Below are 576,716 nucleotides of genomic sequence, written 5' to 3'. Positions count from 1 at the left end.
TATTGCATTGTTGCAGCTTGGAGAGAACGAAGTGCCCTCCATGTGAAAACGATGGAGGTATTCCAAGAAACATCCGTGACCGCTCCATATTTGGGTTAAATAGTGGTCTACGTCACCGTGCCTTCTGGTCACCCATTGACTAATTTTTCCTGTACAAATATATCTATTGGGAGCTTTCCAACGATGACGCAAACCGCGTCGCCTGTGCGGTCCAGTATGCGCACGCGACTCTTAGTGCATTTCGTCGGTGCACTTGTGCTACTGGTCTGCGATGACTTAGATGGCTTAGCTTCTGCTCGTATAGGAGCAGCATATAAAATGACTGAATCCACCACACTTGTCAGGTGTCAAGTGCCTTTTGGCGCCTTGCGGTCCGCCTATGTTTGGAAAAATTCTTGTATTAGCGCCGTTGACTGCCGCTACTTTGGAACGCACAGTTGCCAAATGTTGCTCGATCATTGCGCCTAGATACTTTATTGCCTCTTGCGACAGTTTTTCTTGGCCACCTATTCGCAATTTCCTGAACTTTTTTTTTCTTCGCGCAGTTACGAGAACCGCTTCTGTTTTTGTACGGCCAACTTCAGCCCCTCTGCAGAGAGCTATAGTTAGACCCTAGCTGCTGCATCATTACACTTCTCCTGCAGGTGGTCTAGCTTCTTGTCCGTGACCACGAGAGCGATGTCATCGGCATAGCCTACCATTGTTGCTTTATCCGGCAATTTTCAGCTAAGCACTCCGTCGTACGTGGCATTCCACAGTGAGGGTCCACTGGGACTGAGCCCTGAGGGACGCCAGTAGTGACTTTATATGTCTTTAGACCGTCATCCGTATCGTACTGCAAGATTCTATCCCTAAAGTATCTTATGATGGCATGGTAACTAAGACAGATCATTAAGTTGCTGAAAAATTAAATAAAGAAAACTCTATCGAACACCAAAAAAAAATGCAAATGTTTTTTTTGGCTTTGGGCTTTAATGGTTTTTCGTCGCGGGCACAAAATATCGAAAAAAGAAAAATCGCAATATAAACGAGGGTATATTATTATAACAGACACTCACTGCTACCTGGGGGTGGTTCTGATACCCAAAATGGTTTCCAGAAATATCTAGAAAAAAGGAATAGCACCGCAGTGTCAAGTTTAAACTTAATTAACTTAACTTCTTTGAAAAGAAGGAAATAAAATTAGGTTGGAAAAGGAAAATAAGTCAATTCCGTTCTCCACTTCCATCGAAAGTGTGGTATCTTGGAGTGACACCTGACTCCAAACTCCATTGGAAGCTACACATTGAAAATCGGTCAAAGAAGGCTAAGATAGCTTTCTACTCCTGCAAATCTATGTTCGGCAAAAAATGGGAACTCAACCCGCAGGTCGTGCTTTGGATGCACAACGCAGTGGTTTTGCCACTTTTAAAGTATGGATGGCTTATTTGGTGTAAAGCTCTTTTGAAGGGATATTACATCACTAAATTGGGAATGGTGTGAAAGACTGCACGTACAGGCATCACCAGAGCATATAGAGCTTGTCCCAGTTCTGCCTTGAATGTCGTTTTGAACTTACTTCCTATCGACATTTACGTTTTACAAACTGCATAAAAAAAGTTGGCCTACGGAGGCAATCTCTCAAGGTACATGGTCCAATTTGAAGGCAGTCACCACCGTATTTCTCTAAACTTCGCACAGATCTTTCTATCCGCAAACTCTAGTTCGAGGGTCGGGCCCAAGCAACCTTTCCAAATAGGCAGTATTGGATTGAGGGGAAAATCTGCACCGAAACTTGTACCTCTGTTTTCACTGACAGTTCCATGATGGAGTCCGGAGTCGAAGCTGAGGTTTCCTCTAAATCAACCAATATATCTATTTCCTTAAAACTGTCTAATGCTGCTAAAGTTTTTAAAGCAGAGGTGTTTCTGATCCTGCAGGTAAGCAAAATGCTTAGGGAACGCGGGAGCAAGGGAGATATTAACATTTTTTTTCCAATAGTCATGCCGCGATCAAGGCTCTGATGACGCCATGGTGCAGATCCAAACTAATGAACTTCTGTAAGGAGATCAAATTCTTTTGGGGGGAGAATTTCTCTGATATGGGTTCCAGGACAAAGCAACATAGAGGGAAAAGGAATTGCTGATGAACTTGTCAGGAAGAGGTCGATTGAATTGGTCTCAGAGACCTCCTACCCAATCATCGGCACCCGCCTGACTGTTGTTAAAATGAAATTGCACAGATTATTTCCAGGAAAGCGCCAAGAGGATGGAGCTCTATGTCTTCATGTGCTATTTCGTAGAATAATACACGGAGAACTCAAAATATTCTGAGGACTCTACGCCATTGAAAGTCCTAACCTGTCGTTGTAATAGGACTATGTTTAAGTTCGTGCGGTTTTACAACAGATGGCGTAACTTGATTATTATTCCATCGATCCACATTTCCAAACATTCATTGGAGAGCTACTGTCGTAAGGCACAAACGTCAGTATAAGTTTTTTATTTGAAGCGTAAACAACAATATTTTTACCACACTTGAAAATGTCGAATTTCGTGCCAAATAATGTGTTTTTGCGGGGAATTCTTCTTCATTATTTTAATATGAAGAAAAAAGCAGCCGAAAGTCATCGTATCTTGGTGGAAGTTTATGGTGAGCATGCTCTAGCTGAGCGAACGTGCCAGAAGTGGTTTGCACGCTTTAAAAGTGGTGATTTTGGCTTGGAAGACGAAGAACGCGAGGGTGCGCCGCCAAAGTTCATGGATACCGAATTGGAGGAATTGCTCGATCAAGATCCGGCTCAAACGCAAGAAGAGGTTGCAAAAATTTGGGAGTTGATCAATCAACCATTTCCAAACGTTTAAAAGCCATGGGAATGATCCGAAAGGTAGGCCATTGGGTGCCGTATGAATTGAAGCCAAGAGACGTTGAACGCCATTTTATGGCATGCGAACAACTGCTTCAACGGCAAAAAAGAAAGGGTTTTTTGCATCGAATTGTGACTGGCGATGAAAAGTGGGTCCATTACGACAATCCAAAACGTCGGGCAACGTATGGATACCCTGGCCATGCTTCAACATCGACGTCGGCGCAGAATATTCATGGCCTGAAGGTTATGCTGTGTATCTGGTGGGACCAGCTGGGTGTTGTGTATTATGAGCTACTGAAACCGAATGAAACGATTACGGGGGATGTCTACCGACGACAATTGATGCGTTTGAGCCGAGCACTGCGAGAAAAACGGCCGCAATACGCCGATAGACACGACAAAGTTATTTTGCAACATGACAATGCTCGGCCACATGTTGCACAAGTGGTCAAAACATACTTAGAAACGCTCAAATGGGATGTCCTACCCCACCCGCCGTATAGTCCAGACCTTGCGCCATCCGATTACTATCTCTTCCGATCGATGCAACATGGCCTGGCTGACCAGCACTTCCGTAATTACGATGAAGTCAAAAAATGGATCGATTCGTGGATTGCGGCAAAACCGACCGAATTTTTCACAAAGGGAATCCGTGAATTGCCAGAAAGATGGGAAAAAGTAGTAGTAAGCGATGGACAATACTTTGAATATTAAATTTGTAACCATTTTACGTCAATAAAGTTTCAAATTTCGAAAAAAAACCGCACGAACTTAAACATAGTCCTATTATTTACCGGGTATTGAATGATTGACACACACGCGGAAAAGCTAGTTTTACCATTTAGTTCCAAATGCAGAAGCTGTGGGAGCCTTTCAGAGAAGGAGACTGTTAAGCACTTTCTCTGTAAATATCCGGGCTTGCCAGTTAGGCGACTAAGGTCACTTCGTGCTTCTTGCTTCGACGGCTTGAGGCAGTGCGCCAACCTAAACCTTCTCCATTACATAAAGAGCACTGGTTGGATGTAATTATCTACCTGTTGGAGGTCTCAAAATCTTGTCGAAACGGTGCTTTAGTGCTACTTCAGGAATGCCAGCGTGGTACTTCAGCCATTTCACCTACCTATCTAAATATGATATTTATTCTTTTTATTCTTTTCGCTGACTTAAAACTATATTTTTATTGTTTTGCTTTTTGAAAGGAAAGTGATTAATAAGGGAATAGCAAAGAAAAAATTTTAGTGTAGGTACTGACGCCGTTTGGCTGTTAAAAAAAAAATAAAAAATTTATGTCGAAACCCACATTCGTCCACATTTTTCGCTGTTAACATTCTTAAGTTGTTTTCCGGTTTAAACTTTTTATTATATTTCAAGCACTGACTGGTATGTGAAATATTCATGGAAACTCGGTATTTCACTTTGGAAACACTTATTTTCTTTATGAACTCTTTAGAATCATAACCAGTAAATATCCAGTACCCTAAAAGTCGTCGAAGATACTTAGGATATTAGTTAATAAGAAACTGAGTGAAAAATCGCAAATTCAAAGTTTTATCAAGAGTAATTTTTGACTTGGTTCAAATTTTATTGATGAGTTTTTCAAAGGGTATATTAAAAAGGGTATACTACAAACAGAAGGAAATTGGTTAAATTGATAAAAAATAGACGTCAAGCAAAGTAAAAATATTTTTTAGTATTACTTTATTTTTATTATTATTTATTTCTATTTATTGCATCCCAAAGAAAAGTAATTAACATTAAATGGTGTCAGCTTAGCTGCAAGCCAATAATGTATAACACGTACGTAAGTTATAACTAATATTGCACCTAGAAATATTAAATAATTGACAAATTGATAAAGAATAAAGCGTTAACTGTAGAAAGTTTCAAACTATATGGCAAGAATTAAGTAGAGCCGCAACCAAAAATCAGAGATTCAGGGAGCTGAAGTGTGTTGACGTTGTCTGCTAAATTTTTGCGCACTAATCCATGTACTGAGATGTCAATTGGCAGCCTGTACACCTTCCTTAATTTCCATTGGCGTTTGACATCAATCCCTAAGTCAAAATATTTTGATATTTTTCCTGCATATGTTTTTTGCATGTTTTTGTTTAGAGGAATAGCAATATCACCATATATAACCAGTTGTTTGAGATTTATCGATCAAAAAACTGTCTGGCCTATTGTGGTCTCTTGTGGCATTTGTTAAAATTGTTCTGTCATAATATAGAAGGTAGTTGGAGTATTCTTGAACAGGTTCTGGGGTGTATCTGAAGTACGGTATTTTGCTTGGATTGAAATTGTACATCTGCGTCAGTTTTAGATGGTTTATTTTCGCGATGTCATTGTGTCGCTTCAGGTACATAGAGTTTGTCAGGGGGTGCATCCACCAGCTAGCACGTGGTCTAATTATTTTATTTACTATTTTTCATATTATTTAGTGCTTTATTATTATTATTTATTATTTATAATTTTTTTGTTTTTTTTTATTAGTTTTTTGCATTATTTTTATTTTATTTTTAATATTTTCTCGTAATATTTAATTTTTATTGTTATTAATATATTTACTATTTTTTATATTTTTATATTATTTTTTTTTTAATTTTTTATCATTATTTTACTTTTGTTATTATTATTTCGTACTTTGTATTATTTATTTCTTATTATTATATTTCTCAAAATCGAATATTTTAAAAACGGTTAAGGTTTTGGATATCGTGTCATACAAAAATACAGTTCAAAGTATCTAGGTCGACGTTCCCATTGACCCTGTATACCGTAAGATATAATATAATTTTTTTGCTAGGAATTACAGATATTTATCAGAACAAAGTTGTCCATTACGAGAGGCTTAAAATTGAATGTAGTTACTTAATTCTCATTAAAAAATAAACAAAAAAAATGTTAAAGCAATTCACAATTAAGTGCAAATTACCTGACAATACAATCACAAAATATTTATATCCGAGTATATTTGCCATCATAATTTAATCCTTATCCCAAATACAAACAATGGGGAATAAAAATAGGACAACCCTTTGTCATGTAATCACCCTATCACCAGTCTAAACTGTCTGCAAGCTGAGTCAGTAACCAGCAGCAGCTAAGGAAATCCTAGAAGACAGACAAATGGCATCCCTACTGGGCTAGTTTAATACTAGTCCAACTGCAATTCGATTCCAATGTTGCTTATTTTTTAAACATTTGCTGCTGTTTTCAATGAGTCTGTTACATTTTCTGCCTTTTTTCCATTTATTCAAATGCTGCGTCAGTCTTGTCAGTCGATTTCTCCAATTCCGGCCATCAAATCCGTTACTCTCAGCCAAAAGTGCCCATTATGCAAATATGCTCTTGTGGGTTATGCCAATGTTGTATCGACAACCGCTGACCAAGACAAATATACTCGTTTGTAAATAAATAAGAGGATACTGGAAAACTTCATACATATCCTCATACAAACACAAGGCTCAATCGTACCCAGTGGTCAAATGCACTATGTAGTTGTCACCTAACTCACAACTAGTATGAGTCGGATATTCAACTAGTCAGGGAACTTTTTTCCATACAACCGACTGGTATTTTTGCATGGTGATGTTTTACGAGATGTCAATAGTCAGATTTCGATCAGAACTGTACCAGTCCCATAATAGTTCAAAATAAGAAAAAAATGGAATTAAGGGCCAAAATCACTAATTTGAGATCAAAAATGATAATTAGAAAGTAAAATAAATTCATGAATGCGGAATAAAAATCTTTTTATTTACCCTTAACTGGTATCGTAAATTTGACTAACGAAACTAGTATCGTGGGGGCCGTGCGGCCCCCTATTAAAATTAGATTCTAGGATACAAATGTCTACAATTTTTTTCAAGAATTATTTTTATTTTATATTTTATTTTATAGGACAAATAATAAGCTTGTTTTATGAAATTAATAAGTTTTTATTCATATACTTCTTTTAACTTATTTACTACAAGAGATCACAAAATTTGGACAATTTTTTGGTATTTTTTCTTACCACTATAAAAATAAACTATTATTTCGAAAGTCTTTAGCTAACATATGTATGTTTTCTTATTTCTTATAAAATCAACTTTGAAAAAATAAACTAAAACATAAGTATTTCAACGTATTAGAAAAAAATCAACACAAAATTATAAACCGAAGTGTTTAGGAACATTATGAGTGGACAAATTTCAGTCTTGACAACTATCACACAGTACTTTTGTGCTACTGTGCAATTTGCAAATGAAATGCTTGCAATTATTGCATTTTGTCTTTTTTTCTATCACATAAGTAACAGCGCCCTCTTTTTAGATCATTTCGGCTCGAGATGGCAACTTCAGGCGTGGAATTAGTCACAGATGTTGCAGTTATATTATAAGATGCTACTAAACGATCAATCTTTTCTCGCAGTTCTCGTGGGTACATTGAATACTCAGCTTTCCGATTTATGACATGTTCTTTTATTAATTCCATCCCAGCTGATTTTATGTAGTTCTTCCTTTTCATTTTCTTTTCAGTATTTGAACTTTTCCATAACACATAGCCGTTCGCACAAGCAATATTTAGCATTCCAGCAAACACTACACTTGGCCAACGTCGTGTTCTGCGAGCTACAGAGTAATTAGCGCACTTTTGGTCTAAAGCATCAACTCCACCTTTTGTGGAATTGTAAAACTCTATTATTTCAGGTTTTCCAGATCTTTCATTGACAGTTTGGTCGTGGTGCATTGGAAAAATCATTATTACACTCTGACTCTTTTTCGGTACAAAAGAAGCTAGTGTTTTGCTCGCCGTAAATCCAAAGATAGTTGTTCCAGGTTGATGTCGTTTATTTGGTTGAAATTGGGAGGGGATTTCACGTTTATTTTTTCTCAATGTCCCAACATAAGTCAAATTCTTTTCCAGCAAAGTATCTACCAGCTCCACTGAAGAAAACCAATTATCTGCTGTTATATTTCTGTTTGATCCAAAAATTGGAGTAGCTAACTGTAGTACGGATTGTGTAGGTATGGATTGTTGACACCTGGTACGACCATGCTGTTTCCCAGTATATATGAAAGCATTATATAAATAGTGAGTCTTAGCATCACATAGGCATAATATTTTGATGTCATATTTAGCTGGCTTTGATTTCATGTAAACCCGGAACAAACATCGGCCTCGAAATGGACATAACATTTCGTCAATGGTTATATATTCCGAACAACTGTAATTCTTCTGACAATTTTCTATAAATCTGTCAAACACTTCAGAAATCAATGCCGCCCGATTTACAGTCTTTCGTTCCTCCCTTGATGCAATATCATCAAACCGTAGATTTGCCAAAATGAACAAAAATCTTTTCAATGCCATGGTTGTTCTAAAAATTTCGCGACCAGTTCCGTCTGTGGCCCACAAAGATTCTACATCTTCATGTCCAGATTTGAATACTCCGGCCAGTAACATAAAACCTATAAAAGCTTTCATCTCCGTTTCAGAAACATGATTTGTCCAAAACGTCACTGTGGAATACTTGTCTGAACTCTCTGTAATCTTTTTGTTTGTATAGTTAGTTATAATTTGTACAATATTACCATCTATAAGTAGTTCAAATGATTCTTTGGTAGTCATCTCATTTTTTGACGCTGCTGGACCAATCAATCCAGGTCTTTGTCTAACGATGTTATGTTGACGAATTCGTGAAGCAGCTTTTTAGACCATTTGTATTTATTTTTTCCATAGTAACTGATCTAACTCGGTCCTGTAACAGGTTCATCTTCACTCTTTGAAGAACATGCTTCAATTTCTGGACCCAGATCCTCACTGCTATCTGAGTCTTGTGTTGGCGGCTCCTCACAATCGCTAATTCCATCATTGTCACTGATTTGTTCTTCTAGATGGCCACCGAGTACTGATTCGGAGTCAGAATCCTCGTTCAGTATTTCTTCTATAGTCCTATTACTCAAAGGTCTCGCCATCTTAGCAAAATAACTGTAAAACAAACAAATAAGTTAAATAAAATATTTACTAAAAATTTACGGAACTGGTACAGTGAGGTCCGCACGGCCCCCGCAACGTACGTAGCTCCGCTCTGGTAAAAGCTTCAGCGCCGAACGTCCGACACCCGCCGCGTGTCGCGACGTAATGTGATTACTCAAAATGGCAGCCGCGTACTATGCGTAGTTTTTAAGAAATTCAAAAAAAATAAAACGCGTGGGGTCTGCGCGGCCCCCACGATACCGGTTAAGGGTTAAGTATAAATTTGAAATATAATAGAATTTTAAACAGTTTTATTTAGTAGCCTAGGGTTTCATAATATTATTACTCTTATCTTTTCTTGGTAGCAAGGAAAAATTAATACATAAATATTTCAAAGTTGGTAACATTCAAAATATTAAATATAATAAGTTTCCATTAAATATTATAAAAATTAAAAGATTTAAAGGATAACTTGCCAACTCAAATTCAATCCTGAGCCCAAACTCAAACTCAAACGAATAATCAAACTAAAGCCCAACACATAATAAATTTGAACTCAAATTCAAATGATAACTCAACTGCAAAGTCAAAATCGAGCTCGAACCCAAAATCAGAACTGAAGAACGTAAACCTTTAAGCTGGAAGTTCGAAAACTCCAAAATTCAAAACTCGTAATTTCTAAAGTCAGAACTCAGAAGTCAAACATTCAAAACTCAGGGCCTAAAAACTCAAAACTGGTTAATATTATTCCATTTGATATCGCACCCTGTTGCAACCCACATTGCTGCAGACCCGCCTGCATAAGACATGAACTCACCACTCACGTCTGGTAAGGTGGTAACTGGTAGCCATAAAGGCCGTGAGTTGCAGTTCAGTCAGTCGTCACTCTCTCTCTTCAAAAACCAATCGCAGTACGAGTACCAGTGTGAACTTCATACGTCACTAGTGCAGCCGCTACTACTACAAAATAAATCGAATTTTAAATAAAAATAAATAATATTTTTATCCTTGTTCACTCCTCTCTGGAGCATAGGACCCCGCAACATCAACCTTCTCCAAGTGTTTTTTGGTCGGCCGCGACCTCTGCTCCCTTGCGGATTCCAGTCCAGTGCCATTTAAGTGATGCTATCTGGAGATTTTCTCAACGTTTGACCTATCCATTGCCACTTTCTGCGTTTGATTTGCCTAAGGATGGGTTCCTCTGTCGTTAATCTCTACAGTGCGTCGTTACTGATGGTGTTTGGCCAGAATATTCTGCCAATCTTACCCAATAATATAGGGTAGGCCTTGTAAAATTTGCTTTTTGAATCAGCTTTAAAAAAAAACTAATCAATACTTTTTCAAACCTTTTTTTTATTTTGAAGATTGAACATTGTCATTTATGAATGAAAAGTAATATCGTTCAAGTGACTGCCACGGCTGGCTTTACAGTAGGCCTTTCGATCAACCCAATTTTTAAGCACATTTTCGATTTTTGGGCTTCAATTTCATGAATGGCAACTTCGATTTCGTGTTTTAAGGCATCAATCGTCTCTAGATGGTTCGCATAGCATTTGTCTTTAACGGCTCCCCACAAAAAATAATCCATCGGGTCTAAATCACATCTCCGAGGCGGCCAATTGATATCTGAATTCAAAAACGGTAGCCAAAAGTTCGAGTGTAACTTTGGCAGTGTGACAAGTTGCACCGTCCTGTTGAAACCAAATTCGTCCATCTCATCCTCTTCAATTTTTGAAACAAAAACTCATTGAGCATGTCACGGTAACGCTCGCCATTTACTGTAACCGCGGAAGAAGAACAAATAGGTTTTCAATATTTCCCAATTTTGTTCAAGCGTATAGCGTCCCATTTCGTAAATGTCAAACCTTTAAGGAAATTATGAACACATTTGACATGTCATTTGTGTTACCATTCTCAAAAAAATAGGTGGTTCAAAAAGCAAACGCTATATGGCCCACCCTTTATTAAATATTTTTATTATTATAAAGGGTGGTTAATATTGAATGTAAACCACAGCTAAATGTCAAGTTTTTCCTGTATTTCGATTCACATTTTTCAATTTCAGATTAATTCAATTTGAACCATCGAAAGACACACAATCGAGCAACGCGTTAAAGTTATTCAGGCTTATTATGAAAATGGGCTTTCAAATCAAAATGCATATCAAAGGAAATTATCTTCAGTGATGAGGCACATTTTCACCTTAGTGGATTCGTCAATAAGCAAAGTTGCCGCATTTCGGCGAATGATAATTCAAGAGTGATTGCCGAGAAACCAATGCACCCACAAAGAGTGACTGTTTGGTGCGGTTTATGGGCCGGCGGCATCATTGGGCCGTATTTTTTCCAAAATGAGGCCGGTCAGGCAGTTACTGTGAATAGTGTTCCCTATCATGAGATGATAATGAACTTTTGATGGCCCGAATTGGAAGATATGGATGTGGACGATATATGGTTGCAACAGGACGGTGCCACTTGTCACACAGCCCGTGTAACAATGGCTCTTTTGCGCGAAAAATTTGATGGCCGAATAATCTCACGTCGCGGCGATGTCAATTGGCCGCCAAGATCATGTGATTTGACACCGTTGGACTTCTTTCTTTGGGGTTATTTGAAAGAATAGATGTACGTCGATAAGCCAGCAACAATTCAAAAGCTAAAGGTTGAGATAATTTGGCACATGAAAGGCATAGAACCTCAATTATACCTCAGCGTCATCGAAAATTTGGACCATCGGACGGAGATGTGCCGCCAAGGCCGCGGCGGACATTTGGTCAATATCTTGTTCCATGCATATTTCAGCTATACCAATATTTATCATAATAAAGAGAAATGACAATAATTTTCTAAAAAAATTTTATATTATTAAAAATCAACACCGGCCTTTGAAACTTAGCCATCCTTGATATGTATTCGTTTTCATAGTATACAGCAAACACAAATAAAAGTTAGTTAAAAGGTTTAAGCCAAATAAAATAGGTCTGATCTGGTCTTTTTCGGACCACTTCGATTTCTGTCGTGAAATTATAGTTGTAGAATAGTATTGTTTCCTACTAGTTTGCTGTTTCACTGCAGGGTACCTGCACATATGAAGTGAACGCTTGAAAATATGCAATGGTTCTCGTATTGCATTATTGCTTACTCTTCTACTCGCTCAGATGGCTTGTTTGGGTGTTTGCATTTTTGATGCCATATGAAGTGATTGCTTTTGAGCATGCAATTCCTTTTTTATAGTTATTTATATGTGTGTATGCATGTATAGCATTACAGTGCCTTACCCTCTTCAAAAAACTTAATTTCTGTATGCATCCTGTAATAATGAAAACCTAATTCGTGTGGCAGTTATAATTTTGAGGTTTTAAAAGACTTCGTGTATTTAGGAACCAGCATTAACACCGATAACAATGTCAGCCTTGAAATCCAACGTAGAATCTCTCTTGCCAACAAGTGCTACTTTGGACTAAGTAGGCAAATGAGCAGTAAAGTCCTCTCTCGACGAACAAAATTAACACTCTACAAGACTCTCATCATGCCCGTCCTAACGTATGGCGCAGAAGCTTGGACGATGACAACATCCGATGAAGCGAGGCTTGGAGTGTTCGAGAGAAAGATTCTGCGTAAGATTTTTGGACCTTTGCACGTTGGCAACGGCGAATATCGTAGACGATGGAACGATGAGCTGTATGAGCTTTACGACGACATAGGCATAGCGCAGCGAATAAAGATCCAGCGGCTTCGTTGGCTGGGTCATGTCGTCCGAATGGATACAAACGCTCCGGCTTTGAAAGTATTCGATGCGGTACCAGCTGGTGGTAGCAGAGGAAGAGGAAGGCCTCATCTGCGTTGGAAAGATCAGGTGGAGAAGGACTTGGCTTCACTTGGTGTGTCCAATTGGCGCCGGTTAGCACGAGAAAGAAACGACTGGCGCGCTTTGTTAATCTCGGCCAAAATCGCGTAAGCGGTTATCGCGCCAATTAAGAAGAAGAAGAATTTGTGTGGCCAAAATATATACTGGTACAAGGTACAGGTGAAGTTATAGGCTGGCAGGCTGAAACCTATGCAACTGATGTGTCAAAAAAAAAAAACAGTGTGCTGATTCATATTTTTACTTCAAAACTTAACTTCTTTGCAGTCACTTAATGAGGCCCGGTGATCTAGTGCTCAAACAATAAAAAAAATTAAAAACGATATTTAAATCTTGTAGGACTTTTATTTAACTTCTTTTCCTTATAAAAATGAAAATATGACCGTAGCTATGTCCCGTAAAAAAAAAATCGACAAAATGGCAATTTAACAATTTAAAACTTGTATTCGGTTGAATATTGTTTTTTTTTTTTTGCAACACCAGGCCGAAAACAGTCGTTTCGAGATAAATGAGTTTGAAGTTTGAGGGACAGAAGCGCAGGAACAACTCTCTACCTAGTTAATGGGCTGAGGAGCAATAATATTGGGATATTTCGCATGAAAATTTCACTATATATTCTTAAGGTACTATACTTTTGGAATATTGAAAGAACAAAAAAACGATTGGTTGAAATTTCTAAACCACCGCGTCGCGTAGTAAAAAATTGATGGCGACATCTCTTGCATTTCAACACAAAATAAAACGAAGAGTTTAGATATAAATGTTTCAATTTTTTATTCTAATAGAAAGAGTAAGGTTTGATAGTTATGCATGAACGATTAGGGTGTCAACCAGATGCCGATTTTTTCGTAAAGTGATTGAAAATGGTTTTGATAAAATGGAGGGTGTGATTTATGAAATAGGATTCTTAAGCTTAAGATTGAAATGGATTAGAGTGGCCCCGTATAGACTATATCTTTAACATAACACCACAAAAAAAATCCAGTTTCAATGACTGTGAGACATCTGTCTCATCATCATCTTGTTGAAACCACATGCCAGTGATAGCCATACCACCAGTGATAAGTCGAAATTTAGTTACCATCCCTTGGTTGGGTAATCCATTGACTAAAACTACTTTTCTAGTCGAATTTTCGATACGAAAATCCAAATATTATCAAACTTAAAAAAAAAATGGACTTACATTATTTTTAAACCGCGATTTTAGATGTTAAGAAGAGTAAAGTAACTGCATGCTGCATGAGAATTTTTTGAAATTATTTTGGTTTTATTTTTTAAATTTTATAACTCCAATTTTCCGTACAACTTTTTCTCATTCCACATTTCTCCCGGTGTATTTTTTTATCATTTTTAAAGTGCAAAGTGCAGATATCGAGAAATATAAGCAAAAGTGCAACTGCTTTTGGTCATCGAAAAGCACATACTAGTAAGCAAATATTTATAGATGCATGTACATTTGTATGTATGTTTAGTTATATGGACTGGTATGAGCAATTCTTTCAACATTCATACATACATACATACATACATACAATACATACTTACATATAATAAATACAAACATACATATGTATATTCATACTTACTTACTATAAATATTTGATATGCAAACTTTCTTTCTGTATGAGCAAAAATGTGATTTGAAGTGTATACATAACTTCTGCTCAAATATGAAAGAGACGGTATCAATAAAACGGTCCGCGGATGACATATGGCAAAAATAAATATTTTTGTTTTTTGGTAGGACTGTTATAAGCTTACATGGCAAATTTCAGCGTGATATGTGACATAGTTTGTTTTCTGTGCTACTGTAAACAAGTCAAGCTCGAGTGTGTTCTTCGAATTTAACGATGGAAATTCAAGTTGAACAAAGAATTTGTTTGCAAATTTGTTATTCCAACAAAATTTCGGCTTTAGACGCCTTAAAAATGTTGCAGACAACCTATGGGGACTCTGCGCTATCGCGTGCACGTGTTTTCCAGTGCTACAAATCGTTCAAAGAGGGCCGTACATCGGTTGAAAACTTGCCTCATGAACGTCGTCCAGCAACATCAGTAAACGACGAAAACATCGGAAAAGTAAAGGAAATTGTGTTTGAAAATCGCACAAATCGCAAAATCGGTTAACGCTGAATATTATTTAGACGTTTTAAAGCGTTTGCGCGAGAACATTCGTCTTAAAAGGAAGGAATTGTGGGACAACAAGTCATGGTTCTTGCATCACGATAATGCACCAGCTCATACATCACGTCTTGTTCGCGATTATTTGAACAAAAATAATGTTAATATCGTTCCGCAAGCACTGTATTCGCCTGATATGGCTCCATGTGACTTTTTCCTGTTTCCCAAGCTCAAGTTGCCGCTCCGTGGAAAACATTTTGAGACAATTGAAGTCATAAAAGAGAATTCGAAGAACACACTCGAGATTGACTTGTTTACAGTAGCACAGAAAACAAACTATGTGATATATCACGCTGAAATTTGCCATGTAAGCTTATAACAGTCCTACCAAAAAACAAAAAATGTATTTTTGCCATATGTCATCCGCGGACCGTTTTATTGATACCGTATCGTTCATATTTGAGTAGAAGGTATAAGAATATTAGCACTAACACTCGTACATATTTTATGTAAAAATGTACTCGATGATAAACCCTCCGTTGAGCACCCTCGGTTGGTGAAGCTTTTACGACTTTGGACGTGAATTTCCAGGTAGCTTTTTAAATTTAATTTCCTATCGATTTATGGGGTTAGGGGCAGAAAGAGGCCCGAAAAAATGATGATTTTTTTGCTAGTCAATTGCTTTTTTTCACAAAACTAAAAACATAGCATTAATACGTCATGTTTCGACTTGACTTAAGCAAAATTTCAACAACAAAAAAAATTTAGAATTGTAAATGTTATCGCTGTTTATGTGGATCCCGTTTCTCCAGAAGCCCCTTGCGGTGATCATCACAAGTCCTTGGAGATTCATCTAAAATCAATCGGACAAGAGAAATTAGTTTAATTAATAGATATGCCTGAGCCTGATAGAGTTTTTTTTTCAAAATAAACAATATGGCGACGCCAGGAAATATTTTTCAGATTTTCGAGAAAAAACCGAAATAAATCGAGCTTTAAAAAAAAAATCATTCGATCGTACACAAGTTTCTTATGTTTTTCAAAAGCAGTATCAATTTTATTGAAATCTATTAAGCTGTTTTTAAGTTACAGTGATCATCAGTTCAAAAAACACATTTCAAGTTTTGCTATCAGCTCCAGAGCGCCCGAGCTCTCTTTGTTAATTGTTGATTAACTCGAAAAGTATTTGTCGGATTCACTTCAAATTTTCACACAATATTTTTAAGATATTATACTTTAAGATAGGGACGGGCAGCAGAGTGGCACGCTCACAGCAGAGCGTGCTAGCAAAGTGTTAGATGAGGGAGCGACAAACTTACATGAGAAGGGTAAGCAATAGGCGTGTACGTATATTAATCAGTTCTGAGCAACGCATATGTGTTTGTAAAAAAGAGAGTGAAGCTTTGTCAATAGCAAAGTTACCAGATAAGGGGGCTTCATTCCATATTAGGGTATTTTGAAGTGTTGGGATTTGCTAGATCGTTCATATTAAATAATAAAATGCTTTTCGTTTTTTTATTGGAAACGCTTCTTTGAATATTAACATCATCTTTGCAAATTTCTATTTTATTTACTTTTATAATTTTTGTAATCAAGAAGCATAGGCGATTTTATAATCAAGAAGTTTGAACATTCGCATGTCAAAGTTTCATAGTTTCAAACTATGTGGAGAAAAATTTGTACTGACAAATCGGTGTATATTTTTCTGAATGAAAAAATTGTCTTCGTTTACATATAAGTATGTATGTACAATATATCGTATGTCTTTATGTTAGTGAATTGTTTTAAAGAAATGCTGGTCCCAACAGCAAACAGTAATCTCAACCAGCCATGTTTTATTTAAACAATACATGTTATAAATTTTATATTATGTTGTTAAAAAGGACAATTTAGTTACCTGACATTGGTGGGAAAACATGTTTCCATAAAAAATAGTGGATTTTTTCAAAAAACATTGAGGAAATTATCTTAGTAGAGTGGGTATTCTTGGTGAGTACTTACTTGCTCTCATATTCAAATCAGACGCATATGGCAATGCGCACAGTATGACAAAGTACATACACATTTTTTAATTTCAATAATAGTTATTATTGTAAATAGTTATTATTGTATTTCGAAATATTTAAACATTTAAAATAAACTATTTTCGAATGAAAGCTTTTCATAACTAGTAAAATAATGTTTGCTCAAAAGAATAAAGGATAAATAAATATTATATATGTTAAAATTTATTATTGTTTTTTTTTTGTTAGTAACTCTATATTGGGAGACACCTCTTGCGCTGCAGCTAAACGCAATATATTTCTTAAATTAGTATCGGATAGTCGATTTCTTAACCTACACTTATTAAGTTTTACCAGTGAAAAAAATTGCTCACATTAATAAGTCGAGCCAAACATTGCTATTATTTTGCAGCAAACTTTCGTAAATTAGAAAATTTTTGGTTACAAATTTTTTGATAGAACTTAACAATGCAAGTCGATTCCCTATAATCAGCTTTAATTCGGGTATCACATTGCAAATCGATCAATTCCATTTGTAAGTGTCGTGGCGCTTCAAAAGAATCGAAATCAAAAGGCGTCGCGAACATATCAAGCTTTGATTTTATTGTACGCAACTCAGCAAATCGTTCCTCAAACTTTTTTTCGAGGTTTTCAAGTTCTGCCACACACTTTGTTACGTCTACGTCTTGGCTTTCAGTAAGTGTTTGTAAGCAAGGGAAAAAATCGAAGCATTTTTCCTTTAACTGTCGTGTCCATAATGATATTTTTTTTTGAACGCTTCAATTTCGTCATTCATATTAAAAATAAGTTTTTGTCTTCCCATTAGAGAAAAACTTAAAGCATTCAAATGTTGTGTTACATCCGTGATAAAGACTAAGTCGCATATCCATTCTGCGTCAACAAGTTCAGGAAAACATTTTCCTTTCTCTTCCTATGAAATCCAATAGTATGTTAAAAAATAGGGCATGTTTATAAAAACACACTCATGGACAATAAAATAGGTAACATGATTTGTTGCTAGATTGGAAAATTTTTATTTTGTATGTTTAATGCTTGTTAAGTTTTTTTTGAAAGCTTAGCTTGGTTTATAGCCAACACTTTTTGAAAATCAACGGTATTTCTGACAACCTTCACACTTCAACATTTTACTAAAATGTAATGGGCTACAAACTGCATACCTAGACTTTTTATGAAACCCTAAACAAAACGTTTGTTTTCTTAGTGTTTTTTTTTTTTTAATTTTTTGGCAGGTATTGAAATACGACGGATCTACTGCGGTGGTTTTAGCGTTCGAACCGCGAAATCCTAGATCCGCCATTGGTTTGCTATAACTCAAGCTAGTCTTGAAAAAACGGGGTTGAACATACAAAATATATATAAACAAAACTACCAAAAATGTGGGGTGCCTTTTTTATTGACCATGAGTGCATGTGTATACTTACCAAAAAAACATACACATATTCTCGCAACTCAAAGAACCGATTAAGAGTTGCTCCTCGACTTAACCAGCGGATCTCACTATAATATGGGATGTCTGTATGTTCGCTTTCACAAAATTCTAAAAAATCTCTGAATTGGCGATGATTCAACCCATGAGCACGTAATAAGTTGACACATTTTACAACGACCGTCATTACATTTTGTAAAGAAAAGGATTTCGCACAAAGAGATATATAAAACAGTGAATTGCAATTAAGTTATTGGGTATATTCTCATTCACAAGTTTTTGCCGAATTCTCGCAATAAGGCCTGATTTTGATCCGCTCATGGATTTCGCACCATCGGTGGCAACGCAAAACACTTTTTGCCATGGTACACCCATGCGTTCAGCACATTCATTAACGCATTGAAATAAATTTTCACCTTTAGTCGTCCCTTTCATTGGAATAATGTCCAAAAGTTCTTCACATATATTTAGGTGGGCATCAACTCCTCGGATAAAAATCGCTAATTGGGCTATGTCGGATACATCTGTACTCTCGTCAATAGCCAATGAAATCGTTGTGAATGATTTTATACGCTCTTTTAACTGCGATTCTGTCATTTCCGCCATTTCATCTACTCGTCTGCTTATAGTTCTACGAGATAAGCACATACCCTCATATTTAGGTAATTCTGAAGGGGACAAAATCCCTACTGCTTTTAATATGCAAGATTTCACCAATTCGCCATCCGAAAATGCACGATTCTCTCGAACAAGGTTTAACGCGATTTCATAAGTTGCACGCTTTGCATCTACAACGTAATCTTCGCTTTCCTAAGAAATTTAAAAATTTTTTAATAATTTTGAATTTTTCCGACCTTCTGTAATTTGGCACATGGCTTACCGCTATCGAATCGGGCTCTTCGTTTAGACTTAAGGATTTGTATAAACTTTCCCTTTTTTCTCCTACATATTTATCATATTCGCTCCTATGCAGCTCATAATGTCTCTTTATGTTAAAAACCTTACACATCACACGTTTTTCACATACAAGGCATCGTGATTCTCCGTCTACATATTTGCATAAAAAAGTTACATTCCACTTCGGATTAAAATTTAACAATTTTCTTTTATTTGAGGTCATGTTGAACCAAATGTTTTATATTTGAACCTTAAGAAATAAATGTATGTTTTTGTCGGCAGTTGAACACTGTGCACTTTGTTTTGACGTTCGCCGTTTCAAATTTTTAAATTTTTAAATTTTCAGCACTTTCACTGCATCCACACCATACAAATACACTTAATATTAGTGGTTTTTTATGCGAAAATAATACGTAACTCACGGTCTCAAAAAATATCGTCAAAAAGTGCAGAAATTACGAAAAAACGGATTTTATTTATGAAATGTCAAAACTTATAAGTAAGAGTTGCCGCAGTTGTTAAATGTGGGAATCAATTTTGGGCATTGTTGATTTTATTATTTATGATTTATATACATATGTATATACTCTTGGTTGTTTATTTTTATACGCAGTTGTGCATATCAGAGTGTATAGGATTTAGATGGACGAAATTAATTGCCAATCACGTCCATTTTTATGACAAATAAAAGAAAAAATAATATCATTCAGTAGCTAAAAATTCTAAAACATTTAACAAACTTCGGTAGCTAAAGAGAGTTTGCAAGTTCTATAAAGTAATTGCTAAAAAACTTAAAAATCTGGATTTCTTAGCTCAATTTAAAAAACATCAATTTAAAAAAATATATCCGAACTCAAAGACCATTTAAGTAATCATAAGATAAGTGTGCATAATTTACAGATTCGTCAGTATATGCAGTGATCAATATTATTGAAGATTTAACTGTCATTGCTTTCCAATATGTAAGATTTTAATTTAATCTCAAATTAAATATTTTCAGAGGCCTTAATCTTCTGTACATCTGGCAATTAAAAAACAGTATTACGCGAACTTTTGAAATGTTTAATTGCTTGTTTATTGTTGTTCATTATCTTAATTCATTATTATAATAGAAAGTGTAATATGTATTAAATTTAGTTATTGAAGAAAAATCTACCATATAAACCTATTTTTTTTAGAAATTTGTTGATATGAAGTTAAAAGTTGGCATCCCTGGTAAGAATTCATGAATAATTGCTCTCTCATTCAGAATACAAACACAGACACATCTCGCTCAATTTTTCTGTTTCTTCCCTGTGCTTTGTTATCCCCCTTCACCTAGCACTTTTGCGCACGCAGAAGCACACGCTGCTGCACAGTGCAAATGTGCTGAGTTTGCCCATCACTACTTTAAGAAACTGCAAAAAAAAATATATTTTTTTAAAAGTTCTGGCTACCCCTAACCCTTTATCGATATAACCTTTTAAAATGGATTATCGAACAGGACGAAGAAAGGCCAGATCCGGGTGCTCAACCGAATGCTTTAAAAAAGGTGTCCAACGGAGCGTTAATCTGTGGAAACGATATGTCAAAAAATAAGAACTACGTGGGTGGAAAGAAGTCCTTGTATTTTGCGGTTTTCATATTTTTATATATACAAATTCACGTCAACTTCAAATGGCTTCTAAGCAAAGAATGAATTGACAGATCGAAATAAATTTTTTTGTTTGTTCAAATGGAAGATGCCGCAAATAATTTTAAAGTTAAATACAATTGTAATACTTCATGCCTTATATCATAAGATTTAGATATGTGGGGGGTTGAACAAGTCCAAGTACTCAGTCAGGAGACCATTGCACTGTGCCTTATATCATTAATAAAAAATTTAATACTATCCAAAATTAATTATGGTATATTTGTTCATAGCTTTGCACCAAAAACTCAATTTTCCAAAATAAAATTAATTCCAAATTCTGTTCTACGTCTATCCTTTGGCGCCTTGCGATCCATTCCTATTAGCTACGTACTATTTGAAACTAATATAGGGTGGGCCATGTAAAATTTGCTTTTTGAATCGGCTATAAAAAAAAAACTAATCAATACTTTTTCAAACTTTTTCTTTTATTTTGAAGATTAAACATTGTCATTTATGAATGAAAAATAATATCGAGCAAATGACTTCCATGACTGGCTTTACAGTAGACCTTTCGATCAACCCAATTTTTAAGCACATTTGCGATTGTTTGGGCTCCAATTTCATGAATGGCAATTTCGATTTCGTGTTTTAAAGCATCAATCGTCTCTGGATGGTTCGCATAGCATTTGTCCTTAACAGCTCCCCACAAAAAATAGTCCAACGGGCTTAAATCACAGCTCCGAGGCGGCCAATTGATATCTGAATTCAAAAACGGTAGCCAAAAGTTCGAGTGTAACTTTGGCAGTGTGACAAGTTGCACCGTCCTGTTGAAACCAAATTCGTCCATCTCATCCTCTTCAATTTTTGAAACAAAAACTCGTTGAGCATGTCACGGTAACGCTCGCCATTTACTGTAACCGCGGAAGAAGAATAAGACTCACCACTTAGGAAATAGGTTTTCAATATTTCCCAATTTTGTTCAAGCGCATAGCGTCCCATTTCGTAAATGTCAAACCTTTAAGTAAATTATGAACACATTTGACATGTCATTTGTGTTACCACTCTCAAAAAAATAGGTGGTTCAAAAAGCAAACGCTATATGGCCCACCCTGTATTAAGTCTATCGAGATGCAACCAGACACGGCAATCCAAAAACTTTCTAAAATAATACTTACTGTCCCTATTGCAATTCAAATACCATTATTAGTAAAGGGTGATCAATTCAGAGGTAATAATTGAAATAAAAAATCCAAATTGATTGGTCAATCTTTATTATTTCTGTATAGAACCACTCACGACATATTTTTCAGAGATAATCCATTTCAAATGTACACCGCAACTACGTCGTAACAACTCAGCCATCTGTAAACTAAAATTTTGTAATGACTCGCTGGAGAACTTCGGTCGGCATCTCGTGAATAACTTTAGTAATGTTAGCTTCCAATACCGCAATCGAAGCTGGTTCATCTACAACCCATTTAGACTTTACACACCTCCACAAATAAAAACGTGTAACCAGTCCACTGATCCGAGACGAGAGATAAATTGGTCACCGAAACGGCAACGTAGTTAATCCATTAAATCCATTATTTCATGGGTTGCATGGCAAGTAGCGTCGTCCACCATCTTGTTGGAACCAAATGTTTGGAGATTTTTTTTTCCTCTTGTTCATTCCTCTCGGGAGCATAGGGCCCGACTAGACTCAGTTTTGCGTTGATTTCGTTGATCTATTTTGATTTCTAAGAGGGTAGGTGATTAGCCTGTCGCCTTCTTTCAGCTTGAAGCGACATCTGTGTTTCTCATTTTTCCGACAGAAGGATCGCATAGATGGTTGAGGACTTTGCTAAATTTTGGCGTGTCTGCGCTATTACCGCGGTTGCCCGTTTCCTCTTGCTGGCGCGCTGATGCAATGTGTAACTGCGTGTTTCTTCTTTGCTTTTGCGAGTACCGTGCTTTACGTGGGATTCGAACCCACAACCTCTGGGATGGCAGGCTAGTCCCCTTACGCTAGTCTACTGAAACCGCCAATGGCCAATGTTGCGGAGATCACGGCTTCAATTTTCGGTATCAAAAAGTCGTTTATCATGGCGCGATAGAGTTCGCCATTCACTGTTATATAAGGGCCAGCCTCGTTTTTGAAGAAAATTTGAGCCGATGATTCCTTCAGCCCATAGGCCGCACCAAACGGTTGTTTTTAATTTATGCAATGCCTGTTCTTGAGTGGCTTTGACTTGCTCTTCAGCCTAAATACAGCAAGTTTGGTTATTGACGTATCCATTAAGCCAAAAAGTGGCCTTATCGCTGTACACCGTAACTTGGTCTGAGCGCGCGTTGAACACTTTTCGCAGAGCGTCGATTTTCGTTGTACGATTTGTAAAGGTTGTTGAGGCGTAAGCCCTTTGATGGTGAAATGTCAACGAATACTGAAAAAGAGAATGTATTTAGTTTGACAGAAGTCAGGTGTGATCTGTCAAAAAAAAAAAGTCAGTGGAAAAAGTCCCTCCAATCGGATCCCCCTTTAAAATGATTTAAAGCAGGAAAACGGCTGGTAATTAATTTTTGTTTACTTTTTATACGTATAAACATTTTATTTAAACTATTTGTGATAGTAAATTAGCACTCGGAAGCAATTGAAAATTGCTAAAAAATAGGCTTCTTTTACATTTCTTGATTTCTTCCATCGAAAACAAACAGAGCTTAAATAGAATAACACAAATTTGCGATATTAAGCCACATCATTAGAGAAAGGGTCCTAATTATTTTGATATAACTATAATTTGTACATACTAAGCAAATAAATCTAGGTATATACGTACTTGCATACATTTCACGCTCCATGCAGTCCTTCCCTTACATGCAGCTTCATGTATCCATTCATATCTCAGGCAGCACATTGGCCTCCAACAAAACCATAACTTTTAATGGCGCATCTTCAACACAGTTGGTATCGATTGATGAATGGCTTACAAATAACATCAATCAAGTGCTTCGGAAAAGTGGAAAACAATTGTAAGATGTCGGAAATAATAACACAAATAAGTAGGTTAAAGTTGCAACACTCGTCTCCGCACTTATTTCAATATACAAACACAGTCGTAAAAGCTGGGAATTTCATAAAAAAAGTTTGTTGGATGCTCTTTTATTCAATCATATTTAATCTTTAAATGGTCCTTTTTAAAGTAAGCAAATATTCGCATTTGCTTGTCACGTTATTTTTTTTTTATTCTTATTTTTTTTTTTTAATCAATTTGTGAAATTAAACTATTTAGACTTTTGCAATATAGAATATTGCATAAAAAATCATCGCTTCTCTATATCTACTTATATATGACGCCAGTTTATTAGTTGAGGGGACATAATTTTTATTCAAATGTAAATACAAAGTGAAGCAAAGTTAATTTTCTAATTTGATTTTTACATAACTTTTTTACTAAATAAAAAAGGATATGATTTGAAGTCATGAAAATCGTTACTACAATTTTCGACGTGGATTGCCGAGACAAAAGGGCACTGATCAACTCACTTTGATTTTCGGTGTTGAAGTGCCACACTTAGCCAATTTGAAACGCTGGTATAACAAATTTCAGTGTAGCCCTCGATGCGTGCTGGATAAATTTTGCGTGCACTTTCTTCCGTATAAAAAATTTAATAGGCTATAAAAGTGCAATCCAAATATTTTTCTAGAAATTCAAATTAAAGTGCTTGAAATTATGAAGAAGTGTAATTTTTTAATTATTTTTCTAATTTTCTACAAAGCTTGAAAGTTTGGTTTTTTTTTGGTTTTTTATATAATGCGCTACACTCTTATAAAAATCTTACTTACTTACTTACTTATGTGGCCATAACAACCCGTTACCGAGTTACGGCCGACCTCACTAGCTCTCTCCAGGCGCCTCTGCTCCGCGCGCGCCTTCTCCAATTCTGTACACCAAGCGAGCAAAGGGTTTCCTCCACCTGGTCTTTCTACCGGAGCAATGGTGTTCCTCTGCGTCGGCTCCCTTGGACTTCGCCCTCGAACACCTTCTTTGCTGGAGCTTCTTCATCCATACGCACGACATGCTCTAGCCAACGCAGGCGTTGGGTGGCGATGCGTTGAACTACGTCAATGTCGGCGTAGAGCTCATACAGCTCGTGGTTCATTCTTGAACGGTAGTCTTCGCCAACGCGCACAGGACCGAAGATCTTACGAAGAACTTTTCTCTCGAACACCCCAAGAGCGGCTGCAATGCTTTGTGACACTACCCATGTCTCTGCGCCATAAAGCAACACGGGTATGATGAGCGTCTTGTGAAGTGTCAGTTTGGCCATGCAAGAGAGGGCTCGACTACTTAATTGCTTACTTAGGCCATAGTAACACCTATTAGCAAGAACGATTCTCCGTTTGATCTCCAGGCTGATATCGTTGTTGCTGTTAATGGCGGTGCCAAGATAAATAAATTCTGGCACAACTTCGAAGGTATAGTTGTCCGCAATGACGTGCGTTCCTACACGCCGTGTGTTCCGCGTTGTAGACAGCATATACTTAGTTTTACCCTCGTTCACCGCCAGACCCACTCGTGATGATTCCTTTTCGATAGCAGAAAATGCAGCGGTGACATCTCGCTTACAGTGGCCGATAATGTCAATGTCATCGGCGTACGCAAGGAGCTGGACACATTTGCAGAAAATAGTGCCATTATGATGTACACTTGCTTTTCGGAGCACCCCTTCCATCACGAAGTTGAAGAGGTTGCATGACAGTGGATCGCCTTGTCTGAAACCTCGAACGGTACTGAATGGCTCGGAGAGGTTATTTCCTACCTTGACGGAGCTGGTTGTGTTGCTCAACGTCATTCTGCAAAGCCGTATGAGCTTCGCTGGTATACCGAACTCAGACATGGTGGCGTACAGGCAATCCCTTATCAGGCTATCAAATGCAGCTTCATAGTCGACAAAGAGATGATGGTTGTCGACTTGCTTTTCATGGGTCTTTTCCAGGATTTGGCATAATGTGAAAATCTGGTCGATGGTGGACTTACCACTTCTGAAGCCGCACTGATAAGGCCCGATCAGTGTGTTGGCAAACGGCTTAAGTCTTCCGCATAGGACGCTAGACAGGACCTTGTAAGCGATGGTTAGAAGACTGATACCCCGGTAGTTGGTGCAGATCGTCGGGCCACCCTTCTTCAGTGCAGGACAAAGAACACTGAGATTCCAATCGTCGTGCATGCTTTCTGCTAGCCATATTTCGCTGATGCAGGCTCTCTATCAGCACATCGCCGCCAATCTTGAACAATTCAGTGGGCAAGCCGTCAGCGCCAGCCGCTTTGTTATTCTTGAGCCGCTGAATGGCAACTCTGACTTCGGCATGACTAGGTGGTGGAACGTCCAAATTATCGTCGATTGACGGTATCGGGTCATCTTCTACTGGGGCGGAATTGTGTGCATCAACGCCAGCATAAAATAAATAAACAAAAGAAAAATAAAAATAAAAATTTAATAAACATTAATCAAGCAAAATCGAAATTGGTCAAAATGTTTTTTTGTAACCAACTTCAAATCGCTCGCACAGCTGATACACGGGCATAAATATTTTTACTAACACTAAGTCTTAAAATACAGTTAAAAGATAACATAATATGTGTACAAATTTTTAGATCAATAAATTTAAAAGTTTTCTCAAAAAAATTCTGGAAAATTCGCTTTTTTCGGTCTTCTAACTGTACTACTGTGGGCAAAAAGTAAGGTGAATTTGGTTGTAAAATGAAAAATCTTTATTTATTCTTGTAATTCAATTTCATCCCCTTCAAAATAATCCCCTCTCGATGGAATACACTTATACCAACGATTTTTCCAATCCCCGAAACATGCCAAATAGTCCATTTCCGGAATAGCCATCAGCACCTTCTTCGATTCGAAACGCGTTCCCCGGAGTGGTCTCTTGAGTTTAGGGAATAGCCAGAAGTCACACGGAGCCAAATCAGGCGAATACGGTGATTGCGGAACGATATGCGAGGAATTTTTGGCGAAATGGTCACGAAGAACGAGTGCAGTGTGAGACGGTGCATTATCGTGATGCAAAAACCAAGAGTTGTTGGCCCATAATTCTGGTCTTTTTAGACGAATTGCTTCACGTAAACGACGCATAACGCTCAAATAATATTCCTTATTAACAGTTTGGCCAGGTGAAAGGAACTCATAGTGCACCACACCACGAAAATCGAAAAAAACTGTCATCATGACCTTTATTTTTGAACGACTTTGACGTGCTCTTTTCGGTCTGGCCTCGCCTTTAGCACGATATTCGCTTAATTGGTCTGTTGTTTCAGGATCGTAAGCATAAATCCAAGTCTCATCTACCGTAATGATGCATTTGAGCTTGTCCTGATAGTCTGAAAGCATTTTTTCACGCACATCAACGCGACGACTTTTTTCCAAGAAATTTAGAGTTTTCGGTACCAAACGAGATTTGACTTTTCGTAGGCCCAAATGGTTTTTCAAAATAGTTTTCACAGATCCTTCTGATATTCCGATCATATCAGTAAGGTCTTTAATAGTCAACTGACGATTTTTGAGCACTAATTCCATCACTTTATTGACGTGTTGGTCATCTGTTGACGTCGATGGTCGTCCGGAGCGCTCCACGTCATCAACACGTTCTCGACCCTCTTTGAAGTCTTTGTACCACTTATACGAGTAAACATTTTTCTGCGACATTGTCGAATCACCAAATGCCTTCTGCAACATGCTAAACGTTTCCGCAGCCGAAATTTCATTCCGCAAAAAAATTTGATGGCACTTCTCTGCTCAATCAAATCAGACATTGTAAAAATCGAAAAATGCACTCTTGGTCGTTTGGTAAACACAAGCGTGAATATATTACTGATAATGACATTCACATGAAAGTTGGCCCAGATGTTATTAACAGTGCTGCCAACTCATGAAAAAATAACTAGAGCGAAATTTTAATCCCGCGAAGTCTGACAATTAAATACACCTTACTTTTTACTCACAGTAGTATATAATTCCTTAAGCAGACACGGCCGCATTTGGCGAAAAAGAAGATGCTGTTTAACCACGATAACCCATCAGCACATTCATCCGGAGTTGTTGCCGCCAAACTGCATGAACTGCGTTAAGAATTGGTGCCGCATCCCCCGTTGTTGTTGTTGTTGTTGAAGTGGTTGCGTATTTCCACTAAAATAATCCTAATTAGTGACCAATGGCCTGTAAGGGTTGCAGTGATGCGTGAGATGTTTGGCCGAGAGCATCCTAACAGATCATTCGTCCTTTGGATTTTGTATGACGGACATGTATTTTTTGTTGTAATACATGCAGTTAATTGCCTCCACCTTCTTTCGGCTAAAGTAAGATAGTGTGAAGCAATGGATGCGTTTAATGTTTTGAGTGGGGTGGAGACTGTCACCGCTTCTGCTATGTTTAGTGTCGAAACTTTTCTTGCTAGCTCATCCGCTATCTCATTATCCCGTATGTTCCTGTAACCAAGAACCCATATCAGAGGGATTTCAAGCCAACGACTAAGCATTTCCAGCTCCTCTCTACACTGTAAGACTAGTTTGGATGAAATGGAGTTTGAGTCCAAGGCCTTTCTAGCTGCTTGACTGTCTGAGAAGGTAGGTACTCTTGCACCAACTTCCTTGTAGAGTTTTAGTGATTTGCATGTTTCTCCAATCGCTAACAGTTCTGTTATGCTGCTAGTGGTTATGCTGCTACAACAACAACATCTCAATATGGTATTTTCCAATCACTTTCCCTTTGCCCCATTCGGCTCTCTTCCCCGTATTCACCCTTTCTGGTTCTCTGCGATTGTTTCTTGTTTCCTAACGTGAAGAAATGGCTCGCGGAGACAGAGACGTATTTTGGAGAGTTCGACAAATCCTATTTTTTTGAAGGGGTTAAAAAATGGCCGTAGCATTGGGAGAAGTGTGTCTTTCTACAAGGGGACTATGTTAAAAAAGAGAAACAATTTTTTTGAAAAAACGGTGTCTTCATTTCTAACACGGGTACTTAGTGCTAAGGAAAATAGTTTGTACGCTCAGTTTTGCTGCTGAGCGTATGAATAATTCTTGAAAAATTGCATGTTTACACATGGTCTTTCTAGCCATTCACGAATTATCGTCAAGCTAGAAAACTTTCGTTAGATACCAAAATTTCTAATAGTTTTAAGCAGGATTTTTCTCTAAATACATTGTTACTCAGCAAATAAAGCAACTACAAAAACCTGTGATTTCTATGCAATGCATCCTTAAAACACTCACACACACACAGTCATTGTGGTTAAAATGCAACAATCATAGAAAAAGAGGAGAGGAAAATGTGGTAAATTATGCGCTTGAACTAGATGGTATTAACACAAGTATCATTTGCTGTTTTTTTTGGTTTTGCATTCTTTCTAATTACATGTGCCCTTTATACTGATTTCTGAGCTCTCCTCATTGGGGTTGTTGCTGCTGTTGTCAATGTCAACTGAAATTAGAGCAACTGATCGATCCACTTCATCTGCAAACAGCCAGCAAGCATATCAACTGTGTCAACTATGAAAATAATAGTAACAAATGCAACAACAACAACAACAACTAATGCACAATACAACAGCATTCATAAAATGTGAATAATCACTACAGCTTCACAAGCAAAGTTACTTGCATTTGTTTCTATGTTTATCCTTTATTGTATCCTTTGGAGAGATTGCAAAATATAATTGAATTTTTTGAAAATTGTTTGCTGTTGATGCACTGATGTCAGATTTTTAAATAAGCATACACACAAGCACATAAATGTACCACATGTGATGTGTGTATGCTTGTAACGGGGCTTTCAGTAGGTGTATAGTATTGTATCTTTCACGATTTATTGCATATTCACAATTTTTATACCCAGCAAATGCTGTATTTTTGATGGAGATACAACTTTATTCTGAGAAAATTATTACAAGTGAATCATTGAAAGTATTACCCATCGCTGACTACTACTTTCCCCATCTTTCTGGTAGATTTCGTGTACCGTCGCGGTAAAACTGTTTATTGTTCCACGGATCCACGGATCAAGTCATTTTTTGATGTCTTCATTTGAGTGGAATTGCTGATTAGCTAGACCATATGCCATCGATCGGAACAGGTGATAATCGGACGGCGCAATATTTGGAGAATATGGCGGGTGGGGTAGGATTTCCCATTTCAGTTTTTGCAGGTAGGTTTTAACGGGTTTGGCAACATGAGGCCGAGCGTTGTAATGCTGTAGAATCACTTTTTCATGCCTCTCCGCGTATTGCGTCCGCTTCTCGCACAGTGCTCGACTCAATCGCATCAATTGAAGTCGATACCGATCCCCAGTGACGGTTTCGCTTGATTTTTAAAGTTCATAATAAATAACACCAACTTGGTCCCACCAAGTACATAGCATAACCTTCGCAGCGTGAATATTCGGCAGAGGTGACGACGTAGAAGCATGACCGGGCAGTCCCATTTTTCATCACACGTCACGATGCGATGAAGAAAGTTCTTCCTCCCTTCCTTTTTTGTCGCTGGAGCAGTTGTTCACAGGCGAAAGAACGACGTTCAAGATCCCTTGGTTTTAACTCATAAGGAACCCAAGTCTACTTTATTTTAGACTTCATCTTGTAAAATTAATGAGCCATCAATCGCTACACTTATCAAATCGAAAACGAAAGAGAGGAAGAGTGGAAGAAAATAATCCTTCACAGAAGGAAATTGGATCAGCGAAATGCTTCGCTTTTCGTTTGTATATTGCAGCATTTCTTTTTTAAGGTAGGATTTTCACTACGAGCCCTTTAAAATATACGAACTATTTATGTTATATATATTTTTGTAACTAAAATTGTAATGAATTTTTAGAGCTTATTCACTTATAACATTTTAGTTAAAAAATACCAAAAAAGAGGTTATCTGCAAAGTCGGTTTACTGAAGATAGTTGAACGTGACAACACCATAAGAAAATACTGATGGATATAGAGAAGGAGGTAAATAGAATCGCAATGGAATTGATCAAGTTACATTTATTTGTACGCATAAATACAATTACGTCAATTTTTTTTTTACAATGTACATAGCGCTTCTGCAAAATGAGTCGTCGTTCGAAACAATTTAGAAATTCTTCGTTCAGAAAATCATTTTAAATTTGCCAAATACTTGAATAAAATTTATTGTTTCAATTTCTACTCGACTGTTAAAATTTAATTTTTGATTTTATTATTTTACAGTAATACATTTTGTATTGACATTATTTCTTTCAGCAAGTAAACTGAATAAAAGTTGTTGTTCAATTAGTTACTTAATTATTTAATTGTAATTTGTTGTAAAAAGAGTTGTGTACATCAAATTCAGTTATGCTCTCTGTTTCTTTTAGTAAAACTTTGCTCACTTCCTTAGCTGTTGCCGATTCGCGTTCAACTACTGAATACTATAAAATTTGAAATGTGCCAGTCAATCAATGGAACGATGCATTGTTGCTCTCTTAATCTCTTTGCTGCTCATTTATTGCATATAAAAGCAATAGTTCCCATGTTTTTTTATTTAATTCATTTATTTATTTAATTCAATTAGTAGTCTAAAAAATAGAGTATTTCTTACAGACTAGGAAAACAGTTTAATGCTAAATTAATTAATCAAATTAAAATTAAACTTATAATTAACTAGCTTCAATTGTAATGAGTAAAAGAAAAAGATAAAATTTCTTATAACTTACAGAGGAGGATTATTCATTTTAGTAAGACAAGAAATACAAAGTTTCTTACAGACTACATAGAACTAAGAGTATTTATCTATACTAATATTATAAAGAGGAAAACTTTGTTTGTTTGTTTGTAACGAATAGGCTCAAAAACTACTGGACCGATTTTAAAAATTCGTTCACCATTCGAAAGCTACATCATCCACGAGTAACATGGATCATATTTTATTTTGGAAATAGGACTCGAGATATAGGTCAAAACGTGGACCCGGGTAACCTTCGGATGTGTATGTACAATATGGGTATCAAATGGAAGCTGTTGGTGAGTGCTTTAGTCCAGAGTATCTTTCATGCCGCTCCGTGACTAGGGTCTCGAGATAGAGACCAAACCGTGGACCCTAGAATTTGTTTGTACAATATGGATATCAAATTGAAGCTGTTGGTGAATGCTTTAGTACAGAGTATTTTTCATGCCGCTCCGTGACTGGGGTCTCGAGATATAGGTCAAAACGTGAACCCGGGTAACCTTTGGTTGTGTATATACAATATGGGTATCAAATGAAAGCTGTTGATAAGTGCTTCAATACGGTGTAATTTTCATACCTATTGATGACTAGGATCTGGAAATATATGCCAAAACGTGGACCCGCCGTGTCTTTGCACCGAATTAAACCAAACTTACACACATTGTTAAGGAGGCATTGAAGATGGTTTTCGTATAGTTTGGATACCTATTGGTAGATAGGGTCTCGAGATATAGGTCAAAACGTGGACCCGGGTAACCTTCGGATGTGTATGTACAATATGGGTATCAAATGGAAGCTAAAAAACAACGATATAAACAAAATTAGAATGCCAGTAGAGCGCACTCCACCCCGTGAACGGAGTATACCGCTATCTACCGCGCAAACAACAAATTCAAGTCAGTGCTCAATTTACTCTGATAAAACAGAAATAGAAATAAGAGAAACTATGGCTAAAATAAGAGAATCAACAATTCCGCTATCGTGGAGTGATCAATGTAAAACACCAATAGCGTTAACGGCTAATCACCATCACGTGGAGAATCCGGTAATAAAGACTACCTTGGCGCCCTACAACTATCCGCAAGAGACAGCAGTAACATCATGCACGACAGCAAAAGGTACTCACTACTCCATTATAACTACAACAGCAACAGCTCTAAGCTCAACAACAACAACAACTTCATCCACTTCTGCTAAACCAACCCACGCACCTTCAACTCCCATTCAAACCGCAACACGCAGTGCTGAATGTAGCGCACCAACTACACTGATCGCATCGTCATCAACAGCAACGCACAATACAAGAATGCAAATGCAAAACGAAAAAAAAGACTTTGTGCAATCACAGTTAAAAAGAAACCGAGATAAACAATCACCAAACAAACTCCAACTCTCAAACAATAACAAAAAACAAAAGAACAAAATGCAAACCTCTACACAAACAACTCTACAAGAGTATTGGTTAGGCAACCCAGCCTCATCAAATAGGTTCGATATCTTGGATGTAGATAACGGACCAAATATCAATGAGCCAGAAAGCAACCCAGCAGAAAAAGACCCAGGTACGCAGCGTGCACAAAAAACCACCACCAATATATGTACAACATGTAGAAAATGTGTGTACCCTAACAAATGCATTGAATTCCCTGCCAAATAATAAATTTGAAATAAAAGTTCTTAGCCGAAACGAAATTAAAATCCAACCGAAAGAAACAACACATTACACAAAAATAATAGACTTACTAAAACAAAAAAAAACAAAATTTTATACATTTAGACCAAAAGAGCAACAAGGGTTTAGAGTATTTTTACGACAGATGCATTACTCGACTCCTATCGAAGACATAAAAAATGAACTTTTTGAACTAGGTCATGAAACAACAAATATTCACAACGTACAAATTAAAAACGCTTCGGGTATAAAACAACCTCTGTCACTATTTTCAATTGAACTAAAATTAAATGAAAACAATAAAGACATATACAGTATAACTCATCTACTCCACTGTAAAATTAGTTTTGAGCCACCACGTCAAAAAAGAACAATTCCTCAATGTACAAACTGTCAGAGATACGGACATACAAAAAACTACTGTATGGTAGATCCAGTCTGCGTTAAATGTGCTGGTAAACACAAGACAAATATGTGTAAAATTAAGAACAAAGCGGAAACAGACCAAATTAAATGTGCTCATTGTGGCGAAAACCATACAGCTAATTATAGAGGCTGCGAAATCTACAAAAAACTCCAAGTACAAAGATATCCGACACTACGCAAAAAAGAAATTCACGCCGCACAAGAACAAGGCAATAATGAACATCACCAGGAAAATCTCGGCACTAATATAAATCAAACCCTTATACCAGGCGTTTCTTATGCACAAGCAGCATCAACGAAAACATTAACAACATTTAACAACTCTAATATGTAGTACCACATCAAGTATAGATGATTTAACTGAACTTAAAACTATGATGAAACAATTGATAACACAAATGGCCACCATGATGAACATTGTAACCATACTGGTATCGAAGCTAGATGGTCGCACTAAGTAAAATAAAAATAGCAATTTGGAACGCAAACGGACTTACGCGCCACGAACTAGAACTCAAGACTTTTATTCTAGACAAAGCAATTGATATTATGCTAATATCCGAGACTCATGCAACTCATAAAACTTTCGTAAATATACCCAATTACAACATACACTACACAAATCACCCAGATAACAAGGCTCACGGAGGAACTGCAATAATCATCAAAAAAACAATTAAATACCACGAACTTGATGGTTATAGAAAAAATAACATACAAGCAACGACAGTTTCAATAAATAGCTCAAATGGACCAATAACAATATCAGCAGTATACTGTCCGCCAAAATTCAATAACACAAAAGATCAATACCTGGAATATTTAAACGGACTAGGAAGTCGATATATCGCTGGAGGTGACTACAATGCAAAAAACTCTATTTGGGGATCAAGGTTAACAACTTCGAAAGGCCGAAAATTACTAGACGCTATAAGAGAAAATAATGCACACTTCATAAGCACCGGAGAGCCGACGTACTGGCCTACAGATATCAGAAAACAACCAGATTTAATTGATTTATGTATTGTTAAAAATATTCCACAATCCCATATCACCATTAAGTCATGTTTGGAGCTATCATCGGATCATTCCCCACTTCTAATGACAATTCTTGGATCTCTACACCAACAAACTTTTAGAGGACTATATAATAATAAAACAGACTGGAATTATTTCCGACAAAGTGTGGAAGCACAATTGACTATAAATATTTCATTGAAAACGGAAAACGAGATTGACTCAGCAATAGCTTTTTTCAACGATTCCATCATCAAAGCCCTCACCCTTTCGACACCAAATATAAAAATTCAACAAAAAGAGTCTATTCCAATACATATCAAACAAAAAATTCAACAAAAAAGGAAACTCCGTAAAAAGTGGCAAATTACTAAACATCCCGAAGATAAGGCAAAACTTAACAAATCAACAACCGAATTAAAAACATTATTAAAACAACACCAGGATAAAAAGCTTGAGAATTACATACAAAACTTGGGGGCCACGGCAGTTAACAATTATTCCCTATGGAAAGCAACTAAAAACTTAGTCAAAGCAGTTCCACATAAACCTCCCATCAAACACATCACGAAAAAGACAACCAGCACATTGAACAAAATGTAAATACGAGTAACCCAGAAAAGAGAATGAAAATGACAACCTCAGCAGAAATCAGATATCATTTGAAAAATCTGAACAGTAAAAAAGCACCGGGCTTCGATCTAATAAATGGTAAAATACTAAAAGAATTACCTGATGTAGCAATTACATATATACGACAAATTTTCAACAGCATATTAAGGACACAATGCTTCCCACGCCTCTGGAAAGTTGCACAAATAACGGCAATCCCCAAACCAGGTAAAAGTGCATCAGAAATGACATCATATCGCCCTATCAGTCTCTTGCCCATTCTTTCAAAAGTGTTTGAAAAAATACTCTTTGCCAGATTAGACAAAATTCTGATAGAAAAAAAATATAATACCAAGCCATCAATTTGGATTTAGACGACAGCATTCAACTGTGCAACAAGTCCACAGAGTTATAAACAAAATATTAAATGATATGGAAAATAAAAGGTTCTGCATAGCTGTCTACCTGGATATTGCAAAAGCTTTTGACAGGGTTTGGCATAAAGGACTACTACATAAGCTCAGCCAAATATTACCACGGAATCACTTCACCATTCTCAAAAGTTATCTGGAAAACCGACATTTCTTTATAAAGTTCGAAGACGAATGCTCAAGCATGATGCAAATGACAGCAGGTGTACCCCAAGGTAGTGTCCTAGGGCCTCTATTGTACCTGATATTTACAGCAGATATACCGATACCAACCACAAAAAATTGCATGATAGCCACATTCGCGGATGACACGGTTTTAATGGCATCGGATAAAATAGAAAAAAACGCGACTGACATTCTTCAACAAACAATAAATAACACCGTATCATGGTTCGATAATTGGGGAATAGAAGTCAACAAAGATAAAACGGTACAAGTAATATATACAAACAGAAAGCCTAAGAAACATAAATTAACAATAAAAAACAATGAAATAAAAATCCTTCCTAGTGCAAAGTACCTTGGCATAACTATAGATGAAAAACTAAATTGGAAACGACATATACAAAACAAACGAAATGAAATCAAAAACAAGTTCAGACAATTATATTGGCTGTTGGCTAAAAATTCAAAACTAAGCCTTAACAACAAAGTAGTGATATATAAATCTATAATCTCACCCATTTGGAAATATGGTATTGAAATCTGGGGCACAGCAAAAAAATCCAATATCAAAATAATTCAAAGGACGCAATCTAAAATACTTCAAACAATAACAAAAGCAGGCTGGTATATACCAAACGACGTGATCCACAGCGACCTCAATATCGACACAATAGATGACACAATTAGAAAATATAGCATCAAGCATATAAAACGACTAACAATTCATCAAAATGAACAAATGCGCAAACTACCACAATCGGAGAAAGCGGGAAAACGAAGATTAAAACGATTAACTCCAACAGAACTCACAATTTAACAAAACAACAAAGAAAAACAAAAATAATAATAATAAATAATAATAATAAATAATAGTAATAATTAATAATAATAATAACTATAACACAGAAAATAATATAATGTAGCATAATCTGAAGCAAAATTGAATGTTTATCTAGCATTGGTTAGAGAACAAAGAATTCCAATACTACTTTAAAAATAATTACTTATTGTTAAAATTTAACAGATTGTAATTTAAAAAGGGAAATAATAAAAAAAAAAAAAAAAAAAAATGGAAGCTGTTGGTGAATGCTTTAGTTCAGAGTATTTCCATCCGCTCCGTGACTAGGGTCTCGAGATAGAGACCAAAACGTGGACCCTAGAATGTGTTTGTACAATATGGATATCAAATGAAAGCTGTTGATAAGTGCTTTAATACGGGGTAATTTTCATACCTATTGATGACTAGGGTCTCGAAATATATGCCAAAACGGGGACCCGCCGTGTCTTTGCACCGAATTAAACCAAACTTATGCACATTGTTAAGTAAGTATTGAAAATGGGTTTCGTAAAGTTTGGTTGTAATTCGGAGCAGTGGCAACGGCTACAGCGTTCTTTTGAGCCAGCCATAATGTCGCTTACTTTTTTAACGCTTGGGGCGGAACTGAACTGTCAAATTGACAGTGTGAGTTACAATGTGTCAATATTTCTTTCTGATTTGGATGCCATAAGGAAAAAACGTAAGTGCAACATGTAAAAATTGTTTGTGAATTTTTTTGGAGTGCATTTTGGAACAGTGAATAATTTCTTACGAAATTTGAGAATTTAATGTGAAATCCGAATGAAATTATGTGTTCGTGGAAAAAACAATTTTTTTCGTTTTTTTTTTTGAAAAATATAAATGGATAATGGTTAAAAAAGCTCCAATGCTTAATAAAACATATAAATTGAAACGAAAAATTCATGGATGATCAGGAAAAAAGACGATTGTTTATTCATATGCGTTGATTTGAAATTTAAAAAATCTTTTTTTTCCTGATTTTCAATTTATATTTTATATTTACTCAAAAACAAATAGAAAAACAAAAAATATTGTTTATGCCAAAGCGCTTGAATAAAGAATAAAGAAATAAATAATATGAAAACCATATATTTTTTGTTCTAAACCATATCTATTCTATTTTAGTGTGCCCAGCGAAGGGGGCCGGGTTTGCTAGTATATATATATAGAAGTAATTAATATAATATAACAAAATTAAAGCTTAGGAAACTAAATTAATAAAATATACTAGATAATTATTTAGAATTCTTACAAAGGAAGAAACTTTTTAATTGGGAATTAAATACATGTTCGCCCTGGAAAAGTCTAGATCCAAAAGGGAGGCGAGATAGTTAATGTCAGATAGCGTTCAAACAAGAGGCGCTTTGGCACTATATAAAGTCCCCCTAACGCCAACATGAAAAATTTTGACACGGCGAAAGTTCCTGCAAGGAATATTAAAATGTATTCTTTCTAGAAGATACGGGCAGTCAATTAGTCCATGAACGAGATCGAAAATAAAAGAAACTGAATGACACGTACCTCTGTCACTTAATGGACAGAGACTAATCAAACGACAGCGTGAGTCGTATGATGGTTTGGTCTGAGAAATTGAGTGAATGTAGCGCAAAACGCACAACAATTTTTTGAACCCTCTCCACTCGATTTATATGAACTGCATGATGAGGTCTCCAAATAAAAGAAGCGTAATCTAATTTGGATCGCACAAACGCAGAGTATAAAATCTTAAGAGTATATGGATCAGTGAAGTGCGATGAGTGACGCCTAACAAAAGCGAGCATAGCAAGAGAGTTGGAAATGGCATAATTTAGGTGCGTGATAAAATTAAGCTTTGAATCAAATAAAACCCCTGAATCTTTTATCACATCAGACGAATCAAGATATGTATAATTGATATGATAAGAGGTGTTGAGAGGGTTTCGAATCAGACGAAGCAAGATATGTATAATTGATATGATAAGAGGTGTTGAGAGGATTTCGAAGCTTAGAAAATTTGATTTTATGACATTTTTCAATATTAAGAAATAGACGATTTATAAGGCACCAGGAAAATAAATTATTCAACTCCGACTGTAGGGCGGCTGAATCACTAGAATTTCTTATTTCAGCGTACACTTTTAGATCATGAGCATAGAGAAGAAAATTACCGAAGGAAAAACACGAATAAATATCATTAATAAACAAAACAAATAACAAAGGTCCTAAAATACTACCCTGAGGTTCACCAGAGGTGGCAGTGTAGTGTTTCGAAGAAACACCATCGATAACTACAGTGCAGCATCTCTTTATTAAATAGGACCGAATCCAATCAAGGAAAGTAGAATGAAAACCGAGACAAGCCAATTTAGTTACTAAAATCCTATGGGAGATTTTATCAAAGGCTTTAGAGAAATCCGTGTATATCGCGTCAGTTTGAAAACCATTCTGGAAGCCAGCGTGGCAATCATCAGAAAAAACGGACTGACTGAAGTCAGCTTCCAATAATCGATAAATATTCCTTCGGCTAAGGATTTGTTAAAAATTAGTTTAAGAGGTTGAACCAAAGAGCGACAATTTTTAAACAAAGTTACAGAAAGCCCGTCTACATTCGAATGAGCCGTGTTTTTAATCTTTAACAATCCCTCAATGACATCATCATCTGATAGAACAAGTGAACCACAAATTTTTAAGGTACTTGACCACCTTGGAAAGCTAAAAAGTACAACATATTCAATAATTTTTTTTTCATGTTCTGTATAATATATTAAAATAAATTTTTTTTTTAATTTTTATTTAGAGCTTATATAATACAAAAAAAAATTGATTTATTAAAATTTCTTTTTTTAACATATATCCAGGAGGCGCCAAAGTCGAGGCCTGAAGAAAATCATGTCTTGCGGCGGACAGTTAATCTTAGAAATGGTAATTCTAAAACAAAAGAGAGAAACAAAATTTTCAAAAGGAAGGTTCCTTGCGTGAGAATTTACCACAAACTGACAAAAAAAAAATAATAAAAAAATGGCGGATGTTTGAAAAAAAGTTAAGAAAACACCCCTGTTTTTCACAATGTTATGCTTAAAAAGCAATACTTTATTAACTTTTTTTTTTGCAAAATGTGGTAAATTGGCATACAAAACATCTTAACAAATAAAACAAGACCAAAATCATTAAAATCGGCTAAGCAGTTTCGGAGATAAAGTGTCCGCCATTCGAAAAAAAGTAATTTCTGGAAAAACGCGTTTAAAGTTAAAACTTGCTATTTTCTTTCCGCTGAGTCAGCAAGTAATGAGTGCAGGATGCGCCTGCACATTTTCACTGATTTCACTTTGTTAGAATTCGAATTTAAAAAAACAGTTTCAGGTGATGATTTTTAAAAGTATAAGGATTGAAAAAATGTAAAAAAAAAAATTTAATTTTTTGAAACTTATAAGGTGGTCAAGTACCTTAAGTGGCTCTTGGATCAAAGTTCGTTATACACATACGTACATAAGTGCATTCAGGCATGTGTATGAGTGTATATAGTTGCCCATAGGCTTTGAATTAGTCTTGTATTATTGTATAGGGTATGGACATACCCATTCAACCAAAAGTGAGCTTCATCGCTGAACAAAATTTTCTTCGATACGTCGCGCGAACCAAACCATTATTTTCGTAATAAATTTGCACGATTTGCAAACGTTGTTCAGGTGTAAGTCTATTCATTATGAAATGGCAAACCAAACTGAGCATAAATCAAGTGACAGCTGTCAAAAAGACCATCTACGAAAAAAGTAGTGCCAACTTGAAAACCTAACCTCTAAAAAAAAACACCCTTTAGTTTCGAACGCTCTTATTGAAAAACTCTGTATCCATATTTGTAATTAAATGCATTGTAATTAACTTATGTGTTTGTACAACTTTGTATCTCACATCCAAATTGGCATAGAGATAGTAGTCGTAAGGCAACTCACTTATTGAACGCAATCCACTTATTGAAGGCAACCCAAACACAGATAATAGAAATGAAGGTAAGCAAAAATATGAAGAAATGCAAATCAATTCGACAAAGCTGGCATAATAACATTTTTTTATTGTTTATGCTACTGGTTTGGTGGGAAGTTCTTTCAATGGGCTATAATATCCCTAAACGGAAGAGTGTGCAAAGTACTGAATGTACGAGTTTTGACATTACCGCAGCATGTAGAACTTGACCCAGTGCTGCCCTGAATGTCGTTTTACACTTACCTTCCATCGACTTTAACGTTACTTGCATCGCCGCTCAAAGTGCAAACAGGGAGGTTGACCTCTGGAGACAATCTCTCAAAGGAGATGGCGGAATTTCCGGGCAATTAACACCGCATTTCCCTGAACCTCGTATTAACATCTCTATCCGCCAACTGGAGTTTGAGGGTCGCGCCAAGGCAATATTTTCATGTAAGCAGGAGTGGAACGATTGCAAAATCTGGAACTGGAGCGAGGCTGGTACCTGCAAGATGGAACCGGGAGTAGAAGCAGGAGTTTTCTCTTAATCAACCCAATTGTTTGTTTCCTCAAAACTTAAAACTGCTAATGTATTACAGGCAGAGGACTGTGCGATGCTGCAGGCATGCAGAATGCTTAAGAAACGTGGGAGCGAGGCAGATATTCACATTTTTGCCAATAATCAAGCCGCCACCAAGGCTCTAATAACGCCATGGTATAGATCCAAACTAGTCAACTCCTGTAAGGAGGAGATAAAATCTCTTGGGTGTGCAAGTAGCACTTCTCTGATCTGGATTCCATCACATAGAAACATAGGAGGAAATGAAATTTGCTGATGTGGTTGCTAGGAAGGGATTGATTGAATTGGTGTCAGAGATCTAATAATCGGCCATCGGCACCCCCCTGACTATTGTTAAAGGGGAATTACATAACTTGTTTCTCAGGAAAGTGCAGAAGAGATGGAGCTCCATTTATTCGTGTGCTACTTCCAAAACTCTTTGGCGCCACAACAATAGGCGCAGGACACAGAAACTCCTGGAGACTCAACGTCATTCAATTTCCAAACTCATAGCTGTGCTTACCGGTCATTGGACGATTGGCGTATACGTGGGATGCTAGGGTTGCCATTTAGTCCTCATTGCGGAAGCTGTGAAGATCCTTCAGAGGAAGAGACTATTGAGCCCTTTCTCTTTAAATGTTCAGACCTGGCAGCTGGACGATTAAGGGCACTGAGTGCTCCTTTCCTCGACAGCCTGAGACAGTGCTCCAACCTAAATCCCCTCAATCTTTTCCATTATATCCACAGCTTTGGTTGGCTGTAGTTATCTGCCTGTTGGAGGTCTCAAAATCTTGCCGAAACGGCGCTTTAGTGCTTTAGTGCAAGTGCCAGATTTGTACCACAGCCACTCACCCACCTATGAAATTCTTTCTTTGGCTTGCTTGCTTACCCCAAATTAAAATTTGTATGTATTTACAAAAAAAAAAAAAAAAAGAACGTTCGGTTTTACGCCCACTTTGTTTTTTTTTTTTGTTGTTTGAATTTTAGTTCAATGGTCCGATTTTTTTCTGTGTTTAGTTAAACGTCAATTAAAAGTTTGCTTGACGAAATATTGATGCGATATAATTTAAATAATCGAATGCAAATTTTTGTGTGAACGGATGGCCCTTTGTACACATAACTGTTTCTTTGAAGCGAGTCAACCACTAATCTCATGGCAATTTTCCAATTTGTTTCTTATCCTGTACATTTTAAGTGCCTTTTAGTGGGGCTCGGTGGAAGTAACTCAACGTGTAAATTCTTATCGCTGTATCTTTGTAAATGTTGATAGCTGAATTTCCTTAATTTGAATAATTTGCATGAGAAGCCAGCGCAAACGCTTGGACTACGGGAACATTTGAGAGCAATGACTACGAATGCCACAGCTATAACCGAATGTGTTCCCCCCTTTCTTGTATACACTGAGAAATACATTCGTTAAAGGCACATATCTACGTGCTCGCAAACAAATAAATGATTTCATGTGCTTACACGCACACATACATATGCACAAATACGCGTTTATTAGGTAAATATGTAAGCATCGCATGTAGGGCACGAGCTTCTAAGCGTGTTGTGCCGCAGGGGCATGCCGTCAGCTAAGCACTAGCAAATCCTAATATTTGTGCAAAATGATCCATACAAATTTAACTAACTTTCAGCGCCCCACCAATGGTTTTTGCTTTGAAAAGTTAGCTTTTACTTCAATGGCTGAACTTTTCAACTGGTTTTTTAGATTCATTTTTCTTTCTTTTTTTTGATATTTGCACACCGCTCAATTTGCTTTAGCTGCTTGCATCTCTTCAACGCAAACCTCTATATTCATATGCCTCGCGTCTCCCACTAAATGTTTCCTCTTTGATTTATACCTTTTGCCTGCTTGTATGCGCCCCCATTTGCTTTCCCTTGCCCTGCTTCAACCCAATTTGAAGTTGTGAAAAGTTTTGAAAGCGTTGATAATTTATCGCGATTATCAACGCATTGCTGAGTGTGCAAATATTTTATAACTTATGTATACATATTATTTTCAGCAATCTTTGATGGCGCTAATTCGTTGGTTGCTATAACTCGTAGGACTTTGCTTTCATTTCCATTACCATGGAATCTGTATATATACACTTATTACTCATACCGTTAGACACTCACACCACTCGCCAACAAATTTGCTTGGCAATTTCCTCAAAACACACTCCTCTACATCGCCTCCCTTACCACCTCCACCTCTTTCAACCGCTTTTTCCATTTTACCTGCAGCTAGAATTTCGCGTCGATTTCTCCTTTACTTCCCCACAAATCGAATTTCCTTGCTCTTACGCTTCCACTCTTCCGCACCAACTCGATCAGAGAGTTTTCAACAGCTATGCAACTTCAAATGGTTACTTTTGTAAATGTGTTTGTGGCGCGGCAAATGAAAATATTTATTCGCCATTTTGAAGTTGGAGGAATGAGTTAGAAATGTTGTTGTTAACTTCGAAACGAACGACTTTCATGCCACCAATGTCTTCCATGCCTTCCGTGCATGAGTACCTCTTCCCCTACCCGCTACTTTGCATGCTTCCGTCCTTAATGTCCTTCTTTGTTTTAACTCTTCCCTCTACCCATCCTGGCTCTCCCTTGCTAACATAACTTATTCCGCGTGCAATCGCATTCAATTAGTTTAAATATCAGCATTTAGCATTTTTTGCATGTTTGCTTATCTTCTGCGTAGTGGTCGCCAGAATCTCTATCCTCTTGCGCTGATTCAATTTCCCAACCTCTTTTCGTACTCCATTCCACTCGTCGGGCTTTCAGCACCGAAGCTTTGTATGTTGCATACAAATGATATTATATTTGCTGGATTATATTGTTTCAACCAAATACAATTCTATTTGGAAGCTTTCTCTTCCCCCTCATTCGTTTGCTTCCTCCCCTCGTCCTTATACTCCCATGTTAGCGTATTTTTGTATGCTGAGTTATTAGCCAGTATATCTGTGAGCATTTGTGTGCTTCTTCTCTGTATATTATAAGCAATTGGGTTTGCATGAATGCAGCGCTTCCCTCAAATAGTTTTAGTTATGGAAAACCTTTTTCCTTCCCCTGATAGCGTTGCATATCCAATTGTGTTCTGAAGTATTACACTTGATTGCCACTGATGCAGCCGCTGTTGATTTTATCGTTGTTATTTAGTTTTCTTTATTTGCAGTTATTTCATGGAGCTACTGTTCACATCATTTTTGTTGCTGACTTTGCTGCTGCTGTTTACCGGCAAGCTCACGAATGTATGTATACCCGCTGCCCTCGTTCTCTTTTCGTTTGCCACCGATTGCTCGCTGGTTGTGGATCATTTCGCATGCGGCACGTGGTGCAAGCATTTGTGCAACAAACAAGCAGCAATCAAAAATTTTCCATTTCCCAATTGGCTGCCGAAATATTGAGATCCGCGGCAAATTGCCGGTAGTTACAGCAGTTGCTATGAATGGAAATCGGGCGAGTATCAGTGGTAGCAATGGCGTTACCCAAATGAATAAAATGAATGCGACTATGCATATAATAATGCGCTCTTTTTTAGCCCTGTTTAAAGCAGGGACCGGAAATAATCATTAATTTCCAATTGCCTATGAAAACATCCAAAGGTTCCCCATATCGTACAACAGTTTCGAGCTTATTTTTTTTGCCATTTTTGTGAGTCTTTTACGATTTAAAAGCATTTGAGCGACATCTATAAAAAATATTATTAAGAATTGCTGAGGCTCATATGCGCATGCGAGTATGCTACAAGTATTAATACACTCATTCTACGATTCGTTTTGAATAAAATGCATATGTTAACTTGGCATTGCATTTTTGATGCCTTTTATTATATTATTTTCTAACATAATTCATACTTAGTTTAACTGTAATCTTTTCTACTTTATTCAATATACTAAAATTTGTATGAGGAAGAGATTATTGTACAGGGTGATGTCCAAAATAAACAAGACTGAGCTAAAATAGAAACGTCAGGGGCTTTGTTCGGATAACTTCGAGTTTATTTACTCAAAATAGTTCCCTCTGGCATCGATACATTGTTTTGTGCGATCTAAAAGCTTTTCGAAAGAGTATTTCAGGTCATTGACTGGACTGTCGGTACACGCCATTTGGATGGCATCTACAGACCCCAAAACGTTTTCCTTTCATGGCCAAATGCAATTTTTCGAATTGGTAGAAGTCACAGGGAGCCATAACAAACGAATACGGTGAGTGATTGATAGCTCAAATGCGATTTCTAGTCAAAAACTCAATCGCAAGAGTGGATCGATGAGATGGTACATTATCATGCAATAAGCGCCAGCTTCCTCCTTCCGACGAATGCGATGCAACAAAAGCTTCAATACGCCAATATAGAAAATTGCATTGACGGTTTGGCCCGTTGATACGAACTCTTTGTGACCAATTCCCTTGGAACGCCTTATAAACAAATGAGCATAGTCTTCATTTTTGGCTCCCCCAACCGCGAATTTTTGGGTGGTGGCTTTTCTGGGGCTTTCCATTCGGCACTTTGACGCTCAGGCTCATCTTGGAAACACCACGTTTCATCACCAGTTACAATGTTGGAAAATAAGTTCTCGTCTTTTCTCGTCTCTTTAATGAGGTCTTTCGAATGTAGAGTTCTGAGCAATTTTTGGTCCTTAGTTAACTTGTGCGGAATGAAACGTGCACAGACCTTTCTTAAGCCCAAATGATTAGTTAAAATGCGACAAATCGATGTTTTGGAGATATTCAACTCCGATTCCATGAATTTCAACGATGATTTCGATTCATTTTTGATAAATGTACGAAAAAATTCGTTGGACTTTTTGGTGATTACTGATTTTGGGTTCATTGTCATTTATGTCCTCACAACCATCTCTGATACTTGTAAGCCACTCATGAACTCTGGCACGAGAGAGACAAGCACCGCTTATCCACTCTTATGTTTCGGTAAACGTTTTACCGATTTTAAAACCAAATTTCATATTAGCTCTTTGTTTGAAACTCATTTTTGTACGGATGACAGAAACATACCGACACTTTAGACACAATAACTTCGCTTCCACTAAACCGAATGTCACCAAGCTTTCACTGGTAGTCAGCTAGATACGCACTACGCACTAGCTCTTTGAAAAAATGGCGCCATCACAAACATTTTTCTGACGTCAGTCTTATTTATTTTGGACTTCTTCTCGCTCTTCATGACGTTTAACAAAACTCCGGCTAGTTTAGTTAAGTTCAGTTAAGCCGTAGGCATAATCACAGCAAGGATGATAGATTTACCAGGTTTGCTCAGCAACTAAATGAAAAAAAAAATTGTGAATGTAACTTCGGCTACCACGTACAGGGGACTCCTCAACGGAATTATGCGCGAACATTTCACGCACTCGAGCAAACATTCGTTGTTCACTGTTACGTCTGTCCATTAGCTGGAAAAAGTGCAGAAGTTGTGGTCTAGATCAGACCGTGAAACAGTTCTCAGCGAATTTGAAATAATCAGCTGATTGGCTGACATCACCCGAGTCATGGCAGCGAATTGTTTTTTGACAAAACTGAGATTACATTGCTGATATACAAAAATAATCAACAAGGTCCACGCTCATGTTGTTCGGTGCTGTCTGAATAACGACAGATTCGACGAATGAGCCAAGGCGAATTGAATACCAAAGAGGGCGCCTTTCAAAAACCACTACATCATTTTCACAAAACGTAACAGTACAAAAACAACAAAAGTAGGAGAAATTATTCCTAGACCACACTTTTCTGCCCACCTAGAAAGTATATCTAGAGCATTTTGTATTAGGTCTCTTAATGTAGATACAAATTTACCAGAGACAGCAATAACAACATCGTCGGCGTAAGCTAGCACCTTACAGCCCACCGATTCTAGTATTAAAAAGTAAAAATGAAGTGCCGCTTGTAAAATTGTGAAACCATGCCTCCGAATGTAATACTTTTTCTTTCTTTCCACTTGGTTTTGCTTATTTTTCCTCTTATTTTCGTTGGTTTTTCTTCTGTGCTGACGTCACGGCCTTGGAATGCGGCAAACTTATGTTCTATCAGTCTTCAGTGTGTACTTAAACTTCGGGGAGTAAACACAAAATATTCTCAAATTTAGTACTAACGAAGAAGCTGGAAACGCAATTTGACACAAGTAAAATTTTGAGAATTTTGTGGTGTCAGGCACACTTTTGCGAAAATGCGCGTATCTCAAAAAGGACTTAATAGAACTTTCCCAAATTTCCTACACATATTGTTCTCTATCTCATGTAGATCCGGGATAAATACCATGGATATCGGAATAAGCCCCGTCCACTTTTATAGTTCACAAGTTATAACTTCCATTGCTTTAGAATTTGTCTGATTCCAAAAATTAAATTATCTTTGAGTTTGTCTGTTTCAAAAAATTCAAAGTAATTAAATTTTAACTAATGTTTCGTGCGGGAGACCAGCCAACACATGGAGGCGACAAGTAGTAGCAGAGGCGGTCAGAGCAGGTCGCTCCTGGAGCCAAATTAAACGTCTAGCTCTAAACAAACGAGGTTTAACATGTTTATGGCCCTTTGTTTCATCTAGGAACTATGGGAAAATATATACTTATGTTCTGTCCAGTACTTCCTTACTGGTTATTTCCATGAAAATAGTATAAAAAAGTTTGTTGAAAATTAGGCGCTACTAGCAGTTGAATGAGCTCACTTTCTTCGCACTGAAATTTAATTATATTTCGAAAGCTGCTGTACTTTTATTAGTATCAGACTTTTTTTCGGATAGCAGTAAATTTTAACATAAGAAATGACGTTCGAATGACATTGCGCAAAATCACTGTACACTAGACTTGCCAGACCTCGCTAAACAGAAATACCAAAAATTTATGTATTAGGTTTTACCGATGTCCTCAACAAAATTTCTGTGCATGTATAAAGACACTCGTTACATAAAGAAAATAAGAATGTAGCTGTGTGCCGAGTCACTTTTCAAATTATTAAAATTTTTGCATTCCATTACCATAGTTTCAACTTGTCATTATTTTATTTAAGCTTTTGAAAATAATTGTAATAACTAAAGTTTGTATAAAAATTAATAAATTTCTTGACAAATAAAGTGATTTTGACGAAAAACATAAAACCTCATATAGATAACTTTACGAGGGAACAACGAAATATTTTTCTAATTCACATCAATGGAGGAAATAATTTGCTTACAAACTAAATTAACACAAACTTAGTTGGCAAGTCTCTTATCGTGAGAATAAATAATTATCAGCTAGAGCATTTGCATCTTTTGTCCAGTGCCCTTGAGTAAATCCCAATTCCTGCTTCTATGAAGAAATTCTTTTTGTTCAAAACCCCAGACACTTCGGTGTGTGGAAAACGACTGAGCCTATAATTGCGCGAAAGTAAAGCTTGTTTGCGTGCATTTTGCCAAAACGCAGAGCAATAAAGTTGCGCGGTTCATCAAGTATTCGTGTGATGCTGTTCGTTCGTTCCTTGGCTGAAGCGCGTGGGACAGAATCAATCTGATTAAAAAAAGATGCCCGGCTTATGAGGTATCGTAACCAGGCATCGGAAACTACACCATAGCGACTTTCTTCAAAGCGGTCAGCGAAGTGTTGGGAATACCATAGTCAGAGGTGAATTTGCGCGCCAAATGCGGCGCAGAGTGAATTTGTAAATTTGAATAGTGTCTCTGTTGGGAAAAAATTAATTAAAATCTTAACTATAAAAGTTTTGTAAGTACAAAATATTTACTGCTTACCGCTGAAATCACCGCTTCATATATAATAGTTTGCTCACTCAATACCCACACAATTTATGCAAGCAACTTATCGTGCTTGTACCGAAATCCGACGCCAACTCTTCATAGGTACGACCGATATTCTCCGCCACGGCCAACACAATGAGGAGCACGAATTATGGCACATTTTATCCAAAACGAAAGTTTATGTCTATAAGTAGTTATTATGCGTCGAACCAAAAGGTACATAAATATTTGATTAATATTTGCTTGGCTAAATCCAGTTCCATAGCGAAAGCGCCGCGCAAAAAGAACAAATCAATGCACATAACGGCGCTACTCTGCGCTGGAAACCTTGGTAGAGGCGTTGCTTTATGGCGTGAAATGTAGCTCATGTCCTATGCTTTTCATGTTACCAAGACCGTAGATAGGATCCTCTTGAGGCAAACCGTAATTCATCCAGTAATTGTAATGATTGTATAAATACAGCAACACCAAACACAGACTAAGCAACGGCAAGCAGAGGGCGGTATAAAGCATGATGTGATGCAAAGTTTTTGCGGCTGGTGTCAAGGCGATTTTATATTGTAAATGCTTAACGAAAGTTTTGGTATACCGAAAATTTTAGTTATTCGATTAAAATCTTTAAAAGGTGTGTACTGCAGGCTCGTTCTCACTAAATAAACGAACCTGCTGGCTGCTTTTTATAAGTAAACTGCCTGCTGATAATAAACCAGTAAAGCAAAGTAGATGTATGTATGTGTGTACATATACATATCCATATGTACATACGATCAGTATAAAATTGTTGTTCGCCCAACATTAACCTTATGATGGCAAATTTTTATTTTTCGATAACAAATTCAATATCAGTCGTTAATGTGACTTAACTAAAAGTTTGTGGGCATTGTTAAAGCTCATGAGGCGATAAAAAATATGACAAAATGATTCTGACTGCTGATTTTGACTTATTGAGTTTTAAAATTTATTTCTAAAATATTGCTGAAAATTAAATAACTAAAAGAGATTGGTGGGGTTTATGTAAGGTGGCGCAAAATTAATCATCCAATTTTGTTTTCGAAGAACTTTTTCTAATAAACAAGAAGACAAAATTATTTGAAGTGATGGAAATATTTGTTGTAGTAGAGGGTGGCGCAAAATTAATCATCCAATTTCGTTTTTTCAGAACTTTTTGTACTAAACAAAAAACAAAAATTATCTGAAGTGATAGAAATATTTATTGCATGATAGTACAGGGTGGCGCAAAATTAATCATCCAATTTCCTTTTTGCAGATTTTGTTTGTATTAAACAAAAAAGCAAAACCATTTGAAGTAATGGAAATATTTATTGTAGTACAAAGTGGCGCAAAATTAATCATTAAATTTCTTTTTTGCAGAATTTTTTGTACTAAACAAAAACAAAATATTTGAAGTGATGGAAATATTTATTCTGGTACAGAGTGGGGCAAAATTATTCATCCAATTTTGTTTTCGATTAACTTTTTTTACAAAACAAAAAACAAAATCATTTGAAGTGATGGAAATATTTGTTGTAGTACAGGGTGGCGCAAAAATAATCATCCAATTTTGTTTTCGAATAACTTTTTATACTAAAAAAAAACAAATTATTTGAAGTGATGGAAATATTTGTTGTAGTACAGGGCGGCACAAAAATAATCATCCAATTTTATTGTCGAATAACCTTTTTTATTAAACAAAAAAAACAAAATTATTTGAAGTGATGGAAATATTTGTTGTAGTACAGGGTGGCGCAAAATTAATCATCCTATTTTTTTTAGAACATTTTTTTTTTACTAAACAAAAAACCAAATTATTTCAAGTGATGGAAATATTTATTGTAGTACAGGGTGGCACAAAATTAATCATCCAGTTTTGTTTTTGCAGAAATTTTTTTACTAAACAAAAAGGTATTTTGAGCGGTCGAAATATTTATTTTAGTACAGGTTGGCGCAAAATTAATCATCCAATTTTGTTTTCGAAGAACTGTTTTTACTAAACAAAAAAACAAATTATTTGAAGTGAAGGAAATATTTATTGTAGTACAAAGTGCCGCAAAATAAATCATTCATTTTTGTCTTTGAATAACCATTTCTCTAGATAAACAATTATTTTGATTGACGAAAATCTTTAGTTTTGCTCGCCTGTTTGTGTAGGCATAGTGCAGCAGCCCAGTTCATGACGTCACTTGCTAAAATATAAATCTCCCCATAGGGCGATTAATTTTGCGCCATCTTGTTTAAATGTTTTTATTTTTATATTAAAATATTCTCATTTCACTTTCTCTTAAATTTGTATAACTGACACAAAGTTTTAAATTCAACCGATCATAATTTCTTTTAAAAAAAGATAAAAAACTTCAAAATGACTTTAATAATATTTTTGGTATTTCCCCAGTAAGACAGTTGCAGTATTTTTTGGTCTCTGAACTCCCAATCTTTGTTTATAATATATATTTTGGCATTTTAGAGACCCAAAGCTTAAACAAAATATATTTATTAGTTTCAATATTTTCTTTTTGGAACCTAGAGGGTTAATTGTTTTTGCCGCTTATCTACCTTAAAAAGTCACGCAATGGATAGCAAAGCAAATTGAAGAGGAGAAAAAATTAAAAAATAACTTCTGTTATTGTTAAATGTGAAAGTGTGTGTGTAAATAAGATTACTCCAAATGTCAAAAATTGGGCTGGCTCTCACCGGTGCGTGGACTTTTTAGGAAGAGAAAAAACAGAGAAAATATATATTCAATTGAAAAGAGAAATTTATTAAGGCAGAGAATGGCAAAACGATAATAGAAAGGAGCCCAGAGAGGAAAATGAGAAAATGCTAAGAGAGTGCACGGTGATCGAATTACAGCGTCGAAAAGAAATTTGTGTAATTTTGATGCGATAAGCTATCATAAAATGCCTTAAAAAGAATGTTGAAGGTCAAACAAAATTTAGGGTTTCTTTTGCTACAAAACAATGCGAGTTGTATTTATCGCTCAAAGGGAAAAAATAGAAATGAGAAATGTTTGAAGTGCCTTCGAGTTGTGTAGATAAATTTGGAATCATAATGCAATGATTTGTCATTTAACAATACACAAAGTAGTTCTCATTTACGGAAAAGACTCCTAAGGGAGTTTTATCTAATTCTTTGGTTTCCATAGAGGAACTTTGAAGGTTCACAAAGTTTACAAAAGCTGAAAAATCTATGGAAATCTTGTTCATACGAGTATACTTATTCCGCTTTTCCGCAAAAAAGAAAGATATTTTCAAATAGAAAACATTTTTATCCAACATTTTTTCTTGGGAATAAAAGAATTCATTAGTCAATTTTAAAATTTCGTTCGAGAAAATCCTTGATATATCTTAATTTTTCCCAACAAAAGAGTAAGTAATTTGACTCCTTTCATATAAAGCGCTGAAAACCATGCCCACGGAAGCAAACCATGGAGTTCTAAAAATTATGGGTATAACCACTAATAGTTTGAATATTGACACAGCCCCTCTTAATCTGTTCTGAACAATAAAAAAAAATGCGAACCCAATTTTTTTTTTCAAATTTTAATTTTAAGCTGGTTGGCCTCATAACTCCAACAAATTGGACTAATTGTCTAGAGACTTTAATTTTAAACTTATATACTGCATGGAAGTACAGTATATTTTTCGATATATTAAATAGCTTTTTATACCAAATGTTGTTGAAACCTTTCTTTTTAATTCGAATTTTGAATTTTTTGCTTACAAACTGTGATTGCAAAAATCCACAGCTATTCACATGTGAAATACAAAAAAAAATATTTTCAGCACAAATTGAAAATTGCTGATAAAATTTTCTCGCTTAGTGCGTCCTCTAAAAAATGGTTTCCTCAAGGAAAAGTTGTGAATCGGCTATTTTATAAGAAACGTTGCTGTACTGGACGTCACTATTTTTTTTTTTGTTTTGGTGGGTGAGGTAGGGTTCAAAATGCCTTCGCACTTACAGTGACCGTCGTCTACTGCATCGTGTGGTGTGGCCACTAAAACGATCCCTCCTCTCCTTCTGGGGAGACACCCTTCCCGGAACTGTTTTCTATATTACTTCGGGAGGGCCCAGAACGACATCCATAAAGGATAAATCCTATGTATTCACCCACGTCTAGATTCATCATATTTGTAGCCAGCTTTCATGATATAGGCTCGACTTCTTCTGTCTCTATCTGGACATGACTATGAACAGCAGCACTTGAGACTAAGTCAACGATATTTTATTATTCACGGGCATTGATATTGAACTCCCAGGGCGCTGATGTGTTGTTGTTGTAATAGCATAAATATTTCCCATAAATGTTTGGGAAATGACATTCCTGGCCGGATATAAATACGAGTCGTCCCGGTAACGCAGAGCGGACTGTCATCATAGATGTACATTAGAATGGCCCCTAAACGCAAAAAAAAATTTTTTTGATGCTGCCTTCTAAAATTGTTCTATGACCAAAAAAAAGAGGTCACAGGTGTATATATTTTTTATTTGCTAGCCCAAAGAATCATTACGCTGCGAGTAGAAGAACATCTGCTTGTGTCATCCGGGGTTAATAGAGGTTGCCCCCAGGGTGATGTGCTGTCTCCATTGCTCTGGTGCATGGTGATCGATCCTCTACTCAGCACCTTAAATGATGCTGGAGTCTACACACAAGTATATGCGGACGACGTTGCCTGTTTGTTGAGGTGCCCTTCGCTTATGAACATCTGTAGAAAAGTCCAGAAAACTCTGGTTATAATTGATACTTGGTGCTCTGCTAATGGGCTATCGGCAAACCCCACCAGATGGAGGAAGATGGATGGACTCGTTCTGCCTAATCTAAAAGGAGTCACAATCAAGCTATCCAAAGTAATCAAATACCTTGGAGTAATGCTCGATAGTAAATTCCTTTGGAAGTCACACGTTGAATCAAAGACATCCATTCACTGACAGCCTTCTGGCAGTGCAAAGGTGTCTTAGGGAAAACGTGGGATATTTCTTCTAGCAAGATCGTATGGATCTACACAGCTATGATAAGACCTATTTTCACCTATACATCAATGCTCTGGATGAGTAGACTCTCTCTCGTGGAAGTCAGGAGATCTAATCGAGACTACAACGCACTTCAGACCCAGCACTAGATGCTCTGGTTTGTATATCACCACTTAATTTTTTCATCCAAGGAGAGCCCTGAAGGCGCTGGGCAACAAAGAAAGGATGGTCTTCGATCCAACAATCCTCTCCATGCCATCAGGAGTCGTACTTGAAGAGAGATACAGTGTGCTGTTGCCAGAAGCTCAATTGTGGTCAACCTCTGAAAATGAGCCCCCCAAGCACTGTTTTCGTATTCCCAAGGCTGGCTCCAGGACTGAGCACGGTTCCGGCTCTGGTGCCTACGTGAAATCCAGTGGCACAAAACTACACATTGCTCTTGGAATGTATCGCAGGTAACGAGATCTCTGAATCTTTAGTAACGATGGGTACTGAGGCCAACTTCTTTGGCCCGGAGCCCATTCTGAAACTCCCTTCTGCTTCCATCAACGCCGCGGTTAGCAAACGGGTTACGTCAACCTACAACCGAGCTTGGCAGGCTGAGAGAGACTACGGATGGACAAAACTGATGTTACCAGTCATGTCCGACCAACTGTCGCAGTTCCTCCTGTCACTTAGCAGAAGGAACTGCGGACAGCTGGTTGGACTGATGACGGGCCACTTTCTGTGGGCGAAGCACATGGAAAAGGTAGGAATCTCAGATATTATTTGATATCCAAAAGAATCGTACCAAAATAAAGAAAGGAATTTATTACCAACTTCTTTTTAATTTTGGCAGATTTTCGGAGTCAGTTTAAAATGTAGTGAATTCTTTCAGTAAAATATGGAGTATAATTTTGTGGCGCTTATGAAGGAAAATGAATCGTTCTCACACGGTGCCTCCTGAACTTCTAAATATATTTTTCTAAGGCTTAAAGTAGGTGTATCGGACTGAAGTTCTGCGAGAACTCCTAACTTTATAGTTTTTTAACATTTCTAATAGTTTCGTGCCTTTAATTAGTTTAGTTAGAGGCTCCAAATTAAAAAAAAATTACGCTTACGTAGACCACCGACAACATAACTGACTAACTTCTTTATTTTGTATGGAAATAAGTTCCAATTTAATATTTTTTAGTTTAGTTTTGTACTTATTTCATCGAATATAAGCCCTAAGAGGTTTTCATTAAGTTGAATAGAAAACAAAAAAAAAATAGATAATTCAGAAAGAGAAAATTTAGACTTGATTTACTAAATGCTTGTTTCATATGGATTTATGGCAGTTCTTATATTGTTTTTGTACTTTTCTTTGTCTCTGCCTTATTCTTCGGAGCCAGCTACACCTTCCTTCAACCAGTCATCCAATGTTTTTTTTGTTTATTTTGCTTTGCTTGAGAGATTTGGAGCTGCTTGAGATCCGATCACTTCTTGTACCACTGACCGAAAGTCTGCACTTGAAAGGTATTTTACCATTGGAACTTGTGTACGTTGCTATATATACTCTTTGCATAGTTAAAGATCCGAAATTCAGTCCAATAACACTGTGGAACAAATTCAGGTTAGCAAAAGTTAGGTCCATTCTGAGAGTGGCGGGTGAAAATAGAGGCGAAATTAGAAGACCCGTATCGCGGCGTTTGTTTATGTTAGTTCGAATTTTTTTTTAATCGGCCTTCGAAGTTTGCAGTCAAATGCCGATTTTCAGTATATTGTTTATATGGTTTTTTGGCTATAACTCGTCGACTAATTGATATTTTTTCAATCTGTAAAAGCCAAATTATTGCTAGAGACCTGTGCAATAATTACAATTTTTGAAAAAATTGATTTCGAAAATTTTTATGGTACTTATGAGGCAAAATGTTGGAAAAATTATTATTTTTTCATGTTTTTTGAAAATATTTTCAACAAAACTAAGTCTTTTTTACATTTTGTGTGGTCTATAATATGCTTCTCAGTTTCTTAAATAAATGTAATTTGAAAAAAAATTGTCTTAGTCGACAATTTGCGCTTTAGGCATACAGTCATAATACAAAACTTGCGTTTTTTGAGCTTAATATTAATTTATTTCTCATTTTTTATTTACCAATTTTGTTCAGTGTTGGTTTTGAAGAAACATAGAAAAAGAAAATATAAAAATATGGAAAAAAATATAATTTTGAAATGTTAATAATGAAAAGTTTTAAGTAGAAAAATAAAATAAATTAAATTAATAATTTGGCCAGCTGCCGTTTAGCAGGCGGCTGTGGATCAACATCACTGCTCTCTCTAATGTCTTGGTCATCGTCATCATCATCAGAGAGATCGATTATTTCGTCCAACAGATATTCTGGATTTTCATCTGTGTCTTCCCCTTCTTCCTCTGTTTCCTCGTCTTCCTCTTCTTCAAAGGTGTTTTTATACCACCAACAAATTTCAGCGAGTATCGCATCTGGAGATTTCTTTCCTCTGTACCTGAAACGAAAATAGTTTTCAATCGTTAACATGTTTAAATTGTGCACTCTGACCAAGATATTAGAAAAATCTAGGAATTCAAAATATGCACACTCTATAGTTACCTTATTTCAAATGGAAGCGCAGTTTGGTGATGACGTTCGCCTTGCTCATCAGATTCAGTTGGCAACTGTTGAGCGAGTTTTTCAAGATGCTGATGCAAGAGATGAATTTTGTATGACATATTAACCCCAATTTCAGCGAAAGCTGCCAACATGTTTACAACAGATTGCCTGTAGTTTTCTTCACGTTCTTTACCCAAAAGTCCTTTGATGACTGCTTTCAATGCGAGCCATCCATTTAATTCTCGGTCTGTCAGAACTTGCTCAAAATCTTGACGACTCATTAGTTTCCGTATGTCGGGACCATTAACAACCCCTTCCTGAATTTTGGCCTTACTTAGTCTTGGGAAAATATCTTTCAAGCGGTTGAATACTGCTGGTCTTTTTGCGATACATTTCAAAAAATTTTTAGCAATGCCAAGTTTAATGTGGAGCAACGGCAACAAAATTTTCATTTCAGGAACAAGACTTTCGTGTAGCCTATTGTCATTAGGCCATTTTCGCCCAATTCGACTACTCCAGTTATGTTGTTTGTACTGGTTTCTTCCTTTAATACCTTCTCCGTATCGTGAATCCCAATCGCACAAAAAACACGGATATTTTGGACGGCCAGATGCTGTTAAGCCTGTAATCAAGGAAACTACTTTGAGGTCGCAGCAAATGCGCCATTGGTGTTCGTTATATTCGACTACTTCCAGAATGTCTTTCAATTTATCGAAAGTTTCACTAGTGTCAGTGTTATACGCAATCGGAACAGAAGGCATTCTATTTGTCTTGTGCAAAAGCACAACTTTTAAGCTGATTAGTGAACTATCGATAAAGAGACGCCAATCATCTTTTTTATAGGTTAACCCTATCGCCTCCATTAACTTTTCAATATCGTTGCAATAAGCGAAATTTTTTGCATCATTGACATTGAAGAACTTTTGTAACTCTTTTTGGCGTTTTCGATATGCTGTTACTTTTGTACCTCTCGTCAGCAAATTATTTCCTTTCAAAAATGACGCCAGTCGTTCTGATTTTTTCTGAGTCAAACACAAATTTGCAACAATTCCATCCAATTGGTTTTGTGTTATTAGGATTGGGTCCTTTGATGTTTTATTTGATGTACCTTCACCAGGGTTGAATTCTGAGGAGAAATCCATGGGTGTGGCAGGGGTGGTTGTAGTACTGATACCTGTTTGATGATCAGTACTTCGGTATGTTGGTACTGGAACGAATTCTGAGTGCGGTAATGGTAATTGGACACTTGACACTGCTACATAAGTTTTATTCTTTGTTTTCCTTCTATTCAAAGTTTTATTGTAGTTGGTACATCCATAGCAATTTTCTTCTTGATGTGGGCTATTATCTGACCAAATCATTGGTACACCAAAAGGCATAGCCTTCTTCTTTTCACTTTTCCATTGCATAAGAATTGAATAGCAATTAAAGCAAACTTTTTTAGGGGCATAGTTTACGTCATTGATAAACTCTTGCGGGAAATATTGTCTATAGATTTCCAAAAAAGAATCAGTCACATTGCCGCATTTTTCATCGCTTACTATGAAACGTCCACAAATATTACAAAAATGGTTCATTTTACATGTTGGTTCCGACATTTTTAATACAATATATATTATAGAATGTTTTTTTTTGTTAATTTTATGAAACTGATACACTTAACTTAAATCACTCAATAAATTAAATAGGTTCCAAAAGAATGAATAGCAAATTTTATCACGACCGAGCGAAAATTAAAAGACATCAGCTTCGGCTGAGTTTCGAGTCTTAACTGAATCTTTATTTTTAAAATTAGTTCGCATGCAACACAAATGTTTACAAATATTATTTTAATAGCTATTGATTGTTCCTGGAAATTCCCTTTCTTAATTGTATTCTGGGAATTTCCTTTTCCTTAATTATTTTTGGAACATGCATTCTTCTCGGAAAATCCCTTTTTTAATCCATACTTAGCATTTCCTTTTCTTTAATTGTTTTTGGAATGTTCCTAATTCTTGAAACATCCCTTTTTAACTACTTCTACCGAAATCGATATTTATTTAATGGTTTCGGGAATTTTTAATTACTATGTGTTTACTAGGAATTTTGGGTTTTTTTACATTAGTTTTATGTAATGAATGTGTGTATATCGCACAAATTTTCGACTGATACTATATTTTTTTCCATGATATTTATGTCATGGATTGAAAACTATATTTTAGATAAGAAAAAAAGCGAAAAAAATGAGTTGCTTGCCAGATATTAAGAAATAATAAGGAAAACGTTAATTTTTCGAACATTTTGTGACTTTCGTCAAAGTAGCTGCCAAAGTATTTAATCCCGTAATTTTCTTTTCAAATTACATTTATTTAAGAAACTGAGAAGCATATTATAGACCACACAAAATGTAAAAAAGACTTAGTTTAGTTGAAAATATTTTCAAAAAACATGAAAAAAAAATAATTTTTCCAACATTTTGCCTCATAAGTACCATAAAAATTTTCGAAATCAATTTTTTCAAAAATTGTAATTATTGCACAGGTCTCTAGCAATAATTTGGCTTTTACAGATTGAAAAAATATCAATTAGTCGACGAGTTATAGCCAAAAAACCATATAAACAATATACTGAAAATCGGCAATTGACTGCAAACTTCGAAGGCCGATTAAAAAAAAATTCGAACTAACATAAACAAACGCCGCGATACGGGTCTTCTAATTTCGCCTCTATTTTCACCCGCCACTCTCAGAATGGACCTAACTTTTGCTAACCTGAATTTGTTCCACAGTGTTATTTCATCACCTTGAAAGATGTTACAATGAAAATGCAAATCCTTGTGTAAAATCTGCCAAATATTCGACTCATGAATGCCTAATTCTTGAGAACATCGAGAGGGTTATTCAGCAACACTTTGCACTTCAGCAGACGATTATTTCCACCATCTGTCTACTTGAAAAATATCAAAGATGGCACTAAAAAAGATACCGTCTGGAAATTATCCACTACTGACATCTAGGCGTCACTTTTGAAGGACCCTTTAGTAATATAAAAATACTCCTTACAGGCCATGTAAATCTTATTTACAAAAATTAAAAAGGAGGAGCTCAGGAAACTATTTAAAATTTGTATTTTATTTATTTATTTAAGTCTATGAATTACAATCCTTACAGACTATGATACAAAAGTTGCTTAGATTAAACTACAAATATATTACACGTATATAAAAACTATACTAGCTACTTAACTAACTATAATATAGAATTGAAAAGATTTAAAAATGCTGTTCTTGAAAGCGAGAAATCATTTAATTCCCGTAAAGCACTAGTAATGGGAGCATTACTGGCATACGTAGTTTTAAAGTTTCCCCCATAATAAGGGTAGAAGTTCCTAAGAGATCGCTGGGGAACATTAAATCGACTCCTTTCCAACAAGTAGGGACAATCAATTACTCCAGTAATAATATCATGAGTAAAAGACAGACACAGTATAGACCTTCGAATCACTAAGGACTTGAGACTTATAAGCATGAGACGAGCAGAATAAGATGGCAAGGGATCAATAAAATTCAGGGACCGAAGGGCATATTTGAGAAACATTTCTTGCACGCGTTTGATTCTATTGATAGCTTGCTGACTACAAGGTCTCCAAATAAAAGCAGCATATTCTAAATGAGATCTAACAAAAGATATACAGACTAACTTAATGGTATAGGGATCAGAGAACTTAGTAGCGTTCCGTCTGACGAAGCTCAACATCGAAAAAGATTTAGAAGTAATATAATTTATATGGCTATTAAAAGAGAATTTGTCGAAGATGATGCCAAGGTCCTTAAACTCGCTAACACACATGGCGAGATCCTGTACTTAGTGCACAAAATGTTAGATGCTTTCGAGTAAGATATTTGGAAGCACTTTGATAAGTTCAGCGAAAGTCGTGAATTCTGGCACCATAAGTAAAGCCTATTCATATCGGCTTGACGTTTAATGGCATCCTCTTGCGTCTTGATCGCTGAGAAGATCTTAAGGTCATCAGCATAAAGCAAAAATTTAGCAAATGAGAAACAACTTTTGATGTCATTAATAATTAAATAACACAAATAAAAGCGGTCCCAAGATACTTCCTTGCGGAACACCTGAGGTGGTAGCAAAGGAGGTAGATGAAATACCATCGATTGTTACAACACAGAGTCTATTGCTCAAATAAGATTTTAACCATTGCAAAAATGTAGAATGAAAGCCAAGACTAGCTAAGTTTTTAACTAAGATTCTATGAGAAACTTTCTCGAAGGCTTTCGAAAAATCGGTGTAAATACAGTCGACCTGGAACCCCAGCGGAGAAAGAATCAATGCAGTATTCACTAAAAACAGCCAGATTAGATACTGTAGATCTGTTAGCAATAAACCCATGCTGATTAGGGCAAATTAAAGATTTAACGGCAAAACTCAGCTTTGCATAGACCGTGTACTCAAAAATTTTGGAAATAGTTGACAGCTTAGAGATAGGTCTATAATTTCTAACGTCATTTTTATTGCCACTCTTAAAGAAGGGCGTAATGAAAGAGAGTTTCCATGCGTCAATGAAACACCCCGACGATAAAGATTTGTTGAAAATAATTTTCAGGGGATAGGCGAAGGCTGGACAATTTTTTATCAAAACTGCTGAAAGTTCATCAGCATCAGTTTGAGATGATGATTTCAATTTAATTAAAGCGTTACTAATATCCTCAGAAGAGAGGCAAAGACCTCCAAAGTTCAGGGCATAATCTAAGTCAGAAGAAAAGTCGGATGGGCGATCAAGTTCGTCGTCAACAAAATTAGATTTAAAAAATTCAGCAAACAAGTTTGCCGTTTCAGTTGGGCTTCGCGCTTGGCTATTATCGAAAAACATACCAGTAGGAACACTGGCACTACTCCTTCTAGATTTTATGTATTTCCAGAAGATTTTGGGATTTGCTTTAATGTTTAACTCTATATTGGTAATATAGCTGTTATAGAGAGATTTATTTAAATCGTTGAAATCCTTTAACGCTTGCTTATATTTAACGAATACTAAGGGAATATGCAGCAATTTCACTCAAAATATGAGACAAAATGCCCAAAAGCCATACAAGTAGTGTATATAAAGTTACTCAGATACCTTCTTGCCTACTTAAGGGTACTTTTTTTTTTTTTGTTGCTGCGACAACGGTTAAGAGAGGGGATTAAAGCTGCAATTAGTGATGCCGTACTGTATCCATAATCGTAACCAAAGCAATCAGCTTATCTGATCAAACGTATGGGCCGCACTATAACGCCGTAAACATAACCGTAGCCGTATATATCTATTGAATTTTGGTGTTTCGTCTTAAGTCTTTAATCAGCTGTAAAATACCTTACATTACTTTTGATATTTACGTTACATATTTGAATATTATAAATGAACTGCGAAAAATTAATTGACTTATTATACTTCAATATCAGCTATTTATGATTTCGGCATGACTAATCGTCAAATGCTGTGATGTTGCGGCTATGGTTATGGTTACGGCTATTGCGTTAAGGCTGCGGCTCCACTAATTGCAGCTTAAAAAAGCATTTCTTACAATTCTAATTTCAGGGTGGGTCTTAAAGCGCTGGCAACATGGGCAAATATTAAATAAAAAATATGTGATTTTTTTTGGTCATAGAACAAACTTAGGTGCAAAATCAAGACAAACAAATAATTTTTTTGTACCATCCCAGTGTAGATGGGATATGTTCTGAAGATGAATCTAAACGAATTTGCAAAACAAGATTATAGAGGAGGGTGTGATATAGTTAATGTCGACACCAGGATGTTTGTACTGCAGAATGTCTACAAAGAATCGAGATTCTTGCTCGAAGCTATTGAGGGAGGCCAAGGTTCAACCCGGACCGTCAAGCCAAAAATGATGATGATGAGTGTGCATGGGACTTTTACTCTTTTTGATATTTAAATAAATAATTTTTCAGACTTTAGATTTATTTCATTGTTCCACTGAAAACAATGCCTCCTAAATCAAGTTTTATCCATCGCTGAAGCTGTTTGGAATTATAAATACATTTACAGTTACTTGTAAGCAATTTGAATTTAAATGTAAGTGTGTATGTGTGTGTGTGTGTATATATGTGTGGGGCTAAATAGCTTTATTGTTTTAAATGCAACTTCTCATTAAATCTACAAATCTCTTTGTTCTAAATTTAATTAAAAGTGCAAATTGCATCACTTCGAGCGATTTCATTGGATATAGAAATATAAATATACGCTAAGTATGTATGTATGCGTGCAGTTATGAATATGTGCATGCCCACTTGTTTATTCATTACTTGCGTCTGCAGGCGAGGAAGGAGACTGAAAAGTTGAATGTGCATATTAATCTTATAAATAATTTTCTGTACGTTGATGAACTTTGTAAAACTTATTAGTGCCCACGTCCGTCAACGGCGCTCCAACGCTACCACCTCCGTACTCCTCCTACCCAGCAACTAATTAACTCTGACTGCGTACGAACTCCTCTCTGCTCTGTTTAATCATTCAAAAGAGCTACCACACACGAACGCCGCCTACTACATAATTCAGCCTGGCAAGAGAAGCGTGTTTGTCATTTATTTGATTGTCCACCCACAACTCACAGCAGCGACAGCCAAAGCAACGGCAGTAATGTCAGCAGCGAATTCAAAGTGCGCGAAATTCTGCGTAGAATTTACGACACCCGCATTTGCCACCCATACATTCAGCAACGCTTGCAATAAACTATTGTCCTTCGCAATGACTGACCGAATGTCCGACTGACTGGGTTGGCAACTTTGATGGACTGCCCGCTGCGACTTACTGTCCTTTTTGATAGCTCTGCCTGCATGCTTTTCACACGAAGTCTGTCAACTTGCCGGACAGACTAATGGGCTGCCTACTTTACACACACATTCCTTCCCTTATCTTAGCTTTGTCTCGTTGGCTGCCCAACGCTCGCTTTCATTGCCTCCTAATAAACCATGGGGTAGTCCAAAAAGTTTTGTAACGAATTTGCGCAGAGTTAGAACATTTTCGAGTGATCGAGTGGTAAAGTTTTGCCATTTTTGGAGTAGCGCCACTAAAGCTATTACTCCATCACTCTAGAACTTCTGAGTTGCTTACCAAAACTGGTTTAATTATCCTTTTCAACTTCTATTGAACTCAGTTTCACTCCACTAAGATAATTCTGTAGAGATCGATGCAAGTAAGGCATTACCGGACCAGGGTCAGAACTTTCTTATATACAACTACATGGTGGATGCATTGAAACTTGTCAATCAAGTCTTCTAAATTTCTGCCTAGTTATCAAAGGTGTATGTGATCTGGAATTGTGAATGAACACTCTTTCTAGTGACGAATATTCGCGGCTTGCTGTTGTAGGTTAGGTTATGTTAGGCTAGGTTGACCTGGCTGATACATAGACCTATTGGTCCCTAGTGGTACCAGATGAGCCTTGACCCTTACGTTTCTTCGTAGCAGACTGCTTGTAATAAGCCTGCGTCGGTTGCGAATCAATCCTTCTCATAGCATAGACATTTCCCACGCATGTACAGGAATGCTGCTAGAGTGGCAGTCCTTCGCTGGATATTTTTTTTCCTTGTTCACTCCTCTTGGGAGCATAGGGCCTCGACATTTTGTCTTGCGTTGGTTATGTTAATCTATATGATTTCCGACAGGGTAGGTGATTAGCCTGCCGTTACCAGTAAACTTAGGAACAACGCCTGCTGCTTGGAGCGCCATCTATGTTTTACCTTTTTCGGCCAAAAGGATCGCACAGAGGGTTGAGGACTTCGCCAGAGTTGATGTGTCTGCGCTATTACCGCGGTTGCCCTCTTCCTCTTGCTGGCACTACTGATCAATGGATAACTGTGTGTTTTTCTTTATTTTTGCTTATTTTACCAGCCACAATGCAAATAATGCGAGGACTATTGTGCAGGAGTGAGGATGGAAAGGATTAGTTTAGGTTTGTGGAGTGAGTTTGAAAATGTGTTTGGAATGGAAAATTATTAGAAAGAGGGAAAGTAGGTAAATTTGGAAAAGTGCGTGGATCGTGTTTCACGTAAGATTCGAAACCATCACATCTAGGATGACAGGCTAGTGCACTTACGCTAGAATACCGAGGTCGCTCGGCTTTTCGCTTGACTGGATATAAATCCAGGTCATTCCGGTAGAGAGAACCGACTGTCGTAGAAACGAATGTGAACGGATTCGTTTGAATCTCTTACTTCAATCCCATCAAACACCCACATGCACCTTGTGTAGCATCAAAGCCGATTCTGCTACTATTTGAAAACGTTCAACTCACGTCGCGCTGTCCTCCAATATTTTTTAATTAGTTTGTATCGAATTTTCTTCGCCGATTATCATCAAAAGCAAAAACTCGATTTCATTCCGCAACAGAGCTTCGCAGATAAAAATTACTCCAGTTGAATTATTCTCTGTTAATTCATGCGATAGTGAAAAATCGTGTTTTCCTGTATACAGCTTTCTTAAATGATGCCCAATTATTTGGTGTCAAGAGTTAATGTGAGGTGGTCCACTTTTAAGAAGAAGTTCGCTTTTGGGTGTCCGAAAAATATTTTCGTTTTCGATGTAAAGATTTCCCGGGAGAGGTTCTTATGTCTCAATAAGTGCCAAGGATAAGTCTCATGAGTAATTCAAACCCATTTCGCTGGGAAAAGAGCGCCAGGCAGTCAAAATTTCTCAAATTGTGGTAGAAATAGTAGTCTGGGTGAACCGAAAGGGTCAAGTCAGGATAATAGAAGGGATGTGAACTGAGTTGAAACTCCATTTCCATTAATTTTGTGACCACACCTGCTGAGGCGTGAGCTGGTGCGTGAGCTGGTGCGTTGTCGTGATGGAAAAAGGAAAATCACTCAGCTTCCAAACACAAAGAAATATACCGACCGATGGCTAAAACTTGATGTGTGCTCTTCTAAGAGATGCTACTAACTAAACATAACATCGATGCGCGTCAGAAGTGCTATCTAGCTTTACCCGGACTTGACGGACGGCCCGCGCATATGAGGAACAGAAGTGCTTGAAATTGTACAATAGCAACTACCACTAGCCAATGGCCGATAGGAACGCATGCTGTATCGTATCTCAGCAGCAGTGCAGAAACAGTACAACACTTTTAATGAGAATGTCCAGCGTTGGGAAATAAAGCCACAGATTAGATTATATTAGATTTGTGGGGTGTTGCACTACACCCGGGTAGATTTCAGTAGAAAGAATATAGATAGGAGTGATAAAACGTGGGTGAAAAGACGGAAAAGTTAGTTTGAGGTCACTCTTCCACAAATCTCTTGGATTCATTGATGAATCTTAAGAGATCTGGAAGAGGAAGAGTGTGAACTTCATCCGTACTCAGTTTATCGCAACTCAATATCCTAAGTCTGATTCAGGAGATCGTCGGACAGCTACAGAGAAAATGCTCTGCAGTGTCATCATTCTCAAGACAGGATAGGCATATCGGGCTGTCTAAGATCCCCATGGCAGCCATATGCTGACCACAGAGCTATTTTCCTGTTTGGTTCTTTCACAAAGCACTTGGCTATTCTGCACGAATTTAACCCAGGCCAAATTCCTCAATGGATAGACCTCATGAAGTCGTCAATCCATAGTGAAAGCGATGCGGAATTGACACCTAGAAAGGGTTCAGGGCCTAGTGGCATACTTGCAGAGCCTTCATTAGCCAATTTATCAGCCAACTCGTTCCCAGCATTACCACAATGTCTGGGCACCCAAATAAGGCTAACTTTGTTGTGTTTTGCAACCCTGCTCAGTTTTGTCTTACATTCACCGACTAACTTCGAAGAACAGCGTGGATTAGCAAGGGCTTTCAGTGCAGCTTGACTGTCACTACAAAGTCCAATACTACTACCGCGCCACTTTTTCTCAATTACCCAATACGCCACGTTCAAGACTCGCATAGACTTAGCATAGACTTCCGTAAGGAATACCGTGGGCATCTATCCTGTGGCAAGGAGTACTTAACGTCTTCGTCTAAGTACCATCCAGATCCACTACCATCACTGGTTTTGGATCCGTCGGTGTAGAAAGTGTGCTCATATCCAGTTAATAGGTTCTCTGGACTTAACCATAGGTCTCTATCTAGGATCAAAACATCATACTTCCTATCGAAGCTAACGACAGACACCCGATTGTGCACTGGCATCGAGAACAGTGTGCATCGCTCCGAAAACTGGTGGTATATCTGACAGTGGCCAGTGCTTTCTTCATTTTCCCAGACTCCGTTTAACTTGAGCCTGTATGTCGCCTTCATCGCTTTCTTTGAGGGCATCGCCAGACGTTGTGCTCATAGCACCTGTGATACCCAAGCACACACTTCTCTGTAGTGTGTTTAGGGGTTTCAATCTGAAATTAACCATTGTGGGCATCCACTATACTACAATGGGTCTAATCGCCGGTCTTAGACCCCATGTCTTCCCAAAGGTTCTCTTACACCGCCAAAAGACTTATAGTATTTGAGAGATACAATGGCGAGATCGAACAGCTGATATCAGGTCACAACATTATGCGTTTCGCTAAATCTCAGCGGCTGACATGGTCTGAACACCTACTTCGGATAAACGACAGCAGAATTAAGAAAAATACCCCCAACTCTCTTATTGTTGATATTAAACAGCATGGGAGACCGCCAAGAAGATGAGCAGATGATCTTAACGCAGATGTACGCCATATAAATGCTGGGAGAAGCTACGCAATGAACCGAGTCGTATGGAACGCGATTGTGAAGGAAGCAACGGCTCACCTCGAGCTGTAATTGCTATAATGGTCATGATACCATATTTGACTTTAGTGTTACCGAATGCAATGGGGTTCGGTGTTAAGCCCAGATATGGGCAATTTGTTGCCAAACTTTTTGCACCACCCAATATATGGCTATTTTTCAAAAAATCATTATTCGAAATTTATCATAAACTCAGTCGTAATAAGCTTTGCAGCCCTGATTTATGCTCTACAATTGCCACTTATTTCATCAAATATATTTCAAATATTGCTACATATTTCTTGCTTACATGCCAAGTCTATTTCTTATTGAAGTTCCCTTAGCCTCCGTGTCATAAATTCACTTTCATTTGCAACACTCACATTTTTCTCGCGTGTCACCATCCATCCAAATTGTTCAACTACTTTTTCGTTTTGACGCAAAGAAGTCGCCAGTCGCCATGTTGTCTTTAAATATGCCACTGTTAGGTTTTTGTTTTTTTTGTTTTGCTTTGGTACTTTTGTATGACTTGTCTTGGCTTGTAGGGTCAGTTGCCTTGCTGCTCTTCTTGTATTCTTTTATTTCACTTAATTCTCTATTTAAGTTCGTACTTCGGAACATGTGTTTGCACAGAGGTTGGCTATGAACGTTTTTCTCTCGAAAGTTTATGGAAATATATTATTTATTTATTTATTTTTATTTCCTGCCCTTCGTTGCCCTTGAAATATTCGCGTAAAAGTTGGCATTTTCGTTCTGAATATGTTTGAAAATGTCTCTTTTGGTAACTGATGTAAAGTTAGCTTTTGTTGATGGCCCTGTTGTACTCAAGGCAAGTGAGATACCAGTTAGATTGAGAAAAAATGCAAGTTAACGCTTTAAAAATTTACAATTTTTAAAAACTCATTTTGGACTTCAAGGAATACAAGTACAAACTATTATTTCACGTTCAGCAAAAACGATTTCAAATGCAAGCAAATTTGTGGAAAACCCGGAAGAGAAAGGAGGAAAACGAAAACTTTCTTGCGAGACGATCGCAGGATTTTAAAGAGTTCGAAAGAGAATGCCATGAGTCACTCACGCAAATTAAAAAAGAGATGAACTTAAATGTTTCTGACCTGACTATACGCAAAAGGCTCGGTAAAGTTCGATTACCTGCTCGCAGCCACTCCTGACACCAAAACAGCGACAAAACGCTTGGAGCTTGCAATAAAACATGTAAGCTGGACAGCTCACTCATGGCGCAATATTTAATGAACTGACGAGTATAAAATAGTTTGGTATGGCGGTACGAAAAATGTTAGACGAAAATATGTTAGACGTCCACCTGGCACCGAAAATCAGCCGCAATATTCTCTGAAAATCATTAAATGTGAGAGCCCAAAAATAATGGTATGATGTTTCTCATATCATGGCACGGACTCCATACACAAAATTGATAATCTATGTCTATAGTAGAAGAATAGCGTCGAAAGCCTATAGCCATTGATGCCGTCAGTGTGAAACTTTAAGAGGGGAGCCTACTTTAGAGGATTCAAAAAATTGATTTTTTTTTGCATAAATGTCTTTCCAAACTATCAAAGAATGTGTCCTCAAAATTTCAGAAGCAAATTCAAAATATTTTCGAAGTTACAGAAGAAATTGTGAGCAAGCGTCGAGCAGGTATACGAGGGGCCGGATCGCCCGAAATGCGATTTCTCGGTTTTTTATTCTTACGAGTTTTCCTAATTGGCGGGAAAGATAGGGAAAAAGTTAAACATCCTATCGAAACGAGATAACAATGATTGTATTTGAGACTAAATTCTCTTCTAGCTGAACCTAAAACACCTTAAGATAGTTGTGGTTAACCCACTTTTTAAACAATCTAAAGTGAATTTGTTTTTCCAAAAAAATGTTTTTTTTTTTTAATTAGCGAAAAATTGTTGAATTTCTCACTTTTTGTTTAATTTGCTTGGTTTAACTAGAAGCTATACTATACTAAATTAAACATTTTTTTAGATTTTTGGTTTCAGATGAAAATTGCGACCTGCAACTTTCCCGCCGCACGACACATGCACACTCCAGGCGCCTCGGCAAAATGCTTGTACCAGGCATAATATGACATATATTTTAAAGAAAAAATTTGATAAGACTGTTGAAATATATAACAATATAATCTGAAAGTTTCTTTTAAATCAAATATTTCTTTCCTTCCCAAAAAAATCCACGAAAAAATCGATTTTTTGAAGCTTGAAAGCAGGCTCCCCCCTTAACCAGAACTAAAACCACCTCTTGTCGGAACGCTGCAGTTAAGTAATACATCGGGAGGCCGTTATGGCCAGCATTTCTATCAGCCTGGAGATCAAGCTGTAGATGTCATACTAGAACCCATCGGTATAGAAAATATCCGTCCAACTTAGGTAAGGTTTGGTTTGACAGCCGCATCGCACATTGACGCAGCGATGCCGCTTAGACCACAAAATGGGTCCGTTGTGAGCCGCAGGGGCTGGGCTATATTTCCCTTTCCATATTGAACCATCCTAAGCTTTCGACAAAGCGTTAAGGGTTGTTGATACCTAAAGTGTGTAGATTAGCTATATTCATTAAGAAGTAGGATCGGCAGAGCCGGGCATGTGCAAAAAAGGTGTTGAATTGTTTCCAACTCCTCCTTATTCCTGCACCTACGATAGAAATCATGCATATAAACATGATTGCATGATTTCCTATGAGACAATGTCCTGTGAGGGCCTCTTCTAAGGTCCTAATTAAAAGTCTACTCACTTTTATAATATATTGGACGGACGTAGATTTAGCCTTGGCCATGTTTGCCTAGCAATTTCACAGGTGTTAATGCTAAGCCATCTTTGATTTGCAGAACTGATTAGTGCGTCTTCAATGAGAAGCTTACAAGTTGCGAGAGGTACCTTCTCTTGCAAGTTGGTCAGCCCTACAGTTCCCTGGAATATCTCTGTGGCCTGGAATCGAGCATAAGATTATACGATATTGTTTGACTACCTCATTAGGAGATTGGCGACAATGTAAGGCACTCCTTGATGGTGTTTGGAATACATCCCGGGCTCGTAGGGCAGCTTGGCTGTTTGATAGAATGCAAATATCTGTTGATGATATTCTGTTTATCTCTAACTATTTAAGGCTTCATGAATAGCGTTTATTTCCACTTGAAAAACACTACAGTGATTCGGTAGTTTAAAGGATTCACTGAAAGAAAGCTCTTCGCAATATAACCCTGATCCTACACCGGTGCCCATTTTAGATCCGTCCGTGTAGATCTTAACGGGTGTGTTGGGTGGTGGATCTTCTTCAAGTCAGTCTACATACAAGGGATTTTCATTAAGAAATTCCTTTCGAAGCAGAAAATGGAAGGGTGATAGTGGCAGTCAGTGGGTGTATTCATATAGGAGTCTAAAATGGTTGAATGTCTATGTGTGACAGTCCTCCAATGTGAACTCGCTCTGAGCCTTTAAGTGGAACAGGCCGTTGAGTATTTGCAGAAGAGATCTAGGAGTGGTAGATGTAATACGATATCCAAAGCCATGGATGGCATCAAAGCTATTTAAATGAAATCTGGATTACTCCATTGCTCACGCAATAGAAATTTGAAATCCACTTTCTTTCCAGTTACTTCAATTTAAAGTTTCATACATCGGGGTTCGGCGTTCGGTTCTTCCTCCTATCTTCTATCCATATGTGTATGTGTGCTTATGTGTCAAGAACTCATAACTACTGCTGCAATTCACACATACGTGCGCACGTACGTGTACACTCGAGGCATTTATGCGTGTACATTTTGCATCTATGTATTGTTTGCATTTGTGTTTGTGTGCTATAACTTCATTAAAACTCGCTGCATTTAAATGGAATTTGTTCAATTATGCAATTGCGCTTTAATGAATACCATTAGCGATGTTTATGTATGTTGCCACAATGAAACGACAAAGACCGGCAAGACAAAGGAGCGATGCAAAGCTGTGCGATTAAGAGTAGCCACCAGAGGCCGGAAGCAACAACAACAACTACATTAAAGGCACACAATTAGTAGTTATTGCTATTAGGATTGTTGTTGTATTACTACTATTTTTGTTGTTTCGCATTGAAATACACATGCGCTAATGCACTGATGTGTATGTAAGCTGCTTTCTATGTGTGTGTGTACTTGTATGCATCTATGTATGTGTGTATGTGCGTATGCATGCGTGCATAATTACGAGAAAATCGTATTAATTTACATGCCAAAAGACAAAAGCGCCGATAAATCCAATTTGCCACATGCAACACAGCAAACGTGAGGCAGCAATTTCATTTTGATTCTCGTACTACTAAACAATCACTGAACTACACTTTTTGTGTTTGCAAATTTTGTGACACTCTCACGCCAAGAAAACAAAAAAATAGTCCACGAAATATTCTTAAAGCAGCTAAAATTTAGCGCCTAGAATTTGGCGTGCAACATTAAAAAAAAAACGCTATACTCCCGTTATTATCCATTTATAATATTTTGGGGCATGCAACCGAATCGCATCGCGCAACAAATCGCTTTGCAGCCAAGTGCCAGCTTCGGGGTGCGCACCGAGCGTATAACGGCACATTCCTGCAGTCGCATAAATCATAGACTTTGCTATTTATTTAAGGCTCTGCTGTCACATAAAGCGCACCACCCGACCAGACCACAAATAAATGGCGCGCAAAAGCAATTTTATCCCCACCCCCCCTGGCCAAAGAACGTAAACTCTATACGCATCTCCTCTACCAACAGCTGCGGTGTATGATTTTCCTTGCTGCTGATTTTTCCGCTGACTCACTTTTTACTTCGCTTTATTCATTTTTGTTTTAGATATATATTATCACATATATGTACATATGTATGTGTGTTCTCGTATGTATATGCCTAACATACTCGAACACGCAAAGGTGTATGTTTGATCGTCTTGCTGGTATTGGTTTTGCGACTAAATTTATTTGCTTTCATTTATTTAATATTTATCTTGAATGCCTTTTTTCGGCAGTCATCTCGGCCATCTTCTGCGGCCTTCTTTTAATCACAGCATTATTACATCCTTTTTCGCTGCTCACCAATTTCCCTGATGTGTGTTGCTGAAATTACAGGCCATCACGCAGTGTGTGTTTGCTTTTCTTGTGGCTAATGCGCCTAGGAGTATGCAACACTAAGCAAGGCCTTGAATTATTGAGACAAAATGTGGTCATAAATTTTATTTGCTTACCTTTTGGTGACAAAAGCAATTATTTTCGTATTAAAAATGGACAGCAAAAGTGATTTGTAGGCGTACAAAAGTAAGTTGAAACGTATTTAACAGCATTTCTCGCACAATTGCTATATTATATACTTGCAACACTTAAATTCGACCGCAAGATATTTACAATTTACCACAAAAATCATACAAGCAGCATTCATTTTGGAATTTTCGTTCTTGTAGTCTTTAATAAAAATATGCAAATATTTTCTTAAAAATTCCAACTATTTGGCATAATTGCAGGCGTGTGTTTTTATTTCACTTGAATTTCATTTTGCTTGAATGCATAAAATTTAGAAGATCTTGTGGTAGCTCAAGGCTCACCAATTATTTCTGCTCGAGTAAGCCCAAAAGAAAAATGTATACTTTATAATTGTTTACAATCAATTAAGATTTAAAATTTATTGTTTATTTTAAAAAATTACTATATATTGAATAAATCTAGAGCGCATTGTCTGTGTATGTGTGTCTGTGTTAAGATATCTTTATGGTAAATGTTTAGGTAGGAATAAAATATTTGTGGTTCACCAGTTGGCCACGTATGTATGTATGTGTGCACATATGTATATTAGGAAGGGTCAATTGGTTCTTAGAAAATATAATCGATAATGCTTCGGCGGCTCAATTCTGATTTGGTGCTAGGAGGTATTTTTATTTTAATTTTAATTTAAGAAAGAGTTAAGGGGGAAAGCCGGTTAGGATCGATCAAAAATCGATTGTTTTTTATTGCATAAATCATTAGTATAGCTACTCAAGAATACGTGGTAAAAATGTTAAAGCGAAATTCGCATTATTCCCGATTCTATGAGCACTTAAGTGGCTGCCCGTCGGTTCCGCACCGTAGCGCATGTTAGTTAGAACGACATTTTTCTCGAAACTACTTTTTTTCAATTGGTGGGCATTCTAGCTTAAAAAGTTATCGACTAATCGTTTTAAAATTTTTCGGGTTTTGTTCTTTATTCAATTCTTATCCATATGAACCTAACTCTGGGATTATATTATTATTAAAAATTTAGTTTTTTACGCAAAAAAGATGAAAAAATATGGTATAAAAAAACTACTTTGTGTTCAAGCGCCTCAAAAGCATGCAATTTACAATATTTTTTTACCACAATTAGGTTCATATTCTTAGGAAATTGTTGTTGTCAATAAAAAAAAATTGCTGTTGATTTCAGAGAAAAATTGCAACTTCAGGAATTCCCACCAGCAAGACACTCAAATGGCGATCGTCCATGGACAGCACGCTCTAACGCCACTATCTCCCGCAGAAATAGCTTCAACAAAATATAAAAGTGTGCTTAAAAATATATATAAAATATCCTCTAAAGTTAAACAATTTCTGATTATTCCTTCTTTGTTCAAAAAATTCTCGAAAAACACCAAAATTTTGGCCTCCTAAGCCGGTGTCCCCCCTTAAGGGGTTAGGGGTAGTCTAAATTTTCAAAAATTGAACTTATTTACATAGGGGGACAGATACCTGTAAAACTTCGAAAAAAAAATTTGTTTTATTTTTCATTAAATGTCAATATAATCCTTAACGAATATGTGAAACAATTTTTAGAACGTAAATTTAAGCATTTCTTATATTATAGATCGCCAACCGTGACGCCTCTATTCTTTGCGTTCGAGCGCTGGGAGACGTTGAATTTTCATGTACTCGTATTCAAACTTTAGACGCGTTTTTCTCTAAACTGTACTTTTCGAATTGGGGTACACGATAACTCGAAAAGTTATCGACCGATCTCCTGAAATTTTGCACACATTTCTTCTATGATATTCTATCTATGTGAATTTACAATTCGACATTTTTTCGAAAAAAGAGGTTGTCTGTAAAGTCGGTTTACTGACGATAGTTTAACGTGACAACGTCATAAGAAAATACTGATGTAAGGGTTGCATTTTTCAAAACAAAATTTTAATTTTATTTGTTTGACAGATATTTTGTATGGATATAGAGAAGGGGGTAAATGGAATCGCAATGGAATTGATCAAGTTACATTTACACAAACGTGAAAAATTACGAAACATTTATCAAATTCATGAAAGATATGTTCAATTTCGATTGTGCATCAGACGTTAATAAGCATCAACACTGAGAGGCAACATCATCGATTTGCCTTTTTCAAGACACTTTACCCTCGAAACGTTCCCTTTCATTTCCTACTTTTTCTATCATCGTCCTATTCTCAACAGAGAAATGGTTCATTACCATGCACATAGGAAAAAGGCATATGCAAATACAAGTATGTGAATTTATATATAAATGCGCATATACATACATATATATACTCACTCAAGTAGGAGAGAGCCAGAGGTCGAACGTTGCCGAATGCGGGGGCCGATTGCGTTCTTTGTCGTTCGTTCCGCGCTCTCGCTTGCAGTTTAAGCAAGGTAACTACGATTGAGCAAGATAGCGACACATTTTTTCGTGCGTGCAGCCGGCTAAATCGAATTATAAGACGTTATCACGACAAAATAATTATTTTTTCGAAGGAAAGATAGTAGGAAAATTCGTCCCGAAATTCATTTTGTTTTTTGAAGCATTTTATTCCGCGAATTTTTTTTCCCGTTTTTGTTTAATTCATATAGAAATTACGATATTAGATCAGGTCACTGACGCCGATGCTACAATACCCGCCGATTGAGAAGCCTCACTGCGACCTTCCTGGAAGAATTGAGTGTACATCCGCCATTTTAAATGACTAAAATAAAATAGAAATTGTTTATATTATTTTAATGTATACATAAAATGTATGCCAATTTTGAAAACACTATATTGACTTCTTCATTTTAAATAATTTTAATTAAAATCAGGGAAAATATTGCCGTTTACAGGTATCTGTCGCCTTAAAGTATAACATCTTAGAAATATTGTGTGAAAGTTTGAAGTAAATCGGACAAATACTTTTCGAGTTATTTAACAATTAACAAAGGTCGCTCGGGTGCTCCGGATATCGATAGCAAAACTTTAAATGCGTTTTTCTCAAAACCATGTTTTCTGAATTGATGATCACTTTAACTTAAGGGGGTAGTATGGTTAATTCGGTGTAAAACAAGCATATTTTTCGAAATTTTTTTTGTCGACACAGTTGATTTATTCAAAATTTTAAAATTACTTCATTATAAAGTCATATTTAAAGAATATTGTGTGAAATTTTCATTGATTTTTATGAAGAAATGAGTTGGTGGCAGCGAATCTTCGCGGACGTCTCATAAAAAAGTTTTATTGCGGTGTCCCTTAGAACTCATTACTGGATCAACTAAAATCAAAAAACCAAATTGATTTCATCAGCTAATAAAGTTTCGCAGGTAACAACGTCGATTTTTTTTTTTTTTTTTTTTTTTTTTTAAATTTTTTGAAGCGCTTTGAAGTCAAAACACCGATTTTTCATAAAAAAAAACTTGAAAACTTTGTTGTTTTAAAATATGACAAAATTTAAAAAAAAAAAAACTCGACGTCATTACCTCGTGAATAAAGTAAAGAAACAAAAAAACCAAATTTGAAAAGAATCGGTGCAGTAGATATGAATCTACAGTGGACACCGACCGTAAAAAAGGCAAGTGTGAGAAAAACGCGTTTAAAGATTTTCGGCAGCGTGAAATCCGGTTGGAGAGGTAGATACTTAATCCTTTGTGTCTTTGTCAATTTTACTCTAATGCACTTCAAACTTTCACACAATAATCTTAAGATGTTATAGAATAATTTAAAAAAAAAAAAAAAAAAATTAAAAAAAAAAAGTTCCATACTACCCCCTTAAAAATTGCTAGCTAGATTTCAATAAAATTTATACTGATTTTGAAAAACATAAAAAACTCGTGACTGGTATAATGATTTTTTTAAATTTTTCAAACAATTAATTGTCGGTTTTTTTCTCGAAAATCTGAATTTCCTGAGGCCGCCATATTGTTAATTTTGAAAAAAGAAAAAAAAACTTCGGTCTGGCACTAGAATATCTATTAGTATATTAAATTTTCAAAATTATAATTTCTCTTGTCCGATTGATTTTAGATACATCTCCAAGGACTTGTGCCAATCACCGCAAGGGACTTCTGGAGAAACGGGATCCACACCAACAGCGATAACTTTTACAATTATTAATTGTAATTTTCCTAAAGTCAAGCCGAAACTTGATGTTCAAACGCTATGTTTTTATTTTTTTTAAATGAAGCAATTGACGCAAGAAAAGATTATTGAAAATCATCATTTTTTAGGGGCTCTGACTACTTCTAATCCCTTAATTAAATATTTTTCCTTTGTGAAAGACGTAACACTTTTAGAATCGATTTCAATTCATTATTTGTACCCAACAACCAATTTCTTTTTTTTTTGTTAAATATTTTTTGTGGCTAAATATTTTCATGTGGCATTTGGGTAGTAAAATTTCAATTTTTGACGTTTATTTTGCCCAGCGCGTGCACCCTCCACTATTGAATATTTGTAAAGGAAGAAATCCGATTTTTGGCTACTTTTGAGCTGAAATAAAAACATCTGTTTAAATTTATAATTTACCATAGAGCTATTAAAGGGTTTTTCAATAAGGGCGGGTAGATGATGAAATGGAATAAAATGGCGTTTGCTGTGTTGCACGTAGCGCCGTCCTGCTGGAACCACATGCCGTCTCGGTCCATTGGTTCAATATGGGCCATAAGAAATTGGAAGGGCCACCACGTCTACCGAAAAATGGGCGCAATGCACGCAACGTTTGCGTTAATGAACACTCATTTTGATAATACACTTTTATCATTTGAACGTGCTGTTCAATCGTGTAACTTGCCATGATGATTTGGCATAAACAACTGAATAAAAAACAAAAGATTTGACAGATATCACCAAAACAAAATGGCTGCCACAGGGCGCCAAAATCGACTCGCGCCAATTGAAAACCCCTTTAGAATAGCGTATCACAGAACACCGTTAGGTCAAAGAAGCAGTGACAGACCAACGGTGAATGGATTCTGCCGTAAATGATTTGTGGACAATGAACATTGCAATTGGAGGCAGCTGACTAACGATCGAGTCAAATGGAGGCATATATACATAAATAGCTGCGACAGCTATGGTTCGCCAAAGACTGTGAAGCTAATGATGATGATGATGGTATTTTAGCAATTTTCCGAACAGGTAGAAGTCACAGATGACCAGATCAAGTGATGGATGGTTAAAATGCGATATCTAGTCAAAAATTCAATCACAAGAGCGGATCGATGAGATGGTGGATTATCCTGCAACAAACGCCAGCTTCCTCCTTCGCGGTATTCAGGGAGAATTCGACGAATGCGATGCAGCAAATACTTCAAAATGCCAATATACAAAATTGTATTAACCGTTTGGCCCATTGGCACTAACTCCTTGTGGATAGTTCCCTTGGAATTGTAAAAACAAATGATGATTTTTGACTTCTCCAAACGCAATTTTTTTGTGTGGTGGCTCATCTGGGGCATTCCCTTCGGCACTTTGACGCTTAGTTCAGGTTCATGTTGCAAACATCACGTTTCATTACCTGTTGCAATGTTGTAAAAAAAAGTTCTGGTCTTTTCTCGCCTCTTTAATAAGGTCTTTCGAATTTTGAATTCTGAGCAATTTTTGGTCCTCAGTTAACTTGTGCGGAATGAAACGTGCACAGACCTTTCGTAAGCCCAAATGATCAGTTAAAATCGATAAATCGATGTTTTGGAGATATCAATCATGGAATCGGAGCATGAATTTCTATAATGATTTCGGTTCATGTTTGATAAATTTACGAACAATTTCGGTGAAGTTTCCGGTGATTACTGATTTTGGGCGGCTGTAAGTTCATTGTCATTTATGTCATCACAACAATCTCTGAAACGTATAAATCAATTATGAACTCCGGCACGAGATAGACAATCATGACCACAAACTTTTTCATCAAACGTTTCACCGATTTTTTTTTCCCCCCCCTTTATTTTATACATCTGTCCGTTGACATTAAGTACGTTGTTTAACAATTTGGTCAGGATTTACATACATCGCTTAATGACCAGTGCCATGTGATAAAAATTAAAATAAACAAATAATACTATATACAATTAAATACAATACAAGTTTCACTCTACATAATTACAATTGTACAACAATTTAACAGCAATTTAACCCCTTTGGACATTTATTATTTTCTAGCATTCATTAAGTCGCTTGGTCGAGTTCTCTTTAAGCGTCTTTCAGTGTTTTTTTCCCTTTCCAGAAGTTTGTTGATTTCTGCATTATTGTGTTCTTGTATTTTTTCAAAATGGCTTCTTGCTATTTTTTTGGTCTCTTCGTCTACTGTTGCTATATTAAAAGTCCTGTGGATGTCATCATTTTTCGTGTACCTGTCAGACATGGTCAAAATTCGAAGAATCTTCGATTGTTGCCGTTGAATTTTTACTAGGTGAGACTTTTTAGCCGTTCCCCACACCTGTAGTCCATATAGCCAGATTGGTTTAATCATGGCTTTGCACAATAATATCTTGTTCTGTATAGTAAGTCTGGATTTTGTGCTGACTTTCATTGGTTGTCGAAGTTTTTCTTTTATTCGTTTGACCTTTTGCTTTACGTGGTGATTCCAATTTAGTTTCGAGTCCAAATGTATTCCAAGGTATTTAGTAGTTGGTTTAATTGTGATTGCTTTGCCATTTATTTTTATTGGAACTGCAGTAAATTTTGTTTTGGTAGTAAATATAACCTGTACGGTTTTGTCTTCATTTATTTTTAGGCACCAATTATCGAACCATTCCTTAACTGCGTTTGTGTATCGCTGCAGTTTTTCAGTAGCGATAGTTAAGCTTTTATCCGATGCCAGTAGTATTGTATCGTCTGCGAACGTAGCAATTGATGAATTAGTTTCGTCAGAAGGTGGTATGTCTGCGGTGAATAAAACATATGGTAGAGGTCCAAGAACGCTTCCTTGCGGAACTCCAGCAGTTATTTGATGAATATCTGAACATTAATTGTCATATTTAATATAGAAACTTCGGTTAGTTAGGTAGCTTTTTATGATAAGATAGTAGTCAAAAGGGATCATTATTTTTATTTTGTGGAGTAAGCCTTTGTGCCACACTTTGTTAAACGCTTTAGCTACGTCTAAGAATACTGCCGCACAATAACGATTGTTTTCAAAGTCTGATTGGATTTTACTTGTAATTCTGTGGATCTGTTGGATAGTCGAATATTTTTTTCTAAATCCAAATTGATGATCCGGTATTATACGTTTTTTCTTCAGAAATTGGGTTAGTCGATAATGCAGTAATTTTTCAGCAATTTTAGATATTGTCGGTAGTAAGCTTATTGGTCTATAAGATGATACGGTAGTTGGATCTTTACCCGGTTTTGGCAATGCAATAATCTCTGCCACTTTCCAGAGTTTCGGAAAATATTGCAAGCGAAACATGGCATTAAGAACGTTTCGCAAAAATATATATGCCTTGGTTGGTAGCTCCACTAATGCTTTTCCTGTTATCAAGTCATATCCGGGTGCTTTTTTATGTTTTAGTCCGTTTTTGATGCAAGCTATTATTTCGTGAGTATTCGTCCTTTTTATTTTTGTAAAGTCATAATGGTAGTTGTTTTGGTTGTCAATTTTCTTTTCTTCGTCATTTGATAGAACCTCTTCAAAGTATTTTGCTAAAGTTTTCGCTTTTTCCTCTTTTGTAACGGCCCATGAATTGTCTTCTTTCTTTAGTGGTGGTTGATGTTTATGACAAAACATAATAAATTTCGCATCCTTTGTAGTTGGCGGTATGGTTACCTCCACATAAGGCGCATTTAACTTCCTTTATTCGGTTATTGCATTCTATTGATAGATGTCTCCCAGCGCATTTCACGCATACTGGATCTCTTGTACAATAATTTTTTGTATGACCATATTTCTGGCATTTCGTGCACTGTGAAATGGTGCGCTTATGGTGAGGTGCCTCAAAGGAGACTATGCAGTTCATTAGCTTGTTTATATTGTAAATGTCTTTGTTGTTATAACTTGCTTTTAGTTCGATGAAGAATAATGATAGTGGTTTTTTTGTTGTTCTTTGTATTATATTTGTAATGTTGTACTTTGTGGCCTTTTTCGTTTAGTTCTTTTTTAATTTCTTCTTGGTCTGTAGAGTAGTGCATATTACGTAGGACTACTTTAAATCCTCTTTCACTTTTTGGTCTAAATGTATACAATTTCGTTCCTTTTTCTTTTAACATATGGTGTTATTGGTTATATATTTGCAAATTTTCTGCTTAAATGCGAACTTCATTATTTGCTAAGATTTTTAGAGTGAAGCTGTTATTTGCAACTTCATTTAAAGCACTCTTTAATGTTTTTATACGTTCTACGCCTTGAACATATATTGGCGGAGGCTTATTATTTTTTTCTTTTACATCTTTATTTGTATTTATATTTTGTGATGGTGGATCTTTAATTTGCCCACTGTTTGCAGTTCGAGCAGATTCTTCTTCATCATCCACATCTAAACTGCAAATTTGTTTGCAAAAGAAGTTCACCGATTTGAAAACAAAATTTGATATTTGCTCTTTGTTCGAAACTCATTTTTGTACCGAAGACACAAACATACTGACACTTTAGACGCAATAACTTCGCTTCCACTGAACGAAATGTCACCAAAGTTTCTCCGGAAGTCAGCTAGGGATATAACTTCCAACGCACTAACTCATTAAAAAGATGGCGCCATCAAAAACATTATTATTTTGGACTTCACTTTGCATATTTTCACACATTTTCTTCTGTGTTCTCTACCAGAATCCATTGGCAGAACTTTGTGTTTTGCTGTGTTGTACAGTGTAATTAGACGATTCGCAATATAGCTAAAAATTGCAGTCTTCCGCCATTTTGGGATCTACAGTGGCCCATAGCTTATTTATGCAGTTTCAGTTTATGAATTTAAATTATTGCAGAATGAAAAATTGTCGCAATATAAAAAAAAATTTAATGTAAATATTTAGTTAAATGATTTGCTAACATAATGAGTAGAGCAGAATTCGTAGAAATATAGTCCCACTCACACTATGGGATGAAATGCAACCACAATGCAGTATCTTTGCTCACATCTTATTTCTTGCAAGCACTTGTTTATGTTGTGGAAATTAAAGTTTTTGATTTTTGGAAAACGGTAATCTCTGTCCATTAAGTGACAGAGGTACGTTTCAGGCAGTTTCTTTTATCTTCGATCTCGTTAATGGACTAATTGACTGCCCGTTTCTTCTAGAAAGAATACATTTTAATTTTCCTTGCAGGAACTTTCGCCGTGTCAAAATTTTTCATGTTGGCGTTAGGAGGAGATTATATAGTTCTAAAGCGCCTCTTGTTAGAACGCTGTCTGACATTAACTATCTCGCCTCCCTTTTGGATCTAGACTTTTCCAGGGCGAAACATGTATTTAATACCCAATTAAAAAATGTCTTCCTTTGTAAGAATTCTAAATAATTACCAAGTATATTTTGTTAATTTAGTTTTCTAAGCTTTAATTTTGTTAATTACTTCTATATAATATATATATATAAATACTCTTAGTTCTATGTAGTCGGTAAGAAACTTTGTATTTCTTGTCTTACTAAAATGAATAATCCTCCTCTGTAAGTTATAAGAAATTTTATCTTTTTCTTTTACTCATTACAATTGAAGCTAGTTAATTATAAGTTTAAATTTGACTATGATTAATGATTTAGCATTAATCTGTTTTCATAGTCTGTAAGAAATACTGTATTTTTTAGACTATTAATTGAATTAAATAAATAAAGTTAGAAATAGCGAGCCTCGAAAAGCAGTTCCCTGGGCTGTTGTGTTCCGAATTACTATCAGAATAAAATTCAACCCACCCTAATGTATATGTTTTTAAATATATTATATAATATATGCTGAATGTTGTATGTATGTATCTCTATGTTAACTGCAGTAAAAGTTGAATAAAAGTAGTCATATTTGACCGTAAGTGTGCAAGTTGCATTCGAAAAGCGTTGGAGCATTGTGAACAGCATCACGCCTTTTCAACGAATTTATTTATTTGCTAGAAACTACTTTCTGCATAAAAAAAATTTGCATGCAATTTTAACTTTATGTTTTTGAATATCAACAGAGATGTACGCCTGTACATCGTTTCGTGAAGAGCGTTCGAACTTCGAAATTGAATAAACCAAACGATTTAAGTAATATTGCAACAATAGTTTTTTAATTTCATTTTCATATGCATTCGATGACATTAAAGCATTTCACAATTAAGAGCAATTGACCTGCCATTAGTCAGTTATAAATTATGAGGACAAAAGTGTTGCATTTAATGCATATTGTTGTTGTTTTGTCATGGAAACTGGCAAAAACCAGGTTGTGTGTGGTTCATTGTGAACTACCTTGAATGTAATTTCGCCCGGGTTGCATATAAAAATTTCATGGTACAATATAAGGTATTCAAGATTCTGGCCGTTTACATTCTGTGTTGTAAAATTCTGCATTGCATAAAAAATTCTGAGAATCATTGGCAAAATGAAAAGATTTGCGCAATGCTTCTATTTTCTCGGTCCAACATGCAACGGCCTCGCACATAACCGTGTTTGTTGGCGAAGAGATAGGAGTTGAAGGAATATAAGAACAGCCAACTTTTTGTTCTCCCTAATAATAATTCTAAGTTTCTCTTCAACTTTAAGGTAATTGAGCTATACTTTATCCCATTATTGCCGTGATATCCAGATTAGCCAAATAGCAGCTTTGAATTCGTCAACTAAGAGTCTAATGGAAGCAAAAATTTCTGTAAAAAATAATCTCAAAACGTTTCTGTTAAGTTTGCTGTATGTGTATACTCACGCAATTCGGCTGCCGTTGAGATATACACGCATTGATTGCTATAAACTTAATGACTCTTTATTTCTAATAGATATAATTCAGCATTGCCAAATGTACAAAAGTTATGTCAAATATATCATATAATAAGGTTAGTTCACACTGAGAGAATACAATTCATTGTTGTTAGTAAATTTTAATTTGCATATACAACATCATCCTCCGCTTTAATTGCGAAAATCTTCAGCTTGGTAGCGGTGTACCGATCTACGAATACGGCCACTTCGACGCACTTCTAGTGGACTTCTTGGTTGTTCCTGAGAATGCTCATTAGCAGTATCCACCATAGTATCAGGTAGCAATATATTGGTAACTGAATCAGTTTTTCCTCTGCTGTCTTCAACTGGTTTTGCGTCGTTCACAAGGCGAAATTTCATTTGATTTTGATGTCGTTTAAAGTAGCCCATACTAGTTCTTACTACGTACATGACTTTCCCAAGATGTCTGTCCACGACCCCTTTTAACCATTTTTCTCCGCGGCCGTAGTTGCGAATGTAGACACTTTCGTTAGGTGAAAATTTGATTGAAGTTTGTTTAAAGTCATTTTTGTCATTTTCCACTGAAAACATTTGCGAAAAGAGAGTACGTGCAGGACGACCATGTAAAAGATGTGCTGGTGATATGCCTTTTGCGTTTGGCATAGTGCGATAGGATGAAAGAAATTTAAGAACCGATTCGTTTACTTGCAAGCCGTCATCTATGTTCTTTTTTACAGCTGTTTTAAAAGTACGCACAAATCTTTCAGCCAGTCCATTAGAAGGTGGGTGAAACGGTGCAATCGTGATGTGCTTAATAGCATTTTGGTGACAGAATGTTTTGAACGCATCGGCCGTAAGTTGTGGGCCATTGTCACTTACTATAGTTTCTGGCAAACCCTCACTAGCAAAAAGGGTGGTTAATGCGAAAATCGTTGATTCCGTCGTTGTATTTGCTAGTTTGTAAACGAATGGAAATTGCGAGAACGCGTCTATGCACAGAAGCCACATAGAACCAAATACCGGACCAGCAAAATCAATGTGAACCCTCTGCCAAGGTGCTTGTGGTTCAGGCCAGCTTGAATATTCCCGCCGATCACTTGGACCCGCTAGTTTGCAGTTTTCGCATCCAGCTGCTATTCTCGCTATATCATTATCGATGCCATCCCACCAACAATGTTGTCGTGCTAGTTGTTTCATTTTTACCACACCCCAATGTCCATCATGAAGCCGACGCAAAACTTGATCACGTAATGAGTATGGAATAGTAACCCGTGCGACATCACGCTGTAATAAAATCAAGTCATTTTGAGTAATCAAGGACAACTTACGATTGAAATATGGCCGGAGATCCTGGTCGTTTGGACTCAACTTATGCGGCCATCCTTTCTGAATATATTTTTTAACTCTTTGAAGTATTTTGTCACTGTTGGTGCTTTTCCGTATGACCTCAATATCAATTGGCGTTTGTATAGCGACAAGTTGGTTAATTTCACCATTGTCGAAGTCTTCATCTGGACCCGATGGTAACCTCGATAATGCGTCAGCGTTTGCGTGATTTGTTGTTTTGCGATATTTTATTTGAAATTGGTACCCCATGAGCGTAATAGCCCATCGCTGGATACGTTGAGCCGTCATTGTTGGGAGGTTTTTATCGGGACTAAATATGCTGACTAACGGTTTGTGATCCGTGATCAGCGTAAACTTCCGCCCGTATAAAAACTGGTGAAATTTTTTAACTCCGAATATTATCGCCAAGCCCTCCTTTTCGATTTGGCTGTAGTTCTCCTGGTGTCGGTTGAGTGTTTTGGAGGCAAAGGCGATCGGCTGCTCAGTCCCGTCTGGGTTGATGTGTGAAAGCACGGCTCCCACCCCATACGATGATGCATCAGTGGCCACGACTATAGGTAAGTCTTCTCGAAAATGAGCCAACATCGTAGCTTTAATGATGTGCTGCTTTAGCAAATTGAACGCGTTTTCTTGTTCGAACTTCCACTGAAATGACACCCCCTTTCGCCTCAATTTGTTCATGGGTGCTGCGAGTTGAGAGTAATTCGGAATAAAATTGTGGTAATAGTTTATTTTACCCATAAAAGCCTCAAGCTCCTTCAAGGTTTTGGGCCGTCGTAAGTTCTTCACTGCTTGAATACCAGATTCGTCGGGCAGAATGCCATCTGCGCTTATTTCACGCCCCAAGTAAGTTAATTTTGTTTTTAGGAACTCGCATTTTTCCTTTTTGCATCTTATGCCCGCGGATTGGAGTATATGCAGAACTTTGGCTAAGCGTTCAATATGTTCTTGTTCACTCGCACCGGCCACAATGATGTCATCAATATAATTTGCACATCCGTCGACTCCACATAATAGTTGCTCGAGATGTTTCTGAAACATGGCTGGCGCGCTTGCTACCCCATACGGTAATCGCTGGTATTGAAATAAACCGAGCGGTGTGTTGACCACCAGCACTTTTTTGGAATCTTCATCGAGCTCCATTTGTAGGTATGCATCACGCAAGTCTATTTTAGAAAAATATTTACCGTATCGAATGGTATGCAATAGGCACTCTCTTGTCGGTAGAGGATATTGATCTACATCAATCTGCTGGTTAACACCTTTTTTAAAATCTCCACAGATGCGTATCGATCCGTCCGCTTTTGTTGCTAGGACGATGGGGGATGCCCAGTCGCTGAAAGTTATTTGTTTCCAAATACCTGCTTGTGATAACCTTTGAGCTTCATCTTTAAATTTTGGTAATTGAGCAAAAGGAATTGGCCTACTTTTAATGAACTTAGGCACTGCATTCTCCTTAAGTCTGATCGAGGCTTTGACTGACTTCATTGTACCAAGTGCTGGAGTAAACACGTCCGCGAAGGTGGACAAAATTGTATGTAATTTTGCGTTCGACTTGGCGGTCACGCTATCAACTTGCACAATTTTAAAGCCTAATTGTTCAAATAAATCTACGCCCAATAGATTGTTTGAACCACGCACGTTAGAAACAACAAGAGGCAGTATTTTTTCTACTGACCCGTATTGTATTTTGGCAGCGATTTCTCCTAAAGTTTCTATTTGCGTATGACCGTACCCATATAGTACACGCGAGCATTGCTTTACTGGCGGTTTATTTAACATTTCGTAAGTGTCTAGTGTTATAACTGAGACTTCCGCGCCCGAATCCATTTGAAACCGAGTCTCTTTTCCATTGACCACAATTTGAACAAACTGTTTCTTACTTTTGTTGCTAGCTGCGCTAGCTACCGAAAATGCCGTTGAAATGTAATCTATTTTGTCACCTTTCTCACCTTTGATGTTTTTACTCCCTTTATTCTGCTTTTGTTCCTGCTTTTTTCCATTCGATAAACACACAGCTATGATATGGCCTGTTTTACCGCAGCCTCTGCAAACAGCGCTTCTAAATTTGCAATCATCACGATTATGTGAAACTCCACAACCTGTGCATGAACGGTATTTTGATTTTTGGTTCTTTTTGTTTTTGTTACGCATGCTAAATTTTTCTGTGTTTTTCGTTGTCATCGAATAAATTCCGTTGCTGTCTATTGCATTTGCAGTGTCCGTTCTGTCTTTGATTGTACTTACTGTTTTCGTTGTTGTTTCAAATGACTCAGCGATTAGCTGAACTTCTGCCAATGTTGGTTGTTGTTTTTGTAATGCAGCTGTACGAACTGCATCATGCGGTGACTTCAAAATTAATTTGTCCCTAATCATATCGTCTGAAAAATCATGTAGACAATTTTCTTTTTTACAAACAAAATCACATTGCCGGGCTATGCTTCGTAGTTCGGCAATCCATTCTTTATATGTACGATTACCCATTTCAGCCTTATGAAATTCATAACGAGCTGCAACTACATGAACCTTTTCCTTATAAAACTCTGTTAGTTTTGCAGAAAGCTCATTAAATGTTTGCTTCTGTAACTCGTCAACGCCGACAAGCTTTTTGAGGGTTTCGTATGCGTCACTGCCCAACCAAGATAAGAAAAATGATTTCTGCTTGTTGGCGTCAATTACCGCGTAAGCAGAGAAGTGTTGTTTTAGTTGCTCCAAGTATGAGTCCCATTTCTGGTGTTGACTGTTGAATTGAACAAATGCTGGAACGGGAGTGCTATCTTGACCTGGAGACCGTTTCGCAAAGTTGTCCATCCACGCCTTCTGCTCCTTTAGAACGTTCATTGTGAAGACACGTTGCTCCTCCAACAATTTCTTGTAAAATTCTTCAGCCATTGTAAAAGTTTAAAATTTTCCTCGTCGCCAGTTGTTAAGTTTGCTGTATGTGTATACTCACGCAATTCGGCTGCCGTTGAGATATACACGCATTGATTGCTATAAACTTAATGACTCTTTATTTCTAATAGATATAATTCAGCATTGCCAAATGTACAAAAGTTATGTCAAATATATCATATAATAAGGTTAGTTCACACTGAGAGAATACAATTCATTGTTGTTAGTAAATTTTAATTTGCATATACAACAGTTTCCCTAGTTACCATTGCACTTTTTCTCCTCCTGCTCCTGCTGGCAAAAAATTAATACCATCAAAACACGTACTCCGCAACGAGTAGCAAAAACTTGCAACTTGAAGCTGCCACAAACGTTATAGTGGCAGTAGCAGCGAGTATGAGAATTTTGCTTGCTCATCTGGATTGCAGGTGACTGATGGATGTACCTACACACACACTTACTTAAGGTATTACATATGCACATGCAATTCCCTAGTGCGTAATACGCGAGGGTGTGAGTGGCATGCAACCTATCATTTTTATGCCAACAAAGCCTTCATACGCGGCTTAGAAAGTCATAACGGTTGCACACAGCACATTTTGGTGGTTTACTCATATGTTGCAACACTTCAGGTGGGTTCGCGTGGGTGCAATGTGGCAGTAAAACATATTTTCTGCATTTTTACGCAAAAAATAGTGTTTGTTGAATATTTAGGATTTTCTTCGTTTCATCGTTTAAACTATGCATTGCTTTAAAATATTTTTTTTTTCAGCTCTGGTCTACAGGTTTCAGAATATTTAACTATGTGCCAGTTATTGATGGGTTTCCAATCGACGCTCTCACACTTCTGTACAATGCAGATCCCTTTTTTGCCACACATTAAAGTTTGCAGCAACACCGCAGTCGTTCATATTGCATTAATGATAATCGATTTTAAAAATTTTCGCTGGCTAAGTGGCAGTTGGGTGACTGGGCAGTGCACAGTGCAGCTGCACTGGACAAAAATTAAAAAGCTCAAAGCAATTATTGAAAAGTAAAAATAAAATGCGCTGAAATCTCTTATTGTTATTGTAACAACACAAATATTCCCTACAAATATTTGGCTAATGCTGTTGAGGTAGTAGTCCTTCGCCATATATGAATACCGATCGTTCCGGCAACGTAGAAGCGATTATGGTGAATATGTGGTAAAGTATGTATGTCCAAAGATGCAGTTTCATACTGGTTTATAGCAATCATAATTCTAGAACTTCATGACTGTATGATGCTTACATTTGTATGGCGCTGTAGTTGAGAATAATGCGAGCACTTCTTGTGAGGTAACCTCTTCCTTTCCCTCTTTTACAACAGCGCCCTAAGCGACCCCTCTAAGCGACAACGCTACCACAGAAGATGTGGAATATTTATCCCTCAACGACCTCTCAAGTGCAAACATTATTCTCTAGAACCAAGATCAGAGCATAACAATTTATGTAGTTCGGAAAGTAAGTCAAATTAAAAAAGGGGGCGTGGAACCTCACATACAAGCCAAGTTTTTAAATAACAGGGTTCGGCGCTCGAAGTGTAACTCACTTCAGACAGGTCGCACAGCTGATTCACAGCTGATCGCATCAGCTCAGTAATGGATTTCAAACGTAAAAATGTGATTGCATTATATTTGGGTAGAAAATCACAACCAGCCATTGCTCGTGAGCTTGAGCGCTTTAACGTAAATAAAGTTTATAAAGCTTTTCTTTGTCGCACCATTACTCGTTATAATGATACTGGTAGCATCGCGAAACGTCATGGAGGTCGTCATGAAAAGACTGCAATGTCACGTAAAATGATTCAAAAAGTGAAGAAGCATTCTTGAGCGAAATCCTCGACGAAGCGTCAATCAAATAGGGAAAGAACTGAAAATATCTGACCGTACCATCCGCCGTATACTGAAAAATGATCTCCAAGTCAAGCCTTACAAGATTCAAAAGGCGCATGATCTCACACGAAAGCAGTAACAAGTCAGACTTGAGAGAGCGAAGTAGTTGCTTAGCTTGGTCGAAAGCGGTCACCCTTCGGTAGCACAGGTAATGGGTTGGGCCGCTGTAACCACAGATGGGCGCTCTCCAATCGTTTTGATCGAGCCTGGCATCAAGGTAATAGGACTATGAATAAGTTCGTGCGGTTTTTTTTCGAAATTTGAATTTCGGATCATTCCCATGGCTTTTAAACGGTTGGAAATGGTTGATTGATCAACTCCCAAAGTTTTTGCAACCTCTTCTTGCGTTTGAGCCGGATCTTGATCGAGCAATTCCTCCAATTCGGTATCCATGAACTTTGGCGGCGCGGCCAAAATCACCACTTTTAAAGCGTGCAAACCACTTCTGGCACGTTCGCTCAGCTAGAGCATGCTCACCATAAACTTCCACCAAGATACGATGACTTTCGGCTGCTTTTTTCTTCATATTAAAAAATTCCCCGCAAAAACACATTATTTGGCACGAAACTCGACATTTTCAAGTGTGGTAAAAATATGCGAAATATTATCGGAAAAGTATTCTGGAGGTTGCTTTGAAGCCATCGGCAAACAAACATTTCTGTGGCAGACCATGGACGTTTGGCTAAAACAACGTTTCGAACTTCATAAGTCCACACTATTGCTCTCAAATTCACCGGACGTGAATGCGATGGCTTATTCTCTATGGGTCAAAACATGTGGTTTAAGCCTCAATACGGCCAAGACGGAACTAGTGTTGTTTACAAAGAAATATAAAATTCCCGACCTTTGGTTTCTGACACTCAACGGAACTGGAAGTCGCGCATACTTATGATGTTTCTTGGTATTCCTAACACCACCGACTTTGGTCTTATACAAGCTATTTTCCATCCGGAGAGGATGGCGAAGGCTCAAAACTCTATGATCAAGTGGCAGCTGGTGTATATTCGGAAATTATAGCTACCTATATATCCTTTGGCTGGCCGTATTCCAAACCGAAATCTTGGAAATCCCAGGAAGCCTTTTTGTGCTAAATAAAAGGTTAGTCACAATACGAGAAACCTTCATTTACTCCGATAGTCAGGAAGTTCTGAAATCGCTCCTATCAAGTAAACCCTCGTGTAAGACAGTAAAAGTTATTACAAATTATTAGAAATATTATACTTTTCTAATAGTTCCCTATTAATCTACTCTGTGCCAGAATATAGTTACGTTAAAGGTAACTGTAAGGCAGACAGTTAGCTAGATTGGGCTTCTCGTTCCGGGGTCGTCATACTCATGCCCTTGGCAATATGTAAACTTTTAATAGACAGGGAAACGTGGACCGAATGGAACATGGGTCGCACTAAGAGGCTACTTAAATTAAGTAGGAGGGATCTAAAAACAGTAATAGGTATCCTAGCTGGGCACTGTCTGATAAGAAGGCATGCCAACAAAACAGAGGCACCGTCTAATGACTATTCTATCAGGTTAAAGAAGAGGAAAAGCCAGTCGAACACCTTATATGCGGGTACATGACTCTCTGTAGAAGACAGTTGAGATTGCTCGATCTCACTTTTTTGGACAACATTTTGGAATTTACGAATATCATTTTTCTGCGGCAGCGACGCGCCGGGTAGTAGCTAGTCGATTAATAAATTTGCGTGCAAGGTTACTGAGAAAATCGTTCTGGATGCTTAAGGGCTTTACTATTTAGGTCATTTTCGATTATTTTGGTCATATGAAGAATGTTCAAAAGTTAACTTTTTTCGAGATATTCGATTTTAAAAACTATTTACAAAAATATATTTCTTGTTTTGCTTCTACGTCCACTTTCTTTTAAATGCTAGTTCAAGGATGCGACTCTTTTCTGTTTTTAGTTGAAGGTATTCAATTAACAAATTTCTTTAATAAAATTCAAACCAAGGCCTGGCAGTTAAAAAATCAGCTTCATAAGTTTTGAATTTACGACTTTTCGATAAGTGTTTTCTACTTTACACCATAAAAGTGCTCATAAATTGAAAGGCTTAAATTTCCTTTAGTACGAATCAAAACTTTTTTTAGAAAAATGTATTTGCAAAATAATATTTTAAAAATTCTTAAATTTTTTATAAAAAGTCTAGCATCTATGCAAAAGTCGATTGAATTTTTAAATCAGCAGTGTGTGTTCGTTTATCTCTGTACCGAATTTTATCAAACTTCAACCACTTCGCTATTGTACTCGACAATTTGTACGACTACGTTGCACTGCGTGGTGTCAGTAAAAATAATGCGTGACGCACACATATGCAATTGAGTAGAATTTTCGCATGCATATGCCTAGGCAGATACCTACACATGTGCGTGTTTATAATTACCGCCGTTGCTGGGTGCTGATAGCGGTTGACACGCATCTTTTTATTCATTAAAATGCAATTTCGTATGCAGCAAGCAAGTGAGGGCTTAATTAAAATTTCCGTTCATGCGCAACCGCACTTGCGCCCAACAAAGGAGGCCCATGACAGCCGATAATGATGCAAAGTGGTCGGTGCAAGGGAGCCAATGCCAGCATAAAGTGAACGCGCACACTTATACATAAAATAAAAATTAAAAAAAATAAAAAAATTAAAAAAATGCGCCGACAACACCAACCACCAAAACCTTCCCATCTAATATCGATCTTATGACTATATGCAAAATTACGCATTGCCACCCTTTTGCGCTTTTGCGATATTGTTCGGCATATAACAACTATGATACCTTTTTGCCATTTTGTCTCACCAATACAAACTTCCGTCAAGTGCGCCGCGCATTTTAAGTGATTGAATGAACGTCAGCTTTTACCAACGACCGGCAGCCACTTGCCTTCCTGCGTGTTCTTTGTACCCAAAACCCATTGACGCCACCGAAATTTAAGCAACGTGCAACCATTTCCTCAACCCCTTCACTTTCCGCACCACCTCGGTGGAATATCGTCTGCGGTCAGTCGTTTTGTTGCAATTAGTGGTCACGCGCGCGTGTGCAGGCGCGCCTAAATTTGTGCTCCTCCAAGCCGCCAGTTTTTTTCCTACGCATCTATTTTGTTAGGCTTTTTCAATTCAATGGCAATTGCATAGAATTCAATTTTTGCACACACGTTTAGGCACCCACAAGCGCCAACTAATCTGCGAAATTGCTTTTTTATATCTGTCGGTCAGTATCAACCGTCAGGCTCCCACTTCTTGCAGCCTTACTGCCCTGATATATTAAACAGTTCGTTTGTGTCTTCGAAGCTCACATTTAAATTCATTTTCACTACGCAATTAAAATGTAAATTTACTTTGAGCGACAAATTAAGTGTTCTTGTCAATTTATTTTAACTTGGAAGCGACTACAGGACAGTGGCTCATCATCAGCACAGCTACCAAGTTGTGAAGTAAAAATCGATAAATTAAAAAGCCAGCATCGCGTCCTTAAGGCATTATTTGGTTCATTTCAAATTAGGCGGGTGGTCATTTCTAAATAAGCGCAGAATTTACTAAAGGTAGCACTATATTGCCCAGAAAATCATTTTCGTTTTTTTTAATTTTTTGAAAGAAAAAAATTGTCCAATAAAATGGGACAAAAGAGAGAAGAATGGGGCTTATGAATTATTAAAGTGGAAGAACTGTAGAAGATTGGGTTCACAGCCATTTCGTCCGTAAATATTAAAATTTCTTTACAATGTTTTGAGGTTTTCTTAATTTGGTCTTAAATTATTTAACAGATTAGTGGAAGTCAAAATTTTCAAAAAATTGGATTTTTTTGTTTTTGCATTTTCTTAAGCTATAATATCTTAAAAATATTGTGTGAAAATTTGAAGTGAATCCGACAAATACTTTTCGAGTTATTCAACAATTAACGAAAGGCACTCGGGCAAATCGACATTCGATAGCAAAACTTTAAAAGCCTTTTTAAGATTTAAGATTAGATTTTAATAAAATATATACTGCTTTTGAAAAAAACATAAAAAAATCGTGCCTGATAGTAGGATTTTTTTTTTTAATTTTGATTTTTTTTAAACAATTAGTTATTGTTTTTTTTTTTCTTGAAAATCTAAAAAATATTTCCTGAGGCCGCCATATTGTGTTTTTTGCAAAACACAAAAGAGTTTCGATCAGGCACAAGATTATCTATTAATAAAACTAATTTCTCTTGTCCGATTGATTTTAGATGAATCTCCAAGGACTTGTGATGATCACCGCAAGGGAGTTCTGGAGAAACAGGATCCACACCAACACCGATAACTTTTACAATTCTTAATTTTTTTTTTTTAATTTTCCTAAAAATAAGTCGAAACAAGATGTATTAATGATATGTTTTTACTTTTGTAAAATAAAGCAATTTATTAGCAAGAAAAAAGTTTTTGAAAATCATCAGTTTTTCGGGCCTCTGTCTACCCCTAACCCCTTAAAAAAGCTCACATACATAGCTCCACACAACCTTCAGTATGCCCTGGAGTATTTAATAAAATTCAGGGACAAGTAATTTTTTACATAATTTCAATCCACCATTTCTTACCCGCGTGGGTTATTTTACCCTTATTTGTTAAGATTTTAAAAATATAAAGTTGTAGAGTCGGTTTAACCTCTTGTTCAAGTAAAATTTTAGTATATTATTTCTCAGGCGATAGCGGCAGGCGGTCCAATCCGCAGTTGTTCCACTTTATTAACTGATACACCGCCTTCTTGCCTTCATTGGCTCTACACACCGGTTGTTAGTCCAATTATCAATTATGGTATTGTAGTATAGTGTGAATATCAAAAGAGTTGACAAGGTCCAAAGACTTGCATCTGTTTTCTTATAACCGGTACAATGTCAATCACACCATCTAAAGCCCTGTATGAGATATTAAACTTCTTTCGAGTAGAACTGCGGCGAAAATATATCGCTAGCAATGTGGCAATAAAGTTGAACACCTTAAGTAAATGTTCAAGCATGGTCTGCGGCCACGGAAAGTGCCGAACTGGTATTTCCGAGCTTCCAAGACTGCCTTCAAGGGAAGAGTGGCAATAGGACGATGTAAAACAGTATGAGTCCTTTTATATATACAAAGATGCCTCAAAGCTCGGGGGTTGGGTGCGCAGAGGTGCATATTGCGAATATCTGGGATCCCCAGATCCTCTCCTTCAGTTTTCGGCTTACCGACTACTCCAGTGCTCTTCAGGCTGAACTGAGGGCAATAATAAAAGTCGTGACACTAGTACAGTGTGATACGATGCCTGAAGATGATATCCACACTTTCACTGATAACCAGGTGGCGACAAAATCACTCACAAAGCGGTTGAAAACCTCTACGAAAGCCGTAAAATGTCACACATCTCTTAAAGAGATGACTGAACCATTTCACTCAAATGTAACTTGAGTTCCTGTTCATTGCGACATTGTGGAGAACAGCAGAGCCGATGAACTAGCAAGACTTGGCAGCAAGTTGACTGATGAGTTCGCAGAAAATGACATACATATTTCCTTGTAGACTTGTAAGCCACCTTTAAGAGAAAAGTTCGTGTAACGATTCCACCTGCAGAATCGCACGACAATTATGGCAGACTCTCCATTGCAAACGCACAGACAAAATGAGCTTAGTGTTAGCACACTGACTTCCGTTATGATGGGGCACTGCTTAATAGGCAGGTATGCTCAGAGACTAGGGGCCTAGGTACATGACTTCGACAGAAGTTGTCTAAATAATAAAAAGAAAGAGGATGATCTGGAACTCCTGTGGCATTGGCCTGCTCGATTCCGATAACATCAGGCACCTTGTCTACAGAGGGTTCGGACATACCAGACGCATATCCTCAAATCGTTGTTCTTAATTCGTAAGCGGGAGTCGTCATCAAAATTGGGATTTCCTATCGGAGGCTTAGTAGTTTTCTTCACTGAAACATTTTTTTATGTGGTGAATTTCCAACCCAACGCACAACCCGACTCGGAAGTTTGAATGGATGGAGCTATCTCTCCTTGAATATGTGGACGCTGCCGTTGGTACCTAAAGTACCTCAACCACCGTACCAGTAGTGCGGAATTCCACAAGACCTCGCACACTTTGGTGGACTCTTAAACGGAATATGTCAGAGTGGCTCCACCAAAGATCCGTCTTTCGTTAGCCCTGACCTAAGCTTATACATGAATTGGTAACCACATCTTCACTTAAGTTGCTCAGCTTGTTCGGAGTACACAACGTGGGGGAAGAGAATAGGAAGATTTATGGATATGGCCGTTAGTAGCAGTCCTCTTAGCATCCTAATTCTAGTTCTAATATAGCCTAATTTGATTCAGCCTATATGAAGCAATATTTACATTTGATATTCCTAAGAAAACCATAAAGGCTACTCAGATTCATGCGCGGACATTAAACCGGCTCGGTCGACATCTAAAAAAAATGTAGGAAAGACCAGCCCTATATTTCTAGTTTATAACGAGAGGGTTTCGCCATCATAAGAAAAACATTTTTTTATCCTTCTCTTTTTTTCTTTTCAAACGTTTTGTGCACATAGCCCTATTAAAACGCCCTTTACCTTTTGATTTGCTATCAAAATTTCATAGTGATGGTAAAAATCTCAATAAAACAATGAAATAAAACTTTTGAGTCGGCTGATGCAACCCCATAATCAATGTCAATTATTTGAGCTTTATATTAGTTTTCTAATTTATTTCTCATGAAAAACGAAAACAAAAATCATCTATTAATTTGCCTCAATCAGCAAAAATCACGTTGGGTCTTTTGTGATTTTGTTTTAGTCGAATTTATTATTATTTTCGTTGTTGTTTCTTTTTTTTTTGCCATTTACTACAATACCAGCACCAGAGCACTTAAGCCGCGTGACAACAAAATCCCTGTCGATATACTCGATTGTCTGAAATGAATCGGTTTGAGCGCCATTAATTACGCATCGCGCGTCACCCGCGTGACATGTTGAGCCGCTTTATGCCTTTAAACACTTCCACTTGGCCAGAAGTTTGTCACAGAGCCCAGCGCATTAGTTGACCCGAAGAGTGGAAATATTACCAATGTCAGTCGCGTTCAATGCAAACGTACAACAACAAAAATAACAACAACAGCAGCAGGCACAACAAATAGACAAATGGCAAATTAGGCGGGGTAATACTGTGGTGCCACATTGAAGGCCAAAATTAATTGCGTTAATTAAAAATTAAATTTCAAATATTGCCCTGATTCGAAATGCCTGATTCACTAGCGCCTATTTGTTGTCATACACACCCGCTCATACCCGAAAACTCCCACTGCCCACTGCTGGCAAAGCAAATTAGGCGATTTCGCTGGCGGGCCTTTATTTGCAAACTTTGTTTGCTTTCGGACTTTAGTTGATTTTGCTGCTGCTGCTGCGCTGCTAGCATCGCTGTTGGTCAAGGACAAAGGGTGGCAGCTGCCGCTTTGGTGGTGACGGTTCTGGTGATGGCGTTGGCTATAATGTTACACTAGTGACGGGCATTCTCAGTGTAAATAGACGCACAGACGGCCGCGTTTTGTGACAGTTACGGGGCGCATCGATATATCTTCAATTTTTTATTACTTCACAGCTCTCGCGTTGGTCCTTCTAAGTTTTTGTCAAACTGCTCAGCTGGGTTTAATTGCCATTCTTGAATGGTTCTACGCAATTAAAACAACAACATAAATAACGCAACAATGGTACGTCTGTTTGAAAAACGTGAGAAAAATGTTCAGAAGTTCCTTTCTTGTATTACCAAATAAACGAGGGTGGATAAGTTTATCTCCTTTTAGGCGCATTAACCTTGTACAACTAAGGCACTTAATTAAACGTGGAACTGCTGGGAAGGCAATGAATTTTTGTGCGCGAGTGTGAGTGAGTGATTTGGAGAAGACTTAATTTTTAGAGGATTTAAATTAATATACCAAATGAATTCAATTGGAGGAAGCTGGTCAAGGCGATTAAGATAAAGTATGAAAAATCTCTATTTTGAGAGATTTTCATTGAAAATCAGTGAAGTGAATTTGGAAGAACCCTTGATGGTATGCCATTTACATCATTGGCCGTCAAAACAATTGCTCTGGCACAAATAGCAGCTTAACAGTGACACTGTTCTTGTTCTATTCTTTTCTATTCCATTGTTCCATTCTATTCTATGCTTTTCCGAAATTCTTGAAATATTTAGTAAAAGATTTCTGCATCTTCTTATGGCATGTCTCTGTGTAGATTTAGTTGTGCCTTGGATCTCGTTATTGATATTAATTTAATGATGACTTTGATCTCTCTGACAGACAGCAATGCTGAACCTTTACACAACTACGCGCAGTTGGACGAAAAAACCTGGATTAGTGAAGCTGTTCGTTTTCCAGCTAAAATGCCTATATTTTCATTTAGATGCTATGCATTATAAACAAGTATGGAAAACTTATCTCTCCGACATTTTAGTAGGAGTATTTCCTCTTGTATGAGCTTTTTGCGAAGAGCTCCCCATCAGCTTCATATTCAGGCCACCGGGCCAAATTGTATTCCAGGCAGAGGTAGCCGCTATCAAAGAGACAGCTGATTGGCTGCTCACATGCGCACTAACAGTCAAGAAAGTAATATTTACTCGGGCAGCCAAGCGACTATTAGGGCCTTCGCGTCAGTTACGGTGCATTCGAAACTGGTCAGGGAATGCGTGGCCTCACTTTCTATTGCGTCCGAAGTCTTTGGCGTAAGCCTCAACTGGGTTTCTGGTCATTGGCGACATTTCGGGAAACTGTGAGGCGGATGAACTGGCCAGACAAAGGACACGTGAGGAGATTTCCCCGCGAAGGAAGAGAATTGGGATCCCTCTGACTACTTGCTGTCTGCTCCTGGAAAGATGGGCTTCAAGCCAACTCAGCGAGCGCTGAGCAAGTACACTAACTTATAAGGTCGCGAATCCTTTTGGAAACGTGGGGATCGGGGTCGCCCGGGGGAGCTTCTGAGGCTGACAGAAACTCAGCTGTCGAATCTCGTGGGTTTTCTCACAGGTCACTATGCGCCAGGAATGCATGCTGTGAGATTTGGAATTACCTCGAGTCCTTTTTGCATCGGATGTATGGAGGATGAGGTAGAATCATCTCAGCACGTTCTCCTCAGCTGCCCTGCTCTGGCGTGGTTAAAATCAAGGCATCTTGGCTCTTACTTCTATGCTACGTCTGCTGATATAGCTGGCGCTGACATTAAAAATCGGATGAATTTTATTAGCATCATAAAACGGTTGACGCAAACGCAGCACAGTCATCGTTCATAATCTACACACTCTAAACCCATCCTCCTAACCATCTTACAACCACCTCTCCTTTCATACCACCGGTTTTCTCCTTCACCTTACTTTCTTCACAATGGTATCACAAAGGACGAATCCGTTTATCGTCGTCCGAGTGTAGCCACTCCTTGGGTAACCAAACCAAACTAACATAGCCTACGATTACTTCTTGATAATTTATGTTTAAAATAATACTCCTTATCTTTAAATTTTCGCCACTACGAAATTTCATACAAGTATATTAGTATATATAAGTAGGTATTTGTTAATTGCGTCCATATTTTAAGCAAAATGTTGCCCAGAATCTTTCTCTCAAACACTCCAAGCGTTGCTTCATCGGATGTTGTCATCGTCCAAGCTTCTGCACCATACGTTAGGACGGGCATGATGAGAGCCTAGTAGAGTGTTAGTTTTGTTCGTCGAGGTGGGACTTTACTACTCAATTGCCTACTTAGTCAAAAGTAGCACTTGTTGGCAGTTTCTCATTACGAATAGAAAAAAATATATAAATGATTTTTAAAATATTATATAATATAATGGCTAATTCACTTGTTTTCACTCAGAAATTCGTAATAAATTGTAATTAGAAATAATTAAAAAGAAGCGGTTTGAGTACAACGCAAATCTAAGTGATTCAGAAGATGATTTCAGCGACGGTATTAACGACATTTATGAGCCTTCTGAGAATACAAGTGATAGTGAAGATGAAGTCATCTCCAAACCTGAAGACGTCTCCGAATCTGATAATAATGACGATGATTTTCAAGCAACAACGTCAAATGAGAATTATGATTTGTGGACAGAAGTTCAACACAATCCTGAATTATTTCTTTTCGAAGAAAATGTTGGTGTGAAATTAATATAGATACATCAAATTTTACAGTACAAACGCTGGTGGATTTATTTTTTTCGGATGAGTTTCTTGCATTACTGGTAGAACAAACTAATTTATATGCTGCGCAAGAAATTGCAACATTGGAAAATGGGAATCAAAATGCTATAAAAAATCTAAAAGGATATCAAATTGGCAAGACGTAAGTGCTACAGAGATGAAAGTTTTTATTGCACTTTTATTGCAAATGGGTCCTTGTACTTTTCCAATAATAGAACATTATTTTTCCAATAATAGAACATTATTGGAACACAACAAGCTATATAATGTAAATTTTTGGCGGACACATATGAGCTGCAATCGATTCCAGTTGATACTTCGTTATTTTCATTTGGTTGATAACTCACAACCATCTACCGACAGATTATACAAGGTGAGACCAATCCTAAATCATTTCAAGGATGTTATGCGCGAAAACTATGTACCAAGTAAAAATATTTGTATTGACGAAGCCATGATGCTATGGCGGGAAGATTGCTTTTCCGCCAATACATAAAAAATAAAAAACACAAATATGGTGTCCAACTATATGAACTATGTGAGTCCGACGGTCTTGTAATAAAAATAAAAATTTACAGCGGAAAATCTGAGGAAACTACCCATAATGTAGGTCACACTGCTGACGTTGTTTTACATTTAATTGAGGACTATCTCGATAAAGGCTACGCGCTTTACATGGATAATTTTTATAATTCAGTTAGTCTTACAAAACTGTTATATACACGAAAAACTTATGTGTGTGGAACCCTACGAAGTAACAGAAACGGAAAGCCCAAAGATGTGGTAAATCGTAAACTAAAAAGAGGGGAGTGTTTTTGGCAGACAAATGGTCCTGTTACCGTATACCAATGGAAAGACAAACGAGAAGTCCTTTCCATTTCAAACATGCACGCTATTGAAATGGTAGAGGTGTCCAATCGCAATAGAAGAATTTCTATGAAACCGAATATAATTCGAGATTACAATAATGGAATGTCTGGCATTGACCGATCAGATCAAATGATTTCGTACTACTTCGTATCTTTCGTATCTCTAAAAAAGACCATTAGATGCCACAAAAAGGTTTCACTTCATATTATAGATATATATATATACAAAATGCTCACAGAATTTACCAAAAAGTAACTTCATCTAAAATATAACTGATAAAGTTCAGTGAAGAATTCGTCTTGGCGTTGATTGCAGATTTTCACCCAGTATAAAAAAATATAGATCTAAAGAGCTCCATTATTTAGAGTGTTTACCACCAACGGAAAAAAAACAGCGTCCGACAAAGCCATGCGTGTATGTACCCAAGAAAAAGAACGCCGAGAAACGCGTTACTTCTGTAACGCCTGTCCAGAGAAGCCAGCCCTTTGTGTGGAAAATTGTTTTAAAAACTTCCACAAACAATAATATATTACTTTATTTCTTGTATTTGAGTTAATTTTTCTATTATATTGAATGATTTTTTTTTAATAAAAGAAAAGCTCACGGAAGCCAAACCCAAAATTTTTTTGTTTTCCCAGAAGCCATTTATCGATACTAACACTATTATAATACGGGTTTACTCGTAGCTACACAAAAAGTGATAATTTTAGTGTTGGCAGTCAAGGTGTTAACAAAGTTAATTTTTTTATTAGTTTATTTTAGTAATTTTTTTATTATTTTATTTTGTTGAATAAAACTATTTATTTTTATTTCATTTAACAAAATATATTTTTCTTGAGTTATCTTATTTTATTTAATAAAATAAACTTTTTTTATTTAAATATTTTTATTTTTTTATATTATTTTATTTTATTTAATATAATAAAACTAATTTTTTTATTTTATTTTATAATGAGAACATTTTAAATTCACTAATTCCTTCGGTGGCTTATCTTGACTGAAGAAAAAAACTGCATATAGAAATTTATTGCGAAGATTTTTTATAATATATTTTGAATAAAGCGTTGACTCCTAAATCAAATTTTTTTATAAAAATTACTACTAGTTTGTTATTATTATTTTTGCTATATTTTTTTCTCAAATATGCCCTTATTTTCATTCATAGCAGGCTAATACGCCGCCCTCATTCTTGTTGGAAGCGACGTTGCGCCGAATGGAAGGTAAAACTTAAACTATTGAAGTGAGGGAAGATAAAAATTTGTTGATTTACATTATTTTGTTTTATTTAAATGTTTTTCGTATTAATGCATGTAGGAATTCTCAAATTTAGTATTTTATTATTATTAATCTTTATTTATTACAAATTAATTCACAATAAATGTAGGAATTCTCACTGTTCGCACTCCGTTCTACCATGTCTATTCTGTTCTAACCTCTGTGGCGTCCGTTCAGTTTTATGTCTTCGTCGTGTTCGGGTTGCCGTGCAGGGGTGCATTTTATCCTACATGTATGTTATTATGTTTTTTTTTCTTCATTTTATTTTATTTTGATTTACTTAAATTTATTTAATTTCATTTCATTTCAGCTTTTTTTTGTATCGCCCGAGTATCGCCCATAAGACGACGGAAAATTAGGTGAAATTGTAAAATGTTTATAGGGATGAAAACTTAAACTAAATATTTAAACAGATGTATTTAGACATGAATTCAATATATCTACTTCATTTATAATTTTATAAATTAAAATAACTTTTATAATTTTTAAAAGTATGATACTTTTCGAAGCAATTGCCAATGTGCAGTGATGGATTTGCGGGACATGTTGAACAATATGTGGTTGTTCGTTTTTGTCTAATGTTAGACGTATTCTGGCAGTTACCGGTAAATTCGAATTGGTTAATTCCTCTGAAGTTAGACTTCCATAATATGGGAGGATACAAAAAATATATCTAAAAATTAGTGATCTTGTTCGGATTATAAGTAATGAAACTTATTTTGTCTTTATTTTATTTGGTTATAAAATAAGTGGAACATTTGTCACCTAAATATTCTAACTACAGACTAACTTTCTGTAAGCGCGTTCTCAAAGATTCGGCAGCGGTTGGTGGTTTAAGTGAAGCGTCGAAAAAATTTGACTGAATCGATCTCTTGTAAAGGTAACTATTTGCATAAAATGGAATATGACTTGCTTCAGTAGTGGACCAATATTCATGTATCTTGCATAATGGCATAGTACCCATGCTCAAATTGGTTGCTATGAAAGCGAGAAATTCTTTGCCGATATTTTCCCACGTACTCCACATTCGCACTTATTTTATTCTTTGTATACTCGTTTGCTTCCTTTATTATATTGTTTATTAGCTCATCGGTAAAAAATAACTAAAAAAAATGTTATGGTTTTGTTACCGCTTGGAGAATTTGGGGGCCTGGTATCTTAATTTTTTAATACATCCATCCAATCGTCATCATCCTGACCGAGATCTTCATTGAAAATATTGTTGTTTTCTTCACTGCTACTTGAAAGGCATCGGACTTTTTTGCTTTAACTTGCACCACATCGCTATCAGAACTACTATTATCATCGGAGTTATATTAACATTGAGAAAATTCTTCGCAATCACTTCTCATATCTATAATTCGTAAATCAAACATCCATTGTTTTTCATAATCTTCGCCTTTATCAATTTTCTCTATAATCAATTATTTGAAATTTTTTTTTGTAGGCGGTAAAATTCTAAACGCAAACAACACTGAATATCAATTCGACGGATCTGTTGTGAATATTCCACAATATTTACGCCTTAAAACGTTATATTACGGTAAATATTTCTTGTCAGTGTATGATCAACAAACCAGGGATGCTGAAGTTGCAATATTTGTTAAAGAAAACTACAGCGATGACAAATAAATGAAATGAAAACTGAAAGCTATCGCATAAGTACTATGTCCCCGTAGCGGGGCCTTTCGGCGGTTAAGGGTTAATTTTATTTTAATTTATTTTAGTTTATTGTATTTTACTTTCAGTTATTTTATTATTTTATATAAATTTTCCTTTGGTTGGTTGGTTTAAGGGTGACCCCGCATCGGAGTGCCACATAGACCGCAAGTTGGGTCCGTTGTGTTGCCCTAGAGCTCATTATGTTATATGATTTCCCCACCTAACCGAGATTTTTATTATAGATTTTGGTCAAAGATATTAATTCGTTTCGAGAATTTGATGAAAGATTCGATTTTCAGGTTCGAGAGTACTGAAAGATTGTCAATTGTTGGAGAGCCTAGAAGAGCGAGTCGACTTATGGCTAGACCGGGACAACTGCACAGCAAATGTCTGCTCGATACTTCCTTATCTTCGTCCTCGCAGTATCTGCACAGGTCGTTTTGAGGAACGCCGAGCCGACGTGCGTGAGTGCCCAAAAGGCAGTGACCTGTGATAAGAGATATTATATGCCTTAGTTCGTGTTTCGAAAGACTTATAAGGGTTTTTGTCCGTTTCAGATTGTAGGATGGCCAGATTTGTCTGGTCGTAACGCAAGTAGTTTGCACTCGCCACCTCCTATCAGCAATGCTGTGAAATTCTCGATCAATGAGCAATTTACATGTTGAGAGCGGAATGTGGATTGTGAGTAAGTTACTAAGATTTGATTGCGCGGCCCCAGCTCTCGCGAGCTCATCAGCTTTGCAGTTACCTTCGAATCCACTGTGACCCGGTATCCAGATAACTTGGACAGAATTCTGAACACTTATCTCGTTAAGAACCACATCTGAGTGGGTATAAGAGCAGCTGAGTGCTCGAATGGCCGCTTGACTGTCGGTGAAAAACCGGATATCCTCTAGTGATATTTTATTTTCTAAGATAGTTTTCGCAGCATATCAGATAGCGCATACTTCCGCTTGGAATACACTACAGTAGTCGGGTAATCTAAATGATAGATTGATGTGAGGGGAATTGGAAAAGATTCTAAATCCCACTTTGCCGTCTTGTTTTGAACCATCTGTATATATAATCAGAGGGCCATCGATTTCGGTTAGATTTGTCTTCCATTCTTCTCTAGTTGGGAGTGAACAGGAGAATAGCAAGGGTGGTGATGGAAGACTTACATGATAGTCTATGTCGGAAGAGATAACAGTGTTCCTGTTCAGTATGGCCGAATGGCCAAGATACGTATTCCATTTCGATATGGCATTCATGCGTGTCGCTGCTTTCGCTGCAATCGCTTTGCCAGCCAGATCGATAGGGAACAAGTGAAGTAACGTATTTAGAGCCTTAGTAGGTGTTGTGATTAAGCATCCTGTTATCAGGAGGCAGGCTGTTTTTTGGACTCGATCAATTGTGGCTACTCTACACCGTTTTTCGAGTGCTGTCCACCATACAACCACACCGTAGAAGAGTATCGGTTTGATGATCGAGGTATATATCCAATAAATGATCCGAGGTGAAATACCCCAGGTTTTGCTTATAGCTTTCTTACAAGTATAGAGAGCTATGAAAGCTTTTTTACATCTGCTTTCAATGTTGAATTTCCAACTCAACTTCCTATCTAGAATAACTCCTAGATATTTAGCTGAATCAGATAGAAGTAATGATTCCCCTTTTAAAGTTATTGTTTGCAGTGGAGGAGATTGTTGTTTCCTATTGAAGAGAACAAGATCTGTCTTTGCTGGATTCGCATTTAGTCCGCATTCGGTGCACCATTTTGACAGAATATTGATTGAGCGTTGCATGAGCTCAGTGAGGGTATTCAGGTATTTGCCTGACACGCAGAGAACAATATCATCTGCATAGGCTACAACCTTGCAGCCTGCTTTTTCGAGATTTCGAAGCAAACTGTTTACAACGAGATTCCAGAGAAGGGGTGAAAGTACTCCGCCTTGAGGAGTGCCTTTGACGGCGTACATTCTCATGCGGCTTAACCCAAGCTCTGAAGTGATTATTCTATTTTGGAGCATTTGTTCGATCATCTTTCGGATGGAGTAATTAATACCCAATTTGGCAATTTCAGACAAAATAGCGTTGGGTTCAATATTATTAAAAGCACCTTCTATGTCCATAAATGCGACAAGAGAGTACTCCTTATTGTGAAGGGAAGTTTCCACTGTTTGCACCAGTGAATGAAGTGCCGTTTCAGTCGATTTCTCTTTAGTGTAGGCATGTTGTGCCTCAGAGATCAACTTAGTATCAAGTTGGGTTTTGATTTGCTTATCTAAGACTTTTTCAAAAGCCTTTAAGCAAAAAGAGGTTAGGCTAATGGGCCTGAAGTCGTTTGGTTTGCAGTGTGAAGGCTTCCCCGTTTTCGGAATGAATACTACCTTCGATTTCTTCCAAATTGTCGGGAGGTAAGAGAGATTTAAACACTTGTTAAAGATCCTTGTTAACCAAGGCAGTAGAATTTCCAGTTCTTCTTGAAGTTCTGCTGGAATGATGTTGTCAGGACCTGGTAATTTAAATTTTTTAAAACTTAGTATTGCTGTAGAGATGATATTAGAGCTGATTAGATCTGATCTATTCCCATATCACGGAACGGATGAAAATACTCTGAACTAAAGCATTCAGCAACAGCTTCCATTTGATACCCATATTGTACATACACATCCGAAGGTTATCCGGGTCCACGTTTTGACCTATATCTCGAGACCCTATCTACCAATAGGTATCCAAACTAACATATTCAATACCTTCTTAACAATGTGTGTAAGTTTGGTTTAATTCGGCTTAAAGACACGGCGGGTCCACGTTTTGGCATATATTTCGAGACCCTAGTCATCAATAGGTATGAAAATTACCCCGTATTAAAGCACTTATCAACAGCTTTCATTTGATACCCATATTGTACATACACAACCAAAGGTTACCCGGGTCCACGTTTTGACCTATATCTCGAGACCCCAGTCACGGAGCGGCATGAAAAATACTCTGTACTAAAGCACTCACCAACAGCTTCAATTTGATATCCATATTGTACAAACACATTCTAGGGTCCACGTTTTGGTCTCTACCTCGAGACCCTAGTCACGGAGCGGCATTAAAAATACTCTGAACTAAAGCATTCACCAACAGCTTCCATTTGATACCCATATTGTACATACACGTCCGAAGGTTACCCGGGTCCACGTTTTGACCTATATCTTTATTCGAATTTTTCTCACCTTTTAAACCTTCCCTAGACCTCCACGAATAGTTCAAGACCAAGATAAGATAAATCCGTTCAGCCGTTCTCGAGTTTTAGCGAGAGTAACGAACAGCAATTCATTTTTATATATATATAGAAAATATTTTTTCTTTAATTTATAATAAAAATAATTTTACTTAAAATTGGTACTTCATTTTTTTCTTCATTTTGTTTGACTTATTTAATTTTATTTATTTTGTTTTTTATAATTTTTTTCTTTAATTTTATCATATTTCCTTTTGATGTATTCCATTTCGTATAATCTAAATTTTATTTATTTATTTTTTTTTTTATGTACAATACTTAATTTTACATATTTTACATAATACTATTTTATTTCATTTTGCTTTGTTTTTCCTTTCATAATATTTTTTTTATTAAACTTTCCCAATCCAACATTTCACACTCTGGTCGGCTTATCCGCCTTTCCTCTTTTGAGGTTTCCGTTGCTATCCAAACTAATTTTCCTTTTTTTGTTTTTACAAAGTGAAAAATGCGATTTGCTATGCGCCAAATTAACAAAACCACACAATTAGCTCTCGCGAATAGCTTCAATGAAATGTTGAAACTCATACGCCTTATATGCGAAATCAAAGCACACACACAAACACAACTCATACACAACAGCTTCGGTGGGACTGCTGTCAAATGAATAATGTACGAGCTGAAAAAAATCTGGGAAATGAAGTGTTGAGCGAAAACAATTGCACATTTAGTGAGTGAAAGCAGAGAGAGAGGGAGACCGAAGGAAAACAAAAACAGCGACAAAATGACATTAAAATTTAATTAGCAAGCACACACACTAACACAATAGTTCACAAAGTTATAGGAGCACACACATATGCTGATATTGTACACTGCAATATATTTGCACTTGTGTATGTGTGCGTGTGTATGTGTGAGTTCGTCGAGCATGTCGATGGTACACGTAATTGCAGAAATTCCATAGGGCGTATGTATCGATGTGTGTGAGTGATTGCCTGCGTACGAATTCGCCTGTTTGTTAGCACGTCGTGCCATATTATGCATGTGAGGTTGTGTATGTGCGGTCAAAGTAACATTCAAGTGCCCCTGTATGCGTTTGCAAAATGTAAATTTTGAACTTTTGCCAAAACAATCAGCGACCCGGTGCAATGGTGCATAACTTTGGTTTTGGTGTAGTGCAGCGATGGTTGTAACATTTCCATTCGTATGAGTGGACACCGCATCGCCGGCTACATACTTTGCTATACATGGACACATACATGCATACATTCTCCGATGTGTGGGCCTGCATACTAGCTGAAATATCATACACAAGCGCGTTTCAATATCTACTTTTTATCTTCTTCATAACCAATTACGCAGATAACTATCGACCACCCGCGCTGAATCTTTTATGCTGAAATGACGATTTCAGCTCAGTTCTTTTTCTTCCTGGTTGCACTTTCATGTACATGCCTTCACTATATTGGCCGATCTCTCACAGCAACCATGTCAAATTGCTGACCTCACGCGATCTGCTGCGCTTCTTCAATTTTAGCAGCTTTGCCAATTATGTACCTGAAACTGTTGGAGTTCGACGAAAAGTTTATTACAGCTGCCGCATATTGCTGCTTTTGAAAATATGTTCGCAATAAATCCCTCAGCAACCGTGCACGGGAGAGCGACTGAGCACACATGAGTATTAATATGAGGTCTAAGGGGTGTGTTTTTGGCATGGCAAAAGTCATAGAAATTTTACCAAATACTCACACCTATCTCGGTGGTTTGGATGCAATTGGCATGCCAGAAGCATCATTGGTGCTGCAGTTTTTCAAAACTGAAAATAGAGCTTCTGTCAATGGTTAAGAATCACTGGAGGCAAATGATATGCGGCTTTTTAGCTTTGCAATGCAATGCCAATCGTGTAATTGCTAAATGATTCTAGAAAGGCGGTGCAACATGGCGTACAGCGAATGAAATTTGCATTGACCGAATTGTTACACAAATTTGGACAGCCTGTTGGACGCCTAGATTACGCGACTTCTTTACTTCAAACTTCTTTTTTGCAGAAGAGAGCCAAATGTATGGTATAACTGGCCTAAGTTAGGTAAGGTTAGATTGAGTAGCTGTCATCCATTAGGCCTAAATAGTCCCACTGTGTTGACTCTGCCGCTCGTCCTTTACACTCCTGTCTGAACCAACCTTTGGATTTAATTAATTTTGTTAACTTCGGCAGCCCTATTTATGAGACCTTCTCAATGCTGTCAAGAAAGGCGAATCCGAGCGTGGAAAGCCTTTTTCTGCATAGAGCATTTCATGTACGCAAGAGGTGTGCCACGGTTTCCTCTTCTTTAATATCTTATGTGGTACCTCCAGTATATTTGCTTGCCTTCCAATTAGGCAAGGCCCTGTTAGTACCCCTATTATGTTTCTCATATGCTGAGATATTCATTCTTAATAACAAAAGAAAAGGAAACAAATTTAAACAATAAAATAATATAATAAAATTAAAATAAAAAATATCCTGTCGCCTTAAAATCAGTAGTGCTTTCGTGCGGCCCTGATTCCATTCTGGCCAAATTTGCCTGCTTAGTTGGCAAAACGCTGATTGCCTCCAACGGGCATTATTGTTTATCTATTAATAATTAGAACATAGCTTAGGGAATCGGTATAAGCACATTTTTTCGAGGCAGACTAGCAAGTACAGCACTCACACACAATTGTACTGTACTCGGATTCCCTTTTTAATTTTCTTTGAATCTACTCGACCTCCGAAGAAATCTGAGTAGATCTTGTGGTGCCAAGGAGTCAAGCTGGTCGCTTCTTAAGGCATCAGTGCCAAAGACCTCAAGCCTAATTCGAGCGAAGATGGGGCAAATGCACAGAAAGTCGTCCGCCGTCTCATCCTCCTCTCCACATACTGGGCAGAGTGCACTGTCTGAGATTCCCGCCTTTTCCATGTGCTTTGCCCATAGAAAGTGGCTCGTCATCAGTCCAACCAGCCTCCTACAGTCCCCTCTGCTTAGTGAAAGAGGAACTTCGACAGTCGGAAAGCACATTATCTGGATGAATATTTAGTGTTGGATATTTCCTTGCAAGCTCATCTGCTTTGCAATTACCTTCTATATGTCTAAGGCCTGGCACCCAGATAAGGCTTATTTTAAAATATTGCGATACTTCGCATAGTAATTTGTGTCATTTAACTACCATTTTTGACGAGTGTTTTACTGAATCTAGTGATTTCACAGCTGTCTGACTATCCGAATAGATATCTAAAGGGTTTCCAATAACAAGTATTATTTTGAATACCCCGCTATTTTGGTAGATGTCACTTTTGAAGGTGTCATTTTTTGATATTTGACAAGAAGAAACTACGCCATTAATAAATATGGAACGATACACACTTAAACAACGCATTATGACGAAATTATTTAAATTCACTATAAAAATGGTGAAAATTTGGCAGAGACGGTTTGTAAAACTCGAACATTTTTGGGTCATCGTGAAGCACCTTGTCGGACCACACTACAGAAATTGGTGAAAAAATTCGAGCTGTTGAGACAAGTTAGTGATGTGAAGAATAAACCCCGTGCACGTCGCTCAAGAACAGCCGAAAATATTGCTGTTGTAGCCAAAAGTGTTGAAGTAAACCCAGGTTGTCCATTCTTCGTCGTTCTTTGGAGTAAGACATTCCACAACCGTCATTACACCGTATTTTGCATAAAGATTTAGGTCTTAAAGCCTATAAAGTCCAGTTGACACAAGAACTCAAGCCGGCCGATCATCAACAACGTCATGTCTTTGCTGATTGGGTTGTTGAAACGCATGAAAACGATCCGAAATTCCTTCGAAAAATCATCTTGAGTGATGAGGCCCATTTCCACCTCGGTGGCTTGGTCTACTAGCAAAATTGTCGGACCTGGGACTCAGAAAATCCAAGAGTTTTTGTTGAAAAGCCTCTTTAGTTTCAACGTGTGACTGTTTCGTGTGGTTTATGGTCCGGCGGGGTCATTAGACCTTACTTTTTCGAAAATGAAGCTGGAGCAACAGTTACGGTGAATGGATTGCGCTATTGAGAGATGTTTAACGATTTTTATGGCCGGAATTGGATGGTATTGATCTGGACAACGTTTATTTTCAACAAGACGGTGCTACGTGCCGAAACCATTGATCTTTTACGAGAATAACACCTCTTATTGGAAAACCCCATATTTCACACTGGGCTATAGAATTAAAAAAACTTCGATTTATGACTTCAAACCAAATATTCTTTAGCGATAAGAATTTAATAGCGAGATAAGACTGGTTTTTCTGGTTCCTGGGACATAGACAAAGTTGTCACACTATATCACCATTAAAAATATAAAAAAAAACCACGATAGTAAAGATAAAATAATGGTAACTTCAAATTGTTTTTTTTTTTTTTTTTGGTTTTTTATTTTAATTGAAAGTTTTCTACGAGTATACCGTTAAAATAATTGAAATCTATTAGGTGCGCAACTAAGTTCCCGCTGTTTGTCAACAGATGCCGCCAGCAGTGTGTGCTAGTCGATTCTAACATAACCTAAACATCATAAACCAAGCTTAGACACATGGTCAACAAACTGCCTTGACACGTTTGTGATTTTTTTTGGTATCAAATACTTTTCGTTTTGTGGAAATGTCTGATTTTGTGCCGAATAATCGTCATTTGTGGGAAATGTTGATTTTCCTCTTTCATTCGAAAAAAAAAACGGCGGCTGAAGCGTATCGAGAGCTACAAAAAGTTGCTGCTAAAACAACGTGCCGAGATTGGTTTCGTCTCTTCAAAGACGGCGATTTTAATGTTGACAACCGTCCGCGTGAAGGAAGACCAAAAACCTTCGCGGATCCATGTCAAACGCAAGAAGAGCTTGCTTCAGTATTAGGAGTTACCCGCCTATCCATTTCCAAGCGATTTCATGCTTTGGGAATGATTCAGAAACAGGGGACTTGGGTTCCTTATGAGTTAAAACCAAGGGATGTCGAACGTCGTTATTTCGCCTGTGAACAACTTCTTCAGCGGCAAAAAAGGAAGAGAGGAAGGGTTTTCTTCATCGCATCGTGACGGGTGATGAAAAATGGATTCATTACAGCAATCCAAAGAAAAGAAAGTCATGAGGACTACCCGGTCATACCTCTACGACGTCGCCTCGGCCAAGGTTATGCTACGTATTTGGTGGGACTAAGTTAGTGTTATTTATTATGAACTGTTGAACAAGCGAAACCATCATTGGGGATCGCCATCGACTTCAATTGAGCCGAGCACTGTTCCATTCATCATCATCAAGAAATGGCTTGATCCGTGGATAGCCTCAAAAGATGGACATACAGCGACGGTATACGAGATATACCAGAAAGATGAGAAAAAGTAGTAGCCAGCGATGGGCAATACTTTCAATGATTCACTTGTAACCATTTTTTCAGAATAGGTTTGTATTTTCATCAAAAAAACAGCGAGAACTTAGTTGAGCACCTAATATATTTTTCCACGTTTCGTATTATTCGCTAGTTTAAAGGATTTTCAAATAATTTCATAAGAGGTTCCGGCAAAATTGGTTGTATATTTTGACTCAGAGCTTACATTAAAAAAGAGGTTCACTTAAGAATCCGTTAGCCAATGAAAGAAAAGAAGAAAAGCATTCAGCTGGCACTGGGTTCGAACCCATTTCGAACATGACACATGAAATGAGAGGAAACGTTTTTTCTATTAGCAATTACCATCTGGCAGCAAACTAGGCACCTTCGAAATTTCTGCTTGCAAAGATTCTCTGAATACCCACCAGCTGTTTGGAGGTCGCATAAAACTGTAGGTTGCCCCATTCGCAGAACAACAACAAGAAGCAATGCGCAAATTAAAGTGGAATATCAGCCAAACATTAAACAGAGGATTTCCACATCAGATGTATTTGTATGTGGAAGCATACGCACGCATACATTCAAGTGTATGTTACATTAATGTTTATGCGTGTGTGTGTTTATGTATGCATATGTATTTGTGTAAATTTGTAACCAACATAAGTCGTGTACATCCATTGGAAGTGTTACATGGCGACACGTTTGTGGGTAATTTACTTGCCACTTCAGAAAAATTACCAGCCAGACAGGCAGGCACACACACACACGCGCAAGCTAACACTCACACACACAAGCAGACACGAATTCGAGCCAAGCGAGCGCACCAAAAGCTGCCCATGCGATGAATTGACTAAATGGTGAGCTATAACGGCATTGAACGTGCATGTGTGTGTGTATATGTGTGTGCTTGCCTAGAATGATAGGTAAAATGACGGCGAGGATGATGCGATCGTTATGTTTTTCTAACGCCACGCGAAAGCTACGATAGGAAAAAAAATAAAATTAGATGACTAGCCAACACAAAATGAAATTTGCCGCACGCAACCTAGAGAAAAGCAGCGAGCGGTAGTCGCAGCAAAAAATCCGTTTAATGTTTGCCTCATAGTGGCGGAAATTTCATACAAAAACAGAAACACTCCGAAATTCTCGAAAACAAATTCGACGCTGTGGCGCGTTACATTGCCGCATTGCTGGTTGTGGCGTGCAATGCGTCGTGCCATCGCATGCCACAGCGAAATGTTGCAACAAGGCAATTACATAAATTTTTGCAAGCATATGCACAGGCGCGCCCGACGATTTCAAATGCTTGGCAAAGGCGGCGATGCTGTGGCATGTAAATTGCCGTAGTTGCGTGAAAGGGCGAGCATACGGCGTGGCATTTGAAGGCAGCTATCAAAAAAACAAAAAAAAAAAAAAAAACACGGGCAATAACAATAGCAACAACTTTTTGGCAGCTAAACTGCATAGCTGAAGCGCCTAAAATGCGACAACGCCGTCGACAAGTTGGCGAAAACCTTAAAAAATATTTTTTTTTTTTTTTGAAAAAAATTAGGATGTTGAAATGGGCGTATGTGCGTGCATCTACTGGCGTCACTACGCCAACAACCAAACCAGCAAGCAACGAAATCATTTGCTAGGAGTCTGCGGACGCTTAAAGTGCGTGCTGCTTAATTTTTTGCGCACACTCGACTGCCAGTGAAAATTGTGAAAATAAAAATATTTTCAAAAAAATTGTAGCAGAAGTTGCAAAAAATTTGTCACACCACATGTTGCCTGCTCGGCTGCCACATGCGCACAATATGCGTACGCGTGACCCGGAAAACGTTTGCCTTACCGAATTGCAATTTCATGAATAAATCTATGCATGTGCACGTGTGTGTGTGCGTTTTATGAAGGAAGAATACATATTTTACAAAAAAGTTATGTCAAATATCTCTGCAAATATTTCGCCAGCAAAAAACCTATCTGCATATCTACGCGCGTACATATGCGTGCTTGTATATATGCATACATTAACGCTTCACGTGTCCGTATTTCCATTGTTGCCGCATTGCAGCAGCAGCAAGTACTTGCTCGCATTTGCACTCACTCGCTCACTTGCCACTTACCGCTTGTTATATGCCATCGAAAATTGAGGTCGATGAAGTGTTGTCATTTTTAGTGGAAACGGAAGTGAATAGCGGCAACAATGCGGCAGCAGCGACTAACATAAAAACAACAGTGGCGAAGTACTACGAAATATACTAAGCCAACTGTCACCGTTGCTAACAACATAAACAAAGCGGAAGTTGAATACTGTGCAACAACAATAAACGCTAATTTTGAAAAAGAAAATAGTCGGTGGCAATGGAAAGTGAACTTTAGTCCCAAGCGAAATACAAATCGATTTTTTGCGAATTAAAATTCATGGCATAGCATCCGCAGGGGCCAACGAGAAATTAAACAAGCAGCGTATCAAAATTAAGATAACTTTAAGCGATGAGTTTTAAATTAAATCAGTAATAAAAATTGTGTTAAATTACTTGCGGCTATTTTATTAGACAGCCTGAGTGAGGGGAAAGCCACCGATAACAAACTGCTCACAGATATGCACCCACTTGAGGGATGGAACAATTGGCTCAGGGCAGCAACACTCTTGTGGAGGCAAGAGAAAATGCAAAAAATGTTCAAATGAAAATTAAAAAATATTTGTTCGCATTTTTTTGTGTGTTGCTAATACCACCTGGATCGAAAAGTTCCAGGAATATATGCAGGAAATTCAAAATAAAGGGTGATCTATGTGGGGTGATTTTAAAATGAAATAAAGCAACGAATATTCAAATTGATGGGACAATCTTTATTGTGCACGACATTTATTTTTTAATGATAATCCCTTTTAATTGTTTGCCGGAACTGAGAAAGAGAGAGAGACCCGAGGGAGAGAGAGAGAGAGGGGGGAAGAATATATATGTCTATTTAGATCTAAATTCACTACATTTGCAGAGAATACAAATAGACAAAATTTACAATAAACGGAGAAGGTTAGACCAGTGTAAGTAAATACCGGAAACAAACCGTGGCAACAACGCCCAATACTCCGAGCGTTTATCACCCGCACAAACGCAGCGATTCCAGGACCGCAGCAATGGCGCAAATTACCGCAAGGCAATACCAAAAAATCCGACGCCGGAATGGATAGCACTTTATAGTATGCACAAGCACTAACCAAGAAATAAGCGCCAACAAGTAGACACAAAATAAAAACGCCGAAAAAATTGGGACCAAAAAACGCCCCAAACAGTAGGCACCAAGGAAATATAATGCCAAAAATAAATAAAATAAAAGAATTCAAAACTCAATTTTCTTTCAACCGCAAGGTCACCGGCCTTGCTGCCAAATCTGACCTCAGAGTAGTTAGAAAAAGCTGGCGGTTAAAAGACATTTTGCCGCCGTATCATTGAAAATAAAAGTCCTGAACTTATTTATATTTAAATATAATAACGGGTGATTTTTTTAGCTGTTATCTTTTTCAACAGTTGGTTTAAACAGCTGACGCACATTTCCTGTTTTGTTTCACTGTTAAACATCTTCAGTTTGGTCTATAATTTAACCATGAATCGTCTTACAAACGAACAATGCTTGCAAATCATTGAATTTTATTATAAAAATGCGGGTTGTGTTAAGAAAGTTTATCGCGCGCTTCTTCCATTTTATGGTCAGTTTAATCGACCCACTGAAGCGGCTATTCAAGCTATTGTGACTAAATTAAGAACCAAATTTGCATTATTGGGTGCGAACTGAGGAAAATATCGCAGCTGTATCGGCCAGTGTTAATGATGATCATCAACTATCGATTCGTCGCCGTTCGCAGCAATTGGGCATCTGTTACTCAACAACGTGGAAAATTTTGCGAAAGGATTTAGGTGTGAAGCCTTTCAAAATATAGCTGGTGCAAGAATTGAAGCCGAACGACCTACCGCAAGCAAAATTTTTGGTGAATGGGCTCTTGGAAAGTTGGCCGAAGATCCACTTTTTTATCGAAAAATTGTGTTCGGCGACGAAGCTCAGGTACCATTGGCAGCTGGAGGTACCATTGAACCGTACTTCTTCAAAGATGCTGCGATTCGTAATGTAACTGTGAATGGTGAGCGCTCCCGTGAAATTATATGCTACTTTTTATCGCCCAAAATGCAAGAGCTTGACTTGCATGACATGTGGTTTCAGCAAGACAGTGCCACATGCCACATAACACGCGTAACAATGGACTTGTTGAGAGGCGAGTTCGGTGAACATTTTATTTCACGTTCGGGACTTGTCAATTGGCGACCCAGATCGTGCGATATAACGCCTTTAGATTATTTTTGTGGGCCTATGTTAAAGCTCATGTCTACTCAGACAAGCCTGCTTCAATTAACGCATTGGAAGACAACATTAAAGCATTTATATGTGAGATACCGGCTGAAACATTGGGGAGAGTATGTCAAAATTGGACCAAGCGGATGGACCATTTGAAGCGCAGTCGCGGTCAACTTTTGCATGAAATATTCTTCAAACATTAAATTATATAGACTGTACTATCGATTTAAATAAAAATTTCATGCAGTTTTCTGAATTTTACGTGTTTTTTTGAAAAACTTTCCTGTAGCTCTTAAAAAATCACCCTTTGGTTGGAAAACATAATAACTGTAGTATTTCCGTGTATGCCTATGCCATATTTATGTGCACAGAAAATTATTCAGGTGATCAAAATTATGACACTACAGTGCGCGGGCATGTACGGGAACCTAAATATTGCGAAGACCGGAAGCGCAATAAAGTAAAAAAATGAAAGCATAACGCAAATATAACCAGTTGCTCGTTGGGTCAATAAAATCACGCAAACTCGTAAGAAATAACAAATGATTTGAACATAATTCCAATAAGGTTGAAAAATATTGAAGCGAATAATAAATAATTCAACCGCTGTGAATGTAATAAAATGTTAACAGTAAATTATGGAAACAGCAAAGCAGTTTTAACTTGCTATTACTGTATAAACTTACAAAAAAAAATCAGCTGCGAAAATTCATTAATAATAACAACAGCAAAAGTTGCTTCAATAAAAAGTTAAATCACGGAAAAAAAGGCCGAAAAGAAAATTTAACACAGAAAACAGCCTGAAAAATGAATTAAACGAGGCAGAAGCACAGGAAGCACCATCAACGGCCCGGAAATGTACAGCCGCCCTTTCATTTTAAGACTTTTGCCCAGACTTCGCTTGCTGCTTCACTCCACGCCTGGATGTATGCCAACATAAAGCGCAAAACAAAAAATTTACCAGCGTGGCATTTGAAACTCGGCCGCCGGGGAGTTAATTCGTGCGAAGAGGATAAATGTGAGAAGATAAAAACGAGCGAAGCCGCAGTTTGCCACTCAGTTCAGGAGCTGGTTTTTTACTTTGGTTGCTTCACTGGACGGCTATGAAGCTGTGGCTGAAAAAGCAAACTTTTTTCCAATACTTACGTTCGCTGCTAATGCTGAGCACTTCAGCCTGCTTTCAGCTCCTTTTAGCTGCTTCGATCTGCCTCAACTTAGCTGATTTCAATGTTGTTTATATTTTGCTGCGTATATTTGTTTTTTGTTTATTTTTTTTCTTTGTTTTGTTATATTCTGCTGGGCTCTTATGATTGTTGCTATTAATTCCATTTTATATGGCCAAACTGGCAAACTTTTGAAGCGTAGTTAGTTAGTGTAATGATCTAAATTTCTTTTGGCGTTTATTTGCTTTTTTACTCCTTCTATGTTTTTGTTTTCATTTTCGCTGGAAACTACCAAAGAGTCCATTATTCATCATACGGTTTTCCATATTCACACGCATTACTGGCTAATATTTAAATTAAATCTGTATTCTACACGCTAGAAGCGAACATATGAAAGTAGAAAAAAAAAATTAGAATAATAATAAAAAAAGTTATAATCAAGGGCATTAGCACATTCTGCTTGGAAATGTTGATTTTCGTACATTAAGACGGCCCATAAAAATTTTTTTTGTTTCGGTAAGATAAATTCAATATTTCGGGGTATCAATTTCTAGAACACTTTAATCCACTAACGTCTTTCCAAATATGTTTTTTGAAGGGCATCTGTTGAACCAAGGATTATTTTTCAAGGCAGCACAAAAGTTAGGGAGTGGGGTTGCACAAATGTTGATCAAGAAGCGACAATTCTGCGTTAAAGAAGCCACAATCCTGCTGTGGAACCAAAATCCTATTGTTTGCGACAAAATGACGACAAAATGAGGACAAAATCCTGTATCCTAAGACGAAATGAGTACAAAGCCGAAATCCTTCAGGAAACAAAAATCCTGCAGCTCCAGACGAAACGACGACAAAAAATATCAGTTAATTTATTCACTTCAAATTACGATTTACAATTTTTACCATCCATTTACAAAAATACAGAGCCTACTTATTTCACAGAAAAACAGAGCCTACTTATTTTCACCAATAACAAGTCCTGATCAACCTTAAAGTGTATAACTCACAAATGTCATGTACTATAATGTTCCAGTATACATTATGAGTGAATATTTGAGTACTTTAATATTCGTTGCGAATGCCATTAGGGTGGCCGAACAGCATCTTTAAATAATAATAAAAACGACCTGCTTATGTGGGTTAAACTGGTGATGGAAAATATTTTCCGTGAAATTTTAAAGCATATAAATAAATTTAAAAAAATATATATATTTGGCGCCTACACTTCTGTTACGAGTTTGCCCGAGCTCCTCCTCCTGTTCAAGGTGTGCGTCTTGATGTTGTTCCACAAATGGGAGCACCTGCAGCCTTAAGTCGACTCCGAACGGCAAATGGTTTTTGATTTGAATTTACCTACTCCAGACCATTCGGCTACGGCCGCTGCAAATACCTGCATTTCATTTCGCTCGAACATATACAGTATTCCCAGGAAAATCGCCTCATATACTTAAGAATATTATTATTTAAGACATTTTTGATTTGGTTTCTGTCTTGCTGCCCACAAATCAGCCATTTTCAAGGTATTTGATTTTAAAAATTATTTACAAAAAAATGTTTTTTTTGCTTGTATGAACACTTTTTTTAGATGTTAGTTTATGGGTCTAATTTTCTTCTGTTTAATGAAAAAAAGAAAAGGTCAATCAGTTATGTCGGCCCGTAGCCGAATGCACTGGTTCGAAACCCCCGAAATACTAACTGTGCTAATCCTCCCATAAAAATCAAAATAATCTATCTTTCCGAGGTGACGTAAAAATTGCTTGCCTCTCCAGCATTTCATCTTTTAGCCAACAAAAACGACACGGTGCTACCCTCAAAACTAAAGTCCACATTTGGTATGCACGGAGATTTCTCAATCTGAGCGTTACTTTTTCCAATAATATTTTCTCAAGGGAGGAACAGGCGATGTGGGATATTTGGACACTGGGTATGGCAAACATCGTAACGGATGATTCGAAAGTAAACGGAAGGACTCGTGGGGAGTACTCTGCGAGATGCCTCTCACAACGATCAAAATAAGGCTTCCCGACTTCTGTAGTGGGGAAAGCCGCAATTAAGGTAGCAGTAGTTGGTTACTTACTTCTGTAATTACTATACAAGACGTAAGTATCTACTCCGACCGTGAAGTGGCAATAAGGACTTTTGGCTTGTTGAATTCTGACTTCTCTCTCAGCTGCATACGAATACTTCGATATTAGACTCATTCGGGTTCCCGCTCACAGTGGCGCAGAGAGATACTATTGGGCTGATGAGATGGCTGGACGCGGAGAAGACTGGAATCCCCTTTAGAACCTGTGATCTGCTCCTGTAAAGATGGGCCTTGCATCAACTCAGCTAGCGCTGGGTTAGTGCGCACCTCCGCAAAGTCGCGAGACCCTTTCTGGCCACGGGTAGATCGGAGGAGTTCGAAGGAGCTTCTAACGCTAACCAACCTGCAGGTCTCGAATGTAGTGGGTGTTCTTACCGAGCATTATCCTTTAGGTATCTAAGTGGTGAAGTTTGTGATTGCTACAAATATTTTCAGCAGCACCTGTCTAAGCGATGAGGTAGAATCATCTCAGCACACTCTTATCAGCTGCCTGCTCTTGCAATTTTCATTCTTTGTTCAAGAGGGCAACTCGCGTGGGCAGCCATTTATCCTAGCCTAAGACATTACAAATATTGAAGTATTCACCCAAAAATTTCATTCTTACCATTTAAGATAGCAGAGCTATTCGCTCCGTTATCTTGCCTTCCGAAATGGTCAGCTTAATTTAGGAAAGATAGACTGCTGTTAGATAGAGGTTAGTTGATACACTCAGGTGTTCATTGTATGTAGTTCGTAGTAAAGTTGTTGCCAGCCTTAGCCAGGCATGGGAGTAGTGAAGTAAATTTTAAGAAGCACTAATTTTTAAGGGAGTAAAATTCACTACGTGCCCTATCGGAAGATTTACAATTTTTGCAAATGGCGTGGGACATCAACCATATTTGACCCTTGTGAGCTACACAGGTTAAAATATTTTAATAAATATTACTAAAATGTTCACAATATATTATATAATATATTATTTAAATATTTCGTCATTCAAAATAATTTTTTGATTTAGTAAAACAGTTATTTAAAACCAAAATTGGATGATTAATTTTACGCCTTGTATAAATTTTAATCGGTTTTTTTAGCTATATTTTTCAAACTGCTTTATGCCTCACCTGAATACTAAATGTACATAGTTTTCTATAGTAACCTATAATTTTAAAGTTTGCACCTTAAAAAGTATATTTTTTTCAAATTTTAAAATAGCAAAAAAAGATCCAAATTTAGTTTTTAATTCTCCTAATTTACAATTTTTAAATTTGTATCATTTAATCCTCACCATCGTTGAGATAATCTAAGCTGTTAGCTGCTTCGATCACTATCGATCGTATGAGTCACTAACAAAATTAAAATTACTAAATTCGAAATTACTGAACAGACAATGCAAATTTGTTTTGTACAAAAACTTCATTATACCAGCCTTCTGCTATGGAGTTATATTGTGGACGCTTGTTGAAGCAGATAAGTAAAAACTGCAAGCCTTCGACCGAAAAATACTCAAAATTATTTTTGAAGCAATCAAAGATCAAGCGAGTTGCGCGTTGTAGGTTCAACGACGAGGGAGACCAGCTAATAAATGGCGAAAATTGTATAAGTTTAATCAAGGCGCAGCGATTAAGATGGCTGGGTCATATAACAAGAATAGACGGCACGAGGGCACAGAAGAAAGTTGTAGAAGCCAGAGCGTTCAACACTAGAGCAAGACAAAGACAAAGACCGAGAACAAGAATTTGAAAGAGTGCATCAATAAACTCCAACGTGGAATTGGAGCAGTACATCAATAAACCTAGGATAAGGAATTGGAAAAAAAGTTGCAAGCGATCGAGATATATGGAGGTCCCATCTGCAATAGTCCAAAGCTCATAAAGAGCCAAAAGATGATGATGATGCACTCATAAACATTTTACTACTGATAGTAAATTTTACTTTATTTTGTTTCAGTTGAATAAAAAAATTTTTTCAGAAATCACACTAATAACAAACTCATACTTACTATAGCATTGTTTTGGCCCCTAAAGACGACCTGATACCCATAGTTTCATTCGGAACGAAATTTGATGTCAGACTGATGTCACTCTAGAATGCATTCAGGGAGGTTTGTCGGGTATTTTCTTTACCGATGGGTGTAAGAATGAAATAGGGTCTGGAGCTGGATGATACTTAAACGATAGTAATAAGTATCACTATTACATAAGTATGCTATGGGGGGAATGGCAACTGTTTTCCAAACAGAAGTTTTTGCCATCCTAAAATTAGCCGAATGGATAATCGAGAGGAGATGGAGCGGGAAACAGATTGGAGTCTTCAGTGACAGTCAGGCTGCATTGAAGGCCCTGGAAAACGCGAAGCAAACCTCAAAGATTGTTCAAGAATGTAAGAAGAAGCTTAATTCTCTCGCAAGACAAAACAGGCTTGTACTTATATGGGTTCCGGGACACTCCAGTGTTCAAGGAAACGAAATTCCCACGAATTGGCCAACCGTGGATCAGCGGTGCCCCCACAGGGGCCAGAGCCAATAATCGGAATCAGTCCCGCAGGAATCAAGAATTGGATCAACGATTATGTAGGCAATCTACATAAAGAGCAATGGTCCGGTCTAGAACGCTGCAGAACTGCAAAGTGTTTTGTGACAAGTTCGAACAGAAAACTGTCAAACTTTCTACTAAAACTTAGAAGGAAAGACATTCGGTTGATGGTCGGTATTATTACAGGACACAACCCATGGGGTCAGCATACCATACCATAGACCATCATTGGAATCATTGAAGACCCAGCGTGCCTGTCTGGCTTGGAGGAGGCGAATAGCACTGAGTACTTTCTCTGTGAATGTCCTGCCTTTGCTAGAGCACGGCTGCGAGTTTTGGGTTCCGATATCGTGAGAATGAGTAATATTCGTTCTTTAAAAATGTAGGATATTTACAGATTTACCAAAGAATCTGGAAAGTTCTCACAGGACTAACTACCTTTTGCTCTATTCTTCCTCATCTCTTTCTCTGATACTTTTCTCCTTTCCTCCTGGACTATCTACCCTCTTTCCAGAGCTCCAAATACAATGGGCTTTTTAGCCTGAATGTTTCAGGAGAGTCTCCTGGTGCTCCTTGGCTCGACCTATTTAAATTTCAATTTCAATTTACTGTAGCATCGCATTACTCCGCCATTTTTTTGTTTAAAACATTTGTTCTTTTTTATGTTATCTGGAATAATAAATACCTTTATAAACCTAAACAATTACAAATAAACCCTACATTTTAAAGTTTCTAAAATAGATTTCTGCTTAAAATCGGAAAGTGCTCTTTCCATGGTTTTGTCTTACTCTATCGGCTTGCTTGACCACCATTCCGTGTGTACTTGACCGAAATCAATTCAAAGTTCTAGAAAAATTTTATAGTTTTCAAGTTCTATATATGACAGCCAACCTGACCGAGACCTTCAAAAGCGATTTACATTTCCCACTCTCAAATCAAACTCATTCTTAATAATTTTATATTCAAGCTTAAGACGCTCAGAGAATAGGCGGATCATACAGTCATCAAGAGTTTAATTCGGTACATAGTGAAATAATGAAAAATTCCTCGTACGTAAAATAAAATATAAACTAATTATACTCGCAGACTGCAAATTGCAAAAGCAAATTATATCGGAAAAACAAGTTCAAGAAACTTTTGCCAGGCGCAGCCAAAATGCAGGGAATTCGATTTGCTAAAGGCAATCAAGTTTTTTAAATATGTAAGCCAAACAATGTACAGCTGAGCAGACACATCAACGCATACATACACGTACATAAAGTGTATCTAAGCCACTATGTAGGTAACTAAGCACCTACATACATATGTATGTCTGTATGTACATATGAAAATACTCGAAGTTACATACAAGTTTATATGAGCAGGCAATTCAGTACAAGTCCACTATTGTAAATTAGCACCACTAAAGTACCACACAGGAATTGAAAATAAAATACGGTCCACAAAAATCAAATACCAGCTGTGCACAATCAGTTCAATGGAAATTCCGAATGAAAACGGAGAGCATGGCGTATGAGTGACATCCACATTCCAGCGATGAGCGAACAGCTCGGAGTAGAATTTTAGCTATGCTCAATTCCATGAAGCGCGCTCTCTGTTTGATAAAAATTCTCTCGGAATGTGGATACATTTATATGTGTATACATATACATATGTATGAGTATATGGCAATACAAATGGACATAAATATATTAAAATTTTGGTGCGCTTCATGCGCATATTTTCCATCAGTTTGTCACTTTACGTTATGTTCGTTGTTTTTGTATTTTATATCCACGTTGATGTATAGTTTTTTGCGGTTGACAGTTAAACGTTCACCGTTAACCATTAAAAACACATTTATGCACTCACATGTATGTATGTGCATGTGTATGTGTATATAAGTGGCTAAGCAAATGCTTTTTTATTTTGTCTGTTGTGACATATTTCTAGGCGCATGGATTTTACATTTCCGGCCTTCACCTCTTTCGCATGCGAGTATATCGGGTATGTCTTTCTAGCAAGGCTTACCTGTGTTTATTAACATATGCATATACATACGTGTATGCGTATGTATGTGTGCACGTGGGTGTTGTGTGTTTGGAGGGCTTTGAGGTAAGGCTTACCAGTGTTTGCTAGCGTAAATATGTGCGCTTTCTTTGTTATTTCAGTCACTGAGTTTTCATGAAAAAACGTCCCTTAAAACCTATTTGTTATTCTGAGGCGGCATAAAACTACGCTTGGGCCTATTTGTAGGAAGAGCAACAGTAAGCCACTCACTACAAAACAAAGGTGAAGCTTGACCCAACGCCACATAAATGTAGGCAGGTAGATGTGTAGCTGAGTTCGCTATTTTCCACCGCCGAGGCTAATAAAAGGTTTGCTAGCTGTTAGTTTCGAGATCATAAACCTTATTCGACACCGAATGCAATTCCACTTACAAAAAAGTAGCAAAAACTAAAATATTGCATCAGTGGTAACTTAGCAACTCGCACATAATTACAAATTGTTGAAAACTAGTCGCAGTATAATGGACAACAGTACAAAAAAACTGCGTCTAGGAACAAATTGGAAGACCCAAAATGGACTTCCAATGGAAAGTACTGCCCGCCACCCCACCAAGAGTCCAGACCTTTTCCTAAGTATCTTTCAATAAGTTTACATATAAACCAAGCGCCAGGTCGACTGCAACTTGAAAAGATATAATACAAATGTAGCATATCAGGATATGGGACTTAGATTCGCCAAATTTTGAACACAGGCTTTGCATTGCTGAACTACACCACCCCACGTGCTTGCTTTGAAAACGGGTTATCTACAAGAATACTCAGAGAAGCGAATGGTCATGTTGTGTTATCGAGTTCTGCGACTAGGCTGACTGGAAAATACACCGCAGATGAGTTGCTACACTTAGTAAACTCTGTCAAAAAAGCGGGCGTTGTTCCAGCTATAGTTACTAGATGAATAGAAAATTAAAAATAAATAAATAGAAAATAAACTCAGGAACACATGTACGAGATATAAGTCAATGGTATTTTTTGTTTTTTTTTGGTTGTTTTTTTAAGAATTTAAAAATGCCTCGAAAAGTTTCTGGAAAAATTTTAAAATGCCTAGTCTTATTATTGTTTCATTTAAAATTTCAGAAAACTCGCTTAGACTGGAAACGAGAGAACGTAAAATAATTGACGCCGTGTCAGTAGAAAATCTCCCAGTGCCGCAGCAGTAAATTCTTTACTCAATACTTTATGGCCCTCGACGTCAATTTAAGCCTGTGGAAATTTTCAATGAGTTTCAAACTGCATATAAAATGAAAACTCTATTCTTGACTATTTCTAAGTGGTATCAAAGACTCCACACTGGACATTTTTCTATTGAGGTCGAGCCTCAATTGTCGACAGGCGAGATAAATGTGGCCCTGGTGAAACGAAAAATTAGCATAGGCCCACGAATAAAATTATATATTGTACAATATAGTGATTTGGACTTGAATACTCTGGCAGTATTGCGAATATTGCGTAATGATTTACAATATTCAAAGAAATCTGCTCGATGGATTCCACAAATTTTGAAAGAGAGCCAAGAAGAAGCTAGAAAATAATAATAATAATAAATAATATAAAATTTTGCTCAGTATTATTTAGTAATATTGAGTTTTTAAGTATAACCTGGAAACCAAACAGCAATACATGGTATCGAGCTCGATCCCGATTTACTCCTGCAGAGCAAACATATTTGCTGCTATTCCGTTAGATTATTCTCAGACAGTAACTGCCGAATAGTGTGCTAGTTATATCTAAAATTAAAAAAAAAAAGAAATGAGAGGAAAAGTCTTTAGTAGCAATGAAGAGATAATAAATGCGGTTAATGCACAGCTAAAGAAGCTGCAAAAATACGATTTTAAGGAGAGTTTTCAATAGTACATTTACAAAATAAAAAATTTATTGACATTAATGGTGATTATGTGGAAAATCAAATTAAAAATAATAAATATTAAAAAAAAAAGAATTAAAAATATATATTTTTATCAATTCACATTACCGAACTTTTATTAGTGACCCCGTATTAGGTTACCAGATATATCTGGTCAAAGTTCGATAAAATTCGGGCTTTGAAGCTGGTTTATCCCCAAACATTTAGACTTTACAATACGCCCTCAAATTAAAGTCCAACGGTGTGACATCACACGATCATGATGGCCAATCCACTGGTCCGTGACGAGAGATAAATTGCTCACCGAAACGACGACGCAGTAAATCTATTATTTCATGGGCTGTATGGCAAGTCTTGTTAAAACCAAATGTTGTGAAGATCACGGACTTCAATTTGTGGACATCAAAAAGGCATTTATCATATCGCGATGGCGTTCGCTATCCGCTGTTAGATTGGCGCCGGACTCGTCTTTGAAGAAATATGTGCCGATGATTCCTTCAGCCCATAGGCCGCACTCAGCGGTTGTTTTCAATGCATGCAATGGCTGTTTTTGAATGGCTTCGGGTTGCTCTTTAGCTTAAAAACGGCGATTTTACTTATTGGCGTAGCTTTTAAGCCAAAAATGAACCACATCGCTGAACACCATAAGTTGGCCTGAGTGCGCGATGAACACTTTTCACAGAGCGTCGCTGTTCGTTGTACGATTTCTAAAGGTTGTTGAGGCATAAGCATTTCATGATGAAATATCAATGATTACTGAAAAATAGTATGTATTTATGTTTGAAAGTAATCACGCGTGATTTGTCAAAAACATCCTATTGGAAAAAGTACCTCCAATCTGATCACCCTTTGAAAGTATTACCAAATAGGAAGAAGAATAGGAGGGTTTACAATTCTATTAAAGCAAAGATTATGGAAATTTTTTAAAAGCAAAACTTCCTTTTAAGAAGAATTCTACATCATGTATCAATATATTTGTGCAAAGCGAACATCGAACACTAAATGAAGTAATAGCGAAAAGCAAATTCATATATAGGAAAAACCTTATCCAGAAAGTCATCTAAAATGCATCATGCTTTCGATTTGTTTTAATCTCACCGAAAATTGCGCTCGTCAATGACCTCAACGACTAGGCAAAAACACTTAAAAGCATGTTAAACACAAACAGAAATTGCGGCAATAAAAACAGCATAACGCCAAGCACAAAAGCAAAAAAGAAATCAAAACCAGCTTGCTTTTAGTCGAATCTGCCACAGTAAATCAGCAACCATTACCTTCCACAATGCGCGAAATCCCTTTTAAATAGACACAACAACACGTGAGTGAAGCACAAACGAATCGCAAAGCAAGCACAAAGACAAAGTAAATATATTTTAGAGCGAACAAAGGCAGAAGGCGAAAGCAAGATGAACAACCACTTGACTTCATTTCAATGGGGAAAATGTGGCATAAATGGGAACTAGAGAAATCTCTGCCCCAGCTGAGCGATAGTAGGACGAAACAGCTGTATTGCGGAAAAAGCAGAAAAGTCAAACAACAGCAAGCAAAGTCAAGTAAACGCAGCAAAGGCAACAGAAACATAAGAGTGCAAAACGAAAGAAAGAGAGAAACAGAGAGAAAAAAGAAGAGAAAGGGAGAGCAGAGCGCGCTGAGCAAACAGAAACAGCTGTTATTTAGGCTTGACAGTGGACGGTATTGTAAAGTAGTGGTATTTAAGGGCGTTAGATTTTTTTGTGTAGCAGCTGCTAAAAATTCCATTTTTTGTTATTTGTGTTATAATTAGAAAGCATGCAATTATTTTAAACGTCCAGCGTAAAAATTTGAGCAAAGTAAAAAAAATATTTGTGGTTCATTAATTTTTCAGAGCGCAGGAGTTTTCTCTCAGTGGCGGTCACAAATTGGCGAGAGCATTTGGCTCGTACTATTTCATACACGCAATCACAACTATTTCAATGAAATATAATCCACAAATTCTCAAACTTACCTAAGCTTGAGAGTAGCACCCAACACATGTTCCACATCAACTGAGTAGCCACATTTTGTTCCACACTTTCCACACGTGGGTCTACATACAACATCTTACCCTCAACCATGGCCCCAAATAGCGCCAACTAGCGAGCTGTCTCTTGCTCGAGCCTGGAAACACCGCAAGCCATTCAAGCATCCGGCCTTTGCCATCCACACTTCGACATACAACCACACTCATGGCTTCCACTGGCCCGCTGGCTACACTCTCTCTTTCCGCGCACAAACTTCGTCAACGTTGCATACACGCACCCACAGTATCACAGCCAACACTCGTTCAATGTCGGCAATTACGATTCATACCCCCCCTCTAACGCCATCGACCGCTGTGCTACCAAGTCATGCCAATAGACCAGGCCGCAGCAGCTGCTGTTTCGCAGCCTCAGTCGTTTGGAATCCTTTCGTGTGTCTGCGTGTCCGCAAAAGTGTGCGCGTGTACGTGCGTTTAGCGGTGAATTTTTTTCCGAAACGGTATTTTTCTGATTATAATGACGGCAGAAATATAAGAGTGGCACATTGCAATGCATTCCGAAAGCAGAAGTTTTGAAAATGTAAATAAATAAAAAAAGATGCGCTGAAAATAATTTATTTTTAAAGCAAATTCATAATTGCAAATAAATTGAAGTAAAGTGTTTACGTTTTGTGTGTGTATGTGCGTGTGTTTGTGTGTGTGTGACAACGCAAAGCAATAAAAAATAAGATCAGCCATGCGCTGCCACCAAACAGTTTGCCTACTCGCGTGCATTTTGCCTGTGTTGGTGTGAATGTGTGCCTGTGTTGCGGCATGTCACGACTTGACAGGATTAATGTGGCATAATAAGGAAATTCCTTAAGACCGAAAAATGTGCACACGTAGCATAAAAAGTACGAATAAGAGAATGTGTAATAGAAGCATGAAAAGAATTAAGTAAAATGGTATAAAGGCAAGCAAGTGGCAACTCAAAAGGAATAATGGGCCAAGTGAAATTAGAATAAATCCGGTTGACAGAGAGGCAGCAAGGCAGACGGCAGTCGAAGCTGCTTACGACGCGACTTTTGCTGGTTTACGTAAAAGTTTCAAAGGATTAAGCGAAGGAAATAAGCTTTGGTGCCTGTCACATGTACCATGAAGGGTATATGATGCGAAAAAAGATTACTAGCAAGTGACGCAACGGTGAAGTGACAGAGCACAGAGCGTCTCGGCGACAAGCAGCCTTCACGCACGCACACACATTTAATCTTCATATCAGCCAGTGCACATGAATTTTGAAATACGCAACTGGCGTATGGCTGCGTGCGAATGTGCACGGTTATCGGCCTGTGCAAGTGTGTGCGTCGCTAGCGCCTTAATGTAGGCAATCACTACTTGACACATACAAATGTCTAAGAGCATTGCAGCAAATGGAAGTGAAATATAATCAGGGTGTTAACTCTGCTAGGCAGTTTCACTAGTTTTATTCGCCCTTTGTGTTGCACTGATAGTTCACTTGGGTGCCTTAAAACGTAAATCAGTGAAGTAGTGCGCGATTTGCACGTGGTATAATAATTTTAGCACATAGTGTGTGAATTGTGGGTAGCCTGTGGCAACGAAGTATTACATTCTGTTAAAAGAAGTAACGAAAATTTGTCAATAAAATGCAAAATCCTTAAAAGTTTGCCCAGATTTATTGTTGAAGCTTCTACTTGCAGGCTTCAAGTATTTAAATACAGAAAAATTTATTAACTTTGTTTAAATCTCAAAAAATGCCAGCATGTCACTTTTTCCAAAATCCCCATAGTCTTTTATATAGCACAAACTCGATTCTTGAGGGTAATGAAAGCCAGGCTCGGTGCAGGTTTCGAAATTATCGCAAGTAATGAGGTTTTTTCCCACACAAATTAAAATTTTTTTTTTTTTATTGATAACAATTAAAGTTTTTTTATTATATTATTTACACTTTAAGGAGATAAGTTTCATTTGAACTAAAAAAATTTTGATTTCGGTTTCTTTTCTACATATTTTTCATTTTGTTAATTAAATTTTTTTTTATTATAATAAGTTTTATTCTTGACCTGTGCACGTGAAAGTTTGTACCTAAAGCATTAACAAAATCTCCCACATTAAGTTTGTTCAGAATGTCAGCTTTTTCTTTTATTGTAGACAGCGTAAATTTTCTCTCTGCCATCATGAGATCACACCATACAAAAGTTAACGCAAAACCGTCATTTCGTCAGCAAATTAATTGGACGGCACTTCTCCTGAATTCATTCAGCTGATTCAACTAAAAAAATGCGATTACCAGAATCACATCGACGGCGCTACCCCCAGCTTTATTCTCAGCAACATAACGTAAAAAGAGCAAACGAGAAAGTCAAAACAAAAAATGTTGCAAGTATCGTAGTACAAATTGTCCCAAAATTTGCGTCAGAAGTTCTTCTAGTTTTGGTTCTCTTCTTCTATTAGCTTCATACATTCCCCCAGATAGTAATTTTAAAACGTATAAAGCTCATACTGATAATTTTGCCTCTCTTGCTCGCAATAAAGTTGGTGATAATCATCTCTGTACTTTTGGAGTCTTCCATCTCCCTAATATTTTATAGTCTAAAAACTTCTCTAACTTTGGTATAATTTCCCACTAATTCCCACTAATGTTAGAACTTCCCTTGAGTCATATTTCATCGATAATCCTGTGATTTTAGATCTACTTCAAATTAATTGCTTCGAAAAAAAACTCAGTTGAATTATTTAACTTATTTTCGTTACATGTAACTTTAACTGTTCTATCTCTCAATGTCACCTTCTTTTTTCCTACGCCGATATGAACCACGTGTTAATGCTACTGTCACTGGTCGCTGGACTCATTCCACTCTATCATGTAGCCAAAGGGTCGGCAGTCAGTACAGCTCTAACGCTTCCTAATCTATTCCATCTCAAAGAACGCAAGCTTACAGGACATGTAAGGGCTCTCCGTGCCTGACAGTTCACGACAAGATGGAAAGGAAGAAACTAGTGACCGCTCAGCGTGGAGAAACAATGAAATACCCTTAAAACAGGGCGCACAGGTGTGGTTTACCGTCCAAATGGAAGACGGTAGTGCCGGGGCTGGAATTGTCGAACCACATTTCAAAAAAGCAACTGCAATGGGAAAAATCACTTCCATTTTTTAGGCCGAGGTCCACGCCTTAGAGCTGTGTGCCAGAGAATGTCTATGGAGAGGCACGTGTGGTGCCAATACTAACATTCTCTCTGACAATCAAGCAGCTCTAAAATCGCTGGATAGCTTATCACTCCAATAAAATTTGGTCTGGGAATGTTTTAAAATCCTCAACCCCCTAGCATCAAGAAACTCTATTACATTGATGTGGATTCCGGGACATGCGGGGCATGAAGGAAATGAAATTGCCGATACTTGAAAAACTTGTAGTGAAAAAGGGTGCAAACACTCCCTTCATAGGTCCTGAACCTTTCTGCGGGGTAAATAACAGCTTCAAAGTTCCTTTCTACGTGAGCAGGAACAACGAGGCCTAATCGATTACTGGAGAACCCAATTAGGCAGACGGCAGTCGAAAATATTCATAGATCCAGAACAGATAAGGGCAGAAGAAAAGCAGTAAGGGCATAAAACTTTACACTGAACTACTAACATGACCTGCACAGACTGGATATGGTCATGCTGTAAATAACCGTTAAACAAGTTGGAAACGAGGATGAGCAAGAAAATGGTGCGGAAGCGCCAGTTGGATTCTGGAAGAATCACCACTTTATCCAACCTACTAACAGGACACTGTAAGCTTAATTATCACATGAAAAAGATAGGTGCGATAGAAAACGATTCCTATAGGCTCTGCAAAGAGGCACAAGAAACAGCAAAAACATAGAATATTATGCGACTGCCCAGTAGTGGCACGACGCAGACTAAATTACCTGAGAAATGTGGTTATAGGTCCAAACCTCCTGGTAGAAGTTAGGACTACAGCAGTTTTAGGATTTATTGGCAGCCTTAAAATGTTTGAGTAGGCTACTTGGCTGCACAATAGATCTCTTCAGGTTGCAGTGCACAAACAGCCAATTAATAATAATAAAAATTATTTTACGGTTTTTGTGGTAGCAGAAAATATAATTTCGTATAAAATTAATTCAAATTAAAAAATTAGTAAATAAATAGTCAACACTTAACAACATGGGCTGCACACTTTCCTTTGATGCTGAGAGTATGTACGTACATACGAGGTGTGTTCAAAAAGTATAGCGACTTTTGTGTTTTTTTTCAAAAATTATTTATTTATTCATTAATATTTAATTTGTACCCTTCAATCCCCCTGAGATATTATGCACTTGTGCCAACGTTTTTGCCAATCTTCGAACCACTTCAAAAAATCATTTTTTTATCTTGTTCACCTCCTCCTTCGATGCCGTCTTTATCTCGTTAATGGTAGCGTAGCGTCGTCCTTTCATGGGCCTCTTCAGTTTTGGAAACAAGAAAAAGTCACAGGGGGCCAGTTCTGGGGAATACAGTGGCTTTAGCATCACTAGTGTGTTGTTTTTAGCTAAAAAGTCGCGCAGAAGCAACGATGTGTGAGCAGGGGCGTTATCGTGATGCATGAGCCAATGTTTGTTCTTCCGCAAATCCGGGCGTTTCTGACGGATCGCTTCACGCAAATTGCGCATAACTTGCAGGTAATATTCCTTATTGACCATTTTACCCTGTGGCAAGAACTCATGTTGCTAAACGCCCCTGCTATCGAAGAAAACGGTAAGCAAAACTTTCACATTCGAGCTAACTTGGCGCGCTTTTTTCGGCCTTGGTTCGTGCGGCAACTTCCATTGAGATGATTGAGTTTTGATTTCCATGTCATAACCATAAACCCACGATTCGTCACCAATTATGACCTTCTGGAGCAAATTCGGGTCGTCACGGACAGAGTCCAACATCTCATTAGCAATGTTCATGCGATGCTGCTTTTGGTCGAAATTGAGCAGTTTTGGTACGAATTTTGCGGCCACCCGTCTCATGGCCAAATCAATCGATATGTCTAGGTACTCAGCAACTTCTCTAACGGTGATTCGACGATTTTCTTCACTTCATCAATATTTTCGTTGGTTGTTGAAGTGCTCGGGCTTCCTTCTGAGAACATTTTGTACCACCGCTAAACGTTACTTTGGTCCAAAGTAGCTTCTCCGTATGGCACAGTCAACATTCGGAATGCATCCGCTCACTTAGTTACGTTTTTCTCACAAAATTTGGTAGAGGTTCTTTGATCCATCTTTTTGTATAGGCAAAAATCGAAGACGAGCCGAAACACGTGCAAGCAACGTATCTGTCAACAATTAACTAAACATTCAAAATGGCTGAACACGTCGGCATGAGTACCGACATATCGCCACAAAAAAATCGAAACTCGAATATACGTAACCTGCAAAAATTAAAAATTCGTCATACTTTTTGAACACAGCTCGTATATTTAGCTTATTTTTGTCTAAGGTGAATGTTTGTCTTTTTAATTACATTTCTATAAGACGGAATTTTCTCTTAGTGCAATAACGGCAGACCACATTGCCCAAGAAGTCGGCCTCTCAAAGAAAGTGAGGTGACTATTTTTTTATCCGATTTGGATGATGAAATAATGGGTTTTGATGATGTCGATAGCGTCCTAGGCTTGCCAATATATAATGAAAACTTTCCTTTGACTTTGGCTGTATAGGCAAAAAAATTGCGCGAACTGCACACTCTGGTAAGTTTCACTAAATCTCCCCTTTAAATCTTCATAAGTTCGATGCGCACCAACTACTAAGGACTTATGCATGAATTCGTAGAGTAAAATCGGCGTTGCTAAAACACAGCTAACGGTATATTTCCAGATGCTAGAAATAAGCAAACAAATTTATAAACCCAAACCATTAAATATTTTGTGGAGTGACTACCACCCGAGTTTGTTAATGTGGCTATGAAATTCAATTGAGACGCTCAGTAAAGTCGCAAGAACAGCAACATTTTCTGATCCTATCCCGCCTTACACATCACATTTACTATTGATCAACCGGAAGTCTTTAGAAAGTGGATGATCGATTATTGCTCTCTTGTTTGCTTTCCATGTTATTAGAGGCGACATTGGTTGTCCATTCCTACCTTCTTACAACTCGCAAAATTCTTCGAAACGCTCTTGATTTCTACGTAAATAACTTAAATACAAATTATGCTCGTAATGCTCCTATTGCACTTGCTCTTCGTGATTTTAATGACATCTCGATTTCCTACTTCGAAAATTTCTCAGTTTCAAAGTTAGAATTTTCTGCACTATTGAACTCTAACTTTTGGCTTAGTTAGATGCAAATTTGTAATTTAATTATGTATTTATTTTAATGATGCTTTAGTTTTAGTATTCAGTTTAGAATCATATTTTCTTGGCTTCTTGAAAAAAAAAGATTTAAAAAATAAATTAATAAAAATTAGGTCTCTTCTAAAATAATAGTACACCTACCTACGCCATTGAATAAGCCAATCAAATCATTTTTCAAAGACATTTTTCAGCATCGATTTCCATTCACGGCGGGCCTTTTCTTTTATATCTTTTATCAACTAAAAAAGATACCTTAAAGTCATAAATATTGTTTTTGAAGGGGAAAAAGTAAGCCTGAGTCGTATCATATAACCGTAATGATTGTTCGATGAAATTTATCGAAACTCTTACCAAGAATTCATAAGAAATAATAGCCTCATGCGACGTTGCATTCTCGTGGCTCAAAAGATATGAGTTTTATTTTCGACAAATCTGGTCATAATCGACGAATTCGCTGCTCAGACGTCGCAAAATGCACAGATTCTATATTTAACTATGTAGTTACCTATCCGATGCATCATATATGATTCATATCATCAATTTTAAGCCACATCTGATAGGCGCAAGTTTCATGTTTGAGGAATTTGGGACATATTTCACCTAATGGAGACTTCTTCCATTTTTCGTATGTGACGTGGCATGATTTACTCTACAAATTATAAATGTAAAAAAATTGGTGTTTTTCAAATAGTTGCTAGAATATGCGCCAATAAAGCTAAGCAATAAAAAACGAATATCTAAGTTATTGAAAGCAAAATATTCGAAAATTTGTATGGCGCTAATATCACCAGCTTCATCCGAAATTGTTTGAATACCTGATTTTTCTGTAAGTATTTCTCGTCTAATAGGCAAAATATCTTTTAGCCGCAGTGGTTCTACTTCAGGGTCTGTAAGAGCTTATTCCTTTTTTGCCTGTTCTGGTCCAATTAATATAAATTTTCCCTTAAATCGTCCTGCGAAATCCACACTTCACTTACTATCAAAAAGATGTCTTCTGCGGCTTCATTCTCTGAAACATCTACATCCCTATGCCCTAGGCATCACTTTCAAAATATAAATTTTCATCACTTTCACTAGAATTGCGCTCACTTTCGCTTTCTTCTCGCATTCTTCAAATTTCTTTCGCCGTATATTTAGAGCCTGATTCCATTTCAACAGAAAAACTGAACTGAAACGCCAGCAAATTGAAATTTATTTGTATTAACGTTCAGCACAACAGGTGCATATATTTTATGAGAGTGATTTCTAAAAGACTCCCTCACTGAATAGTGTTTTGCCGTGCTGCCAGACGGATCGTTATTAGTAGTAAATAGAGAAAATACAATCCCGTTTCATTTCTTCAACAAAACTCTAACGATAAAATTCACAATGCCAGAATCCAACTGACTCTGACTGGAATTCAATCTTTTTGATATATTTAGACCGATCATAACGGCCATAAGCATATTATACAGAGTCCGGCACTCGAAGTGTAACCAATTAAAATGGCTATAAATTTAGTTTGGAAAATAACTTTTATTCAATTCAAAGTAAAAAATGTTTCAAAATATTACAAAATTAAGTTGCCCGATATGACCACCTTTTGCCTTGGGTATGCCCTTGAGAGGTCAAGAAACAAATCGCAACTTGCCCGAATGGGACTTTCAGATATTTTGGCCCACTCGCGGACAAACGCTTTTTTCAGCGCTTCGAGACTGGTAACTCTTTTAGTTTGGACCTTGCGCTCCCAAATGGCCCAAAATTGATAATCCATCTGATTCGCCTGTGGTGAATTTGAGAGCCATTGTGTGGACGCTATGAAGTTCGGAACGTTTCTTTTTCACTTGAACTTTGTGAGACGGTGCCGAGTCCTGTTGAAACGTCCATGGTCTACCACCGAAATGTTTGTCTGCCCACGATTTTAAAGCAACCTACAGAATACTTTCCAGATAATATTTCAGATTTACTTTGACGCCAGGCTCGATGAAAACGATTGCAGAGCGCCCATCTGCGGTTACAGCGGCCCAAACTATTACCTGTGCTGTCGGCGGGTGCTGCCTTCTGGTGGCCAATCGATGACTCAAATTTTCGTATGAACGGTCGGTCAAATAAACTCTATCATTTTTGGAGTTTACGAATTGCTCACTTAGAAAAATTGTCTCGTCAGAAAATACGATGTTCGGAAGTGACCGCTTTTGGCCAAACGAAGCAACTCCTTCGCTCTCTCAAGTCTAACTGGTTGCTGCTTTGGTGTGAAATCATGCGACTTTTGGATCTTGTAAGACTTGACTTTGGGATAATTTTTCAGATAGTTTCAGTTCTTTCGCCATTTGGTTGGCGCTTCGTTGAGGATTCGCTCAAGTCGCTTCTTCACTTTTTGAACCATTTCACGTAACATTGCAGTCTTTTGATGGCCACCTCCACGACGTTTCGTGATGCTAGCAGTATCATTGTAGCCTTTATTTACTTTAAGGCGCTCGAGCCCATCTGCAATCGCCGGTTGTGATTTTCCAGCCAAATATAATGCAATCACACTTTTACATTTGAAATCCCTTACTGATTTTCCCTTTTCGCGTTTTCTCTCGGCAAAACGCTTCCGCGCGCTTGTAAACAATACTGTGGACTGTCATTTAACCAACTAACGAACAGCTGATGCCCGTGCATCAGCTGCGCGAGCGGTCTGAAGTTGGTTGTACTTCGGGTGCCGATCCTGTAGTTACTTTTATTATCATAAAACTTTTAATGCATAAAACACAGCGTGGAAGTTACTCGAGTACCCTCATGAATGACATATGAACAAATATTTTTGTTGGTGTTTTTGTAAAAAGATTTATTCTAAAATCTTTCAAAAGCTTGAAGCTACAATACGAAATCTAACGTAACAGAGAATCTCGAAAAAAAAATTGAGCGTAGAGCTCTTCGGTCGCATTTTTATAAGAGGACAAGCATCCTTTTAAAATGTGATTTTTATTTTTTTTATTTTTGTAAAATCTTTTAAACGAGCTTTTTAAAGGAGTAATCTTCGGCACATGAGCAGGATTAGAATGTGAATTTGTATTGTACATATAAATTAATTGGGACAAAATGTATATTTTGCTTACTATATTTCCTCTAATATCCGTTTGCTGCAATATGCAAAGATATACTCTGAAAAATATTATACAAGTAGTTGTAAAGTGAAAAATACATCCGCAGTAATTATCTTTTTTTTTCATTATTTTAATTGGAATGCGGATTTTTTGTTTATTTTTTAGAGCACAATTGAGCCCACGACTATTGCTAGTAATAGGCTTTTTCATCCTATATACAAATAAGAGCCACTACTTTATTATTGATTGCTACTAGATGTTGCTTAAAGCTCTATCTCGTATTGATCATGACTTCTGCATACAATGGACAATATCATAGCCTTTGCTGATGATATTGTGATTTACCATCCAGACAGAACAATAGAGGATATTAACAGAAATCTGCAACTGAAATACAATATTGTAGAAGGTTTTACAGCAAACTGGCATCTTAAAATAAGTACAAAGAAGTGCGAAAGCATTTTGTTTCGTCACCCATAAAAAAATGCAACTTAAATATCAGAAAAAACTGGAAAAATTTAAATATAATATCGAACGAAACCAGAATCCCTATTCAAATCACTGAAAGAGTCAAATATCTCGGTAAAATTGATAAATTTGTTTACTACAACGATCACATTAACCTCCAAGTCGAGAAGACCGCAAGAGCTTTCCATATCTATAAAATGTTTTCATCAAAACTACTGCACAAGAAAGTCAAAATATTAATGTATCAAACCCTTGTAAGACCGATACTCACATATGGTTGCTCAGTTTGGTACAACAATTCACCCTCATATATGGCTAAAGAAGCATGAGAGAAGAATACTACGATCATGTACTTCCTTATACAGATCACAAAATAGTAACTATACCAAATACATCTCGAATTCAAAGCTTTATAACACGGCGAAAGTGCCCAGAATTGATTGTCATATTATGAATTTAAAAAGAACACATATCGGGCGTTGCCTATACAATACCAATAACATATTAATAAGAGCGTTTTACTACGAAAGCGACAATTATTTCTCACCAGCTATTTCTAATGGACTTGCACCTCCCGAATCCTTCTTATACCTCGACAAAAAAGGCTTTATACAAAACGAAAACCACACGTCAATAATATATCACATATTCAGAAGGGCGAACCATAAAATAATCACATCAAAAACACTTAATGCAAATAATCAACGTTTTGATACATATATTTCAGCCTGCGACAAAATCGAATCCACCCTTACTATTAAAAACTGCTGGTAGTTAACAAATGACACGCAACACTCACTCATACCACCTTTTTAGTCTGACTACCTTCTTTTACTACTTTTAAGTCTTTTATTATAAACAATAATCTATGCATCGGTTTTGTTCCGCCTTTCCCTGCATCAAAGATATAAAATATTTTAGTAACTTCTAACTAAAAATTAATTTCAATACTAAGGAAAAGTTACTCGACATCAGATAATATAGGTACTTGGGTGCTCGTCTAAAGACATTGTACGACACATCATTACTATACAAATACTGTTGTTTATTGCAGTACTTTATATTATTAACTGAAAATAAATAAACAAATACAAAAAAAAAAGGATCATGACTTCTAGGTATTTTATTGCCGTCTTTGTCAATATCTCGTGCCCACAAACTGAGAGTTTCATAGTGCTCTTTCCTTCCGTGCACCTATCAGCACCGCCTCCGTTTTTTGGGCTGCCAGCTCTAGACCTGCATTGCTGAGCCAAGGTTGTACTGATGATCAAATCGCTTGTCAACTGCAACTAGCGGAATGTCGTCCTACGATTGCGGGTTTTCCCGAAAGTTTTAATTTCAGAACCCCGTCATACTGGTTTAACCTTCGCTTCGGCACACATAACTTCAAAAGCTGGTACTATTTTTATATGTAAATACACTGAATATTCGCAACCAACATCCATCATAAGAGAAGTCAGTGTCAGTCTAGGCGACGCCTATTTTGGCTTGCGTTTACTATTAAGTCAGCCAAAACTGCCCGAAGTTTCTGCAGATGTGCAGTTGTTACGCTATCCTTCGTTTCCAATCTTACAAATTCCTCAAAAATAAGTTACTTTCCTTTTGTAAGGACATTCCTGTGTCATTGTCTGTGTACTCATCAGCTCAGTCAATTTGGTGAGTAGTCTTACTAGTTCAGCGACCACTTTCAATAGTTGCTTGGAAATATAAAGAAATAAAAGAATTTTCTTAAACACCAGTTAAAATATTTTCAGTCATTTTTTATATTATTAAAATCTTTGATCTTGGAGCTATTTTTGTAAGAAAAAAAATGTATTTATGCACAAATTTTTATTTGCCTTAGATCTGAAAATTGACTTATTTTGGCATTATTGAAAGGCATTTTAATGTATGTGAAAAAATCAAAATTCCAATTGCGCAAAAACAAAACAATGCCACTTCCTTTTGTGCGAAATATTTTTTGATATAACCTTCCAGGCATTTTATTAATTCTTTCTTTATTCAAATTGCAAGCATAACTGCTTTTTAATATTTGCCATGAAAATTCCCCATTGGTATTTATTTTCATTTTAGTTAGAGATATCAAAGTCACAAGCAGATAATCCTTTGTATAAATATTTTAATATTTTTAAAGCAAAAATGTTGTCAATAAATTGTTTTGTTGCTAATTACGTATTGCAGTAGTGGCCCAACCTAAGTTTTGAGTATTCGCTTGAATTAAATTTCGAAATAGTGAAGAATTTTATTGAAACACTCCAGTAGAGGTAACTACTTCTCGTTTTTCTAGGAGCAGAGAAGAAAATTTCTTCATACCTAATACAAGGTGGCTCAAAATTAATTCTCCTATTTCTCAATGGTGAAAAGTGGCGGTTATGGGTGGGTTGCCCATTGAAGTCTCCTGCAGCTGATTACTCGCCCATTTATCTACTTTTTTATTATACAGCTATTCACTATAATCGATGTATAGCAACCATCGACATTACATATTTTGGATAGCGACGCCCTGCAGCAATTCTAAAGATCCTCAAACTAAAGAAGTGTCCGAATAAAAATAAATAAAATAAGTAATTGGCGCGTACACTTCTGTTAGGTGGCCGAGCTCCTTCTCCTACTACTGGCATGCGTCGTGCTGTTGTTACACAAATGGGGAGAACTGCAGTTTTAAACCGACTCTGGACGACAAATGTTTTTTATTAGAAGCTTTTTGATTGCAGAAACGCACTTGGTGGTTTAGCATTGCATGCCGAGCAGCTATTAAAAAAAAAAAATTTTATTTTGCAGATTCATGCAAGAAGATTCGAATTTTCGCACTCCCGAATGGTAATCCCGCATCAAACTCTTCGGCTATGGATTGCAGAAGTGGTTCCATACAATTTTTTTCTTTTAATGATATGAAGGAGGAACCATTTAATGAAAAATCTTAAATTCGAAGATTTATCAATGAGCGATTTTAATTGTCAGAGCTAGATTCAAACTTAATTGATTGGCTGACATACTCTAAATGCCCATAACTAAAAGAACAAAAAATCTGGGTCTTTGAACTAAAAATTAAAAAGGTGGACGAATATGCAAAAACAATTTTTGTTTCCTTTAAATAATTTTTGAAACCGAATAGCTCGAAAGCGGTTAAGTTTTGGACATTATACCATACGCTGCTCTTCAAAGTAAGTCGGTCAATATAAGACAAAACTGAACAGTGTTGCAAAACACAACAAAGTTAGTCTTGTGAAGGCTCTGCAAGTATGCCACTAGGCCCTGAACCCTTTCTAGGTGTCAATCCCGCACCGATTTCACTATGGATTGACGACTTCATGATGTCTGCCCATAGAGGACATTGGTCTGGGTTGAACTCGTGCAGAGTAGCTAGGTGCTTTGTGAAAGAACCAAGCAGGAAAGTACCGACCTTTCTCCTAAAACTCAGCAGAAAGGACTTGAGAGTACTGGTGGGTGTAATCACAGCCAGAACGTCTGTGGTCAGCATATGGCTGTCATGGTGGTCGTCGACAGCCCGATATATCTATCCTCTCTTGATGATGAGGACACTGCAGATCATTTTCTCTGTAGCTGTCCGGCGTTTTACAGAATCAGACTAAGGATATTGGCTTGCGATAAACTGAGTATGGGTAAAGTTCATACTCTTCCTCTTCGGGATCTCTTAAGATTCATCAATGAATCCAAGAGATTTGTGGAAGAGTGACCTCAAACTAATTTTTACGTCTTACCACCCACATTTTGTCTTTCCAATCTTTCTATTTTTTCTACTGAAATCCATCCGGGTGTGGTACAATGGTCTCCTGAATGAGTGCTTGGATTGTCCAACCCCCAACAAATCAAATCTAATCTAACTTATACTTCTCTAATTTATAAGAGCAAGTAATTTTTTTGAATACTTCTTCTCAGAAATAGTTGAAAAACTCGAGCGGCTAGTGTAAATATATGTTTTCTTATTCTCCTTCGCATTATATGACTCACCACGTCTAGCCAAAGCCCATCGACAAGATGAACAGCACAGCAGCAGCAGTAATCATAAAACCGCTACTTCAACTACAATTAAAGAGCCTTTTACAACATCCTCTGTTTGACCAACATCGGTCGCTGCCTGCGTGTCCTCCCGCACCAACGAAATGCGAGATGACTTTGCGAAAAACGAGTATTACCCGTAGTTGTGCATAAATTAATGGCACGTTTCCACGCGCATACATACGCACATAAACAAAAACACAGACGTGCACTTAAGCAACGCACTTTGCCTGCCCGACTTTGCAAGCTTCGTTAGTTGGACCCACACCCCCTGATGCCTCGCTGGTGCTTTGCAAATACTCCATTTAAAGTGCATTGGCATTGCCTTCGTTTTGCCTTCGCCTTCACCACGAACGTAGCGGCATGCACTTTAGTAGCATGCAACTAGGCGTGCACTAAATATGAGTGCCGTTAAGCCGAGTGTTATTATGCGGGAAAAATGTCAGTTAGAGTTAGTGACACGATCGCGTGTTAGAATTAAAAGTTTGCAATAAAACTTTTGAAAATGTGAAACTAAATTTCTTAGCATGAAACAAAGAGCACATTTTGCGGTAATTGTGGTATACTTTGAGGCATTTAAAAAGGAGTCTAACGAAAAGTATGCCTAAAATGTGTATAGAACTAATAAAATCATGTATAATTTGCAAAATTACGTTAATAGCCGAAAATAATTCAAGAAACTTGCATTAGAAGGCCAAAGCGCTGCATACTTATGGGCGCTTGAGCTAAGAAAAATTGTAAATTGTGAAATGTAAACATTAGATAATTTGCATAAGTTCAACCAAGCGTAAGAGAAAATTTTATCGTTTCGCTCAAACTGTGTATGTGTGTGTGTGAGTGTAAAAATACATATAAATATTTGCACTTGTGTGCGAAAAAAATGCGAGCTGTCGAAAAATGTATGAAATATCTGTTGCATAATTTTACGCTCCATAATAAAACTCATTTATGTACTTTCTGGCAAGAAATTTAAGCGCATCAAATCTGACAGCGCATTTAAGCAAACAAGCTCATACCTACACACACATTCGCTAAAGCACGTATGCTCACTGTTACAAGTAAGCTAGGGCTTATGTGAGTGTGTGTGAGTGAGGTTGTGTGCTTGACCCAAATTCCTGTGAAGCTACTTACCCGCACACAGATCTCTAACAAAAAGTTAAGTAAAAATAAATCAAGTATATAAGCAGGAGCACGCAATTGTGTGTGTGTGAGTATATGTATGTGTATGAGTAGAAAAAATTACAAAACTTCAAAGTTTAGCTACAAAAGCACGCTTAAAGGCGCCCGTGCGCATGAAACTGAAACGACCGTTTAATCATATGATATATGTATGTGTGTATGTGTGTGAAGCAGTATGGAATTTTACATTATATAAAAAACTTCTAAATTTTATTTGGGAATACTGATTGCTGTTATAATCAAATATTAAATAATAAATAAAAAATAAAAGTATTTGGCTACCAGCGAATTTTGCAACAGGATACAGGGTTGCCCATATTCGACGGACTCATGTATTTTTTTTTTAAATCAAAGAAAAACACAATTTTTTTGATGTTGACGATTATAATCATTTTATTTGGTTCAAGTAGATTTGTTGACATCACTTTTTGAATATGCTATCTCTCGAATGGCTGCCTTGAGCCTGTCCGGCGTACTGTGCTCATTTTGCAGCATTTTCCATAGTTTTAGTTAACATTTCGGCTGGAATAGCGGCAATTTCCTCACGGATGTTGTTCTTGAGCTTTTTTGTGGTCTTTGGCTTATTAATATAAACCTTTCATTTTAAATATCGCAACAAGAAGAAGTCAGGTGGCGTTAAATCGGGCGAACGCGCTGGCCAGTCAAAATCGCTATTTTTCGACATCAAACGACGAGGAACAATTTCTTCAATTTCTTCTTCTTTTTTGAGTTTTCACAATTGACTTCTTTTGTTGAATGTAAATTTCAACAATTTGGGAGCGCTCACGTGGCGTGTACTGTTCCATGGTAAAAATCTGCTCGGACTGACGCTTCCATCGCGGTATGTCATTACGCGATCTGACGTCTCTGTCAAAAGATACTGGGTTGCCAGATGGGTCCGTCGAATATGGGCAACCCTGTACTTAACGAGGAGGAGGATGCTTCTAGAAGCATGCAGCTAAATGTAGGGGAACTGACAACTGTTTTAGTGGGCATTAATTGTTCTGTAGCTTCATCACAAAACCAAAAAAAAAAAATCAAAAAACACAAAAAATAGATTCGTTCTTTTGGACGACTGCACAAAGTTGCAAGTCACTTAGAATATCATCACCAGGAAATCTCTCAAGAGACATGAGCACCTTCAGGCAGTTAACTGTACTTCGAGCATATCAGTGAATTTCAGTCAGATCCCTTAATCCAAAAACTGGAGTTTGAGGAACGTACCAGGGTAATCTTTCCAAGCAGGCAGAATTGGAACGGAGGAAAAATCTGCACCGAAGCTGGCAGCTCTGTCTTCACTGACAGTTTCAAGATGAAATCGGTGGTCGGAGCATAGCCAATCAGCCAATTTATCTATTTCCTTAAAATTGCCGAATACTGATAATGTTTTCCAGGCATAAAGGTAGTGCTTTTCAGGCATAGGGCACGCGGGAGCAAGGGAGATATTAAAATTTTCCCAGATAGTCAAGCCGCGAGCAAGGCATTGATGACAGCATGGGGCAAATCCAAACTGGGCAACTCCTGTAAGGAGGAGATAAAAGTCTTAAGTATGCAGGTACACTTACCTCTGATCTGGGTTCCAGAACATAGTAGCATAGAGAGAAACGGAGTTCCTGATAAACTTGTCAGGATGAAGTCAATTGAATTGGTCTCAGAGACCTCCTACCCGAGCATCGGCATCCGTCTGACTGTCGTTAAAGGAAAATTGCACAACTTATTTCTCAGGGAAGCGCAGAACATGTGGAACTCCATTTCTTCATGCACTATTTCGAAGCAGCTGTGTCGCCAATGCAATATAAGGAGGACGCAAAATGTACGGGGTACTCCAACCAATTCAATTTCTAAACTCTTAGCTGAGTTTACCGGCCACTGGACGATCGGCATACACGCGAAAAAGCTAGGGCTGCCATATAACCCCCATTGCAGAAGCTGTGGTAATTTTTCAGAGAAGAAGACTGTGGAGCACTTTCTCCGTAAGTGTTCGCGTTTGGCAGCTAGACGATTACAGTCACTGAGTGCTTCTTTCTTCAACAGCTTTGGGCAGTGCGCCAACCTAAATCCCATCAGCCTTCTACATTTCATGCAAAGCTCTAACTGGCTGTAAATATCTGGCTGTTGATTGCAGTCTCAGGTCAAGTTTACGTGATACAGCCCAGCACTCGGATGCATATGTCATATGAACTGAACATACTTTTCTAGATTTTAGCTTTTAATTTTTATGGAACCTTTTTGTAGCAAAGGATGCGGGAGACTGCTCTTCAGCTTTATCTACATTGAATTCGGTGATCAATTTCTCGTGCGAAGATGACATTTTCTCTGACATGTGAGTTCAAGTGTTTGAAGCTATCAACGATTTTGTGGGGATCATTATTTATTGTAAGAGCTGGACTCACTGTGACAAAATGAAACTCGATTGCTTCGGTCTTTGAGAAACTTACTCGTAGTCCATTCGATTCGAGGGCGGTAACCCACTGGTACAGATTTTTTGAAGGGTGGCTTTGAAGGGAGCGAGAAGTGCTACATCGTCAGCATACAGCAGTGTCCAAAGGAGGTTACCTTGGATTTCACGCATAAGGAAGTCCAGATTAAAAAGAAGATATCTACTTACAATACTGGGGGAATGTCTTCCTCAAAGCTCATGGCCTGTCACGCACAGGTATCCTGTAATCTCATCATATCTATCAACTGCGCAACTGAAAAACTTCAATGAAAGTATTTGCAAGAAATTTCTATTTGCATGTAAGGCTTGAAGAAAACCTACAGATTCCAATGGAATACGAGTAGTAAGTTTGGCTAAAGTGGAATGTGCATATATTTCTGCTTTGATATTTGTGTTCTGGAATCCAAACCAAGTTAGTTTCATTCAGAAATATGGCAAATTAAAAATTTCAGGGAACTAATAATAAAAAAATAGTAATAATAAAATATGAAAGCCGGATTCCGAATTTTTTGTTTTATGTGAAACTTCTTTGGCGTCGATGGACGAGTGAGAATAAAGAGTAAAATTTCAAGGCCAAGCAACGTTTTGGGCATTTTCGTGCCGCGAGACAGAAAAAAGATATATCGTAGAGGAAAAGGAGAGAGAGAGCTAGAGCTAAGCTTATCTTAGATTCACTTCAGCCTATTTTTCCTGAGCTTTTCTTTGTGGTTGCTAATTTCTAGTGAGAAACAACTCTGCCTACTTTTTGGCGCTTGTTTGTTGGTGCTAACTTGTAGGAATTATATTTTTGGTGCCTCCTTTTGGCGTTATATTTCCTTGGTGCCTACTGTTTGGGGTGATTTTGGTCCTAATATTTTTGGCGTGCCTATTTTGGTGCCTATTTTTTGCCGCTTATTTCCGTTTCGTGGCTAGTGCTTGTGCGTACTTTAAAGTGCTATCCATTCCGGCGTCGGATTTATTGGTATTGCCTTGCGGTAATTTGGGCCGTTGCTGCGGTCCGGGAATCGCTGCGTTTGTGCGGGTGATAAACGCTCGGAGTAGTGCGCGTTGTTGCCACGGTTTGTGTCCGGCGTAAATTTATTAGGTGTTTACATACATGATTTCTGTCACAGCTGCAGGGATAAGGAGGAGTGGAAACAATTCAACACCTTTTTTGCACATTTCCGGTTCTACCCAGAAGCAGGCACCGATATTAAAAATACTAATTCTTAATGAATATATGTAAATAGATAATCTATACACTTTAGCTATCAACAGCCTTTTACGCTTTGTCAACAGCTCATGATTGTTCAATATGAAAAAGGAAATGTAGCACAGCCCCTGCGACTCACAGCGGACCCATTTCGTGGTCTATGTGGCATCGCTCTCTCTATGTGCCATGCGGTTGCCAAACCTAACCTAACTAACCTATCCCAAATCTAACATCCAGCATATTTCTCACTTGTCATATTCAAAATATTGCGCCGGCTCACTGGTTGGCTTAGAAGCAGTAGGATATCAAATTATAAACATTGATTAAAATTAAGTACTAATATTTTATCCACTTTCTTTTCAGGTCCTCTGCAATCAGATGCCAAAAATCAATAAATTTTTTGCAATTACAACACAACTTGATTTATGTTCAAAGGTGAATTAAAAGCTTAAATTTGAAGCATTCCACGTTGTCAAGCTGAAAAGCAACAAATAATGAAAGTTTCGTGCTAAATGCGCATCTAACCGAAAAAATGCCAAAATACCAAAAAACATGTGTCAGCTAGAAATAAACCAGGCAGAAGTGAAATTCTCTTTATCCTAATCTTCCGGAACATTGCAATGGAACTAAAGCGAAAACTCGCTATAATTTAAGGTTATCAAAAAAGATGAAAGGCCGCTTTTAGGCGTTAATAAGAATAAAATACAGAGAAAAAAATGCGAAAGTATGTGAAGAAATGTGCCAAAAATGTGAGACTAACAGGCGCGCAATACATAAAAATCCAACAGTGGAAATGTTAAAAATCAAAAGAAGTAAAAAGTAGCAGAAAAAGATTTCGGGTAGAGCAAAAGAAACAAAACCGAAGTGGAAATTTAATGCGCACGAGTTCTCCAATTTCAAAGACATCAATAAATCAAAGAAACAAAAACAAAAGTAACCAAAAAAGTGAAAATAAAAATCAAAGTGGTGATTGAGTGATTTTGCTGAGCTAAGAGAGATCACACGAAGTGTCCCATTATGATGACGATGCCAACAAATCTTCAACCAGAGCAGGTTTAATTTCACGAATGCGGCACAAATCCAAACTTAACTAAGCGTTAACGCAATAACAAGCGAAAACAAGCACCATAAACGAAACAAACGGAATCAGCAAGAGTCGTGTATGTGTGTGTGTGTTGTGAATAGGAAATAAATATACAAAATGTATAAAAAAATATAGCAAAAAAATATAAAAAAATGAAAAATAGAAAAATGTATGGGCAAGCACATAAATAAATGTACAAGCATCTCTCTCCCGCTCTCTAAATTTAAACTTTAAACTCAACACCTAAACTCCTTTGATATATCGACTAAGAATAGCTGACCTAAGCAAAGCGGATAAAATACAAATGAAACAGTAACTGGAGCGTGGAATTGAGCAAAGCGCACTAAGCAGTAGAGCAAAGATTTTTATTTCCAAATTTGTGTGCGATTGTGCGTCCGTGTAGTTGTGAAAAATTATATTAGTAAAATCAAGGAAAGCAGAAAACGAAGAAGAAATAGTATTGTAAACACAGAATATACGGGAAGAAAAAGAAAAGTAGTCTACAAATCAGAGAAAACTTTTGTGAGTGTGGAAAATTGGGTAAACAAACAAAGAAACAAAAACCAATCAAAAAAAAAAGAAAACACAAAAAGAAACAAGCTGCCAATAGAGTCAGCAAAAGCAAAAAACAAAAACAAGCAAATAAACACACAGGCAGCAAAATGCTTTGCGACAAACTGCAGCTGAAGTGGAAGTCAAATAAATAGAGAAGAAATCGTTTGAGGTAAGTAAAATTGAATAAAATGTCAACTCAACAGAAGAAATATTTTATTAAAGGAGCGGCAGAAATTATAAAGAAAAACCACACACACATAGAAAAATAAACTCACATACACAATTATGAATAAGGAAAGCAATACTGGGCAAAAAATTAAAATCCGAAGCAGATTTAGAAAGTTCAAAGTAAAATTTTAAAGCAAATATTTTTAAAAGTATTAAAAATACTAGCACAGATTAAAACAAAAATACCTTAAAAGAATACAAAAAATATCATCGAAAGACAAAGAAATTTCTGAAAGGAATTCCGCAACCAAAAATAAAAAACAAATAGTTTGATAGGATTAGGTTAGGTGGGCAGGGCGTAAACGAAGGAATTCCATAATTCCACCTGAAGGCATAACTGATCATTGTGAATGTATTTTGTGAGTGCTAAATGGAAACGCATGAACCATTGCCTGCTATGTCGGATGCAATTAAGGAGGTTTCATTTTTTGATATCCATTCCATCTGCCAGGCTATGAAAAGGCTATTGAAAAGCGTGACCACAAATAATTGGTAAAGTAACATTTATTCTTGAAGAGAAATTTCTTAGACGTCGATGGGCGAGCGATAATGGAGAGTAAAATTTCAAGGCCTTGCATCGTTTTGGGCATTTTCGTTCCGCGAGAGAGAAAAAAGATATAACGTAGAGGAAAAGGTGATATATATATATATATATATATATATATATATAATTGGCGCGTACACCCTTTTTGGGTGCTTGGCCGAGCTCCTCCTCCTATTTGTAGTGTGCGTCTTGATGTTTTTCTACAAATGGAGGGACCTACAGTTTCAAGCCGACTCCGAAAGGCAAATATTTTTGATGAAATACACTCGGCAGAAATCCACTCGGAGGTTTGCCATTGCCGAGGGGCGACCGCTATTAGAAAAATGTTTCTCTTAATTTTGGGGTTTCACCGAGATTCGAACCTACGTTCTCTCTGTGAATTCCGAATGGTAGTCACGCACCAACCTTCGGCTACAGCGTCCGCCATATACCTTATATATATATATCTTAGATACACTTTAGGAGAGCTATACCCTATGTAAAGGGTTTTTCAATAAGGGCGGCTAGATGTTGAAATAAAATAAAATGGCGTTTGCTATGTGGCATGTAGCGCCGTCCTGCTGGAACCACATGTCGTCTAGGTCCATATGGTTCAATATGGGCCATAAGAAATTGGAAGGACCACCACGTCCACCGAAAAATGGGCGCAATGCGCACAACGTTTGCGTTAATGAACACTCATTTTGATAATAAAGTTTTATCATTTGAACGTGCTGTTCAATCGTGTAACTTGCCATGATAATTTGGCATAAACAACTGAATAATAAACAAAAGATTTAACAGATGTCACCAAAACAAAATGACTGCCACAGGGCGCCAAAATCGACCCGCGCCAATTGAAAAACGTTTGCGTTAATGAACACTCATTTTGATAATAAAGTTTTATAATTTAAACGTGCTGTTCAATCGCGTAACTTTCCATGATGATTTGGCATAAACAACTGAATAATAAACAAAAGATTTAACAGATGTCACCGAAACAAAATGGCTGCCACAGGGCGCCAAAATCGACCCGTGCCAATTGAAAAACCCTATATATATCTTAGATACACTTTAGCCTATTTTTTCTGAGTTTTTCCTTGTGGTTGCTAATTTCTAGTGAGAAATAACACTGCCTACTTTTTGGCGCTTGTTTGTTGGTGCAAAGTTGAAGGAAATATATTTTTGGGTCCTACTCTTTGGCGTTATATTTCCTTGGTGCCTACTGTTTGGGGCGTTTTTTGGTCCCAATTTTTTTGGGGGCTTTTTTTTGGTGCCTACTTTTTACGCTTATTTCCGTTTCCTGGCTAGTGTTTGTGCGTACTATAAAGTGCTATCGATTCCGGCGTCGGATTTATTGGTATTACCTTGCAGTAATTTGTGCCGTTGCTGCGGTCCTGGAATCGCTGCATTTGTGCGGATGATAAACGCTCGGAGTAGTGCGCGTTGTTGTCACGGTTTGGGTCCGGCGTTTATTTACACAGGTCGACCCTTTTCCGTGTTTTGTAAGTTTTGTCTATTTGTATTCTCCGCAAATGTTGTGATATTATTTAGATATATATTTGTTTTCTCTCTCTCTCTCTCATTCTCTCTCGGGTCTCTCCCTCTTTCTTTGTCTGCCTTGAAAGTTTCACTTCTGTTACGTATACTACGCTACACGCACTTTTTATTTTTTGTTGTTTTGCGGTAAAAAGTTTTTGGTTTCTTTCAACGATGGAATTAATGTAGCAATTGCCCGAATAAGATCAAATGTATGCGCGAAGATTTTAAGCATTTTCAGAAGATAATACAAAATTCCATGACTGAAGTAAGCCTCGTCAATTTTAGTATAAAAAGTAAATGTACAAGCCTTTCTTGAGGCCAGTTTTATGTGTACTATCAAGAAAATCTGAAAATGCTTTAAAAGCTTTGAGCTAAACTATAAATTTTTGGTCAAAAATTACATATAAGTTGCCTTTTTAGATAGGCAACACTGAATTTTCCTTTAAGCAACCCAAGATCAGCTGTAGAGCTTAGCAACTCAATGAGCTCATTACCCCCATTAAACATAGAAAAACGCGCAACAGACCCTCACATCGAAGCTATCTTCCAAGCTGCTTTTCGGTTTAGTTTACTCACATAAATTTATATTAGTCTAAGAAAACACAAGTTTCTTACAGAAAAGTTTATTACTGAAAGTACTAAAAATTTCTTACAAAAACTTAGGAAAGTAAAAGATTAAAAATAAGAGTTCACAGTTTTGGAAAATTCATACATATTTCGCTGAAGAAAAATCAATTGATATTGAACTCGGATCTTATTTAATTCACCAAAGCACACTAAATTGGGGCATACCCAGATTTCCAATTAACAACATAAAAAGGGAGTAATACCCGCGGGCTTTTTTGCGGAACACTAAAACGATCGAAGAAAGAAGTACAATCTAAAGAGTCACTAACCATATTACAAGGTCCAGCACACGAAGTGTAACCAATTAAAGAGGCCATAAATTTACTTCAGAACAATACTTTTATTCAATTCAAAGTAAAAAATGTGTGAAAATAATACAGAATTAAGAATCAATTTATTTCTGCTCGATATAATCACCTCTTGCCTTGACTAGGGCCTTGAGACGGTCCAGAAACGAGTCGCAAGCTGCCCGAATGTGACTTGCAGGTACTTTGGCTCACTCGCGGACAATGGATTTTTTCAGCGCCTCGAGACTAATGAATCTTTTAGTTTGGACCTTGCTCTCCAAAATGGCACAAATAGAATAATTCGCGGATTCGCGTTCGGGGAATTTGAGAGACATTGTGTGCACCTATGAAGCTTGGAACGTTGTTTTTTAGCCATTCTTGGTTCACTCGAGCTTTATGAGACGGTGCCGAGTCCTGTTGAAACGTCCATGGTCTGCCACCGAAATGTTTGGTCTGCTCACCGCTTCAACGCAACCTCCAGAATACTTTGCCGATAATAGTTCGCAAACCAAACTTTTACCTGTGGCGGATGTGGCATCCTTGTGGGCAATCGATGACTCAAATTCAAATAATCACAATGCTTTTAGGAGTTCAATTAGAAAAATTTTCTAGTCAGAAAATACAATGTTCGGAAGTTGACCGCTTTCGGCTAAGCGATGTAACTCCTTCACTCTCTCAAGGCTAACTCATTGCTGCTTTGGTGTGAGATCATGCGTCTTTTGGATATTGTAAGGCTTGACTTTGAGATCATTTTTCAGTATGCGGTGCATGCTACGGTCAGATATTTTCAGTTCTTTCGCCATTGGATTGGCACTTCGTCGGGGATTTCACTCAAGTCACTTCTTCTGCACTTTTTGAACCATTTCACGTGACGTTGTAGTCTTTCGATGACCACCTCCATGACGTTTCGCAATGGTTTTTTCGATGGAGGTTTTTCTAAGCTCATGCCGCCTTCGAAGACTAGACCGTTTTTGATGAGAGAAATACACTTGAGAGGTTTGCCATAGCCTGATGAGGGGCTACTGCTATTGGAAAAAAAACTTTTTCTAACATTTGGTGTTTCGAACCTGTGCAGTTCTGGATAGTAGTCGATCAACAAAATATTCAGCTGCTCTATATAATATATGAAATCAAACTTGAGTGAGAATTGCAGAAAACATTCCGACCTAATGCGGCTCTACAAACAAATAAGTACGGAAAAAAAAAACAAAAAGAAACGAAAAACAAAGTTTGTAAAATCTAAGCTGTCAATAAAATCAGCAAACAGAAATAAAAAATAGGTTGACTGCAAAGAAAAAATCCACAATAAGTCCACACTTAACTCTGTGTATACTTACTTACCTACATACTTACATGCTTACATACATACATACGTACATACACACATACATACAAGCAAATACTGTGACTGACCGACCACTGAAGTCAATAGCAGCTGCAAAAACGCTTGCTTTCATCAAAACCAATAGACAAACAAAATTAAATAGGCGAACCTAAATAAAACCAAATCTCATGGATTTCGCTCAAGTGCGGTCGTATATCTGTGCTTAAGTGCATGCAAGTAGTTGTTGTTGCTCAAAGTACTCGTATACTTAATTCTGCCTTATGTTTGCTGTGCACTGCTGTTTCTACATTTAATGCACATCCATTTGATTATGGCAACGAAATAATTGTGTGTGAAGGCCTAAATGAATAGAAATGAAATTGAGAAAACACTCAACCCAAATGGAGGTCAGCTGGCGGCAGACTGTCTACTTCTAGGCGTTTTTTATGGTAATTTAAAATAGCGCATCCACTTTATTCATTCCACATACTTGTGTGAGTCTAAAAGGAGATAAGTGTTGGAGCTGGTTATGGGAAATTTAATGGACTGTATTTCGAATGGTTATTTGGTAAATGAATAACGAAAAAGTGTTCTATAAAAGTAGGTGTAGTTTGAAACATTTATTTGTGGATACCAACTGTGTGCCCATAGGTCTATTAAACAAGGTACCTGGCCTTTTAATACCAAGACATTGTCTTTATTTGTCGTTAGATTAGTGCGTACAGCAATTGCTGGTACGGGATGGGATGATTGCCGGCTATTTATGGATTTAGTAACCATTAAAGTGTAATTTATATGAAACGAGTAAGAAAAAATTTTGAGCTCCTTTTGTGAAATTTGTTACCACGCAAAAATTGGGTCTTCCTGGTAATTTGGCTCTAACGCGTTCGAGAAATCGTCCAGACTTTAATTGTAAGAAATTATTTATGAAGGTGCTTAAGGATTGAATTTCGTTTCGAGTTGCACAAGCGTTCCTACTTATAATTACTAGAAGCAGTGATAGAGTGCAGCTTTGATTTCGCTTAAACAAGGAGTGAGAAGATGAACGCCGTGTTTCACGTGCCACATGCGGAAGACATGCATTCATATCGGAACCGACGCAGTCCTTTGTCGCTTAGCGTTTTTACATTCAAAAGAAATTCAAGTCTTTAGAAAATTTGCTTTTCAAAAACTATACGAGGTGTGTTCAAAAAATAAGGAGAAGCATTCAAATTTCGCGGGCTACGTACATTCGACTTGCAATTTTTATTTTGGTTCTCTTGGCTCTCCTGGACTCTTTCATTGTGACGTTTGGGCTTTGGTTTCGATGTCGTAACTATATGCATATGACTCGTCACCAGTTATGACCCTTTTAAGCAGAGCTGGATCATCAACAATTCCTGAGCGATGCTCATGTGACGTTGTTTTTGGTAAAAATTCAGCTATTTTGGAATGAACTACGCTGCCGCACGCTTCATGCCGAAAATTTCCGAAAAGATTGCATGGTATAAGCCAACCCATATGCCGATATCCTCAGCAACTTCGCTAATTGTGATTCCACGATTATCTATAACATTTCACTTTCTTAATATTTTCATTGGTTGTTGGTGTGCTGGGGCGTCCAAAGCGAGGGCCGTCATTCATATCTTCTCGAACTTCATTGAATGTGCAGTTTTACTTGAGTGGAAAAACTTTAATGTTCCACAAAGAAGTATTCGAAATTTCTACTCTTTTTATGGGGAAAATTTTAAGACTAAATTTGCGTGAAATGCACCCATTTCGCGCGCACTTCGAGACAATAATTCTTAATCCAACACCAGCCTGCTTGATTTCGCTTTATTTAATTTTAGTTTAATTTATTTAATTTAATTTTGTAAAAGTTCGTTTTTATATTAATTGCTAATATTTTAGATGCCAAATTTGGCTTGCTTTTCTTTATATTTTTGTCCAGTCTGTAAGGTAATTTGTTTAGCGGATAATTAAAATAAATAAATAAAAGTCAATATTTGCCTTTGACCAAGTCTACTATTCGATTTTTTATTCGAGTCTGTGAATTTGACGATTCGTTAGCAATTTAGGATTCGAATAAGTAGGTTGCTAGCCTGCTTATCTAAGCTTGGGGATAGATGAGAACTTCTTAAACCTCCAAGCGGGTGTTGTCTGTTTTCGTCAGGGAGTTTTATTTTATTTCCCACTTATTCGGGATATCTGCCGTGCGTTTCCACAAAGAGCTTAAGGTAAGCATATATGTATGTATGTGGCATGTGAGTCTTGGTATATACATTGAAAAGTTGGTAACAATTTTATTAAATATTAAGGGCGATATTCTTCACAAAGTTTCTGACCCGCAATGTTTAACTTTTTTGATAAATCAAGCTCAAGTAAACTCCTTTCTAAGCACTCATGCAGCCTTTTCATTTTCCTTACTTCTTTCTTTCCTCAGCTTTTCACGCTATACCCTTGTCTTATTTCGCCTTTCTAGATTCTCTGACTTAATCATTCTCCTTTAAAAGGGCGATAACATTTGATAGACCTTCAGAGCCAAGAAACAGTTCATTCATTTCTGAATAGTTTTTCAAGTGCTGAGTCTAAGTCTGAACACGAAATATAATATAAATTTGCTAAAAAAAAGTTCGTACTTTTATTATATTTTAGCTCGTGTTGGTAGTTGGGTAGAAGTGGCAGTCGGTGTCTAAGTCATCTCACTTAGACTAATGCCGATTCATTGTGATACCACAGTAGCAGTTTACCTGCTAGTCCTAGTTAAACCATTTTGTGTTAAGTGCAAAACTAATTAATCCGGCTGACACTTATATCCCTAAGGCCATCAATATCAGTCAAGAACGAAGAGACAAGGTATCTAAACCTAGTGGCATACCACGTGGGGCAGAAACAGTTAAGATGTCTAATGGACTCTCTCTCCTCTTCATTCTTGGAGCTTCTGTAATAGCTGAGATGATTTACGTTCAGTCTTTGAGCATGTCGACCTGAGAGACAGTAGTGGCCTGTGATCCTTTCCTTGACATATTAAGTAGCGCCTGGTGTCCCATGTCAGCCAAATTATTATTGTAGCGTTTCATGTCAGACTATCAACCTAACTCGTGTTGGCTGCAGTGACAAAGCTAATTACACCACACAGCTTGTATTTAGGTTGAGAGGGGTATACCTAAAATCTCCATATCAGGAGGAATACGACGGGTAGTGTCCTCTCTACCAGCTAACCAGAACCAGCTACCTCATCCATGGTAATCAGCTTCTGTAACGTCAAGAGTATTTGTTATACCATCTCTTCCAATGCCAGAAAAAGAAAACTTTATTTGCATAAAAAGCTCGTATAAATACGAAAAGAAAAAAAAAGGAATTTTTTTTTATCAAAAAATCTCTGAAATGTGCGAATAAGTCGATAATCGTGAACTACGTAGAATTGAGTACAGCTTCGAAAATATATGAAAATATAAAACAATTCTGATCGAACTTTCAGACAGCTGCTACTAATTGGGAATTCGAAATTTGGCTTACAAAATTTGAAATACTAGACCCAATATTAAAGTTTTAGGTGAATTTGATTGATTATAAAAAGAAAAAAAAAAATATCCACAGCCACTTAGAATAATTTATTTTATTATCTGAGAGTGAAGCAGAATAGACGACATTAAAGGTCGCAGTGCAATGTGGCTCTACAAAAAGTATTGGGTTGAAAATCATTGAATTGAGGTTTCCCTGCCCTAATAACACCATTTACATTGTCATTGCGTGGTACAGAATAATAATTGTTGTTCGCATGAAATTTGCTGCAATAAACGAAAGAACAAATGAGACGCAATGCGGTATGTTAAAATGGTATGCAATGTTGAGTTCGAATATTATTAATGAGTAGTGAAGTCACGAGAGCTGGGTTACGGCTGTTCGGAGGAGTGCCGGGTGCACAAGGGAGAGAGTGAGAGTGTTCCACATAAATGGAGGGACCGACAGTTTTACGCCAACTCCGAAAGGCAGATACTCTTTCATGAGAAGCTGTTTCACGGCAGAAATACACCATTGCCATTGCCCGCGGAGGGACAGTCGCTATTAGAAAAACACTTTTTCTATCAACTGATGTTTCCTGCCCGCATCTCGAACCCGTGCATTTCCGAATAGTAGTCGGACACCAACCCATTCAGCTACGGCAGCTGCATACTGTACTGGTATTTTGTTTTTTGTTTTTCTACCATTTCACTCATTGACCTGACTTAGGCGAAGCAACTTTTAAATAGGCCAAAGCTTGAAAAGATAATGATTCAAACTGAAATGAAAGCAACTAAAACAAGAAAGTGTAAGCAAAAAATATACAAGCTTACATTTTCCAATGCAAACTGTACTGAAATAAAAATATTCTAAACGAGTGCACAGCAAAAATTCCATTTATGTGCATTTCCCTTTGGGAGACTTCCAAATAAACTACCACTGCAAGCCAATTTGTGTACAACAACAAGGAAACAGTGAACTTTCAATCGAATAGGAAACCTCCCCGAAATAAATTCGTTAAAAAAAGTAGAAAAAATAAATAATTTGTGTGAATCTGCTGTTAAAAAATGGGTTACAAATAGCTATGGAAAATGTTTTATTGGCAGTCAGCGCAAGATGGAAAATAAATAGACAAATAATGATGACTGGTTTTTAGCAGATTGGATATTTCGTACCCACAGATACATACAAACATTGAGGATGCATCACGAAATATTTACCAGACTCACAAATTGCGGCAACAGTTTTAAGTAAAGAAAATTCCGGTATTAGCTGATATGAATTCGGCTATGATTTTTATGTACATATGTATGTATGTACTTACATGATGGAAAGAATAATGCGATGGCGTCTATCGTGGTCCCGTTACTTTGCTCTCAGCGAATTTGACAACGAGGTACGTGATTTTAGCTCCAGTAAGGCCAGATTACCATATTCGTAACTTGATTTAGCATTTTTTTGTTGTTATTTAGTCTCGGAGTTTTAGTTCTTTTTTCATGACATTTTTCTAGCCTGTCCTAATTAAAATGTAATGTTTATAATTTTGTAAAATGTACATTAGTTAATAATTAGTTAAAAAATTCACTCAGTTTTATTTAGCTTTACGTTTTTTTACATCTGGTGGCATTGTTGGAGTTGTTGTTGATCTTCTTCTGCTTTCGGCAGTCAAATCTCTCTCTGGCTACTGCAGTGTTGCCTAGCTTTGGATATAAAAACGCACTAAAATGCCCATTTAAAGAAAATAAAACACCAAATTTTTATTGACTTACTTAAAGAACTTCGTATGCGTGACAAATTGTCTTTAGAATGTGCGTTTTTTTTTTTAATAAATGTTTTATGCTTATATACAATTTAATTTATGATTTTTTTTTTTTTGTTAAGCGAGACTCTTTTGCTAAGGGAACGACTTATTTGCTGTACTTGAGGTCATGTAACAAAATAAGGTACTCTTTTTGTAAAAATGTCGTTATAGTTTCTTCAGTATTTTCTGGTACTTTGTGTCTTATTTTTACAATGAATACACCTCTTGATGCCCTATGTCCCACTAAGGATTGATGGCCGGAAGAAACGATTACACCTCTATGGTTTTAATCTACATTCAGGAAATTCAAACGCCTTTTAAAATGTGTAAAAAGGTGTTCAATCTTTAGAAGAGTTGAAAGAGGGACATTTAATATTCTTGCATAACCTTAAAAGGAGCAAAAAATTAGATTGACACTTTCAAAATATAAAATTTTATAAGAACCAACTAATTTTCATTAGCACTAAAATCTTCTCAGATTGACCTTTTTTAACCTCCTTTTGTATAATGATACAGATTTTTTTTAACTTATAGTTTCGGTAGCTTTTAATTCAAAAACAAGAAACAAACACGAAGCTTCGAAAATTTCGCTTTTTCGGTATAAAAAAGCACTAAATTTATTGCGAAGAACAAATGGTTGGCAATAATGCACAACTCGGAAAATCGTGACGTCACGCACTCTCTGATGGGCGCAATCTTCTTTCTATCATTCTTGTGTACTTATATATACACAAATGTATTGCTACCTAATTTTTAAGATATGAATATGTCAAATTTGGTTGTATCAGCGTTATATCTCGAAATTTTTTTAATGGGGCTGTTGTAATTAGTAAAAAATATTTTAATGATTCCCATGACTAAGAGCGAGTCAGAGGTCTGTAGTACATAAAATTTTCAAGGAAACCGATTTGTAGCATTCGTCAGCTTTTTTCTCCGAGAAATCGAAAGCAGAGCTTAAGCTTCACCCAGTTCAATGTCAAGCGAAAGTAAAAAGTCTGGACAATTGAACAAAAGTGTTGATGAAAGCCAACACTTAAAAGCCACCGCTTGAAACTAACACTTTAATTAAAATGCAGTTGGTCTAAAATCACATACTCGAAATTTTTGCGAAAATTAAAAAAAAACGAGTTGATAATTTAGGTGAAAATGTATTGAATTTTTTTTTCACTCAAGCATCCTTGGAAACTTCGAGTTTATCCCCCTGTCAACGGATCAATATGTACACTCGCTTTGTCCAACCGGAACCTTCTTCATTCATATTCCATCAAAAGAAGAGTGGACGGGGGGCTACACTTGGCGACAGGGCCTGGTGAACTGAAGGAAAGGTTGGCGGAGGAGTTCTTTGCTCCCCATCAGATTCAAATTCAGGTTACCGAATCACTGCAGTGTGTTCCGGGCAGAAGTAGCCGCAATCAAGGAGGCAGCTGGTTGGTTGCTCACATGCGTAATCACATTTAAGAAACTAAATACTTACTCCGACAACCAAGCGGCTATTAGGGCCCCCGCGTCACTGACGGTGCATTCGAAATTGGTCAGGGAATGCCTGGCCTCACTTTCGACAGCATCCGAAGTATTTGACATAAACCTCATCTGGGTTCTAGGTCACAGCGACATTTCGGGAAACTGTGAGGCGGATAAGCTGGCCAGACTAGGGACATGTGAGATGATTTCCTCGCGAAGGGAGAGAAGTGGGATCCCTCTGACTACCTGTGGTCTGCTCCTGTAAAGATGGGCATCGCGCCAACTCGACGAGCGTTGGGCAAGTACACAAACTTGTAGGATCGTGAAATACTTCTGGTCACGTGTGCATCGGGGGCACTCGGGCGAGCTTCTGAGAGTCACAAAATATCAGCTCTTGAATCTCGGGGTTTTCTCACTGGTCACTATGCGCGAGGAATGCATGCTTTTAGACTCGGAATTACCTCGAGTCCTTTTTGCGCTGGACGTATGGAGGATGAGATGGAATCATCTCAACACCTTCTTCTTAGCTGCCCTGCTCTGGCGGGGCTAAGATCCAGGCATCTTGGCTCTTATGTCTTTGCTACGCCAGCGATGACATTAAAAATTTGATGAATTTCATCAGCAGCATAAAGCGATTGACGCAATCGCAGCACAGTCATCGTTCAAGATACACACACTCTAAACCCATCCTCCTAACTATCCCAGCACTACTTCTCCCCGCCCTCTCCCTGTATCCCATCGGTTTTTCTCTTTCACCTCACCTCCTTCACAATGGCATCACAAAGAGCGAATCCATTTTTTTTCGTCCAAGTGTGCTCATTCCTTGGGCAATCATACCAATCTAACCTTACCTATTGAATTTTTCCAAGTTTCTCACATAAAAAACCGCATTCGTAAGCTACGAAACTTTGTACTTTTATCAAATATTATACATAAAACGAGCAAGAAAAGTAAGAAGAATAAAAATAAATTTCCATAAGGTTTGTGGTTTTTATAAGCGAGGCAGTCAAACTAGCCTTGAAAATAAAATATTTTTCATTTCAAAACTTAGCGAGCAAATTTTTGAAGCCTTATACCTTTAAAAAACTTAAGCTTTTTGTACCATACCAATTCGCATTCATTAAAGGTGGTGGCACTAGACCAACAGCACTGTTCTGTACGTTTGATTGTCAAAGCAAAGTATTGAGAACCTAGAAAACATATAACGAATTCGCCTCGTTTCATTCTGAGCTGACAGGCACATGGACATGGCGAAAGAAAAAAACAATTCAGCTGATATACCAACACCACCTTTAATAGATTCGCCTTGTACTATACTGCAAGTTTTTAGCGACTAAAACTTTACGTTGATTTTTTTAATAACTTCCATATATATATTTTTTTTTTTTTTTGATTTTGCTGACGGTCTTATGTACTATATTCTACACATGTAAAAGCGAATGCCTTGTGGAAAAGAATGCTTAAGAATGTTTGCAAAAAAGGAAAAAAACAAGGACTCACAAAATCAACGCCAGGTTTTATAAATTACATCAAAAAATTCCATAAGAGGGGACACGTAGAATCTTTTTTACAATAAACACGATTATTAAACCTAAAAAACTTACACTTCGTTTTACTAAAATTCAGTGGGTTATAAAATTACTTACTCGAATTTTTTTTTTAATTCAGAAAAAAATTCAAAAATTAGGTAAAAAATTTATTGAATTTTTCAGTTTGGCACAAAGTTTGAAAGTTTGATTTATACCATCTACTCAAATATGAACGAGACGTTATCAATAAAACGGTCCGCGGACGACATATGGCAAAAATAATATTTTTGTTTTTTGGTAGGACTGTTATAAGCTTACATGGCAAATTTCAGCGTGATATGTCACATAGTTTGTTTTCTGTGCTACTGTAAACAAGCCAAGCTCGAGTGTGTTCTTCGAATTCTCTTTTATGACTTCAATTTTCTCAAAATGTTTTCCACGGAGCGGCAACTTGAGCTTGGGAAACAGGAAAAAGTCACATGGAGCCATATCAGGCAAATACGGTGCTTGCGGAACGATATTAACATTATTTTTGTTCAAATAATCGCGAACAAGACGTAATGTGTGAGCTGGTGAATTATCGTGATGCAAGAACCATGACTTGTTGTCCCACAATTCCTTCCTTTTAAGACGAATGTTCTCGCGCAAACGCTCTAAAACGTCTAAATAATATTCAGCGTTAACCGATCGGCCTTGCGGAAGGAACCCCGAGTGCACCACACTTTCGTAATCGAAAAAAACAGTCAGCATAACCTTAATTTTTGAGCGACTTTGGCGTGGTTTTTTGGGTTGATGTACGGCCCTCTTTGAACGCTTTGTACCACTGGAAAACACATGTATGCGATAGAGCAGAGTCCCCATAGGTTGTCTGCAACATTTTTAAGGCGTCTAAAGCCGAAATTTTGTTGGAATAACAAAATTTCAAACAAATTATTTGTTCAACTAGAATTTCCATCGTTAAATTCGAAGAACACACTCGAGCTTGACTTGTTTACAGTAGCACAGAAAACAAACTATGTGACATATCACGCTGAAATTTGCCATGTAAGCTTATAACAGTCCTACCAAAAAACAAAAAATTTATTTTTGCCATATGTCATCCGCGGACCGTTTTATTGATAACGTCTCGTTCATATTTGAGTAGAAGGTATGGTTTTGCTTAAAGAATGAACAAAAGAAATAAACTCTGTAATGCTCGCCAAGTTAAAGTAGCCGGGTTGCTAAGAGGTTTAAAAAAACATTGTTGCAAACGAGGCCGGTCTCTAGTCGTTCCTGAATTTTCTACAACTCACTTAACAAATTATCTTAATTCGAAAACTAAGAGTAACAACTAAGTCCGTGTGCTTCCAACGTGACCGGTGTCGGTACTAATTAGTCGTCCCAGTCGCTGCTCTGGAATTTATTCAACAGCTTTTGGTTGCGCGTGTTAAGTGTTGAGTTACCATCATCTTTTTGTTGTGTTCTGAGAAATATTGCGTTGGCTTATGTATATGTAGTACTATGAATAAGTTCGTGCGGTTTTACAACAGATGGCGTAACTTGATTATTATTCCATCGATCCACATTTCCAAACATTCATTGGAGAGCTACTGTCGTAAGGCACAAACGTCAGTATAAGTTTTTTATTTGAAGCGTAAACAACAATATTTTTACCACACTTGAAAATGTCGAATTTCGTGCCAAATAATGTGTTTTTGCGGGGAATTCTTCTTCATTATTTTAATATGAAGAAAAAAGCAGCCGAAAGTCATCGTATCTTGGTAGAAGTTTATGGTGAGCATGCTCTAGCTGAGCGAACGTGCCAGAAGTGGTTTGCACGCTTTAAAAGTGGTGATTTTGGCTTGGAAGACGAAGAACGCGAGGGTGCGCCGCCAAAGTTCATGGATACCGAATTGGAGGAATTGCTCGATCAAGATCCGGCTCAAACGCAAGAAGAGGTTGCAAAAACTTTGGGAGTTGATCAATCAACCATTTCCAAACGTTTAAAAGCCATGGGAATGATCCGAAAGGTAGGCCATTGGGTGCCGTATGAATTGAAGCCAAGAGACGTTGAACGCCGTTTTATGGCATGCGAACAACTGCTTCAACGGCACAAAAGAAAGGGTTTTTTGCATCGAATTGTGACTGGCGATGAAAAGTGGGTCCATTACGACAATCCAAAACGTCGGGCAACGTATGGATACCCTGGCCATGCTTCAACATCGACGTCGGCGCAGAATATTCATGGCCTGAAGGTTATGCTGTGTATCTGGTGGGACCAGCTGGGTGTTGTGTATTATGAGCTACTGAAACCGAATGAAACGATTACGGGGGATGTCTACCGACGACAACTGAGGCGTTTGAGCCGAGCACTGCGAGAAAAACGGCCGCAATACGCCGATAGACACGACAAAGTTATTTTGCAACATGACAATGCTCGGCCACATGTTGCACAAGTGGTCAAAACATACTTAGAAACGCTCAAATGGGATGTCCTACCCCACCCGCCGTATAGTCCAGACCTTGCGCCATCCGATTACTATCTCTTCCGATCGATGCAACATGGCCTGGCTGACCAGCACTTCCGTAATTACGATGAAGTCAAAAAATGGATCGATTCGTGGATTGCGGCAAAACCGACCGAATTTTTCACAAAGGGAATCCGTGAATTGCCAGAAAGATGGGAAAAAGTAGTAGTAAGCGATGGACAATACTTTGAATATTAAATTTGTAACCATTTTACGTCAATAAAGTTTCAAATTTCGAAAAAAACCGCACGAACTTATTCATAGTACTATTAAGTAAATATGTATTCGTAAATATAAGCACTAAAACATCTTGACTGAAAAATATGAACTTTGCGCAATACAATTAAATTTTATATATCTGACTTCTTAGGCAAAATCATTCAGTACTTTTTAGTTCTATATATAAAGGGTGATGACCTTAGCGGTATCGTATATTAAATTAGAATGAAACCACGAAAATGCAAATTGATTGAGCAATCTTAATATTTTTGTGTAGAACCGTTCATGACATATATTTTTTAAAGATTTTTTTCCTTGTTCACTCCTCTCGGGAGCATAGGGCCTCGACAAGACTTTTCCATCGTAGACGATTCTGTGCTGTTGTTTTTGCACCGTCACATGAGATGTCGGCACCTGCTAGTTCGCGCAACATCGACCTTTTCCAAGTATTTTTTGGCCGACAGCGAACTCTGCTCCCTTTTTTAAGATAATTTAAAATTTAAATTTTAACCGCAACTGCGCCGTAATTTGGCCATTCGTAAACACGAATTTTGGAAAACTCGCTGGAGGGCTTCGGTCGTCATCTGGTGAATAACTTTAGTAATGTTGGCTTCCAATGCCTGAAGCAAAGCTGGTTTATACATAAATCATTTAGCCTTACGTAGCCCTACAAATAAAAGTCCGAAGGTGTGATATCACACAATCTTGATGGTCAATCTACTGTACCGCGACGAGACATAAATTGGTCACCGTAACGACGACGCAGTAAATCCGTTGTTTCATAGGATATAGAGCAAGTAGCCGAAATGACCGTCTTGTTGAAATGAAATGTTCTAGAGATTACGAGCTTCAATTATCATTAATGCCTAAATAATCATTACCGTTTATCATGACGCAATTGCATTCCCCATTCGCTGTTACATTAGCGCCAGCCTCGTCTTTGACTAAATAACCACCAAACGGTTCTTTTCAATGAATGCATTGGCTGTTTTTGAATGGCTTCGGGTTGCTCTTCAGCCAAATATGACAATTTTTTTTATTGACGTAGCCAATAAGCCAAAAATGGGCGTCATTGCTATACACCATAAGTTGACCTGAGCGGGTGATGAACACTTTTCACAGAGCGTCCATTTCCGTAATACAATTTTACGATTTGTAAACGTTGTTGCAGAGTAAGTCTTTCCATAAAAAAATATCTATGAATACTGAAAAAAATGATGGGTAGGTATTTAGTTTGACAGTAGTCACGCGTGATCTTTTAAAACACCGAACTAGAAATAGTACCTCTAATCTGATCACCCTTTATATACATATATTTATGCACATATACATTTTCTCGCTTTTTTACTTCAACTGCTGTTAAGAAATATTCAGCTGTCACATAAGTAGCGTGAACTGCTAACAAAAATTATAATAACTTTGTGGTGCACCGAACATTTGAAAACTCAACAAGCAGTTTTTATTTTTCCTTAATTTCCTCCAAAAAATATGACTGTGCAAAACTTTTATTTTCCGTGTAACATGATACTTTTCTTAAAACCCCTCAAAAGACGGATGCATAAATAATTCAACATTTCGCAGGCAATTCCGTGACAGAGTGTCACACACCAACACGAAGCGGAAATGCGTATGTATGTGTATGTAAACTAAAGTGGAATTTGTTAGCACACTTACAGGCGCGTAGTCTAGCACATTTCCATATTAATCATTTTCCATTGCCATCTACCTACTTTGGCTTACTCCGCGTCTCGTCGCTATGCCATTTCTTTATAGCTCTATGTCTTCATCAGCCTTTTTTTTTGTAATAAATAGTTTCTTTATTGCTACAATTTTATCGATTTGTTGGTTTACTTTCGTTCATTTTTTTTGTTTGTCTCTTCCCGTTTTGCGCCACTGGTGTTTGGCTCATCCTCAACTCTATGCTTTTATATGTAATTGTACGCCCCCCTTCTACTGCTCCGCCCATAGTTTGCTATTTCCGTGCTAAGAGGTTTTTTGTCGACTAAGTCTTGGCGCTGTCGCACACTTTACGTATAGTGGCGCCCTGTTTATTTTTTTTCTTCTTCGTTTCTGTATGAGAATTTCGGAAAATTGCTTTTATATGTTGGCAAAAGTTCGAGTGTGTGTGTGCGTTTGTGTGTGACTGGCTGAGTGCTTTGATGTCGAGCGTGCATTTGCGTGCGCTTTTTGGGCTGAACTGGTGCTGGTTTGGTGACATTTCTTCCGAGAATTGCTTTTACTTATTTTAAAAACTTATTCTTGATCTATTTTCAGTAGCTCAGATATTATTATTAGCACATTTTTATGATTTAGTTTAGTTTATACAACAGATTTTATTATTATTACTATTTAGTTCTTCTTCGGTTGGGGGCAACATTAGCAAACTGTATTTTGCTTCTATTTTACATTCACATCGCTCGTATATCCGCTTAAGAAAATTCAAACTTAGAAAATATAGAAGTCAAATCAAGTCATCGAAAGAAATTTCTACAAATGGCGTCGTAGGTCATTCATAATTGAGACAGCTGCCATATGCAAACAGATAAGCAGTGGAGCGCGTTAAGGTCAAAATTAAGAATTTCGTCACTCAAAATCATTCTTTTAGTAAAAAAATAGTCAGAACCAAAATAGGATGACTAATATTGCGTCACCTCGGATTAAAACACATATTAGGTGCGCAGCTAAGTTCTCGTTGTTTTTTTGATGAAAACACAACTTTATTCTGAAAAAATGGTTACAAATAAATCATCGAGGGTATTGCCCATCGCTAGCTACTACTTTTTCCCATCTTTCTAGTAGATCTCGTATACCGTCGCGGTAAAACTGTTCATCTTTGGAGGCTATCTGCGGATCAAGCCATTTTTTGATGTCTTCATATGAACGGAGCTGCTAGTCAGCTAGGCCATGTGCCATCGATCGGAACAGGTTATAATCGGACGGCGCAATATCTGGAGAACATGGCGGGTGGGGCAGGATTTCCCATTTCAGTGTTTCCAGGTAGGTTTCAACGGGTTTGCCAACGTGAGGTTGAGCGCTGTCATGCTGTAGAATCACTTGTTGATGCCTCTCCGCGTATTGCGGCCGCTTCTCGGGCAGTCCCCATAACTTTCTCTTCTTTGGATTGCTGTAATGAATCCAAAATATCACCCGTCACGATGCGATGAAGAAAACCCTTCCTTTTTTGCTATTTTGCCGCTGGAGCAGTTGTTCACAGGCGAAAAAACGACATTCAACATACCTCGGTTTTAATTCATAAGGAACCCAAGTCCCCTGTTTCTTAAACATTCCCAATACATGCAATCGCTTGGAAATGGATTCGCGGGTAACTCCTAGTACTGCAAGCTCTTCTTGCGCTTGACATGGATCCTCATTGAGCAGTGCCTCCAATTCAGCGTCTTCGAAGATTTTTGCCTTTCCTTCACGCGGTCGGTCGTCAACATTAAAATCACCGTATTTGAAGCGACGGAACCAATCTCGGCATGTTGTTCCACTTAAATCAGCATCTCCATAAACTTTTTGTAGCTCTCGATGCGCTTCAGCCGCCGTTTTTTCGAATGAAAGGGGAAAATCAACACTTCCCGCATATGGCGATTATTCGGCACAAAATCAGACATTTCCACAAAACGAAAAGTATTTGATACCAAAAAAAATCACAAATGTGTCGAAGTTGTTTACCATATGTCTAAGCTTGGTTTATGACGTTTAGGTTATGTTAGAATCGACTAGTACACACTGCTGGTGGCATCTATTGACAAACAGCGGGAACTTAGTTGCGCATTTAATATTTTTTAAGAAACTTTTAGCGCACTTATATATTTTTTTCTTCCTGTATTCACAATCAAAAATATTAAATCTTCAATCATTACTATAATCCAGTGGCGGATCAACTGGTGCCTTTTCAAGTCCGAATCACCCCTTCTAATTGGGAATCCGGCATTTAATGTTAACCAACAGTTAATATGCATGCTGAGGCCCATTTTTTAGACTTTTACTTAACTTTCACGAAAGCAAAATCTTCAGAACATTTACTATGTTTGATGGCTGTCACGGGGCTCTACAAAAAAAGGTTTAATCTCGCAAAAAAAGCAGGTTTAAAATGGGTTGTAGGCTACAAAATAGTTCACTGGCTATATACAGCTATCGTCAAACCAATTATGGCCTACGGAGTTCTTGTCGGGTGGTCCACCTCTGATAAGAAAACGTCAATCAAGGGACTAGAAAGTATTCAAAGGGCGGTAAGCCTCAGTATTACTGGGGCGTTCAAAACAACACCAAATGCGGCTTTAAATGTTACACTGCATTTATTGCCAACAATTCACCTACGTTGTGGAAAACTAGCCGCTAAAGCGGCGCTAGATGGAGGGGATCGTCGATGCACAAGACAAACAATCAGGAATACTCGAGCATGCATGAAATGTTTCCTGGTATTTCTAACACCACTGAATCTACATACCTAGACTGGCCTTATAGAATCTATTTTGCATCCAGGGAGGATTTCGAAAATGGTGTAATAAAGAATGAAAGGTGCTGATGGCTCCAAACTCAATGATCAAGTGGCAGGGGGTGTATATTCAGAATTTATAGGTACCTATATATCCTTTCGCTTGCCTGATCATTGCAGTGTACTGCAAGCCGTCTTGGAAATCTCAGAAAGCCTTTTAGCGCTAAATAAAAGCGTAGTCACAGTTAGAGAAATTTTTTTTTAACTCCGATAATCAGGCAACTCTGAGATCACACCTATCATTTAAACAATCACCTAAGTCAATAAAAGAGTATTATTACAAATTAGTAAAAATATTACACTTTTCTAGTATTTTCCTTTTAATCTACTCTGGGTGCCAGAACATAGTTACATTAAAGGTAACTATCATACTAAGCAGATGAGTTGCTAGATTGATCTCCTCGTTTCAAATTAGTCCGGACAAGGTTGACGTACCCGTGCGCTTGACAAAATGTAAACTTTTAATAGGAAGGCACGTCATTACTATTGCAAATTCCAAGTGGAAAGAAGTCAAACGTCTTATCTGTTAGTGAGGCAAACGTGATCCGAATGGCACATGAGTCGCACTAAGAGTCTACTTAAATAAAGTAGGAAAGATCTAAGAATCGTAATAAGTGTCCTATCTGGGCACTGTTTAATAGAAATACCTTCTACTCAAGTATGAACGAGACGGTATCAATAAAGCGGTCCGCGGATGACTTTTGGCAAAAATAATTTTTTTTTATTTTTTGGTAGGACTGTTATAAGCTTACATGGCAAATTTCAGCGTGATATGTCACATAGTTTGTTTTCTGTGCTACTGTAAACAAGTCAAGCTGAAGTGTGTTCTTCGAATTCTCTTTTATGACTTCAATTGTCTCAAAATGTTTTCCACGGAGCGGCAACTTGAGCTTGGGAAACAGGAAAAAGTCACATGGAGCCATATCAGGCGAATACGGTGCTTGCGGAACGATATTAACATTATTTTTGTTCAAATAATCGCGAACAAGACGTGATGTGTGAGCTGGTGCATTATCGTGATGCAAGAACCATGACTTGTTGTCCCACAATTCCTTCCTTTTAAGACAAATGTTCTCGCGCAAACGCTTTAAAACGTCTAAATAATATTCAGCGTTAACGGATTTGCGATTTGTGCGATTTTCAAGCACAATTTCATTTACTTTTCCGATGTTTTCGTCGTTTACTGATGTTGCTGCCGACGTTCATTAGGCAAGTTTTCAACCGATGTACGGCCCTCTTTGAACGATTTGTACCGCTGGAAAACACGTGCACGCGATAGAATTTGTCTGCAACAATTTTAAGGCGTCTGAAGCCGAAATTTTGTTGGAATAACAAAACAAAATTTCAAACAAATTCTTTGAATTTCCATCGTTAAATTCGAAGAACACACTCGAGCTTGACTTGTTTACAGTAGCTCAGAAAACAAACTATGTGACATATCATGCTGAAATTTGCCATGTAAGCTTATAACAGTCCTACCAAAAAACAAAAAAATTATTTTTGCCATATGTCATCCGCGGACTGTTTTATTGATACCGTCTCGTTCATATTTGAGTAGAAGGTATATAGCAGTGGTGTAAAGAAAGTTTATTATTTATTTGTTTGTTATATTTATTTATTTATCGCTCCAAGCTAGGCATCCAGCTTGGCGAACGATTATTTTCTTTCTTGTGTCTTACATACTAATTACAAGCGTTTTTATAGTAACTTTTATCAATGCAAGCCAATAACAATTTTTCGGTGTTTACTTGTGTAATATGATTCTAGCATTCACGCGCCGCGCATAAAATAATTACGTTAGCTATGTTTGCGTTTACTTTCAAGTGTAATGAACCTTTTAAGAAATATGATACTTTATTTAAACGGCACAGCACAGTGAATGCATAAGTGGACAATAAAATAAAAAGCCAAAACAAAATGTTTATGAATATTAATGTTAAGGCATATCCGACTTATAATCATACTACAGTGGGTTAGGGGCACCATCCAGTGACTATTGTAGAAGCTGTCTGGATATAAAAAAAGGAAGAGGCAATTCAACACCTTCTATGCAGGTGCACGACTCTGTGTAGGAAGAAGGTTGAGATTTATTAATCTCGTTTTTTGGGCAACATTGCGATTGTTTCGGATCTTAAACTAGTGGAGTTTGACAGTAGATGTCGGAGGTCTCAACATACAGTCTAAACCGGCTATACAGTACCTAGGGGTTATGATTGACTCACTCATTACCAGCAGAGAGTACGGGGTGAAAGTCAGAACGAAAGGTGCCGTAGTTACAAATGCTCTGACACAATTGCTGCCGAACATTAGGAAAGCTCAAGGTGCTCCCATTTGGTCTCAAGTCGGAGAAACACACGTTTGAGGGACCAAACAGGTTTATAGGTCGAGTGCTTTGCGAGTATCGGGGATACAATTTGCGTGATTACGGGAAAAATTCCACTGGATATCCGAGCACTAAACCGTCTCTAGCCAAGGCAAGGTGCAAAACCAACAAGCGACCAAAAGTTGGAACAGCGAATTACGCCACTTAACGAATGGCAGCGAAGATGGGATCTTTCTTCTAAAGGCCGCTGAACACACGAACACATCCCTAACCTTGCTACGTTATTAGGACGAATACCTCAAGATGTGGGTTATTTCGTCTCCCAGATGCTGAGTGGACATGACTGTTTCCAGTACTATCTGCATAGGTTTGATCTCTCCGCTTCACCGCACTGTTCTACCAACCCAGAAGAAGATGCGCACCACATACTTTTATACTTTCCAAGATTCGGAAGAGAATGTGAGGAGTTAGCCAAGATCCTTGGAAGACAGCCAAGTGAAGCAAATTTAACTGGCAGTATGTGCATCTAAAAATATTGCTGGGATGCTACATGCAAGTTTGCCAACCAAGTATTGAATACGCTACGCAAGCAGGACGAAGAAATGCGAACAATAGAGCTGTTCTAATAGCGGTAGCCAGAGCTGAATAATATCAAGGCCCTGATCGCACCAAACTTCCCGACAAGTACTGAATTGAACACTAGACGTATCGATGACAATTACAGATGCTTGAGTTAACAACTCACGACCATATAATATGCAGACAAGACGGTCATGCACATGACGTTACCGCACACTTTTGAAGCTCCATCGGCTTCATAACGAAACTCCATTACTTCCACAACTATCAGTGACGTATAACCTCCACACGTCTTAGGTAGAGAGGCTGGACGCAGGTTTCTTTTGTGGCTGATAGCCACAATCACTGCTCTAACCTCGATGTTGTGCAAATGCGGTCCCGGGGTGGAAGTCAACAAAAGAGGGGAGGTCTGTTTTAGTAGGGAGGTCAGAGGTCATTTTATCCTCCCCTTCCAAAAAAAAAAAAAACAAACAAAAAAAAATTGCTACTATAGCCAGCTTTTTAAAGAACCAAGTAGAGCGAAAATAAATAAAAATTGGATAGTTTCGGTGGTATCACAAGTGCCTCTAACTAGCCTCGGTGTATCGAAGAACAATCACTTAACCTAACCTAACGTAACGTACCCATTACATTAAATTTAGCGATTCCAATAAAATGCCAGAAGTGGATGTTATCGATCTTATGAATAAAAAAATGTTCATGATTGAGACAATTGGGCGACCACAGGCTCCAAATAAGAGTAAAGAAAAATCCAGCAACAAACGCTCCAAAGTTAACTGAAATGGCCAAAGAGGACTGAGGTAAGACTAACCATCCAAAAACTGTGCGAAAAATACAGGGAACCAAATTTAAATGGCAGAATAGTTCGTAATAAATATTTCATATTATAAAACTCGACGGTGGCAACGTTATGGTTTGGCCATGCATGTCATCAAATGGAGCTAGAAGTTTAACCCTTTGTCACAAATACATCGAAAAATTGTCGTCGGTTTTCGAGGCATAACAAATCTGATCTCAAACAGGCGGTACTTGAAAAGTGGAACCACACTATTCCAGAATACACAAGAAAATTGGTTGAGTTCATGCCACCTAGATTTCAAGCTGTAATTGATAATAAATACCTTAAAATTTGAGAAATTAGAAATAATTAGTTGACCTTTTCTAACTGCATCATTTAAGCTGCGGCGTTAATCTTCTGTCTGATTTTTTTGTTTTGTATTACAAAGAATTGAATGGAAAGTGGACTCTTTTTTTGTATTTTATGATGAGAAATTAAATAAAACAAACTATAATAAATAAAATATCTGCATACTCTGTCCATTTTTGCAAAATTTTAGAACACTTTACAAAACAATCATATCTGTATCAAATAAGGTGTGACTGACCGTAAATAAGTAGGCATCTTAACTCTGCTGTGAATGTCAAAGGCGACACTGTAAAGCAAAGCACATTGTAAATATTTTCACAGAATGAATAAATAAAAGTTCAATTTTTTTTTAGTTTTTCATAAAAACCCAGTATGTATAAAAACTATACAAAAAATAGGTTGTGAACTTTATTTAAGGCTGGATCTAGGCTAAAAATTACCTCGAATGTTATTCCTGGCTTGCCTTTAAAGTTATAATGCCATAGTAAATCCCTCCACGCTTACTTTGGAATGAGGATTTAAGCGAAATTTCTATACAGACAAAATCATCAATCAAACCATCAAATATGGTATGACTAAGCCGTAGTGTGAGTCTTAAATTCCTGAACAATATGAAATTAATATAAACATCTGACTTGAGTTGCGCATGCAGCCTTCGTTCCGCTAAGATGTTTACTTTTTTCTTGCTCTCGATTTTTAACTAGAAATATTTTTCAGGCTTTATTGCTCAATACACTTATTGTATACATGTAATTTCTCTTTGTCTTCTTCTCAAAATTCTTCGCCATTCCCTAAACATTTGCATTGCCTTTCTTCATCCCCGTTCAATATACAAATTTTGCTTTCGTTCTGAACTTCCACTTGATTGCATTCCAATATAAAATTTATGCTACACCCGCGCAAACTCACAAAATATAAAAATACATGCAATTCTTGGGAAACAGCTTTTTAGCTCACTTGATGGAAGAGATGTTTGTGGACGGTAAAATGGAGGTACTACTAAAGTCAAATTCAAATTCAAATTCAATCACTTACCACAGCAATTTTTCAATATGGCCAAATAAATACGGCCGGACATTTTTCGTGTCACTTATTGGCATAAAAGCCAAATATAAATGTACAACAAAGGGTCCATAATGACCGAAGAGAATGGATGGAGCGAATGGAGCAAACTGAGCGTACAAGCAAACAAACAAACAAATAAATAAGCCGCAACAGAGAAGCTGAGCAAAAGAATGTGAGGTGGAAGATGAGAAGATGGTTGATTGAAAATTGCTGTAAGTAAATTGAAAAGAAAATTTAAATTCATTTGCATTACAACAACGAAAGCTGGTGTACAACTCGAATAAAGGAAAATAACAAAGAAGAAGTGTAACAAAGCAAGGAATTTCAGCACGAGCAACAGCAAACTCGTGTTAGCAAAAACTTTTTGAGGATGAAAAGGGGAAGATGTGTGATACCAGAGTATAGATATAAGAACAGTGGTCCCTATTTTTATTATTATTTTTATTTTTTTTTAATTTATTGCTATTATTTTTCACTTATTATTAATTATTTATTTTTATTTTTTTCCAATAATTATTTATTATTTATTATTTTTCATTTTTTTTATTTATTTTTAGTTTTTATATATTTTTATTTACTATTCACTTTTATTTATTTTTTATTTATTGCTTATTATGCATTTTTTTATTGATCTTTATTATCAATTTTTATTTTGTAATTTATTTTTTATTATTTATTATTTTTTATTTACTATTTATTTTTATTACTTATTTTTTTTTTACTATTTATTTATTTTTTTTTTATTTAATGTTTATTATTTATAATTTTTGCTCTATTATTTATTTTTATTTGTTGTTTTTAATTTATTGTTTGTTATATATTATTTTTGTTTTATTTTTAATTATTATTTTTTTCTTCGTTTATTATTTATTATTTGTTATACATTGTTTTTTATTTTTTTCTTATTTAATATTTATTCTTTATTTGGTTGGTTGGTTTAGGGTGACCCCGCATCGGAGTGCCACATAGACCGCAAGTTGGGTCCGTTGTGTTGCCCTAGAGCTCATTATGTTATATGATTTCCCCACCTAACCGAGATTTTTATTGTAGATTTTGGTCAATGATTTTAATTCGTTTCGAGAATTTGATGAGAGATCCGATTTTCAGGTCCGAGAGTACTGAAAGATTGTCAATTGTTGGAGAGCCTAGAAGAGCGAGTCGACTTCTGGCTAGACCGGGACAACTGCACAGCAAATGTCTGCTCGATACTTCCTGATCTTCGTCCTCGCAGTATCTGCACAGGTCGTTTGGAGGAACCCCGAGCCGACGTGCATGAGTGCCCAAAAGGCAGTGGCCGGTGATAAGAGATATTATATGCCATAGTTCGTGTTTCGAAAGACTTATAAGGGTTTTTGTCTGTTTTAGATTCTAGGATAGCCAGATTCGTCTGGTCGTAACGCAAGTAGTTTCCACTCGCCACCTCCGATCAGCAATGCTGTGAAAATCTCGATCAATGATCATTTTAATATGAGACAGGATTTTTATAAGAGACAGGATCGAACCACATCTGAGTGGGTATAAGAGGAGCTGAGTGCTCGAACGGCCGTTTGACTGTCAGTGAAAAAGCGAATATCCTCTAGTGATATTCTCTTTTCTAAGATAGTTTTCGCAGCATACCAGATAGCGCATACTTCCGCTTGGAATACACTACAGTAGTCGGGTAATCTAAATGATAGATGATAAATGATATTCCAAATCCCACTTTAGCGTCTTGTTTTGAACCATCTGTATATATAAACAGAGGGCCATCGATTTCGGTAAGATTTGTCTTCCATTCTTCCCTAGTTGGGAGTGAACAGGAGAATAGCAAGGGTGGTGATGGAAGACTTACATGATAGTCTATGTCGGAAGAGATAACAGTGTTCCTGTTCAGTATGGCCGAATGGCCAAGATACTTTTCCATTTCGATATGGCATTCATGCGTGTCGCTGCTTTCGCTGCAATCGTTTTGCCAGCCAGATCGATAGGGAACAAGTGAAGCAACGTATTTAGAGCCTTAGTAAGTGTTGTACTTAAGCATCCTGTTATCAGGAGGCAGGCTGTTCTTTGGACTCGATCAATTGTGGCTACTCTACACCATTTTTCGAGTGCTGTCCACCATACAACTACACCGTAGAAGAGTATCGGTTTGATGATCGAGGTATATATTCAATAAATGATCCGAGGTGAAAGACCCCAGGTTTTGCCTATAGCTTTCTTACAAGTATAAAGAGCTATGAAAGCTTTTTTACATCTGTTTTCAATGTTCAATTTCCAACTCAGCTTCCTATCCAAAATAAATCCGAGATATTTAGCTGAATCTGATAGAAGTAATGATTCCCCTTTTAAAGTTATTGTTTGCAGTGGATGAGATTGTTGTTTCCTGTTGAAGAGAACAAGATCTGTCTTTGCTGGATTCGCATTTAGTCCGTATTCGGTGCACCATTTTGACAGAATATTGATTGAGCGTTGCATGAGCTCAGGAAGGGTATTCAGGTGTTTGCCTGACACGCAGAGAATAATATCATCTGCATAGGCTACAACCTTGCAGCCTGCTTTTCGAGATTTCGAAGCAAACTTATTGTTTATTATTTATTATAATATTCTTGACTTATTATTAATTAGTTATTTATAGTTTTCATTTTTTTCTTTTTTTGATTTATTATTTATTATATATTTTTTTGATTTATTATTATTTTCCTTTTTTAATTATTATTCATCACTTATTATATGTCTTTTTTATTTTTTGTTATTTTTTATTTGTTATTAGAGTAACCTAAAAGTAGCACTGATAAGCTTTTCATTACAACGAATATCACACAATGGGTATAGTTTTTACATTTGATAACCCTCCGTAGAACACCTGTTTTTCGGTTGGGCATCCGGGTCCGGTCAGGCCCCTACGTATTTGCATGCATTTGTATGGGGATATGTGGCAAATGTCCCACATTCTTAATTCAATTTTAAATATCGCGTGTGTATATATTTTATTTCTTACATTTTCATTAGTTTTGGCATAAATTTAGCTACCTAGACAAGCAACTGACTCATTTCGAAGAAGGTTGAAGAACAAAAGTTGATTACAATGAAATTTATGGTAAAGTATCAAATGATATTTGTTCATGGATTCGATGGAAGGCAAACAAAAAATGTATAAGAGATTTTTGAGTGCTGTTTACGTACTGGATTTCTGCGTACTATAAAATAGAAATGAGTTTTTCGACGAAGCTTTTCACCTCCTTGTAGACAAAGGCGACAATCTCTCTTCGCTGTGAGTAGATCGGCTCCAGTTGGTTGATTGACTACAATGTTCCCAGGCATAGTAATTGTTTTTTTTTTTTTGAAAAATGATTCCACAGTTGAACGAGTAGTGAATTGAGAAATAACCGCTGGACCAATTTGTTCGATAAAGTCGTTAGGTGTCCAATCGAAGGTGACATTTTTTAAATTCTTTTTTTCGTCCTGTTCGCATATCATTTTTAAAAGGTGATATCCATAGATCGATAGACAACTAAATTTTAGGAAGCTGCCTGAAAGCTCAAGTCATTGGATTTAATAAATTTATGTTATATTCACGTCCAAAGTCGAAAAAGGCCTGAGCAGGCTCGCTTTTCCAACGGTGGGTTAAAGCAAAAAGTTTACAAATTCATAATAAAGGGAAATTTATGTAATTTTCAGTGCTAATTGAAAGACAAAAAATTCAGAAACAAATCCGTTAACATTATAATAGATTTGCTGATTTATCGATTACTTCTCAAACGTTTTTCTGGTTCAATCACTAGATTCTTAAATAATTAAGTACACAATTTATAGTTTCCACACCAATTTATTGCACGGTTAGGCAAACATATTTCAACTACTCTTCATTTCAACTCTCTCTTTACGACGGTATCAGCTATAACTGTGGCAGGCGAATCGGACCATAAATACGATTTTTAGAGACATTTCAACGCCAGCGCCATCTATCAAGTAAATTTCAGAACAAATATTTTCCTTTGTGCTGCTAACATTTGTTCCGAATCGACCACAGGACCACCTATCGAAAAAGCCTGCGATTTTCATCTAAGTGGCTTGAAGATAAACTTATTTAGTTGACTATAGAAACGTCCTAAGCCATTAATCTGATTGCGATGAAATTTTCGTGAGCTTTTGTTAGTTTATCTAGAACTGCTGGTTTATTTTCTCCCGGTAGATGGCTGTAGGGATACCTCGTAAAGTACATATCTAAGAATAGACTTCTCTTTTTCGCCACGACTTAGCAAGTGGCGAATAGATGAAGCAAATGAAAATATATTGGCAGCGCGGGAAGAAAACTGCCTTAAATTACATGCGTTGGTAAGACGGTTCGGCCTAATGAGCTATAGCCATACTCGCTAGCAGTGAATCTTACTCGTTAAATTTGGTGTTGCTTTCTCATGCAAATTTTTCGTCAAGTTAATCGAGCATAGAGATAGGGAGCGGAGAAATAGCGAATAGAAGAAGCCTTGTTTGAAGTTTATGCTCGTTGTAAAGGTGATATTTCACACTAAAGAAAAATTATTGTACTGTTTTTTGTTTGTTCCATTCAGTTGTGAGTTACAGGGTGTTAACAATGGTAGTAGTCGTAGCATCGCGCAGGAGTCAAATATCGACCAGGAAAGAGTTCTAAGCCATTTGCGCGAAACTTTTACCCGAAACTAATGGATTTATTTTTTTCCAAACAATATTATACTTAAAAAATATAGAAAATAAATTTCCAAATTTTTAGATAAAAAATTTTAAAAAATGTTTATAAAAAAATTCCTTGAACTTGCTTTACTATTTACTGAAATATCTTATTTTTTAGCGTTTTTGAAAAATACCGTTATGTGAGATTGAGTGCTTAGTGTTCTATTTCGCTCATTTTCATCACCAACCTATCTTCGATCACGGACAATATACGCAGCAGGATAAATAATTTTCGTGTTAAGTGGGAGTGCGAATGGATAAAAAGACTAATGCGTGTATAGATGCGACTAAATTGATTCTGCTCAATGTTCTGGACATTTTTATTTGCATATTTATATCTTAAAGTTTTTCATTTGCAACAACTGTTAAGTGAACAAAGTTATTGCACCCTTGTGCGATAGATCAGACGCATATAAATCATAGAAAAAAATATTTAAAAAATACGCACAAAAATACAAAAAGGAAACAACTTTTGTGCGTAAAATTAATGCCGAGATGATTGCCAACACCCCCGGGTAAATCAAAAAATTTTGAAATTCATGACCAAAGAGGGATTTCGCATAAAAGCAAAAACAGTTCCCCAGCGTATGAAGGAGTAGAGACAGTAAAGTGAGACATAGAACATGAATGGAATTTTTAAAATTGTATCGAGTTTAAATGTATTTTTATTGATAAAAGCTTGTGCTTATGTGTATATGTATTTGTATGTACATATGTATGCCTGTGTGTGTGTGTGTCTGTACAGGACTCAAATAAGCACAAAACGAAAATCACTTGCAATAACTGGCTGCTAGTCAGTCTGCCAAGCAGCGGCTGTACAGGCAGTGAGGGTGGATGAGGGTGGCTGCCCACCAAGGCACCAAGTCACGCACAAACCAATCGAAAAGTATACATAAACATGTGCGTCGCGCCGCTATCGAGTTCCATTTTGAAAATATGCCTCCATATAAGCAAAAAATTAAATAAGCCGTTACGAGATGTCTAACTAAATACGGCAGCACGTGTCTGTTTCGCCTTTTCTTGTTTCTTGAGTGAGCAGTTAATGCCCAATGTTTCCGAATGTGGGATATTCGCGACGCGTTTTACATTCACAATCAGCCAAAAAGAATGTCTGGGCATATGCCACCGAATAGCACTTAAGTGTAAAAGTAGGGAGCGACTTTATGGGGCAGGAGAAATGAGCGAAAATTCACAAAATGAACCAAAGAGTGGCATTAAATTGCCTTCCTTGTTTTTTTTTTGAAGCTTTTTTTTTAGTTTGCGCCATCTAAAGTTGCTTGTGATTTGGAAAATACGTCTTAATTTTGAACAAATATGCATGACTTTGAAAGTTACGGTGTAAAACAGATATACAAACGCACACAAAGTAGCTCTAAATTCGATTAATGTTATTTCTGGAGTACATCGATGTTTGAGACCGAACCGAAGCGTATCAAATGACTGTCAATTTCAGCTGAAACCGAACGGAAACCGAAGTAAACATTTTAAAGGATCCAAGTATTAAACTCAAGAAAGGTACAAAAGTCTCAATCGCATTAATTCCAATTTAAAATATAATACATACCTATGTTTGCAAAAATAACAAAAACAAATTTGCAAGTAATAATTATTGAACACTAGGTTAGATTAGGTTGAAGCGGTTGTCCTGTGGGACACACTCAGGCTCATGGCCCATTGTGATGCTGCGTGGGGAGCTTTCCCTATTTCTCCTAAAACCATTGAGTGCTTTTCAAAAATTTAAGAATACCTCCTATTTCTGCAGAATTGAGATCTTTCAATTCGTTAAAAAATTGTCTGCCTAGAATAGCAAATCTCCGTCTGGATAGAGCAGGACAATGGCACAGAAGGTGTAAGATTGTCTCTTCCTCCTCCTCATCAAGACAACTTCTACAGAAGTCGTGTGCTTGTACACCCATCCTTTGGGCGTGCCTACCTATTAGACAATGTCACGGCATGACTGAAATCAGTGTGCTAAGGCTGTGCTTATTTTGGCTTAGCAAAGATTTTGTGCGTTTAGCACTAAAAGTCGGCCACAGTTGATGGGCGATTTTGCAGGCGGCTTCATTACGCCATCTTTCGTTTGCTTTCCTTACAATTTCTTCAAGGATAAGTAGCCTACATGTTTGTAAGGGTATGCCTATGCCATTGTCTATGTACTCATCGGTCAACTTGGTGCCGAGTCTCGCTAGTTCATCGGCTCTACAGTTACCCTCAATGTCGCGATGGCCAGGAACCCATATTATCCTTAAGCGAAATGACTCAGCCATCTCTTTAAGATATGTGCGGCATTTCATGGCTACCTAGGAGGTTGTCGACTGCTTTGTGAGGGATTTTATCGCCGCCTGGCTGTCAGTGAAAATGTAGATGTCATTTCCAGATATCGCATCACACAGTACCAGTGTCGCGGCTTTCGTCATTGCCATCAGTTCAGCCTGAAAGACACTACAGTAGTCGGGGAGCCGAAAACTGAAGGAGATCCCCAGATGTTCGGAAGACACACCTCCGCCCACCCTGCCCTCGAGCTTTGAGCCCTCTATGTATACATGGATAGACTCGCCCTGTCTTACATCGTCCCGCTTCCACTCTTCCGTTGAGGGTAGGAGGGTCGTGAACGATGTAATGGCAAGTGATCCGGGAATCTCCGAAGTGACAGCCAGATCTACCGGCAGGAAGTTTAATTTCGCGTATAATGCTTTCGATGGTGTGGTTGACATCGCGCCAGTTATGAGAACAAATGCTAGTCTCTGAACCTTGTCAAGTTTTTTGATGTTCACTCCCCTCTCAAGGGCATTCCACCATATGACAATGCCATAGTAGAGAATAGGCCTAACCCCTGCTGTGTACAGCCAGTGCATCATTCTGGGTTCCAGATCCTCATCTCTTCCCAATTAGCCTTCCGCAGGAGTACAACGCCATCATAGATTTGTGTACTCTCTCTGCGACTGTGAGCCCCCAATTTAGGTTCCTATCCAGTACAAGTCCTAGATATTTCGCCTTTTCTGCTACTCTTAGTGGTTTCCCTCCTTGGAATATGTGTTTAAGAGCAGGCGTTTTATGTTTTCTGCTAAATATTGTAGTATCAGATCCGTTTTTTCCGGACTTACTTCAAGTCCTCGGCTTTTACATCAAAGTGATAGTCTGTGGAGGGATGTTTGTTGAAGATCGCATAAAGTTGGAAGGTGCTTCCCCGAGATTGATATAACAATATCATCGGCACATTAGATTTGAACACTTACAGTTGAATAGTTTCATATTCTAATCTAAAAACCAAAGATTATTGGTATAGAGCTGACTTGCACAACTGTTCAAAAACTACATTTAATGGAGGGAGAAATGAAAAAACAAAAACGTTTAAGGAAATGTTCAGTTAAAACTCGACTATTTTTTTAGTCAAAGCCGCATTCTAGCCAAACTGCACTTTTCTGGGCTTATTTTGATCCTTCTCTATAATGTTCGTTATTTCTATAAAATTCGTATATTTTCATATACGACTTTGTTTACGTGACTGTCCGGATTGAACCTTAGAATTCAGCCATCTTCCAGCTTTTCAGTCCAAATGTCTTGGCGTCGTCATAAGCTATGTGAATCCAGGTTTTACTTGGGAGACCGTTTTTATAACTTAGTGAATATATTTTGTTGAGTAATCTTTTTTGAACTTAAAACTACTTTTCATTAAGATAAAAAATAAATATAGTAACATGAAACATTAAATAATAAATAAATTAAAAAGTGCGTGTAGCATAGTAGACATAACAGAAGTGAAACCTTCAAGGTAGACAAAGAAAGAGGGAGAGACCCGAGAGAGATTGAGAGAGAAAGATTGAGAGAGAGAGAGAGAGAGAAAGAATATATATCTAAATAAATTCACAACATTTGCGGAGAATACAAGTAGACAAAATTTACAAAAAACGGAGAAGGGCCGACCGGTGTAGGTAAACGCCGGACTCAAAACTTGGGAACAACGCGCACTACTCCGAGCGTTTATCACCCGCACAAACGCAGCGATTCCAGGACCGCAGTAACGGCACAAATTACCGCACGGCAATACCAATAAATCCGACGCCGGAATGGATAGCACTTTATAGTACGCACAAGCAGTAGACAGGAAACGGAAATAAGCGCCAAAAAGTAGGCACCATACAAAAACGCCAAACAACTTGGGACCAAAAAACGCAGTTTTATTTCTCACTAGAAATTAGCAACCACAAGAAAGAACTCAGGAAAAATAGCCTAAAGTGTATCTACGTTACATCTTTTTTCTCACTCGCGGCACGAAAATGCCCAAAACGTTGCTTGGCCTCGAAATTTTACTCTCCATTCTCACTCGTCCATTGACGCCAAAGAAGTTTCACTTCAAAAATTGTAATTAGATTCACGGTGGTCGTGCGGACCAACTACCACCATACCCTAACCTAATCAATGATGCAAAAAGACTTAAGATACTCTCTACCTCTTCCCTCTTATAAAGGAAAGTAGGAAATTATCCAATTTTGAATTTATAAAATCTAATTTCAAATCCGACAAACTAATTTCTACACATTAACATAATCTTACATTTTATGCAACTCCCATACACAACAATATTTGCCACTTCTTAGCTCTAAACAAAAATTTCAAGTAAAAAGGAGTGAAAATCATATGAAAAGTGTGCGCCTTTAAGCTGTGTCAGGCGCACATTAACATGAAACGTCCACTAAAACTAGAATTACAAACCACGCTTTGGTGGCGTTGCGGCTTTTAGCGATTTATTCAGCTACCAGATTTGTCAGCTGATGCCCTAGCTAAGGTTATGCAACATACCCACGCACACTTCGCCGAAGACCGATCATAAATACCACATAACCTTGCAAGTAACCCTTCAGCACCCACTCCATCCACCACCAACTTTGTTTTGTTGATTTTTAACAAGCATTCGGCCCAATAACACAACTTGCCGCTTTATGCGCCCTTTCAGCAATAAAATATCAGTAAAAAATAAAATAAATAAAACAAACAAAAAATGGAATGTGGTGAAATGAGTTGTTTGAAGGAGACCCCTTCCACATTAGTTTGCTTCAATGCCGACCAAACGGGCGAGCAGTCAACCAATATGTTTTATGTGTTGGCAATAAACAAGAAAACAAGAAATTTTTATGATCATCTCTTTGATGGAAAGCGTTGGGAACGGCAAATTCACAAAGCAATGGAACATCAATGAAAACAGTTTAATGTGTGTGAGTGTGTGTGTGTGTGGGTTTGAGGTTGATGATTTGTGTGGGGTAATACTGTCAGTTACACTGGCACTCATATGCATATCTCGGTAGAGAGTCATATAAATACATATGTATGTATGTATGTATGTATGTAGGCAATTATTTATGTAGGTATTTATTTGCTTCCCAGTAGAACTTGGGATCATCTCATCTTTTGTTCTATTACAGCGAGCGACGTTCGTATAAGCACAAACATTTTTTAATTTTTTTTTAGTATTTTCTTATTATTTTTTTTCTTAATTTTAATTAAAATACAGCGCTTTTTATTAAGAGCATTCGCAGTTTGAGTAGAAAAAATAAATTAAGTAATCATTTTTTTAAATTCACTTGATGATACTTTATGTAATTTAGAATTCATATAAAATGTCGTGCATCCTATTGGGCCACTTTTGCATGACGCTTTCGCATACGAGGTATGGCGATATGTTGGTACTCATGTCTCTCACTGATGCCGACCAGTTCGACCATTTTGAATGTTCAGTTAATTGTTGACAGCTGCTTTGCTTGCACGCGTTTCGGCTCGTCTTCGGCGCGCGAATGCATTCTGAATGTTGAGAAGCTACTTTGGACCAGAGCAAGGGCGTGCCGGACGCCCGAGCACTTCAACAACAGACGAAAAAATTGTGAAGAAAATGGTATTGGCCAATCGTCGAATCACCATTAGAGAAGTTGCTGAGGACCTAGACATACCGATTGACTCGTGCCATTCGATTTGTTCAATGATTTGGGCACTAATGATGCCAAAGCCACCGTATTTCCCACATCTGGCCCCCTGTGACTTTTTCTTGTTCTCGAACCTGGAGAAGCCCATGAAAGGACGATGCTACGCTACGATTGACGAGATAAAAATGGCATCACAACACAACATTCGCGATACTTTTTTTTGGCGCTCAGTTTCATGGAAAACTTCTGTTATGTTGGTTCTCATGGCAATTGCCGCCTGTGGCTTGTGTGCATTGACCTGCGTTTTTACATAGCAGCCACGGAATATTGACGAGCGGTCTTAAGTCAAATAATATTGGCGGCCAGTGAAGGTTTGCCAACATGGGATATAACTCAGCTTTTAATCTGCTGAACCAATAAATTCAATATTTTCCACTCAGAATAGCAATTGGCGCTATTCTGCTTGTTGAGGACAAGAGACATGAACCTGATCAATACTACTTATCTGTTTGAGGGCATGAGATTGATTAACCCATACCACTTTACTCACCACTCCAAATACCCTTATCCGCCAAATAGGATTGTAACTGGCATCTAAAAGGGCAGGCAGTCAGAGTCTCGTGCACTAACCATATATAGTCAAGTAATATAGTCAGTATTAAATTAAAATGAATAATTATTAATTACACTCTATGATCAGAAAGTACCGGGAATGTTTAAATAAAAAAAAAAACAGAGTTAAATTTTAGGCAAATTTATTTTATCTCCTTCAAAATATGACCCGTCTGAAGCAACACCCATGTGCAAACGTATAACCAGTCCTCCATGCACCCCTCGTAAGCCGACGAATGGATGGCCTTCAGCTCCTTCGTCGCTTTATCTTTGTTGTCCTCTTTCGACTGAAATCTTCTTCCACGAAGTGGTAACTTCAACTTTCAAAAAAAAGGAAATCGCACAGGGCCATATCAGGTGAATACGGTGCTTGCATGATGGTATTTACTTGGTGTTTGCTCAAATAATCCAGCACAATTTGGGCTCGGTGCGATGGCGCGTCATCATCATGCAAAATCCAAAATTTGTTTGCCCACATTTCCGGCCGTTTGCGACGTACAGCATCTCTCAAATGCTTCAAAACAGATAAAAGTGACATATGTTTGTCCTATAGTCCTACCAACATAAGAAAAAAGAAGAGAATATGGACCGATTTCCACGTTTTCGGTTCGTTTAAATTAAACACTCCCGGTACTATTTGATCTCTAAAATATTTTTAAGCAAAATCACTATTTCAAGTTAAACAATCCTGAAGCCATTTGTTTATGAGCTCTATACGATCCATCTTGGTCTGTTATTGTCCGAATAAGATCCTCTTACAAAGCCGCATCAGAATCTACATCAAACTCTGACTTTTTCAGAGAGTACAAAGGTTATTTTTGCTTCAAATTCAGCAAATTTTTCTTCTTCACAAAATCTGTTAATCAAAAATGAGTCTTATCACTGGAGATGATATTCTGTCTCCCAAGCCGAGGTTAGCCGCCAATTACTTTTGGCAAACCAATCACTGATTTTGATACACAATAAATTTAATAACTTTCTAGGCTAGAATTCCTAAAAGTAATCTTCAATTTCTCGCTTTTTATTTTAAGAAAACACTTGTTTTATTCAGTAGCGTCAGTAAGAAGAGAAGAGCAAGAGAATCGTACAACAACGATGGATCGGTTTTTCGCGTGCTGCCCGATGCTTTAATCGATGAGAAAATATAAGTCTTCAGACGATGGTTCTATCAAATAGTTTTAAGTTTGTTTGCTTGCTAAACCGCCATAACTCTAATGATAAAATGCAAAATTTTACATATGTAGCTTAAAAGAAAATATTCGCTGTTACAGTTCGAGCGCAGTTTTCATATTAAAGCAAAATTAAAAATTAAAAAAATTAACGCAGCTGTTTATATTAACGCAAAATAATATATTTCTGCTCACTTAGTAAAACATGAGTTACGAAATTGTCATCATCATCAGAGTTCCTCGAGCTCCGTTGCGGAACATAGCGCCAAAGAAAAATATTTCCACTCCATTCTGTTCTCTGCTTTTGCTTGTACTTGCTGACACATCAGGATTTTGTTCACAGCTTTTGTTCCACTTTCGCCGCAACGACGCCATAAGACCCTAGGTCTGTCTCAGTCGCGCTGACTCTGGGGTTCCCAGTCTAATGTTTGCCTACTGATCTCCGTCCCTCCCTTGCGTTGTGTATAACCAAGCCATCTCCATTTGCGCTGTCTCATATCTTGCGCGAGTGGCTTTTGTTGGCATCTTCGCTATAAGTCGGCGTTCGATATCCAATTGTCTGGCCACCAAATGTGCAGGATGTACCGCAGGCTGCGGTTTACAAATACTTGCAGCTTTTGCACGATTTCTGCTGCTATACACCTTGTTTGATATGCATAGAAAAGGACAGACTTAAGGTTTGACCTACAAATTTGAAGATTGATCTCAGATAGAGATCAATGGTTAAGTCCAGAGAACCTATTAACGGGATATCAGTACACTTTCTACACTGACGGATCCAAAACCAGTGTTGGTAGCGGATCTGGATAGTACTTGGACGAAGACACTAAGTACTCCTATGCCACAGGACAGATGGTCACGATATTCCTTCCAGAAGTCTATGCTATCTTGAATATGGCATACTGGATAATTGAGTGGAGGGGTAGCAGTAATGCAACTTTTAGGGACAGTTAAGCCGCGCTGAATGCTGCTTTCCGAAGTTAGTCATAAGACAAAACTTAACAGTGTTGCAAAACATAAGTCTTATTTGGGTGACTGGACATTGTGGTATTACAGGGAACGAGTTAGCTGATAAACTGGCTAATAAAGGCTCTGCAAGTATGCCACTAGGCCGTGAACCCTTTCTAGGTGTCAATTCTCCATCGATTGAACTATGGATTAACGACTTCATGAGGTCTACCCATAGACGAAGTTGGTCTGGGTTGAACTCGAACAGAGTAGCCAAGTGCTTTGTGAAAGAACCAAACAGGAAAACAGCGACCTTTTTGTTAAAACTTAGCAGAAAGGACCTGCAAGTACTGGTGGGTGCAATCACAGGGCTCAATCAAGCTCAAGCTTTCAGCATCAGGGCTGTCATAGGATATGCCTATCCTATCTTGAGGATGACGACACTGCAGAGCATTTTCTCTGTAGCTGTCCGGCGTTTTCCAGAATCAGACTTAAGATATTGGGTTGCGATATACTGAGTGTGGATAAAGTTCATACTCTTCCTCTTCCAGATCTCTTAATATTCAGCAATGAATCCAAGACATTTGTGGAAGAGTGACATCAAACTAATTTTTCCGTCTTGCCACCCACATTTTATCTTTCTTATCTCTCTATTCTTTATCCGGGTGTGGTACAATGGTCTCCTGACTGAGTTCTTGGTCTTGTTCAACCCCCTACAAATCCAATCTAATCTAATGTCCTTAAGTATCTAGAACGACTTTCCTGGTAGCTCTGTATAATTTAATTTTTCTGGCCTAGCCGCTAATGCTTTAAAACAATTGTGATTGTAATTCATTACTTTTCCAATTTTAAATAAAAAAAAAATATATCTAGTGAGTCGCTTTGTTGGAACACACCCAGCTGCTTTTTATAATTTTTATAATTTCTTTTTTTTTTCTTGCTTTTTCAATATTTCCTTTGCTTATTTCAAGAACATAAAATTATATTTTCTTTCAAACACTTTCTCCTTACTCGCTTTGCCGGATCTACATTCAGAATCTACTGGGTTGTGAGGGAAATATTTGCTCTTTATTTTTCTTGCCACCCCCCTCGCGCCCGCAATTACAGCTATCTCGCATGCTTAGCATGCAAATGAAATGGAAAGCATCGTTTTTATTATTGTTGTCGTAGGTGTTATGTATTTGTTGTTTTCCATGCTGACAGCCTGCAGTATTTGCGCAAATATGTGTCAGTTAGCATGCGGTTATAAACAAATACGCATGCATACATGGAGGTTGGCTTATGCATGTGTGAGTATTTGTTCAATATTAAAACGTGCCGGATATTCGCTGATGCTTCTGCACACACACACAGAACCATATACACACGCACTCTGCTAGGTTAAACAAGTATATGTCAAAATTTGCAAGTATACACATACACACACAGATAGAGATACATCAGGAAAAAGTGCTTGTCAGCCTGAAAGCTCTTTTGTTCGCACATACACATGGATTTGGTTGTTTATTAACGTGTATTAGTGCACACATACATATGCGCTGAAATGACTTTTTACTGCTGAATGTGGGCTTCTTAATAGTTGTGATGCTTTCAGAGCTTCCCCTTTTATGTTTTGATGTTGCTGCGATTGTTGTTGTGTTTGTTGTTGTTTATGGTCTTGTTGCTTTTGTCATTGTTGTTAGTTGCTACTTGATGCTAAGTTTCTTGTTTTTATGTTAACAAACACTTAAGACAGCAGTCGGCTAGAATGATAGCAACAGCAAAAACAACAACAGCAACAAGTACATATAATTATGTTCGCTCACAAACACAAACACATGCATAGAAATATTCGCCTCTGTTGTGGATGTATATATATATATATATATGTGTGTGTGTGTGCCTATGCAATGCAGGCTGAAATAAGAAAGTGCCTCGCGAAGGCGTCACTGAAGTGACGGGTTATTAGAAAAAGTGCTAAACCGGCGCTGTGGTGCGAAAATGGAGCAGGAAATTAGAATCATGAAAAAAAGGAAAAGGCAAAAACAAAAATAACAAACTAATGAGCAGAGGGGTCTATGGAAATTTATTGACTGTATCTATTTTCTTCTTATCCCGAGGCAAATTTCATGTTCCCTACTCCAATATAACTTCGCTCCAATATAATCAAAAATAAATAGTACGCTCCAGTGGTATCGATACCGTTTCCCTGAATCATGGCATAGATTTTGTTAAGGCTGTCCTCAATCGTTGGACTGCCAGTTGCGGCCTCAGAGTTAACTTTGCTAAAAAGGAGATAGTGCTATTTACCAGAAATTATAAACCTTCACACTTTAGACTTCCCAGATTAAATAACCACTTTCTCCCACTTTCAACGAATGTTAGGAATCTTAGAGTGATACTTGGCTCCAATCTCCTTCAAAGCTACACGTTAATAATCGGGTAAAGAAGGTCAGCATAGCTTTTTACTCCTGCAATTCTATCTTCGGTAAAAAATGGGGACTCAATCCATGTGTCTGGCTGTGCATGTACGGCGAAGTATAGGGTTTTCTAATAAGAGGTGTTATTTTGATATTCAAAGAAAAATTCTATTTCTGAATATAAATCATCGGCTGTTTATTTCATTATAAAGAGGAAGGTGCCATTAATAGTGGAAAATAACATCAGGCAAATGACCACCACGACCACGCTTACAGGGCAATATCCTTTTCATGAAATTTTCCATAATCGAATTGTAAAACGATTGCCCGATGCCCTTGATAGCATCACGAATTCCATCTGGAATCGACCCTGGGCTGTTGGCGTAGACCTTCTTTTTCACGTGGCCCTAAAGAAAAAGTTACAAGGTGTTTAATCACAAGATCTCGGTGGTCAATTGTGATCACCTCTTCGAGAGATAACACGGTCCGAAAACATTTCCCGTAAAAGATCAATGGTTTCGTTGCTTGTGTGGCACGTAGCGCCGTCTTGTTGAAAATAAATGTTGTCCAGACCAATACCATCTAATTCCGGCCATAAAAATCGTTAATCATCTTTCGATAGCGCAATCCATTCACCTGTCACACCCGTTATTGGAAAACCCTTTAGTTCTGTCAATTTTAACGCATGGATTTCTGATTTCATGGCAAGCTCTAGGGAATGACATTAATATTTGAGCTACTGGAGAGGGTGGAAATGACTGCTTGAGTTGGCATAGTCTGGGCATGCAGAACTTGTCCCAGTGCTGCTTTTATTGTCATTTTGCACTTACTTCCGATCGACTTTCACGTTCAATTCCATCGCTGCTCAAAGTGCAATCAGATACAGGAGGTTGGCATCTGGAAAAAAAATATCTCAGGAGGTCTATAGGTTTTTGCGCCATTTACGAACGACAATGGTTTTTTACTAAGCGCTTCTTCAAGGCAGAACTACACTTGAAGGTTTAACAACGGCAGCCGAAGGGCGACCGCTTTTAGAAAAACTTTTTCCATTATTTTGGAGTTGCATGCATTTCAAACCTACGCACTTCCAAATAGCTCTCACGCGTCAACCAATTCGGCTACGGTGGTCATGTTAAAATAGATCAGCATTCCAAATTCATGATTTACATAAAATTGCATTACCAAAAAGCAAAACCTTATCGAAAAAGCAAAGCCTCTAGCTAATCATGGGCCTTCGCATAAATAGTGAAAAATACTTTCTTTCACCCCCTCCGCCTGACAGCATCTGCAGATGGGATTGAAAGAAAGATTTAGTCTGGCTGCATGATTCCCTACCTTTCAATGACCTGTAAGAGTTGCATTGATACGTGAGTTGTGTGGGCGAGAGCATCCTAACAGGTAATTCGCCCTTTGGATGTTGTGCGATGGCTATGTTTTTCTTGTTGTGGCGTAAGTAGTTAATTGCCTGCACCTTCTTTCGGCTAAAGCATGATATTGTAAAGCAATGGATCCTTTTATAGTGTTGAGTGGGTTGGCGGCTGTTCCCACACCACAGTTCATCTTAGAATTGTCAGTGTAGATTTCGATGGCCATTCTACCTATCAGCCTCCCTTTCCTTCATTCAGCTCTCGCACTCTAAAGTTTTTCTTGAAGATCACAGATGCAAGGCAGAGTACATTGCGCGCAGTGCAGCAATGAGGCTGAACACTTTAAGTAAGTGGTCAAACACAGACTATAGCCACGGTAAAATCCTGGATGCCACGTTGGGGCTTCCCAGACAGGTGGACTATACAGTTCCGCCTCTACTTGCCGCTACAACGTTCGTGACCCTCCTACCCCCGAGGGAAGAGTGGGAAAGGGACATGGTAATACAGGGCGAGTCTATCCATGTATACACAGATGGCTCAAAGCTCGACGGCAGGGTGAGCGGAGGTGTATATTCCGAGCAACTCGGAATCTCCTTCAGTTTTCGGCTCCCCGACTACTGTAGTGTCTTTCAGGCTGAACTGATGGCAATAATGAAAGCCGCGACACTGGTACAGTATGATGCGATATCTGGAAATGACGTCTACATTTTCACTGATAGCCAGGTGGCGATAAAATCCCTCACAAATCAATCGACAGCCTCCAAGGTAACCATGAAATGCCGAGCATCTTTTAACGAGATGGCTGAGTCATTTCGCCTAAGGATAATATGGGTTCCTGGCCATTGCTACTTTGAGGCTAACTGCAGAGCCGATGATGATAAGTACATAGACAATGATTAGGTATACCCTTGCAAACATGTAGGCTACGTATCCGCAAGAAAATTGTAAGAGTAGCGAATGAAAGATGGCGTAAGAAGCCACTTGCAAAATAGCCCGACAGATGTGGCCGACTCTCAATGCTAAACGCAAAGAACTTCTACTAAGCATAGTCTTAACACACTGATTTCAGTTATTACGGGGCACTGCTTAATAGGTAGACACGCCCAAAGAATGGGTGTGCAAACACATGTCTGCTGCAGAAGTTGTCTAGACGAGGAAGAGGAAGAGCAATCCCGCACCTTCTGCGTCACTGTCCTGCTCTATCCAGACGTAGACTCGCCATTTTGGGCGGACATTTCTTCAACGAAGAAGAAGACCTCGGCTCTGTCGAAATTAAGGATTTTGGGAAATTTTTGAATAGCACACGTTGGTTTCAGGAGGGTTAGGGGCTAGTTCATCACGCGGCATCACAATGGGCCATGAGCCTGAGTGTGTCCTATAATGGACAACCGCCTCAACCTAACCTAACCTAACCTAAGGTCGGAGATTGGGAAATCTGATTTGTTTTTGAGCAGTGAGGGTCCCTGTAGGAGCATTTTAGTGTCACTGTACGGTTTTATTGCCCAGCTTCCTATATCTCTGAGTGTCACCCCGCTGCATGTAGCGATTGTTTTTATGTGTAAGCCAAATGGTGCTAGATATCTTCTATCGAATTCCACTACGAACACCTTTTACTTTTATTTCTCTGAATTTGTATTAATAAATGCAACTAATATCGTTCTTGGGCAAGGCTGCGGTACTCTAAATCAATGCAACTGCTTTGTGTTTCTAAGGAATGTTTTCTGCATAACCCCTGCTACATATTTATGTCATAAATATAAAGCTACCGCACTATTAACCTACAGCAACCATATTAGTTTCACACTAAAAAGCTAAATCATTCAAGCGTACGAACCGAAATTCACTTTGGGAAAAACTGTTTTCAATGAGCACGAAAGGCGGGTGGTAAAGGGGATTGGCGTCATTTCAGGTGCGCATTTTTCTAATCAATCAATTTTCAATTCAAGCATTTCAATCAATTTACTTACAACGCCTGAGATTGCTCAAACACAAAAGCAGCCAAACAACCGCCACAACAGCAACAGCAGCAGCCACACGAAACCACAAAGCCAAAAGCATTGCAGAAATCGTAAAAACCACACATTTGATTGACGTTCGGCAATGGAACTCTCTCTTTCTATGCTCGCACGCCATACACGGCTTTTTTCCCTCCATATCTCTTTTACTTTCCACCGATTCAATTGCATTTTTAATACGCGTATACACCTAGAAAAATTATAAATGAATTTGTATGTGGTTTGTGTAATAAAAAAATGCAAACTGCAAACATAGAAAAGGCAAAAGGTAAAAAAGAAAAAAGGTTTTTAGAGCGCATAGAAAAATAACGCGAAAATCGAATAGAATTCAAATGATTCGAGTAGAATTGTATGGAATTGAATTGAGTTGTATGGAATTCAATTGGATTGGATTGAATTGAATTGGATTGGATTGATATGTTGAAGGCATTTTTTTTATGAATTACATGCTCTGATATAACAAACTCACCTATGTAGATATATGTACGTACGTATGTAAGCGTCTCTTGCATTTGTTGTTTCTGTGTTGCTGCCGGCAGGATTGCTGACTTATTGGCTGAGCGAGTTAGCTATTGGGGAAGTACCTACATACAATACCTGGACGTATGTGTGCGTGCACTAATATATCGATGTATTTATTTAAATACATATGTAAGCAGTGCACGGTGGGCATGCCAGTTGAATGGAAAACATAATGAGATGGAGCAGAGTGTGAGGGCAGAGTGTGAGAGCAGAGCGAAAATGCAAAAAAGACTGGGATTTCTGCAAATAATTTTTGCTTACTTTAAAAAGAGGAACATACATCAGCATGTATTTGTTGCACACATACACATACGTTGTGCACTTGTGTGTGTAAATTCTTTGTATGCATTTCAAAGTAATTTCAATGGAACTATTTATTTTGTTATTTCCATTTTAGAGGTAGTCCCTAAAATTAATGTGCTAATTTGACTTTGATTGCATTCGGAGAAAATTACAATATAACTGAGTGTCCTAATTAATTATTATTTTCCAAATACCTGTATCTTTAGTCTGCTGATAATAAGGTTAAACACTGGTTTAACCCTTATATCAATAACCGGGTACCTGGGAACCCTTTTCCATCTTTGAGATAGTAAAATTCAAACACAGCTTGATAAAAAATTTTTCCGCCCGGATCCTCGTTATTTGGTCAATTCTATATCGATCTATGCTTTCAACTTATTTTTTTTTTTTGTTAAAATAGCATTTGATTCCTGGGGGTCAAACTAATTAACGCCCTTGTTCAATAACCAGGGTACCCGGGTTCCGGTGTATTGTTCGTACTGAAAGTGTAAAATTGGAGAAAGGGTATCCAGAATTACATAAAAATCATTATTATTGATAAAAAAAATGTATGAAAAATATTTATTGAACATTAAAACATTCAAGACATTTACAAATAGATTTTGAATGCTCGTCACCAACAGGCTTATTACATTCTGAGCATGATTTTCGTGTTTTCCTCCTCTTTCTAAATTCACCTTTATAACATATCGTGCTAGACCTTACAACAATTTTTCGTCAGGAATTATAGAGTGCTTGTGGTTGATGTTGACTGGTCGATGCAACTGTCGGAGGTGCCAGAGCTTGTCCAATGACACTTTCAATTGCATTTTGCGTCTTAATATCTAATCGATCTTCCATAATAGGTCGGCACAATTCTTCGCTGAGTTGGCGTAAAAATAATTGCCTCTGATTAGTTTTTTTTTTATCATTTTATTATTTTCGTAGTATATGATGTATGCTGCGAGAGCCGTAATGTCCAGGATGTTATAAAAAAAGCTAATGGCCATCTCGATGTTCTTCGCTGAGTGGTGTACTTCCGAAGCATTTGATCCATTGTATCAACACCAAATTTTGTTTTATTATAATAGGAAATTATCTCTGGCTTCTTTCTCCGATCTGTTGAATTGATATGACTGAATGCATTGTTGATAGAAGTACAACCGATTTATTTTTCTTAGGCACGTAGAGCAGATGGTAACTTGATCCTGGAATCCAAATAGCGAAGAATACTGTTCTCTATGTCTATTGACTCTCATCTCTTCAGGAATGCACTTTTTATTTACTTTCAGTGTGCCGACTGAAGTCAAGTTCCATGACAATAAATGCTTGGTAACAGGTAAAGTCATAAAAAAATTTTCCATTGGGATGTTCCTATTGGACCCTCTGTAAGCGACGGCTAAGTCCTTCACTATGCGTTCGCCTTGATTCGTCTCATGACCCTCTGTTGATTTCCTCGTATAAATCTGTCCATGAAGTGGATATGAAATATCGGAGTCGCAAATTCACCGAACCTTTATTCCATATTTGGCGGGTTTCGATGGAAGGTGTTGCGTGAATCTTGACCTTCCTTGGTATGGATATAATTGCTCGTCGATCGTTAAACACTCAGATGGTCTGTAGAGTTGTGATAAATTTGTGTTTGGCATCGTCCATATATCACGTATTGGTGCAACTTTGTCATGACTTATCCGGGCTTCTCTAGTGTTAGCGTCATCAAAACGAATGAATCGTAAAATATACCAAAACAGATTGATTTCCATTGCTGCTCTATATAGCGGTTAAGCACTTACTTTCCACATGTCCGTGGTACGGTCCGCGTTTGAACTATTTGCACCACTCGTGAGGAGAATTCCAAAGAATGCGAACATCTCTGTAGGCGTCAAATCTTTCCACACGTACTGGTTTTTTTCAGGATTTGCTTCACTATACTTCTGGTATTCCATGCTTGCTTTCCTGTTAGTGTGTCGTATAATGATATCAAACATTTCATTCGTGGCAATCAATTCGAAAGTGGCCAAGATTGACAATGTCTCCGTGCTTCGATGAGGACCACATCTCTGGCGAATTATATTCCGAACTGCAGTTTGACGTTGAATGGAAGTTGGTATTTTATTCCATCTTGTACCGTCCTTGGCCACAAGAAAATCAGGCCTCGATTCATGTGATGTGTCCACTTCAGTAGGCTCGTCGTCATCTTGCTCTTGCTCGACTTCGCCATCACGGTCACCTGGTATCTCTTCACTGTCAGAAATTTCAGTCTGACATTTTGATTGTTTTCTCGCTAACGGAAACCACTCTTCATCCTCACTATCTGACGTGGAACTCTCAGGGCCTGACTCATCTCCCAGTAACGCGGTCAAATACGCTGACCTCTCTACAACAGTCAACCTAATAATGAAATACATAACAGATCATTTTTTTACGTTCATCAAGGTCGTTAATTTATACCGAAATACTAATTTTATATAAGTTTACCTTGCGAATTCTTGCTCAGATGGTTCTTCCATTTTTTTTTTTCAATTAGGTTTTTTTGAATCACACTGAAATCGTCTACACTTCTCAACCACTCAGCGAACACTAAATGAAATAGACGCCAAAGCCGCCATCACATTACAACCCAGGTAACTTATGACGTCAGTTCTTGACATCATAGGGTTCGAGTAGTCGCACATCTGCCTACCATTTGTAGGGGAACGTGCAACTACCTGAAAGGCCTGTACATTATAAGAATAGACCTGGAAAAATGCAAAGGAAAACTATCTGAAGAATACTGTACTTGTTCAAACAGATACAGATCTTTCAATTATACATATATTAACAATAAAATAAAAACCCGTGGGCACCACTAAATACGCATATACGCATTTTATATAAGGGTACCCCGGTTATAGAACAATGTCGAAAAAGTTGGTTATAGGCAAGGGCGTCAAAGTTTAGTAACTGCAGTAATCACAAATTAAATTTTTTTTTGCAATCGCATTAAACGCAGAATAAAACTTTTCTTGTTGTGTAATTATTTTTTATTTTAAAATAAATATTTGAAATTCAAAATCCTTAAAACCCTTAAATTAGTTTATGATAATGAACACCAGTACATCACCTGAAGAAGTTACTGTGGAAGATAATACAGAAAGTACGGTAAATAAACGTCATTATCGGCGAATAATGCAGGTCACAGAAGATTCTGAATATAGCGATTCGGAAAATGAAGAGAAATTGCCTATTCCTCGTGGCAGAAACCGCAGGGGAAATTATGTTAAACGAGTACTGACAAAAAGGAAATTTTGATAAAATACTATGAAGTCGGTAAAGCTATTGCAGAGTCAGCAGAATTAGCTGGATTTAATAAAAATACAGCCACTTTTATAATTAGAAGGTAATAAGAAGGATGGATGTGAGATTACTAGACAAAATTGTGGTGGATAGAGAAATGTTAAACTAAGTGATGAGATTTTAAAATATATGGAGAAATTAATTGAAGAAAATCCATCAATTACTTTAAAAATATAATGTTTTTTTTTTTTCAAAATAAAAACGTCAACATGACCCAACAACGGGTATTTAATGCATTAAAAGCTTTAAAAATAACATTAAAAAGGGTCACAATCAACCTGGACCGTTTAAACTCCAAATCCACAATTGAACAACGCAAAAATTATGCATTACATTTTTCACAAAATGCTCCCCCCACACATGAGAAAATAATTTTTATTGATGATACCGGTTTCAACTATCATCTTCGCAGAAATAAAGCTCAATCGAGGATAAATACTGCAGCCCTTGTAATAGTTCCAACAACAAGAGGGAGAAATGTTTCATTAATTTAAGCCATGAATTTAAATGGTGGCACACATTCTCAAGTAATTTCTATCTCAACAGTAAATTCAAACGTTTTTTTTTTTAATTTCTTGATGGATTATTTAATAAACTTGCTGAAAGTAACATCGTAAAAGCATGGTTAGTTCCGGACAATGGCAGAATCCATAAAACTCGTGAAGTACGCGAAAAGATTAGTGAGACTAATCATACGTTAATTTTTCTATCACCATATTTCCCCATGTTAAATCCTATAGAAAAGGTATTTGCAAAAATAAAAGTTGGAGTTGGGCAAGTCCAAGCACTCAGTCAGGAGACCATTGTACTATTATTTACCTATACTTCATTATATAACTAAAAACCAAGATATGTATGTATTTAAAAAATATTATTTCAATTTTATAGCAATACAATTTTAAATTAGCACAACCTCCGTAAATATAGTGTTAGTATATTATATATGTAATTTAGTAAACTGTAGTGAAATTTACGATTTGCTAAGCCTCCATTAGAAAACAAAACGTTTTCTTAATTTGGTCTTTCACCGAGATTCGAACCTATGTTTGGTAGTCACGCATCAACCCGCTATCTAGATGCATCTGACTTATTCCGAAGTTGTAACTTATAACCGAATTGTAATTAGCTTTAAGTCTTTGGGGACGGAGCCGCTCGGCGGGCGAGCGTCGCTGAGGACGAGAGATATTGGAATGTGCAGTAAAGAAAATAGATACGTTGAACGTTATAAAAACTAAGGCTTTATTTAACACGAGAAATAGTTTTCATAAAATCAAAAAATAGTTATAAGCAAACTGCTATCACTGCTTATGGTGAAATACCTGAGTGGATTTCTTATTGCACGGATTTCACTTCTACTTGACGAAGTAGTGCCGTCATCTTCCATCTTATCGGATTCAAAGAAATATTCGTCAGAACTGTCACTATAGAACGTATCATCTCCAGATCGCTTAGCCATCGTACGAAGGATAAAATATAAAATATATAAAACGCCTGCTGGTTTCTCTGGCAGTGACACTGAGAGAGACTGAATCGAAGAACTGAAATTCATTGTGGCTCTACCGTCGACTCATATCGTAAGTTTGCATTATAAGGAAGATAAGACTTCATCGCTAATGGCGCCTAATAACTTTGAATGAAAACGTGAGTCTTTTACTATACCTATGCGTATCTTGTCGCTCAGAATGACAGACGTCACGAGCCTTGGTCGATATGAACCTCTGTAGACGAATGAATAAATTAATGAATAAAGAAACAAATAAATGAATATGTTTGTTCATAGTTTTCAACTGACCTTTTTCATAACTACTAATATTTCACCTAAATTCTTCATCCTATTTATTTGTTTCCTATTAAGCCATAAAGAGTCAGTCATTCCCTTGACTTATTGTGTCTAAAAATCTATGAATTTCCCTTTTTCAATATATCTTGAATATCCAAAAACCTCCTTCCTTTTTACGTAACCAATGTCCATTCCTCTCTAATTACTTTCGGGTAGTTTTTGAAGCACTTTCACTTAACTGAATGCTACTCAAAGTAGCTACTAACTTAATTTACAATGACTTTAAGTGAATACCAGGCTAACTGCAAAAGTCAGGCAAATAACAAAAACAAAGCAATATAAGAAATAGCAGAGCAAAGAAATAAAAGAGTCAGTGAATCAGTCGGTGAGTAAGTCGGAGGGAATGTGCACGCGAGCAAAGTGAGTAGAAGTTGTAAAATCCTTTTAACAAAAGTTTTTACTTAAAAAGAGTGAACGAAAATGTATGAAATGTGCCAACACACATGCATCGATATGCACATATGAGTGCTGTGAATGTTGGTAAAAGCGTAAATTGTGACGATATGAAACGAAACGATACCGTGAGCTGGTACTTATGGCAGCACATAAGTAAGAATTTATGCTCGATAAGTGCATTTCGGAAGAAGTGGATATTAGTAAGTATGCAGCAGAAATATTTACCAGCAAGGGTGATAGATATTACAATGCTTGGCCATGAGTAGCAAAACTGTAACTCAAAGTAACTCAGATAATAATCGAGCGGCATGCAGTGGAATCTGTTGATAGCTTCTGCTACCTCGAATTCGCAATACCAAAGATAGCGGAGCCGAGAACGTTTGAGCCAATGGTAGGCCGACTAAAGCCAGCACAACGATCGGACTATTGAATCCTGACCATACAAATCTACAGCTCAAAAATCTCCAGAAAAACTAAGGTACGCATATTCAACACATTTGTAAAATACATCTTAGTCTATGGCAGTTAAACTTGGCTAATAACGAATAAGATTAGTAAGTTGGTAGCAAACTGCAAGTATTCGCCAACGAATGCCTAAAATCATATCCAGAATATTCTGGCCAAACATCATAAGAAATACAGAACTCTGAAACTTCGCTAACGAGGAGCTTTTAATTACGCAAATCAAGAGAAGATATTGGAGATGGATAGGCCAGACATTAAGAAAGCCGCTTGATAGCAAACAAGAGTGACGCTGGAATGGAACCCGTAAGAAAGCAGAAGTCGCGGTCGCGCAAAAAAACACTTGGGGAAGATCAAAACTCCGCGAACTTGCAGCAATCAATATAAAGTGGGACACTGCAAAAATAACTGCCTGAAAACAGGTTAGATGAAAAATCTTTGTAAAGGCCGCCCTATGCTCCCAAGAGAAGTGAAACATGAAAGAAAAAAACTTCAGCGGCCACGTCATTGGGCATCTGGTAGCACAATACTGTCTTCTCATTTCGCACGTGTACTTACGCTCGTCCAGTCAGTCGTGGTTCAGACGTCTACGTAGTAACGTGGATAAAGGTTGCGTTGAATTTTATGTACTTAGCCTTGCCACAAATTCTGTGACAAATTTTACAATGCATACGGCGAGAATAAATTCGCAGAAAAAAGTTCAGTTATTTTTGGTTTTGTTCGTATGCATTGCCTACTCATAAATTATACTCAGTTTCGTGACAAATTTCGCTTATTAACAATGGAGTGGGGAGCTAAGGAAAATCGCATTGCAGTGATTACATTACAGAAGTGTGGGAAAAGTGCAACTGAGATTTACGAGTTGCTGAAAAAACTTCGAGAAAGTTTTTTATACCGCACTCAATCAAGACTCGACAGATGCAAGTAGCTTCTTCGGCGGTCAATGACCACGAAAATATTGTTTTCACAGATGAGAAAACTTCACTGTTGACGAAGCTTTTAATAAGCAAAACGACAAAATCTATGCTAAAAGTTGTAAACACGCAAAAAAACGTTGCTCGAAGAGTTCAGCATGGGCACCATCCAGCCTCCGTATTGGATTGGTTGGGAGTGTCTTGTAAAGGCGTCACATCTCTTCATTTCTGCGAAAAACGGGTTAAAACTAGGGCAAAAGTGTTCAGGGAGGATGTCTTAGAAGACGTCGTGAAGCAGTTGAGTAGGGCTCTCTTCAATGGAGCGCGTCGGATCTTCCAGCACGATTTCGCTCCAGCCCATAAGACAAAAACCACCCAGCAGTTACCAAAAAGGAATAATCCCGGGTTTATAGGTAAAGAAGATTGGCCGTCTGGAAGTTCAGATCTATCTACTGGACTACAGTTTGTACTCAGGCCTCACAGAAATTTGGTGAGTCTCAAACAATTTTTGGCTATAAACAGTGCTGCAATAGCTGAATGGTCTAATCCTTTGAAGGCTTATGTGAAGCAAATAACGACCATTTCGAATGAACATTAATCTTTTTTTATATAAATGATTAAATAGACCTAACTTTATTGAAAAAAGTATTATATTTCATATCTATAACGGACTTAACTTGTAACAGAACTTATGGCAGAACTATGTACATGCGACTTTTTCAGCAACATTGAGAGCGAAAGGATAAAGTAGATTTTGTGCGTTATTTCATCACTAGGGATAGGACTTGGGTCTATCAACATAACCCAAAATCAAAACAAAGAGTGGCGTGAACCTGGTTCTTCGCCTCCCAAATGAGCTCGTGTCCAGAAATCGGCCAAGAAGGTATTAGCATCAGTTTTTTGGGATGCGAGAGGAATTTTGTTTGAGGATTATTTTCACACTGGAAAAGCAATAAATTCTGAATAGTAATATACCTATTGTAACCTTTTAGACCACGTGAAGGAAAAAAATCGAAAAAAGACCCAGTTGGCGAAAGAAAAAAAAATGTTCCTTCAGGAGAATGCACCGCGTCATAAGAGCATTTTGACAATGGCTAAAGTCCATGAATTAAAGTTCGAGCTGTTAGAGCAACCATCGTATTTCTACGATTTGGGCCCTAACAACTTTCACCTGTTTCCAGACCTAAAAAAAATTCAGGTCCAGCAGCTAGATTGCCGCAAGACTTAACGCAACGGGTGAATTTACCCGTAAAATATTCGGGCATAGCTCAATAGGCATGAGTTATCGGACCAATACAGACTATATGACTCCAAATTGCAATTGGGTGAAGAGATTCCAAACAATAATATAGGAAGAGGGGTGGAAAAGAGGTATGAAACCTAACTTCAATACGCTTAACATATTTCCTGACGGCTCAAAAATGAGGGACGGTGTACGTGCAGGCATTTATTGCGCAGAGCTGAACATCAGACCAATTAAGCTCCCGGACCATTGCAGTATTTTTCAAGCAGAAGTATTTGCGGTAGGAAAGGCTGCAGAAATACCGCCAGCAAGGACACCGAGCAACTCCAACATAAATGTATACGTTGACAGTCAAGCGGCAATTAAGGCAATAAACTCATATGAAATTTCATCCACAAATGTTGCTATGTGTTTTACTTATCGAACCGCAAAACTTATTGAGCAACCACTTACATATATGGCAGAAGGTCATCTAATAATAGTTTGAATATATCTCAATAGCAATAGCTCTAGTTTGCTCAAAATAAGCGCAGTTCAACATTATTTTCATATGCTTTCAGTGGATTTTTCGAGTTTAGTTTTTAGTTTATACATTTTGTTTATGGATCCATCTACTCAGGTGAGAAACTATAACATATATATATATATGTATATACAGGGTGACAAAAAATAAGTGTATAGAACATTTTTTAATGAAAAAAATGTATCGTTGATAGTATCGCTGGGCTATAGGCCTTAGTTCGTCTACCGTTATGCGATCCCACTCTCGACGCAACGGTTGCTTCAGGGACTCCAAAGTTTTGTTGCGTTTTGCACAGGCGCTTGCTTCCAAAATCGACCATACGCTGTAATCTAGCGGATTCAGATCCGGTGAGTAGGCCATTCTTGGGAAGTAATGAAAGAGGGGGAATTGGCTTTGCACCACTCTTGGGTTGTTTTTGCTCTGTGCCGGTGCCGAGTCCTGTTGAAACGTCCACTCATCGTCACCAAAGTGCTGCTGAGACCAGGGAAGAACAACTGCTTCTAATATGTCTTAACAGTAAACTTTTTTATTGATTTTGACTCCTTGGTCTATGAAAATCAGAGGAGTCTTGCCACTGGCGCAAATTCCACCCCATACCATGACAGATCGCGGAATTTGACGATGTTCAACATTGGACGAAGGTCCAGGGGCTTCTGTAGACCAATTTCTGTCGTTTTGAAGATTGTGAGCTTGTTCAACGGTAAACAGCTTCTCATCCGTAAGGACGACTTTTTCCCAGCCCGTACCTGCGGCCCGTCGTTGGAGCGAGCGACATCTTTCGATTTTTATTTTCTTGTTCTCATCCGTGAGCAGTTGGCATTTTTGCAGCTTATAAGGCTTAAGTCCAAGTTCTTTTTTTGCTATAAGGCGAACTGATTCACGATTGATGCCTGTCTCACGAGCAATTTTCCTCATCGAGACCATAGAAATTCGTTGAACTCTTGTTTTGATGATTTTTCGGGTGTTGGAAGTGCTAACAGTTCGTTTTCTTCCTCTTCCAAGACGGTCACCTTCATTACCAAGCTCCTTAAATCGTTTGATTGCACGAGAAACCAATGAACCTGCAATTCCAAGCTTCCGTGCTATCTCGCAGTTGCGTGCTCCTAGCTGATGCAGGGCTATAATAGCTGAGCGACTACTTGATATCGTTACAGAAAGTATTTTAAAAGAGTTGGAACAGAAACGAAAATTTTTTTTTGGTACTTCAGAACACACACAACAATCACAAAATAAGAGCATTCGCTAAAAAAATTTTACATTCATCTAATATAATTGTACAGAGAAGTTTGTATACAGCTATTTTTTGTCACCCTGTATATGCATCAGCTTGTCCGCAAAAGTTATTCTGTTGTGCAAACAGCTAACAGTAACTATTTTCCAAGATCTCTAACAACTAGAAAAACTTTTACGCTTACAATAATTTCGGTGAGTGCTGTTTGCTGACCCGCCTCCCGTTCTCTCTGCCCGACAAGCACACATTTTTTGCGTTCCTCTCTGCACTTTTGAACTCTAACTACAAAATACTTTGCAGGTTTTCTCCTTTGCTTTTTGCTTTGCCTTGCCTTCCGTGCTATTTGCGCATTTATAAAACATACACATAAACATATTTAACTTACTTGTTTGCATACATACACAAATACATACATACATATGTGTGAAGCCAAGGACAAACAAGCAAACCCATACTTGAACGTATGCCGATGTGTGTGCGCTTGGCATTTATTTGACACACCAGCAAATGCATTCACGCGTTGTCAGTCATTGTGGTTTACCAACTACATAATAAGTACTTTGCTTCTTCTTCTTGCTCTTCCTATTTTCCTTCTCAATAATTCCCTATTTCTATAAAATTTTCTCAGCGAAGTTTTAATGCATTTTTGGTTAGATACTTTCGGTTTGAATCACTCCACTTTTGTATATTTGATATATATTATAAGTTCATGTAAGGCAAAAGTAGAATGTGTATGTATGTATGTACACACATACGAGTATACATATCGGCAGCAAAGTTTTCGGAAAGGCAAAAAATGCTATTGCGATATTTATTATTTAATAAGCAGAACTTTATAGCGCGAACAAGAATTTTTACTTGTTCCCGGTACGTTTAGGGAGAAGAGGTTATTTATTATATTTCATGGAGTGTTTTTTAAGAGCTTGAGAAATTGAAAAGATAATACAAAATAGAAATATTGTTCGAATGAATTATTGTATTATTTTTTTTTATCAAGTAGATAATTTCATGGCAAGTAAGGGTGGGATAACCCTAACACCCTAGCTCTGAGCAAATGCTGTCGCCCTGCGCAGATAAAAACTCCTGCTGCAAACTTGCTGAAAGGCACGTGGACTTAGGGATGACACCCCCAATAAGTCATGATACCTTCACAAAAGCCTCGGATAACTATGCATATACAAGACCCTTATTCGGCCAATCCTAACGTACGGCTGTGAGGTATGAACTCTTAAGGTTGATGACTGCGCGCAGATTGCCAGCATAGAAAGAAAAATTTTAAGAAAGATCTTCGGCTCAATAAGAGTGGATGAAGGTACATACAGAATCCGATTGAACTCTGAACTGACCGCTCTAACTCAGAATAAGACAGCTGTACGTTTTATTAAAGCGCGGCGCATAAAATGGCTTGGTCATGTAATCCGTATGTCTGCTGACTTGGCGTAAAGGCCAAAGGCAGACCGAAGAACCGTTAGATAGACGCAGAACAAGTTGGGAGTACGTAACTACGAAGCAATATACCGTTTTGGAGGAGATATTTGAAGGAAGCTTTGGCGCACCCCGCATTGAAACGCTATGAAAGAAGAAAGAAGATAATTTCATGGATCAGAGCATTTTTTGACTATTTATTTCAATTTCTTTTTTCTTTGTTCATTCCTCTCGGGGGCATAGGGCCTCGACAAGACTCAGTCTTGCGTTGGTTTCGTTGATTTATTTTGACTTCTGACAGGGTGGGCGATTAGCCTGCCGCTACCAGCGGTGGAAATGCCCACTTGCCGCTGCTTAGGAACAACGCCTTCTTACTGCTTGGAGCGCCATCTGTGTTTCACATTTTTCGGCCAGAAGAATCCCAGGGATGGTTGAGGACTTCGCTAAATTTGTGGTGTGTCTCCGCTATTACCACGGCTGTCCGCTTCTTTTTGCTGGCGCCACTTGTACAATGTGTAACTGAGTATAAGGATAGAAAGAATACGTTTTTGGGGTTGAAGAATGAGACTTTTTTTTGTTTTTTTTTAGAAACAAGGAAAATAGGTTAATTAGGAAAACTGCGAGGACCGTACTTTACGTGGGATTCTAACCCACAACCTCTGTGATGGCAGGATAGTGCACTTGCGCTAGATTACCGAGGCCGCCTCCAATTTATTCCAATAAATCTAAGTAATAAATCTAAATGAGCTCGATCCGTTCAATTTTCGACTATTTCTTCTAATAAATCTAAATAAGCAAGCGATGATCATAGTATCCTAAGAATATACTGTGAAATTTTCATGCTGAAATTCCCAATATTATAGCTTCTACAGCCCATTAACTAGGTAGAGAGCGGTCCGCGCGCTCCTGTACCTAAAACTTTAAACTCATTTATCTCGAAACGACTTTTTTCGCCCTGGTGTTATCAAAAAAACAAAACAAAAAAAAACAAAACAAAAAAAACTATTCAACCGAATCGTCTGAAATTTGTATATGTTGTTCGTAACATCAATGGCTGTCGCCCGTATTAGAATCGTATTATTATTTCATTTATTTCGAATTTTTTCTTTAAAAAACTGAAAAAATCCCTATTTTTAGTGTCAAATTCAAAACCTCGAAATTTTGTAATTTTTTTTTATTCTAGTAGCGGGACATAGCTACAGTCATACTGATTATTAATTTGTTTGGTTTTTGTGTTTCAGATAAATATAAGAGCCAAAATGGTTATCACCGTCCAGGTCAAATTTTTCGGGGGGCCCTGTTTTTTAAAATAATAAAATTAAAAACAAAAACAAATTTTAATTTCTTTTTTGATTTTTTTAACCTTTTTTTAAATTTGTTTTATGTAGAAGAAGTTAAATAATATATATAGTTTTTAATTTTTTTTATTGAAAAAAATATTGTTCCTGAAAATACCTTAAGTTTTCGAGCTCTAGATCACCGGGACCCCTTAAGAAAAGATCGGTACTTAAAATTTTCCACGTAGTCGAAAAATAAACCCAAAAAGTTGAGAAGCCCTGGAAGTTGACGATGCATCGACACTTCGGTGTTTTCCTCAACACTTCGCTCTATGAACTTCGTAAACAGTCGCAATAGTTATTGAAATACACTCTCATCATTAGTAATTATTTTGTATTTTTTACTTAGCTTTTAACTCCTAATTCTGCTTCATAGAATTGTACTTGAATTGAAAGTAATCTAACCCAACGCAACCAAATTCAACCCAACCCAACCGAATTCAACCCAACCCAACCGAACTCAACCTAGCCTACTCAATGAACGTTACATTCATCTTCACTGATAGTAGTAAGCTTGAAACTGGCGATTATGGAGCAGCTTTTCTTGCTCGTCTCCATGGAGACTAGAAGTCGGACAAGTCACACCATTCACAAATCGTGCACTGTCTTCCAGGCTGAATCCCTCGCAATCGACTTAGACTGTGAATCTTTTTCGACAGTCGACAGGCAAAAGACGCTACAATTCAGCACTCTGATTTGATATATTCAGTGTCTCCACTGACTAATGTCAAGCGTCAAATTCAATCAGCAGCGTTTGAAGAGTGGCAAAAGGAGCATGAAGAAGAGGTAAATGGTTCCGGAACGAAGGTGTTCTTTCCTACCGTTGCGGAAGCACGACAATATAGAGAAAATATTCGTACATACTTTGAGCTGCTCCAGATCTTCACGAGAAATGATTTTAGTAAGGGGGGGAAATTCTAACCTAAATCAAGCCAATGCAACCTAAACCAACCTAACTTTATCTAACCAGCACGCAAAAGATGATGCAAATCAAGGCGTTGACTCGGTATACTCGTATACCGCATTTCCCTTAAGTTTTGTTAGACGACAAATACGCCTTAAAATATTTGAGTCATGGCAGCAGGAGTATGCCGACGATATAACTGGCTCTATTACAAAGACGATTTTCCCTTTTTTCGTGAAGATACTGAAATATACCGGCAACTCTTTGGCATAACATTCCAATTTAGACACCTCTTTACTACCCATGGTTTCATTAAGCCGTTTCAAAACAGATCGCCATAAATAAATGGATTAAAATAATGTCCGGGCAGGTCGCTCCATGTCTCAAAAGGCTTACGTAAAAGTGATTTGAAAAATAAATGTAGTCAGTCATTAAAGTCTTCACATAAGAGCGGCTCTTTCCAAGAGTGACCAAAAAAAAAAAAAAATAATAATAATAATTTACGCGTACACCTCTCTTAGGTGCTTGGTCGAGTTTCTCCTCCTATTTGTGGCGTGAGTCTTGATGTTTTTCCACAACTGGAGAGACCTACAGACCTCCAAACCGACTGCGAACGGTAAATGGTTTTTAACAGTAGCTTTTTTTGGAAGAAATACACTCGGAGGTTTGCCATTGCCTGCCGAGGAGCAACCGCTACTAGAAATAACTTTCCTATTTTGCTGTTTCATGCACGAAAGTTTGAATCTACGCACTCCCGAATGGTAGTCACACACCAATTCATTCGGGGCGAAAGTTTAATAAATTTAAAAAATATGTTTAGCCGCCCACCTCATTTTGCGCTAACAATCCTTACGAGCTATTAACTTAAATAAAGTAAGTCGTAAGTGAGCTCGCGCAGAAGCTGAGACAGCACTTCCTCAATACTCGGTTCCCCCACTTTACCTAAGCAGTTCACCATTTCAGGCAGTGATTCAGAAATATCTTTTAAAATAAATAAATTCAATTTTTCACAACTAATGCTTGCAGCCGGTGAGTCTATCATTTTTTGCCTACTTAACTAAAATCTCAATTCATAAAATTTATTACATAGTTAATATTCAAAAACTTTGCCACACTTTTGAATTCTTCCACTTTTTGTGCACATAAATTTCATGAATTCCCTAAATGCATAGCTTTTGCATAAGAAAACTCTTTTTCGCTTGAAGAATTGCCAATGCTATAGCTCATTATGGTGCTGTCACTCCGAGCGCTGTTCTAAATGTTGCATTAAGAGGGGAAGAAGAAGAAGAAGAGGAGGAGCAGGAAGCGAAAAAGCAGTTGCAGGCACCTCACTTGCTGGCTAGGTAAGTGAGTGAGCGACCCATTTCTTTGGGTTAAAATAACATGCAGCGCATACATGACGCACGCAATACCACACGCGCACGCACACACACATACAAATGAACCCACTTACGTGCACACAAATGCATATGAAAGTTGCAAATGCGTTGCAAATGCTGAAGTTTTTAAGTTAATGTGCGGTCGTGCTGGAACTCTCCAATCTTCCCATACTTGCGGGCGAAAGCTTTCCACGTACACACACAAACACGCATACACAGCACCACCAGCTACACGCTTTTTAGTATTTGGGTCAACTTCAATTGTTAAGAGCTGAAGGGAAGGCATAGAAGTACTGGAGTGAGGCGGTCGTTCTTTATTCTCCAACACCCGCTACTCACTCGCATGTGAGTTATGTTGCAAGTTGCCTTGTGGCATCATGACTTGGCGGTTGGGCAACTCATTTTGCATTTTCACATTTCATTTGCGTATTGTTGCGTTTTTTGTTTTTTGTTTTTCGCTTTTTTTGTTTTTGTTTTCAATGCATTTTTATGCTCCAGATTTTCAAGCTATTTCACTTATGCGCATTGTTCGCTAAAATGCAAATAAAGGTACGCATATAAAGTAATAAAATATACTGCCGTAAAGTATAAGATTTGACTAAAAAACAATGGAAATGAATATAAATTTGTTTGTGTGCATGTGGCTGTAAGTGTGTGTGTGCGTGTGTAGTAGGATTTGAAGTGCACAACGCATACATGTGAGCACTCACGCGTATAGAATGCGAGCGCGTAAGCGGCACACCCACACATGCACTCATGAGGTGCACAAATATGTGTATGTGTGCTAAAAGCGCACTTAACTGGAGCCGCAGCTGTAGCAGTCACCTGCTAAATATAATTCAACATTCTATTCATTCGCAACGCATTGTTTCCTCTTTCATTTAAGTTTATATCTTTTTTCCAAGTTTTTCGCTGTAACTGCTGTTTTTCATCACTTTTGTTCAGATTCTTCTTCATCACTTTTGTCTCTTCACTTTCATTGTTCCGTTGTAAATTGTTTGCATTAATGCATTCTGGCTTACTTTCCATTATTCCGCACTAACACGAATGCAAATATGTATATCAAATAAGTGTGCGCGTATGTGTGTATACATTTTTACAATAAACTTCGGCAAAACCATATTCGAATATGTATATTTTATTTAAATAATCTACAGCTCAGCTCACTCAAATCCATTTGTTTTTATTTATTTATATTCCCATTTCGAGTTATACATAAATCCGTTTCTCAATTGTGGATTACTTGGCAGTAAAATGTGAATTTCCAACCATTCAGCTTGGCAGAAAAACTTCTTTTTTTTTGAAGCTGGCTTCTATTTTAGAAAATTTTATTTAAACAGCACAGAAAAATAGGAAACTTTCTTTATTCAAGTTTTCAACTTCCAACATAAAAGAAATGTGATAATTTACAAAAGGAAGTTTTAAATAAATAAAAAAATATTCAGAAACTTACTCATCTATGTATGTAAAGTAGCGAGCCAATTTTCAATGCCGGATCTGTAAGGTGCAGTCCAAAATAAACTAAGCTAAAATAGAAACGACACGAACTTTGTTCTGATAACTTCGAGTTTATTTTTCCAAAATAGTCTCCTCTGAACTCGATACACTGTTTTGGGCGATCGAAAAGATTTTCGAAAGAGTGTTTCAGGTCATTGATGCCCGTACTAGCCTTTTGGATGGCCTCTACGGACGCAAAACGTTTTCCTTTCATAACCAAATGCAATTTTTCGAATAGTTAGAAGTCACAGGGAGCCATAGCAGGCGAATACGGTTCAAATTTGGTTTGATGGTTCAAATACGATTTCTAGTCAAAAAATTAAGTCACAAAAGTGGATCGACGAGATGGTGCATCATCATGCAATAAGCGCCAGCTTCTTCCTTCGCGGTATTGAGGGCGAATTCGACGAATGCGATGTAACAACCGCTTGAAAACACCAAGATAGAAAATTGCATTGACGGTTTGGCCCATTGCCATGAACTACTTGTAAACAACTTCTTTGGAATTGCGATAAATCAATGTTTTGGAGATATTCAACTCCAATTTCATGAATTTCAACGATAATTTCGGTTCATTTTTGATAAATTTGCGAACAATTTTGATGGAGTTTACGGTGATTACTGAGTTTGACCGGCCAGTATGTTTATTGTCATTCATTCATTTATGTCCTCACAACCATCTCTGAAACATGTAAACCATTCATGAACCTTGGCACGAGATAGACAATCATCGCTGTACACTTTTTTCATCAATTCAAATGTTTCGGTAAACGTTTTACCGATTTTAAAACAAAATTTGATATTAGTTCTTTGTTCGAAACTCATTTTTGTACCGTTGACACAAACCTACTGACACTTTAGACGCAATAACTTCGCTTCCACTGAACCAACTGTCACTAAACTTTCACTGGAAGTCAGCATAGAATTTAACTTCCAACGCAGTAACTCATTAGAAAGATGGCACCATCAAAAACATTTTTATGACGCAGGTCTTACTTATTTTGGGGTTCATCTTGTATACCTGAGATCTTTAACCCGATAATCGAAGCCCTGAGAAAAATCTCAAATGAGATTATCCAAGGAATTTTGCTGAGAACTGACACTATTCGATTCTCGTGACTAATTGTGCCACAACTAGAGCACTTGGAGTATTAGTAAAATGAATAGTAGCAAAATTATATTTTTTGTTTTTGCCAGTTTTTTGGATTTTGAAATTTTTTTAGCTTTTCGAACCCATAAACAAATTTGTCTTCGATGGTACCCTTATTTTAATTTGCAAAAAAATGTATTTCATATTTTTATTTATTTTTTTTTATTTTTATTTGCTTTCACAAAATATTGCACCTGCCATTAGTCAATAAGTAATTTAATTTACAAACATATGAAATCATAGTAACATTGATGACTAACAAACAATGTCAAATATGATTAGCTTACAATTTACTATATAGCAAGAAAATGTATTAATGTACTAGGTCAGTCCATAAGCTCATGCGTTTTTGGTGGTTTTAAAATTAATAAAAACGATGTCTAAAGTATTTATTAATCAATGAAGGAAAATCATTATACAATGTCTTCCCAACGTTTAGAAAAATTTTTAATTCCCTGCTCAAAAAAATGTCTGTCCTTGAAGCCAAAATACGCTTCGATTTCCCTTTTTATAGCTTCTTTTGAGGAGTAGTTCTTGTTACTCATATGGGATTGAAGTCCACGGAAAAGATGATAATCACAAGGTGCAATATCCGGAGAGTATGGTGGATGCGGCATTAGCTCCCATCCGAGCTCGTTCAGCTTGCCTAATATTTGCCTTGCGGTATGAGGTCTTGCGTTGTCGTAGTGAAACCAAACTTTGCGTCTATTCACTAAAGACGGTCGATTTTTTTAAGTCCCTCATTCAAGTTTGTTAGCTGATGGGAATAATAATCAGCAGTTATCGTCTGATTTGGTTCCAGACGTTCATAATAAACAATACCAGCCATATCCCACCAAATAGACAGGAGAATCTTCTTGGGGTAAAGGCCATCTCTAGGGGTCGGTTCTGGTGTTTTATCTTTATCTAACCATTGGCGTTTGCGAACAGGAGTATTGTAAAGGACCCATTTTTCATCAACAGTAACGACACGGTTCAAAAAACTTTCATTTTCAAGCCGTTGCAGCAGCTGAGAACACACATTCACTCTCTGCTGAAGGTTGGCGACGGAAAGTTTATGCGGAACCCACTTTCCCAGCTTTGAAACCTTTCCCCATTGAACCAGGTGCCTGTGAAGTGTTCCATGAGATGAATTTAACCTCTGAGCTATCATATCAACTGCCAAATTTGGCTCAGCTTCCACGAGTTCGAGCAAGGCGTCGGAGTTAAAGACTTCAGGACGACCAGCGCGCGGGGCATCCTCCACGTCGCAGTTACCACTTCGGAATTTTGAAAACCACTTTTTCGCAGTCCTTACATTCACGGTATCTTCTACGTGAACAGTGTTTATTTCTGCAGCAGCAGTTGTTGCATTTTTACCACTTTTATAAAAAAAGTACAAAATATGCCTCTTATACGCGTTCGAAGATTCCAAGTGAAATTATGGGTAAAATACTCACGAACTTATGGACTGACCTGGAATTGGGCAAAAAACTCTCTCACAAATTTCCCATTCGATCAAAATATATTCTGTTATTCATTTTTAATCGTCAGCCTTAGCGTACACTAGCTATCAACAGTGCAAAAACCAAAAACCAGAAGAACAAAAAACAAAAACAGATTATTAAGCTGTGAAACCAACAAACAAACAATAATAACAATATACATAAGAACCAAACCAACGTGCTTCTTACTAACTAGTAAACAAATAAGATCAAAAAGGAAGAAAAAACAATACAAGTGTAGTGATAATTTAGAGTAGTCCCAGTTCCACTAATAACATGAACGACCCACCTAATATAGCAAAAACTTTCAATCAACCTCTATTACAATGGGACAAAACCATAAAACCAAAATTTTCAACCTTAGGACCAAAATACCTCGTTATGACCAGAACCAACAACACTAATACACTCTCCAACGTTTCCCCCTTTTTACTTAAAAAGGCTATCGACATTACGTGCAGTGGTGAGGTTGAAGAATGTAAGAAAACTCGTAGTGGAAGTGTCTTAATTAAAACCAAAAACATGCTCAGGCAAACAGATTATTAACATTAACTGCTCTATCTAACGAAATCACAATTCAAATTACCGAACATAAAACTTTGAATTATTCCAAAGGTGTAATTTATTGTAACGCTCTCCGTGGCATACCACAAGACGAAATTTTGGAGGAACTTAAATCTCAAAATGTTTGTCTTGTTGAAAAAATCCTTAAAAAAGATAACAATAACTTGATTGAAACGGGACTAGTGGTATTAACATTCGACTCAACTACATTAACAGAAGATATTCGTATTGGCTATGAAAAAATCAATATCCGACCACATATACCGCGACCACTCAGATGCAACAATTGTTTTTACTATGGACATATTTCCTAATTTTGTAAAAATAACAAAACTTGCCCCTTCTGCGCAAAAGACTACCATTTAAATACAGAAAATAAAGAAGAGTGTAGAAACAAGAAACTTTGCGTCAACTGTCATAAATCTCAGGTTTCTCCAAACGACCACTCAGCTATTGATAGGAAGTGTCCAATATTTATTAAACAGCAAGAGCTCCAAGCAATAAAACAACGCTCAAAGTTGATAACAAGACTGCCTTCACCCTATATCAAGAACGCCATCAACATGATCATGCTACATATCTTTCTGTTGTTACCACCCAGCCACTAATTATAGAAAATACCCATTCCCAACCAACAACAGTGCTTCCACCATCATCACAGAGACCAGCTGAACACCACCCACCCATCAACACTACAAATCAACACGGACGGCCCGTCGCCACTTACAGCGATGTTGTAATTGACTCCGACTCTGAACCAAATTCAACATCATCAGCACATGATTTAACATCGAAAGTCATCTCCAACACCAAACTCAAAATCTTCCCGAGAAACACTTCTAAACACCTCATATCTCAATTAAAAAGTAAAAACAAACTAATTTCAAAATCAAATGTCAAATAGCCTGGCAAAACAACAACAAACCACGAAAGCGAAGAAGCTATGGAAGATTTTTAAGTTTTCTGGATTTATGCCCTTTTCTTATGACTTTTATTTATCATCAATGTGTTTACACTCATTTCTATTACCAATTAACTTATTCAAAACAACTATAAATTTTAATTTAACCATACTTAGATTTACAATTACGTATACAGCAACAATATATCTAAAGTTCTGATCGTTTATCTCCAAGCTAAAAATATGAAACTTAAAATACTACAATGGAATATTAGAGGCTATCTTAACAATTATAATGAGCTGTTGTTGCTAATAAAGAAACATAATACAAAAGTGATAGCACTACAGGAAACGCATATTCAACCAAACTCACCAATTCTTATTCCAATTAACTTTAACATTTATACTCTTAACTCCTCCAACGCTTTTGGAGGGGTTGCCATTCTTATTCACAATTCCATCCAGCACGAGCAAATAACCTTAAATAACGATTTCGAAGCTATCGGAGTCAAAATATACTCACAAAAACAGTTCAATGTGATATCTGCTTACATATCACCCCACATAAACTTCAACCCGAACAAATTTGCAAAGTGTTCTCGGAACTTTCACATCCTCTAGCCTGATTATGGGCGACTTCAACAGCAGGCATCACAATTGGGGATCCGTCTATACCAATCGCAGAGGCAGAACCCTAGCCAACTTCATTTCTCAATCTAATTTCATTATCCTTAACGACAACTCCCCAACTCATTTTAGCACACACAATACTCTTACTCACATCGACATCTCAATTTGTTCCCCCACAATTGCTGTCAGCTGCAACTGGTCTATACAGGACGACTTATGTGGAAGCGACCACTTCCCTATACTCGTCTCACTTTTTGAATCTCAGCAGCCTAGCTCTCAAGTCCAAAAACCCCGATTTATTACTAAAACAGCCAATTGGGTATCATTCAGTCAACACTCAGAAAAACACAACTGCAACCGCCTGGTAGCCGATAATATAAATAAAGAGGCCGCTAATATCAATAAAATTATTCTTCAAGCCGCACATGCTCCCATCCCACAATCTAACCCAAATAAGTACACCTACAATGTCCCATGGTGGAACTCAAAGCTACAGGAGCTTCGTATTCAAAAAAATAAGTGCTGGAATTCCCTCAAACGAAACATTAACCAAGGCACTGTGATGAGGTACAAACGAGCTAATGCGATTTTTAAAAGGGAACTTAAACAATCCAAAAGAAAATCATTGGAAGAATTTACCTCCCAAATCAACCCCAGCACTCCAACGGAAAAAATTTGGGCTAATATAAAACGACTTAGTGGTTATAAAACAAAACACGGAATTCACTGCCTGAAGAGTCTCAACGCACCCTTTTTCAACATTACAGATCGTAAACAAATATCAGATGAATTTGGCTTGCATTGGTCTAATTCATCTAGTGATAATAAATTCCCTCTTTTATTTCAAGATAAAAAGAATATATCTCTCAATATTACGTTTCCACAAACCTCCGACGCCAAAGCATTAGAAATTCAAAGAGAAATAAATTTACTCGAACTTAAATCCGCTCTGCAAAACCTCAAAGGTAAAACACCTGGTTATGACCGAATAACGTACTCCATGATCTCTAAACTTCCTCTGTCAGTAACAAACAGATTGCTTAATTTCTACAATAGCATTCTCCAATCACATATCCCCCAATCATACAAACTTGCTATAATAACCCCTATATTAAAATCTAAATCAAACAAAATTGAAATCGATTCATACCGGCCAATTTCCTTAAATCCATGCTTATCTAAACTATTGGATAAAATTATATCAAACAGGTTATGGTGGTTTGTTCGAAGCAACAAACTTATCCATAACAATCAGGTTGGATTCAAGCGGGGAAAGTCAGTAACAGATGCTCTATTATATGTAGACCATCATGTTGCAGAATCTTTATCCGCAAGAAAACATCTGTCAATAATATCACTCGACTTCGCAAAAGCATTTGATAAAATTGGAATCCACGCTATAATAGATCAACTGCTCGAGTGGAAACTCGGGCCGCGAATTTGCAACTATATAAGAAACTTTATGACCCATAGGAAAATTAAAGTCAGATTAGACAATGTCCTTTCCGAAACTTACCCACTTCAAAACGGTATACCGCAAGGCTCACCCCTTTCAGTGATTATATTCCTAATAGCATACAACAAGCTTTGTGCCACAATTTCTTTTTATAAAGAAGTCTCGTTCTGCGCTTACGCAGATGATTTCAATCTTTTAGTTAAACAAGAAAAGGATAAAAATGTTAGTATTAATCTAAACAATTTATTTGGAGACATTAACTCCTGGTGTAACTACTCTGGTGCTTCACACTCGGTACAAAAATGCAAACACTTACATATATGCCGTAAAAAACAGTGCTCGCCCTCTGTCCACTGCAACAACATCCAAATAAATAAGGTAGATACTCTAAGAATACTAGGAGTCACTTTTAACAATCACTATAATTGGAATTCACACATAGCACTTCTTCAACAAAACCTTTCACAGCGCCTTAATATCATCAAGTGCCTCTCTAGCTTCAAATTCAATTGCAACTCAGTAACACTTATACAAGTAACGAAAGCGCTCTTGATATCAAGAATTGATTTCGGCCTCTTTCTATATGGTTTCGCACCTAAATCTGCTCTAAATAAGTTAAGAACTATTCTGAATGCGGCTATAAGAACCGCACTAGGAGCATTTAGAACGTCCCCGATTAATAATATGCTTTTTGAAGCTAACATTCCCTTAATAGAAGCGAAAAGGGACTATATCACAAATAAATTAAATAAAGTGCTTATGATGTGCTATGATGCCCCTCTCTTCAAAATTGCTCAAACCTACAAAAAAATAGGCCATCTAAAAGAGTCCACTCAGCAGTTAGTAGAGCAGTCCTCAACAGCAAAAAACTTAATCTTCCATATCTACCACTAAAACCTATTCTAACCCACATCCCCCCCTGGCGTTTACAGAAAGCAATAGTTAACACTGAGCTCCGAAAGTTTAAAAAATTCGAAACACCAGCTAAAATATATCAACAAGCTTTTGCCCACATACAAAATGAACTCAAGGATTACACCTTCATATACACAGACGGCTCCCAAAGCAATAATATGATCGGATTTGGCGTAACTACCGAAAATGAAAACTTAATAGTATCCAACCTAGCTGCATACAGTACAGTCTACTCTGCTGAATTAATTGCTATCATGTCGGCTGTTAATATAATTAGAAATAAAAAAGGTAAATTTGCAATTTGCTCCGATTCACTTTCATCTCTCGATGTCATATCCAATATCGAAAATAATGATTACTATCCCAGTTCTATCCGTAGTATTTTACAAACAAAATACCCAAATATTTTACTGATATGGTCCCCGGGCCATGCCCTTATAAAGGGTAACGAATTTGCTGATAGCACAGCTAAATACGCCACCATAGCTCCTGTATTAACAACTACTAATCTAAATGTTAATGATATAGCTGAATTTCTTAAGAAAAAATTCATAAAACAATATAAATCTGAGACTTGGCAAAAATGCTCAACTTGGTACAAAGCGCAAAATGTTAAAAAGCTTGATTTAAGCAACCTCCTAAAACACGCTAACCTCTCACTTAGAATGGACCTTGTTAAACTCACGCCAGTACGTTTGGGCCATTCAAAATTAACCCATAATCACCTTATCGACAGCAATACCCCCAGAACATGTCAGTTTTGTAACTCCACCTCGATCTCCATTAATCACGTTATGTCCGAATGTTATCCCTTCAACTCACTAAGAAAAAATATATTCCATAACACCGATCCCATTCAATGCATTTCCAACCCAACAATCGATAATATTAAAAAAATTATAGCTTTCTTAAAAATATCAAAATTATATTACGAAATTTAAACAAAATTGTATTATAAAATTATATTGTATCTCCTAAGTTGTAATGAAATTCTAAACGACACATAAGCACTTAGTATTAAGCATTAATTAAGCACTAATTTTACATCATAAGAAGAAGCTGAAGGCCTTAGCAGCCATAGCTTTCCTAACTAGGCTTATAATTTTAATTATAAGTTTCAGTTTGTAATAATAATAATAATATTCTGTTATTTTTGCAACTTCTAAATGCAGAACTAATTTTTGATATCTTCGAAAAGAATAAATACATTTTCTTGAAATAACAATTTAAATGCGCTGACCACCAAATCAGCTTTCTATGGTCATATCAATTAATTTAAAATCACACATTTTTTTTCTCTTCTTGAATTAACATAAATTACATTTTTCGTAGTAAGCGCCACCAAAGCCACTGAGCAAAATATCACTATACATAATATAAATTACAAATTACTACAGTAGGTAACAACAACACCAGCACACACAACCAGACCACCCGTGACGCAAGTGTAGCTGAGCGACTTACAAATTACGAACAACAAATTTGGAGTTGAAAAACAAGCAAAGCAGATCCACAATTAAGCCCGATAAACAGCTGTCAGGACAAGAGTGAGCGAACAACAGGAACAGCTGCTGCTCCATTGCATTGACAGCTCCACAATAGTTCAGCAAGAGCTCGACAGCACAGCAACTCAGTGCGCCACAAGGCAGTGATGCAACAACGAAAGGACCGAGGCAACAGACGTCATTAATAACTGACTGGATGGCAATAATAAAAATTAAAACAAATTCGTTAATACACCGCCTGGGTGCGATAAATTTTATTAAAAAATGAGTTGTTATGCCGCGAGGCGTCAACATTGAGTATCAGATGTGGTGGTGGTAATGCATACAAAGCAACAACAATGTCGAGTACTCGTACAATAAAATGCAAGCATGTGCGATGACATATGCAACAAACTGAGCGACAAGTAAAAATGCTCCACAAGCAGTTGGAAAAAACTAAAATATTGTTAAATAAGAAATTTTTTAAATAATTGCATTTGCGTTGATGTGCATGGCTTGGTATGTATGTGTATCAGCATAATATGTTGGAATTACGCAAATGTTGGAATTTGTGCCGCTGAACATGCAGACATACATATAAGTCATTTACATAAACCACAACGAAATCATTGCGTATGAAACATTACCACCGCAAAACATATCAAATGAAGCAACAAATGAAGAATTTCATGTAGAGTAGCAGAGCTGGAGGATGTGAATCCGAAGTTTAGAATGTATGGATCTAATTTTAGGAAATTTCTCATATATCGATTTACCAACCCATTATTTTGATATCAAATTTCAGGTCTGCATACATATAAGTATATATGTGTATATACATTTATACATACATTGACGCTCACATAATTTGCTGGTCGTTTGGCCGCGTGCCTCCTGAAGGGACCTTTAGCGTTATGCCGTCTAAGAACTGCAGATTTTTTATTTTTTTTTACTACCGATTCTTAGACATATGTAAGAAGCATAGTACAATTGCAACTAGTACAGGGTTGCCCATATTCGATGGACCCGACGGATTACGATGACTCTTTGGGCCCATTCCAATCGGTGAGGCTTGTCCGCAGGCAACCATCTTTGGGTCAATTAATCTTAGACGGGAATAAATGCAAATCAATGCCGATAATTTGTTATAAAGTGCTCCGAGCAAAGCCCAACTGCTGAGAACGGCGATTTTGGGATGTCGTTGGCGACGCCTTGGACAGTTTTGATTTGGCTTCTTTGGATTAGAAAGAGCATCACCAGTCAAAAACCTTTCGTTCAAACGTTTAATGGTGTTCTTAGAATGCGCACTTTTCACATTATTTCATTTTTTATAGGCACGTTGAGTTTTCACAATTGACTTCTTTTGTTGAATGTAAATTTCAACAATTTGGGAGTGCTCGCCTGGCATATACTGTTCCATGATAAAAATCTGCTTAGACTGACGCTTCCAACGCGGTATGTCAATAAACGATCTGGCATCTTTGTCAAAAGATACAGGGTTGCCAAATAGGTCCGTCGAATATTAACAACCCTGTATACTTATATATGGACTGAATTGGCCTCAGAGACCTCCTACCCGGTCATCGGCATCCCCTTGACAGTTGCTAAAGGGGAACTGCACCAGTTATTTCTCAGGAAAGCGCAGAAAAGATAGAGCTCCATTTCTTCATGTGCTATTTCGACAACCCTTTGGCTCCAATACGATATGCGAAGGACTCAGAAAGTTCTTTGGTCTTCTCGTCATTCAATTTCCAAACTCATAGCTGTATTTACCGGTCACTGGACGATCGGCACACACGCAAAAAAGCTAGGGTTACTATTTAATCCCCACTGCAAAAGCTGTCGACACCTTTCAGAAAAGGAGACTGTTGAGCGCTTTCTATGTAAATGTCCGGGTTTGGCAGCTAGACAATTAAGATCACTGGGTGCTCCTTTCTTCGACAGCCTGGCACAGTGCGTCAACCTAAATCCCATCAATCTTCTCCGTTATATCAACAGCTCTGGTTGGCTCTAGATATTTGCCTATTCGAGGTCTCATAATGGTATCAACGACGTTTTAGTGCTACCTGAGGAGCGCCAGACTGGCACTTCAACCATTTCACCTACGTACCTATACGTATACATAAAAGAGAAAGAGAGACTAATAAGCAATTTTCATTCCATAATTTAAAATGCCGATAGACAATTTTTTGTCAAAGAAGGCAATGAAGCAATCAATCTCCACCAAAGAAATTCTGGTGTGCCTCAAGGCTCTGGCCTAGGTCTCATGTTAAACCAGTTGTTCACGCATTATCTGCCTGCCTCATCTGGTGCCCTCATCGGAACAAATGCCAATTATACAACACAGCTCGCTGTACATAAAGTCGCAAACAAAGCATCCCTAAAATTGCATAAATGTTTCGATTATACTAGCCAATGGCTACAAAATTAGGGAATGAGACTAAATCGGTTCAGGTAACATTTAAAAACCGACGCAAACACTGCCCTCCAAAAGAGCTCAATGGCATCGAGATCCCATAATACAACGAAACCAAGGATTTAGGCATTCATATGCGCTCAAAACTCACATGGAAAACTCACATCTTCACCAAAGAAAAAACTTTTGATCTAAAACTTACTTCTCTCCACTGTTTATTTAAACAAAAAATACCAATTGTCGCTACATAAAAAAATTCTTTTGTATAAGGCGATTCTCAAACTCATTCGGACATACGGTGGCCAGCTATGTGGTACTACAGCCAACTCAAATATAGAAATACCACACAGATTTCAGTCAAAAGTACTCAGGATGATAATAAATTGCATGTGGTATGTCCCCAACGCCGAAACTTGCATGGATCTGAAAACTGTCGGTGGTTAAATAAGAAATGTCAGCATTTACAGTCACGCGGGCATCAACTGTTTTTTACGTGGCGGGTTCCAGACCCAGCGCACAACCAGCTATTCTGGGATGCTTTGCCTTTTCTAATTAGCTCGCTCTCAAACGGTGGTTCGGAAGCTACCCAGAGGATACTTGGGCGAAGCCCAGAAGTGGTGAGCTGCTTGAACCATAAAAGAATCGCCCTATCCACTGCCACGTGAGTGGTAATCAATTACTTTCCTTACTTACGTGGACTTGTACATATGGAACCATCCTGTCAGCCTTGAAATTCAAAGTGGAATCTCTCTTGCCAACAGGTGCTACTTTGGACTAAGTAAGCAATTGAGCAGTGCAGAGCAGAAGCTGGATGATGACAATATCTGGTAAGGCGACTCTTGCAGTGTTTCAGAGAAAGATATTGCGAAAGATTTTTGGACCGTATCAGCTTTACGGCGACGCAGACACAGCGCAGCGAATAAAGATTCAGCGGCTACGCTTTGGCACTGAAAGGATTTGATGCGGTACCAGCTGATGGTAGCATAGGAAGAAAACTGCTTCGAACTGGCGCCGGTTCGAACAGGAAAGAAACGATTGGCACGCTTTTTTAAGCTCGACCAAAATCGTGGAAGAAGTTATCGCCCCAATCAAGAAGAAGAAGAACACTAAAAGGAATTGTATTGAGCAGAAAGGGACAATCTCTTGAGCCCGCACAAATATCAAAGGTCAAGCACATCGACAACAGACTGCATGACTATTATCCAACGATTCCAAAATAAAGTGTTGCGCAGCATCGTCAATGCTCCATACTATATGAGAAATCTCGACCTCCATCGTGATCTTGGTATGCTGCTCGTCATTGACGTGGCGAAAAAGTATGCCATGGCTCACAGACAACGTTTAAGTACACATGTCAACACAGAAGCATAGGCTTTGCTCCAGGCAAATACTCATCGTCGGTGGCTCAAGCGTAAAACAGTTTTAGACCAGAATGAATTTGTGAATATTGAGGCATCTTAGCTTTTCCTTTGTAATATATATGTATATATGTTCAATAAAAATTGCTTGTTAATATATGAATAAGTTCGTGCGGTTTTACAACAGATGGCGTAACTTGATTATTATTCCATCGATCCACATTTCCAAACATTCATTGGAGAGCTACTGTCGTAAGGCACAAACGTCAGTATAAGTTTTTTATTTGAAGCGTAAACAACAATATTTTTACCACACTTGAAAATGTCGAATTTCGTGCCAAATAATGTGTTTTTGCGGGGAATTTTTTAATATGAAGAAAAAAGCAGCCGAAAGTCATCGTATCTTGGTGGAAGTTTATGGTGAGCATGCTCTAGCTGAGCGAACGTGCCAGAAGTGGTTTGCACGCTTTAAAAGTGGTGATTTTGGCTTGGAAGACGAAGAACGCGAGGGTGCGCCGCCAAAGTTCATGGATACCGAATTGGAGGAATTGCTCGATCAAGATCCGGCTCAAACGCAAGAAGAGGTTGCAAAAACTTTGGGAGTTGATCAATCAACCATTTCCAAACGTTTAAAAGCCATGGGAATGATCCGAAAGGTAGGCCATTGGGTGCCGTATGAATTGAAGCCAAGAGACGTTGAACGCCGTTTTATGGCATGCGAACAACTGCTTCAACGGCACAAAAGAAAGGGTTTTTTGCATCGAATTGTGACTGGCGATGAAAAGTGGGTACATTACGACAATCCAAAACGTCGGGCAACGTATGGATACCCTGGCCATGCTTCAACATCGACGTCGGCGCAGAATATTCATGGCCTGAAGGTTATGCTGTGTATCTGGTGGGACCAGCTGGGTGTTGTGTATTATGAGCTACTGAAACCGAATTAAACGATTACGGGGGATGTCTACCGACGACAATTGATGCGTTTGAGCCGAGCACTGCGAGAAAAACGGCCGCAATACGCCGATAGACACGACAAAGTTATTTTGCAACATGACAATGCTCGGCCACATGTTGCACAAGTGGTCAAAACATACTTAGAAACGCTCAAATGGGATGTCCTACCCCACCCGCCGTATAGTCCAGACCTTGCGCCATCCGATTACTATTTCTTCCGATCGATGCAACATGGCCTGGCTGACCAGCACTTCCGTAATTACGATGAAGTCAAAAAATGGATCGATTCGTGGATTGCGGCAAAACCGACCGAATTTTTCACAAAGGGAATCCGTGAATTGCCAGAAAGATGGGAAAAAGTAGTAGTAAGCGATGGACAATACTTTGAATATTAAATTTGTAACCATTTTACGTCAATAAAGTTTCAAATTTCGAAAAAAACCGCACGAACTTATTCATAGTCCTAGTAGTTAGTTAGTTGTACTACATAGTTGTAATTAAAGTAAAAGTAAAAAGTAAAGTAAAATTAAACGTTATTTTTATTTTATTTTATTTGTTTAAACTTAAATATGCGTTAATAAAAATTAAAAATAGATAAAAATTAGACCCCGAGCGGCTGCAGAGGCAACATCCCTTGGGCATGCAAGTCAAAAAATTAAGCTTAATTTTTAAAATTTTTTTGATTAGGTCGAATTTCAACCAGAAAGTGAAGTCTGGCTATTATGAAATTACATTTTGGAATGTGAATAATATTTTTTTTAAATAGCCGAAAAGTTCTCAAATACCTCGTTTCTATTGAGAGTTATTTAAAAAAATCATCTGCTTGCTTTGTATACGCCACGCGCGTCTTAATCGTCTTTATTTCAGCACTTTCGAAAGCACGATAAATTTCACTCAAAGCAATGCGCAAAATTTTCTCAATAAACACCAACGGAAATCAGCAAAATTTTGCGCGCCAGCCTTGATGCGTAAAAATTCACCAGCAGCTTACGAATACGTGTGTACATATCAGCAAACGTTCCAAAAGACACAAAAAACAAGAAGAACAACAACACATAAGCCAACTTTTGCAAATTGTTGTGCGTTGCTGTGCATGTCCTTGAGGCATAACTGAGCCAAAGTTATGCAGGCGCAGCAAGTATACAAATAAATGAATTTTTGTGTCTTTTGTATTTTTTGTGTTTGTTGTATTTGTTCGCCTACGAGCGTTTCTTTGTCTTGCACTCGCATATCCTTACGTAAGGATACGATCTGGTACGCTTTAACTCGCATGTGATTTCACCTACTTTTTTTTCCTAGGCACTGATTACGATGCCTTCTATTTCTGTGCCATAACTGTTCGTGCTTATTTTTTCACTGTGTATGCTCCTTTTTGTTTCGCTGCGAGGCAGCAATTCCACTTTTTTTATTTTTATTTTTTTTTTTGACGTGCAAACATACATACCGACAAGTTGCTCAAAAGTGAAACAAGGTTTGGGGCACAGCGGCAGTTCTACTCTGTTACAGCGGCAACGACAAACCCACGCAGGGAGCCGTCTCGTGCTCCACTCAACAGAGGCTCATATTTAAAGCAGCACTTTAGGCGCTTTAGCCATTTACATACACAATCAGCCGCCTGCCGAACTTGCACTCATTTTTTCCAGTTCACTGTGCGCATATGACTATTTGTATGTATGTTCATGTGTGCGTGTGTATGTGTGTGCGTATGTTAACTTGTACATGTCATGTTCTACAAAATACTTGAAATACGTAGGTATGTATTTGCTGTAGCATTTATTTCCATAGTTTACCCTGACGCAGCAACATTGCGCGAATAACAGTGCGAATCAGGCAAAATATGAGAAATGAAGAAGAACAAAAAATGAAAAAATGAAAAAACAAAAAGAGAATTGCAATCAAAAAATTGTTGTGAATATTTTTTTGGAATGCAAAGTGCAGATGTGTGTGTGCGTGTGTATACTATATGCGTGTGTATGTATGTATGATTTGCTAGTGCAGATACTCACACACACATGACTGGCAAATAAATGTCAGTAGGACGGCCAGCAACACCAAGGACATACACGCCCACGAACTAAACGGCACAGAGCAGCGCTGTTTAATGCACAATTTACGTTTCACTACCCCCACACTTCCCTCACTTCAAACGATCGCAATATCATGCTTTACAAACAAATACCAACCAACAGAATCCCGCTCGCATTAGCACTGCCTGTTATGGGCTTTTCGAACCTATTTGTGACGGATGTACATACAAGTAACGGGTGGTTTTGAAGAGGTGTGGAATTTTGCTTGCTAATAGAGCATAAATAATTCAAAGAAATGGAAAGTGATGTGTGGGTTTTAGTATTTATAATTAGACTCAGGATTAAGAGCCCATAAAAATCTGAACTTTTTCTTCTTTCTTAATTTTTTTTGTTTTATCCTTGTTCACTCCTTTCGGGAACATAGGGTCTCGAGAAGACATTTATCTTATGTTAGTTACGTTTATCTATTTGATTTCTGACAGGTTAGGTGACTAGCCTGCCACTACCAGTCCTAAACTTAGGAACAACGCCTTCTTACTGCTGGGAGCGCCATCTGTGTTTTACGTTTTTCTGCCAGAAGAATCGCACAGATGGTTGAGGCCTTCGCTATATATATATGTATATATAAATATACCATAACTTCTTTGTGTGAAATTAGTTTTTATTGATTTCAAAGACAAAATTGTTCAAAATTGATTACAATTTTAACATATATTCACTTTAGCTCGATATGATCACCTTTTGCCTTGACTATGGCCTTCAAACGGTCAAAAAATGAGTTGCATGCTGCACGAATGTGATCTTGAGGTATTTTGGCCCATTCTCGCATAATCGCTTTTTTCAGCGCATCCATACTGGCATATTTTTTAGTCCTCACCTTGCTCTCCAAAATGGACCAGATGGAATAGTCCATCGGATTTGCGTCTGGCGAATTCGAAAGCCATTGTGTGGACGAAATGAAGTGTGGAACATGATTTTTTAACCATTCTGGGTTCACACGAGCTTTTGAGACGGTGCCGAGTCCGGTTGGAACGTCCATGGTCTACGACCGAAATGTTTGCGTGTCCACGGCTTTAAAGCAGCTTCTAACACATTTTCCCGATATTGAGTCGCATTCACTTTGACACCAGGCTCGATAAAAACGATTGGAGAGCGTCCATCAGCGGTCACTGCAGCCCAATCCATTACTTGCGATGGAAATTGCTTCGAGTGGCCATACGTAGGCGCACATTCTCGAATGAGCGTTCGGTCACGTAAACACTATCGTTTTGAGTGTTTATGAACTGCTCAATTGGGAAATTTTTTTAATCAGAAAACACAATGTTAGGAAATTCGCCACGTTCGTGCAAGGGCAACAACTCCTTTGCTCTTTCGCACCGAACTTGTTTTTGCTGGGGTGAAAGATCGTGTGCTTTTTGGAACTTGTAAGCTTTGACCTTGCGCTCATTTTTCAATATGTGTCGAATGCTGTCTTGCGATATTTTCAGTTCTTTGGCCATTTTTTTCCACTTGGACGTGGATTTCGTTCAAGTCGAGCCTTCACTTTCCGAACCATTTCTGGTGTTGTTGCGGTTTGTTTTTGGTCCACCTCCATAGCGTTTTGAAATGCTACCAGTATCATTGTAATGCTTTATTCACTTTGACGTAACTGAGCTCACGAACAATGGCTGGTTATAATTTTCAAGCCAAATATACCTGTAACGCAATCACACTATTACGTTTGAATTCCATCACAGAAAAAACAAATTCAACAACACTGAGACGCAAATGCTTTTGATGGCTTATAAACAATATATTGAACTGTCATTTGAACAATTTTGACGTTGATGTAATGAGCTGTTTTACAGATACAAGCAGTGTGAAGTTGGTAATACTTTATATCGTTCACCCTGTATATATGTATAAGTGCATTTGTTATGCATAAATTTATGTTGCTAAAAATATTGGTTGTCATTTTGCTGAAACCTTTTCTGTCTTTTGCCGCATTCCATAACTCTCTAATATTGCCGATATGCTTAATATTTCACAGCCATGATTTCTGTTTCCTCCCAACTCCAAGTCTTACTTCGATCTTTTCTTCCAGAATAGGTTGCAGCAGTTTGTATTTTTCGTTTCGAAGAATATGCCTTCGATAAGCCGTCTCTCTTCGTTGTGCCGTCATAAGAAGCTTCTATTTCGGCTCATTTCACGAAGAACTTCACTGTTGGAAACCTGGTCAGTCCAGAAAATTTCAAGTAGACGTCTGTGGATGCACATTTCAAAGGTTCATATCTTCTATTTTAAGGGCTTATACCTTACAGGTTGATATAATTAAAAAGTAGCAGAAGTAAATGTGGTTTTTATTAATGAGTTTTAATACTTCTGCTGGTATTTCGGCTGATCCGATGGCTTTATTGACTTTTGAGCGCTTGATAGCACCACTCGCTTCATCTATTGTTATTGGTAAGGCAGATGTATTATTATTGTGATGAATGGTGTTCTACTTGTAATGTTCTGTTGTCATGTATTCGCGTATCGGTTTCTTACCGTAATTTTCAGTAGCGATTTCATTTTCATCGTTGATCAAAAGTGATGTCAGTTTTCTTTGATGAACGGCACACGATTATTTTAGTTTTTTTTTTTTTAATTATCAATTTCTCTACATTGTGCGTCTATCAATACAGACTTGGCTATGCGCACTTTACACCGTTTTTTCGTATTCACTTCTCGATGCAATTGAATATTTCTATTTAAATGTTTTCTTCTTTCAATAGTTTTAAGCTGGCTCCAAACGGCAGATATACTTTTATGGGAAGCTTTTTCATGGCAGAACTACACTCGAAGATTTGCTTTTTGGAAAAAAACCTTCTTCTGTAAATTGGTGTTTCATGTTTCAAATCTGTGCCTTTCCGAATAATAGTCTGGCACCAACCCATTCGCCTACGGCAGCCCCCATGATATAAATCCTCCTAAAATCACATTATTTGAAGGGTTTAAACTTTGAGAAAGTTTGGATAGGTATTAAAGAAGATGAAAGAAAACTGCATGAAAAATAAAATTTCTTCTTGCAGTGTCTTCCATGTTTATTTTTCAAGAACTTACTGATGCAGTCATTTATGGTTACCTCGGTTGTGTTTTATGAAAATCTTCTTATCGGCCAAAATTTGTTTTATCTTGCACCACTTTTTGCTACCTAACTGGAATAAGTTCACTTACAACGTGCCGACTTTTGCTGTCGATGACAGTTTGCTCGTAGAGAATAGACCAATAACTTTGCTTACTTCACAAAAAGTACCCAAAAATAGTCAAAGTATAGCAGCCAAGTGGCCAATTGACAACTTTGTTTCTTCAGATGGCTCAATCTCGAGTTTTTGATTCCAGCAAGCTTCCAAGTGTCCTAAGCAATGTTACACCCTGTTGCTGGTATCACTTCACTCTAAGACGATTTGTATTGAACCGAGTGATCAAAAAGTTGCGCATCATTTAGTTATTTAACAAAAAACGCGTTCGATTCATCACTTCTCTCCTCTCGATCTCAGAGCTCTGCTCATTTAATGAAAAATGTGCATGTGAATTCAACAAAGTTATCGAGTAAAATTCGTAGCTAACGAGTATTTTTATTCCTCATAACTAGGCTGTGAACTCTCTTTCAAAAGTGTTTCATAAGACCGCGTTCATATAGGTAGACATTTACTGCATCAAAAACTGCTGTTTAAGAAAGTACAATAAGCTGACAGAAGTGGACTTTTTGCAGTATTGCAACACTTACAGAAAATATACAGGCGAGACGTAGGTGATAATGAAAACTGTTTATAAAGTCCAAATCGTTCTCTCCGCACGTCTCTTCATTCAAAAGTCACTCCTCGTCCAAAAAGAATATGCGCGTATACGAGCAGATATATACACAGTTACGGGAAATAGATACTTAAAGACATTAAAAACTTAAGAACGTTATTACCTAGGTAAATTCTGCGGTCTTGGTAGTCTAGCGTAAGTGCACTACCCTGCCATCCCAAAGGCTGTGGGTTCGAATCCCACATAAAGCACGGTCCTCGCACTTTTCCAAATTTACCTACTTTACCTGTTTCTACAAAAAAACTAAAAAGAACCTTATTCCTCAACCCCAAAAAAGCGCATCCTTTCTTTTCTTACTTCCGCCCAATAGTCAGCGCATTATTTTAATTGTGCATGCTGCAACAGTCGCGCCAGCAAGAGGAAAGGCAACCGCGATAATAGCGCAGACGCACCAAATTTATAGAAGTCCTCAACCAACTGCGCGATCTTTCTGCCAGAAAAATGTGAAACACAGATTTCGCTTCAAGCAGTAAGAAGGTGTTGTTCCTAAGCAACGACAGGTGGGCATTCCCACTATTAAGGACTGGTAGCGGCAGGCTAATCACCTACCCTGACAGAAATCAAAATAAATCAACGAAACTAACGCAAGACTGAGTCTTGTCGAGACCCTATGCTCCCGAGAGGAGTGAACAAGGAAAACAAAATTCTGATTAAATTCGTTATACAACCTTGATGCCCAAAACTTCGGGATATTCGATTTTTAATATTCTTAAAAAACTTTATTTGTATTTTTTTTTTTTTGATATTTTAAGAGGACCATTTTTACTGTTTTTAGTTAAATACATTTGATTTGATTTATTTTGTATTTCAAAATAACTTGCATATATAATTCCTCTTATGTTCAAAGAAAATTTTGCCACTATTGGGAGATATGACCAACTTTTCAACTAAGAGGTGGCAGATTGCCAAATAATAAAATTCATCAATAAAATTTGAAGCAAGCACTGAAAGCTAAAAATGCCTGCTTGCTGAAGTTTTGAATTCACAATTTTTCTATAAGTATTTTTTACTCACATCAGTAACAAAAAAGTCTTGTTGTATGGAAACTATTCTGCAAATTGCTTTGGAAGCTCGAATGACTTTTTAGCCATCCAAAAAGGTTGCAAAGAAGCAACTCGTAAGCGGATTACGGGCTCAACTACTTTAGGGTCAAATTGCATAAGAACGAAATTAAGACTTTCAAAAATAAGTGACTATAACAAAAAAATTCAAAAATTAAATTTTTTTATTCAATAAGTTTTCCATTCGTTCTCGATATGACCGCACCTTTTCCTGATACAAGCCTTCGCTGGAGCTTAATGAATTTATTGATAAAATATCTTCCATGTATCTGATAGTTATATGTTTTGAATGTGAACCGAATAGGGCCATAAAAGCCATGTTTAGAAATATTCCGACCCTAGCGCAAGCTAATGGAAAGTCTATAATTTTCTTCTAACCGCTATCAATCCGGATTGGAATTGGCAGCCCAAAAAACCGAGGCGGTACTCATCAGTGGGCGGAGAAAAAAGGAGGAAATAAAACTACATGTCAGCACCCATGAAATACTCTCCAAGGAGTCGATTAAGTACCTTGACTTGATAATAGACAGGCGACTTAGCTACAAGCAGCAAGGCAGCAGAAGACGTGTCTTATCGACGGTTGTAGACTCCGTAGTCTTTTACGCTGCCCCGATATGGGCCGGAGCTAAAACGTCCATAATACGCAGCACAGGTACTTCGCCGAAGTGCAATAAGGGTGGCTTGTACCTACAGAACGGTCTCGAGAGACGCAATAAGCGTTATTACGGGCAAACTACCAGCCGACATTCAGGCAAAGGAATTGAGCCGTCTCTAGGGCAGACGACGGGCTAAGCCGTCATTGGAAGAAAGGCTGAAGAGAGACTGCATTCGATAGAAGAATGGCAAAGCAGATGGGATTCGTCAACTAACGGACGTTGGACTCATAGGCTTATTTCAAATATTAGCCAATGGATGACCAGGAAACACGGAGACAGTAGTCAACATCTCACTCAAATACTGAGTGGCCATGGTTGTTTTTTGTAATACCTGCATCGATTTAATCTGGAGGACACCCCGTTCTGCCCAAACTGCAACAACCGAATAGAAAGTGTGGAACACGTATTCTTCTACTGCGATCAAATTTTGCAACAATGATAGCGATATATCTTCAACGTGCAGAGTGGCAACGCAACACGCAGCGAAGAATTCAGCAGCAGCTTTTGACTGGAGGTAGACTGCCTACGAACTGACGACAAATCACAGACGCCTGAGCTTAGTGTTCAAGACGGTATCCGACTATGACATGTCGGTGATATCTACGCCACCTTTTCCGATGTTCCATTGGCACAGAAGCACTTATGAAGTGGATGCAATGGATACTATCGATAGCGTATAACCTCCATACGTCGATGTAAGAGGAACCTGGATGCAGGTACTTGTTGTGTCAATAGACATAAACGCGGCTCCACCATAACGAAATGTTGCCACGGGGCTAGGGTGGAGCTTAGCGGATAAGGAGGGTTGTTATAGTGTTAGTGGGAGCATGCCCCACATACCACTGGTGCGACGGCACCTTTGATAATCTTTCTGAACGGCAGATTGTTTTTTTATGAGGAGCTTTTTCATGTCAGAAATATGCTCGGAGTTGTTTGCCATTGCTTGCCGAGGAGCGACCGCTATTAGAAAAAACTTTTTCTTCATTTTGGTCTTTCGCCGAGATTCGAACCTACGTTCTCTCTTGATTCCGAATGATAGTCACGCACCAACCCATTCGGCTATGGCGGCCGTGCTGTTTACAGGGTATAAATATGCAAACATAGAGAAAGTCCTCCAGGATACTTTATTATCTAAGTCTGCGGCACTTCTTCGAAGAGTCGGTACACTTTAGGATGTTGTCCAATGATTTATGTTGCTATGTTCACAAAGATCAAAAGTAAGTTGATCAAGTCACACAATTAGCAGAAAAAAAGTCCTATAATCCAGGCGTTTTCACATATATTTTTTGAGAGAATATGCAGCACATCTACCACAGATCAATCGGTCTCCCGACCATAGAAAACTGTTCAACCGACCTTTTTTTTTTGTTATGTTGGACTAGCTGCTGTGTATAGTCAGTTACATTATTCCGAGAATAGTGTACTTTTTTGAACAGCTAAACACACATATGAACATTTTTTTTTAATGTCGTTATAATAATTTCCTTAAGTATCTAAAACGGCTTTCCCCGGTAGCCCTGTGTAAATCTGTACTGCATGGACTTTTAAAGATCAGCTTTTGTTTTACACTGCTTTTATTTATTTTTGTACTACACATTTTTTCATGACCTTTTGTGCCACTTCACATATTTTTTTAGTATCATACGCTGTCACGCCCCTTATTCGTTTGCTCTACAATAATTTTTCATATAATATTTTCTAGTTTTTGCTAGTATCTCTTCCCTCTTTAATTTGTATGCTATTTATTTTACATTTATTCGAAAACGAATCTTTTTGTAGAGCAGACTTCACACGTTTAATTTATTCCATTTTTACGTTTTACGTTTTATTTTTCCTTTTTCCTTTTCGGCTTTTCGCTGTGACAATGTCTATGACAGCTACATGCGACCCTGCTGAGTTTATCTTTGCCATAACTCATGGATATGTTTGTATTTATAGCATTCACTTTGATGTTGTCTGCCTTTGCATAATGGTGTGGAATTTCGTTTTCACTTTCATTTAAATTAAAAGTAAAAAAAACAAATATTTTTGGTTCTAAATAAATAAAAAATTTGTATAATTTTGTGCGCGTTTTAAGTTTATATTTTTAATTTTTTTCTTTTCTTTCTATTTATTTATTCTTTTGTTTATTCATAAAGTTTATGAACAACAAATTTTTGCCGAAGGTTAACGAAAACATCATTAGACAAAGAAAAATCAAGCTCTATGTCGTCGTAAAGCTCATACAGCTCATCGTTCCATCGCCTGCGATATTCGCCGTTGCCAACTTGCAAAGGTTCAAAAATCTTGCGCAAAATCTTTCTCCAAACACTCCAAGCGTCGCTTCATCGGATGTTGTCATCGCCCACGCTTCTGCGCCATACGTTAGGATGGGGGGAGGGGTTTACTCCGTTAAAATGGGAATTAGCCAATCATTTCGACTACCTGATCATTGCAGTGTATTTCAGGCGGAAGTCACTGCCATAAAAGAGGGACTTACGGTAATAAAAACGAGAGTATTATCCACAAATGAAGTTTTCATATACTCGGACAGTCAAGCAGCAATAAAAGCGCTTGAATCTAAAACACACTCGTCAAAAACAGTCTTAGAGTGTTTTAAACTTTTAAATGACGTATCTAAGTGCTACAAAGTACACCTTATTCGGGTGACAAGCCACAGGAATATAGCAGCGAACTGCAAGGCAGATGAACTTGCTCGAACCGATACAACGCTTGATCTCCAACTGGATAAGACGCTGATACCCATACCTATAGCCAGTTGTAAACTACGTATAGATAGGGAAACCATCAAAAAGCTAAATACAAGCTGGCAAAAGCTCACAATATGCGAACTAAGCAGACAGACATGGCCGAAATGGAACAGCGGTCGATCGAAAATCTTGTTAAGATTTAACAGAGAAGCTATAAAACAAATGATAGGGGTATTAACTGGTCATTGTTTATTAGGCAGCCACGCTAGAAGGTTAGCACTCCCGTACTTCGATTTCTGTAGAAGCTGTCTTAATACAGAAGAAGAGGAAACAGTCAGACACATTTTATATGACTGTGAAAGCTTAGCTATCCGGAGACTGCGCACTCTTGATACGGGATTTTTAACCGATGTAGCGCACATAGCGCATCTAAAACTAACGAATCTCTGCTCGTTTATTAAAGCTACCGGATGGTTTAAAAAGGAACACCTAGGGTAAGAATAAACTCCAGTGGTATCACAATGGACCTGCGAAAGGTCTAAGTGTGTCGTTACGCCAACCACCCAACCTAACTACCTATAGCTCAAACATCAAAACATTCACAGTAAGTCTAAGGTAAAAATATTATATGTTCCAATGGATAGCACCAGTTCAGATAGTTCAGATAGCGCCTGGCAACGCTAGAGGTGGCAAGGGACAGATAAATAATTAGCAACTTTCGTATGAACATTTGGGTTTATTTACTAAGTCTGTAGCCACTTGATAAAGTTCAATCGGTTAATTGACGAAACAATGTTCTTTGGAAAAAAAATATTTGCCAGGCCACTGTCAAAACTAGACTGCTAAGCAGATTTAATGAAAACCTTCACTGGAAGTCAAGCAGTTTTTTTCGTTAGGTGGCGGTTTGGAAGTATTTTATTTCATTTTATCAGCGATCGCCGATCTGCGTTGTTGTTTTTTTAGGATTTTATAACTGTTTTTTATATTTCTCATTCTTTCGTAGTGAGGGAACTGTATGGCAGAACTGGAATCACAAAAATCATCAAGTTGTACTAATGATTTTTTCAAAAATCAGTCTTTTCACAAACTATAAAAAATTGCATGGAGTGCAACACGAAAGTGCAGGATAATGTTCAATGTGAAACAACTCCTATCTCACGCTTTCGTGCGCATTAGGTGCCCTACAAAAACGTGCGACATAGCATTCAAGGTATTAAAATATTTCAGTTACCAACTGTAATAAAGAACATAATCAGAACTGCAGCTAATTGAATTAATTCCAATAAAGAAGTCCAACCCATCTCCCCTGCTTAGATGCGACTTACAAAATCATATACATATTTACGCAATCAAATATAAATTTTCCTACTCACAGAACCATTCATCTACGCAATGAAGTATAAATTAAAGCAGGCTCATTGATTTCACTTAAGAGTAATGTCTCAAAAAAGACCCCTTAGTGTCAACAATTTATTCCCTAATTAAATTAACGAGACAGTCTGGTCAAATTTCCAATAAAAACTAGCTAATCAACAAACAGAAAAAGAAAACCCATCCGCAATAAAGACAATAAAGCTCCAAACTGCTATGCCCAAAGGGATGGCTGGGTATGTGTACGTGCTTGCAGGATAACTGCGTCATCCAAATTGCGAACAAATATTTATTTTGCATGTGATTAATTTTCGTTACGCACGAACGCCGACACAGACGCAGCCGACGTCGCCGTCACTTCATTTGCTTTATGCCCCACGGGTGTGTGTTGTCAAGGTAGGCAGCCAGCAAAAATTCGCATGAACATCATGCCGCCTTCTCGAGAGCAGTTATGCAACTCCCTAGTTGGCTATGAAGACACAAAGATGCGAGGTGGCAAAACAACGGTCGTCTTGTCAATGACTGATTGTCTCCTTTTATACGTCATTTTTCGCTTCATCTATTTTTTGTCGCTTTTTGCCGTTTTTCGTTTGTTAGTCAGTCTTCGTTTGCTGCGCTCCTATCTGTCTAGCTCTTGGTTGCATTTGTTGCTGTAATTATTGTGCTATTGTACCCAGTTTTTCAGGCGTGAAGCAGAGTGTAGGCGCAAGGGAAAGGGGCGAGTGTGCGCCATGTTGGTACGCGTCTACTTTCGGTATTTTGCACGTCATCTTCTTTAATTACGCCATGAAAGTTTATGTTGTCCCTACACCGTTTGTTCGTTTTTTGTTTTTGTTGTTAATTTATTTGCTTTGTATTTGTGTTAGTAATATTCACATACTTCTTGGCGCATTGCCTTACTGGCATTGATTTGACTGAAGTTTTTGTTAGTAGGTGTTAGCGAGGAGGTAAAAAACAGCAGTTGAAGTAAATTCAAGGTTATTTCCATTAGCAGAAAATACTTTTCTACTATCACTTTTTATACTTGCCTGTCAGACTTTTTAAATTACAACCTTGACCATGGCTTTGCCTCATTTCTTAATTCTGCGGGAAGCCGAAGTAAGATTAATGTATTTATCCGCATGCTGTAGGAGAAATGGTGCATTGCCCTTTTTGTAGATCCATTTAGAAAAGTAAATGTTTGAGGAGGGGACTCTCAAATTAATATTAATACACATTTGGGCTTTTTGAACAAATGCCAGACGGTTCCTGCAGCGATAAGCCAAACAAACGTTTGCCAACTCATGGCATTTGAAGAAATTGATTAGCTATTTAACAAATTTAGGAACAAATGTGTATTTTTAGATATCATTCGCATGCTCTGTAAGGTGTGCTAAGTCATTTGAGCAAATTCGCAGAATCGGGGTGAGAAATACCGCAGCTCAGGGGGGGAAATTTTAACAAAATATTTGAATATATTTTAATATTTTTCTTTTTTTGAATATTCATTATTTTTTAATAAAAGCATTGTTTATTGAATTGCGAAAGCAGATAAATATAAGTTTAAAATTTTGTACAACAACCAAGAAAATTGCGCAATCTTTTAGTAAAAAGTTAACGGTTTTTAATTTTTAATTAGAATTTGAGAAAAATTTCTTGGTACGCAGTTTTCTAGCTTATTAAATTATAATATAATAAAGTGCACGTTTGAAATTTCTAAAAAATGTTGTTGATTTTTTACATATTTTTTTCTTTGACGACGTTGCGCACGTTTTGCACATAAAAAGAATAGTCGTGCATTCGATATATGGAGAAAATGCATAGGACTGGCAGCAAAAAAAATTGTCAAAAATCAATGAAAATTTTAATCTCCTTCAAACTTGTACATCATCAAACTAAAATTCAACGGGCTAGAAAAGTATGTACACAATTGTTCTTTTTTTTTGAAAATTCTGATTAAAATGTTTGAAATTTTGATGAAAAATTGTTAAGTTCTTATAAATTTTGTCAAAAAGTGAGAAACATCAATTTATGTGATATTTGTTTTATAAAGAAATTATAAAAATAAAAATAAAAAAACATAAGAGAAGTAGTCTGACTACTGGTCAAAACGTTGTGGTACTGCAGTTTTTTCGAGCTCTTTTTAAATGATGCAACTTAAAAATTGGGCGAACTTTGTTGATGACTTATTGAAATTGCATTGCTTTGTCCAAATTGAATGCATGCCTTCATTGACTTTCACTTTTGCATGTAAATCCTGACGATGATTTAGTAGAGCCACAGCTCTACTCTAATTCTCCCTATCTCCTAGTTGCCCTGTCTGAATCCTCTCAGTCAAATTTGTACAACTCCCTCAATTTTCGTCTGATTTGCTTAGTATTTTTACACAAATCTATGAAAGCGTCAACCTTTTGTAATATATTCTAGAAATACTGTAGAATTAGCTGTTCCGGCTCCATGTGAAGAAGAAGTGAAATCGGGGATACAAAAACTCAAAAATGTGAAGAAGGCTGAATTGCTGAGATATGGCGGTCCGACAATAGTGTTGGCTCTAACAGATCTAGAGGAGAAAATTTGGGAATATGAAACGATCCCTTCGGACCGGCAACCTAGCTAAACCCCATTATCAGCGTATCCCGGTCCATAAAAAGAGAGACAAGCATGACTGTAACAATCACATAGATAACTCTGTTCTGAAGCTGTGCGTACAACGTATTCACCAACATACTCGTCGGCAAAATTAATCCGGTGGCAGAGGATATCCTAGGCGTATATCAATGCGTATTTAGAACCAATATATAGATCAACAACAGCTCAATACTTCGTCAAGTGCCAAGTTTTTGAAAAATTCAATGAGCGCAGACTCGACATTCATTGTATTTTTATAGACTTCCAAAAGTCCTTTGACCACTCTTCATTCTACCACGGCAAGGAATACCTCTGCAGCTCGCCTCAGTAGTTATGATACTATGGCTCTACCAGGAATAGAAACTAAGCTGATGATACATGGCACAGCTTTACATTTTCTTTCTAAATAAAGTATTCGTCCCATTGATATTCGTATTAAAAATACACTTTTTGTTTTCATAAGATACGTGGCAACCATATACAAGAATAATTCTATATTAAAGTGTTCTTAAAAACCTTACGTTTCATACCCATAATACAATGGTTAATTTACTTAAATTCTTAATTAATTGTATTTCTTAGCTGGGTGGCAGCTCTATACTCTCTAATTTCTACACTAAATTGTTTTTAAATATGCATATCATAATATACAATTTACTTGGAAGACTGCTGGTATTAAACTAATTTTAATTAATTTTGTGTCAGTTAGGAGGCAATTCTATTCAAAAATTCTGACATATGAGAGAGTTCCTAGAATCGTTTTTATTTGATAACTTTTATACTTGATTTGAGCAGACTGCACAATTTAATCTGCTTACATAGCTCATTTATTCTAATTTTGTTTAGTTGGCAGCCCTATTCGAAATTTGATCTGGCTTAAAGTTTTTTCAAAGACTCATGATTTAATATATTATATATAGTAATTAACATGGATAGCATCTGCATTAAAATATATTTAGTCCATTTTTTTAAATTTCTTTTATTAGATAGGTGACAATCCTATTCAAAAATAATTTTATATTCAAGTATTCTTTATGACATGGATCGCATCTGCATTAAAATATATTAAGTCAATTTTTTTATATCTTTTATTACATATGTAGGTGGCAACCCTATTCCAAAATAATTCTATATTGAAGTGCTCCTTATGATCATAAGTATCATACCCATATTTCAATAAGCATAACTTATGTCTTAATTCTTTTAATTTTTTTAGCTAAGTGGCAGCTCTATTTCTCTGGAACTTCGTAATTGAAATCTTTTGTAAATACGTATTGTTATATATTGTATAATTAACTTCGATGACAACTGAGTTCAAAATATTTTTATGCAGGTATTAAACTATTTTTTATCTAATTTTCTATAAGATAGGTGGCAACTCTTTTTAAAAATTCTTGCTCATGATAGAGTTCTTGCAATCGTTTAATTTGATAATCATATTTCATAACTTTAATTTAGTTACATAGTTAATTAATTTTAAATTTTTAATTAAGTGGCAGCACTAGCCGAAATTTTTTTCTAGATTAAAGTGTAATTTGTAATAATAAAAATTGTAATATTTAATTAGCTTACAAATTTAGTTATTTCAAATTTTTATATGGGTGGCAACTCTATGCAAAAATATATTTGGTTGAAAGCCAACTAGAAAATATGTCGTTTATCCACCAATAGCGTTATACACATAATATTTAACTACCAAATTTCATTAAAGCATTTTTTTCAGTTTTCAGTTCAGTTCAGTTTTTCAGTACAGTTGGCAACGCCTCAAAAAAATTTGGATTAAAAGCCCCCTTTCGTTTGATAACAATATTGCGGACTGTAAATGTACATTTATGTCTTCCTCCATTCGATTTTCGAAATCATGCGACTATGCGAGTGCAATCTTGTCTCCTAATTTTAAATTAATCGAACGGACTGCCTTTCCAATTTTACAGCCGCAAACAAACGCAGGCTGAGCACTTACATATATTTGAACTTTCCGGAAGCAATAATTGTCAAAGCAAAAGCTGTTCTTTCAGATAACAGCTAAAATTGGTCAAATAGGCGCATTAGATTCCAAATGTCGTAAGCATCGACTTTTGATAGAGAAAATCTATACACAACAGCACACATTTACACAAACAAACAAATAACTCTTGCATATACTTGTGTGCGTAAGTAGTGCAGGCAGCCGCATCTTATTCGCTCACGCAGCTGCCGGAAACAAAGCGCTCAGAAATGCCAAAAATGCAACGCAAACATGAGAAAGTGCGTGGAAGAAACTAATTTCCGAAATTTTAACAACTTTTGCAGCTTTCCGCGCAAAATGTAAGGAAGAGAAGTACAACAGATAGGCGAATGCAAATACAAGCAAAAAATAAGAGACAATACCAAAAGTAATGCCGCCACTCACACATATGCAATGACAAGATAACCAAAAGCAAACCGCGTTGAACAGCAACAAATCGCGGCTTTCGGAAAGTTTTAACGCCTGACAAGCGCTTATAAATTTGTATGCGTTTATGAAAATAAAATTATTCTCCCTTGCTTGTGGGTTTTTGTGTGCCTAACAATTTGCAAGTGGCTCGCTAGCTCGTTTGTTTGGCTGCGCTTTTGTTTGCATTGCATTACATGTTGCCACAGCGCTTGCATGCGCCAACTATTAGTGCATTTACACTCACACACACGCACACACAGCCAAAGCGAAACTCTACAAGAGCCGAGCCGCAACAGCAAAATGCTTCAATAATACTGCATAGAGTGTCAGCGGCACTTAGCAAAGGCAAATACGCATATGTAGCCACATACATGTGCATGTATATGTGTATGTGTGCAAATCTAAATGCAGAGCAAACAATGAAGCCAACAAACAAAAGAGCCAATTGCATAAATAAAATTAAAACTAGCTGGCATTTTGACTATGTCGCACTATTTGGCTGTCGTTTGCGTTGCTTTGAAAATTTTCGTATTTTGTTGGCATCTGAATTATTTGCGACGCCCCCCAAAAGCGTGCTACAAATTACACTTAAAATGGTGATGAAAGAAAACCAACACTTGCACTCACACCATCGCAAAGTGCACTCAGAAAGAACATGAAAATGGCTGGCAATTGTCAGACAAATGCAAAAAGTGTGTGAGTGGGTGAGGGACCAAACTGAGGAGAAACAATAGTTGGTTGGCTTCGCCATGCAATAACAAAAGTATATGGAATTTAGATGAGTTTTTTCGAAAAATTTGCCTCAATATTAGTTATAATTACGAACGTCGGGCCCTATCTTATTCCACCTTATCCTATTCTCTTCTATAACCAATTTTGCAAGCACATAAGGCCTGCTCGAAGTGTGCACCCTGGAAATGTCAAACTGGTTATGGACAAGTGGTCGAAGCTACTATTACAGGGAAAAATGCTCTTACATCCATCGACTTTTGCAAGCATTCCAAAGAAGTTTTGCCTTACCAGTAGTTAGAACGTTCCATCTGGTACGGACAATATCTGTCCTGGTACTTTCTGGCATCGTACCGCTTTATTTGAATATCAGTGGAACTATGAAGATGAGAAATGTGAAGACAACCAAAGATGTTGCTCAAAAATTTCTAATTATGCTAAGTTGCAGCGGCAGCTTCTGTCTAAAGCCCAATTGAACTACCCTAAATGGCACTCAATCCAATATAAATGCGCAGAATAGCAGGAGCTATTTGAGTCTAGCAATAACGATGTTGCAAAACAAATATACACTGATGATAGCGCAATGGCGAATAGTGGATACGGCGTAACATTTGTTTTCCCTCTTCGTGGAAAAGAGTGCGTGATATTCACGTTCACTCTACGCACGACTTTCAATGTTTACTAGGCTGAAGCTTTTGCCATTGATTCTGCATTAGATTCTAGAATTCTACATCACTTATTGCTCCGATTTATCAGTGTTCATGCTTTCCTTGCCGACGCCATGAATTAAAATTATACTGAAATAAAATGATACTGGCCTCGATATACTGTTTTGCGCGTTCTAAAAGCTTTTCGAAAGAGCGTTTCAGGTCACTGATAGAAATGTCCTGCAGAATGTTGGTACAAGTCTTTTGGCCACTACGGACGCTAATGCAATTCTCCGAATAGGTAGAAGTCACAGGGAGCCATAGCAGGCGAATACGGTGAGTGATTGATTGTTAAAATGCGATTTCTAGTCTAAAGATCAGTCACAAGAGTGGATCGATGAGTTGGTGCATTCTCATGCAATAAGAACCAGCTTCCTCCTTCGCGGTATTCAGGGCGGATTCGACGAATGCGATGGAACAAACGCTTCAAAACGCCAAAATTAAAAATTGCATTCACGGTTTGGCCTGTTGGCACGAACTCCTTGAGGAAAATTCTCTTGGAATCGTAAAAACAAGTGAGCATCGCTTTGATTTTTGACTTCTCCAAACGTGATATTTTGGGTGGTGGCTCGTCTGGGGCCTTCCAATCGGCACTTCAACGCTTAATTTCGGGTTCATGTTGGAAACATCACGTTTCATCACCAGTTAAAATGTTGTAAAGGAAATTTTCGTCTTTACTCGCCTCTTTAATGTGGTCTTCGACGGAACAATTTTTGGTCCTCAGTTAACTTGTGCGAAATGAAACGTGCACAGTCCGTTCGTAAGCTCAACTGATCAGTTAAAATGCGATAAATCGATGTTTGGGAGATATTCAACTCCGATCCCATCAATTTTAATGATGATGTCGGTTTTTTTTGATAAATTTATCAACAATTTCGATGGAGTTTTCGGTGACTACTGATTTTGGGTGGCCTGTATGTTCATTGTCATTCATTCATTTATGTCCTCACAACCATCTCTGAAATGTGCAAACTACTCATGAACTCTGGCACGAGATAGACAATCATCGTTATATACTTTTTTCATCAACTGAAATGTTTCGGTAAATGTTTTACCGATTTTAAAACAAATTTTGATATTAGCTCTTTGTTCGAAACTCATTTTTGTACCGTTGACATAAACATACTGACACTTTAGACGAAATAACTTCGCTTCCACTGTACCGAATGTTACCAAGCTTTCACTGAAAGTCAGCTAGGGATGTAACTAATTGTAACTAATTAAAAAGATGGCGCCATCAAGAAAATTTTTATGACGCCAGTCTTATTTATTTTGGACTTTCCCTTGAACTTCTAGATTATATTTACGTAACTTTAGGCAATAAATATTACAAACAAAATTTAACAAATAAATCCAATTTATAACAATAAGCTAGTTATTAATAATTTTGAAGCGTGTGATACTTTTCAAAAGGATTAAGGGATTACTGAAAAGTTCTTCATAACATTGATCAAAATCACTACTTTTTTCAAACGTGTCATCATCACTTTAGGTTAGGATAGGATAAATGGCTGACTTGCGAGCGGTCCCCTTAGACAAATATTCGAAATTCGTCCGTTCTGATACCATACTGGCAGAGGGGGAAAGGAGGGGGAAACCAAACAGGTGGAAAAAAGAAAGACGTAGCTTTAGAGTGCCAGGTGTAGCGAAAATGTGAGAGCCAAGAGGTCTAAATTTTTGCCCGACGAGAACAGAACAGCTGATAAGACGATGCTGAGATGATTCCATTTCATTCTCCAGACAGCATCGGCAAAAACGACTTGAGGCAATACCTAGTCTCACAGCATGCATACCTAACGGACAATTCCCGGTAAGGCCACTCCTTACAAGTACCATCGAGCGCCTCCGATGTAGCCGTGGTCACCATTAACAAAATAAATAAAAAATATGCCCACTTGTGCTAATTTTTTCCATTTTTTATTCCTTTCGATATCCAAGTCGCCTTCCAGCACCATCGGTGTTTCTTTTATATTATATTTCCAAGTAATGATTTTTTCTTCATTTCTCACCAAATTACGAAATTACAACGAGATTTTTGCTTGCTTTTTTTTGCACAATTTTTTTCGTTTATTCAAAACATCTACTTTATTTTGTGTACTCATTTGTATGTGACGCATAAATTTTGTTCAGTAAACAATAGCACCAAGTTTTGCCGCTGTGAAGTTGAAAGAGCGCACACATTTTAAGCAAAATGCAACCGCACCAACGATCCGCAATGAATACTTGAAGAAGTGCGCTGCTGGTGCCCGTGAGTTATATATTATAAGTAACTTTCCCCTTTCGCTCTCGCTCTCTTCATTATCTAACTGGAATAATTATAATTAGCTATGTAAGTTATATATTTAATTGTTGTAATTGTTGTAATAGTAAATGGGGAACTCTTTCTCTCTTCATTTTAAGTATAAATCTAACTGTTAAAATAAATTGAATAAGTATAGTTTTTAATGTTAAAAGTAGTCTTCAAAGTCACCTTGAAGAGTAAAGACAAATTCAAACTTGTGCTATTTTAATAAAGATAAATTAAATTATAATAAACTAAAAAATAAAACTTCAACAATTTATTTTATTTTCAAAAATAAATTTAACTCGTGTCTTTGGCTGTGTTCGTGCACGCGTTCGTGTTGGCTTTTGTTTGCTTTGCTGATTTGCATGCAAAGTATGAATTATGTTAGAAACTGGCGATGCAGCGCGACTTACAAATACAAGCGCAGCAGGAAGGGTGAAAGCCTTGAACACCCAGGCAGCCACTTATGCACACATGTGGGCGTCTTGCATATGAAATTTTCCTTATTTGTTATAACTTCATGGCATTGTTTGTGAATGACAATTGAAGTTGTGAAGCGCCGCGTCCGTGCATTGTTCCATTAATTTGCTGCTCTGCATTAGCTGTAATGCAAACTTTGTCTACTTGTAGGCGTTGCAACCAATTTCAATGGGGAACTATTTATGGGTCTCTCTATTTTAGGCACAAAGTGGAGGTGCGCTTTTCAAGCGGAGGAGGAATTGAATTTACGGGGTAGTAAGAAAAAGTAAGAAGAAGGAAAAGGAATTTAAATTTTCTTATTACGCAAATAATTCTCGGGTAGAAATAAACAACGAATATTTTGTAAAGTAAGAATGCCAATGTTATATGATATGTTGCTTAATGAAGAATGATTTGCCGTCCGCGGTTTGCTCTCCTTAAATCTCCAAAAACTTCTGGCAAGCAAATGATTATTTCTGTACCACCCAGAATTTTCTTTTTTAAGCACAGGCGGCTGCCCTAGCCGAATGGGTTCGTGCGTGATTACCATGCGGGAGTGCATAGGTTCGAATCTTCGTGCATGAAACCGCAAAAATGATAACACAAAAAGTTTTTTTCTAATAGCGGTCGCCCCTCGGCAGGCACTGGCATACCTCGGCATATATTTCTGTCGTGAAAAAGCTTCTCATAAAAACCATCTGCCGTTCAGAGTCGGCTTGAAACTGTAGATCCCTCCAATTATGAAACAACATCAAGACGCAAACCACACATACCAGACCAGTCCAGACCAAATACCCAAACACCCGAAAAGGGTGTAAGCGCCAATAATATACCTGCTAAAAGTTCTGTTAAAAGTTAAACCCATTATAGATATCAAATTATGATACCTTTTTTTTAAGAAGTTAGTTTTATTTAATCATGTAAATATCAAAAAACAATTTTATTTTTATTTCTTTTACACAAGTCTTCAAACGATTAGGCCATTCAGCTATTGCGGCACGCACGCTTTCTATGGATATTGACTTCGCTGCTCCAACCAAAGGTTTATTGATCTCTAATTCTGAGCACAAACTGTTGTCCAATGAATTTTTTTTATATGGACTTTCAGGCGGCCAATCTTATGTGGCTATAAGCCCTGGTATATTAATTTTTGGCGACTGCTGGGTGGTTTTTGCCTAATGGACTGAAGAGAAATCTTGCTGGAAAAACCAACGCCCTTCATTGAAGACAGCCCTACTCAGATGCTTCACCACGCTTTCTAAAGCATCCTCCGAGAACCCTTTTGCCCTGGTTTTAACATAAATGAAGAGAAGTAACGCCTTTACAAGACACTCCCAACCAGTCCAATACGGAGGCTGGATGGTACCCACGCTGAACTCTTCGAACAACGTTTTTTTGTGTGTTTAGATGTTTTAGCATAGATTTTATCATTTTGCTTATTAAACACTTCTTCAACACTGAAAATTTTCTCATCTGTGAAAAGAAAGGTCATGACCGTTGACCGCGAGCAACCGAAGAAGCTGCTTGCATCTGTCTAATCAACAATAATTTCCTTCAAACGCGTTGTCAAAAGATGGCCAGTTGGGGATCAGCTCTACTTAGTCTCGACATGGATCTGGTCGATGCATTTATTTCCCTGGCAATTTTCTGGATTTTCTGCTTTCTAAGAGGATTTCTGCGTACTCCTTCTCGAGCGACTTTTATGGCTGCACTGAATCGAACCACGCGAGGACGACCACTTCTCTTTCTGTCTGTCACTTCAGACGTTAAGCAAAAACGATTAATCGTGCGGTAAACAAACTTTCGCGAAATATTAAGGTTTTTCAGTAACTCATAAATCTCAATTGTACTTTTCCCACACTTCTGTAATGCAATCACTGCAATGCGATATTCCTTAGCTCCCCGCTCCTTTGTTAACAAGCCAAATTTGCAACGAAACTGAGTATAATTTAAGAGTAGACAAAGCATACGAACAAAAGCAAAAATAACTAAACTTTTTTCTGCGTATTTGTTCTCGCCGTATGCATTGTAAAATTTGTGCAACAGTTTGAGAAAAGAACGCGCAGTCCCATTAATATGGAATAAAAGAACATGACAAATTGATTGCCGGTCCGCCACTCTGAAGTTCCGTCCATCGCGAGCTATAAGTCTCATTATCTATGAGCCAGTCCAAATTAAATTTTACTAAAATGTGTGCGAGGAAGATTCGGCAGAAGATCTTTTGATTTTTGCATGATAGCAATGACGATGAGCTGTATGAGCTTTACGACAACATAGACGTAATGCAGCGAATAAAGATACAGCGGCTACGTTGGCTGGGCATATCGTTTGAATGGATACAAACGCTGCGGCTCTGAAAATATTCGATGCGGTACCAGCTGGTGGTAGCAGAGGAAGAGGAAGACCGCCTCTTCGTTTGAAATATCAGTTTGAGAAGGATTTGGCTTCACTTGGTGTGTCCAACTGGCGCCAGTTCACACCATTTATACAGTTATTCAGAATTTGTATTTATTTCATTGTCCCGTTGCGAAAAGTTAGCTAGTCTGCTTTTTTTCATAGAAAGAGGGGCCTTACCCCCTAAAAATTGAAAACCTAATATTACATTTCTTCGCACCAGCACATTTGGGGCTAGTAATTTGAGTAACTAGATAGTTTTTCCACAACATTAACACTCTATGTGAATATAAATTTCCACAACTTGGAAGTGTTGTTCAGGCGTTAAACGATTGGTGGTGACTTGCCAAACCTTACTGAAAACAGAAATGTCAACACCGTTTGCCATTCTCCACTATCAAAGCATAGTTATCGATATCGATCGATATTGTTCTCATGTTGGTAAAAAAACACCCCATATATACAAAATTAAACATGCAATTTAGCTCTTGAATAACTTTTTTTGCTAAATAAGAAAAAAATTATTTTGAGTGATGCAAATTTTTTTCGCACCTTTACATTTTTTTTGTAAGATAAATTTAAAATATGAAATGATGAACTGAAAGCAAACTCATTAAAACTCTCTGTGTGTTCAGCGCGGCCACCATCATTCAGTCGCGGCTTTCTCAAGGGATCAGACAACCTCAATCAAGTCAAGTTTTTGCCCTACAACAGGGCATAATTCCACTATTTTATTTTTACATTACGATATAATTTTCTTTTATTAATAAAATTGCACCACGAAAGTGATAATTAAAATTCATAAAGGCAAAGCGAAATTTTCATTTAAGCGACCACAATGCATGAAAGCTCGCAATGGCGCTGTGTACGCTCTCCACAATATGTACGAGGATGTGGTATGCATAAAGGTGTGTGCGTGTGTGCCCAAGTATGCAAAATGTAGTGAGCTGAAATGTGTTCCACAACCCAACATTTCCAGCGCAGATAAAATGCAGATACACACGCACACACACACACACACACACACATGCGATATTTCATAGTAATACGCGGTTTTTGAAACGATCGGGTTTTTTGTAATACTTTTACTTAGAATGAGCCAACAACAGCAGCAGCAACATCCACTGGTCATATGTTTTTACGTATCTGTATTTCCTTAAAAAACTCCACCGCAGCTCGTGCAACTTTTCAGGCGCATTCTGCCTGCCACAATGCCTAGGTTAATGGCATTGTTTTATGGAATGAATTTGCGACGACGCTTTAATAGTTTGGCCGCAAAATGCTTTTCGCTATCTCCCTAAAAATGTGCAACATTTTGCATTTTTAAAAACATGCAGTGAAAATTGCGCAAAAGATGTAAAGCGTGAATGAAAACTGTCGAAAAGTGTAATTAAAAAACCGCAACGGCTGCGGATGTGGCACAAACACATGCGCACACACACACAAACACGCACGTAAAATACGCAAACAAATATACACAAATATATTCATCTGCAATGCGTGCCTGCATATGGGCGTGTGTGCCAACTTTTGTCCGCGATATGGGCGCATATTTCTTGCCAGCGAAATGCTACCAAAAATGCGCCCGATTTTCAAGCAAAAGAGCGAAGAAAAAACAAAAGCAACGGACAGCTAACAATGCCGCCTGGCACACAGATTAAATATCGCAATTGCTGCTAAAAGCCAGGAATTTAAGAAATTGATTTAAATGGTCAAAGTTTTGCAGTCCATATGCGCCTAAAAGTAGGCCACAAACTCTGGCTAGTTGTGTAAAGGAATTGACAAAAAATATGTACTAAGTTTAGCAAAATGCAAGCGCTACTCAAACAATGCACGTGTAAAACGTAATAGAGTTCCTTGTAAAGAGTTTCGCTATGGCTCATATCGAAAACGATGAGAATGGATGCTGACATTTTTTCATTTCCTTTATGCGCAACTAAGTTCCCGCTGTTTGTCAGTAGATGCCGCCAGCAGTGTGTGCTAATCGATTCTAACATAACCTAAACATCAAAACCAAGCTTAGACCTGTGGCAAACAAACTGCTTTGACACATTAGTGATTTTGTTTTGGTATCATATACTTTTCGTTTTGTGGAAATGTCTGATTTTGTGCCGAATAATCGTCATTTGAGGGAAATGTTGATTTTCCTCTTTCATTCGAAAAAAACGGCGGCTGAAGCGAATCGAAGGCTACAAAAAGTTGCTGCTAAAACAACGTGCCGAGATTGGTTTCGTCTCTTTAAAGACGGTGATTTTAATGTTGACAACCGTCCACCTGAAAGAAGACCAAAAACCTTCGAAGACGCTGAATTGGAGGCACTGCTCAATGAGGATCCGTGTCAAAGGCAAGAAGAGCTTGCTTCACTACTAGGAGTTACCCGTCAATCCATTTCCAAGCGATTGCATGGTTTGGAACTGATTCAGATACACGTGACTTGGGTTCCTTATTAGTTAAAACCAAGGGATGCTGACCGTCGTTTTTTTCTTTTTTCGCCTGTGAGCAACTGCTCCAGCGGCAAAAAAGCAAAAAAGGAAGGGGTTTCTTTGTCGCATCGTGACGGGTGATGAAAAATGGATTCATTACAGCAATCCAAAGAAAAGAAAGTAATGAGGACTGCCCGGTCATGCTTCTACGTCGTCGCCTCGGCCGAATATTCACGCTGCGTAGGTTATGCTGTGTATTTGGTGAGACCTAGTTGTTGTTATTTATTATAAAGTGTTAAAGCCAAGCGAAACCATCATTGGGGATCGGCAGCGACTTCAATTGATGCGATTGAGCCGAGCACTGCGCGAGAAGCGGTCGCAATACGCGGAGAGGCATGAAAAAGTGATTCTACAGGATGACAGCGCTCGACCTCACGGTTGCCAAACCCGTTAAAATCTACCAGGAAACACTGAAATGGGATATCCTACCCCACCCGCCATATTCTCCAGATATAATAATAGAAAAAAAGAGTATGCAGTACATTTTATTTTGCCGCTTAAGCTTTAATACCTGCTTCCAAACTTCGATGCATACTTTTTACCAATGCCTCGGTTTCATTAGCTGCAATTCGCTCCCACTCGACACTTAAAGCTGTATTTAATGTCGCTATTTATGCTTTCTGATTCTCCTTTCTGATTCTCCTTTCTATGCACCTCCAGACATGCTCAATTGGGTTCAGACGTGTTGATTGAGGTGGAGTTTTAAGTTGCTAACAGTGGCAAATAAGCCGTTCTTGCACGAAAAAAGATGAGTGCTTTGGGTCATTGCCTTGTTGAAACAAGAACCCTTTAGCGTCGAGTCCAAGATTAACGGCACTATCATGCAACTTATGCTTACAAAATTTTAAATACAGATGTTTGTCCATTTTATCACCAATAAAAACTGTTTTTCCCGACTCCAGATGCAGCTATGCACCCCAAACCATTGCATTCCCTGCTCCACGCTTAACGATAGGAATACAATTTTTTTGGTTCAGTTCTGTATTTTCGTTTTACCCAACTTTTGTAGGGACATCTGATCCAAACACATTAAATTTCGACTCATCACTGAATATGACGTTTTCCTAAAAATAATCTGGCTCATTTATATAGCGTTTGGCGAACTTCAATCTCTTCTTTCTTTTAATATCGGAAATGTGGGGCTTGCGGTGTGCCCCTCTGCTAAGATAACCAGGGTAAAGCCAAAAATTACTATCTGCTTGTGGGATTTTTTTTTTTTTTTTTTTTTTTTTTTTTTTTTTTTTTTTGTCGGGACAACTAGCAAGTGCAGCACTCAGACATTAATTGAGTCCATTGTACTACACTTGGATTCCCTTTTAATTTTCTTTAAATCTACCCGATCTCCGAAGAAATCTGAGTAGATCTTGTGGTGCCAAGGAGCCAAGATGGTCGCTTCTTAACACATCAGTGCCAAAGACCTCAAACCTGATTCGGGCGAAGGCGGGGCAGACACACAGGAAGTGATCCGCCGTCTCATCCTCCTCTTCACAAGCTGGGCAGAGTACACTGTCTGAGATGCCCAACCTTTCCATGTGCTTTGCCCACAGAAAGTGGCCCGTCATTAGTCCAACCAGCCGTCTGCACTCCCCTCTGCCTAATGACAGAAGGGTTTGCGACAGTCGATCGGACATGACAGGTAACATCAGTTTTGCCCATCTGCAGCCTCTCTCAGCCTGCCAAGCTCGCTTGTGGGTAGTAGTTACCCATTTGCTAACCGTGGCCGTGATGGCCGCAGAGGGGAGTGGCAAAGCGGGCTCTGGGCCAAAGAAATTGGCCTCAGAGCCCATCTTAGCTAAGGAGTCAGAGGTCTCGTTACCCGCGATACCCACGTGTCCCGGGACCCATGTTAGCATCAGGCTGTTATGTCTGCCGACATAGTTCAGCCTGGATTTACAGGACTTCACTACCCCTGATGTGGTTTGAGGGCTGTCTAAGGCCATAAGCGCAGCTTGGCTGTCGCTGCAGACACATATAGATCTGCCTCTCCATCGTTTTTCCACAACAAAGTTCATCGCTTCTTGAACTGCATACACCTCCGCTTGAAACACAGATGCATGCATTCCAAGAGCAAAGTGCAGTTTTGTCCCGCTGGATTCCACGTAGACCCCAGAGCCGGAGCCATGCTCGGTCCTGGAGCCATCCGTAAAAATGCGAAAACAGTGTTTGCCGGGCTCATTTTCTGAGTCTCCCCACAACTGAGCCTCTGGTAGCACTACACTGTATCTCTTTTCAAGTACGACTCTTGATGGCATTGAGTCAAGGGGCATGGAGAGAATCGTTGGATCGATGTCCATACCTTCTCTGTGTTCCAATGCCGGACAAGGGCCGTACCAGTTCCCACTGTGTTTCAGTCTGCAGATGGCCTTCAGGGCCTCTCCTCGGATGAAAGCATCAAGTGGTGGTAAACCAATCAGAGCATCTAGTGCCGGGCCTGAAGTAGTCGGAAAAGCTCCGGTGCAACAGATGGCCACAGTGCGTTGTAGTCTCGATAAGGTCCTCCTGACTTCCACTAGGGATAGTCTACTCATCCAGACCACTGATGCATAGGTGATAATGGGTCTTATCATAGCTGTGTAGATCCATAGGACCTTGCTAGGAGAGAGACCCCACGTTTTCCCAAAGACACCTTTGCACTGCCAGAAAGCTGTCAGCGCTTTGGATGCCTTTGTCTCAACGTGTGATTTCCATAGGAGCTTACTATCGAGGATTACTCCTAGATATTTAATTTCCTTGGATAGCTGGATTGTGACTCCTTTTAGCTTTGGCAGAACGATTCCGTCAAGCTTCCTCCTTCTGGTAAAGAGGACAATACCAGTCTTGGCGGGATTTGCCGACAGCCCGTTCGCACAGCACCAAGTGTCAATCCGATCCAGAGTTTTCTGCACTTTCCTGCAGATGTTCATAAGCGAAGAGCCTGTGACCAAACAAGCAACGTCGTCCGCATATGCTTGTGCGTAGACTCCCGAATCGTTTAAGGTGGTGAGTAGAGGATCGATTACCATGCACCAGAGCAACGGAGACAGCACACCGCCTTGGGGGCAGCCTCTGTTAACCCCAGATGACACCAGCAGATCTTCCTCTGCTCGCACCGAAACGATTCTTTGGGCCAGCATCGAACGAATCCAATTTACTAGCACCCGGTCTACGCCGTGCCTACTAGCAGAGTTACACATACTATCAAAAGTGGCATTATCAAACGCCCCCTCTATGTCTAAAAAGATACCCATAGCGTAGTCCCTCCTGTCGATGGCCAGCTCTATCCTTGCAACAAGGTTTTGCAGTGCCGACTCGCAGGATTTTCCACTCTGATAGGCATGCTGAAATAGAGACAGAGGGTGAGCCTTCAGCGACTTCTGACGTATGCGCAGTTCCACTAGTCGTTCGAGACTTTTCAGCATGAAAGAGGTCATGCTGATTGGTCTAAAGCTTTTGGGGCTGGTGTAGTCGTCTTTTCCAACCTTTGGGATGAAAGCGACCCTCACCATCCTCCAAGAGCGTGGTATGTAAGCCAGTGCCAGGCATGCCGAGAAGATTTTCTTCAGGGCTGCTGTCACGAACTCTGCACCCTCCTTCAGCATGGCAGGAAATATGCCATCTGGTCCGGGCGACTTGTAGTCGCCAAAAGATTTGATGGCAAATCGAATGGCGGCCACATTCACCACAGATCTGGCAACGAACCAGTCATGCCGAGAAGGTGTAGCAGCTCTGACAACTGCCTCTATCAATAAGGGCTGTTGCCGGCTGATGCTTATCTGATTACCAGGAAAGTGAGACTCCATCAGCAAGCTGAGTGTCTCACTTTTCCGCTCCGTGAAGGAGCCATCAGATTTCCTAAGTGACCCCAGCTTTGCCGTTGGGTCCCTTTTCAGGATCCTAACCAACTTCGCCGTGTCACTCAGAGATTCAATACCGCTGCAGAATTCCCTATATGAGGCTTTTTTCGATTCCCGAATAAGCCTCTTGTAGTTCTTCTGAACATCACGGTATCGCTCCCAGTCCTCTGCAAGGTTAGTCTTGAGGGCCCGGTTTAGGAGTTTTCTCGACTCACGCCTCAACATCTGGAGCTCTTGGTTCCACCAAGGAACGGGAGTCCGGCTCGGGAGAGGTCGAGTTGGACAGGCTGACTCAAAACAGTCGGTTAGGGCAGCGTTGAGTTTCTCAACAGCCGCCTCAATGGCCTGTTCTTTTCGAAGTCTTGGTGGCGCAACGTCAAGGTCCCGCAACGCCTCCCTAAACTTCTGCCAGTCTGTTTTTCTTGGGTTTCTAGAGGGCAATGGCATTTGTGCCTCCTCGCCACACTGAAACTCAATGTACCTGTGGTCCGAGCACGAATCTTCGGCAAGGACTCTCCAGTTCTGGATTGACCACCCAAGTTTTGAGTTTGATAGGGTTAGATCAATCACCTCCTGTCTTCTAGACGTTACAAACGTTGGCTGTGAGCCCTTGTTTTGTATGTCTAGGCAGGAGGACGCGATAAATTCGAATAGTCGAGAGCCCCGTCCATTGCACTTGCTGCTGCCCCAGATTGTATGCTGGGCATTAGCATCGCAACATAGGATGAGGCCCAGACTGCGCCGCTCACAGAACCTCACGAGACTAGTGGCCTTCCCGGGTGGTGGCCCTTCCAGAGCATCGTAAGGAAAGTAAGCAGATGCAATCACAAACTTCGACCATCCGCGTCTACCTCTATAACACACCTCAGCCGCTACCAGGTCTTGGCAACAGAATTGCTCAAGACCCGTCACAGTGAGATGGGATGATACTATAAGACCGGTCCTAGGTCTGCTAGAACTCCTGTCATATAGTAACGTGGCCCCTTTCAGCGCACTTAAGCCACAGAGACGGCCCCTAAAGACCCAGGGCTCTTGCACTGCTGTTATGTGGGATTAGTTTTTTATCCAAATACTCTTGAATATTTCGGAATGGTATCATGGAGGTTATTTTTGTGCGTGCATAAAAATACCGCCTCAAAACGCTACGCGTCCTTCTCACTTATTTGTGTTTGGTTGCGTTTACGGGAATGTTTCGAACGACACTAACCTGAGTTAGCACTGACATCGTAGCTCTTAAATGGGACTATTATGCAGCAAAGCGCAGAACGAAATATATCTTGAAGTTACAAGAAAAAACCGGATCTCTTCCTCTGACACAGACTGTACGTACAACATTTCACGCTTCCCCAACTTGTGGAACTTTTAAAAAATATTTCTGGAACTTCAAGAGAATTTTATTCATGAGCAAGCCCAATTTTTATAGTGGCGGCTATGTCAACAAGCAAACTAGCCATTAGTGTCACACTAAAATGCCGAGAATATATATGTTGTGGGTTTTCTAGGAGCTCGAGAACTTAAAATGATAATAAGTATAAAACATATGGCCATATGGCAATCATGGAAATTCGAATCTACGTTCTCTGCATTCCGAATGGTAGTCACGTACCAACGGCGGCCGCTACCAAACAAGAAACACAATAATCCTTGTTGGTACCAAATGTCGTTGATGTTTAAAAAAATTCAGGGCAGCATGGCTCAATATCGCTCGCCATTCACTACAACGGCTGCTTCTTCCTCATTTCATAAGGGCTGATGATGCCACCAGTGCTCTATGAACTTCGCGATTTATTTGCTTCGAGACAAATTTCCACAATTTGGAAGCTGTGTTCTGGCGTTAAGAGATTCATGAAGACTTGTCATAACTGACTCACACAATTTTCCATTCTCAGCTGTCAAACAATAGTTGTTCATATCTATAGCTTACATACAGCTAAAACAACCCCCGAAATATACAAAATTTATCGTCCAACTTTGTTTTTGAATAACTTTTTGCTAAATAAAAAATAAATTATTTTGAGTTATGGAAAACTTTATCACACCTTTACAATTTTTTTGTTTTTTGTTAGGGGAAAAACGAATATCCGCCAAGTGGCTACGGCCAGTGTTGAGACGCCTTTGCGCCATTTTACCCCATTGTCCATGACTTTCTGTAAAACGGTCCGATGATAAATATTCGCATTCCTGTGAAATATTCTCTTTAAGGGGCTATTCTGGTCTAGATGCCTTAATTTTAGGTATTTTTAAAACTGAGATACAAAAAATAAAAACATTTTTACTGCCCATTTTTTTATGGTTTTTTTTTTATATTAATATTTCAAAAGCATAAAAAAAACTTAATAAAAAAATTTAAAAGGCCGGCGGAGTGGGGGTTACATAAAAAACGATGCTCCATGGTTGACATGACTCCAACCCTTGTAGTGATCTAAAACCCACAAATAAAAAAAAATCTTCATTAGTTAGCTATGTCGCTATTAGATTACGCCAAATCAAAGAAAATCAAAAAAATGGCGTCAATTTCAAAAAAAAATTTATTTATCCCTCTTTTTTCTACCTTCTCAAATTTTTTAAAAATACATCAAACTTAAATTTTTCAAAATCCAAGGCAGACGCGATAGACAGATGTATAATAAAAAATTTCTATGAAACTTCAAAGCGATCGGTCAAGTAGAACTTCAGATATCATGACGACCATCTCAAAAAACGTAGTTTTGAGAAAACGCCTTTGAAGTTTCAGGAACAATTCCAATAGAATAACTTAGATCATAATATTTACTACTCACGCTGGATTAATCGGTGATCCCACATCCATATATATATATATATATATATGTATATATATATAATATATGTATAAATATATATTATATATATATGATATAGAATAAATAAAGGTACAAAAGATTTTCTAGAAAGGACGAGTCCTCAAGTCGTCCGGTAGCATCTGCCGTTCATTGTTCGATTCGCTCCACTCGGCCGGCTTAGACGCCACGTCACAAAATCCACTGTATCTCCGAAAATAATTAGAATTTTGAAAAATCCGTTGAAGTGCATATTTTTGAAGATCTAAACTTTGAAAATGTGCGAAGAAATCGATTTTTTTCAAATTTCTAGACCAGAATACCTCCTTAAGGGTTGCGATTATCTGAGGTTTGAGGGCACAAACACGCAACTTCAAGTAGGGCCAGGCAAAAAAGTATGGGATGGTTATATTGTGCGATCTTGCTGATCATGCCGCCTCGTTGTTGAGAATAAGGATGGCTTGACAGTAATTCACATGTGATTGACGGCCAGCAGACATTAACTGTTGCATTTCTTGTACTTTGTACGGGAAAATGTGTAAGTCTTTCATTAAAATTAAAATTGGGCGGTCCCTCTGGTGCTGCCCGATTGTGTGGCTCGTCGTCTGGCTATTTCTGGATATTCCTGCTGCAAGGTCTCCAGTCCGTTCGAACCGAGCAGCTAAGCCCCGAAATGTTTGCCCAGTTGGCGCGACACAATTAGGAAATCGACATCGATATTCACGCTGCGCTAACAATACCGCTCCATGTTACATTTTTTTACTAGCATATTTAAAATGACAAACAAATGAAAAACTGAAACAATTTTGAATTGGAGTTCGCTTCGGAAATGCAGTAAAGGAATAGGCGCTCAGCACAAAATATTATTTTCCATTTTTAGCATTTTTCAGGCATAGGTATATTTTCATGTAATATTTGTAATAGTATTTTTAGTAAAATAATTTACGCTTAAAAAACATTTCGAGAAGTAAAAAAGTAGCTTTGAGTGTTTTTGTTTCGGACTTTGCTTTTAATTAAGTTCGATGCGTTGCACTGAATTCCCCCAGCGTAAGTAGTACACAGTTTACAAACATTAACAATAATACTCATAAAGCATCAAAAACTCGCATAACAACAGCAATTGCAACAACAACAACAACAACGGCTCAAAAGCCGCCAAGCATATTGTATGCCACACTTGGGTACATTAAAATTAATTGATTCGAGCTACCGCATACACGCACACACGTACATACACATATTAAAGTATTTCGAAAATTAATATGCAATTGTTAAGCAAACTAACTTACCCACATAAATTGCATACCCATACCAGTGAGCACAAATGCATATTCACAAATTTAAAATCAACCTCACCAAATGGCTACGGAAAACTCAACCGCAAGCAGGTAATATTGTTGTTTGTTCCGGCCAACACTCCCTGCGGAAATTCGTTGGCATTACAACCAATCGACCAACCGGACAATCAAACAACCAAACAAGCGACCGACCACTCAAACGGCCGACCGCTCATTCGAGCTGCCAACTATCGTCTCCATATCAACGCATTGAACCATTAAGTCTAAAAATCAGCAACCGCCATGGCGATAACAACGGTGGCATTAACAGCAACAACAACAGCAATATTAACACAAACAACGACCACAAGTGCAGTTCGTAATATTGTAAGCATACGAGCGAAGATTAATTAATCCACATGGATAATAACTCATGACTATGCAATTAAGTCGCACACACACAAACAAATAGTAAACTTAAATTTCACATATCGCATAAGGGGTGGGAGAAACACGCATCAAGTACGTGAATAAGTGTAAATGGGCTATCCTTACATGTATACCCTCTTTACTAAAAAGACTAACTTATCATGAATAAAGGGTCTTTCAAGAGTCGAGATGTTGTTTAAAACAAAAATGTAAAAATTCAGATTCATTCAGGTTTCACTATTTTTATACAAAATCCGGCTGTTAACAATTATATGTTAAAAATTGCGTCACTTGTTCTCAAATGTTCACCATAAATACAGGTAAGATCCGAAGAACAGTCCATTGTTGAATGCCTAATTGTTGAGAACGTCGAGATATCGATGTTGAAGGTTGTTCAGCAAAACTTTGCACTACAACAGCAGTGCTTTTTATATCCTCAACAGAAGTAGTTTTCTAAAATTTCTCCAGCTTCTTTCGAATTGTTGACTCTTTCTAACGATTATTTTCACCTCTTTAATTGTACATCTTTCTACTTGACAAAAGTAAAAAACGATGTTTTTAAACGATTTTGTTTTTAGCACAGCTTTACGGACAGCGACGGGTTACCTCCTGATGTCCCCTCTTCAACACCTTCACAACGAGACACAGATGCTCCCTATAATGGAGCACAATAAACTGTTCAGGAAGCAGTCCCTGTTAGGGTGCTACCGCAGGTTTTACCCTTGCAGACACCTGCTTGAGCCAGAGCCGCCTACCAGGCACGTCAGGAGACACCTGCTCAATTGCGCCGATGAGATCCAGAACAAAACTAAGACACATTTACTGGACCAGACAGTATTTTGACAGACAATAAACAACATTCATCAGGAGACCGTCACCACCTTCCTAACCTCCTGACCACCGAATGCCGTGATCGGAGTGCAATCACCACCTACAGCAGATGAAGAGCTCCAGCTTCCCCGTGACATCTGCTTAACACTGGCACAATTACGTGCTGAATATTGTAGCAGATTAAACTCCTACTTATCCGGGATTGACTCCGACATAACAAACATACATATTGCCCGGCATATGAAGGCACCCCGCACGATACTAGCCACCTTTTCACATGCACCTTAAAACCCACTCATCTAACACTCCTCTCTCTCTGGACTCAACCTGTCGAAAGAGAGCTTTACAACTACAACTACAACTAAGTGGTAGCGTGTTAGATTTATTCACTACTGACATCTAGACGTCACTTTTGAAAGACCCTTTATTAGTATTTAAGTTTTATAATGTTTGCCGTAATATTTATATGTTATTTAAAGAGGTGTTTTTTGGAAGTATAGAACTTTAAATTGACATAAAATAATGAGATCATAAAATTTAAAGTTGTGAACTGACTTTAAAACTAAACTAAAGTTAAAAAAATTACTAAATTTTTGTTTGATAAAACCCCCTAAGTGGACATCGCAGGCGGTAAATCATTCCCTTTTTTCTCAGAATATATAACAAAATACTCATTTATAGCCATAACTGAAGTAATCGTCTAAACTAAAGTTCAAGAAATTACTAAATATTTCTACAATATTATATGAAAATCGAACTTTGTTGGACTATACGCATAACCTCTTAAAGACACGTCAGTTGTTCTTGTATATAATTTCGGGTGACAATCCGGAGGTAAAATTCTCGACCACTTACTCAAACAATTAGCATAGTACTAAATTTGTGTTGCACGAAAAGTGTCTGTCAAAATCCATACATATTGCATAACCATGAAATATGCATGAAATATGCATGAAATTTCATCTACGAGTATATCTCACGGCAAAATAATACTCAGTCCGCGCCGTGAAAACACCGCACGATATGCTAGCAACATTTGTTCACACCAAAGGGCATGTCATTCACAATAAAATTGAGCGATTGGCAGTTCGCTTGCGAGTGAAATGCCTTAGTTCGAATACCTCAAAGATATCGTTAGCGAAATGTCTTCGCGAAATCTAAGTAAAGTTTCTTTAAATTTTTTTTGTGTGTCAATATATATGCATATGTATTAGTGTGAATTTGTTTGAACACACTTTTCTCACCAAAAATTTGAGACATGCTTCTAGGGTGATGCCCTTAAATTTGAAGTTACTTCTCACTTAGAAATCAATTGCTGGCGAAACTTCACATCTGTGAAGTCAGTACTAGTCTATAGGGAACACATCGCGACAGATATTCATATGATGTTATCTTCGAAGGCATCCGATTGGTTTGCATAAACAATAAGACTTCACGTGACCCCAGAGAAAATAATCTAGAGACGTTAAATCGAGAAATAAGCCGTTCTACTAATTTATGCTTCAATCAGGTGTTTATCTTCTGATGTGCTGTGTAGCACGTTATTGTTGTAAAACACGTGAGGCACGAAATAATTAACTATCAAGGCTATGTAGCGCTCGCCGTTCTCACACCAAACTTCTCCACGTAGATAGGTAGGAAGGAGCGGTCCTGCATTACAATATCATCTAAATTAAATCATCTAAATTTCGTTGGTGATCTTGTGAATTTGAAGAGCTACATTTACGAATGAATCAAAAAGGGCAATAAATTCAAGCCACAGCAGGCGCTTTAGGAAGACTGCGAGTACTCTTCAGACAAACATTTCGTGCTTGGAAATAGAAGGAGGGCACTTTTCACATCTTATATATAACTTTTTTGTATTTTTGCTCTGCCTTGTTTGTACATACTTAATAAATAATCTGTTGAATTATAATATAAAATGTCCCAAAAAGATTAACTTTTCATGACCTTAGAATCGTTGATTTGTGGACTCATGAGTTTTGTTTTTCGCTCATTTTATACTACTATTACCTCAAATATTTGATAAGCAGTATAAATATTAATAGTATTCTGGTCCCAATCAGCTACTTAAGTGCCAAAAACTTATTATAGCTTTTCCTTCAAATCGGTAAGCAGATAAAAAGTTATAGACACGACGTGCGCAAAAATCAGCTCCTTTTGATTTGTATTCAGGAATAACTTTACCCCCACGTCAAGCTATAGATTTTATTTAACAATACTGCATACCCAGTTTTTAGTTTTCTGATCAATTTAAATCTTTCAAGCGCTTTCAAATTTCAAAGGCGAAAATGCAAGCAGAGGTTTACAGGGCGTATACTTTATCAGGGCGGATACATTTCTCGAAAAAATTTTTTAACGCAATGAAAACAAGGATGTTTTTAATAGCTGGATACATCTACGAGCTCTGATAGCACGGACTACGTTGTACCTTCCATGGAGTTGACATATGGTCATGGTAGGCATCTGCAATAATCCACTACATCCATTTTGTTTGGAGGTTTGTCCGGCTTTCGACAGAATTAAAAGCCTTCGGGATGACTGATTTGGGTGTCACCGAGGGCCTTGTGAAATTTACGGAACAAGCAGATTCGTAATTTCGACATTGGGCCTCTCGACGATACGAAGATCCGTTAGGACGAGTACGATGTAAGCCAGTGTAATGTATCGAATACTCTTGGGGTAAATCCCAACAAAACAGAACTAATCATGTTCACCTGATAACACAGGATACCTGTTCTAAACCCCACTACCCTTAAGGGAACTACACTGTCTATTGGGGAAGAGCAAACTACCTAGGACTAGTATCAGATAGGAAGCTCTCGTGGAAACAAACGTTTAATGATAGAGTAACAAAAGCAGCCACAGCACTCTATACATGCAAAAGAATTGTGGGGCAAAATGGGGCTTAACCCCAAAAATAGTACACTAGCTATATACAGTAGTGGTATCGCCTATCATGACATACGGTGTCTTAGTCTGAAGGCCAATACTTGAGAAAAGAACAACAGTAAAACACCGAGAAAGTATTCAAAGGGGTGCTAGTTTCTGCATAAGCGGAGCACTAAGACTACGCCCACGACAGCGATGAATGTCATGCTGCATTTATTACCGATTGAGGCCTACAGCAAGCAGCTGGCGGCGAAATCGGCACTTAGGCTAAGAAAATCTTCTAACATAGCCACTAACCGAAGGGGTCACGCAAGAATACTTCCTTCCTTAATCAAATGACAGACTTTTGTAGCTCAGCAGAGTTGCATTTAAGCACATCCTTTACCACAACTTTCCCACCGCGAGAAGATTGGGACAATAGGGTAATGGACAATAGAAGCGGAATCAGTATCTATACTGACGGTTCCAGGCTAAGTGAATAAATAGGTTGAAGCCTTAATTCTGAAGGAATGAATGCCAACATCTCATTCCGGTTACCGGGTCACTGTAGTGTATTTCAAGCTGAAATTCTGGCTATCAGAGAAGGCCTGCTAGCCCTGAATAAGAATGCCCTCACCACAGAAGATATAAACATATATTCAGATAGCCAATCGGCCCTGAAAGCTTTAAAATCGCCTAATATTAACTCGAAGACAGTAAAAGAATATATCGACGTTTTGACAGAACTACAAGATTGGGTACGGTAATGCGGACATACCTATACCTTTAGCAACTTGTGAGATGCTTATAGGCAAACACACTATCACAGCTGCCAACAGGCTATGGACTCAGTCCCTGACCAGTACAAAAAGTAGAATGACGTGGCCAGAATGGAGCATGGGCCGCACAAACCGATTGTTGAAACTAAACAAAAAAAATATGAGAAATCATCTCGGGGTCCTAGCAGGGCACTGTCTGATTAGCAGGCTGGAAAAAGTTCCTTGAATAACTTGGCAGAAATAGCCAATATAAAAATAACAAGCCATGTTAGATATATTAAAGCCACAAGTTGGATCAATGGGAACAATGTAGAGTGAGGAGAGCGGACAGCCCTGGTGGTATCACAATCCGCCTACAGCAGGCCTAGGTGTGTCAACCGACAACCACTATACCTACCTACCTACCTACTTATAGGGCTGTCACAATGGGTCCTTTGCGGCAACGAACTCGACTGAGAGCAAACTAGATTATGTGTAACTCCACGGCACGTAAGTGGCGTCTTCGGCTCAAACACACATACCCTATTTTGCTTTCAGTCGAGTTCGTTGCCGCAACGGACGCAGCCGACGCATTGTGACAGGCCCAATAGATGGGTCGAATGTATTGAAAATAGGCAAACTACATTATCATTCCCTAGACAAACTGCTAAATTCTTTAAACAATCTGTGAAGTTTGCAGAGGAGTACTAAATACCCAACTCACCAGTTCTTATCCATATTTTAGATCTTTTATCTTCGCCTGCAGTGCAATATTGAGTGAGCACTTGAAAGATAATGCTGGGCATCCATAGTTATCTTCCATTCCACTGCAAATATCTGGTTTAGTTTAATTTTTTTAATTAATTTATTACGCCCATTTGTACCGAATTGTCTCAATATTTTTTTTTAATTTCCAATTATAATTTCCTGCTCAGTCAAGGCAACAAAGTGAGAATATTAAAATGTTTAGCAAACTTCTCTGACCATCAGATCTTTTCATCTCTCACCTGGGCTCAGCTGGTGTGCCGATTTCAATAAGAAGAGCAATTCAAATTTACATTCAAACTTATTTTCAAATTTCCGCCTTTCTAAAATTTTCACGTTTCAATTAATTTCCTAATGAGCGGTGGCCTGTGCTGACCGGCTGTCTACGTTCATTTGTTCACTTTTGAATATTTTACAATACCTCAAATCATTTCTTTGCTTTTATGCTTTAATTTTCACTACCTTTTTCACCTTTTTTCGGTGTTCGCTTCCGCTTTCCGTTGTTCATTAAGCATTTCGCCATGCCAGCGTTTAGTTTAGCCGATTACAAGATAGCAGCAAAAAAAAACTAAAAAAACAAAAATGAAAAAACACGCTCGCTTCAGCTGGCTTTTAAATATTTACTATAATTTCCATTGACCAGAAGTTTTAATATTTCCTTTGCCTTCTGCCTTGCGAAGTCACTTGAGCTTCCGCCAGGTTTCGAAAGCGAGTCTAAAGCGTTATTGTTTTTGGTTTTATTGCACCTTTGACTTTCTTTCACTTTTAGTACTATTTTTATCTTTTGTATTTCTTATCGTTGCTGTTTTTTTTTTATTCCTAGGTATAAAAGTAAATTTAAATTGTCTACTTCTGGCCGCAATGTAGCATTGGCACAGCGCCAAAAAGCCGACTAAACAAAACTAGCACTCGTCCCCTTAGCTGTTTGTTTGCTTGGTTGGTGGTCAACGTTGGCACCTGTCATCGCCGACAACATTTCAACACAAAAGAACTCACACACACACAAATACGCACACATACACCAACACAAAGTGAAATCTCAGTGTCGGCTTTCAGTTGTTTGCTAGTTGGTGTGCTTGTGCAAAATTGTGTTAGCACCTGCCAGAAATGTTTGGGCAACAATGACAAACAAAAACAAAGGCAACCACAGTTAAGAGTCGAACAATAGTCAGCACGCCTCTAAATAGACTAAACAACAGAAAGTATAGACAAAATCAAAATTTCAAACTTTATCGCGCGCCAAACCAGCTGAGCCTGCAGCAGTTGACGGCACTCACAGCACCGCTCAGCCGAGTTTATTACTGCCTCATAGGCGAATCGAAACTTTTGTTATGTTGCCGTCATTTTTGTTGTTGTTGTTGCTGTTGTTGTAAAAGGTAGTTAGTTATACTGTCAAATGTCATGTTGTCACAGTTGGCGGCTTTAGGTTATTAATTTATTTTTTAGCGCCAGAATTCAACTGCGCCTCGCAGCATACTTTCAGGCACACAAACTTGCCGACGACACTTATTGATTTTGTCATTCGCTATGCGTAAGCACTTGCCGTCGTTTATGTGCACATTTTCCATGAAAAATTATATACTAACAGGCGGCAATTTTTCATTCTGCAACAACAACAATTTGTGTGTGAAAGCAGAAACTGCGCGAAGTTACAAGCGGTTATTAAAATGTATGTAGCCGTTGTTATAATTTAGGGATTTGTGTTTTTCGCTGCAACACTTTAATTAATTCTTTGTATTCAACGCCTGACTGCGCAGACACCTGGCATCTATTGATTTTCGACACCTTAGGCGCATATTGTGGGAACTAAATAAGTTCATGTTTCTTTTTTTCCTTTGTTTTTGTTTTTTGTCACAGCTCTCTTGTCTCCTCCGCCACTTTGCCTGCAACCAATATAACGTTACATAATTTACCGCAAGTAAAGGTTGATAACTGCAAGTCAAGTTAGCGAAAACTTTACCATTTGCGCCAACAAAGTTTTTCTTAACACTTCCAATACGTTTCCTTTAATTCTGCCTTCCCTTTTTCTTCTTCTTACCTTCATAGGCAGCCTTAATTGTCATAAAAAAAAAAATAAAAGTTGGGAAAATCCTTGGGAGCTTACGTATAGTATTAGTGAGCGATTATTTAAGTTATCAGGCTGAGCCGTTTTTTCACGTCCTAAGCCAGGTAATGTTGGGGACTTAATGTTCTGCTTGATAGCTTTCACTAATAGCTTTGCTATTGTAAGCTTTGTGTTCTTTCTTTTATAATATTTATTTGTTTAAAGCCTAATTGATATCTAGTAGTGAAATTAGGTGTACAAATAAATTGCGGCGTTTGAAAAAAGATGACCGGTCACCTGTTAGATGTTAGGCATCATATTGAATGTTTGGACATCTGCGAAAAAGATAACCAATAAGCATTAATGACTCCACGATGAGATTAGATTAAGGAAACCAACACAAGACGAGTCTTGAAAGAGGCGCTATGCCCCCGAGAAAAAAAAGTATGATTCCACACTATTTCACATATCTGAACTATTGCGAGTGAACGCCAGCATACACGAGGAACATATAAATGGACAGACATTCAAAAGTATTTTTGTATATTAGAAAGTGCAAGAACGTTAATTGTGGTTCACTTTTAGACCTTAACTGCAAAGATAGAGCCCAAAATAGTGCGTTAACGAGTTCTGAGATAAAATTTGATTAATCGAGGGCCTATCGGGGATGGTGTACCTAGAGAGATAAACGCATTTTGACACATCGTGTATGTTTTTATGTTTTTGAAGTGAAACTTCTTAGGCGTCGATGGACGAGCGAGAATGGAGAGTCAAATTTCAAGGCCATGCAACGTTTTGGGCATTTTCGTATCGCTAGCGAGAAAAAAGATATAACGTAGAGGAAAAGGAGAGAGAGAACTATACCTTACATAAATCTTAGATACACTTAAAGCTATTTTTCCTGAGTTTTTCCTTGTGGTTGCTAATTTCTAGTGAGAAATAACACTGCTTACTTTTTGGCACTTGTTTGTTTGGTGCAAAATTGTAGGAAATATATTTCTGGTGCCTACTTTTTGGCGTTATATTTCCTTGGTGCCTACAATTTGGGGCGGTTTTTGGTCTCATTTTTTTTGGCGTTTTTTTTTTTTTGGTGCTTACTTCTTGGCCAGTGCTTGTGTGTACTATAAAGTGCTATCCATTCCGGCGTCGGATTTATTGGTATTGCCATGGTTTGTGCCATATTTGTTGTGAATTCATTTAGACATATGTTCTTTCTCTCTCTCTTTCTCTCTCTCGGGTATCTCCCTTTTTCTTGGTCTGCTTTGAAAGTTTCACTTCTGTTATGTGTACTGCGCTACACGCTTTTTCCCCCTTTGAAGGAAGTTTAAAACTAAATGTCAGAAAACTCTCAAAGCTCTCTCTCTTTTACCAATGGTATGTGGGGCACACGACCACTAATAATACTATAACGATCCCCTCACCTGGGCTAGTTTTTACCCTGGATCCAGAAAAGTATTACAACTGAGTAGAGCCGCGTTTATGTGGGAAGGCACAACAGGTACCTGCATCCAGGCTCCTCTCCTACGGGCAAAGGAAGGCTATACGCCGTCGACACTCCCAATTACTCACACTGCGTACATAGGTGGTTCTAAAGTAAAGGAGTCATCGGAAAACTTGCAATCGTGTTATATTAACCCACTCCCGTCTTGTTTCAAAGTCTATGCTTGTCGTTGGTTCGCCAGAAACTGTGCGCCTTCACCGCTGCTGCTGTAACTGTTGCTGTATCGCCTTGTGTTCCCAGTCAATACGGCAGAGTCGCGTCATGGGTGCGGGGGGTTGATTGCTGATCCAGGGCTTGTTCCAGAATAGCTCGTTCCTCTCTGAAGCGGCCGCAATAAAAAATCACGTGTTCTGCGCTTTCGTCAGTATTCAGGAAGTTTGGACCCTAAAATCGGTCTGCCAGCTTGAGACGGTGCAGGTATTCCCGAAAACAGCCATGCCCACTAACTGCGAAAAATGAGAGTCGGTGTCTCCATGTTTTCTTTTTAACCACTCTAAAACAAGTGGTATAAGTTTGTAGGTTCAACAGCGGCTTGGTGATTGATCCCACTGGTGATGCCACCAATTGTCAGCAATCGCTCAATTGCTTTTTGCATTGGCGGAAGCCTGGTGCTTCAAGCACGTTATATAGCCGATACACTTCATCTGCCAAGAGGTGCAGAGGGAGCTTTACAGCTATTACAAGTGTATGTACTTTTATATATCACTGCCTAAACTTCTTCTCAATTCCTGTCATCCCCATATGAGTGATTGATGGTTAAAATGCAATTTATAGTCAAAAAATCAGTCGCAAAAGTGGATCGATAAGATGGTACATTATCATGCAATAAGCGCCAGCTTCCTCCTTCGCGGTATTGGCTGAGCACTTTCGAAGTTCATCTCTCCAATCATTCTACCGCATGTTCCAGTTTAGCCTGGCATGCCAGCGTAATATTTCAGTAGTATTTTATTCCTGTCAGATGAATCTCGTAAAGGGTTGAAGTGCACACACGTTAGCGAATAATCGCCGTCATTTAACTTTTCTCCGATCAAGAGAGGTGATCACCCAAAAGGGAGGATAATTTTTTTCAGAACTTTTTCATTTTCTAATTAATTGTATCATCGTCATCATTATCTTTTCACATTATAACTCTTCGCTAGGTTTGGCCTGCTGCACATTCGACCTCCATACATCCCTATCGCTTGCAACTTTTTTCCAGTTCCATACCCAAGTTTATTGATGTCCTCCTCTAGTTCATCAGCTCATCTTGTTCGCGGTCCTGCTTTTATTCTAGTGCTAAATGCTCTGGCTTCTACTATTTTTCTCTGCGCCCTAGTACCGTCCGTTCTGGTTATATGATCCAGCCATTTTAACCGGTGCCCTGTAATGAAACGCTTAAAATTTTCGCCATTTATAAGCTGCTCTAGCTCGTCGTTCCATTTTTCGTTCGAAGGTTAGCAATTTTTCCTTGACCTAAAGGAAATAGCCCTCTGTGCCTTTGTAGTATGATTATAAGTCGGATATGCCTTAACATTAATATTCATAAACATTTATTGTTTTGTTTTGATTTTTTAATTTATTGTCCACTTATGCATTCACTTTGCTGGGCCGTTTAAATAGTATCATATTCCTTAAAAAGTTCATTACACTTGAAACTAAATGCAAACATAGCTAACGTAATTCTTTTATGTGCGGCGCGTGAATGCTAGAATCATATTACATAAGCAAACACCGAAAAATTGTTATTGGCTTGCATTGACAAAAATTCCTATAAAAACGCTTGTACGTAGTATGTAAGAAAAGAGAAATGAAACAATTGCTTTACAAGCTGGATGCCCAGCTTGAAGCAATAAATAAATAAATATTTTAAAAATTACTTAATAATACTTTCATTACATGACGATCCTGCCAGCTTGGTGCTAAGATTTTTTTACACAAGTGGTAGAAAGCTCAAATGCTTATTCCAAAGTCCAGCTTGGTGCTAAGATTTTTGCACAAGTGGCGGAAAGCAAATACAAATAACAAAGTCCTGGTATTGATCAGCAAATAAGATCTACCAGTTGCGTGAAGTTCCTGGTCTGGCCAATAGACCAGAAGATAGATGACCACAGAAGGGCCGAAAGCTATCTCCATTGAGGAGTATAGGAGAAGAAGTCAACACTCAGCCACCACAACCTTGGAACAAGGCTTGGAATTTGGGAACGCATCTCAAAATTGGAATTCCTGCTGCAACAGCGTAAGCAGATTAAATACAAAACAAAAAACTGTGCGTGCTTCACGCAGACAGTATAGGCTGACAAGCGTTAACCGCTCGCAGAAAAAAAAAATTAAAATTATTTCTTTACATGGCGAGAATTGAACAACTTTGGTTTCTGTTGGTTATATGTTTGCCTTATAAAAATTTAGAGATGAAACTGTAAATGAATATATTAAGCAAAAAAAATGATTCGGAAAGTCATTTTAAATTATGAAAATGTTTGAATTTGATATAATATGTTAAATATAATGTGTTTACTTAATGAATGAATTAACTTGAAAAAAAAAATATATAAATATACATCCAATGTAAAAAAAAAAAAAAATTTATAAATTATATATCCTTACATTATAAATTACAATATTACATTGCATAAATTATTTGATTTACGATATAAGGTCCCCAATAGCTAGTCTTTCAGAAATGTTTCCTCAGAAACAGATTATCCAATTACTAATTCAGAAGTAGAATCAGAAGAAGAAGGCGAAATGACACAAACAGTTGTGGAGTTTCTCTTAGATTCCTTAGAATTAGTTGAAGTGATCAAGGGTGAGCACGAAACTGTTGCTGTTTCACTCATAAAAACAAAATTAAAAGGGAATGCCAGAAATCTCATAGACACAGAAACAACAATCTCTGAAATAATCACAAAACTTAACAGGTCAGTTAAAGGAGAATCGGTAGAAGTATTAGCTGCAAAAATAATGAGTATCAGACAGAACAACAAACCAGCTAATAGTTATTGTAATGAGATAGAAGCTCTTACAAAAAACTTAGAAAATGCCTATATCACAGATGGGTTGTCGGCAGAACTCGCAAGCAAATACTCGACACAAACTGCAGTAAAAGCATTGACCAAAAACTGCAGCATTGAAAAAGTCAAATTAATAATGGAAGCTGGCCATTTTAACAATATGAACGATGCGATAAGCAAATTCATTGGTAGCTCTACTGAAGCTACAGGACAACAAAACACAATACTACATTTTGGTCAACGACCATTCAATGGACGATTTGCAAGAAATGGAAGGTTTCAAAGAAGAAACAACTTCCCTAGAAATCAAAATCGTTCAAATTTTGATAACTTAGGAAATAATAATCAAAATAAAAATCGTTACCGACAAGGCAGACCAAATTTCAACCGGAACATGACACACAATGTACGAGTTGCCCAATCGGACGAAAACAACTCGGAAAACTAATCTATTCCTCTAAGATACATACGCTCAACCTTAACTTCAGCATTTTTGTACAACTTAAAATAGCAGATTTAAATACAAACATTACACTACTTGTAGATACTGGCGCAGATATATCACTCTTAAAATTCAATAAATCCACTTTTCAAAAAATAAACACAAAACACATTACAGCATTAAGCGGTATAGGGCAAGGCAAAATCAGTTCTATTGGTACAATATTTTTTGATTTAAAATTTACGAAATTTTTAATTCCACATAAATTTCACGTTATCCCAGATAACTTTCCAATTCCATGTGATGGTATAATAGGCATGGATTTCATGAAAAAATTCAATTGTGTATTAGATTTTACTCAAAATTACGATGCTCTAATTCTGAGACCAGACAATTTAACACAAATTATAGAAATACCAATAACAACAACTTGTAACGACGAAATAATCATTCCCGCAAGGTCAGAAGTTATACGAAAAATAAACTTACCTAATACCTTGGATGAAGCACTGATTCCAAATCAAGAACCACACCCTGGAATATTTATAGCCAATACCTTGGTGCTTCGAAAGACGTATCATAAGGAAAATATATGGTCCGGTTGCAACAATAGATGGCAGCTACCGCATTCGCTACAATAATGAAATCGAAGAAATCGTTCAAGGACAAAATATAATACGTTTTATCAAAGCCCAACGAATTAGATGGATTGGGCACGTACTGCGCATGCCGAAAGAGCGAAATGCTAGGAAAGCTTTTATTTTAACACCAATTGGAGGAAGAAAAAGAGGACGCCCACGAAAGCGATGGTTAGATGACGTCGAATCAGATCTTAAGCAAATGAACGTACACAACTGGAGAGATGTAGCCATGGGTAGAATAAAGTGGAGAAAAATTGTTGATGAAGCTATGGTCCACCACGGACTGTGAGGCTAAGAAGAAGAAGAATACCTTGGTAAAACCTGACAACGCCTATATCCGCATTTTAAATACAAATTATAATACAGTATCTTTAAAGCAAAGCAATATTTTAACTGAAAATGTTTCTGATTACGACATAATAAACAATGACACAGGAAATGCACAAAGAAAAACGGATATTCTCAACAAATTGAGAAAAAATTTTCCTAAAACATATGAAAAACAATTGACAAACCTATGTTCCGAATACAGTGACATATTTGGGTTAGAAACAGAAACAATAACAACAAATAATTTTTATAAGCAAAAGTTAATGGTTAAAGACAAACAGCCGGTATACATAAAGAACTACCGTATACCCCACACACATAAGGATGAAATTGAGAGACAAGTAAACAAACTTATAGAAGACAAAATAGTCGAACCATCATTTTCAGAATACAATAGTCCAATACTATTGGTACCAAAAAAGTCTCTACCGAACTCAGTTGAAAAAAGATGGAGATTAGTAATCGATTACAGACAAATCAACAAAAAATTAATTGCAGATAAATTCCCGTTACCGAGAATAGATGACATTTTAGACCAACTCGGAAGGGCAAAGTATTTTTCATGTCTCGATCTAATGACTGGATTTCATCAAATAGAACTTGATAAAAATTCAAGAAATTTCACATCCTTTTCAACCAACAACGGTTCATACAGATTTACTAGACTACCATATGGCTTAAAGGTAGCACCTAATTCATTCCAAAGAATGATGACAATTGCTTTCAGTGGTTTAAAACCAGAGCAAGCTTTCTTATATATGGATGACTTAGTAGTCCTTGGTTGCTCTGAAAAACATATGCTTTCAAACTTGAAAAATGTTTTCGATTTATGTAGAACACATAATCTAAAATTACACCCTGAAAAATGTTCATTTTTTATGCATGAGGTAACCTACCTCGGGCATAAATGTACAAACAAGGGGATACTTCCAGACGACAATAAGTACTCGGTAATAAAAAATTACCCTACACCCACAGACGGAGATAGTGCAAAAAGGTTCGTCGCCTTTTGCAACTGCTACCGCAGGTTTATTAAAAACTTCGCTGAATATTCAAGACACCTAACAAGGTTATCTAAAAAGGGAGTTGCTTTCGAATGGACAAAAGAATGCAATGATGCATTTGTGTACCTCAAAAGGGCATTAATGAGTTCTACATTGTTACAATATCCCGACTTTAAGAAACCATTTTGCTTAACAACAGACGCAAGCAAATACGCGTGTGGTGCAGTACTTACTCAGGAATATGAAGGAAAACATTTACCAGTAGCATATGCCTCCAAAAGTTTCACAAAAGGAGAAAGCAACAAGTCGACAATTGAACAAGAGTTAGCTGCCATGCACTGGGCAATAACCCATTTCAGACCTTATATGTATCTATGGTACAAAGTTCCTGGTACCTGTTCTCAATGAAGAATCCAAGTTCAAAACTAACACGAATGAGACTTGATTTAGAAGAGTATGATTTCGTAGTAGAATATCTTAGAGGAAAAGATAATCACGTCGCGGACGCTTTGTCTCGCATTACAATCAATGACTTAAAGGAAATAAATGAAAAGAATCAAAATTTATACAAAATAGTGACTAGATCAATGTCGAAAAATAACAGCAGTCCAACTACACAGCAGCACATTAAAACATATGATAAGCCCAAAATATATGTCCCAATTAATAACACTGACGTCAGGAAATACAACAAATTAAAGATTACACCCACGCGATGTTACATCAAACGAGGAAAATCTATAATGGCATATATAAAAATTGATGACTTATTTGTTAATGGGAAAATTGACTTAGGACAATTCTTCTCTAGGCTCGACGAAGTGGCCGACAAATATGGCATTAATAATTTAAAAGTGGCACCTAGCGAGAAAATTTTCGAATTTTATCGATAAATGATTTTAAAAATAAGGGCAATATGATATTAAATAAAGTAAAAGTAGCGCTACTGAATGAGGTGACCCAAATCAATGATGCTAAAACTGTAATGGACATTCTAAAAAGATACCACGATGACCCTAGAAGGCGGTCATTGCGGAACTTTCAGAACACTTATGAAAATTAAAAGACATTACTTCTGGAACAAAATGTCAAAAGATGTTGCTAAGTACGTAAAAACTTGCGAAAAATGCCAAAAAACCAAAATAACAAAGCATTTAAAAAGCTCCATGACTATAACACCAACACCTACAGGTACATTTGATACAGTTATGGTAGACACAATAGGCCCACTACCTACAACAATTAATAGCAATACTTATGCAGTCACAATAATATGCGACATGACAAAATATTTAGTCACGATACCCATCCAAGACAAAAACGCCAAGACAGTGGCGAAAGCAATATTTGAAAAGTTTATTCTTACCTACGGTCCAATGAAGACGTTCATTTCGGACATGGGTACAGAATACAAAAATTCAATACTAACAGATCTATGTGAATTGCTAAAAATAGAGAAAATTAATTCAACTGCTTACCACCACCAAACACTGGGAGTAATAGAAAGATCACATAAAACTTTCAATCAATACGTAAGATCTTACATATCGATTGACAAAAACGACTGGGATGAGTGGCTACAATACTTCACATACTGTTTTAACACCACTCCTTCTACAGTACATGACTATTGTCCGTATGAATTAGTTTTTGGAAAAACACCAAACATGTTTCAGCAGTTCAAAAATGTAGACCAAATTACTCCATTATATAACATAGATAACTACGCTAGAGAAGTAAGATTTAGGCTAGAAGTAGCACATAAAAGAGCTCGCAATATGATAGACATAGCTAAAATTAAGCAAAAAAAAACATTTTATGATAAAAATAGTTTAGATCACAATTTTAGCATAGGCAATTTAGTTTTACTTAGAAATGAAGTGGCCCATAAACTGGAACCCCAATATTGTGGGCCTTATACCATTAAAGCAATAGATGATAAAAATAATGTTACTATAGTCGATAAGTTATCTTTAAAAGAACAAATAGTTCACAAAAATAGGCTTAAGATTTATCAACAATAAGTAGTTTTAAAGACCGGTCTAAACTTAAAAAATTAATACAATATATACATATAAATAAAATTAAGATTACTCTTATGTACATATTTTATTTTAACAATTCAATGTAAAAGAATGTTCATACAAAAAAAAGTTGTATGAGCATTCTTCCGAAGAAGGGAGGTGTAGTATGATTATAAGTCGGATATGCCTTAACATTCATATTCATAAACATTTTGTTTTGGTTTTTATTTTATTGTCCACTTATGCATTCACTTTGCTGTGCCGTTTAAATAGAGTATCATATTTCTTAAAAGGTTCATTACACTTGAAACTTAACGCAAACATAGCTAACGTAATTATTTTATGTGCGGCGCGTGAATGCTAGAATCATATTACACAAGTAAACACCGAAAAATTGTTATTGGCTTGCATTGACAAAAATTACTATAAAAACGCTTGTACGTAGTATGTAATACACAAGAAAGAAAACAATCGTTTCACAAGCTGGATGCCTAGCTTGAAATGATAAAATAAAATGAATATATTTAAAATTAAAAACAATACATTCTTTCAATCAATATATTTTCTTTACAAATACACGGTGCTCACACTTTTCCAAATTAACTTTTCTAAAAAAAAACTGAAGAGAATAGTCAGCGTATTATTTGCATTGTGACTGCTAAAACAAGCAAAAAACAAAAAAAAACACACAGTTAAAGATTGCATCAGTGGCGCCAGCAAGAGGAAGCGGGCGACTGCGGTAATAGAGCAGACACATGAAATTTAGCGAAGTCCTCAACCATCTGTGCGATCCTTGTACCAGAAAAATGTGAAACACCGATGGCGCTCCAAGCAATAAGAAGGCAGGCTAATCACCTACCTTGTCAGAAATCAAAGACAGAAAGAAAAACAGATTAAAGAAACCAACGCAAGACTGAGTCTTGTGGAGGTCTTATGCTCCCGAGAGGTGCGAACAGGGAAGAACAAAAATAAATTGACAAATGTCAAGGATGGCATAAAGAAAAGGTACCGGCCAGGAAGTATGCAGTACTGAAATCAAGCCGTCATTTTTCTTACAATTCTGGATAAAAGTTGTTATGAAAATTGAATGAAAAATAATTAAAAAATTTTGCGTGGTGTTTGCTATAAAATAAACTTAGTGAAATAAAATTACTTAATAATACTTTCATTACACCTTTACGGTTATTGAGGGTGCATTTGATAACGTGAACTTTCAAGCAATAGAACTGGCACTCTCCAATAGGGGAACCGACCCAGCAATTGTTAAATGGGTAAGCAACATGCGTGGCCGCCGTAGTCGAATGGGTTGGTGCGTGACCACCATTCGGAATTCACAGAGAGAACGTAGGTTCGAATCTCGGTGAAACACCAAAATTAATAAAAACATTTTTATAATAGCGGTCGCCCCTCGGCAGGCAATGGCAAATCTCCGAGTGTATTTCTGCCATGAAAAAGCTCCTCATAAAATTATCTGCCGTTCGGAGTCGGCTTGAAACTGTAGGTCCCGCCACAAATAGGAGGAGGAGCTCGGTCAAACACCCAAAAAGAGTGTACGCGCCAATTATAAATATTGTATATATAAAAAACTCACTTGGGATAAATAGTAAATCTTAGGGTCTGAACCCTAAAATGACCTTCTGGATCTACACCCAAATGGTAAAAAATATTTTACTATATGGGGCTTTGGTATGGTAGGTTGAAACAAACCAAACTACGGCTATATCAAAACTGTATAAACTACAAGGCTTGCGTGCCTAAGTATAACAGGGACCATGAGAAATACCCCAACTGTTGGCATGGTTAGTTAGTTAGAGTGGTGATTCATCCAGAATCCAACTAGCGCTTCCGCACCATTTTGTTGCCACATCCTCGTTACCAAATTGTTTAACAGTTATTTACAGCAGGACTATATCCAGTCTGTGCGGTTTAGGAACCTTATTAGGTTGTTGACGTCTAAGCCAGACAGCTGCTCGAGACTCTCGAACAGCGGTTTGCCCAGGGTTGACATTTTGTCCTTCCATAGGGCAGGGCATTCACAGAGAAAATGGAAGATTGTTTCTTTTTTCTCCGGTTGTTTACAACTATGACAATATGTGTTGTGAGGGATGCCCATTTTAGCGGTTTGTTCTCCGATAGACCAGAAGCCAGTTATGACTGCCGTAAGTCTACAGGTGTCCCGTCGTTTCATGTTTATTAATGTCGACGATTGCTTGAGGTTGTAGGTGGGCCATAACGTTCTGCTGATTTTGCATTTCGTCTGGTCTCTCCATCTACACTCTGCCAGTTCATCAGCTTTTTCGTTACCTTCTATGTTCCGGTGTCCCGGGACCCAAATTAAGGTTACTCTATGGTTTTCACTCAAGTTGGTGAGGCTATTCCTACTTTGTTCCACCACTTTAGAAGTTGTTATAGTCGCATTCAGCGCCTGGATTGCAGCTTGGCTATCCGAAAGAATAGCGATATTGCCCTTAAAAGAGAAATCTGCGATTAGTAACATACAGGCTTCCCCAATTGCTAGTACTTCCGCTAGGAAGACGCTACCGGTATTAGGGAGACGCACAGATTTTTCAATTCCAAGTCTCTGAGAATATATATCAGCTCCGACACCACAATCCATTTTACTGCCATCTGTATAGACTGTGGTATCGAAGTTGTTTAGAGAGAATCCCTTATTCCATTCTTTTTTAGATGGAAAGAGTGTGGCAAAATTCCTATTGAACGTTACCATCGGGACGATGTAGTCAGTCCTCACCGAGGTTAACTGAGTTTGTCGCAATATTAGACTAGCGTGACCATAAGTTTTTTTTCTTTCCAGCGACCCGCTTCATTTAACCTAAATGCACTCATGGTTGCCGTCTTCTTTATATGTAGGTCTATTGGAATAACGTGTGTCAGTGCATTGAGGGCCGCTCTAGGACATGATCTGATTGCACCGACCGTTATTGCACAGGCTGATCTTTGTATTCTGCCGAGTAATTTAGTATTGTACTCTCTCTCTAGAGCTTTCCACCAAACTACCGAACCATACGATAAAATAGGTCGTATAACCGCCTTATACAGCCATAATGTATGCTTAGGTTGAAGACCCCATCTTCTTCCAAGCATACGTTTGCAGGCATATAAAGCAATTTCTGCTTTCCTTATCTACCGCTACATTTAGAAATACAAGAGGAAGCTACTATGCAAGCACTCTCTTTTGATATGAAAGAAAAACTTAAGCCAGGAGATCTTACTGAACAGCTCAATATCTTGAACAGGATTCAACATGCAGTATGCTTAACACAGGCGAATGACCACACGAAACCCGTACTTAATTTTATAAAGAGATACAAGGTTATCTTTTCGTCTAGGGAAGAGTGGAACACTAACCCAACATGGCTAAATGATGATTCACAAAACTGGTATGCAGATGGTTCAAAAACGCTGCAAGGAGTAGAAGCAGGACTAGTGGGGCCTAGAGTACACAAATCCCTAACATTAAATAAAGATACCAAAAGTTTCTATGCAGAGCTCTTCGCCATAATGGAAACAGTGGAACTCATATCCAAAAGGGGGTTCGAGAAAGTAAAAATTGAAACACTTTCGGAGAGACAATCGGTTTTCAAAGCCTTGAATAGCTTCACGTTCAAGTCAAAAGTCCTAATAAAGTGTAAAAATGCACTCAACAAACTCGCCACTCATAAGCAGGTCTCACTGATTTGGCTACCAGGACATGAGGGACTCGAAGGAAACGAGAAGGGAGACTTTTATGCCAAAAAAAGCGGCAGAGGGGCTATGTATTGGACCAATCCCAGTTTTTGGCTTTCACAAAAATAATATAAAACAGGAAACCAAAAAATTCATCCAAAAAATTTATTCAAACTAAAATCAGTGAACACTGGAACGGCACAAGCGGCCTTAATCACTCGAAAAATTTTTTGAATTTCAATGCCAACAGAGCAAAATCTGCTCTAACCCTAGACAAAGGGGCATCAGATTACTCTGTGAAGCACTTACAGGTCACTTTGTCTGTAATAAACACTTTAACTCAATCGGGCTATCTAGTACAAGATTAGGCAAGTTCTGCTGTGATGAAGAGGAGTCTATGGAACACTTAATCACCAACTGTGAGACATTAGGCCACAGGCGACACAGAATGCTGGGGTCGTACCTACTAGACCTACAATTGCTCCCTCCTAAGGAGCTGTTTCGATTCGATTCGGTATACTAACTAATTCTAATTAAGTAATTAAGAGCGCACAATAGATCAAACTGGTCGTAGTGGATAAAGGCCTTAACCTAACACGTACAACCATTACCATACGATTACTGTTTAAAAGTTAACACTAAATTTCCATGTCTTGTTATAAGAAGTTTGGTTTTTCGTTATTAAACTGATTTAATTATTTCACCAGTTAAAGAATAGAAGAAAGCGTCAAGATAATAGTAAAAAATTTCATCATATATACAAGTATTTTATTTTAGTAATCAATTGCAATTTGCCGCAAAATTAATCAATCAATTTTATTTTCGAATAACTTTTTACTAATTAAAAAATATATTTGGAGTGTTGAAAATATTTATTTTGGCCTTTACGCGCTCCACTGCTTGCCTGCGCGTATACTATACTGCAACCGCCCAAATAACAAGTGTCAAATGTGATTGACGTATGACACCAGATACGTTGACTAATTTTTCGCCACCCTGTACATAATCATGGAATCACCAAATGGGTCATTGCCAGTTAGACAATTTTAAAATGCAAAATTTTTCGATATGAATTTCAAATGGAGATTGAATGACAAGCAAATATTGCACTATTTTAGATGTAATCATGTGTCAGCACAGCTCAAGTTGTTATTAAATTTCGAATTATTTATGTGTTTGTGGGTCTGTGCTTAAGGGTACTTCATCACTTAAGTACATACAGACTCCAATTGTCATCTGTCCACATTCGAGCACATTGAGATGCACACACACACACATCGACTTATGTACAAAAGTTTTTTAAGCACTTGAGTAAACATACATTCGTCATATGATTATGACAAGAATCACGCTGAGAGAATCAGAAGCAAATAAGCTGACGTGTATGTGAACTTAGTGGTTATCTCAATTCCCACTCAAAGCTCTATGGCAAACTACACACACACACTAGGACAATGATATCCAATAGCTTGTGGCTATCAGTTCCATAAATTATTTTCTTCTTATTTCTCTCTTTGCTTGCTTATTTATTCCTGCGTCACATGTAACACACACACATACACACCACTACAAAAGGTCAACGCATTACAAATAATTTGATTTTCTTGGTTTTTCGTCTTCTTCGCCCATCGAAAATGGCACTGACTTTTCCATTTTGCTGTCCATGTAACTGACAAGAAAATGATTTGATAAATGTATTTGCATTTGTACGAGTATATGTATGTGTATGTATTTATCAGTGTATTAATACGCATACATATGTATGTATATGTGCATATATCACAATATCCTTTTCGGTCGACTAATGGATGTAGATTGCCATCCGCTGTAGTTTGCATGTGGATTTTCGTCTCTTGTCTACAATATTGTCCATTTGCTTCTCTGCTATTTGTTGTTTGTGTTTTTGTTGTTGTTGTGTTTTGCTCTGCTTTTTCAGCTTTGCGGGAAGGTAATGCATTTATTTGTTTATTTAAATTGTTGCAAATGGATTTCCGCATGCATATTTTATTTTCGTATTTATGATTCTATTTGTATGTGCGCTTTGAGTGTGTGTGTGTGTGTGCATATACAGTTAAAGTGACAGTAAGGATATCTTGTAGCCAATTTAAAGACACATATGTTTACGAATTGGTTATGATAGCAGATATTCTTTACAATTTGCATAGAAAACATAAAATTTATGATACTCGGTTATGCGCCAAAAGGTCATTGTTTCTACTATTTTTTATTTTATTTTATTTTTTTTTGTTTTGGAAAAATTATTCATAGCCTTTCTATGGAACTAGAAATATTATTCATACTCTGGAGAATAACTATTGAAATATTAAAATTATATAAGCTGTAGTAAAAAAAATCTCCCACTTCTCCAGTAAAGTAAAGATTTATTGATCACAAAATTTCTAACACAATTTTGGGATTTTTTGACTCGGTACTGTTTGAGCGTACGTCAGCGATACACACCAGCACAGAGCAAGCAGGCTAATTTTCACTTCTTTTGCGATAAAGGCGAAAACGTTGTGATTGTTGTAGCAGCATAAAACTTTCACAAGCATATACGGGGAATGCTGCTAGTTTGACAGTCCATGGGCGGATATAAATCCGCGCCACTCCGGTAACGTAGCACCGACTGTCGTGGGAACGAAAGCGGAAACGTCAGGCAGGCGGCTGAAAATATGTTAAAAGCTTGCTTAACAAGCTGATATCAATAATTTTAGATTCGTCGATTCCATTGCTATAATTTTAATACCGAATTGCGCCACCCTCTGGAAGGCCAATTGTAGAATATTTAAATAAATGGAGTTATGGAAATCCTCGAATATGAATGTTTCGTCACCTTAAAAAACCATTTGAAACTACTTGAATAAGACTTAATACAAAAAAGAAACGCCTCGAACCGAATATCCAACTGCGAATCGCTGCTTCGAGCAGCTTCTAAAGGAGTTGGTGACGGATGACAAAATTAATTGACTTGTGACAACGTCAAGTGAAGATAGTCATTGTCGCTGTGCGATGAGCTGGTTTGAAGCAAGGGAAGCTTTGCAGGAGGCGCGATTGACAGCGAATTATTTACTACAAGCTGCTGCCCTATGCTCAAACTCTTCACTCTAACCAAACCAACAGTTGGATCGTACGTTTGAAGTAAGCAATCGCGCAGAAGCTGCTGGTCGCCAGCATTGGGAGAGTATGTTCCATCAGGGCAGCTTCATATGACGCACGTCGATAGTGACTAGGCAAAAGTTACGGAAGTTTTGTTGGGAGGTGGTCATTCAGTTACTTTGCATACCTGATTTCGTTGGTAAAAATTACCTCAAAGGAAGTTTGTGAAAATCAACTATCACATTTTTCATTTTTTTAATTATTTTTTGACGTGATAGCGTCTTATAATTCGATTTAGCCGGCTACACGCACGAAAAAATGTGTCGTTACCTTGCTCATGCGTCGTTACCTTGCTCATTGCCGTTACCTTGAATGAACTGTAAGCGAGAGCGCGGAACGAATGACAAAGAGCACCATCGGCCCCCGCGTTCGGCAACGTTCGACATCTGGCTCTGTCCTACTTGAGTGAGCATATATATGTACAATATGTACATATATGCGCATATGTAGGTATATAAACTCACATACTTGTATTTGCATATGCCTTCTTCCTGTGTGCATGGTAATGAACCATTTCTCTGTTGATGATGGACGATGATAGAAAAAGTAGGAAATGAAAGGGAGTGTTTCGAGTGTAAAGTGTCTTGAAAAAGGCAAATCGATGATGGTGCCTCTTAGTGTTGTTGACTTATTAACGTCTGATGCACAATCGAAATTGAAGATATCTTTCATGAATTTGATAAGTGTTTCGTCATTTTTCACGTTTGTGTAAATGTAACTTGACCTATTCCATTGCAATTCCATTTACCTCCTCCTCTATATCCATACAAAATATCTATCAAACAAATAAAATTTAAATTTTGTTTTGAAAATTGCAACCCTTACATCAGTATTTTCTGATAACGTTGTCACGTTAAACTATCGTCAGTAAACCGACTTTACAGAGAACCTCTTTTTTTATTTATTTTTTTCTTTTTTTTTTTTTGTCAATAAAGAAATTGTATGAAATGAGACTTTCAGCTATTAGTTCATATATGTCGCTAGGAGTATTTTTAAACTTCCCAAATGTCTTGTGTTTTTCATCTTTCATCTGTCAACAATATTCAGTTCATTGTTTGTTACGTTTCATACAACAACACATTTTTGTCGCTCTTAAGAATGTCAAATTTCGTGCCTTCAAAGTACGATTTGCGGACATCGAAAAACCACTTGTGAAATGCTGCTCTCCCGGTTCAAAAGGAAGTATTTTTTGCATCGAATCGTTACGGGTGATGAAAAATAGGTGTATTTCTCCAAGAGTAAACGATCGTATGGTCCGCCCGGCCACAAGCCAAAAACAGCGGCCAAGCCAAATCGCTTCGGCCGCAAGGCAATGCTGTGTGTTTTCTGGGATCAGCGTGGTATGATTTCGTACGAGCACTTAATACCAGGTGAAACAGTTGACGGTGCATGCTACCAACTAAAACTGGCCGATTTGAACGGCGCTATACACCGAAAACGCCCAGAATATGCCAATCGGCGTCACAAAGTAATTTTTTTGATGACAATTGGTGGAGACGTACGATTGGGAACCGCTGGTGCATGCGGCTTACTCACCAGACTTGGTGCCTTCCGATTCTCATCTGTTTGCATCGATGGACCACGCACTTTCCGACCAGCGCTTCAATTCTCACGAAGAAGCCAGGCTTGACCAAAGACGGCCAATTTTTTTGACGCGGCATCCACAAATTGCCTGAGAGATGGAAAAAATGTGTCGCTAGCGATGGCTATTGTTTTGAAGATTAAATTTGTAACCATTTTTTGGTAATAAACGTTTGAAATTGAAAAACGAGTCTCAGTTTAATTAGTTTATATAAAAGTACGTATAAAAGGGGATCGCGGCGTATTTTTTATTCTAAAGGGTCATAATAAATTACACCCGATCAAAGTGGATGTAGAGCAAAAAATTTTCATATAGTTTTATATTGAACAAACCTCTGAAACAAGAGAAATTCAAATCCTTAGTCAGAGGCGGAACTCCTAATTCGTATAACGTTCGCGGGTTGGCAATAAAACTAATACAAGTTCTACAAATTTGAGTTCTTTAAAAAAAAATTGCATATAAATAAGTAAAATAGTATAAGTTAAATAAATAAAATGTGATTTGCTTTACTCTGCACACTTAAGTGGGTTTATACAGATGATATTCATATAAAAATTTTTGTTAGCCCAATATTTTTTAAATCTGGCATTTTATGCTCAATGAAAACCTACTAAATATATTTCATGGAAATACTTTTAAAGCTCACAAGCGCCCTTTTCCTTTTTGGTATGCAGGAAAATGTGTTAAACATAAAAAATAAAAATTGTGAATAACAGCCATTCCTAGAAAGAGTCATATAGCGGTCATGTAAGTGGCATATCTACTTAGCTGGATTGCCAGCTCTCGCTTGTGTGCATCATAAAATATTCATGGAAGGAATTAAAATATTTTGTATTCTTCCATTTCCACTTTATTCTGGCTAGTGCGCATTTCGTAGAATTCTATTAAGCCAAGAATCCAATGAATCCTACTTTGGAGCATTCAAGTGTCACCAAACATTTATAATGGCGGAAAGCCCAAAGCGCAGAGGAGAAGAAGCGTACGGTATGGGGATGTTGAGATGAAGGCGTATAGGAGCACCAACTGCTAGTAAATTCTACGAACGTTGACCTTTGCTTACATAAAGTAGCTTATTTAGAATTTTTTAGCAAACAAATAAAATTGTTCAAATTAATTTTTTATTAATGTTTCATGCACTCTAGGTTGGGTGACATGGTAGGTATAATAATGGAGTGATCTTCCCTGTATTCTTACTTTTTCTCACTCTTATCAGCTCACATTTACTCACTTTTAATATCGAGTACCGAATGAATATCGCAAAACAGTTGTGAGCCCTCTTACGTGCATATGCAGCGAACTAATAATTCGCTCTTATCACCACTTAGTTTAGTTTTTGTGCGTTTAGTTTGAACATTTGCTTGAATACCTTATTTTGATTGCCACATTAAGGGGTATTCTGGTCTAGACGCCTTAATTTTAGGTATTTTTAAAACTAAGATTAAAAAAAATGAAAAACATTTTTACTATCTATTTTTTTATGGTTTTTATTAATATTGGAAAAGTATAAAAAAATTAATAAAAAAAATACCAATCTAACGGTTAGACGCGATAGAAGTGAAACCTTCCGTAAAACAAACTGAGAGAGAATGAGACGAAAGCAGCATTAGGAGCGGGATAATTATAGGTTCATTATAATATTGCTTTAAAGTTCATATTTTATTTTCTTCATTTTATTATTATTCATCCTCAATGTGTTCAATTTCAACAAATGATACGAGTGGCTTATGATAGCTAAAATATGATACAAATGCTTTGGTTTCGATGTTGTCAACATATCTTTGAGATACCGCGTCAATTGTTGTTTTTGATCGTGTTGTCGATTCAGTGCGATTGTTACAAATTTTTTAATTAAATGTTGTGTTGGGAAAGTCAATTAAAGGAACCGTGGACACAGCGAAATTTACGTTAAAATCGCCACTTAAAATCATTGGAACTTTATCGTAATCTTTTCTAAGTATCCGCGATACTTTTGGTGTATACTTTATTAAATTTTCGTGAATGAATTCCGTAATGCTATTTATTGATTGATTCGGTGAAATATAACTTGCCACAATTAAAACTGTTTTTCCATTGCTCAATCTGGTTTCGCATGCACATATTTCTCCCACTTTAGAGAGCTGAACAGACAATGATTCTAGTTGCTGTGGATTTAGACCCATAACTCCACAGTACAATACGAGCACCGTCATTTTGATTGTGGTATATTGCAACACCGCCTGCGATTGCGGTAAATATTTAAAAATGAAAATATTTACGAATATAAAAATACGGACGCAATACAGCACACGCGGTTGCTATTATGAGCGTCGTAACGCGTATATTACACAGACGTACTAACATACACACAAACATTCGTAGGCCGCTTGGTCTAAGCAAGTATTAGGTAGTGTAGTATAGGTATACATAATGCCTTCTCGCTCACCGTGGCTCCGTATTACGCAGGCGTGCACACATACGCACTAGCATACATACAAACATGCATACGTATGACGCTTGAACTAAACACCAAAGCAAGTAATAGGCAGTGTAGTATACATACTACAATACTCACTATACTAGCGTGGCCACATACATATATGTATATCAACATATAACGCTTCGTAGAGTCACTTTTTCGTTTCATCGAGTCTCAAATCACTCCCATCGATTCTAAAGAAGTTTTCACTTCAAAAAATAAAAAAATTGTGGAATTACAGGCCGACGGAGTGGGGGCCACATAAAAAACGGTGCTCCATGGTTGACAAGACTCCAACCCTTCTAGTGATCTAAAACAAACAAATTAAAAAAGTCTTTATTAATTAGGATGCCGCTATCGGGTTACGCCAAATCAAAGAAAAAAAAACAAAAATTCACAAAATGGCGTCAACTTGAAAAAAAAAATTGTTTACCCTTTTGTTTTTACCTTCTCAATTTTTTTAAAAACACTTTCTCATTTGTTTTTGGTATTCTCAATGGGGTAACTGATTGACACTTTCTTCCAGAAAGCATAAATTTTCAAATACCTCAAAGTTATTTTCAGGATAATGAACTTTGTTTCTTGAAACAAGTTAGAAGTACTTATGCCATAAATTCTGCCATTTATAGAGCCTTAAGAGAACTGAATTCCTTCTCAAATTCTGTAGCCATTGAGTTATTTTCGTCTAAGGCTGAATTTATAATATTCTTGAACGAATTTTACAATTAATTTCAAGCAGATACATAGTTTCTAAAACAATTAAATCTTTTCAAAATATATGGAATATTCCTTTTGAAATTGTATGCTTTCAATAAGCTGGGTGCTTGGCCGAGCCCCTTCTCTTATTTGTGGTGTGAGCTCTTAAGTATTTCCTAAATGCATGCGCCTAAATTTGAATGCTGCCTTCGAATGGAAAATGGATTTCAGAAATATCATTTGGACGTTTTCAATCACCTGTCGAGAGGCGATCGCTTTATAAAAAACTTGTTCTGTCATTTTTTTCTACAAACTTGGATACTACCGAATAGCCATATACATATATAATAACGATTAACTCCTGTTGGAGCATAGGGCTTGAACATAAGTGACATGAAGTCATTTCGAGCAAGTTGTTTTAAGGAATTTCGGATTGTATTTGATTTTGATACATCCGTATCCACCTCCATGTGTCGCCAGAAGGCTAGTGGTCTTCCACGGTTCTTAACACTTTGCGAATTCCGCCATAGAACGGCTCGGTGCGCAAAGTGTGGCCTAACCAGCCAAATCATCTGCGTTTGATGATGAGCTCGATTGGAAATTCGTTTGTCGAATCTGGCCTCCGAATCTGGCCAGTCTAGCTTTTTTGAATTTGGGAGCGAATCTAACATATTTCTATTATAACTAACGAATTGAGATTCCAATTAACTTCCAAAAATTTAAGTTTCTAGCAATTCATGCATATAACCTTTTAAAAAGGATCCTCGAAGAGGACGAAAAAAGTCCAGATCCGGGCGCCCAACGAAAAGTTAAAAAAAAATGTGTCCAGCGGAGGCTTGAGCACCTCTTGAATAACAAGGTGCCATTGGATTTTAGAAATTTTGCGTTGACGAATGTTTGCAGCCTTCCGAAAAGCACTGACGTAAGCGACCTGAATTCGCAGCCGTATAGCAACACCGCTTTCATGTTGAAATTAAAATCCATAGCTTAGTTTTGACTTATATGGAATTTGAAACCCATATGCTGGACAACTGGCAAAACGCTGCTGGAGCTCTATTGATACCGAGTGAAATGTCTACAGTCGTTCCAGCTGCCGGTGTTATTTTACTTCCGAGGTAGCAAAATTGCGTCTTACGACTGATATCGTTTCGACAGTCTCATAGTAAGCCAGGAGGTTCATTTTGCGATAATTTAAAATGAATTCCGTGCTTCTTTTGAGCCCAACTTCGCTTCAGACAGTGCTGAGCAGGTCAAAAATTGTTTGCAGATCTGACCCGCTATGTCATCTGCGTACGCTAACGAAGTGTTCATAGAAGTTCTAGGGCACACTACGTTTGTTTGTTAGAAGAGAAATAACAATACCGCCTTGTTCTATTCCCGATTTTTGACGTATCACATCCGAAAGTCCTTATTGTGCAAAATTTTAGAATTGAAACCTTTTTAATGTGCTCTAATAATGTGATATGCCTCTAGAATGCAATGAAATCCAAATAAAATTTCGATTGATGCTGTCAAATGCCGGTCAAAAATCGATAAAACAAGCATGAATATCCGACTGTCATTCATTGATTAATGAGCACCGAAGCTAAGAACAATCCACATAAGACAACTCTACTATCAAAGGTAGCAGGACTAAATACCTGTCCCCCATCCTGCCGAAAAAATTAATTACCGAAAACAGAAGCAAGGTAAAGAATAGCCAGAACTCATTAGAACTTATTTGCTTAGAGCTATTTGCCTCACCCCAAATAAAATATTCCTTTAATATGTGGGCCTTGAAACTTAAATAAAATGCGCAACACACTTTCTGAAACTCCTCATTTTAAAAATATTTTCTTGCTCAAAGTTTGCAAAATTTTATCTCCTACACTTAATCGTTAAAAGCCAACTACCGCAAAAAAGTTTAGCTTTTTATAGCGCACTGTTCATTAACATTCTTTGTCAAACCATAATTTTTAATAATACAATGCACATATAAATATACCCACATACATACATACGCACACACGTACACACTACATATGACACTTTTAGCAACTCATTAAGCGTTGAGTAAAAAGCGAAAGAGATAAGCCATGTTCAGGCAACACTGCAACTGCTTGTTGCTTATGGTGCCACTTGCCACACATCTTGCACTTTTTCAGCTGATACTCACCAGGAAAATATTCTATATACTCGTGTAGCCAACTTTTGCTGCTGGTTAATAAATATTCTTTTCATTATTTCATAGTATACAACCAGGCGCTGCACTAATTGCACTATAAAATACGTGTCTACACTCAGCGCTTGTATGTATGTGTGCGCTAGATGAATGTAAATATTAAAAAAGCACTAAAAGAAATTTAACCGCAAAAGCGGTGAGTTCATGAGAAAGAAAAATAAAAGAAAATAAGCACAAAGTGGAATTAAAATGATGGCAATACACGTAGAGGAAGTGAGCTCAAAAAAAAAATGTCAACTTAGCTTAGTGTTTGTGGAGTGAAGGTTAGTGAACCGTGCTTGGCAAGCCCATGCGCATGCACACTCACAGGCACACGCACACTATGGTACAATTTGTACTTTGTTGACTAGCTTTGGTGAAGGATAAAATGAAGGAAGCGTAAAATGCGGCATATAAAAAGTAACTCCTTGGAGCTTTTTTCTAAACGTTTCTGTGGTTAATTTTAATTTCTTTTAAAGAAGAAAAAAATACGAATATTTGTATTTTACCCATTTTCAGGGCACGGAAATATAGTAGCTCGGGAAACTAAAGAAGGCTTTAGCGAAATTTTTTTTTTGTTTAAAGTTTATTACTTAGCATAAGCACAAAGTACTTATGGGATAATAAAATAATAAGTGTGCGAGAATTTTGAACATCTGCCTATACAATTATGAAAAAAATATAAATAGTTGCATGTATATGTATATGTGTGTGTTTATGTTTCTGTAAGTAGAGTAAAATCAGGTTAAGCTGAGCAATGACTGTATACAGTAGAGTATTGTGTAGAATTTTTTCTGCTTTTATGGATTTTATTTATTTTTTTTTCATTTATAGACGGATTAGTTATAATATTTTGATTCACTCCAATAATTTACGTAATAAGGTCTATGTTCGGATAGATTATCGAAATCGTATATGAGGAAGATGACTTTAAATCACTTGTTTTCGCTTTGAGGAGTTATTTTATTTATTATAATATATTTATTGTTGTTATTTATTATTTATTTTTATTTAATTATTTATTTTTTATTTTTTACTGCATCCCAAAAAAGGAGTAATTTAAATTAAGTGGCTAGGGGTAGTCAGAATTTTCAAAAAATTGGAGTTTTTACATTTTCTTAAAGTATAATATCTTAAAAATATTGAGTGAAAGCTTGAATTGAATCCGACTAATACTTTTCGAGTTATTCAACAATTAACAAAGGGCACTCGGGCGCTACGGAGCTCGATAGCAAAACTTTAAATGAGCCTTTCTCAAAATTATGTTTTTTAAACTGGTAAACACTGTAACTTAAAAACCGCTTGGTACATTTCAATAAAATTTCTACTGCTTTTGAAAAACATAAAAAAATCGTGCCTGATAGAAGGATTTTTATTTAAAAAAATTCGTTTTTTTAACAATTAATTTTTTCTTGAAAATCTGAAAAATATATCCTATGGCCGCCACATTGTTAATTTTGAAAAAAAGCTTCGATCAGGCACAAGATTATCTACTAATAAAACTAATTTCTCTTCCCCTATTGATTGAATCTCAAGGACTTGTGATGACCACCGCGAGGGACTTCTGGAGAAACGGACTCCACACAAATAGTGATAACTTTTAAAGGGTGGTTAAGTTTCAAGGGCCGGTGTTGCTTTTGAATAAAATGCAATTTTTTTTAAGAAACTATTATCGTTTCTCTTTATTATGATAATATAGGTATAGCTCAACTACGTATACAACAAAATATCGACCAAATAGCCACCGCGGCTTCGGCGGCACACCTCCATCCGATGGTCCAAATTTTCGATGACGCTGAGGCATAATTGAGGTTCTATGTTATTAATGTGCCGAATTATCTCATGCTTTGCCTCTTGAATTGTTGCTGGCTTATCAACGTACACTTTTTCTTTCAAATAACCTTAAAGACAGAAGTACAACGGTGTCAAATCACATGATCTTGGCGGCCAATTGACATCGCCGCGACGTGAGATTATTCGGCCTTCAAATTTTTCGCGCAAAAGAGCCATTGTTTCATTAGCTGTGTGACAAGTGGCACCGTCCTGTTGAAACTACATATCGTCCATATCCATATCTTCCAATTCGGGCCATAAAAGTTCATTATCATCTCACGATAGCGAACGCTATTCACAGTAACTCACTCAACGGCCTCATTTTGGAAAAAATACGGCCCAATGATGTCGCCGGCCCATAAACCGCACCAAACAATCACTCTTTGTGGTGCATTGGTTTCTCGGCAATCACTCTTGGGTTATCATTCGCTCAAATGCGGTAATTCTGCTTATTGACGAATCCACTGAGGTGAAAATGTGCCTCATCACTGAAGATGATTTTCTTCGAAAATTTATATAGAAAAATCATAATACGCCTGAATAACTTTAACGCATTGCCCGATTGTGTATCTTTCCATGGTTCAAATTGAGTTAGTCTGAAAATGAAAAATGTCAAATAAAATGCAGAAAAAAACTTGACGTTAGGTGTAGTTTACATTCAACATCGGCCCTTGAAACTTAACCACCCTTTACAATTATTAATTGTTTTTTTTGGAAATTTGGCTAAAGTCAAGTCAAAACATGATGTAATAACGCTATATTTTTAGTTTTGTAAAATAAAGCAACTGACTAGGAAAAAAAATTATTGGAAAACATAATTTTTTGAGACCTCTGACTACCGCCAACCTTTTAACTAGCGGCAGCTGAGCTGCAAGCCAATAATTTATATCAGATACAAAAAATTACAATTAAAAATATAAAATAATTAACAAGTTTACAAACAGTAAAACGTTTAATGTAAAAAGTTTCGGACTATATAACAGAAATTAAGTAAAGCTCTCTTCTGCATGTCGCAAATTAGAGATTCAGGAAATTGAAGTGTTTTAACATTGTCTTTCAGGCAAAATACGGACTCCTCTAACAAAAAATTGGAGTTCTTTTGACTTGATCCATTCATTGAGACAGTTTGCGATGCTCTCGTAAGAAGTGAACCGCTCTCCAATAAGGGCTGACTGTATTGATCGGAACAGATGGTAATCCGAAGGTGTAGTGTCTGGGGAATACGGGACAAGATTTCTCAATTCAGTCCCTCCGGAGCGATGTAACAACGTATGGCCCGTCGTTGTCATGCAGCTAAATCAATTTGTCATATCTACCCTTCCGTTCTGAAGACTTTTCTTTGAGAGCTTAACTCAAACGAATAGCTGCAGTTGGTAACGATCGCCATTGATGGTTTCAGATGGTTTAACGAGTTCATAATAGGTGACATGAATGAAGGTGAATATTTTTTTCGCTGTCGATGAACCTGGTTCACCTGGCAGGCGCCCACATTTTCGACGCTTAGGATTATCATAATAAATCCATTTTTCATCACCCGCGCAGAAAATTCTTTCTTTTCTGCCGTTCAAGGAGCATCTCACACATTTCAAATGTCTCTCGATATTCCTCTCCTTCAATTGATGTGGCACCCAGTTAACCAGTTACCTGCTTTCTGGACCACTCCCATCGCATGCAAACGTCTACCGACGGTTGATCTGTCAACATCGGACTCTTTAGACATATCATCAAGGGTTTGACATGCGTCTTCGTCCAATAATTGTTTTAATTGAGTATATTCGAATTTTTTTGGTGCTCGCGAACTTTATCACTCACTTCGAAATTGCCACTTTTGAAGCATAAAAAAATACAAATTGTATTTGATGGAGCGTGATTACTATAAATATTGATCAATATACGACACATTTCAGCTGTACTTTTCTTTAAAAGGTAATGATGCAGCACAATTTTCCGCGAATGCTGTTTTTTCGGCCCGAACGTAGACATTTTTGACGTTAGATAAAAAATAATATTTACGCTTCAAATCAACAGTTTATTACTAGAGCGAACACACAAATAGTATCAGCAGCGACACCTCTTTTATACAGCCGGAGGTTGGGGTCTTCACGCAAAAGTCGTCAGATATATCTAAAATGCGGTATTTCGCTCTGGTCGAAGTTAAAAATTTGTGTTGCGTAGTTTCAGATGAATTGTTTTCTCAATGTCATTATGGCTCTTAAGGATACACTGGGTTTGTCAGCATGAAGGCACCAGCTAGCTCGTTGTCTAAAGTTTCACTCCGGCAATTGCGTCTTTCACACCTATCCAAAACGGCTTTTGGATCTTGCTTTACATATTTAGTATAGTTTCTTGTGGAATCCCTCCATCTTATATGGCAAAAATGACGCCTTCCGTTTCAGCGAAAATCGACCTGTTGGTAAGCCATAAGTGCAACAATTTTTGATCGACATGTGGGCTCAAGAAGCATTTTCGATAAACGCCATAAACTGCCATTTCAAACAATATTTGAATCTTTTCGTCTGTTGATGAGGTATTCCTGATTTCCTAAGATTGACTAAAATAATGTGTTATTAAAGAAAAAAAATGTTTGATACAAATTTTGAATTATAAATATATAAAAACTAGCTGTACCCGGCGCGCGTTGCTACGCCAACAACTAAAATAAATTTAAGAAAAATAACTTTAAAGAAAAATCAGTACACAAATATTCAATTCATCCATTTTATTGATTTTGTTTATTTCGAAAAAATTGTGACATTACAATCTTTTGTTTCAATTTGATGTTCATTAAAGTGCTGTGGGATACACAATATTTCTTGTTTTTCCATCTGGTGCGTAGACAAATAAATCAGAAGGTTTTCCGACACGTGAGCAAGCCACATAGAGCTGTCCATGTGAGCAGCATGGAGTCTCCAAATTTAATCACCACACTTGCATCGATTGTCCTTGTGCTTTTTTAAGAATCATTGCGAAAGTGAGTCGCACCGGGAACTGTAAACGTTTGAATTCGAATGGCATATCTGTCGGGATCATTGGGATAATTGGCAACAGTACATCTTCACCTTTGAATTTTCCAATCAAAATTGTTGCCTCGATAACATTATTCATTATTTTCTTGACTGAGAGTCTGGTTCCGTTGCAAAGTCGTGGTGGATTTATGCTTCGAAGAAGAGTGATGGGTACGTCAATTTTCAATGTAAGCACGTGCGGCGGCTTGCCTAGCAAATCAAGCGAATTCAAGAATTCATTTGGATAGTTGACAACCTCGTCTTGATTCTCCACAGTATTGATGGACTTATATGTTGTCGTTTCACTGGGTATGCCATGCTGAATGGTGAAGTTGATGGTATTGACATCGATGTTTTTGGCTGCTAATATAGCACGCTTACTGAGCCACTGATGGTTTTTGTAGTTTTGTGCAATGTTTGGGAAAATTCTTTGCACCAGTTCGTCGATGCTTTCCGTGATCTTACAGAAGTTTGCTGGCAGGGTGATACATTGTGTAGATTCATCAATTTCCATTCGCCCATTTCCAATACCCAATCATTGTTTTGCAAAATTTCCAGCCAATGCATCCCAATGCATCACCCACCCACCCAATGCATCACGCATGTTAGTTTTCAAAGTCAATTTCTGTAAATGACGCCATAGAACTCATGATTTAAGACATGCATTAAGTTCGTCAGCGGGTGTTGTGTTTTTCGAAAATCACCAGTGCGCCACCGAAGATCCGTCTGTTTCCTCTCAAATCTCGCAGTATACGATCAAGCGCTTCCAATGCTTTCTTGTGAGACATTGTACATTCGTCCCATATGATAATTTGACACGTTTGGTGTACTTTTCCCATTCCAGAGTTTTTGCTGATGTTGCATGTTAGTGCCTCAGTGTTTTGCAATTTCAACGGCAATATTATTTTGAGATCGTATGGTTGCCAAAATTAGTGAAAGAAGAAAAGTCTTGCGCATCTATGAAAAACAGTCCGCCGCTTTGTTCCGTGATTGCAAGCATAATTCTGTCAAACGCAATGCGTTGTTCTGGTGAACATGTCATATTCTTTTCCTCTGTGTAAAAATTCATGATCATACCAATTTGTATGACTATCGGTTAAACCGGGAAGAAGTTGCTACTCGGCGAGTGGCATCAATTATCATATTCTACGAATCAATTCGAGAACTGACCCACACGTTGCATACCGCTCCACTGCCTTATGTTTCTCAACCAAGGAAAGTGCTTCCGCCGGATACCTCTTCTTTCTCCGATCTTACCCTGCAATATGAATTGTAGCAGTTCATATTATTTTTATAAATAAGATAAACCTGAGCAGTTGTCTGTCACCGTGAACTCTTCGCAGCACTTCTTCATTAAAAACGCGTTCGATCTAGGGCATTTTAAGTAATCTACATAGAAGACACATTTCAAATGTTTCCAGTCTATTTATGTCTGACAATTTTTTGACTCATATTAAATGCCATATAGCAGAACTAACCGTACATAGCATCTCCAACTCTAGCCCATCTTATTTCGGAACATTTTCAATATTGGGTTCGTCCGTGACAGTCCCCGTGTTTCCATTGTCATCATACGAGTGTAAACAAGAAATGAAAAATTTATTTGTGAGTTTTCGTTTCGATCGAAGATGTCCCTCATTGCTTGGATTTTCTCATTGTTTCTCTTATTTGAAGTCAACGAATGATTTAGAATATCGGGTTGACACAGTCTCTTGAAGTCTTCGGATATACAGGGCTTTCCAAACAGAGGTGTTATTCTGATATTCAAAGAAAAATTATATTTTTTAATATAAATGATCGGATGTTTATTTCATAATAAAGAGAAAGGTCTGCCGTTAATAGAGTGGGAAATAACATCAGGCAAATGACCACCACGACCACGCTTACAGGACAATATCCTTTTCATGAAATTTTCCATAACCGAATTGCAAAGTGGCTGCCCTGTGTCCTCGATAGCCTCACGAATTCCATCTTTGAGGTCTTGAGGTCGACCTTAGACTGTTGGCGTAGACCGTGTCTTTCACGTGGCCTCAAAGAAAAAAGTCACAAGGTGTTAAATCACAAGATCTCGGTGGCCAATTGTGATCAACTCTTCGAGAGATAACACGGTCCGGAAACTTTTCCCGTAAAAGATCAATGGTTTCGTTGCTTGGGTAGCACGTAGCGCCATCTTGTTGAAAATAAACGTTGTCCATATCAATACCATCCAATTCCGGCCATCAAAAATCGTTAATCATCTCTCGATAGCGCAATCCTATTCAAAATAACACCTGTTATTGGAAAACCCTTTATATATGTATATATATATAGTTTTTTTTCACATTTAAACCATGCACGAATTATTTCGAAAAGTTGTTGAAAAAAATATTTCATGTTCCTCGTGAGAGGCACTCGATTTAAACTATCTGTGAAAATTGCTGTTTTTGTTGTTGTAGCTGGTGTTGTTGTTACTTTTGCTGCTGCTGTTGTTGCTGTTGTATTCGTGTTTGCTGTTGGTGTCGTTGTTGTTATCGTTATTGTTGTTGGAGCAGTATAAACATTCATCATACGCGTACGTGGAATGCTGCTGAAGTGACAGTTCCTGGCCGAATATAACTCCTCGTCGTTCCGATAATGTAAAACTAACTGTTATGGGGATGTGCATCCCTTCTTTAGTTATTTTTACAGAGAACCCGTCTACGAAGCAAAAGTTGTGGTGCTGTATTTTAACCTAACAGAGTCCATACCTAAGGCCGCTCCAAGCCAGAAATTTATTCAATCTAGCCTCAAAGGAAATCCTTAAGTACTTTTTTTTGTTTTAATTCATACACGACGTAAATAAATCCCCAAGATATGACGGAATCACAGGAAGGATTCTAAAGGAGTTACCTGACAAAGCCAGTCTCAACTTAAGAAATATATTTAACTCAGTATTACGAAAGAAGTATTTTCCTCTGCCTTGGAAGATTGCTGAAATCATCGCAATACCCAAATCTAATAAAGATGCCTCTGAAGCTTCTTCATATAGACCAATTAGTTTATTACCATTATTATCTAAACTTTTTGAGAAGCTTATAATTACTTGACCGCCTTGTCCCCATACTACATGCGCGAAACTTATTTCCTTCACACCAATTCGGATTTTGTAGAAAACATTCAACAATAGAACAAATAAAGTATTGTCAGAAATTGATAAAAGTAATACATGCGTTGCTGTGTATCTTGATGTAGCGAAAGCTTTCGACAGCGTGTGGCACAAGGGTTTAATATTTAAACTTAAACAGTATCTTCCACGCGACTACTATTTGTTAATGAAAAGCTATTTAGCAAACAGATACTTTTATGTGAAATATAGAGACAAATACTCCAACATTCAACTCAAACACTAACATGGTTTAATGCTTGGGGTATACAAATCAATAGTGCCAAAAAAATTCATTTAGTTTATTCTAACGAGAAAGTAGGACACAAGAATCTGACAATAAACAATTCACAAATCCCGATAGACACCAAAGTAAGATACCTTGGAATGACTATTGACTCGCTCGAAAGTGTCATTGCTGAACAAAACCTTATTCAAAACTGTGATTGTGCCAATCTGGGCATACGGCATAGAAATCTGGGGAACTGCAAGTAAAACTAACATTAACATTATTCAACGACTACAATCAAAAATACTCAGAAACATAACTAATGCACCTTGGTACGTCCCAAGCGAAGATATTCATCGCGGCCTCAACATCGATACAGTAGCAGAAATCATCCACAAACGCAGCACAAATCATATTGCCCGTTTAATGAACCATACAAATACTGACATGCGACAACTCCCATCAGCAGAAAGGGCAAACTCCAGGCGGCTCAAACGACCAACCCCAACTCAGCTGATAACTAGAATAATTTAAAGCTACACTTGTAAACTCACACAAAAACTTAACCAAAATGTAATATTGATAATGATTACTGTTATGAAATCTAAGCTGTAGAAAGAATTACTTAGTGTCATACGACAGGTGTAATTAATAAAGGAGGCAAAAAAAAAAATCATACAGCGTCAAAGAGAATTGGAATTCAGTTTAATACAATATCATACTTGATTTGAATAGCTTTAAATTCTGAAGAACTTCATTCGCACAACTGAAATCCCTCACAAATATTTATCTCTCTCGGCAAAAAATTTGATATTTGAATAGTTTACAAGGCCGCTCTTAGAAATCAATGGTTTTTTTCTGTGAAGGTTTCTTTGAAATGCCGCTGAGTACTTAGTGCTAATTCAGTGTTATTTGCGCACAAAATCTTTGTGATTTCAGTGGCTTTACTCTTATTTGATAAAAATTAATGCGAAAATGGGAATTTCAGATTATAAACACATAAATAAGATTAAAAAGAAACCGTGCCTCGCTCGCTTATACTAGTGAAAGAATCTCTTATTTTAATGGCATTTCAAAGCAATTCCACTCACACCACTCGCGCATGCATATAATAGCTTCCTTCCGTCGCCTACAGAGAAATATTCTGCACTGCACTTTCTTTGAATTCTCCCCGTTGCACAATCCAAAATCCATATACATCCTCCACATCAACACCGACATAATAATAATCCTGAATGACGCCACACACCAACTGCAACAACAAAAACAACAAACACTTTGCCTAGCTATCGCCCGATTATGCACATTTTATCTCATTTCCTTTGTATATTTTTCCAGCAATTGCGTTGCTTTCTAAGGTTATTGTGAAGTGAAATAAAATAAAAACAAGAATTCATATGAATATAAGAAAAAACGGAATGAATGCAAAAATAAAAACGAAATGTCAAATGTGTATTTGTGTATGTATGTGTGTAATGCACAAATAAAGTGTAATCTCAATTTTATTTGACTTTCCGTTCGTGTTTGTTGGCTGCTGGTTGCCAAAGTCATCAGCGCCGCGCACAATATCCACAAAATTGCAATTTCTCAGAACTGTACCGAACCAGCCTTAGACTCGGCCTCAGTAGCAGTGGATGCGCAGATCACACGCCATCACCGTTATTGCTATAGTCATCACACTAACGACACTTGGCTGCAATGTTGCGACACTTAAGGGAACAAAAAGCACCAATAAATATTTGGCAAATGCCTTTTAGACAATCGAGCAAATTTTCTTACAATAAAATTATTACACTGATTGCATTTATTCTTATGATTGTAATGCTACGAAAAGGGTTGGGCATAATTTTATAATACTCATTTTAGATATGCAGTGATTTAGCTTGGGGCTTAAACAAAAAAAAACAAACGCGATGCAAAGGAAGAGTATTTGTTACTACTTTTTTAGTTTTTTGAGTTTTGGTTTGCTCACCAATTCAAAACTGGAAAGCAAATAAGCAATTAATTACTTAATCCCTTTCGTAAATGAGCCGCAATTATGTCAAGAGAAGTTTCAGTAAACATTTATATTCTTTCTGGTTTCACTTTTTTTATTCAAAATACGGCTCTTAACAATCTTCTATATATATAAAATTCAAATTATGTATGTATCTATAGATCCACTTGCGTCCTAAACGCATAAACCGATCGTAACCAAATTTGAAACACGAACTGGATACCTTACCGGGATGGTCATAGGCTAAAAAATATTTTAATATATATAGGGGGCGTGGCACCTCCCATACAAATGGAGTTCTTAACAGTCCGTATTTCTGAAAGTAATTACGTTAGACCACTGAAATTTGATAAGGGGTTATATGACATTAATCCTTATCACATCCACAAAAACTGCGTATAACGAAAAAGGGGGCGTGGCACCTTCCATACAACTGGAATTTTTAACAGTCCGTATTTCTGGAAGTATTTTCGTTAGACTACTGAAATTTGGTAAGGGGTTATATGACATTAATCCTTACCACATCCACAAAAACTGCGTATAACTAAAGAGGGGGCGTGGCACCTCCCATGCAAATGGATTTTTTAACAGTCCGCATTTCTGAAAGTATTTACGTTAGACCACTGAAATTTAGTAAGGGGTTATATGACATTAATCCTTACCACATCCACAAAAACTGCGTATAACGAAAAAGGGGGCGTGGCACCTCCCATACCACTGGAATTTTTAACAGTCCGTATTTCTGGAAGTATTTACGTTAGACTACTGAAATTTGGTAAGGGGTTATATGACATTAATCCTTACCACATCCACAAAAACTGCGTATAACTAAAAAGGGGGAGTGGCACCTCCCATACAAATGGAATTTTTACCAGTCCGTATTTCTGGAAGTATTTACGTTAGACTACTGAAATTTGGAAAGGGGTTATATGACATTAATCCTTACCACATCCACAAAAACTGCGTATAACGAAAAAGGGGGCATGGCACCTCCCATACAACTGGAATTTTTTATAGTCCATATCTCTGGAAGTATTGAGGCTAGACCAATGAAATTTGGGAAGGGGTTATATGAGGTTAATTCCTAGCACCTCCAAGAAAACTGAGAAAAACGAAAAAGGGGGCTTGGCACCCCCCATATAAATGCAATTTTTCATTGTCCATATCTCCGGAAGTATTTGGGCTAGACAACTGAAATTTGGTAAGAGATTATATAAGGTTAATACCTAACACCTGCATGAAAACTGGTGATAGCTAGAAATGGGGCGTGACACCTCCTATACAAATGGGATTTTTCATACTGCATATTACTGGACGCATTATGGTAGAATACCAAAAATTGGTAAAAAGTTTAATGAAGTTAGTATTTAGTACTCCTAGAAAAAATATGAGCTTAGAGAAAAATGGGGGTTAGACCATTTGGTATAGAAACGAATTTATATTATCAACGATAGAGGTATTGATGAATTGAATGCATTCTCTTATTGGGAAAGCTTTATCGGTAAGTAAACAGTCCAGCAATCTAAGCGAAATATCAATTTTATTAAAAAAAATGCTTTAAAAACTACGCCATGCCTAGATAATAATTCCGGTTTAGCTACATAAATATTACACTCAAAGCTATATGATTACGTATGTAAGCTAAAATAGTTTTATTTTGAAATTAAATATGAAATAATCCAAATTAATAAAATAGCAAACAACACATATTAAATTGAAGTGCAAGTTTAACTAGCGGAAAATATTGACAGTGTACACCACAAGTTATAAAATCATCGTTTAATTGCCATCACTGTAAATATGTAAACAAAAAACAGCTGATGCATTCCATTGTAATATCTATATTCGCAAAAAGCTTTTAGAAAGAGGGACATGATAATTATGCTGCGTAATTTGGATCCTCCACGTTTATGCAATGGCACAAGGCTAATCATCACGAAACTTTTACCGAATGTTATAGAAGCTATGGTTTTATCAGGAAATTTTGAAAACCACAAAGTTTTCATACCAAGAATTCCAATTATACCGACGGATATACCTTTCAATTTTAAACGCTTCCAATTTCCTATTAGACTGGCTTTCGCAATGTCCATAAATAAAGCTCAGGGGCAATCATTAGCTGTAGCAGGAGTCAATTTAACCAACTCATGTTTTACCCATGGCCAATTATATGTAGCCTGCTCCAGAGTTGGCGCACCGTAAAACCTTTTTATTTATACTCAAAATACAATAATATAACAAAAAATGTCATATATCCGATCCTTTTTTTTTTTTTAACTGACTTAAAAAAGTTAAAGTTGTTTTATTTACATTGCATACTTTTTGATAGAAATGTGGTGTGAAACCCACGGGTATAAGCTAGTTATATATGAAAAAAGACATCATTTAAATATCCACCAGCATTCTTAAATCCTCAGTCTGCTGGCCCTTTTTCTATCCTCTGCAGAACCAGTTTCTTGAAATTTTTCACCAAGCTTCGCTTTGTCGACTCATTCGGACGTTTATTTCCAATGAAAAATTTGCGAATTTTACTATCCGTTTTTCTTAAAAATCGGATGATTTTATAATAAGTTTTAATAATTTTAACGCGTTGTTCTATAGTGTAAAATTGCAAATCTGTCTGACTGCGCCGAGCTACTTGTAACCAACGGCTGTCATCTCGTCTATTACATCAGCAAATCAAGTAATACCTTCAAATTCGCTGAGAGCCGATTAGCAGTTTTATTTTGGCGACAACTTTGAGTTCTGCACATCGAAATTCTGGACCGAAAAAACAGTACTAAGGTCCACGGACAGACTGGATAAACAAGTTGGTAACGAGAATGTGGCAACAAAATGGTGCGCAGCGCTAGTTGGACTCTACATCAATCACCGCTCTAACAAACCAACCGCGGATGTGTTTAAAGTTTATGCTGATCGGATTTCAACACCACACATTTTTTTGTTTTATCCTTCTAAAAACCGCAGATATGTTTTTTTATTACAACTCAGTTATTGGTTTTTAAATTTCATCTGGGCTGGAGTAATCCTGCATTTCATTCTTAAGTTCTTTTGAGCTTAGAGCCGAAATTCTCTCCACTATTGTTTAGTGTGGTGGACCTTTCCTAATTATGATTTTTTTTGTGTATAGCAACCGACGGCCTTGTGAATGTCATTTTACAACCACAAAATAAGGGAATGAAACTCTGCATTTTAAATTTTTTTTTTAATTTGTGCAAAAGCTACGCACAACCCGAAAAACTGGTCGGAAAAAGTACTTAAGCTATGCCACTTTAAGATTAAATTCAGAAACGTAACTTTAGAAGATTAGATTTTGAAAAATTCAGAAAACAAAATTTAGAAAAATAAGTTTAGAAATATTCAGGAAAACAAAGATTTAGAAAAATTCAGAAAATAAAATTTAGAAATATTCAGAAAAAAAATTTAGAAATACTCAGAAAAAAAATTTTAGAAAAATTCAGAAAGCAAAATTTAGAAAAATCCAGAAAAATAAATTTAGAAAAATTCAGAAAACGAAATTTAAAAATTTTCAGAAAAAAAATTTAGAATACTCAAAAAAAAAATTAAGAAAAATTCAGAAAACGAAATTTAGAAAAATTCAGAAAACAAAATTCAGAAAAATGCAGAAAAGTAAATTAAGAAATATTCAGAAAAAAAAATTTAAAAAAATTCAGAAAAATAAATTTACTAAAAATCAGAAAAGAATTTAAAAATATTCAAAAAAATATTGGAAACGTTCAGAAAAATAAATAAAAAAAATCAACAAAATTAAAAAAAATTCAGAAAAATAAATTTAGAAAAACTCAGAAAAAAAATTTTGAAAAATTCAGAAAACAAAATTTACAAGTATTCAGAAAAAAAATTTAGAAAAGCTCAGAGAAATAATTTAAGAAAAATTCAGAAAACAAAATTTAGAAAAAACCAGAAAAAAATTTAGAAATATTCAGAAAAAAATTTAGAAAAATTCACAGAAATTAATTAAGAAAAATTCAGAAAACAAAATTTAGAAAAATGAAGAAAAAAAATTTAGAAAAATTCAGAAAAAAAATTTACAAATATGCAGAAAAAGTTCAGAAAATAAATTTAGAAAAATTCAGAAAACAAAATTTAAAAATTTTCAGAAAAATAAATTTAGAAAAACCCAACAAAGTATTTAGAAATATTCAGAAAAAAAATTTGGAAAAGTTAAAAAAAAAAAATTATGTAAATTTCAGAATACAAAATTTAGAAAAAAATTTAGAAAGATTGTGAAAACAATGTAGAAAAATTCTGAAAAATTGAAGTGGTGAACAAAAAATCTATATATATAAAAATGAAATGATGTTCGTTTGTCCGCATTTTTTTGGGCCGATACGAGGCCAATTTTATTCGTTCTTTTTTCATATTATAGGTATCCACTAGGGGAAGGTTTTTAGCAAAAAAAAATTTCTTTTAAATATTTTCTTCATATAAAAAAAAGAAAAAATCAAAACATTGTCCAAAACAAAACTTGCTCGATTGTTAGATTAAAGTAAGTTTCGAATCGACATTCATTTTATGTGTAATTTTATGTGTACAACTTTTTTTGAATTTTTTGTATTTGTATTGTGATACAGAAATGTATTGTATACAGAAATTTCAAATGATTCGAATGAAATTTTTTTTATTTTTTATTTCTTCCATAAAATATTACACCTGTCGTTAGACAATAAGTAATTTGATTTACAAAAAGATGGAATGAGAGTGATATTGAAGGGCCAATGCTCCCAAGCTCATTTAGAAGAAATATATACATATTATTTAAAAACAAGTGGTTAACAAACAATGACAAATACGATTAGTTGACAATTGATTACAAGGATTTTGCAAGATCTGTTGGTGTTTGACGGTTAAGCCGACTTTGGGTAGATTTTTCTTTATTTGGTAGTCTTCTCATCATAGGATTTGTATGCGTTAATAGTCTATTTATGTGTCTTCTGGTAGCGCTTTGTATTGTTTCATCAATAGTATCGATGTCAAGGTCGCGATGAATATCTGCATTAGGTATGTACCAAGGTGCATTAGTTAAGGTCCTAAGTATTTATGAAAATAATGTTTCAATTCAATTGAGCAATGCTTTCTTTGACCAATTCTATATGGAAATGAATGCGTTTGCAATCGATGTTTTCGGCTATGAACAAATGTTGAAATCGAATGAGAAAGGAAAGAAACGCGAAATGATAAAAAAAATTCTTGGAAAATTTAAAATGAATGGTGCTTCATTGGAAAAATTTAAAGGTAATAAGAACATACACAAGATAAAGTTAAAATTCGAATTTTTAGATTTATTTTGTTTATTTCTCATTTTTTCAGAAGTACACCACACAACAACTCATTCCAACTCTGATTTTGAAATTCTGTTGGAATTGGTGATCGATAATTTTGTCACTATTATGGTCAATGGAAATTTGCGTGTATCAGATCCTGCATATTATTTACCATATCAACTTTTTATGGAACACATGGACCAAATGAACACAAAAAAATAATTTAGTTTTGTTTTGATTTTTTGCAACATTTTGGATTTCAGTTAATACAATAAAAACAATACTGGTTTTTCGTGAACACAAAATTTTAAATTTATTACGTTGTTTGTTTAGAATTTTTTTAGAAAAAAAGTAAATTTTTTGGTTTTGAGGAAATTTGTTTATTGTTGCTATTTGTGAAAGCGTAGATATTTGTAAGTATTTGACTATAATCCTAAAAGTTAATGGAATACCACTATGACACATAGAAAACATTTTTACAAAGGGGTGTTTTTCGAAAATTATAAAAAAATTGTTTTCAAAAATTTTGAAGAAATAAAGTAAAATAAAAAAATTTCGAAAGCATGAAATTTTTTCAAAACCAAATTTTCCTCAAAAAGATAAAAGAATTTTCTTCGACGAGGTGTTTTTCTAAAATTACAAAAAAAAAATTTCAAAAATTTTAAACAAATAAAATAAAATAAAACTTTTTCAAGGGTATGCAATTTTTTCAAAACAAAATTTTCTGAAAACCAAACAAAATTTAAAAAAAAAAAGGTGTTTTCAAAGCATTTCATATTCCACTATTAATAGAGAATACATTTTTTCGAGGGGGTGTTTTTCAAAGCGGAAAAAAATCTTTTTTAACAAATCAATTTAAACTTTTACAAAAGTATGAAATTTTTTCAAGAACAAAATTTTCTCAAAAACATTAAATTAAAAAAAAATAGTTTTTTCAGCAATTAACTGAGAAGAAATTTGTTAGAGCGAAGTTTTTTTCAAAACTTCAAAAAACACTTTTTAACCAAAAAAAAATAAACCTTTTTTCAAAAACAACAGGAATGATAACATTGCCTAACAATTTCTGCACTTTTGCACAGTCTAAAGAGGCATTGATACAGAGTGTATTTCCAAACATAGTTCAACATTACAAAAACCATGATTGACTCAGCGAAAGAGCAATTTTAGCTGGGAAAAATAAGGACGTCAATGATATAAATTCAGCTATTTTAGATCAAATACCTGGTGACATAGTTGCGTATAAGTCAATGGACACTATTACTGATCAAGATGAGGTCGCAAATTATCCAACTGAATTCTTAAACTCACTCGATTTGCCAGGCTTACCACCTCATAATTTACGATTAAAAATTGGAGCACCGATTATATGCTGCGCAACATTAATGTGCCACGACTTTGCAACGGTATCAGACTCGCTGTGAAGAAGCTAATGGGTAACGTTATCGAAGCAACAATTTTGAAAGGGAAGTACAAAGGAGAAGACATTTTGATACCCTGAATTCTACTGATTCCGGCGGATTTACCATTCGATTTCAAACGTTTGCAGTTCCCTATTCGCCTTGCCTTCGCTATGAGAATTAATAAGGCGCAAGGACAGTCTCTACAAATGTGCGGTATTAATTTAGAATACCCAATTTTTTCTCATGGACAATTGTATGTAGCTTGCTCACGAGTTGGCAAACCATCGTCATTATTCACGCGAAAGATGAAAAAACCAAAAACGTTGTCTACCAAAAAGTGTTACAATAAAGTTCGAATGAAATTGTATCAAAGAATTTGCTTTGTTTCGTATTAATTTCATTCTCTTTCAGCAAATCATTGAATTTATCGTCTAGCGAAGCGGGCGAGGGTACGCTAGTATTTAATAAAATGTGAATTAAAAATTAAAAAGAAAACAGTGGCTTTACTTAATAACTTAAAAATTAAGTCAAAAACACAAGAAAATCAAGGTTTTGGCCTGATATCGACTTGATATTGACTCATATTTGCAAATTTTATATTAACGAAAAATTAAGGCATGATCTTTCATCCTAAGAAAAATCAAAAAGAGCTTCATCACCAAGAAACTTAAGATTTAATGTGAGTGGACCACGCGATCTAAGCAGGGCTAAAGATGTCATTACATAAGTACCTCAAAGTACTGCCAACGATTCCTGTAGCAAATTTTTATTTAAATTTTTGTAGCATATCAATTTAGCATTTACCTAAGTCCTCCAAGTCCACTTAGTCTAACCTCACCCTCCTCAACTTGCACCACCGCCAGCATTCGCTTCTTTCACATTTGCAATTTCCTTTTATATTTATATTTAAATTTGCAATTTCCTTCGTCCAGCTTGCAATAATTTTCCCATTCAGCAGCGAGCCGAGCGTAAGAAATTGCAAAAATATGAAAATTTCCTTCATTTACATTGTCATTTTAGCCATTGCCGGTGATGCCGTATTGTGCTGTAGCAAAAGAACAAAAAGTGTTGGTTACGCACTCAAGCGGTGCTTTTGTAAGGCGCTTGAGTGCAAAATCCGGGCGAACCCCTTTGAGGTAGCCAGAGTTTGGCAGCAAGGAAACGGAAAGAAAAAAATGCACCCAAGGCGCTCACGCTTACGCTGCTTATTGCAGTATTCTAATTTTTTGTCGCTGTTGCAAGGAAAATGAGCTTTTAAGAATCCATTCGAGTTCCTTTTACTTTCTTGTTCGCATTTTCGGTTGCTTCGTCTTCACTTATATTTTGCAAATATTTTTTGTACTTGCACAAGATTTTAGTGATTTTGCCATATTCGCTTTAAAGCGCTTCCGCTCAATGGCCACTCTCCACGAATTGTGTTATTTCAGCGTTTCATGTGCGATATCTTCACACTTACTTTTTTGCTACAACACCTCCTTACCACAGCAGGTCACAGAGATATATATGCATTTTAGCCAAGACGCGTTGCAATTTCCCAACTGCTTTGCTACTTTCTGTGCTTTGTTCTTGCCCGCTACTTATAACACCAACAACTGCATTACACTGCAGTTTTGTTTGCCTTTACTCTAGCGAAAACGTTTTCTTTTGTTTATATCCGGCAATTGTCAGTCGCTTCGGCCTTTGTTTACGCTCAACAGCGTTAGCTTCTTCTTGCGAAATTGATTCTCAATAGCTGCAAATGGTCTTGGCACTTGCCTGCCTAGCAGCGCCCGGTTGTAGTGCTTGGCACTCAGCCCAAAATAACCTTTTTGCAATTGCTGCAATATAAATAATTTCCATCTTGTTTGTGTATTTTCTTTTTCGCTATTTTTGACTTTTGTTGAGACTTGGTTTAGTGTTTTCCGCTTTTCGATTTTCTGTCATTATTTTCGAATTTTTATTTAAAATGTTTCCTGAGCCAGCTAGAAAACTTGCTTTCCCACAGCTGCTGCTTTGCCAAGCCACATCTTAGGCGTTCAGTATAAGATGCTCTCGCACTGACAGCAAACCACAACCGCAATCTTACCGCGCTACACTCAACCACTCAGCACACAACTTCGTATTATTTTAAGGCAGTTTGCCCCATCCGTCTACACCCACCAGCACTACGACTGCCCCTATAGTCGTAGCCTCCACCCACAACCTGGTTTATAGAAAAGTTTTTTTCTTCTGTGTCTTTACTTGTTTCCTGCTATTTTGTCCCGCCCACCTCTTCATTTAATTTGGCGTATTCTACGTCAGTAGCTTCGCCATTCGCTTTTACCACAGCTCTTGCATTTGCTGATTGTCGGCATAACTCCCAATACTAGCTGCTTTTATCTCACTCTTTGACCATCGCATCCAGAAACTGTTTATTTTATTGAATTTTCGTTTCCACGGATGTGTGGGAGCGTGGGTGTTAACGTGAAAGCGTTGCTGTGGCTTCAATCTGCACATTACTTACACTCCCTACTCATCAGCCCTACCACAAAGTGCTTGTCAGCAAACATTCTTCTCCCCACCAACAGCCAATATTATACGAGTATATAATTTTTCTTATTTTTGTTTGCAGAATTTCCATCAACTTCATGACTTCCTGCATTGCAATCTCAGCCGCCTTGTTGGCTTGCTTTCATCCTCTCCCTCACTTCCTTTTTCTCCATCTGTTTTCAGTTTTTTCACTAATGCCATTGTTTACTTAGCGGCCAATATGCTTTGGTCATTCCATTTTTGCTACTGCTGGCATTCCTGCTTTCCTCATTTAATGTCTTGTCTTTGAAATATCTTCCTGTTTGTATTTCGTCTTATTTCGTTTACGTTTTCTCCAATTTCATTATCATTAGTTTCTACATTGGACAACTTTCTTAAATAAACTTAGTTTACTCTATAGATGCCTTAGAGCATCAGTTTATATTAACTTTAAATAAATAAGGAGAGGAGAAAAATTTAAAAGAGAACGGCATATAAAAAAGCTGATTATAAATACAAAAATACTCACAGTGCCTTAAGGTATGCGGGGGCAAACACGGCTACATTCTAAAAAGTAGCGTTTGTCGATTATGAACACGAGAGTTGAAAATTAGCTGCACAAATTATTATAAGCGATCCCACAATGGTTACTTTCTATTCCATATAAATACACAGAACACCACCACCACTTTAATAGTCATCCTAAATATCCTAATTTTCGTTTGAAATGGTAGGAAGGTAGGTAGGTGCAATAGAAGTGGCAGTCGGTCTTTGAACAATTTGTGATACCACAGTTTACCTGCTACTTCTCGTTAAATGATTTTATTTTAAACGCAAACTCATTGATCTGGCTGACCCTTATATTCCTAAGGCCTTCAGTATCATTCAAGAACGATGAGCCCCAGCATCTAAGCCTAGTGGCATGTCACGCAGGACAAAGACAGGGAAGATGTCTGACAGAGACTTCCACTTCCTCATTCTGGCGGCTTCTCCAATAATCGAAATGAGGTACGTTTAATATTTGAAGATGACCCAGGAGACGGTGGCCTATTATCAAAGCAACTAACATAGATACGTTTTTCTTTGCCCGTTTAAACAACGCCTTTGAGCGCCTGCCTTCCCATTCTGACCAAATTCTTTTTGTAGCATTACCTGTCAAACTGCCAACCCATCTCATATTAGCTAAGGTATCAATGCTGCTTGCAACACGCAGGTTGAGAAGGGTATACCTACAATCTTCATACGAAGAGGGAAGCGAGTGGTAGTGCCCTTTCTCACTAAATTAGTTATCTTACCATTCTCTGGTATGTCACTACGCCCTGGCACCCATATCAAATGGATGCGAACATGTCATCTCGTTAGGAGATGTCCGGTATTTGCGAGCGATGATGGAATTAGTGACTATCGCAGTAAATGTTGACTTCTCTAAAGATAGTCACATTTTTGCTTAACCACACAGTTACATTAGTACTGCCAAAAATATTAGCTTAAGATACGTTACAGTAACTAAGAAGACAAGCTTACTTTTGGTTTCTTACAGTCGACACCAAACTCAACTTTATCGTTAAGCTTTGAGCCATCAGTAAAGAACCGCAAGTTGTTCTTCCGCCTATGTCCGATTATGTTGCACTGCCAAATATTTTTGATTTTACATGATTGATAACTTTAATGCACATTACGTCTTTATGCTTCAATTTCCGCTTGTGCCTTCTTGCCAACAAATACTTTTGACTTAACTATTCAAAGAAAGTGAGACCCTTACCGAAAATTCTCGCTTCGCCTTCTTGGGCAGGTTTTAGTAAAGTATTACTGCAGAACCGGGTGTCATAGTAATACGATTTTCCAAGAGAAAACTGAGGTATTTCACTGCAGAATCAATATTTAGCACTCTGTGCGTGATTTTTCCTTATATTTTATGTCGAAAGGGAAATAGCCATGGCGGCATCCCTTAAAAGTAACACGCACAGTCCATGCTGAGCCCTCGGATTTCTTTCAAATAGTAAATGCTTTAATGTAAAGGGTGCATAAATGATTAAATGATTTTTTTTGTTTTGTAAGCCGAGTTACTTTATATGAATATACTTTCTAAATTTCAAACATTTTGAAATAAATAACTATTGTGTATGGTTTTAGAAACTATTAACCGTTGCTTCTCAATCCATCCACTATATTCGAGCGTATTAGTGCGGGACTAGTGGAAGTCGACTATTTGCTAAAAGCGTACTAAGGCTGTCTGTTAGTTGGCTAAATGACGGTCCAGAGTATTGTTTACAAGCGCGCGAAAGCATTTTGCTGAGACTAAACGCGAAATCAGTAATGGATTTCAAACGTAAAAGTGTGACTGCATTATATTTGGCTGGAAAATCACAACCAGCGATTGTTCGCGAGCTCGAGCACCTTAAAATAAATAAAGTTTTTATTCATCGCACCATTACTTAACAATGATACTGGCAGCATAGCGAAACGTCATGGAGGTGGTCATCAAAAGACTGCAACGTCACGCGAAATGGTTCAAAAAGTGAAGAAGCGACTTGAGCGAAATCCCCTATGAAGAGCCAATCAAGTGGCGATAGAACTGAAAATATCTGACCGTAGCATCCGCCGCATACTGAAAAATGATCTCAAAGTCAAGCCTTACAAGATCCATAAGGCGCATGATCTCCCACCAAAACAGCAACAAGTCAGACTTGAGAGGGTGACGGAGTTGCTTCGCTTGGACGAGCCCGGTCAATTTGCGAACATTGTGTTTTCTGACGAGAAATTATTTCAAATTGAAAAATTCGTAAACTCCCTAAACGATAGGGTTTATTTGACCGACCGTTCATACAAAAATTTGAGTCATCGATTGGCCATCAGCATCCGCCAACAGCACAGGTAATAGTTTGGGCCGCTGTAACCGCAAATCGACGCTCTCCAATCGTTTTCATCGAGCCTGGCGTCAAGTTAAATGGGAACTATTATCAGGAAAGTATTCTGGAGGTTACTCAGAAGCCACGGGCAGACAAACATTTCCGTGGCAGACCATGTACGTTTCCATAGGATTAGGTACCGTCTCACAAAGCTCGAGTGAACCAAAGATGGCTGAAAAATAGCGTTCCGAACTTAAAAGCGTCAACACCATGGCTGGCAAATTCACGAGACGCAGATCCGATCGATTATTCTCTTTGGGCCATTTTGGAGAGCAAAATCCGAACTAGTCTCGAGGCACTGAAAAAGGCCATTGACCGCGAGTGGGCCAAAATATATTACCTGCAAGTCACATTCGGGCAGCGTGCGATTCGTTTCTGGACCGTGGTGGTCATATCGAGAAACTTTTATTACTTACTTTTAAGTCTTATAAAATAAACATAAAATTCTAAGAATCCAAGACTTCTAAATTCAATTAAACACCAGCAAATCTGATTACTTCCGACACAATTCAGTATACGCATTTGCCGTTTTGCCTTGAAGTCAAGTAGAAGAAAGCTACTAAAGTCTGGAAAATTGAATCTCCCTCCAGTGCTTCGTTAAATGAATTGTAAAGTGCGTTGTTTATGTAGTTGCAGTATATCATTCGTTTATTTTTGTTGACCGCTGCAAAGTGGCCTGCAAGGAAGCACAACTGCACCGAGTTGACGCAAATAAAAGGAAAGCCAAAGCTATCAACGGACACTTAAGACAAACAAAGGCGTTGCTAATCTGAAAAACTGCAATTACAGTGCAACGCCATTGAGTATACTGAGCAGAAGATGACTGAAGGTTTCTACAACGGATGCGAAAACTAATATAGGCATACAAATGAGGGCACGGAAAGGGAGGCAGGGGTATATTGTTTGTTTAGTTAAAGTGGCGCTTCGAATACAAAGACGTGCCAAAGCTGCTTGCAAAACTGGCCACAAAACAACAAAAGCCGAACATTACAAAAACTATGCATGTACAACAACAATTCCTGTTGAATACAAGTCCATACATAACGGTATATTTTTATTTTCTTATAGTGGCAGCGGGAAAACGAGAGAGGAATGGGTCGTATATTTTTGCTTTCCGCTGCTTTCTTTTCAACTAAATGCTTGTTTCTCTTTTTTTTTTATTTTTCAAGCAACTGCAACAATAACTCGTCAGTATGTATGTATGTATGCAAGTGTGTGCAGTAAAGTATGGCTAAGTGTAAGTAGTGAACAGCGTTCAGGAAAACAAGAACACGAATTTTATTCGCAAAACGTGTTGGCTGCTTTCAACTATTATATTTTTCTTTTGAACATTAGCTTTCAGTTTTTCTGTTCGCAATGCATCAGCAACAACAAAGGAAAAAGTAGTAAATAGCAGTTGTTTTGCGGAAGGAAAGTTAGGAAAAAGTTGTGTAATTTGTGAGGTGGAAAAGTAGCCATATTAGTTACAGTAAACTATTTTTTTTTGTTTTTTGTGCAAATATAATAGCTCGCCATTGAAATCATTTGTGTAGTTTTGTTTGATTTTGTTATTATGCACTGTAGAAATAAATTTAAAGAAAATGAAGACTCGTGCTTCACCTGGCTCGCGATATTGAATGGCTATTTGATTTTTTTTCATTCATCTGGTAAACAGTTGGCTTTATTAGGTTTACTGTTTCGCTGCACTCGTCACCGCAGCCAACTGAGGTTAGACGTTAATACCATTCGATAGCGCATGGATGTCAAACCCAACAGGGGGCATAGCAGACCAAATGATAGAGAATGATTTTTTTTTTTTTTTGCAACCGGTCACTCCTAGTCTGCCAATGAAAACGTCCCTCATAAAAAGCCACCCGCCATTGGGAGGTGGCATGAACCTGTAGCTGCCACCATTTGTGGAACTAAATGAAGACACACATCACAATTTGGGAGAATCTTTCTAGATAGATTTGTTTTTCGATAGATTTTGATTAATTTAGTTTTATGAAATGATGGCCAAAACTTCACTGTATTTAAAAGCGCGCGTTAAACATAGGTCAAAATTTTTTTTCCTGGAATGATGGTGCAACTGTCCTCTATAGTGTCACAGAGTTTGCGCGCGATCTGGCAATTAGCTTGTTTCTGTCATTTAATTATATCATTTCGTGTGCCAAATCGTTGCAAATGTTGTAGGAAGCCTAGGGCGAGTGTGTTTTATCACAAACACAGGTCTACGGTAGTACAAGACTTTTGCAGAAAGCCGAGAAGTCGTGGAAGATTTGCCCCATTCTGGTCGCTCATCAAATCCTTCAACGGATGAAAACGTCGACAAAGTCAAAGAAATGGTGCTGGAAACGCATCATTTGAGTTTGAGCAAGGTAGATCATGATCTTAGCGTTTCTCATGAATCAATTCGCAACATTTCAAAACATCAATTGGGCATGAGATGCGTGGCTGGTCAACTCGTTCCAAGAGAGTTGAATTTCTTTCAAAAAATGCATCGAAGAAGATGGCAAAAGACATGCTTGAGCAAGTGAATTCGGGCCCAACAGGTGATGAGACGTGGTTATATGCGTTTAACATGCAAACCAGTCAACAGGCGACTAAATGGCGCTATCCACATGAGTCTAAACCTAAAAACCCACGTGAAAGTCGGTCAAAACTGAAATTGCTTTGAAGAAGACAAAATAATTTTCCATGATTAAACAATTATTTTGCGTTTTATTGTACAATTCCCGGTACTTTTTTGACAGAATATATTATATGCCAGTTCAACACCGCAAATGTTTTCTGATTTTAGTTAAAGGATGTCAATTATTAAAAATCTTTAATAAGAATTTAACCAATCCTTGACAATTAAAACTCGCTACTTGCATTTATGATTTTTCACTAAATGTTTCCTTTTCCATATCAAAAAAAAATCATTTTTGTATGAAAACTGATTCTGAAAATACTTTCAAAAAAAATTAAAATAGTTTGGAGAAAAATAAATCCATTAGTTTCTCGATAAATGGCTGCTGTTTGTTTGATCCCCTCAGTTGTGAGCTAGAAGGTGTTAACAATGGAAGTCAACAGAGAGCGAATTCGTTGCATCATACAGTTTTTCTTTGATAGAGGCAAAAATGCAAACCTGGCTGCTGAAATTGTGAATAGTACATATGGTGCCACTACTGTAACAGCTGCTTACGTACAATTTTGGTTTTGTCGATTCCGTTCAGGCATTTTTGATATTAAGAAAATATCGAAATAATCAAATAATAAAATTACAGAAATAATCGAAGTTGACCGGCATGTTAGTAGTCGAAGCATCGCCCAGGAGCAGGAGTTCGTGCATAAAACAGTTTTAAACCATTTGCGCAAAAGTTCTACGCAAAAATAATGGATTTTCTCCCCCCAAACTAATATATATTCGTATGAAGTAGAGTTTATCTTCACTTGGCATTTCTAATTGGCATCGGTTAGCTAGTGAAAGCAATGACTGACGCAATGAACTGAACTCAGCAAAAATCGCATAGGCGTTTACTGCGCTTATAAGTAAGAAGAAGATTCGCATAATAGTCGAACCCCATTTTTCGCTTTCGGTCATCTCTGCTCGTTTTAGGAAGTATCTTAAAAGCTCTTATAAAAAAAACCTCAAAATAACCCATGCAAGTAGCAGCTAAGAGGAACAAATGTGCAGCACTCAGACATTAACTAAGTCCACTGTACTCGTACTACACTTGGATTCCCTTTCAATTTTCTTTAAATCCATTTGATCTCCGAAAAAATCTGAGTAGATTTATGGTGCCAAGAAGCCGATATCGTCGCTCCTTAAGACATCAGTGCCAAATACCTCAAACCTGATTCGAGCGAAAGCGGGGCAGACGCACAGGAAGGGGTCCGCCGTCTCATCCTCCTCTTCACAAGCTGGGCAGAGTACACTGTCTGAGATGCCCAACCTTTCCATGTGCTTCGTTCACAGAAAGTGGCCCGTCATCAGTTCAACTAACCGTCTGCACTCCCTTCTACTTAATGGCAGAAGCGTTTGCGAGAGTCCATCGGACATGACAGGTAACATGAGTTTAGTCCATCTGCAGCCTTTCTCAGCCTGCCAAGCTCGCTTGAGGGTTGTAAGTACCCATTTGCTAACCGTGGCGTTGATGGCCGCAGAAGGAAGTGGCTCAACGAAACAGGTTACTAGCCAAATCTTTTATAAGTAAGTTTCCAAAGATAGTTTTAAGGCAGGAAATTAAAGTATATTTGTCACAAATTAAGGTTTACTATTTGAAGTAATTTTATTTTATACTTGGCGCAACAATTTTTATCTAAATCTTGATATTGTCTTAGAAATGGAGATGCCTTCAATTTTTTCTGTTAATATATTTAGTTATTAATTTAGTAAATCTAGCCGCCGTAGCCCAATGGGTTGGTGCGTGACGCAATTCAGAGAGAGAACGGCGGTTCGAATCTCGGTGAAAACTCTAATTTTTCTAATTTTTCTAATAAGCTCCTCATAAGAAATATCTGCCGTTCGGAGTCGGATTAAAACTGCAGGTCCCTTCATTTATGGAACAATACCAAAACGCACGCCACAAATAGGAGTAGGAACACGGCCTATACAGTTTGATTCTACTTCGTCTAACCTAATCCAAATTGGTTCCTTTCAATTTGATTTCATTCTAATAAACTAAATCATATTCTAATTTATTTAGCACACAATTATTTTCAGACTATTCATTCCAAATCCAGTTTCAATCTTTACAGTTAAATTCTCCGTTATTTAATACAATTTTTTTATATAAATATATGTGACCTGGTCTACGAAAAAGTACCTTACGTGCGAAAACAAGTTTTTGAGAAAACAGCAGTTAAAGTTTAAACTTTTCAGTCTTTTTCGTATTTGTACTTTTCTTTTTTTTTACTTTTAACAAACTTTTAAACAAATTATGACTTTCTGGTTTCCACCATTTTAAAGAGCCTTTCATACACTATTCGAATCAACAAAAAAGTGAAAAATGATTTTCTGACTTTTTGACACGTAAGGTACCTTTTCATAGACCAGGTCACATATATATTTTTTCTGTTTTGTTTCATTTCCTTCGCATTGAATCTATTGGATTCCTTTCAAGTATAGTTAGCTCTGCCTAGCATTACATTCCACTCCATTCTATTTCATTCCAAACAATTTGCTTCCATTCTGTTTTATTTTATTGTCCTCGATTTTATTTAACACTTTTCCATTTGTTTACGTTTCATTCCATTATCTCACCAACCAATTTGATTTTATTCCATTCCATTTGCACTCAGTCCATTTTTTTCTGTTTCATTTTTTTTTATTTTCTATTTTTTCCTTTTTTCGGGAGCATAGAGCCTCAACAAGACTCAGGCTTGCATTGGTTTCGTAAATCTATTTGATTTCTCACAGTGTAGGTGATTAGCCTGCTGCTACCAGTCCTAAGTTGTGGGAATGTCCACATGTCATTGCTTAGAAACAACGACTTCTAACTGTTTAGAGCGCCATCTGTGTTTCACATTTTTCTGCCAGAAGGATCACACAGATGGTTGAGGGCTTCGCTAAATTTGGTGTGTCTGCGCTATTACCGAGGTTACCCGCTTCCTCTTGTTGGCGCCACTGATGCAATATGTAGCTGTGTCTTTTGCTTTGTTTTTTGCTTGTTTTACCAGGCACAATGCAAATAATGCCCTGACTATTGGGCGGGAGTAAGGATGGAAACGATAAGCCCTTGGGGTTGAGTAATGGAACTGGAGGAATTTTGTTTTTTAGAAATAGGGAAAGTAGGTAAATTTGGAAAAGTGTGAGACCGTGCTTTACGTGGGATTCGAGCCCACAACCTCTGGGATGACAGAATAAGTGCACTTACGCTAGACTACTGAGGCCGCTGCTCAATTAACCCGTTTTTATTCCATGGAATTCCATAATAGAAGGCACTGCACAAAAGTTTAGTCCTACTTGCCACACTCTTTGCTTCTCTTCTATTACGCTATATTTTCTGTTCTATCATTCTATTTGATTTCATTTATTCTGAAATGGTCGCTAAAATTTCTCGTTAATTAGCATAAGCATTTTTCATCTTCCCTTTGATTATTATTTCAACCATTCACAGCTTTTTTCCATTCAATGCGTTTAATAATTCTATCCAGAAAGAATTTACACCACAGTTCCGTTACTATTGCCCGGAACTATTAGGCCTCAATATAATATAGTATATCATTTTCTATGGGGATGCGTGTGATTAATAGGAAATTCAAGGCATTGAACTAATTGGAAAACAAAATCCAGAAAGTTATTGCTTGTATGCGTTTAACAGCTCCTGCTTTTATAAAATTGCTACAGGATAAGTCCGTCGAATCGAGTTCAATTAAAGCCAATTACAGGTGTAAAAGCCATAAACTATTGTACATACAAGCATTATTATCATAAAAACCAGTAAAAAGTAAAGTACGAAATTAGTTTTAAAAAATGCATAAATTTAACCTGAGGCAAATTCATTATTAGGGTTTTTAAAGTTTCCATCGAAATCAGTTTTTTTTTACATATTTATGAAAAAGTATTTAGGAGATACATTTTTGTTAGCACCCAGTGATTTGAATTTTTTTGTTTTTTTTGCAGTCAGTTAGAAGAAATGCATAATTATCCTGCCTCACATTAAAAGCAAACAAAAAGTGTACAAACTTTCCCACGACCAGCGCCGTTTGCATGCACAAAGCTATGCCGCATTTGCATTTTAATGCATACTCTTAGGCGTGAAAACATGCAGTGGCGTGGCACTTAAAATAAATATACATATAATGCCGCACACACGCCCACACATACACATATACAGAGTTTCAACCACAGCTGCAGGTGTTATTCATTAGTATATTTGTGTACCGTTACTTCCGCATTAATGCTGAAAAGTGTTGTTTTTTTTTTTTTGGCTTTTGTTTTTAATTTTCCTTATTTCACATGTTTACCGCCTGAAACTATGCTGCAGAGTAAGCTAAAATCACACATGCTTTGTTTTCCCGTTTTACCTCTTTTGTTAGGCGCACATTTGAAATATAAATATAAATATTTTTGTCGCCTTTTGCATTTTCTCTGCATTTTTTACGGTTTGCCGCTTCTCTTTGTTCCTCAGCAGCCTTTGCTGCCTAATTTAAATTTTACGCTGTCGCCATGCCGCCACATGCGCGCACTTTTGGCAAGCAAATGCCTTTGAATACCAACGCGGCATTGTCTCTTTGTTTCCTGAAGCCTCCATTTTGTTTATTCACACGCTTCCGGAGTTTTTCGCTAAACCCCCTTGCAGCTTCTGCTCTTTGCCCGTATTTACTTTAGTATTCCAACAGCATATCATTTCTCTTTTTATGTGAAGTTTACAAATATTTGTTATGCTTAGTTAGTCGTATTCGCAACATTTCTCATATTCAGTTGAACATTTTCATTGCTCATGGTATACCATGGAAAATGTGCTCTGGCAGGCAACAAACCAATTCGCACACTTTTAGGTTATAATATATTCACATATACATACACACACGTACATTTGTTGGTGTGAATGTATTATGCAAACATAGAATTTTAGGTGTAAATGAATTTATTACCGTTAGTGAGTCGGCAACTCGCCAAAAAGTTATATACCTACACCTTCGCTGTGTGAGTTTTGTTGAGGTTTCCAAACTTTAGCTGGGTCAATGAACAAAGTCTTTTAATTAGCAAATTTAAAATGAAATAAGGAAAGTCAGAAATATCTATAAATAGAAAAGGTGTTGATGCACACTCATAGCATTAGCTTCTCTTCTCCACTGATCTGTATTTCTATGCCTCTAATGCGCTATTTATTTCACTTCAATATTTATAAGCCTCAACGAACTCAGCTGTGAGTGATATTGGAATGTCATGATGACTTCAACGACTCACAAAATGCCTTTTTTTAATTCTTGGTTTTACCACCTTGAAACTCTGCTTTCTAATGGAATACCAGTTGCATTCTTTATACTAAAGACTCCTTGTGTGAAACTATGACTTTATGTCAAATCTGTCTGTCAGATCACCAAGAAGAGACGCCCCGAGTTCATGCGTCCTGTATTGAAATATCTTAGATGGCGATGATATCTTCTAATCAATACTCAGGTTGTTGATCCATTATTATACCACAGTTGCAATTTAAGGGGTCGCGGTAGTGTAGATCTCGAAAATTTAGGGTATTTTCAGGATTTTTTTTTTAGAAAAAATGAGAAACGATATTTAAATTTTTTAGACTTTTTAATTAACTTCTTTTACATACAAAAATTTAAGAAATATATATATATATTTTTAATATTAATAATCTTAAAAAGACGCTGAAGTTGACCCTCCCGAATAATTGCACTTGGACGGTGTGATCTATTTTTGCTCCTCTATTTATCTGGAACACAAAGCCAAAAAAAATATTAATCAGTATGACTGTAGCTATGTCCTGTACTAGAATAAAAAAAACAATTTGACAAAATGGCGCGATTTTGAATTTGACACTTTAAAAATCGGGGGGTTTTCAGTTTTTTAATCAAAAAATACCAAATATTTGAAATAATAATATGATTCTAGTACGGGTGATAGCCATTGTTGTTGAGAACAACATAGGTATTTAAATTTCAGACGATTCGGTCGAAATAAATGAGTTTAAGGTTTGAGGTACAGGAGCGCGCGGGCCGCTCTTTACCTAATCAATGGGCTGTAGAAGCTATAATATTGAGATTTTCCGCTTTTTTTTCAGTAGGAGAAGGTCGATGTTGTGCAAAAGCAACAGCACAGAACCGTGGACAATGCAAGAGTCTTGTCGAGGCCGTATGCTCCCGAGAGCAGTGAACAAGGAATAAATGCATTGTAAAAGCGACCGCCGTAGCCGAATGGACTGGTGCGTACTACCATTCGGTTGTAGGTTCGCATCTCCGTGCATGAAACACCAAAATGATAGAAAAAGTTGTTATCTAAAAGCGGTCGCCCCTCAGCAGAGAATGGCAAACCTCCGAGTGTACTTTTGTCATGAAAAGGCTTCTCTTAAAAACCATTTGCCGTTCGGAGGCGGTTTTAAATTGTAAATCGCTTCATTTGTGGAACAACATCAGGACGCATGCCACAAATAAGAGGAGAGCTCGGTCAAACACCTAAGTGGTTGCATACTTCCAGCAGTGCCAAAAATGCGATAAAAGCAAACCTGTTTTCAGAAGAGATAACAATAAAAATAAGTACGAATATAAAAAAATTTTACACATTGCTTCTTAGAACCTAAACTTTATAAAAACACTTATTTTAATTTTTCTTTACAAAAATTAGTATATAAATATTCACGTGACTCAAAGTACAGGGGAAAAAAAGTTGCTCCACGGTATGCATCATTTAGATGGATCTGTAAAAAGTAAAAAAAAAATCTTGTAAAATAAAGTTGTAGTTATAGTCTGTCAAGCCGGATTTTTGTATTTCAAAAAATTTTGCAATTTACGGCATTTTTTAAAAAAAGTACGCGTTTTACGTCATAATTGTAAATTTATATAATATTATTATTATTATTAGTTATAAATTTTTTTAATAAAAATATTAAAAATCAAATCTATAGAGAAAAGACTTTCGAATATTTAAAAAAACCGCATAAAAAGTTATCATGCAGACCGTGCCGGCAAAAGTAATTTCGAGAAGTAATTGAGGTACAGGAGCATGCAGACCACGCTCTACCTAGGTAATGGGCTGTAGAAGCTATAATATTAGGAATTTCCGCATGAAAATTTCAAAGTATATTCTAAAAATACTATTCTTTCGGAATATCGAAAAAAATCGATTTTTTGAATATTCTGGACGTATGTAACGCCTTAACATAAAAGTACGCCAATTATTTGTTTCTTTTTTTTGTATGATAGAAGCACAGAAACCAGCAAAAAACATGAAGATTCAAATTTCAAAAATTCGTTTCATGTATTTTTCATATTTCCTGTGGCTAATATTCAAATATTTCTAATAAAATGTGAAAAAATATCTTAAAACTTCACCTAGAGCCAAACATTTATTAACATCTTACATTTCATACATTTGTACATAAATAATTATTAAAAAAAAATCTTAACTAAAAACTGATATTTTATCAAATAATCCTCTTCTCGTTGCTCCTTTTCAGCACTTACTGCCAAAGCTAGCATCTAAAGCAAATGGAATTGCTCAATCCTGAAAACTGCCAATGTTGCCAACCCTCAATAGATTAAAAGTTAAAATAAATATAATGCGCAAAGAGAGCAGTGAATTTAGCAAAAATTTCAAGAACTGCATTGCTTTTAAAGCACTCACAAATTTTTGAGAGAAAACAAATATATACCTAATTAAGAATTTTATAAAAATAACTGCTCAAAACTATAGAGTGAAAATTACAAGGAAAATGCAACTCAGCGTGCGCCTGAAATTGCACACACCACACAGATAGAAAAGAGTAGATAAATCACTGGCGTAGTGAACTAAATTAATACTGTAATGTTTGCTAACAAGTCACCTCAATCAACCAGCGATACAAATATGATTAAAGCAAAATGTATAACCACTAAAATGCCACAAAAGACGACTTGCAAGTCCAGGCTGAAGTGCCACACTGTGCGCAAAAGTGCAAGCAGCCTCAGAAACAGCGGGAGAACTTACAACCAAAGTAGTTACTATTTGCTGCGGCCTCTACAGTGTTTGCCCGATTTGATGCTCGTTGTCATTGCTGCGCTGCTAGCGGGGAGTGTGCTGCTTTCTAGCTTGGCGGAGGCTTCCACGCTGGATATCTACAAGAACGCGCGACTCGGTCATCGTATCGTTCAGACTCGTTATGGCCGCTTGCATGGACTCATATTGCCATTGGACAACTTTCGATTTTTACGCTCGGTGGAGGTGTTCCTCGGTGTGCCATATGCGACGCCACCGACCAAGCAAAATCGGTGAGTTGTTAATTTTTATATTGACTAAATCGGCGTCCTTAAAAACTGTTTAATATGTAAGATCAAATAGGTGGTGTCCTTTAAAGTAATTAACAATTATAATCAAAGAATAGTAATCGTAATAGTAATAGTAATATTGTTTTTGTGTTCTAGAATGAATACATACATATTTTTTAAAGTTATAAAATGGAAAATATGGAACCAGAACAAGGCAAAAAACTGATTAATGGTGCACACTTCTGCGTCATCCTACACTATTTTCGTCTGAGAATACCATAACCGAAAGTTTCCGCAAACTATTTTTGTTCAACATTTAAGGCAATATCTCCTACCTGTGTGGGTCGTTTTGACACTTATTTTTAAAAATCTGAAATATATTAGGTGCGCAACTAAGTTCTTGGATGAAAATATCACTTTATTCTGAAGAAATGGTTCAAGTGTCAGCGAGCTAGTAGCCCTGCAACTAGCTAGTAATGGTTTTGCTTGGTTTTAACAGTTCACAATAAATAACACCAACGTGGTCCCACCAAATACATAGCGTAACCTTCGCAGCGTGATTATTCGGCCAAGGCGACGACATAGAAGCATGAACGCGCAGTCCCCATGACTTTCTTTTCTTTGGATTGCTATAAAGAATCCATTTTTCATCACCCGTCACGATGCGATGAAGAAAAGACTTCCTTTTTTGCCACTGGAGCAGTTGTTGACAAGCGAAAAGACGACGTTCAACATCCCTTGGTTTTAACTCATAAAGAACCCAAGTCCCAAGTCCCCTGAAGCATGAAATCGTTTGGAAATGGATTGGCGGGTAACTCCAAATACCGAAGCAAGCTCCTCTTGCGTTTCACAGATATTCCTCATTCAGCGGTTTCGACGGTTTTTGCCCTTCCTTCACGCGGACGGTCATCAACATTAAAATCGCCGTCTTTGAAGTGACGGAACCAATCTCGGCACATTTTTTCACTTAAACCAACATCTCCATAAACTTTTTGTAGCTCCCGATGCGCTTCAGCCGCCGTTTTTTTCGATTGAAAGAGGAAAATCAACACTTCCCGCAAATGACGATTATTCGCCACAAAATCAAACATTTTCACAAAACCAAAAGTATTTGTTACCAAAACAAAATCACAAATGTGTCGAAGCAGTTTGTTTAGCATATGTCTAAGCTTGGTTTATGACGTTAAGGTTATGTTAGAATCGACTAGTACATACTACTGGCGGCATCTATTGACAAACAGCGGGAATTTAGTTGTTCACCTAATATAATATTAAAATGTTCCACAAAAGTATTTTCGAAAAATTTCAGTGGGGGTCTTTTCAGGCAAATGTAAAGGGTAGAGAAGAAGAGTACACCATTAATTTATTTCGAACCTTCTTACATCCAATTTTTCGCAGTGGAATTACGCTTTTATGGCTTCAAAAATATCAATTGGAAATAGCAGCAGTTATGTGGGTAAACAGTGGTCAAACCCCAGGCGCATTTACCTGCGCCTCATAACAACTCTTTGCTTCTACAGTGGACTAAAGTTTAAATTTGTGGTCCGTAAGTTTACTTAATCTATTATATAAATCAAGTTGAAAGTATAAAAATTAAAAAAAATATAAAACTCATCAAGCAATAATTTCACACGGCTTTTAGGCACCTTACTGATACTTGCTGGGTCCTTTTAACCCTATTTACCAACAACTTGCATAAAAGACTCCATTTAGCTATATATGGCTGAGGTCAAAATAATATAGGTGCCCACACATGTTTCTTGCTTTCATTTTGCGGAATCATAAGTGTTAACAATAAAACCAGGAAAGTTAACTTAGAAAAATAATTCATTATAAAGTTACTACAATTAAATTTCTCTCATACGAATTTTTGCACATGAGCGGTCGAAAAAATAGTAGTATGATTTTCTTGATGCAAGCATTTAAAAGAAATCCTTCTTTTCATCAGATTTAAAGGCAAAATAATACCTAACTAATCATGATAATAACTAGTATTTAGTAGTATATCCCTTGTTCGATGCACAACACATCGCCGATGCATCGAATTAACGAGATTTTCACATCATTCCATGGGCTTCGATTTCCATGCCCGCTCTGCTTTTTCCCAAAGCTGATTACAGGGTCCGGTACAACTTCAGACCGCTTGCGCAGCTGACGCACGGGTCACCAGTCTCGAGGCGCTGAAAAAGCCATTGCCCGCGAGTGGGCCAAAATACCTGCAAGTCACATTAGGGCAGCTTCGCATTCGTTTCTGGACCGTCTCAAGGCCATATTCAAGGCAAAAGGTGGTCATATCGAGCAAAAGTAAATTAATTCTTAATTTTGTGTTATTTTCACAAACTATTGTACTTGCAGGTCTATAATCACAAGGGCTAGTAGAATCCCTTCCTTTGGTTACAGAAATAAGAATGTAAGAAGGCTATCATTATTTTGGTTTATTTCGGTTGTTATAGTTAATTGGAAACTTCGAAGCTGTTTCTCTCGACATTCTAGATTTTTTAGACTATGCCACTCTTGCCGCTAATGAGCGAAAGTAATTTTATTCTTTTCTTACTTTGCATTTCTGCATACGACAGTTTGCTGCCTTGCATTCCCATAAATGTCTTTTATTTCTTTGATTGTTGTTGCTGTTTTGCCATTTAATTACATTGCATTACGCAGCAAATTAAATTTGTCAATCTTTTCGTTGCTGCAAATCTTGAAAAGTTTCCATTTTAACACAGTCCTATCGCATAGCCATTAACAAATTTCGAAATACAAAATAACAATCACAATTTTGTGAATGAGTGTCTCTTAAAAATGTGTAATAACAACAATAACATGGCTTGTAAAATTTTAACACTCAAACGACAGCAGTGGAAAGCATAAAATTTGTAAAGGATTTCTGTTGGTTTCCTCTTCATGTTAGCTGCCTTCTGATGGCGAAATATTTTTCTTTAGCTAAATGTGTTTTTCATAATGGCTAATAACTGACTTGGAATAATAAAATTTCATAGCTGTTATTTAAGTTCCGCAGGCATCTTAATTTGAGAAATACTTAATATTTTGTGATGAGTTTTTTAGAATGCAAATGAGAAGCCATAAAATCTGTCGAAATAAAGTAGGAAGCAAACAAGCATTAGCAGGTTGTATAAAATATATTCTTCTGCTTCATTCATAGCGCTACAGCGCGGGGTGCATCAAAGCTTCCTTCAAAATATATTACACATAATATAAATTGATCTGATAAAATTGGCAAAGCACTCTTTCCGCTCTTAGAGTTCATAGACGCTGGTCTAAAGAGAATTTGGACTAAAAAAGTAGCTCAAAGTCGGCAAGTTAACGGACGCATTCATTGAAAAGATATCGTCGGCAAAAATTGCTTTTTTCTGTTGGTTAAGTTTCCTATGCTGTTTGGCATATTGAATTGTTTGATGGCTCTATCAGTCCCTAGTATGCCAGCTTGACACAACATCAACAACTCCAAACTTAAGCAATAAAAACGGCAAACTAAGTTAGAAGTCTGTATATTTAAAGAAAACAAATCAAAATACACTGGAAAATATATATATATAGAAAAAATAATTTCTTAACATTTTTCACAACATGAGGTGATGTTGTATTCGAAATGGGTCACCGTAGCCAAATGTGCTCGTGCGTGGCTACCATTCGGCAATGTAAGGGTTGGAATCTCCGTGCATGCAGAACCAAGGTTAGGTTAGGTTGAAGCGGTTGTGTTGTGGGACACACTCAGGCTCATAGCCCATTGTGATGCCGCGTGGGGAGCTTGTCCCTATCTCTCCTAAAACCAGTGTGTGGTCTTCTAGCTCATTAAAAAATTGTCTACCCAGAATAGTAAACCTGCGTCTGGATTGAGCAGGGCAGTGGCACAATAGGTGCGAGATTGTCTCTTCCTCGTCCTCATCTAGACAACTTCTAGAGAAGTCATGTGTTTGCACACCCATCCTTTGGGCGTGTCTGCCTATTAGGCAGTGCCCCGTTATGACTGAGATCAATGTGCTAAGACTGTGTTTATTTTGGCTTAGCAAAGATTCTGTGCGTCTAGCATTGAGAGTCGGCCACAGTCGATGGGCGATTTTCCAGGTTGCTTCATTTCGCCATCTTTCATTTACTTTCTTTACAATTTCTTCAAGGATGTGTAGCTTACATGTTTGTAAGGGTATTCCTATGTCATTATCTATGTGCTCGTCAGACCATTTAGTGCCGAGTCTTGCTAGTTCATCGGCTCTACAGTTACCCTCAATGTCGCGATGGCCAGGAACCCATATTATCCTTAGGCGAAATGACTCAGCCATCTCGTTAAGATATGTGCGGCATTTCATGGCTACCTTGGAGGTTGTCGACTGTTTTGTGAGGGATTTTATCGCCGCTTGGCTATCAGTGAAAATGTAGATATCATTTCCGGATATCGCGTCACACTGTATCAGTGTCGCGGCTTATGTAGGACCAAATGATAGAAAAAGTTAATAAAAGAACATATCATAAAAAACCATTTCTCGTTTCGAGAAACTGTGCAAATGCCAATTAGTTTTTCTCGTTGTCGTCTTTGCGCTGTATTCTCCTTAAGATATTGTTGTATATAAAGAATTCAATAAAAAGGTGGCGTTATAACTGTATACGTTAGCACTTGGTGTGGTAATTTAATTCACCTAGAAGTATATGTTATTTGCTCGTCATCAGTGTGTTGCTGGAGGTTGGTTCCATATGTAGAAGTCCACGCAAGTGGGGAAAGTTACTGATCGCCATTCACTTGAGAGTGGCCAGGACGATTATTTTGCATTTCTTTCAAGCAGCTCACAACTCCCGGGATTAGCCCAAGTATCCTCTGGGTAGCTTTCGAACGCCCGTTCGGGAGTGAGCTAACGTGAGAAGGCGAAGCATTCCAGGGGCCCGCTACTTAAAAATCCCGCCCAATGAAATCATACACAAAGCCTCGTATGAGAACTTCTAACACTGATGACGACCCCTGCAAACGAAATAAGGATAACGATTTGAGGGCATGCACTTGGAATGTCCGGTCCCTCTCTCTGCCTCTTTCTTTGTCTGCCTTGAAAGTTTCACTTCCGTTATGTGTACTACGCTACATGCACTTGTTTTTACTGGCTCACTCCTCTCGGGAGCATAGGGCCTCGACAAGACTTAACCAGCGGTTCTGTGCTGTTGTTTTGGCACCGCTCCATGAGATGTCGGCATCTGCCAGTTTGCGCAGCATTGACTTCTCCAAATCTTAGTGGAATAATAATGTCCTTCAGTATTTGGAATGACTTTCCCAGCCACCCAATATAAGGTTATGAAAACTAACCTCACACAGCTGTGCATTCGATACTATGGCAAATCGTAGAAATGACAAAAGTTTTACAACCAAATGCGCGGTAAATTTTATGGGAAAGCAATATTTCGCATTTTCCGAAGCATTTTCCACTTCGACACACAGCTTTGGTCTCAGGTAGGGGCAAAACAAGCAAATTTCAACCAAAGTCCGATATAAAAACTTCCTTGCATACGCCTGCAGTCTGCTAAAGCGCACCCAAAACAAATTAAGCAAATTGAGATGCTTTAACAGCTTGTTTGCCTGCAAGTTTACTACACATTCAAATTTCTGTTTTAATATATTTCGGATACTTGCTTAAGCAAAACAATCAACTGCTGGGCCAATAACCAGGCGCACGCAATCCTTCTTTGCCTTGCTCCACTCACTTTAACCGCCTTACAGCTAATTCAGCAAGATTTTCGCTTCATTTCAGCCGTTTGGCCTTTCTTGCCTTTTTACCAGCTTTTATTGTAGTTGTAAAACAAAAACATCTGCTGTAAACCGTTATTTGCTGTGCTGTTAAATTATGAACCGAGAAGCAGATGCCGAGTTCTTTAATAAAAAATATACAAAAAAACAGAAAAAACAAAAAAAGCTTAGCGGAGAAATTGAAGAATAGTCAGTGAAAAGGACAAATTCATAGTGACAGCTTAGATACCCGTTGTATGTGTGTGTAACAAAGCTAATAAGAGATGAGGTGCAACGCAAAGCATATGTTGAGGCGCAGAAAAGAACAAATTGGGCTCTAAAGCGAGAAAGAGGGAAAGTAGCAGAGTAAGGGACAGACAAAGGGAATAATAAAAAATATTATAAAATTGCTGTATCATCGCAAGCAATTACGCTGCAACTTTTTCTCGCTCTTCACTTTTTAAGCGGATCAACAACGACCAATGGTTGCCACGGCCACATACATACATTCACACAAACGAATACTCAGACACTTAATATGCAAAGTGGATGATGATGACGGAATTACGTCAGAATATCAAATGTTTGTTGGCGGCTGAGTGGCTGAAAATTTTTTAAATATCTAAGTGCGTTGAATATTAAAAGACTTCCACTTCATCAGCGGAGCAATAGCACAAAGGCTAAAGATATACATACAAACGTCTACAAACATACAAATGCATGAACAATGAGTATAAAACAAGGCAGTCACTGGATGGGCTGCATAGAGTGACGAGGGATATAAGTGGTATTACAAGTTTGCTTTCAAAGCAAAAGGGAAAATATAAGGGCGACAGCGCAAAATATGCTTAATAATTGAGAGTAAATAATTTTGTGTCAGACGATAAATTTTGTAACTTAATACAAATGCGAGTAAAAAAAATAGAAAAAACAGGCTCATAAATGTGAACTTTGCAATTAAAAAAATGTGTAATTAACCTTCATTAATTGCAAAGGAAAAATATGGTTGAGTTAGTTTAGGTCAGCTGGGTTGGCTAATAATGACCTCGAATAGACCACAGGACTCTCGCGGATCTTTCATAGCTGATTGGGTTGGTGCGTGATTATCATTCGGCAGTGCAGGCAATGGCCAACCTCCGAGTGTATGCCACAAAAAGCTCCTCACAAAAAATAAAAGATAAAAGATAATAGATAATAAATAATAGATAATAGATAATAGATAATAGATAATAGATAATAGATAATAGATAATAGATAATAGATAATAGATAATAGATAATAGATAATAGATAATAGATAATAGATAATAGATAATAGATAATAGATAATAGATAATAGATAATAGATAATAGATAATAGATAATAGATAATAGATAATAGATAATAGATAATAGATAATAGATAATAGATAATAGATAATAGATAATAGATAATAGATAATAGATAATAGATAATAGATAATAGATAATAGATAATAGATAATAGGTAATAGATAATATTGTAGATAATAGATAATAGATAATAGATAATAGATAATAGATAATAGATAATAGATAATAGATAATAGATAATAGATAATAGATAATAGATAATAGATAATAGATAATAGATAATAGATAATAGATAATAGATAATAGATAATAGATAATAGATAATAGATAATAGATAATAGATAATAGATAATAGATAATAGATAATAGATAATAGATAATAGATAATAGATAATAGATAATAGATAATAGATAATAGATAATAGATAATAGATAATAGATAATAGATAATAGATAATAGATAATAGATAATAGATAATAGATAATAGATAATAGATAATAGATAATAGATAATAGATAATAGATAATAGATAATAGATAATAGATAATAGATAATAGATAATAGATAATAGATAATAGATAATAGATAATAGATAATAGATAATAGATAATAGATAATAGATAATAGATAATAGATAATAGATAATAGATAATAGATAATAGATAATAGATAATAGATAATAGATAATAGATAATAGATAATAGATAATAGATAATAGATAATAGATAATAGATAATAGATAATAGATAATAGATAATAGATAATAGATAATAGATAATAGATAATAGATAATAGATAATAGATAATAGATAATAGATAATGGATAATAGATAATAGCTAAACGCATGTAAAAGAGTATTTCATGCAGGTTCTTTCGAGTTTCACTATTTTTGTTCAAAACACAGCACTCAAAAATAATAAGTAAAAATGTCCAACATGAGCACGTTTACAGGTAAAACCCACCAAACGTTGAGATATCTACATATATTGAAGATTGTTCAGCAACACTTTGCCCTATAGCAGCAGAGTATTAACAGAACGTCCAGGTTTTGGGCTGCCAGTCCTTTTTCAATTCTCGGCAGAACCGGTTTCTCGAAAATTTTCACCAACGTTTGAATTTTCGACTCATTTGGACGATTATTTCCACCAAAAAACACGAATTTTGCGATATTTTGTCATAAAAGATCGATATGTTATCAGTACAGGTGTCGTCTAGCGATTACACTGTGCGACAGTGAAATTATACTTTTATAGAGACCTAGTACAACTTGTAGGTATAGTAAAACTAAGAAACATGGTATAGGAGAAATTTCCAATACACCCCCAAAATCTCATTTTATGGCCATAAAACCGTTTTTCAGTAGGTTGATGTAAACAATCCCTCCTAACTTCGCCAATTTCCATCCGATTTCGAATTTGTTTTTTTAGTTCGAAAGAACAAAAACAAGCCTTTTTGACAGTGTGTGGACATTTTTTCTGAAATGACAACTGACGAGACTGTAGACGGAAGTATTCGGAATTTTTTTATTTTTTCTCAATTTTTTCAACTTTGACATCATTTTTGCGATATTATCCGATACTGAGGATATTTTTTAGTAGACTACTGTTATAGTGAATTTAATTCTGCGTCGAATCAGCTATATTTGACTGTAATTGAATTAAAATTCATAGAGTTGTGCGAGTTGTGCGAGTTTTAAGATTTTATTTTTTTTTACTAATTTTATAGCAAATGTCAGTATAAACACATCATCAGTACGAAACAGTACAGGTTTAAAATTTTAAAAGATGTCGGGAAAAACTAATCTTCATTTCAAAAATGTTTGCTAGACCTGCTCCGTTTATAAGAGTCATCACTTGTTTTACGTTTCAAGGACCAGCAGTAATCAGCAAGCATGTTGATGGAGTTCTTCCCTTGAAAACGTTTTTCGATGACTCCTATCTCCTGGTGAAATCTTTCACCCTGTTCATCGCTCATCTGGCCCAGGTTTTTCGGGAAAAAATTCAAACGTGAGTGCAGAAAGTGTATCTTGATGGACATATTGCATTCCATTTTTTCGTACGCACTCAAAAACTCTTTGAGGACTTCAACATAATCAGAGCTCTTTTCATTTCCAAGGAACTTCTCACACAATGATTTAAAACTTTCCCATGCCCGTCTTTCCACTGCACTGAGCTTACTCGTAAATTTCTCATCTCGCATGAGTTTTCGAATCTGAGGCCCGACAAGGATTCCTAAAATTGTGATGACTCTTATAAACGGAGCAGGTCTAGCAAACATTTTTGAAATGAAGATTAGTTTTTCCCGACATCTTTTAAAATTTTAAACCTGTACTGTTTCGTACTGATGATGTGTTTATACTGACACTTGCTATAAAATTAGTAAAAAAAATAAAATCTTAAAACTCGCACAACTCGCACAACTCTATGAATTTTAATTCAATTACAGTCAAATATAGCTCATTCGACGCAGAATTAAATTCACTATAACAGTAGTCTACTAAAAAATATCCTCAGTATCGGATAATATCGCAAAAATGATGTCAAAGTTGAAAAAATTGAGAAAAAATAAAAAAATTCCGAATACTTCCGTCTACAGTCTCGTCAGTTGTCATTTCAGAAAAAATGTCCACACACTGTCAAAAAGGCTTGTTTTTGTTCTTTCGAACTAAAAAAACAAATTCGAAATCGGATGGAAATTGGCGAAGTTAGGAGGGATTGTTCACATCAACCTACTGACAAACGGTTTTATGGCCATAAAATGAGATTTTGGGGGTGTATTGGAAATTTCTCCTATACCATTTTTTTTAGTTTTTCTATAGCCACAAATCGTGCTAGGTCTCCATAAAAGTATATTTAATTTTTTTTTTTTTGTCACACCGTGTTATTCAGTACCGGCACATAGGCGTCACTTTTGAAAGACCCTTCACCTTTTCATGTAGCACTGACAATCATTGATAACGAGTAAGAGAGCAATCTCGCATTCCTTCAATATAAATTATGCCGCCTATATCAAATCTAAATATACCCGTAAACCATCATAACAAACAACTCTCTCTCGATGGGCTGAGATGTCAACATGTTTCCTAAGAACTAAAAACTGCTAAATAAGAGACCTTAATAATGTTGCTACAAACATAATAAACCAGAGCGGGGAATACTTACTTATTCATCATCATCGGTTCATGTTTCTCCCACTGGAGCATAGGGCCTCAGTAAAACACCTCCATCTGATTGTATTTTTTGCAAGAAGCTTGTTTTCGTTCCAAGTTTTTCCTGACGTTTCCACTTTCTTCTGGACGTTTCCACTTCCTTCCGGCCAACCTTGCAAGCTCCTTGTGGACTCCAATCCAGTACGCAAATCTATGATGGCGTTGTACTCCTGCAGAAGGCTAATTGGAAAGAAATGGGGATTGGAACCCAGTATGATACACTGGATGTACACAGCAGTGGTTAGGCCTATTCTCTACAATGTTATTGTAATATGGTGGAATGCCCTTGAGAAGGTTGTGAACATAAAAAACCTTGACAAGTTTCAAAGACTAGCATCTGTTCTCATAACTGGCGCGATGTCAACCACACCATCGAAAGCATTTTATGCGACATTAAACTTTCTGCCAGGAGATCTGCAGGCAAAATATATCGCGCGTAGTGCGGCAATAAGGCTGAACACTCTAAGTAAGTGGTCAAATAAGAGCTACGATCACGGCAAAATCCTGGCTGGCACTTCGGTGATTCCTGGATTAATGGACTATGGACTCCCCCCACACGTGCCTTCACAATGTTCACGACCCTCACTCCCTCGAGAGAAGAGTGGGAACGGGACGATGTAAGACAGGGAGAGTCTATCCATGTATACACAAATGGCTCAAAGCTCGAGGGCAAGGTGGGCGGAGGTGTATACTCCGAGCATCTGGGGATCTCCTTCAGTTTTCCCCTCCCCGACTACTGTATTGTCGTTCAGGCTGAACTGATGGCAATAATGAACTGGTACAGTATGATGCGATATCTGTAAATGACATCTACATTTCACTGACAGCCAGGCGGCGATAAAATCCCTCACAAAACAGTCGACAACCTCCAAAGTAGCCATGAAATGTCGCACTTAGTCATTTCGCTTAAGGATAATATGGGTTCCTGGCCATCGCGAAATTGAGGCTAACTGGAGAGCCGATGAACTAGCGAGACTCGGCACCAAGTCGACCGATGAGTACATAGACAATGGCATGGGCATACCCTTGCAAACATGTAAGCTACTTATCCTTGAAGAAATTGTAAGGAAAGCAAACGAGAGATGGCGTAATGAATCCACCTGCAAATTCGCCCATCGACTGTGGCCGACTTGCAATGCTAGACGCACAGAATCTTTGCTAAGCCAAAATAAGCACAGCCTTAGCACACTGATTTCAGTCATAACGGGACGTTGTCTAATAGGTAGGCTCGCCTAAAGGATGGGGGTGCAAGCACATGACTTCTAAAGAAGTTGTCTTGTTGAGGAAGAGGCAATCTTGCATCTTCTGTGCCATTGTCCTGCTCTATCCAGACGGAGATTTGCTATTCTAGGCAGACAATTTTTTAACGAATTGGAAGATCTTAGTTCTGCAGAAATAGGAGGTATACTAAAACTTTTGGAAAGCACGCACTGGTTTTAGGAGAAATAGGGAAAGCTCGCCACGTGGCATCACAATGGGCTATGAGCCTGAGTATGTCCCACATGACAACGCCTTCTATCTAACCTAACCTAACCTTGTCGAGGGAAATCTTCTTTTCCTCAAAACGTCATGCGTGCAGAAGGCCGGCGCATTGCTGGATAAAAAAAAAAGAAAAGCATAGCTGCATTATTCCCATTTTTTATTAGAAATGATGCAAGCATTGAAAACAAAAAGCAATTTCAAGCTATTCAACTTCAAAAAACCCTTACCGAGAGTTGCTGTTTATTCAATCAAACGTGAAATAATTACAATAACACATAATTACAATGGGCGACAAAACAAGTGTTATCTACCGCCATAGCAATCATGCGGAAAATTGCTGAATAAGATTTTATTGACAAAGTTTTGTCAAACAAAAACTATAAAAATAACAAAATGGTGAAATGGAAATAACAGCTGAAAAACACAATGAAATCTGTGAGCGCTGACCAATTCGCAATGAAAACGCTGCGGATAGTAAGCCAGCATTTAAAGTTGTAAAAGCAGGGTGTCAGTTATACCCCAAAAAAAATTTGTTTGCATGCCAGTGGAAAATTATTCCAATGAGATTATAGATTACCAATATAAGTTGTATGGGAAAGTGCAGAACATTTTATTTTTACTAACTATATGCCGCAATCAGTAAATTTAATTGATTTCTACTCCATTATTTAAAGCTTATCCCTTACTTTTTCTCCCTTACTTACTTACATTTGAAACGTAGTGACGCTGGGTAAAATCTCAGCCTGCACTTAGCCACTTAATAGGAAATCTGTGATTAATCGCACTAATCAATTTTCCTTGCAGCCTTACAGCATTTGCTTTATAATTCTCTTTTTTCTTTTTCATTATTCTTTTCATGTTGCCACAGGTTTAGTCCGACACGTGCGCCTGCACCATGGGACGGCATACGCATTTCGGACAAATACAGTCCAGTTTGTCCGCAACGCCTGCCCAACATACAAAATGAGACGGCGGCGCTGGAGAAAATGCCCAAAGGCCGTTTGGAGTATTTGAAAAGGTTGCTGCCATTTTTGGAAAATCAATCAGAAGACTGCCTTTACTTGAATATATTCTCGCCAATTAATGGTAAGTGCAGGAGGTCAAAGGTGTACAAAAAAAGAAAAAAAAGGCAAAAATGGAAAAAGTATTAAATAAGCTACAAATGTGGATTTTATAGGATTTAGTTGTGTACAAAAATTGATTATTATTGATTGTGAAAAATGTCGAAAGGTAATGGGCTTTACGGCTCATTCAATTTGGGGGATTACTTCGAATTGTATGCTTTGATAGAAAAAGAAATGTAATAAAATGAAAACTTATTCTCTGTGAATACGCGCAGTGCACAAAAATAAAATTAAAAACCCACTCCCATTAGCAGGCTTTTGTGTATGGATTCTCAAAAATAAATCAGATATTTTCAGATGGCAGCAAAAAGCACTGAAATGAATTTTGTGTCAGACGCTGATTTTTTAAGCGATATGCTTTTGTAAATGGCTCTAGGGTTATGAAATGTTAACTTTAAATTAGAGTTGAACCAAACATTGAAGTCCTTATAAATTTTTATTTATAAATTGGGAGAAAAATAAATAGTTTTTTGAAGTGAAACTTCTTAGGCGTCGATGGACGAACGAGAATGGAGAGTAAAATTTCAAGGCTATGCAACGTTTTGGGCATTTTCGTTCCGCGAGAGAGAAAAAAGATATAACGTAGAGGAAAGGGAGAGAGAGAGCTATGCCTTATATATATCTTAGGTACAACTTTAGGCTATTTTTCCTGAGTTTTTCCTTGTGGTTGCTAATTTCTAGTGAGAAATAACACTGCCTACTTCTTGGCGCTTGTTTGTTGGTGCAAACTTATAGGAAATATATTTTTGGTGCCTACTTTTTGGCATTATATTATATTTCCTTGGTACCTACTGTTTGTGGCGTTTTTTGGTCACAATTTTTTTGGCGTTTTTTTTGTTTTTGGCGCCTACTTTTTGCCGCTTATTTCCGTTTCCGGGCTTGTGCTTGTGCGTACTGTAAAGTGCTATCCATTCCGGCGTCGGATTTATTGGTATTGCCTTGTGGTAATTAGTGCCATTGCTGCGGTCTTGCAATCGGTGCGTTTGTGCGGGTGATAAACGCTCGGAGTAGTGCGCGTTGTTGCCACGGCTTGTGTCCGGCGTTTACCTACACCGGTCGACCCTTCTCAGTTTTTTGTAAATTTTGTCTATTTGTATTCTCTGCAAATCTTGTGAATTTATTTAGATATATATGCTTTCTCCCTCTCTCTCTCTCTCTCTCTCTCTCTCTCTCATTCTCTCTCGGATCTCTCCCTCTTTCTTTGTCTGCCTTGAAAGTTTCACTTCTGTTATGTGTACTACGTTACACGCACTTTTGTTTTTTTTGGTCTTTAATTTCGTCAAACTGGATTGCATTTAGGCTAAAAGAATTAAAGGCTTAACTAGTCAAATATGATTTTGAAGTTGTATAGAGCCTTGAAATTAATTGTCGCTGTCACGGAGTTCCTTTCAAAAATATATTCCTTGCAAAATCCAAGCACAAAATCGCAAACTTATGACAAAACACTCATTTTGGTGGTTTTTAAGTGAACTGAAAGGAAAAATTTTTTTTTTTTCAGAGATACATATGATTTGTATATCTAACGGTACATTTTAGAAAACATGAAACTATCTTACAATTTATTTCGTCTATTTAACATTTCATAGAGCAAATAGAATTCATTTCCAATGATGTTTTTTAAGAGCTAAAGAACTTGAAACGATAATACGAAACAGAAATATTTTCTGGTAGAAAAATTTCATGGTTATTTGGATCAGTCCAACTTAATATACTTTTTCCAAAAAATCTGATAATAAATGTAAATGGGCCCAATCCGCACAAAAGCGACGGTAATTTGGTCTGAAATGAAAACAGTCAACTAAGCCAAGAGGCTTACGTAAAATTTTCTACGTAATCCAAGGGCAGGCCCAAATAGTTAAGAACGACGATGTATCGACATTTTGGTGTCTTCTTCAACATTTAGTTCTATGAAATTTGCGAACAGTTTTTTTATTTATATTGTAGTATTTTGTTTTTCTTTTTCTTTCTTTTTTCAAAGTAAATTTCCACAATTTGGAAGCTGTGCTCTGGCGTTAAGCGATTCATGATGTATTGCCAAACTGAATGCCTTACTGAACAGAAATGCCCTCACTATTTACCATTCTCAGCTATCAAATCATAGTTGTTGATATCGATAGTTCTCATGTAGCTCAAAAAAATACGCGATGTAATGAGAAATTCATTATGAAACTCAGCAACTTTTTTCAATAGGCTAAACTCAAGTAGCATTAAATGCATCTACATACGTAAATTTAAAAAATAAAAGTAAAAAAAAAAAATATTTATAAAAAAACCAGAAAAATTCCACCTTTTAACCCTTTTGACGCTTCTCCCTTTTCCAATTATATTGCCATTAACGAGCATTTCATAGTTGAAACTATTAATTAGAAGCAATTTCGAGCTGAACTTATTGGCCAACATTTTATTCCCTTTCGTATGTTTTTTGTAGACAAATGGCGTCAATCATTTTGTCAATCAATGTCAACTCATCACTTCGCTGAGTTATTGAATTGTGTGATTTGCATTTAAATTTTTTGTCAACGCAGCACAAAAAGGTAATTAATTATGCAAAAAAGGCCAATTATGCATTCCTTTAAACTTTTATCAATCAATTGAATTGTGAAAAAAATTAGGTTAAAAAATTCAGCAATGAGGCAAATTCATACAATTGGACCACAAAAAAAACAGAAAAAAATAAATCAATTCTTTGATTATTTAATTGCGTAAATTAACATCGAAAAAATTTAAATAGCACTAATTAATTACGTTAGGCAACAAAATTAAAGCAAAAATATTCAATTACGAAACCCCACCACTAACTTTTTCTTATTTAGTTGCATTTCCAACCCTCGAAAATCAATGAAAAAATTTTGGAAAAGAACATTTTAATTAAAGATTTTTTCCATTTAAATTAAATTTATTTCGACAACATTTCTTACTTAATTTACGATTAATATTTATTACTTAGCATTCTCAACATTTCACCTATTTTTTTGGGACTCAAAAAAATTTATTTTCTTAGAAAAAATTAGGTAAAAATCTGCCTATTTCACTTAATCTATGAAGGAAAAAAGGAGTGAAGGAGAACTGTTTAAGCATGAAATTAGGGCCGTTCTTTATCTTGTCGATAGGAATAATAGTCTTCATAATTATAAAAGCGTGACTTAAATATAGAAATATATATTAGTTTGGCTCCTTAAAAAAAATTAAAAAATTTGGAAAAAAGTGATATTTTTCACCAAGAACAAGAAATTTTGTATGGGCTGTGATTGAAAAAACTGTTTTTTTTTAAAAAACAATTTTTTGTTAAACAAAATTTTTTTCGTAGTTTATGATTAAAAAGACTGTTGAAGAAAGTTATTTTTTCGTAGTGTGTGATTCAAAAATTTTTTTTTCAATTTTTTATATTTAAAAAAAATTTAATTGTCTATATTTTCATGATTCAAAAAATTTAGAAAATTTTTTTTAATTTTTTATATTTTTCAAAATTGAGAAAAATTTTTTTTTTTAAATTTTATTTTTTTATTATAATTTTATTATTTTGTTTTTTTTTTTTTTTTAAATTAAACAAAAACTATCAAAATTTTAAATTTTTGAAAAATATAAAAAGTTAAAGAAAAATTTGTTTGAATCACAAATCAAAAAAAAAAATTTTTTTATGGATAGTGATTGAAAAACTCTTGGAGAAAATTTTGACCGAAAATTTTTTATGTTTGGACAGAAAAGTTTTTTTCGTAACTTGGTAGTGAAAAACAATAAAGATAAGAAAAAAGAATGTCAGTTTGGTATCAAAATTAATTTTTTCTTATGTTAAAAATATTTAGACTGTCCTTTGCTACTCCGTATTCGTTGTCATGCCATTAATGTCTTGTATTTGTTTTTTGGTCTATGACTCTAATTGCTGCTTTATTTATTTTCTCATTAATTGTGTTCCATAATTCGTTTACAGCTGAAGTGATTTTACTTTCCGCGTTGCTGCTGCTCAAAATTTTTTTGAAGTGAAACTTCTTTAGCGGCGGTCTGATATTTGAGCGAGAATGGAGAGTGAATTGGAAAAATGTAACGTTTTGAGATTTCGTTACGCGAGAGAGAAAAAAGACATAACGTAGAGGAAAAGGAGTGAAAGAGAGCTATATATATATGGCGCAAAATTAATCGGGTGGCGCAAAATTAACCATTCAACTTTTTACTAAAAGAAAAAAATTATTTTGAATGACGGAAATCTTTATTTATTTATTTATTTATTTATTTATTAGAATTAATATATAATACTAAAACTAATACAAGAACGAGTACTAGCTGCCAGGGCCTACAACTCGATAGATAGATAGAACAGTCTGTGTTATTATTAGCAAGTCATATTAAATCATAGTAGTTAAGTTACAATCTTTCAAAAAATTATTTAAAGCGGTTATATTGGTGGTAGAAACCGTAGCCAGAAGAGCAGAAGGTTTGGTAGATCCGAAGTGTTTTTTTCTGAAACTTTCTAAGGTACGACAATCGTTTAAAAGATGGTCAGCTGATGCGTTATTATTACAAAATGGACATTGTTGTTGGGCACCTCCTTTGAGGAGGTGTTGGTGTGTGAGTTTAGTATGTCCGATTCTGAGTCTGGTGAACTGGCTTGATAAATATCGAGGTGTATTGCTTGGGTATAGAGCTGGTTTGCGCCTGTCGTTGAATTCAGTATACCGATGCCTAAACGTATACCATTCTGCCAGCTTAATCGAATCAATATGTTTTTTTATATGCCTATGTAAATCATTCTCTGAATAAACTGGAAACAATGAGCTTGTTGCTGGCATAAGTCGAGCTGTTTCGTCGGCTCGCTCGTTGCCTCGGATGCCTTTATGGCCAGGTACCCACATAATGTTGATCTTTTTTAAGTTCCGAATACAAAGGTCTCTTATTTTGTCAACCAATTTGCTACTACTATAAATGTTTTGTATGGCTTTAATAGTCGACATGCTATCCGTACAAATGAGGAATTTTCCTTTATTACTCTGCGCGAAATCTGCTGCTTTGTATATGGCCATTGCTTCCGCTGTGAACACCGAGCAGTGTTTAGCTAACTGGCCTCCAGAAATGAGCAATCCTTGTTGATTAACTACAGCGAACGTGGTGTTTGTGCTGGTTTTTGATCCATCCGTATATAAAAAATTCCAATTGTTGTTCCGGTAGTTTCTTTCCTGTTCTGCAAAGAGTTGTTGATAGGTCGAACTACTTGTCGTAGATTTATTAAGTGCGTGAAGCACGGTGTTGAAATTCGATTTATATATAAACCACGATGGTTGGCAGTTTAATTTGGTGCAGCTCCTAGGTGGAGTCAAATCAATATCTAAGCCATACGAAATACAGCGGCAAATTGTGGACTTGAGCCTATATCTACGTTTGTGTCGAAACGCCGATATGTAATCCTTGTGCAAAATATGATTAGTAGTAGAAAAGAGTTTCGGAATTAGTAGCCATGTCGCTTCGATTACACGTTCCTTTATAGTAGGGAGACCAGCTTCTGCCAAAACGCATTTTACGGGGGATGTTGGGAACGCGTTTATACTACGACGAACAGCAGTATGGTATGGAGCATCAAGTAGCTTAATATTAGTATTGGCAGTCCATCCGTACACAGGTAGACCGTAGTCTATCTTAGAAAGTATCATTGCTCTAGTGATATTGACTAAGGTGTTTGTATGGATTAAAGAGTGTTTGGATGACAAATACTTGAGTATATTGAGTCTGGCAGCTAGATTTTTTCTTAAACCTAAACAATGTTGCTTAAATGTAAATCTTTTATCAAATGTTATGCCTAAAATTCTTAAGAAGTGTACATTTTCTATATTCAAGTTATTAATTGTCAAAGTAGGGTATAAACAGTTACGTTTTTTACAAATATGCAATATTTTACATTTTCCAATTGATAGGTTTGCTCCGGAAAGCTCACCCCACGTATTTATGTCTGTAATTATGTTTTTAAATGTGTTGTTTACTTTAGTTAAATTCTTTTCTTTTGTGAAAATTACTGCGTCATCTGCATAAACAGATAGACCTATGTTTCTATATTTTAAAATAATTTTATTAAATTGTTCAAATGCTATGACAAATAGTACAACTGACAAAGGGGACCCTTGAGGGATCCCATTGTTGAGTGGGTGACAATTGGAAAGGTTGCCATTTATTCTAACCTGAAACTTGCGCCCAGTCATAAAGTTCTTAACGAGATTAAAAACCCTAGGACCGACTCTCCATGCCTCAAGTTGAGATAACACCACATGAATCCCCACGCGATCGAATGCCCTTTCGAAGTCCGTCGCTAGTACAGAGACGTGACTTTTGGTTGAAAGTGCATTAGACACGTAATGTTGGAGATGAAGCAGTGCGTCGGTTGTGCTATGTTTGTTCTTAAAAGCTACTTGATTATGGCTAATTAGTTTGCACTTCGTTATGTACCACATAAGCCGTTTGGCCAACATTTTGTCCAAAGTCTTACTAATGCACGAAATTAAAGAGATTGGTCGGTAACTATTGACGTCAAGTAGAGCTTTATTAGGCTTTAGTATAGGTATAACAACGGCCGACCTCCACACATGGGGGTAAACTCCGTTTAGCAAGATATTGTTATATAGATACAATAATCTATTTTTTGCAAATATCGGGAGATACTTCAACATGGAATACGAAATTCGGTCAGCACCAGGGGTTTTGCCTTTCGCATGAGTTAATGCAAACTCTAGTTCAATTAATGTAAATTCAGTTTCCAAGTGCCTTGCTTCGCGGGATACATGGCTTTGTCTATATATACTTGAAATAATTTCGTCTTTTTTTGAGCAATATTCACTTGAAAAATTGTTGTCTGCCGAATTTGTAGACCAGGTGTTGGCGAAAGCTTCAGCTATAATATTTGGGGATGTTAGAAAGGAATCATTGTGTTTTATGGCTTTAATAGGGATATGCGGGTTGCCGGTTAATGTTTTTATATCAGCCCATATCTTGCTAGGAGTGGAGGCGGGTGTAATTTTCGACGTAAATTCTTCTAGGCTTTTTCTTTTGGCTTCTTTCACCGATTTTTTAAAAATTGCGTTCGCTTTTTTATATTCTATCAAATTCGCGATGGTCATACAGAGTTTGTAGCTGTGCCAAAGTCGTTGTTTCTTTTGTCTCAACCTATTTAATTCGCTGTTCCACCAGTGGATGAAACGCTTGCCAGAGCTTGGCTTGCTCTGAGGTATGGCTATATTAGCAGCTGTTCTCATGGCCTTGGTAATTTTCGCAACTTCTTGGTTAACATTGGTGGTCGACCAACTTTGAAAGCATTTACTACATTCACTTTGATATAGGTCCCAGTTAGCATGATCAAGCTTGAATTTAGGAACATGTTTTTTAATTATGAAGGTGCTTTGCAGTGTTAATGTAGTGAAGACTGGGTAGTGATCACTTCCGTATAGCGAGTCACTGACATTCCAACTACAGCTTGGACTAATCTGGGATGAAACTAAGGTTAGGTCGATGTGCGTAAATGTATTGTGCGTAGTGAAGTGCGTAGCCGATCCATCATTGAGGACAACTAAGTCTTCACAGAAAACTAGGTTTTCAATTTTAGTCCCCCTTCTATTGGTAGTACTGGAGCCCCAGAGAGGGCTCCAAGCGTTGAAATCCCCAGTTATTATTAACTGAGAGTTAACTTGGGATATGTATGATATCAATTCTTCACTCGAAAAGTCTTGAATCGGGGGTATATAAATATTTATTACTGTGAGGATTGAGTTTAAGTAGATTTCTAATGCTATAGATGCAATGTTAGAATTTATGGTGATTAGTTTGTGGGGAATGTGAGGCTTTATAAGGATGCCAACTCCTTGCTTTGACGACTGATTATTGGGTAAATTGGAGAAGTAACCAATATATGTTCTTGGGGTAACTATATGTGAGTTGGACGTGAGAAAAGGAATATGCGTTTCTTGTATGCATACAACATCTGGATTTTGGTCATTCAAAAGCAAACATAGCTCATTAAAATTATTGTAATAGCCTTTCATATTCCATTGAACTATTTTAAGAGACATACCAAGGTAAAAAAAAACGAGGAAGAAAAAAGAGCGGTAAATAGGTGTTCATGTTGGTTAATTATTTAAGAGCGCTACTCTCATCAGATATGCTCGATTGATGCGTAAATGAATTTTTGGGTTTAACGGTTTCCGGAGAGTGTAATCGTGCAAGATTAGGGAGAGAAGTTAATGGTGTCATATTTGTTGCTTCGCTGGGAAGATTAGCGAGTGAATGAGGGAAATTTGAAATGTTTGGCGTAGTGCAAAGAGTGTGAGAGGTAACTGGCGATAGGTGGGAATTTATTGCAGAGTTGTTTTTTGCATGTGAGTTGAGATTTGAATGCAAATTCAGTGAATGATGCGTAGGCGCTTGAATTTCGTGGTGAGTTTCTGGTTTTTGTTTTATATTTTCTGTTTGATTGTGATTTTTTTCATAGGTTTTATTCTTCTCCTTTTCATTGATTTCATTCGTTCTTGCTGTGATTGCCGAGTAGCTTATTGGGGAGAGTTCATTTGTTGTTGTTTGCTTTCTGTATATGTTAAATGCTTCACGCAACGTGCATTTATTGTTTATTTTAATACGTAATATATCTCTTTGCTGCTGAAATTTTTTGCATTGTGGAGAGGAGGAGGGATGTTCCTCGGCGCAATTGGCGCATTTAACGCGTGAACAGTTTTGTGGGGAGTGTGGTGGGAGACTGCAGTTTACACAGCTCGGTGGGTTCTTGCAATGTTTTATCGTATGGCCAAACATTTGACAAGATTTGCACCTCATCGGGTTGGGAATATATTCACGTATTTTTACGTTATGCCAGGATATATCTATTTTGCTTGGCAAGTTGTAAAGGTCGAAAGTCAGGAGGACAACTCCCGTTGGTTTGATTACTCCATCCACGGTTTTTGTAAATTTGTAAGCTGACACCACATGGTGAGATTTGAGTTCTTCGACGATTTCGTTTTCAGGAATATTATTGAGGCAAGGGGCGAAAATGGTACCCTTCACATAGTTAAGCTGCTCATGTAATTTGCAAGTAATTTGGCAAATACCTGCTAGATTATTGGTCTTTATAAATCTTTCTGCTATAGACTTCGTTTTTACCAATAAGAGGAGATTACCGTCTCTTAAATTAGATATTGATATAATTTCTTTACTGATAGCATTAAGCCCTCTGTGTACTGCGAAACACGAGTATGCGGAAAGAGGCTTGCCAGCGTCGGTTGATGCAACAACTACAAATTTCGGTTCTGATTTGTGGATAGTTGGTAGTTCAGGAAAGTCACTTTGAAGTTTTAAAATAGATCTTTTCTTTTTCGCTTTCGGGCTTTCAGATAGTAGGGAGAAACGATTTTCCCCTAAATCGGGGGGCCCGGGGGCCATCACTGCGACACTTGTGAACTATATAGAGAATTAATATAGCAAAGTCAAATGAACACGTGTATGAATGTACGAAGCAGAGACTAAAAGGAAGAATGAAAATTCGCTGTTTAACCGAACTACTAGCGCAAATAGCAAAACTAACGTCCAAACGTTGCGAGTGATAGTCGGAGACTGGGAAATCTTTATAATTTTGACCCTTACGTGCTCCATTGCTTGTCTGTTTGTATGCTGCAGCTGTCTAGCTCAGAAGTGTAAAATATGATTGCCGTAGGACGATATTTGCAAATATTATAAATCTTTCCATAATTGTTTAATTTTGCGCCTCCTGTTATATCTTAGATACACTTTAGGTTATTTTTCCTGAGGTTTACTTTGTGGTTGCTAATTTCTAGTGAGAAATAACACTGCCTACTTTTGGGCACTTGTTTGTTGGTGTCAACTTGTAGGAAATATATTTTTGGTGCCTAATTTTAGGCGTTATATTTCCTTGTGCCTACTGTACAGTAGACGACGCGAATACTCGTTGTCCCCGTGGAATTCGGTTATTTAACTCCAACCAATCCGTTACCGCATACAACAACAAAATATTGAATGAAGCAAATGAAAAAACAGTCTCCATAGCCAAAGACGTATATATCGGCAGCATAACAGCTAAGCAAGAAGCCTTCGTACGCCAAAAACTACACAAGATGTCTATCATTGACACTGGAGGACTACCATATGAAACTGTGTTTGTGATTGGCGTACTGTACATGATAACAACGAATATAGATGTGGCAGACGGCTTGGCAAATGGCGCAGTGGGCAAGTTTGTGCATCTCGAATTTGATGACAACGGAGAAGTCACCGTTGTATGGCTTGAATTTCCGGATTGCTCTTCTACAGGTCAAAAAATCAGAAAAAAGTTGCCGGTCATGTTGCAGCGCATAATATCAGTAAAACAGCGGTACCAATCGGACGACGCACATCAACAATCCCGCTTAACAACAACAAATCGATTAACGCTAAACGATCACATTTACCATTAGTTTGTGCTTGTGCGACGACCATTAACAAGTCTCAGGGAAGCACGTATTCTGAAGTTGTTTACGAATATGATAAAAAACATTCGCAATCATTAGTTTACGTTGCTTTATCACGAGTCACTTGTATTGTAGGCTTGTGGATTATAACGAACGGAAATGATTTTAGATTCTACCATGGTCGACGCGCATCAGTTAGTATGTCTCATTTACAAGATAAATTCCGGAGACTAACGTTAAATAGACTGGAAAATGTGGATAAACAAATAATCGATTTCATGACTCAGAGAAGAGGGCTATCTGTATATACTCTTAATTGTCAGAGCCTACGAGCACATTCGGCAGATTTAACAGACTTTGGCATCCGCAAATCGAGTATAGTACTTTTGTCCGAAACTTGGTTAAACGATAACGAGGATATTATTATACCAAATTTTAATTGCGTCATCAAATATAAGCGACTAAATGTTAGAGCTGGCGGAGTGGCAATCTACCACAATCAAGATGATAGCGTAAATATCGTCACACCAAACATGGAAATGACTGCAAGGCAGTCTCAGTCATATTCATCAACAGTCACACCAGTTGGCGATGTTTGTATTGCAGAATGTCAAACGCTGAATGGAAAAACTATTGTCATAGCCGCCATCTATATCTCACCGAACCAAAATCTTGATGACATAATATATTTCATTCGCCGCTCACTACTGGTTTACAGCCACACAGGTGCAAATGCACTTGGAAGAGCCGAAGACAAAATTCCATTGATTCTTTGCCGTTGGTTCAATTTCTTCGAGAAACATTCGGTTTGCAGATAAACAATAACCCTAAAGAATCAACAACAAAAAGCCGGAACTACACTAGATGCAATTTTCACACGTTATCTAGAAAATATTGCATCACGTACATACTCGTATATTTCATATTTCAGCTATCACAAACCAATTACATCAGTATTACCAATTGAACCACCAACAGACGATAGCATAATGCATATATAGTTAATAAAATCGAATTTTGGTTGCACAAATTTTATGCTGTTGTATTTCTTTTGAAATTATCCCTGTCTCCTTCTCTTCCTCTCTCGCTCTTTCTCTCTCTCTCTCTCTCTCTCGCTCTCTCTCTTATTCACACTCATTCACTCACAGAAGTTTCACGTCTACCACGTGAACGATGCTGCACATGATTTTTTTTGGTTATCTTTTCTTGGTATTCATGTCGTTTGTTCTCATTTGATATTATAAATATATTCAATATTCCAGCGCCTGATTCTCGTTCCATTGTTTTTGTTTGCTATCGCGAGGCAGCTACTACCATGCAGCAGTTGGAATTATAATTTGCACCAGACCAAGTACTTACGTCTAAAACGGATGTCATGTACCGTTTGTCTACATGGACATGGTCAATTTTAATTGTGTAATGAAATTACTACTGCAAGAAATAGTATGCCAAAAAATCTCACGAAATAGCACTCAATTATTTCAAATATCGCCAAGCTGAACTTATCTTAAAGACGAAAATTTATGGCAAATAATCTTAGATTTGAAAATAAAAGATCATTAACTAAAAATCAGTTTAAACTGACATAAAAATGTCCAAGTTGAAGTGCCCATCAAAGCTTTTTTACTGTAGCCCTTTTATAGGCAGCAGAAGCGCCGCAGACTGCTTTAAAACAAAAATTTACCGCTTTGACGCGCAAGTTTGTATTTCATTTTTGCCAATTCAATTACCATTTTGCTGCTGTATAAATATGTATGTGTGTGTATGTGAAGACTGGGATACTCCCTTGTAGGAAAAATGTGAAAGAAGTTTCCAATCTGCAACTAAAGATTTAACGGCAAAATAGATTAATTTTTAAAGCAAACACATGGCTCTAAGATTTCTAATAACGTGTTTAATGAAACTCATTAGATTTTTTTGTCTACAAGTGAAACTCCTCATAAAAATATCTGCCGTTCGGAGTCGGCTTAAAACTGTAGGTCCCTCCATTTGTGGAACAACATCAAAACGCGCATGACAAATAGGGGGCGTAGCTCGGCCAAACACCCAAAAAGGGTGAACGCGCCAATTATATATATATATACATATACATATATGTATATATGTAGGTAGGTGAAATGATTGAAGTACCTGACTGGCACTCTCCAAATAGAACTGAAGGGCCATTTTGAAACCTCCAACGGGCAGATATTTACAGCCATTTATTTGATGCAATGGAGACGGTTGGCACACTACCCCAGGCTGTCGAAGAAAGGAACACCCAGTGATCTTAACCGTCTAGCTGCCAAGCCCGGACAATTACAGAGAAAGTGCTCAACAGTCTCCTTCTCTGAAGGGTCCACACAGCATCTGCAATGAGGGTTAAAAGGTAAAATTCGCTTTTCCGCGTATGTGCCGATCGCCCAATGACCGAAAATCACAGCTTCAAGTTTGCAAAATGAATGGTATGGAGTCCCCAGGACTATATGCTTCCTGCGCCTATTGTACAGGAGCAATAGAATCTTCAAAATACCACCTGAAGAAATGGAACTCCATCTGAGCTGTGCTTTCCTGCGAAATAATTTGTACAACTCCCCTTTAACAACAGCCAGGTGTATGCCGTTGACCGGGTGGGTGAAACCAATTCAGTCTGCCTCTTCTTGGCAAGTTCATCAACAATTTCCGTTCCCTCTTTGTTCTTGACCCTTATGTCCTTGAACCCAGATCAAAAAAATGCTACCCGCACATCCAAGAGATTTGATCTCCTCCTGACAAGAGTTGACCAATTTGAATCTAAATTTTGACGTCATCAGAAGCTTGATCGCAAATTGACTCTCGGAAAAAAAATGTCGATATCCCCCTCGCTCCCACGTTCCCTAAGCATTATGCATGCCCGCAGAGTCGGAAAGGCTACTGCCTGAAAAACATTTGAAATATTCAGCAATTTTAAGGAAATAGATAAATTGGCTGATTTAGAGAAAAACTCTGGAGCCGTTAGTGAAGACAGTGGGGGTTGCCCTGGGATGACACTCAAGTTTGCGGATAGACGGATCTGTACGTTGTTCAGAGAAATTTGTGTTAACTGCCTAAACACTGCTGTCATGTCCGTTGCGAGATTGTCTTCAGAAACCACGCTCCTGTAACCTGATTGCACTTTGAGCAGCGATGGTTATTAAATATGACAGCGGCCGCGGTACTTTAGCGTAAGTGCCATCCCAGAGGTTGCGAGTTCGAATCCCACGTAAAGCACAGTCCTCACACTTTTCCAAATTAACATACTTTCCCTGTTTCTTCAAAAACAAAAAAAAAATAATTCCACAACCCCAAAAACTTACAAACAAAGGAAAACACGCAGTTACACATTGCATCAGTGGCGCCAGCAAGAGGAAGCGGACAGCCGCGGTAATAGCGCAGACACACCAAATTTAGCGAAGTCGTCAACCATCTGTGTGATCCTTCATGTAGAAAAAATTGACACTCAGATGGCGCTCCAAGCAGTAAGAAGGCGGTTTTCCTAAGCAACGACAGGTGGGCATTCCCACTACTTAGGACTGGTAGCGGCAGGCTAATCACCTGCCCTGCCAGAACGCAAAATAGATTAACGAAACCAACGTAAGATTGAGTCTTGGTGAGGCCCTATGCTCACGAGTGGAGTGAACAAGGAAAAAATACTTAAAAAAAAATATGTATTACAGTCTTCGCTGCTGAAAGATAACTAACTAATCGTAGTTTTGACTTCACACTAATTTTTTCCATCAAATTTTCCTACACAGTCGCTTAACTCTTACCAACATAAACACAGGCATATAAAAATCTTTTTAAATGCACGCACACCAACAGAATTGGCAAATGTTGAGCAACGTTGTGGATTGACCGCCTGTCTTGCAGACTTCTTGTATGCTCCTTTGCTGTTGCAACTATGCACAACTCTCTGCTCTACTTCTGCTAATTCTTATGCGCTGATGTACGCGTAGAGTGAGAGACAGTGACATTGCACGGTGTGAGGTTCGTGCCACGACTGACTTTTATTATCCTATGCCACGCGTCATAGAACAATTTAATCACCTCAAACTTTCAGCGCATTTGATGCAGCCACAATGTGTCGCATACAAATTTCTGCGCTTTTTTTGCTTTTACATACACATTTTTTTACTGTTGTGCTCAACTGTCTGCGAAAATAACCTTTTCCAGCAACTCAAGCCGATTTTAGTGAGCAAAAAACCAAAAGTAAACGCAAAGAAAGAGTTTCCTAGAAATCGGTATGCTGAGTGGCATACAAAGTCAAGGGCATCGTCACGCTTGCCACACACAAATGTAGGTTTAGTGCCACAACTAGCGCACTACTTTTTTTCTTCACAAATCAGCGTGTTGGATTCGAAGAATATTAAATACTAAGTTACACATTTTGGCTTGTTTTTCTTCGTCTTATTTTTCTTTTGCTCTAGTACAAAAGTAATTGATTTAATCGTTCCTTCATGCATTCTAACAGATAGAGTTGAAATCTTCACTATTTTTTCCGCCAGCATAACAAATTAAATACTTAGAAATGGAAATGGTTGAAGGAATTTCACGATAAGAGAACTAAGCAACAGAAATCAACGAAAGTCTTGAAATAAATTTCTAGGAAAAGAGCACTCAATTACTTCTGAGAATTGTAGGGAAAAAAACAGGTGAATGCGAAAACTATTAGTTCTACTTGTTTGTGCTCGTTTATTAGAAACATAGTAATTTTGCATTGATGCTGACGCCAACTTTACTCTGCGTTGTCGCATGGCAACGCATGCCAGTTAACTGCAATAAAGTTTGTTACAGGAAAACTGTTATACTAGGAAAACAAAGCAAGCCGACAAAACTCCAAAATTTCATCACTTCTATTTGTTGACTACCGAGAGTGACCCACGAGTGCATTTCAATAAAAATTAAAAGTGGCAAAAACCATCCTTACTTCATATACACAAACTGAAGGATTTTTTGTTCACAAAATTTTTTTTAGCCACAAAATCTATATACAGGGTATTTCGCCGAATGTCGTTAAACCAATGCCAATACCTTGGCATATATTTTCAGCTTCGCCTAAATTACAAATTAGACAGGCGTTGGATATTACATTTTTAAAGACTCGTGCATTTAGATTTAAGATATCACCTCTGGAAGGAAATGTGAAGTTTATTTTATAGTCAGAGAAGTTGGTACCAAAATAGTCTATATCTGACAGATTTAAAATTAAATATGGCTAATGGCAAGTGGGCCTGCGCGCACTTTTCTCATAAAATTCCTTTTTTTAGAACGGCGATGTAAGACCACGGGTATAAAGATTTTAGTGAAGTGCGTGAAAGAACTCAGTGATTTCGTTCATATTTATACTTCTATTGGGTTTAAGCCACTGCTTAACCCTGTTAGTATTTTTACGAAGCGTTGCCTCAGCAAGCTTACGTGGTAGCGTATGGGCATGAAGAGTGTGGATAAATAGTGGCAGGATTTTTGTTTCTAAAAAAATAATATTTTTTATAAGAAAAATACGAGAAGTTGCTCGACCGTCTCCTATTTATCTATACCGCATATTTGAGCGGCATAAAACATTATAAGATCTTGAGGCAGCCTCGAAGATCTTCATTTTTTGACGTGATAATGTCTTATAATTCGATGTATGTATCTTGCTCATGCGGCGTTGCCTTGCTCATGCTTGAACTGCAAGCGGGAGCGCGCAACGAACGACAAAAAGGCACGATCGGCCCCTGCGTTCGGCAACGTTCGACATCTGGCTCTCTCCTATTTGAGTGAGCATATATATGTATTTTTTTTTTGTTGAGGTGGCACAAAGCATTGAAAGCCAAAAAGTGTGGGACTTGCCTTTCGAATCACCCACTAAAAACCCACCCCAGCTCCGTTTCTCTCCCACCGCGGGACACCCGTTAGGCATGAATTCGCGGGAGGGGGAGCGGCCTATTGCCAACTCTTGAATATTTGCGCTGTTGTTCAGCGACGTCAACCGTCAAGTATCACTTGACGGGAAGGGGAGCGGCCTATTGCCTCTTCATGAAGATCTGCGCTGTTGTTCAGCGCGACGCAGTTTGGAGATTACTATTTTTGCCATATTACATACAGCGGACCAATGTTCTTCTGACTCTAACATAATATCCACTAGGTTATCAGCCGAAATTGGCTTCCCCACCCTAGTGCTTAATTCCTCCCTTTCGAACACAAATCGCGGACAGACAAACCAAACATGTTCGGTGTCTTCTACAGCTGGTGCACAATGAGAACAGTACAGGTCGTCTTCGTGCTTAAACCTATATAGATAGGATTTAAAACACCCATGTCCCGTCAGTATTTGGGTCAGTTAATAGTCTAACTGTCCATGTTTACGCTTAAGCCATTTGGCTTTTAAGGGAATCAGACGGTACGTCCAGTGTCCGTTCAGGGACGAACTCCAACTTCCCTGCCATGAGCGCAAGCTACGCTCTCTTGCTTCCTTGCGTATTGTCTGTCGTTCAGAAATAGCTTTGTTTTGGTAAACTTCAGCGTACTCTTTTGCCATTAAATTTATTGGGAGTAGTCCTGCAATAACCATAACGGCGTCTTCGGATACCATTCGAAGCGCGCAGCACACTCTGAGGGCACTCAGTCGATACACTGATTTCATACAACTCACATATGAACTGCAATTAGTTGCTTCCGCCCATGCTGGAGTTGCATACAGCAAAATCGATGAGACCACGGTATTAAGTAGTCTCCTACGGTTTTGCCTAAGGCCTCTAGTGTTCATCATTATGCGCGTCAGTGCTGTTACTGCCTCTGCCGCTTTGCTGCTCACGTATGATAGATGATCTCTGAAGTTCAACCTATGATCGATAATTACGCCCAGGTATTTAATGAACGTCTTCGATCCTATGGTATTTTCGCCCACCACTATGTTTGCTGACTCCACCTTCTTTCTGCTGCTAATGAGCACTGCTTCCGTTTTATGATCCGCAAGAGTTAGACCGTTCTTGCGCAGCCATACTTTTACCATGCCGACAGCCTGGTTGCAGGTTGCTTCAGCTTTGTGGAGTACTTTAGACTCCGTACATACATAATATTCCACAGCAGGGGGCCTAAGACTGAGCCTTGTGGGACTCCACCAGTTATTTTATATTCCCTAACAACCGCATCGGTATTATAGCGAAGGGTTCTGTCAGTGAAATAACTGACGATAATCCTGCGTATATGGGTTGGAACCTGCAAGCAATCAAGCGCCATCAGCATCTGGTTCCATTTCGCGATATTGAAGGCGTTCTTTATGACTAGCGTTGCCATTAGGCAGTACTCCTTGCTACCGCATAACCACCGAATTCCTTCGATTGCCTTCTGCGTAATGGTTTTAACCACAGCTACCGCATCTGTGGTTGAGCGAGCCTTACGGAATTCGAGTTGCGAGGATGATAGACCGCCTGCGTCATAACGTCTAATGCACAATCGAAATTGAACATATCTTTCATGAATTTGATAAATGTTTCGTAATTTTCCACGTTTATGTAAATGTAATATTGATCAATTCCATTGCGATTCCATTTACCTCCTTCTCTATATCCATACAAAATATCTATCAAACAAATAAAATTAAAATTGTGTTTTGAAAAATGCAACCATTACATCAGTATTTTCTTATGACGTTGTCACGTTAAACTATCGTCAGTAAACCGACTTTACAGCCAGCCTCTTTTTGGGCATACAAATATGGGAGTGGTTCATATATGATACAAGTATTTCAGCCAAGAAGTGTTCTCTTTCGAATGCAGCAGCTCTCGCAAATTTAACCCATTGAACGCGGGTCGAGTTTCATAAATTTCATGCAATTTTTTTAAATAGCATTACTTAATAGCAAAGAAAAGAAATAGTATTGTACTGGCGAAAGAAGTAGTAATGTAAATACTGCTTTTTCTTTCAACTATGTTTCGCCATTGTCCTGATAAGTCGTTTTATCGGGCCTTTGCTAGAAAGCTCAAGGCAAAACTAGTACAATTGTTTAAATTTGTTTTCTTCGATATTTTCTATTAACAGCAGAAACTAAATAAATAGAAAATGTGTTAGAAAATTTGAGTATGGACGAGAATGATTGCTTCGCAGAAACTGTTGTGTATGTTACGCCATCAGCTGAATATGTAAGCAATGAGGAGGGCATGTAATGATATCGCCACGCAATTAGAAATTTAGTACGAAGATATAAGAGACTTGCTAAATGATTTTGCTGCTCCAATAGCTCGCAAAGACGTTGCCAAAGGCGACCCAATGCCTTCAACAAGTGTAGTGGCATCATCAGTGAAACGTACCAAAGTTCAATTTCCCAAAATTCATCATTAGAAACGTTGACGTTCCTACTTGGGTGGAAAAAACCTACTCGATTTCCTTTTAATACACGAAAACAGGAGAGCATCTGAATACGAACGGTCGCGAATGGGCTCGCATATTGATAAACACTCAAGGGTCAGTGCCGAGCAGTCCTTGTGAAGATATTGACGAAACTAATCGCTCGAAAAAATTAACAAAAATAAATACAAAATTTCATTCTATATATTAACTTATTTCCCAATGGAAGCTAGTTGCGATATTTTATGTTGCCGACTAGATATTAATTCGTATTAGGCACAGCAGCGATTAATGAACTTTTTGCATTAGATGGCTTTCGTAAGCTATATATGACTATTTATGAGCTATATATGAAATGTATATATATACTATATATTAGTTTGGGAGAAAATAAATCCATTACTTTTGCGTAAAGTTTTTGCGCAAATAGTCTAAAACTGTTTATGGTCGATCTTTAGCTCTTGGGCGCTGCTACGACTACTAACATCCCAGTCCACTTCGATTATTTCTGAAATTTCATTGCAGACTTAATTTTTTTAGATATGTTCTAATAATACAAGCCCAAATACATACAAGAAATACTACATCAAATATACTTTTGGTCGTCTCACCTTTCTCTCTGCTTCTCTGCATTTAGTATTTTTATGTAAATACTCGGCCATAAATGTCAAATAAATGCCACGGACATGACGTAGAAGGGCAAGCACTTAAACCTACACACACACACATACGCGCTCGTGTATTCACATTCAATGCAACCCATGCGCTATGTGGGTTACTATATGGAAATTAAGGGCATGGGCGTGACTCGTTGTCGCCCAAAAATGTGTACTGCGTGTATAAACCATAAAAGAGGCGGTTATTGGCGCAAAAGTGAGACTATAAATTAAGTATAAAGTAGGAAAAAAGTTTGTTATTTTATGTTTGTGTTCAAGGAAAAAGGCGAATACACAAAGCCTATTCCATTATATTTTAACATTTTTGCAAAACCATTAAAAACAAATAAAATGACCAGAGATTTGTCATCCGAAATATGAAAGTTACTTTGTGTGCATTTGTGTTTTAAGTTTCATATTTTCATAATGGCTTACCAGTGAGTTTTTGAACAGAGTGTTAGCCGAGCTGCTCTACGAGTTTTTATTTTTATTTTTTATTTATTATGCCTCACTATGACCACTGACACTGGGAATGTCCATTAAATTAATAACAAAGAAACTGAACAGTTCATAATTACAGAGGAATGGGCCACAACATGTATAATAATGGGCAAATATAACTGCTCGTGAACTATTTTTCTTTAGTTTCCGATACATTTTCACTATATATATATGTGTATAATATATACTATATACTAGATATAATCAGCAATATATCGATGTTCAGCTGACACAAAGCTCTAAATATAAGCTTTAAAATTTTTTTAGATTTCCTGAAGTAAGCATGCACTAGCTGTTCTAGGTATGTAAGTATGTAAGTTTATAAGTGCGTAAGTATATAAGTAGATAAGTATATAAGAATATAAGTATATGAGTATATAAGTATATTAGTATATAAGTATATAAGTATATAAGTATATAAGTATATAAGTATATAAGTATATAAGTATATAAGTATATAAGTATATAAGTATATAAGTATATAAGTATATAAGTATATAAGTATATAAGTATATAAGTATATAAGTATATAAGTATATAAGTATATAAGTATATAAGTATATAAGTATATAAGTATATAAGTATATAAGTATATAAGTATAGAAGTATATAAGTATATATAATAAGAACATAAGTATATAAGTATGTAAGTATATAAGTATATAGGTATATAAGTATATAAGTATATAAGTATATGAGTATATAAGTATATAAGTATATAAGTATATAAGTATACAAGTATACAAGTATATAAGTATAAAAGTATACAAGTATATAAGTATATAAGTATACAAGTATACAAGTATATAAGTATATAAGTGTATAAATATAATATATAAGTACACAAGTATATAAGTACATATTAAGTGTTAATTATACAAGTATGTAAGTATAAACGTATGTAAGTTTGTAAGTCTATAAGTACATATAATAAGTAAATGTAAAATTATTTATGTATGGAAGTATGCGGCCTCGGTAGTCTAGCGTAAGTGCACTAGCCTCCTATCCCAGAGATTGTGAGTTCGAATCCCACGTAAAGCACGATCCCCGCACATTTCCAAATTTTGCTACTTTCCCTTTTTCAAAAAAAAAATTCCATTCCTCATCCCGAAAACTTTTTCCGTGCCATCCTTACTCCCACACAATAGTCTGTGCATTATTTGTATTGTGGCTGCTAAAACAAGCAAAAAGCAAAGAAAAAGACACCAGCAAGAGGAAGCAGGTGACCGCGGTAATAGCGCAGACACACCAAATTAGCGAAGTACTGAACCATCTCTGGGATCCATCTGGCAGAAAAATGTGAAGCACAGATGGCACTTCAAGCAATAGGCGTTGTTCCTAAGCAACTACTTAGGACTGGTAGCGGCAGGCTAATCACCCACCCTGTCAGAAATCGAAACATATTAAGGGGGTAGTATGGTTACCGAATTAAAACAAGCATATTTTTCGAAATTTTTTTTGTCGACACAGTTGATTTATTCAAAATTTTAAAATTACTTCATTATAAAGTCATATTTAAAGAATATTGTGTGAAATTTTCATTGATTTTTATGAAGAAATGAGTTGGTGGGAGCGAATCTTCGCGGACGTCTTATAAAAAAGTTTTATTGCGGTGTCCCTCAGAACTCATTACTGGATCAACTAAAATCAAAAAACCAAATTGATTTCATCAGCTAATAAAGTTTCGCAGGTAACAACGTCGAATTTTTTTTTTTTTTTTTTTTTTTTTTAATTTTTTAAAGCGCTTTGAAGTCAAAACACCGATTTTTCATAAAAAAAAACTTGAAAACTTTGTTGTTTTAAAATATGACAAAATTAAAAAAAAAAAAAACTCGACGTCATTACCTCGTGAATAAAGTAAAGAAACAAAAAAACCAAATTTGAAAAGAATCGGTGCAGTAGATATGAATCTACAGTGGACACCGACCGTAAAAAAGGCAAGTGTGAGAAAAACGCGTTTAAAGATTTTCGGCAGCGTGAAATCCGGTTGGAGAGGTAGATACTTAATCCTTTGTGTCTTTGTCAATTTTACTCTAATGCACTTCACACTTTCACACAATAATCTTAAGATGTTATAGAATAATTTAAAAAAATGAAAAAAAAAAAAAATACCATACTACCCCCTTAACGAAACCAACACAACGCTGAGCCTTGTCGAGGCCCCATGCTCCCGAGAGGAGTGAACAAGGAAAAAAAGTATGCATCCATGAAAGTAAGTAGAATGTAAAAGGCTTCTTAATGAGTCCGGGGAAAAATATCCGTCCTGCCAGTCGCAGCGGCACAGCCAGTCGCAGCGGTTGTCTTAGCAGTTCTATGTACTATTTTCAATTAAACTCAACTTATACAGCGTAATAGAGGGTATGAGTTTGTTTGTGGCCAATTATAGAAAATTGCGCTAAAATCGCAGTTGAAACTCAATTTGCCTAGTCAGCCTTTCGTATTTTTTCATAAAACTTGCATTTGCTTACATTACCCACATATAGTATTATCTTATACGTATGTTTGTATGTGTCCAGAATTCATAAATTGATAAATAATTGGTGCTTAAATATTTCATTTCAGTTATTATTTATATCTGCAGCTATCCTGGGTGTACGGCCTGGTTGGAAATTGTGTGGTTTTATTTTTATGTTATTGTTGTACATTTAATTACGCAAACATTTACAAATATTTTATAATTTCGAATTCTCTCAATATTATATTGACTATTGCTTTCGGTATTCGTTATTTTGTCTAGAGCTGTGCAGTCAATTTGTGTGAAATACTGGCTACATATTTCATTTAAAATTCGCTCGTGTAGCACGAATTCTGTGGATGAGGCTGCCGGCAGTCTCTGTTTCACGTAATTAAACATAGGCAAATTAATCTAATATTTACTTGTATTTTCTATATAAAAATGCATCACGCTGACTGTTGTTTCAAATTTTTTGTTGTGGAAACAAATATGCTGCCTTAGGTGCCAGCTAACATTTATTGCAGATTTTATTCATAGATTTAAAAAGTTCCCTTAGTGCTGGAATTACTGGAGCAATATTTGCTTCTGCGAGCTTTTATTTGCTTATATTTTCAGCAAAAGGTTAATTGACAAGTTATGCGGCGTTTCATTTGGATATTAAAAATTCATGTATTTCATTCCGAACAACATTTTTGTATTATTTGGAATGGTGAGGTGTGTTCTTCTACGACCAGCTATTTTCAATTTAGCGTAATTTTTTGCACCAGCCCTTGTTGCGCTAATTGGGAGCTGCTATTTGTTTACATGGCAATTTGGTCATAGAAGTCTACACGGAAGGGCACTGTGTGGAAATTGTGAATACCAGAATTGATGTAATCAAAGTTTGATTGAGACAGTTCGAAAATATTGGGTTGCTCGGAAAGTGACTTTGTTTTTTTGTGAATATATCGAGCGTCGAAGTTAAACCCAGGCCTTTCAGGTGGTCATAAACAATTGAATTCGATAAATTTAACCTCTCACCGATATCATGTGTTGTTATTCGCCGATTTGCATCAACTGATGCCTTTATCGCCTCTCTATCAGCTTCAACCGGCCTTTCAGAACGTGGTGCATCTTCGACATCAAAATTGCCGGTTCGAAATTTTGCAAACCAGTTATGGCACTGGTTCATTGTCAACACATCTTGTGAATACACTTCGGTTAATTTCTTTCAGACTTGAACAGCATTTATTCCTTTTCTATGCTACAAAAATAAAATATGACGAAAATGCTGCTTATTGCTGTACATATTTAGGTAAAAGGGCACCGACCAAAAACTACTGTGTAAAATCGATTGTACTTTTTCACACACAAGTCTTGCTATACCAGCTATGAAAACATATAATGGCAATGCGACTTAAGTGTGAAGTTAGCTGTGAAAAAATATAATTAAATCCTCTGTCGGGAATAATATTTATCTGCTGCAACAATAATGTGAATTTATTACCTATTTTGATATGATTTTTTAAAAACAAAGGGATCAACAAATAATCAGTACGGCTTGTTGCTGTCTAGTCTGATTATAAATAGAGGACTCACTATTCGATAGATTGAAGCCAAAGTGAGTGCTTGTTTTAAAATTAGAGATGCCGAGCGATGGAATATATTTGCGGAACTTTTTAATTATCTTCCAACAGGTGATTTTAGTTAGCTTTCAAATAAAGGGTCAGAAAAATTCATTATCAGAGGCTATGGGTTCAAATATTTTATGGAAAAATCGTTAATGAAATTTTGTTTCAAATTCCTAAATAAATGGTTAACTAAACTCAGTATTAAAGAAAATAATGGTTTCAAATATTTTACGGAAAAACCGTGCAAACATTTTTGTTCATATGACCTATTCAAGGGTCTAAAGACTCAGTATCAATGATAATAATGAGTTCAAATATTTTATGAAAATATCGTTCAAGAAATTTGTAGTTATATGTCTGAATATTTTTTTTAATTAATAATTTTTCAAAAAAGCCTTGACCATAAATACTCGAGTGAAAATGCAATTAGACCACCAAAAAAATGTTCAGCCCCGTAGATCGAACATTTTTGAGATTTTTATATATGCACTCCAAAAGTCAAACCAAAGTCAAACGTACTTACATACTTTCGTACTTATATACTTATACTCTTATACACTTTTATACCAGTTCGCGTAAACGAAAATGGTTGATAGCAGCAAAACTGGAGCTTGCAGCGCAGAAAACGAAAGTAGTCTTGCTAAGTACAAGCAGGGTACGTGAGGAGACCGCGATAACGGATCAAGGAGCGTTATGTGGCAGTTATCAAAAAAGAGCAACTCGTATACGGTGCGCTTTCAAGACTTATGCAAAATAAAGGAGAGTTTCGGGAAGAAAAAAAAGCTGATTTCACTATCAGAGAATGGCAGCAGCGCTAAGACCTTTCTAAACATGTCGTTGGACGCACAAACTGATACCAGACCTAGCGAAATGGTATCGAAGGAAGCACGGGGAAGTTGACTTCTACGTGACGCAACTTCTGAACAATTTTTTTTTTCCTTGTTCACTCCTCTCGGGAGCATTGGGCCTCCACAAGACTTATCTTGCGTTGGTTTCGTTAATTTATTTAATTTCTGACAGAGTAGGTGATTAGCCTTCCGCTAAGCAATTACTTATGTTTTAAAGAGTATCTTCACGGTTTTCATTCGGAAAACGATCCCCTTTTTCCGGTCTGCCCTGACGAAGTAGAGATGCATGTGCTATGCCTGCATTCGTGTTTCGGTACCGAAAGAGAAGGCCTTCACAAGGTTTTTGGCGGGTATCTCACAAAGACAAACCACACGACGCAAATGTGCAATAAACCTGTATTATGGCGAGCATTAAGTGGTGCAGCAGCGCGCATAATAAAAACGCTGCGTGATGAAGAATGGTTGCGAAAGGCTTGATCCCCAGGCTGACGGAAATGCTAAAGTGTCGTTGCAAGACGAACACCAGACAGATTCTCATACTGACTGATTTAAGTTAAAATACTCTATAACGGCCTCACAACGTATTACTTAACGGCAACGTTCCGTGAGTAGCAACCGTCCAACAAGAGGAGGTTTTAGATCGTTTTAAATTCCCACGCTAGCGGCCGCGATGGTCATCTAGGCTTTTGACGCTTACCTCCGCCTAACATACATGCATACATAAATATAAGTATATATATACATACATACGACACAAATATGATGCCACTCAGTGTTATTTAGCAGCTGCCGGCATTTCTAAGATAGAGTGGCCAAGCGAGTGGTCCCATATAAGCCCTTTGATAATCTTTGGCTTCTCACAAAGATAAAGATAATCAAATAGGAGCCAAGCAAATTTAAAAATATGTATTTATATATTTGACTGTCAAATATGAAGTTCCCTCAGCAACTGCAACTGCAGGCCTACTTCCATATATTACTCATACGCAGCGTCATACCCTAATTGTGAATCAATTTACAATGACCAAGAAAGTGTATATGTGCATGTTGTACTTACGCATATATGAGTATTATCCATCGCGCAAGATGCATTTGTTACATGTACTCGCATGTTATGAAAATTAAGTTGAATTTTACAATGATACGATTTTCTTCAAGAAATCAAGTCTGCAAAGAAAAATAAACATCAGCTAATTTTTTTGCACGATTCGCTTGAACACACCGTTTTTCGATTTTCTTACTGCTTTATGAAGGTTATCAGTAATCTTCGTTCTTCTTTTCACTTTAGCTACTTACTATTGTGGAAAACTCTTCTGCAAATCTACGCTAAACATAGCCAAGCTTTCAAGTAGCGCAACTCGTAAAAACTCATTAGCAAAGCACCAGCACGGATTAATTTCTAGAACAATTCAGTATTTTTAGCCTTTAGCAAACTTCTTAAATGTGTCAGACAAACGTTCCTGCTTAAAATGTAACTATTTGTTCATACCAATTTTCGGTTTCTTAGGTATGCACCTGACACATACTCCTGTGCACGCTTACCCACCCGCATAAGATATTTAGCGTATCGCAAAAGTCATCGCTCTTCAAGAAATTCATTTCGATGTAGGAAATGAAGAAACTTTTGGATAATACTTAAGTCGTAGTTACTCAAAAAGTGAAAGAATGTTGAAGCTTTGTAAGCTTTGTGTGTTTTTCGCTTAGATTTTTACTTTACCAAATCGCTTAAAGTTTCTCACACACCGATTGGCGTACATGCAGATGGCAAATTTACTTCTTTATAACTTTTATGTAGCTTATTCTCTACTTCGCGGCAGTCAATACCGCGCCATGCAAACTTTTTGATTACGAATTCTAACTTACTATGCGGTTAACACATTTAAACTTTCAGCGGCTACTTTTGCCTCGACGCGGTGCTACTTTTTTAATATAAACAAAATCAACATTTTTCTTTTTTAATGCCTTAAATTTCCTCTATTTTTATTGTAGAACATATCAGTTCCAGTAGAAATTTAAAATTATGTCCTCATACAAAGATAATGAAATCGAAGCTATTTTTACGGGCACATCTACGCTTTAAATTTGTAGTAGTTCTGTGGTAATACTTTTCGATAAGTTTAATAAAATTTAGATTTTAGAATTTATAAATTTATACAATTTCTAATAATGCGGCGCGCTTCAGTGGGTAGTAGTGGTATATCGTGGGGTCTGAATGGCAACCTGGAAGATTCAGACTACGCTGACTGCATTTCTCTGTTGATGGAGGATGGAAGCGATTGTGTTGCAGAAGCAGGTTTGAAAATTAATATTGCAAAATTAAAGATGACGTGGAAGAAGAAGTGGACGAATTCTGCTATCTCGGAAACAACAACAACGCAATCGAATAGCGAAAAGTCGCGCTGTATTTGAAATGTTAGACAAAATTTGCAGATATTCGTATATGTCCGAATGAACAAAACTAAAAGTCTTTGAATGAAACGTGAAGTCTATCGTTCACTATGGATGCGAGACATAGAACACACGAGAATGTGTGGAATACAAACTGTGGAAACATTCATCAATCGCTGTCTTCATAAGGTTGTGCGCGTTTTCTGGCCAAACGCCATCTCCAACCCTGATCTCTGGAGTATGGCAAAGCAGGTTCCTGTTCATTTCGAAATTCGGCGACGAAAATGGAAATGGATTAGGCATACACTTCGAAAGTCTTAGGAAAATATTGCATAAGCAGATTTAGACTGGTGCCCAAAAAGAAGTCCCTGGCGTTGAAGAGCATCCAACATCTGGAGGCGACTAGTTGAAGCAGAAGCGCTACCAGCAGACCGATCATGGAGGCAAATTAAATTTCTTGCTTTAAGTAATCGAAATTGTAACTTGATTGTTGTTGCTTTAAGTAATCGAAATTGTAACTTGATTGTTGAGGCCCTTTATTCTGCTTAGGAAACACTGGAAATAAATATGTAGAATCTGTAAAAATACTCGTATTTCTAAATTATGGAAGAATAATTTTAGTGTTACATTAATTCTCATAGTTTAAGGGGTCTCGGTGGTCTAGAGCTCGAAAATTTAGGGTATTTTCAGGAATTTTTTTTTGTTACATTAAAAAAATAAAAAACGATGTTTAAATTTTGTAGGCTTTTTATTTAACTTATTTGTACAAAAATATAAAAAAAAATTTGTTTTTTAAATTTTAATAATTTAAAAAAAAAATGCTGAAGTTGACCCTCCCGAAAAATTGGACCTGGACGGTGTTGACTAATTTGGGTCTTTCATTTATTTGAAATACAATAACCAAAAAAAATTATTAGTCAGTATTACTGTAGCTACGTCCCTCTAATCGAATAAAAAAGGGCGTGTAGCGTAGTATACATAACAGAAGTGAAACTTTCAAGGCAGACAAAGAAAGAGGAAGAGACCCGAGAGAGAATGAGAGAGAGAGATAGAGAGAGAAAGAATATATATCTAAATAAATTCACAACATTTGCAGAGAATACAAATAGACATAATTTACAATAAACGGAGAAGAGTCGACCGGTGTAGGTAAACGCCCGACACAAACCGTGGCAACAACGCGCACTACTCCGACCGTTTATCACCCGCACAAACGCAGTGATTCCAGGACCACAGCTACGGCACAAATTACCGCAAGGCAATGCCAATAAATCCGACAACGGAATGGATAGCAATTTATAGTACGCACAAGCACAAGCCAGGAAACGAAAATAAGCGGAAAAAAGGGGGCACCAAAAAAAAAACGCCAAAAAATTGGGACCAAGAAACGACCCAAGCAGTATACACCAAGGAAATATAACGCCAAAAGGAAACACCAAAAATATATTTCTTAAAAGTTTGCACCAACAAACAAGCGCCAAAAAGGAGGCAGTGTTATTTCTCACTAGAAATTAGCAACCACAAGGAAAAACTCAGGAAAACTAGCCTAAAGTGTATCTAAGATATATATATATAAGGTATAGCTCTCTCTCTCCCTTTCCTCTACGTTATATCTTTTTTCTCTCTCGCGGAACGAAAATGCCCAAAGCGTTGCATGGCCTTGACATTTTACTCTCTATTCTCGCTCGTCCATCGACGCCTAAGAAGTTTCACTTGAAAAAAAAATTTTTGAAATTGAATTTAACACTCTAAGAATCGGGGTTTTTTCAGTTTTTTAATTAAAAAAGAAATAGTTGAAATAAAAATATGATTCTCGTACAGGTAATAGCCAATGTTGTGAACAGTATATTAAAATTTCAGAACATTTGGTTGAATAGTTGTTTTTTGACAACACCAGGCCGAAAAAAGTGTCGTTTCGAGATAAATGAGTGTAAAGTTTGAGGTACAGGAGTGCGCGGACCGCTCTCTACCTAGTTAATAGGCTGTAGAAGCTATAATATTGTAAATTTCTGCAAGAAAATTTCACAATATATTCTTAAGATATCAAGGAATATCTAGACTACTGGGTCCCCTTAAGCGTAGAATTGTGGATGGTATCTAAGTGAACTTTTTTTATATTATAGAATACTTAGATAAATTTATAAATAATTAGCTAAAATGGTTATTTCAACTGAATGCCTAGAACCTGCGATTTAGATAATTTTTGAGGTGCTGGCTTTATCAAAAATTGAGACATACGCATGAAGTCGAAATTGCCTTTGGTGATATAAGTGCCGAAATTTCCGTGTATGGACTAGGTTGCTAACGGAACGGGCTAATCAGAACTACTAAAGGAGCCGTGAAATTCATTTGTGTAAAATTGTATTCCATGCTTTGGCATGAGCTTCAACTTTTGTAATAAAAAAAAAGTTACAGAAAAATATTCTCGCGTCTTCTATTTATTTATAGCCGAACTAAATTACATTCCAAGCGCTAGATATTCCACCCTGTAGCTGTCATTATATTTGTAAGTAAGCTATGCGCTTTAAGATTAGGAAAACCATTTTCTGTCTGTTTCTACACACCCAATTCTCATTGGTTCTTAAATACAGAGAGCAGCTAAGTCTGAAATGTTAAAAAACACTAACAGAAAAGATATAAAAGTGCGCTTTATGTGAGTTAAGTGGGAAAATTACGAAATGAGCGAGCAAGCAATGGAAGTAAAAACCTTTAAATAAGCTACGGAATTCGCCGCTTAAGCACTAAATGCTTTTGCTGTCTTGCTGGCACTGCCCTATGAATGGACGAACATCAACTTCCGGGAAGCATAACAGCATATTAGAGCTGCACGTATACAAATACACATGAATACTTATACACCGATAGTGAGATGCGAGAAACGCAATACACGAGCAGATGTATTTTAACTTTCACCTCACAAAAGCTAATCCAGCGCTATTCTCCCATATTATCTCTGCAGTTTATTCTAATTGCGAACTCGTGTTTCTGCAGCGCACCACGAGTCGAAGCATAACAAAAATAGCAATAGATTATAATAACTGCGTTAAGTGCCTCAAATGCGCGAAAGGAGCAACTGCTTAAGAAACGGAAGTTTCAAATGGCGCTTGAAGCGTTTGAACTGTGTTTGCTCATAAATCTTTATTTTCCAATTTTTCTCTGTATACATTTTTTATTTTTAATTTGTTTTAAATATTTTTTTCCTGTATTCATGTGGCAATTTTTGCTTCACCTGTAGTTGGGAAACATTTTTAAGCAAGCATTACCGTTATCTGTGTGCAAGCTAGCAACCATCTATGAACTGGTTATACATAATTGTTTTTTTTTTTTTTAAATTTTTTTTTCCTTTAACTTTTTTGCTATCTTTTAACATTATCGACATTCTCCTTTTCCTAACTGCTTACACTTTGGACTCCTTGATGCAGCAGGCGCCAGCGAGAAGAAATTGCCCGTAATTGTGTTTATACACGGCGAATCGTTCGAGTGGAGCAGCGGAAACCCGTACGATGGCAGCGTCTTAGCGAGCTACGGCGAAGTGGTCGTTGTGACGCTTAATTACCGCTTAGGAATTCTCGGTAAGTATTTGAGGAAACAACGTTTAAGCTTAACTAGGAGCATAAAAGCGGGCATGCACTGACGCGCTGGTGCGCTGAGCGTGAAACAATAAAAACTGTGCAAATGTATGGCGCTAATAAAGTGATGGCTGCACGTTAAGCTAAATTGCCACAAACGCGAGCAAACCAGCGCACGAGTGCACGTGCCACAACAACAAAAAAAAAGCAATTTCTCTAATTTATGTTGATTTTTCCACGCTTATCTTAGAAAATTCATTTCACATCCTTGCTTTGCTTATCTCTTTCTACTCGCAACAGGCTTCCTCAATGCCAACCCCAACCCACAGGCTCATGCGCGTGTTGCCAATTACGGTCTGATGGATCAAATGGCCGCCCTACATTGGATTCAGCAAAATATACAGAAATTCGGTGGCGACCCGAATGCCGTCACTTTGGCGGGGCATGGCACTGGTGCCGCGTGCATCAACTTTCTCATGACCTCGCCCACAATGGTACGTGGGCTCTTCCATCGCGCTATACTCATGTCCGGCTCGGCGTACTCATCGTGGGCATTGGTGGAGGATCCCGTCTTGTTTGCCGTCAAGCTGGCCAAGGAGGTGAATTGTTCGATACCGGAGGATTTGAATAAGCATCACGAACAGATAGTAGATTGCCTGCGTGAAGTGCCGCTGGAGGATTTGTATGCAGCGGATATACAGGCGCCTAATTTTCTGACATCCTTCGGTCCATCGGTAAGTGGAGAAGAGGAAAGCGAATAATATTTGTCTGCATATTTTATTTAACACATTCGCTACCAAGGGCTGTTAAGCAGTCCAACATCACTAACCAGCGAGAGATTTATATGTTTTTGTCGAATAATTTGAGTTTTGTTTGTCAATGGGTATCTTAGAAACTGAAACTCATTATAAAAGTCACTTTTTAATGCTATCATATATTTGCTATACATGTCTATAATAGATGTTTGGGATATAGACCAGTTTCTTAGAGTTTTTTATAACTAAGTTTTATTAAAAGACACAACATTTTATGTACAAATGAAAATACGCAAGTAGTACAGTTAACTTATGGCTTATTTTGGGTGAAGGAATCTCTAAAACATGGATCGTTACTCATCACAGTGCCTCATTCAGCCTCAGTACCATTTAATTAGCTACATAAACCAATTGCAGTGCACTCTCTCTTAAGCGGACACCTAAGCGATTGAAAACAATGTCCACTTATGGGAGGTGTTCACTTAAGACAGGTGTCCGTTAGGGGAGAGTACACTGTATTCACTTACTTACTTAATTCACCGTAAAAACCCGTTACCAAGTTACAGCCTGCCGAATAAGTCATGCCAAGGGAAGCCAAGTCATCTTCAATTTGGTCCTTCCACCGCACACGAGGACGTCCTTTTCGCCGCAACCTTCAATTACCGTCTGAAACACTTTCTTCGCCGGAGTACTTCCTTCAATACGAACCCACACACCTAAGTCACTAGTAAAAAAAATAGTACACATCATTTCATAACACTAAGCAACACCATACAAATTATGAAGCTCTGTCAACGTGATATGATTCAAATACAATACAATAGAAATGAGTTTTTCGACGAAGTTTTCACCTCCTTGTAGACAAAGACGACAACCTATCTTCGCTGTGAGTATATGGGTTCCGGTTGGTTGGTTCGCTACACCATTCCCAGTGATAGTAATTGGTTTGCTGCAAAATTATTCAATAGCCCAATGAGTAGTGAACTGGGTAATAATACCTGGATTATTCATACGATTTCCGATTTATGCAAGGACCAATGTCGCCAAATATTTAGTCTCGCATCACTTTTTCTGAGCTCATCAACTTTCTTGCAAGTACTCGTATAAAGTTTTCGGGATCTCTCTGGTAGTTCATGTCGTTAGCTAGAAATATGTTAAACTTACGTCCAAAGTCGAAAAAGGTCTAGCCAGACCTGGGTGCACAACGAAGTGTTAAATTCGCCCATTGAAAGTGTCTGTTATCTACATGAATTATTAGGTTACGTGTTAGTGTACTTATCGTTGGACCAACCTAAGAAAGTAGCAGAGGAGCACACAAATTTTTTTAAAGATACCACAATTTTTAACAGAACAAAGGTATGCATAGACGAGCAAACGAGTATGGTATCCGTAAGTGAAATATCTCACTCAAAACCTAGGTCCTATTTTGTCCATAAAAATTTATAAATTTATATGAAATATAATTATAAATAACTAGCAAACCCGGCCCCCTTCGCTGGGCACACTAAAATAGAATAGATATGGTTTAGAACAGAAAATATATGGTTTTCATATTATTTATTTCTTTATTCTTTATTCAAGCGCTTTGGCATAAACAATATTTTTTGTTTTTCTATTTGTTTTTGAGTAAATATAAAATATAAATTGAAAATCAGGAAAAAAGAAGATTGTTTTTAAATTTCAAATACGCATATGAGTAAACAATCGTCTTTTTTCCTGATCATCCATGAATTTTTCGTTTCAATTTATATGTTTTATTAAGCATTGGAGCTTTTTTAACCATTATCCATTTATATTTTTCAAAAAAAAAAACGAAAAAAAATTTTTTTTCCACGAACACATAATTTCATTCGGATTTCACATTAAATTCTCAAATTTCGTAAGAAATTATTCACTGTTCCAAAATCCACTCCAAAAATATTCACAAACAATTTTTACATGTTGCACTTACGTTTTTTCCTTTTGGCATCCAAATCAGAAAGAAATATTGACACATTGTAACTCACACTGTCAATTTGACAGTTCAGTTCCGCCCCAAGCGTTAAAAAAGTAAGCGACATTATGGCTGGTTCAAAAGAACGGTGTACCCGTTGCCAGTGCTCCGAATTACAACCAAACTTTACGAAACCCATTTTCAATTCTTACTTAACAATGTGTGTAAGTTTGGTTTAATTCGGTTCAAAGACACGGCGGGTCCACGTTTTGGCATATATTTCGAGACTCTAGTCATCAATAGGTATGAAAATTACCCCGTATTAAAGCACTTATCAACAGCTTTCATTTGATATCCATATTGTACATACACAACCAAAGGTTACCCGGGTCCACGTTTTGGTCTCTATCTCGAGGCCCTAGTCACGGAGCGGCATGAAAAATACTCTGAACTAAAGCATTCACCAACAGCTTCCATTTGATACCCATATTGTACATACACGTCCGAAGGTTACCCGGGTCCACGTTTTGACCTATATCTCGAGACCCTATCTACTAAAAGGTATTCAAACTATACGGAAATCATCTTCAGTACCTACTTAACAATGTGTGTAAGTTTGGTTTAATTCGGTTGAAAGACACGGCGGGTCCACGTTTTGGCATATATTTCGAGACCCTAGTCATCAATAGGTATGAAAATTACCCCGTATTAAAGCACTTATCAACAGCTTTCATTTGATATCCATATTGTACAAACACATTCTAGGGTCCACGTTTTGGTCTCTATCTCGAGACCCTAGTCACGGAGCGGCATGAAAAATACTCTGAACTAAAGCATTCACCAACAGCTTCCATTTGATATCCATGTTGTACATACACATCCGAAGGTTACCCGGGTCCACGTTTTGACCTATATATCGAGTCCTATCCACCAATAGGTATCCAAACTATACGGAAACTATCTTCAATACCTTCTTAACAATGTGTGTAAGTTTGGTTTAATTCGGTGCAGACACGGCCGGTTACCGAACACACACAAAAAGTTGACTTTATTTTATATTATATATAAGATTTTTTTCAGTTTGTGTCCGAAAAATCCAAATATCTTACGGAACCCTATTTTTTTCCAAAATAAAATGTAATCCATGTTACTCTTGGATAATGTAGTTTTCGAATGGTGAAAGAATTTTTAAAATCGGTCCAGTAGTTTTTGAGCCTATTCGTTACAAACAAACAAACAAACAAACAAACAAACAAACAAAGTTTTCCTCTTTATAATATTAGTATAGATTACATTACAGTAGTAAGACAACTGGCATCTGTGGCTCTCAGCCTGTTAAAAATTATTTATCCCTATTATGTGTTTGAGTTTTAAATTCAGAGTGAACATTTTAAATTTTCATCATCTTAAATTTTCTTGTCTCATAAATAATAAATAAATAGCACGTCCTTTTCAACATGAAAAATAAATTGAAAAAAGGTGGCAAAATATCTCAATTGTTGGGAGAACATCTAAATCATCGAATGGGAAATATTTTTTAAAAATAAAATGAAGCGTAAAACTGTTTCATCAAGTCATATTTGCCAAAAGTTAGAAGTACAATAATTCCCATTCCATTCCCCTTTCTCCATCCCTCCAACGAAATTCCTAATACATACATTCAGTTAGGTTACGCGTATGTATAAGTGTAAATGACAGCATTTAAAATTGACGACCTTTTAGAGTAGACATTAAATGATAAGAATAGACAAAAAGTCAATAAAAAACGGAAGCACACAAAGAAATTGTTGAGGACAGCCGAAAAAGGTAACAACAAAAAAATCATTCAAGCAAAACAGTAAGGGAGCGCAATGAACAAAGGTACAAACATAGAAGAGGGATAACAATCAAAGACTCAAAGACCTTTTGAAGCATTTTCTGTTAGGGCAGCTGTTTCCGAGAAAAATATTGTCGCGGTCGAGACTCTAAAATGGGGTTTGGGCGATGCAAGTACAAAACACAAATAACTGTCATACAACTGCACTCGTTTCGAAAGAATAAGGGATGGAGATGAAGATAGAGATAGAGATAAAGATAGAGATGGAGATAGAGATAGAGATAGAGATAGAGATAGAGATAGAGATAGAGATAGAGATAGAGATAGAGATAGAGATAGAGATAGAGATAGAGATAGAGATAGAGATAGAGATAGAGATAGAGATAGAGATAGAGATAGAGATAGAGATAGAGATAGAGATAGAGATAGAGATAGAGATAGAGATAGAGATAGAGATAGAGATAGAGATAGAGATAGAGATAGAGATAGAGATAGAGATAGAGATAGAGATAGAGATAGAGATAGAGATAGAGATAGAGATAGAGATAGAGATAGAGATAGAGATAGAGATAGAGATAGAGATAGAGATAGAGATAGAGATAGAGATAGAGATAGAGATAGAGATAGAGATAGAGATAGAGATAGAGATAGAGATAGAGATAGAGATAGAGATAGAGATAGAGATAGAGATAGAGATAGAGATAGAGATAGAGATTAGAATTCCCCCGAGGGGAGGTATGCCTGTCGTAAAAGGTGACTAAAATCTAGGGTGACCAGTCTCTGATCAGTACCACGAAGATAAGAGAACCGCAGTACCTCATAATTCGACCCATACTGAATCTCTGTGATCTTAGTAAGTGAAGTGGAATCCAATTGAAATGACTCACAGAAGGGTTCGCTGACAAGTTTCACGATACGTTCAATGCCTGTTGCCATCTTTGGTGGCCGCGTAGGTTGGGTTGAGATGACTTCCCGTTAATTCCCACTCTAGAGATAGAGTGAGTGAGCTAGAAATCGACACAGCGAGCAGCTTAACTATAAGCTGCGTTCCTAGTATTTTTCTACGGTTAACAAGAGTGAACAGGTTAATGATATGACTATTGAATGGTGAGAACTATATAACGAGGCCAATCGAAAATCTCTTAAGGCAAAAAGCTTAACCCATTTTGATCGAATTTAACCAATCGCGCCAGTTAAAAAACTAAGTGAACCAAATATCTTCTTCAACTGATCTTTCTAGTACTGAGGAGGCCTTCCTCTTCCTCCTCTGCTACCACCAGCTGACATAGTATCGAATAGTCTTTGAGAGCAAAAAGTTGTGCGGATTAAAAAACGAAGGTATGGAGGGAGGAGTTAGCAAACGGGAAATAAAGGCGGAAACGATAAAGCTATGGCATGAAAAGAAACACGCAGCAGTCGTAAAATGGTACAGCGGGAACTTCGGTGAAGTCAGTTTTTATACAACCCAAAGACTTTCGGGGCACGGATATTTCTAGAAATGCCTGTTCAAAAGAGTGAAGCACTTCACATTCATATATTTACGATGACGCAGCCGACGATAACCTGTGGTACCTTTTTCCAATGCATACGTTGGGAACAGGAACGTCACACGTTGGAGAATGCAGCGGGACCTGGTCGCAGGCACACAAACATTCACCTTGTAGTGAAGAGGATAGAAAGTCACTTTTGAGTAATGCGAAAACGGTTCCTAGGTGGGCGGAAGCTCCCAACGAGAGGGAGATTTTCAGTCTCCGGAAATATCAATGCTGAAACGGCAACATTGATGATGCATTAGGCGTTTTAAACCTTTTGATCCACACAGAAACAAATATAAATGGTGGTGAAACTTTAAGGGCCAATGTTGAATATGAACCACACCTAAACGTCAAGTCTGTTTCTGCACTTCATTTGACATTTTTCAATTTCAAACTAAATCAATTTTAACCATGGAAAGATACACAATCGAGCAACGCGTTAAAGTTATTCAGGCTTATTATGAAAACGGACGCTCAAATCAAAATGCATATCGCGCACTTCGTGATTTTTTCGGTCAATTTAATCGTCCAAATGTGCGTAAAATCGGAAAAAATTGTGCAACAGTTTGAGCAAACCGGGTCTGTAGGAGATGCGAAAACACCAGTGCATGCTCGTAGAGCTCGAACTGCAGAAAATATTGCTGCTGTTCGCGATAGTGTGGTTGAAGAGCCGTCCACCTCAACTCGTCGCCGTGCCCAAAAATTGCACCTCTCACGTTCGTCGTTGATGAACATTACGCATAAAGACTTGCATTTATACGCTTACAAGGTGCAATTGACTCAAGAACTAAAGCCTTTTGACCATTTCAAGCGTCGTCAATGGTCTGAATGGTGGCAGCAAATGGCAACAGTGAATGAGCAATTTTCGAAGAAAATCATCTTCAGTGATGAGGCACATTTTCACCTCAGTGGATTCGTCAATAAGCAGATCGTTATCGTGATATGATAACGAACTTTTTATGACCCGAATTGAAAGATATGGATGTGGATGATATGTGGTTTCAACAGGACGGTGCCACTTGTCACACAGCTAACGAAACAATGGCTCTTTTGCGCGAAAAATTTGATCTCACGTCGCGGCGATGTCAATTGGCTGCCAAGATCATGTGATTTGACACCGTTGGACTTCTTTCTTTGGGGTTATCTAAAAGAAAAGGTGTACATCGATAAGCCAGCAACAATTTAAGAGCTAAAGGATGAGATAATTCGGCACATTAACGGCATAGAACCTCAATTATGCCTCAGCGTCATCGAAAATTTGGACCATCGGATAGAGGTGTACCGCCGAGACCGCGGTGGCCATTTGGTCGATATTTTGTTATACACGTAATTGAACTATACCAATATTATCATAGTAAAGTGAAATGACAATAATTTCCCAAAAAAATTGTACTTTATTTGAAATCAACACCAGTCCTTGAAACTTAACCACTCTTTCTATATATAGTCATAAAAGCCGTTGAAACCTTGTTAAATATCTATTGAGTCCTGTATACAAAAAAAATTAAAAAGAAATTTGTTAAAATTGTGTCAACATATGATCAAGTTATTTATTATATTATTTCCTAAAAAAATTAAAAAATTCTGTAGGAGCATTCCATGGTTCGTACGGGACAGTTCGTACGAATTTTTACAGTTTAAAACCTTAATTATAGACAAACCATAACTTTTTAAAACGAGTTATTTAGTGCACTAATACTGTGTGGTAGTTTTCTAAACGAAACCTATAAACGTGCTTTAAAATATTCGCATATCTTTGCAAAATCAAAAAAAAGTTATATGTTCGTACGTAACTGCTCCAGTCTACCACTACTCTGAGTTATAGTGAATTTAGTGAAATTTCAGCGAAACTAATAATATTAACAAGAAGACGAAAATGACATTTGATTGTGATTGTATTAGAGTTTATTAACACAACAAAAACATTTAAAACATATTTAGTTTAAATGACTTATAGTGTAAAAATGAAAATGTTCATACGGGACAAATTTTGTTCGTACGGGACGCGTACGAAATTCAGCTCTTAAATTTTGATATTAATGTTTTCTAAAGGGAAAATTTGATGCTGTTGTTATCTTGAGCATAGGGTATAGGCTTGGACGATTTCCAGAGACGAACATCCCGAATTTTGTCAGCTATTTCGGATGTAGAAATATAAAAACTGGACGTTGAAGGAACTAATGTGGCAGCAACTTTTGCGAAATCATTCGCGTTTTGGATTACAGTATTGCTTCCTTGCCTACAGGCTTTTTGATTAGCAAGTCTTTTTATATTGCCACCGGCTCCGTCTACAACTCCCTTACCATGGGAAGTGGCAAAATACTTCCATTCAAATTGTTTGTTATATCTTTCAGAGACATAGGTATACCAATAACGAGACTATATAACGATTTTTGAATTCAGAAGAAAGACCATCACTCCATATAACTTCTTTAATTCTTTCGCCCTGATCTGCTGCAAAAATTTTATCATACAAATATGTCACGAAGGCGAATATACTGCCTTTATCTTTTTACTTTGTATCAGAGCATATCACAAAAGTTTTACATTGTGCCATGAAAAATGAAGCCGCGGTAAAAAGAGTAACACTTTCCCTGCTCCATAAAGCTGACTGCACCTCGTTTTGATATGCGCAAGAATAAGATATAGAAAAATCAATTTGAAGTATTCTTGCATGTTCATTATTTTTATCGCTTTGGAATGCTTGTGCTTGTACTCTTTTTATATTTATGTGATACATGACATATGGTAAGTCGGATATAAGGTTTTCGTGTAACTCTCCACAACTGATTTTTTCTGTCTTCAGTTTTACTCGTTGATCGTCTCTTTTTTTCCATTGCTTATAAATTATATTTTTTCCTGGGTCATAAGGTATTACTACTTTACTTCCATTTTTACATGTATCGCACACATTTCTCCAACAGCTTGAATCAAGGGCCGTATCACAGAGAATGTTGCTCCAGTAGGAGCTATTGTAGCTTATTTTCAAACACTTCAATTTTAGAAAAAATTCTCGTGAATCATACATTTGCACTGTTCTGATGGCGTGTCTTAATAACAAAACATTTTTCGGTCGTAGTGCACAAAATCTAGAAAACTCTATTTTTATGTTCGGAAACTCTTCCTTAAATATATAAAAAGCTTCTTTAAAAATAAGGTGAGGTAGTGCTTTTGTAATGTAAGTTTTTTACCGTTAGTCCAACAGACCATTGTGTCGTTCATGCCCAGGCATGTATAAACAATGTCTGGACGAAAGTAAAAATCTTTCACCATTTTGGTGGTTTCGTCATCGTCAATTGGTTCATTTATAGATTTATTCCTAACGTTATCAATACTAAGTCCAAGTTTTTTTGCCACACCCGCTACAACAGCCTTTTTTTTAGTGGGTGAACTGGGTAGACTTCGCATACATTTCTGGAAAGCCTTACATTTGTATGGAAAACATTCAGATTCGCAATCACCAACAATATTTGAACCAGCCTCCCTGTCTTGGGTTTTGATCAACTTTTTGGCTCTTTGGACTCTCTTTTTTTCTTTTTCGTACTTCTTCCTCTTCTGTATTTCTTCCAGGGTCATGGCTTCAGTTTTTCTTTTCCTCCCCTGTTTCACTCTTTCTTTTTCATTGTTTTTGAAATCTGGACCTTTTTTTCGTTTCTCGTCTCTCCATTTTTTATAACGTGACACGCTATGGCGGTTATTATTTTCACTAATTTTCTCCATTTTTTAGTGAAAAGAAAAACTTATATGCCGTGTTCGTACGGGACAAAATTTAATGCCTGAATATTGAACTTATTTACGATGCAAACTGAAATCAATGCTTTACAAGTAAAAAGAGCACCAGTAGTTTGCTTTAAATGTAAAGTAATCGAAACAAATAAGTTACTCGGATGAGCACAAAAATAACTGTACAGTGTTAAGTGCGTTCGTAAGGGACATCATCGAACCATTTTTTTAAAAGAGCATATCTGCGTTGTTCATAAATACACATTTTTTTAATATTACGTTTCAATATTACGTTTGTTCTTTTAACACCAATTATCAGTTTCACGCTATATGTCACACATAATGAGAACTAAGCGCTTAAACTTGACCAAATTTCGATAGAAGAAAATAAAATTTTTATGAATTGTTTTTGTTGTAAAAAAAGATACTTCAAACTGAGGTCAAGTAAAAGGTCGATGTTTATAATGAAGATTGATATATTTTAAATATATTAACACTAATATAATCATGTTCGGCGGTCGAAATTTACCATTTTCCATGGAATGCTCCTGTAACTGAGCTGAAAGCATTTTAAAACTTGATGAAAACTCTTAACAACCGAAAATCAAAATATCTATTCGTGTCGAACTGATTTAAAATTCATTAAAATTAAGTGAAGTGCAAGCGTAGAAGAAATGATAGTAGTAACGAGTATAACGAATTCTATAAATTCCTAATACAAAAAAGAAGAAAAATCTTATCACATTTCTAACTGGGATTAGAACTCCTTAAAAGCCTTATGTTTTTTGCATTTCATTTTATAGTATACCTACTAATGAAACCCTCCTTATTTGACACTCTGCTAGGTAAAAAAAGGTAGACAGCGTAGCTGTTCATGATTTGCATTTATTTTCATTTCATTATCATTTGACGCCGCGACGAAATATTTTCATTGCATCATTTTTCATGAGCGTATTTTTTTATGTAACTCTACCGCCCAATCATTCAACCACCTACTCATCGCTCAAAATAATGAAAAATGTGCTGAAGAAATTTCCAACCGAAAATGGAAAAATTTCAGGTCCAAATAAAAACGTTAAAAGAAAAATGTTTATGTATACAACACCAAATAAAAATGAATATGCTTGCTTCCTTCCTTCCCAATTTTTTTATTGGGTGTTTTTCTTTATCTGCAGGATCGCCTATAATATTATTTGCCGAATGCCTGAAGATTCCTTAGACATTTCACTCAAACATTGCTTTTATCCGTTAAACCAAACATTCTTTTGTAGCATTAATGACATTATTCCCAGTTAGCGTGTGTAGAGGTGTGTGCGTGAGTAGGTGATGGCGCTAGCTTACTGCCCGTGAGCTTGACTTTATTACTCAATCTCTTTTTCTACAACTCAGTTTTTTGTTTTTTCTTTCTTTCTTTACTATATCTGCTATTACTTTCTGCGCTGGCTATCATTCATTCTTGTGTCTTCACCTAAAAACGCACTAAACCATAACACAAAGCACACTAAAGCAAATAATAAAAAAGTCTAACTTATCGAATATCAACTCGCTATTTACACATTTCATTCTGCTAGCTCCTTGTGCCATTCCTGTATTCTTACCAAACTAAATAACCCACACACTCAAACATCTTTCTTTCTTCTGCTTTATCGCATTTTTTCTTTTTCAATTTAGGTTGATGGCGTCGTTATACGAGCCGGTCATTCCAATTTCGATATCGATGATTTAGTGATGCGCAGCGCCAAACGCGCCTCAGCTGAGGGCGGCAGCAATGGATTCTTTGCAGGTGGCGCTTATGCGGCTGGCATGGGTGGTGGTGGCGGTGGCAGCAGCTTTGGTAGTTTCGGTGGTGCTGGTTCGTCGGGCGGCAATGGCGGTGGTGGTGGCGGCGGTGGGTCTTCAGGTGGCGCCTACTACAGCGCCCTGACTGCAAACTATCCGAGCATGAGTGGCGGCGCCAACCTTGGCCTGGGCAGTAATGGCGCTCACTACGATGTGCTCTTCGGCGTGGTGACCGGCGAATCCATTTGGCGTTTCAGTGCACATGACATTCAGAATGGCTTCGAAGGCGAGCGGCGCGATAAGATTATTCGCACCTATGTGCGGAATGCCTACAATTATCATCTCAATGAGATTTTCTACACGGTGAGTACGCCATAAGATGATAAGTGTTGATGGAGAACTTTTTCAAAGAAATGTTCATACATACATTTGTAGAAGAAGTGACTTATTGGAATTTGGTGCTGAAAGCGAATGACTTTTATTCAATGACTCATTTAATTTGCAATGAAAGCTTTGAGTTTCCATTGTCGATTTGGGTTTATTGCCTATTGGGTAATCAGAAAATGGCAATCAAGCTAAGATAGGAGTTGCTTCTTTTAAGATTAAATTTTTAACTCAATTATGTGAGAAAAGCTAAAAAAAGCAAATTTAATTGAAGAATTTTAGACTAAGAGTATTCGGGTAATGGAGCAAAGTAAGAATTAGAAGTGTTCAAATTGTACCCGCTAACCCTCTGCAGCTGAATCGTTTAATACAGGAATGACTTAATATTTAATTTTGCAATTCATTTATTCGCTTTTTTCATGTATGTATTGGCATACATTTTTATATCTTTTTTTATTTGCTGAACTTTTATTTGATGAATTAATTACAAATAATAATTTATTTTTATTTTTATATGAATTATTAAAAAAAACTTTGTATTAAATCGTTAGTTTCTGGTTTATTTAATTATGGTATTTACTTAACATTTTTTATTTAATTCTTTAGTTATAAAATATTTACTTACTAATTTATCATTTATTTATTTATTGTATTTCATTTTTATTAATTAAATAATGATTTTTTGTGTTTATTTGTTTATTTGAAAAACTATTGTATTTAATTATCTTTTTCATAGAATTCAGATACTTGTTATTTTTTGTTTATACCGGACTATTAATTTATTATTTTATTTTTTATTTAGTTATTGATTTCATATTTTTTGTTTATAAATTTAGATAGCAAACTAATTATTTATTGTTTTATTTTCTATTTAACTTTATTTATTATTACTTTTCTTTTATTTATTTAACTACAATGTTTATTTATTGATATAATAATTTTTATTTGTTTTTGATTTTATTGTTCATTTAATTAGAGAATTACTTTTTTTATTGCTAATATATATTACTTGCTTAATACACTTTTTTTAATTATATATTGCATTAGTTTTTATTTATTTATTGACTTGATATTTTTTTACTTATTATTTATCCACTTTTTTGCTTATTAATTTATTTATTTGGGGAGGAAATTATTATTTATTTCATTTTTTTCAATCATTCAATTGTTTAACAGATTACTTCTTTATTATTTTATTTTCCATTTATTTATTGACTTAATAATTATTTTTAAATTTTTTGATTTGATTTTGGCTATACATCCATCTGAATTGAAGCAGGTACGTGGATGTGAGACATCACGAGAAGTGTGGGTGAAATTAGAGTCGATTTATGCGTCAAAAGGTCCGGCGCGAAAGGCAACGCTGCTGAATCAGCTTGTGCTACAAAAGTTGACGGAAGGCGAAGATGTGAAAGAGCATATTGCGAAATTTTTTGATGCCGTAGACAAATTGGAGGGTATGAGCATTCAGATAAATAGAGATCTTCTTTCAATTATGCTGCTATACAGCTTGCCGCCTACTTATGAGAATTTTCGTTGTGTAATCGAGTCACGCTGAAGTGCTTAAAGTAAAAATAATGGAAGAGAGCGAAGCACGTCAGCAGTCATCGAGAAGCATAGTAATACAATGACTGCAAAGTCTCGTGAAAATAGTCGTAACTATTTTTTCTAAAAGTAAAAAAGAAACAGATAATAAGTAATAACAGATGACACGCATAGTGTTGCCAGAAATTACTTCAACACGCCCTCTCAATGTGCGGATGATCTAAGCAGTTAAACCAAGTCCAGTTCGACATCTTTCGTGATTTACTCATGCTAGTGGTTTTGTCATCACATCCGCAAGTATCTCGTGCATGGATATGTGTGCCAATGTGAATAACCCTTTACTGACGCATTCTTGAACAAAGCAGTGTTTTATGTCGATGTGTTTGGCTCTCGCATGATAAACCGGATCAGATATAGATTTATAATTTTTATTTATTTATTTGTTTATTTGTTTATTTATTTAGTTAGAAATTAGTTTATATTGTTTCATTATTTATTTAATAATTCTTTTTTTTTAATTATTTACTGATTAACCAGATTATTTAATAATTATTTTAAGTTTTTCTTTTCATAGATTTAATATATATATTTTTTTTTAGTTAGGAAATTATTTTTTACTGAAGATGGTTAGTTGGTTGGTTGGTTTAAGGGTGACCCCGCATCGGAGTGTCACATAGACCGCAAGTTGGGTCCGTTGTGTTGCCCTAGAGCTCATTATATTATATGATTTCCCCACCTAACCGAGATTTTTATTACAGATTTTGGTCCAAAATATTAATTCGCTTCGAGAATTTAATGAGAGATTCGATTTTCAGGTCCGAGAGTAGTCAATTGTTGGAGAGCCTAGAAGAGCGAGTCGACTTCTGGTTAGACCGGGACAACTGCACAGCAAATGTCTGCTCGATACTTCCTCATCTTCGTCCTCGCAGTATCTGCACAGGTCGTTTTGAGGAACCCCGAGCCGATGTGCGTGAGTGCCCAAAAGGCAGTGGCCGGTGATAAGAGATATTATATGCTTTAGTTCGTGTTTCGATAGACTTATAAGGGTTTTTGTCTGTTTCAGATTGTAGGATGGCCAGACTTGTCCGGTCGTATCGCAAGTAGTTTCCACTCGCCACCTCCGATCAGCAATGCTGTGAAATTCTCTATCAATGATCATTTTACATGTTGAGAGCGGAATGTGGATTGCTGACGATATATATTTATTATTTTATTTATCTATTTATTTATTAAGAAAGAAAATTATATTTTTATTGTTTAAGTATTTATTTAATTTTTTATCATATATTTATTTACCGGATCATTTATTTATTATTTTAATTTCTTATTTATTTTAATATTATTAAATATTTTTTTAGTTATTTATTGAGTTAGCAAATTAATTTTGTATTATAATATATTATTATTTATTTTCTATTTAACTATTTATTAACTGAATTTTTTCGCATAAATTTTTTTAGCTACTAAATTAATTGTTTATTGTTTTTTTATTTACTTAACAATTTATTAAATGGATTTTTGTTTACTTAATAAGTTTTTTAAATTAAATCTTAATTTTTGATTAGATTATTTATTTCATTTTTTTTATTTCATTTTTTTATTTTTAGTTTTTTAATGACGAAATTATTATTTTTTATTTTACTTATTAAACCAGTGATTTCGTTTACATTAAAATTTCGGTTTACATAAAAATTTTATTTGTTTATTTATTTAGTTATCAAATTATGTATTTAGGCTTTCTCTTATTATTTAAATATGTATCTATTGCATTTTATTTACATAATTATTTATTTTTCTATTTATTTATTTATTAGGGTATCAATTTTTTTTGTTCTTATATTATTTTTATCACTCATTAGCTATCTACTAATTGAACTTTTATATAATATAATTAATAATTTTTTTATTTATTTATTTACAAATTATTTATTTAATATTTCATTTTCAAATTATTTACTGAATTTTTATTGATCTAAATATATATTTATTTATTAATATTGTATATTTAGGTTAGGTTAGGTTAGCCTGGTTGGCAATAAGCCACGCATAGACCTTTTGGTCCCTAACGATACCAGATGGAGACCGACCTCATGTAGGAATCTAAGTAGGGCTGGGAGCTCCGCTTGTGAGACGTCTTCCAGACCCTCAAACAGTGGGGCTCCCAGGCATCTTAGTCGCGTTTTTGATAATGCCGGACAAACGCACAGAAGGTGTTCTAAAGTTTCCTCAACATCCTTTCTGCATTTGTCCGTGTTAGCAGTCCCTATCTTGTAAGCATGTGCAGCCAATAGATTATGACCTGTTAGCATACCTATGATAGTTCTGCATTCCTTTCGCGAGAGCGTAAGTACGAATTGAGTCAGTTTTTTGTCGTTAGTTCTACACATGACTTTTGCTGTGGTCAGGTTAGTCCACCTAGCTTCCACTTGCCTTTTCATGTGGTCGTCCATTTCGTTGTATATTGTGTTCAGCGGTTTTGGTATGTCATTCTCTTGCTCAAAAGTTAGTCTAATAGCACTTTTTGCTATCTCATCTACTATTTCGTTCCCCATAATACCTTTGTGACCAGGTACCCAGTAGATATGCAGCCTACTGTTTCCGGCTAGCCTTTCTATGGCCTCCCTGCTCCGTCGAGCATTTTTGGACTTAATACAATATGAGCTTATTGCTTTTATTGCTGCTTGACTATCCACGTATATATTAATTGTTCAGTTCTTTCTTGTTCTAGTGTAGGCTAGCTCCGCGGCTTTCCCCACAGCAAAAACTTCCGCTTGGAAAATACTGCTGTGGTCTGGCAGCTTGATAGGCTGCCCTATTCGTAGTTTTGAGCAGTAAATACCCGCTCCCACTCCGTCCAGAGTTTTAGAGCCATCTGTATAGATGTGAAAAGTTCTATGGCCAGGCTTCTCTCCTCTTCAATTGTAGTGCGAAACCTTCTCTCCCAATTAAAGTACGGAGTCATGTAGTCCGTGCCACCCGAGCTCCACTTTCCTATTGAGCTGTGACCGAAGGTTCTGCAGGTGGATACCGCCGCATATAAACTTGGTTTTTGAGCAGAATGTAACCTGAAAGCTTATGTATCTGTGATCAGGGAATGAGGGCCTACTCAACACTTCCCATTCCTGTACCATAACATGCCTGCTTGTGTAGTGTGTTAAATCAAGTACGTTCTTCGAGGTTGGTCCAACATATGTTGGTTCTTTACCTCTATTAGCTATTTCTAGGCTACTCTGAAGAATATAGGTAAATAGTGACTCCCCTCGGTCGGTTATTTCTGCACTACCCCAGACCGTGTAATGTGCGTTTGCGTCCGTTGCTACCACCAGAGCATGCTTCTTTCTGGCAGCTGTTTCTACCAGCTTCCGAAGTTCCGTCTGTGGTGCTTCTTCATCATGTGGCATATAGCTAGACCCAAAGAGTAATGTCTCATCCTTGCAGCCCTCCAGCGCCACCACTGTCAGATCGTCTGAAGAGAGATTATGATCAATATAAGAACATATCCTTTTTTGGACCATTATCGCTGTTCTTGCCGTATTTTTTGCAATCGGGATGTATGTGTTGTAGTTGTGTGACTTTAGACCGGAGACTGTGTTGCTTGATACTATCCATGGTTCCTGGACTAGAGCCACATCGTAGCCGACTGCCTCTATGTTGAGCAGGAGCTCGGCTGAGGCGTTGTTACTTTTGTGGAGGTTTATCTGAAGGACTTTCAACATCTGGCCTCAGTACCTTCTCGGGGTTGGATACTACCTCCAAGTCGCCCTTCTCCACTTCCTGTATATTGAGGGAGGCTTCCAGGATCTCTTATATGCCGCGATCCTTTTCCACCTTTCCCGCAGCGAGCGTGTTGTGGTTGTCATGTGCCGGGTTGCGCTTTTTGAGGCGAAGGTGCACGCTACCAACTCCCCAAGCCATCCTCCCGAATCGTGCGTAAAGCAAGTCCTCTACCGGCTTGTTGATTTGGATAATGTAGTCCTGGCTACCATCAGCAGTTGCTGGTTTTACCACGCTCAACACTTTCCAATCGTCTGTCTTTGTAGTAGTCGCAGCGTATATTCCGGTTTTACCACTCGCGGAATGAAAACCTTTGCCTTCGGTATTGAGAGAATGCAGCTGCGATCAACAATTTCCAGTGATGCCCTCTCCCAGAGGCCTTGAAGCGTTTTTATGGCTTCCCTTAGCCATGTGAGCGTGGGGTCATCCTTAGACTTTACTATTATATATGATTTTGACGACGCTGAACCACCCTGCTCCGTCGAATTTTCGTAAACAGGGTTTCCAGTAGCTTCATTTCCGCTACCTTCCACCGTTCCTGCGACATTCGCCCCAGCTGATCGCTACGGTCAGTGGGTGCCACTATGAGGTGCCTCTTGGCAATTTCACTAGCCGCTGCCGCTGCTTTCGACGTCGTAGGTCTTTCGTCTCCGTTTTTCGGTTTAGCCGTCTCGTGCCTGTGCTTCTGCTTTTTCAATGGCCCTGAGGCCTCACTATCCGCAGAACGCTGCCTCTTGATGGCTAGTTCTTCTTCGATTTTGTTCGCATAATTCGGACTGGAGGCTGCGAACATTGGCTTTGCTGCGTAGAAGGCCCGGCCATTTTTGATCTCCTCTCTGGCCCAAGCCAACCGTTCGTCCTCTTGCTTCGTCAGGTTAGACTTGCTGCCAAATCGGTCACAAACTTTGACCGTGGCCTTGTATCGCGCTTTGGCCTTCAGCTTCTCTTTATCAGGCTTGATCCTTGGTCTGTTCTTGCTATCCGAATCAGCACCATTGGATCCAGCCGGAGAACACAGAAGAGCCTCTTTCTCAGCTGTGTTAGTGCTCCCGACGCTTTCGTGGTCCGAGTCTTCGTGGACAATGGCACCTCCGCGCTGAGGAGCGTTATGTGTGTGTTTGGCAGTAGAATTACGACCACTGTAGCCTGCTCCCGCTGCAATAGAGGTTTTGTTGCTTGAATTTTTGTTTGTATTCATATTCATCTTTTTCTTACGACGACCTGCTCGAAGAGGCGAGCGCAGTGGTCTATTTATAAAATCAGGAATTCAAAACGGTCCACCATGACAGTGCCCCATGCCGTGGCAAGGCCACAGTTACTTCCTAAGGCGGCCCGGTGTTAGGAAGGCACCGTTGAAATACAGCCGGTCTGGTGAACCTCCTAGCTGCAAACGATCCAATGGGCACGGTGTCGCATAACACCCTGGATTAGGGGGTGGGCTGGGAAAGGAAATAACGGGATGTAAAGGGTTTGGGGATGACACAGGGATCTTAATATATTTAAATAATTAGCAAATTAATTATGTACTCTTTCATTAGTTATTTATGAAATTTATTAGCACTGTTAAATGTTTCTGTTAATTTTATTTATTTATTAATTAATTAATTTATTTATTTAGCAAATTTTGTCATTTATTTATTCAAATAAGTTATATATTAATTACCTCTCTTACTCTTTATTTGTTTAATTGTTTAGTGTATTTTTATACATTTTTATTGATTAAACTATTTACTTGTATACCTTTTGCTTATCTATTAATGTCTCAGAACCCACACAATCGGATATTTAAATGTTACGTAATACACGAAACTTGGGAATTTAAACCATAAATTCATTGGCTATATCATCCCAAAGAGATCTTCGATACGTGGCTGAGAACTTGAGTTCACGTCCTATTTAACTGATTTTAAGTTCTCTAAGAGCATTCCTTAAGAATCAAAACATCATCAAGCTTTGCTGCTGTTGTTGGCAGTGAAGCACAGATTTGAATATATTCAAATAATTAAATAATCAATGAATATAATTAGAATAATAAAAAAATATAAATTCCAAAAATAAATTTGTTTTTAACAGTGAAGAAAAATTCACTTGGCGCCACTGAAAAAAAATTCAACTATTTGCTTAATCAAAGTTGAAAGTAGGAAACAGCACAGCTATCTATAATTTCATCTATCAGAAATGAGACCTCATAGACACTCTTATACAACTCTAAACTAAAAATTAGTGGAAATAAATTTATTATCACACAGCAGTTTCTTGTGTCGACTTGACGTTTTGTGAAGCACAATGATTTTTCTTCTTTTATTTTGTATTTATTTTTCAATTCATGGGTTTTCTAAAGGGTGGTTACATTTCGAGGGCCGATGTTGAATGTGAATCACACCTAAACGTCAACGACACCGTTGGACTTATTTCTTTTGAGTTATTTGAAAGAAACGGTATACGTCGATAAGCCAGCAACAATTCAAGAGCTAAAGGATGAGATAATTCGGCACATTGACTACATAGAATTAATTATGCCTCAGCGTCATCGAAAATTTGGACCATCGGATGGAGGAGTGCCGTCGAGGCCGGGACGGCCATTTGGCCAATATTTTGTTCCACACGTAATTGAGCTACACCAGTATTATCATAATAAAAAGAAATGACAATAATTTCGTAAAACGATTGTATTTTATTTAAAATCAACACCGGCCCTTGAAACTTAACCATCCTTTACAAGGCGCATTCATTAAAGGTGATCGCACTACATCAACAAATAATGAATTCGGCTTGTTTCATTCTGAGCTGACAGCCACGTAGACACGGCGAAAGAAAAAGAAATCAGCTGTTTTAGCAGCACCACCTTTGATTTTCTATAAATTTACAGTCTGCTCTAACTTTTCATTTTCCATTGCATAAATTTGACGTTTTTTGACGTTGCGTCAAATTGAAATTTTTTCCTGCAAATACTGAAAATATTTGAAATATTTCACTTTTCGATATGAAAATATTCAAAGCGTAAAATCTGATTTGAGCGCACTTTACTTAACTGATTTTAAAAATTGGGTTCTGACTTCATAAGCACTACTGAAAAATGTCTGTACAACTGCATTAAGTTTATTTAAATTGAAAAAAATTGTCTGCACATTAAAAAAATATTTGTTCAAAGAATTACAATTTAAAGCATTTAAGCATTTTTGATGCATATTGCTTTATACTTTTATTTAATTTTTGCGGTCGCTAACGTTCAAAGGTCCAAAAATCTTGCGCAGAATCTTTCTTCCGAGCATTCCAAGAGATGCCTGATTCATCAATTTGAATATAACCCATATCTGAAAATCTGAACTAGTGGCAGGAACAAAGCTAAGCAAAGTCATAACCTTTTTGGCAGTATTAATTGCTAAATAATTGATCTCTGCTCTCCACAAGTAGTGAGACTAAGACAAGTAGTTTTCTGGAAACCGATTTCTACTGCCAATTTTCATCAAGAAGCAAGGCTTCTTGTTACTATCATCGCAACGCCAGATTATATCCATTTTTGACGATAAAGCGAAAACTGAGGTATGTGGCTGAGAATGCATTCAATGCATCTACCGGTAGTGCAGTACTAAACCTGCATCCTGAGACTATCTTTTGATTCAGACTGGGGTAAATTTTTTATTTTTTTTTATTTTATTTTTTCAAGCAGAAATATCAGAACCATTAATACTGATGAAATAGTAGCGCCACCGGAAAAATGACAAATGATCAGCAATGAGAATGCCACATATTTGTTTTAATAAGGGCCATTGGAAAATCTTAAAAGGAATATTTGAACTTTGATTGACCTTGCAATCCAATTGTCTACACTATCCATGCTACTCAGCCATCAATAAATTTTATTATCTCACGCTTTACGAACTATTTTGACTTGAAATTTTCTTTTTTACCTTCCCTTTACTAGATTTTTATGATGTTGGTAGTTGGGAGAAAATCATAGCTTTGGAAATAGTTCAGCGGAGCAAATTCCCACAGCTCAATAGAAATAAAAGCTACTCTACAAATAAAACTTCACAGATTTTCTCTTCTCTTCGCAAGCCACCATTTTTCATTACCATTGAACCAGTAATGTGTCAACAAAATATCGAAAAATTCCCATTTAGCAACACATTTAAGGTTACACATTTTACGGCAGGGTTAAGAGCATTTCCACTGCTGCGCCATAAAGTAGGCTACATTGCAGTCCCAGCGGATGAGAACGCTAACCGAATACACATTGATACCCATTCGCTGATGCGCTTAAAGGATATGGACGCTTTGAGGAAACTACCAGCAAAATGACACATTTTCAACTTCCGAGTGAACGAACCACCCACACACACACACACACACATGCACACAAAAGCACTTCAGTACAAACAACTAAAAAAGGAAATGAATTTTCAAAGAAAACACAGCAAACAGCACTGAGTATTGGTTTCCATTACAGTTACGGACGCTTTCGTGCCTTATTGCACATTCTGTCAGAAGAGTACTGAAACTTGTTCATTAAGACAAAAAACTGTTCAAAAGACAAATTGTGTCGCCGTCACCGCCGAATGGATTCACTTCATTCTGAAATATTAAAAAAAAATATGCCAACGAATAATCCAATTATCCGAGCACTTATTAAACATGTTTTTTGGTACTGACTTCAGTTACTCTCCGGCATTCTCTTCTCAGTTGTCTCAGTTCAAAATAGGTATTATAAAGTGGAGATGAGATTCCTTGGCTTATTGGTAGAGGATGGATTCTCGTGATGTAAAATCCATGAACATTTTTTTCACCAAATCTGTCCTTCTTGAAGCATTAACGCTCTTGAATATCGCTTAAGGCCATAAAAATATTCTTTATTTACAATCTGTACTTCTGGCAAAACTCCGCATGCAATCATATTATAAGAGCTGCCCTCGATTCACCAACCACTTAGCGAGTAGTGAATAAAACAAAGTATCTCCGTTAAATCGAATAGTGCATATGATTTGGCAGGACTACGTTATTTTTTATAACAAATTCTTATGTCTTCCTATTGCTATTGAAAGCGTAAGACAATCAAGAGGTAGGCGTTCTGCTCCTCACCATATGCCGCTCAAACTCTTATGGAATTCCAATGCTTTTTAAACTAACTTTCCAATATGCAAAATATATCCTTGCTTGGCAGCACTGCCCTAACTGTGTTCCTTGTAAGCGAAGCGGCTATTAACAAATCTCTTTAAACTGGCCTTCCTTTTATATACAAATTGTTTGCTTGACGAGAGCGAAATTCTCTATCGAGAAGAGAAATTCTGAATTGAAAGCGGGAAACATCAATTTTTGGTACTTTTTTAACCGAATGTAAATAAAAATAACTAATATAAACTTTAAGGAAATACCAAAAGGATATTCCACTCCTAAACCGCCAAAGCCACACTAGAAAAGTAAAGAAATTTTCACTTCAACCACAAATTTTGATGGAAGACACAACCACAACTGCAACCAAGATGCCACTCCTCACCAATTTCCTGCCAACAACTATGGTTTTCACTCTCTTAGTTGTCATTGTTGATGGTGAGCAATCATCGAGGCAAATGATGGTTCGACGGAAAGGTAATGCTTGAGTGGAGGTCATTTCGTTGAATTAGCATGTCATTCGCCTGGGGGACTCCCCCATCAAATTGGTGTAAGCTGTGCGTCAGGGGGCACCAAGGCACAACACCACAAGACGAAAAGTGGCGAATATGAGAAAAAAATTTGAGTAATTGTTGTAAGTGAGCGAAAACCGCATTAAAAACCGAAGTGAACTGAGATGAACCGAGCTGAGCTGTACGATTGATGAGAGTAATTTTGACATTCATTGAAGTTCAATGCAAGGGGACGACAGTAAGCATGATTACTGATGACATTGTAATGGAAGGGTGGCAATGCGCAAGATGTGAGAGAAGCAGAATGAAAAGAAAAAGGGCTTTAGAGCGGGTAATGGATGAAATAAAAAGAATTACATTGTGTTGAAGGGGAAAAATTATATTTTAAATTAGCACATTTTACTTGATACTGGAATTTTTTGTTTTTATTAATTCCACAGTACTACCACGATGTAAGAATATAAAAGTGGTCCATCTTAGCACTGTTGCATTGTTCTTGGCGAATTTGACAGAATCGACTGTTTTTGTTTAATTTTACATAAGTTTTACCCAATAGTAAAAGGAAGTGGCGCTGTAAAGTTGTTAGAAAACAAATGATAATAGAGCTTCCAAATGCAGCTATAATGCATCCAATCATTTTTAACTATGAACTTACTTTCGCTCTAGCAAAGGTGGGACACTCAGAGTCAAAGTACTCAGTGTTATCCGCCTGCTCCAAGCAAGACAAGCACATTGGGTCCTCAGTGATTCCAATGGTGGTCATATGCAGACCCCATGGGTTGTATCCTGTAATAATACCGACCATCAACCGAACGTCTTTCCTTCAAAGTTTTAGTGCCACAGAAAGTTTGACAGTTTTCTGTTCGGACTTGTCACAAAACACTTTGCAGTTCTGCAGCGTTCTAGACCGGACCATCGCTCTTTATGTAGATGGCCTACATAAGCGCTGATCCTATTCATGATTCCTGCGGAACTGAATCCGATTATTGGCTCTGGTCCATGTGGGAGAACCGCTGATCCACAGTTGGCCAATTCATCGACAATTTCGTTTCCTTGAACACCGGAGTGTCCCGGAACTCATCTAAGTACAAGCCTGTTTCGTCTTGCGACAGAATTGAGCTTCTTCTTACATTCTTGAACAATCTTTGAGGTCTGCTTCGCGTTCTCCAGGGCCTTCAGTGCAGCCTGACTGTCACTAAAAACTCCAATCTGTTTCCTTCTCCATCTCCTCTCAATTATCCATTCGGCTACTTTCAGGATGGTAAAAGCTTCCGTTTGGAAAACAGTTTCCATGGACCCATTGGTAAAGAAAATATCCGTCATTCTGCATTCTGGATTACTCCATTGCTAACGCAATGGAAATCTGACATCAAATTTCCTTCCAAATGAAACTATGGGCATCAGGTCGTCGGCAAAAACAGTGGACACTGCTCAGATAGCAAATTAAAGCTCTCCCTGTGTCCCGAAGTTCCGTCTTCCTGTCAGAAACCATATTTATGGATTTTACACATTGCTTCCTGATGTATAATATCTTAAGATCCAAGGGAAACAAATCAAGCTACCATTTAGAGCATCGCCGGTGGTTGGACTCATGGCACCCATAATGCATAAACATACACTTCTTTGCAGCCTGTATAGTTCCCGGAGTGTGGACTTAACCATGGTCCGTCACCACCAAACCACAAAGGCGTAAGTGGTGATTGATCTGATAAGCGCTGTATAAATCCATAGCACCCCTGCAAGTTTCAAAACCCAGGTTTTACCAAAAGCTCTACGGCATTGCTGAAAAATCCTTAATGTGCGATGCACCTTCAGTGAAACGTGTGCCTCCCAAAGTCAGCTTCTTATCCAAGATTACTGCTAGATATTTAACTGCATCGGTAAGACCAAGTGGCACACTTTTCAGTGTTGGTAGACTAAGTTCATTCAATTTCCGTTTTCTCGTGAACAAGACTATGGTGGTTTTGTCGGATTGACGGAAAGACCTTGTCTCAAGCACCAGTCATCGACTTTGTCCAGAATCCTCTGCACTTTTGTGCAAAGCCTTCTAAGGGATTTATCCGATGTTAGCGCACAGATATCGTCCGCATATGGTTGGACATGAAAACCGAGTTCCTGCATCTCCGCTAGTCGCGAGTTTATGACCAAGCACCACAACAGCGGAGAAGGCACAACCTCTTGGGAACATCCTTGCTTGACCTTGACGGTGATTAATTCGTCACTGTTCTCACCAGCGATTCGTGTGTTTACTTTCTCTGCTGACGTAGGGAACCTGGAATGAGTAAATCTTACATTCTATCGTTCGCACACAAAATGGTAAAATTAAATTTTACACAGTACGAGAAATATCTATATGAAAAACCATTACGCATAAACACAAATCTTCACCGGCTGTCGTCAGCCGGAAGTTGCTTGCGTGCCTTTCAATTAAACGTTAATTAGTAAGCGCCAGCTTTCGCTTGCTTACGGCGGATGAGTGAAATTCTGCCGTACTGGCATTTTTTGTTAAGAACGCATGAATACAAGCGCATATTTGTAAATATATATATTAGGCCGGGTCGATTTGTGGGGAGGCAAAAAACTCGCCCATTGCTCTGTGAAAATCATATTCTAGGGATCAAAGTAAGAAACTTTGACGAAGGAACCATACCTCTAAAACGAGTTCTGATATCCCCCAATTTGGGTCGAGCTTTTTAGTTTCTTTTCTATAACTCACTTAATTTTCATTTACATATGTTCTAACTAAATAAATTTCTATAACTCACTTAATTTTCATTTACATCTGTTCTAACTAAATAAATTTCTTAAGAGAAAAAATAGATATTATTATAAATAAATAAAAATAAAGAAAAAACATAGCCATTTAGCTGATTTTTTCATGTAAATGGTGATATTTTGAAATTGGGGGACATCAGAACTCGTTTTAGAGGCATGGTTCCTTCGGCAAAGTTTCTTATTTTGATCCCTAGAATACGATTTTCACAGAGCAATGAGCGATTTTTAAATCGACCCGCCCTAATATATATACTATTCCTTAACTCCTGACGGAGCGTAGCGTACATATTTAGCTGTTTCTAATTTCAATTTTTCTACTGTGGTAATTTAGCCTTTTCACTAAAGCAATCAAGTAGCTGTGTAGAAAAAATGTGGCAGCATTAAAGTGAAAGGAAATTCGAAGGAAATGAGCGAATAAGGAAAATGAGGCAGAAAGTAGATTCTATGAAAATAATCCTGTATTAAATTTGAGAAAGCCAAGGAAAGGCATGGAGCCGAAAGCGCTGCAAGCCGTGTCTTTGGAAATTTAACTAATTACACGAACTCTCGGAAGGAAAAAGGAAATAAATTGACTACAAATCAATATTCTAGTTGATATTACTTTGGCTGGAGCGTGAGGAAATTTGCAGTTTTTATATTGGTGCAAAACAACAACTATGTGCATATGCATTAGCTCGCTGAAATTTTAAACCAGCATTTTTTTTAATTCTAACGCATTTAGCCAAGGTTTAAAATTGAGAATTCTTATTCACTGCAAAAATTATATATTTTTTATTGAACTGCTGCTCTTTTTCTACTAAATACTTGTTTTTATTAATTAGTCCTTTAAAAAATTAGACGAATACAATGATTTTTTTGTTTTTGTAGATATTTTTCGAGTGAAGTTATATGAAATAAAATTAAGTGTCAAAAAAACTTAAACCAAAAATAAATAATAATAAATTAAATATTATTACTAATTTTTATTTAATACTTCGGTATAAAAAACTACCACTTTTGCCACCCAAATATTGAAGGCAATGATATTGTAGCTATTGAGGAAAAATTGTATTCATATTTTAGTGGGTTAATTATTATCTTCAGATGCTTTTTCCGGAGGAAGTTTTTTTTTATGCCAGCTGGATCGGTGTTTTCCTTTTTAACCATAAAAAGACAAGCAATGGTGACATGATAGCAGATTCCAGTTCATTTAGGTCTTGTAGTCTTTTTCTTGGAAATAAAAAACGTGTGTTTATGCTTACAGATGAGAAAATAGAATGAACGAGTTTATTTTACACATGTACATATGAGTATAAGAATAAGATGATGCAATGAACACAGCAATGAACACAGCACACAATCAGCTGTTTGTTTGCTTTAACCTTTGTATTTTTGTGTAACACTTCCACTTTCATTGATCAGATTATTCATTTTCAAAACATGAACAAACTTTCAGAAGTGACTTAAAATTATTGAAATTTGAACTCTTTAGAGGCTTCGTGAAAATATCCGCCAGCTGTGTATTTGTTGGCACGTACTTGAGCGTGAAGCCTTTGTTCTCATACACCTCTCTGATGAAATGAAATTTGACCTCAATATGTTTGGTCCTCTTGTGGTATTGTGGATTCTTCACCAGTTTAATTGCGCTTTGATTGTCTAAACAAAGTTCTGGTACTGTGTGATTTCCGGACATTTCCTCCAATAATCGACGAACCCAAATTAGTTCTTTTACTGACTCACAAGCGGCCATGTACTCTGCTTCGGTTGTTGAGAGTGCAACTGTTTGCTGAATTTTTGATGACCACGAAATAGGACCGCCGCATAACATGATTACATAACCTCCAGTTGATCGCCTTGTCCCCAAATCACCAGCAAAGTCCGAATCACTGAAGCAGGTCAAAGACAAATTATTAATTTTCTTGAATAAAATACCTTCACTGAGAGTCCCTCGTAGATATCTGAAGATTCGCTTTATCAAGACGATATGTTCGCTGGTATAAGTGTCCAGAAAACGACTTGCATACGACACCGCATAGGCTAGATCAGGTCGTGTCACTGTAGACAAATACATAAGAGATCCAACAGCTTCGCGATATGGGTACTGCACTTGCTGACTGCTTTCTGTGTTTAAATTTGCACCTTCTGCTGGAGTTGTGACGGGCTTGGCGTCGAGCATTCCAAATCGTTCCAACACTTTTGTTGCGTATGCTTTTTGTCGAATAAATATTTTGCCAGATTTCCTGATAACTTCCATACCCAGGTAAAATATTGACTCAAAAACTTTAATGTCGAAGTCTTTCGTGAGATAATCGATCAGCTTACAAAGTGCTTCTGTTGATTGCGCTGCTATGATGCCATCGTCAATATAAATTGCAAGAATTAATTTCGCACTGTTAAAACTCCCGATAAAAACGCATGGATCCTCTGCACTGACTTTTAGATTACAAGTCTCCAGCATCTGAGTAAATTTCTGATTCCAACATCTCGATGCCTGCTTTAAACCATAAAGACTTTTGTTCAGCTTACACACCTTGTCAGTTCCATCTTCGTAACCAGTAGGTTGATGCATATAAATCTCCTCGCTTAGAGTTCCGTAGAGAAACGCTGTCTTCACATCAAACTGCTTTACAATCATGTCAAGCTCAACTGACATGGCAAAAATCATTCTAATTGACGTAAACTTGGCAACAGGGCTAAAAGTCTCGAAGTAATCAGTACCAAACTTTTGCGTAAAGCCACGAGCGACTAAACGCGCCTTAAAACGTTCGATTTCACCTTCCTTTCCACGCTTGATTTTGTAGACCCATTTGTTAGAAATCGCTGTTCTACCTGTAGGCAAACTTACCAGGGACCAGGTTTGGTTTGTTATTAACGATGAAAACTCCTCATCCATGGCACGCTTCCACTGCGCACAATGGTTACTAGACACTGCTTTGACATAGCAATCCGGCTCATCTGCTTCAGCAATATACGCATAGCTTAGTGCAGCTTTACTTTCAATATCTCCTCTTTGCGAACGTGTCATGATCCTACGTATCTGCGGTTGATTGGTTGCATCTTCGCTATCGTGATTGTCACAGCTTTCAGTTATGGTTTCTGGTTTGTTAGCATTCGTAGTTGGTTCTTCCACTGCTTCAGCGTGTTCTTCATGCACATATGCGGCTTCTTTGCAGGTTTCTTTGATTATAACGTCTCTTGATACTTCAATTTTTCTTTCATTAGGTATCCAAACCCTATAGCCCTTGCAGTTTTCCTCGTAGCCTACAAACACACCTTTCTTGGATTTCGCATTAAGTTTTCTTCGCTTCTCCTGTGGTATATGCACAAAAGCCTCCGATCCAAAAACTCGAAGTACAGACAAGTCAGCCTGTTTATTAAACCACAATTCAAATGGTGATTTACCATCCACTTGACATTTACCACTCCGATTAAGAGTGTACACGATATTGTTCACTGCTTCACCCCAGTATTTCAGGCTCAATTCTTTGGCGTGAATCATAGACCGTGCACCTTCGATAATTGTTCTCATGTCTCTTTCTGCGCGGCCATTGTGTTCTGGCGTATATGGTGTTGATTTTTGATGAACCACTTTTCTTCTAGTGAATATTTCTGCCACGTCTTTGTTGACGAACTCTAGTCCGTTATCGGAACGGATGCACTGTACTCGCTTTCCTGTTTCTGCCTCAGCTTTATCTAAAAACCGTTCAACAAACAATGCAACATCTGCTTTTGACTTTATGCAATAGACACATCGATAATTTGAAAAATCATCACGAAATAGCAACATATAGCGCGCACCACCATATGAAATCTCTTGCATAGGGCCGCATAAATCAGTGTGAACAAGCTTACCTATCGAATTAGCTCTGTTTTTGCTTTCATGGAATGGCATCCGATGCTGTTTACCGAATACACATCCCTCACAAAAAAAAACATTGCTATTAAAAGAAATACTTCGTTGAGTTAGTACGCTCTTCACATGGTCTTTAGCTTGATGACACATGCGTTCATGCCAAAGTTGCAACGACTCAGATTTCGCACTAAAATTCGCCTGAGCTTCCACGCCGTTAACCTTCAATAATAGCTTAAACAATTTCGAATTTTCTCGTAGACCTTGTAAGCACACTTTGCCCTGTTTTTTAAAATAGCAATCGTTGCCCTCCGCTATCAATGAGTAACCTTTGTCTAAACATGCGTTGGATGAAAATAAGTTCATTTTAATACCAGGTACATATAGCACATCAGCCAAGTACTTTGCGTTCCAGACGTTGCCATTATAAGCTTCAACGTGAATATCCCCCCTACCATATGCTTGCACTATGGAACCATCCGCAATGCGAACATCTTTTGGAGTATCAAACTTGACATAATCATGGAACCATTCTTTGCGATAAGACATGTGATCGCTAGCACCAGAGTCCATGTACCAACTGCTCTCACGTGATATGTTTGATTGCACAAACATAACCTCACTTACAAAAGCATTACCATGTGCTAATTTTTTAACACTTTCTCTATTTGGACAGTCTCGTTTCCAATGACCGAACTTTTTGCAAATGAAACATTTTCCTTTCTTCTTATTGTCGCCTTTACCTTTAACTTGATTAGCTACGAACGCTCCTTGTGTATTTGGCTGCACACCCAATCTAGATTCTTCCATACACAAGCGTGCCGTTAGCATTTTCAATGTACGGTCCTTTTTCTCTGTTGCTTCCCACGCCGCAAAGAAATGATTATATTGCTCCGGCAATGTCATTAGAATTTTTGTTACCAGCATATTCTCGGAGATTTTTTCACCCAGATCTTCTAATTGCCTTGCAATCTTCTGCAACTTCGCTATATGCATTGCAATGCTGTCTTCGGCGCTTTTTACGTATTGAAAAAATTGTTGTTGTAGCAAATGAATCGATGTATCTGACTTTTGCTCGTAAACGCTCTCCAGCGTAGCAAACATAGCAGCAGCAGTTTCACAATTTATAATATGCATCAGCGGTGCTTCGCCCATTGAAACGACCAGAATTTTCTGCGCCTTTGCATCATCTTTTATCCATTGCTTTCTAGGTTCACCGTCAGCTTCAGGTTTCGTTACAGCTCCACTTACAAGTTCCCATAGGCCACCAGCTCTAAGCATCACCTTTATCTGGAACTTCCATAAGGTCCAACCGTCCTCAACTTCAAGCTTGTTGATTTTAATTTCTTCCATCTTAAATGCCGCAATATTCCAGGAAAATTTCAATTTTATTTCTCACGCGTTAGACAGGCGCTGGGCCCATAACCTGTAGTCTTTTTCTTGGAAATAAAAAACGTGTGTTTATGCTTACAGATGAGAAAATAGAATGAACGAGTTTATTTTACACATGTACATATGAGTATAAGAATAAGATGATGCAATGAACACAGCAATGAACACAGCACACAATCAGCTGTTTGTTTGCTTTAACCTTTGTATTTTTGTGTAACAGGTCTGATTGAAGACAATTTTTTATTTCTTCTTTTATTAAGTCTCGACAAATTTGGTGATTCGTCACGTACCCCCGAGGTTTTACCAGGCTGCTCGTGATGGCTTAAAATTGCTAAATTTTCATATTCCCTTTTTTATTTGGTACTACTTAGGTGCTGCAATGGATAAAAAACTTAATTTAATTTTCCACTGTTGCTAAAGCTGGAGATGTTCTTGTATCAAAAGAATTTGACGATCCATTTGTTACTAAAACGTTTTTTACAGCTTTAATAAGACTAATAAAGGCAAATGGTCTGATACTCTACGAAATTTACATAGATAAGCCAGAATCAAGTAGTAAGAGAACTCGTTTATTAACGAACCAGCATCCACCACGATGGTAACGCCCGCCTTGAAATCCAATGTGGCCCCTTCCTAACAAATAAGGCTAAGTAGGCAATTAAGTAATAAAGTCCTCTCTGGAAGAACAAAAATCACACTTAAAAATATCTCGTGATGCCCATCTTAAGTATGGCGCAGAAGCTTGAGCGATGACAACATCCTATGAGACTCCTTCGAAGTGCTTGAGATAAAAATAATGTGGAAGATGTTTGAACCTCTGCACGTGAGCAACAGTGAGTATCGTAGGCGATGGAACAATGAGCTGTATGAGTTTTACAGCGACATAGACATAGTGCAACGAATAAAAATCCAGCGGCTCCGCTGGCTAGTTACTGCCGTCCAAGTGGATACAGGTGAAAAAGGACTTGGCTTCGCGTGTGTGTCGGACTGACAGCTGTTAGCACGAGAAGGAAACGACTGGCGCGAAAAAAAGCGAATTTTCCATATTTTTTTCTGAGAAAACTTTTCAATTTATTGGTCTGAAAATTTGTACCCATATTATGTTATCTTTTAACTATATTTTAAGACTTAGTTTTAGTAAAAATATTTATTTGGAAAGGAGTTTCAGCTGATTTCCAGGAGCTCCTCTCAAAAAACACGTTTTGCGGTGACCACTATTTCTCTGAACTGGATCCTGTGAAATTCAAAAACCAAACGAACTTCGTTAAGCATAAAATTTTGTGACCAAATTTTCGGCCTTAAATTGTTAAAAAAAAAAAAAATTTATCGATAAGAAAAAATCTTCGATTTATAACTAAAAACTATATTTAAGAAGCTCATGTTATAATTTGAAACTAATCGGTTTAGCCGTTTTAGAGTGATGTTAGTCACCGACTTTGAAAATACCAGAAAATAAAAAAAAGGATTTTTTGAAAATTCTAACTGTATATAACCCCTTAAATTCGACCAAAATCATTTAAGCGGTTATCGCGCCTTTTGAGTTTTTTAATTTGACCCGCTATATGATTCTCAACATTCAATAGTCATCTAAAGCTCATTAATTTTATCACTCTAGCTAATCGTAGTGAAGCTAATCGTAGTAAGCTAGGAATGATATTTATGGATTAACTTACTGCTCACTGTATCGATTTCTAACCCATTTTTTGGCACAAATTAGACTTAATGTTTCCTCTGGGGCACTTTAGTCTCTTTTTGTAAATTTATTTATGTGAACATTTCGATTTTCATACCAAGATTTGAACTCTCATTTCGGCAACTGTGAGACATTGAACTCTATTTCCACATGGCGCTATCCTCTCTCAATTAATAAAATAAACGCTTATACCCTTTCGGATGTTTGGCCGAGCTCCTCCTCCTATTTGTGGCGTCCATCTTGATGTTGTTCCACAAATGGAAGGACCTACAGTTTTAGATAGGTAGGTGAAATGGTTGATGTGCCGGTCTGCCACTACTCAAGTAGTATTAAAGCGCCGTTTTGATACCATTATGAGACCTGCAACAGGCAGATATCTAGCGGCAGTCAGAGCTGTTGATATATTGGAGTAGATTGATTGGATTTAGGTTGACGCACTGCTCCAGTCTATCGAAGAAAGAGCGCACAGTGCCCTTAGTCGTCTAACTGCCAAACCCAGACGTTTACAGAGAAAATGCTCTACCATCTCCTTTTCTGAAAGGTCCCCACAGCTTCTGCAATTGGGGGTTAAATGGTAACCCTAGCTTTTCCGCGTGTGTGCAGATCGTTCAGAGACCGGTAAACATAGCTACGAATTTGGAAATTGAATGGCGAGGAGTCCAAAGGACTTTCTAAGTCCTTCGTATATCGTATTGGGGCCAAAGGGTTTTCAAAATAGCACATGAAGAAATGGACCTCCATATTTTCTGCGCTTTTCTGAGAAATAATTTTATTGCTAACGCAAAATGGTTTTTTATGAGAAAGTTTTTCATGGCAGAGATATGCTCAGAGATTTGCCATTGTTTTCCGAGGGACGACTACTATTATATTAGAAAGAACTTCTTTTATCATTTGGCGTTTCATGCGAGGAGATTCGAGCTTGCACACTTCTGAATGATAGTCACACTCGAACTCAAACCTACCCTAAAATTATATGCAGCTAATCGATTTTTCCTGTAACTGAAAAGTTTTAGATTTCCACGCTTAATAAACTCGCCTGCTTCGATTATGATTATGTTTTGTTATAAATGAAGTTATGAAAGCGAATTGCAGAATTTCGTTGTGGGCAAAGTAGAATTGCATAAGTTCGGTGAACATCGTTTTTCTGTGTTGATTGGAGCACACAAACGCAATATCTATTTAACACCACCTAAATTCCCAACTGTCTCTAATAACTGTAAGGAAAGAAAGAGCAAAGCCGTGGTTTCAGTGATTGCGTCCTAGACCAACACTGTTGACATTGACAGAAATGTCTATAAAATCCAGGAAACCGTGGAGTCGGTGCTGTATATGAGCTCTTATTCCATTGCGGAGGAAATGAACATTAAATAGAAAACCATACCCATGACGCTAGTTTCAAGAAAATAGAAGCTTGAGGTATAGATTATATGCGAATCGACGTTAGAGCAACTTTTGGACCGAATCGATGCATGAGATCTGTTGTTCAAACGTAACGAAGTTGAACCCCTTTTGAAGTGGGTAGCTACTGGCGATCCCACAGTGCGCAATCTATGAATCGCAGCCATCATGTTTTCAAAGTTTTTCATATAAAGAATATCTAAGAAATTTTTTCTCTTAGCATTAGCTTTAATTCGAAATTGGAAAATGTTTGCAATAAACTTTCAGCGAAACAAATTTTCTTCCATCGCTATAACATTTATTGCTAATCAATAACTATTTCCCCTATATGGATTTTTACATCAAGAGTCATTAATTTAAAAGGGCAGGCCAAATCGAGTTTGAACTAGAAAAATTTTGAAAAATTTTTATTTGCATTCAGAGTTTCGGAGAACCTCCGAGTGCTTATACGAGCTTTATGCAAAATTCATATTGCCAAAATAAAATAAAAATGTGATCTTCAAAGCCTTAAAGTCAGAGGCTCGAATAAATAATGATTTTCAATAATTTTTTTTTTTTGCTAGTCAATCGCTTCATTTTGCAAACATAAAAATATAGCATTAATACATCATATTTCGACTACACTTTAGAAAAATTACAAAAAAAAATTTATAATTGTAAAAGTTATCGCTATTTGTGTGGAGCCCGTTTCTCCAGAAGTCCCTTGCAGTGATCATCACAAGTCCTTGGAGATTCATCTAAAATCAATCGGACAAGAAAAATTAGTTTTATTGATACATAATCTTGTGCCAGATAGATTAGAATTAACAGTTCTTCAAATTTCGAGAAAAAAAACATACATTAATGGTTTAAAAAAATCGAAATCTAAAAAAAAATCCTTCAATCAGGCACGAGTTTTTTTATGTTTTTCAAAATCAGTATACATTTTATTGAAATCTTCCAAGCGGTTTTAAAGTTACAGTGATTACCAGTTCAAAAACATAGTTTTAAGAAAAACGCATTTAAGGTTTTGCTATGGAGCTCCGGAGTGACCGGGCGCCCTTTGTTAATTGTTGAATAACTCGAAAAGTATTTGTCGGGTTCATTTGAAATTTTCAAGATTTATACTTTAAGAAAATGCAAAAAAAAAAAAATCCAATTTTTTGAAAATTCCGACTACCCCTAACCCCTTAAATCTATTCAATCCTTATTCAGTTCATTTCAAAATTCTTTCATTTAGTTTGCTCTACTCATTGGTACGCTTGCCCACTCTTTTGTTTCTCTTTTTATCATTTTACTTTTCTTCCTACATTTACCTAACTCCAGTGGATACTTGTATTTTCCTCCAAGCTTTTCCAGAATATTCAGAAAAAAAAGAGCATAATTCAATAAAAACTTTAAATCGCTCGCTCATAAACGAAAACCTCCCAATAAAAGGGCAAGCGCACGAGTATTGTCAACCTTTTTCATCTCATCTGCCTTTGAATGTAGGTGGCACATGCCCAGTTTTTTATAAAAGTTTGACTCAATTGAGGTAAATATTAATCAGTCTTAATGTTAAATATCCACCATCAGAGTTTGCTCCATTCAGGCTGTCTGCAATACCACAACGTAATGGAAATTTAATGATGGCACACGCAACACAGTTGAACGCTTTTTATTGCTGCTCCCAATGTCTTTTAGTCTAAGAAGCTTTGCGGCGAGGATTTTAATTTTTTTTTGCAGTGAACTTGGTAATTTCTTTTCACGAAAATTTTACTTCTATTGCACGTAATAGGAAAAGGTCATTGAAAAAGTAATTGTTTTATAATTAGATTAATGTTCATTAGCTGCATATTGAAAATTAAAAAACATGATATTCTGAGAAAAACTTTTTAAATTTCGCTCCAATAAATAATGAATATATTTTCATTCATACAAAGCATGTTCGAACAATTTTTTATATGGAAGAAAACTTGCACTTTTTTATACCAAAATTGAATAGGCTATAGAACTGCATACCAAAAATTGTTAGAAAAATTCTGTTTCAAAGTATGAAATTTTGATGGAAGTTAGCTGAATTTTCATAATTTTTGCACAAAGTTCAAAAAACGGTTTTATATGGTTTTTGTTGTATGAGGAACTAAACTTTTATAAAAAAATAATAATCACTAAATGAGCGAAAGTGGAATGAGGAAAACTGGTTTAAATATCCAAGGCCTATTTTATTGTTCACGAGTGTATCTAAACTCTATGTCGTATCATCATCATTGTGTGGTATTTGTATGTGTTGTGTTAAAGTGTCTTCGTTTCACAAATACTCATATGGAATATATTCAGAAATGTATTCCGACAATAAAAACGCACTATCGATATATTTCTCCTGCACTTTTATAACCAATCTAATTGAATATCGTAAGCCGGAAATTATTTCCCCCAAACAATTCAGACAAAATTTCTTATTTTACAAAGTCTTGGTGGAGCAAGAAATTGAATTTCATTTTATGTTAAACAATAAAAAAATGCGTAAAAATCAGCCGCTTCTTGTATGGAAAGGTGGTTCGTCGTAGAAAGGAAACATAGGTAATAAAATCGTAGCAAATTTGCCAACAAATAAAAATGTAAAGCAAGAAAATAAATTTAACTGTGCTTGGGCTTAGTTTTTATTATACTTGTCCATCATAGCCGGAAGTGCCTCGCCTAACCGCTAGCAAGCAATGCAAAGCGAGCAAGTGGATTTAGGCAACGAAAAAGGTGTCGCTGAAGGAAATTCTACCACACGGAGATGGTATAAAAGTAAAAATTCTGCCCGTTTCTGGCAAAGGATCAAAGCAAACATCATAAACGAAAAGCGGTACGGCGTGAACCTCTTATTGTTGTGGGAGCCTATACACTTGAGACACTTGACATGATTACTCGGTGAATAATTTTATGTGCTCCTAAATCACATAAAGCGGCTAACCAAGTAAAAGGGTGTAAAAAACATGAAATGAAGCAACCTTAGGAAGTAACGTCGATTTCAATATTGACTATTTTCAGAATAAAATAAAAAAAATTATATAAATAAAAACACGTTTTATTGCCAAAAACCCTACTGATTAATGATCAATAAACACTACCAATTATTTAGCATGAAAGCATTATCATGTCAGGTGAGCCCAGTATTTTGGACATTGTCTTCAATTCTTCTAAAAATCGGTTTACTGGTACGCTTGAATATATTATAATAGGAAGTGGACGGAAACAATTAAGCACAAAATTTATAATTTTGAGATTTATTCAATGCAGAAAATTTTGATTTTTCTCAACATTTTTATACACAGTCTGTGTCAGAAAAAAGAAACCGCGATTATTCACAAATTATAAAAGAAATATAATTAAATTTTTTTTTGCATCAAAGTATGAGTCGCAATTACTCAATAAGCCGTGTAGTCTTCATCGCGGCATCTTCTTCATGCTTTGAACCAGCTTTTCAGCGTAGCTCGTCGACAAAGAGGACCAGATTTTGCGCACTTGACGTACGAGTTGCTTTCCTGCAAGATGCGTTTTCATAATTCCCCGCACATGTTCAATGGAGTTGGCGTCTGGAGACTGGGAAGGCCAGTCCATTACTGTAACGCCATTTTCTTGTTTCCAGGCCTTACAAAGTCAACTTTGGTGTTTTATGTCATTATCCTCTTACAAGACCCAATTAATGTTTCTTTCTGCATAAATCTTTTTCACCGACTTCAAAAGTCCCAGATTATAAATTTGGACCATTTTTTGGCGTTCAAATTTTATGTGAAGAGTTCTAAACATCCGAAACCGCGCTCGGAGAAGCAACCCCAAACTTTCACTTTTACCGGGTGCAGTGCTCTGTACGATTTTGGTATGGCTCGTGGACCAAGCTCGATTAAACCCAAGTCCAGAAAGTTGCTTCAACCAATCACATTCCATGTTTTCAGTGTCCTAAGCCTTGCGCTTCTTAATGTGTTTTTCTGAGAGTAGTACTTCTCACTCATTTTTGTTTGGTTGCGTTACGGAAAAGTTTCGAACAACACCAACCTGAGTTAGCACTGGCGTCGTAGCCCTTGAGTGGAACTATTGCACAGCAAAAAGCACAACGAAATATATCTTCAAGTTACAAGAAAAACCCGTTTCTTTTCTTCTGACACAGACTGTATCTATTTATTTCTTTTTACTTTTTCATTTCCTCCATACAATTGCTCAATATATTTTTATATGGACAAGGTGCGCAAAACCGCCAAAGCAAAAAATTACAAAAAATAATGTGTGTTTTTGGCAACTTCAGACTTGCTTTTTACTTTAAATTCAATAAATGAAAATAAGCTACGAAATTGAAAATTTATTATAAAACTAACAAGTAAATCCTAAATTTTCAAAAGCGGCAATAAGATAAAGTAAGTAATTATCGACCAATTTTCAAGCTCTCGACAATTTCTAAACTTTTTGAAACCAAAAGAAGGTGTCCTTTGCCACTAAAGGCCTAATTTCGATGCACGATACACACTGCCTAATCTTGCCTTTTAACAACCCGTTTGGCCCTTTGTCAGCAACATCCATCAATGATGAAAAATATATTGCTCCTAGGCATTTTTGTCGAGTCCTGCAAAGAGCAGAGTAGTGGCAAAGTAGGTGCTGAACTAATACCATTTTGGCTGAGTGATATGCGGTGACACAGTGTTCCGTCAGTAGGTAGTAACAATGACGCGCCGTTTTATTCCTATTTTGAGGCCTCCAAGAAGCATTTATCTACAGCCAGCCAGAGCTGTTGATATAATGGAGAAGATTGATGAGATTTAGGTTGGCGCACTGCTCCAGGCTATCGAAGAAAGGAGCTCCCAGTGACCTAAGTCGTCTAGCTGCCAAGCCCGGACATTTACAGAGAAAATGCTCTACAGTCTCCTTCTCTGAAAGGTCCCCACAGCTTCTGCAATGGGGGTTAAATGGTAACCCTAGCTTTTCCGCGCATGTGCGGATCGTCCAGTGACCGGTTAACACAGCTACGAGTTTGGAAATTCAATGGCGAGAAGTCCAAAGGATTTTCTGAGTCCTTCGTATATTGTACTGGGGCCAAGGGTTTTCGAAATAGCACATGAAGAAATATAGCTCCATCTTTTCTGCGCTTCCCTAAGAAATAATTAATGCGGTTTCCCTTTAACAACTGTCAGGGGGATCCCGATGACCGGTTAGGAGGTCTCTGAGGCCCGTCAGTACTCCAACTAATATTTTGTAATCTTTTCTAGAGTTTTTAGCTTTCGTGTTCCAAGTCCTTAGCATAATTTTGGCAATTTTGCGCGAGGTTGAGTGTGCCCATATCGACTGCGTTTTCAGAACTAGTTCGTCATTTAGATCCATTTACAGAAAGAAGAGCGATGAGTATATTTCTGACGTGCTCAATCTCAACAAGCAAATAGCTCCCTTAGCGAGCTCATCGGCTCTTTTATTTCCTTTCTCCTATTCCCCTTTGTGTCCTGGTATCCAGTAAATTGTGAACTGCCCATTTCCGCAGAGATCATCTAATTTGGGAAGGCATTGTTGGACACATTACGAGTTAGTATTTACAAGGAGCCATAATTGTTTTTAAAGCCGCTCGACTATGAAAATTTGTATCCGAGTATTAGGAGGAGTTAATACCAGAACCAATTTAGCTGCCTTTGATGCTTATACTACAGTAAGTAGGCAGTCTGAAAGACTTTTGCAGATCAAATTGCGGACAAAAGACAGCCGCTCCTACTAGTTGCATTCTAAATCTTTCTGCCTTCTATTTTGCTCTATAATGACGCTGGGCTTCTTGCCAAATTGAACTTGTGGAACAAATTTAACTAGTCTGACTTTCTGTTTGAATCCAGAATGTGATTGGGACCAAAAAGCCTCTGTAAGAATTGTACTCACATCTTCAGGCTTAAAGCAGCCTTTTTGGCAGAATTTCTTACTGCTATTTTGATTGGATGCCAGTTCAGAATTATTTCTATTGCCACTGTTGGAGTTGTCCTCATAGCGCTATATGTGTAATATTCCTGCTATCCTTTGCATGTTTTGGAAATGCTTTGAAGAGATAAGTCCCAAGTCTTACCAAACATTCTTCTGCATGCGTGTAAGGCATTCGAGGCTATATCTGTTCCTTTTTCCACATTTAATTTCCATGACAGTTTGCTATCCATAACAATGCCCAGATATTTAGTCGATTTTTTTGGTGCCAACTCAACTTCTTCAAGCCTTGGAGGTGACCAGTTTGCAATCTTGTACTTTCTTCTAAAGAGTATTAAGTCTGCCTTATCTGAATTTACCGCCAGTCCGACCAGTTTCGTCTACTTTTAGATCTCAGTAAGCGTCCTTGTGAGTGTTTCAGTCATCATTTGTGGATGCCAACTTTAGATGGTAACAGCCACGTCGTGGGAATATACCGTCAGTTTCGGTGCGCTATTCCCAAGTTTGATGAGAATCAGATTTATAAGTATCTTCCGCAGCAAAGGGAGAGTACTCCACCCTGAGGAGTTCCTCTCTTTGTCTTTTTCGGGATTGTACTGGACTCCCATTTGCCCATCGCTATCCGTCACTTGAATATTCTGCCGATCCGCTATTGTATAGCACGTTCCATACCAGTTGAATACCGGCCCTCTATCAAAACTTCCATAGATAAGGCTCCATATATGTCAGGAAAGACTCCCATTGCATATGCTTCATAGTGCAGGGTTTATTCTATTTGTAACACCACCCTGCGAAGGGCTCTTTCAATGGACTTCTGCTTCGTGTACGCTTGCTGATTTGGCGGCAGTACACTAAGCTCAGTTCTTTCTTTGATGTACAAATTTAGCAGTATTTCGAAAGTTTTCAATACGAATGTTGGGAGACTAATATGCCTATAGCCCTTGGGATGCAAGTGACTGCCTTTAACTAGTTTACGTATGTATATGGCTATTGATTCTTTTCTAAGTCTACGTAACAAACGAGGAGCAGATATAGCCAGCCATCACCACCTTCTTATTACTACCTACTATTAGACTCAAAGTGGCTGCGGTCAGCAAAACGCCAAACCAAAAAACATCAAAGAAATTCGAGGTGGAGAAACTAAAAGATGCAACTACGTGTGCCAGATTCACTGAATCCCTGGTATCAGCTATTCCAGATCACGCATATGTAGATGATTGGCTACAGATAAAACAAGTATTAGTAAAGTCTACGGAGGACCACATCGGTTACAAGCACATAAGCGGCAGTGCTGGATCTCCGATCGAACATGGGATCTAATAAACGACCGCAGAATAATAAAAAAACCAGCTAAATAGCGCGAAAACCAGATCATGTAAGGCAGAGCTACAGCAACGATACAACCTTATTGACAGACGAATAAATAAAAGTGTCAGATCTGATAAAAGACTGTGGAGCAACAACGTAGCCACTACAGCGCAGGCTGCTGTGGAAACAAACCGTGCCCAAGACTTTTATCGCACGATACGACAATTAACAAACACCAATTTTAAAACGACCAAGCCGCTCAAAGACGAGGACGGCGAGACAACAACATCAAAGGACAAGCAAGTCAACATCTGGGAGCGCTATTACAAGAAGCTACAGTCAGTCTCGCTCCTGCTGCTCATTCTGTGGTGTAGCTGCCAACGTTACATTGCAAGGCGTGACATCCCCACGATATGCCCCGTTGAAAGCGAGATAATAATTTCCTCTCTAAAAAACTATAAAGCTTCTGGGTCCGTTAACATCTACCGTGAACTACTAAAAGCTGACCCCAAGATCACGCTCGGATCCTTCTGCCCTAATTGAAAAATATCTGGAACTCTCAAAGAATACCATCTGAGTTAAAAGAGGGGGTTATCATCCCTCTCCCGAAGAAGGGTAACCTATCTAAGTGCAAAAATTGGAGAGGAATCACGTTTCTAAGCATGGTAAACAAAGTAATAGCACACGTAATTCACAAAAGGTTGTCCAACTCACTGAACAGGGACTACGCAAAGAACAAGCAGGCTCTTGTCCCCACTGCTCTTGCGTCGATCATTTAAACTCCTTGAGAGTGGTTCTGGAGTAGTCGGTTGAGTGGTGCTCATCTCTTTACTCACTCTCGATCTTGAAGCAATCTGGAAAGCACTTGAATGCAAAGGAGTACCTGAGAAAATTGTCACCGTCATAACAGAATTGTACTCGGGCGCTTCATGCCGCGTGAAATACAAAAATGCTCTAAGTGGTAGTATCGAAGTTCAAAGCAGAGACATTTCCTGGGGTTTAGGCGGCCGGATTGAAGACCTAGACTATGCGGAAGACATTTGTTTACGGTCGCACAAATACTCAGATGCATCAGCTAAACTACAAGCGGTATGCCATGCAGTAGTACAAACAGGTCTAAAAATTAACATAGCCAAAACCAAAATAATGCGGATAAACACCATTGAAGCGCAAACCCTTCAAATTGGCGACACGCGGCTTGAAGATGTAGATGAATTTTGATAACTTGGGAGCATAATTTAAAAAAACGGCAGATCAACAACAGATATAGGGAACCGAATATCTAAGGAACGCGTTGCATTTGGCATGCTAGGCAATGTTTGGAGATGAACTTATGTCTCCAGGCACCCAAAACTGAAAACATTTGATGCCAACGTGAAGTCGGTAGTTCTGTATGGATCACAATCATTGCAATCTTTCCTAAGCCGTTGCCTACGAAAGATAATGCGGATATTCTGGCCTGATATTATAAGCAACTATGATGCTTGGGCGGCTAACGAGCAAATTCCAGTTCACAGGGAGACCAGCCAACACATAGAGGCGACAAGTGGCAGCAGAGGCGGACAGAGCAGGCCATTCCTGGAGTCAAAATAAACATCTGGCTCTAAACAAACGAAACTATAACTTGTTTATTGAGAAATTTAGGAACTATAATGGAGTGCATACTATAATACGGAAATGCTTTCCAGCCAATTTTTTTTTTTGCATTTTTTTTAATTCTTACCAATATTTCTTGTATTCCTAAAATATTTGGAATATGCATGCATAATATAACATTTCGACAGCTGTGGCATTATCGTTATGTGGCGTTACTGTTTATACAGTAAATTCCTGCACTGCCCTCGCTAACGAATAAAATTCGCTAAATTTATACACTCACACGCACACTGATGCACAAAAACATGCATGAACGCACACATTTGCTGATCATCAAGGAACATTTTTGCACAATGCTGCCATCAGATGCCATCTAAATGGCCGCGCTATCAAGCTAACAAACAAGCATAACAAAAACATGTCTGCAAACACGCACACTCACACGCACACAAGTTATATATTATAAGTAACTTTCCCCTTTCGCTCTCGCTCTCTTCATTATCTAACTGTAATAATTAGCTATGTAAGTTATATATTAATTGTTGTAATTGTTGTAATAGTAAATGGGGAACTCTTTCTCTCTTCATTTTAAGTATAAATCTAACTGTTAAAATAAATTGAATAAGTATAGTTTTTAATGTTAAAAGTAGTCTTCAAAGTCACCTTGAAGAGTAAAGAACAAATTATTTTGAAGTGTAATCAAACTTGTTCCATTTTAATAAAAATAAAACTAATAAAAATAAAACTTTAACAAATTTATTTTATTTTCAAAAATAAATTTAACTGGCGACGAGGATGGGATATGTTACTTAAAACATATCCAGTGATAATCGGGAAAAGAAAAGGTTAAAATTTTCAACAAACCGATGTGAACCGCAAATAATTCAAGTGGACATTACTAAAGTGTGGCAAAAAGCGAAATTTTTGTAAACTTAAAAACTAAAAACTAAACCAAAAAAAAAAAAAAAAAAAAAAAAAATATTTCGTGTAATAACTAATCCGAAAGAATAGTTCTAACAAATTTATGATCGTTGAAAATAATTTGAACTTAGCGCAGTTGAGTGCAAAACGGCAAATTTGTGCATAATTTGTGAGCAATTTTACTGCCCAAATTGATATGACTACTGTACATATATATATTTAAAGCGGACAAAATCTTTGACAAACAAGAAAAAAGATTGGCTTCGTAAAAAAACAAAAAAAAAAAGGAAAAGAAATTACTAGAAGTTAAAAGTTAACGGAAAAAGAGAAGAAAGTGTACGGTGTGCATTCCAGTGCTAACGGCGTGAAAGACGAAAGAGAAAGCAAGCCAGCTATCATTAGAGAAAGAAGCAGAGCAGCGTTTGCTTAGAACAAACAACAACACCCACAATGGCTTTGACGCTAGCTGAGAGCTTGCGTGAAGCGAGGAGCTTGCCTGCATTTAACGGGAGCAGTGAATATACGCTCAGCAACTACCTGAGGGACGTCGCAACTGTGTTGCAGCTAACGCCAGCAGAACATGTACAGACAATAAAAACAGTATTAAGCAACAGACTGCAAGGTAAGGCGTTAAAGGCGGTTGAAACCTTATTTAACCCTACATGGGAGGGTATAATAGTTAAGCTTAAGGAGGAATTTGGAGTAAAAAGAAGTTTTTTTAATTTAAGAAGTGACGCACTAAACGAAGAAGCTAGGAACATTGAGGAATTACATTATAAATTAAGTAAAATTTTAAGTTTAATGAACACAAAGTATAGCTTAGAACCTGACATTTTGTATACACCTGAAAATAATGAAAAATTAATTTTTGATATTTATGTAAACTACTTACCTATTAGTATTAAATCTCTTTTGCTACAAAATAATATTAGATCTATTAACATAGCTTATACATTCTATTTAGAAAATAATTTATTAAAAGATATAAAACTAGTAAATAATAAACAAGCGAATAGTTTTGCGTATAAAAGTTTTCAAAACAATAATGATTTTCGAAATAACAATACCTTTCCAAATAATAACTTTCAAAATGCAAATAATTCATTAAATAGGAATGGTTTTCAAAGATTTCAAAATTCAAGCACCTTTCCTAATTATAGTAGCCGTAATAACAGAAATAATAGTGGTGGTTTTAATAATTGTAACAGAAATTTCAGAAATTTTCAAACGCAAACTTTTAACACTTTTAACAGAAATAATCAGCAACAACAAACCCAAAATTATGACTTAGAAAATTTTAGTAATTTACGACAAAATCAACAAAATTCATATAATAGACATTTAAGTAATAATGAAGAACCAATGGAAATTGATGCAATTCACGTTACAGAAAATTTTCCTGTGCAGCCTCGAAATTATCATTACCCATAGTAATATTAACTATAAATAATACAAAAACAAGATGCCTAATTGATAGTGGTGCTGCTACTACCCTCGGAGATTATAATTTTTTTTCCAATATAGGAATAAAGAAAAGTTTAATAAAACCAATTTTATTAAATACCCTGGTCGGTAATAATATTATTATAGATGAAGTGATAGTAAATGTGCCGGACGAATTCAAAGAAAAAAATAGCACCATGTCTGTTAAATTAATTAATTTTATTGATAAAAAATTCGATTGCATAATAGGAATAAATATTTTACAGCCCTTTGGAGCTATAATAGATTTTCAAAATAATACTCTTAAAGTAAATAATAACGAAATAAAACTAATTGACTATAAATTTAACATTTCTTATGAGGAAATTAATTATATAGAAAAATTTGAGCTAGATAAATTCAAAGATTTAATGCCTACAAACTTAAATAAGGAAGAAAATAAGTTATTAGAAAATTTTTTACATAAAAATAAAAAGACGTTCTATATTAAAAATCAAAATTTAACTACAACTACCTGTGTAAAACATAAAATAATAACTACTTCTAATAAAATAGTATACTGCAAGAATTATAGGCATCCACAGATTTTAGAAAATGAAATAGAAAAGCAAATAAATGAAATGTTAAAAGAAAATATAATACGCCCCAGCAAATCGCCTTATAATTCACCTTTGTGGATTGTTAAAAAGAAGTCCGATAATTCGAACCAGCAGAAATGGCGATTAGTTATAGACTTTAGGAAGCTAAATGAAATAACTGTGGATGACAAATTTCCTCTGCCAAATATAGAGTCATTATTTGACAAGTTAGGTAAGGCGCAATATTTCTCGTCCTTGGACCTTGCGAAAGGCTTTCATCAGGTTTTGATGGAGGAAAGCGACATTGAGAAAACGGCTTTTTCAACGCCCCGTGGTCACTTCGAGTTCATTCGAATGCCCTTCGGTCTCAAAAACGCGCCCGCTACATTTCAGCGAATGCTAAACTACATTTTGGCTGATTATATAAATAAAATTTGTATAATTTATATGGATGATATACTAGTCTTTTCAACCTCGCTAACCGAACACTTAGAAAGCTTGCAAAAAGTATTTAATAAACTGAATGACTACAATTTAAAGGTTCAAATAGATAAGTGTAGATTCTTATCGAAAGAAACAAACTTTCTTGGTCATATCATAACAAATAATGGGATAAAGCCCAACCCCGAGAAAATTAATATAATACAAAACTTGGAGCTACCAAAGTCAGTAAAAGAAATTAAATCGTTTTTAGGTTTAACCGGATATTACCGGAAATTCATTAGAAACTATTCCTTTGTTGCTAGCCCTATAATAAAATATTTAAAAAAAAATAGTAAAATTGATATTAATGACAAATCTTATATTGACGCTTTCGAAAAATTGAAGAAAATTTTAACAAATCCACCAATATTATGCTATCCAGACTTTAATAAAAAATTTGTATTGACCACGGATGCAAGCAATGCTGCTATTGGCGCGGTGTTGAGCCAGGATGGCAAACCAGTAAGTTACGCCAGTAGGACTTTAAATGGACATGAAAAAAACTACTCAACGCTAGAAAAAGAATTATTAGCCATTGTATGGTCAGTGAAATATTACCGTCCATACCTTTTTGGTCGAAAGTTTCTAGTTCAAACTGATCATCAGCCTTTGAAATGGCTTTATTCACTTAAAGAGCCCAATTCTAGAATCATCCGATGGAAAATATTATTAGATGAATTTGATCTCGATATTGAATATATTAAGGGAAAGGAAAATAAGGTAGCTGATTTTTTGAGCAGAGTTGAAGTAAATCATAGTACGGAAGAAAATGTAAATATTAATTTCTTTAGAATAAATAAAATTGTTAATAAATATAGGACGCAAATAAGAATAGTTAAAAATAAAAATAAAGAAACCGAAATACTTTTTAAAAAATATAAAATAATATATGTGTCTGAGAAGGACTTAAATAATACTCATTATTTGAATGATTTATTTAGACGTGAAATAAAAAAAGGAAAAATTGGGGTATACTCGGAGCTTGACAATAATAAATATAATATAATACAGAATAAATTAATTGAATTATTTTCTAATAACAATAAAATAAATTTCATAAATTGTACTAAAGTTGCTAGTGATATTGAATCCGAGGAATCTTTATTGAATATCATTGATGATATTCATATTAAAGGTAACCATAGAGGAATCCAGGAGAATTTCGAAGAATTAAAAGATAATTATTATAATCCTAAATTATTAAAATTTATAAATAGATATTGTAATAACTGCAGAATATGTAATGAAAACAAATATGACAGAAAACCAATAAATAAAATATTTCAACATACTCCAACACCAGAAAAACCAAATGAAATAGTACATATAGATATTTTTCAGATACAAAAGACTAGTTTTTTGACAACAATAGACAAATTTACGAAATTAGGAACGGCACATAAACTAAATGACAAAAATATGGTAACAATTAAAACTAAAATCGAAGAGCGAATCGCATTTTTAGGAAAACCTGATAAAATTATTATGGATAATGAATTTAATAATGCACTTATAAAGCTGTTCTGTCAAGAAAATAATATAGAAACTCATTTTACAACACCGAATTCGCACACAGGAAATTCAGATGTAGAAAGAATGCATTCGACTCTCTTAGAGCATATAAGAATATTAAAAAACGCTGAAAATATTAATGACTCTGAAGAATTAGTACTAAAAGCAATTAATTACTATAATAATACAATTCACAGCACGACTAAATTAAAACCAATTGATTTTATAAATAAGTTACATATAAATTTAAAAGAGGTTAAAGTAAGATCTGAAGCAATTAAAAAGAAAACCATTGATAGAGAAAATATTAAAAGAGAAAATATTACACTTAATTTACAAAAATCTAATTTATATATTAAAAATCCTACTGCAATTAGACAAAAAACTGCTAAAAGATTTAACAGATACCACCACAGCAACCCTAATAAAGTAGACACTGCACAATTTAGACGCCCATTAAAGTCTATAAAATAAAATAAAAAATAAATAAAAAAAAAATAATAATAAAAAAAAAATGAAATGGATTTGTAGAGCAAAACATGGAAAACTATTCGTTAATATTTTTTTTTTATATTAAATCACACTATATTTATTTTTTTAAAATGTAAACTATAGAATAAGAAATGAATATTTATGGCTAATATAGTTTAATATTTATCTTGGAAAAAAACCGCTAAACAACTTAAATATATTTCAAGTTATTAGTTAAGTGTGATTTAAATCTGTATCACTATAAGAAACTATTAAATTTTCGGATTGTATATTTGTAAAAGATTCGACGAGACTCGAATTCTTTAAGGAGAGGCGAGTTATATATTATAAGTAACTTTCCCCTTTCGCTCTCGCTCTCTTCATTATCTAACTGTAATAATTAGCTATGTAAGTTATATATTAATTGTTGTAATTGTTGTAATAGTAAATGGGGAACTCTTTCTCTCTTCATTTTAAGTATAAATCTAACTGTTAAAATAAATTGAATAAGTATAGTTTTTAATGTTAAAAGTAGTCTTCAAAGTCACCTTGAAGAGTAAAGAACAAATTATTTTGAAGTGTAATCAAACTTGTTCCATTTTAATAAAAATAAAACTAATAAAAATAAAACTTTAACAAATTTATTTTATTTTCAAAAATAAATTTAACTCACACACTGGGACGCGACAATATTTTGTGCAGCGAAAATGTGAATTTCACGCCTAAATATATATTTGTATATAAGTACATTGTTTTTGGTTGCTCGCTTCACATTTTAATGGTCAGCTACCAAAAGGACGCGCGACGCAAGGTGAATAGGTCAGCGCTGCTCTCTGCCGCTAACGCTGTCGCTGCTGCGCATGTGTTTGTATTGTATTGTATTTTTGATAAACTGCTAATTTGCTGAATTTTCACATCACATTGTTTGCTCATTTGGTTTTTGCTTCCAACCAGCAGCATTGGCTGTACTCCTCCCACGCAATCACCACAATCGCCGCACACCAGCACAAGCCAAGTGGCGCATACATTCCGCATAACGGCAGCTTGCTTTTGTCCGCAATGTTGTGACAATGTGCGCATATTTTGTTGTTTATTCAACAAAATTTTTTTTTTTTGTTTGGTTTTTCACTGAACGCTTAGCGTATTTGGAGCGTGAAACGTTTGACAGGTGGTCATGGATAATGGAAGGTGGCATAAATTAATCGTTGGTTCGCCGGTTCAACGGTTCAACGGTTAGCGCAGCCAAATGGTTACACGCGCGTGTGGGGAAGACACCAAAGTAGCTGGTTAAGTACTTATGTGCATAAGTATGTGTGCGCTTGCGAGGGTGGCTGGCCGCATCGGCTTGATTGGCATTATAACGCAAAAACTCTTTAGAATGAATGATGTGCACAATTATTTCAGGTTGTTATTATGGTTGTTGTTGTAGTAGTACAACATAGTGCTAGCAAATAGCTACAACAGCTGTACCCGGTTTTAATGAAAAATGTGTACAAAATGTGTGATTAATAGTGTCGTTGATTGAAAGCGATTGGCAGTTTGAAAGAAGATACTCGTAAACAAAGAAAAAATACGAGAGTGAGTGAAAAAATTCGAATGATTAATTACTGCATAATTTCTTAAAAGAAATTTTGTTCAAATTGGGGCATGCACAGGTATTTTGGTTAAATAACTCGATAATTAAATTAATCATTGAAAGATAGCAGGTAATAACAAACAAAAAGCAGCAAAGGAAAACCACAAAATTGTAAGAACTTGGCGGGAAAAAAGCAACTTAACATTTTGTAATTTGTTCAAGGAATTTTTAGCCTTTTCAAACTTTTATGAAATGAAAATTGTATCAATAGAAAGTTTAGGGGTTACGGAATATGTATCTCAAGGTACCTTTATTAAAGGAGGTGGCACTAGACCAACGACAATGTTTCGTAGGTTTGACTGTCACGGCAAAGTATTGGAAAAGTATAGGGTTTTTCAATAGTTGCGCTTCAACCTTTTTCCGATAGGGAGGGCGAACGACGCAATATTTTTTATTTTTCGCTTGTCATTTGTAAACTTCATTAGTATACATTTCATCATGGAACGCTACACACTTGAGCAACGATTGCAAATCGTGCAAATTTTTTATGAAAATAATCGTTCTGTTGCTGCTACTTTAAGAGCATTACGGCCATTTTACGGTCCATTTAACAAGCCGTCCCGTTTTGGGGTTATGTGAAGTCATTGGTCTACAGTAACAAGCCGGCGACGATTTGTGAGCTCAGAGCCAATATTGAACGCGAAATTGCTGGAATTTCGGCCGATTTATGCAAAAGAGTGGTCGAAAATTGGGTTCAACGATTGGACTTCGTAAAACGTGCACGCGGTGGTCATGCAAAAGAAATCGAATTTCATACTTAAATGTATATGGTCAAACTCGATAATAAAAAAAAAATTAGTTAAAAAAGTCAAACCGTTTGTGTTTTATTCAAAAAAGTTCAAAAGTTGAAGCGCTCTTACTGAAAAACCCTGTAGAAAGCGAAAAATTAATTCGCCTTGTTTTATTCTGTGCTGACATCCAAATGGACACAGCGAGAGAAAAAAAAACAAATCAGCTGATTTACCAACACCACATTTAATAGATTCGTCTTGGGTTATCTACGACATGCCCGACAACAAAACGGTCGTGGTAGAGTGGTAGGGCGCCTTTCCCCAGTTTCAGGTGAACAGAGGCAGAGTGCCATGTGAGTTGATGCCATGTTAGTAAACGACCTGTTGGAGAAAAGTGTGAGCTGTTGAGTGATTTTGCACTTATTGTTAGAGAAATGGTGCTGAGTAGTCTACATGACTGCATGCAGGGGTACCTGAATGTAGCAGTTAAGTGAGCAGCTGACTGGGGGCGGTCTGCTGAGCCTTTCACAATGGCGTTGGGCCTATTTTAAAATTTTTGAGGGGTACTTCAATTATAAATACAATAAAATTTCAATAACAAACACAACCAAATAATAATAGAAAACAAGATTGCGCCTTCGCTGTGAATATTTGAATAAAAAGAAGAGAATAGGAACAGCCAAATGAGATAGAAGAAAGAAAACGCACACATACCACCTTGATCAAAAAGTTCTCGGAATATATTAGCAAAACTTGAAATGCAATTTTACTCCTCAAAAGTGATATTATCGCCTACAAAGTACCCCCCATCAACTGCAACGCTCTTATGTCAGCCTTTGATCCAGCTCTTGAAGCATTTCTGAAAATCTAAAGAGTTTTCAAACAAGAGGTGTTATTTTGATATTCAAAGAAAAATGCTATTTTTTAATATATAATAAATGATCGGATGTTTATTTCACTATAAAGAGGAAGGTATGCTTTTAATAGAGGAAAATAACATCAGGCAAATGACCACCACGACCACGCTTTCAGGACAATATCCTCTTCATGAAATTTCCCATAACCGAATTGCAAAGTGTCTGCCCTCTGTCCTCGATAGCCTCACGAATTCCATCTTTCAGTTCTTGAATCAACCCTGGGCTGTTGGCGTAGACCTTCTCTTTCACGTGGCCTCAAGGAAACAGTCACAAGGTGTTAAATCACAAGATCTCGGTGGCCAATTGTGATCACCTCTTCGAGAGATAACACGGTCCGGGAACTTTTCCCGTAAAAGATCAATGGTTTCGTTGCTTGTGTGGCACGTAGCGTCGTCTTGTTGAAAGTAAACGTTGTCCAGATCAATACCACCCAATTTCGGCCATAAAAAATTGTTAATCATCTCTGGATAACCTTTTTATATTTAAATAACACCTGTTATTGGAAAACCCTTTATTATGGTTATATGCAGCAAAGCCGTCTTCGAATTTTCCACTACTTCTTTTGGGTTGTTGAAACGCATTTCCCGTGGTGGCTTCTACTCGATCAAACAGAAGAAAATCGCAGCGAGCCATAAAAGGAAAATTTGATGGCTCTTAGAAAGTATTCGTTTCCTTAACAGTCCTTATTGACCATCTGACATTCTGTTGTAATCCATAAAACCCGTGAGCATCGCTTTATTTTTTGATTGGAAACCTTGTGGTTTTTTTGTCTTGGTTCACTCGGAGCTCTACACTGACTAGCCTAATGAATTGCGTGTCGTACCCCCGTATAAAACTTAGTAAAGATGCGATTCAAGAATGTTGCAATTATGTCTTTGGCGATATCAATGCGTGCCATATTTGGCATGGCGACTGACTGCCAGCATGATCATCATCCTTGATGGATTCACGATCTCTTCTGGAACATTCATGCCACTCGTAGATGGTTGTTTTCTTTAGAATATCATTACCGAAACAGTTTTCCAACATTTTTAAGGTTTTCGCAGCGTTGAATGCATAAGTCAGCCACTTTCCAATTCGGTTATGGAAAATTTCATGAAAAGGATATTGTCTTGTAAGCGAGGTCGTGGTGGTCATTTGCCTGATGTTATTTTCCACTATTAACGGCATACCTCCCTCTTTATAATGAAATACACATCCGATCATTTATATTAAAAATAACAATTTTCTTTGAACATCAAAATAACATATCTTATTGGAAAACCTTTTACTACTGTTAGGTGTTCGGCCGAGCTCCTCCTCCTATTTATTGTGTGCGCCTTGCGTGCTTGTGCCACAAATGGGCGACCTTTTCCATGCCAGAAATACACTCGGAGATCTACCATTGCCTACCGAGGAGCGACCGCAATTACAAAAAAACTTTTTCAATTATTAGATGTTCAAGCACAGAGATTCGAGCTTAAACACTCCCGAATGGTAGTCATGCACCAGCAAATTCGACTACGGCAAGTTTTTCGGTGAATATTCAAAAAGTTAGTTACTTCTCTTTTTTTTGACGTGATAACGTCTTATAATTTGATTTAGCTGGCTGCACGCACGAAAAAATGTGTCTTGTTATCTTGCTCAATCGTCGTTAACTTGCTTATGCGCCGTTACCTTGCTTGAACTGCAAGCGAGAGCGCGCAACGAACGACAAAGAGCGCGATCGGCCCCGCGTTCGGCAATGTTCGACATCTGGCTCTCTCCTCCTTGAGTGAGCATATATATAATATTAGGCCGGGTCGATTTATGGGGAGGCAAAAAAATCGCCCATTGCTCTGTGAAAATCATATTCTAGGGATCAAAATAAGAAACTTTGCCGAAGGAACCATACTTCTAAAACGAATTCTGATGTCCCCCAATTTGGGTCGAACTTTTTAGTTTCTTTTCTCATGTAAAGGCCAAAAATGGTGATATTTTGAAATGACTGGCATGGGTGGATCGGCCGTCCAAACTTAGTGGGGGTCGGTCATACATTTGGACTCGATTGGAGCACTCTAAATCTGTCAAAGTGCGATTTTTCGTTCGACCCAAATTTGGGGACATCAGAATTCGTTTTGGAGATATAGTTCCATCGGCAAAGTTTCTTATTTCGATCCCTAGAATACGATTTTCACAGAGCAATGAGCGATTTTTAAATCGACCCGCCATAATATATATATATGTATATGCGCATATGTATGTATATAAATTCACATATTTGTATTTGCATATGCCTTCTTCCTGTGTGCATGGTAATGAACCATTTCTCTGTTGAGAATAGGACGATTATAGGAAAAGTAGGAAATGAAAGGGGGGGTTTCGAGTGTAATGTGTCTTGAAAAAGTCAAATCGATGTATTGGCTCTTAGTGTTGTTGACTTATTAACGTCTGATGCACAATCGAAATTGAAGATATCTTTCATGAATTTGATAAATGTTTCGTCATTTTTCACGTTTGTGTAAATGTAACTTGACCTATTCCATTGCGATTCCATTTACCTCCTCCTCTATATCCATACAAAATATCTATCAAACCAATAAAATTAAAATTTTGTTTTGAAAATTGCAACCATGCCATCAATATTTTCTTATGACGTTGTCACGTTAAACTATCTTCAGTAAACCGACTTTACAGACAACCTCTTTTTTGTTATATGTTTTCTTTTAGGGATGATGTCAGCCGTTTGTCATAATCGCGAAAAATTAAGTAGCGGTTTTCCGAAGGCGCCTCCCTCAGTATTCTGTACGTCGTGGGTTCATCATGGTTTCGCAAAAGCCATGCCGCGATGTGCACTTTTGAATCCAAGACTAGTGTTTAGACCTGTTTAGAGTTTGCGGCTACTACGGCTTTTTTAGAACGCATAACTGCAGCAAAGTTCTAGTTCGATAACCCCTTGTCCAAACAAACCAAAAAATTAAAATGAAATTACTCTCAAGTTTTTCAGTGAGACCAATTCAGCTACTCAAATATATTGAAATAATTGTGTATTTTCTGTTTCGAAATCCTTGCTAAGCTAATTAATATTTTAAATGGAGTTTTTAAAAACATCGCAAGCAAAATCTCTTGCCATACACATATCCACAAGAGATGTGGTGTTTCTGTGCGCATGCATGTGAGCTCACTCTTCGCATTTTCGTGCGTGAAAATAAATTAAAAATGTGCTATATTGCGTGCATGAATACAGCTAAACAATAGAGCATCGCACAATGTGAGTTTATTCTACACGCTCATATATGCCAACAAACACGATCTCGCGTCTGTACCCAGTTGGAAATGTTCATGTGTGGTGATGTACCCAGGACTGCACAGATCTTTACCACTATAAATTCTGGAAGGAACATGTATTTTTTATCCGTTTCTACCTGCCCTAACTACTATTAATTTGTACCCTTTAGATTTCCGCTCATATATATACATCTCGTGACTAAATTATAAACCAACCACTATTTTTTCATAAAAATATAATTCATATCACCGCAAAAACTATATTACATAGTTTCAAATTTGATACACAATTTTATTCAAACTTTCAACTTTTTTCCGAAAATTTCTAAAACGTTAATGGGTATGGGGTTGTACAACCCATTGAATTATAGTATAACAACAGTCTTAAAAAAATAAATTTACTGTTTTGAGGAAATATTGAAAAATATTATGCAAAACTTGAAATTGTGACCAGGAGCGTTATCGTGATGCAAGAGCAAATTTTTGTTCTTCCACAAATCCGGGCGTTTCTGACGGATTCCTTCGCGCAAATTGCGCAAAACTTGCAGGTAATATTACTTATTAACCGTTTTACACTGTGGAAAGAACTCATGATGCACAATGCCCCTGCAATCGAAGTACACGGTAAGCAAAACTTTTACATTCGACCGAACCTGGCGCGCTCTTTGCGGTTTTGGTTCGTGCGGCAGCTTCCATTGAAATAATGACACTGTAATTTGTTTAAAGATGCATGCTGCCGTCCAAGCTGTTGGATCGGTTATTATCCAACCAAACATAGCGCGATTTCCTAGTGGGATGTGTTGCATATACCACCTTGATCAAAAAGTTCCCGAAGCAATCGCCAGGCGACGCTCGAAGTCAACTGGTTTAAGTTCGGTTTTATTTTGTTCAGGTTGCTTTGGTGATTAAGATTCCTATCAAAACTCAATTGCCATTGCCGTATTATCGTAGTTCCTTGACATTTGCAAAAGTTATGTCGTCTCGAGTAAATCTACTTCTGCACGTGTTTTCGATTTTTTACACTTTTAAAAACGGATTTGAATTGGCAACAAAGACTTTTGTGCAAAATGCGTTGCAGATTCAATGTTCTGAAAACATTAGAAATGTTGGGAAATCGATAATGATATTCTAACGAAAACAGTCGTTTACGAGTGACATGAACTCTTTAGAGGGGATCGTGAAGTTATAGTGGATGGCGAACGTAGTGGTAGGCCATTCACATCGGAAACTAATGGAATCATGAATAAAGTGAAAGAAAAGTTAATCAGTTAGGCAGTGGACCTTCATATTGCTTTTGAATTCATTCAGGGCATTGTAGTTAATGATTTGGCTATACTTTATTGTCGTCAAAGATATGCTTTCCAAAGCTGAATCCGATCCAACATTCACCAGACGCATCATTACTGGAGACGGGACGTGGATTTATGAGTACGACACGTAATCCCGACATCAGGCGAATGAGTGCCGAGCCCCGAATGAAACAAGACCACGTCGACCATAACCCCCCGTTCGCTAAAGCTATGCAAAACAGGGACCACGTTGAAAAAAGAATGAATGCAGTGGAATTTACGCCATGAGTTTTAGCCGGAGGGTTAGACAGTTAATAAGAGCTATTATTTGGGCGTTATGAGATATTTATGCGAAGTAGTTCGTGAAGGAAAAAGGAAAAGATTTGCGAGAAAGAAACACGTGAATTTCGCACCGTCGAGCAGCACCATAATTATCCATGACCAAGAACGAAAGGAATACCATCCAACAGCCATTAATTTCACCTGATATGGTTCACTGTGATATTTCTCTTTTTTATCGAGTCAAAAACTATTACGAGGAACACGTTTTAACAGCCGCAAAGAAGTAATGGAAAAATCGAAGAGGGCTATACCGAAAATAGAGTTCCAGAAATGCTTCGAGCGCGAGAGAGTACGCAGCGCTGGCATTAGCGCGTTGCAGTTGATGGAGAGTACTTTGAAGGCGAAAATATCACTTTTGAGGAATAAACTTGTATTTTGAATTTTCGACTATAGTCCGGGAACCTTTTTATCAAGTTGGTATATACGTAGATGTTTGTCAACCGATTGCCATGAATTGCTTGCATGAAGGCTACACTTTTATTTATGCGCCGGTGCATGCGCACTCACACGCTCACTCGGCACGTACACGCAAAAAGTCGCAAGAATAGACAATAACAGATTTGCTTGTACAACTGGGTACGTGACATAGTCGAAATATTATACATATTATATTATATTAACGCACTTTGTTGCACGCACCCATGAACGAATTAAAGCATGCCACATATAGCCACAAATACATTTGCACACACACACACATGTATGTAGTCCATGCCTGTTTTAGCATAAATATAGAAAGTTAACAGTGTCCTTGCAGTGGTAAATATGCAACGAAAAGCAAATACGCATACTCCCACACCCACATGCGCACACAAATGTATGTACATTTTTCACAGCAACACGGCGAGCAGTGTGCAAATAAATACGGCACAGTAGAGTGCAATACTTAACCCAAATACCAGAACGACTTTGTGGCAGCCATACACTCGCTGCCGAACTATGGAAGAACACGCACGCATGTCCTTTGCAAATGCATGTGCAGCATTGCATGCATAGATTTTTATACGTACGCGTACAACTGTGCGCCCGGTTTGTACGCCTACGTGCATTTATTTGCGCATTAATCAGTGCGTAAGGGTGCGCGAGTGTGCGTGCCAAGATTAAAAATGCATTTTCCCCTTTTTACTTTCAACTTACATGCTGTGTTGTTATTGTAATTAAAGAGTTGCTTTTTCAAAGCGGGTTTTATGTGAATAAAAAAATATCGAAAGTTATAAGGAAGTGAGTAAAATTATTCCACTTAAGTGTAAGCCCGAGCAGAACTAAACCGATGCTATTCACTAAGAAAACCAATATACCAAACTTTAAACCCCCAAAATTAAACGGTGTTAGTCTCACGCTAATCCAACAGGCAAAATACCTAGGAGTTATCTTAGATCACAAACTCAGCTGGAGGTCCAACGTAGATTATAGGGTAAAGAAAGCGAATATATAGCACTTTACACGTGTAACGGAATATTGGGTAAAAAATGGGATCTCCATCCAAAACTATCCAATTGGTACTACACAGCCATTGTAAGGTCATTACTAACACATGCGGCACTAGTCTGGTGGTCCGCAATAGAAAAGAATATCAACCAAACGCAGCTGAAAAAGATACGAAGAAGAGCGTGTATTTTAACCACAGGAGCGCTTAGCACCAGTCCTACTGAAGCGCTTAATGTACATACTAACACATCTACTACCATTAGATTTACATATAAACACAATCGCTACTTGCAGCGCAGTGAGACTCAGAGACATAGGAAGCTGGACAACAAGGTCGTACGATCACAGCAAATTCCTCCTACAGCAAACCTAGCTGCTTAAAAACAGATCAGCCTACACAGTCCCCGACCTTAACTTCACGAAAGACTTTACGGTACGTTTTCCACCGAGAGTCGAATGGGGCAAAGGGAAGGTGATTGAAAGACACGATATTGAAATGGTGTTGTTGTTGTTGTTGTAGCAGCATAAACATTCTCCATACTTATATACGGGCAATGCTGCTGTAGTGACAGTTCTTGGCCGGATATAAATCCGGGTCGTTTCGGTACCTTAGAATCGACTGTCATGGAAACGGTATTGAAATCTACACCAAATCTACACCGACGGTTCTAAGATGAACTGTGGTGTGGGAGCTGGCTTCCATTCGGAGGCTCTCAACCTATCTCAGTCAATTCGACTTCTTGACTATGCCACCGTGTTCCAGGCAGAACTGTTGGCGATCAGAGAAGCATGCAAATCACTAAAACTCTACAAGAAAGTTGATGCAAGAGTAGCTGCCTTCTTAGACAGTCAAGCAGCTATAAAGGCCATGGACTCAAACTCCATTTCATCCAAACTAGTCTTACAGTGTAGAGAGCATAGGTGGGCACTTTGCAGTAACAGTAAAAATGCAGTAAATATAATATTTTACTGATATTGCAATTTAATTTTCATTACCAGTAAACTTTTACTGATTACTGAAAAAAATTTGCAGTAAAAAAATTTTTTTACTGATTACTGAAAAAAATTGCAGTAAAAATATTTGTTTACTGATTACTGAAAAAAAATTGCAGTAAAAATATTTTTTTACTGATTACTGAAAAAAATTGCAGTAAAAATACTGTTAATATAATTTGATTTGCTATTAGCTATTAGCCTTTCTTAACACAAGCATTTCAAAATTTGCATAGCTAAGTTTTTGCCTTCTGGACCGATTTACAATTCCAGCGAATGAAAACAACCGTTTTACAGGTGCAGATGACGGTAATGGGGATTGTACGACAGTTACAGTTATGGGGTTATTGTTTTGTTATTTTAAGAGAAACCAAAAAAAGACAGAATTATTGAGTACATAAATGATTGAATTTCGTGATGGGAGTGTATTACATTTTGACTTCCCATAAACAGTAAATATTATACTGATAATGCAAATCAAATTATATTATCAGCAATTTTATTGCAATTTTTTTCAGTAATCAGTAAAAAAATATTTTTACTGGAATTTTTTTCAGTAATCAGTAAAAAAATATTTTTACTGCAATTTTTTCCAGTAATCAGTAAAAAAATTTTTTTACTGCAATTTTTTTCAGTAATCAGTAAAAAAATATTTTTACTGCAATTTTTTACAGTAATCAGTAAAAGTTTACTGGTAATGCAAATTAAACTTCATTTTCAGTAAAATTTTACTGATTACTGCTCTTTGTAATGCAGTAAATTTATAATGCAGTGTGCCCACCTATGGTAGAGAGGAACTAGAATTGCTTAGTCATTGGCTTGAAATCACTCTGATATGGGATCCCAGTCATAGGAACATACGGGGTAATGAGATAGCTGATGAGCTAGCAAGAAAAGGTTCGACACGAGATATAGCAGAGGCGGTGGTTGTCGCCACCCCACTCAACACAATAAAAGCATCCAAGGTGGAAGCAATTAACTACACGTATTACAACAAAAAACACATGGCCATCGTACAAAATCCAAAAGACGAATCACCTTTCGCATTTCGTTTCACGCATCACTGCAACCCGTACAGGTCATTGGAAGGTAGGGAATCATGCAGCCAGTCTCAACCTCCGCTTCAATCCCATCTGCAGAAGCTGTCAAAGGGAAGGAGTGAAGGAAAGTCTTTTCCACTACATATGTGAATGCCCAGGGCTAGCTAGGGCACGACTTTGCTCTTTCGGTAAGCCTTTCTTAAAGCAAATTAATGAGATCTCAGACGTCGAGATAAAGAATTTGCTGCTTATACTTGGATCTCACAAAATGGATCTGGCTTAGAATCAAGAAAAAGAAAAAAAACAAGACATCATCACACGAGGAGGAGGTAGTAAAACGGTGCTGGTCACTAGTTAGGATTATTTCAGTAGAAATACTCAACCACTTCAACAACAACAACAACAACGTTATATATGTTTTTTTTTGCTCAAGTTTTGGGAAATGAACGTAAAAACGAAGTGTCCTCTCAATGAAACACCCAAGAAACAGAAAGAAACATATTTTGAAGAAAACAAAGGAGCTGAGTTATTTATTAGTGCTAGCAATTGTTTTTCGTTTCTCTTCTTCTTACACAAACGGTTCACCACTAAATTTTACAGTTTACACAAATTCGCCGGATATTTTTTCTACGTGACTTCAGACTAGTGAGAAACACAAATTACTCCACAAAGTGGCTCTCAACAGCACGAAAGATGGCTAAAAGCGGAAAATGTATAGGCGCTATTTGACTTTTCCGAAAATAATAAACTCATCAAAACTAATATATTTATTTTCCTTTCCTCAATTCCGAGCTAGAGACACACTAAATTTGTCTCAATGTAGCCCCTTGAAGCAAGCAATGGTATTGAAAGAGAAATCAAATACTGCCTTATATTAAAAGTATTGCTAGGTATAAAGTCAAACAGAATAAAGTCCATACAAATCCAAACATAATTATAATTCCCTTCCATTTCGTCACTTCTAATACGTCAACGAATTATCAAACAGCAAATATTATTTTATCTACCATTTCATACTCTTTTCACACCCGAAACTTGCATTCTTATCTCTCCACAGATCGTCAACGAGTACACCGATTGGGATCGCACCTCTCAACATCCGATCAATACACGCGACACCGCAGTCGCTGCGCTATCAGATGCGCAATTCGTAGCGCCAATAATACGCACGGGTGACCAATTGGCTGCCAATTCACCGCCACCAATATCGACCAGTAGCAGTTCTGGTGGTGGTGGCACAGCTTCCGCCTCAACCGCTTCGGGTGCACAATCTGGACGCTGCTACTTCTATGTCTTCGACTACCAGACGAAAGATGGCGATTATCCACAGCGCATGGGCACAGTGCATGGTGAAGATTTGCCGTACATATTCGGTGCGCCTTTGGTGGACGGTTTCAGTCACTTTCCGCAGAACTATACAAAATCGGAAATTGCGCTGTCCGAGGCAGTGATAATATTTTGGACGAATTTCGCAAGAACTGGGTAAGTAGATGGAGATGTTTAGTAGGTGATAAATTTTATAAAAAAAAAATTGAATTATGGCTTGCAGAAGCTATACATGTATTTTTCATGTTTATATGAAAGTTTTTGAGAAAACATTTTGAAGATGATTTTTTTTTTAAACAATCCACCTCTTCTGAAACTATTATGAAATAAAATAAGAAGCGATATAAATTTCTCTATGCTCTTACACATTTCTTGATGACAAAGAGCTTATAAAAACTCGTTTAAAATTTCACTTAATTTCTTTTATAAAGTATAAATTGCGACACATAAGCGAATGAAACTAATTCACTTTACGCCCTTTGCTAGTGCAGGCTACCTGGCGCCCTCAAAAGTATGCAACACAAAGCTGAGTATGCAAACGAAGCAAGCAGGGCATCTGCTCTACGTCCCTATTCATACATTTATGTTGCATCTTTCGCTGTATGTTTGCATGTGTCAGTGTCAGCTTAAACGTGTTGCTTTTTTTAATCTATTGTAACTTAGTCATTTACGTTTTCAAACTCTTTTATTACTACTTTTGGGCATTTTTTACTTACTTCATTTTTTCGTTGCTATATTCGCTCGTTATGCAAACCAGCACAAGTAAGTGGCGTAAAAAGTGAAACGCAAAGGCAACATATTAAGAAAAAATAAAAACAAATGCAAACACAAATTTAAAATGTGTATGTTTTTTCCTAATGAAGCTTTCGCATAAGCACAATGGGTGTGTGAACACAAGTGCAAGCGGATTCAGTCTAGCAACCAGTAACGAGTAGCTAACCTGCAATAAAAACCAACTAGAGCTGAACTGCTTTTCTACCTGCTTGCTTTACACACTGAAAACGGTTCGCTTTCTATAACTTATTAATGCTAGCGTCTGGCTGCTATACTATTATTCTAGTTAGTAAAGTAAAGGGTGATTTTCTAAGAGGTATAGGAAAGTTTTTCAAAAAACACACGTAAAATTCAGAAAATGCATGACATTTTTATTTAAATCGATAGTACAGTCCATATAATTTAATGTTTGAAGATTATTTCAAATGGTCCATCCATGTCCATCAATAGACATGCGTTTTAATATAGCCCCACAAAAAATAATCTAAAAGCGTTATATCGCACGATCTGGGTGGCCAATGGACAGGTCCCGAACGTGAAATAAAATGTTCACCGAACTCGCCTCTCAACAAGTCCATTATTACGCGTACTGTGTGGCATGTGGCACCGTCTTGCTGAAACCACATGTCATGCAAGTCAAGCTCTTGCATTTTGGACAAAAAAAGTTGGATATCACTTCACGGTAGCGCTCACCATTCACAGTTGCGTTGCGATTCGCAGCATCTTTGAAGAAGTATGGTCGAAGGATACCTGCAGCCCATAAACCGCACCAAACTGTGACCTTTCTGGATACATTGATAGCTCTTGCAATTCTTCTGGCTGATCTTCACTCCGAAATCGACAATTCTGCTTATTTACGTACCCATTGATTCAAAAATGAGCTTCGTCGCTGAACACAATTTTTCGATAAAGAAGTGATATTTTCTTCAGTTCGCACTCTACGTAAGCGTGTAGGTGGTTTGATGTCCAATAATGTAAATTTGGTTCTAAATTTAGTCACAATAGCTCGAATAGCCGCTTCAGTGGGTCGATTAAACTGACCATAAAATGGAAGAAGCGCGCGATAAACTTTCTTAACAGAACACGCATTTTTATAATAAAATTCAATGATTTGCAAGCGTTGTTCGTTTGTAAGACGATTCATGGTTAAATTATAGACCAAACTGAAGATGTTTGACAGTGAAACAAAGCACGAAACGTGCGTCAGCCGTTAAAACGAACTGTTCAAAAAGACAATAGCTAAAAGATCACCCGTTAGTTATTTTATTTGACGGGTGGTGAAAAATATGTTTTTTGAATAGTGCGTTAACCGCTTACTCGATTTTGGCCGAATTTCCCAAAGCATCCCAGTTAGACACACCAAGGGAAGCCAAGTCCTTCGCCACCTGAGACCTTTCTCTTCCTCTGCTACCACCAGCTGGTACAGCATCACATACTATCAGAACCAAAGCGTTTTTCTCTATTCAGACGATATGGCCCAACCAACGAAGCCACTAAATCTTTACTCACTGCGCACTATCTATGTTGCTGTAAAGCTTATACAGCTCATCGTTCAATCGCCTGCGATATTCGCCGTCACGAACGTGCAGAGAAGAATATTTCACTCTTGGTGTAATAATTTCCATTAAAATGGTTTGTCAACTTTATATGGTCTTATTTTTTTAAATTTCATATGTCGAAATGTTATTTTTGCTGAAGCTAAGTAAAAGGAAATTTAAAAAAAACTTTTAAAAATTCTTATTTAGACACATAACAATAAAAAAAAATAAGTAAAATAATATACATTTTTTTTTTAATTCCACAGCGTACTAATTAGGCATTTTGTAACTAGTTCCTATCTAGTCACTTTTGAACTAGTATGACTTCTTCTATTAAATACTGGTTTATGAAGTTCAATCTTTCACTAAGTAATATGCCGTTTCACTGCAGGATGGTAGTTTACACACATACACGCCTACATAAAATGAAACATTTTATTTTGCTCATTCCTCCTTTATTCAATTTTCATTTATAAACATATATTTACATATAAATGCATATATACAAATATGTTCCCTTTTATTTTCAAAGTTATGTTTTTGCATGTCGTAATGAAGTGGAGGGGCATTTAACATGAAGTGTTGTTAGTACATTATGACGGCTAAATTCTCGCCCTCTTCAGTTCACTCTCATTCGCTCCGTTTCCTTTGCTGCTTCCGCAGTGCCATTCTAGCACTCTACACATACCCTGTTTGTGTTTATATGTGCATGTAAATGTGCCCTTCTGCTTATTTTACTAATTTCTCTTTTCGCGTTCCACACTATTTTCGCAGCAGTCGGCACTGTATGTGTGTGTGTGTGTGCATTTGTTTTTAAACCTATGCAAACGAGATATTGTTCGACGCCCTTTTCAGTTTTATGAAAATAGATTCTTATGCATACATGTATGTTTGTGTGCATGTATGCGCGTGTGTGGCACTTAAGTGGACTGTTAATGTTTGTCACTTCGCATTTTCCACCATTTTTCTGCCTTTTACCTGCAAAAGTTATTTAATGAGAACCTACATTTGTTTGAAGAAGATAGTACGAAGTGGTTCAAATAATTTGAAGCTGCGAGAGAAGCTTTCTCAAGAATTTAATTACTAAGCTTCAAAACTGGTTAAAGTTTGAAAATAAATATTTGAAGATTGTTTCCTGCCATTTTCTAAAATGAGTGTTGTACGGTCCAAATAAAAAATTTAGATTTCTTGCGTAAAAATGTTTGTTGAAAGCATCGGCCGGCAACATTTTAAGCGGCATACAAAAGGACTGAGCTGACTGCCCTACTATATCGGTCTCTTTTGCTATGGTTAGCGTCACCGCTGTTTGGAATTATTAGCGACAGACAGAACTGCACACTCGACGCCTTCTTCTGAAAAAACGAAATCAACTATTTTCTCGGTAGATGACTGTAGTGATCGATAGCTCGTAAAGTATCGATCAAGCAATTTCAAATTTATGCTCATTGTCACGGTGACATTTCACATTAAAGAAAATATTTTCCTCTTGTTTGCTTGCTCCACTCAGTTCTAAGTTACAATGGAAGTCAACAGAGAGCGAATTCGTTACATTTTACAGTTTTTCTTTGATAGAGGCAAAAATGCCAACCAAGCCGCTGAAATTTTGAATTGTGTTTATGGTGCCACTACTGTAACAGCTGATACGTGCAATTTCGGTTTCGTCGATTGCGTTCAGGCATTTTAGATGTTAAGAAAATATCGAAATAATCAAATAATAAAATCACAGAAATAATCGAAGTTGACCGGCATGTTAGTAGTCGAAGCTCGCCCAGGAGCCATGAGCTAAAGAACTGCCATAAAACAGTTTTAAACCATTTGCGCAAAAATTTTACGGAAAAATAATGGATTTGTTTTTCTCCAAATTAATATATATTCGTGAAAAGTAGAGCTTAGTTTTACTTGGCCACTCTAATTGGCCAAGTGAATGGAATGACTGACGCAATTCACTGAACTTAGCAAAAATCGCATAGGCGTTTACTGCGCTTATAAGTAAGAAGAAGATTTGTGTGATAGTCGAACTCCATTTTTCACTTTCGGTCATCTCTGCTCGTTTTAGGAACTGTCTTAAATGTTCTTATAAAACAAAGCTCAAAATGACCCGTGCAAGTGGAAGCTAAGAGGAACAAATGGACTACGAAACAGGTTTGTTTTTTTTTGTCGGGACAACTAGCAAGCGCAGCGCTCAGACCTTATTAAGTCCATTGTACTACACTTGGATCCCCTTTTAATTTTCTTTAAATCTACTCGATCTCCGAAGAAATCTGAGTAGATTTGTGGTGCCAAGAAGCCAAGATGTTCGCTTCTTAACACATCAGTGCCAAATACCTCAAACCTGATTCAACCGAAAGGCAAGGCAAACGCACAGGAAGTGGTCTGCCGTCTCATCCTCCTCTTCACAAGCTGGGCAGAGTACACTCTCTGAGTTGCCAAACCTTTCCATGTGCTTCGCCCACAGAAAGTGGCCCGTCATCAGTCCAACTAACCGTCTACACTCCCTTCGACTTAATGACAGAAGCGTTTATGACAGTCGATCGGACATGACAGGTAACATCAGTTTTGTCCATCTGCAGCCTCTCTCAGCCTGCCAAGCTCCCTTGTGGGTTGTAGTTACCAATTTGCTAACCGTGGCTTTGATGGCCGCAGAAGGGAGTGGCAGAATGAAACAGGTTACTAGTCAAATCTTTTATGAGTTTCCAAAAATAGTTTGAAGATAGGAAATTAAAGTATATTTGACACAAATTAAGGTTTACTATTTGAAGTAATTTTATTTTATACTTGGCGCAACAATTGTTGTCTACATCTTGATATTGTCATAGAAATGGACACGACTGCAATTTTTTCAGTTATTCATTTAGTAAATCTAGAAATACAAGGACGGCATAGAACTAACAGTATTTGTAAGAATTATTTCGCAGCTATTTAAAAAATGCATTGAGTGATAATTATAACTTATATTTAGAAATCTAAAGCCAAGAAACTTGAAATATGGTTAAACTCATTCAAATTTCCTAACGAAGGAGCTTAAGGTGCGAGACATAAACAGTTCTAACCCGCTCTAGAAAGAATAAATCATTGCTCCCAAGATGTTTTTCAAGGTATGAGTGCGCTATAAGAGTAAAGCCGAATCAACTATCCTATTTATAATATCGAAAGCGAAGAAGAGTGAAAGTATTTTTCGTCTACTTTGCAATGATTTTTAATTTAGTAATGCGCGCCTTGCATTGAAGTGAGTACAAAACAAAGAAATTTCTTTTGAATGCAGTGTATGCAGTACATATAAAGGGTGATTTTTTAAGAGTTATAGGAAAGTTTTTCAAAAAACCACACGTAAAATTCATAAAACTGCATGAAATTTTTATTTAAATCGATAGTACAGTCCATATAATTTAATGTTTGAAGATTATTTCATGCAAATTTTGACCGCGACTGCGCTTCAAATAGTCCCTCCGCTTAGTCCATTTTCGGCATACTCTTTCCAATGTTTCGGCCGTTATCTCACATACAAATGCTTTAATGTTGTCTTCCGATGCGTTAATTAAAGCAGGATTGTCTGAATAGACTTGAGCTTTAACATAGCCCAACACAAAATAATCTAAAGGCGTTATATCACACAATCTAGGGGGCCAATGGACAGGTCCCGAACGTAAAATAAAATGTTAACCGAACTCGCCTCTCAACAAGTCCATTGTTACGCGTGCTGTGTGACATGTGGCACCATCTTGCTGAAACCACATGCCATGCAAGTCAAGCTCTTGCATTTTGGGCAAAAAAAGTTGGATATCATTTTACGGTAGCGCTCACCATTTACAGTTACGTTACGATCCGCAACATCTTTGAAGAAGTACAGTCCATAAACCGCACCAAACTGTGACCTCTTCTGGATACATTGGTAGATCTTGCAATTCTTCTGGCTGATCTTCACTCCAAAATCGACAATTCTGCTTATTTACGTACCCATTGATTCAAAAATGAGCTTCGTCGCTGAACACAATTTTTCGATAAAAAAGTGAATCTTAAACTTTCTTAAGAGAACCCGCATTTTTATAATAAAATTCAACGATTTGCAAGCGTTGTTCGTTTGTAAGACGATTCATGCTTAAATTATAGACCAAAGTGAAGATGTTTGACAGTGAAATAAAACACGAAACGTGCCTCAGCTGTTTAAACCAACTCTTTAAAAAGATAATACCTAAAAAATCTCCTGTTATATGTGTATATATAATTGGCGCGCACACCCTTTTTTCTTTGGGCGTTTGGCCGAGCTCCTCCTCCTATTTGTGGTGTGCGTCTTGATGTTGTTCCACAAATGGAGGGATCTACAGTTTTAAGCCGACTCCGAACGGCAGATATTTTTATGGGAAGCCTTTTCATGCAGAATTACACTCGGAGGTGGAGTAGATTTAAAAAAAAATTAAAAAGGGAATTCGAGTGCAGTGCAATGGACTTAATTGTGTCTGAGTGCTGCACTTGCTAGTTTGTCCTGACAAAAAAAAAAACAGACAGTTGACCCACCAGCCATAAGACTATGCTGATTAATTGATATATGTTTTCCAGCGAAGAGCTTTAGAAGCATTGAAAGTTTGGTAATAGGCCTGTATTTTATTTAGCCTCCGGATCGCATCGGGATGGTTTTTATTTTTTTCTTTACTTTTCCGCTTATTTGATGTTTTATGACCACAGTCAGTTTCGCACCTGTGCTACACCGCATGGAAGTTAGGCACAACCCAATTCGGCTACGGCGGCACAATTTTTTGGTATTTGTCCACCATATAAAGCTATGAACATTTGAAATTGCTCCTGTTGAGAGCCTAAAATGGCTCGTCCCTTTGCACGTGATAAGTTCGAGGTCCAAAGGTCGCGACTCTACTATAATTAGCACTATTTTGCCTTAAATTGCTTAAACATTTTTTTAAGTTTCAGTTACTCTATCTTATTTCTTCCAGCAACCCTAATGAGCACCACCGCCAGGACAGTGTATTACCCGCCTCCAAAGAGCGAAATCGTTTTCGCAGCACCACCTGGGAAAATTACGATCCGCTTCATCAGAAATATCTTGAAATCGGTAAGTACAGGCAATTAAGTTTCCGAGCACAGAGACAATCAGTGTTGTTTTTTTTTACAAAACCTTTCAATTTGAACTCTCGTTCAGTAGAAGCTTTTGCTTAACTTCTTAGTTGAGTCATTATATCTTATTTCGATGTGGCACTAAATTAGCACAGAATGAAGGGAAAAACTCCAATTTTTTCCAACTTTTATGTGCAAGTAATTTTTGTTATTAGTACGTAAACTTATTTCAGCCAACCGACTAATGCTCACACTAATGGTCACAAATTTTACTAGAAATACCTAAGTCATTTCCTCATATTTGCTATGAAATGAACTTGGAACGCCCCATCCAATGCCTAATAGTAATTGTTTGGATGAATTGTATGTACGAACGTGTGCCCAACTTTTATTAGCTTCGCATTTTTGCGGACGCACAGATACACATTCACACTTGCAGGTATTTAATTGGAGTTTGTCGTACTTTCCTCGAGCGCACACAAGAATTATAAGGAAGATCTAATGGACATTCCATAGACACAAAATTGGTTATGATATTTTTGGCAGCTTTTTGCTTTATTGCACTGTCATACCGTTAGTTTATTTTCTAATTAGGTAACTTATTCACATACTAAATTTGTTTTCCAAACATTAGCTGCTGTTTATTGCATCAACTGAGGTTAGAGTGTTGATCCATTGCCTCTCCTTCGTCACATTTGCTTTTCCGAAACTTAAATGATGGCAGCTATCATTAAGCCAAACCAGATGATAAAGCAAAGTAAATAAAGCAATGCAAGCAAAGCTTTCTCTAGCCTGATTTACTCAGTGTACGAGTCCAATCAGCTTAAGCCCTTTCCTTTCAAAGCAGCTTATCACCTTCGTAAATAGAAATAATGAGGCATAAAGCAGCTTTTTTCAACATTTTTTTTCTTGGCTTTAGGTGGTATGAGATTAAATGCGGTTTTGGCACAAGTTTTGAAGAGACTGAGTTCAATTGATGTGGCTGTGCATTTTTCAGTACAAAATTAACCAGCCAGTTAGGTTAGGTTAAGTTAAGTTGGCAAGCAAAGGCCTTCCATAGGATTTCAAGGAATATTTCCGATAGTTTTACCTTATTTCTATTATCCTAGTGCAATACCAAAGAACTTTGCTCTCTCTCTGACAAACTGACGTTTTTTAATATAATATCTTGTTGATGCCCAACTCAAAACCAAGTAGCTCTCTACTTTTTGCCCTTTTAAAGGCGAGTGCCCCGTTTGCAGTCGAGCTCGAACTATTGAGACTTTTTTTAAGAGACTATAGGAAGGTTCTGAGCCTTGTAATGGCGAAAAAAGTGATTTTTATGTTATTTTTATTTTAAAAGATACAGGGTGGGCCATATAGCGTTTGCTTTTTGAATCACCTATATTTTTGAGAATGGTAACACAAATGACATGTCAAATGTGTTCATAATTTACTTAAAGGTTTGACATTTATGAAATGGGACGCTATACGCTTGAACAAAATTGGGAAATTAGGTTCGCTCAATGGGCAGAAAATCGTTTGACCGAAGATGAGCATTTTTACCGAAAAATCATCTCTTCTGATGAAGCTCATTTTCACATCGCTGGCTACGCTAATAAGCAAAATTGTCGGATTTGGGGCTCAGAAGATCCACACGTTACTGTAAAGAAGCAAATGCATCCACAACGAGTCACTGTTTGGTGCGATTTTTGGTCTGGCGGCATCATCGGGCCATTTTTTTTTTCGAAAATGAGCGAGGAGCTGCGGTTACAGTAAATGGCGAGCGTTACCGTGATATGCTCAACGAGTTGTTTCCAAAAATTGAAGAGGATGACATGGAGAACATTTGGTTTCAACAGGACGGTGCAACTTGTCACACTGCCAAAATTAAACTCGAACTTTTGGCTACCGTTTTTGAAAACCGAATAATCAGCCGAAATTCCGATATCAATTGGCCGCCTCGGAGCTGTGATTTAAGCCCGTTGGACTATTTTTTTGTGGGGAGCCATTAAGGAAAAATGCTATGCGAACCATCCAGAGACGATTGATGCTTTAAAACACGAAATCGAAGTTGTCATTCATGAAATTGGAGCCCAAGCAATCGAAAATGTGCTTAAAAATTGGGTTGATCGAATGGCCTACTGTAAAGCCAGTCGTGGCAGTCATTTGATCGATATTATTCTTCATTCATAAATGACACTGTTCAATCTTCAAAAAAAAAAAACAGTTTGAAAAAATATTGATTAGTTGTTTTTTATAGCCGATTCAAAAAGAAAATTTTACATGGCTCACTCTATAGTAGTAAGTTACCAGTCTGGTCAAATACTCATTTTTTATAGATATTTTTTAATATTTTTTTTTAAATAAAATGCGATCGTTTTGATTTTACAGTATGTTATTATTCACATCAAAAAGTACAATATATAAAAACAGTTTTATTTTTTTTTTAAATATTTTTTTGTAGTAGGGTGGCACCGAAGTAAGCGTCTTAAAAAAGATAGTTGGCTTGTCAAGAGGATTTTATCTTTTCAGGACATCTGAAACGAAAAAGTTAAACTGATTATTATTCTGTAGGCTTGTCATTCTGGCAGGTGCTACTTTCGTTTCTTTTCAGCTCTAACTTTCCATACTTTAGTCTGATTTCCAAACGAAAAACATACCTTTTTTCATAAGTCCGCCATTTTGTTATTTTTCAAAAAAAATTTCCCATGAACAATGAGTATTTCTGTTTTAATGAGGCGGTACAAAGTTAGTGAGCCTTAAGAAGTCTCTTTTAATATACAATAGGTAGTTATCATTAAGTTAAGCATTAAGCTTAGATAGATAAGAGATAGAACGAAGTTATTAAGCTTCGAGCTTTCCCTTGTATCTAGTAGGAGTTCCTTTAATTTATAAGAGAAAGTTAATGAAGCTTAAGTTATTCTTTGAAAGGGTAGTAGAAAATTAGTGTGATCTGAGGTTTCACTTTTAACAGGCAGTAGAGAGTTAGTGGGTTTTGAGCTTTAGTTTTTAAAAGATAATAGAAATTTAGTAAGCTTTGCGCTTTCTGATTTTTTTTTGGCAGTAGGAAGTGAGTGAGGTTTGAGATGTTCTCTTTAAGAGATAATAAGAAAAAAATAGTTCTTAATTATTTTATAATAAATAAATTTCATTTTTAAGAGATAGTAAGAAAAAGAGAAATAAAGCTTCGGGCTTTCCGTAATAGGGGGAAGTTAGCGAGCCTAGAACCTTATTTTATATAAAATAGAAAAAAGTTAGTAAAGCTCGAGCTCTTCCTTTTAAAAGGAAGTTAGTATGGGCTGAGCTTTCTCTTTTAAGAGACAGTACGAAGTTAGTGGTCATCGAGCTTTCTTCTTTAGTAGGCAGTAGGAATTTAGTGAATTTTGAGATTGCTCGCTTAAGAGTTTTCTTTTTAAGAGACCGTATTAAGGTAGCAAGCATTAAGCTTCTTTGAAGAGGCAGTCCGAATTTAATGAGCTTCGAGCTTTCAGAGAAAATGTTAAGCCTGAAAATGTTTTTTATAAAAGTTAGTAAACTTTTCTTTTAAAGGGTAGTAAAAAGTGAGAGTGACCTGAGCTTTCTCTTTTAAGATAAAGTAGAAAGTTAGTGGGCCAGAGCTTTCTTTTCTAAAATATAATATTAATATTATTACAATAGTATATTAGTAAGCCTTGCGCTTTCCTTTTTTTAGGCAGTGGGAAGTCAGTGAGCTTTGAGATTTCTTCTTTAAGAGCTTTCCTGTTGAGAGACAGTGGGAAATAAATTAATTTTGGCTCCTTTTTAATAGATTGTAGAAAGTGAGCTGAGGACTTTCTCTAGTAATAGGAAGTTAGTGGGACTAGAACTTGGTTTTATAAGAAAGGTAATAGAGAGTTAGCGAGCTTTGAGATTTTTCGATTAAGAACTTTCTTTTTAAGAGACCGTATTAAGGTAGCAAGCATCAGTCCGAATTTAGTGAGCTTCAAGCTTTCACTATACATAGAAAATTGCAAGCCTGAAAATGTTTTTTTATAAAAGTTAGTGGAAAGTTAGGCAACTTTGAGCGTTCTCTTTAAATAGATAGTATGATATAAGTGAGACTAGAGCCTTCTCCTTTAGGAGCCTGTGAAAACCAACGCTTTGAGTTCATCGTTTGTGTCAGCGCCTTCATTGCTTTTTCATGGCAAAAATGTGCTTAGAGGTGTGCCATTTCCCGCCGAGGGGCAACTACCATTAGAAAACACTTTTTTTTATCAATAGATGTTTCAATAGATGTGCTCGGGGTAAAGGTACTTATAGTCGAATAACAGCAGCGACGATTCTCACAACGCCTTGCCTAAACTTTGCTCTTTTGAGTAGAGTAAATGCTTCTTTGAGGTCATATTCAGGCAATATTAGTTAGAGGAATTTGGTGTTCTGCCGAGCTTTTTAACCATTTTATGGTGGATATTTGGTTGTTTCTCTAAAAGTGGAAGAACCAATAAATTGCTGCCGATTCCAAGTGTCAGCTTTTTTACAGCTACCAGCCAGAGGCTACATCTACTGAGTGGATCGATTTGAGTAGGCCAAGTGTTTACGAATGCCCAATGCCCAACCGCGTAGGAATGGATGATTATTGTACAGAACTCCTAAAAACAGAGTAAGTGTGTATAAAGAAGACGGTTAGGGAGGAAGGATATTTGAGAGTTTAACTCTTTTTCAAATTTCTTTGGCTATTTGAATAATCTGAAAAGTTTGCCAATGGATATATAATATAACTGTTGCATTTTTTATACACCAGACGCAACAACAACAAGCCTCCTCTAATATAAAAAGGTATCTAAATTGACATCCACTTCCTGGTAGGAGACACGCGTTGCTTATTCACAGATGCCTATGGAAGCCATATATTTGGCACATATAAAGTACCCTTTGACCAATGCAACCAGCGAGTATAATTCCTGTCTTTTCAGATTGGTAAAAAATTATACGATCGCTCTATTAAGTTATTCAAAATGCACTTACTTTTTACTCAGATATTGTGGCTACACCAGCAGTTTCTGTGTTTTTATGTAAATAGCACATTTAGACTTCAGAAGCACAGAGTTGAATATGTTTTTAAATAATTATTTTTTTATTTTGGAAAAAGCAAAATAAAAAATAAAAAACTTATTTAATTCCCCATTAAAACAAAAAAATGGTCAAAAAGAATTTCAGTTCTGATTAAATTTACGAGAACGTTGATACCTCACGAAACCTCCTGGATGCATAAATAGCGCATCCTAAAAAATTCCAAATAAAAGCAAAAATAGTAAACAAATCAGATAGTTAAGTAATAATATTGCTTTACCAGATTAGTATTTTGTACTATATCCAACGTTTTTTGATTACTTCTTGAAGCCGTGGCATCTTTCCTTTGGAATCGAGTACCAAGCCTCCTCAACTGCGGCCCACAAATCATCAAAATTTTTGTTAGCGATTTTGGCCTTAACGCCATTTTACAAATTTTCTATTGGATTGAGATCAGGGCTCTGGCCAATCCAGTACATTAATTTTTTCTCTTCTGAACCATTGCTGCACTGTCTTTACAGTATGCTTTGGATCATTGTTCTGCATAAATGTCCAATTTAATGGCATAAACTCAAACACAAATGACTGCATTTTATTCAGGAGTATATCCAGATACTGAAATATATTAATTTTACCAAACAGGCTAACAATCGGCCCAACAGCATGCCAGGAAAAAGTTCCCCAAACATGATGCTTCCGCCGCCGTGTTTAATCGTCTTTTTTATGCACCTAGGATTTAGCGCTTGATTTTTTGGACAATTTACAAAAGTTTTCCCATCTGATCCCATCCTATTTATTTTGGTTTCCTCGGTCCAAAGTAGGTTTTTCCAAAACTGAATAGAAAGTCGGTGTTCGATATGTCTATTTGAGAGGAGTGCCATACTGCTGGGCCTCGTTAAGTCGCCTTCTTACAAGCTTTCTGGACACTTGTACACCAGATTCTTGGTTTATTTCAAGCATTATTTGCCGTGACGACTTAAAAGGATCTGCTTTGCTCTTGCGTATTATAGCTCTATCCACATTAACATCAGTTTTTCGCGGCTTTGGTTTTCTTTCTGTTTTTTTGCTTAGGTAGGATGAGTATTTCTTAACTAAATTAAGAGCATTATAAATCATTTTCCAAGAGCACATCATCATTTCAGCTATTTCTGTATAGCTTTTTCCGACATGTCTCATACGGAATATAAGAGCCATTTTCTCCTGCGTGCAGTGTTTTTCACAACCCATTTTTAGTAATTTCTTTAAAATTTTATTTAAGAAACAAAAAATTATACTAAAAATCGCTAACACAATATTAAAGTTTTACTCTCCGCTGCACAAGTTAAAATGTGCTATTTTTGCGTCCACTTCAAAACAGCAATAAACGTAAATAAAATAGAACGCAAAAAATCGCATTGAAAAAACGGGGTACATTCCTCGCATAAATGTAAGCTTAATAACGGTAATAAATGTAGACAAACCAATTTATTTGATCAAAGTAGAGTTGGTACTAAAAACTTAACATATAAGGTTCACATTTGTGCTATTTACCTGTCCATGGCTGTATGTCCCGAATGAATCGAATGGTTCCTGGTAAACTTGGACCTATTATAGGCTCAGGCATCACTGCGTAAGCGCAGTTTGTGAAATCCTGAATCAGTTCCGTCATCAGTACTTTGAAAACCACAGTACCCGCCCATCCATCTGTACAACGAGAAAAGTTTATAGTGATAATGAAATAAAATAAAAAATATATCGTACTGTAAATTCGTATTCTGCTTAAACGAATTGAATTAGCTGTAGATTGATTTTTATAAAAACGAGCCTGTGCTGCATGCCACAGTGTTCACACATTTTTTCTGCAAAGTACTCAACAATCCAAGTCCTTAACACAAAAATTTAATTACAACTTAATTGATGTCTCAACTACAAGCGTGTGTCTTTCATTACATCGTCTTGAGACTTGAAAACTTTCAACAACAAACTACAACACACTACACTTGAAGACACTTGAAATTCCAATTGGCTGGCATTCACTATTTTATACGCGCAACTGCGGCCCAAAGCACACTACACTTAACGAGTAGGTATTATTTTTTTCTTTGCCCCTTTGTTAATGGTGCAGTATTCACTGCCAAAACAAAACCACAATAGAAACTCTAAATGTTTTTGACGCGTCCTCAAGAAATTAAAATCAATTTCCGCATCACTACGCGCACAAAAATCAAATTTACCCACAACACAAATACACACACTTTAAATTCTAAAGTCTATGGAATTTGCTATATATCCATGTATGTATATGTGTAAAAGCAGGCACTTATGTGTCTGTACAGTTGCTCACAAACGCTGGAGTATTTGAAATGAATTTGAAGTGACAAATCTGAAGGAAGCGACGAATGCGCCGAATTAAAGTTTTGAATGGAAAGCAACCAAGCCATAATACTTCAACAGCCGCAAGCACAAAGCAAATTTTATTTGCATAAAATTCAAACTGAGGCCAACAGTAATCACTCGAATCAGTGCCTGGCGAGGTAATGCGTGGAAGGGATGCAAGTATGGTGCCGTTAAATTGCGAATATTAAACGAAATGAAGATAAGTAGCAGCAACAACATGCTCGTGCACAAGCTGTTACACGTTGGCAAAGCCCAAAAGCAGCCGCTGTATCGACAAAGCAGAAGTGAGTGTCACGGCAACGGTATCGCAGCAGTGTAAGTGTTATTAATATCACATTTTCGCACCTTGCATCCTTCGGCGCTGGCGGGGAGGAGATGAGTGCGTACGAAGCCACCAATAAATATGCGCACATGCACACGTAACGTACGTCACACTTTTGCTACTTATCTACAACGCGCTTGGTTTGACTTGTTACAAATGCAGCTAATCTCATATGTAGATGCGAATGAGACTTAAAATTGCGTATACGCCACGGTGCCACGATAGCAGTCCAATGCAGCAAGCTGGCGCTGTTCGCCAATTCGATCGTTTGTTATGTAACTAAGGCTTGGCAGCTGATGAGAAGTGCCCGCACTGCGGCATTGAAATGTGAACATAAATATGGCAGCGCGCATTTTTCGAATTTGAAAGCAGATGCAAAGACGGATGGGCTTAAGAACCAGGCGCTCGTGAGTTTGGACGGGACAATAAATGAGGAGTTTGCACACAGAGTTCTTTGCGCGAAATGGCTTACTTTTAGTATAAAATAACGGAAAAGGATTTTTTAATGTTTAGTTTAAAGAAATTATAATAATAGATATTAATAAATAATTTTTTTTAATAAATAAAAAATAATCATAAAATAAATTATTTTGTTCTGAAGCAAATCTCAGTATTTGCAAAAAACAGTAATTTTTTAAGAGCTATAGGAAAGTTTTTCAAAAAAACACACGTAAAATTTACAAAACTGCATGAAATTTTTATTTAAATCGATAGTACAGTCCATATAATTTAATGTTTGAAGATTATTTCATGCAAATGGTGACCGCGACTGCGCTTCAAATGGTCCATCCGCTTAGTCCAATTTTGGCATACTCTTTCCAATGTGTCGGCCGGTGTCTTACATATAAATGCTTTAATGTTGTCTTCCAATGCGTTAATTGAAGCAGACTTGTCTGAATAGACATGAGCTTTAACATAGCCTCACAAAAAATAATCTAAAGACGTCTATATGGGTGGCCACTTGACAGGTCCCAAACGTAAAATAAAATGTTCACCGAACTCGCCTCTCAACAAGTCCATTGATACGCGTGCTGTGTGGCATGTGGCACCGTCTTGCTGAAACCACATGTCATGCAAGTCAAGCTCTTGCATTTTGGGCAAAAAAAGTTGGATATCATTTCACGGTAGCGCTCACCATTCACAGTTACGTTACGATTCGCAGCATCTTTGAAGAAGTACGGTCCAATGATACCTCCAGCCCATAAACCGCACCAAACTGTGACCTTTTCTGGATACATTGGTAGCTCTTGCAATTCTTCTGGCTGATCTTCACTCCTAAATCGACAATTCTGCTTATTTACGTACCCATTGATCCAAAAATGAGCTTCGTCGCTGAACACAATTTTTCGATAAAAAAGTGGATCTTCGATGGTCAATGGTCATGATGGTCATCATTAACACTGGCCGAGACAGCTGCGATATTTTCTTCAGTTCTACATTCTTAACAAAACATGCCTTTTTATAATAAAATTCAATGATTTGCAAGCGTTGTTCGTTTGTAAGACGATTTATGGTTAAATTATAGACCAAACTGAAGATGTTTGACAGTGAAACAAAAGTCGAAACGTACGTCAGCTGTTTAAACCAACTGTTTAAAAAGATAATAGCTAAAAAATCATCCGTTAGTTTATCAAATCTCCAGAAATTTCTTTAGAATAAGGCGGGTCGAGCTATATTCTCAGTCTGCTTATTCCTTTGCTGCCTTGCATTTCCCATGAAAACACTTTAGAAGTCAAACTGCGCATTGAATGCTCTGCGTGAGCTCCGACTAATTCTTTTCACTCGTATTCCTTTTATTATATTAAATAGTAATAATAAGGATTTTCAAAGAAATTGATTTCAAGTCTATACACAGACGACAATAACAACTCTTGGTTACTCTTGAGTTCTGCATTAATCACCAAAGTTCTCGGTACTTCACAACCATGGAGGGATCAATTTATATTTTTATGTGGCAATGTTTCTTAAGCGCTTAGGTGACTGTAGCGATGAAAAAATAAGCAGGAACAGAGTGAAAGGAATAAAAAATTTTAAGAATTATAAAATATATAAATCACTTTGATGAAAATGCTATAAAAAAATAGAGACTGCACAACTATTCCTCGAAACAGCCTTTTTGGAAGGGCGCAACGCCGTATAACTGCACCTGAAACTTTTAATTTACAAAGAACTAAAATATTTTTCTCTTATAAGGGTTACGCCATATGGTGAACTCTTTTCAAAAATTCATAAAAATTTATTAAAATTCAATTTCATTACTAATTCATTCGGAAGAGCAAATATTTATATTATTTAAAAAATACGATTTCATGCTTCACAATAGCGTATCCTGTTAATCCAGTTTTCCAAGACCTTAGTGATGGTAGCTGACCGTATCTCGCAAATCGCTTTCTCGATATTCGGCAAAAAGGTCTTAATCGTCAATGTATAGTTCGCATTACATCACTCCTTCACTCGAAAGGTGAAATGATTGAAGTGCACCTACTTGAGGAGTCTCAAGTAGCACTAAAGCGCCGTTTTGATACTCCTTCGCTTCATTCCACAAAAAAGTCTAACGTCGTCAAATGTCAGCTTCGAGGTAGCTAATTGACATCACTGAAAGGTTGTGAACACGCTTACCAGACCTAGCGCTTAACGAACGATTATCGTAAGGGCTATGTTGCACGGGGCACCATCCTGCTGAAGCCAAAGAATGTCACAACCCATGTCTTCATTTTTTGGCCATAACAAATTGTTTATCAAGTCTTTGTAGGGCTCGCCGTTAGCCGAATTGGTCGCCTCAGCAATATTTTCTAAGAAAAATTGGCCCATGATGCCACTGGCCGGCAAAGGACTTGAACATGGCTTCCATTGAGGATAGTTAACTATCCATTCAGGATAGTTAATGATTTGGGTTTACGCCATGTTGTTGCAAATTTGGTCTCAGAAGGACCTAAATTTCATGCGTTGATATCGCCAAATATATGATTTTCAAGACTGAATTACCCCCAACATTCATCATACGCATTACTGGGCACAAGACGTACTCATAAACGTACGACACGTAATGCAGACATCAGGCGAGTAAATGGAGAGCTCCAAATGAACCAAAACTACTTCGTTTTCAGTCGAAAAAGAAATTATACAAAAACGGACTACGTTGAAGAAATAAGAATTAGAATAATATTTACACCACGAATTTTAGCCAGAAGGTCAGATAGATTATAAGGATTATTTTGTGGACGCTATGAGACGTTTCCGTGAAGCAGTTCGTCAAAAAAGAAAGGATTTGGCGATTAGTAGGAAAACAATACGTAGATTTTACACTGTCGCACATTTTACGTCATTTTCCGTGAATTTGTGACGAAGAACGAGACAAACAGTCATCGAATTCACCCGATATAGCTCCTTCCGAATTTTTTCTGTTTGATCAAGTAAACACACCACTACGGAGAACACGAAACAACCGAAAGGAAGTATGGGAAAATCGAAGCCGTCTAAACTGAAAATATAGATCCAGAAATATTTCGAGAGCTGGCTCAAACGCTGGCATGCGTGCGCTGTAGTTAATGGGGAATACTTTGAAGGCGATAAAATCACTTTTTAGGAATTAACTTCTATTTAGAATTTTCTGCGAATTTTTTGGTCAAAGTGGTATATATACACATACACACATAAGTATATTACTATTTTTATTTTATTTTAAGGCATTCACTTCACTACAGTATATTTTAAATCTAATGTTTTACTCTCCACACCACTGACATATTTGTGCAAGCCACTGTGCATTTGAAGAAAGAGACGTTCGTCCCAAATCTCTGAGGTAACGAGATAACTTTGCAGCTGTTTGAGGTTATTAGGGCACGCGGAAGGCCCAAAGAGCACCGAATGTGAGGAGAATAAAGCAAGCAAACGCACAAGAGACGCACATACTTATTTACATGAATGGGTAGCAAACAAGCTGTGGGAGCAAGTGGCGAGTACCTTGGGGGATACAAAATTCGATGGTACGTCAATGAATAAAAAGTGCGGTTAGATTGTGGCGACGAGAGCAGTTCCGCCACCAGCAAGATATCGTGTTCATAACGCTGCTTTTGGCTGATGAATGAGTGTCGATGTGCTGAGATATACAGGCATTCAGCTAAGCCAAATTTATGCATACACTCGTACATACGTATATATGCTCACATACACTATTCTATATTCAAATGTGTGCTCATAAGCACAACGCATATGCCGCTTGGGAATAAACATTTTACGTGATACGATAAGCTGTAAAACAGATGCCTAAATGACACGCACCTAAGCACACATTTTAAATTTACAAGTAACTACATTCATATGCATGCACGTACGGCCCTACATACATATACACATCTGTACACGCTCACACGCTCACATGCTCGCACAGGTTACGACATTCGCATAAATCTGTGCCTTTTTTAATATAAACTTATGCCCTGGCGCGTCTCAAGACACTTGCGATAATCTTTTCATATTTCCTTTATCCGCTTTCCCGCCTTCTTTCACTCTTCTTATGCTGCTTAACATTTACTTTGCATTACTTTTCTTAAATAAAACAGTAAAAGTTTTTGCCGAAATTAAAAGTCAAATTTAACACATACACACACACACACACATGTATGCAAATATTCCAAATGTTTGCTTCCAGCAGCTTATGGCGGTTTATACTTTGTGGAAGTTATGAAAATATGAGCAGAATTTATTACGAAATAATACGCGCACACAATTGAAGACCTTCATGCTTGCATATGTCTGTATTTGTATAATCTTAAGCACATTTAGCAACAGAAAATTTCATAATTTCAGCGGTAATCGTTGCTTATTTTCGTCGAGCGTAAAAATATTGCTTTTTTTTAAATAGGAAATCTACTTTGAGGCGTATCAACAAACAAATTAATTACGGCTTTCCTTTTGTCTGCTAATGCACTTGACGGTTCTCCAAAACATATTAAAGCTGGTGTGAGTCGAATTTAGGACGTTAAGAAAAACGGAGTCTAAATTGTATGATTTAATAAGCCATCGTATACCCATGGATTGCTGCACGACTTCTTCTTCTTAATTGGCGCGATGAACGCTTACGTGATTTTGGCCGAATTTAACAAAGCGCGCTAGTGGTTTCTCTCTCGTGCTAACCGGCGCCAGTTGGACACACCAAGTGAAGCCAAGTCCTTCTCCATCTGATCTTTCCAACGGAGATTAGGCCTTCCTCCTCCTCCGCTGCCACTAGCTGGTACCGCATACTTTGAATACTTTCAAAGCAGGAGCGTTTGTATCCATTCGGACGACATGACCCAGCCAACGTAGCCGCTGGATCTTTATTCGCTGCGCTATGTCTATGTCGTTGTAAAGCTCATACAGCTCATTGTTCCATCACCTGCGATATTCGCCGTTGCCAACGTGCAAAGGTACAAAAATTTTACGCAGAATCTTTCTCTCAAACACTCCTAGCGTCGCTTCGTCGGATGTTGTCAGCGTCCACGTCTCTGCGCCAGGACGGGCATGATGAGAGCCTTGTAGAGTATTAGTTTTGCTTGTTTGAGGATGGTTCCATGTATAGAAGTCCACGCAAGTGAGGAAAGTTACGGATCGCCATTCAATTGGGAGTGGCCAGGACGATTCTTCTACATATGGTCCATGCAGCTCACAACTTCCGGGATTAGCCCAAGTATCCTCTGGGTAGCTTCCGAGCTCCTACTACAGAAGATCCTACAGTACCACCTAGGTGGTGAAGTCTTTGCCTGCCTAATGCAGGACATTCATAAAGCACATGCTCTAACCCTTCTATATCCATTTCGCAAAAGCGGCAACCATTGGTTTCAGATAGACCAATATTATTTAAATATTACCTCAGGCTGCAGCGACCTGTAAGATATCCTGTTAGAAGACGCAGATCTACTCTGCTTAGTGAGAGTAGCCTGTCAGATATTCCTTTGCTGTGACTTAGAAATTGCTTGGCTTGTTGCTGACCGGCACAGTTTCGCCATATATAATCGTTTATATATATTTATTTAAAAATATGTCTTAGCTTTCTTCTAGCTGACAGATTTTGTAGCTTCTTACTTGCTGAAACCGCTAATCTCTTTGTGGAGTTCTTTGAATCCAATTTTGCAACTGGCTCTGATGAAAATGTATACCCTAGTATACCCTTTGTTTTTAATCCTAACAAATCACTAATTTTGGGTAATTTTATTAAAGCCAGGACATTAACTTTCATGTCACCCGCTTTCATGAACGGTAATAAAAATGATATGAGCAACTATAAGCCTATCTCAAAGCTTTTAGCCACCGCAAAGCTCTTTTAATGCATTATCCAGGACACATTGTTTTTTGCTGTCAGGAACATGGCGCATCCGGGAGCATCATGGCTTCTTTCCGGGCCGCTCAACAGTGTCTAATTTAGCTGTCTTCTCGGATGACTGTATCGCTACCTTCCAATCAGCGTATCACGTTGACAACATTTGTACCGAATTCTTTAAAGATTTTAATCGGTTTTCCCATCGGGTTGATTAAAAAATTAGCCTGTATTGGCTTCTACTCAGCCCTAATGATCACACCTTGGTTGCTCAATCGACATCGCTTGGTTGTTGTCAACAATGAATGTCAACAAGTATTTTCCTTTCGCTCTGGCATTCCAAGAGAATAACCTTTTATTTGTCTTTCATTTTTGACTTAATGCGTGGTGCTGTAGACTATCGGGTGGTTCTTGAGCGGAATTTCTTTAATATTTCAGCCAGACTACTTTATAGTTTTTCCATGTTGGTCTCGCAAAATCTCCTTATGCTTGAAATGCTCTTATTATATCAGAATAAATTTGTAACTGGCGTATCACCAAAGATGGACGTGTGTGACCCAGAATTATGGGCGCAAGGGCGGATATGAAACTTTTTATTAAAATTCAAATTCAATTCTTCTGATTTCAGATTTCTATTCATACGCCAGCCATTAAAAAGTACTAAATTATCTACTCTTAGCTTGCAAAGCTTAATTTTTTTTTTACGTCGTTAAAGGGTATTTAAAAATTGAAAGCCCAAAAACTCTGGAATCGTGCAATGATTCAATTTATATTTTTGAAAGTTTTAAAAGCAAAGGAAATTTATGAACGAATGTTGAAAGTGTGTAAGTACTTTTCGCCATCGATTAGTACAGAAGAAAGATGGGTTGTGCGCTGCTGAATTTAAACGTGGTCGTGCAAGCCTTACAGACGATCCATTGCATTCGCTTGCAATGGAACAAAAACTCATTCGAATGCGAGTTACTCAACAACATATAGTGCGTTTTTGAAAGGAAGGATGACGTGAATTTCGTGCGTCGATTTATCACTGTGATTGAAACTTGGGTCTATCACCATGATGCTGAATGTAAACAGAAGGCTACAGAGTGATATGAACCTGGTTCCTCGGCTCCGAAACAAGTTCATGTGGGGAAATCATCGAAGAAGGTGTTAGCATCAATTTTTGGGATGCGAAAGGAATTTTGTTTGAGGACTACTTGCAAATTGGTAAAACACTAATTTCTCAATATTATTGTAACCGTTTAGACCAGCTGAAGGAAAGAATTCGTGAAAAAAAGACCCAGTTTGCAAAACAAAAACTCTTTTTTCTCAGGATAATGGATCTTGTCACTAGTGCATTTTAACAATGGCTAGAATCCATGAATTAAAGATTGAATTGTTGGAGTATCCACCTTATTCACCAGATTTGGCTCCCAGTGACTTTCACCCGTTTCCAAGTCTAAAAAAATGTATGCACAGAAAGCGCTTTCCACCAAATGATGAGGTCATAACAGCTGTGGAAGCGTATTTCCCAGATTCTCACTTCAGGGATGAAATTCACAAATTGGAATCTCGTTGGAACAAGCATATGTTTAGCGAGACTATACCGGATAATAAATAGTATTTAAAACCATAAAATCTTTTTTTTTTTTATCAAACCAGAAAACTTATTGAACAACCTATATACGAGATGTATTCAAAAAATAAGGTGAATTTTCAAATTTCGCGGGCCAAGTACAATCGACTTTTGATTATTTTTTTTTTATGTTGGTACACTCGTCTCGAAAACTTGTTCACGGTTTTAGCATATCACATGTTTAGTTTGTTTATAGAGGCATAAATAAGACGATTGTTTTACGTGTCCGCCGATTTTCTCCTATCGAAAGAAATGAATCGAAAAATTTGCATCAAATTTTGTGTAAGAAATGGACTTAAGTGCTCAAAACCACTTGAAATGTGAACAGTAACATACGGTGAAAGTATCCGGAGTCAAAAAAACGTTTATAAGTGGTTCCATTTTTTCCCAGAAAGTCGAGAAGATGTGAATGATGACGCGCGCTCTGCAGGCCCCAGCACATCAACAGCCGATGGAATTGTTGAGAAAGTGAAGAAAATTGTTATGGAGAAACACAATTAGAGAAGTTGCTGGCGATGTGGGTACATCGGTTGGCTCATGCCACGCAATCTTTTCAGAAATTTCGGAATTGCTGAATTTTGACCAAAAACAACGGCGCTTGAGCATCGCCCAGGAATTGTTGAATGACATGAACGATAATCCAGACTTGCTTAAGAGGATCATAGCTGGTGACGAAACATGGGTATATCGTTTTAACATCGAAACCAAACCCCAGTCGTCCTAATAGAAGAGTTCAGAAGAGCCAAGACCAAAAAAAGCACGCCAAGTTCGATCAAATAACAAGGTTTTGCTCACCGTTTTCTTTGATTACCTTAGCGTTTAGTATCAGAAGTTCGGACTATAAGATCGTATGGTAAATAAGGAGTATTACCTTGAAGTTATGCGCCCTTTGCGTGAAGCAATACGAAAAAAAACGCCCAGAGTTGTGGAAAAAACTGCATGGCTTTTGCATCATGATAATGCACCTATTCACTCATCTTTGCTTGTAAGAGATTACGAAAACAACACCGTTATCATCCCTCACCCACCGTACTCACCAGATTGGGTCATGAGACTCATGAAAGGATGACGATAGAGGAGATAAAAACTGTAAAGGACATACCAAAACGTGCATATCTGAACTGCTTCGAGGATTGGAAAAAGTGTATTATATCTGAGAGGGACTACTATGAAAGAGATAAAATAGAAATTGATGAATAATTTTTTTTTTTTTTTTGAACATCCCTCGTATAAATATTTTATTTTATATTGACTAATCATCCACTTAAATAAAGTTAACTGCTAAGCTATCATCATTTTAAGCAAAAGAAATGAGCTATGCCACAAAATTCAATGTCAAGTTCATTTTTCACTGTCATTCAGTCAGCTGAAACTGCGAAAAAATTCACACCCATTTATTTGCCTCTATTTCGATGCTCACAGAAAATAAACAGTTTACATGGATAAGAAAAAAATTCCATAAAAAGGTTGAAGCACCATAAATTCCTTTTATCACGCATTCGCTATGGAAAAAAAGAGAAAAATCAACTCGACCGTACTTCATTCTCTTCCAGTTTATCAGGGCTAGCAACAATACGAGTAATCAAGAGTCGTTGCTACGCAGGCAGTTTTTTTCCTACAAAAAAACGCACAAGCGCCAGTTTTTACTTCTTAGTTCTTCTTCTTTTTCTTTTATTGTTTACAATTTCATCACAATTTTTTTCTTTTTTCATTTCAGGCATGAAACCCCGCATCAAGAATCATTTTCGCGCGCATCAGCTTTCGATATGGCTGCGTCTCATACCAGAGTTGCATCGCGCCGGCATGGAGGATGTCATTACGCGTCACAATTTATTCAAAAATCATGATGACATGGATTTGTATGAAGGACCTGTGAAACCGGATCCGTTTGCCTCAACGCGTCTGCTACTCATCGATGATGCGCTACTGCGTAAGGCTGGACGTGGCGGCAACTTGACTGCCGGCTACATTAGCGGCGTCTTGGGCGGTAAGTTTGCTTTTGATTTGTTGACTATAGAAAATCGTATACAATATACGATCGAAGCTCACACATCATCGCATTAAATATATATACACTTACATGCGTTGAAAAATAGGCTAATAAAAGGTATGTGTGTATGTGCGTGTAACACGCCGCTTATGTTTACTTGTCTACATATTATATCTACTACCTTGTAGGGATGTCAACGCTAAGAGCAATGAACGCACTGTCAACGGTGTGCGGCTGTGTTGAACTGTCGCACTGCATGGCTTTCAGTCGAGCCTCCAGCAAGTATGCAAACATACAAACAATGTTGCGCGTGTTGTCCTTGTACAAACAAACTCCCTTTTGGGTTCTTTCAAGCGGCTGATGAACTCTCGGCGCTAATCGAACCTCTGTCTTCTCTGTTTGCTGAACAAACAAGTGACCGACTTGCAGAATGAGGAAGCAACTGAACACAGGTCAAGTAATGTAGGCCACAATGTGACATTTCAATCGGTTTGACGCAGCTGAGCAATACGTGATTCCGCATTCCTTTTCGGTCTTCTCCGCTAGTTACAGCTATCGCTGCACGCGTGTGTTGACTTATGTCGTCATTTGTTAAATCAGCACATCGAATTTCTTGTCATGGCTCTCAGTTTCCTTATCCTCCCATATTTCGCTAGACACTCATCAAGTCACAAAAAAAGTTTTTAATTTAAATTTGGCAAAATGGTGAAGAGGGCAGCGAAAATGCTAAATCCAGACACATGTTCAAACAGCTAAGGACACGCGCCTCAAAAATGTTATATGTTGGAAAAAAAATTGTATTCTGTGATTCATTGATGAATGTCATTTTTTTTATAAGTACCTAAGCAACCTGAATTTCATAGTCAATTTGTTTTTTCCTTACTTTCTATTTTAACTAATTTTTTTTTTATCATATTTGCATCGATGTGAAGGATCATTTGTAATTTAAACGCTACTAAATCGCTCAGCCGATTGCGCTGAAACGTTTGTGAGTTGCTGCGAGCGAACTTGTGAGGGTTTAAGAATTTGCCTCGAGCAGCTCGGTGCGTTCAAGATAATAAAAGAAATAGTATTTATGAACCAATTTTTCCAAGTAAGAACTTGTGAACTGCCTCAAGCAAAATATTTTTGGAAAATTTCACCTTATATACCTATTCCGAAAACTCATATTTGTGGTCAAATTTACTTCGTGTTCGAAACAAATCTTCACTACCTAAGAAGAAATCTATTCGAGAAAGATTTACCTGTAGGTAGCGCTGTGGTCGATATGTTCCCAGATAATTGTGTATAGACCGATTTCGTTCGTACTCGGTACACAAACTGAGCGGCATTATAATACGGTCACCACATATTAAAAAGCTATTTTATTTCACTAAGTTTATTTTATAGCAAATACCACGCAAAATTTTTTATTGAGGTGAAAACTTCTTTAGTATCGTTGGGAGTGATTTGAGAAAAAGTGAAACGAAAAAAGCGACACTCTTGGCTATGAAGCGTAATATTATATGTTGATATAAACGTAGCGACGAACTAAATAACTTTTAGGCCAGCGCCGACAGCATGGCGCGATAGCCGAGCGGCTAGCAATGTGAGCTTCCGATCCAAAATCCTTGGTTCGAATCACAAGAAAAAAATTTTTTTTATACAGTTATTTTATTTTATTTTATTTTATGATATGTTTATGAGGAGCATTTTTAAGGGCAAAAATACACTTGGTGTTTTGCCTTTGCCTGCTGAGGGGTGAGCGCTATTAGAAAAATAGTTTTCCTTAATTTTGGTGTTTTCACCGAGATTCGAACTGACGTTCTCTCTGTGAATTCTGAATAGTAGTCACGCACCAACCCATTCGGCTACGGCGAATGAGGAAAAATATATGAATAAAGTTTGCTTACTGTTTACACATTTTCCAAAGGTGACGGAGAACCAAAAAAAAAGTCGATTTTCAAACAAATACGAGTGCATATGTGTAATTGTGTTAGAGTTTCGGTCACGCCCCAGCAAAACCTGCGTGCATATGTGTTTGTAACATTCAAAAAAATGTAATTGTGTTAGAGTTTCGGTCACGCAGGTTTTGCTGGGGACGCTCATAATAGCAACCGCGTGTGTATTTTTATATTCGTAAATATTTTCATTTTTAAATATTTACCGTAATTATGCCGAAAAATAATGCAGAAAAGTGTCGTGAATATCGACAGAAAAAAAAATCAATAAATAGCATCACGGAATTCATTCACGAAAATTTAATAAAGTATACACCAGAAGTATCGCGGATACTTAGAAAAGATTACGATAAAGTTCCAATGATTTTAAGTGGCGATTTTAAAGTAAATTTTGCATTAGATACAGCGGTTCCTTCAATTGACTTTCTCAATACAACATTCAATTTAAAAATGTGTAACAATCGCACTGAATCGACAACACGATCAAAAACAACAATTGACGCGGTATTTCAAAGATATGTTGACAACATCGAAACCAAAGCATTTGTATCATATTTTAGCTATCATAAGCCACTCGTATCATTTGTTGAAATTGAAAACATTGAGGATGAATAATAATAAAATGAAGAAAATAAAATATGAACTTTATAGCAATATTATAATGAACCTATAATTATCCCGCTCCTAATGCTGCTTTCGTCTTATTCTCTCTCAGTTTGTTTTACGGAAGGTTTCACTTCTATCGCGTCTAACCGTTAGACTGGTATTTTTTTTTTTAATTATATATATATATTTATATTTTATTTATATATTTTTCATTCAATTTCCATAACAACTTTTATCCAGAATTGAAGGAAAAATGATTGCGTATGCTTTTTTAGTTCCAGTGACGGCTTGATTTCAGTACTGCATACTTCCTGGCCGGTACCTTTTCTTTATGCCATCTTTGACATTTGTCAATTTTTTTTTTTGTTCTTCCCTGTTCACACCTGTCGGGAGCATAAGGCCTCCACAAGACTCAGTCTTGGGTTGGTTTCTTTAATCTGTTTTTCTTTCTGTCTTTGATTTCTGACAAGGTAGGTGATTAGCCTGCCTTCTTATTGCTTGGAGCGCCATCGGTGTTTAACATTTTTCTGGTACAAGGATCGCACAGATGGTTGAGGGCTTCGCTAAATTTCATGTGTCTGCGCTATTACCGCAGTCGCCCGCTTCCTCTTGCTGGCGCCACTGATGCAATCTTTAACTGTGTGTTTTTTTTTGTTTTTTGCTTGTTTTAGCAGTCACAATGCAAATAATACGCTGACTATTGTGCGGTGTAAGGATGGAAAGGATAAGTTTCTGGGGTTGAGGAATGAGATTCGTTTTAGTTTTTTTTTAGAAAGGTTAATTTGGAAAAGTGTGAGCACCGTGGATTCGAACTCACAACCTCTGGATGGTAGATTAGTATACTTACGCTAGACTACCGAGGCCGTTAAAAAGGGTCATTCCTAGGTGCTAATAGTCGTTTGTTCAGGACATTTGTCAATATACAGTCAATAATTCAAAGGTTCGTAAAAACATTTCAAGAAACTGGTCCTGCCGAGAATAGAAAGAGGACTGGCAGACGGGGGTTTTTTGAAACGAAAAGTATATGTGAATAACCCAATAACGATTCCAGAGTTGAAGCACAACATTCATAATTGATGTAATTTTTCACATTTAATTCGAATTTTAGAGGAATAAAAATTCTATAAGTAAAGGGTGTTTTTTTAGAGGTTAGGTTTTCATGTTGGCACTACTTTTTTCGTAGATGGTCTTTTTGACAGCTGTCATTTGATTTATGCTCAGTTTGGTTTGCCATTTCATAATGAATAGACTTACACCTGAACAACGTTTGCAATAAGCAAAATTGTCGCATTTGGAGTGAACATAATCCACAAGCCATTGCTGAGACGCCGTTACATCCTCAAAAAGTCACTGTTTGGTGTGCTCTATGGGCAGAGGGAATCATTGGTCCATATTTCTTTAAAAATGAAGCCGGCCATAATGTTACAGTCAATGGAGAGCGCTATAGAGCCATGATTAATGACTTTTTCGTGCCTGAATTGGACGATGTTGATGTGGACGATCTTTGGTTCCAACAAGACGGCGCTACATGCCAAACAGCCAACGCAACCATCGATTTATTGAAGGAAACTTTTGGTGAGCGCATTATCTCGCGCCGTGGACCTGTGGCGTATCCTCCAAGATCGTGCGATATAACACCGCTGGACTATTTCTTGTGGGGCTATGTGAAGTCGCTTGTCTACGCAGATAAGCCCGAGAGGATTGACGTCTTGGAAGAGAATATTCGGCGCGTTATTGCTGACATACGCCCCAATTGCTGCAAAAAGTGGTAGAAATTGGGCCTCTCGGCTGGAATTTATTCGAGCCAGCCGCGCGGCCACTTGCCCGAAATCATTTTTAAAACATAATGGCAAACCCTTATCTTTATAATAAAGCTAAATTCTTGGCCATAACATTAAATTATATACGTTTTCATCTTGAAAACCTAACCTCTAAAAAAACACCCTTTGGTAGCCGGTCTCTGGCTTGTGCAGTGTATGGCCAATCCACTTCCATTTCATATTCCAATTTCTATTGCTTTTTGTCTGCTTCGTTCAAGAAGTTGTTCGTTTAAAATCCAGTTATCGGACCACCAGCTACGGAGGATGGCACTGAGACTTCGGTTCACAAATGTTTGCAACTTCCGCGTCATATAGACAGACACCAACCACGTTTCGCATCCATACAGTAGGACGGATTTATCTTTCGAAATAAAATTGTAGCAAATGGTTGAAAAACGAAATGGGAGCACCACCCAAATCCAAGATGACAGCCCCATCGTGCATACAGGGGGCTTAGACTAACAACCTATCGATTTTGATTAAAACTTTTGAAAATTTATGATTGAAACCGTAATAAATAAAAGCAAAATACCATTCATGGCTGAACTTATACAAAATTGGAAGTTCGAAAATCAAAGTATCGTTATTACTCATCCAAGCCCAAGCACTCGGTCAGGAATACTACTGTGCTACACCTGGATGGATTACAATGGAAAGCATAGAGAGACGGTATACATACAGTAGGACTGATAAGATAGAAAAATTGGTTTGAGGTCCCTTTTCGGCAAATTTGTTGGATTCATTGATGAATCTTAAGAGATTTGGCAGTGGAAGAGCATGAACTTTATCCATACTCAGTATAACGCATCCCAACAACCTAAGCGTGATTCTAGAAAACGCCGGACAGCTACAGACAAAATGCTCTGCAGTTTCTCATTCTCAAGACAGGATAGGCGTGTTGCCAATTATCCCCATGGTAGTCATAAGCTGACCTTAGGCGTTGTTCCATAGTCTACACCCACCAGTACTCTTAGATCCTTCCTGCTTAATATTAGGTGAAAGATCGTTAATTTCCTGTTTCCTTCTTTCACAAAACACTTGGCTACTTTACAGGAGCCCAACTCAGTTTAATGCCTGCCAATCAGACAATGCCCTGATAGAACCCCAAGAAGATTTTTCATGTCTTTCCTGTTCAATTTCAACAGTCGGTTTGTGCGGCCCATTTTCCATTCTGGCCACGTCATTCTACTTGCTGCACAGGACAGGGACTGAGTCCATAGACCGTTGGCAGCTCTGATAGTGTGTTTGTCTATAAGCATCCTACAAGTTGTTAAAGGTATAGGTATGTTCGCTTTGTCTAGCTAAAGGTATAGTATTATCGCTTTAAAACAGGTGTCCTGTATTTTTGGTAAAGATGACTTGTTGGAATTTACCCTAAGACCATTCATTACAGCCCACCGGCTTACATCGTTCAAAACATTTTGCATTATACTGCCGAGGGTATCTGGGAATTTTCCTCTTATTAGTATTGCAAAATCATCTGCATAGGCCATCACGTGTATCCTCTTTTCCTCTAGATTCTTCAAGAATTTATTCATTGCTAATATCCACAGCAGAAGAGAAAGTACACCGCCCTAAGGGGTACTTCTTTCTGATGGATCTGCGTAACGTCGAGAGGCCCAACGTCGAAACTACGAACCTGCCTAGTAGCAACTGTTCTGTAAATTTTACAAGTCCCTCGGCGACACCCAAATCATTCATCGCGCTGGTTATGGCCTCCGGTAAGATGTTTTTGAAAACGCCCTCTGGGTCTAGGAAGGCTACCAGAGAATATTTTCTATTCTCTATTGATTTTTCTATCTCTGTAACAAGTCAATTTACTGCTGTCTCTGTGGGTTTACATTTAGAGTATGCATGTTGTGATCTCGCGAGTAGCGACGGTGTTAAGCTTTCTCTTATAAAGGTGTCTATTAATCGCTCTACGTCTTTAATAGAAATGGGGAAAGGCTGATAGGTCTGAAGTCATTAGGTTTCGTATGCCAGCTCCTACCGGCATTTGGTATAAAAACTACCCTGACTTCTCTCCACCTTAGAGGGACGTAGTTCATTAGTCGTGTTGCTCTGAATATGATTATCAGCCATTTCATAATGTTGTTCATTGTCTGTTGCAGTTGCGCAGGGATTATCCCATCTGGTCTCGGTGTTGGAAGTTTTCTGACAGTATTAAGGATATCGGAATCTAGTACCGTATCCGAAATTGGACTGTTGGTCGTTATCGCTTCCTCTAAATTACCTGGGAAGTGAGTATTTAATAGTAGATCTAAAGATTATTCACTGGATTCTGTCCAGCTGGAGTCTGGCTTCCTATGGGTTGAGCGGTCTTGCTTAGGATTTTTCTCAGTCGAGATGCCTCTACCGTAGTCTCGATGTCCCCACAAAAAGTTCTCCATGAAGGTATTTTTGCTTTTTAGGTATATGAGGGTAACTAATTGTGAAAATGTATATACTTTGTCGTACACGTACTTTATTTTACGCAATAGTAATTTAACATAAATTCATTTGTATAAATGTACCTACTTTTCATTTAGAGAATATTATCTGATGGCATTATGAAATCTTCCTATACATCACTCAGTCTCATCACAACTTTTGTTTTACATTGCCGGATCGTTCTGCACGTCTGATACTAAAGCGCTTGCAATTCATTTTGTGTTTTATTTTTGGCTTTTAATTATATGGCAAAATATCTCTGAGGTCTTAGGAAATATTGGGTCCATTTCTTCAACAAAATTTATAAAAATTTTGTAATTTCAGGAAATATTGTGTAGCCCAAGTAATTCTTCTATTTTTTTCTTTGCGATGTCACAATTAAAGTAATAGATAGTAGAATAATTATTATTATAATAATTGCCCTGCGCCACTCACACTTCCCATTCGCATTGATACTACATGAACGTCTCCATATGTACCAACACACAAAGAATTTTATTTATGGTTATTACTTGAGCTTATTGTTTAAGTCTGTACTTGACAGTTGAAGTTCCAACATCAACAAAGTAACAAAATGTTCCGGCCCTCAGTTTTTTCTTATTCTGAGAACTTTTTGAGCTCCTATTTTCCGCCGTCGTATGCTGAAAAAGCAGCCTCACTTGTAACCAAAGACATTTGTGTGCAAGCAATGGTTAAAGGCATTTAGTCACATGACAACCTACATACACCATCACTTAATGTATTAAACTTAAAATTTTTCCTTTAAAAATATCCTTTTCTCTACATGCGTTTGCTTTTGATTTGTGCTGCCTGCTTTCGGGCGCATGTATTCGGATACATTTCATTTAGCTGCTTGATCCTTCCTGACATGTCTTTGTTATGTTAACTGTGCTGTGTTTGGGCCCAACGAAAATCATATAAGTATCCGAAAACTTTGAAGTTCTACCACTTTTTGCGTTTTCATCATCCTTTGGAATACAAATGCCACATGAAGACTGCTGCTGGCGTTTATGGCTTTGTCTCAATATTATAATTATAACATTTTCTTATTGTTTGCTGTCTCGCTTCCTTTGCCCTCTTATTTTATTATGCACCTTTAGCAGCGTATGGCAGTTGGTGCCTCGGGTGTCTTCTGAGTTTTCGAGAAAATTGTCTTTTGCATTTGTATTCTCATGCAAATAATTGTCAAAATTTAAAGTGCAATACAGGCACATGCAAGTGGATACTTGTTATAAACTTCTATATATTTATATTTAATTGTTTATTAGTTCGCCGTATGAGCAGATTTTGCCTCAAAACTACTTGCTGAGGTCACCTAAACAAAAAAAAAATAGTTTGGTTCTTTACTTATTTACATACATACGCACTTAGCGCGGGTCAAATTGTATGGAACTATTTTTTTCGACACTATTCGGCCGCCGTAGCCGAATGGGTTGGTGCGTGATTACCATTCGGAATTCACAGAGAGGTCGTTGGTTCGAATCTCGGTGAAACCAAAATTAATAAAAACATTTTTTCTAATAGCGGTCGCCCTTCGGCAGGCAACGGCAAACCTCCGAGTGTATTTCTGCCATGAAAAAGCTCCTCATAAAAATATCTGCCGTTCGGAGTCGGCTTGAAACTGTAGGTCCCTCCATTTGTGGAACAACATCAAGACGCACACCACAAATAGGAGGAGGAGCTCGACCAAACACCTAACAGAAGTGTACGCGCCAATTATTTATTTTTTTTTTTTTTATTCTTAACAAATTTTGATTCTACCCGAAATTATAAGAAAAAAGTCCATAACAATATAGCTCGTAAAATCGATTTCAAGCCCCCAACGGAAGCACAATTAAGTCACTTCGTCCTTATACAATGTATAACAAGAAAAGTGCGTGTAGCGTAATACACATAACAAAAGGGAAACTTTCGAGGCAGACAAAGAAAGAGGGAGAGACCCGAGAGAAAATGAGAGAGAGAGAGAAAGAATATATATATAAATAAATTCACAACATTTGTAGAGAATACAAAATGCAGTGATTCCAGGACCGCAGCAACGGCACAAATTACCGCAAGGCAATACCAATAAATCCGACGGCGGAATGGGTAGCTCTAATACGAGTATAAGAAAATGTTATGTCAATGTAGCTAGGCAGACCCTGCGCTCGAACCCCTTCCAACAAGCTGACCGAGGAATGGGCTGCCCATGTACTAGTGGAAGGCACTCAACAGATGTTCAAATGAACTGGCATGAACTGGAATAAATTGCTCAAAACTTTGTTCATTGGCGAACAGGCGTCCTATGCTCCAATAGGAGTTAAAGGAAGAGAAAAATAATAATCAAAATTCATAGCACTCAAGTTAATTTTTATTAGTCTCCTTACTCATTTCGTACTAATTAAAAATAGGTTAGATTAGGTTTTGGTGGTAGTCAATTTGTACGATCAATTCACTTAGACCTTACAGGTCCGGGAACCTCATTTATAGTTCTTCGTGGAACTATTTTGTCGCTCTTATGAAGCTCAGGATTGGTCCAATCCCCACGGATTTTAGCTAAGGCTGGACAATTGCAAAGGAAGTGCTCAACTGTGTCTTCTTCTTCCTCATCTCTAAACTCCTAGTCTCAAAGAATGCCTGCCAAAGAGCCAATGGCTAGTAACACAAGCCACGATCTTCGAGATATCCTCTCCTGAGAGGCTAAGCAGTTCCTTTGTCTTTTTCTTATCTATTTGCAGCCATAGTAATGTAACCGTTACTCACGGGAGTTCATCTCTCCGTGCCATATTGGCCACTTCGATAATGTTGTTCTTAATTATTAATTTGCTCGTGGCCATAGGTATTAAAATTATTGAATTAAATAAAAACAATTAAAAATAGCTTTCTCTAAAACTTTGGCAACTCGAAATTGATCCAAGAGTTATCCGTAAGTGAACTTTTTTCTTATGATTTTATGTAACATCCGAGTCTGGTAAGAAAGATGTCGATAAAAAAATTGACCCGCCCTAATATGGGTAAATATGTACATACACATATTTTTATATTTCTTTCAAATATCATACACAAAAATCACAAATTACGGCAAAGTCTCAATTTAGTTTATCTGTTTGCCGAAGTTTTAATTAAATGTTATGGTTTTGGCAAGCGGCAGTTTCAGTTGGGAATAAGTAAATTTTCATATTGAAAACTCAGATAATTTATTTAAACTCTCTTTCTAAAAAGTTTTTGATATTCGGGTAAAAGGTGTCAAGACAATAAATTTCCTTATTTAAAGTTTCTATAATTTCATTTATTTCATTAGATGCGTAATTTTGTCCCATGGAAAGCAATTGAAAAAAATAAGAAAAAATCTTTTTGACTAGAGTATGCGAGTATACTGAAAATATACTTATATATAAACAAATTTGCAAAAATCTAGCAAGTTTGGTGCATTAACTTCTGAGAAAAACGCCTTGTATCGCTGCGCATCAAGCAAACCAATGAGTAATCCAAGCAGCCTCTTAATTATTCTATTAGTAAAGCAGGAATACAAAAGCAACTGTGGTATTTTGTGCAACTACATATTGACTCAAAATCAACGCTGTAAAAAAGCATTCAAAAATATTATTCGCCTTGACCAATAAGCTCGAGTTGATGCCAGTTTCATATTTTTAAATAAAACTCCCGAATGCTTAAAAATGTGCTCATCACTTAGTGCCAGGTCTGAACTATACGACGCATGCAGTAAAGCATCTCATTCAAAGTATCAAAGCTTCTAATGCATTATTAAATGCACTATATATGAAATTTGGAATTATTTAATAGAACCACTCCGTATTTTGTAAACAGCCTGTCCGCATACTATAATAGCTCTGAAGTCCTTTCGTGAGAGCATAAGCACGAATTGAGTCAGTTTTTTGCACTTTGGTCAGGTTGGTTCACCTCGCTTTCACTCGATGTTTCATGTAGTCTTCCATTGCGTTGTATACTGTGTTTATCGGTTTTTTATATCGTTCTCTTATTCAAATGGTAGTCTAAGAGCACTTTTTGTATTCCTATATATGGAGAAAATTCACAAGACCGCCAGCAAAAGATCGTTGAAAACCAATGCGATTTTTGAGCCATTTCAAACTTGCACTTGATTATCCCAAAACTAAATGAGCTACAAAACTACATACCCGAAATTTCTCTCACGTCTTGAGGTCACTGGATGAATGGAGGCTCCTACAGTTCTAAACTGTACGGCCGAACGGCAGATGGCTTTTTATGAGGAGCTTTACCATGGCAAAAATACACTCGGAGGTTTGTCATTGCCTGCCGAGGGGCGACCACTATTAGAAAAAAATTTTTTCTACCATTTTAATGCTTCATGTACGGAGATTCGAACCTACGCCCTTCCGATTGGTAGTCACACATCAACTCATTCCGGTGCGATAGCCGGCAAATTTACTTTAATTAGAAATTTTTAAATATTTTTAAAAATACTAAGGGTTTTCTCTACGTAATAATTCTCTGAAGTGCTCGAAAGAAAAATTCCGTAGAGAATTCATAGATTATCGCTTGAAAGGAACCCGGCCAATCGAAAATGATGGATAGGGGCCCCAGTGGAAGAAAAAGGTCCCAGTGGAAGAAAAATTTAGCTACACTAAGTGTTATGTACAAGAAAGAGAAAATAATTCGCGCTTTGTCGAATTCAGTGACAATTTATCAGTTGGTTAAAGCTCTGTTAGCCAAGATTTAGTCATAATCTTAAATAGCTTAAAGCAACCTACCAGCAGTACCTGATTTCGATGAGCTTAAACTCAACTTAACTTGGACAGAAGTAAAAAAAATTGATAAATATAGAGCTGTGGGTTTTGGATTCCTTACTTAAGTATTTTATGTAAATTGAACGCCATGAGGGAGTCCTGCTGTCATATTATTCTTTTTCACCTATTTTGAGTTAATATTCCACCAAATATACCAGACAAAATAGATTTTTCATAGAAATGGAAAACATTTGATTATGAAATATATCGGTGATGTAATAGGGATGGCATGCAGAGTACCACCCATTTAGTTTCTATGAATACTAAGTAAAATTTAGGCATTTTCTACCAGAGCTCCTACTGTACCCATTTGAAGGAAGAAGCATTTCTCATATTTCAGCAAGTTGAATTATTTTATTTTAGTTGAAATCAAAATTTTCTGTGCGATATGAAAATAAAATCAATCTAAACCACAAATTTAATTGAAGGAAGCTTCCGCTTTTAAGCTTTCAAGTCAAGTCAACTTATGCAGTGGTGAACCTTCATCACCATTTATTTCTCTGGAGCGTTCTACTTTTGGGAAAACCACCAACAGGAACTGCAATTTATGAGCCATTTGATCGCATTTTCTTTGCAACTACAAACATTTTTGGGTAATAAGAGATTATGAAAATATGCACATTAGGGTGGGTCATATTTTTTTCGATATCGTTCTTAACAGATTCCTAATTTACATAAAATTCTAAAACAAAAAGGCCAATAAAACATGTCCCTGAAGTCAATTTCGTGACTCCCAAATTATAAAAATAATTAAAAAAAGCTTTAATTAATTTTAAGTTAATATAAGGACTAGTATTGGCCCAAATGTTCTGATCTTATTTTTATTTAATACAAACTTGTATCTGGGGATTTTTTATACGACAAATTTATTTTTGATATTAATTTTTTTATTTAAAGAATACCATGATGGCGCTAAAAAACAAATTCTATGTAATTTTTAGTACTGTAAAGGAAATGCGACGGTATGTAATTCTTTTTTTGGATGTGTTAAATTTGCAAAAAAAAACAAAAAATATTTTAATTTGCAATATAAACATTTTTTTCTAATACGTTTACTTTCTTCAATTTCATAACTGCCTCTGAATTTTCGTATTAATTAAAGTTGACTTATTTGAAAATTTTGGGACTAACCTCTTTTTTATATAAAGATGAGGTACGGGAGAGCTATTTAACCTAAAAGGCCAGCATATTCGTAATTTTAAATGTATTTCTGATGGCTGCAGTGCTCTGATAGAGATACCACAGAGTCCTTCGTTTCAAAAACTGCTGCAACTACTCCTTTAAGTGCAAAGTGCAATGTGCCAAAAAATTTCGTCATGACATAACAAAAACAATTTAAACGGCACGTGCAATGAGTAAAGAAAAAAACACAGAAAACAAAATTAGCAAAAAAAAAATTAACAAATCAAAATTAACAAAAAAATAAACAAAAAAAAAACAAAAATCACGCAAATCATGTGTACGCCTTTCTGAGACTATTTCACAATACAGATTTTAAAGTTACAATAAAAATTTTAAAAATTTGTTGATAATCTATTAGACCTGATACATACATAGGTAACAGTCCTACACTTTTCTTATTATATTTTTCTTAAATTTTTTATATAAATTTTTTTGTTGCTTTTTTCATTAAATCTTAATTTGCGCTCCTGGAATAAATTGCATATTTCTTTAAGAGTATTAGTGTCTCATTTTCTTAAAATCGCAATCTGCATGTACATCGTACCTCGCTCTAATGTGGTTAAACTTCGAACAGACAAAGATCATGCGAGGAAAATTGCCCATATCACCGCTTTCAACAACCCTCTACTTATGTGTTGACTACTTAACTTCTTTTTAAATATATTTTGTCATACGTGTGCCCTGTTGGCAGTCTGTTTATGATTTAGTTTCCTTAGCATCTCGCCTACAACTGAAATACCGGGGCTTAATTGGGTATATAGGAAGAACTCATCAAACCTCTATCCTTTTACTTGTGATGCACTGCTACAATTAGCCATTCCATTCCTCCCCAAGTATTTTGCCAATTCATCTGCAGTTACATTTAGCTTGATGCCCACATGTCCGGGAACCCAAACTTTCTCTTGTGTGAGATGATCATTGAAAGTTAGTGCATTATGAATTCAAGCTACTATGTAATAGTTCGATTTGTTGTTATCTAAGAGATGACAGACCGTTAGAATGGCAGTAAAAACCACCATCATCTCACCGCTATTCCTACTGCTTTTATTATTGCCCGCAGTTGCATCCAAGGTACACACTGTGAAATTTATAATCTTGTAATCCTGCACTAGCCTACCGTACTATGTCCGGTACCGCTCTCTTGGCGCACCACCATTCCTTTTATGCAACTTCTTCTTCTTTCTTAGCATAACAGTCCTGGGTGGATCACTGCTTCCGCCAATACCTTGCTCTAGATTCCCCGATCCGCTCTCAATCGCCACCAGTTTTGTATGTTCATCTCTTTGATTTCATCGATAACCGAATCTATCAATGTTTTTTCATTGGTCTTTGCTTAGTTCGCTTTCCATGCGGTTGCTTTTTGCAGGCTCGTTTTAGTGTTCTTTGCTCTGGCATTATTTTTACGTGCCCAAGCCAGCATATTCGTTGGGTCTTTATGTATTTTATGATGTTTTGACCCTTTCATAAGGTGTTCAAGTTCTAATTGTACCGAATTCGATATATGATTCTCAAAATTTTGCTTTCGAATGTTGCTATTTAGTTCACGTCATACTTCACAGCCGTACGCCAGGATTGGGCGTAGGAAAGCGTGATACGTTAGTAATTTTTGGTTGCTCGACAGGAGTTCTGACTTGAATAACTTTATATATGCGAGGTATACAATTGAGTAGTAAAGTCCTCTCTCGACGAACAAAACTAACTCTCTACAAGCCTCTCATCATGCCCGTCCTAACGTATGGCGCAGAAGCGTGGAATATGACAACATCCGCTGAAGCGACGCTTGGATTGTTTGAGAGAAGATTCCGCGTAAGATTCCATCGCAGGCGATGGAACGATGAGCTGTATGAGCTTTACGACGACATAGACATAGCGCAGCGAATAAATATCCAACGGCTACGCTGGCTAGGTCATGTCGTCCGAATGGGTTTGTATCCATGCTCCGGCTCTAAAAGTATTCGATGTGATACCAGTTGGTGGTAGCAGAGGAAAAGGAAGGCCTCCACTGCGTTGGAAAGATCAGGTGAAGAAGGTCTTGGCTTCACTTGGTGTGTCCAATTGGCGCCGATTAGCACGAGAAAGAAACGACTAGCGCGCTTTGTTAAATTCGGCCAAAATCGCGTAAGCGATTATCGTGCCAATTAAGAAGAAGGAGTGCAAGGTATGCTCTGTTTTTTGATTGTAGTCTATCTTGTGTGGTCTCTATTGCTGTTCTCTACGTTGGCGCTAAGCACCACGCCACGATAGTTAAATTCTTCTACCGCTTCGATACGCGTATTGCCAATAACAAGACCAGCTGGTTTTCTTTTTTTTAATTTTTTTTTTGCCGTGACAGACTAGCAATTACAGCACTGCAGCACTCAGCCACAATTAGGTCCATTGTATTGCACTCGGATTCTCTTGTAATTTTCTTGAAATCTCCCCGACCTCCCAAGATCTCTGTGTAGATCTGGAATGCCAAGGAGCCAACGTAGTCGCTTCTCAATACATTTTTTTGATTTGGTTCGCAGCATACACTTGGTTTTTTCGTAAGTAATTTGTAGTCCAACTTGCAGGGTCTCCTTTTCTAGGCCCATTTATGCTTTTTTTAGTGTTGCTATGCCTCTTCTAATTATGGCTATGTCATCTGCGTACGCACATATATGCATACTGCTATTGACGACATCTTTTTGTGAATCGAAACAATGAACTACGATGAACCAAGCCATTTATCCAACACATTCTTGATTATCTTCAGTTTTTTATTCTTATTATAGCCCGTACCAACACCAACCTGTTTGAAAATTTCCTTAAATCTAAAATAGTTCTCCGAGTGTCAAGAGTTAATACGCCTACGAAAGGCCACATTCCAGCAGATTTCGCTAGTGAGTTTCGTAATCGTTCCGTATACATTTTTCCACCCTAATGCATTTACAACAGATACTTACACATTACTCAATCCTCTTCGTTGTACGGATTTCGCAAATCAAAGTATTTCTTTTTGTTTTTGTTTTATGTGTTTATACGCAAATTATGGTCAAATCAAACCTTTCAGCTTGAGCGAACAAAGGCTTTTGGAAAATTCCCACAAATGCAATACTAAAATAAATATTTCTCTCGCTCCACACTGCGACCACCATCAACTCACTCATAAATAACTTTGCGTAGAGTACGTAAATAAATGTGTGTCGAATATTGGAAAATTGTTGGGACGTAGATGAGCAGCTCAATGGGCCCATTAAGTGCACTGACCAATTCCAATGCCGGTAATTGTTTTAATGCGGTAATGGTAATGGTAATGGTAATGTTGATAATGATGTGCGCGTCTGAGTAAATCAGCCAACGTACGAAATGCAAATGTATTGAGGTTTGCAACTACTTTGGCATTGGATGGGCTGTGAAACGCCAACTCACGCAATTTGCCTAATTGGGTAGGCATAAAAACCACCTACATGAAAAGTATATAAAAAGGATTGTTGTGAAACCAATGGAAATGACTTGCAAAAGTTTATTCAAAACATGCGTGTGCAACAGATTATATACACTCAGTCGCGCCCAAACACAATTAGATTTTATGGAGCCCACCAATGCAAATATCAATGGCACATATTTTTGTTTAATAATATAAAAATAGATATGTACGCAAGTGTTTTCACAAAGGGTCTATAGTAAATAGCTGACTTGAGAAAACTGAAATTATTTCTATGTTCACTCGAGTGAAAGCCTCAAAAAAGTATTCTTGAATAGCGCAAATATCCCAGCGGATTGGCGTCTAAGATAGAAAAAAGGTCAACTGTAAGCTTTCGCTAGCTCGAATAACCAACAATCATAATAAGCGAGAGGTGATGGCAATGGCCATAAAAATTCGTAATAAAAGTGGTCGGCAGTAGAAAAGGTAGGAAAAAAAAATATAAACGAATGGAAATGTGTTTGTGGGGCTGAGCTGTAGCTTAAAAGGCTGATGTGGCAGAGCAAGCTGAGATTTGTGTCAGACGATTGAGTTGACTTATTATTTGTCTTCATGTGGGCATGTCTGGACATAATCGGTGTTTTAATATACAGTGAGTATATGAATTGATTTTTAAAGCAGGCGCATCTTTAAATAAACTTATGATTGATATGATATTGATAAATATTAACGTATTCAAGGCGGTTCCATAAAAATTATTTGCCATTCGGGTGCTGCAGAAAACTAAAAGCCCTTACACTAAACAGGACGCACATCCTATCTTATTCAGCTCTACCTGTTTTAGGTACTCAGTTATGCAACTCTAAAACATCAAGAAAGCAAAGAACTCTTTGCGATGGAGCACACCTTCAAAGAGGCCCACCAACAAAGGTTGTCTGCACCTTGTTGAGTAATCAGACAATCCATTTCAGTATCTCATATCAGTGCACTTAAAGCCAAGAATATCATTTGACTAGGAAGGCATCATAGAGAGTTTTAGAATAACAGGTACTATTTAAGTATATAAAAGGCTATCGCAAGATGATTAACGATTTTTTATGGCCGGAATTGGATGGTATTGATCTGGACAACGCTTATTTTCAACAAGACGGCGCTACGTGCCACACAAGCAACGAAACCATTGATCTTTTACGGGAGAAGTTTCTGGACCGTGTTTTCTCTCGAAGAGGTGATCACAATTCTTTGGGACCACGTGAAAGAGAGGGTCTACGCCAACAGCCCAGGGTCGATTCAAGACCTATTAGCGTCATACCTTCCTCTTTAAAATGAAATAAACACCTCTTATTGGAAAACCATTTACTATCTAATGAAAAGTGACATTACATTGTGACATTTCATGATCAAGAAGCCTTCCTGATCATAGCAAAGTCTACATAAAAAATGAGTTTCAAGTGGTTTCCTTTAATGCAAAAGAGGTCTTATAGAGAATTAATGCCAATTAAAATATTATTTATTTGGAAGAAGCAAGGTGATACGTTTATAAGTATACACACTTTTAAATTAGAAACTGAATTCCATCAACCATTCTCTTGTCTAGTTCAGCTTGGTTTCGATAACTTTGCCTTTGATGCTTCCTAATCACAGACAGAGAGTTTAGCAATTAAAATTGCACACTTGCGTATTGGCGATATTTTATTTCAGCCGCTCCTCAAATGGAGATCAGACGCTGTTCGCAGCCACCCGCTATAGGTTAGACGTTGCTTAGAAGCGATTTTATAGTAGGTCGCATTGACTCGCGGTGATGTACTCGCTGATTTTCCATGACTGGTTATTTGTGAAAATACACTTATTCCCAGCTAGCCTTCAATCTTTCTCCTATCAAGATTATATGGATCTACACGGCTATGATAAGACTTATTTTCACCTATATATCAGTGGTTTGGATGAGTAGACTCTCTCTCTCGTGGGAGTCTGGAGGGTATTAACGAGACTACAACTCTGTAGGCATATATCGCACCGGAGCTTTTCCGATTACTTCACGCCCAGCATTAGATGCTCTGGTTAGTCTACCACCACTTGATGTTCTCATCCAAGGAGAGGTTTTGAAGGCCGTCTGCTAGCTGAAACACAATGGGAATTGGAACGACCCCTGTTCGGCGTTGGGCAACACAGAAGGCATGGACTTCGATTGAACGATCATCTCCATACTGGTTTCGCATTACCACAGATGGTTCCAGGACCGAGCACGGTTCCGGCTCTGGTGTCTACGTGAAATCCAATGGCACAAAACTACACATTGCTCTTGGAATAAATTGGGGGTGTCGAGACCTCTGGCTCTTTGGGGTTCTGAGGTCAACCTTCTTGACCCGGAACCCATTCTGTCACTCCCTTCTGCAGCCATTAAAGCCACGGTTAGTAAACGGGTTACTCTAACCCACAAGCGAGCTTGGCAGGCTGAGAGGGACTACTTGTTACGTCCGACCGACTGCCGCAGCTCCTCCTGTCATAAATCAGAAGGGACTGTAGGCAGCTGGTTGGACTAATGACGGACCACTTTCTATGGGCGAAGCACCTGGAAAAGGTATGCATCCCAGACAGTGCACTTTTCCCAGCATGTGGAGAGGAGGATGAGACGGTGGACCACATTCTGTTCGTCTGCCCGGCCTTCGCTCGAATCAGGCTTGAGCTATTTGCCAAAGATGTGTTAAGAAGCGACCATCTTGGCTCTGTGGCAGCACAAAATCTACTCAGATTTCTTCCTACTTTGTCCCAACAAAAAAAAACCCCGTAGACGGATTACAAGCTCAACTAGCGTAGGGTATAATTGCATTGTCACTGTCATTGTGGGTTTCATTGAAAAGCTATTATTTTCCATTTTCGTCTTTTAATTTCAACACTGATTGGACAGCCATCAATGAGCGAAAGAAGATCAAGATTGAAACTGGTCTTGGTAAAAAATGTCGCACGAAGGCGTCCATGCTTCGCTGTTTTTTCGACTTCAAGCATTTTCAAATTAGTTCAGTCGAAGGAGAAACAATGATTTGAGACTTTTGATGAACTGTGGACCAAACGCATTAAGAAGTATACTGAAGACGAGTACAAAAATTGATTTTACTTCCCTGTCTTAAAACTTCAGTAGCAACTCTCATATGTACTATACATATGCATAATTGCATAGCTACCCACATTCGATTTTTATTACTTTTGAGATTAGATCCGATACCTGCAGCATCCAAACTTCGCGCAAGGAGGTGTTAGCATCAGTTTTATGGACTGCGAAAGGAATTTTGTTCGTGGATTACTTGCAAACTGGTAAAACAATAAATTCTGAATATTACTGTAATTTTGGATCAGCTGAAGGAAAATATTCGTGGAAAAATATCATATTTTGCAGCCCTTCTAGACTCTCACTTCAAGAATGGAATTCATAAATTGGAATCCCGATGGAACAAGTGTATTGACCGTCAGGAAGACTATACTGAATAATAAAGAGTATTTCAAATTGTGTTTTTCTTATCGAACCGCAAAACTTATTGAACTACCTAGTATTCTAAAAACAAGCACCCAGACGCGTCTTGCATCTTTGAGCCTCCAACTATGCCTAAGAGCACCTACGCTGCCAAGTGTGACCAAATGGACCTTTGGTAATCTCTCTAGAGAGTAAAATCAACCTCGCAGAGTTGGAGGAAGCACCGGCCACCTACTACAATTCAAAGATATCTAAAAATAAAACTTCAAGAATATATTCACTACTTTATTAGGTTTAGAAAAATACGCGAACTGCTTCTCAACGCCGTCAATTCGAATCTCAATAAAAAAAGTAAAATATGACGCAGATATGAACAAATTCCCGAATGATTCGAGCGGAATGTGCTCTGCAAACCTTGTTGTAAATATCTTATAATAAGAACAAATTAAGTTCTTTTGGATTAAAATCTTCAAAAAATTTACTGATTTCTTGATAATGAAACCAGACTTAGACCATTTTCTCCAAATTTCTTCCAAGAATAATAAAATTACCAAGTTTGGACAGTAATTTGGCGCGTACATCATTTTTGGGCATTTGGCCGAGCTCTTCCTCCTATTTGTGGCGTGCGACTTGATGTTGTTCCGCAAATGGAGGGACCTACAGTTTCAAGCCGACTCCGAACCGCAAATATTTTTTATGAGGAGCCTTTCCATGGCAAAAATACATTCGGAGGTTTGTCATTGCCTGCCGAGTGGCGGCCGACATTAGCTATGGTGAAAAACAAGATTGTGCGAGCAACTCGGCAGCAGAATTCTACCCGCTCATTTCACACACTCGTCCAATCAGTCAGTGTTCAGACGGCGACGAAGTCATATAGATGAAGATTGTGTTGATTTTAATTTCGCAATTCACCACCAAAATCTCAGTTTTTTTCACGCACAAAACGATTCATAGTTCATAACTCCTGTTACGTCAGCCCATCAGCTGATTCTGACAAATTTGCTGAGAGCCGGTTAACGGTCTGATATTGGCCATGCCTGCCCAACCAAAATATTTTACCGTGTAATTTTCAATGTGTTTTTTTTTGGCTTTTGAAAGCTTTTGAACAAAATTTTTGTATCAGCACTGCTAAGTAATACAAAGGGATGCCTTTCTATTGCCTTTCAATAAGCTATTTATCGTTTTTGTAACGCCGTATGCATTACTTTCGCTGCTGAGTGGGAATTATCTGCTGAGTCCTTTTTTTATTTTATTTTTTTTAAGTAAATACTGTTAGGCGCAAAACCTCTTTCATTAACTACGTTTTCTCTATTCTCCAATCAAACCATGGAATGGCGTAAATTGTAATTAAAAACGTCGCGCGTAATTCGGTCAGTAGTTGAACGAACGCGTGCAAATATTTAAATAAAAGATATGCAATAAATGCACAAATAGCTAAACGAAAGTCTACATTGGAAACAATAAAATATAATAATAATACTCTGCCGCTGCCGCATAAAACCGCACACAAACAAGAAAATGTGTGCAAATATCAGTGCAAACAATAAATGAAGAGAATGGCGAATGTACTGGTACTGTGAAAAAATGGCAAGGACTGCATAAATGGGTGTAAACAAGCGCCCATTCAGCGATTACAACTATTCGAACGGCAGCGCTGAAACAATGCGAACAAATTTATTTCAACCACATTTATTATATTGTGCGTGTGTGTATGTGTGTAAATATGTATTCATCAGCAGCAGCTGCAGTTCAACAACTTTAGCTACTGACAAAAACATTAAAATAAATTGCAGCAATTGCGAACAAATGAAAATGAATGGAAATAAGTGTAAATAAATATGAATGAGAGCGTAATCTAAAAATAGAAAAGGTTTGAAATACTCAAAAAAATGAAGTAGCAACAAAATTCTATAAAATCCAGTCGCCATTCAGCGATGTCATCAACCCCACTGTGAAGAAGCAACAGCTTAGTGCCGCCAGCGATAACAGCCGCGGTAGTGGTGAGTTGCGGCTGACTTGGTCGATCAGCCAGACAGTCAGACAGTCGTTCGGTTAGTCGCTTGCTCAGTCCACTTTGGCCAACATAGACAATTTTGAGGGCAACGAACCGTCAAAAGGTTTCAGAGAACAGCAAAATGAAACCAAAACCGACGAAATCGCCTGCACGCCTGCTCGCCTTCTTGAATGACACCAAACTGCGATTGCGACAGTGAGCATATTTGAAACCTACTCGTACATACACATGCACATATGCGCATACAAATAAAAATGTCACTCATACGACCCAGCATTCGTATTTAGCCCATTTTGTTCTTTCGCGTGCTCTAACCCCCGCAAGGGCATACAACCAGGCATGCGACATATGCGAAAATGTATATAAGCTTGCGTAGTAGTTTTTGCAGCGCTTGATTATCTTTTTAACTTTTTTTTTTGAAATTTAAATACTTATTTACGAAAAAAAGCTTACCAATTTAGAAAAATTAGCTTTGGTTGTGGTGGAGTTTGGTGTATAAGCGGCATCCACTGCAATTTTATTTCGTACTTCTCTCGTTTTTTTTATTTTTTTATTTTTGTGTTTGTTTTTGTTACTAGGCAATCAATTTCATGGTGCATAGATTATTTTAATATATATTTTATAATAGCGAAATGTATTGAAGCGCGCAAAATGAACATTTCAACAAAAGAAAATAGACTAAAAATTAAATAAAAAACATATAAATAAACTTGCATAGTAAAAACAACTAAAAAATAAAAATTTAAATAGAAGAGATTTGAATATAAATACTGCCTGATGAGAAAATAATTATAAAAATGTTAAATAAACCCCTACGGAGTATTAATTAAAAATTGAAAAATAATATAAAATAAAAATAAAGTAAAAATAAAAATTCAAATAGTATAAAAAAGGAATAATTTAAAAAATTATTAAAATGCATAAAAAATATAAAATGTACCACTTAATAAATGCCTTTAAAAATGTTATCAAAACTCAAAATTCGCCTTGCGGAATAATTTTGTAGGTGACATTCGGTAAGGCTGGAGTTGAGGGGCGTTATTTGCACGAAATACCAAAAAAATATACAAATCTTGCATAGTAAAAAAAAATTTAAAAAAAAGGATATAGACACAAATTTATATAAAAGAAATGAAAGATATATGAAAATGAAAGATTTTTTTCTAAAAGCGGCAGATAATGGCAAACCTCCGAATGTATTTCTGACATTGAAAAGCTCGTTATAAAAAATATCTTCCGTTCGGAGGCGGCATGAAACTAAGTGACCCTCCATTTATGGTATATCCTTAAGACGCATACCGCAAATCTAATTAAAGTATTACAACATTTTCGATAACTATACAATAATGAAAGGAATAATGAATTATAGTTTCGAAGTGTGCGAGCAGTGGGTGCATTACTACCAAATTTAGTCTTAAAGTCCATAAAAAGGATAAAAATTGCGAAGACTTCTTTGTGGCACTAATGCGTATCCGCTCAAGTAAAACCCGACAGCCAACGCTGCCATTAACAATACTGAAAATAAACGAATGTGAAAGAACTGCTTTTCTGTTTTCTAAAGATTCTAAATTAAGGGGTTGGGGGTAGACAGAGGCCCATAGAAATTATGATTTTCAATAATTTTTTTTTTTGCTAGTCAATTACTTTATTTAACAAATTTAAAAACATAGCATTAATAAATCATGTTTCGTCTTGACTTTAGTAAAATTTCAAAAAACAAATTAATAATTGTAAAAGTTACGCAGATGACCTAGCAATTACTGCTAAAGGCAGATATCCTGGCACCCTTATGGACATTCTGCGCTCTAACATGGCCACGCTTAGGAGCTGGACCGAGAGCAGGGGACTCGCTATAAATCCCGCAAAAACTGATATACTTTTCTTCACAAGGAAACATAGGTTTCCTACAATCTCCCCGCTGGTTTTTAAGGGTGTGGATATTCCTTTGAGAGAGAATGTCAAGTACTTAGGACGCATATTAGAAAGGAAACTCACATGGAGTAAAAAAGGCCAACGTTGCATTGCATACTTGCAAACGAGCGGTCGGCATTAAATGGGGGTTAACCCCTCGCGTTACTCATTGGCTATATACTTCGGTAATTACACCAATCTTAATATATGGAATACTTGTACAAAATCATGAGTAAGGTCTAAAAAACAGCTATTTTATACATCTCTGGTGCTTCACGGATTACCCCAAATAAAGCGCTGGAAGTGTTAATCAAGTCATATATATATGTATATATATATATGTATATATATATAATTGGCGCGTACACCCTTTTTGGGGGTTTGGCCGAGCTCCTCCTCCTATTTGTGGCGTGCGTCTTGATGTTGTTCCAGAAATGGAGGGACCAACAGTTTCAAGCCGACTCCGAACGACAGATATTTTTATGAGGGGCTTTTTCATGGCAGAAATACACTCGGAGGTTTTCCATTGCCTGCCGAGGGGCGACCGCTATTAAAAAATGTTTTTCTTTAGTTCTCTCTCTGAATTCCGAATGGTAGTCACGCACCAACCCATTCGGCTACGGTGGCTGCTAATCAATTTGCCTGCACTAAATCTCGTTGGGAAAAACGAGATCGCCGCCTCGGCGCTTAGACTCACAAGTATGGCGCTATGGAAAGAACGGCGGTTTGGCCACGCCTGTATTTTGCACACTCTAAATAGTCACAAACAAGAAATAGACTATTCTATTCCTAGAATTACCTTCGACAAGCTCTTCAAGACAAGTATACCGTCAAGAAGGGAGTGGCAGACACCAAGGCCATGGAGATGGGGGGAACTAAATTTGTATACAGATGGTTCCAAACTAGACGATAAAGTTGGCTACAGAGTGTTTTCGAAAGAATTAGGACTGGAACTATCCGTTCGACTACCAGGCAATTGCAGCGTCTATCAGGCAGAGATTCCATCTATAAAAGACATACTACATATCTAAATACGCACGCCGTAACAAAAACGACTATAAATATATGTATTCTCGGATAGCCAGGCGGCCATCAAATCAATGAATGTGCCTATACTAAGATCAAAGGTTGCACAGGAAAGCCGGGCGGCCCTAAATTAAACTCGTATTAGTAATATTTTCAAGGTCAGCCTTATTTGGGTTTCGGGACACAGAGATATTGAGGGCAAATGTAGAGCTGATGAGCTAGCCAGAAAAGGTACTGCTCTCCAACTGTTCAGTGATAAAAGTACCATTGGAATATCTTTCGCCACGAGTAAATTAATAAAATAAAATAACAACCCACATTACCCAAGAGGACAATAGGTCATGGTTCAGATGAAGATGCGTAACAGCTGGGCTACTATGGCCGCAAATAAACAAGAAAAGGACAAAGGAATTGATCAGCCTCTCAAGAGAAGATATCTCGAAGGTCGTGGCTTGTGTCACCGGCCACTGGCTATTTGGCGGGCATTCCTTGAGACTTGGAGTATCCTCCCATGAATATTGCAGAAGTTGTAGAGATGAGGAAAAAACAGTTGTGCACTTCCAGCCTTAGCTAAAATCAGAGCAGGTTGTCTAGCTAAACACTTTTTCAATTCTCTTAAAGAACTATCTGGCGGGGAGATTAGACCAATCCTGCGCTTCATAAGAGCCTCAAAATGGTTTCATGAAAGTAAATAAACAAGGCTCCCGTGTCGCACAGTGGTATCACAACGGACCTGTAAGGTCTAAGTGAGTTGGTATACGGACTGACTGCCACCACAACGTAACCTTACCTAAAGGTTATCGCTGTTTGTGTGGAGCTGGTTTCTCCAGAAGTCCCTTGCGGTGATCATCACAAGTCCTTGGAGATTCATCCAAAATGAATCGGAAGAGAGAAATTAGCTTTGTTAATAAATAATCTTGTGCCTGATCGAAGTTTTTTTTTCAAAATTAACAATTCTTCAGATTTTCGAGAAACAATTGTTTAAAAAAATTGAAATTTTTGAAAAAAAATCCTTTGATCAGGCACGAGTTTTTTATTCATTTATTTTCAAAAGCAGTATACATTTTTTTGAGATCTACTAAGCGATTTTTAAGTTACAGTGATCTCCAGTTAAAACAAACATACATAGTTTTGAACTAAACGCATTTAAAGTTTTGCTATCGATATCCGGAGCGCCCGATCGCCCTTTGCTAATTGTTGAATAACTCAAAAAGTATTCGTCGGTTCACTTCAAATTTTCACAAAATATATTCAATATATCATACTTTAAGAAAATGTATATTAAAAAAATTCTGACTACCCCTAACCCCTTAATTGCTTGCAGAGTACAACCGCTGGTGATGCCCTAAATGCTATGCTTGATTTGCTCCCCCTGGATCTTAAGATACAACAAGAAGCAATAAAATCAATGTGTAGACTCCATAAATATGGCTTCTGGCACGAAGACAGAACTTCGGGACACAGGGAAAGCTTTAAGTTGCTATCTGAGCAGTGTCCACTGTTTTTGGCACCTAAAGACGACCTGATACCCACAGTTTCATTTGGAAGGAAATTTGATGTCAGATTTGCTTGAGCAATGGAGCAATCCAGAATGCATCCAGGGAGGTTTGACGGATATTTTCTTCACCGATGGGTCTAAGAATGAAATAGGGTCTGGAGCCGGATGGTATTTAACCCATTTGATCCCACTGTACTCGCTTGAGTACAGAAAAAGCATCTTTTTCGAAACGACGTCAAAAGCCAACGCTTACAAATTTTTAAATGTACTCGCCACTTTATAATACAGAGCAATGTCGAAAAGGAATACACATGTCTTTCCTTCTTTTTTTTTTAGTCCCGTTATCCGTTATTCACTTTTCTTTGCGTGCACGTTTGCTATTTCTCTTCTTTTCATGGTCTAGTTTGCAATAAGCTCTCTGTTTGACAAAATCTAAGCTATCACGGAAAAAGTTCAGTGTTGAAATATTCATAATACATATAATTTGTATACTTTATAACAAAAATACGACAAAAGTTGTGGAAAAGTGCATTTCGGTAGGTTTAAATTCCAGTGTACTCGCATGGGTACAGTGGGTACATTAATATATTTTTGTGTGCATATTTCATGTAGATTTAGTAATGGATGTAAAAAAATTTTACGGAAAGAGGTTTCACAACCTTTCTGCGGCCACCGACTATATTGAATCAAGCGACCGTAGTCACTTCGACTTCGCTATTATACCGCCAAATACCCACTGTGACACAGATGAGGAGGACATTGAAGAGGATAATATATTGCGTGATGATATTCCAAGGGATGTTCCGGGCGAAGTTGACTTATTTTTGAGCAGTAACAGTGACAGTGATGGAGATATTCCACTTGCAAGCTTACAAAAAAGGCAAAAGTTGTCAAAAGATCTAAATCCAAAATTGAGAAAGAGAATAATAAGTGCGGAAATTCCAGAAACGCATTTTTACGAACAATCCCAACTTGAAGCGTGTTCTTTATTGGTAACTAAGAACCCAGTTGAAATTTTTGAAACTATTTTTGACGATGAGGTGGTAAAATTAATAATAGATCAAACGAAAATATGTGCCTTGCAGCATAACAAGCATGATTTTTGTTTCAATGAGGAGGATCTTAAAATTTTTATCGGAATTTTACTCTATAGCGGCTATCACTCAGTGCCAAGAGAACGCATGTACTGGCAACTGGATGAAGATACCAGAACACCTTTTATAGCCAACAATATGTCGCGAAATCGCTTTCAAGAAATTAAACAGTTTTTGCATCTTACTCATAACTCTAATTTTGATTTTAGCGATAAAATGGCAAAGATACGACCACTCTCTCAAATTTTATGTAAAAAATTTTGTCAGTTTGGTTATATGCACTAAAAGCTGTCTGTTGACGAATCTATGGTTAGGTATTTTGGAATCCATTCCGCAAAACAATTCATAAGAGGTAAACCAGTTCGTTTTGGTTCCAAAAATTGGATGATCACGAGTAGCTGTGGTTATTTATTTGAGTTCGACACATATTGCGGTGCGAAAACGGTTGAACGTCAGAAAGAAAGTATCCCTTTAGGTTCAAGGGTCGTCCTTGATCTTTTGGCAAACATTCCACATCCGACCGATCACATCGTATTTTTCGACAACTTCTTTAGGTCATATGACCTTCTTAGAATTTTGAAAGAACAAGGATTTAAGGCTACTGGGACTGTTCGTGAACGGCGGACCAAATAATGTCCTCTGAAAACGAACCAAGAACTACAAAAGAAGCAACGGGGAAAGTTTGATTTTATGTAAGTTTAGCATAATGATTTATTTGAATAGTTGTTTTGTATCAAATTTTGTAGGTGTTCTGACTCAGGAATACTTTTTGTGAAGTGGAATGACAATAGCGTTGTGACAGTGGGAACAAACTTTGATCGAATTGAACCTTTACATACCGTCAAACGAAGAGAGGTCAAGACAAGAGAGGCGCAAGGTGAATGCCCATCAGCCGAAGTTGATAGCGGAACACAACTCAGGAATGGGAGGAGTTGACCTCCACGACCAAGCTTTGAATACTTACAATATAAAGTTTAGAGGAAAGAAATGGTGGTGGCCTCTTTTGACCACAATGATAAGCTCGTGCGTAGTAAACGCATGGAAGCTTTATAAAATGGCAAGTAAGAGTCAATGCGACTTGTTGCAATACCAACGTGAAATTGTGCGATTTTATTTACGCAATTATAATATCCGGGACATATCTTCAAAACGATCGACAACGGCATCAATAGCTGGTTCCTCATATAACCATTTTCCCAAAAGGATATCGAATCAGCTGAGGTGCAGGGAGTGTCACCAAAGAATTCGATGGATTTGCGAGTTATGAAATGTAGCCCTTTGCGTGGATAGAGAAAATTTCAAAAACTTCCATACTGTTAACCGAACTAATAACCGAGGAAGTCTTTGAAAGTGCCTTTTTATTTAATACTCTATATTTTCATATACAGGCAATGTATATACATATTATCCCATTGTACTCGATTGGGTACAGCCCAAAAAATGCATTTCTTTGATTTTTTTCGTGTTTTTGTTTTTTAAGGAGCTTAATTACACTATTTCAATAAACGTTTTATAAACGCATTTAAAAAAAAATTGTATTATATAAGGTTGGGATTTAATGGGTTAAATGATAGTAATAACTATCCCCCCCACTTTGCTATGGGGGAACTGGCAATTGTTTTCCAAACGGAATAAATAATTGCGAGGAGATGGAGCGGGAAAGAGATTGGAGTTTTCAGTGACCGTCAGGCTGCACTGTACCTCAAAAGATTATTCAAGAATGTAAGAAGAATCTTAATTCTGTCGAAAGACAGAACTGGCTTGTACTTATATGGGTTGCAGGACACTTGGGTGTTCAAGGACACGAAATTGCCGATGAATTGGCCAACCGTGGGTTAGCGGTTCCCCACAAGGGCCAGAGCCAATAAACGGAATTAGTTCCCCAGGAATCATGAATTGGATCAGCGATTATGTATGCCATTTACATAAAGAGCGATGGTCCGGTCTAGAACGCTGTAAAACTGCAAAGTGTTTTGTGACAAGTCCGAACAGAAAACTGTCAAACTTTCTACTAAAACTAGGAAGGAAAGACGTTCGGTTGATGCTCGGTATTATTACAGCACACAACCCATGGGGTCAACATATGACCACCATTGGAATCATTGGGGACCCAATGTGCCTGTCATGCTTGGAGGAGGCGGATAGCACTGAGCACTTTCTCTGTGAGTGTCCTACCTTTGTTAGAGCACGGCTACGAGTTTTGGGTTCCGAAGTCGTGGGAATCAGTAATGTTCGTTATCTAAAACTGGAGGATATTTACAGGTTTGCTAAAGAATCTGGAAAATTCTCACAGGTCTAACTATCTCTATCTCTGTATATATTCTTTCCTATCTGTTTCTCTGATAGTTTTCTCCTTCCCTCCTTGACTATCTACCCTCTTTCAAGAGCTTTAAATCAATGGGCTTTTTAGCCTGAGTGTTTTAGGAGCCACCAAATCTCCTGGTGCTATTTGGCTTACCCTTTTCAAATTTCAAACTTCAACTCCTTAATTAACTTTAGCCGAGAATTATTAGATAGAACAGAAGACTCAAATCGTAGGGCAAGTAATGCTTACATAAGAAAATCTTTTTAAAAGGCTTCAAAACTATGACAGCGTACACTAAGCGAAAACAAACAAGAGCCGTAAACAACTTTTCTATATATACGAATCAGAAAATCCAGATGCATTGCGACATATGAATCCTAGAACCGAGCTCGCTTGCAAAAAAATAAAGTTTGATTGACCACCGCCAAGATCCTAAAACTTTGTTACCCTTTGCATTACAATATTAGAAATGGTGTAGGACGTGTTCAAATGTGCTGACGCCTCGAAAATGTTAAATGAAAACATCTTTTAATATTCAAAAATAGACGCGACCTCAAGCACCATCGATGAGTACTTAATAGCAATAGAAGAAAATTTAAAAAATTGATTATTAATAAAAAAAATTTAAATTTAATAATCATCCGTGAAGAAAGAGAAATTCGGAAAGATAAAACATTTGCTTATGTCATTGATAAATTTTACAAAAATAAGTGGCCCTAAGATGCTCCCTTGCGGGGGACACCTGACGTAGTAACAAAATGGTTCGATAAAACTCCATCGATTTATACCACGCACCATCTGTCCGTTAAATATGGCGTAAGGCATTGCAGAAAGATGGAGTGAAAACCCAAACTAACTTAACGTAACTTAACTTATACTTTGCAGAATAGTTTCCATACAAAATTGTTTTTAATAAGTGAAGTAGGAAACACTTAGTGAAAAATCGTAAATTCACAATTTATCAAGCAGCTATATTTAAATGTATATTAGTTAAAATTTTATTTACGATTTTTATTAACTCATACACCCTTTAACGAAAAACAGAAAAAATCGGTCCTTTGAACTAATATAGTATTTAAAAAGTGTACGCGGAAGCAAAAAAAAAATGTTTGTTTAATAATTCCTAAAATGGAATATCTCAAAAATGGCTAAGTTAGGAACAGCATTCCCTAACCAAATTAATCGAAAATGAGCAAAATAGTTCTGTTCGTAATTATTTAGGACGACATTCCCGTTAACTTTGTACATATACATATGTAAAAGTCAAAAGCAAGACTTATTTAGCGTGGGGAATATTATCTGGATGTATAAGAAAGCAGGTTCGCCAAAAATCCCTCCAGATTTGATACAAGCATAACAGGATTTTACGCAAATACAGCATATCATCTCAAACTGGTATCATTGGGAGAGAAATTTGGGCTAAAAACTCGCCTAGTATTAACGAAATTTAATTTGTTTCCCTTTTGTCATCATAGCATAATGAAAACCAGGCAAAATGTATCTACAGTAATTAGTTCCCTGGTTTTTGCGTGAGTTTCTATCATCAAACGCACTAACGGCATACAAGAAGTTCTGATACATTTCTGGAACATTTCTGCCAAAAAAAAATCGTAGAAATAATTAGCTTTTGAATACCTCCATACGCAGCACTTCAAAGCCTCGAAAAAAATTTAAGCAGAAGCTAAGCAAAAAAAATTGTTTGTGGTATATCAACCTACTATTTTTATTGTCACTGTCAAGGCAACATGAATAAATGGGTACAATTAAGAATATTAGATATGTAGACCTTGAAGATAGATGCCCTCTAACGGTTTGAAATCTGTTTAACGATTGCTATCTTGTTTGCTGCCCTGACAAGCAGAGGTCTGAAGGCTTCCTATCTTCACGGATGGTTGATTTTTGCGGCAATGTTACGCTGAAAATAATTATAATAACCTTCATTTGGTATACCGTAAATTCCACGAGCACTAGTCTATCTGTCTAAATTTTCCTAATCTTATTTATTCAGCTTGCAAACTGGAGTACAAATTCTTTAAACAAACTTTAATCCAGTTAACTCTAAACGAAATTAAAATTATTTATTTATACTTCAATCAACATTGTGCCACAATTAGTTCAGCAAATTTCTCAGCTGCTCTCATATGCATAAAAACCAACTTAACTTACTTAGCCGACCGTTGTAGCCAACCACTTGAGTGATTTACTGAGTAAACTCAAATGTAAAATTTAAACTGTCGCAAGCAACATTTCTGTAAATCAGATTAATGCGGACAAATGCAGCTTTTCTCTTGTTCTAAAACAACGAACCAGCAGTACCGTCACTTTAATGGCACTCCAAGATACGACAAAGTCAAACTGGAAAGTTGACTACCAAAACTAAGGGTGCGAGAAACTGAGAAAACTGAGGAAATAGAGAAAATGTGGGAGGAAATCGTGAGACACACTCATTCTCCTAAGGACAAGTGAGATAGAGAAACCATTGAGTGAGCGCATACTTGCGTACCTATGCGTATATCTGCCGCCCACTCATGGAGGGCGCACTGTCAGTAGCAGCAGTCGAACCGCAACTTATCTTGGCCACCAAGCCGCAAAAGAGGCAGTTTCAACTTTGTTGCAATGGCAAAGAAGAAGAAAAAAATAATAAACCGGTAAAAAAAATATGATAGAGAAAGTGATGAGGAGCTGGAGTACAGTCTTCTACGCGTAAGGGAAAAATGAGTGGTTGGCTGTTGTGGCGGTCAATGCGGCAGACTTTAGTTAACCGAAAACTTTAGCAGCCACAAGCCAACTTTACTTTTTGAGTAGTCGGCTGCACTTAATCCAAAAACTCAAAAGAAAGCTTGAAGAATATGCAGCGCACTGAAAGTGACTGCGTACCCGTTGGATGACACTACAAACCACATGAGGACTGCTGCACACGCTTAAGAAGCACCGCCGCAAATACAAGAAGTGGAATCTGAGACAAAAGCTGCGTGTAAGATAAATGCCTCACTACAGCTAGAAGTTTGAAGTTCGGGTATATATAACTACATAAATGTGCATAAGATACAGGAACCTCAATAGACTCCATGAGTTTGCCGTTTACAAGGGAAACAATGAGACAGCAAACTTTTTTAACCACAGCAATACGGCGACGAAAATCAGCCAGGTTCATTTTGACTTTATACGCTTTTATCTACTCGAGAATATGAAGTTGTGAAGCAATGAGAGGGAAAGCGGGCACAAAAAACAGGGTAGCTCACGCCTTGAATGTGGAACACACTCGAAATGGGCAGCTCTGAAATGGGCAACAATTTTTGCCACAGATTACTTCAGCCAGAAAATTTAGTATTCTGTATTTTCGAGTGTGTCACTAAATTCAAAGGGGCAATACTTGAAGTCGCTGTTAGGCGTTTTCTAAAAGGAAAACGAAAATGTTCACATAAAACCGAAATAGTGGCACTAAGCAACCCGAAAATGATAGAACGGATCTCCATCAGAGTTGAAGGTCACACTATAGAGCCCATATACACACCTAAGCTACCTTGGCGTCTTCATAGACCATAGGCTAAGCTTCAAAGAATACCTCACACATGACTTTTAAGGTGTGTAACTGCCTTTCCAGAATTATTCCAAACATCAAGGTTACTACTAGCATCAAATAGTGAATCCAAAATATGCGATGCAGCTCCTATTTGAGCAGAAGCTGTACTGCATAAATCGTACACCAGACAGCTTAACAGGTCACCCAGGTAAGCCAATTTCAGAGGGTGTAGGGCTTACCGTACAGTACCCGACAAAGCAGCCGCTGTACTCGCTAGGAGGTTACTCATTGACCCCGAAGTTAAATCAACGGAGGCGTCATGGTTTCGCCGCGAGCAGGATTATCGGGATAGGAATAGTCTAACAGAAGGCGGCCGCCGCAGCCGAATGGGTTGGTGCGTGATTACCATTCGGAATTCACAGAGAGAACGTTGGTTCGAATCTCGGTGAAACCAAAATTAATAAACAAAACGAAAACATTTTTCTAATAGCGGTCGCCCCTCGGCAGGCAATGGCAACCCTCCGAGTGTACTTCTGCGATGAAAAAGCTCTTCATAAAAATATCTGCCGTTCGGAGTCGGCTTGAAACTGTAGGTCCCTCCATTTGTGGAACAACATCAAGACGCACACCACAAATAGGAGGAGAAGCTTGGCCAAACACCCAAAAAGGGTGTACGCGCCAATTATATATATATATATAATAGTCTAACAGAAACACACATGAATGAATGGCAACGGAAGTGAGACACAGCACAAAGAGGAAGATGTGCATATTCCATCATTCCAGACTTGGGAATCTAAAGGGAACGAAAACACGAGAATCTAAATTTCTATGCGAAACTGAACTTATATTTCTAGTCACGGGTGTTCCAGACAATATCTGCACTGATTTAAACATGTCAGCGATTCATACTGCCAATCCTGTGTCTACAAAGTCGAAGGACCTGAACTCGCAGTCTCAGAGCGCGTGCGATTCACAGAACTGTAGCGACTGGTCGAAGAAAAATCGAACTACAGACTGAGCGCATATGAATGCGTTCGACAAATATTGTCTTAACCTGAAAAGTGGAAAGCTAGGAGTAATTACATAAAATCAGAGGTAATAAAATTGTGGCAAGAAGTTAATTTACCTGCCCTGCGAAAGAAAGTCTTTAATGTGGGTCCCGCGGGGAACAGACAGGAATGAGTGGTGGAGGGCTTAAGTCAAAGGGTGCTTAGCAAATCGAACATGTTTATAACACGGGCTACAAGCATATTTAGAAGATTTAACCTCTAGGCCCACATACAATAAAAAATAGCTAAACATGGCGCGGAAAGCAAATGTTTCTTATTTTTCATCATCAATCAAAAATATATATTTTTTTTAATGTGTCATTCAATCAACAAATCGTTTATGGAGCTCCGGATATTATAGTTAGCAAATAAAACCTGTTATTAATTTCAATGGAACCAACTGTACTGAGATACCCTGCATCCCAGTTAAGAAAAAGTACTCCCAAAAGAAATGCAGAAAAAACAAGTAGAAAGTGCTAAGTTGCAGTTCAACACTCTAATTTTTCAATAAAAAGCATAACTTTAAAAAACCTTTTTTTTATAATTTTTAGTTTTTATTTCTTTTACTTTTATCGCTCATTTTAAGTATGTGATAAAACAAACCAAAAACAAAAAGAAAAATAGTTTTGGGCGAGTCTTAGCATTTTGTAACTAGTAGATAATTTTATGGTATAAGATTTCTGCATCAAAAAATGTTACTTGTTTAGTCACACAATCATTTAAAGGAAGGTAAAAAACATATTTGGCACTGCTAAGACGTTCAAGTTGTTGTTCGTCATGAAATTAAAGTACTTTTAGCCGGTAAAACCCCCTGTATACACGGACAGTAAAATCTAATTTCAACTGGATGTGTTTTTTTTCTTTTTTGGGATAAAATTTGTAGACAATAAGAGTTATAGCTTTGGTGTGACCAGAGTACAGACGGGGAAATAGTTGTACTACATATATAAAAAGTGAAAGTTTGTATTTGAAAGTGGACTCCACATCGCCACCTGTAAAATTTGACTTGCATCGTATTTATTTTCTAGGGATCCTTATTTGTAATAAATTGAAATCGGGCAAAAAAGTCCCGGCCCTAACAACATATGTTGAACATTAGTTTAATTCATCAACGTAATATCCATCGCCAGCGCCGCTCTAATATTTCAATACCACTTCTGTTTCACAATTTCAGCGATAACCTCTTCATTCAAGCAAAATTTCTTATCGGCGAGCATTTTCTGTAGGTCTGCGAACAACCAGTAATCGCTGCGGGCCAAATCTGGAGAATGCAGTGGATGTGGGAGCAATTCGAAGTAATAGTTTTGCCATTGATTAGATTGACTTCTGACACGGTGCGTTGTCTTGATGAAATACAATTTTTTCCCTTGCCATATGCGAACGTTTCTTTGCAATTTCGGTCTTCAAACACTTCAATAACACTATATCATATTCACTGTTGATTACGTTTCCCTTCTCAAGATAGTCGATGAATATTACACCTCGCACATCCCAAAAAATATCGAGGCCATAAACTTACAAGCCGATTTTTGTGCTCTCAGGCGCTTTGGACGAGGTTCACCAGCTGCTGTCCACTTAAATGACGATCGTTTTGATTTCGGAGTGAATTCATGGATCCATATGTTTTATCTATTTTCACATATTGGAGCAAAAATGCCGGTTTATTACGTTTAAACATAGCCAAACACTGCTCATAATCGTCAACACGTTCTTGTTTTTAGTCAACAATGAGCACCCACTTGAAACAGAGCTTTCTCATAGGCAAATGCTCATGCAATATAAAGCCAACTCGTTCTTTTGATATCTTTGTGATGTCAGCTAACTCACGCAACTTCACTTTTCGATCATTGATAACGACTTTGTGGATTTTTTTTATATTTTCTGGTGCTACCGCCGTCTACGTCTACGTGTACCTGAACTCAGCATACCATCATTTTCATGTTGTTTCTGATGAAGTCGACTCCCCATAACACTTTTCAAGCCATTTTTTCACTTGAGCGGTATTTATCCCCATCAAGAAGCAGTGTAAAATTAAAACACGACATTCTTTTTGATCCATTGTTTTGAAAATAGCTAAAGGGACGTTACTCTTAGCACAATAACTCACGACCTAATGAGTAGAACAACATCAAAACGCACTCCACAAATAGGAGGAGGAGCTCGGCCAAACACCCAAAAAGGGTGTACGTGCCAATAGTATGTATGTAATGAGAGAGCGAGAATATCATGAAATTTTAAAAACAGCTTTTTTAAAGTTGAAAAAAAAATTTAAAAAGAGGTGAATGCAAAAAATCGAATGCCATCTTTGTGTTAGGCCCGGAATTTTTCAGCACATTTGTTAAATACCGCGCGCTCAAGCCCTTAACCATGAATGCTCACTTAACTGCTTAACTTAACCCATAAATATTTTTATTTGAAATTTTCTGAACACATTTTTAATTTAGTTTTATTGAAAATTCGCGCACAAAAAATGTATTCATCTAAGCCTCTTTCCGTCTTTAAGAGTATTTTGTAAAATTTAAGTAGAAATGATTTAAGTCAATTATTGTAAAATAAACAACACAAAATTCGCCAATTTAAAGTTTCCTTACATTTGCTTGCAAAAAAGGAGAATTTTTTTTTGAGTGAACTTTCTCTTTTATTCCGCAAAGCGCAGCCAGCAGTTTGTCCTTGTAAATATGTAATGTTATATTTAATTTTCTCAACTTGAACAAAATAAGCAGCAGCAGCAGTAGCAGCAGAAAAAATCAGTTCCATTTAATTCACTTTTTTCGGTTGAAGTAATTTAAACTGTCACCGCACTGTTTACTAAGGTTGCTTTAGATGAAATTCTGGTTCTTGTTATTGTTGTTGCGATAGCAGTTGCTGCCACTATCATTTCGTGTGTATAGTTGTTGCCGCTCTTAATATAAGTTAGCTGTCGTGCTTTTCACGATACATTATGTGCATATACATAGAGTTTTTTTCATGCTAACCACTGTGTTGCCGCAACGCACCGCACAAAACTGTCGACCGCAATTAAACAAACGGAACTCAGTAGCAGCAACGAGCGGAAACAGTGACTACAGCAACAATAATGCCACTACAAAATACAAAAATTAAGTTAAATAAAAAAATAAGTAGGCAAACATACATTTGTGACAGACAGACAGCCTAGCAGGACATTGCAATGAGCTGCCAAACCATGCACACAACTGCAGCAAGGACACTGTCACTGCTGCTGCTTGCATCTACCGGGTCTCCGGGGAGACCTGGTTGATAGCTGTTGGCTGGCGGTCGCTGGCTGGTGGTGGCGACTGTGGCTTGGAGTGCTCTGCGGCTGACTGCACTGTCGACACTGTCAACTTGACAATTGCAGCGGAAGAATGAGCGCATAACAACAACAAGAACAGCAACAGTAACAACAACGTGAGTAGTAGCAGGAGATGGAAGTAAGGAAGGCCATAAAATGTACGTAATCGTACATAACGAAGAATGGGACAGCTGAGAAATGGAAATGTAGAAATATTCTGGCGAGGAAATGTGTGCAAAAAAACACTTGTTTAAGTAAAAAAACGACAGCCGCACCAACCACTAATACAACTGCAGCAGTGGCGAAAATGGAGAAAATGCCGCTAGAAGTTGGATGAAAAATATTCCTAACCCGCATGCGACTGCCGAAGACTGAACGAAGACAGAACTCGATATTTGCATCCAGCCAAGAAGCGGCGCTGTGAGGTGCGCAGTGTAAAGAATGACAGCCATTGAATGCATATAACCTAGAAAAAATATTTGTTAGAAATGGTGCAGTTGATGAGCAAAAATTGTTGACCCAATAATTTATGTGGTATTTTTGCGTAGCCAGCTGAGAGGGAACGAGAGATGTACAGAATGATAAGCAGGTCAATGGGGGGAGCAATGTGAATAAATAATATAAAATAGATGAGTTCGAAAACTAAGTGAAGTGGCGGTTAAGCAACTTAACATTAAAAGAGATGAGGTGAATAGCGAATGTCATGAAAATTTAATAGCGAATAGTTGGAGGAAGAGAATGCAATTTATAAAATCACGACTTAATTATTTTCAATTTTATTTGCAAAGAATCTTGCGCAGTTTCTTCCACAAGTAATTTAATTTTATGTGGAATGAAGTGCAAAAAGTCGCCAGAAAGAAAGGATTATTAAAAATAAAAGCGATTTTTCAGCAGCATTTTTCATAGCGAAATTCAATGAGCTATAAAACTAGCTACTCAAAACTTTTCTAAAACTTCAGTTTAAAGAGTTTAAAATTTAGCTGTCATTTTTTTTAATTTTACCAAATTGTGTATAAAATTTGTAGAGTTAGTTTTAAATTAACTATAATTCTATCGTTTAAAAAAAAAACTAACGGAAAAGAATGTTCCTCGAAAAATTTTGTAAATATTACAAAAAAAAAAACAATTATCATGCACTCAGTTTTGCTACATACTTTGTTATACAGTAGGGCATACAGATTTCATTCGGGATTTGTGCAGTTAATGATTGGATGCGGTTTCAATAGTTTAAAACGAAATTTGTTATTTTGCTATTTATTTACTTTTTTTCTTGACAGATATTAAATTCGAATTGTAGTGCCTTTAAATTTCTGTTATTTTTAATTTTTTCTATATATTTTTAATGTATTTATTTTTATTTATTTTTTGTACCGCCGCTACTGGCGTCTGCCTTCAGTATTAAAATCAGTCGGCATGAAATGATGAGGTCAAAATGACCCCTGGCTCCCGGACTAAAAATTATGTAAAAAAATTTCAATCGGCATAAATTAGTTTTACTTTTCAATTTTTTTTACAAGTTCACCTGTTCAGCTGACGTGTTTTGCCCCCGCTACCACGCAGCTGACAATTTTTTTTTTTATTCTACTAAATGTCAACAATAGATGAAAAAAATTTCAGCCGGTATAAAATGAGTTGGTAGACATTTTTTTTCGACACGTTTCGTACCCTCCCACAATCACACCCAGCGCGGGTGCGCCAACTGACATTCACTTTCGTTATTCATGAAAGCTAAATCACAAGTAAAGTCAAGAATTTAACGGTATAAAAACGCAGTCGAAAATCGAACCCTGGCTACCTGACTATTATATTACTTTGCTTCCGCGATACGTCCTTGAGTTAATCACAAATTGTAAATTTTTATAATATTTTTTCACATATGCCAAAATGGGAAAAAAGCTCAATGAGTCGACCAATTTTTGTTTAATAAAAAATTATTATTTTATATCTTTTCAAGAAAATAATAAACAAATAATAATTTTTCTCATCAAATGTTAATGAAATATAAATATATTAATATATATAAATCATAGTATAATACAAATTTCGCCATCATGCTTATCCTACTACATAAATGGTGCAGAAGTATGGGCATTCGTTGAAAGGGCCCCACGAGAGCCATATCAGTGAGTGAGAGAGCCATAGTTTGGCTGAATGTCCAGTTATCTAGGACAATATTTATTTTATGTTTTATTGAGACTGGTTCATAAAAATTTACAATTGACTAACAAGCAACATAAATATGACAACATTATACAAATTTCACTCTACATAACATAAACAGTTTTATGGAGATATGAGATCGCTAGGTTTAGTGCGTCCGAGCCTTCATATTAATCCGTCGCTTTGAATTACATTATATGCTTCTTCATTGATGTGGTTTATTAGTCTTTCTTTGTGGGCTACTGCAATCTTTACGACTTCAGTGTTGACGAAGTTTATTTTATGGTCGCACTCAATGTCGGAACTTTTGCACTTAACAATGCATCTAAAGACCTTATTTTGGAAGTGTTGGATTTGATTTTCGAATGCAGTTTTCACGTCACGGGTACTTTTTTCAAGACAAATTTCATAACGTAAACATAACATTTGTGCGTGTTTCAGAGCTAACGGTGTTTAATATTGCAAATAATGTGACGATATAACCTTTGAAGCGAGATAAACATAGCCCAGCAAGTTGGGAACTAGAGGCAGCACTGCGAAAATCAGACCTTAGGTTAGGTTAGGTAGTGATGGTTGCTCAAAGAATGGGCCCACTTGGACGAAAGAAGTTTGGTTCATCCTTTGTGATACCATTGTAAGAGGGGAAAAAGAGGTGAAGGAAAAAAGGACGAAAGGACGAAAAGGAAAGGGATTGGGAGGGTTGAGTGTTTGTGGACTATGAACGGTGACTGGTCTGCGGTTGTGTTAACCTCTTTATGATGCTGATGAAGCTCATCAGATTTTTGTTATCAAGACCTGCTATATCAGCAGGCGCAGAAAAGAAGTGAGAACCATGATGCTTGAATCTAGTCCCGCGAGAGCTAGGCAGCTGAGGAGCAGGTGTTGAGATGATTCCAACTCATCCTACATATAGCCGACGCAAACAGGACTCGAAGTAATTCCGAGTCTCACGGCATGTATACCCCGCGGACAGTGTCCCGTGAGGATGCCTACGAAATTTGAGAGATGAGATTTTGCCATCCTCAGAATATCACTCGAACGCCTCCTATCCAAACGTGGCCAGAAGGACTTCGCGACCTTACCCGTTCGTGTACTTACCCAGCGCTCGCTGAGTTGGTGCAAAGCCCATCCTTCCAGGAATAGAGCGCAGGTTGTCAAGGGGATCCCGATCCTCTTTTTTCGCGGGCACAGTACCTCACAGGTCCCTTGTTTGGCCAGCTCATCGGCTTCGCAGTTTCCAGCAATGTCACTGTGACCAGTTACCCAAATTATTTTTATATCGAAGAATTCTGATGCAATCGAGAGAGAGACTAGGCATTCCCTGACCAGTTTCGAGTGCACCATAATAGAACCTAGGGCCCTAATAGCCGCTTGGCTAGCGGAGTAAATATTTACCTTCTTAACAGTTATTTCGCAAGTAAGTAGCCAGTCAGCTGCTTCTTTGATTGCGCCCACCTCTGCTTGGAACACACTGCAGTGATCTGGTAGCCGGAATTTGAGTTTGGTGGGGAGCTCTTTGCAGAATACTCCTCCTCTAACCCTACCGTCCAGCTTCGAGCCATCCCCAAGTGTTAGACCTTAACGCCGTACAGTTTGTGGTATCGAATGAAAAGGAAGAGGGATCGCACATGAGAAAGCGTCCGAAAAAAGTTGTTAGGAGTTAAATACTCATTTTTAATTGTTGACGGTTTCTTATTAATAAAACGGTAAAATCGCCACTTAATTCTGGGTATTCAATTGCTTAAGACATCAGAGATAACATCAGAAACTTTTATTGCATCAACTCTTATGACGATAGGAAAGTTTTTGTCTGAACTTTTTTATATCTGTTCATTTACTGTGACCCTACAATTAGTTGTTGGCAACATTTTTCTATTACACAGTTTTCTTGGTAAATTTTCTCACTCAAAAGTCCTTTTTCACTTCTTGACTACCATTGCTGTACTAACAGCACCAGCGACGTGTTTGGCCGTAATTTCGGAATGTCTTTATATTTAAAGGGTGACCAATCCAGAGATATCGGATTTCAAATTGAAATACAATAAAATAACGATAATTCAAATTCATTGGTTTTGTGTAGATGTTTATTTTTGAAAGCCTTTTTTTTGTTCTTGTTCACTCCTCTCGGAGTCGTAGGGCCTCGACAAGACTCTTCCATCGTACACGGTTCAGTGCTGTTGTTTTTGCACCGTCCAGTGAGATGTCGGCATCTGCTAGTTTTAAGATAATCCCTTTCAAATACTAGCCGCATAATGGCGTAATTCGGCCATCAGTAATAAACAATTTTGAATAAATCGCTGGAGGACCATAGTTTTGGCCATTATCTCGTGAATAGCTTTAACAATATTGCTATACAATGACTCAATCGAAGCTGGTTTATCCACAAAGCATTTAGACTTCACATATCCCCACAAATAAAAGTCCAACGGCGTGATATCACCCGATCTTGGTGGGCGGTTCACTGATCTGAGACGATGATAAATTATGGAGATCGCGGGCTTCAATTTTCGACATAAAAAAGTCGTTTATCATGGCGCGATAACGTTCGCCATTCACTGTTACATTGGTGCCAGCCTCGTCTTTAAAGAAATATTGGGCGATTATTCCGCCAGCCCATAGGCCCCACCAAACGGTTGTTTTCAATGGATGTAATGGCTATTCTTGAACGGTTTCGGGTTGCTCTTCATCCCTCATATGGCAATTTTGTTTATTGAAAAAGCCATTAAACCAAAAATGGGCTTCATCACTGAACACCATAAATTGGCCTGAGCGCGAGATGAACACTTTTCATAGAGTGTCGATTTTCCTAGCTCTTTCTTTAATGAAATGTCAACGAATACTGAATAAAATTATGTGTTCAGTTTTAGTCATACGTGATCTGTCAAAAAACCCCTATTGGAAAAAGTATCTCCAATCTGATCACCCTTTACATGCATACGTGCACATACTTGCTTAATTGGTATATCGAACTCGTACGATCATTCATAACGATTTATAAATAATTTCAAAAGAGCCAGTCCTCGAGAGAGAGTAATAATGTCACCCAAATATATAGTGTTGTTGGTGGAATACGGTTGAGTTTATAACTCAATTTAAGCCGATTCTTGTGACTAAACACAGAAATTCCATTGCATCGAATTTAGTACCTACCTCAGATCCTTGCAATCTCCCCTGAAGAGCTTAACTCACAGAAAATTACTCTCAGCGCTCTACTTTCTTCTTCTTCTCTACTCCTCTCCGCTTTGCACCACGGATATAAATTTTCTAATCCGAGCTAACAGTTTTAGCTTAAATTTTATAGTCCATGATGAGTTATTTTCCACCAAAGTTTTCTCTGAGTGGCATCTACTTCCAGTCCCTTTCACGTACAACGCCCTTCTGGCACTTTTGCGCTGCTGTTAGGAAACTTTAAAAGTAATTAAAAATGTCCAACGCTTCTTTGGCGGTGTTCAAGTTCGCTTGACAAACTTCTGCTTGCCCGCTCGTCTGCTGATTATTACCGTAACCAACTGACGCAACCTTCCCCCAAACTGACTCACACCCCGTTGTCCTAAGAAAGCAAGAAAAAAAAAGCGCAAAGTGATTAGATAAATGACCACAAATGTCTAGCATTCTTTTTAACTTGCAAAAAAGACACCAAAAAGCACTGAAGGCAGCTAAAAATAAAAACTATGACTAAAATAAAAGAGACGATTTTTCTACTTTTCGTAACTTTCGCTTATAGCACACTTCAGAGCTTTAAGTGCTCTGCTCACGTCCTTCACGCCGTTTGCTTCCTTTTTGCCGCACGGCAAATGCAATTATCATTAATTCACTTGTTGGCCGGTGAGTGCACATCAGCCCATCATTATGGGCGTAACGCGACGAGTGCTTGCCTACATACTTCACTGGCAAAGTTCATTAAGCGCTTACAATGACTACAACACCAAGAACACTGCTCAACTAACTATGTAGTGGTGGTGGGCATGCAATTTACAATAACAAAAAGTGGCTACAACAAGCGCCACTTACAATGGCATTAGTGGTTAAGGATAAAGCTGTCGACCTGCTCATGCTGCTCTCACTCATTCCGGCACAAGTTCACTGTGTGCTCTTTATAGTTTTTGTTATTGTTACTGCTTATTGCTTTTTTTATCGTTTGTTCTTGTTGGCAACTCGATTTTCTGGCTTTCACCATTGCTCTAATTAAATGCACATTAAGTACTTGGGCTCTCGTGCAACGCATACATCACCCAGCCACTCCACCAACTTGCACACTTATCACAGCGACTTCTTCACGGCTACTCGCTGAAGAGATTTCTCAATTGACTTGCTTTTAAAAACAATTACTGCTATGTACATTTTGTTTTTGTGCCCAATTCATAAATGAGCGGCCTAAGAGTGCGGGTAAGTAGTATGCATAAAAGAGTGAATAATAATGCGTCATGTAATGATTGTTTAATAAAAAAAAGATTTTCCTCCATAATGACAGGCTGTGGTGGCTATGTTGGTTTGCCGAGGTATGTCAAGTATTCCAGATGACATTATTTTATTTCGAACGATTTGAGGACATGATTATCTCACACGGAGGTGCCGTGACTTGGCCACTAATATTGGCCTATTTAGCCCTGCTAGTGATGCTCTTGTAAGGTTTTCTGAAGATCCTGGCATATTTTTGCAAATAAACCCGATGCTTTCGACCGTTGCTTTCAAAGTCGATATAGTCTAAGCCTCCCATTCAGATCCAGCCGGATCTATGCAATTAAAAATTAGACCTCAAGAGTATCTACGCCTCGGACAAAGCGGCAACAAACACATGAAAAGCGTTATATTTCATACGTAATTTTCTTTCCATTTCAACATCAGCCTAATCTGTATCACCTAGACTTGGCTGGTAATCCTTATTCCTTGGACGAAGAGGAATGCGCAAAGGAACGCGATAACCCAGCAAACAAAACTGGGGTGCTTCTACCGCCCAATAATCAAGTCCCACGAATACTTGAGTCGGATGAAAAGTGGAGGGTGCAAGACGGTGCAAGCTTTTGCAAAACGAATAATCGCGCAACTTCGCAACATTGATTGGAGGCGAATGAATGATGTTAGACAAACGCAACAGAAGAACAACTGCCATATTGATAAAATGCAGCAAGACGAACAGCAGACGAATGTAACTGACCATTGAACTCATTGCAAACGGCTTCCTCCTAACGTCCTCTACCAAAGTGGAGTCCCTCTATGAATCATCTGGCTTGAAGTGTTTTAAGTGATGCTTAAGTACCAAACTGACTAAGGCTTTCTATTGCTTTTACACCTCGTAAAACAAAAAAAAAAAAAAAATATCATCTCAATCTAATTTGAAAAATCTTTAGTATCAGTAATGACTAAAGCTGTATTTAACCGTGGAGGGTTCAACAGCTCCAATAATTAAAGAATTTAAATATATTTTCATTACCAGCTTTTCTTTGCAGAAATATTCTTTGATTTCTCTATCTACATATCTGAAAGCACTTACAGCATTTGGAATAAGCACTGAAATGCCACACAAATTTCTCAAAAAAAGTGCTTCAAACAAAAACTGGGTGCTTGGGGGGTGCACATCATAACTTTCGCAGAGCCCAGTAGGACAAGTTTCAGCACTTCAAATGGTCAAGACACTCCATTTTTTGTAAGACAGTAGGTAAAAATATTTATTCAAAATTCAAAACAAATCTATTGGAAAGGCGTAGAATCAACTGATTTGGCTGATTTTGAATAACCGATTATAAAAATATCAGTACATCTACTAGTGCATACTTCTGAATTAGGCATTATTAAAATATGTGAAGATTAATAATAATAAAAATTCTTAAAAGTTTCAGCTTCTTTTTAGGAGTGTTTTACGAAAAAACCCTTTCGCTATTTTTAAAACAATGGATCAAAAGGAATTTCGTGCTTTAATTTTTCACTGCTTCTGGGTGGGAAAAAATACCGCTCAAGCGAAGCAATGGCTTGAAAAGTGTTATGGGGACTCCGTCATTTTTGCGTCGATATGTGAAAATAGATGAAACATATGGATTCATCAATTCACTCCGAAATCAAAGCGATCGCCATCGAGGTGGGCATCTAGTGACCCTCGTCCAAAGCTCCCGACAGCACAACTATCGCCTTGAAAGGTTATGGCCTCGGTATTTTGGGATGTGCGAGGTGTAATATTCATCGACTCTCTTGAGAAGGGAAAGGACATCAATAGTGAATACGAAATAGCGCTATCGGAGTGTTTGCAGACCGAAATTGCAAAGAAACGTTCGCATATGGCAAGGAAAAAAATTGAATTTCATCAAGACAACGCGTCGTGTCACAAGTTAATCAAATATATGGCAAAACTACTACTTCGAATTGCTCTCACATCCACCGCATTCGCCAGATTTGGCTCCCAGTGACTACTGGCTGTTCACAGACCTACAAAATTCTCACTGGTAAGAAATTCTGCTCGACTTATGGTTATCGCTGAAATTTAGGCCTATTTTGAAGCAAAACATAAATCATTCAACAAAAAAGGTATGGAAATGGCAGAGCGGCGCTGGAATGATTCCGTTGTTCTGGATGGATATTACTTTGATGAATAAAGCTAATTTTGAACAAAAACAAAACGTGTTTTCTTTGTTAAGCGCAGGACTTTTCTGCCCATGTGTTATGTTGTTAACAAATTGATACAACGTGCTGATGCGTGTTAATGAATTAAAAAAGGGCGGTAACCGTATTAAAAAATGTTTGAACCAAATCGAAAGTAAATACTAAATAACTTCATTCGCTACATACTGATCGCTTTATTCTAGTATCTTAACTAAATTTTAAATAAATTCTATTTTAGTAAAAAAAATATATTGCAACGTTTTTAAAATGCACCCTGAAAATAAAAATTTGTTTGACCCATTCTGTTAAGTAACCAAATCGTTTATTAAAACAATTTATACTGCATATTTTTACAAAAAAAAAGTAAATAAGTAAAAAAATATGGCAACTTTATTTTTAAAAATCAGTCCTTTCGCTAAATAGCAATTCATTTAAAATAATAGCAAATAATTTTTTGTTTGTTTTTTACACAAAGAAGTAAGTGCTAAAATGTTGCCATATTTTTACATTTCATATATATATTTTTTTAAAAAATGTAATTTAAAAGCAATATGGAAGCTTTTTTTAAATCAAGATACACAATTTTGTCACCCCTTCACTAAATAGCAATTCGTTTAAAATAACAAAATTACTTTTATTTTTTATAATAAAAAAAATGTATGCAAATGATTTTCTAAATAGATTTACCTGGCTCGCATACTTTAATATTTTTCATACTTCATCTGTTTCAGTACTTAGTTATTTAAATTTCTTTAATGTAAAATGGTGGCAACCCTTTTTAGATGCTATATGCACAATAATATAATTATCTGTAATATTACGGAACTTTCATCTGTTGTATACTTTTCAACAAATGTGTGATTTAATATTTCAATTATTTGACTATATTTCACCTCTTTCGCTCTTTCTTTAATAAATTTGCTTATATCGAAAAATAGGTGGCAACTGCATTAGAAATATTCACTAAAAGTGATCCTAAATTAGAACAATTTTGGTTTAACTCGTACTTTCTTAGGATTTTCTCATATACTTATATTTGTATTTTTATAAAAAATATGGCAACACCCAAAAAATTTATTCAATAAAGAAAAAGTTTTCTTACGGTGTTTAACAGCGTATTGTTTCAAAAAATTTACACTTTTATTTAAAAAATGGGTGGCGACCCTGTTCAAAAATGCACCTCTAATATGATATTTTTCTTGGCAAACCTACTATTAAATATTTTAAAATACCTTAGCATTCTTAAAAACTATTTAATAAGTTTTGTTTACAAAATAATTAGCTGGCAACCCTACCTAGAAATACTCTGCTGTAAGCTGATGTTAAATTTAAAAACGTTTCCCTTTGACACAAATTGTTAAAAATTGTTTAATAAATTTTGTATCCAAAAATATAGTTGGCAACCCTGTTTAGAAATATTCTGCTTTAAACTGATGCCAAATTTGAAAACATTTCGCTTTGATACAAATTGTTAAAAATTCTTTAATAAATTTTGTACACAAAAATATAGTAGGCAACCCTGCTTAGAAATATTCTGCTTTAAACTGATGCTAAATGTTGAAACATTTCCCTTTGATACAAAACGTTAAAAATTCTTTAATAAATTTTGTAATACAAAAATATCGTTGGTAGCCCTGCTAGAAATATACTGTTTTAAGCTGATGCTAAATTTGAAAACATTTCCCTTTCATACAAATTGTTAAAAATTGTTTAATAAATTTTGTATACAAAAATATAGTGGGCAACCCTGCTTAGAAATATTCTGCTTTAAGCTGATGCTAAATTTGAAAACATTTCCCTTTGATACAAATTGTTAAAAGTTCTTTAATAAATTTTGTATACAAAAATATAGTTGGCAACCCTGCTTAGAAATATTCTGCTTTAAGCTGATGCTAAATTTGAAAACATTTCCCTTTGAGACAAATTGTTATAAATTCTTTAATAAATTTTGTCTACAAAATTATAGTTGGCAACCCTACTTAGAAATATTCTGCTTTAAGGCGATGCTAAATGTTTAAACATTTCCCTTTGCTGCTTATATTTAAATATTTCATTGCTATTATAGAGGAGAGCAAGTCCGCATTTTGGTCTGCATGCAGCTCCTCTGCTTACTCAATTACATAGCAATCACTGTACAACTATAAATATAAGTAGTGGGTACAAAAGTTACTGTTTGCTCCCTTCCAAATCTTCTATTTTTTAGGTTTTCCAAGTGCACTTATCACTGCTTTCGAATTGCATTGCAAATTACTAACCCAGCTACAATGTAGCAGCATTTTATTATGTGGCTTACATTTCAATTACTCACAGTCAAACTCAGCCGCAAACGGGTTTTGCTAAAGATACATATCGACACACTACATACCCACATATTTATGCATACTTGTACAAGTGTTTGTGTGGTGAATTTGTATTTGTGCCACGGACTGATGGACGAAAATTCTCTGCTTATACAAATTTTTCTGCTTTTCTGCACTCGAATAGAAAATTTCGAGTTATTTGTTGAGTGCCACACCGAAATTTTGCAACTTCTAATATTATATTTTACTTGGCTGCTTAACCCTTCACTCATTCCCGCATATCTATCAGCTTTCGTCTTCTTGCTTGATAGTGTAGTTGGCTACTTTGTCCGTCTGTTGGTTACTGCTACATTTTTCGGTTAAATCATTTAGTTTGAATTTTAAAGTTTTAGTTTTCACTTTTCCAAATTCTAACTATAAATTATACATTTTAACAGTCACTCATTCATTCACTCATTTATTCATCTACTCGAGTTTGTACTCCCCAACTCTCAGACCACTCAGCTGCTCACTTATTTATTTATTCATTTGCAACATTGTTGGCCAATTTCTGGCAGCCAGCGGCACTTTTGAAATAAATTTATATGGTTGCATTTTCCGGCAACCTTAATTTGTATTAAAATTCCAGTTACCAGAATGAAATTTACTTATTTGTATTATTTAGCCACAACCACAGCTACTCATTCCCTGTTTAACCTTAATGAAAAGAATTTCAATAGAAATTCAGTGGAGTTTTGTGTTACATTTTTGTACTACAAAGAAGTTTCCTTTATATAGGAAAGCACCGTAAGCTAGAGTTCGTCTTTAATCAGTTAAATTGAATACACCCTCGCCACAAATCACTACTAGGGAACCGCAATCTATGCTATCACTTAGTAGATGGGAAGCGACAATTATGCCTGTTCATTCAAATGGTTTTTTCTTTTTGTCGGGACAAACTAGCAAGTAAAGCACTCAGAGACAACTTAATGTCTATTGTACTGCCCTCGGGTTTGATAGCCTATAGACACTATAAGTCGTAGGTAAGACCTTAAAGGCAGATTTCCATTGAGCAAAGAAATTCCTCATACATGCAATCGCACTTTTCTTGGGAACATAATGCCTTTTGCCTTTTATATATTACTAGGAATCGCAAGATAATATTGGACATATTGACTAGCTTACAATTTTTTCTTAAAGTGTACGCGGCAGTTGTTTTGCAATGGGAAAAAAGCGGAAATTGTACGTTCTTTTTCACAAGCTATCAGATTATTATCTTTCTTAGGCGAGCTCCCGCTATCATCGGGAATTACGAATCTTGGAGTGTCTTTTTACTCCAATCTCCATTGGAAGCTACACATTGAAAATCGTGCAAAGAAGGTCAGTATCGCCTTCTACTCCTGTAAATCTATGTTCAGCAAAGAGTGGGGACTCAAGCCACAAGTGGTTCTTTGGATGTATTGTACAACGGAGTTGTTCGGCCAATTTTATCATATGGATGCCTGTTTTGCGTAGAAGCTCTTCGGAAGGGCTATAATATCACTGATTGTATTAGCAACACAGGAGCATTCAAAACTTGCCCATTGCCGCCCTTTGTCCTTGTGCACTTACTTTCCATCAACTTACACGTTATTTCCGTCGCTACTCAAAGTGCAATCAGGTTAAAGGGGATGGACTCTGGAGGCAAACTCTCAACGGGCACTGTAGAATTTTTAGACAGTTGAACCGCAGCTCTCTGAACTTCGGCATGCAGAAATGCTTAGGGGGCACAAGGAAGATATCAACATTTTTTCCGATAGTCAAGCCACGATCAAAGCACTAACGACACCAGGCTGCAGGTCCAAACTGGTCAACTCTTGTTAGAAGTATATCAAATCTTTTGCGTGTGCTGATAACATATTTCGATCTGGGTTCCAGGACATAGATAGGAACCTAGACAGAAATGAAATTGGTGATGAACTTGACAGGAAGAAGACTGAATTGGCCTCAGAGACCTCCTACCCGCTCATTGGCATCCCCTTGACAGTTGTTAAAGGGGAGTTGTACAAATTATTTCTGAAAAAAGTGCAGAACAGATGGAGCTCCATTCCTTCGTGTGCTACTTCGAAGCGATTTTGGCTTCAGTACTAAAGATCTAGGACACAGAAAGCTCATGGGACTCTGCACCATTCAATTTCCAAACTCATAGCCTGGCCAAATGGTCATTGAATGATCAGCACTCACGCGGAAAAGCTGGGTATGCCATTTAATTCCCATTATAGAAGTTGTGGAGATCTTTCAGAGTAGGATATTGTTGAGCACTTTTTCTGTAAATGTCCGGGTTTGACAGCTAGACGTCCAAGGTTCCTGGGTACTTCTTTTTTTGATCAACCCTGCCATCAGCCTTCTCCACTACATCAGCAGCTCTGGTTGGTTGTAGATCTTTACCTATTGGAGGTCTTAAAATGATATCAAAATTACGCTTTAGTGCTACTTGAGGAGTGCCAGGCTGGTACCTTAACCAAGTTTCAACGTTCAGGAATTGGACCGCTATCGGATCAGCATACTTGTATAATAACAAAGGGTTCACAGCTAGATCAAAGTTGTGTAGCAGTTCGATTGCAAAAATGGAAAATTTCTGTTTGGAGTGCTTTGCAATGGTCGGCAATAAGCGTTGCACATCTCTAGACAATCACTTATTTGTGATCTATTGTATAAGTAAAGCAAGTCATATTGCTTATAAAATAAAATACTCAACACTTTGTTTGAATTAAACACTTTATTAACTTTATAATTTAAGTTGACTTTGCAACTCCTTAACATCACAAGAACTGTCCTCGACAGGCAATGATACCGCCTTTTATACCCTCGCGATCAGTGGTAATCACCTGTAAGTATTGTTGCGCGAAAAGGTCGCTTGGATTCTACCGCTAGCCACACAATTGTGTGGTACCGTTGGCCTGCCTACCAAGCATGTCAACCATACGTTGCTATGCAATGAGTGGTTCACTAAACCAGGTAAGCACCTACCCAACACGACGCTGCTAGAGCAGGCGCAAGCATTGATCGAGCTGTTGTCATGCAGTTGATCTGCCTGCTAAGCTCACGCATGTAGGGTTGCTATGCAGTGGGTGGTTAGTTGGGCCAAACAACAATTGTTGTGTTTTGGTCTGCCTGCCTAACATGCTGTTGCCAAGCCAAGCGCAAGCACTGATCACTGTTTGTTGTTATGTAGTGGGTTGTTTTGTGAGGCCAGGCGAGAGTCTTTCTATTTGCGCTGCCTGCCCAGCATGCTGTTGCTAAGGTAAGCGCACGTAGTGATCATCATGTTTGTTGGTGCTGGGCTGCATATCAAACTCAGCATTGATGTTGCTATGCTGTGATAATTTGTTGTTATTATAAAAGGCAACAATATCACAATGAATTTTGTTAGGCAGGTGGCGAGCATATTGGGGCTGTTGGCAATGGGGTTTTTGTAGGCAAGTGATCACATCGTACTAGTCTGTTGTCAGGCTGCATCGACTGAGCTTAGATGTCAGCACTGGGCTGACAGAAAAAGCGGTAGGGTATGTGAGGTATGTGCAACAAAATGCTGTTGCTATATTAGGTTTCGGTATCATGCCTTAACTTATACAATTCCCCAGTAAGTGTAGGATTAGGAAGTGCATTAAGAATCAGATACGATGACAGTGAGGTTTCAATCTCACTGTGGCCAAGACGAGACGTTCTGTTGAGACTGAACAAATCTGCAGTAAGAGTTCAAATGGAAAACAACACTTGATGCCATACTATCAAAACAAGAAGACTCCAAAAATGCCGCGGACTAATCACTTATCTTAACAGAAAATTTTCAAGATTTGTAGTAGGCAAAATCGATTCGACTATGGACTAGAGGCTCAATACCCACTAACAACTTCATATGAGGGGGATCTTAAATAACTGAAAGGATGGAAATCCATTGTTTTTGTTTTTTTTTTTTTGTTTCTATTCTTGAACTATCTTACAATAGATAGCAAAATTTATTTCTAATAGCATTCGCCCCTCTCTCAGTCTATTTCTGTCATGAAAAGGTTCTTCATAAAAAACCATTTGCATGCATTTATAGAACAACATCAAGACGCACACCACAAAGGAGGAGGAGGATATCGGCCAAACACCTAGCAGAACAAAAAATACTTCTTACAAGAACAAAAACTACTGCAGCGCCGCCTACTCACTTTGTAAAGAACATAGTTTTTAGCTACTTCCTTTCTAGTCAGCCAATATTAGTAAAGTTAGTCAGACCTATTGGGGAGGATAAGATAATGAGTATACACTATGAATCTCTAAATTTGCAGCTATCGTCACCACCAACGACTCAGCAAACTCACTTGATTGGCTTGGAGTTGTTTGAAGTGTAAAAATGTTCACTTTGCTGGAAGCCGCCGACATTGCACAGTAGCAATCAATATTATAAAATAAATGGTGTGTGTTTTTTGCTTTCATACGATGCACGGAATGCACCATGCTTACACGGAAAAACTATATTACTCATAGGTACAGTCGATAGAGTATACAGTAGCAGAACCAATAACGATTACCTTTAAAATGGTATTATTTATTGCAACCAAATGCCCCACCCTCCTTTGCAACATATCTCACATTCATGCAGGTTTATTAAAAATACCATATTTTCATGCATATCTTCTCTTCTTCACTCTCTCTTTGCAGTGACTACCGTCGAGCCGAATATGTTTACAACATGCATACCGGTTGGTGGCAATTACACGCCTGGCGCTGGCGCCGCCACAAGTGGTGCATTCGCGCCCAACACACTGGCCAACTCCTCGAGTGACTCACTGTCCTCCGGATTCGAGGCAGCCGGCTATGCGGCGTACTCTACAGCGCTTAGCGTAACCATCGCCATCGGTTGTAGTCTTCTCATCCTGAACGTACTCATTTTCGCTGGTGTCTACTATCAGCGCGACAAGACTCGGCTGGAGGTGAAGACACTGCAAAAGCAATATCAGCAACGCAGCATGCATCAGCAAGTGCCCTACCCGCCAGACCCCATCAAACATGCGCACTATCACATCGGTCATTCGCAGAGCGCCAACGTGATTGTAGATGTGGAGAATCATGGTGGTGATCAGGGCGCCATGTTGTTGGCTGCTGCTGCAGCAGCAGCGAATGCAGCAGATGTTAAGCCACCTCCGCCACACATTTGCGCCAATACTGGCATGCAACTCAGCGCCTCTGTGCAGCAGCAGCAACAGCAACAACAGCAGCAGCAACAACAGCAAGGGGGTGGTAGTAGTATTGACCTCTGTGGCATGTCCTCAGCCGCCAAGCAACAACAACAACTACAACAAGGGGGTGGGATTATGGTCAATGGATCACCAGACGTGGCCGCTAGTTTGATGGCTGGCAGTGGTGGCTGTAACGTGACTTATAGCACAACAACCAAGCAGCAGCAGCAGCAACAGCAGCATATGCAACAACAGCAACATCAACAGCAGCAGCAGCAGCAACAACGTGAGCACATGCAAATCAAAGGCATGAACTCACAAACCTTCAGTCGCGCAGCGACAAGCGTCGGTGGCGGTGGTGGTGGTGGTAATGTCACCATGACCAGCAATCTCGCCTATAACCCCGGCATGATGACGCTGCCTAAAGCGGGCACATTACATCACACAAACTCAATAAACTACGGACGCAATCCAGGTGGTGGTGTGGGCGGAAGTGGCGGTGGCGGTGGCGGCAATGGAGGAGGTGGCGTAACAGCCACACTGCTCGACTCACGCGGCAATTTATTGCTAACCAGTGGCACAGGTGTCGCCATGGGCGATTGCATGACGCTGCCCAGGAATCTGGCTGCTTCGGTGACAAGGCACAGCGCAGCGGCAGGTAAGTGTTTACATAACCACAGCTGTGCAAGAATGAGTGGAGATGAAATATAATCGGGGAGTGCAAGGAAACAAAATGAGAGCTGGAGTGAAGTGAACTTGCAATGAAGCGCTCGAAGTGAGCCAGTCAAATTGGCTGAGCTGCGTTTGTGTGTTTGTTATTGTATTTGTAATTACTACCGTTGAATGCAGTGAAACAAAGGGTTTTGGAATGTGTAGCTGTACAAAAAAGGACTCGCTAAACCAAAGATGCTGGGATTGGAAAGGAGAGCAAAGAAATTTCTTTGAGGTTTTTCCGAAGTGTAATTTATAGAAATAATTAGCTTTATTTTAAAAATGTTCTCATTTTTTTTAGCAATTAACTGGTTTAAGTAGCTCACGTTCTTTATTTTATAACACAGAAATTTATTTAGCAGTAGCAGTATATATACAAGGTGGCACTAAAGTAAAACACCCAATTTTGTATTTAAATAAATTTTGTATTAAAAGCAAAAAATCATTTTTAGTGATGCAAATCTTTATTTTGACCTTCATGCGCTCCCTTGCCTGTCTGTTTGTATACTGCGGCCGTCTAGTTTACAAGTTCAAATATGCCTTTTGCAAAAATTATAAATCTTCCCATAAGGGGGTTCATTTTACATCACCTTGCCATATAGCTGTTGCTTCCACTCTTTGTTAAGATGTTTTTCATATACAGTTTTATGTTTTCTCCCAACAGCAGCTGTTTTTTATGAGATGCTGTTCCATCTTTGCTTGAAAGGTGTGTCGTTGCCTGCCAAAAGGGCGACTGCTATTCGAAAAAAAGAATTTCATTTAATGGGTTTTAAACCCATTCGACTGCAGAGGCCGGCCGTACAATAATATCTTCTTCTTAGTTGGCGTGATAACCACTTACACGATTTTAGCCGAGTTTAACAAAGCGCGCCAGTCGTTTCTTTCTCGTGTTAACCGGCGTCAGTTGGACACACCAAGTGAAGCCAAGTCCTTCTCCACCTGATCTTTCCAACGCAGAGGAGGCCTTCCTTTTCCTTTGCTACCACCTGGTACCGCATCGAATACTTTCACTGCCGGAGCGTTTGTATCCATTCGGACGACATGACCTAGCCAACGTAGCCGCTGGATCTTTATCCGCTGCGCTATGTCTATGTCGTCGTAAAGCTCATACAGCTCATCGTTCCATCGCCTGCGATATTCGCCGTTGCCAACGTGCAAAGGTCCAAAAATCTTGCGCGGAATCTTTCTCTCAAACACTCCAAGCGTCGCTTCATCGGATGTTGTCATCGTCCAAGCTTCTGCGCCATACGTTAGGACGGGCATGATGAGAGCCTTGTAGAGTGTAGAGCCGTACAATAAGAGTTAAGTTAAAAATCACTAATTTTGTGTAGAAATCAAAGAATCGAACAAAATTTTGAAAAATCAATGAAATACAATCGATTATCTGTAATTTCAACTACTCCTTGGAAGCAAATATCGAAAGTTCTCGTTGACTCGCAGACATAGCAGATCTAAAGATACCCTCCTCACAAGAAACCCGATATGTGAAGGATCTATATAATGAAATGATTATTTGGCAAGTGCTCTCGAAAGAACTGGCATCTAAATTAGATCAGGTATATTTTTTTTTTGTACATTAGTAGCTGAGTCAAAAAATGCTTCGAAGCAACGCCAGTAGAAGCGAAACTAGTAAGGATAACACTACAATCGATTGGACATTTGATTTTCGTACTTGTGTTGCTACCCTGGAAGTATTCAATGCGACTGTTTTTTGTTTCATTTCTGTGCTGAAATTGCTCTACTAAGCCCTTCTCGGTTAGTGACTGAGTATTGCCATCAAGTTATCTAAAATTGGGTGCTGAAGACGTTGGGGATGGAACTAAAAAGCAAGCATTTAAGATGTTGTTATAGCAAAAGCCTTACTAAGCCCCGTTTAGGTCGATGATCAACAGAGTATTGCCATCGAAATTATCTCAGATTGACAGCTGTGAACGTGTCATTCCGACGAGGTGGAACTAAACAGGGATGGATCTTAGATGAGTTGATTTGAGTGAGAGACGTTGCACGGGGTCTCTTCACAAACATATCGTGCAAACGTTTGGTGATTTAGACAATATTCTTATTGTTATAGCACCAGCATTCCAAGGATCCCACGAATCAATTGCAACGCTTCGTCTGTGTTGGGTGCGGTTGTTACAAGCAGATGCTTGAGTCAGCCGCAGCCTACTTGTTAGTAAACTAGAGCTAGAGCTATACAGCATAGATAAATATGTATAAGTACTTTTCAGAGCCGCGGCATTAATATTAATATCTGAATACACCCCTCTTATATTAACTTCTTCATCTCAACCACACTCACACTTAGCAGTGGTATTTTTCCAATTTTCTTCTTTAAGCTTTTTAAGCTCTTTTCTATTTGTGCCATTAACTTGGACATGGGGTCTCACAGAACAAATTTGTAGTCTTAGTCCTAAATCTATGTGAACTCACCGAAAGCAATTTTTCATACAATTGATGGGAAGGACTACGAAAGCTAAAAGAGACATTTAACTTAAATGATTTGTGTTGAAATATTTAATATTTATTAAAAGGAACCAAAAAATATGATCAAAGTTAACATGAATAGCACTTTTAATCTTATGCGAATAGAGATCAGAGTGATCTGTCAGCCCCCTTGGGACGATTAAAGGCTAAAATCGCAAATGTGTTGCCCATATTCGACGGACCCGATGGATTTCGATGACTCTTTGGGCCCATTCCAATCGACGAGGCTTGTCCGCAGGCAACAATCTTTGCGTCAATTGAATCGTATACGGGAATAAATGCAAATCAATGCGGATAATTCGTTATAAAGTGGTCCGAGCAATGCCCAACTGCTGAGAACGGCGATTTCGGGATGTCCTTGGCAACGTCTCAACTCTGGCCCGTACAAGAGCAATATTCTCATCCGATTGCCTTGGTCGGTTTTGATTTGACATATTTGGATTAGAAAGAGAATCACCAGTCGAAAACCTTTCGTAAAAGCCTTTAATGGTGTTCTTAGAAGGCGCACTTTTCACATTACTTCTTTTGTTTTCACAATTGACTTCTTTTGTTGAATGTAAATTTCAACAATTTGGGAGCGTTCGCGTGGCATGTATTGTAAAAATCTGATTGGCCTAACGCTTCCAACGCGGTATGTCATTAAGCGATCTGACTTCTCTGTCAAAAGATACAGGGTTGCCAGATGGGTCCATCGAATATGGGCAACCCTGTAGAGGAGAGTGACAGCGATTTTTTTGTTTGTTTATCGCTTTCAAATGCCTATAAAGAACGTATGATTTGTAATGTCCGTTTGCTGGAAGAAGGTAGGTAGGTAGGTGAGATGGTTAAAGTACCACTCTTGCACTGCTCAAGTAGTACTAAAGCTCCAGTTTGATACTATTCTAAGACCTGCAACAAGCAGATTACTACAGCCAGCCAAATATGCTTATATAATATTATATAATGGAGAAAATTGATGGGACTTAGGTTGGAGCACTTCCCAGGCTCTTGAGGAAAGGCGAACTCATATACCTGCATTTTCTAGCTGCCAAGCCCGGACACTTGCAGAGAAAGTGCTCTGTAGTCTCCTTCCTGAAAGGTCACCACAGCTTCTGCAACGGGTCTTAAATGCGGGTTAAATCAACCTAGCTCTTCCGCTTATGTGCCGATCGTTCAATGACTGGTAAACACAGCTACAAGTTTGGACGAGCATATGAGGAAAGGGAGCTCCATCCTTTCCTGAGAAATAAGTTGTGTAACTCTCCTTTAACAACAGTCAGGTGGATGTCAATAACTGCGTAGAAGGTCTCTGATACCAATTCAGTCGCTTTCCTGGCAAGCTCACTAGCAACTTCTTTTCCCTCTATTTGCCTTTGTCCTGGAACCCAGTTGAGAGAAATTTTCCCTGCACACCTAAGAGATTTGATATTCGCCTTACAGAAGTTGACTAGTTTGGATCTTCACCACTACGTCATCACAGCCCTGATCGCGGCTTGAGTATCGAAAAAATTATTTATATCTAAGCAATTTGTAAGCATTTTGTATGCCTGCAGGATCGCAAAGACTTTTGATAGAAGAATATTAGCAGCGTTCGACAATTTAAGGCAAAAGTAAAATTGAAAGCCCATCCAGAGGTCACCTTAACTACCTTACCAGAGGTCGTCTTGAAGGCTGATTGAAGCCGGCCTGATTTGTGAAGAAGAGTGCTGAGATGGGCATCACTCGAAGTACATGGCACGACGATCGTATCCTGACTGGAGGCCAGCGGATCGTCCTCAGAGAGCGTGCCCAGCACACTCTTGGTTTTTGTTTTTATTTTAGTTGTTATTTTTTATTTCTTTCATTGCTTTTTGGTCCCACTAGTAGCCACCGAATGGGATGATCCACCACGGTAGGGCCGGCTTACCACGGACGCTTAATACAACCGACCTTGCCAGGGCATCGGAGAGAAACGTTAGACACTGGTTATTTAGACACTACCACAGACCATTTAGCTCTCGGTACCTCAAACCCTTAGCTTAAAGTGCAGACAAGGTTATGCCGCCCTGACTCGGTCTACCGAGCCTGGTTAGCAAAAACAGGGGGTAACAAGTAAAGACACAGTGGGTGAAGATTGCAGTTTGAAGAGAAGTTGCTGTGTTATTCGCATCACTTTCCCATTAGATCCCTTGCTGGAGGAAGGTCAGAACTCAAAAATTCTATAGAAAACATAGAAATTTTCAATTTACTATGCCCCATAAGTAAAAGTAAGCACACGAAATACTTTTAATAGATATTGCCACGAATTTCTTGCACAGCGTAAAAGAAGAGCAAATTGCCATTTCTCCATACTTACCAAAGAAACCCCATTTTTGGTCCATGTCTCTTTTTCGGCAAATGAGCGGTATATATTTCATTTTTTTCTCTCTTGAAGTCTTCAAATGAATTGAGTAGCATATTTCTGCACCTTCCATAAGGCAGTGTATGAAATTTATTGCTTTGGCCAAATATCTACGGTGACATTTTTACGTACCTTCATGAGTTTAATAGCTCTTTGGGTATACTAACTTCAAATTTATGTGCGTATCTTATGTTTTGGCTCTTAGTTTTTCATCCGAATAGTTAAGCTTAGCCCGTATTTAATTACTTAATCATTTGTGTTCAATTAGAAGATATTAAACGATTTATTTTGGGTGAATGAATAGCGCAGAGTGCAGTAGCTGACTTACTTTAATGCTTTACCGCTCATCGAATATAGAATTTAACATGATTTACAGTATAACGACTTAATTAGTCTTTCAACTGAATTGATCCGCAATTATACGCATATGTACATATACATACATATATTTAAATTCCCCCCCCCCTCCCCCCCTTAAAATTTTGCTTTAAATTCGCGCTGAGCATTACCAGCTCACTTCACTACATCTTACATTCCGGATACTTGATTTTCGCAGGAAATTGCTAAATTACAAACAAATATTGACGCAAGTACTGCACTCACTTATGTACAGAAGCTCATGCGATATGCATACATATGTACATCCTGCATGCACACATGCAACTACTCGAATATACGAATAACTATAAGACTCGAAATCCTATGAATTCAGTTGCTGGCGCCGACAAAATCGTTACTGATTTTCTGCTTTCGTGAAGCACTTTTAAAAATTAAATTTACGCACACATGGGTATGCATAAAGGGCGCACACACATGCGTGCACAGCTTGTGCGTGAATCAATATGCATGTTCGGACACCTTTTGGAATACACACACACACATGCATACACATACAGTGGGTTTGATAACTATAGCACATAGAAAAAATAGCGTAGGGACTTATTGACAAGTTTTGGCAAGTTAATCGCTACTGATTGCGTTTTAATAATTTTTTTATGAAAATGTAATTCATGCCCCTACAAAACCATAACAATCCAAGTCCCAAACTCTATGCAAATTTAATGAAAATTTGAACATTTTCCAACAAAATTTCACACTGTTTAACCAGAATTTTTAGAAAAATTTTGGGCTTGCAGCTTTATAGCCCATAGAATTCTGGTATAACAAAGTACAACTGTCAAGTGCCCACAAAATATCGTTCGTTCTTCACAATTTTTTGTTTCTTTGCTTACAGTGTTGGGTGCTTTCTGCCATATAAAAAAGTGTCAATCAAGACCGTCAACAAAAAAATTGTCAAAAATCAACGCGATTTCAATCCACTTCAAATATGTACTTTATTAAAGCAAAATTCAATAAGCTATAAAACTGCGTACTAAACATTAAAAACAAAAAAGCAAAATAAAAAGTGCGTGTAGCGTAGTACACATAACAGAAGTGAAACTTTCAAGGCAGAAAAAGAAAGAGGGAGAATACCGAGAGAGAATGAGAGAGAGAGAGAGAGAGAGAAAAAGAATATATATCTAAATAAATTCACAACATTTGCAAAGAATACAAATAGACAAAATTTACAAAACACGAAGAAGGGTCGACCGGTGTAGGTAAACGCCGGACACAAACCGGGGCAACAATGCGTACTACTCCGAGCATTTATCACCCGCACAAACGTAGCGATTCCAAGACCGCAGCAATGGCACAAATTACGTCAAGGCAATACCAATAAATCCGACGCCGGAATGGATAGCACTTTATACTACGCACAAGCACTAGCCAGGAAACGGAAATAAGCGGCAAAAAGTAGGCACCAAAAAAAACGCAAAAAAATTGGGACCAAAAAACGCTCGAAACAGTAGGCACCAAGGAAATATAACGCCAAAAAGTATGCACCAAAAATATATTTCCTACAATTTTGCACCAACAAACAAGCGCCAAAAAGTAAGCAGTGTTATTTCTCACTAGAAATTAGCAACCACAAGGAAAAACTCAGGAAAAATAGCTTAAAGTGTATCTAAGATATATATAAGGTATAACTCTCTCTCTCTCTCCTTTTACACTACGTTATATCTTTTTTTTCTCTCTCGGAACGAAAATGCCCAAAACGTTGCATGGCCTTGACATTTTAATCTCCATTCTTGCTCGTCCATCGACGCCTAAGAAGTTTCACTTCAAAAAGCTCATTAGAAATTTTGCAATTTTGATTAAAAAATATTGAATTTCTACACTAGGATTTATGTGTATTGTGCAGGAGGTTGAATTATATTTTTATAAAATAGATATGAAAATTCTCAATAAATCCATGTCGTTTAGTTATTTAATGCACTGTAAACGTGCATATACAGCTTATGAGGAAAGTTTGTTGAACATCGAGCAAATGTCTGCTTGCATACGTTCAGCCGCGCTGCAGTAAATGTACGTAATTTCATTGCACCGTTATTTAAAAACACATTCGAAGGACGTTTTCATACGCATGCCTGTAATATTATATAATTTTAAATTTTATTTTAATTTTAAGCAAATACACAAAAATACGCCGCGCAGTGAATGAATGAGCTAATGAATAAACACTTGAGAGAATGAAACTGGATATCAGAAGAAATAAAATAAAGCAAACTTATTTTAGTAAAACAGGTGGAAAAAAATTAGTAAAAGTTCAAGGAAAATTAAAGCGAAGTACATGCATATACGCGTATATGTGTGTATAAAAGTATCAAATCTATTTAAAATTTTTGATTTAGTTTTAACCTCGACTCGTCGATTGACATTTTCGAAGTTTGACTATTTAATAAATATTAGAAAGCATTCACGCAAATATGTTTTAATTTCCACAATGAAAACGGCACATTTTCAATGTTTCCTTTTTGTGATATCACGTCTTTGTTTACACCACCTAAGCTCGGCCCCAGAAACGACAGAAATCAATGGACCATATCCCAAACCTATGCAAATTACTGCTCAATCCAATCCTTAGCGAGAGTTATGAGTTTGCTAAACATCTCTTGATTGTGTGACCCCTAAGCTCGTCCAAAGACCTAACAGAAGTGTACGAAGCCAATAATTTATTTATTTTTTATTTATTTATATTACTTACCTGCTTAGATATTTAGACAGATAGATAGGTTTGATTTAAGGTTTCCACTTCAACCTCATGGACTTTTGTGCCCTCTGCTCAACACTGCAACTGATCGAAGCCCAGTTCTCTTATTAAACTTAAGATAGAGCTGGGTTAAGTTAGCCGTATTCACCTGGCTGCAATTGACCGAGGTGTCTCAGCCTTCTTCGCGCTACAGCGCTGCATTCGAGAAAAAAGTGTGTTGGAGTCTCCGGAGATTGGTCGCAGAAACGACAGAAGTCAGTGGACCACATCCGAATTCTAAGCAGGTGATTGCGCAATGCCAGTGAGTATTCCCAGATTACCCTTAGGGAGTGATATGAGTATCCTAAACCACTTTTGATTGTGGGACACCTAATTTGAGTGATACCTAACGTTTCTTTGAAATCCATATTTATTTGACTGACTTCTTGCGATTGAAAACACAATCCAAAAAAGGCAAGAAAAAAAGTATGGTAATACTTAATTTTCGGTTCAGACTCGAACTGGGCTGCTGCATATTTTTTTTTTTGTTCAATCCACTCGGGTGCACAGGGCCTCTCAGTCGTGCATTGGTTTCGTTAAACTATTTTGATTTCCGACAGGGTAGGTGATTAGTATAATAAATATACAAATAAATAAATAAATAATAAATAATATAACTAGTGGTGCATTATAACATGGGCGTGGTTCGAAAACTTTTATTATTAAAACCAACTATTTTATGCGTTTTGTGCCATCGATACAAAAAGTAGTTTCGAACAAAGAGCTAATATCACATATTGTTTTTACAATCGGTAAAACGTTTACCGAAACATTTGAATTGATGAAAAAAGTGTATAACGATGATTATCTAACTCGTGCCAGAGTTCAAGAGTGGTTTATACGTTTCAGAAGTAGTTGTAAGAACATAAATGACAATGAACATACGGGCTGCCGAAAATTACCGATCACCAATCACCGAAAACTCCACCGAAATTGTTCGTAAGTTAATCAAAAAAGAACCGAAATCCTCGTTGAAATTCATGGAATCGGAGTTGAATATCTCCAAAACATCGATTTATGGGACTTAATCTTATCATTTGAAATACCTCATCAAAGAGCCGAAAAAGGCAAGAACTTCCTTAACAACATTGTAAATGGTGATGAAGCGTGGTGTTTCCAACGTGAACTTGAAACTATGCGTCAAAGTGCCGAATGAAAGGCCCCAGACGAATCACCATCCAAAAAAATCGCGTTTGGAGAAGTCACAAATCAAGTCGATGCTCATTTGTTTCCAAGGGGGTCCAAGAGAATTGTCCCCAAGTAGTTCCTGCCAATGGGCCAAACCGTCAATGCAATTTTCTATCTTGGCGCTGTGAAGCATTTGTCAAATTCGCCCTGAACACCGCGAAGCAGGAAGCTGGCTCTTATTGCATGATAATGCACCATCTCATCCATCCACTCTTGTGACTGATTTTTTGACTAGAAATCGCATTTTAACCATCAGTCACTCACCGCATTCGCCTGATATGGCTCCGTGTGACTTCCACCTATTTGGAATATTGCGTTTGGTCATGAAAGGAAAACGTTTTGCGTCCATAAAGATCATCCAAAATGCTTATACCGACATTAATGACCTGAAACACTCTCTCGAAAAGCTTTTAGATCGCTCAAAACAGCGTATCGAGGCCGAGGGGACTATTTTCAATAAATAAGCTCGAAGTTCTTAGAACAAAGCTACTATTGTTTCTACATATTTTAACTCAGTCTTGTTTATTTTGGACTTCACCTTGTATATAGCAGAAAACGATATTATCACATATCTCTATGGGCTCTCAGAATAACCTCGATATCACTCGCCGACATGCTGAAGTTCAAGTGTCTTATAATGCTTCACAAAATCAAAGTGTTTGATGAGCATTCGCATCTCAAAAATCGCAACAACTTTTGCACCTGGAATTCACTTCTGTATTGTCTGAACGTCATTTCTTCTTTTATTCTCTGCGTCTATGGAACAAAATGCCCTTTAAGCTCAGGGCTACTAAAGATACCTTGCACCTTAAAATAACATTACTTAAATATTTTATTATGCATAGTAAAGGATAATTTGTACTATTCAATTATTTGCCTCTTACTTTACTTTCCTAAATTCTTCTATTCATGAATAATTAGATGTTAAGTTCAAATAGTATCATTTTTTTAATTTCTTATGCATTTTTTTATCCATTAAGGGGCAAGTCTATGTAAAATTAAAAAAAAAATCGATTTTTTTTTGATATTTCGAAAGTATAGTATCTTGAGAATGTACTGTGAAATTTTCATGCGGAAATTCCTAATATTATACGATAGTTTTTATAGCCCATTAAGAGAGCGGTCAGCGCGCTCCTGTACCTCAAACTTTAAACTCATTTATCTCGAAACTGTATTTTTAAAAACTGCTCGTGTTGTAACTCAAAAAGTTATAGACCGATTTGTTTGAAGTTAGGTGAGGCTTTTCTGTACATTACTATCGGAAGGACAAACCTTAAATTTCAGATATTTCGCGTTGATAAATTCCTTTTTGGGGGTTAAAAATGTCAATTAAATAGCCCTAAATACTTGCCTTTTTTTCAAGGCTTATTTTATAATTAATTTTATACTTGTTTCTTAATTTTATTGGTTCATCCTTGCCGTTAATATGTTATAAAAAAAAGCCAATTTAATTTTTTTTGTTTCAGATCTATAGATTAAGTGTAATAAATAGAGCAGTTAGGGACACTGCGCCGTAGGCAGCAGACAAGAAATGATCCTGAGCCACCATTTTGGAAAAAAAGATAAACAAACTTTTTTGTACTCTCGAAAGGTTAAATAAAGTTGTGTTAAAGCTTTAAAATAATGTAATTATTTTATCACTTTTAAAAATATTTTTAAAAATTACCGATTTTGAGATTTCTACAGGGACTTCCCCCCTTAAGATGTAACATTGAATTATAACCTGTGGCTATTGTGCTAGGCTACATAAATAAATAAATAAATAAATAAGTAATAATTTTCAACAATATTGGGCTTAGGCCCTCGCCTTGCGAAATACCCGTTGTGATTGCTATGGAATCCAATCTTATGCTATTTACCCGAATAACTATTATGTTGTCTATATTTAAGTCCTGTATTTGGGCTACTATATTTCCAGGTATGTTTTTCTTTCGCAGTAATTAAAGCACCTCACATAATTTCACTCTGTCGAATTCTTTGGTGCGATCTACGAAACGAATATACACCTGCTCGTTAAATTCAATTGCTTTCTCAACAATTTGTCTTACCTTAAAATTAGCATCGATTGTCGATCTATTTCTGTGAAACTCTTATTGCTCCTCATTGATTCCTTTTTTTTGCTATTTCGTTCTCAATAATTTTGGCGAATAACTTCGACCTTAAGCACAGCAGGCTGATGCCCCTATAGGTTTGAGGCTTCTTTTTGTCTCCCTTTTTAAAGACTGGAATTGTTATGCCAAATTTCCATTGAGTCGGTTTAGTTGCCTAAATCTAAATATCCCCTTTACTTGCTCATTCAATACCATAAGCAATGCAAGTGTCGCATTTTAGGACCTGCTAAAAAATCCACACATACGTACGCACGTGTATTTGTACGCTCTAGTTTGTGGGTGCTGAATAGGATGTGCGTGCAAAAATAGAAATTGAACTAATATTGCCAGCTTAGAGGACAATAATGTTCGCAGACTTGGTTACATGTGTACTTACACACATACACTCTCGTAAATTATATGAAGCTTAGCAACGGCTACCCAAACCGTTGAATAACTGGAAACAATTTGCCATAGTTGACTTCGATGTATGAATGCCTGTACTTTTGGCATTTGCCACAATTGAAACGCAATATTGAATAATACGATTTTAGATTTTCTTCATTTCTTTTATTTAATATTATTACAACAACTAACTGGCTACTAACTGAAGTGATTTAAAGATTTTCGATTTTACAAACGGAATTTGTTGGTATGGCGATAATGAAGTGACAAAATGGTAGCACTTCAATATTTGAGCCAATTTTTACATTTTTTCTTCTTCTTTTTTTTCAGAATATTTAATATTTCTGTAGTATAGCTGCTTATCTTGCGTGGCTGCCATTCGGAATTCACAGAGAGAACGAAGGTTCGAATCTCGGTGAAACACCAAAATGAAGAAACATTTTTTTTCTAATAGCGGTCGCCCCTCGGTAGGCAATGGCAAACCGCCGAGTGTATTTCTACCATGAAAAAGCGCCTCATAAAAAATATATGCCGTTCGGAGTCGGCTTGAAACTGTTGGTCCCTCCATTTGTGGAACAACATCAAGACGCACACCACAAATAGGAGAAGGAGCTCGGCCAAACACCTAACAGAAGTGTACGCGCCAATTATTTATTTTTTTTTTTTTTTTTTATTTTGCATGGGAAAAAAATACTTTTTCGTAGATTTCATGTAAAAACCTGGAAAATGAATATATTTTAACCGGATAACTCAGTTTCTCTTCATAATTGGTCAGGGAATAACAACCAATTATGAAATAATTAATTTTTTTTGTATTAACTATTTTCATAAAAGTAATATAAAATATTGTTTTTCGATTTTCGTTTTATGGGGGCTTTTTGGGGTTCTATAAAAAATAGTTAATACAAAAAAATTAATTATTTCATAATTGGTTGTTATTCCCTGACCAATTATGAAGAGAAACTGAGTTATCCGGTTAAAATATATTCATTTTCCAGGTTTTTACATGAAATCTACGAAAAAGTATTTTTTCCCATGCAAAATACATGGGATATTTCAAAGCCCCGGCGGCACCATTAAATATGGTCTGATTAAAAAAAAAAATACGGGTCTTTTTATTTTTCATTCTTTACCATTATGGGGGGCGGCAGCATAAAAATTTTAATATAAATTTTTTCCCATGCATTTTTGGACCACCCTAATATATATATAAATATATATATATTATCAAAACGGTGGTTAAATTTCAAGGGCCGATGTTGAATGTGAACTTCACCTAACGTTAACGACACCGTTGGACATCTTTCTTTGATGTTATTTGAAAGAAAAGGTATACGTCGATAAGCCAACAACAATTCAAGAGCTAAAGGATTAGATAATTCGGCACATTAACGTCATAGAACCTCAATTATACCTCAGCGTCATCGAAAATTTGGACTATCGGATGGAGGTGTGCCGCCGTAGTTACGGCTGCCATTTGGCCGATATTTTGTTCTATACGTAATTGAATTATACCAATATTATCATAATAAAGAGAAATGATAATAATTTTTTAAAAAAATTGTATTTTATTCAAAATCAATACCGGCACTTGAAACTTAACCACCCTTTAAATAGAATTTCTAGAAAGATTTTTGGCATGCAGTTTCATAGGCTTATAAATTCTAATGGAAAAAAGTGCTTGCTTGCAGTTGCTACCAAATACCTTTAAATTGATTTCATTACAATTTCTCCGCATAACAAATGCACGACATTTTTTTATATGAGATTTTTTTATATGACATTTTTCTTATATGGACAAACAGCATCAAGAGAAAATTATAAAACATTAAGTTGCTTTTTGAGATACAGAAAACTTAGAAAAAAAAGGAGGTAAAATGGTCAAAATGTATCATATCACATATGTCTCCATACATTTTGTAGGCCAGCCAGACCCGAGGTGTACAATCAAAGGTGCAACTTTTTCCATCCTTTTTTTCGTCCTGTTCGAGGAACCTGTTAAAATAGTTTTATTCATACATCGATAGAATATTAAATTTTGGGAAGCTATTTAGAAGCACAAGTCGTAAGCTGTAAAAGAAATATGTTAAATTCACGTACAAGGTCAAAAAAGGTGTAGGCAGAACCGGGTGCACAACGAAGGCTTAAATTATTCACAACGGATTGAGATTCTCCAAGTGGAAAATGACCATTGCGATGGAAGAGATTACGTAATAAAAGATTGTTTAATAAAAAATAAATACAAGAGTTTAACTATTGCCATTGTCGTTAAATTGTTTTAAATATATTTTTTTTTGTGTACCAAAATAAGTATATTAATTATCAAAATTTTGTGTATTTTACTTTTATTTGCAACAAATACTACTACTTCTACTATCTCTAAGCAGCATTTGTATATTTGTAAATTGCCCTACTCAGATTAATTAAAGAAAAAGTAAGAATACATCGCACAGCAGCAAGCAAATATTTTTATATAGCCGCTTCTACTGTCGCTCTCATTATGACTTTCTCTTAAATATTTTTTATTTAATTTTAAATATATTTATATATATACATACATTTCAAAATCAATCACTCAATTATTTGCATACACACACTTCCAATTAGGCGATTACTTTCTTTTCCATTACTGCAACAAATCATTAAAAGCAGCTGAGCTCATTACTAAGCCAAAATGGATGAGCAACCCAACACACACACACACACATACCACCATATCTAACGAGCTTGTAAGAATCGCATAAAAATCGGCATCGTAAAAGTAAATTTAATGTGCGTGCATTAGCGAATGAGCTAAGCGCTGTTGCCAAAAGACAGAGAGCAAAAAACAAAAAACAAAGCACAAGCGATGATAAAAAACAAGAACCCATCAGTCATACGACGCGTGCAACCGACAAAGTAAAAGTTTGCTGCTATGCTTCTATAGTGGATCCCGATCCGACGCAGAAAGAGTGTAAAAGAAAGAATTACGGCATAAAATATAATATGTATAGGGGAGGGGCGGGAATTTGTGTCGCAGTCGAATAATTTAATTTATCAATGGTACTAAATCGAAATTGTGCAACTGACAATTTTCTGCAAATTAAATCAACTTTCAGAAGTTACAAATGTTATTTCACATTGTTTTTTTCAGTTATTCTTACCTCTCTGGGGCTTTCTCCTTTTCGCGTCCGCACTCACAGCAGCCTTCAATGACTTTTCAATCAAAATTTTATCATTTCATGCTACAGTCAACCTTTGTGAACGGAATGTTTATTTAATAGCCAAACGATGTTGGGAATCTTTGCAGCAGGCAGGACACTCGCCAACTAATGAGAGTCAGCATAAAAATTAAAATAAACATGAGAAAAAATATTGTGGAGAATTGCAGAAAATGCTCTGCTTCATCATTTGGCATATTTTCATATAAATCGAAATTATTGCAGACAGCCGTAGTAGAAATGTGCTTCACCAACCCATACACATTCACCAACGCATACACAGCCTTCCGGCTAACCATAAAAATTCACTACAAAGCAGCAATAACAGCCATAGCAGCAGTGTAATTTGTAGATAAGCCGAAGGTGATGGCAGAGTACTGGGTAAATAAAGGCAAAGGAAGAGAGCAGCAAGAAAAAGAAATATCAAAAGTTGAAGTCAAATCAAGTAGAGTCTGGCAGAATATTTGCAATGCACGCGGGTATAGGTGTGTGCGTGTGAGGTTGTGCTGTTATTGACATGAGCTCTGTAACAGTGTAAGTATGCAACGACAAGTGGAAATCATTACAACTTGTAGTGGTTGTAATTTTTCGCTGACTCCACCTCACCTCAACCGAGAAATATGCAATCGACAAGCGGGAAACACAAAAAAAAGCAGGAAAACTCTGATTCAGCGACAGTTGTAGAGTTACAGCTGACTGTTGCTACAGCTAACCTAAAATCAAAATCAATAAAACACAAAAAAAAACAAAAATAAATAAATTCTACACAACCACTTCAAACCACGACTAATGATTTCACTAGAGTACCGCCCAGTACCAGTTATTACAGCGCAATAATGGGCAAATGCCGTTGCAAGTATGACAATCCTCACCAGCCGTAGGGTAGAGTATGGAGCAAATGCTTGCAGGTGCTCGAAGAAAGTAATAAAGCAACTACTAGGTTTCTTGCCACGTACCATAAAAATGTAAACACAGCGAAACTAACAACATTTCCCATTTCTACCTAAGTAGTTTAGAAGCAGGCAAGCGGCAGTTGATCGTAAGCGATGAAGCGAACGCAGCGCTTAGCAAAAATAGCTTCTCAAATCGAGCTATTATAGAAAAATCTGAATATTCTCACTTGATTGCAAACTTAACCAACTATTGAGTTGTATCGAAAGTGTTGCTGATTGCAAACTTCTACAAGTACTTTTAATTGTGCTGTATGTATGTGTGTCTGTATTGGTTGGCAAGAGTCAACTGTGTTCCTTTTGAAGTGGGCAGTCGTTGCCAGGGTTTTGTTCATTATTTATTGAAGCACAAACTCTAGAAAACTTTTAAGTGATTTGCAAAATTGCGGAAATCATAAATTGTGCCATAATTATTTGATGCTGGATGCTCATTGAATTGAATTTACAGACCCAATTGTCGGCATAAAGTTAAACTCTTATTTGCATGTTTAACGCTCTAATGAGCCAAGTTCGTTTTGAGTTGATAAATTCACTTTAACTGCCTATCACTAGAGCATATTTTTATATTTGTGGACTAAGATGAGCTTTTTGAAATACAAAGGAGGCATCTCTCAGCCTAGTTATTGGAACTTTTTTTTTATACCGGGTCCTTTTTTCATAGCTTGAGAACTTAAAATGATAATATTGGGTATGGGAATAAGTTTCTGCACTTGTAAAAGAGGTGTTGCTGCTCTTACTATTTTTGTATTGGCTCTAGAAATACACTGGTGTTTTGAAGGTGTATATGTGAGATCCCGATCGCAGTAATTCACATTCGTTTGAAGCGTAAAGATCCTTTTTTATCTGTCATCAAAAATGTCTACGTTCGTGCCGAAAGACAGCATTTGCAGGAAAGTCATGCTTCATTATTACCTTTTGAAGAAATATGCAGCTAAACCAGGTCCATCGATAGCGAAAAAAATATTTATGCTTCACAGGTTATGTTGTGCATCTGGTGGGACCAGAAGGGTGTTATCTTTTAAGAACTCCCTAAACCATCTGAAACCATCACTGGCGATCGTTACCGACTGCAGCTAATGTGATGAATCGAGCTCTCAAGGAAAAGCGATCGGAATGGGGCGGTAAACATGACAAACTGATTTTGCTGCATGGTAATTCCAGGCCACACGTTGCTAAATTGGTCCAGAAATATTTAGAGGGACTGAGTTGGGAAATCTTACCCTACCCGCCGTATTTCCCAGACATTGTACCATCGGACTACCATCTGTTTGGAGAGCGTTTCACTGCCTACAAGAGAAGAGCTCGAAGTCTTCGTCAGAGGAATCTGTATGCTGCCAGAACGATGGAGTAAAGTTGTAGCTTCAAATGGCACATACTTCATATAATAACATGTATTATTTAGTTGTTTAAAGAATTCGTAATTTTGGCTAAGAGAGGACGGAAACTTATTCCCAAAATAAAAAAAAGAAATATTGTTGGTGTTGCCGATTTAAGCAACCCCTAAAAATTTACGAAATAGAACAACTCTGCGCAAAATCATTATAACTTAGCTTTACCTTTTTATTTCGCTCATTTCATTTTTATCGGTGCACGCGGACACATATAAGGCCCAATTGAAAGAAATAAAGAATAAGAGAGGAAAACTAAGGTACATAAAAACTGAAATATAATTAAATTATGAATTGTAAAAAATATGTAAAAACTAAAAGAATAAAATAAATAAATACCTTTACAGGTTTTTTAAAGCATTCATCAAAGAAGCTATTAAAAATTAGAATCCTCTTTTCTTTACAACAGTTGGACTAAATCTGTGTAAAATTTTTAATAAATAAATCTTATTCTACCAGATTATAATACAATTTCATGGCATTTATTTTTTGAATATCATATCCAGCATGTGTCCGCCGTGGCTGCGAATTACATGGCCCATCCGATCAGTTTTATTTTTGACTACTTTTCCCCATAAATAGGGCCGTGTGGCATCAGTGGTGGCTTGAATATTGCAATAAATCGATTGTTGAGCGCGCTGTATGGCAATTTGCGCCGCCTTGTTGGAAACAAATGTCATCGATGTTTAGCTGATTAAGTTTTGGAAACAGAAATTCAGTCAGCATGGCTCGATAGCGCCCATCGTTCTCCGAAGCTCTTTTCGAAAAATATGAGGGACGATGTGCGAGTACTCTATGAACTTCACGAACAGGTTTTTCTTTCGAAGTAAATTTTCACGATAGGAAACTTTATGGAAAGTAAATAAAATGATTTATATTTTAGTGGAAGGATCACTCGATTAACTGAAGTAAGCTTGGAAGGCGTACGACAATTTTGAAAAACCTGAAAAAACTGAACAGATAAGTGAAACTCCTTGCTCTAAATACACTAACGCTGTAAAGGCATAAAAATATTAAGATTCGATTTTTTTTCCTTGTTCACTCCTCTCGTAAACATAGGGCCTTGACAAGACTCTGCCATCGTACACGGTTCTGTGCTGTTGTTTTTGCACCGTCCCATGAGATGTCGGCATCTGCTACTTCGCGCAGCATCGACTTTCTCCAAGTGTTTTTTGGTCGACGCGACCTCTGCTCCCTTGCGAGAAGATTAAATTCATTTATTTTTCACAAAAATCTTACAAAACTGTTTACAATATTTTTTACCTCTTTTAAATTAAAATGACTTTAAAGCACGTCTGCCGGAAATATAGGGTGGGCCATGTAAAATTTGCTTTTTGAATCGGCTATAAAAAAAAACTAATCAATATTTTTTCAAACTTTTTTTTTATTTTGAAGATTTATGAATGAAAAATAATATTGTTCAAATGACTGCCACGACTGGCTTTACAGTAGGCCATTCGATCAACCCAATTTTTAAGCACATTTTCGATTGCTTGGGCTCCAATTTCATGAATAGCAACTTCGATTTCGTGTTTTAAAGCATCAATCGTCTCTGGATGGTTCGCATAGCATTTGTTCGTAAGGGCTCCCCACAAAAAATAGTCCAACGGGCTTAATTGATATCGGAATTTCGGCTGATTATTCGGTTTTCAAAAACGGTAGCCAAAAGTTCGAGTGTAATTTTGGCAGTGTGACAAGTTGCACCGTCCTGTTCAAACCAAATGTCGTCCATGTCGTCCTCTTCAATTTTTGGAAACAAATCGTTGAGCATGTCACAGTAACGCTCGCCATTTACTGTAACCGCGGCTCCTCGCTCATTTTCGAAAAAAAAATGGCCCGATGATACCGCCAGATCAAAAACCGCACCAAACAGTGACTCGTTGTGGATGCATTTGCTTCTTTACAGTAACGTGTGGATTTTCTGAGCCCCAAATCCAACAATTTTGCTTATTGACCGATGTAAAAATGAGCTTCATAAGAAAAGATGAGTTTGCGGTAAAAATGCTCTTCTTCGGTCAAACGATTTTCTGCCCATTGAGCGAACCGAAAACGCATTGGATAGTCATTAGGCTTCAGTTCTTACACTCATTGAACTTTGTAAGCCTTCATGCCGAGGTCTTTATGCAAAATTCTCCTCAAAGAAGTGCGTGAAATGTTCAATTCTTGAAAACGATGACGAGTTGAGGTTGTTGGATGTTCGCTCACATTTTCGGCTACAGCAGCAATGTTTTTGGGTGTACGCACTGTAGGAGCACGTTCACGTGTTGTTTTATCCATTAACGATTCACTTTCACGAACACGATTAACAAATTGATCCACAAACTGTCTTGTTGGCAAATCTTTTTTTTTTGGAATTTTTTTTTTCAAATTTCTCACAGTTTGAGTAGGAGACTCACCACTTTGGAAATAGGTTTTCAATATTTCCCAATTTTGTTCAAGCGTATAGCGTGACATTTCGTAAATGTCAAACCTTTAAGTAAATTATGAACACATTTGACATGTCATTTGTGTTACCATTCTCAAAAAAATAGGTAGTTCAAAAAGCAAACACTATACGGCCCACCCTATTATTCATCTATAATGAACTGTCTGTACTTTGAAGCACCACTAATAGAATAGAGTAATTTTCTCTATTTAGAGCGTGAACTTTTTAGAAAGAAAGTAGGTATAGTTTTAATGTTGGGCGGCATCCAAGAACATGTTGTCTTGTTTCCTTCTCATTTGAGTTACATAAATAGCAGTTTTTATTGTTGTTTACTTATTACTTCTGGCTCAAAAAATGCATGAAATTTTAAATTTGTCTATGTTATCTTGAAAATAACTTTGACCTGCACTATGGTCCAATTCTTTATATATTCTGTACGTTCTGTTTAGTGCTCTCTTCCACATATTTTGCTGTTAGTAGTGTTAATACAATTTAAAAATATTTCGCTTTTTTCTGCCCTTTGCTTTTTTTTAATACCGTTTCGTCCCATGTAGAATTATAAGCCTATCCTAATTGATTTAACCCTTAGCCCAGAAAACAACCCTTAGCCACTCAACTTTGGACAGCTCGACAAACTGATTGAAATATTTCCATTTCTTCAAACGGACGAATCCACACTTTTATGCCGCCTCTGTACGGCAGATGGTTTTTATGAAGAGCTTTCTTTCAGCGCTTTGACCCTTTCCAAATTTTCACATTAAAGTTTGTTTTCTTTTCCTCATTTTATGTTTACTACTTTAACTATTTCTAACTCAGTTTTTTCTTCATACACATATAAGGTTTCTTATTGGTTCACTCCTGCTGCATTTTACTTTTGCCATTGTCCCCATTTCATTTTAATTTTTTTCATGAAACTGTCCAACAATTTTTCTTTCACGCTCACTTTTCCTTCGCATATATTTGACTGCTGTTTCTTATTTCACCTTCACTCATTTAATATTCCGCTTTTACTCAATTTGTTTGCGGCCTACTCATAAATATATTATATCACACAAACACAAGGAAGTATATTTTCTAATGTTAAATAAACCATCAGTTCTGAAATTAAGTTTCCGCGTTTTTCATCATTTGATATTAACCATTTTCTCAAACATTATTCCTGTGCTCAAGTTGAGGAATATTTGGGAAATCATTATAAACTTTCTGACAGCATTTTTTTTTTTAATTGTATCTAATTTTTGTTTATTTATCTCAGACTATGAAATAATATTTCCTTTGCATTTTTTTTAAACACAAAACTTACCTTAAAATTGAATTAATGATAGAGTCGCCGATATTTTAGTTCAGAACGCACCCTGCTTTTATGGAGATTTCCATTTGTTTAGCGGAAGCGCCACCATGTGAAGAGTATGTTCTGAACATCTTCTATGACTTTTCGTCGCAGTAATCGTAATAGTGATTGTTGTGATGAATGTGTATAAGTATGCTTTGAAGTTCATGTCCACTCAGGAACTGGATCAGGCACATGTGCACTTCTCCATGTAGCCTCAGTAGCTAAAACTTAAGGTTGGGAATGTGTTTGTGCGCCCAACGCCCTTTGTAGAGTTATCTCACCTTGTTTGCCAATGATTGGTACAGTTTCCTCGTACCGCCGCATGAGAAGACGAGGTTATAGGCCTCTGCAATGTCGCTATTTGGGCTGATTCTATTGGTAGTATAGCTAATGGGAACATGCCAGATAGTACTAGGACTGCATCATCGGACGCTACATAGGCGTAGTGTGCACAACCGGTAGGTAGATTGTAGTCCTCGAAAGTGTGATACACGTTGCATTTTGTTCACTTTGGCTTTTCACGACATTAGCCAGGCGACGGCGATTTTGTTCGGGTCCCGATACGTTTATTATCAGCTTCAGCAGCGCTTCCATCGTGGTTGATGTTCTTTTGTTGGCGTACTCGAAGTGTGCTTTTGAAGGACAGCCTTTTATCTATCATTATTTCCCGTTATTTGATTACGAGAACAGCCGAAGTCGTGTATTTACTTTTAATTTACACTATAAATTTTTTTTTTTGTGTCGTTAAGTAAATGTATGTCTTGATTAGCTGCCAAGCTGTCATATCAATTAATCGTTCATATAGAGTTCATCGTTTTTTTATAAATTATATTTTGTATGTTCTTAATTATTAATCCAAAAAACTTATTGGAAGTATTGCTTAAAATAAGAAAATTAAAAATCATTAAAATTAAGTTAAAAGAATAATTAACGAAAATTATTATTTTAATACAATAATTAAATAAACCGAAATGAGAATTAGTTAAATTAAAATTATAAAATATAAAAAATAAAAAATAAAAAAATAAGAAATATAAAATATAAAATATAAAATATAAAATATAAAATATAAAATATAAAATATAAAATATAAAATATAAAATATAAAATATAAAATATAAAATATAAAATATAAAATATAAAATATAAAATATAAAATATAAAATATAAAATATAAAATATAAAATATAAAATATAAAATATAAAATATAAAATATAAAATATAAAATATAAAATATAAAATATAAAATATAAAATATAAAATATAAAATATAAAATATAAAATATAATAGGACTATGGTTAAGTTCGTGCGGTTTTTTTTCGAAATTTGAAACTTTATTGACGTAAAATGGTTACAAATTTAATATTCAAAGTATTGTCCATCGCTTGCTACTACTTTTTCCCATCTTTCTGGCAATTCACGGATTCCCTTTGTGAAAAATTCGGTCGGTTTTGCCGCAATCCACGAATCGATCCATTTTTTGACTTCATCGTAATTACGGAAGTGCTGGTCAGCCAGGCCATGTTGCATCGATCGGAAGAGATAGTAATCGGATGGCGCAAGGTCTGGACTATACGGCGGGTGGGGTAGGACATCCCATTTGAGCGTTTCTAAGTATGTTTTGACCACTTGTGCAACATGTGGCCGAGCATTGTCATGTTGCAAAATAACTTTGTCGTGTCTATCGGCGTATTGCGGCCGTTTTTCTCGCAGTGCTCGGCTCAAACGCATCAATTGTCGTCGGTAGACATCCCCCGTAATCGTTTCATTCGGTTTCAGTAGCTCATAATATACAACACCCAGCTGGTCCCACCAGATACACAGCATAACTTTCAGGCCATGAATATTCTGCGCCGACGTCGATGTTGAAGCATGGCCAGGGTATCCATACGTTGCCCGACGTTTTGGATTGTCGTAATGGACCCACTTTTCATCGCCAGTCACAATTTGATGCAAAAAACCCTTTCTTTTGTGCCGTTGAAGCAGTTGTTCGCATGCCATAAAACGGCGTTCAACGTCTCTTGGCTTCAATTCATACGGCATCCAATGGCCTACCTTTCGGATCATTCCCATGGCTTTTAAACGTTTGGAAATGGTTGATTGATCAACTCCCAAAGTTTTTGCAACCTCTTCTTGCGTTTGAACCGGATCTTGATCGAGCAATTCCTCCAATTCGGTATCCATGAACTTTGGCGGCGCACCCTCGCGTTCTTCGTCTTCCAAGCCAAAATCACCACTTTTAAAGCGTGCAAACCACTTCTGGCACGTTCGCTCAGCTAGAGCATGCTCACCATAAACTTCCACCAAGATACGATGACTTTCGGCTGCTTTTTTCTTCATATTAAAATAATGAAGAAGAATTCCCCGCAAAAACACATTATTTGGCACGAAATTCGACATTTTCAAGTGTGGTAAAAATATTGTTGTTTACGCTTCAAATAAAAAACTTATACTGACGTTTGTGCCTTACGACAGTAGCTCTCCAATGAATGTTTGGAAATGTGGATCGATGGAGTAATAATCAAGTTACGCCATCTGTTGTAAAACCGCACGAACTTATCGATAGACCTATTAAAATATAAAATATAAAATATAAAATATAAAATATAAAATATAAAATATAAAATATAAAATATAAAATATAAAATATAAAATATAAAATATAAAATATAAAATATAAAATATAAAATATAAAATATAAAATATAAAATATAAAATATAAAATATAAAATATAAAATATAAGATATAAAATATAAAATACAATATAAAATATAAAATTTAAATATAAAATATAAAGCAGATTATTTCATTTGAAACCAATTGGAGAAATCGCTCTGAGGCCAAGCGGAGAATTATTCATTTCATTTCATTTATTGCCCAAAATCATTGTAACAAAGGGGAGAATTATTAATTTCTTAACTTAGTATCTAAAAATAACTACATGTAAAAAAGTGTGTTTGAAGTTGAAAATACTATAACTCGCGTACTAAAATGCTCTTGAGAATTTATGTTGTAGTTCTGAGAAAGTTTTTTCCCATGAAATTCATCCCAATTTGATATCAACCAAAAACTTTTGTTCGGTATACACGAGCCCACTTCTACAATCGAATTGCACAAATTTACCTGCTTTGCAGTTTATAGCATAATTGTAGTCTTTTATCCTTTTAATGAACGCAATAGAAATTTTATAAGCCTGTTAAGTGCCCACTTTCGTGATCCAAATTATTTCATTGGCGCCTAAATAGCTGACCCCAATCGACCGAATATGCCATGTTATTGAGTAGCTACTAGGCTCACGACATGAGTAAAAGACTGAATATACTTATATACATATATTTATGTAAATCATTGGCCGTAACTTAGTTTATTATTCACTAATTTTTTACGATTTATTGTTAACCAATCACAAAGCTTTCAAATAATCCAAACCAAATCAGTCTAACAATTTGCCTTGCATACCTTATGGCTGTGCAGATATTTTCTTAAAATTTAAAGTGTCTGTGCATGTGTATGCGTGTGTGAACAAATTTTTCCCAAAGCATGTGTGTGACCTTAATTTATGCCTCTGGCGGAACCAATTCGAGTTTAAGTGTTTTGTATTATAAGTAAAGGGTGTTTTTTTAGAGGTTAGGTTTTCAAGATGAAATAAAACGTATATAATTTAATGTTATGGCCAAGAATTTAGCTTTATTAATATATTATATAAAGATAAGAATTTGCCATTATGTTTTAAAAATGATTTCGGGCAAGTGGCCGACGCGGCTGGCTCGAATAAATTCCAGCCGAGAGGCCCAATTTTCGACCACTTTTTGCAGCAATTGGGGGCCGTATGTCAGCAATAACGCGCCGAATATTCTCTTCCAAGACGTCAATCGTCTCGGGCTTATCTGCCTAGACAAGCGACTTCACATAGCCCCACAAGAAATAGTCCAGCGGTGTTATATCGCACGATCTTGGAGGCCACGCCACAGGTCCACGGCGCGAGATAATGCGCTCACCAAAAGTTTCTTTCAATAAATCGATTGTTGCGTTGGCTGTGTGGCATGTAGCGCCGTCTTGTTGGAACCAAAGGTCGTCCACATCAACATCGTCCAATTCAGGCACGAAAAAGTCATTAATCATGGATCTATAGCGCTCTCCATTGACTGTAACATTATGGCCGGCTTCATTTTTAAAGAAATATGGACCAATGATTCCCTCTGCCCATAGAGCACACCAAACAGTGACTTTTTGAGGATGTAACGGCGTCTCAGCAATGGCTTGTGGATTATGTTCACTCCAAATGCGACAATTTTGCTTATTGACATACCCATTCAACCAAAAGCGAACTTCATAGCTGAACAAAATTTTCTTCGATGCGTCGCGGGAACCGAACCATTATTTTCGTAATAAATTTGCACGATTTGCAAACGTTGTTCAGGTGTAAGTCTATTCATTATGAAATGGCAAACCAAACTGAGCATAAATCAAGTGACAGCTTTCAAAAAGACCATCTACGAAAAAAGTAGTGGCAACTTGAAAACCTAACCTCTAAAAAAAACACCCTTTATTTGATTACAAAAGCACACCTTTTTGGTAGTGAAAAAGGTCCTCAAGGTATTTTAGGAAACACAGTTTTTAAATTCGTAATTCAAAGAAAAAACTTCTTCAGACAAAAGATGAAAGTGCTAAAATCTGCTTTTTAATATTCAACTGTGACTTGATGGATTTTCACGCCACGTAGTGGAAAATTGTGTGTATTCTTTATAAACAGTATTTTTCACAACTTCCATAAAATCATTATGGAAATGATTTAAGATTTGTCAAAGATAATGGGAATAACTGAATGTTGAGGGAGACTATGTGGAACAAGAAAACACTAATAACAGTTTTTCTCGCTTTTCAATTAGTCTGTATTGGCCAAACTAAAATATTTTTCTCTGAGCGGCTATGGTATCTGCCTGCGTCATAAAATATTGAGGTTAGCACTGACGCTTTGTCCCGTCGGAACTTCTACACGGCGACGAATATGCACCTTCTGATACTGCTAATCTTTTCGTTGCGTTCTTTACCTCGAACTTTGGCAGTATTTTTTTTTTTTTTCTAAGTTCACCTACAGAATTTGATCACCACATGCTCTAGAAATAACTGAAGCATGAAGTTTGAGCCTTGATTATAATAATTTTTTTTCTTTTTTGTTTATATGGTTTGAAGAGGTGTGCCCGATTTGAGGTGCCTTATGTAGGTGTTTGGCTGAATTATGGCTCTGGCAAATGCGTTGGGGTGGCTCGATAAAACCACTGTCACTGAATCGTTTCCCGTATTGAAGGTACCATCATTTTGTTGCGTGGTAAATGGAGTTGCCAGTGATTTATCGCAGTATCTTTGCCTGAAACCTCTATATGATGTCAATGTGCGTATTCGTCGCCGCTCCCCATAGTTGGATGCCGTAGGTCCAAATGGGTTAATTTAATGTTTTCTTGTAGAAAATATTTCGCCAAATGCTGTTGTGTGTGTAAGTTGCAGTCTCAACTAATTTCGAGAGTGGTAGATCCACAGTAAATATTGTGTATAAAACTGGGCCAAGAACACTTCCTTGTGGTACACCTGCAGAGATCGAGGCTAATTCGGTGATTTCGTCTCGTAACACCTCATAGTAACTATGCGGCAAAGTTTTTTTTCAATTTATACAGTAAACATGGGTGCCAAACTCTATCGAATGCCTGTGATATATCGAGGAAAGCCACAGTGCAAAATTTTTTTTCTTCTAGAGTTTTGCGTATGGTATTATAGACTCGACCAAACTGATGTTCGGGTATTAATTTGTTTTCTATTAGTATTGGTCAAAGTCGCGATAATAGAATTTTTTTCAAAAACTTTCGATAGGATTGGGAGAAGACTAATCGGTCTGTAAGAAGTAACAGCTTCTAGTGGTTTACCAGGCTTGGAGATAAAGATAATTTCCGCAATTTTGAATTGCTTTGGAACATAGCTGGTCCGCAGAATGGCATTAAAGAGTTGCGTGATGTATTTTAAGCCTGCATACGGGAGTTTTTTAGGACTTTGCCGGTTACAAGGTCATATTCTGGAACCTTGTTTGCTTTGATGACCATAATAATTTTTTTGATTTCCGATATTGTTGTAGGTACAAGATTCGCCAGTGAATCTGAGTGAAAATCGACTGGCTCAGACCAACGTATGGTCATATTTGGGCTGAAGAGCCACCCGAAACCATTTATCAACAGCCATTACATAAAATGAAAAATAATCGTTTGGTGTGGTTTATGGCCTGGAGAAATCATCAGCCAAAATTGCGAAATCAATTTGAATTTGCATTGTTTTATTTCAATTTAAAATTCGATGGCTCTAAATTGATCACCCTTTACAAGCCTATATGAATTTTTTATATTACATTCAGTGGCTAAATAAATAAAAGAAAGGATCAGAATAATTAGAGTAGTCGATTTAGCCATATCCGTCTTCCCATATATCCATTCGCCCGGAAACTAGGTACACCAGGTACGTAGTTTGATCAGCCGTACTTTAAAATATTTCAAATGTCAAATGACTTTCCAAGGTACGCCAGTAATGAATGCAGAGTCCCTATAGTATTTCTCGGAAGAAAATTTTACTGCAATATACAAACATAGTCTGATGCCTACATTTTTGCAACTTTTTGAGTCTTACGAAAAAAATACATCTCTGCTAAACAACTCAAAATTCACGATGATCCCCCAAAAATTTCAATATTTCTATCTGTTTTTTTTTTTTGTTTAAAACATGTCTATTTGCCACAAAAATTATTCGTGTTTTTTTCATATTTTTCTCTTCTCCTTTTAGATGAGACAAAAAACAAACATGAGTATCGCATTTTTTATGAGATAGCATTTCCATCCTGTGGTTGCATCGATTTGCTTTGTGATGTTTTGTCAATTTTGAGCAACACTTCTTTCATCCTTGCCTTTATACGGCTGTTGTTTATGCCCACTCAAAAATTTTTTAGTCATCCTAAATTTTATGACAGGCAACAAAGGAGCCACATATTGGTGGCCTATGAAACAGCCAATGAATTTACTACCTCAAACACATATCAGGTCTCACTCATGACTTCATAAATACATACAACCATATACAGTTGCGGGTTCAAAAATTGATACGCCACGAAAACAAATGCAAGTAACGTGATGCATTCAGAATTCTAAGAGAAATCCATTACTTATTATAAGACCTTCGGAGATATTGGACAAATTGATGAAGCCACTATTGGTGTTACGATCTTTTGTGTGGAAATTCTACCTATCGATGCAAACAAATGGTAATCAGAAGGCGCCAAGTCTGGTGAGTAAGTCGCATGCACTAGCGGTTCCCAATCGTACGTCCTTACCAACTCCCGGGTCGCTCTTATTCGATGTGACGGTGTATTGTCATCAAGTCAGTTCATGCGGCACCCATCTTCCGACCTTTAAAATCATGCCCATGTCCTTCAAACATTTGGAAATGGTTTTTTGGGTCACTCCCAACTGCTCTGCCATCATTTCTTGCGTTTGACCATCATCTTCATCCAACAATGCTTGCAATTCGGCGTCCTCGTTCTCCACGCTAAAATCACCACTTCGGAATTTTTCAAACCACCTTAAGCACTGTGCTCTACTTAGACCATGTCCACCATACTCTTCTATAAGCATTTGAAGAGCTTGAGAAGCGTTTTTCTTCAATTGATAACAAAAAATCAACGGTGTTCGCAAATCGTAGTTTGAAGGCACGAACGTCAACATTTTTAAGAGCGACAAAAATGCATTGTTGTATGAAACGTAACAGACAATGAACTGAATATTGTTGGCAGATGGCAGCTGAAAGTCTCATTTCATAGGTATATACCTGGTATATAACTGGAGCAAAATACAGAGCTTTTGCGAAAGAAGTGCGGAAGGGAAAACCGGTTCCATATTTTTTTTTTTTTTTATTACTATTGCAATCTAGTTTACAAAACTAATAAGCAATTCTTTTTACATATATTTAATTAAATTAAAACATCTCAAGTAAAGACAAAATTTTATGAAAAGAGATCATGCGGTTTCGTCCTTTTTAATCTTCTCGTGAGGTCATCAGTTACAAGTAGTTTGGCTGCTTCATCATTGATGTGCTGCTGAAGTCTCTCTTTATGTTTATTTGCGAATTTTTTTATGATATCCGTAATGGTGTCTATATTAAGATCCTTATGTAGATTGCAATTACGAATGTACCACGGTGCTCTAACGATGTCGCGTAATACTTTATTTTGGAATCGTTGAATGATGTTTTTGTAGCTTTCACTGGTGCAGCCCCAGAGCCGTATGCCATATGACCACACTGGTTTCAGTATTTGGTTATCTAAAAGTATTTTGTTATAAATAGAGAGTTTAGAATGTCGGCCTAACAGCCAATACATTTTCTTGTATTTAAGAATTAACTGCTCGTGTTTTTCTTGACATGTGCTTTCCATCTCAGCTTAGCATCTAAGGTCATTCCTAGATATTTTGCCGTATTTGCATGCGGTATTGCCGTATTATTGATAAATATTGGTTTATAATTTATATTTCTATTAGTGAAGTCAACATGCACAGACTTGGTTTCGTTTAACTTGACACGCCATTTTTTGGTCCAGTTTTGAATTGCATTTACTGATGCTTGTAACTTCTGAATTGCTTCTAAGTGTTTTTCATAAGTTGCTAATACTGCAGTATCATCGGCAAATGTTGCAGTTGTTGTATTGCTGCATGTGGGTATATCGTTAGTATACAAGCGATACAAAACTGGCCCGAGTACACTGCCTTGCGGGACACCTGCATTAATATCTTTCAGTTTTGAATAGGCATCTGCTTGCTTTATTCTAAAGTATCTGCTCGTTAAGTAGGATTTTAAAATGTTTGAGTACTGGATTGGTAGAACTGCTTGAAGTTTATGGATTAGTCCCTCATGCCATACTTTATCAAAAGCTTGCGATACATCCAGGAATACCGCAGAACAGATTTGTTTTTCTTCCAGTGATTTTTCAATTACATGAGTAATGCGGTGCACTTGATCAATCGTTGCGTGCTCATTTCGAAAACCAAATTGATGGTTTTGTACAAGGCATTTTGCATCTAACAATGGTTTTAATCTTTTTAGCAAGATTTTTTCAAACAGCTTAGATAAAATTGGTAAAAACGATATTGGTGGCTTTCCTGGTTTTGGAAGCATAATAACTTCCGCTATTTTCCATTGTTGCGGTACATAGGTATTCTAAACGAAATGCAGCATTAATCAAATGTGTAAATTTGACAATAGCATTATTGGGCAATTCTTTTAATATTTTCCATATAATGTGAGAAAATGCATTGTCCCTATAATGTTTTCGTCCAAAACTCGAGCCGCATGTGAAATTCGAAGTAGGGTCGAGGTAGTGAAAAGACGGCCATCCGCAGCAGTTATACCCAAACACAAAATGATTGATCCGGAGCCCTGAATAATGGCGTAGAAGCCCATAAGGAGATATCACATGCTCTCAGAAGAAATATTTTCCGCCAGGTAGTGTGCAAATATCTAAAGAAAGCGGATATGAATGCAAAAGCCAAATTTGTTAAGTCAAGCGGCGATATCAGCCTGAAATTTGCCAAGTAGCCTCTTTTTTTACAATACTTAGTTGTATGGATCAAAAATTAGTATATTGAGCTCAGCTGGTCGTGCTTAGTCATGGTATGAAAAAAAATTAGCATTGCGAAACAAAATATTCAGCAAACCATGCAATTCGCTGGAGGAATTCTCAGGATGTGGAGATACTTTTAGGGTAATAAATTGGCAATACTATGCAAAAGTAATGGTATTATGGGAGCAGAAAATTATATTGAAATCCTAAAAGACTGGTACCTCTCAAGCCAGTAAACATTTCGGTATGAACCTTGAGCTACAGGTTACACCTAAGGTTAGCATGATATTTCTTATTTATCATACGTTTATCACCCGAGTGAGAATTTGTGTAATATACTGAGAAAGAAAGTCCGAAACTTAAAAAACTATACCTACAAACTTGGAGGAGCTTTAGGAGCCACTTATCGAAAAATGTACTGAACTTGTTTAAACTCGGAGCATTTGGATAGGGAAAGACGGGTTGGTAGGGATTCATTACTTTTTTGCAATCCGCAAATACTGTTTTTTTTATATAAGTAATAGTGGAGCAAATAGAAACAAGTTCTTCAATTCTCAATATATGCGACCCAAATTATAACACATAAGTCAGCCAAAAGGCTGTGTCCGCCGCAGCCGAATGGGTTGGTGCTTACTACCATTCGTAATTTGAAGAACGTAGATTCGAATCTCTGTGAAACACCAAAATGAAAGAAAAAAGTTTTTTCTAACAGCTTTCGCCTCTCGACAAGCAATGGCAAGCCTCCGAGTGTATCTCTGACACGAAAAAGGATCTCATAACAAGTAATATCTGCCCTTTTGGAGTCGGCTTAAAACAGTAGGTCCCTCCAATTGTGAAACAACATCAGGACGCACACCACAAATAGCAGAAAGAGCTCGGCAAAACACCCAAAAAGGGTGTAAGCGCCTTTTAAGCCGAGTGTTCTGTCCCCACAAAATCTAATCCTCTCAAAGCATTTCTCAAAGAATAAAATATTCCATGGAACACACGTACCAGATGGACCAACTCATGAAAACATTCTCGATAAATTAAGTTAATGCAGTTATAAAAAAAAAACTTAAAGAAAAGCTTCTGAAGAAGAGCTCACTTTCCTTTCCAATATATAATTCTATTACAATATCTGGTATTGTTCCCCCTTAATGAAAAGTAGGTTAAGTAAAAATGTTCTTTGAACCGGGAAAAAGCGCTGAAAAAGTCAAGTCACATCGGCCCATCAGCCTATTGCTTATTACCTCTAAAGTAATAGATTTCCTTTTTCTCAAAGGGATGATGCCTATCATTAAAGACCGAAATATAATCACCAATTCGGTTTCAGGAAAAAACACATTGCCATCGAATTAGTTCATAGACTTATAAAGTATTGAACAAAAGAACAATATTGCACAGCGGCTTATCTCTATACATCGCAAGCCTTTGACCGCGTTTGTCTCGATGGCTTATTCTACAAAATACAAGACACTCTACCAATAAACTACTACATATTTATCAAGTCCTACCTCGAAAATCGATATTTCTTTGTCAAACAAGGCGAAGATCTGTCTGAAGAAATAATAGTTGAAACGTTCACAGATAAACCTGGCGTACTCACAATTGACTCCCAAAAACTCCAGAAAGGACTTGATAAACTAACTCATGGTTGAAAGAGTGGCGCATTAAATCAAACGAGACAAAATATTCCCAAGTCACTTTTACACTAAGCCCCGTTAAGCTCAAAAATATAATCATCTCCCAAACTAACGTCACAGATATTTTTGGCATGCATTTTGATTGCAAACTTACATGGAAAACCCACATTTTTGCCAAACAGAGGGCTCTAGAAATAAAACTCAGAAACCTTTATTTGCTTACTACATCGCAATTCTCATGTTTCTCTCGAAAGTAAACTGTCATTTTACTCAGCTAACTTAAAATCGATGTGGACATACATATACTGTGGGCTAAAAGTAAGGTGAATTTATTTGTCAAACTTCGCGGGATTAAAATTTCGCTCTAGTTATTTTTTCATGAGTTGGCAGCACTGTTAATAACATCTGGGCCAACTTTCATGTGAATGTCATTATGAGTAATATATTACGCTTGTGTTTACCAAACGACCAAGAGTGCATTTTTCGATTTTTACAATGTCTGATTTGGTTGAGCAGAGAAGTGCCATCAAATTTTGTTTGTTTAGCATGCAGAAGGCATTTGGTGATTCGACCATGTCACAGAAAAATGTTTATAAGTGGTAAAAAGACTTCAAAGAGGGTCGAGAGCATGTTGATGGCTTGGAGCGCTCCGGACGACCATCGACATCAACAGATGACCAACACGTTAATAAAGTGAAGGAGTTAGTGCTCAAAAATCGTCGGTTGACTGTTAAAGACCTTACTGATATGATCGGAATATCAGAAGGATCTGTGAAAACCATTTTGAAAGACCATTTGGGCCTACGAAAAGTCAAATCTCGTTTGGTACCGAAAACTCTCAATTTCTTGGAAAAAAGTCGTCGCGTTGATGTGTGTGAAACAATGCTTTCAGACTATCAGGACAAGCTCAAATGCATCATTACGGGAGATGAGACTTGAATTTATGCTTACGCCCTGAAACAACCGACCAATCAAGCGAATATCGTGCTAAAGGCGAGGCCAGACCGAAAAGAGCACGTCAAAGTCGTGCAAAAATAAAGGTCATGATGAAAGTTTTTTCGATTTTCGTGGTGTGATGCACTAATGAATTCCTTCCACCTGGCCATACTGCTAATAAGGAATATTATTTGAGCGTTATGCGTCGTTTACGTGAAACAATTCTTCTAAAAAGACCAGAATTATGGGCCAACAACTCTTGGTTTTTACATCACGATAATGCACCGCCTCACACTGCACTCGTTCTTCGTGACCATCTCGCCAAAAATTCCACGCATATCGTTCCGCAACCACCGTATTCGCCTGAAATATGCCACATCACACAATGGGGGACTCCAACCGCACTCAAATCCTCTCGAAATAATTTCAAATCGCATAACCTTCATGAGACTTAAGAGAAAATTTGTCAAATGCCTGCTAGATAAAAATAGGCTAAATTAGTATGTATCTTAAAATTAGTAAATCGATGCACCACTGGATGTATTCTATAGATAATTTTTCTCTTAACTGAATTAAATATTATATATTAGATTTTAGTAAAAATACTACGTAATGTTAATAAAATATAAAAAAAGTGAGTTTAGTTTAAAATCCTTTTATTTGTGCCCTTTATAAGTTATGACATATTTTATTCGGGTGTTTAGTATTATTATATTATTTATAATGTTTAAAATAAAAATGGGCGCATTAGTATGAAAAACCGATTACAGCGATTAACAATTTTGTAACTCACTGCGTAATAAAGTCAATGAAATAAGCTCATATTTTCTTAAAAATTGGGAATATAAAAATTTTGTTTTGCGCATGATTAATATACGTGTGCATACATGCATACAAAGACACCTGCATACATATATACACATGTGCAATTCACATTTACACACATGGAAAAATCGCGCTTTCAATTTATGAGGGGCAATGTTGTGCCTTACTTCGTTCTGAAAGAGAAGTCGATAGAATTTTGTATACTGAAGAAAAAATTGTCACAAGTCACCCTTGTATAGGTTAATTGCATGTAAATATTGTTGCTTGAAATATGAAAATTATAAAACGAAAATCCATTGTAATCGCATCCACAAGAGCACAAATTGATCATCTGCATTTTAGCGTTCGACGAATTTTTGTTTTTTTGCAGTCGCCGAGTACCACGCCTAAATAAAGTTAAAATTTAGAAACAAAAAAACTGTGAACCAATACTCGTAAATTGTGGAAAGTTATTTGAAAACACATACACTAACATACACAAACAAAAACATACACCGCCAAAGCTTATCACACAACTCCACGCAATGTTGATAGCTTCATAACTATATGTATGTGTGTACGTGTGTGTGCATGTGGCTGTAATAACCGCCGAATACACTGTGTTTGCCTTGTAACATCCATACGAGTATGCAAAAATAGAAAATATTGAATGAATATGCAAACAAACAGCCACGAGTTGTGGGTGGAGGGGCGGCAGAACAGCTTACGCTGGCTTTGTGAATTTTCCTGCAAATTGCCAATACAATTTATGTTCGATTTTTCTTTTGTCACACACAATTTTCGCGATAACGGCGCCCACAAAGTGTTTGCTCTCGTACACAATTTCCAATTTTGTTTTTGTTTTTTTTTTCACTTTGTTTAGTGGTATCAATTTTTTGTCTTTACTTTGTCAGTGTTTGCATTTTTTATTATCGACTTGACGACGACTTTTTTGATCTGCTCTTTTGATGAGCTCCATTTCGCCTGCTTTGACTGGTATTTGCGATTGTAATGAAGTTGCCAAGGTTGTCTGAGAGACTTCTTTGTCACTCAGTGAAGCAAGTAAATTGAAAAGTGCGTATTAGTTGGACTTAGAAGCAGATGATGTCGAATTTTTTGCTGAAATTTTAATAATTGTCTTTCGACGATGGCAAATGTAGACATATAAAGCTTTGTCTTATTTATAGAATTTGTTGATGCCAGTTAAAAGCTTGAAAAATACGTAACATTTTTTTACATAATAGCTACCAAAAAATAATTTTTTCAGAAAAATCATTGGCACACTGGCAGCTATGTAAAAGAAAAAATACCTATAATTGACTCATTTGGGAACAAAAATCTCACATATTATCATGTGAAAGCCAATACGCGCACACCAAATGATTGTTTCAGATCGATCCACACTAACAATCGTTTGAAGATTTTTTACAAAATGTTGTAGACAATGGTGAACGTTAGGGCGACATGTAACCACATTTTCTTGTTCCCCCAAATTGAAAGCGCTAACTTAGACGACAAATGGCTCTACATGGCACACAGCTAACGTTACATGCGAGCATCCGAATGCTCGAAAATCGCATAATCAACAGAAATGTGATGTTAATTGAACGGCTTAAAGCTGCGATTTCACTTAGGTTAGGTTAGGTTTTTGTGGCAGGCGGCTTGGAGGAGCCAAACTCACTTAGACCATGTCGGTCCGTTGTGATACCACTGTGCAAAATGGGAACCTTACTGTTAGTGTTCATGGAGCCAACTAGACTCTCTTATGAAGCGTAGGATAGGCGATTTCACTTCACTAGACATTTATTTTTTTCTTCGTAGCGCTATTCAGAGACAACCCGACAGTTGAATCAAATAATATAGAATAGAAAATTGGATAGACAGAATGCACTACTCTGAGGCCACTTCTCCAATAAAAACAAATAATTTAAAAATATTCCTGCACTTTTGCAAAAATTATGAATCTTCGGACAGGGTGATTAATTTTGCGCCACTTTATATACAATGGCAGGTGGGTTAGATGGCAAGAGCACACTACATGTAGCAGTATAGTGCCGTTTTGATAGCATAATGTAGCCCACTAACTGGGAAAAATTACAAAACTTAAAGGAAGAAAAATCATCTATGGCCGTCCATTCTTTTCGATGTAGTGGAGGAGAGAAAGGAGATCTAGGCTGAAGAGCTGCCTGAAGCTTTCTCCAAAGGCACACTAAAAAACTTACAAGGGCCAAGCCGCCAGATCCGGAAATTTGCATAGGAAGTGTCTCTTTCGAGAACAGCCTCCTTCTCTGAAGTATCACAGCTTCTGAAATGGGGGTTGTACGGAAGTCCAAACTTCTGCGAAGGAGTTTCGTTCACCCAGCGATCGGTGATCACAGCTATGAGTTGGAAATTGAATGGCAGGGAATTCCCAGCACTTTAAGCGTTGTTTCTGTCGTACTGAGGCCAAAGGGTTTTTGAGATAGCTTAATCTGTTTAAAACAGAAATTGTGCAGTTTTCTCTTTAACAACGGTCAAGGCGACACCGATATCTGAGATGGGGTAACTGAAGACGGTTTCCACGACCCTTTTCTGGCAAGCTCATTTCATTTCCCTTTATGTTTCCATGCTTTGGTACCCAGATAAGAGACATATTTTCTAACTGTTCGAGACGTACGATCTCCTCCCTAAAGGAGTTTATCAGAAGAGATCTGGGATAGGGTCTTTATCCCAGCTTGACTATCGGAAACGTTATTCAAGTCCCCCTTCCAACAGCGATCTCTAAGCATTTTGAGTGCCTGCAGGATCGCGAAGACTTCTGCTCGAAGAACATTACTAGTTTTTGGCAGTTTAAAGGAGACAGAAATTTTGGCTGATTAAAGAAAAACTCACGCTCCAACTCCGGATTCCATCTTGGAGCCGTCGGTGCAAACACAGGCACCTATAACCTTGCAGACTCTCTCGACCTTTGAGCCAGACTGCTTGGGAAGTTAGACCTAGCGCAACCAACAAAACCATGTTTGCGGACGAAGATATCCGTACGAAGTACAGAGAATGAAATGCCTCGAAGTGATACCAGTGTATGACAGTAGAATGTCTCCAGAGACCAACCTCCTTCAACCCAATTGCGCTCTTAGCAGCAACGGATTGAACTTGAAAGTCAATGCGAAGTAAGTGCAGAATGACGTTGAAGGCGGCAGTCGGGCATGTTCTACATGCTCCAGTGATGCTAATACTGCCCTTTCTCACTCACGCACTCTAATTTAGTGGTGCTATAGGCCCTCCGAAGAGCCACCCACCCAACTAGGCGACCATATGTCAAAATTGGTAGAACCACTGAATTGTATGTACATCCAGAGTACATTCCATTTTTCACCGAACATAGATTTACAGGAGTAGAAAGCTATACTGGCCTTCTTAACTCGATTTTCGATGTGCAGCTTCGAATGGAGCTTGGGGTCAAATATAACACCAAAATACCTGACTTCCGATGAGAGCGTGCGAAACTGGTTGTTTAATCAAGGCTTGTATTTTCTGGCGAAAAGCAACAAGGTTGACTCTATATCACAACTGGCAGCCCATCGACTGAGAGCAGCTAACTCTCTTTCCAAAATTTCGACCATGACAGAGATGAAGGGTCTTGAAACGAGTAGCACCAAGTCATCCGCATAAAGATCGTAGGATATCAAGGGAGAGAATAGTTAATAGGAAGGTGTTGTTTTGGGTAGAGCATGCGGATCTGAGCGTGCATAAAAATGGTATTTCAAAATATACAGGGTCTTTAAAATAAAAGACATAAACATTTAGATTATTTCAGGTTTCACTATTTTTATTCAAAATGAGGCTCCTACCAATTATATGTGAAAAATTACATCATTTAACTGGGCACATTCATAGGTAAAATAAGCCAAACAGTCGATTATCGAATGCTTATTGTTGAGAACGTCGCAATATCGATTCGAGGTTGTTCAGCAACACTTTGCGCTACAGCAGCACAGCAGCAAGATTCTCAACACAACATCCTGTTTGTGGTCTTCCAGTAATTTTTCTAGCCTCAACAGAACCATTTTCTTGACGTTTTTTTACCAAACTTTGAATTGCCGACTCATGGGGATGAATATTTCCACCAAAAAAATGACGAATTCTCCGATATGTTGTCCTTAAAGATCGACCACTTTCATAATAAGTTTCAATCATTTTAACGCGTTGTTCTATCGCTTAAAATTATACATTTGTCCACTTGATAAATGTTAAAGTAGACCCTTTTAAAAGATCCTTCACAACACCTAAATTAAAGCCAAGGAATATTTGCGTGCAAAAAGCAAATAAAACAACTAAATAATATTCAATGAAATGAAACCTTAATATGAAAATATCCGGCCAGTCCATAAGTTCGTGCGTTTTTTAAAGGTAGTTTTCAAATTAATAAAAAAGTTGTTTAAAATACTTACTAATCAATAATATATTTTCCTTCATTATTTACAATGTCTGCCCAACGTTTATGCAAATTTTTAATTCCCTGCTGTTTGGCGTTTTTGTTAAGTGCCGCATGGGTTTGATAGCTGATGGGAATAATAATCAGCAGTTACCATCTGGTTTGGTTCCAGAAGTTCATAATAAGCAATACCGGCCATATCCCACCAAATATACAGGAAAATCTTCTTGGGGTGAACGCCATCACTAGGGGTCGGTTCTGCTGTTTCATCTTTATCTAATCATTGGCGTTTGTGAACAGGATTATTGTAAAGAACCCATTTTTCATCACCAGTAACGATACGGTTCAAAAATTGCAAGCCATTGCAGCAACTGAGAACACACATTCACTCTCTCCTGAAGGTTGGCGACGGAAAGTCTATGCGGAACCCATTTTTCCAGCTTTGAAACCTTTCCTAACTGAACCAGGTGCCTGTGAAGTGTTCCATGCGATGAATTTAACCTCTGAGCAATCATATCGACTGTCAAATTTGGCTCAGATTCCACGAGTTCGAGCAAGGCGTCGGAGTTAAAGACTTCAGGACGATTAGCGCGGGGCATCCTCCACGTCGCAGTTACCACTTCGGAATTTTGAAAACCACTTTTGCGCAGTCCTTACACTCACGGTATCCATTCGGTCAACAGTGTTAATTTTTGCAGCAGCAGTTGTTGCATTTTTACCACTTTTATAAAAGAATAAGATTCCATTTTTTTTTAACAACACGTGCTTCTATCCGCGATTAAAATCACTTGTTGAATGCACAATATATCAAAGAATATATAAATAGTTCCGTTATATTCCACGAATAATTTTTTGTATACAAAAATTGTACAAAAGTGAATTTATGGGTAAAATACGTACGAACTTATGGACTGACCTGATACAAAGGAAATATTGTAACAAAATATTTAGTAGAAAATAGAGCACATTTATATTGAACCTCGAATTTGCTGAAACAAAAAGCCTCCCATTCGAAGTTACGTATACGCCGTGTATGCTGACCTATAAATAAACCAACCAAACAACAGCGGCAACACCATTACAATGAGTAAATGAATTCAATGCACAAAATGTGTTTCTGTGCACGTACAAACAACAACCGCCAAAGCAATAAAACCTAAAATACTAGTTTTCAATTGCAACAACTAACCAAACAGTGAAACACAGATATTAATTGCAAATTCGAAAGTATGTAATTAAAACAAGTGTAATGTTAATTAAAACGGAGCAATACGAGTATCAGAAATTAATTTTTTTTCCAAATATGCTCGTGTCGAACGGCATGTGAAGTGAATTTGGGCGAGTTTATGTAAAGGCGAGCGAGTAATTGCGGCCAAGGTGAAATGTGAGTGAGCGAAAATTGTATGCCGTTAAGCTTGGGGAGTAAGTGCAGGTTAGAGTGTATGAGTGTGCTGTTTGAAAATTATGTTAATGTATTGTTGCGCAAAAGAATTAAAGCACGTAGTAACGATTTTCGATGTTTTACGGTTAGCTGTCGGTTGCGCTTAATGGAATTGTGCTATGGTGTTGTGGCTGTTACAGCCACAGAAATCGCTGTTTTATTATTGGTATTGCTATCGCTGCGCTACTTAATATCACCACATCTCTGCTGAAATACATCCGATTCGACAGCACACACATGCACACATGCGCAAGCAAGTGGCGCATCCTTTTCCATTTGCTATGTGTACGCCTGCTGGAATGCAATGTGATTTTCCTGTTGCGCTGTTGCATACAATTAATGGTGAATGTGAATACGAAATCGCGTGCAGCATGCACGTACACATACACATACATGCGCACAGAGTAATTTAGAAGCAATACACTGTCACAGCAACGGAAGTTGATTAGCGCTGCATAGGCTGACAACCGGAAATGGCATCATAACTCACTACCTGCGCTCCGCACTACACAGCGACAATTCAAGCATGCCACAAAATGTTGCAACGCACTTGCGTATGCACATGCAATGATGGGCACATTCAATTACAACTGCATACAAATTAGCATTCACGCAGCTTTTACCTCTGGCTACCTGCCTGCTGCCGGTCAATGTGCCGCCAGCATTTGGCATTGTCAGCTGTAAGTAGACGGCACGCCATGCTACGCACGCTACACACCGAGCGACGAATGAAATACTGTTGCATGGCCCACTGATAACTGCAGATCAGCAGGAAATTTTAGCCAGCAACAGTTTCGGTTTCCAAATATGCCAGCAGCGTATACAAAATAATCTGAAGCGACTGTGGTTGTTATTGTTGCTATAGTTCCAGGTGGCGCCACTTGTTGAGGTAATAGTAAGAGCCGATTTGGCTGCAGGCTGCAGTTGCAACTACATACAACAAAAAGAAAAACATCAACAGTCATTCCAAACAATCTGCGACTATTTTGCCCACAGCTTTTGGTAGCTTTCAATTGTTTCTGACTTCACTCTGGAGCACTAGTATGAGGCCTAATATTCACACGTCTTTGCCTACATACATACACATATCTCCCCTTACCCACCCCTTTCGCTTGCGGCCTAGCTCAAACTTTTTTCTTTCTTGTATTGCTTATGCACTCATACTTTTCATGGGGGCGTGGCTTAGCCTGCCAATGCATGCAGCTTGAAATTACTGAGGTCAATGTGTGTAAAGCGTGGAAAATTCGCTTGAAATGCAATATTCTGCTGGTCTCGAGTCAGAACAGATCGAACAGTTATCAACTCCTCCTCCCACAACGGCCACTAAGGCAATTAGTAATGCAATGTAATTTTCGATTTGATTTATGCGTTGCGTTTTAGGAGTATTTGTGATTTCTATCACTATTATTATGCTTACTGTTGTTGTTACAGGTGTGGCTACATTGTTAGCGGTGTAGCGGAAATGGGCTTGCTTGAATTTTAACTAGCGGATAATGTTACACAATTATCTACTTTGCGTTTTGAATCGCAGTTGGAATTATGGAAATTTGGCACATTTCCCTGAGATAATGAAAAATTGGAGGCATTTCAAGTGGAGAGAAAACCGAAAAAGGAATAGCATACGAAGAGTTAGTTTTCGCTGAATCGAATGCCACTGCATACAATTTAATACAAGGCAACACGAAAGATATTACATAGTTTGGTAGGTTCATTTCATAGGACAAAAATTTCAATAGGACAAGTGAGTGAGACTTGCCGATTCCTAAGAGAATTTTTTCATTGAATACGCAAACGCAAAGTCAACATGATGCAGCATACCAGGTCTTTGAATGAAATGGGCTTGAGAAACCTAAAAGCAGCATTTTTGCTACGAGGTTTAACAGCTTAAAGTAATACTTATCATAATCTCAGAACAAACCTGATGCTATAAGCGCTCTTGCCACTGGTTTTGCGTAGGCCTTATTTGAAAGGGTCTAGGGCAGCTTTTGATTTCTACTCTCGTTCTACGTTATTTGCAGAAAATTGCAATCGGGAAAAATGCAAAGCATCGACTTATTTATAAAAAAACGGCATTGTTAAACAGAAATTTTAAACTTAATTTAACTTAACTTAACTTAACTTAACTTAACTTAACTTAACTTAACTTAACTTAACTTAACTTAACTTAACTTAACTTAACTTAACTTAACTTAACTTAACTTAACTTAACTTAACTTAACTTAACTTAACTTAACTTAACTTAACTTAACTTAACTTAACTTAACTTAACTTAACTTAACTTAACTTAACTTAACTTAACTTAACTTAACTTAACTTAACTTAACTTAACTTAACTTAACTTAACTTAACTTAACTTAACTTAACTTAACTTAACTTAACTTAACTTAACTTAACTTAACTTAACTTAACTTAACTTAACTTAACTGTACTTTACTTTACTTTACTTTACTTTACTTTACTTTACTTTACTTTACTTTACTTTACTTTACTTTACTTTACTTTACTTTACTTTACTTGACTTTACTTTACTTTACTTTACTTTACTTTACTTTACTTTACTTTACTTTACTTGACTTTACTTGACTTTACTTTACTTTACTTTACTTTACTTTACTTTACTTTACTTTACTTTACTTTACTTTACTTTACTTTACTTTACTTACTTTACTTTACTTTACTTTACTTTACTTTACTTTACTTTACTTTACTTTACTTTACTTTACTTTACTTTACTTTACTTTACTTTACTTTACTTTACTTTACTTTACTTTACTTTACTTTACTTTACTTTACTTTACTTTACTTTACTTTACTTTACTTTACTTTACTTTACTTTACTTTACTTTACTTTACTTTACTTTACTTTACTTTACTTTACTTTACTTTACTTTACTTTACTTTACTTTACTTTACTTTACTTTACTTTACTTTACTTTACTTTACTTTACTTTACTTTACTTTACTTTACTTTACTTTACTTTACTTTACTTTACTTTACTTTACTTTACTTTACTTTACTTTACTTTACTTTACTTTACTTTACTTTACTTTACTTTACTTTACTTTACTTTACTTTACTTTACTTTACTTTACTTTACTTTACTTTACTTTACTTTACTTTACTTTACTTTACTTTACTTTACTTTACTTTACTTTACTTTACTTTACTTTACTTTACTTTACTTTACTTTACTTACTTTACTTTACTTTACTTTACTTTACTTTACTTTACTTTACTTTACTTTACTTTACTTTACTTTACTTTACTTTACTTTACTTTACTTTACTTACTTACTTTACTTTACTTTACTTTACTTTACTTTACTTTACTTTACTTTACTTTACTTTACTTTACTTTACTTTACTTTACTTTACTTTACTTTACTTTACTTCTTTACTTTACTTTACTTTACTTTACTTTACTTTACTTTACTTTACTTTACTTTACTCTTTACTTTACTTTACTTTACTTTACTTTACTTTACTTTACTTTACTTTACTTTACTTTACTTTACTTTACTTTACTTTACTTTACTTTACTTGACTTTACTTGACTTTACTTGACTTTACTTTACTTTACTTTACTTTACTTTACTTTACTTTACTTTACTTTACTTTACTTTACTTTACTTTACTTTACTTTACTTTACTTTACTTTACTTTACTTTACTTTACTTTACTTTACTTTACTTTACTTTACTTTACTTTACTTTACTTTACTTTACTTTACTTTACTTTACTTTACTTTACTTTACTTTACTTTACTTTACTTTACTTTACTTTACTTTACTTTACTTTACTTTACTTTACTTTACTTTACTTTACTTTACTTTACTTTACTTTACTTTACTTTACTTTACTTTACTTTACTTTACTTTACTTTACTTTACTTTACTTTACTTTACTTTACTTTACTTTACTTTACTTTACTTTACTTTACTTTACTTTACTTTACTTTACTTTACTTTACTTTACTTTACTTTACTTTACTTTACTTTACTTTACTTTACTTTACTTTACTTTACTTTACTTTACTTTACTTTACTTTACTTTACTTTACTTTACTTTACTTTACTTTACTTTACTTTACTTTACTTTACTTTACTTTACTTTACTTTACTTTACTTTACTTTACTTTACTTTACTTTACTTTACTTTACTTTACTTTACTTTACTTTACTTTACTTTACTTTACTTTACTTTACTTTACTTTACTTTACTTTACTTTACTTTACTTTACTTTACTTTACTTTACTTTACTTTACTTTACTTTACTTTACTTTACTTTACTTTACTTTACTTTACTTTACTTTACTTTACTTTACTTTACTTTACTTTACTTTACTTTACTTTACTTTACTTTACTTTACTTTACTTTACTTTACTTTACTTTACTTTACTTTACTTTACTTTACTTTACTTTACTTTACTTTACTTTACTTTACTTTACTTTACTTTACTTTACTTTACTTTACTTTACTTTACTTTACTTTACTTTACTTTACTTTACTTTACTTTACTTTACTTTACTTTACTTTACTTTACTTTACTTTACTTTACTTTACTTAATTTACTTTACTTTACTTTACTTTTTTTGGTGGGTGAGGCTTCGCTTTGTTGCACTATGTTCACGTCAATCTTTTTTTTCTGTAGCACGTTCTCGATATATTTCTTTACCGCGTTCCAGCTGTCCTCGCGTTCGACTTATTTTTGCTGATTATGTTGCTCGTTACGATGTCACCAATCTACTCCCTCAGAGCATTTCTTGCCGCGAACCATCTTTTACAACTAAAAAACGTGTGCTCAACGTCATCGCTCAGCGCTTCGCAGTATATGCACTTGGAATCGGTTACCTTGCCCATACGGTATTTACATCTCCAGAAGTATCCGTGGTCCGAGAGGAACTGAGTTAACAAGTAGTTCACTTCCCCGAAGTTCTTTGAACCCATTTGTCAATTGATGGGATGAATTTTGCCTTCCATGTGCCACTCGGTTCAGTGTCTCATCGGCTTTGCCACCGCAGCATGGTTTGGCATCTCCGTTCTGGGAAGCTAGTGATGACGTGTTTCTTCTTGGAGGCCCACGCATCCATTCGTTCCCGGACCATGAGGTCAATGGGTATCTGGCCGCTGATCACGAAAATTGGTGCGCCTGAGACGGTGCGGTAGGCTGAGGCCACTCTGAGGCCGCTGTTCGTTGCACAGCCTCCAGTGCTTTGCCTTTGGCTTTGCAGTTTAGCACAATTCCCCATACTCCGCTGCCGTACAGGAGAATTGAGCTTGTGGCCGCCATAATAAGCTTTCTTTTGCTCTGTGTTGGCCCACCGATGTTTGCCATTAATGTACTTAGCATACCCGTGAGCTGTGCTGCTTTGGTAGCTCTGGGCCCAGAAAGTAAGCCTGCAGTCAAGTTGAATACCTAAGTATTTCACTACTTTTTGGGTCACTAAGGACGTCTCGCCTATTAGCATGCTGAGGTCAGCATGATGTTTGGCGAGTTCGACGCGTTATCATTACTTGGTTCAGCTTCATTCTCGCTTAACTTTACTTTACTTTATTTAACTTAACTTAACTATGCAAACTGCCCTTTCACTTTTCCTCAAACCAATCTCCATCATCCTATTTTGAAGTAACAACACTACTCTGTTGCAGTATAATTTACTATTCATTTGCTTCTTTAAGTGTTTGGTTGAAAAAACTGAGGAGTCGTAAAAAGAATAGCGCAGGGTTAGTTTTGTAGAGAATTTTATGGTATAACTTAGTTATGTCTAATTACAACTCCTTATTTTTGATTTTAAAGTGGGTCAAAACTCGTGACTTTTGAGTTTTTTTTTCTGGCATTGCTGGATGTTTTCCTCCATTTAACGTATGCTCGACATTTCTTTATTGGAGAAGACACCCCACTTAATGAGCTCTAAAACTGTGTACTCTGAATTTATGTAAAGATTCGAAATTTTTATGAAAATTTGCCGAAAGTTTTAAATTTTGTAACAATTTTGGCAAACAGATTTCTCGGCCGATCAGATTCAACATTAATTCACCGATAGGCAGAAGCTCTTAAGGTTTACCACCAGCGCTCGTTGCTCTCCCCAATGATAACGAAATATAGAAGACGCCCCTTTGTCACCACATATTATTTAGAATTTTGTTCTAAGCCTGTTGCTAAATTGGAGATAGGCTATTTTTAGCTTGCGCTACTTAATCCTGCTTTTGCATACACACTCCTGATTACTCACACTCTAAGCACTCTTCAGCACTTACTAGCAAAAAGTACTCAAATAAAAAATTCTAAATAAATTCAATACAAATAGGAAATGTGCTGAAATTAAGGAAAACCGAAAAGCGTAAAATTTCAGTTGTTTGGTAAATGTATTGTGACTTATGCATACATATGTATGTGTGCACAGCAAAGCAGCCTTGTTACTTAACACTAATGGCTGTGTGTAGGTAAGTGAAGCTGGCATCAGCAATGAAAGTACCAACTTTTGCATTTACAAATTGACTTTTCCGGTTTTAATGCCTTGACAAGCAAACAAATAAACAAAAGCAGACAAGCTGACAGCTCATATGGGCATACACGCACACATACTCAGCTACATTTCTCACTTTGCCAACGTAAATGGCACTAGGAATATGAGTTCTTTTCCATTATTGCTCATACCTGGCTTGCATGCCCAAGTAACGGTAATAACTCACCGCTTCAGCTTTCGACCACTAGCCCATTCGCTCACTCGAAGCCTAACCTCCATTATGTTTCGGCTTTCAGAGTGTAGCTTTTCAAGCTTAGACTCACAACAGCAACAGCTGCAATAGCAATGAAAATGCTACATACACACATACATACATTCACACACTCCCCTCAATCATTCGCCAAACAGCTTCACTTCAATTTCAGTTGGTATTTTTGCCTTTTTTGCAATCAGCATTGCAATTGTCGGTTTGGTTTATTGTTCGCAACGTTGTTGCTGATCTCTTCGCTCTATTATCTACATTGTTTGTTTTTGTCTTTTTTTTTGCATTTGTCTGTTTGTTTCTATTTTTTGTTTTTCTTGCCTTTATTGGAAATCGCACCTATGCGTTCGCACACCTACACCTATTTCATAGGCGAATAGGCGAATGATGGCTTGTAATGCCACCCATTCTCGCACTTCTGGCATCAACATCCCTTCCTGTCATTCACGTTACATGACTGCCATTGTCCGCATTTCCTCCTCTGCGCTGTTCTGTTTGCTTTTCGCTCGACTGCAGTTGTCAGCATTAAACAGCTGCACATGTGTTCTTGTTTCCTCTGTTTGCACTTGCCTGTTGTTTTTGCTTTTTTCTTTATTTGTTCACAATGTCAGCTGCATTTTACTGCATTTGACAGCCTTCCCGACGCGCAGTTACGCCTCTTCCTCCCCTCCGCATTGCATTGCACTTTTCACTGTGCTTTCGCTTGTCGCTTTCGAACGATCAACTGTCTCTTTATTTTTCCATTTGTCTATTTGTTTGGTTGTCTGAGCTGTTTGCCTCACTGCTGGTGCGTCTTTCCGCTTGCGGCTGCGTCTAATTTTCCATGCAAATTTGAATTTGATTAGTCGTGGTTGCAATTGTAGTTGCCATTGTTGAACGCCTGAACGCACAAACACATCTAGACAAAAACAAAAGGAGACGAAAAGACTTGTGAGTGCTTTTAAAAGGTTGCATGCCAACGGGGCATTTATTTAAATTCATCATTTTCATGATCTCTGCTTTGGTGGAGGGGTGTGTTGGCTTGCAGTCTTTCGCTTCTCTATACACTTTCCCTTTCGTGATTTACTGTTTTTCACAAATTTCCGTTGCGGCGATCCAAGACAAAGACTTTACTTCCATTTGCTGAGCACTCGATTAAATATTATGGTAAAATTTTACGGGAAGTTTGCCTAATTCGAGCTGATTAAAAAAAATATATGTTTGCATTAGGGTGGTCAGTTTGTAGAACTATTCGAGTAGTTTCTAATGGTAATTTTTTAATTTTCAATCATTACATACAGAGGAAGTTATAGCTAAAGTAAAAATGATCCTGATCCAAAGTAATTGTAAAAACGTCTTTAATTGAAAAAAAAAATTAAAAATTAAAAAACAAAAATGTAAATATTGTAAAATTTAATGGTTTTAAGTATTTTTGCTAGCTTTAGTTCAACTGACGTACAAAAAAAGTTGCCTTCAGTCGATCTTCTTTTAAAATATTAAAAAATTGCGTTTACTTTGATTCTCAGCGTAATATGGGGGTTCTTTAAATAAAAAAAGTTACCAAAAAAAGAATTTTTTGTACCAAAAAATCTCCAAGTAGAAATTTAAAATAGGATCCAAAACATTATGGCCATTACAAATCTTCATATTAACTTCTTATTAATTAAAGACAACTTCTTTCAAATATCCGGCGAGCTCGAAATTAAGTTCAGCTACAGGGTGACAAAAAATAAGTGAATGCAACATTTTTTAATGAAAAAAATTTATCATTGATAATAGCTCAAAACAAATTGTGAAATTTTAATAGACAATGTTTGAGTAACAGTACATTCAACCAGTTTCGAAGTGGCCACCTTAAGCACGAATACACAAGCTCAAACGTTTCAAAAAATTTTGGGGTATAGGCCGTAGTTCGTCTACCGTTATGCGATCCCACTCTCGACGCAACGCTTGCTTCAGGGTTTTGTGACGTTTTGCAGAAGCCCTTGCTTCCAAAATCGACCATACGCTTAATCTAGCGAATTCATATCCGGTGAGTAGGGTGGCTATTCTTGGGAAGTAATGAAAGAGGGGAAATTACCTTTGCACCACTCTTGGGTTGTTTTTGCTCTGTACCGAGTCCTGTTGAAACGTCCACTCACCGCCACCAAAGTGCTGCTGGGACCAGGGAAGAACAACTGCTTCTAATATGTCTTGACGGTAAGCTTCTTTATTGATTTTAATTCCTTGGTCTATGAAAATCAAAGGAGTCTTGCCACTGGCGCAAATTCCACGCCATACCATGACAGATCGCGGAATTTGGCGATGTTCAACAATGGACAAAGGTCCAGGGGCTTCTGTAGACCAATTTCTGTCGTTTTGATGATTGTGAGCTTGTTCAACGGTAAACAGCTTCCGACGTTGGAGCGAGCGACATCTTTCGAGCCTTACTTTCTTGTTTTCATCCGTGAGCAGCTGGCATTTTTGTAGTTCATAAGGCTTAAGTCTAAGTTCTTTTTTTGCTATAAGGCGAACTGATTCACGATTGATGCCCGTCTCACAAGCACTTTTCCTCATCGAGACCATAGAATTTCGTTGAACTCTTTTTCTGATGATTTTTCGGTTGTTGGATGTGTTAACAGTTCGTTTTCTTCCTCTTCCAGGATGGCCACCTTCGTTCCTTAAATCGTTTGGTTTGTACTTCAGAACACACACAACAATCACAAAATAAGAGCCTTCGCTAAAAAAATTTTACATTCATCTAATTGCACAGAGAAATTTGTATACAGTTATTTTTTGTCACCCTGTGTATGCTCTAATGGACTCTGATTTTTTATAAGAAAGATGTCTAGAAAAATTTACTCCCCTAGTGTACTAATATTTTCTTTCAACTATTTATGACTACATCAGAACACTTTTTTTATCTACTACAACTTTATTTGTGAGGCTGCTTCGATAATTCGTTCAGTAGGTAATGGCACCACGCCTCTTCCACGTTCTTATCGTCATTTTTAACGATAGAAACTGATTTTCCCAATTCCGATGGTCCATCAACAGGTAATAGCAAATTTCTAACCATATTTCTGCTACGAAAAAGTATCTCATAAAAAACCATCTCGCATGCTCAATCGACATAAAACTGTAGGTACCCCCATGAGTGGAAAAACATCAAAAGTCACGCAGAAATTGGTGGTCGGTGCTACGCTCTTTTTATATAACGCTCGACAACATTCTTTCCTTAGCTATGAATAAAGTAGGCGAGGACAATCTTTGTGTGCTGGGCTACTTTACTCTGACCAGTCGACACTGGTCAAGAACTTTATCGAAATCAGCTCTTATTGCCTGCGATGTTAGCAGTGCTAATGAATTGTACTTAGTTGATAGTTTTTTAAGTTTTAATATAAAACAAATTAATTGTTTTCTCAACAAACTTTGTCGCACTCTAGATTTGATATATTTTAGTAACAGCCTAAATTGTTCCATACTTGAGTGCACTCACCTACTATTAATTCAGATATGCATCACGTACTTCTTAGACTTGAATTTTCGGATTATGCTAAGACTAGAAATTTTAATTCAAATTTTTCATTTAATTTTAAGTTATGCGAATAATCTTTTGCTGAACATTAACTGAGATTCCTTATTTCAACATCTTGACGTTTCTAAGTGTTTCGAGATTTTTAGAGCTACTGCGGTAGACGTTTGCAAAAGAGTTATTCCTCTTGTAACAAAACAAAAACAATATAAAGTACCCTGGCACAATGCTGTGTTGATTAAACTTCGAAATAAAGGGTGGTTAAGTTTCAAGGGCCGTTGTTGATTTTGAATAAAATACAATTTTTTTAAGAAATTATTATCATTTTTCTTTATTATGATAATAATGGTATAGTTCAATTATGTATGGAATAAAATATCGGTCCAACGGCCGCCGCGGTCTCGACGGCACACCTCCAAAGACCACCAAATGCAAATAGTTCCCTAAAGAAAGCGTGGTTAAGTTTTAAGGGCCGGTATTGATTTTGAATCAAATACATTTCTTTCTAGGAATTATTATCATTTCTCTTTACTATGATATTATTGGTATGACTCAATTACGTACAAAACAAAATATTGGCCAAGTGGCCCCCGCGGCCTCGACGTCACACCTCCATCCGATGGTCCAAATTTTCGATGACGCTGAGGCATAATTAAGGTTCTATGCCGTTAATGTGCCGTATTATCTCATCCTTTAGCTCTTGAATTGTTGGTGGCTTATCGATTTACACCTTTTCTTTCAAATAACCTCAAAGAAAGATGTCCAATGGGATCTTAAACGTTTAGGTGTGGTTCACATTCAACATCGGCCCTTGAAATTTAACCACCCTTTAAGAGAAATAAATTTCTCCGTGAATTTAAAAAAATGTAAAACTTCAAATTTCTTTGCTCTGTTTAAAGAGTATGATAAGAAATTCGTCTGTTAGGATAAATTTTTACACAGAAACTACGTTCTTAGATTCGAAGAAAGTTTAAAAACTAATCCAAAAGCGTTTTAGAATTTTGTAGAATTTTCGAAGAAATCTGTTTCCAATATTCCGTTCGCACTTTTTTTCGGTGGCAAAGCTGCTAATACTCCAGCCGATGCCGCTAATCTCTTCGCTGAATTCTTTAAGTCCAATTTTGCATCGGCATCCGACAGTAAGGAAAATGTGTTCTTTGATATATGTAAAACCATCTATTGACTTCGGCAAGCTAGTATCTTTAGAGGCATTACTCGACTTAAATCGTCTTCAAAACACTGATGTTGATGGTCTGTCTGGGGTATTATTCAAGCAGTGTGATTCTTTAGTATACCGTCTGTTGTTAACAGTGGCGGATCCAGGATTTCATAAAGGGGGGGTCCGGGGTATTTTAGAAGGGTGTTTTTATTAAAAATCAATTTCGTGAATAAAATATCCGGACCCGAAAACCCCTCCCCCCCCCCGTGGATCCGCCACTGGTTGTTAATCTTTAACAAATCACTAACTTCAGGTACTTTTATTTATGACTGAAAATTGACTTTCGTTTCACCCATTTTCAAGAGCGGTAATAAAAATGATATTAGTAACTACAGGCCTATTTTAAAGCTTTCCGTCACTGCAAAGCGTTTTGAATGCATCATCCAGGATAAATTGATTTTTGCTGTTCAGAACATGGTGCGTCCGGAGTAGCATGGCTTCTGTTCCGGGCTGCTCAACAGTGTCTAATTTAGCTGTATTTTCGGATGATTGTATCGCTGCCTTCCAATCAGGGCACCAGGTTCACACCGTTTATACCGACTTTTCTAAGGCTTTTGACCGGGTTTCCCATATAATACTAATAAAAAAATTAGTCTGCATTGGCTCCCACTCTGCCTTCTTAAGTGGGATCTCATCTTACATGCAGAATCGCCAGTGCTTGGTCGTCGACGACAATGTTAGGTCTCTTCGTTTCGTTGCTTGCTCTGGGGTTCCACAAGATAGTATTCTTGTCTCGCTTTTTTTGGACTGTTCATCAATGATATTCACCCTTGCTTCTCGTCGGCAAGATTCCTGCTTTATGCAGACGACTTTAAGATTTATTCAACGATTACTAGCTCCCTCAACTCGGAATTGATGCAAATTGATTTAGATAATTTCAACAAGTGGTGTATCAATAATCGTCTATCGCTGAACATAAATAAGTGCTTCCAAATTACCTTTTCCAAGCGTGCCACTGTTACTGACTCCTCTTATCACATATCAAAAACACCCCTGTCACTTGTAAGTGATATTAAATACTTGGGTGTAATATTGGATTCGAAGCACACTTTTACTATTCATATAAACGTTTGTTATGCGCCATAGCTCCGATTTCTCCGACCCTTATACGCTGAAGCTTTTGTATACGGCGTTTGTCCGTTCCAAACTGTATCCGTATTATACGTGCCATGCTGCTAGAATTGAACCAAAACACTTCGCGTTGCGTAATTTACGCTGTTTGGAACCTGTCTCTACATATGAAACCCGATGCTTATTGATCAACTTAAAATCATTGCAGAGCAGGCGAATAATCCTACCTTTATCTTTCATTATTTACTTAATCCGTAGTGCTGTTGACTGTCCGGTACTTCTTGAGTGGATTTTCTTTAATATTCCGGCAAGAGCTGTGCGTAGGTTGGAGTTATTCTATGTTGGTCTTAATTGAGTTTAATAAAATCTCTATATTTGTTGAGATAGATTCAAAGATATTAATTTATTATTATATTTATTATATATAAAGGGTTTTCCAATAACAGGTGTTACAGGTGAATAGATTGCACTATCCAGAGGTGATTAACGATTTTTATGATCGGAATTGGATGGTATTGGTATGGACAACGTTTATTTTCAACAAGACGGCATTACATGCCACACAAGCAACGAAACCATTGATCTTTCATTTGCCTGATGTTAACGGCATACCTTCCTCTTTATAACGATATAAACCGATAAAATAATGGATTTCTTTTTCCCGAAGCAAATATTTAGTTCACTTTCTTTCTTTTCAATACCATTAGTGAAAAATGTAGTAAATATTTTGTCATGGAACTTGCAAGAGTTCGCAATATTCTACGTTTCTTAATCGTATCTTCCTATTGAAAAAAAGTATTACCGCGAATATCCAGTACGAGAGTGCCGGCGATAGGGCCTCTGAGTAACACAGCAACTTCTTGGATGCCTAAAGAGCTGTTAGCAATTTCTGACCTGCTATCCATTAAAATAAAAAGATACTCAGCTTTTGATGTACGTCAAACTCGCAAACTACTTATTGGAAATTTGCATTGTGTCTGCGGTGTTTATCAAAAATTACGAACACTAAATTAAAATTTGTTGCATTTATGGCATAACAACACAACTTCATCCACTTTTCGATCATCGCAAATCATCGCAAATCCCTAATATTTTATGTTATTCAATGAGTTTCATTAGCATTATTTAGTTGTGTCACGATTTGTGAGTACACCTATTTTATATAATATTTACACCTTTTCAGCGAGCTATTAAAATCAGTAAACCAGCGTCAATTTATGCCATCAAATTATCGTATTTAACTTGAATTTTCAGCGCTGTAAAAACGTTGATAATGCGAACACGAATACTACTCAGATGTGACTCAGCTTAATAAGCGCAGCGAGCGCTAGTGGAAAACGAGATAACTGCCTGGCGCATCAACAGGATGATTTGCAAGTTAAAAACCATTTATGATAAGCAGATTACGGGGATAATGGGAATATACATACATTACAGGCATGCTGCTCACAAAGACATATTAACATATGTGTATGTGTGTTTACATTTGCTGTGCTCATAAGCGCAATGTTTCATGCTAGGAATTCGCAATAAGCCTTATTTTTCCACCAATATGTTGTTAACAAAAATGTGAGCAGGGCTTTGGCTAGTAGTAAAACCAGTGCTAGTGGTTGTATCATAGTTGGATGTTGGAAGTATTATTTTAATACGAGGGTCGTTTGAAAAGTCCGAGCAAAAATACAAATTACTTAACCCTCCGTTAGGTACCCGGGTCTGGCCAGACTGGCTTTTTCGACTTTGAACGTGAGATTAACATATTTCTTTTAAAGCTAACGACTTGAGCTTCCAGGTAGCTTAGGTTAGGTTGAAGCGGTTGTCCTGTGGGTAGCTTCCCAAAATTTACTTGTCTACCGATTTATGGATACAACCTTTTAAAAAGAATCCTCGAATAGATCGAAAAAAAGTATCGCGAATTTTGTGTTTTTTCAGAAATTATTTATTTATTCATTAATATCTATTTGATCCCCTTCAAAGTAGTCCCCATGAGACTTTATGCAATTGGGCCAACGTTTTTTCTAATCTTCGAAGCACTTCCAAACATCATTTTTTTATCTTGTTCAGCTCCTCCTTCGATGCCGTCTTTATCTCGTCAATCGTAGCGTAGAGTCGTATTTTCATGGGCCTGTTTAGTTTCGGGAACAAGAATAAGTCACAGGGGGCCAGATCTGGGGGGATCTGCTAGTGGCTGTGGCATCGTTGGTGTGTTGTTTTAGGCCAGAAAGTCGCGCACAAGCAACGATGTGTGAGCAGGGGCGTTATCGTGATGCAAGAGGCAATTTTTGTTCTTCCACAAATCCGGGCATTTCTCGCGGTTGCTTCGCGCAAATTGCACATTACTTGCAGGTAATATTCCATATTGACCGTTTTACCCTGTGGCAATAACTCATAATGCACAACGCCCCTGCAGTCGAAGAAAACGGTAAGCAAAACTTTTTCATTCGACCGAACTTGGCACGCTTTTTTCGGTCTTAGTTCGTGCGACAGCTTCCATTGAGATGATTGAACTTTATCTTCCACGTCATAACCATAAACCCACGATTCGTCACCAGTTCTGACACCTTGGAGCAAATTTGGGTCGTCGCGGACAGAGTCCAACATCTCATTAGCAATGTTTATGCGATGCTGCTTTTGGTCAAAATTGAGCAGTTTTGGTACGAACTTTGCGGCGACCCGTCTCATGCCCAAATCATCGCGAAAAACCGAATGGCACTAGCCAATCGATGTGTGTAGGTCCTCAGCAACTTCTCTAACGGTGGCTTGACGATTGGACAATACCATTGTCTTCACTTCATACATTTTTTCGTCTGTTGTTCAAGTGCACGAGCGTCCGATACGCATTTTCGTCGTCGTAATTTTTTTTTTATAAAAATGGATATTTCTTTCATAAAAATTGATTTTACTATTTTATACAAATTTGGAATAATTTTTTTCCAAAACGGGTCATTCTATAATATTATATATATATATATATATATGTATATATAATTGGCGCGTACACCCTTTTTGGGTGTTTCCTCCTCCTATTTGTGGCGTGCGACTTGAATTTGTTCCGCAAATGGAAGGAGCTACAGTTTCAAGCCGACTCCGAACGGCAAATATTTTTATAAGGAGCCTTTCCATGACAGAAATTACACTCGGAGGCTTGCCATTGCGTGCCGAGGGGCGACCGCTATTAGAAAAATGTTTTTCTTAATTTTGGTGTTTCCCCTAGATTCGAACCTACGTTCTCTCTGTGAATTCCGAATGGTAATCACGCACCAACCCATTCGGCTACGGCGGCCGCCAATTCTATAATAAGCCTTATAATAATCCAAGTTTCAAACTTTGTACAGGATTTATAAAAATTCTACAAATTTCATACAAATTTCAAAATTTTGGAACAGAGTTAAGAAAAAACGATGGCTATGCAATTTTTTAGCCCAAGTAACTTCAATATGATAAAATAAAGACTTGAAGTAGCTCGAAATTCTCATTGATTTTTAATAATGTAATATTTTTCCCTGAAGGTATTGCGCATTTTCTCCATATAACGAATGCGCAACATTTTTTTTTTTTATACAAAGATAATTCGAAACATCGCTAGGAAAAAAATTGTCAAAAAAATTTTAGCGATTTCAAGCTTATACTTTGTTATAATCAAATATCTCTCTCTCTCCCTCTCTCTTAGCTTCTCAGTCTGTGGTGAGCCATAGCTTCATGAACAACCCTCCTGAATTCAGCCTCTCTCTTGAATAATTTCTTGAATTACAAACGTTCATCGCTTTTAAGTCTGCTTCGACGTCATCAAGTCATCTCTTTCTTAATCGGTCCCTCTTTCTTCCTCCAATTGGACGGAAAGTAAACACCCTTTTTTGGATTCTTTCGTTGGGCATTCTTATGATGTGGCCAATCCATCTAATCCGCTGGGCTTTAATAAAACGTTTTACATACGCTTGGTTTCATAGTTATATTTATTAATGACTTCACACTTTACCACTTTATGACACCAATTCCAGAAAAAGAACAAATAAAACCACAGCCAAATTTAAAAAGAACTGATAAAATTAAGCATTGAACAACAACGAAGTAAGCGGTGCATAGTTGGAACATTTGTGTTTTTTTTCAGCTCTTCCAATGAGTAGTTGTTGTTGTTAGATTTTAACCGTTATGGGCTCATTTGAAAGCTTACACACTAATTATATAATACATGTAAAATTGCATTCAAATAAACAAGCTTGTTTGCGTAGAAATGGTACTAAACGTAACTTATGTTATTTATGTTCCATTTTTGCACCTTACTGTATTTTATACATATTTATAGTGGGCCATAAAATTGAGTCCCCAGATGTTTTTTTTTTTTGCAATTCAAAAATTAAAAATTAAAACTTTTGGTTTTTTTTTTTTTTTTTTTTTATTGAAACGTTATAAAATTTGTATACATTTCATGGTACTATATTACGCCTAGCATAAGCTAACAAGTAACATTATTCTATCCTTAACATTGAAATTTAAAAAACAATTATAAATATTTTACAAACAATTATACAGCGTTGGCGACTAAATCTCGTGGCTTAGTTCTTCGAAGTCTTCTTGTGCAGACTGTTTTGGTAAGCTCTGCGGCCTCCGGGTTTATGTGCTCTTTCAGCCTGGTTTCATGGTTACTTGCAAGAATTTGGATTATATCAGCGACTTTTTTCACCGACAGATCCTTGTGCAGGTCGTGATTTCGCACATACCAAGGTGCGTTGACCATGTCTCTGAGAATCTTATTCTGCAGGCGTTGTACAGCTTCAATGTTTGATTTAGTGGTACATCCCCATAATTGAATGCCGTATGTCCATACCGGCTTAACTACTTGGTTGTATATTAATAATTTATTCTGTATTGACAATGTAGACTTTCTGCCAATTAACCATTTCATTTTTTTAATTTTTAAGTTGATTTCAGTTGCTTTAATTTTGACATGTTCTTTCCATTTGAGCTTTGCATCCAAAGTCATACCCAAGTATTTTGCTGTATTACTATATGGAACAGTGGCAGATGATATTTTCACTGGGTTATAGGCTATTTTCTTGTTTGTAAATTCTACATGAACAGACTTGCTTTCATTTAGTTTGATTCTCCAGTTTTCAGTCCATGCGACAACTTCGTCTATCGATGCCTGTAACTTTCTAGTTGATTCATTTGCGTTATTTCCATAGGCTAAGATACACGTGTTATCAGCAAAAGTGGCTATCTTACTTGTATTTGAAACAGGTAGATCTGCAGTATAGAGCAAATACAGTACTGGCCCAAGAATGCTGCCTTTTGGTACACCAGCTTCAATTTTTTTAATGTTTGAGTATGCTTGTCTTTGTTTCACTCTAAAATATCTGTCTGTGAGATATGATTCCAATAGCAAAGTATATTGATATGGGAGCATCGCTCTGAGCTTACGGATTAGACCTTCGTGCCACACTTTATCAAACGCCTGTGCGATATCAAGGAATATTGCTGAACACACTTGATTGTTTTCTATGGCCTCTTCTATGATGTGTACTATACGATGTATCTGATCTATCGTTGAATGTTTTTCTCGAAATCCAAATTGGTGAGATGGTATTAATTGTTTGTTAGAAATTATATCCTTTAATCGTTTGGAAAATAGTTTTTCAAATAGCTTTCCGATGGCTGGGAGTAATGCTATTGGGCGGTAAGATGTGACTTCGTTGGGATTTTTCCCTGGCTTTGGGATCATTTTAATTTCAGAAATTTTCCAGTGCATTGGTATGTATTTAAATTCAATGCATGCATTCATTATTAAAGTGAGTTTGATTAGCGCTTTGTAAGATAAGTTCTTTAGCACTTCGGCTGTGATTAAGTCAAATCCTGGACTTTTCTTTTGTTTTAGTTTGCTACCTCATCAGTGGTAAAACTTGTAATTTCAACAGATTCTTGCACAGTATGGGGAAAAAAGGTGTAATTTATCGTTTCAAATGGCTTAAAAATTTTTTTGAGGTGTTGTGCAAATAACTCAGCTTTTTCCGAATCGGTTTTTGCCCCAGGTTGGTTGCTATTTGGCTGTTTAATTGGGGGATTATGTTGAATTGGTCTTTTCATATGTGCCGTAGTCCGCCATAGAGAGTAATCAGAGGTTTTATCTGAGTATCAGATAAGTTCTGTAGCTTTATATTTAAAGTTCTGTTTTTATTTTCTTGAATAGCATATTTCACTGTTTTGGTGAGGTTGTTTAATTGTGTTTTAAGTGATGGAGACCTAATCGACTGCCACTTTTTTCTGATTTTTCTTTTTTCCTTTATGAGTTCAATTATATTCGAAGGATATCTTTGGCGATTAATTTTTTGGACTCTTACAGGTGTACTTAACCAAGCAGCTTTTTGTATCTGTGCTGACAGCTTTATTGTTTCCTTCTCAATTTCGTCAACATTATCGATTTCATTTGTCGTGTTTACATATGTGTCTAGTTTAGTCTTGAAGTATTGCCAATCTGTATATTTATTTGAAAGGAGCAGGTTACTTTCATTGATTTTTGGTTCACCATCAAGAATCATGAATATAGGTGAATGATCTGAATTAAGATCTAAACCATCCTCCAGAGTTATGATGTTGTATGGTAGTTGTTTGACTACGAAAAAATCAATCAAATCTGGAGTCTTATTAATGTCTGTTGGCCAGTATGTTGGATTGCCAGTTGAGAATATTTCACAACCACATTGTTGTGCCGCTTTCCACAGTTCGCGACCTTTAGTTGTCGTTAGGCGAGATCCCCAGTTAATGTGCTTTGCATTGAAATCGCCTCCCATAACGAATCTTCCTTTATGTTTATTTAAAAGTTGTGTGTATTCTGTCGACTTTATGTTATGTCTCGGCGGACTATATACTGCTGTTACCGACAGTTGGTAATTGCAAAACTTGATTCCAACTGTTGTCGCTTGAAACTCAGCGGAGCTGATCTTTTCTTCTTCGAAATGTTCAATCGAATTCTTAATAATAATTGCGCTACCTCCTCTTGCGGTGTTTAGAGGATGATTTGAACAATACATTATAAATCCGTTGAATGTAGAGTACATTTGGGTGGTCAAATGAGTTTCAGATACTAAACAAATATCAATTCTTTTTTGATTAAGTACAAGCTCAAGTTCATTTTTGTGCTTTAAGATTCCATTCGCGTTCCATGCCATTATCTTTAAGCTTTTTCTTATTGTGTTTTTAGACATTTATAATTTGCTCAAGTTTTTCAACGCGATTCAGTAGATCCTGGTTTAAGGTTAACTGCTTTTCAATTTTAAATAAAATTTGTGTCAATATATCTTTATCTGTCGTATTTTCCTTTTGGGCTGCTACGTCTGCATATGTTTGTTTACCCGGTATTAGTGTTGGTTTCTTAGTCGTTCTTGGTTCTACAGAGTGTTTTGGCATAGCTAATGCTTGACGTATTGCTGTTGGGGGTTTTTTGCCAGTTTCTTCTTTGTGTTTAACTCCGCTTTTGTTACGGAGCTTTTGCAACTCCTTGGCAACATGACATCCTCTGTAGCTTGCTGGGTGGTTTTGCCCGCAGTTGCAGCATTTTGGTGGTTCTTTGTCTGGTTTCTTGCATTCAAGAGTTGAATGATTACCAGCGCACAACTTTTGGTGAAAATTTGCCCACTTTCTTTTCATACGAAGAAAATGCAAAACATCGTGAGGGAAAAAATTATCAGAAATGAACAAAAAATTTAGCTACTTCAGATCTCCATTTTATTGAACTAAAGTGCAGTGGACAATAAAACCGGTCCATTGGCTTTATTGTGAACACGCGGTCCACATATTAGATAAATTACTTTTTGTGTTTTATAATAATGGGCTGCTATTTATTCGAACACAACTGTACATGCATGCCAAGTTTTCTGTGAATTTTGAATATGATAGAAATGCGTTATCAATATCTATAAGAGGTGAGATGAAAACAAACAACTTTTTCGTTACCTTTCTTCCCAAATTTCGCACAGAGGCGAAATTAGCTCCAACAAAAAAGTGTTTTTTTTTACAATGGGCTGCTATTAATTTAAACACAACTCAATACATATATGCTTATGCTGAGTTATGCCTTATCTTGTTTTCTGTGCGCATATCCCTTGGCAGCAACTTGAGAGAGTATAAAAATGGAAATGGGTGCGCCTGTTTTGTCATGCTTGAATAGTTTTTCACATGCCACTGCGCACATATACGCGTGTATGTATGTCTGGATTACATATTATTATATTCTCCCCCTACCCTTTAACATTTTTCTGCTCATTCGATTACCGTCTTTCACAATTTCCATAATAATATATTAATAATAGGAAGAGCTTATGTAATAAAATAAAAATTAAGTTACTCATACCACCCGGTGTGCCAGTCAGCCTGTAAATGCACGCACATACCCGCCACACACACTCACGCTCCCATTGCTGTAGCTGTGTGTTGTGTGTGCGTTTACCTTCCTGTACACGCGAGCATGCAGACATGTCGAAATAATGAAAATTGCATTTGTACTACATTTTTGATTTGATTTATACGCTGAAGCCGAACAGAGTTAAGTTGCGTTGAGTTGAGTTGAGCGGAGTTGAGTGGCTCCTCTGCCATTCGTTTTTGATATTGCCAAACGTCAGCTGCATATTTGTGTGTGCATTTGACGCAAGCGTTTGATGTGAAATCTGACAAAAGCTGTATTGTTGTCTATGCGATGCTGGTGGAGGGCGTGGCTGTGAGTGTGTGTGTGTCAGTGTGTGAGGGTGTTCGTAAAGCATAAATTCAATTTCAATTCATGTGCAAATAATGCAAAATACAATACATAATAAATGTATTGCTGCTATTGCAGGCTTTTGTGTACTCGTGTGTGTGTGTACTTGAATGTGTATGACGGCTGCTAACAAATAAAAAAGCTCAAAAATTCGAACTTGAAGCAGATGTTTCGCACTCTTTCAGATCTATATACACACACTCACATATGAAGTACGCCGCCATCCACGATATCCATTCATAAAAACATACATACAAATACATTCGTATACCCCACACATGGATCCATACAAATTCTTAAATGTTTAAAATGGTCCCTATTTGCTTCATTGAATATTATCATCATTGAATCATTGAATCCATTCCATTTTTACATACATCGAAACACAAAATTTAAAATCATGCAAAATTAATTAAACTGGAATGCGTTAGAATTTGGCTAAAAATATAAATTTATTTCTTTGAAATACTGTTTTTGTATAAGCCTTTGTGAACGACTGAAATGAAACACGTATTTTGGATCATTTTAGATTTTTACGTGCTTTAAAAGCTCAATATTTGAAATGAAACGCTACGGGGTGGCCATCCCATCAACCCTACATACAGATTATAAATTTCTTCTACTTCAGGTCAATCAAAATGTATATGTACGTATTTATTTATGTAAATATGCACGTTGCATTAGAGAATTTTTCTAGTAAATTATTCGTCTTCTGGACAAATTTCAGAATATCTGCAACTGGAATTTTCTTTATTCTCATTCGGTAAAAATTGATTTCATTTCATAAAAGATGTGTAGTCTTTTAATTTCCATGCCTTGCTGCGAGTTTCGTTCATTAAATAAAATTGAGATTTCGAAAATTTGCTGATTTTCTAATGACTTCCCAATTGAGATACTTGTGAAAGAAGTTTGCAGAGCGAAGCACTGGTTTTCTCTAAATCAATTTACTCAAAATAATTCTTCTTAATTGGCGCAATAACCGCTTACACGATTTCGGCCGAGTTTAACAAAGCGCACCAGTCGTTTCTTTCTCATGCTAACCGGCGAAAATTGGATACACCTAGTGAAGTCAAGTCCTTCTCTACTTGCTCTTTCCACCGCAGAGGGGGCCTTCCTCTTCCTCTACTACCAGCTGGTACTTCATCTAATACTTTCAAAGCCGAAGCGTTTGTATCCATTCGGACGACATAACCCAGCCAACGTAGCCGCTGGATCTTATTCGCTGCGCTATGTCTATGTCGTCGTAAAGCGCATACAGCTCATCGTTCCATCGTCTGCGATATTCGCTGTTGCCAACGTGCAAAGGTCCAAAAATCTTACGCAGAATCTTTCTCTCGAACACTCCAAGCGTCGCTTCATCGGATGTTGTCATCGTCCAAGCTTCTGCGCCATACGTTAGGACGGGCATGATGAGAGTCTTGTAGAGTGTTAGTTTTGTTCGCCGAGAGAGGACTTTATTACTCAATTGCCTACTTAGTCCAAAGTAGCACTTGTTGGCAAGAGAGATTCTACGTTGGATTTCAAGGCTGACATTGTTATCGGTGTTAATGCTGGTTCCTAAATAGACGAAGTCTTTTGCAACCTCGAAATTATAACTGTCTACAGTGACGTGGGTGCCGATACGCGAGTGCGCCGACTGTTTGTTTGAAGACAGGAGGTACTTCGTTTTGTCCTCGTTCACCACCAAACCCATTCGCTTTGCCTCTTTATCCAGTTTGGAGAAGGCAGAACTAACAGCGCGGTTGTTAAGGCCGATGATGTCGATATCATCGGCATACGCCAACAATTGTACGCTCTTATAAAATATTGTGCCTGAGCGATTAAATTCTGCGGCTCGTACGATCCTCTCCACCATCAGTTTAAAGAAGTCACAAGACAGCGAGTCACCCTGTCTGAAACCTCGTTTGGTATCAAACGGCTCGGAGAGGTCCTTCCCAATTCTGCCAGCGCTGCTGGTGTTCAGCAATGTCATCTTGCATAGCCGTATTACTTTTGAGGGGATTCCAAACTCAGACATCGCGGCATACAGGTAACTCCTTTCCGTACAGCCGAATGCAGCTTTGAAATCGACGAAAAGATGGTGTGTGTCGATTCTTCTTTCATGGGTCTTTTCCAAGATTTGGCGAATTGTAAATATTTAGTCGATGTAGACTTTCCAGGTCTAAATCCACACTGATAAGGTCCAATCAGTTGGTTGACGGTGGGCCTCTGTCTTTCACACAATACGCTCGCTAGAACTTTAAAGGCGATATTTGGAAGACTAATCCCGCGGTAATTGGCCCAAATTGCAGGATCGCCCTTCTTATGGATTGGGTAGAGCACACTTAAATTCCAATCGGCAGACATGCTTTCATCCGACCATATCTTGCATAGGAGCTGATGCATGCACCTTACCAGCTCCTCGCCGCCATGTTTGAATAGCTCAGCCGGCAGTCTGTCGGCGCCCGCGGTTTTGTTGTTCTTTAGCCGCGTTATCACTATTCTCACCTTGTCATGGTCGGGTAGCGGAACGTCAATTCCGTTTTCGACGATTGGGGTATCGGGATCTTCACATTCTCTGTGACATACGCAGCTATCACTGTTTTATAGGTTCGAGAAGTGTTCCCTCCATAATTTCAGATTGATCTGGATGTCAGTCACCAGTTCGCCGTCGTTTTTTTGTCGGATAATACGTCTCTCTTCCTTTTTTAGCTCTCTGTAGTGGTCCCACATGGCTCGCGTTGCACCCGATCGCAGCGTGGCTCTATAGGCGGCATCTTTTCTTTCTGCGGCAGCATGACATTACTCGTCGTACCAATTGTTTTTTCGGGCTCGCCGGAATCCGACGGTACGTAGGGAATGAGAAATGTTGCTCCATTGCTCGTGCATGCCGGTTTGTTGGGCAGAGCTCTCCGAGAGCAGGAGTGAGAGTCGAGTGGCGAATCTTCTGGCTGTCTGTTGTGATTGCAGCTTTTCGATGTTGAACATTCTTTGCGTAGGTAGATGTACGTTTTTTGCTGCACAGAGGCGTGTGCGTAGTTTGGATGCAATAAGGTAAAATGATCCCAATCGATGTTGGGTCCTCGGATCGTCCTTACATCTAATACACTAGAAGCGTGTCTTCCATCTATCATAACATGATCGATCTGGTTTCGCGTTTTTCGAAAAAAAGCAACACAGTAGCTGCGATCTCAGCATCAACTGCGATACTCTTGATTACCACTCACACATTTTTTCTGAGCCACAAAATTGAGTCATAAATTGACAAATCTCGACGCTCAACATTTGAGCGAAACGAACTGAATAACTGAATATTTTCAAATGCATGTAAGCGGGTTGTTGTACGAGTTTGTCTGTGGGTTAGTGGCAGCTGCATAAATGTTTTACTACATCGGCATTATTTTAGGCGCTAGCGCAGTAATGGAAAAACCACAGCAAAGCAATTAACTTGTCAATAGGAGTGGATTTAACAGCAACAACAAATAGACATAGTAAGTGCGTGTTCGTTGACAGCCGTTACAACTATAAAAACATGCGCCAACGCGTACAGACTTGTGCTATCGTCAAACACAAGTGGGTGTTTTTTTTTTTTTGTTTTTGCGGAGGTGGCAAAAAGCATTGAAAGCCGAAAAGTGTGAGACTTGTCTTTCGACTCACTCACTAAAAACCCCACCCCAGCTCCATTTCCCTCCCGCGGGACGACTGTTAGGTAATACTTCACGGGAGGGGAGCGGCCTATTGCCTCTACTTGAAAATCTACGCTGCTGTTCAGCGTGACGCAATTTGGTGATTCCTAATACCGTTAAGTATTACTAGGTACTACTTCACGGGAGGGGGTTTGTCTCTACGTAACAATCTGCGCTGTTGTTAATTGCGACGCAGCTTGGTAATTACTATCCTTGCCATGTTACTGACAACGGACCAATGTTCTTCTGAGTCAAGCATGATGTCTACTAGGTTGCTAACCATTATTGGCTTCCCCACCCTATCACTCAATTCTACTCTTTCCAGCTCGAAACGAGGGCAGACAAAGAAAACATGTTCTGCATCTTCAACTAGACTGTCGCAAAAGGTGCAGTACGGGTCATCTTCGTGCTTAAATCTATGCAGATAAGCCTTAAAGCATCCATGCCCACTAAGTACTTGGGTCAGGTAGAAATCTATCTGACCATGCTTTCGATTTATCCATCTTGTGATATTGGGTATCAATCGATATGTCCATCGTCCGTTCATGGAGTTCCTCCATTCCTCCTGCCAAGTACGGATGCTTCGCTCCCATTCAATCCTTCGGTTAGTCAGCTGTGCTGGATCCGATCGATGTTTTTTTATTTCGGCGAATTCTAGTGCAGTCAGCTTAACTGGTAGCATACCCGCGAGGACTAATACAGCATCTTCCGATGTGTGTGTGTGCGTGTGTGTGAATGCCTCAATAGATGCACTACAAGCATTTGGGCGAGGCAGCACAAAAGCCAAAGTGTGACGACAAACAACAATTGCAGCTGCGTTTGCGCAACAGTCGGTCGCTCTGAGCGTGGCTGCAAATGTGTCGCCTCATGTAGAATAACTAAACGTCTATGTGTGTCCTTTTGTTTGTTTTTTTTTTGTGGTATGCGGACCTTGAAGGTGGAATCTTCTACAGGTACGTATGAACCGACTCATACATACAGGGTTGCCCATATTCGACGGGCCTGACGGATTTCGATGACTCTTTGGGCCCATTCCAATCGACGAGGCTTGTCCGCAGGTAACAATCTTTGCGTCAATTGAATCTTATACGGGAATAAATGCAAATCAATGCGGATAATTCGTTATAAAGTGGTCCGAGCAATGCCCAACTGCTGAGAACGACGATTTTGGGATCTTCTTGGCGACGTCTCAAAAGTGGCCCGTACAAGAGCAATATTCGATCGCCTTGCTCGCATCACCAATCGAAAACCTTTCATACAAACGTTTAATGGTGTTCTTAGAAGACGCACTTTTCACATTATTTAATTTTTTATACGCACGTTGAGTTTTCATAATTGACTTCTTTTGTTGAATGTAAATTTCAACAATTTGGGAGCGCTTGCGTGGCGTGTACTGTTCCATGGCAAAAAACTGCTTGGACTGACGCTTCCAACGCGGTATGTCATTAAGCGATCTGACGTCTCTGTCAAAAGATACAGGGTTGCCAGATGGATCCGTCGAATATTGGCAACCTTGTATGCCCGAGGATGGTTCCATGTGTAGAAGTCCACGCAAGTAGGGAAAGTTACTGATCGCCATTCACTTGGGAGTGGCCAGGACGATTCTTCTACATATGGTTCAAGCAGCTCACAACGGCCGGGATTAGCCCACGTATCCTCTGGGTAGCTTCCGAACACCCGTTCGGGAGTGAGCTAACGTGAGAAGGCGAAGCATTCCAGGATAGCTGGTTGTGCGCTGGGTTTGGGACCCGCCACTTAAAAATCTCCCCCAATGAACAGAACTGCAAAGCCTCGGATGAAAACTGCCTTTACTGATGACGACCCCTGCAAACGAAATAAGGAATATGATTTGAGGGCATGCACCTGGAATGTCCGGTCCCTTAATGGGGAAGGTGCCTCTGCCCGGCTGATTGATGTCCTCGTGAGAGTAAAGGCTGACATCACTGCCATCCAAGAGATGCGATGGACGGGGCAAGGAAAGAAAACCATAGGACCTTGCGACGTCTACTACAGCTGCCATGTAAAGGAGCGCAAATTCGGTGTCGGATTTGTTGTGGGAGAGAGACTTCGTCGCCAAGTACTGTCGTTCACTCCGGTGGACGAGCGTCTCGCAAAAATCCGCATCAAAGCGCGATTTTTTAACATCTCGCTAATTTGCGCCCACGCCCCGACGGAAGAGAAGGACGATGCGACCAAAGATTTCTTCTATGAGCGCTTGGAACGTTTCTATGAGCGCTGCCCCCGCGACGACATAAAAATCGTGCTTGGCGACTTCAACGCTAGGGTGGGCAAGGAGGGAATTTTTGGTCCCACAGTCGGAAAATTCAGCCTGCACAACGAAATATCCGGTAACGGACAGAGGCTGATCGACTTCGCCGGGGCCCGAAACATGGTAGTCTGCAGCACCAGATTCCAGCATAAAAAGATACACCAAGCTACCTGGCTGTCTCCTGATCGAAAAACGCGAAACCAGATCGATCATGTTGTGATAGATGGAAGACACGCTTTTAGTGTATTAGATGTACGTACGACCCGAGGACCCAACATCGACTCGGATCACTACCTTGTTGCAGCCAAACTGCGCACACGCCTCTGTGCAGCAAAAAACGTGCATCTACCTACGCAAAGAATGTTCGACATCGAAAAGCTGCAATTACAACAGATAGCCAGAAGATTCGCCATTCGACTCTCACTCCTGCTCTCGGAGAGCTCTGCCCAACAAACCGGCATGCGCGAGCAATGGAGCAACATTTCTCGTTCCCTACATACCGCCGCCGAAGAAGAAATCGGATTCCGGCGAGCCCGAAAAAACAATTGGTACGACGAGGAATGTCATGCTGCCGCAGAAAGAAAAGATGCCGCCTATAGAGCCACGCTGCGATCGGGCGCAACGCGAGCAATGTGGGAATATTCACAATACGCCAAATCTTGGAAAAGACCCATGAAAGGAGAATCGACACACATCATCTTTTCGTCGATTTCAAAGCTGCATTCGACAGTACGGAAAGAAGTTACCTGTATGCCGCTATGTCTGAATTTGGTATCCCCGCAAAACTAATACGGCTATGTAAGATGACGTTGCTCAACACCAGCAGCGCCGTCAAAATTGGGAAGGACCTCTCCGAGCCGTTTGATACCAAACGAGGTTTTAGACAGGGTGACTCGCTGTCTTGTGACTTCTTTAAGCTGATGTTGGAGCGCATCGTACGAGCCGCAGAACTTAATCGCTCAAGCACAATTTTTTATAAGAGCGTACAATTGCTGGCGTATGCCGATGATATTGACATCATCGGCCTTAACAACCGCGCTGTTAGTTCTGCCTTCTCCAAACTGGATAAAGAGGCAAAGCGAGTGGGTTTGGTGGTGAACGAGGACAAAACGAAGTACCTCCTGTCTTTAAACAAACAGTCGGCGCACTCGCGTATCGGCACCCACGCCACTGTAGACAGTTATAATTTTGAGGTTGTAAAAGACTTCGTTTATTTAAGAACCAGCATTAACACCGATAACAATGTCAGCCTTGAAATCCAACGTAGAATTTCTCTTGCTTTGGACTAAGTAGGCAATTGAGCAGTAAAGTCCTCTCTCGGCGAACAAAACTAACACTCTACAAGACTCTCATCATGCCCGTCCTAACGTATGGCGCAGCAGCTTGGACGATGACAACGTCCGATGAAGCGAAGCTTGGAATGTTTGAGAGAAAGTTCTGCGTAAGATTTTTGGACCTTTGCACGTTGGCAACGGCGAATATCGCAGACGATGGAACGATGAGCTGTATGAGCTTTACAACGACATAGACATAACGCAGCGAATTAAGATCCAGCGGCTACGTTGGCTGGGTCATGTCGTCCGAATGGATACAAACGCTTCGGCTTTGAAAGTATTCGATGCGGTACCAGCTGGTGATAGCAGAGGAAGAGGAAGGCCCCCTCTGCGTTGGAAAGAACAGGTGGAGAAGGACTTGGCTTCACTTGGTGTGTCCAACTGGCGCCGATTAGCACGAGCAAGAAACGACTGGCGCGCTTTGTTAAAGCGGTTATCGCGCCAATTAAGAAGAAGAAGAAGGTAGGCAGAATGCGGAGTCTGTGTGATTGTATTTGTACAAAAACTGCCTGAAACAGCCATGCCCAGTTAAAAACTGTGTCAGCATGAAGGTAACGTTTCCATGTGTTCGCCGGATCCATTTCTGTGTGTCGGGGATCATAGTGAAAGTGGTTCTTCCCTTCCCACTATCGTTTTATTTGATCTGCCAGTTTTGTAGATATCAGGTATCATCGATCCTCTGTAGGGCGTCCCTCAGTGAAGCTTTGTCACCAGACACCCACGCGTTTTTTGCATGCTGGTATTTTTGCTTCATGCATTTTACCTTTATATCGAGGAGGATTCTGCCTGCTATTACCCCAACTGCTTCGTCAGATATGGTCCTATAGCCTCTAATGATTCTGACATTGCATAAACTGTACACCCGTTTAGCCAGTCTCAAGTAGCTGGAATATTTTACTACGTCGCACACTGGGGATTTTTGTACAGAGATGCGGAAAAAAGTATACATCCCAAAAAATATTTACATTTTTACTACTAACGAAGTTGTATATATTTGTGTATGAAAAGAACATGTCTAAAAACTATTTTTTAAAAAAATTAAAAAAAAAAATTTTTTTTTTTAATTCATAAATTTTAATTTTTTTTTTTTTATTAATATAAGCCAGCAAATATTTATGCACAGGATACATGTAAGTTCATAATTCTGAATTACCCTCAAAATGTCAAAACAAAATTAAAAGTGTTTCGTTATCATTATGCACACACTAGAAAGCGTTTAGTTATTATCATTGCCAAAAAATAATCAGTGGCGCCTGGTGGCACCTGGTGGCACCTGCAATTGATTAAAACTGAAAGAGACGTTATTAAGCAACACGTTGATATTAGTTTCTGACCGTAGGTAAATGTAGCTCAACTTGCAGATCCAAGAATATGAAGGAATATGATTTTTTTTTTTCGTAAAATTAATTATAAATAGATAATCAAATGCTTTACAGTCTTTGTTCTTCCGGCTAAAATATATAAAAATATCGTACCCTAAATGAAAAATAAAAAATTGGAAGTCGGCTCAAGCAAAAAGAAAAAAAAACCACCTTGGGCTTTGAAGTTTTTTCTTAGTCAGTTCAATACTATAAAAAAATTATACTTTTGACATATCTATAAAAAAAAACTGTAAGTCGGAGTTTAGTAATTCTTTTTGATTTTATTGTTGGTTCTATTCTGGAATTTAGAAATACCATTAAACATTGCGTAGGCGGTATGTTGCAAATTTGACTTTTTTCCGCAAAATCCCCAGTGTGCGTCGCCCCACAGTGTAAAACAGGATCGATTTGCAGACGCTTGCTAACAATGCTCTCATTTGTTGTCTTAGTCCACCCACATTGGGCATCAGTCGCGATAAAGCCGCGTCGGATTTTGCAGCTTAGGAGCTTGCGTATTCCAGATGATTTTTAAAATTGAGCCTTCTGTCGATCATTACCCCTAAATATTTTGTGGTATCTGTTGATGTTATATTGTGACCACCAACCTTTATTTGAAGGTTTTCAACTTTTCGTCTATGTGTGACCTTACGTTTGTGTAACTGTGTGGGAGCGTGTGCTTTAAATTGAACTTTTTGCCACTGTTTTAAAAATACTCAACTTCAACTTCACTCTTTTCCGCTATCTTCTTTGCAGAATCTCAACAGCAACAACAATATCAGCAACAACAAGCGAGCAGTAAGCATCAACCGAACGGCAATGTCATGACCGGTCTTGGGCCACAACAGCAACATATACGCGCGCCACGCCCACCCATACGCACTGCCTCCTCAGCACCCAGCAGTGGCAATGCCGGTGGAGGTGGCGGTGGTGGTGTTGTTGGTGGAGTTGGCACTGGCGGCAATGCTGGCATTCTAAACAATTTGGTCGATCAGACGCCATCGAATGGTAGCAGCAGCAGCGGCGTCAGCAGCGCGCCCTCCAGCAAAGGCCACTCGCATCATCATCTCCATGCGCATGCTCACTCGAGTGCTGTCGCCGATAGCATCGGCATGACGACCACCACAACGAGCGGCGTAGGCGGTGGCAGCAGTACGCATTTGCAGCAACAAGTGCCCCAGGCGGCGATCGATGAGATGCGTGTCTGATAGGTGTCGGTGTTCGAGCTGGAATTATAGTCGTCTTGGTGAGTGGAAGCTAAAATTACTTAAAGGCAGTGTATTTGGAATTTAATAAAAACTATGTAGATTTAACATTTGATATTTGGACTGATGAGAATCATCATTACGGGCACTTTTCTGAAATATTACACTTTCCATAGATTTAAAAGTATTGGATAAAAAAGGCATTCACATACCCGCTCTCCAATTATTTTGGTTGATCAAACTCTCAACTTGATTAAAGAGCCATACTTGGTGCGGAGAGACAATGTTTTGAGAGTTTGTGGTTTAGTAAATGTGGAATAGATTCGACGTACGTCAGCTAGCATCGAATATGGCCGTCTTATGACGTGGTTAACGTGGCTAGTAAAATTAAACTTAGAGTCAAAAATAACTCCAAGTTTTTAATTTCTTCAACGGATTGCAAGGGTGAAGCAGCAATAATATGCGAAGTACGCAGAGTATTGGTTGACTTAGCAAATTTTATGTGAAAGCATTTGCTTAGGTTTAGCGGCAAACGATTTAAATAGCACCAATTCTGGGCATTGTGTAAGTCGGATTGCCACTTTTCTGAGTCACGGGCAATGTTAATGACCGCGAATGTTATAAGATAAAGTGTTCAGCAAATGAAAAGCATGCACCAAAATAATTAATAAAAAAAAGAAAAACGCCTCCTGACCTAGAATACTTCCTTGCGGGACACCAGAGGACACAATAAATGCACGGGATGTCGCATTATCAGCGGCTACAACGCAGTGCCTATTGGACGAATATGACTTCACCCATGACAAATACGTAGACAGGTAGGGCTACTCGATGCTTCCCTGAAGTCTATCCTCTCAACTGACAGAATCACATGGAAAATAAATAGTTTTCTCCTTTTAAATCTCCTGGTTCTGACGATATCTTGCCTGTGATGCTTCAGAAAACAAGTACCTCAGTGGTCCCTGTCCTGCAAGAAATCTACTTGGCGATCTCTTGTAATCACGTCCCCGCCAACTGGAAGAAAACGAGGGTTGTTTTCATACCCAAGGCAGGAAGGAGGGGTCACAACTCCGCCAAAGATTTTATCCTAAAGTGTTTGAAAGATTGATTGATTATCATATCCGAGAGCACATCGAATCCAAATTATCTCCTACGCAACATGCTTACCTGAAAGGGAAATGCACGGAATCAGCCTCACACGAGGTCGTAGGGACTGTGGAAAAATCTCTGGAAGGCAAACAATTCACTTTGGCGGCCTTCATAGATATAGAGGGTGCTTTTATTAGCATGAGGGCGGAGTCAATTGTCACTGCGTTAGATAGACTAGAGGTGGAAAGACCTATTTGTCTCTGGATCTCGTCTCTGCTTGGCTGCAGGGAAATTAATGCGGTGGCAAGAGGGGCTTAAGTCACTAGATTCGTTCACAGGGGGACGCCGCAGGGTAGTGTCCTTTCGCCCCTACTTTGGGTAGTTGCTATTGACGAAGTTCCGATAATGCTAATTAAGGGTGGGATTAAGGTAGTAGCATACGCCGATGACCTGGTCCTAATGGTATC

The 576,716-nt window shown here is 37.4% G+C and overlaps 2 protein-coding genes across 2 annotated transcripts; one reads left to right on the top strand and one right to left on the bottom strand.

Annotated features, from left to right (window-relative positions):
• Positions 1-83,382: 83,382 nt before the first annotated feature.
• Positions 83,383-87,432, bottom strand: LOC129236033 (uncharacterized protein K02A2.6-like). Its single transcript, XM_054870206.1, has one exon. The coding sequence runs from the start codon at positions 87,430-87,432 to the stop codon at positions 83,383-83,385; it is 4,050 nt and encodes a 1,349-aa protein (XP_054726181.1).
• A 232,400-nt stretch (positions 87,433-319,832) lies between these two features.
• LOC129236031 (neuroligin 4-like) lies at positions 319,833-575,163 on the top strand. Its single transcript, XM_054870203.1, has 11 exons — positions 319,833-320,275; positions 332,883-333,100; positions 363,765-363,914; positions 364,212-364,645; positions 375,345-375,815; positions 424,744-425,168; positions 432,268-432,386; positions 449,724-449,993; positions 503,029-504,204; positions 519,339-519,344; positions 574,712-575,163. Exons 1-11 carry the CDS (start codon positions 319,833-319,835, stop codon positions 575,161-575,163), a joined length of 4,164 nt encoding a protein of 1,387 aa, XP_054726178.1.
• Positions 575,164-576,716: the final 1,553 nt, after the last annotated feature.

Source organism: Anastrepha obliqua, chromosome 1 (assembly GCF_027943255.1).
Source record: "Anastrepha obliqua isolate idAnaObli1 chromosome 1, idAnaObli1_1.0, whole genome shotgun sequence".
NCBI classification, from domain to species: domain Eukaryota; kingdom Metazoa; phylum Arthropoda; class Insecta; order Diptera; family Tephritidae; genus Anastrepha; species Anastrepha obliqua.
This window is presented reverse-complemented; position numbering and strand designations above follow the sequence as displayed.

Coding starts and splice junctions, on each gene's coding strand:
- LOC129236031 (XM_054870203.1), top strand. CDS start 319,833: ATGTTTGCTAACAAGTCACCTCAATCAACCAGCGATACAAATATGATT. Junction 333,101..363,764: donor TATATTCTCGCCAATTAATG/GTAAGTGCAGGA, acceptor TCCTTGATGCAG/CAGGCGCCAGCGAGAAGAAA. Junction 364,646..375,344: donor TGACATCCTTCGGTCCATCG/GTAAGTGGAGAA, acceptor TTTTCAATTTAG/GTTGATGGCGTCGTTATACG.
- LOC129236033 (XM_054870206.1), bottom strand. CDS start 87,432: ATGGCTGAAGAATTTTACAAGAAATTGTTGGAGGAGCAACGTGTCTTC.